At 41.7% G+C, this 576,716-nt stretch overlaps 2 protein-coding genes and 1 long non-coding RNA gene across 7 annotated transcripts; 2 read left to right on the forward strand and 1 right to left on the reverse strand.

The window, feature by feature from the left end:
- The first annotated feature begins 10,377 nt into the window (after nt 1-10,377).
- DCUN1D1 (defective in cullin neddylation 1 domain containing 1) lies at nt 10,378-51,733 on the forward strand. 2 transcript variants are annotated; one of them, XM_074963504.1, is made up of 8 exons: nt 10,378-10,526; nt 16,792-16,874; nt 29,458-29,674; nt 37,955-38,123; nt 38,760-38,890; nt 47,403-47,485; nt 47,773-47,869; nt 49,194-51,733. In XM_074963504.1, exons 3-8 carry the CDS (start codon nt 29,500-29,502, stop codon nt 49,271-49,273), a joined length of 735 nt encoding a protein of 244 aa, XP_074819605.1. In that variant the 5' UTR covers nt 10,378-10,526; nt 16,792-16,874; nt 29,458-29,499; the 3' UTR covers nt 49,274-51,733. The 2 variants fall into 2 exon arrangements, with proteins under 2 accessions (XP_074819605.1, XP_074819604.1); XM_074963503.1 differs by lacking the exon at nt 16,792-16,874.
- Nucleotides 51,734-68,525: 16,792 nt separating this feature from the next.
- Nucleotides 68,526-188,328, reverse strand: ATP11B (ATPase phospholipid transporting 11B (putative)). 4 transcript variants are annotated; one of them, XM_074963492.1, is made up of 31 exons: nt 188,106-188,297; nt 146,225-146,341; nt 145,184-145,273; nt 142,630-142,710; nt 135,189-135,296; nt 134,860-134,988; nt 133,691-133,794; nt 132,185-132,232; nt 129,434-129,498; nt 128,826-128,907; nt 126,388-126,538; nt 123,545-123,742; nt 123,121-123,279; nt 122,684-122,859; nt 121,580-121,648; nt 120,477-120,550; nt 120,288-120,391; nt 117,796-117,977; nt 116,613-116,816; nt 116,182-116,335; nt 110,271-110,373; nt 107,560-107,705; nt 101,209-101,268; nt 95,585-95,712; nt 91,769-91,907; nt 86,874-86,939; nt 86,448-86,551; nt 85,091-85,256; nt 79,427-79,512; nt 76,284-76,409; nt 72,737-72,866 (listed from the first exon to the last, which is right to left on the reverse strand). In XM_074963492.1, exons 1-30 carry the CDS (start codon nt 188,130-188,132, stop codon nt 76,325-76,327), a joined length of 3,405 nt encoding a protein of 1,134 aa, XP_074819593.1. In that variant the 5' UTR covers nt 188,133-188,297; the 3' UTR covers nt 72,737-72,866; nt 76,284-76,324. The 4 variants fall into 4 exon arrangements, with proteins under 4 accessions (XP_074819592.1, XP_074819596.1, XP_074819595.1 ...); XM_074963491.1 differs by lacking the exons at nt 76,284-76,409; nt 79,427-79,512 and adding an exon at nt 68,526-68,947 and having other exon boundaries at nt 72,733-72,866; XM_074963494.1 differs by lacking the exon at nt 79,427-79,512 and having other exon boundaries at nt 72,731-72,866; nt 188,106-188,296.
- On the forward strand, nt 187,743-299,178 carry LOC141993816 (uncharacterized). The gene is made up of 3 exons (XR_012640951.1): nt 187,743-187,839; nt 270,061-270,113; nt 298,398-299,178. It is a non-coding gene; the product is annotated as an uncharacterized LOC141993816 (long non-coding RNA).
- The last annotated feature ends 277,538 nt before the right edge of the window (nt 299,179-576,716 follow it).

Genomic DNA, 576,716 nt, shown 5'->3' on the forward strand with positions numbered 1-576,716 from the left:
TCAAAAGTGAAAAAAGCATTGTCAAGTTTTTCAGAAACAAACATACCAGCTGCCATTTTTCAGAGTCAGTTAAGTACCTCAGTCAGTTTCATCCACACTGAGTATGCCTTGTCATAGTAGATGGGCATCTTTTATTAAATATCTCAAAGAGCTTCAAATATGCAAGAAGGCTCTTCAATCAGCTGCTATTGAAGAAGGGGTGGTTGGGCATTGTCCCTGAGTAATTCGCACTGACATTTTTGATGTCTTTTGGATATGAAACTCAGAATTAATTTCACTTCTTGAATTAGTAGCTCAGACCATTCAGAATATGAACAATGATAATTATACATTGTTTGATGTCAAGAATGAGTTCCTGAACATTTAAGAAACATATTTGTGAGAATATGGTACACAGTCTACTTCCAAAAGCTGAAGATAAAAAGATAATAGGCAAAATAGTATAATGGAAAAAAATCAAACGATCACTCCAACACATGATGTTGCTTAATTTCTTTATCAGCACTTCCAGGGCCAAGACCTTTCTGATGGTTAATTTGATTCAGCTTTTGACCACAGTTGAAGTCTGTTTTTGAAGAGGCTCGTTCACCTGCACATCTATCAATGTGATATATCATAGAATCATAGAATATCAGGGTTGGAAGGGACCTCAGGAGGTCATCTAGTCCAACCCCGTGCTCAAAGCAGGACCGATCCCCAATTTTTAAATCATCCCAGCCAGGGCTTTGTCAAGCCTGACCTTAAAAACTTCTAAGGAAGGAGATTCCACCACCTCCCTAGGTAACGCATTCCAGTGTTTCACCATCCTCCTAGTGAAAAAGTTTTTCCTAATATCCAACCTAAATCTCCCCCACTGCAACTTGAGACCATTACTCCTTGTTCTGTCATCTGCTACCATTGAGAACAGTCTAGATCCATCCTCTTTGGAACCCCCTTTCAGGTAGTTGAAAGCAGCTATCAAATCCCCCCTCATTCTTCTCTTCCGTAGACTAAACATCCCCAGTTCCCTCAGCCTCTCCTCATAACTCATGTGTTCCAGTCCCCTAAACATTTTTGTTGCCCTCTGCTGGACGCTTTCCAATTTTTCCACATCCTTCTTGTAGTGTGGGGCCCAAAACTGGACACAGTACTCCAGATGAGGCCTCACCAATGTCGAATAGAGGGGAACGATCACGTCCCTCGATCTGCTGGCAATGCCCCTACTTATACATCCCAAAATGCCATTGGCCTTCTTGGCAACAAGGGCACACTGTTGACTCATATCCAGCTTCTCGTCCACTGTAACCCCTAGGTCCTTTTCTGCAGAACTGCTGCCGAGCCATTGGGTCCCTAGGCTGTAGGGGTGCATGGGGTTCTTCCGTCCTAAGTGCAGGACTCTGCACTTGTCCTTGTTGAACCTCATCAGATTTCTTTTGGCCCAATCCTCTAATTTGTCTAGGGCCCTCTGTATCCTATCCCTGCCCTCCAGCGTATCTACCTCTCCTCCCAGTTTAGTGTCATCTGCAAACTTGCTGAGGGTGCAATCCACACCATCCTCCAGATCATTTATGAAGATATTGAACAAAACCGGCCTGAGGACCGACACTTCGGGCACTCCACTTGATACCGGCTGCCAACTAGACATGGAGTCATTGATTACTACCCCTTGAGCCCGACAATCTAGCCAGCTTTCTATCCACCTTATAGTCCATTCATCCAGCCCATACTTCTTTAACTTGCTGACAAGAATACTGTGGGAGACCATGTCAAAAGCTTTGCTAAAGTCAAGGAACAATACATCCACCGCTTTCCCCTCGTCCACAGAGCCAGTTATCTCGTCATAGAAGGCAATTAGATTAGTCAGGCATGACTTGCCCTTGGTGAATCCATGCTGACTGTTCCTGATCACTTTCCTCTCCTCTAAGGGCTTCAGAATTGATTCCTTGAGGACCTGCTCCATGATTTTTCCAGGGACTGAGGTGAGGCTGACTGGCCTGTAGTTCCCAGGATCCTCCTTCTTCCCTTTTTTAAAGATGGGCACTACATTAGTCTTTTTCCAGTTGTCCGGAACTTCCCCGGATCGCCATGAGTTTTCAAAGATAATGGCCAATGGCTCTGCAATCACATCCGCCAACTCCTTTAGCACTCTCGGATGCAGCGCATCCGGCTCCATGGACTTGTGCACGTCCAGCTTTTTTAAATAGTCCCGAACCACTTCTTTCTCCCCAGAGGTCTGGTCACCTCCTCCCCATGCTGTGCTGCCCAGTGCAGTAGTCTGGGAGCTGACCTTGTTTGTGAAGACAGAGGCAAAAAAAGCACTGAGTACATTCGCTTTTTCCACATACTCTATCACTAGGTTGCCTCCCTCATTCAGTAAGGGGCCCACACTTTCCTTGACTTTCTTCTTGTTGCTAACATACCTGAAGAAACCCTTCTTGTTACTTTTAACATCTCTTGCTAGTTGCAACTCCAGGTGTGATTTGACCTTCCTGATTTCACTCCTGCATGCCCGAGCAATATTTTTATACTCTTCCCTGGTCATTTGTCCAATCTTCCACTTCTTGTAAGCTTCTTTTTTGTGTTTAAGATCAGCAAGGATTTCACTGTTAAGCCAAGCTGGGCGCCTGCCATATTTACTATTCTTTCTACACATCGGGATGGTTTGTCCCTGTAACCTCAATAAGGATTCTTTAAAATACAGCCAGCTCTCCTGGACTCCTTTCCCCCTCATGTTATTCTCCCAGGGGATCCTGCCCATCAGTTCCCGGAGGGAGTCAAAGTCTGCTTTTCTGAAGTCCAGGGTCCTTATTCTGCTGCTTTCCTTTCTTCCTTGTGTCAGGATTCTGAACTCAACCATCTCATGGTCACTGCCTCCCATATGCCATCATGTGCCAGCAATGCCCCTCTGCCATGTACATTGGCCAAACTAGACAATCTCTTTGCAAAAGAATAAATGGATACAAATCAGATGTCAAGAATTATAACATTCAAAAACCAGTCGGAGAACACTTCAATTTTCCTGGTCACTCAATTTCAGACCTAAAAGTCGCAATTCTCCAACAAAAAACTTCAAAACCGGACTCCAACGAGAAACTGCAGAACTGGAATTAATTTGCAAGCTGGACACCATTAAATTAGGCTTGAATAAAGACTGGGAGTGGATGGGTCATTACACAAAGTTAAAAACTATTTCCCCACGCTAATTTCCCCCTACTGTTACTCACACCTTTTTGTCAACTGTTTGAAATGGGCCATCCTGATTATCATGACAAAAGTTTTTTTTTCTCCTGCTGATAAATAGCCCACCTTAATTGATTAGTCTCTTTACAGTTGGTATGGCAACACCCATTTTTTCATGTTCCCTGTGTATATATATCTTCCTACTGTATTTTCCACTGCATGCATCCGATGAAGTGGGTTTTAGCCCATGAAAGCTTATGCCCAAATAAATTTGTTAGTCTTTGTTACATTTGTTAAGGTGCCACAAGTAATACTATGCTGTTTATACATCCAAGAATTGCATTAGCCCTTTTTGCCAAAACCTTACTCTGGGAGCTCATGTTGAGTTACATGTCCACTATGACTCCTAAATCCTTTCCAGGATACAATCCCCCATTGTGTAGCTATGGCCTGCATTCTTTGTTCCTAGATGTATGGTCTTGCATTTGGCTATATTAAAACTCATTTGTTTGAATAGGCCCAGCTTACCAAGCAATCAAGACCACTGTATCTAACTGCCCTGTCCTCCTCATTATTTACCACTCTACTAACCTTTGTCATCTGCAAATTTTATCTGAAATCAATAGGATTACTTTCATAATAAAGTTCTACTCAAAAAGGATAAGCGTGGCAGATTCAGGGTTCTAGATTGTAAACTCATTAGAACAGAAAGCATATATTTTAGTTTTGTGCAGCACGGCACCCATTATGGAAGTTTAAGAAATAAAGATAATGATGTGCTCTGTCTGTATCAACCTTTGTTGCTAGAAACAAAAGAGTATACTTATGTAAGAGAATGTTTTGTTAGATACTATAAATATATTCATAAATCAATTAAATGTATTTTTGTTTTTGTGTATATGCTGTTCTTATTTAATGTTAAATTATGTGTGTGCACATTCACACAGCTAAAGGAGATAAGTGCAAATAAAGACCCATATTTTGGAGGGAATAACTTAGGAGTGTAAGTATCCATTTTGGCATACCTTAACTCTCTGGTCGTTTTCCTGCCAAAACAGGTGTGGGTTCTGTTTCACCCATGCAGGAGCTGATGAATGTGCTGGGAGCTATTCTGCCCCTCTGCTGCTCTGAGTGTCTGTGTTACTCAGCTCTTACAGGATTAACAGAATCCTGAATACACATCTTCAGCCTGGAGTTATTACTCCCCATGAAGTTACTATATTTCCTATACACAAAGAGCAAAATATGCACTTTTAGTATGGGTGATTTATTTTAGAGTAAGGAAAACAACAAAAGAAACACGCGTCTGATGAAGTGGGTATTCACCCACGAAAGCTTATGCTCCAATATGTCTGTTCGTCTATAAGTTGCCACAGGACTCTTTGCCGCTTTTACAGATCCAGACTAACACAGCTACCCCTCTGATACTTAACAAAAGAAAGTACAAGTTTAAAACTTCCATGACAGGGAAAACAGACTGTTTCTCAATCTGTAAGATTCTCTCCCATCCCAAGCCTACTCCCCTGGCAGAGCAGAAGAAAGACTGTCTACATTTTAAATGTATAGTACACAGAAAACAATCATAGGTGGGAAGGCAGAGCCAGAAGTATACCTCAGGAAATTCTGGCTCCCAGATTTGTGATCATTCCTTTAGATACAGTTTGTTTACAAGAATTCTGAACTAAAGTAAAAAAAGCTCAGATCTGTTTACTTCAGACATCATCTCTGAGGATTTATCACTGTCATATCAAATTCTTTAACCCCTCGCAATTTACCTAGCCACTTGAAGTGCCTTGATTTTCAGATACATTTCTCACTTCAGAGAGGCTAACCAGTGCTAAAAATATTAAGAATATTGCCATAGAAAGACTGGATTTATTCACATCCTCTGTAAAGTCACCTCAAATTGATGAGGAGTTAGCTGCATGACAAGAGGCTTTCAAACATCTCCTTAGATCTTAGACTCACTGACCTGATTTCTGTCACTACTTCATACTGATCTGTTTTGCTCTCTCCCAGTGACACTGTCATATGGAATCTACTGATATTAGCTTCCGAACAATGCCACAAACTGGTTATAATAAATTATGCCAAGCTTTTATGTCATGCAGAGATGATGAGGAACCTAATAAAGAGTGAACACCCTTGTTTGTGACGTACTAATTACAACCTTCAGATATGGGCTATAGCCAATCTCCTTGTAAAATCACACAGACTCCTCCAACAGAGAAATCAGACTTTCTTCTTCCTCCTCACTTGTCCTATAACCTTCCAAGACGTTTTCATTAAAACAACAGCTATGGGATCCAAAAGGGCCACTCTAACAATGTCAGTTGAGTAGGAGTGGGGTTGGGGGAGCAGGCCAGCTGGGTCTCTCTATGAACATTGGGGAATCAGGTACCTTGAGGCCTCTGCTGCAGAACAGTGTTCTCTCTGGAGGACAGTCCATAGGGCCTTGTGCTCTCAGGTTAAGTTAAAGTTAAGCACGTGGCAAGTGTCTGCAAGATGGGTGACAAAGTCATTAGGTCTTATGGCTCTTTGCCCTGTATAAAATGAACTGGTAGTTTCAATTCACTTTCTTCTGGTCAGGTAGTCACATCACACACACAACTAACTGGCTTCTTTAATAGAGAGATCAAGAACTGACTAGGCCCTGGACCTGGTTATGAACTCTTATGCTTCAAGGTATAAACCATGCACTAACTGATGGGGGTTAGGAAAAAGCTTCTAGGATAGGTTATTGTACATTATGGGACTTCATGCATTTTTCTCTGGAGCATCTGGGAGTGGACACTGTGAGAGAGAGGAAACTGGGCTAGATGGACCACTGGGATGATCTAGCATGACCATTCCTATGTTCCAAACTACCCTGTCACCCCTTGAAGTAAAAAGTCCAGGTCAGTCAACGTAGGGAAGCATGGATGGTCCACATTATTCAGGGCTATCTGTCACTAGCCACACTCACTTTTATTTGAAAATCACTTAAACTGGTTCTGGTGTAACCTCAATTGGCTTTCATAAAAAATGATAAAAACAAGACTGGGTCAGGTAGTAAACAATGAGTGTCGAGGTGTCAGCCCCATCTTAGGCAAGGGAAGTCATAATATTGCAATGGTCATTATGAGTATATGGTGCACAGATTGCACAATGCACTATTTATGTACTGTGTATACCTCTGATGTGCACATCCTGTTTGCAAATGGCATAGTTCTGTATCACGTCTGAATCTGTTTGATGTATTGTTTGAAGCCATATAGCAGTATAATAGACAGTCAATTCAATTTAGACAATACATTTTGAACTTATACACCTGTCTTCCAGAGATGCTCTGTCCAATCGGCCTTCCATCTCGTGATGTCCTTTGCTTAACAGAATTATGTTTATTTTCGTACAGCACATTAAGTGTACATAGCGCTTTACAGACAGGTGGTTGAAGCATGAAGGGATATATGAATCTTTAGTGCATCTGGCACATAAATATCTTGCAATGCCAGCTACAACAGTGCCATGATAATGCCTGTTCTCACTTTCAGGTGACATGGTAAACAAGAAGCGGGCAGCATTATCTCCTGCAAATGTAAACAAACTTGTTTGTCTGAGCAATTGGCTGAACAAGAAGTAGGACTGAGTGGACTTGCAGGCTCTAAAATTGTATATTGTTTTATTTTTGAATGCAGTTTTTTCTTGTACATAATTCTACATTTGTAAGTTCAACTTTCATGATAAAGAGATTGCACTACAGTACTTGTATGAGGTGAATTGAAAAATACTATTTATTTTGTTTTTTTACAGTGCAAATACTTGTAATCAAAAATAAATATATTTGAAAATGTAGAAAACATCCAAAAATATTTAAATAAATGGTATTCTATTATTGTTTAACAGTGCCATTAATCATGATTAATTTTTTTAATCACTTGACAGCCCTATATTTTTGAATATTTGTATTACATAACTTCAGGATTACCCCTCTGTTTCCCCAATCTACTAATTAAGAGGAAACAAACAGAAAAACAAACAAAATAACAAAGAACTATTAAATACAAAGAGGAGTCATGGGCACCAAGGAGAAACAACAGCCTACTAATGGAAGAGGAGAAAATGCCTAACAATCACCCCAAATCCTGTCTCTGTCCTAAAGGACACATCACAGTTAGAACTCATCTGTCAGATTATGTTACCTGTTGCAGTAATGCTCAAGAAAGCCTAATTTATATGTCTCCAGACTGCATAAGGGCTGCCACCTGACTTTATAATGATGGTAATTAGCTAATGTGATGAAGTAATTTTTCAAAGTTAGCTTCCAAGTTACTGCTCACATGTACTTTACTCTTGTGCTGTGTACAGGGCTGTTTGCATTATGAGAGAGTTAGTCTCTTAGCAGCAATCATGGTCTCACAAACAAGCTTCTCAAAAGGTTTCAAGGTATCCAGGCAACTAGTGTCTCCCAGGATAACTGACTTCAGGCTCAACTCTCTGTCCACTTGTAATATCAAACTGACCCTCAATTGTACTGTTCCAGAACACTACACTTCCCACCGTAGGGTCTGATTCTCCTCTCCACCACATCAGTTTAACTCCAATGATTCCACTAGAGGTCCCCCTAAATTATTTTGGATTAAGTGAGAGGATGCTATATGTGCAAAGGACATGTAGCATCTCTGGACATTCAAGATACATTGATAGCAAAAGACAAACTTTCTTGAGTCTGGTAAGAGTCTATATATTCTGTGCTATATTTTAGATTGTAGTGTCCAACTACATGATCCTTACAGGTTTCCTTTATATTTCTTTAACTTAGTTCCCAACTCTGGGATGTTACCCTTTCCCCAATATTGGGTTATCAAACTCCCTTCAGCAGCTCATCCCAATGTCTCTGTCTGTTTAGCATTTGTATAGTTTGGAGGGAAGAACAGGGATCAGAAAAACAGATCTGTAATCTCACTGTGCCCTTCAGGTGTAAGCTAAAAAGTGACCGTAAAAATGGTAACATGGGGTTCCATCTTCATTCTGTCTGTTTCCAGAGCAAATGTGTCCAGCCTGATTTGCAAACTCACCCTGAGATCCAAAAGTCAATCTGCTTTCTTTCTGGGTCATGCATTATCACCAATAATAAAAAGTCTGCTGTTGAAACTTATTTAACAATTCTGTTGATCATAAGAACGTTACAAGATAATTCAGCTCATTCTTCTTTATGAATGTTGAGTCTGCAGAGCTAACAGTAGCATAAAGTAGTGCAAACTTATTTCTGTCAATAACGTAAGGAGCTCTGACTCTGAATACACACAGTGAATACATATGTGGGGAGAGAAGGTGCCATTTTTATTTGATCACATTTCCCACTAACCTCTCTGTAAATTCAAGCCTTAAAAATGGTAAGCACCTCGGGACAGGTTCTCCTTCTGTACAGAGCAAAGCAAACTGTCAGCCCTCAATAAATATTAAGAAATATTCTTGTGAATGGAAGGATGTCTGAGATTGCAGTTACTTCCCCCACCCATGTCCTCAAGCAACAGTTGTAAATGTATTATTTTAATTATTTATTAAAAATAAAATAAGTTTTTGCAGAACCAGTTAAATGACAGCCTCATTCTCTTAGGTTTGCCAGAAAGTGCAGATGGATAAAGCACCCATGGCTCTGAGAACTGGGAAATGGCAGCCATGGGTTGATTTGATTAGCGTTTCTGAGTATATGTACCCCAAGTTCACATCAAAGGAGAAGTGGATGTCCCCTTCAACTCATGTGCATGTAACCACTACTTATGGCTGGGAGGAGAGGCTCCCTGGAGGGTCCCTCCCTATCCTTTGTTTCAGAGTAACAGCCGTGTTAGTCTGTTTTCCTCCCTATCCTTGTATCCTAACAGATGTTCCTCTCCCATTCCCACTGTACCCCAGTACAATGCCAGGAGTGAGGTGACCCTAATCTATTCCCTGCACCACAGTAGCCATTCTGGGAGACAAGAGATATTTGTCACCCAGCCCCCTCATTCTAGGGGATGTCCTTTCCGCTGCAGTCAACAATCATTTTAGGGTATTCAGAGGGTCCCTCTGTTCCCATTACATCCCAATAATAACCAATCTTCCATTTCCCAGCACCCAGTAATCAAGTAATCAATCAGGCGGTCAAGGTCGGGTATTAGGAAAAACTATTTCACTAGGAGGGTGGTGAAGCGCTAGACTGGGTTAACTAGGGAGGTGGTGGACTCTCCATCCTTAGAGGTTTTTAACACCCGGCTTAACAAAGCCCTGGCTGGGACGATTTAGTTGGGGTTGGTCCTGCTTTGAGCAGGGCGTTGGACAAGATGACCTCCTGAGATGTCTTCCAACTTTAATCTCCTATGATGATTCTATGATTCAGAGCAGTGTTTCTCGACCAGGGGTACCCATACCTCTGGGGATACTTAGAGGTCTTCCAGGAGGTACTCAACTCATCTAGATCAGTGTTTCTCAACCTGCGGTTTCCAGCCTTGAGGGGGGTCCCAGAACAGGTTTGGGGGGGTCACAAGTGCAGGGCCAGCATTAGGGGGGAGGCAAGCAGGGCAATTGCCTGGAACCCCATGCCACCGGGGACCCCAAGAATCTAGGTTACATGCTTCAGCCCCACCGCCCCGGGGCTCAGGCTTCAGAAAAGGCTCACAAGTGAAAAACATTGTGTCACACTGAAATGTAAGTACAGTATTTATATTCCGATCCACTTTATTTTAGAATGGTCTGGTACAAAGGAGAAAGGAAGCAACGTTTCAGTAAGAGTGCGCCGGACCACTGTGGGGTTTTCATGTCTGATTTGGGAAGGAAGACGTTGTTTCAATGAGGTGGGGTACGCAAGACAAATCAGACTCCACCCTGGTGTCCAGCAGTCTGGAAAGCCTGAGAACTGAGTTAGGAGGACTAGGGGAGGCTCCCCTTTTCGCCCTGCACTCCAATAACCACCAGGGGGGTTCAGCAGGTGTCCCTCTTATTCCCTCCCCACCCCATGAAAACTGTGGCACTGGGGGCGACCCTGTGCACCCTAATAATCTCGATGGGAGGCAGGGGCGCCCCCTTCCTAGTCCCCTACAGCCCAGTGGTAGCTAGGGGACAGGGGGCCCCTCCCCAACAGCCAGCCGGTGCCCAATGGTGGGAGCCGGGGTGTCCCCCTGAGGGGCGGGGAGCGCCCGGGGCAGACCCAGCGGGGGGCGCCTCAAGGAGTCGGGGACCCGGTGCCGGGCCGCCGCACTGCGCATGAGCGGGAGGCGGCGGAAGGGCCCGTGAGGAGCCGGACTCGGAGCTGGAGGAGCCGCTGCCGCCTCCGGAGGAAGCAGCCGCCGTCGCCGCCCTCAGTCTCTGCCTGAGCCGGGAGGGGAGAGGCCTGCACAGCCCCCAACATGGTGAGCGCCGGGGGCAGCCTCCTGGGCCGGGCCGCGCGCCGGCCCCCGGGCACCCGCCGCCGCGCAGCGCCGCTATGCGGGAGCCGGGGCCTAGTCGTGGTGGCGCCGGGGGGGGAGAAAGTACCAGGGGGCAGCGCCGCACAGGCGGAGCCTCCAGCCCGGCCGGACAGAGCAAGGAAGGCTGGGGGTCGCTGCGGGGCCTCGGCTCGGCTCAGGCGGGGCTCAGACCCCCTTCAGCTCGGGAGCTGGTGTGTGTGTGTGGGGGGGGCTCAGACCCTCTTCAGCTCAGGGGCTGGGGGGTGTGTGTGTGGGGGGCCGGGGGGCTCAGACCCCCCTCAGCTCGGGGCTGGTGTGTGTGTGTGGGGGGGGCCGGGGGGCTCAGACCCCCCTCAGCTCGGGGCTGGTGTGTGTGTGTGGGGGGGGCCGGGGGGCTCAGACCCCCCTCAGCTCGGGGCTGGTGTGTGTGTGTGTGTGGGGGGGGGCTCAGACCCCCCTCAGCTCGGGGCTGGTGTGTGTGTGTGTGTGGGGGGGGGCTCAGACCCCCCTCAGCTCGGGGCTGGTGTGTGTGTGTGTGGGGGGGGGGGCTCAGACCCCCCTCAGCTCGGGGCTGGTGTGTGTGTGTGTGGGGGGGGGGCTCAGACCCCCCTCAGCTCGGGGCTGGTGTGTGTGTGTGTGGGGGGGGGGCCGGGGGGCTCAGACCCCCCTCAGCTCGGGGCTGGTGTGTGTGTGTGTGGGGGGGGGGCCGGGGGGCTCAGACCCCCTTCAGCTCGGGGCTGGTGTGTGTGTGTGGGGGGGGGCCGGGGGGCTCAGACCCCCTTCAGCTCGGGGCTGGTGTGTGTGTGTGGGGGGGGGGCCGGGGGGCTCAGACCCCCTTCAGCTCGGGGCTGGTGTGTGTGTGTGTGGGGGGGGCCGGGGGGCTCAGACCCCCTTCAGCTCGGGGCTGGTGTGTGTGTGGGGGGGGGCCGGGGGGCTCAGACCCCCTTCAGCTCGGGGCTGGTGTGTGTGTGTGGGGGGGGGGGCCGGGGGGCTCAGACCCCCTTCAGCTCGGGGCTGGTGTGTGTGTGTGTGGGGGGGGCCGGGGGGCTCAGACCCCCTTCAGCTCGGGGCTGGTGTGTGTGTGGGGGGGGGGCCGGGGGGCTCAGACCCCCTTCAGCTCGGGGCTGGTGTGTGTGTGGGGGGGGGGGCGGCTCGGACCCCCTTCAGCTCAGGGGCTGGTGTGGGGGGGAGGCACACTGGTCCCCTGGAATGGCATATGCGGGGGAGGGTGCTGTGGGGCTCACTGGCTCCTTTGTGGGGAGGGTGGCTCAGGACCCTTCACTTCAGTGCTGCGGGGAAGCGGTAACTAGGGCTCTGTGGGGAGGGAGCAGGAACTGCACCTCAGGGCTAGGGGAGGAGGTCTGTGAGTTCCTGGGGGGGCTTTGGGACCCAGCATCTCAGGGAGGGTTTGGTAGGGAGTATTCCAGGCCGCTCCTCAGCAAGGGGTCCGGGGTGGGGTGGGGGGAATCCCTGTACTTTTTGGGGGGATTCAGGTCCCTTTGTATAGAGAGTCAGGGATTACTAGCTTCATGGGCATTTTAGGGAGGTTCAGTTTTTTGTGTCCTTGTGGGATTGGGTGGATTCAGATCCCAGCATACATGAGGAGCTAATGGGGATGCTTTCCTGGGGCTCAATGCCCATTGTAGCAAAGCAACTTCACTGATGATGTGGAGGTTTTTGAGGTTCATCAAACTGGAGCCTTCCTGGAGAATTTGTGGGCATTTACTTCATAGATTGTGGATTGATCCCTTTCACATCAGCATCACGAAGGACATTCTATCCATTCACACTTTTTAATCTGATTTATTTTGGTAATAGCTAATGATTTCTGGTATACAGTGTGCTGTTTTAAATATGAGAGTATCTTGATATTGACTGTGTCTCTCACACATTTTTGTGTACCCAACTGAACATGTTTTAGTGTCATACTTTTTTCTAAGGCCTCATCTGCACACAAAAGTTGTACCACTTTAACAATATTGGCATAGTTAAAGTGGTACACTGCTCCTAGTAAGGACGTAGATTTATTGTTATAAATATGTGGGAAGGGGAATAAGCTATAAAGGTATAAGGCACCTTTACAGTGCTATAACTGCATCCACACTAGGGGTTGTACTGGCATAACTATCATTTAAAAAAAAAAATCACACCGACATAGACTTGTGTAAAACCCTGTGGTATTCCAGGACATAGATTGTTGGTGTGGCATTTAGACCTCTTGCACTTCACTTTTTTGTTGTCATTAGAAATCCTTAATAAAAACTGAAACCTTATACTGAGCAGTTGGATGAAGTTTCTTTTTGTGTGAAACAGGTTTTTTAAGAGAGATCTTGCTGTTGAAGGGTAGTGAGGTTGTTCACGAGTCTTAGTATAACAACATGCTTTTTGGAACTCACTTGGTCAGTGGTTTTCAACCACTTTCATTTGTGGACCCTTAAAATTTTTAAAATGGAAGTGCAGACTCCTTTGAAAACTTAGACATAGTCTACGAACCCCTAGGGGTCTGCGGACAAAAGGTTGAAAACTACAACAATCTTTTGCGGACCCTTCAGACATAGTCAGCCACTCAGTTGAAAGCCACTGCACTAGGTAATTGTTACCTCAGCAGTGTTGTGCAACATCCAATGAAGTGAGCTGTAGCTCACGAAAGCTTATGCTCAAATAAATTGGTTAGTCTCTAAGGTGCCACAAGTACTCCTTTTCATTTTATAAAAAGCATCTTGTTAAGGCCTCAGGAAGTACAGTTAAACTAGATACCTGTACTGCTTAGGTCTTTGAAGGCGCTTGGCTTTAGGCCTCATGCCTCACATTAGGATATGTGAGGATATGCCATATAACCATACATCAGATGTGTTGGTTGTGTATGCATATATCAACACCCGGCTTTATGATTAGAAATTGTAATTTAATCAAGCATTTGTACAATTTAAATACAAGAGAGGGACAATGAGATGTATTATGCTGTGGATAGTCTCCTGGGGGAAGTGGCGGATGCCTATTTACTTTGGTCTTTTGAAACTACACTGAACAGAAGACTAGAAAACATTCTGTGTGGAACAATGCTGTATTGACACAGATGGACTGGGTAATCTAATAGGTTTATTATTGTATTAATTTGTATTCTAGTAATACCTGGGCACCTCAGTCATGGACCATGGCCTTGTTGTGTTAGGCACTCTACAAATAGGTCTTTTCCAACTTGTTTGATTCTACAGTTAAGTTCCAATGGTTTGTTTATGTCACCATGAACTTCAAAGTAAAAACACATCCTCATTATGAAATGGTTAGGATTTCTTGTTATACTACTTGCGTACAAAGGCTCCGATTCTGCAAACACTTATGCACGCGCTTGTTTTTATTACCATGAATAGTCCTATTTAAATCAATGGGCTGTTCACAATACTAAAGTTAATTACATGCCTAAGTATTTGCAGCACTGAAGCCTACAGACTAATTTTATAATCTTTATTCAGCAACTTACTTTGTTTACTGTCTTGTGTATCTGCACATGTTCTCTAAGAAAAACTTCTCTTGTGATACAATGGTAAATATACAGTTGCTTATGACAAACTTCGTGCAGCAACAAGAAACGGAAATTCTTGTACAACTTGAAATTCTTAGTGTTTGACATTATCTTCTGTACTATCTTGTTTCAGCTCATGGCATCATTTTATCGTTTAATATCACCCTGTACGTTGTAAGATGATTGTTTCATACAGCTATTTGGTACCCTATGTGGTGAATATTTGTGTTTAAAATAGTTTGTTTGCACATCAAATTCAAAACCAGCTTATTTTCCTAAAGTAACATTTGTAGATTGAGCGACTGCATTTAGGATCAATTCAGGCCACTTCATCTGCATCTTTAAAAAGAGATGGCCAAAGGATATACAACTTTGTGTCCTTTCCCAGCTTTCCAAAGAGTCCATTGGATTCATGTTTATGTAGTTTCTTTTCACCAGAGTTATCTTAAGATTGTTCAGGAATAGGGGCTACTGTCAGAGCATTGTGTGATTTAGTGTGTAGCCCTTGATTCTCTGACCACATTCTTGCGGTGTGGAAGTGTGTCCTATGGAAGCAGCTATATAGGGGCTGTATAGATGCTTCTAGGCTGGACCAGAATTATGGGTGCAAATATTATAATGTTGTTGTGCACCTGCTTTTAGGGCAGAAGTGAAAAAGGCCTGAATTCAGCACTTACTCTGCCTGCCAGATTAAGGGCTTGTCTACACTGGCACTTTACAGCGCTGCAACTTTCTCGCTCGGGGTGTGAAAAAACACCACCCTGAATGCTGCAAGTTTCAGTGCTGTAATGTGGCATTGTAGACAGTGCTACAGCTGGTTGGTTGGTTGTTTTTTTTTTTTTTTTACAGCGCTGAGAGAGCTCTCTCCCAGCGCTGTGCCGCGACTAAACAGCCACATTAAAGCACTGCCGCAGCAGTGCTTTAACGTTGCTAGTGAAGACGTGCCCTAAATCGGAATTACCTTAGTGACTCTCAGAGCTATTACATTCTCTTGGTTAGGTAGGTAAGAATTGTATAAATTACAATGAAAGATTATTCAATTACACACACACACATTAATTGAAATAACCTTAAATTTGTAAAACAAATCAAGGAATGTCAGAAAACTGCTGGTGTTCACACCCCTTTCTTTGAGTGGTTTATGTTGCTGGACCTTGTGAATGTTTAATTTTTGTGTTGCTGACTTGAAAATGAGTGGATCTTATTTCAGCTTAAAATACAATTTAAAAAAAAAAGAAAATGTGTCCTTGCTCTCTTCCTTTTATCTTCCTTTCCCCAAACACCTGAGAAGAGAAGGAGGTTATCAGGATATGATTATTATTATTGACTAGCAAGATATGACTATATACAGAAAATGCTGTGGGGATTGATTTTTGGTAGTGCTACACTTTAACTTGGACTTTGCATTTGTTTTTAATTTGCCATGCACCCATATGCCATGGCACTAGATGCATAAATTATCCCTCAGTAAATGCATAGCTTGTTGTGGTAATAAATACTTCTGTGATCAGTTTTTATGCTCTCAACAAATATGAAGACTAAAATACCCCTTGATCAGGTTTTGCTTTTTATGTTTTACCAGTTGTATATATTAATAAACACAAACAAGAACACTTATGGTTATTTGCAAGTGTCTGATGCATTCTTTTGATGGCTGTAGCACAACACTGAATGCTTTTGATTCTAAAGAAAAGTGAAGAAATGCTCTTATGACCATAAGAATACTCCCATTAATGTGCACACGAACACTTCACAAATCAGGACCCCAGAGCTAAAAGGTGATCATACCTGCAGACGCTAACGTCTGCATACAGTGCCTTCAGGTTATTCAGCGTTTGACGTGAAGTCACTGACTGGAGTTCTATATGAGTGTAAGGGCCTCTCCTGCATGCAGATTACTCTGTAGGGTTTACAGGCAGTTTATGTATCCTTAACATAAGAACTGATCTTTTTCTAAAATGCAAGCCAAGATTCTGCAGAAGTTGATGCTCCTTACTTGGAAAAGATTCCTATGCACCGCATCTATGTGAGTTTTTTAGACCCTAATTTAAGAGGCCTAATAAAGGTATACAAATATTATAGTTAAAGATGTAACCTCTAAATAAGTTCCAGTGCCTCTGTTGCTATGAGCTTTTCTAAACTGCAGATTGACAACTGGCTGGAGTTTTATGAGTGTTCATTGCTGCTATTGGGACCCCATGGGTAGTTGTGAAACTGACAAGAAGAGGTAGGCATCCAAAATGTGACACTGGGAAGAGTAGAATAGCAGAGACTCCCATCGCACATGGGCCAGAATATTGGTTTGGTGGAGATGGGATTTGGGGTGGGGATTCTTCAAATAAATCAGATGCCAAATAGCTGGAGACTACACACAACCTCTGGGGAAGTTCCAGGGGCAGCATACTGGAAAGAAGTCCATGTTTCCCTTTCTAAGTAGCATGGAAGGAGGGGTGTTGACTTCTCACATGGATGTTAATCTTGGACAGCAGGGCCCCCATCTTTATTTAGTGATCTAGCTATTATATGTTCGGCAAATGTTTAAGTCCGATATATGAGGGTGATGGTGAGTCGGTAGCTGTGGGAACTATTTTTAAAAATTATTTGTATTGCCATAGTTCCCCAAAGCAACAACTAAGATCTAAGTTTCCATCGTTCAAAGAGCTATATAAACACACAAGAAGACATGATCTGTGTGCTTTGTTTCAGTGTGCGGGAGAAAGGAGAGGGAAGCGGAGTCACATGACAAGAAATGAGTTGATAAAGGATGAAGATAAGAACTGCCATACAGGGTCAGACCAATGGTCCATCTAGCCCAGTATCCTTTCTCTGACCGTGGCCAGTACCAGAGCTTTGGGGGACACGTACAGCACAGGACAGTTTTGGATAGATCCACCCCTGTCTTCCCCTCCTGGCTTCTAGAAGTCAGAGATTTAGGGTCACCCTGAGCATGGGGTTACATCCCTGACCATCTTGGCTAATAGCCATTGATGGACCTATCCTACATGAACTTATCTATTTTTTTGAACTTAGTTATACTTTTTGCCATCACAGCATACCATGGCAATGAATTCCACAGGTTAATTGAATGATGTGTAAAAAGTACTTTCTCTTGTTTGTATTAAACCTGCTGTCTGTTAATTTAATCAAGTGACCTTTTGTATTGTGGGAAAAGTTAAATAACACTTCTCTATTCACTTTTTCCACAGCATTTTTGATTTTATAGACTTCTGTCATATCTCCCTTAATTGTCTCTTTTCTAAGATGAGCAGTCCTAATCTTAGAACCATAGAGTTAGAAGAGACCGCAAGGGACATCTAGTCTAACTCCCTGGCAAGATGCAGGATTTGTTGTATTTAAACTGTCCAAGACAGATGGCTGTCCAGCCTCCTTTTGAAAACTTCCAGTGAAGGAGCTTCCACAGCCTCCCTAAGCAGTCTGTTTCATTGTCCTACTGTTAGGAATTTTTTCCTGAGATTTAATCTAAATCTGCTATGCTGTAGTTTGTACTCATTGCCTCTTGTCCTGCCCTCTTGTGGGAAGAGAGAACAACTTTTCTCCATCTTTTTTTATGGCAGCCTTTCAAGTATTTGAAGACTGCTATCATGTCCCCCCTTAATCTCCTCTTTTCCAAACTAAACTTACCCAGCTCCTTCAGCCTTTGCTCATATGGCTTGCATTCCATCCCTTTGATCATCTTTATCACTTGCGTCTGGATCCTTTCCAGTTTCTCTACATCCTTTCAAAGTTGGAGACGGTACTCCAGCTGAGGCCGAGTAGAGAGGTACTATCACCTCCCATGATTTGGGTTGTTAATGCAACCTAAAATTGCATTTGCTTTTTTTTTTTTTTCCCAACAGCATCACATTGTTGACTCTTGTTGAGGTTGTGATACACCACAACTCCCAGATCCTTCCCAGCATCACTGCTGTCAAGCCAGTTATCCCCCATTCTGTATTTGTGCATTTAGTTTTTCTTCCCTACGTGTAGCACCTTACATTTGTTTTTGTTGAATTTCATTTTGTTGTCTGTCGCCCAGTTCTCCAATTTATCAAAATCCCTTTGAATTTTAGCTTTAGCCTCCAAAGTATTGGCAAACATCCCTAGCTTTGTGCTATCTGCAGATTTGATTAGTATGCTCTTTATTCCTACATCCAGGTCATTAATAAAGATGCTAAATAACACTGGACCCAGAACAGATCCCTGTGGAACCCCAGTTGAGACCTTCCTCCAATCTGACATCATTCCATTAATAAAAAGAAAAGGAGTACTTGTGGCACCTTAGAGACTAACCAATTTATTTGAGCATAAGCTTTCGTGAGCTACAGCTCACTTCATCGGATGCAGTGATGTGATGAAGTGAGCTGTAGCTCACGAAAGCTTATGCTCAAATAAATTTGTTAGTCTCTAAGGTGCCACAAGTACTCCTTTTCTTTTTGCGAATACAGACTAACACGGCAATTACTCTGAAACCTGTCATTCCATTAATAGTTACTTTTTGTTTGCAGTTGTTTAACCAATTGTATATCCACTTAATGGTAGTTCCGCAGAGCCCACATTTCTCCAGCTTACTTAATAGAATATCCTATGGGACTGTGTCAAAAGCCTTGCTGAAGTCCAGATATATTCTGTCCACTGCATTCCCCATATCCACCAAACCAGATACCTTGTCAAAGAAGGAAATCAAGCTGGTTTGGCATGATATGTCCTTAGTAAATCCATGCTGGCTGCTAGTGATTACCCTTTCATGCTCCAGGTACTTGTAAATTGGATGTTTTATACATTGCTCTAGTAGTTTCCCAGATATCGAGGTCAGGCTGACTGGTCTGTAATTCCCCGGTTCCTCCTTTTCAAAGATGGGAACTATGTTAGCCCTTCTCCAGTCTTCCAGGACCTCTGCTATCTTCCATGAGTTTGCAAATATTATTGCCAGCATTTTTGACTGCTGCTGCGCATTGAGCTGGAGTTTCCAGAGCTATCCACAATGATTCCAAGATCTTTGTTGAATGGTAATGGCTAATTACCATTGTAGTTGGGATTATTTTTTCTTAATGTGCATTATTTTGTACTTATCAATGTTGAATTTCATCAGCCATTTTGTTGCCTGGTGACCCAGTTTTATTATATCCCCCTTTAACTCTTTGCAGTCAGCTTTGGATTTAACTATCTTGAATAATTTTGTATCGCCTGGAAACTTTGCCACTTCACTGTTCACTCCCTTCTCCAGATCATTAATGAATGTTGAACAGCACAGGTCCCGTACAGATCCTTGGGGGCCCCTGCTGTTTAGCTCTCCATTATGAAAACTGACCATTTATTTTGACCCTTTGTTTCCTATATTTTAACTGGTTACTGATCCATTAGAGGACCTTCCTTGTTATCCCATGACTATTTAGTTTCCTTAAAAGTCTTTGGTATGGGACCTTATCAAAGGCTTTTGGAAAATCCAAGTATGCTATCTTGACTGGATTACCCTTATCCACATGTGTGTTAGCACCCTCAAAGAATGTTAATAGATTGGTGAGGCATGACTTCCCTTTACAAAAGCAATGTTGACTCTTCCCCCAACAATTGTGTACATCTGTGTCTGATAATTCTGCTTTTTACTATGGTTTCTATGAATTTTCCCAGTACTGAAGTTAGGCTCACTGGCTTGTAATTATCAGGGTCACCTTTGGAGCCCTTTTTAAAAATTGGAATTACTTTCCAGTCATCTGGTACAGAGGCTTGTTTCAGTGATCGGTTATGTTATACTACAGTTAGTAAAAGTGGCAGAGAGTCCTGTGGCATATTGGATGTATTCACCCACGAAAGCTCATGCTCCAATATGTCTGTTAGTCTATAAGGTGCCACAGGACTCTGCCGCTTTTACAGATCCAGACTAACACGGCTACCCCTCTGATACAGTTAGTAGTTCTTCAGTTTCGTATTTGAGTTCCTTCAGAACTCTTGTGTGAATATCATCTGATCATGGTAACTTATTACAGTTTAATTTATCAGTTTGTTCTAAAACCTCTTCTACTAACCTGTTCATGTGTGTACTTCAGATTTGTTGCCTTAAAAGAATAGGTCTGATGTGGATATCTCCCCCACATCCTCTGCAGTGAAGACCAATGCAAAAAATTCATTTAGCTTCTCTGCAATGTCCTTGTTTTCCTTGAGTGCTTCCTTAGTTGTCTAATGGCCCCACTACCTGTTTGGAAAGCTTCCTGCTTCTTAAGTACTAAAAAAATTTCTTACTGTCAGCTTTTGTGTCTTTAGCATGTTACTTTTCAACTTCTTTCTTGGCTTGCATTGTTATACTTTTATGCTTAACTTGCCAGAATTTGTGTGCCTTCCTATTATCCTCACTAGGTTTTGACTTCCAAATATGGCCACAGTCTTGAAAGGCTTTGAAGGTGAGGACAAGAAGTTTGAATTTTGATGTAGTTGAAAGTAGAGAGCGCTTGGAGGGATTCAAAGGGAGAGCAGTGACATGGTCAGAATGGGCAAATTGATCTTAGCAGCTTTGTTATATAAGGATTGGTGAGGCTGATTGTGTCAAGGGGCCAGAGAAGAGGAATAATTATTGAATATTGCCCAATTAACTGTATTATGGAGCTTTTATATCTTTCTCTGAAGCAGTATAGTATTGGCCACTGTCAGAGACACTGTCCAACTAGACCGGGGGTGTCAAACTAATCTTTTGTTGGGAGCAGGAGCAAAAATTCACTGATAAGCAAATTTTGTAGTCTTGTGCGATTGCGTAATGTGTCTCATTAGTGAAGTTAAATACTGTGTTTAAAGAAAATGTGTTCACTTAGAATTCATAAATTCCTTTCCTTTCCTTTCCCCCCTTTCCTCTGGGGGAATTTCTCTCTTTTCCTACCCTCTTTTAGGAAATCCTCTTCTTCATCCTGTTCTTTGGAGGCAGGAGGTACTAGGGAGTGAAGTGGAGAAGATGCCATGTCCCTGAGCCCAATGCTAAGGGTCTGGGAGAGATGGATAGAGAAGAGGAAGGCGAGGCTAGAAAAGAACTTCTCTGTGCCAGGCTTTGTGGTGTTACCTGTGCCCTCCTGCTCCTTCCAAGCAGTGGCAGTTTGCACAGGCATCTGTGTGGTCAGGCATGAGTCTCCTGGTTAGTGGCTCCTTCTAGGCTAGATTGCCTTTCATTTCAGTTGCAGGCTGAAGAACAGGGTTCTCGGCGCCACATGGAACTTGGTCTGTCTAGAATAGGGGTGTCAAACAGTCCACAAGAGATTTGTTTCAGAATGGTCAGTGTTATCCATAAACATCTATCTAGGTTCTTATATCATGCTCATCACATAAATTTTTGATCAAAGGGAATGGTCTGCAGAGATCTGAGTTTGTACTTTTCTCCTTATCCAGAGGCAGATAGAATTTATTAGAACATTCAGTCTATTCATTTGTCTCACTTTTCATTGTCTTTTTTTATTTCAACAATGATAGCAGATAGACTTTTGTTTAACTGACTTCATGTTACTAGAATGTTCCCTTCAAGTTGAGGTAGAGGCATGTTAGCTAACCTGAATTGGGGTAGCAAGTACTCTCTGTCTCTAGTTAAATACAGGAAAGCCTATAGGGTTCCGTAGCCTCTCTGTTGAGCATTTTAAAAGAAGTCTCTTGAAACTCAGGTTCTCAAAATACTTTTAAAAAGTGAACAGGAGTACTTGTGGCACCTTAGAGACCAACAAATTTATTAGAGCATAAGCTTTTGTGGGCTACAGCCCACTTCATCGGATGCATAGAATGGAACATATAGTAAGAAGATAAAAAAACACATACAGAGAAGGTGGAAGTTGCCATACAAACTGTAAGAGGCTAATTAATTAAGATGAGCTATTATCAGCAGGAGAAAAAAACTTTTGTAGTGATGATCAAGATGGCCCATTTAGACAGTTGACAAGAAAGTGTGAGGATACTTAATATGGGGAAATAAATGTAATGACCCAGCCACTCCGAGTCTCTATTCAAACCAAAGTTAAAGCTGACAAAGGAGGTGCTGTCATAGTCATGAATAAGTTGGAATATGAACAAGAGGCTGCTAGGCAGCTCTCTAACTCCACATTCTACAGGCCATTATCCTCTGATCCCACTGAGGATTACCAAAAGAAATTACACTATCTGCTCAAGAAAATCCCTGAGAAAGCATAGGAACAGATCTGTGCAGACATATGCCTAGAACCCCAAGCAGGGGTATTCTGTTTGCTGCCCAAGATCCATAAACCTGGAAATCCTGCACGCCACATCATCTCAAGCATTGGCACCCTGACAGCAGGATTGTCTGGCTATGTAGACTCCCCCCTCAGGCCCTACACTACCAGCATTCCTAGCTATCTTCGAGACACCACTGACTCCCTGAGGAAACTACAATCCATCGGTGATCTTCCAGAAAACACCATCCTAGCCACTATGGATGTAGAAGCCCTTTACACCAACATTCCACACAAAGATGGACTACAAGCTATTGGGAACAGTATCTCTGATAAGGTCACAGCAAACCTGGTGGCTGACCTTTGTGACTTTGTCCTCACCAACAACTATTTCACATTTGGGGACAATATATACCTTCAAGTCAGCAGCACTGCTATGGGTACCCACATGGCCCCGCAGTATGCCAACATTTTTATGGCTGACTTAGAACAACACTTCTTTAGCTCTCGTCCCCTAATGCCCCTACTCTACTTGCGCTACACTGATGACATCTTCTTCATCTGGACCCATGGAAAAGAAGCCCTTGAGGAATTCCACCATGATTTCAACAATTTCCATCTCACCATCAACCTCAGCCTAGACCAATCCACACAAGCGGTCCATTTCCTGGACACTACTGTGCTAATAAGCGATGGTCACATAAACACCACCCTATACTGGAAACCTACTGACCGCTATACTTACCTACATGCCTCCAGCTTCCATCCAGGACACACAACACGGTCCATTGTCTACAGCCAAGCTCTAAGATACAACCGCATTTACTCCAATCCCTCAGACAGAGACAAACACCTACAAGATCTCTATCAAGCATTCTTAAAACTACAATACCCACCTACTGAAGTGAAAAAACAGATTAACAGAGCCAGAAGAGTACCCAGAAGTTACCTACTATAGGACAGGCCCAAGAAAGAAAATAACAGAATGCCACTAGCTGTCACCTTCAGCCCCCAACTAAAACCTCTCCAGCGCATCCTCAAAGATCTACAACCTATCCTGAAAAATGATCCCTCACTCTCTCAGATCTTGGGAGACAGACCAGTCCTCACTTACAGACAGCCCCCCAGCCTGAAGCAAATACTCTCCAGCAACCACACAACAAAAACACTAACCCAGGAACCTATCCTTGCAACAAAGCCCGATGCCAACTCTGTCCACATGTTTATTCAAGTGACACCATCATAGGACCTAATCACATTAGTCACGCCATCAGGGGCTCGTTCACCTGAACATCTACCAATGTGATATATGCCATCTTGTGCCAGCAATGCCCCTCTGCCATGTACATTGGCCAAACCGGACAGTCTCTACGCAAAAGAATAAATGGACACAAATCTGACATCAGGAATCCATAACATTCAAAAACCAGCAGGAGAACACTTCAACCTCTTTGGCCACTCAGTAAAAGACACATATTGAATCTATTTCCCTATGTTAAGTATCCTCGCACCTTCTTGTCAACTGTCTAAATGGGCCATCTTGATTATCACTACAAAAGTTTTTTTTTTCTTCTGCTCATAATAGCTCATCTTTAATTAGCCTCTTACAGTTTGTATGGTAACTTCCACCTTCTGTGTGTGTGTGTGTGTGTGTGTGTATATATATATCTTATTATTATATGTTCCATTCTATGCATCCGATGAAGTGGGCTGTAGCCCACGAAAGCTTATGCTCTAATAAATTTGTTAGTCTCTAAGGTGCCACAAGTACTCCTGTTCGTTTTGCAGATGCACACTAACACGGCTGCTACTCTGAAACCTTTTTAAAAGTACAGTATGCTTTGGATCCTGTTGCCACTTGAGGTGTGGCTTATTTTTAGTGTAACCAAATATGAGCTGTAACAGGATATTAAAAACTTGGCAATAATCTTATCTCTTGCAATCCCACACCAGCAGGCCTTAGGAGAGCTGCCAAATCAATACGAACAGAGTATGGAAGCTTTTGGGGAAAGGCTCCTCCAGTGTACAGGGCCTTTGAGGCGGTGGAGGGAATCTCAGATATGCCACCAGAAATAAGCTCCCTGGTGACATAATTAGAAAAAATGGATGTTAAATAATTCTAATAATATTCTATAAGCGAGAACATGGGTTAGAAATTAATTGTAACACAGCTTTTATTAATCTGTTAAAATGAGTTCTAGTTTTATTTTAAAAGGCATTGAATTGTTACTAACCTTTAGGTAATCTTGGATATAGGAAAATTCTGAATGAATGAAAAACATATAGGCATATATTAAAACTATATAGTAAAACCAATTTAAGCTTTAAAAAAAATTACCTAGTAAATTGCTGTTTTATTTTTTGTTTTATTTATAATTTAAAATTTGTTTACCCTTTTCTGCGATTCACTTCTGTTGAAGCCCTTCTAAGCTTTCCCCTGACCTCCCTTTCCTTTTTATACCATTACTTTTGGGAGCTTCCATCAAACCTTGTAGGATTGCATGATACAGAGCATATAAAGTATCTTCCCTTTGATTTTTATATTTAAAAATATAATTTGACTTACAAATAGAAATGTTAAAATAATCATAAGTGTGCATGGTACTTTACATAGTGAGTAAAGACTTCAGTCCTGAAGAGCTTACCGTCTGATCGCCCAATCTTATAACTGACTTTATATGGGAACATTGGCCTGAGTGTGTGGAATTAGTTGCAGGATTATAATCTTGATGGGTACGGGCAAATACTTATAACCCTCCTAGTATTGCTAATGGGGAGGGAGGAATGCACAGATTTGGAGTTGCCATCTTGGTTTCTAGGATTTTGTTCAGTACTTTCCACAGCATATTATATATGTAATAGTACAAAACAGGGTGGAATCTAGTCAGGAAGACTCAATTTAATCATGGATTTCTACATAAAAATGCATTCTTGGTGGTGGTTATAACCTTAATACATATTCTTCACAGATAGATGTAGGTTTCATTTTTTAGAAGGTACACACTATACATTTTTAAAGTGATTTATTTTGAAAACTTTTCAGATTAGTTTTACAGCTATATCAGAAGATGAATGATTGTTTGGTCATTTCATTTACCAAAGGTAAATTGAAACAGTTCACCTCCCAATGACTTCATAAATATCTGGTTAATTTCAACAGGTTAATTGTTAATATTTGGAGGATTTTCTTGCTATGCTGTATTAGGAGGAGAACATCACCAGACAGACATTTAAATTGTTTTATTTAACTGAAACAACAACGTCATGTATTCTGGATTTTTGTTCTTCAACAGCAAACATATAATATTTTAACAAAACAAACATATGAATTTTTGAATTTAGTTAAACATTCAAGTTTTTTTAAAGTTGTTAACTAAAATAGTTAAATGAAATATTTTTTTAAACAAAAATTAAATAGACTATGTGGCTAACTCAGTCATCTTCATCTTCACTTTCCTGTTTGTTCATAATCTGGGAAAGAAAAACAAGCTTTCCTGCTTTTTCAGGTCCCAAACGATTTCTCAATTTGAAACGAATTAGTCCAAAGGAAGAAAATATTCTTTCTACACTGGCAGAAGAAGCTACTGCTGTTAAAAGTGAGATTATCACTTCAACAGTCTCTGAATCCAAGTGCTTAAGTGACTTCCAGCAGTTCACTGGTGTGCCTTTCTTTAAAACATCATCAGCAAACATATTTCTTGAATGGTTCTTATTCCCAAACTGGGTCTCTCTTATGGCCTGCTGCCATTATAGGTTTTCCCTTCTAGTGAGAGAATGGTATGGTTGATCTCAAATCAATGAAGGCTACTCACAGAAAGACCTCAAGACTTCTGGAAGATGCTGCTCAAATAATTTCACTTTTGTTTCTACTGGCTGTCCCTCCCTTCTCACATTTATCTCCAGACTTCTTCTCCTTGTCCAGATCTATGCTGCCCCCTACAATCTTCTATTCATTGAACTTTTTGAAACTTTGCACTTTTAGAGAGAGGTAAGAGATTGACTGACTCTGTGTACACAAATTTGCAGAGGGACAATAGGGTTGAGGCCTGTTATTTCTCACCTCTATATATTTTAAAACATTTTTGCTGTTAACAAGCATGTTATCTCTGGAGACACAAATCCACAGTTTGAGAACTGCAAAACTGAGCATCTCTGATGGTATCTTCTAGACTGAGCACTGAGTCCCATTGGGTAGATAGAAAGATTAACCTAAATAATCTATACAGGAGCCCCTGGAACCCCATAAGATTGGGTCCCTAATCCATGAACTATTGGAACTCTTTTTTACAAAACTTTTCTTAAACATTACATGAATATATTGTCTCATACTATAGAATTAAAATTTATAATCCCTATTCCATGATGAGAGATCTTTGAGCTATAATGTATCTTAATTAAAACTGTCTTTAGACAGGATTTTCCCCTCAAAAAGCATTTTATCAAAAAAATCTGATTTAAATTAAAAAAAAATCTATTTTTTTTAATTTAAAAAAACATTACCTTTTATCCACCCTGTTACAAAATATTGTACTTCCTTTCTTAAAAACTGCTATAAAAAAAAGCATATTTACCCCTAAAAGTAGTCCTTCCACACTGTGCTCGGTGTACATGGGTGAGCCCAATCCTGGAAGGCAATGAATGCCTCCTGTGAGGTGCTGAGCTTCTGCAACTCCTAATTTCAGTAGTGGAGGATGCTCAGTGCCTCACAGGAAATGCTCACCAGTTTGAAACACTGGGCACTTACTCTACTATTATCTGTGCAATACCTATTCAGATGGATTGATCTCTGTCTGCAACTCTTCCTGAAAATGTAATTTTTAACATACATTGTGGGAAAAGGGAGCAAAATATGGGAAACCTGTTTAAGGCAAAACTTTATATAAAACAGAGAGAAAAAAGCAGCATATTCTCTGTGCCAAGTTCTTAACTGTAAAATTTTTCAGATAGGGGTTTTAAATAGAAATGCTGATTGGCTGTCCTTTTGTAATAGGATGAATGATCTCCACTGTAGATCATATTTAAATTTTGCTTATGTGTGCATTTTTGTACTCAATAGAATGTGTAATACCTAGGCTGCAATCTTATGTTAACTACTTTTGCGAGGGTATTGAGTATTGGCTTTTCAAGTCATCCGCTCAAAGAGTTGTTGAACAGCATTAAATTGGATCTGACTTTTGAGCTAGATTAATTTGGAATCTGAAGCTCTGGTTGTACTTCCTAATTATGTAATTGAACAGAAAACATACCTTGGAATAGGGTTTCTGTTCCCAGTCCTTTTAAAATGTTCATTCTTTGTCTAAGGATAATTCATGTCCATTTCAGATCTTTTCACAGCCACAAGGGGGGAAAAAGGGTAAAGGAGCTTGGCAGTCAGATAATGCTGTGATGGGCATGGTATAAAAACCTAGATAGGATACAAGATGAAAAATTGTAAGTTTGGGAGTATGAAAATTTGGGCTTTATAACTGAGTTTTGTTTCCTAATTTAGAACAACACTTTTTATTAATAGGTTTCAGCATGTTGATTAGAAGGCTTTCTGCTTTGAAAATGTTGACTAGTTTTTTAATTGGATTCAGGGTCAGTGAAATGACTGGAAGAGACCCTGTTTTCATCAATAACAATTGGGGTAATATTTTTATAATGTACTTCAGGTAAAAATTTGATTTGAAATACTAAACACTCTTTAGTCCTCTCCGCCACTCAAAAGCAGAATCACTGAATCCAGGATCACATATTGCCTAGTAAGTTATTGGACTCCACTGCATGCATCCGATGAAGTGGGCTGTAGCCCACGAAAGCTTATGCTCAAATACATTTCTTAGTCTCTAAGGTGCCACAAGTACGCCTGTTCTTTTTGCAGATACAGACTAACACGGCTGCTACGTTGGACTCAAGAAGTTTAGTTTAATTTTGAACTTAAGTGGAGGGATAGTCTGTTGGTTTAAGCATGAGAACTCCTTAATTCTCACACTGACCCTGGTATGTCTACACAGTGTAAAAAAACCAAACACCCAAAAAACAAACCCACAACAGCAAGTCTCAGAGCCCGTGTCAACTGACTTAAGCTGGCAGGGCTTATGTTGTATGGCTAAAAATAGAAGTGTAGACATTCAGGCTCCAACCCATGCCCAAATGTCTGTACTGCTATTTTTAGCCCCTTAGCCCAAGCCCCATGAGCTCCATTTTGACCTGGGTTCTGAGATTCACTCTTGCCGGTCTTTTTTTGCTGGGTAAGTTTTGTAACTGTATCGCTGTATTGGTTTAGGCAAGTTGCTTAAGTTTTTTTGAGTCTGTTTCTGCTTCTGTAAAATAGAGACAATACCTACTTCATAGAACTGTTGTGGGGATTATATAGTTATCGTTAAGGACTTTGAAAACAAAAAGCACTATATAAATGTTTGAAGATGTTTCATTTTTCAATTTTCAGCTTTCACTATTTTTAAATGCTAGTATTATCTGAATTGAAGTTGCAAACTAGTCTGTCAACATCTGGTGGGGGGGGTTTTTTGCATGAGGAATGTGAGTTTCCCAAATTACAGCAGACTTCAAATTTTATGCATTTCAGTTACCTTTCTTTGGCGCACATAACATTCAAAATTGCTCTTGCTGTAAGCAGAGAACTTCGTATCTTCTAGGCAAGATAGGTTTTAAAAGATCAGCCTTTTAAATAGGAACTGCATGTGCATGTGTTACGCCATCATCACTACAGCTTATTGCATATTGAGATGATATTGTAAATTTTAACATTTTCTGGATGGTTTGTGTGATGATTTAGTTGATAGTTTTGCCATGGTATACATGGAATACGAGGGTACCCTTCCATTGTGCAGCCAGAAGGGGTTGAGAATACTGAAGACACTGCTAACTTCTTCAAGTAAAGATTACGGGCACACAGTGTTGTTGATGTGCACTCGTAGGAAAGCAGCCACGATGTTTTATAGGAAAGTATCGATTTATACCTGTCCAGTTGTATGTCTTTTAATTTGCCTAAAAAATATGTCCACGTGTGCTTTTTTTTAAAAAAGCATCTTTTCATATAACCAACTGTAAGAAAAACAAGGTATGTATTAAGTATAAAGAGCATAAGTTGCAGTCTGACTGTTTTAATTTTTGTTAGGGAGAGTTTAATATATTGTGAAGATTGTAATGGAATTTGGAGGTACTTGTATTTTTTTCCAGTAACCAGTGTTCGTCTCAGTATTGTCTTTTCTAACTTCCCTAGAACAAGTTGAAATCGTCACAGAAAGATAAAGTTCGTCAGTTTATGATCTTCACTCAATCTAGTGAAAAGACTGCAGTGAGTTGTCTATCTCAAAATGACTGGAAGTTAGATGTTGCAACAGACAATTTTTTCCAAAATCCTGAACTTTATATACGAGAGAGCGTTAAAGGATCATTGGACAGAAAGAAGTTAGAACAGCTATATAACAGATACAAAGGTGAGTGCAGTGAGTTCTAACAATTATGCTTTTTAGATTATTTTATTTGCAGCCGCTAATTTGTAGATTCCACGTGCATCGTATGTTTATAACTGGGCTACTCTACTTAAATTTAAACTGACCTGTACACACTAACTTTTGTGTAACTAATAATACAAGCCCAGTCTAGAAAAGCAGAAATACCATTTATATAATGCCCCAGTACTGCAAACACACACATACTTAACTTCATGAACTACTGACTTAAGCATGTGTGTAAGTCTTTGCAAGATTGGGGCTTAAACTTGGAACTTCATGTAGTGTTACCCACTTGACCCCTTGATAGCCAGGCTTCTTTAGATTGATTGGTTCTTTTGTGGGTAACATATTACTCCAGACTTAATCCTTGACCAAATAAAATGGCATATAGATTGGTCACTCAGTGAGAAAGGTGGAGTGAGGATGGGGAGTCACTTTAAAAGCAGCCCTGTAGTTTTATGAGACCAATACAGACAGGGCAGGAAAGAGATGGTAACACCCACTGTGGTCTACTTGAAAATGTCATCAGTTGAACAACGAACAAAGGCAGAGGGGGTTTGCAGCAATAAATTAGATTCTGCAATAAAAAAAAACTTCATGTTTTAGTTTAAAAAATATAATTTGCATAGTCATCTTTACATTTTCTATTAGTTTTAAGATGTGTGCTCTTTGCATAAACATTGTGTAATACACATACAATTATCCTGAAGTCTTTGCTGGCTTACATTAGTAGAGGGTTATTACCTCCTTTTGAAATGTGAGGACCTCTCTTCTAGTCCAGCTATTGACTTCTTATGAACTGTGGGGGGAGAGAGGACATGAGGCTGGATGATTTGGGGTTGTTAATGAGGCAACAAAGTCTTTGTCTTCGAGGTTACTATATCCAATTCAGCTCAAGTGGTGAATGGCCAAAATTATAGCTGATTGATGTCAAGTTTAGTAGTTTTATGGGGAAACCAATTTGGTTGTCTCAAAATCCATCATTGGAAGTGGCACCCACATTGGCAATCTTAGTCAAGAACTTGAGCATGCATTGAGGAGTGAACTACCTTCATTTTCCTATAGTTAGAGCCTGTCTATATTAACCTGGAGGGTGACTAATTGCCTCCTGGATAGAGGAGGTTGAGCTAAGTTGTATTAGTAGACTGAGGGAGCTCAGTTGTGGAGAGACTGAAGAGGAGACAGGCAATGTTCCCTCTAATTTTTTTCATCCAAGTGCGGAATGAATTTTTTTATGTGCACTGAGGTATGTGCAGATGTGCGCCACCAGTAGAAACAAAAAACCTAGATATAATATATATTTTTTAAAAGTTACCATAGGGATAATTACTCCAGCCAGGACAGGTTAAGCATTTTAGAACTCACTAGCCAAAGAATTAAATGTAAGTGTAAGAGAAATAAAAATTGAGCATAGACCAGTCAAAACACTAAAATAACACACTTTGAAAGAATAAAATTACAGAGAAGATATGTGCACTGCCGGAAGTACCAAGAAGTAACAGCAATAATACAAGTATGTGTTGGGAGGTGAGTGAGACACAGACTGTGTGTGTGTGTGCGCGCGCGCGCTGGCTGCTGGGGAAGTTTCTGAGAGACGCTGTGTGCTATCTCTTTAAGACACTTGCTGAAGGCTCTCCTGCTCTGTCCTGAGCCCTGTTGTCGTCCCTCCCCTGCTCTGCAGAGATGGGATACGTGGGCATGGGGGAGGAGGGGGGGTGTGTGTGTGTGTGAGAGAGAGAGAGACGCACGCACACACACTGTGTGAACTCACTGCTGGAGACATCTCAGCACTGTCTCTTTAAGAAAGGCACTCAGTCACTCACCGTTCACCACAGCAGCTCTGAGTCCTGAACCAGGCCGTGTCCCAGCCCCCACTCTGCGGAGATGGGATACAGAGGTTTGGGGGGGAGGACACCTGACATCAGCACACACACCCACACCCACACCCACCCCCCGCTTTGCACAGCCAGCAGGAGGGTCCCAGGAGCAGCCGCAGGACAGAGCAACGTGGGAAGAGGAGCACCTAGAATCCTAGAAGATCAGGGTTGGAAGGGACCTCAATAGGTCATCTAGTCCAACCCCCTGCTCAAAGCAGGACCAATCCCCAATTTTTGCCCCAGATCCCAAATGGCCCCCTGAAGGATTGAACACACAACCCTGGGTTGAGCAGGCCAATACTCAAACCACTGAGCTATCCCTCCCCCCTGAACACATGCTGCCGGCTGTGCGCACTCTGCTAATCAGCTGGGCAGCATTTAAATCTCTCCTGGGTGGCCACCCAAGCGCAGAGGTTACAGGGAACACAGGAGACAGGTATCTCTGACAGAAGCCTTGGACTAGGGCTTAACGGGCTGGATACAACCAGGAAACTATAGTGAAGCCTGAGGGCGTGGAAGGGTTATTAATTTGAGGTCTTGCTTGAATCTTTATTTGGACTTTTTATACTACCCCAGAAGGGGTCTAGATTTTTACCTGACTTAGCCGGAGAGTCAAGCCACAGAATACCCTAAGGGAGTGTCAGAAGTGCTCACCATGGACAAGCAAGTAGCCAGCAGAGAGGGGGTACAAGAGCTAAAGTTCCCTGCAATGCCATGTCCGGACACGAGGGGGTGCTCGAGAGGTGAGGACACATGTTTACATGAGATTCCAGAAGAAGGATTTGGAACCCCACTGTCTGAAAAAAGTGGGAGATACCAACTTCCTTTTAAGGCAAAGTGTAGAGGAACAGACGAAGAGTCTTTTTTTCTTTTTCTCTTTTGGGACAATGGAGTGTATAGTCCGCATGCTGGCGACCCAATAGGAGCAGATGCGTGCTCTTTTGTTGTACCTACTATAAGGGCAGCAACAACAGCAAGAGGCTGGTCGGGCTCAGCAAGAACATTTCCTGCAATGCCTAGAAAAGCAGACCCCGGGACATGAATGGTTGGGGAGAAGAGAATTCTGCCAGACTGGTACTAGGCCTGGCAAAGTTGGGCCCAGATGTTGACCTGGAGGGATTTTTGCACACCTTTGGGAGGGTAGCGACCGCAGCAGATAGCCCCTCTTTGGTAGCTCCATTCTTCTCAGGAGAAGCTCAGGCGGCCTACTAAGCTTTGTTTGACAGCAGGTACAGTCATACAAAATAGTAAAAGATATTCTGGATAAACTGGGTCTGGGCCCAGAAGTGTACCACAACATGTTTAGGACAGAGCCTCTCCCCTGAGGGTGCACCCTAGAGTGGCAGCACATTTATGAGATCTGGCAACACAGTAGTTGCAGCCTGATACAAACTCATTAGACAAAGTGATGGACCCTGTACTTGTAGAGGAGTTCCTAAGGATCTTGTCTGCGTGGGCCCATAGTTGACTCCAGAAGTTTCAGCCAACTTCTGCTAATGAGGCCGTGGTGAATCCAGAGACCTATGTGGTAGGTGATAATGCTGAACCATCTGAAAAAAGGCATAGGTCAAAGGGACTGTTCTGATGGAAGCCATGTGAGAGAACCCTGACTCTAGGATGGCATGGGAGATGCATGGAGAGAGAAATTCTTAGACAATTCTGTACTTAAGAAACTGGAGGAGGTAGCAGCACTCAGAAGAATCCAGTTTTGTGTTTCTGGTGTGGCCAACTGGCTGATATACTGAAGGCTTGTCCAGTCACGGAAGGCGGCTTGAGATGTTCCCTCAGTAGGGGGCACACTTCAGCCTACCAGGTAACTACTGAAGTGGCTGGACAGGAAATGAGAGGACTGATTGAGTCTGGGTGCAGACAGAGTAGGGAATAGTCTCCTTATAGTGAGAATAGATCGGCATTTGTCAGTGAAAGTTTCATGTGTACCTGGAAGACATGGGTCTACCTGATGATAGAGAGAGAACTACAAGGTTGGAGGAGTAAGCTGAGTGTCAGCATTGTAAGATACCTCTCCTGGCCCATAATTGAGGGTAGAGACTGGCTTAATCTCCCAGCCCTGTTACGAGAAAGAGTACTGCTTGGATCTGTTGACCATAATATGACCGTCACCCAGATGTGGGGTAGTGGGCTGCACGGCCCAGCGGCAAGGGTGAGGAGTCGATGGGCTGTGGGGAGCTGAGAGGAGACATCAAGTCAATTACAAGCCCTGGCAACACAGTTATGAGGCAAACTGGAAGCATCATGACAGAGAATAATAGAGAAGGCTGTAAAACAAGAGCAAGAACTGGTTTGGACAAGACTGGCATATGAAAAGAACTAGCTGTACTGTATATCATGGAAGCATGTGACAGTGGGGCCTCAATCTCTGGGAGTCAAGAGCAGGACCATGCAGGGGAGAGATCAAATTGGGCAAATTTGTGGGAATTGGATGTTCTGAGTGAGGAGACGGGAGAAGCTGCTCTGATCTGCCACACCACAGGCAATACAGGAGGCCGGAGCAGCCATGGAAAGAATACAGTTCCAGTAATTCCAAGGTAGGTTAGCCACTGCTGAAGAAGCCCTGCAAATACATGTGCAAGATAAAGAATACTGGAAGGAATGTTATCAAGATGTGCTAGATGACCAAAACACTTTGTTCATCTGGATACATGACTTGGAAGAAGAGCTGGAATGACTGCAAGGCCAAATACAGTAACACGGACAGAGTACCTGGACAGGTACTGCCTCGGGGCGGGGAATGGGTAGGTGATAGGGGTTAAGTCCCATCACCAGCCAGGCAAGGGAAGGCATCCAACTAGTTATGCTTTGAATCTTGGGAGTAACTAATTGCCTCCTGGATAGTGGAGGCAGAGTTAAGCCATACAAGTACACTGAGGGAGCTCATTTTTTTTGGAGAGACTCCAGAGAAGGCAGATCTCTCTGATGGAGAGAGACCCTGGAGTAGGGCTTAACAGGACAGATACAACAAGGGAACTGTAAGGAACCCTGAAGGGGGTGGAGGGGCTGTTAATTTGAAGACTTGTTTGAATCTTTATTTGGATTTATTCTTGCTACTCCAGAAGACGTCTAGACTCTAACCTGACTTGGTCAGAGGGTCAAGCCACAAAATACCCCAAGGAGGAGTTGGGAGTGATCAATGCAGCTGAAAAGTAGCCAACAGAGGGAGGGAAAGAGACAAAGTCCCCTGCAACTCTGTGTCTGGGCAATAGGCAGGCACCCTAGAGGTGAGCGCGCACGTCCACAGGGCACTTGCACTGCTCTTGCCTATGCTTAGTGTTCCACATTTTTAGTTTTTATTTGTTTAAAAAAAAAAAAAATCTGGGAATTTTTCAGTGTTTATTTTCCAACATCAAAACCGGGATGAAATTGGGTTAAAAATAGGGAGGGGAAAAAGAAAAACAAAAAACTTGTAGCATGCACATTTTACTACAGTATAATTGAAACTTTTTTTTAAACAAACAAAGGTATATTTTGTCTCTCTCAGAGCTAGTAGTTTTTTCCAGAAATCCTGGTTTGTGTACGCTCGCATAATTTTCTTCAAAGAAAATTCCTCACTCATGTTGAGCCTCTTGTTGTTGTCTTGGAGGTAATCCAACTTTGAAAATAAGTGCTCCGCCTCAATAGATCCAGGGGGTGCACTCAAAGCTTACCATGGCACTTGGCTGAAGTTAGGAAGTGTCTTGATGACTGTTCCAAAAAGCCAGCACACTGAGTTTCATGTTGTCAGGGTTAGGCAAGTTCATATAAGTAGTAAATTCCCTTTTCAGATTTGAAATTTCATCTTTAGTGGCAAATGGTTGAAATGCCTTTTTGGTATAAGGGTTATAGTCGGCTACAAAATTCACCTTGAGGAAGGGGTGCAATACCTGGCTGACATTCCAAGAAGAATCTTGAGCACCAAACACTTCAGGATTCAGATTACGGACCACGGTTATCTCCCATTTCTTGCTGAGTGTTGTGTTGAAGATTTTGAATGTATTTTATTTCTTGTGTTCTGGGATGGGAAGGATTTCCAGAAACAGCTGGGTTTTCTCATCGTATGTGTCTCCTGCAGCTTTTGTGCTCAGTTCAGATGAGATTTTAGTTGTCAGGATCTGGTAAACATCTGTATTGGCAAACGTGTTAGCAGTAGTCAGAGAAAACTCCAGTGTTTTCTGTGTGACAGTGATTCCAAGTTTTCAGCAATGAATGTTACTGAAAACTTTGTGCGCAGAATCTGGCGGTTGTTTGGGTTATTTGCCAGTCTCTTCAGAGTTTCTGCTTTAGAGCCAACAAAATCAAGATGTTCTAGGAGACGCATTAGCACAGTCCTCACGTTAGTTACATGACAGGCAGCGAAACACAAGCTCATCCACCAGTGTGGCACAACAGGGGTAGATAATGGGCAGCCGGCTCTGCACTCATCTTGCACTGCATAAAACAAACCCTTCAACTTGTTCGCATACTTGAAAACAGCCCCGAATCCAGTGATGCAAGATTTAATGTCTTTCACTTCTTCTGTAGCAGTAGCTGCTGACAATGCAACATTAATCAGATGAGCAGGACAGGTAATACATAGCAACTCCTGTTTCTGATTGAGTTTAATCTCCCATGCAGACTTAGCAATGTAGGAAGTATAGTCTTTGTTAGTTGTGGCCACATTTTCCCGAATTAGTTGGTACATCTCAAACATGTTGACAAAATAGCTGGCAGCAGAGGGGATGCATGTCACATCAGCACAAAACAATGCAGGTTTATTTGCTTTGAAATAAAAAAAATGAAAACAAAAGGCCAAGAAGCATGTGATCCAAAGCATCAGGAGACTTGTAAAAAATCAGACTAGTCACCCCGTTTCCATCAATTCATTCCATCAGTTTAGATACTAAAGCATCATCATTTTCTTTCAGATACTTACAAGTGACGTTGTCTGCATTAGGAAGGGGTTTTGCAGCTGGACTGTATTGTCACACAAAGTCACCAGTAGGCCCCTCTGCTATTAACAGTGATTGTCCGGCGAAACAAAGAGCACACACAAATTCATTGACACAATCATCCTATGTCCTCTTTCATTAAAGCTCTGATGAAAGCTCCTGATATCAACTGTTTATCCCGAAGCTCACTTTATTCTTTAAGCTTCTTGTGTCGCTTGCTTTCAACATTCTCCTTTAGTCTGTCAGTGCGAGCACTGACCTCAGTGCTGCAGTACTTGCAGTGCAATGCATCCTCTTTGCTCCCGTCTTTACTTTTATTGAACATTTCTAAGCATTGATTTTCTTGTTGGTATTCAGGCATAGATTTGCATTTTTGCCCCATATTTACCTTTTTACCTTACCTATCTGTAATCCCCAAGGAGCTTGTCTAGGTTCCTGGGGTTCTGTGTGCTGGTAGTTCAGGGAGAGGCACACTGTTCCTGGTAGGAAGGGGGAACCAAGGGCAGACTCAGAGTCTGCTAGGGAACCAAGAGGGAGAGAGGAGAGACACTATTTAGAAAAGGAGGCCCTGTTGGTTTGTGGAAGGATTGCAGATGTGCCTACTCAGAGGAAGGGGCAGAGTGAAATGATTGACAAAGGAAGGCCTGAGAAGAAGAGCTAGCCTGACCAATAGGGTGTGAGATGCTGTCCCCGGGAGCCCCCTGGAGGGGGGAAAAGCTATTTTGGAGCTAGCCACAGCAAGGGCATGACTGACTGTGTGGGGATCTGGAAGAACCCAGGCCCATTTATCCAAACATGTAAGGAGATTGGCACTAAAGGAGGTATCCAGGTGGATAGGGGGCATTATATATCTTTATCTGTGGAGGATTGATTGCTTAAATCAGTGCCACACTAAATGGATATAAAGAAATAGGCGGGCCGCAGGTCCTTGTGAGCCAGTCGTGGTGCGATATTAACATTGCTTGATTTTTTCCAACTTCCACTGTGTGTGTGTTCTGTTTTTTTTACACTGTGGAACTGCTTCAGTCTCAAAGTTGAAGGACAGAGCAATCATATAAAGCTTTTGTGTTTTAACAAAAATAAGTACCTGAAAAAAGACTGAATGGATTAATAAATGGGTGTAAATCAGTAAAAACTGAACTCCTTTAATTAAAAAAAAACTAGTAATTTATCAGTGAAAATTAATGAAAATGCAGAACACTATCTGTTCAGTGGATACAGAGAGAGGATTTCACTGTACAGAGCGTTCATTCCAATAACTGCCACAAGCCTTAATGTTTTCTTACAAATTGAATCTGAAGTATATATTTTTAAAAAGTGGTTAAATATCCTCTTTTAATGTGGCTTATTCCAGAGGTGATTTTGTGCATGTTTGTGTTTGTTTGTTCATGTATGAAGGAAATTACTTCAAAATCATGGAAGATTTAATGTTTGTTTTTAATCTTTATTATTGTATTCCAAAGATCCTCAAGATGAAAATAAAATTGGCATAGATGGTATACAGCAGTTTTGTGATGACCTAGCACTTGACCCAGCCAGTATTAGCGTACTGATCATTGCATGGAAATTCAGAGCTGCAACACAGTGTGAGTTCTCAAAGCTGGAATTTATGGATGGGATGACAGAATTAGGGTAAGTATGCAACAGGTAAAAGAAACTTAGCAGTGTAACACACTGGAGAAAGCTGGAACGAAAAGAAAAAAATGTCTGCTTTTAGCAATTCAGAACTGAATTATGTCTTCTCAAAATTTGTCTAGTATCTGCCTTCTATGAATATAGAAATACATCTTCTATAAATTTGGCAGAAGTTAAAGCGAACCCAAATAAAGGGCAAAATGCTGCTCGCTTTAAACATGCAAATAGTCCCATTGGCTACGACAAAACGAGTGAGTAAAAGAAGGATTTGGCCCAAAGGCCAAAATGTTTAGGGCCGTTTATCTAAGAATGTAATTTATTTGACCTACATGAGAGCTCTAGTTTTTGTTTTCTAGGAACATTGTGACGGACCTTTAATTATTCTAGATTATATATATCTGATTATCAACCAGCTGCTTCACATGCCAATGTGAAGAAACATTTTTTTTAAAAAGCAGCTGAAATTGTTACATAAACAGACTAGTTACAGACTTGCTGAAATTAGTTTACATAATCCTTCTGTATTAAAGCAACTAAGGATTGTCCATAGTAGATAAGGTTTTAAAAATAAATTTAGCATGTTATTTTGACAAAATGAATAATACACAGAAAAACTTGCTTTTTAAAATACAGATGTGACAGCATAGAAAAACTAAAGGCCCAGATTCCTAAAATGGAACAAGAATTAAAAGAGCCAGGAAGATTTAAGGATTTTTATCAGTTTACTTTCAACTTTGCAAAGAATCCTGGACAGAAAGGTTTAGGTATGTATTCTTAATTGTAAACACTTCTGATATAGTTACTAGTAACTGTCTCTAATACTTACTGTAGTAAGTGAAACTATTATTATGATCCAGTTAGACTAGCCATGGGATAAAAATATACTTCACTGTGGTAAAATAAATATCAGGACTAAGTTGAAGGTCAGTGCCAGATTTTCAAATTCATAGAGATTTACTGCGGCCTTATGAACTAAATGTTTCAATTTAACATGTGAGGGTGCATTCTTCCCTTCAGAGTATAGTATGTGCAAAATTTCCATTAAAGTTAACACATTATGATTTCATACTAAAAATATAATTAAAACTTTTAGAATTTGCAACCATGAGCAATAGGAGAAAAAATATAAAGCCTAACTTTCACTTGTAAGTGTGGGTTTGCGTATAGGTACAGACTTGCACAAAGTCTCTCATACCACCAAAAAAACATGTAAATCTCTTTGCAAACTACAATTCGGGTATCGCCAAGTAATTTCCACATATCAGGCATGATTAGATTTTCATCTCATTGCATCTACAGTCAAGATCTTAAGCACAATTCAGGGCCTGCTGGATCTATAGTTTTTCTCTTTGGAGAACGATTGCAAAATGACGACAAATTCCAGAATATAAAACCCAATGACACACACACATTATGATTTCTATAATTTTATTTCATTGCTTCCCCCTTGATGGTCATTGCATCGAGTGTCCGAATGAAGGGGAAGAACTACTCACTAGGAAAAGTCATTGGAGGGGGGAAAAAGGTGTAGTTTGTTACTAATAATTAAATGAAATACTTTTATGATTCTGCATGAATAGTTAAGGGAATGCAAAAGCTAGATTCTAACAGCAGTATTAACTGGGCCAGGATGCACACACATCCTGTATGTTTTATTATATGCATTTATGCCATTGCAATGTAGCTACTCATTTAATCAAAGTCTGGAATAGAAATAGGCCATATGTACAGTGCAGTTAAGGTTCCAAAAGCAACTCATATTTCCTGATTTTCTTTAATTTGAACTGTTTAATGTTAAACAATGGAAATTATTTTTTTTCATTTAATGAGGGGAATTAGGGCAATGAAAAATCTGCAGCTATTTTATTTGCTGCTTGCAAGCTTTTATTAATTTCACCAGTGAAAGTTTCTTGAACCCACAAATGTGCACAGTACTTCACATTTGTGCATGGTGAAACTATGTTTATGTTCTACTGTATGTGATAAATCTGCAGTTTGCACCTGGACCAATCTTCGTTAGATCAAAACCAAATATTAATAAATTAGCAATATCTGTTCTCCATGAGGACACTTTCTGTGCCAATCTTCAAACTTCTCCTGTACTTTCAGTAGGCCTGGCTGGGTATTTTAAGTTAGAGTGGGATAAGTGGTTTTCACTACACACAGACCTGTTGATGTAAGTAACACGGTTGTATAGATGTATAGGCTGAGTCTTACTGCCATGTGGAGTCCCTTGCAGAATTGGGGTTGTACATGGAAAGTTTCAACCTTAACAGTGAATTTACAGAAGAGTATAAGTGTGTGTGAGAGAGATAATATGGAAATAGTTTTGCAACCTCAACCATAACAATAGCTTCTGATTACCATGGTGATGTTTAGTATTTATATAGTAGTTTCAATTTTCAAATAGCTTTTCAAATGTTAACTAGTTAATACTCCGTAATATCCTTGTGAGGTAGTTATCGCCTTATATAAATAATTTTGAAACAGCCATAGAAGTCAAGTGATTTTTCTCAAAGCTTCAGAACACACATGTCAGAGCTGGGGGTGTATCATAGGAGTTCCTGACTTCCAGTTTTGTGCTTAAACCACAGCTCTGATTTCCTCTGTAGTTTCTTTTCTTGCTGGCTTATTTCCATATAGTACTGAGAATATACAGAACAATCAATTAAACATCCCAGGAACGATAGATAATTTGTTTTTGAGACCTCAGTGAAAATGATTAAGCAAGAAAAATAATCCTTTTTCATTTTCCTTCAGCCTTCTTATAGCTTCTTCAGGGAGGCCAGCCTCTAAGAATGACATAAAAAGAAGATATAGAAAAATATAACTTTTTAGATTTGTATGTTAATACCTGTAGTAATTATTTATTTGTATTACAGTAGTTCTCTATGTAATAAATAGCTCTGAAGATCAGGCTATGGGGGGAAGCCTTTTGATTAAAATGCAGTCTCAGCATGTTTTCCCTTTTCCCCCTCACTGTATCGGGAGTTATCACCCTCCCATTAAAAAGATTTCCAGGTAACTGTTTACTAGAGGTAAAGTGATACATGAACAGACACATGCTTCTAAAGCTTTTAGTTTTCTAACCAGGGTATGGCAGACATGTCTGGAAGGGGTTTGAATCTCTTTGCTTTGATTGTATGCATTGGGAGAAAAATTGGAGTTTAGTATCTTAAAACAAAATCTATAAATGTGTGTAGTATGGAGGAATAGAAGAGACCCATCAACTGTTACTGATTGCTGCTGTAGAAATTCAGTGTCTAAAAGCTTGCTTTCTAATAGGTTCCGTGTCCTTGAATGACACTTTCAATATGTTTGGCCCTCCAAATTTACCTTCCTTAAATGTAAATACATATCTAGTGGAATCCCTTTAGGAAACTTAAAATATGTTGTGAAGTGTTTTGATAAACTGCTGCTCGAGCTAGCTGTTTGTCATGGAACCTGGATTAGCTGTTGATTGCATCTAATTTATTTCCAACAATTTTTCTGAGGTGTTGCATGATGTGTATTATGCAAGTCACTCCAAATGAGTGCCAGTAAAACTCTCCCCTCATGTATTCAGTTTATGGCACAAATATATAATATTTCTAAAAGCTTTTAGTTAAATTAGTGGCATAAACAAAATACATGGGAGTGTGGTATAAAGGTTTGATTATTTGCACTTATTTGGACTGACTTGCATTATTTGTTTGTGGCTTCAAAATTCATGAGTGTTGCAACCATTTTAAATGCTCATGCCAGTAAAATCTAAAACTCTTTAGTGTTCATTTTCATCCTCTTACTATAGGCAGGGCTGGTGGCACTGCTTAGTATTAATTTTCCATATATAAGATACTATAAGTTGCTTATAACTTTGCCAAACTTTAACTGTTGGCTAAAATGTTTTATGGTAGGGGTGGGGCTCAGACTGAATATTTTTGGAAAATTTCAGCCCAAAACAATTCAATTGTTTCTGAGAACAGGGCTAGGAAAAAATACATTGTTTCCCCCGTGTTTAAAATTTGGTGAGCTTTTCTTTGAAAAGCTTTAGTGCCCCTGTGCTTTGGAGCAGGGACTCAACATTTGGCAAGGGTGGTTGTCTTTTGTGTCAGGAGTATGCCTCTGGCCATCCCAGTGAAAATCTGCCTAAATTTGACTACTTTATAAGTAAAGCTATGAGTCTGTCACGGAATTAATGGATTCTGTGACTTTCCGGGACCTCCAGGACTTCTGCAGTGGGCCAGCTGCACCGGCCGTTGCTGGGGCAGTCTCAGGCCACTGTGGGCCTCCCTCCCTCCCCCCCCCCCCCCGCCCCTCAGCAGCAGCAGGAGTTTGTGTGTGGGAGGAGGCTCAGGGCTGGGGCAGGGGGTTTGGGCGCGGGAGCGGGTAAGGGCTCCGGGCAGTGCTCGGGGGGCTCCCTGGAAGCAGGGACGTCCCTCAGCTCCTAGGCGGAGGCGAGGCCGGGCAGCTCTGTATGCTGCCTCCGCCTGCAGGCGCTGCCCCTGCAGCTCCCACTGGCTGCAGTTCCTGGCCAATGGGAGGTGTGGAGCCGGTGCTTAGGGCGGGGGCAGCATGCGGAGCCCCTGTGGCCATCCCTTTGCCTAGGAGCTGAGGGACATGTTGCTGCTTCCAGGGAGCCGCATGGAGCCAGGCCACCAACTCCCCTCCCCCCAGCAACAGCGGGGGTCCCGGGCCGCCCCCTTCCCCCCCCCCTTCCCCCCCCCTGCATTTAGTCAGGGGTATATAGTACAAGTCATGGACAGGTCATGGGCTGTGAATTTTTGTTTGCTGCCTATGACCTGTCTGACTTTTTTACTAAAAATACATGTGACTAAAACATAGCCTTAGTTATAAGCTTTTGAAAAATTAGTTTCTATATGCTCAGTAGAGACTTCCTATATTTTTGCAGCTTAATTCCTCAAGGAATCCATCCACACTGGACATGTGCCGCCAAGAGCTGAGCAGGACTTTCCCTGTAATTGCAGCCCTGAGCTGCTGTGGGCTGTGCTGGTCCAGGTACCTGAACTGAGAGCAGGGAGACTCGCTCCTGTGCTCTTGTTGAGATAGGCCCTCCAATTGGGATAGACAATATGGAGGAGGAAGCTGCCTGATTCAAATGCAGAGGAGACAAGAACTGGGAGAGGGCAGAGCAGGCTGGGGAAAGGAGCCTGTGGGGTTCCTTAAATAAGGACTCCACTTCTTGGACACTTTATTTTTGGAATATCCAACTTAAATGGCTTCCTGTAGAAACTTCTAATTTGTTTTAATGTATTGTCCAATAAATACCGGGTTATTAGATTGCAAAATTATGTAGCCATTATTTTCATTTACATTATCAGCTTCTAGGTTTCCTGACATTGCATGTGTACACATCTGGAAATGTTTAATCTGTCTACATGCCTCCTAAACAACTTAAGTTCCTAAGGAGTTCTTGTACTTACACATGATTTGAGATGCTACCACCAAGCTGGTACAGATGTATAAAAATCAGCCAGTGGTGGTCTTCATTGCTGTCCCCTTTGAAAAATCCAAAAGACATGGTTAAGTAGATTGATAGAAGTGCCAGGATTAAGGCGTTTCAGAATTCTAGTTCTACTCATACCATTTACTGGTCTTAATGCTTTGCACTTTATTGTGTTTAATTGTGCCTCAAAACATCCTGTGAGATAGGCAAATATCTGTCATATAGAGATACTTGATGAGAAAATCCCGAGCACAGAGTGGTTAACTGATGTGTCCAACTTTACACAGGAAGCTGATGTTCTAGGCTGAGAACCCACATCTGATTTCTAGGCACATGTCTAATATACTAGTGCACCTCCGCCCCCATGCTGTAAGTTATCCATCTGTGCAGTAATATGGGGATAATTACCTACATGCATGTGCCTGTCAACATGTTCAATCTTTCATATTCTCAGGTTATAGATGGGTAAAATGAGACACAGGGTGTAGATGCTTCCTAGGCAGCTCACTTAAACTCTGTTTCCATATCTTTAAAATGGGAATACCTCACATGGATGCCCCGAGGATTAAATTTGTTCTGCAATACAATAGTTCCATGAGCTTTCAACTCCTATTCCTTTTTGTGTTGCATGCCTTTATATTTGTCATAACTTGCATGTGAGACAGAGATATTTGATAAAAGACTTTAAGTAGGGTGTTTTGGGTTTTTTTTTTTAACACCCCCGTTAAGTGGTTTGTAGCTTCAGATATGGAGTCAGTCTCACATATGACACTTCTGCATCTGGTCACGGTATACTTCTGTGAATTGTCGTGAGTGTGGTCACTTTTGATAAAGAGATGTAAAAGCCTGTCAATTTTTTTTTACTTTCAGGGATAAAGTAAGGTCATAAGAAAGGAGTTACTTATTGGAGTGCTATAGGTGACACTTTGATTGTACACTCCTGCAGCATTTAAACTAATCCAGAGGTTCTCAAATTGTGGTCTGTGGACCACCAGTAGTCTGCAAGCTCCATTCAGGTGGTCTACAGATAGTTCTCTCTAAGGTGCGGGCCTGGGCACCTGCACACAAGAGAATGAAGGGCTACCCACCTAATTAGTCGAGCCACACAGCTGTGGCTCCACTAATTAGGTGCCTGGACCCTGGAGAAGACACACATGTAAGGTGAGGTGGTGGCCTTGCGGGGCATAAGGGGTAGGTGGCAGGGGGCAGAGGATGGTGAGAAGAAGGGGTGGGAGCAATTTGCGATGTGCAGGGCTGCGACGGCCAGAGAAAAAGGTGACTTGCCCCAGCTCCAGGGTTGTGGCTGCTGGGGAGAGACGGCTATCCTTCCCAGCCTAAGCTCTGTGGCTGCTGTGGCGAGGGAGCGACCCCCCCCCCCCCTTCCCAGCCACAGCTCGGGGGCTGCTGTGTTGGGGAAGAGAGGGAGAGACCCCCTCCTTCCCAGCCCCAGCTCAGGGGCTGCCATGGCGGGGGAAAGAGGGCACATCCATTGCATTAGAAAGGTAAGACTACTGATACTAAAATATGAGTTCTTGTGTGTTTTTATTTGTAGAACAAAAAAATGTTCATTATTAAGGGTTTTTTATATCGAGTTTTTATCCATAGCACTTTACAATAGCTAGCTAACAGTACAAACAACATTTGGAAAGATCATTAAGTGGTCTGCCGAGACCCTCAGCAATTTTCAAGTGGTCTGCGGGGGGGGAAAAAAGTTTGAGAACCACTGAACTAATCTGTTACACCATCACAACAGGGAATGCAACAATTGACACATGAAGCACACAGTCTGAAGATAGGAATGTTCATTGGTTTTGTTGTTCTGTGACGTTTATGATTATTAGGGAGACCTTACCTCTTTTTCCATACTCTTTCTTGTGGGTTTTAAAAATGTACTCCTAAATTTGAATTTCCTGACTTTTTTCTTTTTTTTTTTTTTAAACAGTTGTCCTTTCCATTATTTCCTTAAAATGTCTTCCTTCCCGTGAAGTTACTTATGCATGTCCTAACCTTTATCTTAGGAAAAGGTTGGTTGGTTGTGCTTTTTTTCGCTTTGGGTTTAAGAATAATGAAAGCTACTCGTTCCATTAGAATTGTGTTTTAAGGTCCTTGATTGGCCACAGGAATATAACTTATGGTTCTCGTGGAGGCAAATTAAAATGCATAGCTCATTATTACTGTTTGTTTGTAGAGCACTAGAATGTGCGTGGAATTTGACAGCTTTTACCTATCTGGTATGCCTACTACGTTTTATAAATCATAATACTTACTTTTTCTAACTTCTTACCCTCAAGTAGTGTGACCAGCCAAACATAAAGTGTGTGTTTCTTGGAAAGGCACCAGTAGCTTTTTAACTAAGATTTAAGTGTAGCATCAGTTTAATATCTGAAACGTCCTCCAGTAAGTGGGGATAGACTCAAATTTCTGACCGCTAAGAGCCTAATAAGATTTCTTAAGTTTTAGTGCATCCTTGGTATTTTCAACTATAATGGCATATCGTGTCCATCAGCAAAACACATCAGATCAAAATTTTTATCTGCCTCCGCAAGCCTTCAACTTATATCTTTTGTGTGAAATCCTGACCCAAATGAAGTCACTGGAAAAACTCCCATTGACTTCAGTGGGGCCATGATTTCACTCTGCATTTGTCTGGAGGGGCTATGATGAGGTGGATTGCTCTATTAGACTTGTTAGAGGAGCACTGTTAAAGTTATTGGGAAAGAGGGAGAGACTTTCAGCACAGGAAATAAGTCAGTAAGAATTTTCAGGTGTGACCAGCATAGGTTCTCATATTGGCAGATAAACATATTTAATCTAGACGTCTTTAATATTACTCTAAAAAATTCATTGGTTTGTCTGAAAGAGTAATCTAACAGTGTGCCTATGCTTTTTGCTTCTTAAAGTATGGATTGATTATGGACAAAACAAATTGGTACACTCCAGAAGATGTAAGACTTTCTGGATGCAGACACTTTGAAGGTGGATCCAGTTAGGCTGACAGTGATTCTCTCTTGGTGGTATTGAGATTTTTGAATGTTCATTTGAAGAGTTTATTCTCTCTTAATTGATGATATAAACTAAAGTTGTGTTTGGGTACATGCACATACTTCAGTAGTCCTGATTTGTTCCTGGCTTTGAGAAATACAGGCCCACTCAAAATAGAGAGAGATTGAAAGTTACCCTGAAAAAAGACTTAAAACGGGCAGGAATCCATATTGGCCATCATAAAGACAACCACTTAATGTACATAGTCTTTCCCGGGATACTTGTCCTAAAGGAAATCTGTTTATCGATTTCAAAATTTGACAGGACCATTTTGCAACTCTAAAACCTGTAACAAAGTTGATTTAAAAATAAAATTATAGCAAACTAGGTTATGGGAATTGCATTTGATTAAATATGATTAAAGGAGCCTAATCCAGCAAATGATGTGGAACTCTTATTGAAGTCAATGGTATCTCTTTGTGTAGAGCAAAATTGGGACTGAGTTGTTAAGTTACAGTAAAAAGAAGTTGAAAAAATCTGTTGTATGCTTTGGGCAGAGTAATTCTTAACCTGGACAATTTAAATACATTTTCAGGTCCTGTATGCCCCAGGGTCATACCTAAATCTGAGGGTTAGTTCATCTGTAACAAACCCACCAGTTTCCTCAGTTTTCATTACCTTTTTAAAACATTTTTGAAAGAACCTAAGAGTATTCTTGCATTGAGAGTGAAATAAAATTCACCTTCATTAGTTTAGTTTATAGTCCAGTCAGGCTTGGTGAAAATACCCGTGCAGAAAATGTATATTTCAAATATATCTATAAGAGTAACATATTTTTAATATTACAGATTTAGAAATGGCTATAGCCTACTGGAATTTAGTACTTAATGGAAGATTTAAATTCCTAGACTTGTGGAACAAATTTTTATTGGTAAGTTTAAACCTTATTATATAATATAAATTGGGCTGCAATAAGTTTGTGGGTTTTTTTAGTGTGGAAGATGAATCCATGTGTATTTAAGTCTTTGAAGAGATCACATAACTTATTTTGACAGAGCATTCTTTTGTGATGCATAGATGTTGAAAGTTTTGGCAAATACTGTAAAAAATTTAGTTGAGGGTGACTTGCATATACTCAGGGATTTAATATTGAATATTCAGACTTTAAAATTAATTTTGTTCATGGTTTTTAAACTCAGATTTTTTTTCCCCAAATAGGAACATCATAAAAGATCAATACCTAAGGATACCTGGAACCTTCTTTTAGACTTCAGTACAATGATAGCAGATGATATGTCTAATTATGATGAGGAAGGTAATATTTACATTTTGTTGCATCAGTTTCTGTGTGTGTGTGTTTTTGTGGATAGTACATTTAGCAGTGTGTCTCTGGGGTAGCAAATCTGTATAGTAACTCGCAAACAGCACGTCTGCGAAACAGTATGTGACTTTTCCTGGGGTTCGAAGCAGTTCTCTGCCACATAGCTGCTGAGGACTAAGCCTACTAGCACAGGTGAAAAAATACTTGTGCTGCCCCTTCCCCAAAGCCAGGAGATTACTTTTTTGTTTTTATTTTTAACATCATCTTCACTCTCCTGCCCCCCAAAAATCAGCTCTTCCCCGCATAAAACAAATTGTCTCCAACTCTACCACACATAAATAAAAATAAATTTACCTACCCAGTTCTTGCTTCCTCCAACAAATCAACTAATGGTGCTTCTCTTCCCCCCCTCCCCCGTGTGCCCCCCCCCCCCCATATCCTTGCATGGCTTCTCTGCTTCTGCTGTTCCTCAGCAGAGGAGCAGGTTTTTTTGTTCTTTAGCCACCAGTTATTGATTTGTCAGCATTTCCGACCTTCTATTTAAATGAAGGTGGGAACGCACACAGAATGAAAGGCCTATGAAGGGGGTAGTATTTAGAATTGGATAATCACTGAGTGCACCGTATTTTCATCCGGTACATTCCTCTAATCTGCAAGGGTTTCTTCAAGACCGGCCGCCTACGGTATCTGCAGTAGCAGCAAATTTTTTGTTTGAAATGTGGTGACGCATGCTGATGTCAGCATCTGAACATGACAGTAATATGGAACCCTGTTGTGAGCGCTAATTATTTTGCTGCTCTTGTACTGTTAGGGCGGTGCGTGCAGTCACGGTTATTAGAATTCCTTCACACTTGCTGCCATTCTGGAGACCCAGATTTGAGTTTTGGTTCTCATTTTGGTCAGCCAGGTGAGATGAGTGCTGTGGAGATTGTGCTGTCTACTCTCCGCCCCCTCAGGCCAATTATCATGTTGATTGGCTCTGAAAGGAGTTTTTGTCCAGTTTTTCTTGGTTTAAAAAAAAAGATGATTGTTATGTAATGGTACCTGAAAAATTTGGTATGTTTAAATTGTGTGTTGGCATGGGGGAGGTCTCAGTTGATGAAAAAAATATTAACCAGATCTTAAATCTCAAGAAACAGAATCAAATGAGGATTATTCATTTAAAACTTTAAACAGGAAAGATAATATGTGAAGAATCTATTTTGATTTAAAGAGGTTTTTTTAAACTGTATAGCTCTACATTGGGGGGGAAGCGGGGGGAAAAGGGGGATTTGTTGACCTGATTTCTTATGAGCTCTTGCTTGTTCTTTGCTTTCAGGGGCATGGCCGGTTCTTATTGATGACTTTGTGGAATTTGCACGCCCTCAAATTGCTGGGACAAAAAGTACGACAGTGTAGCACTAAAGGACCCTTCTAGAATGTACATAGACTGTACAAATAAATACAACGAAAATTGCACAGTCAATTTCTGCTGGCTGGACTGAACTGAAGATCAATCCTCACTATAAGGGTTGAGGGTTGAGACAAACCTTTAAGGATACATCTTGGACCATATCATTCATTCATCTAATGGTGGTTTGGGCTTCTCTTCTAGTCTGAACCACTTTTGCCAGTTATAATTCCAGCATAGTGGATTTCATCATATTTTTGTGGACCACCTTTGTTTACTTTCCCATAAGTCTTAGAAGCTTTATGATGATTATTTTGAGATTTCTGGTTTCGCATAAAGCACAATGCTGTCTTCATGAGACAACTGTGGTTTGGCATCTGCATTATACAGATCAACATCACAAATGTTTTTTTTTTGTTTTGTTTTGTTTTTTTTTTTAAACTCCTTAAATATACACTTTGGGCTAGTTGCAAAGACTATACTGATAGCACTTCCTAGAAGAGTGATATATTTAAGTGTACTGGGTCCGATTTTTTTTTCTTTCATGGCAGTTACAGGTATTGTCTAAGTGAGTTTTGAGTATCTGATTAAAACAATTGTAGAAACAACCAACAAAAACAAGAATGTTGATACTGGGAAATCTAGGTGCCTATATGAAAGGTTTTATTGTATGTCAACTGTCTTTGAAAAGAGTTGAAGTACTACACAACTACTGTGCACTTATAGCACTCCTGGTTTAATATTATAGTCAGCCTCCAGTGAGCTTCATTGAGACACGCTACGTGCATAACAGAATCTAATATTCTCTAGATTATTATCTAATCAGATTTCATTACAGTTTTGAAATGCTTGTCTGTCTGTCCAGGAAGGTGTTTTCATTTGTGTGGAAATCTAAAACTTGAACAATATACTGAATTTGTGTCTTATGTTTTGTACACAATACAGTATTTTAAATTCAGACATGGGTTTTGATGGTTGCGGTATGAAATAACAAATGAACCTGCTTTATAAGAGGGTGGCAAATCTGATACGAATCTGAGTTCTGAAGTGATTATCATGGGCCATTTAAGTTACATTTTTACAACATATAGGTACTGCCTTTATGGACAAAGCCCATTTTCTCAATTACTTACTTTGTTGGGATTTTCACAGGTCATTGTGGTTGCCAATTACAGATATTAAACGTAAAACTTTCTAAAACAAGCATAGATCAGATGCAAAATACTACCCTGGCTTCTTTTGTTTCCTTACATTATTTTGTTGATCACTACTACTTCTATTTGTCTCACTGCACATAACTAAATTAGAACTGATTTCACTTCAAAGCAGGATTTTATCTTGTTGTGTGCTTTTTAACATTACAGGAGCCCTTGAACTGCTTTCATCCTGAAAATGCTTTTTCACTCTTCAGTTGCTGACTTATGAAGAAGAGGCTATTGTTTTCTTGAAATAAAAACTTCTGTAAAACAAGCCAGAAAATGTCAAACGAGGATGTCTTAAAAAAAAAAAAAATTATAGTAATTATTAGGAATAGGGTACTTACTTGAATACTCCAGCCAGTCCCATGTTAAGGTCGTAATTACTGTTGAAATTAGTAAGTGGAACTTGCACTAAAACAGCAGTACACTTATATGCAGATGCTAAAAAGATTTTAGGAAGAATTTAAGTATTAAACTGCTAAAACTTTTACCCTGTGTGCTTTGAAGTTGACTAAAAGGCAGGCTTTCCCTCATAGCAGTGCCCTTTTAATAAAGTCCGGTCATGCATTTATTTCAAGAATACAGTTCTACAAAATGCATTGCAAATTTCTACTCCAGCTGCTGGAATTGGCTATGCCAAAAACGTGTGTGATTTTTATTTTGCTGCTTTCAGTATTTCCTTTTTCAATTTTGTGTAAATATCAATGGGGGACTTGAATTATGAAAACTTTACAAGGTATATATGCGTGCTGTTTTCTGTCTTAAGGGTTTTGGTACAGTTTCAGATTGATTAGTTCAAGTATGCTGTGTTTTGAGATGAGCTCTAATTAGCTTTTATCCCAATACAGATATGACCTTCACAAAAATCTGATATTGGTTAGTGGCATAATGCCATGCTGTTTTTAAAGAATGTTCCTTATGAATGCGAGACCTTTTCAACAAAATAGTGTTGTCATCAGTTTGGTACTACACACTTATAATTACTGTGTAATTATAAAACAAAAATACATTACATAAAGCTTTGGATAATTATGTAGCAGAAAAGTTAAGGTTATTCATGCTGTAATGGCATCTTAGAATTTAACGAAACAAATGACTCTAGTTGGAAACAAGCTTGATTTTAACAGTGTGGTTATTCTAAGGATGAATGCCTGGTTACAGGAAATATTTTGTATTGAAAAGTGCTCAGACATGTGGCCATGTGTTCTTCCTTTATATATGCGTGTGGGGTGTGTTTTGTTTTTTGTTTTGTTTTTTTTTTTTAAAGAATTCAAACAGTTACCTACTTGGATTGCTTTAATTCATAAGTGCTTAAGTCCTCAATTTGATAATGATATCCCCTTAATGGATCAGTTTCATTTTGCCAAATGTCAAAAAATGGGTTAAACACTTAAAATTTGTAATCTGTTTTTTATACATTAAAAATGTACAAGATTAGACGTGCCCTGATATAAAATACTTAAGATCAAGATTATATTTAGTAAAGAACATCATCTGCATATCTCTGTAAGTTCAATGTAATTTCTTACAAATCCCTCTCATTACCAACAGAGGCAATAAAGCTCCAGTGAAATTGCCATGACTAAATCTTCTCATGCATTGTTTTAGTGTATTGTTTGTAAAACTTTTTTCTAGACTTTTAAAAAAATATGGAATACTATGTCCTGAATAAAACGTGCACTAAACGGCAAGCTTTTGGGGGGGCGGAAAAGATCTAAGAACTGATGCAACATCTTGCCTGCCACTTAATCTAAATGTTTACAGCTACAAAATGGAGCTATTTTTATCCAGCTATGCTGCATTGACATTAACTAGAGTGTGATGGACAATACCATAAGTACATGCAGTGTACTTTGTTTAAATATGGCTGGTTTGAAGACTACAGTATATAAGTAAATGACTTTTTTTTATTGAGCAACCTGTTATTAAATAAAGTAACTTATGAATTGCTTCAAAACTGTTTTACAATGAAATCCTTACTGAGAAATCCTTATTTAAGAAAGATATAATTTTTTAAAAATACGTTTAATAAACTTTTGTCATTCACACTTATTTATATAATTTTGCAAGAAGTCTCTGTAGATTTTATTTGAGCATGATACATTGACTGTCATTAGGTTTTTAAATACTTGGTGCCAATAGCTTATCTGACCTCTACAGAAATCTAATAAAAGGCATACTTGGGAGAAAGTTAGATTTCATCTGGAAAAGTTTTATTTTGTATGTTAATAGGAACACTTACTTGTGGTGTCATGTTAGTATCAGTAAACACTTAATTGGAGAGAACTCCCATTTTTAAATAGAAAGTATTCATTGGCTGTTAATTTCCAATTCAATTAAAAATCTATGAGCGATTAGCAAATTGTAAAGCCAGAAGGGACCATTGTAATGATCCATTGTGACCTTCTGCATAGCACAGGTCAGAGAACCTCACTTATTCCTCAAGCCTTTCTGTCTGAGCATATCTTTTAGAACGAGAGTCTTGGTTTAAAGATCTTCAAGTGATGGAGAATCCATCACATCCCTTGGTAAGCTGTTCCCAGGTTTCCAACAGGCTCTTGTTTAAAAAATAAAATAATTCCTTATTTCTATTCTGAAGTTGTCTAGTTTAGCTTCCAAGCATTTGAGCTCATTATGCCCTTATATGATAGAGCCATTTACTACCAGAAATCTTTCACCCGTAGGTACTTGCAGACCATGATTAAGTCACTTCTCAGCCTTCTCTCAGATCTGAAAAGGGATAACGGTGTGCACTGGTGTCTTTATTTTAAAAGAGATGCTTTAAAGAAGAAACGTCCTGATACTCTGCCTTTTTTTAACAGTATTAGCTTTTTAGCAGAGTTTAATGTGGCTTCGGTGTTGAAAGGTGTCTTCAAATCCTTCTGTCACATATACTGGAAAAAAATAAGAGACCAAGGCACCAGTAAGTGCTTTGGGATGAGAAGTGTCTTTCTGTTCTGTGTATGTACAATGCCGAGCCCAGCAGGGCTCTGGTCCATCACTAGGGCTCCTAGGTGCCACAATAGTACAAATATTTTCTATAGTAGAACCTAGCTAGTGGTGGCAATGGGAGGTAAATGGGATACGAGGCAATCCTTTCTTTCCTTGGTTCTAGTGAGCTGGGAATGTGCTTCCCTAGGAGTCTGGTACCATTTTGCAAATGGAGCCATATAAGACCTCGATGTAAGTGAAGCTTGATGATTCTTAGGTTATCTCAAATGTGTTTTCTCAGGCTCTTCTCATTTTAGCCAATGACATTCCAGACCTTAGTCTTCTCTTCAGGATGACTCTGGTGATTCTTCTAGCCCTGTTGTTCGTGGGAGCCGGCTTTCCCTTTTCCCATGTGTAGGGAGTATCCGTAAGAAATATATTTTAAAAAACAAAAACAACCATGAGCGTTAACTTTGCATCACATAAATGGCAAGTGAAAAATCTGTCTAACTGAGCCAAAGATTTCCAATAATTAGCATTTGTAGTTCTGCCTTCTCTCCCCTTTGTGCCCAACAAAGCTTTTATGGCATTCAAACAAAGGAATGTCAAAAAAGGCAACGGGAACAATCCGACTTCCTGAGAGCTCCTGCTGTTAATGAAAGATAACACTAACTAAATAGGTGAAAATCATGCAGCAACTGATACTTAATGTAATTGAGTTGGCTGTGCACATGCATGTGCCCTTGTCCTGTGTTCTATTTTGCACTCCCATTATGGAATGAGTGGGGAGTTTATTTGAAGATTGATCTTGGTGCATGATGGCTGAAACTGGATTGACAAAAACATAGTTGTCAGTCCAGTAATGGTTAGTGAAAAGAGGCCTGCGGAGGTTTCCTCTCCTTCAGCCCAGGAAGTGATCATAGTCCAGATCATAGTGTCCTGACAATTAGAACCCTGACAGTGGGTCCCTTTTGCCAAGGAGGCTTCAAGGGTACAAGTTTTAATCTATGGACCTATCATATGAATCCATCATATGGACCCACGGGCTGGACGCCCTTGAAGAATTCCACCTGGATTTCAACAATTTCCACCCCAACATTAACCTCAGCCTGGACCAGTCCACACAAGAGATCCACTTCCTGGACACTACAGTGCAAATAAGTGATGGTCACATAAACACCACCCTATACCGGAAACCTACTGACCGCTATTCCTACCTACATGCGTCCAGCTTCCATCCAGGACACATCACACGATGCATCGTCTACAGCCAAGCCCTAAGATACAACCAAATTTGCTCCAGTCCCTCAGATAGAGACAAACACCTACAAGATCTTTATCAAGCATTCTTAAAACTACAGTACTCATGTGGGCAAATGAGGAAACAGATTGACAGAGCAAGGTGCGTACCCAGAAATCACCTACTACAGGACAGGTCCAACAAGGAAAATAACAGAACACCACTAGCCATCACCTACAGCCCCCAGCTAACACCTCTTGAGCACATTATCTACAATCTACAACCTATTCTGGAAATCTTACAGACCTTGGGAGACAGACCAGTCCTCGCTTACAGACAGTCCCCGAACCTGAAGCAAATACTCACCAGGAACTATGCATCACACCACAGAAACACTAACCCAGGAAGCAATCCCTGAAACAAACCTCGTTGCCTACTCTGTCCCCATATCTACTCTAGTGACACCATCAAAGGACCCAACCACATCAGCCACACCATCAGGGGCTCATTCACCTGCACGTCTAATAATGTGATATATGCCATCATGTGCCAGCAATGCCCCTCTACCATGTACATTGGCCAAACCAGACAGTCCCTATGTAAAAGAATAAATGGACACAAATCGGACATCAGGAATGGTAATATACAGAAGCCCATAGGAGAACAATTCAATCTTCCTGGACATTCTAGAACAAATTTAAAAGGAGCTATACTTGAACAAAAAAACTTCAGAAATAGACTTCAAAGAGAAACAGCAGAACTAAAATTCATTTGCAAATTTAACACCATTAATTTGGGCTTGAAGAGGGAGTGGCTGGCTCATTACAAAAGCAGCTTTGCCTCTCCTGGAATTGACACCTCATCTATCAATGGGAGTGGACTACATCCACCCTGATCGAACTGGCCCTGTCAACACTGGTTCTCCACTTGCGAGGTAACTCCCTTCCCTTCATGTGTCATTATGTCATGCCTGCATCTGTAATTTTCACTCCATGCATCTGAAGAAGTGGTGTTTTACCCATGAAAGCTTATGCCCAAATAAATCTGTTAGTCTTTAAGGTGTCACCAGACTCCTTGAAGTTTTAATCTAGTTAACCAGTATTACTGCATGTGCCTTTACTCTCTGCACCTCTCCCAAAGATTGGGCTGAAGACTGAAAATCTTGACATCTCCAGATAAAACATGTTGACACTTCAAACAGTCAGCGTTCCAGACTTGGTTTGCCTTCAGAGCAGTGGTTCTCAACTGGGGCTATCTGTACCCCTGGGAGTATGCAGAGGGGGGTACATCTTCCAGGGGGTATATCAACTCATATCGATATTTGCCTAGTTTTAAAACAAAGCACTAGCAAAGTCAGTACAAAATAAAATTTCCTGCAATGACTTGTTTATACTGCTCTACAGACTATACACTGTCAGTACAATAGTTCTATTCCAATTGATTTATTGTATAATATGGTTAAAAATGAGTCAACAATTTTTCAGTAATAGTGTGCTGTCATTTTTGTCTCATTTTTGTAAGCAAGTAGATTTTAAGTGAGGTGAAACGTGGGGGTACCCACATCAGACTCCCGAAAGGGGTACAGTCGTCTGGAGAGGTTGAGAGCCACTGCTTTACAGAGCACAGGACAGAAACTAGATAACGACTTTCCTCATTAAACTGAAAAATGGAGGGGGCCCCATGGTGAAAGGCAGGGACAGCTCAGACTCATGGCTCTGAAAAAGGTGGGGAAGGGAGGTTTGAAGGGCAGGGCTCGCTACTTCCCTGTCTGTCCCAGCTAAAATGATGGTCTAGAAAAACAACAGGAAGTCAGAGCTGATTATTTGCATTGTCATAGCACTTAGGAGCCTCAGTCACTGACCAGGACCTCCCTCTGCTAGGCGTTGCTCCAACAACAAAAAGTTCCTGCCTCAAAATGCTTAAAGCATAGAACAGATTAGCAGCAGATTAAATGGAAGCCTTCATCTCTCCAATGTCACAATATCTTTCTTCTGTAAAGTAGCTCCCTTCCTGCCCCTGGGTGTCCTTGCAGGCAGGTCCCAGAAGCCTTGTCTTTTGTGACCTCTCTGCTCTCCGGCTTCTAATGATGCCTTTTGACAACTATTTCTGGGTGTGTTGCTTGCTGCGGGCAAAGACTTGATGCGCACTTTCAATAATGGGCTCTTTTGGCCTATTTAACAGGTCCTTAGTTACCTTTTGTATCAGGCTGACAGGGTTGCCTTTCGCCAGGCCTCTGCGATGTCCTCAATCAGAAATTTCTCTGTCTTCCAGTTTTGTTTAACTTTTTCTCCCTTTGTTGAAATGTTTTAAATCTGCATGTGAGTGGCAGTTCAGATATTGTTCCTCCTTTGATGTCAGTAATTTTGTTTGTGATCGTTAATTTTGCATGTGCCAGAGCGCACGGCTTTTTAACTTCAAGCGTTTTCGCGTTGGAGTGTGTTACAGACGAGGCCTTTTCTCGCATGCTTACGTGCCTCGTTAGCCCATTCATCTCCTAACTTCGTTTGAACTCTCTACTGCTAGTAGTAGTAGTAAAACTCCCAGTAGTAATATTTTGGACATTATGAAGCATTTCTACCCCGCTGAGCCAGACAATGGTTTTCCTGGGTGGGACTTTGTGTGGGTGTGTTGTGATCAGACCCACTCAAATAATTTGTAGCTCATATGGAGATGTCTGTAATCCTGTGTCTGGAAAGGTCTCTAGTTCGTGAATAGGGGAGCTACTTCTCCGGCCCTCCTCCTCGGGGAAGTGTCCAGAGCTTTAGGTTAAGTGACATTGTCTAGGGTGCTCTATTGTCCAGCAAAGTCCCATACAATCATGTCCTGGGTTGAAATATCATGACTAAGGACTTGTCTACACTGGCACTTCACAGCGTTGCAACTTTCTCGCTCAGGGGAGTGAAAAAACACCCCCCTGAGAGCTGCAAGTTTCCGCACTGTAAAGCGCCAGTGTAGACAGGGCCCCAGCTCTGGGAGCTATTCCCTTTGGGGAGGTGGCTCTCTCCCAGCACTCTGCTATGACTACACAAGTCACGTTAAAGTGCTTCCGTGGCAGCGCTTCCCCGTTGCCAGGGTAGACTAGCCCTAAGGCTGCCTGAGGTGCTCAGGTGGCCCCCGGACCCCAGCGCACCAGCTGCTGCAGAAGTCACAGAAAGTCACGGAGTCCGTAACCTCCATGAAAAACACAAAGCCTTAATCATGAACAAAGTTGATTTTCAAATAGTCTTCAAAGATTGATTGAAGACGAGCTAGAACATTCAGTGCCTCTGACGCTGGGGGAAGGTAATTTTTTTTTCTTCAGTTCTACAACTGTTGCAGTATAGCTGGATTTATGTATGTCCAGCATTTGCTAGCTGGTTGGTTTCCTGAAGTTGGGCTCTTAGAGATGGTTTCCTTCCTCTTCTCCCCGCTAGGGTTCTTCTCTTGATGCTGGGCTATAGACCTACAACTATTCCCCTTGTGGTGCTATACAGGGGCAACCAACAGGTGTAGGGATTGCCTCAATCAGTCATATTGAAGACAAAGAAGTGATGCTGGAGAAGAGTGCGTGTGTACGGGGGAGGCGGAAGAGGGGGTCTGAAACTATAGGTCTCTACCTTTGCTTTGCTAAAGTTTTACTGTCAAAAGGAGTTAAAGCCGAGTAAAAATGATATGAGTTTCTGCCTTATGCTACCATTTGCTAAACAAGAGGGGAGCCATAGCTCAGGGGTTTGCTGGAGCATTGGTCTGCTACACCCAGGGTTGTGAGTTCAATCCTTGAGGGTGCTATTTAGGGTTCTGGGGCAGGGGGCTGGACTAGATGACCTCCTGAGATGCTATGATGCCGAAGAGGAAGGAGCAAGGTGGTCTCCCCTTCAAGGAGGGTGCAGAGGGAGCTTGGCATAGACATCTCCTAGTTGAACATTCTTTCCCATTCTTCACAATGTTTTTGGTACTCACAGATCACGTACCTCCTCCCATTCCATATGTCACGGGGTAGAGAGGGAAAGGGAAATACTTGAATGTTGATGCCCAATCAAGCAAGAGCCTGCCACCGACGTTGGACTATGAGCCATCCTTCCACCTTGAGGCATGCTTAAAGACCAAACCGTACATACCTTGAGCACACTGTTCTCACCGTGGTAAGATACTAGTAAACTGGCCATTTTGTATTGCCTCACGCAAATGCTACGTGCTGTAGTTTCCTAAAAAATCAAGTTTTAAAGCACGGTCTAACTCCCACAGCAAAAAGTTTCCCGTACTGATGAGTCAGTAAGAGCGAGGCCCAAAGAAAATGAAAAACAGAGGGGCAAGAATGAGATACGGTACAAAGTCTTCCTTCATTAAAGACAGTCTTTCTACTGCCTAAGTATCACTTGTCCTGCCTCGCAGCACTGTTATTTCTCTAGCCAACCCCCTCACCCCCAATTCGTACACAACTAATGGGACGCTTTCACAAAAGACTACAGTGAGCCGGCCAGCCTAACCTAACCCAACACAAGTTTATGACTCCCTGCCATGTGGCCCGCAGCATCCTTTGCATTTTCCCTGTACCCCGCCCCCCCACCCCCAGAGATGCTCTTGCTGTCTCATGGGACATGCTGCTGCAGTTGGCCATGCCAGCCGTGGCCGGCTTCCGCTACACCTGAAAGTGAAGGCTGAGGGGAAAAGGGCTGACAAAGCGCAGACAAGTGGGTCAGCCAAGAGCTGGCCTGGGGCACTCTGCCCATGCTGCCTTTGACCACCTGGAGACATGAACATGGTGGAGGGTTTGAGCCGCCTCCCTCTTGCTGCGCATGTGCAGACTACGTTGGGGGGGTGGGAGCATGTTCTACCAGCTGCATGGTAGGCGCCTCATCCATTTCCCTGCAGAAGCCTCTGATGCAGGCTGCTGGGGGCATTTCAGGCCTCGGAGAAGAGGTGCTGTGGCCGAAACAACACACTCCCTAGTCAAATGGTAGCCTTTGAAGGGGGGAAAAAATGCCCTGTGTGTCCCGGCAGGCCCTGCATCAACCTTAGCCCTGGGTACAGGGATAACTAGAGTCTTTGTGGGCCCCCCCCCAACCCCAGACTCTCACTTGACCTGGGGCAGTGACATGGGCTTGGGGGGGGGGGGCAGCTCTTGGGCACTGCTGCCCAGGACAGGTGGAGGGTCTGGGGTGCCAACAGCTGCCGCGGCTCCCACTACAACCTAGATTGCCCATAATGTCCCACTTCTGGCCAGGACGGTCCTCTTTTTAAGCCTTGCCTCGACCTCTGAACTTTTTTTGGTGGAAGTGGGCAGCTGTCCCGTTTGTGCAAAGGAGACAAATGCCCACTTTAGCCAAAAGCCCGTAGGAGAACACTTCAATCTTCCTGGACATTCTAGAACAAATTTAAAAGGAGCTCTACTTGGGTGATGCTTCAGACGGAAGAGGAGGGCAGAGGGGGGCCACCTCTGCCCCGCCCCGAGCCCCTTTCCTCCTCCAGGTACTAGGTTAACCCCCCTCCCTTCCCCCCAAGCCTCTGTAGGGGAGGCAGGTAGTGCAAGAACTCCGGTGGCAATTCCAGATCGGGGTGGGTAATCGGTGCCTGTATAAGACAAAGGCCCCAGGATCTGGTCACCCTAGTGCTGGCATGGGAGCCTGGCAATGCCTCTCTTCCCATTCCCGGCTGTTGCAATCTTCGGTGGGTACTATGGTCTGCTTTGGGCTTGGCCTGTGGGGAAGGGACAGGCAGGGCAAAGCTTTGCTCTCAGCGTGAAAGGCAGGGGCAGCATTTGATAGCACAGGGCTGGAGGCCACATTCCCCACATACATGGTAAGGGACCAAAGACCTGTGTGACCACTTCCTCTCCTCCCTGCCCAAGCCCCAGCACCATTGTTTCAGGAGCTCACGTACAGTGCTACCCCAGCAGCTTCACGCCGAGGGGTTACTTAGTGCCAGCCAGCTGTGCGCTGCCCTGCGTGCAGGGGAAAGCAGACCCATGAACTTGGAGCAGCACCCCCGCCCTGCCCAGCCACCTGTGTCCTGGGCCATTTCAATGCGTGCCCATCTCCACCTTCTGCTTACCCGCAGCGTGACCCTGTTCCCTTCCCACCCCACCTCAGACCTTTCCTCCCCCTTTTCTTCCTCACAGTGCCCCCCCTTCGCTCTCTCAGTCACATATCACTTATGGGGTCTCACCCTTAAAAATCACCCCCCCTTCACCATCCTCCAGGCTCCCGAGTCAACAAACCAGGCACAACCGTCTGTCACTGCTTCTTTGCTGCACAGTCACCCCCCCTTCAGTTTGTCTATTTAGACCATAAGCTGTTCCCAGCCCAGTCAATCACTTACAGGCCCACTTCTACTTGGGCCTGCTCTGTACTATTGCAATACAAACAAACAACAGGCTGGCCTCCGGCCCCGTATCACTGCTGAATGCGCCTTCGCATGGGAGATCTCATCTCTCCCACTTCTAATATTAGCTCCCTCTGTCTTCCCTGGTTTCAGAGTAACAGCCGTGCTAGTCTGTATTCACAAAAAGAAAAGGAGGACTTGTGGCACCTTAGAGACTAACCAATTTATTTGAGCCTAAGCTTTCGTGAGCTACAGCTCACTTCATCGGTTTGAGAGCGTGCGGCACAAGCTGTCAGCATAGTCTGGGTGGTATGTAGATTGTAATGGATTTTTTACCTTCAGTCCTTTCAGTACGATGTCCATCTGTTTGCATTTGGAAAGGAAGATGATGTCTGTCTGTATCTGTACAAGTTTTTTCATGCAGTTGATAGATTTCCACTCCATGCAGCTAAATGCAGTGCCTTGCATAATGACAGGTTTCCAAGTAACAGCCGTGTTAGAGTGAGCTGTAGCTCACGAAAGCTTATGCTCAAATAAATTGGTTAGTGTCTAAGGTGCCACAAGTCCTCCTTTTCTTTTTTCAGTCTTCCCTGTGAGCTTTAGGGTTTTGTTTACTCTGGAGCAGCCTCTGGCCCAAGGCGGTGTGTGTGTGTGTGGACAGCTCCCAGTCACTTATCAGCTCAAATGTTGCCATTGGTAATTTGCGTCACATGTGGCCCTGAAGTCTCCTCTCTCTGTCTCCAGTTCATTACCATCCAATTTACTACCTCTACTGCTATCTTTATCCACCCCTTTACCTATGCTGCCGGCCTTACCCATACTTCTCCCCTTTATAAAATGAAAGCACATCCTACTGGGATATACCGTGGTTCAAAAGTTTAGGGCACCTGCTCATTAGTATTTGGGTAAGGGAAAAACCCTCACCCCCATTAAGATGGAAGAGTTCATGATTTTTTTTTTTGTCTTTGTTGTATAGTAAGATGCTATTTACATGCAATTCATAGGCTGCCACTTCCACCATTTAGCTCTCTTAACATTACAGAAGAACTAGGCTATATTTTGAAGATTCTCTCAGCAGTCAATTTCCTCTGCTTTGTTTAAAAAAATGAAGTGTGGCATTTCCAGCAATTGCAAAATTTATAATACTGTCCAGAGTGGCACCTGCATAATTTGCTTTTATTGACAGCCTTGCCTACTGTAATGATCACCAATTCAGGCTCTAATTCACAGTTGGCTTGGTTGCTTTATAAGCCTACCATGTGACTTCATCTAAGCCATCTTGAGTGGTCATCTAGCACTGGTTTTCTCTGTTCCATTACGCAATCCTGGCACAAGGATTGCAAATAAAGCTTCACCCTTGTTACTCCTGTCAGCTGGAACAGTTTTCACAGATCTCCTCTTCTCCTTCTACGCATCTTAAAATTCAACCTGAAATCAAAGTTTCTATAGGATATACAGTTCTTGAGCAGAGGGATAATTTGCATGAAAGATGCAATATAAAATAAGGCTGAAGGACTCAGCTATCAGACAACAAAACTTCTCTGTTACAATTCTTGGATGCTGATTTGTGGCTACCAGAAAAATTAGCAGCTCCAAGTTGAAGGATGTGCTGAAGATTCCCTTTGGTGTAGGTGCACCTATAGGCTGTTGAGATTTAAGATTTTAAAGTAACTTTCACAATAGCTCAAAGGCAATTTAAAGACAGAACTGTGGTTATGAAATCATGATCATAAATGGTGGAGTATAAATGCATCAAAATATACATAATTCAAAGCTAATTACACAATTAAAAACAAACCAGCCCAGCTAAAAGTGAAAGTTTTATTTAATAAATATAATTTCCATGAACTATTTAAAAACAACTTCACTAACAGAACTGTACATTTAACCCCCTGTATTAACTCTGCTGTCAAATCAGAACATTAGAGGCAGCATTGTGTTTGAGGTCTGAAATTTTTTGTACTAATTATCGCTAGTTTCCCGTTGTTAATGCCCATTACTGTCTAACCGTATCAATTGCAACACAGCAGCCAGTACTTCTTGCATGAGTATCATTCAAGTCTCCCCCCCCCCCCCCAACAAGCAGCACTTGATCATGCTTTTCTTAAGGAGGGGGGGGGAGAAGAGTTAAGATGATTCACTGTTTCTACATGTGCATAAGAATTGAAGCATTTAATGGGACCATAATTAAGCATTTTTCTTAAAAATATACTCTTTGGTGTAGTAATGACATTTTATTTATACCTGAAACAGTCTCATTTTTAAAGTATTCTGCCCGTGCTTCTTAAATATACACATGCAACGTATTATGATTTATCCCACGGCCAAGATAAGAAAAATACAATCAACCAGGCTCCTTTGACATACGAAACAATTTCCTTTAAAAATGTTGACTATAAAGAATGGTATTTGCTATTACATTAGATCATGTTTAGACACATTTCAAAAGGAGTCTTTTAAACAATTCTGTGTTACAATTAGCAATATTTTTAGGGTGCTCTCAAATGCCTTTTTGCCCCAAGCCCGTCAGACTTTAAGTTCCATGCATTTATACATACTGGAAACAAACAAACAAAAGTCATATCTATGGTAATGACAATTGTCTACAATTACTGCAAAACCACTTGCATTATACCATAGTAATAGCTAGAGCTAGGTGAATATTTCAAGAAAGTGATGGAGAACATGCTAGTGAAAAGCATGGATTAATCTGTATAGCACCTGGGGTGTATTTTTCATTTGACTGCCTTTGCAGTCTGTATGAATGATATTTAGCTGCAGGAATGTTTCCGTGGAAAATGAAAAGACTTGCAAGCACTTTTGTGAATGTGTTTGCGAGAAGATCAGTGGCAGAAGTTTTCACACAGCTATATTAAAATCTCCAATTTCCCTTCCCCTGTTCATGAAAGTTAAGTAACCCAAAAAAGGGAGAAGAAACGAGATAAGTGACTGAGATGATAAATCACACACCTTAGAAAACAAACAGTAGAAGCAAGGAATTTGCAAACCAGCCATAGACTGAAATGTTTGCATAAAACACTAATCTGTAAGTTGTCTGTCCGTAGATAATTTGTGACAGGAAAAGGGATAACTTAGTCAATTTTTTCATTATGAATGGTTCAGCCAACTCTAGGAATGTAACTCCATTAGAAACTATGGTGATCATATGATAATGCAGTAACAATTAGTTACTATGGGTTAACTTCTGTTATAGCCACATTACTACTGTATATTGTAAAATGAGAAACTAATATAGCAAGATAGAGGATTCTCCTGAACAAATGATTTTGGTAGCATACATGGTAAGTACTTCTGAATACTGCACTTCACAAATACAACTGGAGTACATAAAGCCTAATCTTAAAAGAGAGTGTGTCAGCCAATCAAAATTTCTATGGACTATCCTTGTTTACCAATAGCTTTATGATGCGAGATTTCTAGTACTAGAAATGAGACTTTTCACACACACAACAGGTTTATCCGATTGTAAAAATAAGGGTTTGAAAGAATTACCAATTATTTCTAGTAAGGAGTGACAGTTGGGTCGTTTGTATTGTAAATTGTGTAATCGGTTTTAAATAACCATTTTCACCAGCAAATGAGATCATTTTGAAACGATAAAGTTTTCAACATTCGCTCTCTTCACTTATGTGGCCTCCCTCTATAATATTTAAATGGATATTTTAAGTAATATTTATATTTTAGCTTGAAGTGTTTTTAATGTAAGCAGACTTTTATGTCATTTCCAGTTCCCAGTCTCTACACAGTATGCTTTAGACACCAAATGCATGAAAGAATATATGCTCTTGAAAAACTGACTGACTTTTTCCCATACCAGGTATTAGGATCCGCTGAGAATTCAATCTAGTTTTAAAAGGTGGCTATGGAAGTGCTCTCTTCCATCCAGGATATCAAAAATACTGCACAGTAAAATAAGAATGAAAATAATATCACTTGTGTTACTGTGAGTTAAGAATGTTTGGAGCAGCCTTTATTGCACTAAAAGGAAAATCCAGAAGGAATCCTTTGCATGTGCCTTCATTTTGTGGATTTCAAGAGTAAAGGTAACTCTACACACTCATCTCTGTACTGTACATTCTTTTTCCTCATGCTCTCAATCAGAAAGATCAATAGTTACAGTTAGATAATTGAAGATGACAGACTTGGTTAACTTTGCTTTGTGTAAAATTCCACATACTAGCGAATCTGGAACTAGTATATCCCATATACTGTAACAGTTAGAGGTATATACAAAAACAACCTTTCTTGAGTAAAACCAATTCTATATTATTTGTGGTACATTACAAAATATTATTGTTTTTCCTCCTAAGCATTCATTAGATAAAAATTCTGTATTCTATGTAAACCAATTACATATTCCCATTAATGAGAAATAAACATTACTGAAATTTTTTTTCTCCAAATAGAGAAGTGGGGTAGACATATAAATTCTTAAGCTCTTCGTAAATTGCTTAAATACATATTTCTTCAGTAACCTTAGACACACTGATAAGGGAGGGGAAGCAGGAAGAGGTGGAAGGTTTAATAAAACCATAATGGAGGTAAATTACTCTTCAAATATAAACATTTTGCTTGCTTGGCACAAATGTATTCAACCTTTTATTCATACCACAAAAGTCAAAATGTTATATATGTGTGGTATGGAATTGTTATAAATGCTTGGAGCAGGGTTATTTTTCAAAACATTTCCCCCCCCCCTTTTTTTTAAAATAAAACCATTTACCATAATTTAGATTTTAAAACATGACATACTAATCACAAGAACTAATGAAAAACTATATGGCAACACTGAAAGCCATTGAGGGCTGGCTAAGGAATGAATGACCTTGACAGACACGACTACTTTTGAGAAGTGAAGCAGAATGGCTTAACACACAAAGATAACAGTTGCAAACAACAGATACCTGAGGAGAAGTTGTTTAGAAAATGTGGCCTAAGATTATTTCACAGATAACCATGGCATAAATATTTTGTGCGTCTCAGGAACAGAAACCACTGAGAAAACCTGTGCTAGTATTTAACTCAGACTTCCAAGCATATGTATACAATTGAAAGATTGATAAATCCGCCCGTTGCTAAAGAATTTAAATTTTCATTTTTAATGGTTAAGTTTCTAGTCCTTATTGTTGCAAAAATGAAGATTCAAGATGTGAACCAACATGCTGCATTGCTGGGAGAGCCATGAACAGCAGCAGAGATAGGCACTGGAGTTAGCAGTGAGGATGACCCAAAAATCTGAGAACAGCAGTGGAGACATCTTCACACTTCCTCCCCTATAGTTCACAGAATCCAGGAAAGCTTGGGAGGAGGAGAATAATGGAGACCAATCTCTCTCTTGCAGCAGCCCATGCCCCATAGTGTAGAAGACTTCTAAGGCTCTGTCTACACTATGGAAAAAAAAATCAATCATGTAATTCACTGCTAATGCAGCTGTACAGGCGATAGCAATAATGGAAGCTGTAGTGTAGACAGGGGCAGGCACTTAGATCATTGTGTTGCCCACCTTACACACAGGCCCGCCGACAGCAATTCCGGGCCCCAGGGCAGAACGGTCAATAGGCCCCCAGGCCTGGTGGGGTGTCGCCACACGGGCGCGGAGCCGGAGCATGTGCGGCAGCTGGTGCACACACGCACAAGCCGCGGTCCGCCTGACATTTGGGCGGTGCTGTGCCTGCGCCGGCTGGGGCCCAGCGAGCTGCCGGGCACGCTCTTCCAGCAGGGCCAGGGCTTCCACATGCTCGCCCACCTTCGCCGGTACCACCCTGCACGCACCTAGGAGCCCTGTGGCCCGCTGGGTCAATTGCCCCTTCCCTCCCCCCCCCCACCTGCCTACACACCTTGTCTACACTACCTTGGATTAGGTAAGAAAGTCTGTGCCCACTGCCTATGCTACAGCATTCGCCTTTGCCACTGCTGGAGATAATGACAGGTCTGAGTTTTGCCAGTGTGGATGCAGCTTTCCAACACCTCCTTCTCCTTTTCAGGGGGGCAGAAATTTTGTTTATGGGACTTAGTAGCCAGAGGCTGATTTAAAACAGGGGTTCTCAACCTTTTTCTTGCTGAGGCCCCCCTCAACATGCTATGAAAATGCCAGGGCCTGGTGGGGGTGGGAGCACAGGGCTCTAGGACAGTGGGGGACCCTGGGGCATGGGCATAGTTGTATTTCTATACAGGGGGGAAGGGGAGACAAGGGCTGGCGGGGCTTGAGCCAGCTCCGCACAGCATGGTCCAGTGCCACCTCCACCCCCAACTCCCTCAGGAAGCCACCCAGCCTGTCTGGGCTGTGGGGGGATGGAAACAAAAAATAACTCAAAGGGGGGACTCAGTTCAAAAGTTTGAAAACCGCTTAGGGTGCAGGGAGGGGGTAGCTAGGGGCTGTGTTTGGGCAGGGCATAGCTCAGGGTGCAGGCAGGGGGATAGCTAAAGGCTGTGTACGGGCACGAGGCTCCCAGTGCATCTCCCAGGTTAAGCCGGGGGGGGTGGGGGGGAGGGGAGAGTGCACAGGGGCTCCCAGCTTCAGCCCCGCCACTGCTCCTGGGTTCTGGGGGGAGGTTTGCGAGCTTCAGCCCTGCGCCGCTCCTGGCTTCAGTGCTGGGGCTCAGGGCACCAGGTTTCTAGCAACATCCTATTGAGAAGTATCCCGTGTATCTCACTGATGGATACCCTGCAGCTTTCTTCTTTGTATCTCTCTATTGCCAGCAGATTCAGTCCTACTGTTAGTGTCTCTCTCTCTCTCTCTCACACACACACACACACACACACACACACACACAAATGTATTCGCAAAAATTCCTACCCAGCCCAAGAACTCAGACACATTTATAGCAGAAAATGTAGCTGCAAAATTTATAATTCTGTCCAAAGTAGCACCTGTGCACTTTGTTTTTATTGAGATAATTGTATATCAAACCACTGCCATCAATGTGTCAGATCCTTCAGATATATGAAGATATGCTTAATTAAATCTTCAAAGTACAGTATGAACAAATATAAATATATTAAAAATAAAACATGCAACCCCGCAACAATGTTAAAAGGATTAAACCCTTTAAATTTTCAATACGTATGCTAGTGAGAACTGTACAATCCATTCAACATGTTTTCCACCTATTTTTCCATGTCAGGATCAATAACAGTTATTAAAACATGTAGGATGTAATGGTTATGGACGAGAATGACCGGCTCTTAAATATTACCTGTAAAGAACATGAGATTCTTATTATACCTGAAGGGTGCACAATGCTATGCTTTTGTCACCACTTTGAAAAGGGCTGTCATATTTTACTAGTATATTGCCATTTCTACACCAGTACAGATATGCGGATAGTATTTCCATCTCTTAACAGCTAATCCACCAGCTCAGGTTTTTTTAAAGTGATATATTAATTAATTGACTTGCCCAGGGAAAAAACAAGAGTTTTGCTTATTTGTAAACTAAGAAGTTAGCATAACAAGAAGCTTCAATACAAATTTAGAATAAAAAAAATTTTCCCCCCCTGGGTGGGGGGGGGGGGGAGAAATCAGCTTAATTTACAAAATCAGACTTCAAAATAAGTTCATACCCTCAAATCAATTACTTGGGAACAGAAACTTTTGGTCATTGCCTCACCTTGAGATTTCAAATAAAATGTCAAACACAGGATTCCAACCTGTTAGCACGAAGAGGAAATGGGCAGAGAAAAAGCATACAAATATTTGGTTATAAGATTAGAAAAATGTAGTGGAAGAGATTATCCTTCACATGTATGGTTTGCTATGCTACAAGACAGACCACGAGGTTTGTATTTAGATGTTTTTGTTGTGCTAGCACATTTTCTAGGACAGAGGATACAGCACTGAACTCATGCATAACCTATTATAAATATGTAAGCACCATATGGCTTCCACCAGGCACTAACAAATGTTCTTGTTAACAAGTGGGTGAGTCCATTGTGGAGAGAGTCAAGATGCTTCTGTCGCTGGTATAGTAGGGATCCGATGAGCTCCATGATCTACAGTAACAATAAAAGAAAAGTTTGGCTGACTAGGAACCTATAATTTTAGGTGAGAGGAGAAAAGGTCTAAGAGCATAAAGCAAATTACTCCTTTCTTTAAAACTGTAGTCCGTTAATTCCATCCTGACACCCGCAATTCATTCAAACCCTCAAAAATATGCTGTAGCAACTATTTCTTGAATTTTCTGAACAGACTATTTATTTTAAAAATTCACTATATCATGACTAAAAAGATATTTAATCTGCTATAAATTTAAATTATATGGGGCTTCTAGGCTTTTTGAGGTAACTTCAATATTATATATGTAAATCAGGCAGAGTGAATACTACATTTTATTTTTGGCATAGTAAGATCATTCTAATAAATCCTCTCAGTACACAAATAGCTAATTGCAGTATGCTAATATATTGGTGTTTTATTTAAATATTTTAATACTGATGCTGTGAGCAACTTAACTTGGAACAAATTTCATCTAATAGTTTAACTATAGCCATTAAGATATATTTTACTATTGGCTGTACTAGATTAAACTAAAATGTATGACAAGTGAAAAAAATATCCAAACTATCATTGCTTTTTGATCAACCAATGTTTTTCACCTAAGAGTAAGTTATTTCCCTAGATGAATAAATCCTGTACATAGGCCACTGCTTTGGCAGGATTGCTAAAGTCAACATATTAGATTAAAAGTTGAAAATAAAGGGTAAGAAGGAAGAGGGCCATAAAGTGGAAACAATTTATGCTCCAAAGCCCACTTCTGTCAGAAATCTGCTGTTTCTCCAAAAATAGTACATACATGTACCTTGACAAGTGTATTGGCTAATGACAAGTCCAGATCATTCAGTAATGGGTTCTACCATAAGAACTTATGTGTGATCCAGAATTTTTAATATTCTATCGGCTGATGAGTAGACAGACAGTTTAATGGAAGAGAGACAGACAGAAATGCATTTTACTGATTTGTAAGAAACATGCAATCTTTCAATTTTATTTTAAATGAATGAAACAATGAAAAATGTATTTTGATTATATTTTAAAAAACAATAAAACTGCAGAACTTTATGCCGGTTGCCCTCTACTCCAAGCATTTGTACACCTTGAGATCAAAAGAAATGGCTCCCATCCAAAATTTGATAGCATGTCTAATTTCATATCCCATTATCATATTTGACAGAATATTAGGTGCACATATTGTATATAAACACAAGCTATCTGTATCAACAGAATTGGAAAAGTGCTTTTCATTACAAAGCACTTTTACAAGCTACATATATACAGGTATCACTTAATTCATCAATGATATTCAGCTGCCTCTGGGATGGAACAGAACAGTTGGTTCACACCACCAGTAACATTACACAATAGTCTATTACATTCGAGATTGCATGCATCTTCTAAAAGACAATAGCTATTTAGTAAAATCTAAATTGCATTTGTACCCAAGCCTCATCTAAGCTTAATACTGAGCAGTAAATATATTTTGGGATTAAAAGTACTTAACTGTACCTTCAGTATTTCACAGCTGGTAACTGTTTTATGTGACTTACATAATTAGTATGTTCAACAAAAGTATTCAGCAACTTTCACGTACTGCAAGGGAAGTGAGGGGAAGAACGTAAATACATCCTCCTACCACTTTTAGACTAGATTTTAAATAGAAATGCTGAAGGGAAGGAGCTGGAGTCACTCAGAAAACAAACACGTAATAAATAAAGCAAGCAGATTCTTTTTTAGTTACTGTCATAAGGTGAAACTGAAAGGGTTGTGAAGAGCCACTTCAATATAAACCCTGGAGCTGCAGCAGCAACCATGGAACTCCTAAAGCCCTTTGACTAGCACCTAGATTGTTTTGCATAGTCATTTGTTTGAAGCCATGTTAATTCTAATGCTTTAACAACTCTCTTTCAGGCCCTAAAATTATTCAGTTAGACGGTACAGTCGTTAGGAAAAAAAAAGATGACAAGCGGTAACAGACAAGTAACCTGAGAAATAGCACAATATTGAAAAAGTGCTTTATATTCTGTCAAATATGATATTTTTATTATTAATAGATCTCACTGAAGGAGGAGGGAGGAAATTGTAAAAAAAATCTAGATGCCTAGCAGAATGAAAAAATAATTATACCTACCTTTATGAGATCCTGCACAACAAATAAATTTTTGGCCAAAAACCGTATCACTTATTAGATGACATCAGAACAAAGAAAGCAGCATGGAAAATAAAAGTTTCTAATTTGCAACACATAGTTTTCATTTGTTACAGAAGATAACAATAAGTGAAAATATACCTAAAGGAACCACTACAGAAATGTTGGTTTTAGACAATTAAATGCTCATCTTGTAGTTTAAAAATTCTATTCAACTGTTTATTTTACACATCATGCCTGCTTACTATACAGCAAGAGTTTTGATTTAAAAAAATTTACTTGATCATAAACAGTTCCTTCTTATACACAAGATATTTTTGCATAATTATACCCTAGATTTATGGAAATAACTAACAAAATTTCATAAGCAAGCCAGAATAAAGAAGATGATTAGAATCACAGACACTGTGTTAACACAAGAATTTTAAAACTGAAATGTACCACATACCAAGTCAACACCTAAAGGTAAAATCAGAACTGACAATGCATGTCAGTATAAATTACCCATAGAAGATTTTATTTTGTCTGAACGATATCACATCCTTTAACTTGAAAAGAGACAGCTGTTCACGTATTAAAGGAAACCCCATGTAAATGAGAGAAGTGCAATTTTTTTCCAGGTTTGGCTTTTGAATAATGGAGGACTATGATATCATTCAGCAAAAGACAGACTATGATGTACAAAAGGTTTTTTATTTTTACCCCCAAATACCACCATATTTGTTACCTAGTTCTCTGAGTTTTTTGAAATGGGGAGATGTGAAAGTGTTCACTTCAGTAGATCTCAAAATCACTTTCTAAATTTCTTTCACAGCTATGTTTGTTGCAAGATGTCAGCATTACTTGTTACAAATATTTCTGATAATTCTTATGTTTTTCTTCCACCAATGTGTGTTTTAGTGTATGTAATTCAAGAAGATATTTAGCACATTTTTAAATGGCACCCATGATTTTGCTGACATTTTTGATACAAACAGAAAAATCCTTAAAACTAAGTCAACTTGAAGGCTTAGTTTTGTAAATTAGCTGGTTTCTAGAAATAGAGTATAAAAGTTATATTACAAAAAATATTTAATTTTAGTAACCACCAATGGATGAAAAGTCTAAAGACTTTCCTTTTAATGATGGAGTTATTGTCTGGGGAAAAATACGACCATTTTGTATATCTTTAGAAGTAACTCAAGCTAATCTAGGACTATTTGGAGGACATACATTAAGTATCAAAGGAAAAGCCTTTTGACTTTACAAATAACACTTGATTTGTGAAGGCAAAAAGCTGGATCAGGAAAACAATCAGCACAGTGAGGTTTGTTTTTCTAAACAGAAGGATGTACAAACCCAGAGAAAATACCATATATACACAACACAAGATCTCATACTAGAAAGACCAAACAAAAAGTTTGAAGAGAGCTCTGTTTCTTGAAAAACCGTTTTCTTCCTTTTTCTAACGAAAGCACTCCCAGTAAGCAAGAAATGGATCTTTTAGGATCAAAAAGGCCTATAAAGAATAACATTTCCTGTTTAATTACGCAAAACCTGCAACTGGTTTGCTAGACATCAATAGCTGCAGGCTCATCAGGTTCCAGTTTATAGGAGAATCGTCTGCAGCAAAGGCTATTGAGAGAAATTCCACACCTGTTGACCCGGGTTGGACTACATCTTCCCATTAGTCGTTCCAACATTCTTCTAACAGATGCGCATGCTGTTTCCCCATCTGAGAAGCAGCACATGGAGTCCAAGCAGTTGATACCTGAACCTGTCTCAGTAAGCTGGAGTGAAAAAAGAGAGAAGAATTAGTATCTGTGGATTCTCGTGACAAAAGTGTCCTGCTATCACAGGCAACGCTTAAATAAGCCTAGATTTTAAATTTCAATAGTGTTAACAGAATATGTTTCTATTTTATAGGAAAATCATTATGATACCTTAGATTAGAAAGACTGCTTTCTCCATGTGAATCATACAGATGGAGATCTAGATGCTCTTCGGTGTGGCCAAGGTTTGAACAAATAAATGGCTTATTGAACAAATGGCAATTGTTTAACATTGACCCCACACAAGCACCCAGCAAATAAAAATATGTCCAGTTCCCACTACTGTTGTGAGTAACCTGGCTGGCAAATCATCTGCTATAATGCTCTACCTGTAATACGCTTATAGGGGCAGATCATCAGTTAGTAGAAACTGTCATAGCCACATTGACATCAATGGAACTATGACAATTTACACTAGCTCAAGATCTGTCCCCATTCAAAATATCTTCCCCCTCCCCAATAATAATTAAAAAAAGGGTTTAGAATAAGTGAGACTGGGGATGTGGCAATCTGCCTAAAAGTAATAGTTTTAACAATTCAAAAAGAACTGCAGAAAGCAGTTTTCTGAAGGAAGTCAGGTTCCATGACTCGCAATAGACTTACTATTTTAGGCTAACATTAAATCATGAACAAAAATGTCAGGAGTAAATTTTTCTAGCTACCCTTCTTGTCTTATTTACGTAACTCTGAAATTTTATCCCAGGTTACCATTTATGATGTCAGATAAACCTCCTTTTACAAAATCCAGTATATGGATTGGAATTTGGGAATGCCATTATTAAAGCTTGTGATACAGAGTTGAATTAACCTCTCACTTTTGGGGGGGAAAGGCTGTCTACAGATTTTTATCTGAATTTAAACACAGAATTAACATCAATCATATTCACGTAAGAATAAGGAAAAGCTGAACGTTAGTATAACTATGAATGAACATGACAAGGTTTATTAATATGTGTAAAACAGACTAAAATAAACTGAAAGAGGTTACACAGAGTTTAGGAAGATGTTTTTATTACAAATCACCTATTAACAAGTTCCTTCATACTACACTTCATCCGAGTATTTTTCCACTGCAGCACACATAAAATTCCAAATATTTAGCACTGCAGAAAAACTGGAGCGAGAGTATTTTGAATTCATTTCGGCTCACCTCTCCCTTCTAAAAGGGTATACAAATCTATTGAGGGTGGTGAAGCTACCTACATAACCCAAATTAAACTATTTGTTAAGCAGTTATACAAATTCAGTGAGGAGGGAAGAACACATTAAACTGTACTAGTCACTTAACATCACAGATGCAATGCAATGAGATGAATAATATACAGAAGTGTACCTCCTGACTGGACGATATGTATCGGTTATTCTGAGGCTCCAAAAATTTCAAAAAGGACATTCAAATATTTACAAATTTATGTTGCTCACTTTAGATATAGAAATTAACAGAAGTTAGCAGGAGTTGAGGACAGAGAACCTCTCAGAAGGTGCTTCAGTAAATCACAGGAGAGGGGCTTTAAAAAGTCTCATGAAAGAGATTAAGAGCTGAGATTTCTACTTATAATTGGCTCAAAGTTAACGGCAAATTGTCTCTCTGATAGTATATAATGTTTTCCAATAATTTCTATCTGATCACACATGAAAGAGCTCCATTACTTCTTATTCATGCATGATGCATGTCCCTTTTCTTGCTACACTCATGGAGGCATAGGTACCTATATTTTTATCTCAGTCTCTCCGGAAACAGGTCTTTTATTAGCAATAGATTCACACAACCCCTAATTTTGGGTCAGTGGCAAGCCAACTTCACATTCTATAATCTTGATTTTTATATACAGAATTGATTCTTCCCTTAATATATACTGTATGAAGCAGAACCTGGCCTCTGCAGTATTCTGGGGCCATAAAGTTGACTTCACCAATCAGCTGAGGGAATATCCAGGTGGTGCAGAGCTATGGCCTCCTTAGCCCCTGGCAGAGGGTGCATGTTGGGGAAGCAGTCAGGGTGCAATTGCGCTCTAATGATCCCTAGCTGGCATAATGGCTGGGTATCACTGGAGAATGTTACAAGCTGACACAAAGAGGGAGTAGCCAAGCGGCTGCACAAATTTGCACCTGTGGGATGAAACAGTTGGCACCAGAATTTGGTAGGAAGGGTTGTATAAAAGGTGCATAAAACTATCTTGGTCTCCCTCAATGCCAGAATCCTATGCTCTGTCTGTGCAATCTTTAATGTATAATGCACCTGTATTTCTGAACTGCCTATAATACCTATAAAAAAGCAGTGACCGCAATGGAAAGGGGGGATTTTTGAAAAATAAAACAGGCAAAAATACAAAAAAAAAAATTTACTTAAGATGAAAATATTTGATTTCTAATGAGCTTAAAATCAATTTTGCCTTCAGTTTCTGTGCAATACAATAGTGGCTTAATAAGGAGTCAATGTTTTACTGTGACTTAAAAGGGTTAATACCACCTATTTGAAAATAGTGACCTTCTAGAATCCAGTATGTAGATAAATGCGAAGAATTAATATTTGCTATTTTAAATCACAGACCTCCCACTTTAAAGACTAAAAACTGAGTGGAAGCATAATAAGTAGTACTTCCAGAGTAAACTGTGAACATCAGAGATCTCTCTGCAATCCCAAATCCACACCTTCCTTATGTCAGCTATACCAACTAGCTCTTTGTAACATCAAAAGTAATATTAGGAGAGTGTAAAGGAGACAATAGTAAAAGAAACTCAATATGATGGCAGTGGCTGCCTGGTTTAGGATCCATTCTCTTTATATCCCTTTCCTGAATAAGGATTTTAACTTTAATACAGAATGTCCCCTCACTGCCTATATCTCCTCTAGCCTTCCTCTCCAATTTTAGATCTGTGCAAAATTTGATCATAGTTGGGTGTTACACCAAACTAAGACCTGACAAAAACAGGTAAGACAACAATGCAGAATGCTGTGAGGTGGACAGTACTGAGCACAGATAGTTTTAAAACAAAAAAGTCTCTGGCAATCCTAAGTGTATCCCTGACTGGGCTGCAACTGGCAGGAAGAGCCATTGCTTAAATATTGACATATGCAGAGAAAAAACTGAGAACACTAATCTTCGGGCTGCAAAGAAGTTTTCAAAAGGTATGGTTTAGGGCTAAGGATCTTAAATCATTGTAATGCAAATGTTTTCCAGGGGAATGGATAACTTTAATGGAATGAATCAAGAAAAAAATTAAATACTATGTATTACAATTAGTGATTCAATCTGTTAAGCCCAAACAAAAAAACATGCCATCATGTAAGTTTCCTTGTAAATATCACAAGTATGGGAATTTCAAAGATGATTCCAAGACTGACTATACATAAGGGTACAGTGGGAGTACTACCTAGTGAATGCAAGCACTGTCCTGCTGGCTAGATGGATCAGCTAGCAGTTGCCTATTGTCCTCCCCTCTGTGCCTGCTTTCAGCAAAGTCATATGCTGAGCTGACTGAACCCTTATCCTCTTCCATCTAGAAGGACAGAAAAGCAACAAATCTTATAAAACACCACAAATCAGTTTAATTCAAAACAGTAATCTTTAAACCAATCTTTAATCTACTGACTTGTTCTTGATAGAACAATGTACATTTGCTTATGCAGGAAGAGATGACCACTTTCTCAAGTTATCAAAGTTATACAAATCACAAATTATTTATTGATGCACATCAACGTTACCACAGAGTATAGTTTGTCAACAAATTAAAGGCTTACAAAGAATGTAGACGAGTAATTTTCAATTCTGACCCCTTCCTCCCCCAAATAAAGGTCTAAAACTAGCGCTTTTGTCCAAAGGGTCTTTCCAATTCTTTTCCCATTTTGTTAGGTCTTCTGTATGCCAAATGACACCTCCAGGTTTTAGTTCAACAAAGCACTTATATCTCATTGAAGCATATGCTTATGTTCTCTGCTAAAAAGAAATGGATTTAAGTATGTGCTTAAAGTTAAGCAAATGCTTAAGCAGTGCTTTGCTGAAGCCAGGCCCTAGATACCAATATAATCTATGCTATGTAAATAGCTAAAATAGATTATGAGATGGTTATTGCAACACCACAATGAAGCTTTAAAGTAGCTTCCCATTATGAGCCCCATTTTTACCTTCTCCTAGTCACCCCAACAAGAGACTGATTCCCCTGAAATTTCAAATGCCACATCTCATCCTTGGTTAGTTTTTCTAGAAAGTTTTGCAAAATTTAGAAAAGGCATTTTGAAGTTTGCCAGGGAGACTTTTGAAATGCCACTTTTAAAAAACAAAAAAAACAAAAAAAACATTTTCCTAAGCTGTTTGCTCAATTGTACCTCCAAAATGATGGTCTACAAACACCAAATAATTTTTGTTATTTGTATTGTGGCAGGCCACAGGGGCCCCAGTCATGGATCAGGGCCCAACTGTGGTAGGCCTCGTACAAACAAAAAACAAAAAGATCGTCCCTGCCACCAAAGAACATACAATCTAAGTTTGTCATGCTAAGAAGAGATGCCGTGGTGACCCTTAGTGTGTGTGGGGCGGGGCACTGAAGGGTGAAGAAAAGGCTGGTTTACCAGTGGAATTACAACATATATACAACAATATGTACAATACAAATTTAATAGAAATTGACCTGCTCCTGGCCCCAGGCTTTGCTGCAGCAGCTACTGACCAGAGGCAGACATAATGGTGAATAGGAAAACAAGGATCAGATGGGAGTCAGAAAAACAGTAGCGGTTCAGGTCATTAAAACCTGAGGCCACAGAGGCACACTCTTGTAGTCTTGCAATGGAGGGCTTTAGGAAAGTTAGAAGTGCATGGAGATAGGGGAGAAAACAAGGGGCAACAGCGAAATTGTTTGAGGAGGGTGGGGGCAGAGTCATGGAAGGACAGAGCTTTATCCACATTAATAAAAAGTGTTAACATTTAATTCCTAGATTTAAAACTTCACGCATTAGCATTCCGTGTGGATAAAAAGTCTTTCCTGTCCCTTAGATTCCTCTTCTGCTGTATAAAACCTTAATTTGCCACCCAACTAGAATGTCCCCACTACAAACAACTTTCATGTACAGGGTGAAGTCTATAGGAGAAGCCACACAGAAGAACTCTTAAGACCTGCTGATGCCTGCGCTATTCATATGGACCGTATATACTAACTTATTTTGAACTTTTGCCACCACATTCAAAACACAGGGACATTCCTAAACAAAAGCTAGAAAGTGCCAACTTACCTTCCTTCAAAAGTTAATTTTGTGCTGAATTTCAACAAGATTAACTCCCTGTGATATTCAGAAATCTGAGTTGCAGACTTCCTGGTATTTCTGCTAGACTGAGTCGTATTACAAGTACCATCACATGGTAATAATGGAAAAGAATGGAATTGTTATTTCAAATTTCTCTTTGTGGCGATGTCACTCACCCGGGCAGACGAACCACAGAGTCTGCAACTGAGATTTCTCAGGTTTTTAAGTGTTAACTGTGGCAATTCTTTGTTTAAAATATAGCATTCATTACCTTGGCATAAGTCACCTTCCTCTCCTTTTCCCCCTATTTTGAAGGATGTACATCCATTCCATCAATGTAGGTCACATGGATGTCCTAGTCCTGATTTACAGGCACCATCCCAGACTAGACAATCAAATACTATTTGAACAAAACTGTGTTTTTAATTTTTTGTTGCTGCAAAAGTGGAGGGTTGTATAAGGCTGGGATGAAGGTTTGGCCCTTAATCTTTGTTGCAAGTTAAAACATTTATTTTTGTGCATGTTTTATTCTTTCAAAATTTCAAATTGCAGTCCTATAGCATTTCACATACTGAGACTGAGTGCATTATAAAAGTTCCAGCATCTTAGTATTTTACCTAGACAACAGACAGGCAAACTTCAGTCTTTTTGAATATTTCATACAATTTACACCCAAATATCTTTAGAGACATAGACATCCATAATACATTGAAAATAAACATTCACTTGATAGATGCATTAAACTAAAGCAAGAGTCTTAGTTGATGCACAAATGTATATTTACACCCAATCAAAAGACATGTTCTATGCTCTTATGGCACAAGTGAAAGCAAATTAAAACGGGCAAACAACTGGCAAGAAACTGCTGCCTAAAATACAAAGACCTTTCTGTTGTGGTCTTATGAAGCTGTAGTTATCCAACATGCAGAAAGCACTGTTAATTTTGACTACACAAAGCAAGAGCACTGGAACCATGCTAGAAACTGTGGTTATTTTAAAAATGGATGCAAGAAAGACTAGAACTGTATTCTCTAAATTGAGCATCATGCTAGGGATTTTCTCCTATAAGACTGTCTAGTACATGCTACTTATGAAAAGCAATTGGCCTGAAAAAACACCGAGCAAAGCCAAGAAAGATGCCAAATAGAATGAATCTCCACTATAGATACTGCTTCTCATCCCACGTTAATATTCATGCCTCTTCCCATTTCTCTCAGTGCTGGTTAGTTGACCTTCAACATGCATAAGAGTTGATGAGGAATTGTCCCTCCTACTCTACCTAATTCTGCTCAGCTGATTCCTTGCCCTGGATAATGGCTGCAGTGCAATGAACTCATCACTTAAAGCAACTCTGTTGGAGTACATCTATAAGTAGACAGAGAAGGGATGGAACATACAAGTCAGTAAGTAATAGTTTTTCTAAGAGAAAGATACAGGACAGGATTTTAAAAGACATTCTGTTATTTACTGGAATATACTTCATAGACAGAACACACATGAAACGGATACTTGCAAGATTGTTCCCGGCACCAACTTCATTTATTTTTCACCGTTGCCATGTTTAAAAAAAGTGTCCCTTAACTTTCATAATGGGTGAAAAAACCCTGGAAATACTTGGGGCATACTTCTCCAGCTGTCCTTAGACTCTCCTGCCACCCCATTAATATTGCAATTTCTGCTGTTTACCAAAAGATGTATATTTTGACTGGGATTGTCCCCCCACAGTAGCCATTTCTTCCTATGTGATCCCACATAGAGTTATAAATGCAAAAGCTCACAGCAATTACTTTCATGTCATTTGACAGAAGCCAAACACAGAATTATGATTTCATTGTAGTATCAGGCAGAAAATCCTGGAACATGGCAAAAAGTTATACACATGCAGAGTACACCTGGGGGGGAAAAGTCATGCTTGTCCCACTATGAAAGCCCAGTGTAAAGCCATACTACATATTTTGCTAAGTTTTTAATTAAATAGGCTTTCAAAATGCAGTAAAACTAAGAGTTTCTTATACAGTAGTTCCCGATTACAATACCTTAACATTTACATTTTAAGACAGCTTTTAGAAACAGTGTATGCTATTTTTCAGCTATTTCTCTCATGCAGAAGTTTATCAGATCTTACATGACGTCTAAACAAATTAACTACATGCAGAAAATAATTGGTCTTTGGGGAATGATTATTTTGATGATACTAGTATTTATAATTTCCAAAGTAAACTATTATCTCTGTTTAAAAAGATGGAGACAATCTGTTGACTCATTTTCAGAGTTACCAGGACAATTATTAGCCCTTGCATACCAAGTTAAGAAAATGTACTTTAAGCTTGCTTATTTCGCTGAGTGAAATATTTTAGAATTTAAAGGTGAAAGACAGCAGGTGATGAAAGCCCTACAGCTCCATTTTTAAAAATTTGTGATTACTGCATGTAATCTATTTCCTTGTCCTGAACTAAAACTAGTTTTATTTTGCTGTATCACATAGCGTCTCAGTTATTGGGAGCTAAGCTGTTTTTAAAAGATGCAAGTACACAGGAATTAATTCAGCCACATGTAAGATGCAGTTGTACTGAGAAAAGCGAGTTTACAATGGAAATGTGGAGTTCCACTTATTCTCTCAATAGCTTCCATACAAAATTTGCTTAGTTTTAAAAACAACAACACTTTTTCTAGTTGTCATCCCTACCAACTCAACGTGAGATCTGAAAGTCAAACTGGGTTATTTTCTTTGCTTTGAGATCCACAGTAAAAAAATTCTGTAATTGGAATTTATTTAACAAACATAGTGATGTACAAACCTGAAAACAATCCCATACCGCACCGCTTTAATGATAATACAGCTAACTAAAATAAGTAGAAAAAAAATGGTCACCCTTCTACTCATGTTTAGTTCCTTACTCCATGGTAACTCCCATTGATTTCATGATCTCAGACTAGTCCCAAGAACTTGCTCTTAAAGAGTGGCAAAATCTGAACCTTAGATTGCAACTGTTGAAAGAGGTGAGTATATGTATGAATGTATACAGGAGAAAACCCATGAAATAGTAAGGTCCCGTTTTTGCAAATTTACTTTTCTGACTATAACTACACCTCTAAAAACACACACGCACACACACAAAAAGCAGCTAGATAGTCATTAAGTTGTTGCCACCGTTAAAAATTACACAACAGTTAATGGATTTTATTGCAAAGTTTAGCTGACGGTTTAATGCAATTGATACCAGAGTTGGGGTTTCCCAGCAAGAGGTACTCCTGCAGAATGCAGTGGCACTAATGCAGATGCTGCCAAACTGCCCAGTACTAATGGAGAAAGGGAAATAAAATGCACTAACCAAAACACATACCTAGACTATCACAGGAAAAATGTTAGATAGTATCATACTTCTCTCTTAGGTAACATGACAGGCCATGCCCATAAGCATGCAATCACAATGGCAACAAACATCTTACTGGAAGATTAAGTGAGATTAAAAATAGATTTATTATAATGAAAGGAAATCAGAAGCTACAAACTTCATAAGAGGAGAAAAAAAGACATAAGCAGAAATCTATGGCTAGCTGAGTTAAGGAAAATAAGTTTTTTGTTTTGTTTTTTGTGTGTGTATAAAGTCTGTTAGGAATTAAAGAAATCCTGTAACAATGTAACTGGTGCATTACTAGATGGAAGTGGTAGAAGTGCCAATAATGCAGAAAGCAGAAGTGTTCAATAAATATTTCTGTTCTGTATTTGGGAAAAAGCCAGATGATGTTGTCATATGCTGATGAAATATTTTCCATTCCAAGAGTAACTAAAGTGGATGTTAAGCAGCAGCTACTAAAGTCAGACATTTTAAAACCAGCAGGTCCAAATAACTTGTATCCAAGAGTTCTCTAGACCATTACTGTTGATTTTTATTAAGTCTTAGAATGCTGGCTACGTCTCAGAGCACTGGAATAAAGTTAATGTGGTGCCAATATTTTAAAAGGGTCAATGCGACAGCCTGGATAACTATAGGCCTGTGACATCGATCCTAGACAAAATAATGGAGTGGCTGATACAGGACTTGATTAATCAAGAATTAAAGGAGCGCAATATAATTAAATGCCAGTCAACACAGGTTTATTGAAAATAGATCTTGTCTAACGAACTTGATTTTTTTATGAGATTACAAGTTTGGTTGATAAAGATAATAGTGCTCATGTAATATATTTAAACTTCTGTAAGGCATTTGACTTGGTATCGAGACATTTTGAGTAAGAAACCAGAATGATACCAAATCAACATGAAACAGATTAAATGGACTAAAAAACTGGCTAAGAAATTGGTCTCAAAAATGTAATTGTAAATAGAGAATCATCAACAAGTAGGTGTGAATCCATTAGGGTTTTGCAGGGTTCAGTTCTTGTCCCTACACTATTCAACATTTTTATCAATGACATGGAAGAAATAAAATTGTTACTGACACAATCTGTAGATGAAAAAAAATTAGGGGAGTATAAATAAAGACGACCTGTCGCTGATGCAAAGTGATCTGGATCACTTGGTAAGCTGGAAGCAAGCAAATAATGTGTGTTTTAATATGGCCAAATGTAAAGTCATACATCTAGGAACAAAGAACTTAGGCCATACTTACAAGATAGGGGACTTTCCTGGAAAGCAAGGAGACTAAAAAAAGATTTGGAGGTCATGGTGGATAATCAGCTGAACATGAGCTGGCTAATGTGATTCCTGGATGCAGAAACAGGGGAATCTCAAGTAGGAATAGAGAGGTTATTTTACCTCTGTATTTTGCACTGGTGCAATTACTGCTGGAATGCTATGTCCAGTTCTGGCATTCACAATTCAAGGATGTTGAGAAATCGTAGAGCGTTAAGAGAAGAGCCACTAGAATGATTAAAGGACTGGAAAACATATCTTACAGTGAAAGAATCAAGGAGCTCAGTTCAATCTATTAAGTTTATCAAAGAAAAGATTAAGGGGTGACTAGATCAATCTATCAGTACTTACATGGGGAACACAAATCTGACAACAGAGGGTACCTCAATATATCAGACAAAGGTATAACAAGATCCACTGGCTGGAAGCTGGACAAATTCAGACAAGAAATATGGTGCAAATAGTTAACAATGACAGTAATTAACCATTGGAACAACTTACCAATGGTTAGTGGATTCTCCAGGACTGGAAATTTCTAAATAAAGATAGGATGTTTTTCTAAAAGATGCTCTAGTTCAAATGGGGATTAATTCAGGAAGTCCTATGATCTGTTATTCAACAAGTCAGACTATATGACAACGGTGGTCCCTTCTAGCATTATAATACAGTTTTATTAAACTCAATAACCTTTAGTCAAATAGTCTATATAAGGCATAAGTCATAACCAAGATTTTATGGAACCCTATTTATATTATGGAGAATGTTTTATCAGCATATAATAGAGAAGTATGTATTTCGGTATAGTAATCTTAATGAATATTTGCTATAAAATTATTTTGCCAAACTACATGCTAGTGAAATCATTTAAACTATTGCACATCATTACATTGTAGCAGCCACTCACAGGCAATAATATCTCCAGAGACTTTGTTCAGCCTCAGAAAACAACAAGAGTAAATTTCGCAACTACCCTTAAAGCAGTGCACCTCTTTACAAAACATGTATCCTGGCATGCTCTTACAAACGTCAATGCTAAAGACTGAACAGTTTGTGTTCCAGCAAGTCTGTAGGCTCGCTTTATTCAGAAATGGTTTATTCAGTTCTAGTACAAAAGTTACCATCCTTTGCAAGAGTAAAATCTTTACTTATACTTGGATCTGATGATAGCATTAAATAGGTTTACATAATTTAAATTAATTACCTTTTCATAAGAACATGAGAATGGCCATACTGGGTCAGACCAAAGGTCCATCCAGCCCAGTCTCCTGTCTGCCGACAGTGGCCAATGCCAGGTGCCCCAGAGGGAATGAACACTACAGGCAATCATAAAGTGATCCATCCCCTGTTGCTCATTCCCAGCCTCTGGCAAACGGAAGCTAGGGACACCATCCCTGCCCATCCTGGCTAATAGCCATTGATGGACCTATCTCCATGAATTTATCTAGCTCTTTTTTGAACCCTATTATACTCTTGGCCTTCACAACATCTCCTGGCAAAGGGTTCCACAGGTTGACTGTGTGTTGTGTGAAGAAATACTTCCTTCTGTTGTTTTAAACCTTCTACCTATTAATTTAATTTGGTGACCCCTAGTTCTTATGTTATGAGAAGGAGTAAATAACATTTCCTTATTTGCTTTCTCCACACCAGTCATGATTTTATAAACCTCGATCATATGCCCCCTTAGTCATCTCTTTTCCAAGCTGAAAAGTCCAATTCTTATTAATCTCTCCTCATATGGAAGCTGTTCCATAGTCAATCATTTCTGCTGCCCTTCTCTGAACCATTACTTTGCATTTATCAACATTGAATTTCATCTGCTATTTTGTTGCCCAGTCACCTAGTTTTGAGAGATCCTTTTGTAGCTCTTTGCAGTCTGCCTGGGACTTAACTACCTTGAGTAGTTTTGGATCATTTGCATCTAAAAATTTTCCCACCTCACTGTTTACCCCTTTTTCAGATCATTTATGAATATGCTGAATAGGACTGTCCCACTACAGACCCCTGGGGGACACCACTACTTACCTCTCTCCATTCTGAAAACTGACCATTTATTCCTACCCTTTGTTTCCTATTTTTTAACCAGTTACCAATCCATGAGAGGACCTTCCCCCTTATCCCATGACAGCTTTCAAATGAAAGCACTATTTTACATACTGAAGCATCACAGCCATTTAAATTCTTGCAGAGGAAGTGATATTTTGATATTTATTCAGAGGAGGATTATTTGGTTATCCGATTACAGGACTGAATTTAATAAAGTTCTTCTTTTAATTATTGACCATGTTCTATATAAAAACATAACGTTACCTGAGCTTTTTCAGTACTTGTTGGTTGTAGATGTCTGCACAGCACTTTCTTCACAACATCAAGAAACAAACAAGTGACAACTATGATGATTATGGCAAACCAAACGGAACCACTTGACAGCAACTGAACAAATACAAAGTACATGTCCTGCGTATGCAAAAATGGCCTGAAAAATCAGAGAAGGATAATTAGAGGAAAATATTACAAGTACAAATTAAACAAAACTAATTTGCTAAATTCATCTCTGTTTTATGGTATCCACCACAAGAAGCCAGAGTATAGGACCCCAGCACTGGTGAGTCCACTGAGGGGAGCCTAGTAATTGAAAGTGGCACAGGGCAGCTAAAAAGTGAATGGTGTGGGCTGGAGAAGAGTGTGGCTAGGGAAGTTTGGGGATGTGTTGTTTTAATTAATCCCTGCTGCAGCCTCTATAAGAGAAAGGGCTCCTTTGGAGCTCCTGGAACACCTTAAGGCTGCCCCTCAACAGAATACATGAGGATGGCACCACAGAAACATTGCCTCCCCATATGTCATGGATTTCCCACAGCTGTGTAAGGTTCCATATTGATACAGCTATATGCAATTTGCACATCCCTGTAGAACCAGAAATGAGAACAGTGCAGGATTTTTAAAAGGGACATGATTAACAACAGTAGTCTTTACAGTATTCTGATTGTTAAACCAACATTATGTAGAAATTATAAAGCCTTAAATTCTATGAAGAACTAATTGGCAAATATCTAATTAGTTCATCTTCCATATTAGATACAGTGAGCCTTGCATTGTGCAGCATGGTGAAGTGAAAATTTGTATTTACAAAGAAAACGGTCCAAATTTTTCAGCATTCATGTGTATGGAAATGGGTGCCAGAAGCCTCTTCAGAAAGAGGTAGATGGCCTTCGAGAGAATGGCATCCATGGAGTACTGTAGCAGGCAAAAAAGAGTTTCCAGAAACAGTATGAGGATGCTGAGATTTAGAAAACACAGTCATTCTAAGGGAAAAATTTGGGTTGTTACACAAAATGACTACAGTTTCACTTAACCAGAAAACTAGTAAACTTAGAAAAAACGCAAAGAATTTCAAGAGTTCTAAAATGCATAAAGATGTGTCTGCTTCAGGTGAGGGATAAATACATGCAAGGCTGCAAAGTTACACACTATATGTTAGGAGTAACAGGCTCTAGGTCTGAAGAAAAGGGCAAAAATCCATTGCTGGGATTGGCATTTCCTTTCCTGTTTTAAATGTATGAAGAAATTAATAGCTATAGTGCAGGATCTATCAAACACTAAAAGCAATGTTCTACTTTATCTTCCTATGTTTTATGCACATACACAAACAAAAGGAAAAATCACTCACCAGATAATTCCCCCATAAAACAAGGAAAATAGAAAATAAAATACAATGGAGCCCCACGTAACAAAATGATTTATCCAAGTCCAGAAATGGGTCTCTAAAGCCATCTAAAAAACAAAGAACATGTTTAGAAAATTAATCTACGTTGTTTTACTTCATTAATATGAAAAGCTACATTACTTTCAAATTATTTGGATTTATTTTCAGACTTAATCAGTAAACATCGTTCAAGACACATGAAGCTACGAAATGAATCTTTTTAAGCCATGACTGAAACTAACCCTAATGACCTCTTTACCTCCTGTTTCCTTGAGAGACAAAAATTATTTACCACTCTTGTATAAGTATCAAAACCAACTTTAAACTGCCAAATTATTCTGTATTTGCCTACATTTCCCAAAATGGAGAGTAAATATTATACTACTGTACCTTCACTGTAACAGTTATAACCATAACAGTAAAGACCAAAGTACCGAAAGTCCAGTTTCCAAACATCTAAATAAAATACAAAAACAGATGTCATTGCACAAAATCATTTTATAGCAGTTGTAATAAATTATAGCTATTTGAAACCAGCTACACTAATGAAACCTGTGATTGTTCACTAAATATAGTTAGTAGAGCAAGAAGGGTAAAGCACAAACCACAAGCAAAGAAAAAATATAATTCCTATTAAGAGTCACAAAACGTACACCCCACTAGTAAGGAATCTTTTTCCTTACCACCACAAATCTACAGCAGAAGATGACAAAACCAAACCAAAAATGAGATGGTAGGAAAATGAAGTTACTAATCAACCAATTATGTGTGAATATCCAGCTAGCCATGACTATCAATGGGAAGGTATTCCACTTTAGTGTAAAAGCAGTAACTCCTCAATTACGAAGTTTAAACATTAAAGGTTATTTTTAAAATGCAGCATCACTGGAAGGTTTAGTTTTTCCAAACCACAATCTTCATAATTCAAAAATAATGGTGCTGTTATGTTCTTCAAAGAGAACATTAAGAAAAGAGAGAGACTTTTTTCTCCAAGGCTGATAAAATGAAAATTTAATCCCAACCCTAAAATACTTCTAAAGAATCTACTGCTTTCATCATCCCGTCCCAATATACTAAATTATCAGACCTTGGAACAAATTCTCCAACGTCAAAATCCCACTTCTAACAATAGGTGAGGATGCTGTGTTTGTTTCAACTGTGTACCCACATGCTTCACAAACACATATCACCCTTCTACTTTGCCTGCCTGTACTATTCTCATGAACAAGCAGGTACTGAAACTGAAGAGGCTCTGCAGCACCTAGAGGCTATGGTGACTGACACTCTAAATACTTTAAGACAGAGAGCAGAATTCTTGTCAATTTCACTTCTTTACCGTTCATTAGAAGTAGGCAAGCATGGATAGTGCAGGAAGACACTATCTGCAGATATGCAACCAAATTCATCACTTTGGAATTTGATAGTTTAGTTCACCAACTAGAAAGCTAGGATTAACATGGTTGCAGCCCTTGTCATAGAGAACTGATTTTAAAAACAAAACCCCCCCTCAAGTGGACCCCCCTACACCCAGTGCCTTGCTATATGAGGAAGAAAAATAAATTTTCAGCTCGGTAACCATGAGATTAAACTACTGCTATTATGAGTGGCCCATGAAAGAAAGTGTCTTAATTTACACTACCCCTGATGGCTGTATAGCTGCAATGCAAAAAATTAACAAATTCTTGCCACCATTTTTATTTTTGAAAGTATTTAGAGAGTAGATGCTGCATCCTTTAATTTTGTGAAATACCAGATACAATATTTTGTATCGCCTTCTCTTCTTCTAACATAAATCTTACCATTTGCCTGTTAGGTTTCAATATCTGACGACATGCACAGCATGAAAAAAGGGGGGAAAAAGTAGAACTAAAAAATCAAGTTGAAGTACAGCGTGTCATGACGTAAGGCTATTAAACCTCAAAACACACATTTACATACTCTGCTCTAGAAGCTAACCATATGTTGTATCTATACAAAGTAAATTGTTCCATTTGGTGCTGTGAAAGTCTACCATTAAGTCTGTACTTAGGCACTCAGATGTACCAGAACCAATAACTGCTCGGAAATGGATTGATCCAGTGGGGAAAAGCTATATTGAAAAACTTTTTCCATTCAATAAAATTCAACAAAAGCAAGGTCTCTATGAATGCACAAGCAGAAAGTCATACGGTCTTTACTATGTTACACGAGAGGAGAAAATACATATCTCAATTAGTAAAGATATTTTGCTCAGAGGTTCAACTATTTTAATGCCTCTGTCAAACACCTCATAAGTGGATGGGTACTCTAGCTAGCTGTATTATCACCAACAACTTTTCAGCCTGCACCCTATCTAAATTCTGCTCTCTCTAAACAGAATTTAGCAATTGTTTCATGTTCTCTCTGACTTTAGCCACACAAAATATTTTTGGCCATTGTCCATTCTCCAGAAAATATGTATCATTTGCTTAGGAAGCTGGGGTAGAGCTCACATTCTTACAATAAGACATCTTTAAGACTATGGGAACATTCAATAACTTTAACAGATGTCTTTTTTCTAGCACCTGACTGCCATAAATGGAAGCTATGGAGGGAAGTTTTACTGAGGTCTGAGCAAGAATGAACGAGAAGTCTATGGCAGAGATATACAGAATATAACAGATTGACAATTCCTGCCATCAGTGGCAGCACTCATTTGGAAGACCTAAAAAACCCCTGCCATACTGCAAAATAAAAGAATATGACTGTGTGCACTGCAATTCATTTATTTTACAAAGTATATATGTGAAAGGTGTTCAGTTACAGCCTCACAGACTGACATCTTCTTTCTTCATAGAACAGGTAGCATGTGGATAGTGGAAATGTGAGTTTCCCCACATCATCCCAGAAAGAGACCACCAACTTATTTCACATTGGCCACTGGATGGAAAAAGGTCACTGAGATGGGGAGAATTTGAATCAGTGACAGAGAAGAGATCTATATTCCATTACAAATTTACTAAGTCAAACAGTCCTCTTTGCTGAAGTTATTTGCTGCAGGAAAAAAAAAAATCTAACTTCTAGGATAGGACTTAGTTCTCCTGTTATTTGGCATTCAACAATTAAGGTACACAAGGCATGAATCTCACTGAGGACAAGGTAGTAGGTAATTAAACATAAGAAATGCCTAATTTGTACAGCCACCTGTAAGAAAAAACACTACTTTCTGATGCTAAATGCTAGTCCCACAGAAGCAGCAGTTGCCCATTAGTAGCAAACACACTGCAAGTTGAGTAAAGATGGAGGTAAAGGGACAATGGCCAGTTGACCCTGGACAGATTCTAGAAGAATCTGTTTTTGTTTTTCTTGTTTTGGTCTAGCAGTAAAAAAGAAATCCCAAGAATTGATGTGTTAGTGTCCTGTAATTTAAAAAGGTTAAAGATTAAATACTACTAATTCTACTAAAACAAAAGTTTTAGTCTTCCTGACATATTTTCACTTTTAAGTATTGAAAACTAGACTCTCTTATTCCATTTCATGACCTTAAAGGAGAGTTCATCATTGATACCACAGCCACATCTTTGCTGAAGACTTCATGTTATTGGAAAACAAACTATTTACACTTTACTCATATAAATTTAACGACAGACTATCAAATCTGTCAAAATGATTTATAAAAGACTAGCTAGAACAGTGAATAAAGAGTTTGAAAAATTGTTTAAATCACCAAACCAGTCTAAAATTTCATTATTTACACAGAACCATTAGGAGTCCTGTTAGACTCAGACGTTCAGGCCAGAAAGGACCATCATTATCATCTAGTCTGACCGCCTGCACATTGCAGGCCACAGAACCTTGCCCACCCACTCCTGTAATAGACCCATAAGCTCTGGCTGAGTTACTGAAGTCCTCAAATCATGATTTAAAGACCAAGTTACAGAGATGTTAAACGATGACATTTTGAATCCTAATATGTTGGTTCTGCAACAACTTCAAAAGAAGCCTTTCAGCACATTCTCTGAGGGGGACAATTTTTTTTGGAATAAAGATATACGATTATGCAGAATTACTCTGACAATTAAGAGTTGCACAGGGTTTTCTATTCATTATCTTAATAAATATCAAAATAGCCATACTACATAATTACATACCAGGGCATACTAAAGGATTGCTCAACATTTTGTTAGTGGCTAAGACAGAAATGCTCATCTGGAAGGATCTCTCTTTTAATGCTTGAATTTCTGTACTTCCGAGAGTGGAGGTATTTATATAATGCTCTGTCATCCTTAGTCATAATTCACTGGTAGTTCAAACACATTTTATTACAGGTTTTCATGTGATATAAAAACTCAGTAATCCATTTAATTTTTCTGTGGGTTTTTGTTTGTTTGGGCTTTTATGAACATTTGCTTTATAGAGCAGAACTTCAGAGTTACGAACTGAGCAGTCAACCACACACCTCACTTGGAATGGAAGTATGCAATCAGGCAACAAAAGAGACCCCCTCCTCCCCCCGCAAAAAAGCGGCCAATACAGTACATTACTGTTTTAAACGTAAACTACTAAAAAAAAATAAAGGGAAAGTTTAAAAAAAGACTTGACAAGGTAAGGAAACTTTCTGTGCTTGTTTCATTTAAATTAAGATAGTTAAAAGCAGCATTTTTCTTCTGCATAGTAAAGTTTCAATGCTGTATTAAGTCAATGTTTAATTATAAACTTTTGAAAGAACCATAACATTTTTGTTCAGAGTTATGAACATTTCAGAATTACAATCAACCTCCATTCCCAAAGTGTTCATAACTCCGTGGTTCTATTGTCACTGGCTTATATAAAGGGAAAGTTATGTAACCAGAAAGTCTGCAGATGTTCAGTAATTAGATAGAACAGCAATGGTTTTTCATAATCACTATCCAAAGATTCAACATTTCAATTATTTACTATATTAGAAATAAAGCAGACAGAATCTAATCCATTAGCAGGGATCTTTCTAGGATATCAGTTTATTTTGGACAAACATTCAGGTATTAGCCAAGGAGCAACAGATCATCATATGAATGATCTGTTCTGCTGCATTTTCTTCACTTTAATTTCAGGATCTTTTACTGCCTATAAGGGAATAATGGTAAAGCACATTTTGTATTTATTCAGCGTAGAAGGTATTCTTAAGGTCTAGAAAAAAGAAGTCTACTGGTTTACTGTTTACATTTACTGAATACAGTGTGACTTTTGCACTGCTAGAATACACTAATTTTACAGAAACTGTGCAGAGTATATTAAATTAAAAAAATCACTGAATACACTGTCTTGCTATTTGTGAACTATTTTACCTGGCCATTTCCCAGCAGAGAAGTGTCTTCTCCCATCAGAAGATATGAGCCGTAGAAGAAAACAAATGCATGAGAGAACCCCAAAATGGTCCAGTAAAGAAACGGTTTAAAGCCCAAGAGTGCATTTTTCCTAATGTCTCTGTGGAAATAAAACAAATTTTAGATTTCAAATTTTCTCCAAATAACCGATCAGCTAGCTACTGAAACGGCAATTTACTCAAAACAATAACATTCATTCTCCAACTTTGCTGAGATGCATTTTTAAAAAATGCAAAGAAATAAAACAATTATTTAAGGGACAGGTAACTGGAAACCTTGAAACCACTGATAGGATTTATTTCCCATCTAGGCAAGAACCTCTAAATCACCTTTACAAGCAGCCTTGTGAGTGGACTATTATTTTTATCTCAATTTTATGGGAAAACATAGGCAGAAAGGTTAAATGATATGCTTCAGGCCATAAGAGAAATCAGTGGGAGCTCTCTCACTCCGAGTACCCTGCTTTAACCACTTAGCATTTTTAAAAAAAGTTGGTCTCAGCCCATTTTGTAGTGGACAGGTGTCCAATTAAAAAGTTGCTAACAGGAACGTCAGTGACAATTGTACCTGAATGGCAGACAACGAAGTTCCTCCTTCCCTGGGGTGGCAGGATCTGCCTCCTAGGCCCTGTAACCTTACTATCAAATATTGGCTAAAAGTTTTTTTAATCTGCATTATATTTTCTTTATGGGTACTTATATGCTCCCATTATTGTAGAATCTGAGCATCTATTTTGTCTATAGACTTTTATTTCACTTATTACTTGATACAAATAAAAAACCCCACAAAATAAATTATGACAGATGGTTCTACTTAAAACATCTTTGGAGATGACATGAGTGAATTTAGTTTTAGCTACAGTACATTTTTCTGTCTCCGATACGCAAAACTACCTTCAATAAGTAAATATAATTTAGAAAGTGTCAGCTGATCATTAGAAGCTAAAGGGACTAAGCACCACCAATAATATCAACTGTGTAATGCTGTTAGTGTGCTGAAGAATGCAGTACCACATGCTTCCACTAGGCGAATTCTAGTCCACAAGCACAAACTGCAGAGAGCAGAGGAATGAGGCACATAGTAACAACTAGATTTGAGCGGATAGGTTGAGATTGAGAGACAATAGGAAGAGAGTCACACAAGGATAAACACTGTTTTCTCCCAAACTGCCCTTCACTGCAAGGATTGCCACCCGCAGCCCCACCACTGATTTTAGATGTGAGCCGACAATGATTGAGAAGAGGAGGTTACTTACCTGTAACTAGAGATTCTTCAAGACATGTGGTCCCTATCTGAATTGCACTGAGGGCACTTTACATCCGGAGCATCTGAAAGTAGTAGTGTCCGTTGGTCCGTGCATGTGCTTTTGCTTCGCCTCATGGTTTTGTCCAAGGTGATAAAAGATGGGGCGGACCGACCGTGTCTCCAGTTCCTTCACCAACACAAATCCAACAGATCCACAGCAGAGGGGAAAGAGGGCAGGATGTGGAATATAGACAGGGACCGCACATCTCAAAGAACTTCCAGTTACAGGTAAGTAACCTCCTCATCTTCAAGTGATGGTCCCTATTCTATTCCACCTTGGGTGACTAACAAGCAGTACCTAATTTGGAGAAGGGTGTGAGGATGAGGATGGAATGGTTGAGTGGAGGACAGCTGTGCTGAATGAAGCATTCACTGCAGAGTTCTACACCAAGGCGTAACATATAGTGAAGATATGTACCAAACTCCACGTGGCCTCCCTACATATTCTCTAAGTGGCACATTGTGGAGGGTGACCATGGTGAATGCCTGGGCTCTCACGGAATGGGCCCTCACCCTGAGGAGCGGAGACAGTACTGACAACTGATAGCATAGTGTAATTCACCCAGAAATCCATCTGGAAATTCTCTGTGTGCTTGGCCCTTAACTCTCTCTGCTATTACAACAAACAATCTAGAGGACTTTGATCAATCTTGTCCTCTGCAGGTAAAAGCCAAAGCCCATCGTACGTCAAAGGAGTGAAGTTGTCGTTCCTCTTCTGAGGCATGAGGCTTTGGGAAGAAAGCAGGCAAGCGGATGGTTGGCTTTGGGAAGAAAGCAGGCAAGGTTGAGATGAAACAGAGATGAAGTTTGGTAGCAACTCAGGATATAGGCACAGGGAGACTTTGTTTTTATGGGAAGTGGTGAAAGGGGAGTCCACCATCATGGCCCCAAGTTCCTCTACCCTTCTCACTGAAGTGATAGCCACAAGGAAGGTGACTTTCATGGAAAGAAGGGACATAAGAGCATGAACCCAGCAGCTCAAAGGATTGTTTCATCAGTGCCAACAGGACAAAGTTGAGGTCCCATTGGGGAGCAATAGGTTGTACAGGTGGAAAAGTTCAGAGTAGGCCTTTCCACAACCTAGTAGTCAACGGATGTGTAAACAGGAAGTATCCTTCCCTGGGGGGATGGAAGGTGCTGACTGCCACTAGGTGGACCTTCAGAGAGTTATGGGCAAGCCCTGATATCTTTAAGGATAGGAAGTAATTCAAAAGAAGGGGAATCTCCACTTCCTCTGGGGAAAGCACCTTCGGTTCGGCCAAGGAGGCGAAGCATTTGCACTTGGCCTGGTAGAAATGCCTAGTGGACTCTTTCCTTCTGCTCGATGTCCTGTACTTCCGACGAGCACTCTTGTTCTAGAGCAGATTCCCGCATCCAAATAACGTGCTCTGAGTTTAGGCGTTTGTGGATCGGGATGTCTGATGCTGCCACTGTGTTGTGTTAGCAGCTTAGGGAAAGTGGGAATAGGAAGTGGGGCATGAGCTGACATGCAGAGAAGGTTGGAAAACCAGAATCGTCTTGGCCAGAATGGAATGATCAGGATGACCGTGGCTCTTTCCTGCCTGATATTGTGGAGTATTAGTGGCAGGAGTGGTAAAGGAGGCCAGGCGCAGTTAATTTGGTCTGACCAACGGAGTAACGGGTACAGCTTGGGAAAGACTGGCAGATACCGCACCTGGATGAAATGTGGGCTTCTCCCAAGCAGTAGAGGCAGCACAGATGTTCGTCGCTAATCGAGAAGGCAGGCAGGAGGCACAGATTTTAAATCCATGAGTCTTTGGCATAATCCCACACGTGGGTATGTGGGTGGGAAGGGTAACCAGTAAACAGATTCCCCCCAAGTCTCAGTTCTACTCAAAAACACTACTAAAAAGCTAAAACTATGTTAAAACAGTAAAATCAGCAAATAGTATAAGAAAAACAAATGATATACAACTCCACTTTTTAAGGTGTGTCACACACGAGAGGACACTAGTAGTTCCAACTTGGACAATGCGATGGTGAGAAGAATCTGGAGATGCAGTCGGTCCGCCCCACCCTTTATCACCTCAGACAAAACCATGAGGAGAAGCAAGAACACATGCACGAACCAATGGACACTCCTGCTTTAGATTCTTTGGCTCCGGATACATGGCTCGCATGTGTGAACCCTCAGTGGAATACAATAGGGACCACCATCATTCGAAGAAGAGTTCAGTCTTTTCAAATCTTAACATGGGAATGGATATAACAGATGTGGCTGTTGAATCACAAAAATATTTTTGGAAACTAATCTAATATTGGAAACCTCATTTTTACAAGTTTTTCTTGAAGGCTGTTAAGTTATACAAATACTGGGGAATCTAAGCAAATGCAGTAATTTTAGCACATTAAGCTATAACTACAGAAGACATCACTTTATTTTACTTTATTAGTAAGTTTTACTACTGACATTCTACTAGGTCCACATTTAGTTACAAAGGATATGCATACCTATAGAGTGTTGGCTTGCTCTGTAACACATGAGGGTGAACATGCTGTTCAAAAAGACTGTACATCAGAATAGGCAAAGAAGTGAAACTAATGTTGTATAAAGTCAGGTACACACTGTCATAGAGCGTCTGTAAATGGAAGTACACTTAATTAGTTTAAGTTTTTAAATACAAAAATGGAAAGAGTGACATGTTTCAGAACAGATATAAAAGCAACAGTAGCAGCAAAATCACCTAATCTCATGTGAATTTGCACTATTTAAATTTTTTTTAATATACAGTGTATACATGAAAGTGCATTCCACTGTGCGTTAAATCCTATTACAATTATTTTTTATTTGTATTACTGTAGCACCGAGGAGTTCCTGTTATGGACTAGGACCCCATTGTGATAGATACTATGCAAACAGAACAAAAACGCAGTCCCCTACCCCGAAGAATTAATAATTTAAGCAAGTTCTAGTTTGGACATTTGTGATCATTCTTTACTATGCAAATGTGAAGCAATCTTCCAAGTTCAGGCAGGTCTATACTTAAAAACGCTTCAGCGGCGCATCTGCACTGGTGCAGTTGCGCCGATGTAGTGCTTGAGTGAAGACGGCGCTACGCCGAAGGGAGAACTTCTCCAATCAGCATAGCTAAGCCGCCTCCATGAGAGGCGGTAGCTATGTTGCTCAGAGAAACCCTCCCATTGAAACAGTGCTGTCTACTCTGGAGGTTAGGTCAGCATGACATTGTATGGAATCTGGGGAACACTTTAGGATATTATGAATACTAATATTGTAAAATTGCAATGAGTTATGCCAGATATGCCATGTAAGATATCTGCAAAGATGTTACAATTTGCCAGATATGATAATCTCATTTGTGTGTTTTGTATCACCTTTGTATTTTGGGTTATGGATAGAAGAACATAAGAACGGCCATACTGGGTCAGACCAAAGGTCCACCTAGCCCAGTATCCTGTCTTCCGACAGTGGCCAATGCCAGGTGCTCCAGAGGGAATGAACAGAACAGGTAATCACCAAGAGATCTATCCCCTGTCCCAGCTTCTGGCAAACAGAGGCTAGGGACACTATCCCTGCCCATCCTGGCTAATAGCCATTGATGGACATATCCTCCATCAATGTATCTAGGTCTTTTTTGAACCCTATTATAGTCTTTGCCTTCACAACATTCTCTGGCAAGAAGTTCCACAGATTGACTGTGCATTGTCTGCCACAAGCACTCCTTGTTTTTTTTGCTGATACAGACTAACATGGCTACCACTCTGATTCTGTTTGTTTTAAACCTGCTGCCTATTAATTTCATATGGTGACCCCTAGTTCTTGTGTTATGAGGAGTAAATAACATTTCCTTATTTGCTTTCTCCACACCAGTCATGATTTTATAGACTTCTATCATATGCCCCCTTAGTCGTCTCTTTTCCAAGCTGAAAAGTCTTATTAATCTCTCCTCATATGGCAGCTGTTCCATACCCCTAATCATTTTTGTTGCCCTTCTCTGAACCATTTCCAATATATCTTTTTTGAGATGGGGCGACCACATCTGCATGCAGTATTCAAGATGTGGGTGTATGATGGATTTATATAGAGGCAATATGATATTTTCTGTCTTATTACCAATTTAATTACCTTATTACCTATTACCTGCCACTGCACATTGAGTGGATGTTTTCAAAGAACTATCCACAATGGCTCCAAGATCTCTTCTTTGAGTGTTAACAGCTAATTTAGACCCCATCATTTTATATGTACAGTTGGGATTATGTTTTTCAATGTGCATTACTTCGCATTTATCAACACTGAATTTCATCTGCTATTTTGTTGCCGAGTCACCTAGTTTTTGAGAGATCCTTTTGTAGCTCTTTGCAGTCTGCCTGGGACTTAACTATCTTGAGTAGTTTTGTATCATCTGCAGATTTTGCCACCTCACTGTTTACTCCTTTTTCCAGATCTTTTATGAGTATGTTGTACAGGTCTGGTCCCAGTACAGACCCCTGGGGGACACCACTATTTACCTCTCTCCATTCTGAAAACTGACCATTTATTCCTACCCTTTGTTTCCTATCTTTTAACCAGTTACCAATCCATGAGAGAACCTTCCCTCTTATCCCATGACTGCTTACTTCGCTTAAGACCCTTTAGTGAGGGCTTTCTGAAAATCTACATACACTATATCCACTGGATCCCCCTTGTCCACATGGTTGTTGACCCCCTCAAAGAATTCTAGTAGACTGGTGAGGCATGATTTACGTTTACAAAAACCATGTTGACTATTCCCCCCCAAAATTATGTGCATCTATGTGTCTGACAATTTTGTTCTTTACTGTAGTTTCAACCAGTTTGCCTGGTACTGAAGTAAGGCTTACCGGCCTGCAATTGCCGGGACCACTTCCGGAGCCCTTTTTAAATATTGGTGTCACCTTAGCTATCTTCCAGTCATTTGGTACGGAAGCTGATTTAAATGATAGCTTACAGACTGTTAGTAGTCTTGCAATTTCACATCTGAGTTCCTTCAGAACTCTTGGGTGAATACCATTTGGTCCTGGTGACTTATTATTGTTTAGTTTATCAATTTGTTCTAAAACCTCCTCTAATGACACCTCAATCTGGGACAGTTCCTCAGATTTGTCACCTAAAAAGAATGGCTCAGGTTTGGAAATATCCCTCACATCCTCAACTGTGAAGACCAACGCAAAGAATTCATTTAGTTTCTCCACTATGTCCTTATTGTCCTTGAGTGCTCCTTTAGCATCTTGATTGCCCAGTGGCCCCACTAGCAGCCTATTTAGCAGGCTTCCTGCTTCTGATGTACTTAACATTTGTTTTGCTATTACTTTTTGAGTCTTTGGCCTTCCTAATTATATTTTTACACTTCATTTGGCAGAGTTTATGCTCCTTTCTATTTTCCTCACTAGGATTTAACTTCTACTTTTTAAAGGATGTTTTGCCTCTCACTGCTTCTTTTACTTTGTTGTTTAGCTACAGTGGCTCTTTTCTGGTTTTCTTACTACTTTTTTTTCATTTGGGGTATACATTTAAGTGGATATGTATGTATGTCTGTATTACAAAACTTGTGCTATGCTTCTGGGTGACATCCCCAGACAGTTTGGCATCAGCACTGCATAGCCTGCTTGATGGCACATTAAGGACCATCAGCTATACAACTGACCCACTGAGAGAAGGCAAGGGATACACGTTATGACTCAGCAAGGCATGCCTATGGACAGAACTCTAAGGCTTCCAAGCCATGTGCTAGGCAGCTTGTGTTTGTGACAAAGGAAGCACAGGCCGCATGGCAAAAGACTATAAAAGGCAGCTGCATCTTCTCCACTTTGTCTTCAGTCCTGCATCTTACCTCTGGAGTAACTTTTCTACAAATGAAGCTCTAAACAAAGGACTGAATGACCCATCCAAGCGGTGGATGTGCTCCAGAGGGACTTTCAAGCCAGCAAACTCACCAATACTGCTAGGACCCTGATATATGGACTTTGAAGTCTTTGTATGTATATGACTGTTTTACCATTTAACAACTCTCTTCTTGTTCTTTCTTTATAATAAATCTTTAGTTTTAGACACTAAAAGATTGGCTGACAGTGTGGTATTTTGGGTAAGATCCAAACCTATACTGAGCTGGTAAAGTGGCTGACCCTTTGGGGTCAGAAGAACATTTTGTATATGTGAGCAGAGTTTTTAAAATAACATCTCACTGTACGGGACCTATGTATTAACTGGGAACCGGAGAACTGGAATGCAATAAGGGGGCTGTGTGATTTCTTTTTTTGCTTCTTGATAACCAGTGTGGGGATCAGAAGCACAGTTTGTGACTGGTTGGGAGGTTTAATTTCAGTGTTATCCACCAGTCTTGGGACTATCTGCGCTCCCTTTTGAAGCCTGCCCTGCCCTTCGCATTTCCAGTGCGGGCTGCCCCAGGCACACCGGGTCACAGTCAGTATAACTGTGTCGCTCAGCTTTATGGATTTTTCACATCCGAGTAACGCAGTTATACCAATGTAAGTTTATAGTGTAGACCTGGCCTTAGTCTTCAGGATACTAAGGGATGGTGTTTTCAGAATAGAATTTATACTCCCAAGAGGGAACAAGAGAGCTTTTTAGCTCTCCTTTGATTCCGCGCGGGGGAGGACGGGGGTGTGTGTGTGTGTGTGTGTGGTGTGGTGTGTGTGGAAAGGAGGAGGATGTGTGTTCTCCCACAAGCTCTGATTTGTAACATGACTGGCTTTGACAGATATCCAAACAATCTAATCAAAGATTTGTAAAGTTGAAGACTGTGTGAAACTGGCATAATCTGAAGATTAAATTTACACACAAACTACATGTAAGCAATAAAAGCAGGGACATTCAAATGCAAAAACCAATTACCTAAACAAATCTTGGTGCATAAAGTAAACCATTACATTTTTTAAAAGCCTTATGATTATGTACTAGATATTGGAAGAAAGAAAACAAACAAACAAACAAACAAACAAACAAACAAACAAACAAACAAACAAACAAACAAACAAACAAACAAACAAACAAACAAACAAACAAACAAACAAACAAACAAACAAACAAACAAACAAACAAACAAACAGGCTACTTATGATGTCAACAATAAAATTTGCTATTTGTGCAGGAACTGATGTCAGAGGTGGTGCAGAGGAGACAATGAGACCTTCATCACTGGCCCAGTTTTCTGATCTTCAGCCACTAGTGCCTAATTCTGCTCCACACTGTCCTCCAGACCACTTTCCCATGAGATGAAATCTGCATGGCCTAAAGCTTTAAAAGTTCAGATCCCCAACCTCTAGCAACTGCTATTTTATAAACTCTGTACAGCTATATAATAATTTACGACAGATAAGCAGAAGTGACTTAATTGGGGTGGAAAACAGTAACTCACTGACATAATGAACTTTTTAGATTTGTTCTAGAAAATTACCTTGCTTTTTACTGACCATTAACATTAAAATGGAGGCTGGCTATTTTTAAGGTAATACTTAAATGCGTTGTTCACTTGAAGTCAATGATTTGTACAGCAGAAGCTGATTTGTCCATAATGCGGGAAAGGCACTACAAAGCGTTAAAAATGCCCTCAAAAAATGAGATATTTTGGTCAGAGAAAATGGGTTGTCAATAGTGTAATTTTATTCACTCCACAATTATGTTCTCTTTAGACATGGGAAAAACAAGCTCATCAATTCAGTTTAAAGAAGTGACAAACTTTGGAGGCGAAAGAGAAAAATAAAATATCCGTGAAGTTGCTCTACTGATTCATACAGTTATTGTGGGAAAGTAGCTGTCACCCAGCAGACACTTTTTCTGAAGAGAAAGCTATTTTTTTTTTAAGTGCCATGTTAAAAAACAGGTGGCTGATTATTTTTAAAAGCCAGCAGACATTTTTGATAAAGGAAATAAAATCATATCATTTAATATATTTTTGCATGTCTGAAAAAGAATAAAGCAACAAGCTAAAGAATATGCAATTTACAAAAAGAAAAATTCCTACTCAGCTGCCAAATTGTACAAAGTTTCTGCAGAAAATTTACTGCTTTCCGCCCCATTTGTCTAGTCATTTAACATCCCCTCCCATATACAAAGAAGTTAAACATCAAAGACTTACTTGTTGTGAAAATAAACAAAAGAACTGATATAAAAACTGTGGCGTAATAAAGCATACATTCTGAAAAACAAAAATAAAAGGGATTGTTAGTCCTAGAATGTATATGCCCCCAACACTCAGACCTGAAAAAAATGACTTCTATGAAGCGGGCATTCCACTTTGGAAAGCAAAGTAATAAGCTTCACCCTGCACCAGATCTTGTTTTTGAATTAAGGTTCAATTTAAACATAATCATCTTACCATCTACTATTCTCACAGGTATCATCTAAGATTCAATATATTTATAAGAATAATTTACACCAATATAAACACCTTTCCCACTGATATAACTGTGTCCAGACTCAGTGGTTGTATTGCTTTAACTATAGGAAAAAAGGTTTAGAAAACCCAGCCTACAAGGAAAGGTTAAAAAAACTGGGCATGCTTACTTCTGAGAAAAGACGACTTAGGGGGGACCTGATGATACTCTTCAAATATGTTAAGGGCTGTTATAAAAAGAGGACTGTGATAAATTGTTCTCCATGTCCATTTAAGGTAGGACAAGTAGTAATGGGCTTAATCTGCAGCCAGGGAGATTTAGGTTAAATATTAGGAAAAAAACCTTTCTAACTCTAAGGGTAGTTAAGCTCTGGAATAGGTTTCCAAAAGAGGTTGTGGAATCCTCATCATTGGAAGTTTTTAAGAATAGGTTGGACAAATGCTTGACAGGGATGGTCTAGGTTTTCTTGGTTCTACCTAAGCAGAAGGGGTTGGACTTGATGGTTTCTCAAGGTCCCTTTCAGCCCTATATTTCTATGATCCTATGATACAGGTTTCTAAACAGATATAGGTATAGCAGTACAAAAACTGCGTGTGGGCTTGTCTATACTTCCGGCTAAATTGGCATTTCCGTGATCGATGCAGCAGTGTTGATTTAGCAGTCAAGACAAGCTAAGTTGATGGCAGAGCACTCTCCCATCAACGTCTGAACTCCACCTCCCCGAGAGGCGGAAGGTAAGTCAGCGGGAGAGTGTCTCTTGTCGACAAAGCGCAGTGTAGACACCGCTGTAAGTTGACCTAAGTTACATAACGTATGTAACTGAAGTAGCGTAACTTAGGTTGACTTACAGCATTAGTATAGACCAGCCCTACGTGTAGACAAGTCCTTGTTGAAAGATGTGAGAATAAAAAAAAATAAAAAAAAAAAAAATCTCGATTTCCATCCCAGCTTGTTTACTTGGGCATTTAACAGCACTTTGTGCAGAGTTATTTTCACTCCGACTCCTCTATATAGATATATGGTCTGATAGGTATGAGATATATGGTCCCTATCAGTATTCTTCTGAGGCTTATGCACATGCACCATGTGCCCAGAGCCAGAGCTTTTCAAAGTAGTATTGCTCAGTGACCTTCACATGCGCCGTTGTATTGCCTTGTGGTTTCGCCTGAGGTGATAAAGGGTGGGGTGGACCGACTGTCTCCAGTTCCTTCTTCACCACAGACCTACAGATCCACAGCAGAGGGGAAGGAGGGTGGGCCTAGAATACAGAGAGGGACCACACATCTCAAAGAACCTTCAGTTACAGGTAACTAACCTCCTCTTCTTCAAATGCTAGTCCCTATTGTATTCCATTGAAGGTGATTGACCAGCAATACCTAGAGAGAGTATGGTGCGAGGAAGATGGTGGAATCATACAGCAGAGGACTGCTGTGCTGAATGAGGTGTCCATCACAGAATCACGTCCCAGAGCACAGCGAGAGGAAAAGGTGTGTACTGAACTCCACGTGGCCACCTTACACATGTCCACAAGAGGCATGCCGTGAGGCACGGCTGTGGTTGATGCTTGCGTACTCCTGGAATGGGCTCATATCCCATCTCAGTGGAGTGCTCTAACAATTGATAGCATTGTGCAATGAACCCTGAGACCCACTTAGAGATTCTCTGGGTGGAAATGGCCTGTCCTTTAATTCTCTCTGCTATGGTGACAAATAGCCTGGAAGACTTCTGGAATGGCTTTGTCCTTTGAAGATAAAAAGGTAGGGCTGTACACACATCGAGGGAAGGAAGCTGCCATTACTCATTTGAGGCATGTGGTTTTGGAAAGATGATAGTCAGATGTTGAGGTGGAATTGGGAAACCACCTTTGGCAGAAACTTGGGATGCAGTCGCAGTGAGATCTTGTCTTTATGGAACGTGGTGCCATCATGGCTCTCAGTTCACCAACCCTCCTTGCTGAGGTAATAGCAACAAGAAAAGCAACCTTCATGGAGAGGAGAGAGGTCAGGAGGCCAGCAGTTCAAAGGGAGCATTCATTAAAGAGATAAGAAATAGGCTGAGGTCCCATTGGGGAACAACAGGCTGAATGAGTGGATATTTACCCAAAAGGCCCTTCCAGAATTGGGCAGTCAAGGGGTGGGTAAAAATTGAACGCCCTTCCACTCAAGGGTGGAAAGCACTAATGGTGGCTGCATGCACTCTGACAGAGCTGAGAGCACATCCCGAGGTTTTCAGGTGGAGGAAACAGTTTAAGAGCACAGGGATGCGCACAGCTTCGGGTGCAAGACCTTACTGTTGGGCCTAGGAGGTGAAGTATGTCCATTTGGCCTGATAGGATCACCTCATGGAGTCCTTTCAGCTATTCGAGAGGATGTCTTGCACTGTTAATGACCATTCTCATGCTAATGGAGGTGTCCATCCAAAACCCATGCTGTCACGTGTAGTGTCCATGGATTTTGATGCCTAAGTCGAATGTTGTGTTCTGGAAATGTCTGTAGTGGGACTGGAGGTTGTTTAGATATGTGGAGAAGAGGGAACCAGAATTAGTGAGGCCAGAACAGAGCGATCAGAATGGCCGACGCTCTCTCCTGCCAGAGTTCATGGAGTCTGTGTATGGGAGAAGGTGTAGTTCATCTGGTCTGACCAACTGATGACCAGAGCGTCGCCCAGTGAGTGAGCACCGAGTCTTCCCCTGGACCAATACCAGGTGCACTTAGTGTATTTTGAACCTCAGGAACCTTCTGTGGGTCGCATGTATGCCAATATGGAAGTAGGCATCTTGCATGTTTAGAGCTGTAAACCATATGCCTTTTTCCAGTGAGGGAATGATGGCTGCAAGGGTGACCACATGGAATTATGGCTTGCGAATCGAACGGTTGAGGTGTCAGAGATCCAAAAGTGGTCTCCATCCACCTTTCTTCTTTGGTACCAGAAAATTGTTGGAATATAACCCTGTGTCCTGAAAGGCTGCAGGGACTGGCTCCACTGTTCCTCTCTGCAGAAAGGAGTCCACCCTCTAGGGTAAGAATACTGTTGTGAGAGAAACCTCTTATGGGTGGTCAGGGTGGAGGATGTGGAGGAGGTGTCGGCATAAACACCACAGTGTAACTCCATTGAACGATGTCCAAGACTTACTTGTCTGTTGTAATAGCTCTCCAAGCTAGTAGAAAGGGTTTGAGACGATCCCTGAAAGGGGTGGAGGGTAAGAGCTCAGTGTACGGAGTGGCTGATGTCTCTCTAGGCGCACTAAGAAATACCGCTTTTGCTATGACTTAGTGTGTTGTGCGGAGGTGTGTGCTGCCAGAACAGTGGATGGGTTCTGGGTACCTTAGGTGCTTCTGAAAAGGTTCGCAGGCTTGTTGGTGGTAGAAGTGTGGAGTTCTATAACACTGGGCTGGTGGTAGGTAATAACATTTTCTCTTTGGTGCCAGTGTATATACGCCCCAGGATCATAAGGTGGTTCTTTAAGCGAGCGTAAGAAATCATCAGTTTTCTGGTTGAAGGGGTGTGATTCACCGAAGGGAAGGTCCTTGTTTGTGTTCTGTACCTTTCTAGGCAAACCTAGATTACCTCCTCATGACAATTCCAGTTGCCAATACAAGAGAGGGTGTGTCTGCTGAATCAACTGCAGCCTGAAGTATGGTCCTGGTCACCAACTTGCCTTCCTGTAAAATTGCTTGGAATTGAGTACGATCCTGCTGAGGTAATTTATCTTCAAATTTCTCCATCCGGCCAGAGTGTATACTTGGCCATCAGTGCCAAGTAGTTAGAGATCCAGAATTGTAGTCCAGTCAAGGAGAAGACCTTCTGACCCATGAGGTCCAGTCTCTTACGCTCCCAGTCTGCTGGATGGAGCGTGGGTGTTGTTGTTTGGTCTGCTCCGACACAGTTTGTATTACCATGGAGTTAGGTGGAGGGTGTGAAAATAAAAATTCTGACCCTGGGGGGGAGGGGGGGTGAAACGTAGTACCTTTTCTTGGCCCTCTTTCGGGTCAATGCACATGTGGCCAGGATATGCCACATGATGTGTGCTGGTTGAAGAAACCCATCAATGATGGATAAGACCACCCTTGCCTGTACCGATGTGTGCAGAATGTCTAGTAACTGGTGGTAAGTGTCCTGCACTTCTTCTAGTGGGGTATCAAGGGTATTGGCTATTCTCCATAGGAGTTCTTGAAACGGATGATAGTCATCTAGCAGGGAGGACAGTGTCGACGACACAGCCGCGTCTGGAGACGACAAAGGGAATCTTCCCCGGATCCCCCATTACTGTCAGAGCCGGGCTGATTGGTGCCTTGTCTAACCCCATTTCCAAACATCTACCGGATGAAAGATACGGCGGTGAAACAGAGGAGTTCTCACAAGCCAGAAGAGACTGTTCCGAAGGCCAATACTGGGGCCAGGAGCTCTAATATGGCCAACCCGATTGATCCTATTGTTGTACTTGTGCCCAAGGAGCCGGATATCTGCTTCTTGGGTAAGGCAAAGGGGGAAACTACCACGGAGCCATCAGAACCCTCTGGTAGTCATGTTTCTGGAATGGAAGCGGCACACTGTGCCAAACGTCCAGACCCCTCTGGTTCAGAGGAGTCGGAATCTTGCACAAATGGCAGTACCAACAGAACAAGATGTGTTAGAGAGGTACGGCCAGCAGATGGGAGATGCTGTGCAGGAGATGGAGCCCTCTGCAGAGGTGAGTGCACTGGAACACGCAGAGACCTCGCTCCTTCCAGAGCCAACAGTTTGTGAGGGCTGGGAACACTTCTGAGTCTCTCCGGAGTCAATGGTACGATAGGACTGGAACTAGTAAAGGGATCTGTCTCAGGACCAACAATTCACGGGATGCTGGAGGGGTATGTGGATTTGGTGCCGGGACCGGTGGATCTGGCAAGCGGTGTGGCCTCTCGTCTCTCTTCTGCACCGTGGAACGTGTAGCTCCTCCCCGTCTGGAACTTGTGGACCATGCAGCGTCCTTCTTGGATTTAAAGGAAGACTTACTACTATGCTTCTCCACATATTTCTGTGGCTGATGGCTAGACCCCGACTTGGGGTCTGTAGCACTGGTACCGGCAGATCCACACGGAGCTCTGTGGTAGGGGGAGTACCCTTGGATTGCTCAGGCTGATGTACAAAGGGGGTTCCCTGGCCAGGTTCCGACTCTGGCCCCATGGCAACCTCCGTGAGGTGTTTCTTGAGGTAGAGAGCTTGGCCCTCCCATGGATAGGCAGGGAAGGAGAGGCAGATACTGCACCTGAAGGTGATGTGGGCTTCCCCCAAACAGTACAAACAGCATTGGCATTTGTCGCTGATGGAAAATGAGCCAGGGCAGAAAGCACAGACTTTGAATCTTGGCATCTTTGGCATACTCCAGAACCCAGACCTAGGAACTTGGGTGCGGGAAGGAATTATTTGGTGGGAAAAAATGCCAATGTGGTGTCCCAAGGAATTATAAAATTACAACCATAAAAAAAATAAGAAGTATTTTGGTAAAAATTTTCAAAAGTGCATTACTAAGGACAAGAGGTCAGCAGAAGCTCCAACTTGGACCACGTGGCACTGAGAAGGAACTGGAGATGCGGTCGGTCAGGCCTGCCCTTTATTGCCTCGGGCTAAACCACAAGGCAATACAAGGGCACATGCACATATCCCTCATTGGGATACAAAAGGGACAATCACTCGTAGAAGAATAAACTTTTTTTTAAAAAAAAAAAAAAAATAGGAAAAGATGACTGTAGATGACAAAAACTGACAGAGGAACAAACTGGGCTCAGGGTAGTACCCAAGATGACTTTTAACTCATTTTAAAATTTACTTGGATTTCAAGTTGGTAGATAGCTGCACACTGGCCTAGGTGAACTCTGCCGCAATATTAAAAGATACTTCCAGTGGGCAGTATTCCACATGAATTCTGAAGCAAAATGGGTCTCTCATTTCAGGTGTGCTCTGTCGTATATCAACACCCAGATACTCCCAAATGGGAGATATTTAATATCCTGATGATTTAACTGCAAGAATTAAAGTCTGCGACACATTTTATGCTAGGAAAAGGAATGCTTAGTTCTACTGAACATCAATGGCACACTGAATAGACTTACCTTATAAAAAAAGTACTGTACAAGGGTTGCTATCCTAATATAGTAAAAGTGGCCATGAACAAGAAGCAACTTGGAGAGGAATTTAAACCTTGCTATTGCATAGTCACTGTTTCTTACAGCTTGCCTTCCTTCTTTCCCCATGATTCCTGTAATATTTAGGACATAAAATATAAATGAAATTAGAGTAAATGCTGCATAAAAGTAAATTGATGAAAATATACATTTGAAAGTGACAGGTTATCTTCTATACACTTTCACATTTAAAAGACTCCAGTAGCTATTGATACCAATAGGAGGTAACATTTCTGACAACTAGAGAATCAGCTTCACTCAAGGCCCCTGGACCAGTTACACCAAAATACTACTGTATTTATACTTGAATGACAGTATATAGCAAAGAAATATGTTAAGGGAACATACAGCAACAATAAAGCATACAGAATCACAAAAACCCTTTTACTTAAAATGTGCAAATCTACCATCTACCCTTGAATTTACCTATTACGCCCAGTTTTAGAGAGATGCTTTTTTCTAAAAACAGGTTGTAAAAAGGTATCACTGCTAGAATTATTTGCACAAATTACAAATGGAACTTGGACAAGTGTATATCATTTCATGTTCCTTACGTGATTTTTATGTGAACTAACCACATACTATAACAATAGATGACAATCTACTATTTACTTGGTATATTTCTCAAGCAGCCTGTCCTGTGCTCTTCACAGTCACCATAATAAATTAACATTGTGTAGCTTTTTCTTGTCACAGAAAGAGTTGCTACTAGATGCGCATCAGGATATTCAAGACCTTTCGGCAATTCTTCCTACAGTTACTCTTAGGGTGGTGGTGTTACAGCAATCCTTAAGAGGCTAGTGGGATTAGTTTATATGAAAAGATTTACAGAATGAAAAAAGTGGCACATGTATGTCATAACCCACTTTCATTCCAGAAAAAGAGGATGGAAGTTAAGGAAAAGACTATAAGCTCAGTAAGAGTAAAAAAAAAAATCTTAACAGTGAAATCTACAATATTTAACTGTGGATCGGCAACAGACTTTCAAGAGAAAGAGAATGCCTCTTCCTTAGAAGCATTTAAAGCTAGACTGGACAAAGTATAATTCTCCACTGGCAGTGGAAGTGTGGGGTTGAGTATAGTCTAGGGGTCAAACTTTCATTAGTATCCAGCAACTCCTATTTAGATATCTTAATGAAGTTTTGAAAATTCGGCTATTTAACCGAGGTGCCTACATTTTACAATTCAAGAGCTCAGCTCCCATATATGCCCCCACTTACGGGTGCCGAGCTCTTTTCCATTTCTATAACAGCTTGGCAATTTAGTGCCTTAAGGACAATTCCTCAGGTGTGTACAGAGGAGGAAACAAGTTGAAAATAAAACAGAAAGCAGGAATTTAAAAATCTGGGGTTACAAGTTCACATGTTGCAACAGCAGAAGGAACAGCAAAACTATTATGTTTGCAATGCAAACCTCCATTAATCCATACTGATTTTGAATAGATAGCCTTCTCAATGGATACAGATAGCAGAGGTCCCAGTAGGACCTTTCAAAAAGGATTAGAAAAGAAACCAAGTAAAAACCCCCTTGTGAAGAAAGTCTGTTACATTTTGTTAGTTTAGGAATGAAATGAGGAAAGTAAGAGAAATGAGATACAAACCAAGATACCCCAGGAATGGGCTTTTGCATCCTGAACGATGCCTTACAAAAGACTTCCAGATAAAAAATGATTAAAGGATTGTTAGAGTTCTTTTTAAATGGCAAAATCAACCTCTCTTATTCATGCAGAATATAACAGAATGGTCTAGAATGAAAATGAAGGATTTGAAGAAATGACTGCAGAAATAAGATTTTCATTCTTCTCGTTACTCTTCTTTTTATTGTCTTTCATTTCTGTATATGGGCAAGATTAAGGTGCAATTTAGGAAATAAATATAATCAGCACTGAAAATTAAGCACTTTTTGATAAGAGGTGGAAGACAATCTAAAGCAGCATGTAATTATATCCAAATCTAAATCTTAATAACTTTGCTATTTATATATTGCAAAAAAGTAGAGAGATGGATTAGTAAAATGGGCTGAAGTCTTATTTGATAAAGTATTATTCTATTAGTGAAACATAAAACTAAATGATTTTTAAATTTTTGGATTCTTTTCACCAGACGTTGGGTAAGGCCCCCTTTCAACATGGTGATTCAAGAAAAACAGACATATGGAAAGAAAACATTGAACTTTAATTTTACACTGGTTAGTCACACCAATGTGTAGTAATAGAAAAAATGGTGGCAAAACTTTAGCTACCTATATAGAGAGAATAGCTTCAATTCTGTGTTAACAGACGTTTAATAGTGTCTTAAGTAACGACTGGAGATAATTAAGACAACAACAGTTTATGGGGGTCTAGATTCTAATGTGCCATATAACAGACACAAGCTATTGATATTTAAGATATTGTCTTCAGAAGTGAATGGTCTTACATTTTAGATTCCACTGAAATTCTGACATATAACATGCAACTGCAAGTGTGTTTAAAAATGATTGGAAGATTGATGTATTGTTATTTTCAGGTGTAAAAATGGCTAAAGTTTAGCAGTTTAAAAGTACAAGTACAGACTAACCCTACATACAGTAGAATGCTTTATTAAGAACACAAACTTAGTAATTTATATCAAGTGAAAGTTCTGAAAAAGGTCAGGTACCTATGCCAACATGCGCTTCTTGTATCATGCTTACATCATTAGCCCCATCACCAATGGCTAAGGTTATAGGTTTCTCTGGAGATGTTTTTAACAGTCGTACTACCTGGAGGGAGGAGAAAAAAGAAAAAAAAAAGAGGGGAGGGGAGGGGAGGTTTCAAAATTAGTTTTTCAGGTTATAAATCTGTCACTAATTCATGAACAGCTTAAATAAATGCACCCACTAGTGAACCCCAGGGATAAGCATGCTTGGATAAGAGTATCTCCAGCATGTCACATAAGTGGACATGTCACAAATTCATAACTCTACTGGAAAAGCCTCTTGCTTTTGAACAACTTTTAAGGTATGTCTACATTGCAATCAAATATGTGAATACAGCTTGGGTAGGCATACCTATGTGAGCTTTAATCCAGCAGTGAAGACCTGGTGACACGTGCTTCAGCACAGGCTGTATAAGCTGCTTGTAGCTCTGGGTACACACTTGAGTTGCTACACTGTTCATGCTGACACATCTTCACTGCTATTTTAAGCTGTGCTGTCTACATTAAAGCCAACCAAGGCATGACTACCTGAGCTGCAATCACACACCTTCAACTGCAGTGTGGACATACTCTGAAATCAGAAATTACACATGCCTCCAGGCTATTACACATAACCATCTGCTCTTTTACAACTATTAACCTAACCAAAATACTGAATTTTACTTCTCATGCAAGTAGGGAGTGGGAGCAACAGATAGACAGTACCTTCAAAGTTTACCTACAGAGTTAACTCTCTTAAAAGTTTTCATGGGGACTATGAAACCAGACTCATTCATCCATCAGATCATGCTGTGTATACATAATACAGGCAAACGAAAAAAAGCCTGAATGCTAAAAAACTTGAAATATAAGAAAAGACAAGAGACGGGAAAAAAACCACAACTGTATCCTGGAGTTGAACTGTATGACATAAATCCCACACAGCATAAGAAAAGCATATTTTCAATATGGGTGGGAAAAGAATATAGCACAATTTTCCCATATTAATTCACAGGTTACCGATTAAAAAACTACAATACAAAAACATATCTACTATAAAATGGGTATTTTATCACATAAAAAGACATACAAAATAACTAGGATGAACAGAGACATTCCATACCTACTGAACAAAGGGAAAATTGAAAATGCAACCAGGGAATAATCCAAAATTTGAATCCCCTGATAATACTGTCTCAAGATCATGCAGAGTAGGTTATGGAGAAAACTTATCTGGTGGTATGTACAGATTTAAGGAGAGATTAATTTCTCTGAATTTAGCTTCATATAATTTGGCAGGACTGAATGATGTTCCCTCAGCTCTTAAAGCTTAATTACAATACATTTCATCTCTCTGAAAATACAGTATTAACTAAAAAGAAAAGGAGTACTAGTGGCACCTTAGAGACTAACCAATTTATCTGAGCATAAGCTTTCGTGAGCTACAGCTCACTTCATCGGATGCATTCAGTGGAAAATACAGTGAGGAGATTTATATACACACAGAACATGAAAAAATGGGTGTTATCATACATACTGTAAGGAGAGTGATCACTTAAGATGAGCTATTACCAACAGGAGAGCGGGTGGGTGGGGGGGAAAACCTTTGGTAGTGATAAATCAAGGTGGGCCATTTCCAGCAGTTAACAGGAACATCCGATCTCCTCACTGTATTTTCCACTGAATGCATCCGATGAAGTGAGCTGCAGCTCACAAAATCTTATGCTCAAATAAATTGGTTAGTCTCTAAGGTGCCACTAGTACTCCTTTTCTTTTTGCGCATACAGACTAACACGGCTGCTACTCTGAAACCTACAGTACTAACTGGATTCCTTTTCTCGGAGACTATATAGCTGAAGGGAAGTATCCACCAAACAATCACCAGATCATAAAAGGGGCCAGAAATAATCCAAGGATGTTTCTTATAACTCAGAAAATCCTGGAGACTTCCCAAACTTCTTACAACAAACAGGAGAGCATAGGAATACCTGAATAGGTGGTAAACGGCCACAGACATGATCAACACTGCTCAAAATGAAGGCAATAACATATGGCCTGCCCTACATTCCTTTGTATGTGATCTTTTTCATTAGTATCAAGTTGAGTAGCAGGGGGTATATACTAAAAAAGTCATCCAAAAGACGTGTATATATATATATTCTTAAGTGGAAAAGCTAATGGAAAAGGATTAACAAACTCCTCCTTTCCACGTAATTTAGGAGAGAAGTGACTCCTGAAAAGGTCTCTTTTGCAGATGAAGCACCTCTTGATCTTCAGTTTGCTCCAACTGGACTGCTCTACCATTAAGGATTGCAATAGAAAAGGAAGGGGGTGCTAAAGTGCTGCTTTGTTTGCACCAATGGAGGCAGAGAGAATCTAGTGTAAGGATAAAGGGTGTGACCAAGCCCTCTAGACAAGCTTGAACTGCCTTTGGTTTGTGCAGGAGGAGAGGTGCAGCCCCAATGTCTTTGATTGCAAGGCTAGAACCTAGAAAGGTACTAGTAGTGTAACAGGAGACACAGGAAACCTGGAAGGGAATGCTAAAACTTTTGTGAGATACTCCACAGACTCAACCATGATGAGTACAGCTAAGGGAAGTACACAAATGTACAGATGTCTCCCCAGATTACTTAAGTACAGTGCAATAAAGGAATTGCTAATGTAATCAAATATGTATTTTAGCACAGACAATGGAAAGGATGTGCTGTGCCAGAAGAACATACCATTGCTATAAGAAAATCTTGCACCCTTCTCACGTACTAGAAGGGATGCAAGAAAGGATAAGTTCATATAAGAAACATCCCTTAAAAGGACAGACAGACAACCACCAATATGATCTGACAAAATCAAAGAGTCATCAGGAATGTCAATTAAGAATGACACTAACAAAAATAGTTCCTCCTTTTTCAAAGCAAAATAAGTCTACTGGTAGTGAGTGGTCCCAATTTAGTTACTGGGCAGGACAACTGCAGAACAGATAAAATGGAGAAATGCTATTGTATCTCTGGATGCAAGAATTATGTGCATTCCTGAGAACAGCGGTCCTCGAAAACCGTTGCTGCACACAGAAAAAACACATTCTGAACAGGAACCCTCTAACCAGTGCTAGGAATACTCCTACTTGAGAAGCATTCCTTGGAACAGACACATTGCCAATAAGAAACAATGAATGATTAATTTCCTGTAGGGGAGAAAGAGTACTCTAGCTTAGGGGTTTCTCAAACTTCATTGCACTGCAACCCCTTTCTGACAACAAAAATTACTGCACAACCCCACAAGGGGGGGACCGAAGCCTGAGCCTGTCCAAGCCCCACCACCCTGGGCGGGGGGGCCAAAGCCCAGGGGCTTCAGCCCCAGGCAGGGGGCCTGTAACCTGAGCCCCACCATGCAGGGCTGAAGCCCTTGGGCTTCCGCCCCAGTTACTGGGGCTCAGGCTTCAGATTCAGCCCAGGGCCCCAGCAAGTCTAATGCCAGCCCTGGGGACCCCATTAAAATGGGACTGTAACCCACTTTGGGGTCCCGACCCACAGTTTGAGAACTGCTGCTTTAGCTCAAAGGGATAAACCTCACAAACACAATTACAGATGTTCTGAACCGTCAAGTTGTTGGATGCGGAGACAGAAGCCTTTTCAGAAAATATCTCCCGGCGGAAAATCATACAACTCCCTGACGTATCAATATGCACTCAGGGCAAAAGAAAGCAGAGGAATGGCATGATGAATGAAGGAATATAACCTTAAAGGCCTAGAGTAAGCTGCCACAAAACATGTTTATCCTCATCCTGTACTCATCTCAGAGTAATCTGACTAGTTTCGATGGCTAAGGCAAGTCAGTTCCATCAGAAGATACTTTAACATAGGTTGTGATAAGATGCAGGAAATAAGGAAGTTCTACTTGCAGGAGAAGATAGGAACTAGAGGATGTAAAAAAATGTTCTTGTTGGCTGCCACCTACCTTCTTTGGTAGCCAAGAATAAGTACCTCACAGATACAAAAGCAACTAAACAGGTATTGACCCCAAACTGGAAGATAGCTATGCTTTGAAGATGCAGGCTGGCAACAAAAATTTCAAGTCAAGCAAAATATGTAATATGACTATCATCATCAGGCCAGTGAATAAGCTCAGCCAGCAGGGAATCGTATCATCAAGAAACAAACCTCTCCTGAGATTTCAGAAACTTAAATAGAAGAACCCCACTGATTTCAGTGGACATTGGAACAGGTCCATAATTAATTGTTTTGATTTCCATGTATCCTTTAATAGGTACAATGTTACACAACAGCCAGAAACTAGTTCCACATTAGAAAGGTGTCTGATGCTCTCTAGGCAACGTTTTTTTCTTACATTATATACCCATTTTCAGTCCCATTACGTTAAGCAGAATAATCATCTCTCTCAGGAGCAACAGGTCTATCATGATGGTTAGCCATGATCCCATTTACTCAAAGGAATTCTTGAGAGGATCATTTACAAGCCAAGGCCAAACATGACATTTCACCCATGACAGTAATTTTGGAAACATCTGGATTTCTGGGCTGGATAGTGGTAATAAGTTACCAGTATTTCTGCAACCACTTTCTTCTATAGAGTCTGAACAGAATCATAGAAGGTTCAAACTTCATTCATGTGCCTGATAGGAACAAGCCAGCCAGAGAGATGCCACTACCCACTGTTGTAGGATATCCAGCAGCTTATTAAAACTGTGCTGAACAAAATTCAATGAAGACCTAAATATGAGTAGACGTGAAATCAGGACAGTTTCAGAAAAAAAAAGAAAGTCTGAAGGCACATTACCACTAGAGATCTTATTCTTTCAGAAGCTAGGCCTCATTTCCCCCCACAAACACAAACTTCCAGATCTTTTACACCTTTTAACAATTGCAGATGTACTTTCTTCATAAAGCTTCTCCAATTTAATCCAAGAAGAGTTCTCCATTTAGCTACTGAGGTGAGATGGAAATGATTTCCTTGAAGGAGTCTCAACCGTATTACTGGTTAATAGAACTGGCCTCTCTTCCTGTCAGCAGTAACTGAGAAAGTCTTATGTCTTTACTAAAATAGCATTGAAGAGCTGAGATACTCAAAACACTAGTAATTACAAGTATTGCAGGTGTCACAGTCACTTCGATATCCTACAAACACTGCACAGAAAACAAAAAACACAAGAAAACAAAATTTGTAAGAAGACTGTTTCTAGAACGTTTTCCTTTTGTCTTCTGTTGAAATATCCGAAATGAGCAAAACCCAGTACATTATGCTGCTACATGAATTCTAGTGAATAGTGACCTGTAGTGGCTCCTTGTCCAACTTTAGCTGGGATATTAATTTGATCACGCTTAATTGTCCATGTACTCATTAATTAGGGATACTAGCAACGGCATCCCCTACTGCTCTGCTGTGGCTGCCAGGCTGTCCACGTAAGTCCTACTACTTTGAAACCACCTACTGGAATATGTCCTGTACAGTATGTAGCACAAGAACAGCTGCTGCACATGGATCCTTACTAAGAGGTATTTTGTTAAATTAACTGATGTGAATGGTGCACAGATTTAGAAATGAAATTTTACACACAGATTTCATGTTCTCCTTTTTCACTGTGATACAGCTGCCCAAATGACAGAACCACCACTGACACAGACTTAATAGGTAAATAATAACGACAATGCTGTTAGATGACCAAACTGCTAAGCCAATGCTTGAGAACCAAACCTTTATTATGCAATATGTCTCTGGTTTCAGGTATACTAACTATTCTTCTGAGAAGAAGTTCACAATACTTAACTTTATAATAAGCTCTGGAATGCAGGATGTCATCATAATCAATGCAATATAGTTTACAAATTTAAACATTCTTATATTTGAAAACAACCATTAATATTGCATATTGACTTACCTTGGCTTTTTGCAGGGGTGCCATGCGACAACACAGCACTGCAGAACAATTTCTACAAACTTCCATGAACAGTTTTTCATGTTCCCTGAGTGCAAGAGAGAGGCTGGTCCCATCCACAACCAGCCCATGCTGGATTACATGATCATCCTTTATTCTATTCAGAAAAAAGAGATCATTATTATATTGAAAACAACACTGTATTTTAATTTAGTTACAGTAAGCAAGTACTATATTCACAACAAATCACACAAGTTGAGAAAAAGAGGGTCTCTTAGACTTTCAGAAGCAACAGCTTTATTAGTGTCAGAGTAAGTTTATATATTAGGCATGTAAATAAACAAAAATGACTAATTGTTATAAAACTTGAGAAATAAAAAATAAATAATCCAGAGTTAGTAACATCATTCAGATGTCCACATATGGTACTTTACCTCCTGGCTAGCTGCCTCAGCTGCTCTGCACATGTACTGTCTGATTTGTGTTGTACAAGTTCAAGGATGTTCATGGTCCTATGGAAGTGTCCACATGATAAACTCACACTAACAGCTGTTTCATGCTTATCTCCAGTAAGCACCCACACTTTGATACCAGCCAATCTGAGTGCCTCTATAGTTTCTTGGACTTTATCTTGGAGTCTGAAAATAGAGAACATCTTCACTAACTGGTAGAACACACTACAAAGAAACAGTCCACATTATGATTGGGTTTAATATTTAAATATAACAAAGCATGTGATAAAAAGCTACACAAAATCACATTTGAAATAGGCAGTTACGATATGGTAGGATATTTAACCTGTAAATTGGCTTATCTGGATGCAATAAGAGTTTTCCTAACACTATTCACAAATGTATTCAGCCATTTTCATTTCCACCCAGTCTAATCAAGACCTCAGGAAAGTACAATCTAAAGTTTACCTCTACTAAGTGAAATGACTTCAAACTTGCAGCAGTAAAGCCTTTTAAGCTAAGATCTTCTGTAGATATTTAAAAAAATCTTTTATAAGAAAAAAGTTTTAGTTTCCTATATTCAGTATCTTTTTCTATTTTTCTTTTTTACTTTTAGCAATATTTCCATAAAATACATGAAAAACCTTTTAGAGTTCTATCTGCACCCTGAAATTATAATCTTACACAAATCACAGTACTTTATTCAGCAATCTTTTGTTAAAGAGATTATGACCTCAAATTGGGAATCATCAGAATTTATCTTGAGACTAATTAAAACAGTTTTTAAAAAATACAGCATAAAAGTAGAAGGGCCTCAAGAGTATTTACTTTTCAGGTTTTTCCCAGGAGGCATCTAGAAGCCTTACCATACATTTAAGTCAGTCTGACTGTGAATGCACTTTACAAGGTAGACATTTGAAAACCTGTCTGTAAAGCACATAGCACACTATTGGAACTACCAAGTCTCACGTTGCAAAACATGTTTAGTACATTTAAGACTTCATTGAGTGTATGTGTGCATTTATTTAAGTGAAGATAAGTAGCCACCTATTACTTCATGGTTTGTCGGGACAATTTTACAAAGAAGGGTGCACCATCATGGAATTATAAAACAGAAGCTTGCTTTGTTTTTTGTAGAGAAATCAGCAGAAGGCCCAAAACATACTTGTCCTCTACTCCTGTAGCCCCAAGTAATTCCAGATCCTTTTCTATGAAGTTGAATACATCTGCCAGTCGTTCTTCTCGTTGCTGTAAGGCAGTTCTAGCCTCATGAAGGCGTCTGTCTATTTCCTGATACTCCTCAGCTGTGAATCTTCTATAGGCTACACATAAAGTTCTTAACCCTTTCTGCAACCAAACAAGATGTCGTATGTTTTCAGGGATAATAATGTTCATAAAATGATTTAAAAGCATATGAAAGGCAGTACAAGTACAATATTTATATCCTATAAAAATACACATAATGGACACCTTAAAAAACTGACCAGTTGCTTTAGATAAGGCAGATTACTACTACCAAGCTAAAATTTGGTTAAGTGCCAAAAATGCGCTCAGCACCATACAAGACAAAAAATAAATAACTAGAAGACATTGAGGGAAGGAAACATAATGGAAAGCCTGGAAGAGGCAGAAGGAATGTATTTGACTTTAAAAGCACCAGCAGGTCAAATGCTGACTAGTGACAGAGCACTCACAGGTATTAGAAAATTGTCCATGCATTTTGAGTTGCAGTAGTACAGTGTTATGGTAACAAAAGTGTTCAGCTAAGGAAAAGCTGTCATTGGAAAGAATAGGCTAGAGATTCCTAATTAGTCAGTTTTGCAGCCAGCGCTATATGAGAGTTCAGTATCCTTGAGGAGTCTAGAAGGACTCAGACTGCGGTCTATTTTGAGGATTTGGGAACAAATTCCCTCAACAGACGATCTCAGTGTGGTTGGAAGCTTTTCTAAGCATTTCCTGTTGCTTGCGAACATAACCTCTACCTTGCTTGGGTATAGCTTCAGTCAAATCATCCTCACCTAGATCCTCGGAGAGATGGGGGCAAGGATGACATTGGCATAAAAATGTTAATAATAGAGCTCAGTGTCACCTGCAAATTGCTGGCATTTGAACTCATGGAATCTTAGAATTTCTCCCCATGTAAGTGCCTCTCCACTCTTGACTAGTCCCCCTAAATCAGTGTTCTTTCCTGCACGGCCCGCGAGCCAGTGGTGGCTCCCGTGGACCCTAAGTGAAGTTCACTGTCAATCGTGCTCTCCGATGGTAGTGAGGCTGCAGCTAAGGCAGGCTCCCTGACTGCCCCAGCCCCACGCCGCTCCCAGAAGTGGCCAGCACGCCCCCCACAGCTCTAGGGTTAAGGGGAGGAGCAGAGGTCTCTGCACGCTGCTCCTGCCTGCAAGCACCGTCCCCATGGCTCCCATTGGCCAGGAACAGGGAACTGTGGCCAATGGAAGTTGTTGGAGTCGTGCTTGCAGAGAGGGACAGCGCACAGAGCCACGTGCCCCTCCAGGGGCCACAGGTGCACGTTGGTCCTTTACTTTGGGCAGCCCCGGCCCCAAGCCACTCCTGGAAGTGCTGTTCCCCGGGGCAGGTTCTGAATAGCTCTTCCACCACCCAACCTGCAGCCTCCTGGAGCCAGCCGCCCATGCCCCCTCCTGCACCGGAAGCCCCTGCCCCAGCCCTGAGCCCCCTCCTGCACCGCAAGCCCCTGCCCCAGCCCTGAGCCCCTTTCCAGAGCTCGCACCCCATGCCCCCTCCTGGAGCCGAACATTCTGCCCCAGGCTGGAGTCTCCTCCTGCACCCAAACTTCCTCCCAGAGTTTGCACCCCTCACCCCCTCCTGCACCCCAAGCCTCTGCCCCAGCCCTGAGCTCCCTCCAAGAGCCAGCCCCCCATACCCCCTCCTGCACTCCAAGCAATATTACCAATAACTGTAATATTACCATATCTACCAACAAAGAGTGTTCAACCGTCTGTGTCGGACATGCGTTCAACCATCTGTGTCAGGCTGATGTGGCTCTCATGTTGAAGGTTTTTTCCCAAAATTGCCCCCACTTCAAAAACAGTGAAGAGCACTGCCCTAAATTATGTTTCCTTGAACATTTTTCCTAGTTTAAACCTACCTAGGGCCTTAAAGCTGCATAAACATCTTAAAGTAATCTAAAGCCTTAGATAGAGTGGTTTAATCTGTTCAAGACTAAAGCTTTTGGTTGGTTTAAGCCACTAACGCAGCTTTAAGACCCTAGATATTGTAACTGGAAGGAACAAAAAGAGCTGACCAGAGATTCAAGGGGATCGGTTAAAAGACAGCAGCCAGAAAAGGACTGAATGGGTTCCCAACTGGCTTAAGTAACAGTGACTTCTTAGGATGCAATTGCCAAATTTAAATCTGAATGAGTTTTAAACTATAAATCAATTTTTTTTTGTTTTATAAGTTACACTGAGTTATCAATCAAACCAAATTAGAAGACATACTCATTTGTTCTGATTTGGTGGTGTCAGGTTCAGATCTCGCAGAGGCAGTGCCACATACATACAATACCCCTTCCACATAACAGAGGCCCACAGTTCTTTTGTACACGTCCACTATGTTTTCTGAGCAGTAGCACGAGCAACCAAGATCTATTAGTTGGTTCAGATCTTGAACATTTTGACTTACCAAAGCAAATTCATCTACGTGAATCCTTGTTTTGTCTATTTCTCCCCCTCTACTGTGAGGAAGAATGGAAGATTCTGCTCCTTTTGTGAATAAGAGCTTTTCTCCTAAGAAAAAACAGAGTAAAAATTGAGCATATGCACCATTTAGCAGTTTACAAATTACAACTTTGAGCAAGATCTGGCTGCTTACCAGAGGGACTCTCTACGATGACACTCATTCGTCTACGATTTGGATCAAACTCCAAAACATGAAGTAATTTAAACCTGGGGAGACAGAGGGGAAAGGAAAGCAGCTTTTCTTAGAAACAAATGCCAGTAGGAAACAGTTAAATACAAGTTATAAAAATGTCTCCCAAACCCCTATTCTGCTCCAGACATTCTATAAGAACTATACTATGTACAAATGGGGACTATTATCCATGCTTTCTCACCTGCTATTTTTCAGCAGTGGTGTATTGGTAGCCTCTGTCTGGCAAGAGTTAGGTTATCAGGGTTGGAAGGGACCTCAGGAGATCATCTAGTCCAACCCCCTGCTGAAAGCAGGACCAATTCCCAATTTTTGCCCCAGATTCCTAAATGGCTCCTTCAAGGACTGAACTCACAACCCTGGGTTTAGCAGGCCAATGCTCAAACCACTGAGCTATCCCTCCCCACCATGTTCTTTTTCCCAATGGAAATCTTTGTTTACTGAATACTAGCTTTGGGTCTGGAAATTAATTTAGCTGCTAGCTTGCTGCCTTATCTTGTATTAACTTAAGGGGTAACATTTGGAAAAGTGCTAAGTCAGTTAGAAACCTAAGGCCCATTTACTTTCAATAAGATTTATGATCCTAAGTGTCTAAGTCACTTTTGAAAATGTTATTTAAGAGCTCTGAAGGAAGTTAAGAGGTTTGAAAACTTTGACTTCAGTCATGTTATTACTAAGATAGATCAGACCAAGAAAAAAAATTCTGCACATATCCATATATTCTCAACTGCTTGCTGAAAAATTTGAGACATGATCAAAATGCACATGTATGACAGTTGCCATCTTCATATATACACAGCCACACACCTTCCATTGTTACATGCATTTAATTCTCATTAAAAAAATACTGAATACTACCATTTCAAGGACATCATATGCAAAGGTTTCAGAAAAAGGGAGTTATGGGGAAAGCAAGAGGAACAAAATATTCTGTGCTTTCCAGCTAGGAAGGGTAAAGATAATATAAAGTACAATATTATACTAATCCACATGAAATAATGTTCTGTCCTTTGAGAACCACAATAAATGTGATATGAAAGAAATACCTTTCTGGTCTTCCAAGGCTTTTCACTTCCATACCTTCCCCATTAGTTCCAGTAAATACAACACCAAATCTATAATGTGCAAAAAAACAACAAAAACAAAAAAAACAGGTTTGCCTGGTATTTTCATTAACATGAGAGTCTGTGGAAGAGCCATTTTTTAAATAATGCAAAAGTATTACATATTCTGAAAAAAGATCTAATTTCCAGAAAATTAAAAATACTCTTTACTTCTATGCCTCTTTTGTAGTAAAGATGATGCAGTGCTGTGTGAAACATAGTAACATAAGGAATATGCCCTCCATTTAAATTTGAGAGAATTAGTTTCTATAAATGTTTTTAACCACTCAATGTTTAACATCGGGTGGGGGTTTCTACATCTTCTACAGATCTAGTCTACCTTAAAGTATACGATGTGCTTTATTATTCTAAACATACACTTTACATATTCCATAACAGACTAATTTGCTAAGCCTAATTATAACTGCATTTCAGCAATACCAGCATCTTCCTAAATATTAACAAAACACAGATATGACAATTAAAACAGTCTGCTTTGTTTAAGCTTGATCAACTGATTCAAAGTGTTCACAGGTCCTGGTAACGTATCCTAACTTATTTTTAAAATAACTAATGAAAGTATTAAACAGCAATCCAATTTTAAGGTTGGAGTATTATAAACTAGAGAATTAAAACAGACATTTGCAGCCAGAGTATTTAAGTATTTATTTGTAATAGTTATTAAAATATTCTGCAATGTCCCAATGCCTCATTATTAATCTAGTCTAAGACTGTGCTAGAAGGCTAATAATCAGTCTACCTGTGAAGGATGTGAGCTGCCTAAGTTTCTAAGTGGCCCAGTGGAACCGTGATGTGTAGAGACCCCATTGACCATGTCCCTGGGCTGCCTACTTTCTACCAATTAATCCAGAAGTAAAACTTTCTCTATATAAAAAAATGCCTGGATGGGGTGTGTGTGTGATATATATAAAACCCCTTTGCAGTAAACTGTAGTAATTAGCCATAGGGCTGTGAAATCTCCCTGTTCACTTTTGAAGCTGCTGTTGGCCATGCTGTGCCGGTCACAATTTTGGCCTTAGAACTCACCTGCTAGCAGCTTCAACTAAAGCCTTCTCATCTGGTGAGGAAGCATAGTACTCCAGCTGAGACACTATTCCATTGGCACGCCAGTGCCCATCACCAATGCCATCGGTTTGATCTGCACTGATATGCACTGTGTGACAGAGACAGACTGCTTTCAAGAAAAGCTCTTCCTCTTTCATCTATAAAAAGACAGAGCAGTTCATAAGCCAAGTTTATCTTTCTAAAACAAGATGCATTACTCTACAGTACCACAGAATAAGGTATTTAAAAAAAATCAAATTTCTCAAACTGCCTTACATCTACCACTCTTTCTGTAACCATTTTTACTACCTGAAATCCTTCCAGAAATTTTTCTTCTTCTACGTAACACACCAAGAAAGAATATTTAAACTGAAATATTCATCAGCATTTATTCAGTTTGAAGAAAAATAAAATCTTACAAGACTCTGTCTAATTCCGTCTGGGGAATCCTCAGTCAACCCCTCTGGAACTAGTTTGCCATTGATCTCTTGGTATTTGATGCCATTAATAGAGCATTCCCGAAACTGCATTTCATTTTCAGTTAGTGTACCAGTTTTATCTGTAAACACATACTCCACCTAGAGTAATATAAAAGAAAACAAATTGGAATCAAGTACATTTAATACAGAAAAATTACCAACTCCCCATATATCACAAACTTATTTTGCTAACATTAAAAGAGACTTCAAATATGTATTTCTGCCATCATGTCAGATATGCAGATCTTATTTTCAAACTCGTATGAGTTGCTCAAAATAGAGTCAATATGAAGTCACTAATACTTTTCCTTACTGTTTAACACTGATATTTAAACAAAAAGTAAAAAATGAACATTATTGTTACCTGTCCTAACTCCTCATTGAGATCTGAAGTATTTACTTGTGCTCTCTGGTTTGTTTCTTCATGATAGAGGTCAAGATCCCAGCCAATAAAAAAAGATCCAAGAAATTTCTGCATCTCCACAGTCACATAAAGCGAAATAGGGATGATAAAATTGTAAAGTACCAGAAAAGCAAGAAAATCTGAAATAAATCTCAGAATCTATGAGAGAGAGAGAAGGAAAGGATTATCAGAGTCATTAAGCGGAACTTGGTCACTTAAGTGTGTTTCAGCATTATGAAAGGTATCAGATAGTCTGTACTGGAGGAGACTGAAGTCCTCTATATATACAGAAGAGGTACAATACAAGTAGCAACAATGCAGACTTCACCACAGTGCCCCAGCAATGTGCCTTTAAGACTGATGCAGACAGAATGCCTTTAGTGATGAGAGGATATTTCAGTTCTCAAGCCCATCAACCCATGTCTTCTCTGCTGAGACTGTAAAGGAGGGTGCAATATTAAGTGTGCTGATGATTCTGTAATGCAAAACACTTTTTTTTTAGGAATTGGATTGAGGTGACCAACTCACATCACATACTGCACAAAACAGCCAATCACAAACTTTAACAATCCACAAGTTATGAAGGCAAAACAAGTTAAAAGCAACAGATATTCCACATTGTTACCCATTTATCTATAGTATTCATAATTTACATTTGATATTGAAGATCACATTAAAGTAGCTTTACAAAGTAACAAAAGCTAGAAATTTCTATATTAAAGGATGACAACATAGTTCAGTCATACTTTGAAAAAGGTGTGAATCAAGGATGAAATGCAATTTTAGTTTCTTTGAATATTATCTTGATAATTAGTGTGACAATCTCAGCAATAAACTTATCTTTGAGGAAATTCCTACCAATGTCTGAAAGCTTAAAAAGGGATATTTGAGACAAGAAGAACTGAAACATACCTTTTAACTCCACTGAAATATACTGGAGTAGGAGAACAATGTGCAGGAATAGAGTGGAAACGTAGTAGATATTTTGCTAATAAAAAAAAGTGTTCTTCCTAACGAGGGAATGTTGGCATAACTATTTAATCAGCACTATAAGTTTACATGGTGATTTACAAAACAGAAGCTCCCTGCCCTAAAGATTTTCAAATCTAAGAAACATGATAAACAAAGTCATGGTACAGTGTAGTAGCTCAGAAAATGGAGGGTGTGAAGATATTTTGGGGGAAAAGGCAGCGGCAGAAGCTAGAAGGAATTCTTAAAAAACTTCACATTTAATGGAGATATAAAGGGGCGGGTGGCTGATAAGAATTGAAGAAAGATAAAGGGAGCAACAAAGTGAAAAAGAGATGATTAAGAGGGAAGGGTAGGAGGAAATGACATCAAAGAAAGGGGCAAGGTTACATATAGCCTTGAAGGTGAGGATGAGGGGATCGAATGGCTTAGTAAATACTTATCCTGTTTTTTTCCCCAACACACTACAATGGCTCCAGAAGTTCTTCTCATTTATATAGCAACTACTTTATACAAATTAAGAAAAAATATACACCTTTACTTGACTGACTACTTCAAAAAACTGGAGATTCTTGAAGTAGTTTTAGATCCTAAAAAGATGGTCACTAAGCAATTTTGAAACATCTTCAATTCATTAATATTTTGCAAAATTAAAATTTTAAATAAGATTGTTTTAAAGCTAGTACAAGAGCATTTGATAAGTTTAACACTCAACAGTAAATGTAATTTACAAAAAAGTAACATCCAGGAAGAGATTATGTTTATGTTTTTCCATTTCAATCTGGAAGAACATTCACATCATAAACCCATGGGAAAGTCACGTGTTATAATAAAGGTACCAATACAACATTAGCTGTAGGTTCCTCAATGAGAGCTCCTCATATCTTCTTCCATTTTATTTTACAGCAGCAGTGTGAAACTTGGGAGAACTCTCTTCAATCCAACAATTTGGATCCTTTTACATATTTGTATGACGACTAGTCAGCACACACCAACTGCCACTGCCTTAGAGTCTAGAGGGGAGATTTCCAAAGTTACAAAGGCAAGTTAGGTGCCTAACTCCCAAAGTAAGTAAGTGGGAAATGAGCATTTAACTCCAGTTTGTACCTCTGAAAATTTCAACCCTCTCAAACTTTCCTATAAGCTCCTGAACTGCATGGGAAGCAGGAGGCCCCCCAAAACAAGTCAGAAATTTAAAATAAAAGTAAAGTAAAAAAATGACTAAGTAGGGATATCCTCCAGAGATGTAAACTATAAGATCCAATGGAACATCTCCTCAAAGAATTCCTTCAAACTCTAAAGGGAAGAGAATTCTGTCTGGCAATGTCTTCAAAGCAGCGAAATTACAGGCAAAGGGAAGTTACTTGAAGGATACCAGCATGACAGGATTTCCCAAAGTAAAAAATATAATAAAAATCACAGGAACAGGCAGTGCACAAAATAGGCAAAATCCCAAAAATGTCTTTGTTTTAACATAAAAGGATGGGCAAGATACCATCAAACAATGTGAGATGAACACACAGAACCCTGTGACAGAGCCTTGTGAATATACCCTACTAAAAACCAAAACGATCAAAAACTAGGCCTTGCCAAAAGAAACAAAAAGTCTAGGAAATGACAGCTTGTGCTCCCCCACTTCAGAAACAGGACTAAAACTAAAGCTGGATTCCTCCAAAGGCTAAATTAAAGCAATACTGATTTCCAACTATATCTATGAAAGACTATGCAGCTGCCATGCCTAAATCCAAGAATGGCAGTATTCTCAGGTTCAGACACACTATTAGTATCTATGGGTGTATTTATTCAATACGTAGTTTTACATAACCACATATTACCTTACTGCTGTTTCTTTCATGTTCAGTTTTCTGGTCATACCAAGGTTCATCCCATTTTTCTTCAGCTTGCCATGCATATTTTAAAATTGTACTCAGGACTGCTTCAAAAAGGAGGATTATTAAATAGATAATCAAAAATGAGTTCATAGACCTAGGAGGACACAAAAATACTATTTCAGTGTATTCTGTTCTGTTTTTTCCTTAATGTATGAAAGCAATGTTAAATTTTAACTATGACAAAATGTTTTGTTGGCAAATATTTTCAGTGTGTCTGTTTCAAAGAACAGAAAAGTTTTTATGTGACAAATGGAAACAATGGCAAACAGGAATGGAAGACTACATTTGACTAGAATGTATACTAAATTACAGTAGATTTCTGCAGTTATTGTAAATTGAAGGTTAGATTAAGGTGTAACACTATCAAAATCTGTCTCCTGAAACAGCTGCTGTTTGGAGTTTTGGGAATTAACTTTTATTATCCTTGTTCCAAGGACACCCTCTCTTCTGAATACCACTTCAGAATATGAAGGAACTAAGGAAGACCAATACAGAGATCCAATCCAAGGCCACTCCCTTTTTGCTACCTGAAAATGCAGTTCCACAGCATTGCCTGTCAGTACCTTGACTGGACAGTGACCACCTTTCAACCCTGTCAGTACTCATTAAGGTCAGAGTTGATGTCAATGCATGGGAAATGTTAAACGACGGGAGGGAAAGATACAGCAGCTTCTTGTGCATCCCACAGATTTGTTTGTGTCTGACTACATTAGTATACCATATATACTCATTCATAAGCCAAATTTTTTTAGTAAAAAAGGGAAGCACCAGAGAAGGGGGTTGGCTTATGAACGGGTATGGGGGGAGAGGTGGGATACAGCCCCTCCCCCGAACAGAGGCGGCAAGGAGAGGCAGCACAGCCAGCAGAGCCAGAAGAGAAGAGGAGGGGCCAGAGTCTCTCTGCTTCTGGCTACGCTGCTCTCCCCCCAGCCTCTGAAGCAGCTGCAGCTCTGGGGCTGGCAGGCTGCGGCTGCGGCGCCCGGCCTGCCGGAGCAGCTCCAGCCAGGCCAGAGACATCCTCCCCGGCCCTCTCCAGATAAGGTGGGAAGGGATGGAATGGGGAGAGTGTGGGGGTCCTAGGCAGCACTCCCCTGATCCCCAGTTTCTCCCCCTCAAAAAATTTCCCCACCAGTTGCTGTCCTGGCCCATCAAGGTAAGCAGCTGGCACACCAGGACACTTTGTTTACTTAGGTTTACCTCCGTGCCTGCACACCCTCGAGGTAAACAAACCATCTTGACCCGCCAGCAGCTTATCCTGATGGCCCGAGAGCCAAAGTTTGCTGACCCCTAAATTATAGGGTCGGCCTATGAATCGGTCATAAAAAATTTCCATTTTTACTTATCCATCTTGGGGTGGTCGGCTTATAAATGAACCGGCTTATGATAGAGTATATATGGTAATTAACTCTTTGGTTGTAAAAGAATGTCAGCGGGACAGCCTGTACTTTTAACAACTTGCACAGAGAGAACAAATTAAATATTTTTAAGAGACAAATTTGGTATAATGAGTTCCATTTGTAGAGTTATGTCAAAACAGTACATTTAACAGCCTTTTAGACCGGAAAGACAACAAGCCAAGAATTAAAAATAGAACTTGCAATCTGTATAAGGAGTTAATATCCCACACATAATGTTTCTGGGTAAATTATTTTTTCCAGAAATTAAACAAAAAATACTTTTTTCATGGCAAACTGCATTTTCCAGTATCTTCAGATAGTGCTCCATATACACCTGAGGAGACATTCTTTTCAGAGTCTGCATCTTCTCTAATAATACCGCAGACCATGTAACAAGGACAAGCACCCACATGGAACAAAAAGGGGAGAAAATCAGAATTCAGGAGATAGAAATTAAGACTTCGACTGAGTTCATCCCACTGCAAGCGCAGGATGCAACCTCCTAATAAAGGATGTGTCAAGAGAGTAACAAAGGCTGGGACTACTGTAAAACACAGACTCCAAACCCCTGGTGAAAGGAGCACCTCACATCTCTTGAATAATCTCCTCCTGCCTACTCTGGAGTAGCATTATGGCCTTAGATAGTCTCTGTGTGAGGACTGCCAAACACGGCCTTAGAGGAAAAACTGACTTATTTTTATTATTCTAATCCTTCCTTGTAAGAGTGAGCAATCAAACTAGTTTTGCATACTATTGCAAAATGAAGCTGTAAGTAATGAAGTGATGAAATTAGATAACCAGTATTAAAAAATGAAATTTAAATTACAATTACACCAGCCTGCAGAAGGCCTAGCATTTACAATAGCTCCCTTTGTCTATGTACTGACAAAAACATAGGCAATTAATTTTTTTAATTACTGCTGAAACACCGAGTTTAGATTCTACACATAAATAAGACAGTATAACAACACATACAGTACATACTTTTCTACTGCTGATCGTTTCTGAGATTTACTCTTGTAATTTAATGCCATCTTTGTCTCCATACCCGTATACACAGCAACACCTGAAAAAAAACAGAATATTTCAGTTTCTGTTCAGGTACAGCTTGGTATTTTCTACAAAAATTAGAGGGGTTGCTACTTGTAATGTGCACTCAGACACCATGGTGAGGCTAGTTAGACTTTTCGGTGGCATTCTGTGATGATAGAGCAGAGTTTTGGAACTAATTTTAGTACTTGCTAATACTGCTCAATGTTAGGTCTGTACTGTTCCCTGATATATAATTAAGGATATAGAGGTCAGAATATAAATGCCCTAGAGTAGGTCTTAAACACTGGAAACAGACAGCAGTGTCAGAGCCACCTATCTAATGGACTCATTACTCCATTATTAAACCCAAAGACAGAATTTGATATCCCACAGGGCTCTCTGGTCATAGTCTCCTCCCCTTCAGCCATAATCATACCCCATCTACAGGTAACCCCCAGTAGGACTGTTAAAATATCTTCAATAGGAGGAAGAAAATTAGGCCACAATTCATCAACATGTTTTAAGAAGACACTGTTAAAAATGTTTCCATGTCTACAAACCAAAAATTTCTTTTGTGTTTTTTAATCTTGCTCCTCGAAGTAAAAGACTTTCAGGCCCAAGAGGTCTAAAAAGAAATAGATACATCAGCATTTTTTTTTTTAAAAGCACAATATTTAAGAATGGCTATTTTTAAAATCTAGGACATCACCACATTTTGAATTCTAAGGATCCCTTTAAATTAATTTGTATTAGCTGAAACTGGTGCTGTGGAAAGCACAGCTGTAGTTATCAGGAAGGTTAATTTAAGGTAAGAGTGGTATGTATATGTTCCATCCCAGTGTTTGTACCATCTTTGGAAATTGTCAAAAAAGTTAGCTTAAAGTCAAGCAAAAAAAGTAAAATTTCCTTATTTTGCCTGAAGTGGTTCCAACAGAAATTGAAATGGAAAAAAACTCCAGTGGAGAGGCAGACACCAGAATTAAAAACTAAACACTAAGATGTACAGCTTATTAGCCTCCTGTACAGTTTAGTGTTGATTTTTCACTCTTTCATAAGCAGTAGCAACAATAGCTCATGACTACCATTTACATAAACAAAGTACCTGATCCTTCAAGTTCAGTTGAAAACATAACCCAGATTTAAAAAACTGTGTTCTCAAGAGACAGACTTTTATGCTAGACTAACTGTAGCTACACAAGCAATTGCCATAGTTTCATCTACAACCACAGTAACCGTATGCGCAAATTATGCACTTGAGCGTGTGACATTTGCTTTAATTTTTTTCCGTATAAAATCACTGTTAGAAAGAATTCAACCCAAACCTGAGTAAAAATTCTTATAATGTAAATATTTCTTAGGCGATTTGCAAAGTTTTAATGAAAAAAAAAAAAGCAATATAGTACACTTGAAGTAGAGAAGATTTTACATGTTCAGGTAAATTATGTTCTCCTAAGAAGCCGTACCCATATTGCTGGACTCAAATGGTTTTACAGTCAATAAAACCAGTTTAGCTAGCTCAGAATACATAGTTCAATCAGTGCAGTACAGGCAAACCTGGTTTCTTTTTGATGGTAAAGAGATATGAGCTCTGTCTACTGGTGGAGTTGTAAGTGTGTCATCACACATGGTTTAAACTGGTTCTGCTATACTTTTCAACTGATTTAATTTTGAGATTAATCCTGGAGCTGAACGTGAAAAGCTTGGCCATAATATATTCTGAAGACCTGCAAATGTGGTAGCAACTGAAAGAAAACCTTTGGGAATGCCCTGTTTTTGTTGTTCAGGCATAGGCTCTGGGACTGAAAGATGTGTCTTCTGTCTCCACACTTCATGCAAGACCTTTGAAAAGAGCTCAGGCAAATCATTTATTCACCCTTTATTCAAATGTACTCATCTTTAAAACTGACATAATATTCACCAACCTCACAGAGGTATTGAGAGCATCACTTCATTCACATTTATAAAGATTTTTATAATTTTCCGATAAAAGGCACTATATAGGTGCTGAAATATAAACTTGTTTCAGAGGTTATTCAGTTAGTGAAAAAAGGGCCTTAAAAAAAAAAAAAAAAAAAAATCAGAACCAGTCCAAGAAGTTCATTCTTAACTGGTTCTGATTTTTTTAAGGCCCTTTTCCCACTTAACTGAATAATCTCTTTAAAAAGTTTATAATTGAGCACTTATATAGTGCCTTCTATCTGAAGATATAAAAATTTATTTAAACGTTAATTAAGCAAGCTTCCCAATTTGGTTGTGAGCTCAGTAAACATGTCAATTTTAAAGATGAGTAAATTGAAGTACAGGGTGAATAAATGATTTGACCAAAGTCTCAAATGAAGTGTGGAGACAGAAGATAGATCTTTCATCCCTAAGGCCTATGCCTGAACAACAAAAACAATTAAGAATGAACTTCTTGGGCATTAAAATATCAAACAAGTCATAGGAAGGAACTGGTTTGTTAATGAATACATCTATTATGTATAAAAGCACATTTTAAAGATAGAGAGGACCAACTTTTCAAGAGGTCTCAACACCTAACAGCTCTACTTTCAATCTGGGCGCTAAGTACTCTTGAAACTCTGGGCACTTCTTTTAGGTGCCTATATGGGAGCTAATATCAGTTGAAAATCCAGTCTTAAATCTCTGAACTTCTTTACTGCTTGACCCTTTTGATAATTTTTGCTGTATTTTAAATGCATATTCCATTTATTTCAATGGACAGGAAAACCTATTACACCAGGCATGTTCACTACCACAGGTGTTGTGCATTTATATGCTCTGCAACATTTAAGTAGTTAAATACCTAGTGAAAGTGCACATTTATTAAATATGTTTAAAAAAAAAAAAAGCCCCAGCAGGGTAATAAGCCAGTAGTTCCCACTGATTGCAACAGGAGCTGAGAGTGCTCAGTGCCTCTGATCATCAAGCCATGGGTATCTACTGCATTACAAGACATAGAATTGTAAGTTACAACACTTCTCACAAATATGACATGCTAACTTCATACACACATTTTAAAAACATTCAAATGCCAACTTTACAAAAAGCAAGTTAATTCAAGTGGTGAAGTTAACACTTAAAATTACCATAAACGAAACTTCGGAAAACAAGTCAGTCTAGGTTTAACTACTTCAGCTGTCTAATCTAGTTTTACTTGACTCAACCTTTACTATGGAGTTGAAGTAGCACCTGGATAATAAACTATTACCCTTTTCCATTCCATGATAATGCTCTTTTATGATGGTCATGTTCGATCACCTTAGCTTAGCTTTTAAGTTTTATTAAGTTAGCTTTACAAACATTTTACTTACCGCACAATTTCCTCAATTTGATGACTTATAGTTATTCTTCCAACAAATCTATGAAAAAAGGTCATATGCCAGAATGTTGGTGTACAAACTCCAATATAAAAAAAGACTTTATTTCATTAATGCAAGGAAAGCATGACATAAATGCGGTATGCGCCAGATGGAATATCCCGTCCTTGATTTACAGTCTGTTTTATTAATGGGCAATACATTAACCTTGGTGATAATTTTGAGGTATGTTTCAAGAAGTCATCAACAAGAGCTATGAATCATCCCCCCTTCAAGAAAATGAACTGAGTGATTTTAGAAATAACCCATACAACTCAATTTATGAAATCAGGTAAAAAATATCTTTTGTTAAGTTGGTTGAACCTCCCCCCACCAAATGATTACATGTTCCAATCAAGAAATATAATTCCTTGGGGAAAAAAAAAAAAAAAAGGCAAAGTTACCAGTACATTTTTCATCTGAAATGAATAGTAATTTCACATCTAACAAAGCAGATGAATAAACTATCCAGGTACTTTCAAATTCTTCGGTGACTGAAATGTCAAAAATATTTTGTATGCCTTATAACACCCTGATATGAAATGACTGTAAAAGTTCACTATCATTGGTTTACTAGTTCTTTACTGACATCACTAGTTCTATGACCTTTACAATCCACTTGAGATTCAGTGTTCAATAACTAGTTAAGCAAATATACATTCATGTTATGAATCTGAAATTCCACAAGGATCCAAATACTCAGTTAAAATAAGCTACTGTCCACATAATATGATAACTTTCATGTATATTCATTTTAGTAATCAGCTTCTATTAAAGCTAGTCATTAATAAAAAAAATCATGCAATGTTACTATTATGCTATGAGTAAGAAATATTTACAGGGTCATAGACCTGCACATAGCATACATTTGTTAGGAAAACACCCTTTTTAAAAGTCTATCACATTGCTTGCTGACTGTAGCTTTTAAATGAGACATGTTGGCGTAGTAAGGGTTTACTAAACTACTCTTTTGCTACTGGGAAACAGTTCAAATCCTCCTTAGGCTGTAAATGAAAGTAAATTTTGGGGTATATGGTCTTAGTAGAAAATCAAAACAAATCACACAATTTGAGACACTTTAATTTATAACCAAAGAAAGGGGAGTTAAATATTCAGGACTGAAGTGTTTTGGCAGAACCACATACAGCTCGTCTTTTTCCACAATTCCTGCTCAAGCACCATTACTTTTAAAAGTTGTGAACAAATTTACTGCTTAACAAGCGATGTAGAACCATGCTGGAGTTAAAATGTAAACAATAAAAATCAGAAGGCTCTTTCCCTTTTTGCAGCTTTAAGCAGCATAGGGATTTACGTACAAACTCCGACATTTGTTTAATAAAACCTGAAATGTACAACAATACACAGAGAGAAACTTTCCTCTCAGCAAGATCCATATAATTAATCACCATCAGAAATTTTGCGTTTCAATCAACTTCGAAATTATGAAGAATAAAATGACACCTGTATAGGTCTGCTTCTGGCTGTTGACATTCTATAACAGCTACGAGTGTGTCCAGGTTGGCAACTGACTGTAATACTGCTGTTTCTGGGACTGCAACATGAGTCTGAAAAACACACATCTCTATATATGAGAATTTCTCAATGATACAGAAAGGTACTAGTTTGTTGGCATTTCTTTGGTCAAGGAAAGCCTCTGGAACCCTGAAAAGGTCATGGATTTTGTATATGAAAGCATCACATCTTGTACACTGACAGATGTTTCACCATTATGTCACTGCAAACTACCATTTAAAGTACTGCAATAATGTTCCTTAAAAGTGATTAATGTGGGTTTTTTCTGGCCAAGTTAATTACCATTTATAACATTTCTTACATTACCAGATCAAGCAAGGTTCTTGGTCCTATTAATATACTGCAGCTCAAACCAAAAGAAAAATAAACAGGGATACTACAGTTCTGATATATTAAGACACACCTAATAACTAAAGGTCAGATTCTGCTACTCTTACTTTCACTGAGTAGTACATCTTACTTAAAAAGTAAGCCCACTGATTTCAAGGGGGGTTGGGTACTACTCAGTTTGAGTAAGGGTGGCAGAATAAGATCTTATGTGTAGCACAAGAAGGTAAAACAGCAGATTATGACGTATCGTGATATTAAAAATAGCCTTGCTATGTGCTCAAATAAGATAAAAATTAACTATATTTCGATAAGTACAGAACCTAGACACTCTCTTTACTTTTAGTGAAACTGCTAGCACATTAACAACAAGGAGTCTGGTGGCACCTTAAAGGCTAACAGATTTATTTGGGCATAAGCTTTCGTGGGTAAACCATCACTTCTTCAGATGTGAAGAAGTGGTGTTTTACTCACAAAAGCTTATGCCCAAATAAATCTGATCATCTTTAAAGGTGCCACCAGACTCCTTGTTGTTTTTGTGGATACAGACTAACACGGCTACCCCCGATACTTGCTAGCACATTGTGGGAGCTGTGAGAAATGTTTAAAAAAAGTAAAATTAGACACACAAAAACCTCCCATTTGAGTCATTAACAGAGAAATTTAAGGAAGCTGGCCTTTACTAAGTTAGCAAAGGCTGTAAGTTGATTTGACTCTTATTTCTACGTTGCATTTCATACTAGAAAACTGCATATGTTTAGATTACCAACCTTAAGATTAGTTTCTCCATCCAAGCTAGCAGTAGTAACATGACACGAACCATCCACTCTATCGGAGGACAGAAGTACAAGATCAACAGGGAAAGTCTCATCTTTGGCTACTCTGACAATATCGCCCACCTGAAAGATAAACAAAAATGAGAGTATGCTTTTGAAAAAGAATAGATTAAGAATTAATTTTAACAGTTATTCAAAATTATAATGCAATAGACCAACATAAAATTGCAATGCAGCAAATGAGCATTTTGCTGAAATGAACTGGCATAACTACAGTTCTAAAGAAGAAATACACTGTTTTCTGCTAGTTACTAGACACATACCCTAATGTTTTTTGATCTAGTTTTTACAAGGCCACCACTTCGAACGACATAAACTGGAGCTCCATTTACTTCGTTGTCTGCTTTATGTCGTAACCAGTCTTCATACCCCTGCAGAAATACAAGATTGAATGTTATATTTTAAACAGCTATATACTTTTCTAAGAGTAACAAAGTAATTTGAGGCACCATAGCTTTGCAAACAAGCAGCCAGCTGTGTGACCGAAAGCATGTCACCAGACCTCTGTTCTATTCAGGTTCGACTGCACCCATCACTGTGCAGTCGAAGCACCCTCTGTTTTCACTAGTTTCAGATTTGTTAAATAAGGATAAAAAAACATAGCAAATGTAATGTAGAATTATGGAATCTGTTATTACTATTTTAAAACAAATATCTGCGGTGAAGGTTCCATAAGAAGAGTTAAAACAACTGCTCATGCAACCTGAGAGCCTCACAATGTCTAAGTGGATTAAGGCAACTGAGTAGGGAATACAGACAATCATTCCCACAGTCTCATTTACTGATTTATTAAAATAACCCCCTTTTCTGTTGAACTATGCAATTCCCAGAGAGCTTGCTCTAGCGTCTTTCTGAGCAACAGCCGAGGCACCTGTTCTTGCAAAGAGATTTTAACTTATGGTGTGGAGTTGACATTCATGTTTTGTTGAGCAAGTGGAAATGACAGTGTATGTGAGAAAAACAGTCAGGTACAAAGTTTTAATTCATCCAGAGTGTGCCAGGGCAACGGTTTAGAGTGACTAATCAACCTGGATTTTTAATAGAGAAGACAATCCAACATTTTCCCCTCCAGATATTCAAAAATCAAATGAGGGTACATGTCCTGTTTTATATTTTCTTTGTACATCAGTTAATATATTACTTGTTTACTTGTACACCTCCCAATACATTTGTGGACAGACAGTAATAGGTATATCCTGGAAGATACTGTTGATATGCAGGAGGCAATGGATTGTCCAGCATTCATATGAATTAAACGGCTATCTGTATTCCTGAAACTAAGATTAATGTTAATATTATTTGTATTATTGTACTGCCTAGGAGTCCCAGTCATGCACCAGGACCCCATTGTGCTAAGGGTGCTCAAACACAGAACAAAAAGACAGTCCTTGCCCCAAGAAGCTTAAAATCTAAGTATATAACAGAAGTTCTTGAGCCAGTAATTCTTAGCAGCAATGTATTTTGCTGTTTCTTGGCTAACTCTGGCTATGGTTCACTGTTAAATAATTTTTCTACCAATGTTTCATTCACAAGTGTATGTGTCTTGTACTCTCAATTCAAAGTTACAAAAGTAGGCCTGGTGAGCGAGTAAGCAAGCTCACAGCTGTGCATAAAATTCAGATGTGAACATTTAAAAAAGTTTGACTTGATAAAAAGCAAAGCCTGCAGCAGATTTACCATTTCTATATAAAAAGCTCAATGCTACTCAAAGTACTAAAAGTGTGTTCATCAACTATTTCTAAAGATTACAGCAAAGGTCACAGTTTTCTGTGAAGATCTAGGGTACTTTTGATAACATAGTAAATTCAGTGAGACAAATATTCAAGGGCATTTTCATTTAATGTGGAGAAGTCACTTTCCACTGATGCTTGAGAAACAGATTCATTACCTTACTTTGCCTCAAATGGACAAAACAGCCAACCAACTCTAAAGGGCTACCTCCAGTATCTTTATAAATTTATACCACACCTTATTCACCATCATATATTCTATACTTGTCATACGCAATATTACAGAAATCTGCTTTAGGGATGTTTTAGAGGATTTTTTAGAAGTCTTATTGTGTGTATTTTCATCTCTCTCTCTCCACCTGCAAAGCTGCAGAGATTAGTTACCATGATTCCAACTGTACAGAGGTCAGAAGCAACCATAAAAAAACTGGAAAGCTATCTTTATTGCTTTTCCGTACATAAAAATATGACAAAGCAGTCTGCTTTCTTGGAACCTTGCAAGCCTAGAAGGGAGTATGGGGTCTCAGCTGGGAATATCACCACCCCAATGAGATTGTTTCTGGCCTTGGAATGCCACAAGATATTGGACCTGAATGTTTTGATATTCACATATAGAAAAGTTGTTACTGATACAGAACTAAATCTTACTTGTCCTGAACCTTGGACTAGGGTTAATTTGGCAGGGTTGACAGAGGAAATATTTCTATGGAAAGTTTATTGAGGCAGTCAAAGGGGCATGATAGGTTTATCATCTATCAACTGGTTCTTAATTTATAAAATTGATATCACCTCCATACATGGTGTTTATTATACATAAAATATAAGCATTTTGCCCAATTATACTCTTAATTCAGCCACTGAATGAGATTTTTCTTCTTTCGGGTTAAAGAGTGTCCTGGAAACAGAACACTTTATTTAAAAAATGACCTGATATTGGACGATCCCACACATGACTAATGAATGGAGAAAAAACCCGAAGTACCGTATTCGTGTTTCCAAGTTTACAGTCTTATGTTACTAATACTCAGAAGGCTAACCCAATTCTTTGAGGGTGTGGAACAATGAGTGACCTAGACAAATTGGAGGACTGGGCCAAAAGAAATCTGATGAGGTTCAACAAGGACAAGTGCAGAGACCTGCACTTAGGAAGGAAGAATCCCATGCAGGGGACTGACTGGCTAAGCAGTTCTGCAGAAAAGGACCTGCACAGTGGACGAGAAGCCGGATATGAGTCAGCAGTGTGCCCTTGTTGCCAAGAAGGCCAACGGCATATTGGGCTGTATTAGTAGGAGCACTGCCAGCAGATCAAGGGAAGAGATTATTCCCCTCTATTCAGCACTGGTGAGGCCACACCTGGAGTATTGTGTCCAGTTTTGGTCCCCCCACTACAGAAGAGATGCGGACAAACTGGAGAGAGTCCAGCGGAGGGCAACAAAAATGATTAGGGGGCTGGAGCACATGACTTATAAGGAGAGGTTGAGGGAACTGGGGTTATTTAGTCTGCAGAAGAGAAGGGGGGAGGGGGATTTGATAGCTTTCAAATACCTGAAGAGGGGTTCCAAAGAGGATGGAGCTAGGCTGTTCTCAGTGGTGGCAGATGACAGAAGCAGCAACAATGGTCTCAGGTTGCAGTGGGGGAGGTCTGGGTTGGACATTAGGGAACACTATTTCACCAGGAGGGTGGTGAAGCGTTACCTAGGGAGGTGGTAGAATCTCCATCCTTAGCGGTTTTTAAGGCCTGGCTTGACAAAGCCCTGGCTGGGATGATTTAGTTGGGGTTAGTCCTGCTTTGAGCAGGGGATTGGACTAAATGACCTCCTGAGGTCTCTTCCAACCCTAATATTCTATGATTCTAACGAAGAAGAAAGAAGAGAAGGCTTATTTGGGTCATGTAAATCCCAGTGCCATTAAAATTTTCTTGTTTCTGAGCAACACAACTGCTAAAAAGAATACACATTAGGAACTAGGGCTGTCAAGCGAACAAAAAAAAAAATTACTCATGATTAACTGGGCAATTAAAAAAAATTAATCGCAATTAATTGTGCTGTTAAACAATAATAGAATACCATTTATTTAAATATTTTTGGATGTTTTCTACATTTTCAACTATATTGATTTCAATTGCAACACCGAATACAAAGTGTATAGTGCTTACTTTATATTTATTTTTGATTACAAATATTTGCACTGTAAAAAACAAAAGAAATAGTATTTCAATTCACCTAATACACGTACTGTAGTACAGTCTCTTTATCATGAAAGTTGAACTTACAAATGTAGAATTATGTACAAAAATAACTGCAATCAAAAATAAAACAATGTAAAACTTTAGAGCCTACAAGTCCACTCAGTCCTACTTCTTGTTCAGCCAATCACGCAGACAAACAAGTTTGTTTACATTTGCAGGAAATAATGCTGCCTGCTTCTTGTTTACAATGTCACCTCAAAGTGAGAACAGGTGTTCACATGGCACTGTTGTAGTTAGCATTGCAAGGTATTTATGTGCCAGATTTGCTAAAGATTCATATATCCCTTCACGCTTCAATCACCATTCCAGAGGACATGTGTCCATGCTGATGATGGGTTCTGCTCGATAGCGATCCAAAAGCAGTGCGAACCAACGTATGTTCATTTTCATCATCTGAGTCAGATGCCACCAGCAGAAGGTTGATTTTCATTTTTGGTGGTTCCGGTTCTGTAGTTTCTGCATTGGAGTGTTGCTCTTTTAAGGCTTCTGAAAGCATGCTCCACACCTCATCCCTCTCAGATTTTGGAAGGCACTTCAGATTCTTAAACCTTGGGTCAAGTGCTGTAGCTATCTTTAGAAATTTCACACTGGTACTTTCTTAGCGTTTTGTCAAATCTGCAGTGAAGGTGTTCTTAAAGCGAACACGTGCTAGGTCATCATCCGACACTGCTATAACATGAAATATATGGCAGAATGCAGGTAAAACACAGCAGAAGACATACAATTCTCCCCCAAGGAGTTGAGTCATAAATTTAATTAATGCCCTTTTTTTTTTTTTTTTTTTAAAACGATCATCATCAGCATGTCCTCTGGAATGGTGACCGAAGCATGAAGGGGCATACAAATGTTTAGCATACCTGGCACATAAATATCTTACAATGCTGACTACAAATGTGCCATGCGAACACCTGTTCTCACCTTCAAGTGACATTGTAAATAAGAAGCGGGCATCATTATCTCCTGGAAATGTAATACCAACTTGTTTGTCTTAGTAATTAGCTGAACAAGAAGTAGGCCTGAGTGGACTTGTAGGCTCTGAAGTTTTACATTGTTTTGGTTTTGAGTGCAGTTATGTAACAAAAATGTTTTTACATTTGTAAGTTGCATTTTCATGATAAAGAGCTTGCTCTACAGTACTTCACCACAACATGCTGGTGATGCCTCACACACTATGGAATCCTGCTACAGACTGGAGATAGCCTACGGTGGTCACAAAACTTACTGGATTTAAAATATCATACCATCTTGAAGTATTTTAATACCCTAATTTTAAGAGGCACTATTTCTCTTCCCTCTACTCCCTCCACTGCAACGTTGCTACTGAATGGCTCCAGTCTAACAGAGTTACGGAGTTCTGTGATGTGTCTTGAAACGGGTGCAGCGAATGGTGGGGAGTCACACAAACAGAAAAAGATCACTTCAGCATTTCATATCCTGAATGACCGTCTTACCCTTGCCATTTGGGGAATTCCGCATATAATTCTGAAGTTCACAGAATCGTAGAACTGGAAGGGACCTTAAGAGGTCATCTAGTCCAGTCCCCTGCACTCGTGGCAGGACTAAGTATTATCTAGACCATCCCTGACAGGTGTTTGTCTAACCCGCTCTTAAAAATCTCCAAAAATCTTTCCACAACCTCCCTAGGCAATTTATTCCCATGCTTAAACATCCTGACAGTTAGGAAGTTTTTTCTAATGTCCAAGCTAAACCTCCCTTGCTGCAATTTAAAGCCCACTGCTTCTTGTTCTATCCTCAGAAGTAAAGAACAATTTTTCTTCCTCACCCTTGTAACAACCGTTTACATACTTGAAAACTGTTTTCATGTCCCCTCTCAGTCTTCTCTTTTCCAAACTAAACAAACCCAATTTTTTCAGTCTTCCCTCATAGGTCATGTTTTTTAGACCTTTTTTTGTTGCTCTTCTCTGGACTCTCTCCAGTTTGTCCACACCCTTCCTGAAATGTGGCGCACAGAACTGGACACAATACTCCAGTTGATGCCTAATCAGAGCAGAACAGAGTGGATGAATTACTTCTCATGTCTTGCTTACAACACTCCTGCTAATACATCCCAGAATTATGGTGGGTTTTTTTGCCTTTTTTTTTTTTTTTTCCCCCAACAGTTGTTATACTGTTGACTCATATTTAGCTTGCGGTCCACCATGACCGCCAGATCCCTTTCTACAGTACTCCTTCCTAGGCAGTCGTTTCTCATTTTTATGCGTGTAACCGATTGTTCCTTCCTAAATGGAGTACTTTGCATTTGTCCTTATTGAATTTCATCCTATTTACTTCAGACCATTTCTCCAGTTTGTCCAGGTCATTTTGAATTTTAATCCTATCCTCCAAAGCACTTGCAACCTCTCCCAGCTTGGTATCATCTGCAAACTTTATAGTACTCTGTATGCCATTATCTAAATCATTGATGAAGATATTAAACAGAACCAGACCCAGAACTGATCCCTGCAGGACCCCACTCGTTATGCCCTTCCAGCATGACTCTGAACCACTGGTAACTACTCTCTGGGACCGGTTTTCCAACCAGTTTTGCACCCACCTTATAGTAGCTCCCTCTAGGTTGCATTTCCCTAGTTTATTTATGAGAAGGTCATGTGGGACAGTACGAAAAGCTTTAGTAAAATCAAGATATACCACGTCTACCGCTTCACCCCATCCATAAGGCTTGTTACCCTGCCAAAGAAAGCTCTCAGGTTGGTTTGACACGATTTGTTTTTGACAAATCCATGCTGTTACTTATCACCTTATTATCTTCTAGATATTTGCAAATTGATTGCTTAATTATTTGCTTTATCATCTTTCCAGGTACAGAAGTTACGCTGACTGGTCTGTAATTCCCCAGATTGTCCTTATTTCCCCTTTTTATAGATGGGCACTATATATTTGTCCTTTTCCAGTCTTCTGGAATCTCTCCCATCTTCCATGACTTCTCAAAGATAATCACTAATGGCTCAGATATCTCGAGCTGTTGAATTTTAATCCTATTTTGCAGGTAACAATTAAGCCTTGCCAAAAGCCCTACCAGCATTAATATACTTCAGGGATAGTGAAATATAGTCAGATCTCTTTGTTTAGGTTACAAACAATATTTTTGTACGGTTAAGATATTAATTGATTTTCTGCCTCTAATCAATATGTAACTGTAAAGTGATTACCTCCATTCATCTGACAGCTGTGTGAATGCCTAGATTTCTGCCCCAGGGGAGGACTTACGCTTTTCCTACCTAGGGCACCATTCTACACTGGCAAGAAAAGCTCTCTATGCCACTCTTGGGGCTCTCTTAACTGCTGCCAAACAACATGCAGGTACTTTTAATGCATCACCCACCCCAAGTCTCTTTCCTGGTCTGTATTATGTACGAGGATTCCTTTATAATGTGTACTGAGGTGTGCCAAGGGAATAAGTGAGAGGCATTAGGAAATGGTCTTATAACAATTGACATACAAAGCCTAGACAAAAATGTCTTTTGACAGTCATTCCTGTGCATTTAAGGGTGTTACAATGAATCACTGGGTGCCTGACAGCTAAGCAGAGCTCCCCAGTTTAAGCTTCTGGCGGGCAACATTTTAAACACATTTACTGATTTCTTTCTAGAAACTATGTGTGCGCTTTACTGCTTAGAGTGTCTAACAAATCCTGACTACACTATTTAAAGAAAAGATTAAGAAACTGTTTAAAAAGGAATCATGCTATTTAGGCTAATTTCATACCTGTTTTATGGCTGTTACAGTTATGACAAAGAATAACGGCAATCCGCTTGTAATAGGACTGGTAGGTGTATCTATCATAAGCTATAGGAAAAGAGAATGAGGATAATGTTAGTACCAGATTATTCTTATAATCTTACAAAACCAAAGGCAATAACATTTTACACCACATGAGCAAAATTATGTAAGTCAGAGAGGCTCTTTATTACATATTCCATAGTCATTCTAGTGCAAAACTCCCCTTGATGTCAGAAGCAGTTCTCCTAAAAGGTGGCAATACTGACATACAGTGCAGACAGAAAATCTATGGTGAGGATCACAGAAGAGAATTTCTCTTGCAGTTGGTAGTGTGCATCACATTTTGATTTTAAGATTCTTAACCAACGAAAACAAGAATTTATTTTCTCCTACCAAGTTGAGTTAAGATATATATTATATGAAACTGCTTTTTTACACCATACAAAGAACTAGCTTACAACAAAAAAAGTAGGATAAAAGACATCTTAAATTCAGACTGAAAACTGAAAGCACAAATTTCCTAAGGCTTTATCTCTGGCACATAAATTAAAGAATCCCCTTGCACATAGTACTGCTTTCTGTCTTCCATAAGAGAACCTTGCAGATTTTACAATTTGTGCTACCACTGTTGTGGTGCCAACTTCAATGCAAACACTAAACACGTATGCACGAGTCTGTATGCGTTTTTCTCTACTGCAGGAACAGTGCTACTTCACAGGATAAACTAACTGTATTAAAGGGCTGCAGAGAAAGGATACAGAGGGAAAACAGTTATTGAAAACATTCATATTAATTTAAGAAATTTATTAGGTTTACCTGAAATTTAACTCATTGCCTTGGGAAGCACTACCAAATAAATCTTGCATAGAGTTTTAAAAAGTTAAAGGTTAGAGAAAATAGCTTGGGCAACAGCAGGGCCTGTTCATGATCTTTTTACTCTCAAATTTCCCAGAGTTAAAAAATATGGCAAATTCCAGTCTGAGCGAGAGAACTTGTGTTCTGATATTATACAGCCAGACAGGATTTCAGCCTGGAAACATATCTTATACCAAGAAGAATACTATAACATAGACAAAGATTGTGCAGAACCAAGTGGACCATGAACAGTAGTAAATAAAAATCTACTTTGATAAAGTAGATAGGAAAAGAAATGATGCTCTCAAGTTTCCAAGAGGATAAAGGATGGGCATATTGGGTCAGACCAATGGTTCATTTAGCCCAGTTCTCTGTCTTCCAACAGTGGCCAATGTCAGGTGTTTCAGAGGGAATGAACAGAACAGGCCATCATCAAGTGATCCAACCCCTGTTGTCCACTCTCAGCTTCTGGCAGTCAGAGGCTAGGGACACGCAAAGCATGGGATTACATCCCAAACCATCTTGGCTAATAAGACACTGACAGACCTATCGTCCATGAATTTATCTAATTCTTTTTTTAACCCCATTATAGTTTTGGCCCTCACTATATCCACCGACAATGAGTTCCACAGATTGACCGTGCATTGTATGAAGAAGTAGTTCCTTATGTTTTAAGCCTGCTGCCTATTAAATTTCCTTTGACCACCCATGGTTCTTGCGTTATGTGGAGCAGTAAATAAAATTTCCTTATTCACTTTTTCCACACCATTCATAATTTTATAAATCTCTGTCATGCTGCCCCCAGCCAGTTCTCTCTTTTCCAAGCTGAACAGTCCCAGTCTTTTTAATCCTGCCTCATATGGAAGCTGCTCCATACCCCTAATCATTTTTGCTGCCCTTCTCTGTACCTTTTCCAATGCCAATATATCTTTTTGAGATGGAGAACCCAGAACTGCATGCAGTATTCAAGATGTGACTGTACCATGGATTTATATAGTGGCATTATGATATTTTCTGTCTTATTATCTATCCCTTTCCTAATGGTTCCTAAGATTGTTCGTTTTTTTGACTGCTGCTGCACACTGAGCAGATGTTTTCAGAGAACTATCCACAATAACTCCATGATCTTTTTCTGAGTGGCAACAGCTAATTTAGACACCATCATTTTGTATGTATAGTTCGGATTATGTTTTCCAATGTGCATTACTTTGCATTTATCAACACTTATCATTTGCCATTTTGTTTTACAGTCACCCAGTTTTGCGAGATCCCTTTGTAACTCTAGTCATCAGAGGAGTGAAGTTCTGGAACAGCCTTCCAAGAGGTAGTGGGGGCAAAAAAACCCTAACTGTCTTCAAGACCGAGCTTGATAAATTTATGGGGGAGGATGGTATGATGAGACTGCCTACAAGGGCATGTAGCTGCAAATACTCAAAATAGTATTTCAAATTTGAGCCTAAATTCAGTGCAGTCCAAGCAGTTAAGCCTCCAACACCCTTGTGAAGTAGTTACTGTGCCTTTAAAAAAAAAAAAGATGAAAAAACTGAGACAGAGTTTAAGTGATTTGCACAAGGCAGAGAATGAGTAGCAGAACTGAGAATATAACCCAGAAAATCCTGGTTTCCAGCTCTATATTCCGACAATGGAGTCTCTCTCATGAAATTATGAGTTTTATTCAACTTACCTGAACCAAAAATATAATAAGAAAATAAAAATTGGCTACTCTTCTGAACTGCTCAAATAAATTTTTCGGAATAAAATTCCACACCGTATACTGAAAAGAAAAGAGAAGTGCGGTTATATAACATGACATTGCACAAATTTTCCACAAAAAAAACTTTTCAATCTTTTCCCAGTCTCTCCCCAACAAATCCCTCAAAACCGTCTCATTATCCTCTTCCCAAAGTGCTGTACCCTCTTCTCTGTCTTTGGGGTGAGGCAGAGCCAAGGCTTGTCCCTTCCTGTAGACAAGCCAGGAGCTAGGAGAAGCCCAGGCATCGAGGTAGCTGTGCTGGCTGCAGCAGTGCCAGCTGAAGATACCTTCCTACCGATCGGTGTGCACGCACACGCATGGGTGGGTGGGAGGGAGGGAGAGGTGTCAGAGTGGTTCCCCTGGGGACTGCTTTCTCCCTCCCGCTGAGCCAATCAGCTGGTTGCAAGCTGGCTATTGGGAAGGGGGAAAGATTTACTGAGGCTGCTGCAGCAGCAGACATTGCTATCTGCTGCGTTCTGTTCTTACCATCCAGCCAACTAAGATATTTATTCTGACCAATTAGGTCCATGCACCCCACCAACGGCCAGACTGTGCACCAGAAAGGAAACTCTGTGTGCAGCTCAATGTTCTCTACACTAACATGCTCTTTTTCACATAACAGCCTTGACAATTTGAGAGATGCCCTCTCTAAGTACAGATGTAAATATCTGGAGGTGATGCAGGGAATTGCCAGTGGATCTCATGGTTCAAGACCCATCCCCTTTCTGAGGAATTTTACCTGAGACGGTCAGTCAGTGTGCAATCAGGCTTTTGTATTTTGAAGGGCAGGGTGATGGGAGCAGAGAGGAGGAGGAGAAGGGGCCTCACTTTTTAAACATTGGTTTTGAAGTCATTTGCTGTTTTAAATGATGTGAAAACACATCACACTACCAGATGCACAGATACTCCACAACATCCTAAGTGATGTTTACTTTTTATCAAATATTTTTGACAAAGTACATGGATCCTTACCTTAGATGAAATGATTCTGTTCTCTGCAAATTTCTGAGGAATATAATGGCCATTCTGGGGGAAACGATTTGCTATGTAAATAGTTCGTGTATCACTTTGATGTGGTGGGTCAAAACCCTGAAAGGTAAAAGTAAAAATCAGTTGAACAACAGGCAGGACATTTTACATCAAAACTATCGTTTCAGATCACAGATGGCACACAAAATTCTGCTAATCTTTAAACTGAAATTGTGATCCAAATTTTAACAAGAGTCTTAGAATAGCAGATTATGAATTGGACACAAAGATGAACATATCTGGGCCAAAAAGGATTTTTTTCTTGCTGTTAGGAGGCTTGCTTTTTAATGTCATTTAAATGCATTTTGATTAATTTGTTTTTTTTTTAAATTTCCTATTGTGTTTAAAATTTGACATGATCAACTGAAAACAACCCTAAATTTATGTGGAGTGTGTTCATTCCTTATGGGGGACACATCACAAAAAATCTTAAGAATCAGAAGAAAGAGCACATACAGGCTATGAAAAACAAGGGTAAAAGTTACTGTCTCACAGTAAAACCAGAAAAAAACAAAACAGAGAAATGGCAGTTTGGCTGAGGGAGGGTATGAGTAAGGCAGAGAGAAGCAAAAATGGAAACCAAAATACAGGAGGAAATTAAAGATATTCAAAGCTGTACTTTTAAAAGCCATACTAATGTTGATCATAATTGAATCATATAAGGAAGTTTAAACAAACAGAAGAGAGTCACACTAACAATGCTATGGTTCAAGTTTGAAAAAAATAATCTGACCAGTGGAAAATCAAGAAACTGGCCAAACATTATTTTCCCTCTTTCCCAAGTAAGTAAATGATTTCCTGCCTCAAAGAACATAAAAGCCTTGCTTACATTCAGAGACTTTATCTTCTAAAATTTCCCACTGTTACCACCAATTCAGGTCCACCAATGATAACAGTGGGAGCACTGTGTTTTGTAGACTTGCTGAGCAGGGTTAGACAAATCTTAGAAGTGAAAATTAATCCCATAGTACTGCCTCCTCTGCAAAGCCTCTTCAAAGAGCAGATACTTCACCTGGGAGCTTGATCCTACTTCTGGTGCTGCTGTAGCCTACACTGGCAGCTGCTCTGGAATCAGAGCCAGCAAAGCCACACCAATATCTGTTGCTGCCCTAGTTTTGGTAGTAGGTCAGGAAGACTCACTATCAAAAAAGTGGGTGGAGGGGGACAGGACAGCAGTGCCTGAGTGCAATGGCTGCTCCAACAGCTGAGCGGGGACAAGTACCAGGAGTCTGCTACGAGACTGCTCTTGGCCATCTGAAATATTGAAGGAGACCCAGTCTGTTCCTGCATGCCACAACCATTTCCCTCCTTGCAGGGATTAAGCTTGCTTTTTGCCTGCTCTGTCATTTTTGCCTGTTCTCACAAGGAAACAGCAAGCATTATGCGTCAAGAAACTTATATATGCTCTTAAATTTGGTGGCCAAATCCTACAATTTGAAAGGTGACCAAATTATTTTGGGGACACATCCTGACCAAAATTGCAAGGCAGGGATGGGGGTGAGAGGGGACTCACAGTGGCACAGGTGCCATTTGTGCCACTGAGGTCAGACCATTCTGGTCAATTTTCCAGAGGGCTGGTCATTACCTCCCAAGCTCAGCAAGGCTGTGTAACCTACCTACAAGTGCTATGGAAAGAAAGACACTCCGGGAGACAACTACTTGACAAGAAGGGGAAAGAACTACTGTTACTGGTAACAAATCTCTCTCCCTCAATAACCGCCTTTATGCATCTCCACTCTTGGGAAATGCTTAGGTGAGTCTGCCCTGCGGAAGAAGAATCTCAGCACTGAGCGGCTGATTACAAGTCACAGCTCCATGCCTTCTTAGCAAGGCTCAGTGCTGAGGAAGTCTCAGCACCAAGAACTTCTTTTCCACCATATTTTCAGACTTCATACAATTCTGATCCTACAAATTTGGCATTGGGCTTAACTAGATGAGTGATATCTAAGAGTTCCTTTATGGCTCCCTTACCAGATCCTCAGCACTGGACTGCAGAATGGGGGAGCAGATTTTAAAAGCCAACAGAGGGAGTCTGAGGTAGCCCTTACACTTCCTTTGGGTCTGATGGAAAGCAAATATCAGTTTAGATCAGCAGTTCTCAAACTGTGGGTCGGGACCCCAAGTGGGTTACAACCCTATTGTAATGGGGTTGCCACGGCTGGCATTAGACTTGCTGGGGCCCAGGGTTGAAGCCAAAATCTACGCCCCACTGCCCAGGGCTAAAGCTGAAGCCTGAGGGCATCAGCCCCGGTTGGTGGGGCTCAGGTTACAGACTCCCTGCCTGATGCTGAAGCCCTTGGGCTTTGGCTGTGCCCCCCTGCCTGACTGGGGCTCAGGCTTCGGTCCCCCCTCCTGGAGTCGTGTAGTAATTTTTTTTTTTTTTTGTCAAAAGGGGATGGCGGTGCAATAAAGTTTAAGAACCCTTGGTTTAGACTGCCCTTCAGTGGACGACGGGAGACATCTCATGTGGACATTAGTAACAAACAACAAGGTATCACAGAATACACATAGCCTAACACTAGCTTTTTTATCTGCAAAAGCCATGGAATAAACTGGGTAGAGAAATGAAGGCAACAATTAATTAGTCCAAATCCAGCAGAAATAACCACAAACCAACACCAAATGAGAACTGGAGAAATAAGGGGACAATCTGACATGACCAAACCCGAATAAAGCCACAGAAGTGTTGAATTTAAAAACCCAACAAGGTAGAACAAGCAACACAGAGCAAAATATAAGCATATGCTCTAAGTTTTTCATTATTTCTTCTTTGTAGCATTCCACAGATTCCCAGTTTAGGTAAGATTTTTTTCACCTTTCTGGTAGGCTCATTCCAGTAAATTTGGGTATGTTTTTCAAGGCCTCACTAGTAATCTAGATAGGGTTGAAAAGTTCAATTCTTCTGCTTTATAAACTGTAGAGGGAATAAAGAGGCCTTTTGCAATAAAACAACTCGAAGAGGATTCCTTACTGATTAAAAACTATAATCATAGGTAATAAAGGCATCAGACCTTAAAATTAAAGAAGCAATGTCAAGTACTCTGAAAACTGTCATATTAAAATTTCTTTCAGTGCTTGACAAAACCAATTAGAGCTCTATCCCTTCATACTCAATTTGTAAGCATGAAATTGATTGCCAGCAAAAATATGTGATGGACAATGTGATAAATATAAATGCAACAAAACATGGATAAAAATCAAAATACTTTAAATCCTGAGTGTTTTGTCATACACTTACACAGTGCTTTTCATTCGTTGATCTGAAAAGCGCTATACACAATGGGTAAGTACTGCAGAACTTAATTTACTTCAGAAAACATGAAGGAAGCTAATACAGAAAGAAAGGAGCAAGAACAATTTAGGAAGATTTTACAAAAAGATTTGAAGAATAAATTTTTGGCAGACAAGAATTGAGTCTGCTCCATGTACAGTGGCAAGAAGGCAAGAAAGAAGGTATGAAGATAAAACTGGGACAAGAACACAAAGGGTATGTCTACACGGGGGGGGGGGAGTCTGTAGCAGCGAGTCTCAGAGCCCAGGTCAACTGACTCATGGGGCTAGTGCTGTGGGGCTAAAAATAGCAGTGTAGATGTTCGGGCTCAGGCTGGAGCCCGGGGTCTGAATCCTTGTGAGGGTGGCAGGCCTCAGAGCCTGGGCTCCAGCCTGAGCCTAAACATCTACACTGCTATTTTTAGCCCTGTAGCACAAGCACAAGTCAGTTTACCCAGCCTCCGAGACTCATTGCCATGGGTTCTTTTTTTGCAGTGTAGACATACACAAAGGGATTAGTCAGGGGAAAGGACTAGAAACATATTAGGAAACAAAAGAGAGGAAGAAGCTGTTCAGAGCTTTGTACGGGACAAGTTTAAAAAGCATGAATTTGAGATGGTAAAATACAGAATGATAATGAAAGGATTTTTGTTTGAATGCTGACAGAGAACAAAAGATAGAAGAATGTTTTTAATACCAATATTTTGGATAACTGGAGCTTGTGAATGAATACTTCTTAAACTATTTCTAAAACTATACTAAAGTATACTAAACTATATTATGTACTGAAATATTTGTGAGTAAGAAAGCATGTGTACCTGGTAGAGATGAAAAACGTACACAGATTTTTTTCTTTTTTTTGTTTTGTTTGGAAGGTGCATGGCAACCACAAAATGCTAGGCACTTTCCATACATAAAGCCCTGGTCTCTAGTCTGAAGAAAGAAAAGGAGTACTTGTGGCACCTTAGAGACTAACTAATTTATTTGAGCATAAGCTTTCGTGAGCTACAGCTCACTTCATCGGATGCATACTGTGGAAAGTGTAGAAGATCTTTTTATACACACAAAGTATGAAAAAATACCTCCCGCCACCCCACTCTCCTGCTGGTAATAGCTTATCTAAAGTGATCACTCTCCTTACAATGTGTATGATAATCAAGTTGGGCCATTTCCAGCACAAATCCAGGTTTTCTCACCCCCCACCCACACAAAGCCACTGCCACAAGTACTCCTTTTCTTTTTGTGAATACAGACTAACACGCCTGTTACTCTGTAGTCTGAAGAAGTTACATTAGAAAGAAAGAAAGGATGAGAGTAGGGAAAGCAGAATAAACAAACTCCCAAAGCAGATAACAACTGATGACATTCTGATAATAAAATGGTCTCACCATGCCATTACTTAGTTTTGTTTTTTTTAAAACTACGGACATTAAAAAATACAGAGGAATATTCAAAGCCACGAGGGAAGTTAGACACCCAGCTTCCCATAGTGCTTTTAATAATCTCCCCCACAATACTTGGATCCTGCAGGATCCAAGTGTGGAGGGATCCAGGTGTGGGGTGAGAGGGTTCTGTGTGGTGCAATGTGGTTGAATGGGGCTTGATGGGATAGGGGTCCGTGTGAAGCTGGTTGGGGCTCAGTGAGGCAGGGGGCTCTTCCGGGTGGTTTAGGTGTAGGGTGGGTGGGGATCTTTGGGGTGAGGGTTCAAGTGGGGGAGGTCTCACTGGGAAATGGTTTGGGTGCAGGGGTGGGGGGTCTGGATGCAGGGGGAAGGGGCTCGCTGAGGGTCTGAGTGCAGGAGGGTTCCAGATGCAGGGGGTGAGGCTCGACGGTGGGGTCTGGGTATGGCAGGGGATGCACAGGGGTTGGGCTGTCAGGGGAGCGGCTCCCCATACAGTGACCCCCTCCCCAAGTGGCTGAGGAGCGATGGGGGCAGGAAGCGGGAAGGGAGGGCGTGGAGCTTCCTGCAGCTGGGGCAGGTTTCTGGGGGTGAATTGGACCTGGCCATTCCTTGCAGGGGAAGAGCAAATCCCTAGTCCTGCCGGAGTTAGCAGCTGAGCCCAGTGCAGGGTAGAAGCCACTGGCCTGGGTGTCCCTAGCCCCTCCCTCCCCCCTACAGTGATTTACCTCCCCAGTGGCTGCTCCAGGTGCCCAAAACAACATGCCCACACTGCTGGGGAGGGGCACGTGACCGCTCTTGTGGCTTCCTTTTGCTTCCCCATCAGAAAGTAATTTTTCTGTGGGGATGCAAAAAAAATCTGCAGGGGACATGAATTCTGTGTGCACGTAATGGCACAGAATTCACCCAGGAGTAGACGATGTATCATTTGCCTCTGGAATACAGGTCACTGATTTTTTTTCTTCCATGTACAGAACTTGAATTCAACTAAGTAATACAGAAAATTCTCAGAAAGACATAGAAATAAACAGAATAAATAATATTGTCATTAAACAACACAGCAAAACATAAGTAACCATTAACATTGATCTCTGAAGGAGGAGCCAAAGACATACAATTTTTAAAACAGGACTGGTATCTGGTTATTACTTTTAGTTTACTACTATGTTACATAATTTTAAACACCTCCACAAAAGGGAACTGTATATTGCTTTCAAACTATTCAGCTGTGGTTTTGTAGATCTTGAAGTTTAGAAACTAAAGTTTCTTCTTTAGCAACACTTGCCAAGACTCTAATAAGCACTGTGAAACAAAAGCTAACCCATGAAGAAAATGTAACCTTTTTAATACAACAAATGATAATATATAAAATTCATCACACAAAAGCTTCATTAAGGTTAAGGTGCAGACTCAGTGGTTTAACTGAATATTACCTGTCAAGAGTGTTAAAGTTTACAAAAACAGAACGAAAAACTGTATAAACCCTTTGGCCATTATCCTGCAATGAACTCTGTGCAAGTGGATCCCTGTGGCTGTGCAGAAGTCATTCTAGGATTAGGGCCTTAATCAACTAGTCACTATGCCTCCGGATAACCAAAGTACTCACCCATAGCCCTGTGTAGGGGAGCCCTGAAACTGTAGGCTACTTAAGGTCCTCAAAACGGCCCATCTTGCCAAACTCTGCAGATCCTCAAGAGACTGCAGAGACTAGGTGCTAAGGGCTCCTCTCCTGTTGACTTCTGATGTATAAAGGAAGGGGAAAAAATGTAACTGTGAAAGGGTGGTGGTGAAAAAAACCTCACTACTTCTCTTGCTACTTCTCAGTCCACATTGAAGAGGTCACGAAGAGTGAACTCCCCCCCCATATCCTTACTGTACTATGGCCCAATGTAGGAATCGCCAAGGAGTGAAGACTCCCTCCCCTGCGCCCAACTTCCCCATGACCCTTAGAGGCTCTTCAACTCCATAACAACCGCCACCCCAGCAACCCAAAACAGGCTCACTAAGAAATAATAAGCCTGCTAAGGTTTGTGGAGGGTTGGAGGGGAAAGAGGAAGAAGCACTTGATAAGTATCATTGGGCCCACTGGGGACCAGCACTCCCTCTCAGCATTAGGTTCATAAGGGGTCAGGGTAACCCCCCCACAAGCTCAGGTGGATGTGGCAGGCTCCAGTGAGCCAAAGACTTGGAGGTGGCTCCCAGTGAGCCTCTTAATGCTTGCTGGGACTCGTCCCCACCTGCAGACCTCAGAAGGTCCACAGGAAGGGAAGAACACCATTAAGGATATTATCCCCTCTTCTCAGCCATCTGCAGATCTCCTAAGTTATGCATGTGCAGGGTACCCATCATTATAAATCCCAGGAGAGCCTCAGGAAGACGGGACTGGATGAGAACTTGATTCTTTGGGGAAGAGATAAGGGAAGCATAATCCCCCTTCTATTAGGCCTCCTGAGGAGGCCCCACTAAGCCTTAAGAAACGTGTCAGTTTCCCATGTGTGCCTCGGGGGGCGGGGAAATCTCATCTCCTATTGATAAGCCTGTCTGGCGTTCATGAAAAATTTCCGAGGTGTCTTTCTACAACAACAACTAGATTCATTTTAAAAAACTGTAAACTTAGTATATGATATCAAAGCACTCTTGCAAATCTAAGTTCAGACTCCCTAGTGTCATTACCAAAGAAAATGTTAACTTCAGTAATTTGACTTTAAAAATCCATTAAATTTAGGTCCTAAGCACTATAACTGTTAGAAGAGTCCAATAAAGTGGATTTCATCTCTCCTTTGTTTTCACTTCAAAGTAGCAGAAAAAAACCCTCTCTGAACTGTTTTACAGCTCTATTTTTAGGGTGGTATAGCTGAGGAAACCTTTGTCTGAGTCATTTACTTTTTTCCAGGAACAATTCAGCCAAGTCCTACATCCAGCCTTCCAATATAGGGTTTGTTTTTTTGTAGATTTTAGAATGGGTAGTGAGCTTGTATAGAAGCCCAGCTGCAACCTTAACTATGAAGCAAATGCCTTCAATCCATAATAAAGGCAGTATATATGTAGTAGTGTTCAGTTTGCTGGTGGTTGTTTCTTCCCTTAAGTTCTTTAAGTCATACAGTCAAAAAGGTTTGTGTTTAAAATGGACTGAAGTATGACTTTCAATTGAAAATGTTTTGCACAAGGATTTAAAAGTGAATGTAGGATCAGGAATTCAAAGTTTCTGGTGTACCATTCTGCATATTTAAAAAGTTAACCAAGCATGAAAATCCCACAAAATTTCTCATCTGTCAGCTGGGTCATGTGTTTATGCATATTAATACTTCTATAGCAGTACAAAAGGTCACAGCACAATAAATTTATAAGAAGAAATAAGAGTAATACCTGGACTCAAATAGGACCTTTCATTGAGGCTCTCAGAGCCCTTCACAAAGGTGGCTATCAACCATACTTCAACAGAAATGCAGACAGAAAGAGAAGAGAGTTTTTGTTTTTAAATGAAAGAGGTTACTAGCGTTTCTCCTTCCACCCCGATCTTATCTTTCCTCTCCCTAGTTTACAGGATGCCAAAAATATGATTCCCTCCAAAATAAGAAGTAGGGTCCTGTTTCTTTTCTCCATCCCATCTCACACATACTCCCCCACTAGTTCACACACTTCAAAGCTATTTTCTCCAGCCAGTTACTGCACTCCTAGGGCTATGTCTACACTACAAGCGCTCTAGCAACACAAATGCTTCCTATATCTACAGAAGTGTTTTTTTCTGTAGTTCAGTGTAGTTAATCCACCTCTCTTGAGACGTGATAACTAGGTCAACAGAAGAATTCTTCCATCAATCTAACTGCATCTTTAGTGGGGGGGGTTAGGTGGACCTAAATATAGTGTAACATTTTTCACATCCCCCGTGACATGGCCAGGTCAACCTAATTAAGTGTAGACCAGGCCCTAGTTTCACTTTAGAGGAGTGCATGTTTTCTTGGGACCAACAGGATACAAGATTTCACCCTTCCTGATTTAGACCAGTGGTTTTCAAACTGTGGGTCGCGGCATGTAAGGCACTGGGTCATGGCGGCTCTAGTCAGCACCACCAACCGGGGGCTATTAAAAATCCCATCGGCGGTGCGGCCCGGCTAAGGCAGGCTAGTCCCTACCTGTTCCAACACCGTGCTGCGCCCCGTAAGCAGCCAGGAGCAGGTCTGGCTCCTGGGTGCGGGGGCCACGAGGCTCCGGACGCTGACCCGACCACTGGCTCTGCACTCCCATTGGCCGGGAACCGGCCAATGGGAGCTGAGGGGCTGGTGCCTGAGGGCGAGAGCCACACAGAGCCGCTTGAGTACCTCCGCCTAAGAACTGGACCTGCTGCTGGCCACTTCTAGGACGCAGCATAGTCCAAGGACAGGCGGGAAGCCTGCCTCTGCACCCCGGCTGCACCGCTGCCCAGGAGCTGCCTGAGGTAAGCCTAGACCCCAATCCCCTGCCCCAGCCCTGAGCCCCCACCAAATCCAGAGTCCCTTTCTGTACCCCAATCCCCTCATCCCCAGCCCCATCCCAGAACCTGCACCCCCAGCCCAGAGCCCTGACCCCCTGCCCCAGGCCAGAGCCCCCTTCCACACCCTGAACTCCTCATTCCCAGCCCCACCCTGCAGCCCTCAACCACGCACCCTAACCCTCTGGCCCAGCCTCGACCCCTCCCACACCCCAAACCCGTCATCCCCAGCTCCACTGGGTCATGGGCATCAACAATTTTCTTCAACTAGGTTGCCAGAAAAAAAGTTTTAAAAACACTGATTTAGACAAGTCACAAGATCTCTGGTGCCTCTATTTCACCATCACTAAAAATGGACATTATGAAGCCTATTTACCTTTGTAAAGCATTAAGCCCAAAGTACTATTGTTCCCAAGCTGCTCTCTGCCTTCTCGCTGAGGAGCCACTATTCACCTCCCTCTCTTTCCTAGCACTGCTATGGTAGGAGAGACAGCTTTATAAGAATGAAAGAAAGAACAAAAGAGGTGTTACTCTAGCAGTTGTTATTTTAGGACTCAAGCAGCTTACTCTTTGAAAAACCCAAGAGCCTTCCTCCCCCCACCACCACCAATGAGAGGATACCGGGGGCTGACAGTGGTTAAAAAAAGAGATTCCTCACTGTATCTATCCACTTCTGCCAAAGAGAAAGGAGGTAAAGGATCTCAAGTCCCCCTTCCAGACCATCAATCAATCAAGTCAAAAGCCAAGTAGTCGTGAGGCGAAACATTCTACTCAGCAAGCAGCTGACACCTGGAGAGTGGAATTTTAACTGTGCTGTTTACATCAGGCAGAAGCTGAGCCCACAATCATCCACTGAATTTAAAAATCATGTGGGAAATTTTAAGTAGCTTAGCCAAAGTCAGAGTACTCAGTAACAGTCAGGAACAGATCTGAGAACTTGACCCCCGACTTGGATTCTCCCCCACTTGCCTCATGCAAGTTTCACACTACTGCTGAGGAAGTACTATTGGAGATACATATATGTTAACCCGAAAGAGAAAAGGGAGGAAGAGCTACCTACAATAGAACTGTGCAACTGATCCCCCCAAAATGCAAGCCAAGAAAAAAAACCAACTGAATTAAAGTCATGCTAGCTCAACAGCCAAAGTTTTTTGGGAAGGTGGATGTTATCCACTGCTAAGCTATCACACTTTTTATCCTTACCATCTACTATTATTTAAAGAAGCATTAAGTTTAACAAATTGCAACACTTATCAGTTAAACTAACACACACATTTTACAACACTGCCAACTGAAACAGCAGCACAAGCCCTGAAACAAAAAATCTGTCATGATCCTCTCAACTAAGATTGATGAAATATGAAACTCTTTGCCAGCGTACAACACACCAGCAGCCATGTTTCGAACTTTATAATAGAATACACAAAGGAATATTTATGGATCTGCTGTTGAACAGTAAATTTATCATTTGCATACTATCTGCCATCATGTGATGTACAAATATTATGCACTATGACAGAGTACTGGCTAGGAAACCCTGAGCCAGCCCTCTGTCATGCCAGCTCCAATCAGGAAAGGGGAATTGGAGCTGGCTGAGTGAGCCCAGACCTAAGTGGCAAGCGAGGAACAGCTGCTGGCCTGCTTAGCCAGGAGCTACATAAAGGCTGGCAGGAAGGAAGCCGGGGAGAGGAAAGGGAGGAGCCAGGGAGTTAAAGGCCACTCTCCCCTGCTGGCTGCAAGCCTGACGCTGTCTGTAGCTACAAGGTGGTGGGAACTTGTACTGTAAATAAAAAGCACAGGTGATTGCACCAAAGCAGAGGTCTCCGACTGGTTTGTGGGCGCAGAAGTGGCAGAAGATAGAGGAGACCACCTCTGGGGGCTTGTGCGGGATCCTGAGCCAATGGATGTGGTTGGCAGCCCAGAGATGGAGGAGACCTTGCAATGGCTCGTCAAACAGCAGGAGCAGATGCAGAAGGCCCTGGAAGGCTTCCAGCAGTCCCACTAGGCCGAGAGACAGGCCTTGCTAACCTGGCAGGCAGAACAGCAGAAAAGCCTACAGGACTTTATAAGAGAGCAGGCCAGCATGAGGCAGCAACTCCCGCAACAAATGGTGAGTCCCGCAGCAGGGGATGGCACCCAGCCACCAGGCTTAGGACTCTATAAAATAGGCCCGGGAGATGACCCGGATGCCTTCCTCAGTACATTCAATCAGATAGCCATGGGCACCAGATGGGATATGGCAACCTGGGCCTATGGCTGGCTCCCTACCAGGCGGGAGAAGCTCAAGCAGCCTACATGGCCTTGAGTAAGGAACTGGCCTGGAATTATGAGATGGTGAGAATGGCCATCCTAGACTGGGTGGGCCTGTCGGCAGAAAAATACCACCAAACGTTCAGGTCTGCCCAATGGACGGGGCCTGTGTGGCCTAGGCATTAGCCCAGAGACTGATGGACTGGGCCACCCGCTGGCTGAGGCCCAAGGCGCAAACAGTGGGGAAGATAATGGACACCCTCATCCTAGAACAATTGCTACAGGGCCTCCCCGAGAATATCAGAGTCCGACGACATCAGCCAAGTACGGTCAATGCAGCAGTTAAGCTGACTGAGGACTACACAAAGGCAGACGTTTCCCGAAGGGAGGGCCGACCCTATAAAGACAGAGAGTTGGAGAAGAAGCTGAAAGGCCCCGAGAGGAAGGAAGAACCCCGAGGAGTTCCCAGTAGAGCCAGCGTGATTGTTTGCTGGCTGTGCAAGCAACCAGGACACAAAAAGGGGGAATGCCCAGATATGGAATATAGGTGGGCCGAATGTGGCTGGACCAATACTGGAGGATGGACAAGGGGACAGAGGCTGTCCACCTCCTCGGGGAGGGTGGGGAGGAAACCACACAGGGGCCTGGTGGATACAGCTTCAGCCTGTTTGCTCATCCAGAGGGGGCTGATAAAACCGCACTGGATAATTCCAGGTGCACAGATGGCCCTGGAATGTTTCCACAGGGACAGGAGATACTGCCTGGTGGCCCAGGTGCCCCTAGAAGTGCGGGGCAGATTTACATGGAAGCGGGTCGGAGTAGTAGGGGGGTTACCCTACCCCATTGTGGTAGGTATGGACTGGGGCCCTCCCCTGGGAGGGAAAAAGAAAGGTTCCCCAAGGAAGGGGGCGGGGACCCCTAAACTGAGAAGCCCCGGGGAGGAAGAGGAGCAAGGTCCTCAGGGTAATGAACATGAGAACTCTAGACACCAGAGCCCGGATAGGGTAGACAGAGGGGAAGGAGGTACTGGGGAGACGGCCAGCCAAAGCCCCTTAGAGGGGAAAAAAGGGGCAACGGGAGCCCCCTGCAACGCAGCTCCCAGGAGAAGAGACAGGGACCCCGCTTGGTGGTTTGGGAGAACCTGAGGCCCAGGGTGTCCAGCAGGAGGTCAGGATTGGCCTACCAGAAGAAAAAGGGAGAAGGGATGCCTGCAGGGGTGCGACTGGTGTGAGGACCTGTGGGTGGCAGCAGAGCTATGGGGACATCCACCCCCCAACCAGTGTACTTTTTGCAGGTGGGGGATGAAGGAACCCCCTGGGAGATGACGCAGATGATCACCCGAAAGAGGGGAAGCGATTTCCACAGATGAACCCCACCGGAAGGGGGTTGAAAGGCCGACGAAAGACGAACATGGCAGTTCATAAGGGGAGAGGCGTGTGACAGGGTGCTGGCTAGGAAACCAGGAGCCAGCCCTCTGTCATGCCAGCTCCAATCAGGAAAGGGGAATTGGAGCTGGCTGAGTCCAGGCCTAAATGGCAACTGGGGAACAGCTGCCGGCCTCCTTAGCCAGGGGCTACATAAAGGCTGTCAGGAAGGAAACCAGGGGACAGGAAAGGGAGTTAGAAGCCACTCTCCCTGGCTGGCTGCAGAAGCTAGCAGGCCCTGAGGCTGTAAACCTGATGCTGTCTGTGGCTATAAGGCGGTGGGAACTTGTACTGTAAATAAAGAGAACAGGTGACTGCACCAAAGCAGAGGTCTCCAGCTGGTTTGTGGTTGCAGAAGTGGCAGAAGATAGAGGGGCCAACCTGTGCCCTGTTACACGCACCTTATATTATCTCCCACCTTCCATCAGTAATTCTCCTACTGATGATCATTCAAACTCCTGTGAGAAAGGTGTGAGACTCTCTAATTTGTTATGGAAAGAAACAAGGCAATTTCAGAATTTCATGTGTAAGTGGATGGGGCAAAAAAAGAAGAGGGCAAAGTCTTATCTGGAAACTCTTCCTTTACTCAGAAGACATGCACAACAGCAACACTAACTGAGGAAACAGAGCTCCTTCAGGAGCCCTTCAACACCACTATGTATTAACAAAAAGAGAATAAACTTGAGACCATTGCAAGAGGTCACTTCCCTAGGGAGGGGAGGAATTCTGACCCAAGATGCATGGGATCTGAACTCTTGCCCTCTGGGAAACAGTCCACTGATCTGCCTATAGATTGCTGAACCTATTCAGATTTTTTAAAAATAAAAAAAACTGAGTAAGAAAAGCCATCTTCTGAAAACTATTTTATTTAGACGACTAGTTTTCCTATATCAGAAAAGGACCTGCTCACATATACTCAGTCTATACAGATTTGTACTCACATAGCCAGCTAATAATTTTTCTAGGCATATTGGTGTACTAAAGTCAAACAAAATTTGTCAGATCAAAGATTACTGTAGAGGAAGGAAAAACCTTTCTTGCAGCAATTTTAAGCACAGCGTCAACTAGAAAAAGAGTTTCAGAGGAGTAGCTGTGTTAGTCTGTATCAGCAAAAATAACTATGAGTCCTTGTGGCACCTCAGAGACTAACAAATTTATTTGGGCATAAGCTTTCGTGGGCTGTAACCCACTTTATCAGATGCATGGAGTGGAAAATACAGTAGGCAGATATAAATATATAGCACATGAAAAGATGGGAGTTGGTTTACCAAGGGGGGGGTGCTAACGAGGCCAATTCAATCATGGTGGATTTGGCCGATTCCCAACAGTTGACAAGAAGGTGTGAGTATCAGAGGGAAAATTATTTTTTGTAGTGACTCAGTGGCTCCATGCATAGAATTTTTCACTCCATGCAACTGATGAAGTGGGTTACAGCTCACGAAAGCTTATGCTCAAATACATTTGTTAGTCTCTGAGGTGCCACAAGGACTCCTTGTTGTTTCAGAAAAAGAGTGAAGAACCCCAGGTACCCTCAGGCTTATGTGTTTCCATTCAAATTTGTTCCTGTTCTTTTAAAGAACTACTGCTGTACTCCTTCCTGTTCTAAAGATCCACAGCAGCAATCTTGTACTATTTCTGCAATTTCCTCTTCCTCCTCATCTCTATCATTGCTGTTTACCACATTTTGTAACCAATTCACATTGTATCTCATAAGATCAGATGACATTTTGGTGGGAAACACAGGTGTTCCAAGAAGTGAGGCTGAAAATTCAGTAGGCAGTACTCTATTCTGAAAAAAGAGAACAATAACTCAGCATGCTGTTTGGGAAACCGTACTGCTATCTATGATGATGTTTAGTAGACTTTTTTTTTTTTTTAATTTTTTTTTAAAAGAAGACTAAGGCTGTTAACCAAAATGACCTGGATGAATTCCAATTTAAGCAGAACTCCACTCCATGTCTAAATTACCCCTTGCATAATGACAGGTTTCAGAGTAACAGCCGTGTTAGTCTGTATTCGCAAAAAGAAAAGGAGGACTTGTGGCACCTTAGAGACTAACCAATTTATTTGAGCATGAGCTTTCGTGAGCTACAGCTCACTTCATCGGATGCATACTGTGGAAACTGCAGAAGACATTATATACACAGAGACCATGAAACAATAGCTCCTCCCACCCCACTCTCCTGCTGGTAATAGCTTATCTAAAGTGATCATCAAGTTGGGCCATTTCCAGCACAAATCCAGGTTTTCTCACCCTCCGCCCGCCCGCGCCCCCCCCCCCCAAACTCACTCTCTTGCTGGTAATAGCCCATCCAAAGTGACCACTCTCCTTACAACGTGCATGAAAATCAAGGTGGGCCATTTCCAGCACAAATACAGGTTCTCACCCACCCCCCCCTTTTCCCAAAAAACACACACACACACAAATTCACTCTCCTGCTGGCAACAGCCCATCCAAAGTGACCACTCTCCCTACAATGTGCATGATAATCAAGGCGGGCCATTTCCAGCACAAATCCAGGCTCTCACCCCCCCCACCCCCCCCCCACACACAAACTCACTCTCCTGCTGGTAATAGCTCATCCAAAGTGACCACTCTCCCTAAAATGTGCATGATAATCAAGGTGGCCCACCTTGATTATCATACCAAGGAAATGGCCCACCTTGATTATCATACACATTGTGAAGAGAGTGGTCACTTTGGATGGGCTATTACCAGCAAGAGAGTGAGTTTGGGGGGGGGGGGGGCGGGCGGAGGGTGAAAAAACCTGGATTTGTGCTGGAAATGGCCCAACTTGATGATCACTTTAGATAAGCTATTACCAGCAGGAGAGTGGGGTGGGAGGAGGTATTGTTTCATGGTCTCTGTGTATATAAATGTCTTCTGCAGTTTCCACAGTATGCATCTGATGAAGTGAGCTGTAGCTCACGAAAGCTCATGCTCAAATAAATTGGTTAGTCTCTAAGGAGCCACAAGTACTCCTTTTCTTTTTGTAAATTACCCCTGTAAGCCTTCTTCTGGATCCACCCTTCTTTCCTCAGGGTCATTCAATGATGCTGCACTTTACTCTGGCAGCTTTGCCATGGAAATAATTTTGATGTCAAACAATGGATTTCTGACATCACTAAAAACAAAAACAACAACAAAAAAGCAATCTTAGCAGGGAGACTGCTTCTGTTTACACAGACCTCTTGGTAACCAGGACTGATTGTAAAGTATGCATAAAAAGTCATAATTTAAAATAAAACAAAACTGTATTCCTAAAACTCTATAGAGCATTAAGTCATTTAAACTCCTCTGCAGCAGTAGTAAAAAAAGTTTTTACCTTAATCAATATGGCAGCATACACATACAATTTAGCTATTTTCTCTTACAAATTTTTTTCCAACAGAAATCTGATACCTTTCTCTCTCTCTCTCCCACCCAAAAATATAAGTTCTCTAGAAGAACATTAAATAGGTACAGTATAACACAAACACACATGTAATTTAAATTAACCAATTATCCATACTACACTTCTCATTAACTGCTTGAATTCAGGATACATAACTAAAATACAGATTTGAGAATTCTTCTAAACTATGTTTTGTTAACATTAATTTAAAGTCAAATGAGAATTTATAGCAAAGAAGATAATAAAGAATTAAATGACTGTTTACAAAGGTCATTCATTTAATGTAGAACATTAAATTTAATCAGTAAATAATAGATCTATTCAAGTCTTATCACAAATCAGTACATTTGCTCTAATTCTTTAGTATTCTGGGGAAGGGATTTTGGCATTTATGTGGAACTATGGACCCTTACACAAGTTCCTGTCAATTTTCCAATAAAGCTTTGGACAAAACAAAAAATTGTGGAACTGTCAATGACGGTTCATGCAAAAGTAATTCTAAAATTAAAAATTTAAACTATGTATGCTTGTTTTTTAAAAAAAAGCTTATTTTATGGGTGCCACCACAGTTGCAACTTCATTCAATGTCCTCCAACATATGATCTTGTCCTATTTCACACAGTTGCTAGATAAGGAGTAGCCTCTCTGGCCCTATGGGAAGAAAATATGACTCTGGCAACAAAATAAGGTCTAGTAGGAGCACACCAAAGAGGAGTGCTAAGTATGGAGCTTGTCTTTCAACAGGGCTTTTAACAAGAGTCCAAGATATGCTGAACAAACTGGTTACCATCAGAGATGGCAGACTAGCAGGCAGGGCTTACAACTGAGATATCCTCAACTCTAACAACGGGGTGAAACTGAACACAGTTCACAGGTTCCAGAATGCAATATTTAGTCTTACTCCGATAGGCAACTGTGGTCTAGTGGTTTAAGCATGGGATTCAAGATGCCTTGAAGAATTAGGTATTATTTATCCCAGTGCTATCTTCAGTTGCCTTTGTGCTCTCGAGCAAATAATTTAACCTCAGTTTCCCCATCTACAGCATAACAACTTCCTTCCCAGAAGAGTGTGATAACTAGATAATGGCCAAGATCTTCAAAAGTGACTAGCAATTTCTGGATGCTCACCTTGGAGCACCTGAAAGGTATCTTATTTTCAGAAGGTGGCTGTTCAGCACTTCTTGAAAATCAAACACATTTAACATGCCTCAAGTTAGGCACACAAAATTTGGTATTTGAATAGCCACTTTGGAAAATATTACCCAAAATACATAAAGCACTTTGAATGTTAAGTATTATTATTCTAATATTTCCTTGTGCTCATAGAATCATAGACTATCAGGGTTGGAAGGGACCTCAGGAGGTCATCTAGTCCAACCCCCTGCTTAAAGCAGGACCAATCCCCAACTAAACCATCCCAGCCAGGCCTTTGTCAAGCCTGACCTTAAAAACTTCTGAGGAAGGAGATTCCACCACCTCCCTAGGTAACGCATTCCAGTGTTTCACCACCCTCTTAGTGAAAAAGCTTTTCCTAATATCCAACCTAAACCTCCCTCACTGCAACTTGAGACCATTACTCCTCGTTCTGTCATCTGCTACCACTGAGAACAGTCTAGAGCCATCCTCTTTGGAACCCCTGTTCAGGTAGTTGAAAGCAGCTATCAAATCCCCCCTCATTCTTCTCTTCCGCAGACTAAACATCCCCAGTTCCCTCAGCCTCTCCTCATAAGTCAAGTGTTCCAGTCCCCTAATCATTTTTGTTGCCTTCCGCTTGACGTTTTCCAATTTTTTCACATCCTTCTTGTAGTATCTCTCATGTTATATATGGTGAAAGACTTGCATGGTTTCTAAGCATATGAAAGAATAAAAGAATATGCCTTCTTTTCTTCTCAGTAATAAAAAATCCATTTCTTTCAACACCTGTCTTTCCTACATCTGGAGTAATTATATTGTCTTGAAAAATCCAATTGTGTACTCCTCCCACAACTATCAGGCAGCTATCATCATCCTGTGTGTTGAAAGTCAGAGAAAAATTTCTACAGGGACAAAGGACAATCCAAATTTGTGCCATACCATGAGCTTTCTTCTAATTTAAAATTAGAATGAAATTTCAAACTCTTTCACTTGCAGAGATCAATTTCATAATGCAAAAATTCATTTATCTTGTCGGGTCTATACCATGACAGATGCACAACCACAAAGGGGGATGCACTTCCATTGATTTCATGTATGTATTGTGACGCGGTCAGATGGCTATAGAAAAGTAGTGGGAAATAGATATATTAGCTCCAGGCGAAACAAATCCCTGGTACCAAGATAAGTGAAATGGCAGCAGCTCCAGGTCAATTAAGACACCTGGGGCCAATTAAGAACTTTCCAGAAGGCAGGGAGAAGCCTAGGTTGATTGGGACACCTGCAGCCAATCAGGGGCTGGCTGAAACTAGTTAAAAGCCTCCCAAGTCAGTCAGGTGGGCATGCATGTCAGGAGCTGTGGGAGGAAGTTGTGCTGTTGGAGAGACTGAGTAGTACACACCATATCAGGCACAAGAAAGGAGGCCCTGAGGTAAGGGTGAATTGGAGCTTGAGGAAGTGAGGGCTGCTGTTGGGGAAGTAGCCCAGGGAATTGTACATGTCATGTTTCTAAAAGGTCAGCTACCATAGCTGATGCTATTAGGGTCCCTGGGCTGGAGCCCGGAGTAGAGGGTGGGCCCGGGCTCCCCCCACCCCGCTTTGCCCCCTGATTAATCACCGAGACTGGGAGACAACAGAGACTGTGCAAGGAAGGATAACTTCCCCTCACCTCCCTCTCTGGCTTATGATGAAAATGGCTCAGTAGACTGTGACCCTTGTTTCTAGAGAGAGAAGGGTTACGTGGAGGGTAACAGTGAGCCTCTGAGGATAGCGAAATCCGCCAGGAAACGCAGGACCCACGGAGGCAAGGACAGAGCTTTGTCACAACTGGTGTGAGGAGTGGGATTTCGTTCACAGCGTGGTGGAAGAAAGCGGTTTTTTAAAAAGAAAAAGGTGCACTGGGGTTTTGGATTTTTTTTTTGTTTGGGTTTGTTTGTTTGCTTTGTACCACAATGGAGAAGGTGGTGGTCAGAGCTCTGGTACAAGCCATGGCAGCCCAGCAGGAGGCCACCCGTGTTCAGGCAATGGCACAACAGGAGTCTATGAGGCTACAGCAGGAAACCAATCAATTATTGATGAGCCAGGGGACCCAAGATCATGCCCTCTTGAGAGAGGCGGTGGACCAGCTGAAGATCCTCACCACCCAGGCCCAGGGATCCGACGGGACGCGAACCCTGAGGGCCACTGGTTGTCTGCCAAAGATGACGTCAGGAGATGATGTAGAGGCATATCTCCTCTCATTCGAAAGGACTGCTCAGCGTGAGCTGTGGCCCCAGGAACAGCGGGCCAGCATTCTTGCCCCTTTTTTGGGCGGAGAGGCCCAGAAGGCCTACTTTGACTTGCCTGCCACGGATGCCACTGACTAGACCCGTCTGAAGGCAGAGATCCTAGCACGATCAGGGGTAATGGCAGCGGTAAGGACCCAGAGGTTCCATGAGTGAAAATACCAGGAGAACAAAACCCCACGGTCCCAGCTATTTGACCTCATACACATCGCGCGGAAGCGGTTACAGCCTGAGGTGTGCAGGCTGGAGGAGATTTTGGAAACCCTGGTCATAGACCATTACATGCGGGGACTGCCGCCAGATCTCCGCAAATGGGTAGGCCAGAACGATCCACCCACGGACGACAAGATGATCACGCTGGCAGAAAGACAGATGACAGCCAGGGAACTGACCTGACTACCCAAGGAAGGCCCCTTTCGAAGCAAGCACCCAACCCCAACCCTGGAAGGTTGGGCAGCCAAACCCCCGGGGAGTCCTAGGTGGAAGAAGGGCGGGTGAGGGGGGGACCGGGGGGGGCTGAAAACCAGCAGGGACCCCAGAAGGAAGGGATTGGCCTGAGTGGGGGGAACCCCGGGACTAAACCCCTTAACCCCCAGGATAGGGGAGTGATTAAAAGCAATTATAGATGTTATGCGTGTGGGGAGTGGGGACACATAGCAGCACAGTGTCCCAGCACCAAGGAGCCTATGCAAAGTAACTTGGGGGATTGGGAGGTCCCATGCTCCCTTACCCACATCGCGGGGGTCGCATTAGCCCTGCATAATTACACCAGGCCCGTGAGGATAAATGGAACAGAGACTACAGCGCTTGTGGACTCTGGGAGTGCTATCACCCTCATATTGGGTAAGCTGGTAAAAAGTAGTCAGCTGCTACAAGCCAAACGCGTAGCAGTGATGTGAGTGCATGGGGCCGTGAGCCACTACCCCACCATCCCAGTGGAGATAGAGGTTCAGGGAAACCCCATTGAGTGACCGTGGGCGTAGTTCCTAAACTCCCATATCCTGTAGTCATTGCGAGGGACTATCCAAAGTTTGATAATTTACTCCCCCCGGAGAGGCTGGAGGGAGGTGGGGACCCTGAGGACAGCAACTCGTCACTGGGGGAATGTCAACCCCCCGATGTTCGCTGAGATTTCTCAGGATCTGTTCTCAGCCCCCCGGAAGACCCAGAAGACAAAAAAAAAAAAAAAAAGAGAGGAAGGCCGCGAAGGCCTTGGGAACCTGGATCCTGACACAGGGCCAGAAGACCTCCCCAGTAGGCAGATGGAGACGAGGAGCCAACAGAGAAACTTCCACCACAGAAGGTGAGCCAGAGGCTGCCCCCAGCCATGATGGCGACGAGCCGTTGGAAGAAGCAGAAGCCAGCCCCTGGGAGCTTGGGCAGGTTAGTCCTGGGAGAGAGACTTTTGGGTGGGACCAGGCAGAGGACCCCAGATATGATAACGCCAGGAAAGAGGTGGCAGAGATCCATCGGATACCCGTGGATGGGAAGGTCCGGAGTCCCAGACCTTACTTTATAGTGAAGAAAGATCTCCTGTACCATGTGGTGCAAATGCAGGAGCAAGAGAGACAACAACTTCTGGTGCCACGAAAACATCAAAAAGCCATATTGAGTCTCGCCCACAGTCACCTGTTTGGAGGACACCTAGGGGTAGAGAAAACCCAGGCACAGATCCTGCAGCGGTTCTTCTGGCCAGGAGTACATGAAGATGTCCGGCGATACTGCACCTCTTGTCCGGAGTGTCAGTTACATAGCCCTCGTCCACACTTGCAGGCTCCTTTGATACCTCTTCCAATAACAGAGGTTCCTTTTGAACGGATAGCCATGGATCTGGTAGGGCCCCTAGAGATGCCAGCTCGGGGCCACCAACATGTGCTTGTTGTACTGGTCTATGCAACTTGGTATTCGGAAGCTGTTCCCCTGCGCAACACAGCTTCCAAGACAATAACTAAGGAGCTAGTACAGATCTTTGCCTGGGTTGGGCTACCCAAGGAGATATTGACCAAGGGACACCTTTTGTGTCCAAGTTGATGAAAGATCTCTGTTCATTGCTCCATGTACAAGCCCTATGGACCTCTGTATACCACCCGCAAACAGATGGCCTTGTGGAAAGGTTCAATGGGACCCTCAAGGCCATGATTAGGAAAGTGGTGAGCCAGGATAGGAAAGATTGGGATACCCTATTGCCTTACCTCATGTTCGCCATCCGGGAAGTTCCGCAAGTCTCTACGGGTTTCTCTCCATTCGAACTACTATATGGGCGCCATCCTCGGGGCATATTGGATATAGCCAGAGAAGCCTGGGAAGAGGAGCCAAATCCCAGAAGTAACATAGTTGAGCATGTACTGCAGATGAGAGATCGGATAGCCCAAGTTACGCCCATTGTATGGGAACACTTGGAGAGAGCACAGGAGACCCAAAGAACCCATTATAACCACTAAGTGAAGCTTCGACGGTTCCAAGCAGGGGATGGGGTGATTGTACTGGTGCCCACAGCAGAAAGTAAACTGTTGGCCCAGTGGCAGGGACCCTACGAAGTAATCGAAGCCGTGGGAGAGGTGAACTATAAGGTGCCGCAGCCAGGCCGCCAGAAATCAGAGCAAATTTACCACATCAATCTTCTAAAACCTTGGCACGATCAAGAGGCATGCTTAGTCATGCAGGAGACCCTTCCCCAGGAGGATAACTTACACGAGCAAGTGAGGATATCATCCGACTTGACGCCGATCCAAAAGATCGAGGCAGCCGACATGATTAATTGCAACCGAGATGTGTTCTCTACAAAACCAGGGCGGACGACTGAGACCTATCACCACATCCGCACGACCCCCGGAGCCAAGGTAACATTGACACACTCCCGAATCCCAGCAGCCAAAAAAGAGAAGAAATCAAGGCCGAAGTAAAGAAAATGTTAGAATGAGGGGTTATTGAAGAATCTTACAGTCAGTGGTGCAGTCCAATTGTTCTAGTGCCTAAACTTGACAGTACCATGAGATTCTGTAATGACTTTCGCCGACTGAATGAAATATCCCAGTTTGACGCATACCCCATACCACGCATCGACGAACTGGGTGACCGACTGGGTAGTGCCCGATTCTTGACTACACTGGATCTGACAAAAGAAAATTCCTCTGACCAAAGAAGCTAAAGAAGACAGCATTCTCCACCCCGGATGGGCTATTCCAGGACACTGTCCTCCCTTTTAGGCTACATGGGGCCCCAGCCACATTCCAGTGCCTCACGGATAAGCTGCTGTGCCCCCATACTAGTTATGCAGCTGCATACCTAGATAATGTCATCATCCATATGCCAGACTGGGGAACCCACTTGGAGAAAGTTGAGGCAGTACTGCGCACCTTAAAGTGGGCTGGCCTCACTGCTAATCCCGCTAAATGCGCCATGGGGCTAGCAGAGGCTAGGTACCTGGGATATATTGTGGGAACGGGCATAGTGAAGCCCCAAACGAATAAGCTAGAGGCAATTCAAAACTGGCCCCGACCAACCCGAAAGAAGCAGGTCCATGCGTTCCTAGGCGTGGTAGGCTACTACCAACTTTTTATTCCCCACTTCGCCACTACGGCAAGTCCCCTAATGGACCTGGCGAAGGCCCGAGGTCCAGACGTGGTAAAGTGGACCAACGCAGCAGAGGGGGCATTCACAGACCTTCGGACGGCCCTCTGTAATGTCCCCATAGTCATAGCCCCGGATTTTAACAGGGAATTTATTTTACAAACAGACGCTTCCAAGGTGGGGTTGGGGGCAGTTCTGTCGCAAATGGTGGGAGAAGAGGAACACCCGATCCTCTCTACCTAAGCAGAAAGCTTCTCCCAAGAGAACAGAAATACGCAGTAGTTGAGAGAGAATGCCTTGCTGTCAAATGGGCTATGGAGACACTGCGTTATTACCTCTTAGGCCAGTGATTTACTCTTGTGACGGACTATGCACCCCTCCAGTGGATGCAGCAGAATAAGGAAAAGAATGCAAGGGTCACCAGGTGGTTCTTATCCCTCCGATTCCAGTTCTGCATATGGCACAGGGCTGAATGCCACCATGGCAACGCTGTCTGTCACGAGCATACTGCCTGGCGTCCCAAGTTGCCTAACTCTATGGTGTTGACCGGGGTGGGGGGGGGGGGGAGAAGAGGAGGAAGAGAATATATGTATTGTGACGCAGCCAGATGCCTATAGAAAAGTAGTGGAAGACAGATATATTAGCTCCAGGCGAAACAAATCCCTGGTACCAGGATAAGTGAAATGGCAGCAGCTCCAGGTCAATTAAGACACCGGGGCCAATTAAGAACTTTCCAGAAGGCAGGGAGAAGGTTAGGTTGATTGGGACACCTAAAGCCAATCAGGGGCTGGCTGAAACTAGTTAAAAGCCTCCCAGGTAGTCAGGTGGGTGTGCATGTCAGGAGCTGTGGGAGGAAGTTGTGCTGTTGGAGAGACTGAGTAGTACAAACCATATCAGGCACAAGGAAGGAGGCCCTGAGGTAAGGGTGAAGTGGAGCTTGAGGAAGGGTGGGCTGCTGTGGGGGAAGTAGCCCAGGGAACTGTACATGTCATGTTTCTAAAAGGTCAGCTACCATAGCTGATGCTATTAGGGTCCCTGGGCTGGAGCTCGGAGTAGAGGGTGGGCCCGGGCTCCCCCCGCCCCGCTTTGCCCCCTGATTAATCACTGAGACTGGGAGACAACAGAGACTGTGCAAGGAAGGATAACTTCCCCTCACCTCCCTCTCTGGCTTATGATGAAAATGGCTCAGTAGACTGAACCTTGTCTCTAGAGAGAGAAGGGTTACATGGAGGGTCACAGTGAGCCTCTGAGGATAGCGAAATCTGCCAGGAAACACGGGACCCATGGAGGCAAGGACAGAGCTTTGTCACAGTATTTACTTGTAATGTTGATTACACCAACTAAAGAACAATTCTGCCCTATTCACTTCTGAATGACATCCCAGACAAATCCTCTAAATGTGCAGCCCAGTGTTACTCAACAAGCTTATCACTATATGTCTCTATGGATCATTCAAACAGACACTTATGAATGGCTCACCAAAAACATTTTATAGTTCTCATTTCCAATATTTTGTCTTAATTTAGTAGATAATTTAGACTAATATGTTTAGTTTGGAAATAAGTAAAGCAGTTCCTGCTCTCCCCCAAAATCTATTCAGATTTTCCCTCATTCACAGAAAGGGAGAGCTGAAGATTTTACCCTGATTAAAATTCCTAAACACAGTCACAAGAAATGAAGAGCTTTCAGATTTAGGCCAAATTAGAGTGGCAACTGCACTTATGGTTATTGCTCAACAAATTTCAAAGGAAAATAATTTAGTTAGTAGTTCAAACTGCCTAGTTCTTCCTTTTAATATACTTTGATAAAGGATGCACTGTCACCTAACATTTAGGTCAGAGCCTATTCTGTTCTTTTATCAACATGCCACTTTTGTCTCAGTTTTTAATTCAGCATTTTCAACCATGATTATTTAAATATCAGTACAATGTGCTACTTTCAGACATGTCCATGAACAATTTCCTCCTGAAGGCTTGCTAAACCTTAACTTTTCTTGGCATTTTGTGACTACTCTTTTTTTCCAAGTCAATATTTAAATATCCTGAGAAATTAACAGTTCTGGGTAGAAAGCTTAAACTCAATGCTAATTAACCACCAGAATAAAGTTATACATGCATAAAAAGAGGGAGGAACATGCCTCAGACAATAATAAACTGAAGACTTATTTGCAAAAAACCCCCAAAATTAAATTCCAGCTCTATGATATGAAAGTTACTCAGCAATTGTCTATTACAGGGGCGACCAACCTGTGGCCCCGGAGCCACATGCGGCTCTTCAGAAGTTAATATGCGGCTCCTTGTATAGGCACCGACACCGGGGCTGGAGCTACAGGCGCCAACTTTCCAATGTGCTGGGGGGTGCTCACTGCTCAACCCCTGGCTCTGCCCCCACTCCACCCCTTCCCCTGAGCCTGCTATTCCCTCGCTCCTCCCCCCCCTCCTCCCAACCTCCCACATGCCACAAAACAGCTGATCGTAAGGTGCGGGGAGGCGCTGATTGGCAGGGCTGCTGGTGAGCGGGAGGCGCTGGGAGCAGGGGGGAGCTGATGCGGGGCTGCTGACGTATTACTGTGACTCTTTGGCAATGTACACTGGTAAACTCTGGCTCCTTCTCAGGCTCAGGTTGGCCATCCCTGGTCTATTATTGCATTGAAGTTCAGATGTTGCATAGACAAAAGGCAATACTAATTTTAGTCTTCAATATACAGTGCACTAATATCAGATGGAGCGCTGTTCTCTGAGGGTTAGACGCTACCTAATAAGAATTATAATTTTTAAAATATTTTAAGCTTCCTGGTAGTATAGGAACAAATATCTTTTCCCATTTTCTTCATAAAAAACAAAACATTTCAGAAGAGAAATATGTAACATGCTGAAGGTATACCCCCTCTCAATGTCCCTAAACCACTGGTTTTCTTACTTCATTTACAGGAAAATTCCCCCTAGCTGATCCTAAAGAAAAAACAAAAAATAATCCTGTTCAATTTTGGAGGCCAGATAAGTTTAGACTTTTTAAAAAAAACGATACTGTTGCTGTTATTCCTATTATTCATTCTCACTACAGTTTCGGTTTTTCCCTAAAATCCTTTCAATGGAAGAGAGGTAAGAAAAGAAGAATTTACATAAAACAATGTAGCCTAGTTGCAAATCTGTCACCTGTACTTTGCTAGCAGAAATGACCTTGTATTTCCAGAACTGCTTTGTCAGATCAACTCTTACCGCTCTTATCTGCTGGCTCTCAAGTCTTCATGCAAGCAACTAAAGGATTTTGTGTGCCTTTTCAAGGCATTGATATCAATGCCAGGTTCCTACAGAATTAGTTAAATGGTGTCAAAACTATACAGGACACAACAGCAGAGTTAAGAGAAACCAGACACAAATAATTCACTATTGACTGCTGCAAGTCAGGATTCTTTCAATTTAATTAAAATAACGAAGGAATTATTTCGTATTCTGCATCTTCCTCCCACCTCCACTGGAAAATGAAACAAGAATTTAAGTTGCAAGCATATTCGACTAAATGATAGGGGAAAAATAACACCACAAAAAACACCTGCCTGTAATTTCAAAGAAAAAAAATTAAATTGTAATCCAGACTGCAGTAACATTGAATTATTAAACTAATACATGTTTTGCATGATTTGGGTCATACCTTCACATTTTTGAAAGATATTCCCTTGGCCTTGTATTTAAAGATACTTAACGAATATATAACAGCCTAGTAAAACAAAGTTTTGTCTTAACATATTTGTTCTAAGTGTCAGTTAGGATTCATTGTGTCAATCCATATAAAAAAGAAAAGGGTTCATTGCTAGACCTGGACTTTAAATATACTTTTATCTTCATCCAAAAAACACTATCTAGGCTTTCTAACCGCAGGATAAATACCCTACCTGCACACTAGAACAAAACGGACTGACCAAGTATAGTAGGTATTTGTTTGTATATGCTAGAGTATACTATATGTATAGTTCTTTTTATCTTCCAGTGATTTTATAGAACAGTAAACTCCAGTGCCCTAGTTTGTCACCATATACTCACCTAGTTGGGTACATGGCGTTTTTCATACATCACACCTTCCATTCTGAGAACTAATATAATAGTCCAGGTACAGTAGTACAAAAGAAAGCATGCTATTTTAAAGGAAGATTATACTTTAGGACTGCCCACCTTAACAGTGATCCTTTAATTATTTTTCTGCTTTCTATTTTTTTTTTAGTGCAGTCTTAATTTTTACTTTCTAAGTGTATAATGGATTTTTTGTTCGAACCTCACATGATTAGGTGTAGGGACTTCAACTACTCTTTTTTCAGGGACCCTCAAGAATTTAGCTTCTATTTAAAGCCTGTCATCCAGGCAAAATAGGCCAGTGCATTGTGTCTCCACCTTCTCCTTCAAGTCCCACCTTAAAAATCATTCTTCCATGAAGCCTCTAATCCCTAGGACTCCTTTCAAAAAAGAAAAAAACAATGTTTCACCAAAGAGATCCTCAAAAACAAAAGAAAAAACTGATAAGCTTAACAAATTAACTTGGTTTTTATTATATTGCATCTCTCATCTACAAGTAATCTGTTTAGACTAAGCTCCTTGTGACAAACACATTGTCCTGTAACTTGACTATGAAGCGTCTAACATGTCTGATGCTGCCTATGTGTTTCTACATGATTGTACTCACCTAGGACACTGGAACCCTGATCCAGATTGAGGCCTTCTGGCACTACCCCATACGATTAATCACTAGAAATACGTTATAACAGTAACAGAAACCTATTAAAAACTGATCTGTGGTTCAAATATTTTGACTTATTAAGAGGGTGCTTTTCCCCCGCCCCAGGCTGGGTACTCTTAAATAATCTATTAAAGCTAAGTTTTAAAATTAAAACTTACTGGAAACTGCAGATGCAACAATAACAAGTCTCTCCAAGTTCTGGAAGTTAGTTGCAAATCTGATTTAAAATCATGTACTGGCACTACCTTAAATTATTCAAGCTCTACAAAACTGAAAACTAGCTCCTCCCTTGTAAGCAAATTTACATAGTAGAACAACCATTTACTGTAACTTATTTTACTGGTATTTTGTGCATCGGCCAGAATGTACAAGAAATTCTTCATTTTTATCAGAGTAACATTTTTGGTGAACACTTTAGCCAACAACATTATAATATAAACTTAGAGTGGACACCTAGTTGATAGGATTGGGTTAATGCAGGAGTCTTGCGCATAGAGCCACGCAATCTATGTAATGGTCACAGTCTACTAGTCACTGGTTTAAGTATCCATCATTTAAGTCACAAAAATCAAAACCAAAAAAGTTTGACACAATTAGAGATTGATGTTTAGAAGAGGCTCATGACTAGAGCAAAAGATGAGACAAGATACAAGTGGAAAAAAACAAACCCAAAGTATATAATTAAAATGCCAAACCCTATCCAGAATCTCCAATCTCAGTTTTGAAACTCTTCTTTAACAATAATCTCATCAAAAAATCACACTGTTCTGCAAGTCAATTTAAAATTTAGAGTTTTATGAAATGGGATACAAGTCATATATGAGGCAGGCAACTGATGTTTCTCTGTGGAGCAGACAGCTGGTTGAATATAGGACCATTGCTACATGCTTCTGGAACACACTGTACTGAAAAAAACCCTGGCCAGCAGTTAAAACAGACAATAAAAGAGAAATTAGAAGGAGAAAATACTCAGCAAGTTCAACTTTTGTAACATGATTAAAAGACAACATATTCATTGGGTGACAGAATGTGCCCATTCAAAGACACAGGGCGAGATTCTCTCCTGTGTGGAGATCCATGAGGGAAACTGTTCGCATTGGTTATAGCCCCCTGATTCTCATGATGCCTGTGTCCCAACACAAGTTAGAGGAGCTGAGAAGCTGCTCTAACTTACAACACTATAATCTGTGAGGGATCATATACCAGCTATGAATTGGTGAAGCTGAGCCAAGGGAATACTCAGCTAAGCAGGGGTGGCAAGATTCTTCCACTTTTGCATTGCTCAGGCAATGCAAAGAAGCCGCTTATGCCCAAATAAATTTGTTAGTCTCTAAAGTGCCACAAGGACTCCTCGTTGTTTTTGCTGATACAGACTAACACGGCTACCACTCTGAAACCTGAGCAATCAGACATTTTGTTGATGACTTCAGAAATTAAGAATCCTTAGTAATAATGTTTTAGTTCAAAATATAGCACTTACACTACAATACAGAAAAACAAGAACAATGTATAAAAAATAAAAGCAGTGAAATTACTTAGTGACAAAATGAAACTACTATGAAAGGCCTTTAGTGCCAAAACAGGCAATATGGCCAAATGCTAGTCAACTTGCTACGGTTGTACAAAAAAATGTGAATTACCTCATAACTCCTTCCACCCTACTCAAAAAGTCTAAATAGAGTCCAACACATAGATTCCCCCCCCCCCCTTCTATCTCCTACCAGCCAGTCAGGCTTTGCTCGTTGTATGTATGGTACTAGATGAAAGCCCATTTAATGATATATTAAGAAAACCTTTGCTAAGCAGCAACTAAAATTTAGAACCAAGTAATAATCCCTAAATTGAGATGCTAGATGAAGAAGTCTACTAAAATTAAATTAGATAACTAAACAGTACAGGTGGTAGGGGAAAAAAAATAATCTCCTCCCCATGTAGGGATATAGGAAATAAAGCGTAGACGTATATTACAGCACCCTTTTCAAGGAACGATGTCACGAAGGTTTAGGGGTTTTCCGTCTGCTAGGAGAAAAATATAAAACTCATAGTTTGGACTAGCCTGCTAGGAATGTCAATTACCAATATGAAAAGAGTCTTCAATCACCCTGCAACTCCCATTCTCAAAAGTATGGAATGTGTTACAATATCTAAGTCTGGCAGTACTAAAGGAAAATTATTAATTTTTAATTATATTTTAAAAAACACACAACACTGACTTATTCCTAAGGATTGCTCCATAAATTTTGTCCATTTTCTAGGTAAGCCCACTAGGGCAGGTACTGTCTTGATTCATGTCTTGCACAGTGTCAAATGCATTGTCAGTGCATGATAATATTCAGGTTTGCTGGACACAGGAAGAAGATACTTTGCCAACTGCAGCATGCTGGTACTCTTGGATTATTGCTTGCGAAAATTTAGAGTCCAGGTAGCTCTCAGCGTCTTCCCTGGATCTGCTCCTAGGTAGATTTTTTTTTTTTTTAATTCATTTGAATAGTGGAAGAATATAATAGCATGAGAAGCTCAAGAACTCCACAGAACAGCAGCTAGCAAAGAGATCCAGAGAGCTTCTCTCACTCGACAGGGCTTTTCAAAAGGACTTCTTGCAGGGCAGTTTAATGAAAGTATCACAAGTTTGCCATTCTTTTCAGCTACTCACATTGCAATGACTTATTAAAACAAACATGCATAAACACTGCCCAAATAGCATTATGGCCAAATCAGGCCACACACAGTTATAAATAGTTATAAATATTTATAAAACCAATAAACACTGATAAAACACCCCTGATTTAATAAAAATTAAATTGGTGTTTATCCAACAAACACCGGAAAAACAGCAGAAATAGTGACTTGTATCTAAGGCAGTGGTTTTCAATCTTTGTTCCACAGACTATGTCTAAGATTTCCGAAGGGGTCTGCCCCTCCATCTGAAATTTTTTAGTGGTCCATAAATGAAAAAAGGTTGAAAACAACTGATCTAAAGGTTTGTCTCTACATAGAGCAGCAATGTGGATTATGGGGGTGTGATTTCTACAACACACTGATGTGTTGTGCATTAATTTGTCCATGTAGAAACTGCTGGTAAGCACTGAAGGCTCCCTAGTAGGTTTGCCAGGTGTCCAATTTTTAACCAGAATGCCCGGTCAAAAAGGGATCCTGGTGACTCCGGTCAGCGCTAAAAATCCGGTCGGTGGTGCAGCTGGGCTAAGGTAGGCTTCCTGCCGACCCTGGCTCCAGAAGCGACTGGCATGTCCAGCTCCTAGGCGCAAGGGTGCCCACGGGGGCTCCACATGCTGCCCCCGCCCCAATCGCTGGTCTGCAGCTCCCACTGGCTGGGAACCGCAGCCCATGGGAATTGCAGGGGCGGCGTCTGCGGGCAGCATGCAGAGCCAGGGTAGGTAGGGAGCCTGCCTTAGGCCCGCAGACCAGGAGCCACCTGAGGTAAGCACCACCTGCATCCAGAGCCCACACTCCAAACCCCCTTCCACACCCCAACCCCTGCCCTAGTCCTGAGCTGCCCTCCTGCACCCAAACTCCCTCCCTGCACCCACACCCTTCCTGCATCCCTGCCCCATTCCAGAGCCCACACCTCCTCCCTCACCCCAACCCCAGCCCTGAACCCCCTCCTGCACGCCAAACCCCTCAGCCCCAGCCTGGAGAGCCCTCCTGCACCCCAAACTCCTTGTCCCCAGAGCTTGCGCCGCACCGCCTCCCCCAGCCGGAGCTCTCACCCCCTCCCGCACCCCAACCCCCTGCTGCAGACTGGTGAAAGTGAGTGAGGGTGGGGGACAGCAAGCAAGCAGAGGGAGGGGGGATGCAGTGCGTGGGGCCTCGGAGAAGGGGCAGGGACGGCGTAAGGGTGTTCAGTTTTGTGTGATTAGAAAGTTGGCAACCCTACCTTGTACACTTCAGTATAGCGCTGTTTGAAACAGTACTACATTAAAGTGCATGAGAGAACATTAGAAAAAGAGATTACTCATTACACTATACACAAAGACAAAGCCCCCAAGCCCCCTAATTTTTGGACTTCTACATAAAACTCAAAATTGTGAAAAATAAACCTGAAAAACTAAATTAACGAACCCTGAAAAACAGAAAGCCTTGCTATAAATGGATTAACATTTCTACAACTTTATATTCAAAGCCACAGCTTCATGATACCTTGTTCATCCAGACTGGATCAGGCGAACTACAGTAGTACTTCGCTGTATAGAGACAAGCATAATATAATTATTGAATAAGACATCCCATGCCTTATAAATGCCTGATATGCACCAGTTAATCTCAGGCATACCACAAAGAAGAAATATCATGGAAAATAATATTCCTGGTTGCTTTTTTGGAAGGTTTTTGTTTTTTAAAACAGGGTTTTCTTTTCAAAACTAGACAGTTAACTCCAAATTGGCAACATGATGGCTATATCCTTGGCTATGTCCTATGGCAGGGGTGGGAAAACTTTTTGGCCCGAGGGACACATTTGGGTATGGAAATTGTATGGCAGGCCATAAATGCTCACTAAACTGGGGTTGGGGTGAAGAGGGGGGTGAGGGCTCTGGGTGGGGGTGCGGGTTCTGGGGTGGAGCCAGAAATGAGGAGTTCAGGATGCAGGAGGGAGCTCTGGGCTGGGGCTCCAGGCTCTGGGGTGGGACTGGGGATGGGGGTTTGGGGTGCGGAAAGGTGTTCTGGGTTGGGATCGAGGGGTTTGGAGGGCAGGAGAGGGATCAGCGCTGGGGCAAGAAGTTGGGGTGCAGGCTCCCGGAGGTGCTTACCTCAAGCAGCTCCCGGAAGTAGCATTGTATCCCCACTCTGGGTCCTGTGCGGAGGCGCAGCCAGGCGGCTCTATGCGCTGCCCCGTCCGCCGGCACCGCCCCTGCAGCTCCCATTGGCTGGGAACTGCGGCCAATGGGAGCTGCTGGGATGGCGCTTGGGGAGGGGGCAGCGTGCAAAGCCCTCTGGCTGCCCCTAAACATAGGAGCCAGAGAGGGGCCATGCCGCTGCTTCTGGTAGTGGCGCAGAGCATCTGCTGACTCTGCTTCCCGGCTGGCCCACAGGAGCGGGACAAGCCCCATACCCCGCTCCCCAGCGAGAGTTTGAGGGCCGGATTAAATCTATTGGTGGGCCAGATGTGGCCCGCAGGCCATCGTTTGCCCACTCCTGTCCTAGGGCATCCTCTCTCAACCACATTTTTAGTTCAAAATCATGATTAAGAACATCTTAGGGCAGATCTACAACGTAGCACTTCAGTGAAGATGCTACTGTGCAGACGGGAAAGCTTCTCCCCATCAGCATAGTTAATCTATTTCCGTGAGAGGCAGTAGCTATGTTGATAGGAGAAGCCCTCCTGTCGACTTAGCACTATCTACAGTGGGGGTAGGTCGGTATAACTGCATCACTCAGGCATGTGGATTTTTCACACCCCTGAGCAACACAGTTATACTGATGTACATTTACAATGTAGACCTGGTCTTGGAACATAATTAATATACAAAAAGAAAAGGAGTACTTGTGGCACCTTAGAGACTAACCAATTTATTTGAGCATAAGCTTTTGTGAGCTACAGCTCACTTCATCGGATGCATACTGTGGAAAGTCAATCCGATGAAGTGAGCTGTAGCTCACAAAAGCTTATGCTCAAATAAATTGGTTAGTCTCTAAGGTGCCACAAGTACTCCTTTTCTTTTTGCGAATACAGACTAACACGGCTGTTACTCCGAAACCAATTAATATACATTTATTAGGAATCTGACTCCGCATACTGCACCTATATGCTTGGGTAGATCTTCTATTCACTTTTGGGTAAAAGAGAAACAAGTATCCTAGATGACAAACTTATATTTATGCTTCACTTAGATGCAACAGAGTGGTCAATCACATATAAACCAAAGAATAGGCAATTCTAGAGCCTGCCAGAAAGGAAACAGTTGCAGGCTCATAGCATCTACTGAATAACCCAATGGGAAATACTCAAATTATTCACATACTCTTAAAAAAAATCTTTTAGCCAGTTACACCAAAATCAGAGTAATTTCTGACAGGCTACCTGTCTGATTTTTCACATCTAAATACTCAAAGATATGCAAGATTTGAACTACAACGCTTTGTTTAATATATTATAAATTATTACTAACTAAACTGCTTTCGAATTTGACACATTTCACTCCAGAACACTAGCATTTCAAATGAAGTATGTAGAACTTTAAAAATGTATTGTCTTAAAGTACCATCATTACTGTTTAAAAGCAAAGTGACACTTTTCATTCTGTGTTAATGCAGTGTTCTATTAACTGCTCTTTACCAACCTGGCTGTATTTTTCTGCAGAGTTGGTTGCACCTATGAAATTAAGCAATCCTCAACAAATCCACCCACCGACTCTCTGTGTGTAATCAAAAGATTAGATATAGTGAGGGCACCAGCATCTTTGCTGCTGCTTCCAAGATAGAAAAGCACATTCCACGCTCCATACCCCATTCCTATCACTATTGATTGTGCTGGTCCCACATCCACCTCCTCTCCCACACATCCAATATATACATTAACTGGCAGCTAGTAGCGTAACCTAGTTAGAAACCTACTTCACAACTTGTTGCATGTTGGCATTATGTAAATGAAAACAACTGAAGATGCTGCATTTTTTAAAGTTTTACTAATTAGGCTAACAACGCAGAGAGTTATTAATGTAATATGCAGAAATTTAGCACAGTACCTAACAGAACAGAACTTAGTGATTGGTATTACAGATTCACGTGTGTACACTGAACACTGACCTCTAGTCTTACCAACATTATCTTGCTCTGTGTTCATCAATAATATTATCTCTAAGAACACAGTTATCTTATAGGACTAGTTAATTGGAAAACATATTTAAAACAATGTATAAATATTAATGCAGATATAGGTACAGTTTTGCAATTCTGTAAAGTGTTTATAGGCTTGTGAGAAATACTGTATAGCAATATACTAACATTATCTTGAAGGAAAACTATATTTTAAAACAATAGTTTTAGATTACATCTCGACAACAAAAGTATTTTCAAATTGGATTGTTCTCTCCTTTTCTGCAAAATAGTTCTGCAAATTATTCTGTTTATACCCCCTCATGCTTGTTGTTCATGTGCATTAGAAAGGTAACATACATGTTCATACACCATAATGAAAAACTATATATATACATACACACACCTTGAAAGACCAGAGGGACAGAGTAGAACAATTACTCTCTTCATGGTGATGAATGCTAATAAGTTTATTATACATTGTACTGTGTTCATTTTTTAAAGTTGCTGCTTCTCCTGCTTCTTTTATATGCTTCCCTTTTTTTTTTTTTTAAACACACACTACATTTTCAGTCTCTTCAAATCCAGTCCTCCTGAGAAGCTACTGCTAATTTCTATTTATGGCCTTCCCAGTCATGAGGGCTCCACAGCCCTCCCAACACAAGAGAGATCTAGGCCAATGACTTAGCTGTACAAAACTAGAGGTTTGCATAGACCTTCACAGACAAAAATGAGGCAAAGTCACCACTCTGAGGAATTTACTATCTAATTCTTCAGCTAAGAATCAGGTTCTATCAGTAACCCATTTCCCCTACCATCCTTCCTACATCTCAGGGCACACCAGTCTTCCTGCTGTTTTCCTTGTGCACACAGGTGTTCAGGTACTACGGTGATCCTATTTCTGCATATTTCACCAGTAACAATAGGCAGTACTGGACTGTCAGTAAAACAAAAACTGTTAACTTTATATTCACATAAAATCTAGACAGATGCAGCCTTAGCAGGATATCTGCCCTGCCCACTGATACCCATTCCCACACTGCTTCCCTGCTATTTTCCATACTCTTCTTTCATATTTATTTCAGTACTCCCACTCACTGAAATAAGGCTCACTCAGACACTCAAGGTTCCAAACTTCCCATCTACAGGCATAGTTTGTTTCAAGACCCATTGCCACACCCAACACATGTGCAGCAGATAGCCAAAACAAAGTATATTTCCTCCTACCCACATCAAATTAGATTCTGCCTCTACCTCCCCACAATAACCCCAGTTCTCCTTGAACCTCTATGCCATCCATGGCACAATCAAAACTATTTCTCTTGCAGCTCACCTGTTTCCCTAATACCTTCTCACTATTTCACCCCAGCTATTCAGCACTACTATGTTCTCTTCTAATACATCTGTTTGCTGAACCTTTATTAACATTAAAAAGTTACATCAATATGTATGTACGGGCACCAGTGAGGGAGCGAGCTGTGAGAGAACGCAGACTGGCAGCTCGCATATACTGAATTTCAATGTAAGGAGTTGTTGTGAAACCTCATGCGGAGGTTAAAAACAAAAGAAAAAAACATGACTCATCCTTCCCATCATTCAGGTTTGCTTTCTTAGCACCCTTTTTCAACCCAATCCTTTCCCCCTTGCATCATGATTCCTCTTTTCCTGATTTCCTCCACTGTTAAAGCAACTTTGACCAGCCACCCCTTCTTTTCTTCAGAACATTCTTTAAAACATAACTGTTTAGCTGAATTTTGTGGTATAGATGTTTGTACTTTTTAGAATAAAGTTTTACAGTGACATAGTAACATTGACAAAAACTACAAATAAAATGAATCTTATGGGCCATTTATTATTTTTATAGAAATGAGAGATCACAGCTTCATCTTCAGATAATCTGAAAAAATACCTTTAATTCACCTGATTTTTTTTTAGTTTACAGTATTTTAAATATTAAGGACCTTCTTAAGAAAATTGCCATTGTCAACTTGCAACGTGAAGTTCGATACCTGCAGTGGCTGAGCTGTGGGCTCAGACAACCCAATGTCTAACTTTAAAAATAAACAGCAGGTTAAGTAATTAAAAATCTAGGATAGCGCTACAATTTTTGCATATAAAGTCACTTTTTAGCCACACTTTAAGCAGTTACCTTAAATCTACTGGATCTTGAGCATGCAGACTATGACACAATTTACCTTTCTACTCCAAGACTAAAAATCTTTAAAGAACTGCTCAGTATTACAGTGCACTTGAACAAAGAAAACCATATCTTATATATTAATATCCAGAACTGATTATACTATTTCAAGGTACACTTACTGTGAATACTCTCCTAAAAAACCAACCTTCCACACAAACTTCCTCGTGGCTGGATTTTACTAAAACTAGACAAGCCATTTACAACGCACACTTTACTTCTCTACAAAAGAAAAAGGACACTAAACTTTCTAAACTACTACAGGCTACAAGGGGCCACAACAATGGTTCCCTAAACCCACCCAGCAATATTGTTAACCTATCCAACTATACTCTCAGCCCAGCAGAAGCAGCTGTCCTATCTCGGGGTCTCTCCTTCTGCCCCTCCACCCCCTCGAACATGATACAGTTCTGTGGTGACCTAGAATCCTATTTTCGACGTCTCCGACTCAAGGAATATTTCCAAAATACCTCTGAACAACATAATGATCCACAGAGGCCTGCCTACCAACATTACAAAAAGAAGGATTCTAGGTGGACTCCTCCTGAAGGTCGAAACAGCAGACTGGACTTCTACATAGAGTGCTTCCGCCGACGTGCACGGGCTGAAATTGTGGAAAAGCAGCATCACTTGCCCCATAACCTCAGCCGTGCAGAACACAATGCCATCCACAGCCTCAGAAACAACTCTGACATCATAATCAAAAAGGCTGACAAAGGAGGTGCTGTTGTCATCATGAATAGGTCGGAATATGAACAAGAGGCTGCTCGGCAGCTCTCCGAAACCACTTTCTACAAGCCATTACCCTCTGATCCCACTGAGAGTTACCAAAAGCATCTACAGCATTTGCTCAAGAAACTTCCTGAAAAAGCACAAGATCAAATCCGCACAGACACACCCCTGGAACCCCGACCTGGGATATTCTATCTACTACCCAAGATCCATAAACCTGGAAATCCTGGGCGCCCCATCATCTCAGGCATTGGCACCCTGACAGCAGGATTGTCCGGCTATGTAGACTCACTCCTCAGGCCCTACGCTACCAGCACTCCCAGCTACCTTCGAGACACCACTGACTTCCTGAGGAAACTACAATCCATTGGTGATCTTCCTGATAACACCATCCTGGCCACTATGGATGTAGAAGCCCTCTACACCAACATTCCACACAAAGATGGACTACAAGCCATCAAGAACACTATCCCCGATAATGTCACGGCTAACCTGGTGGCTGAACTTTGTGACTTTGTCCTTACCCATAACTATTTTACATTTGGGGACAATGTATACCTTCAGATCAGCAGCACTGCTATGGGTACCCGCATGGCCCCACAGTGTGCCAACATTTTTATGGCTGATTTAGAACAACGCTTCCTCAGCTCTCGTCCCCTAACGCCCCTACTTTACTTGCGCTATATTGATGACATCTTCATCATCTGGACCCATGGAAAAGAAGCCCTTGAGGAATTCCACCATGATTTCAACAATTTCCATCCCACCATCAACCTCAGCCTGGTCCAGTCCACACAAGAGATCCACTTCCTGGACACTACAGTGCTAATAAACGATGGTCACATAAACACCACCCTATACCGGAAACCTACTGACCGCTATTCCTACCTACATGCCTCCAGCTTTCACCCTGACCACACCACACGATCCATTGTCTACAGCCAAGCTCTGCGATACAACCGCATTTGCTCCAACCCCTCAGACAGAGACAAACACCTACAAGATCTCTATCAAGCATTCTTACAACTACAATACCCACCTGCGGAAGTGAAGAAACAGATTGATAGAGCCAGAAGAATTCCCAGAAGTCACCTACTACAGGACAGGCCTAACAAAGAAAATAACAGAACGCCACTAGCCGTCACCTTCAGCCCCCAACTAAAACCCCTCCAACGCATTATTAAGGATCTACAACCTATCCTGAAGGATGACCCAACACTCTCACAAATCTTGGGAGACAGGCCAGTCCTTGCCTACAGACAGCCCCCCAACCTGAAGCGAATACTCACCAACAACCACATACCACACAACAGAACCACTAACCCAGGAACCTATCCTTGCAACAAAGCCCGTTGCCAACTGTGCCCACATATCTATTCAGGGAACACCATCACAGGGCCTAACAACATCAGCCACACTATCAGAGGCTCGTTCACCTGCACATCCACCAATGTGATATATGCCATCATGTGCCAGCAATGCCCCTCTGCCATGTACATTGGTCAAACTGGACAGTCTCTACGTAAAAGAATAAATGGACACAAATCAGATGTTAAGAATTATAACATTCATAAACCAGTGGGAGAACACTTCAATCTCTCTGGTCACGCAATCACAGACATGAGGGTCGCTATCTTAAAGCAAAAAAACTTCAAATCCAGACTCCAGCGAGAAACTGCTGAATTGGAATTCATTTGCAAATTGGATACTATTAATTTGGGCTTGAATAGAGACTGGGAGTGGCTAAGTCATTATGCAAGGTAGCCTATCTCCCCTTGTTTTTTTCCTACAAAACCCCCCCCAAGACGTTCTGGTTAAACTTGGATTATTGCTGTGCACATTGTAAGATGAGCTATTGCCAGCAGGAGAGTGAGTTTGTGTGTGTAGTTTTTGGAGGGGGGTGTGTGTGGGGGGGTGGTGGTGGTGGTGAGAAAACCTGGATTAGTGCTGGAAATGACCCACCTTGATTATCATGCGCATTATAAAGAGAGGTTTCAAAGAGGGATGGGCTATTACCAGCAGGAGAGTGAGTTTGTATGTGGGGGGGGGGGGGGGGGGAAGGGTGAGAAAACCTGGATTTGTGCTGGAAATGGCCCTACTTGAAGATCACTTTACCAGCAGGAGAGTGGGGTGGGAGGAAGTTTTGTTTCATGGTCTCTGTGTGTATATAATGTCTTCTGCAGTTTCCACGATATGCTATGCATCCGATGAAGTGAGCTGTAGCTCACGAAAGCTCATGCTCAAATAAACTGGTTAGTCTCTAAGGTGCCACAAGTACTCCTTTTCTTTTTTCTTTTTGTGAAAGACTAGACATTTTAAAAAAAACCCAACCTATTTACAGGCAGGCTCTACAGTAATCCCATCTTCACAGTAAACATGAAAGACAACTGCACTACATCGAAGTCTTCATTCTTGATGAGACAAAGAGACTAGCAAACCTTTTGTGTGTGGATGCAATAAAACAAAAAAGTGCGTATAGCCAGAACTGAGATAAAACAATTAATTTCCAGGGACATAAAACTTCAGCATCACACCAAAGCAATAAAAACAGTCAAAACTGGCAATCATAGTGTCACTGGCTGCTCTATGCTTCAAATAATTAAATCAGAAATAATCTAAAATATAGGTCTCTTCATGACTATCAACTAGTTCAAAAAAAGCAAATGATGTCCACAAACAAGACAGTCTTGGCGTTGTTTTTCTTTACATCATAAAAAAGCGACAGCTTGCAATTAAACAAACTAGAATAAATAATAAGAGAAGCTCTAGCCACACTAACATGTTGTATAAAGCATGCCATCCATAAGATAAGTGCAATGAAATAAATAAGTGTTTAAAAATAATAGAAGCATCTATCCACAGGACACTCGAAAAACATTTCTTTAATTGGGAGTGTGCATTTCACTTTGCATTATGAATTGGAAGGCATTCAAGGGCTGCTGACATTTTATTGACAAATGATTTAAAGGGAGACAGCAAACATCAAATTTATGTTTATTTCTGAACTGGCAGAGAATGTGTGCGTTACTGTACAGTTGCCTTGTGTTCCTATCAGAGTACTGTGCAACAGGCATACCAACTCTTGCTCATTTGAAGGAGTCTCTCTACACTAGTCTGTCATAAGGCAGTTTTTAATCAAGAGTGTCTGACTTAAAATGGAAGATTTTGTTTTATGTTAGGTTACCAATCAGGTTTAAAATCTTATTCATTCAGTTATCTCAGCTTCTAAGAGCCCATGTATTGAGAACTGGGACAGGCAAGGATTCAAAAGAGAAGACTCAAAAGGTTTTGTGCTAGGAAAGGAGAGTCCCAGAATTTGTCCAGCCACTGAAAATGACATTTTTCAGAGCAGCAGCCGTGTTAGTCCGTATTCGTACTTTGCATCCAGTGAAGTATTCACTTTGCATCCAGTGAAGTGAGCTGTAGCTCACGAAAGCTTATGCTCAAATAAATTTGTTAGTCTCTACGGTGCCACAAGTCCTCCTTTTCTTTTTTTGAAAATGAACATTGTCATTCTTCTCTAAAGAGTGTGAACATCCCCGCTCCCCTCCCCCCCCCCCCCAAAAAAAGATAACAGCTGCAGGAACATATCTTATTCAAGACAAAACAAAAATCCACCCCGATTTCAGCCGCCCTGCCACATTTCACGCCTCTGAGCCCTATTTTATACACATCCCGCATTCAGGAGGAAAGACTCGCTCGTTTCCTTAACCACCGTCAAACTGCACCACGCCTGCCATGGTGGGAGGGGGAGCCCGCCTCTGACTTCCTTCGCTGTAAGACAGGCTGAGGAGCGAGAGTCCCGGACTACTTCAGCCCTGCCTCAAGTCACCCTCACTCGCCGCGGGAGACGCCTGGATTGAGCGCGGCCCCGCTTGGGGCGGAAGGGCTCGGGCCGGGCGCGCTTCAGACGGAACTCGGGATTGCGGGACCCGAGGTGAGGCTCCCCGCGGGCCAGCCGCCCTGGAGGCCCGGCGGGGGTCCAGGCACACGGGGCAAGTGGGGGGGGGGGGCTGGTGGAGGGGCGAGGCGGGAAAGTTCCGCCCTCAGGGGCGGCTCTGAGGTGAGGGCAAAAGGCGGCCGCCCCCGCCGCCTACCAGTGGGCGGGGCGGCCCCCCTCGCCCTACGGCCGCTCCCCTCCGCCGCCCCGGGCGAGGCCTAGCGCTGCTCGGCCCCTCTCGCTCCGGCCGGCCCAGAACCTACCAGCTGCTGGCGGATCCACCGTAACATCCCCCCGGCCTGGCAGGTCCCGGAGTGGGGTCTCCCCTCGAAAGTGCCGCTCGGTCCCGCCGCCTCAGTGCAGCCGCCCGCCGCTGCTCCGCCTCCCCATGGCGCAGAGACGCGGCGCCTCCTTAGGCGCGGCGCAGCCCGCCCAGCACCCGGAGCCGGCGGGGCCGCGGCCACCCGACAGCCGCCATCAAAGAGCCGCTGTGGTCACCGCGGCAGGTTCTCCCGGCGGTCCGCCCCGCCTCCAGGAAATGACGAGGGAGCAGCAACACAGAGCGAGGGGCGGGGCCTGAAGAAAGGCGGGGGCGGGGGCGGGGAAGTTGGTCCAGAAGAAGGTGGCGGGAGCTGAAGCTGAGGAGGGGGAGGGAAAAGCTGGAGTGGGGGATGCTGGGGGAGGAACAGGGGTTGCTGAGGAACATGTTCAAACCAGTACTTTTGTGCTGCCCCTCACGCTCCCTTTCAACGTCTTGAAAAATCAACTCCTCTTGCTTCAAAACCCCCTTTGGGGTGATGCCTACAAAACCCTCAACAAGAAGTAAGCAGGTGCTGTGCTGAGGCCACTGCTTATCATGCTGACCGAAACTGTCTCATTGTTTCCATGACAGGTTTCAGAGTAACAGCCGTGTTAGTCTGTATTCGTAAAAAGAAAAAAGAAAAGGAGTACTTGTGGCACCTTAGAGACTAACCAGTTTATTTGAGCATGAGCTTTCGTGAGCTACAGCTCACTTCATCAGATGCACGCTCACAAACAAATTGTTTCCATGTACTCCCCCCCGCCCATGCATCCAGCTGTTGTCCGCTCTCTCAAACTTAATTGTATAGTCTGGGGCAGGGACTGTGTTTTTGTGCTATGTTTGTACAGGGCCTACACAATGGGGTCCGTGTCCACTACTAGGGCTCTTAAACACTACAATACCATAAGTAATAAAGCTGGGAAGGAGCTGGCCAAAAGCAGAGGAAGCAGTTAGGCAAAGTATAGCAACCTACAGGGAGCAAACCATGGGGAAGAGGGAAAGAAGCAGGGGACCAGAAGTTAAATGGAGAAAAGAGAAAGTTACATCTATACAATGTGCTGCGGCAAAATAAAACATTCGGCTTTGCTGGAGTAGAAATGCCAGCTTGTGTGTTTGATTTTTTTTTTTTTATTAAATGTGTGTGTTTTGCAGAATTCTGGGAATTATTCAAACTAAAATAGCAATGTTTAAAAGGTTTCAGAGTAGCAGCCGTGTTAGTCTGTATTCGCAAAAAGAAAAGGAGTACTTGTGGCACCTTAGAGACTGACAGATTTATTTGAGCATAAGCTTTCATGAGCTACAGCTTACTTCATCGGATGTTTAAAGGCAAATTGAAAGTCTTTAGGCCTGCGTCTCCTTTTTGTTGTACTACATGGTATAAAGTATTGTAATGCAGTGGAGAGTTTGACTGGTTCGTCATCTTAATCTGTACTGAAACATTTATAGAAGCCTGTTTAAAAAAAAATTACTGTTTGATTAAAAGTGGATATTAACACATTTTCATAAAATGTAATGTTCTCCATGAAATCTCTATTTTGTTCTATTAAAAATAGAACTTCTAATTGTGAAAATTAAATACAGTATTCAGCCCCGAGCCTCCAAACACTTACATGTTTAACCATACGCACATACGTATTTGTAGGATGAGGGACTTGCTCCAACGCTCTTTACTGCAAACAGTTAAAAGAGAATTATTTTAAGTAGTAAAAGCCTGGGCTTTTGGGACCTGATCCAGCTCCCGTTAAAGTCAAGGAGAGCTTTGTCATTGATTAAAATAGAAAAAGGTTCTCTGTGAAGGAAGATCTGAGTTCTATCCCTGCTGCTACCCTGAAGTTCCAAATTACTATAATAGAAATGTAGGGATGGAAGGGACCTTGAGAGATCATCTAGTCCAGTTGTGCTGAGGCAGGAGTAATGTAGTCCTGCCTACCACTTTAGTCCAACACAATAATGTGCAGTATTGCATGATGACTGTATTTGTCACAGATCTTTTGTGTAGGTTTCAGCGTTTGATTAGAGATTTAGGCAGAATACAACTTATTTTGGACATTTAGTGTGGCAGATGGATGGTTTGAGTAGTGAGATCTCTCCTCTCCCATGCAGTTTTAAGGGTATGAATTTATAATTAGAAAAATATTTATCCTTAATTTTTATTAGAGGCACCTCAAACTTTGTAAAGTTCTATATTAAATGCTAGGTATTATTGAAAAGATTCAAATACAGCTAAGTTGAATTTCAAACAGTATTACAAACTAAATTAATGTTAAATCAATCCACTTCTGAACTACCAAAGTGATTTCACAGCTGTGGAACATTGCCCAGATAGCAGTCGTATTGGAAAGCTTCCAGCCAAAAGCTTAACTGATCTGATCAGCATTCTTGTGCTGGTGTCTTTCAGGGAAGAAGTAAAAACAAGGTCCTGACCACTAGTTATTAAAGATCATAGTGTTTTTCTGAAGAATGAGAGCGTTTAGTTGTACCCTTAGCAAATTCAAATAAGAGTAGCAACATTCTGAAAGCCTACATTTCAACCTGCAGTTTCGGTTAGATGAAGATATTCTTCACGTCCTATTAGGTTACTCTAGCGGTGCACTGCATCAAAAATAACTTGAAAGCACCTGACAAACTAATTGATTCCAACATCACTTATATATATTTTGCTTAAAAATGGAGTAAAAGTTAGTGGAAGAAAGTGCATTAGAGGAATTAAGTTATTAATTACCATAACAGGCTCTGAACACTCTACCTTTTACAATATTAAGCAAACACTTGATCCATCATAATAATTTTACCCTTGAGAAAAATAAAACTTTGTACTTCTGGAGTGTCCCTTCTCAGTTGTTCAAAAGCAATGTGTGTTGTTCAAAATCTTAATGAATTAAGCTTCACAATACACTTGTGTGGCTCACATTTTACCAAAGAGGAAAACTGAAGTAAAACAAGATCTGCAGCAGAATTTTCAAAAGCGGAGCCTGAGATTTCAGGTCATAATTTTGGGGGTTTCTCAACTTAGACACTAAAGGCCTGACTTGCAGAAGGCAGTGAGTCTTCAGCACTTCTGATAATGAAGCCTCAGCTGTCTGGATGTGGGCACCCAAAAACTGAGGCTACGTCTACACAACCGCTGGATCAATGCTCCAGCAACTGATGCACCAGGGGTCGATTTGGCGGGTCTAGGACCCGCCAAATCGACCGCAGATTGCTTTCTGCTCAACCCCCATACTCCACCCCGAGCGAGAAGAATAAGGTAAGTCAAAGGGAGAGTGTCTCCCATCAACCCAGTGCAGTGTAGACACTGCAGTAAGTCTACCTAAGCTATGTCGACTCCAGCTACATTATTCATGTAGCTGAAACTGCATAACTTAGGTCGACTTACCAGGGTAGTGTACATATAGCCTGAGAACAAAAGTGGCCTCTGATTTTGAAACATTTTGATCTGAAGACTTGCTCAACTTTGCACAGTAAATCTGTGTTGAAGCAAGAAATAGAACAAAGGTCCCACCCACCTTGACTTCAACATGAGTAACTATCCTGCAGGGAAAGAATAAGATCCCAGATACTCTGAACCTCAGTCATATGCTTTAGCCACTTGACTAGGCTTCCCAATCCATGGGGAAGATGCTTTCAATTGTTTACTTAGCAACAGAGGACTTCACTGTCCGCTGATATTAACAAAAATGTATAATGATAAAAGGACACTTTCAAAAATTAAATATAAGAAGTTAGAGTTCAGATACACAATCCTGCAAACCTTTATGCACATTAGCAGTCCCAGTGAAGTCAATGGTACTACTCATGTATAAAATTAAGCATGCATAAAAACTTGCAGGACCCAGCCCTGAGTGATGCGGGCCCCGGTATCAGGGGCAGTAAAGATTCCTTAGGATCCAATGTTTTCCCACTGGAAAATGCTTGTTTTTTCCATTTTAAAATTAATAACTTTGTAATTCTTGAAAATGTTAATCTGCAAAATTTATATTGGCAACTAAGATGCCAATTGAAAAAAAAAACCTATGTACTAAATATATAGAACACTAGTGATTTCATTTCCAGATCCAAAGGTCAAACTGTCTAGAGTGGCTCATGACCATGAGTGACAACCTCAGGGCAGACTGTTAATAAACAGGCCACAAACCCCAATCTGGCTGTGTGTTCTATACTTAGATTTCACCAATCAAGTATCAAGCGTGAGCTCCTCAAGCATTACAACAGCCTTAATATGGAGTCACAGACAGTCCCCTTGGGTACTCTGGTCTATCTTGCCACCTAGGCAAGCTTGCTTCCATGACAGATGGCTCCTTCCACCAAAAATCACAACAATATTCAGGTTACGGCCAGTCCCAAAGGACCAGTTACCTACCCTAGGTCAATTGTACCCCAGATCTCAAACTAAAGATGCTTGTAGCCAATCCTATAATACTCAGAAAAAAATTAGTGTTATGTACAAAGTAAAAGCAGGTAAACATATGCAAATGAGTTTACAGTCTTCGGTTCCAAAAAGGGGGTAATAGTTGCTATATATGCAAGTTCTATATGTCCTTCAGGGCTAACCCAATCTAAGCAGCTTGGGGATCCCTTGTTTATGCTTAGAAGTATTGCCCTCTCCAAATTCCAAGCAGCATAGCAATACAGGTCCTTCGTCTCAAGTATTTATATCAGGAGTGGGCAAACTACGGCTCCTCCTCTGCCCCAATCCCTTGCCCTGAGCCCTTTCCTGCACACCGCACCCCCTCCCACACCCTGCACTCCCTCCCGCACCCCAACCACGTGCCCTGGCCCTGCATACAATTTCCCCACCCAGATGTGGTCCTCGGTCCAAAAAGTTTGACCACCCCTGATTTATATTCTGTTCCCACAGAGTTCAAGTTTATGGGATGAGTTCACGTGCATGTCCCTTCTTCATGGGTGTGTGCGAGAGCAATAAACAAAGTCTTTGTCCTTCGATGTTTTGCAATGGCTCATGTGGTTTCAGTGGGTGTTCTTGTGTGCAGGACCAGCCCTTTACATTCATGCTTCTTTCCTGTTTGGTGAGTTACACAATTACAGAGATTTACAGTGCAATCAATATAACTTTATATCATGGGTTACAGAGGTTATGAGATCAATATTGCACCATCCTGGAATCAGTTCATCAAGTCTAAAGACAGTCTTATCAACTTAACATTTGTTTTAACAATGCTAACACATAGCAGGAAACCAGTCTGCCTCACCTATGTATTTGTCAGTGTTCAGTGAGGCCTAGGGTCCTTGGAATGAGCTGGCACCTAGTCTGCCAGCATCACAGCATAGTCAAAAAGTCTGCATCAGAGATACAGGGTTACTTTAACACATCCTTATTCTGCAGGCATTCAATTACCTGGCTGGAGCACCAATTATATAGATAATCAGTGGCTGATTTCCAGTCACAAGGCCGTGAATCTAAATACACATGCAGACCGTTGCCTAGGGCAATCAATCTTCAGGAAAAAGTACAAAGAGACTCTTATCAAATGAATAGAGCTTTTAAAAAAGAAAATATTCTGTCAAGCTTGTTGTTGCTTTTTTGCTGCTTGCAAGAAATAAGATCTGATGAACAAAAGTAATATATGTTTTAAATAGCAACATTTACAAGATTATATAAATGCAACAGAGTTTATCTTTTCATTTCTTTTTGCTACATCTGCTCTTGTATATTGGAAGCTGGATCCTTTGCTTTACCCCACCCCCTATTACTGCTTTTTAGACTTGAAAAATCTGTTTTACAGTGTAAAGCTTCAACTGCTATCCCGACACAACATATATATACTTTTATCTTCTCAATTTGATTTAATAACAAGGCAAATTGAGGAGATTAATTTATTACTAGCAAACAAAAGGAGAGTCACAGATCTTTGGGATTAACAGAACTCTCACCCAGCCTGGTAACAGTTCAATAAAACCTTATTAAAATTAAAATGCTGTGGGCCTCAGACTGTCAGTTGTGATCACTAACGGCCCTAATCCTAGAAGTTGTTCCCTTCAGGCATGTGTGAAGGAGTTCATCTGTACAGAGCTCATGGCAGAACTGGGGTACTATTGGTCACACAGTAGGAAATTTGTAACAGATAAGTAACAGCCACTTTCAATTAATATTTGTGGCCATGGGATGGGGGTTCTATATTCTAGTTAATCCCAGCTACCAGAATGGCCCCTAAGGGTCATAGGCAGCTGAGTGCACATCAGAGCACCTTCTGGCTTTGTCCTAAGGCTGTTCCTATGTCAGCTGAAGAACCTCAGAATAGAGGCAGTGGAAAGATAGGTTAGAGCACTCTTCTCCCTGCACTTCTACATTAGGCATAGTTCTGCCAGAACAGAGAATCAAGCTCTAGCTCTAGAAACATTTTTCCATCTCTAATAATTTTGGGCCCAGTTCTGTAAGGTGCTGAGCCTCTCAACACTCATTGATTTGTGGAACTGAGGGCACCCAGCACCTTGCAAGATAGGACTCTGTAAATGGTTATATTAATATTTGGCAATTAATTGCCATCTATGCTACTTAATATTGTTTTGCAATTATACACTGTACATACAGGCATCTAACTTATATGCAGAACAGGAAAGGCATTGACTAAATGGAGAGAAGTGAGCAGACTGATCTGTGATAGGAAAATGTCTTTCAAATTGAAAAGTAAGATCTACAAGATGATAGTTACAAAAGTGCATGCCTATAGCTCTGATTGCTGGTTACTGAGGAAGACACAGGAGCAGATCTTGAATACAGCAGAAAGGAAAAAGTTAAAAATGGATGTTTTGGAAGAATGGACCATGTTTGGAACAAATGAATTAGAGTAAGTGTGAAGACGGTATCAATTATAGAAAAGATCAGGGAATCCAGGCTTAGATGTTTGGGCATGTGAAAAGAAGTTTGAAAGAGTATTTAGGAAACAGGGTGTTCAACTGAGAAGTGCAGGGTAAAGGAAAGGTTGGGTGACCCAAAACTAGATGGATGGATGTCATAGAAAAGGATTTGATTAGCTGCAGAATTTCCAAGGAACCGTTTCAATACAGATGGGAATGGAGAAGAAAAACTCAAAGAGTTGACCCCATGTAGATGGAACTAAGGCTAGAAGAAGAAGAAATACAGATATCTATATGAAATATGGGTTAATCTTCAGATTCTTTAATGATTTGTAAGAATATAGGTGTCATAGTGGTACAATTTTATAATTGCCCTCCTGTAAATTTTATAATCTGATAATTAGCACCAGTTAGTAGATGAATGTGTCATACAGTATTTTACAGTCAGCCCCTATTCTTATGCAAAATAGCATAGGACATAGCTCAGTATTCTGATTGCTTAATGAAAGCTCATATCATAATATATTCTTGCAAGGAGGTCTTTCCATACTGTAGCATCTCAGTTAAGGTTGCTATGTGGATAATCCTTAACATTTGAAAAGAGGACAGCACCTTTGCATCAGCATTCTGAATGGATAGGAATGGGGCAAGATTGCATTTGTCAAGGCCAGACAGAAGATGTGACACTGCACCCCATATTCGTCATAAAAAGTATTGCTATGATAAGAATATGACATAACTAAGATATGTTTTATGCAAGATGGGTCATGTGAGGTATCATTGGAAAGGTTATGATTTACTGAATGTGATTATCCAATTTGTATGCATGTATCATTTCTGTATGTGAAATTAGGAATACTGACTATGTAGCAATTACAACTGTGTGTGTGCTTGGGGGAATTCCCACCAGACAGTAGGTAATCAGCCTGGATGGGCCATTAAGAAGGACAACAGAACTTTGAAGATACTAATCTCCCACCTTCCTGAGACACTTCCTGGGATGCTACTTTAATACTGCAAGGTCATGTGATCATGTCACCTGGTACAGGGTCTGATCTTGAGCTGGTATTTTTCCACTGGAAGGGGTGGGCTAGGAAATAAAAGATTGCCACCATATGTGAATCCTATTTAAGGCTGGGGAGTGAGTTAAACTAGGCTCTTCTCAACTGTTTCTCTGCCCAAGAAGGAAGACTGCTGAAAACACCTGAAGAAACAAAAGGAACTAAGCTGGGGGAGGTAGGGAGTGAGCCCAGGCGAGACAGATCAGCCTGTAAAAGGAATACCTGGAGATTCAAGCTGCAAGCAGTGCAGTTTACCTTCAAGAAACTCTGCAACCTGCTTGAAACAACATTTAGGGTGAGAAATTATTATTTGTAGCCAGTATTCTTTAGTGTATTAAGCTTAGTTTATGTGTTTTGTTTTATTTGCTCAGTAATCTGCTTTGTTCTGTTTGCTATCTCTTATAGTCACATAACATTTACCTTTTGTAGTTAATAAACTTGTTCTTTATTCCAAAACCCAGTTTCTGCAATCCATAACGGGGGGCGGGGGGGGGGGGGGGCAAAAAGCTGTGTATATCTTCCTCCACATTGAGGGAGGGGGCAATTTTCATGAGCTTACGCTGTATAGAACTCTATACAGTGCAAGACCATATAATTTTGGGTTGACATCTCAAAGGAGGTGTGCACTTGAGTGCTGGGCAATCCCTGATCTGATTCTTCCCACACAGAACTGATCTCAGTGTCTCTGTGTCCATTTGCAGCTGGGTGTATCCCTACCAGTGTGTGTGTCCTGGAGAAGGCTTGAGGGCCTGGCACAGCGGAACGGGTGGGCTCAGCACATCAGGTGGCATCCCAAAAAGGGGTACAACCCATCACAGAAGGATGTTGCAGTAATCTAGATGTGAGCTGATGAGAGCTTGGAGCAGAGTTTTAGCTGTGTGGATGGATAAGAAAAGCTGTATCTTAGACATGTTATGCAGAAAGATTGGCAAGACTGAGACACAGCTTGGATATGAGGACCTAGAAATAGATCTGAGTTGAAAATCTGATGTGCAGGTCATGACCCTAAGTGTCTGGCATGATGGTGGTGTCCATAGCAATCAAGCAAGGAGGTAGCGAGGAGGGGAAGATTAGGATCTCTGTTCTAGCTATGTTGATCTTGAGCTGTTGACTAGACAGTCACAAGGAGATGTCAGAAAGGCAGGCTGAGAGTTGTTCAGATAGGAGGAGACAGGTCTGTGAGTCATCAGCATAGAGATGATAATTTAATTTGGTTTGTGGAAGACATTACTCAAAGATAAGGTGTATGGGGAGAACAGGAAGGACCAAGGACTGAGCCCTGAGGAACCCCACAGAAAGTTGGTCCTCCTAAGGACATGCTAAAGGAGCAATCAGAGACATAGGAGGAGAACCAGGACCCAGAGTCATGGAAATCAAGAGAGGACAAGATTTCAAGAAGAAGAGCATGGTTAACAGTGTCAAAGGTAGCTGACAGCTCAAGGAGGATGAGGATGGAGTACTGGTTCTGATCTTTAGGTAGAAAAAGAGACTTTGGTGAGAGCAGTTTCAGTTGAGTGCAAGGGCCAGAAGCCGGATTGGAGAGAATGTAGGATGGAATTGGAGGAGAGGAACTTCAGACAGTGATTGTAATCAATGTGCAATGAATTTAGAGAGAGATGGGGCAGTAGTTGGAGAAGCAAGTGAGGTCAAGAGTGGGTGTGGTGCTTTCCAGGGGTACCCAAGGTTGTGAGACACCTTGGTACCACCTGCCCTCAGTGTGAGGAAGCGTTGTCTGTGCCTGCTGGGGGTCATCTCCCCAATGTCAATGGCCAAGGGCAACACAAGCACTCTCCTTTAGGCCTTGTAGGTCCCACTGTCACTCTACAGATTAGCGATAGACACACTCCAACCCTTGAGCCATCTGAGCATCTCCCTGGAGCATGCAACCTCTGGTTCACTGGACACTTGCAGTATTTACTGATCTACTGTTTCCAAAGAAGCAGTATACCCCAGCTTACCAGTTTTACCAAATCATCACTCTGCTTAATTCACAGCACATACGTTTGTTTATACTGAAATCAAGTAGAAGTTTATTTAAAAAAGCATAGAGATTCAAGTTGCAGCAAGTGGAAGTATAGGAAACAAATGGTTACATATAAAATAAAAATCACAACACATTCTAGAGCCTAGACTTAATTAACAAGATACTCATGTCTGAAAGTATTGCTCACCCACAATCCCTGCAGTACTTTACAGCCAGGCAGGCTGTGATCCTTCTTTCATGAGACATACACACGGTCAGTTTGCCTCCCTAGCAAAAGATTCAGTGTGTTTCTTTGCACTCTAAGATATACCATATCAATTCCTTTGTCTTTATTCATAAACACGACACTGCTGTTGGTTTCTTCCTGTAGATTTCCTCGCTTGTAGGTTTTACAATCTCTCAATTCGTCCCTGGCTCAGTATGCAAACACGCAAACTATGTGAAGTATAAAATACACAAATGGCCAGACAGGGAGATAAGTGTCAGTTACCTTGGAAATGTGCCTCTCAGGCAGGAGGTCTGTCATCTCCTGGTGACCTGCCTTAACTCCCAAACTGTAAGGACATACTTTTTAGTATAGATACATAACTCCTTAAATATTATCTGTAAGTATATTTTGCAAAGATTATGACCAGCAGTGGGCTTCTGGCTCTCTCACATGCCAGCTTTTGACGAACTATTATGCAGATCCCTGTAAAACCCTATGCACCCCCCTATGCCAGTTGGCACCAATGGGTCCCTGGATCACAGTGGGTTTTTTAAGATCAGAGAAACTTAAGCATGCTTGTATTGTGACTAGAAAGAGTCAGAGGAGAATGAGAGGTCAAGGAGAAGAGTAAGGGAGGGGATGAGAGTGGGCACAAGGAAGATCAGGAGATAGGATGGGGTAAGTGGGACAATGGAGGGGTTAGATGAGGAGAGCAGACGAAAAACATCTGTGACGGGAGAAAGAGGCGAGAGCTGTTGAAGAGGAAGAAAGAAAGGAAGACAAGCTGTGGGGAGGGTGAAGCTCATGTCATATTTTGTTCCCTTTTTAGGGGGTGCAAAAGATGTAGTTGGTATACAGTGGCTGTTGCCCTGTACCAGCTTCTCAAAACTGGCACAAAGGATTGCAGCCACTCCATTGTGCTAGCTGCACTGTGCGCATTCCAGGAGGAGGCTCCAGAGCGTCACGACTTAATCGAATAACTGGCCAGCCAGAGCAGAGCAATGAAGGACAAGATAAGATTAAAAAAAACAAATTTCAGTGCCTCCACTAAAACGGACACAGAGCCGCCACTGTCCAGCGGTCTTTGCCAGAGAATTTGCTATAAAGACAGGTTTCAGATTAAGCGGTGTGAAAAGATGTAAGCGATCTAGTTTTAATTTGTAAGTAAGTTAGCAATGTGTACCCCAGACATTTGCATATGAAATTTTTTACCTCCCACTACTAGGTTCAGTTGGAGGTCATAGGTATCTCCCCCATCAGTACATTTTGTGTCGTCATGTTTTCTCAGAGCTGCTGTTGCACATATGTCACGGAGTCCTGCACCTCCACTTCCTGCGATTCACTGTGACTGTCAGCCAGCCAGTAAAATAGAAGGTTTATTAGATGACAGGAACATGGTCTAAAACAGAGCTTGTAGGTAAAAGAAACAGGACCCCTCAGTCAGGTCCCACTTGGGGGGCAGGGAGCCCAGCGCCCCGCCTGGGCCTGGGCCTCCCTCCATATCCCCAGCCGGCTCCAAACATGGGGCAGGGAGGCCAGACTATGTCTGCGCCTCCCCATACATCCCCAGCCAGCTCCAAACTCACTCTCCAGGTTCCTCCTCTGGCCTTTGAGTCTTTCCCGGGCCAGGAGGTCATCTGATCTCTTTGTTCTCCAACACCTTCAGTTGGCACCTTTGCAGGGAAGCGGGGCCCAGGCCATCAGTTGCCAGGAGACAGGGTGTCGGCCATTCTCTGTGCAGACCCCTGAACACACCTGCCCTCTAGGGCTCTGCAACAATCATACACCCCTTATCCCACCACCTAGATACTTAAGAACTGCAAAGGGAAACTGAGGCACCCACACAGTACTCAGAAAAACCATTAAGAACATTCCCACTTCGTCACAACATGCATACAAAGTCTCTTCTGAAGTTGCCTGCATACAGGCAACGACCAGACATTCCACACCTTCCACAGACACTGTATGCCACCTTTCTTTACGTATAATTATTTTCTGAGCTACTGAAACCTTTTAATAACACCCAGTAAATGGGCTATTTTTCTGGCTCATATTCTTGGTGTCAGCATAATTAGTGTAATTGTGGGGAATGTGATCTTACTGGCCTTTAGCACAGATGACCGTAATTAATGGGTGACTTTTAGCTCAGGTGTTTCTGTATATAAAGGGTCAGTTTCCAAGAGAGGCTGTATTATCTAATAAGCAGGGCACTCCTGATCCTATTCTTATTCTTGACTATCCAAGTGGCTTGGAAAAGTCATTAGCCCAGATTTTTTTTTTTAAATTGTCTCTAATTTTGGGTGCCAAACTTTAGAGATATGGAAGCTGTTTTTAAGAGATGATGAACATCAGTAGCTTCAAGTGAAATCAATAGGAACGGCAGGTGCTCAGCACCTCTTAAAGACAAACCCTATGTATCTAAAATTGGATTCCCAAAATTAAAGGCCACTGTTCTGGACCTTAAACTATGTGTGCCTTGGTGTACCCATTGATAAACTGAGTATAATACTGTATTGCCCATGCAGACACGTAAGGCTTAAACAAACTGTAATGCAGAGTGGGATTTTTACAGGAATGTTGCTCTGTATGTGAAAATTATTATTATTGCCATTGCAGAAATACAAAACAAACATTACTACTACTATGTAGCTTGTATGCAATGCTTTACATCTTCAAAGTGCAGCACAAACATTACCTAATTAAACATTTTACAATTGCTGCTGAATTAGTTATGCAACTGTGTGGCATGATTCCGAGGCAGATTAATTTCTTTTGCTGTACATGGTGGATACTGATTTTACTGAGTACTGTAATCAAATTTAGGCCAAACATTATGTAAGTACATAAGCAATCCTAATCCCTTTTCTGCCGTCTCACTTTCTCCATCGAGTCCTGCTGCAGCACTAAAGCTACAGCTCTCCCGTATTTGATTTCCCTGGATATTTTTATTTTCTTATCCGAACTGATCACCTTTGTCTGAAAGCCTGCGTGTTCAACTGATACTGGGTTTAATTAAATGAGGGGTCCTGTTATCATTCGGGAGTAGCTTTCTGTCCTGCTTCCCTAGTGTCCTGGAAACTGAAACAGGGCAATGGTATTCTGCTGAAGCTATTGCTATATTAGGACCTGATCCAATGAGATGTTAAGCCCCAGTAGCTGAAATGCCCATTGGCATAAACCCAGAGGCCCTTACACAGTTTTGATTCAGTACTTAGTCAAATTCCAGTTGACTTCAAACTCCTATTGATATCAACAGGAGTTTGATTAAGTAAGGATCTTAAGATTTGTCCCACTGACACGGTGGGAGTTGATTTTATTGATTCACTGAGCAATGGCCAGGAGGGGCTCAGCACTGTGCAGGATCAGACACTACATGCTGAATTCCAAATCAACAAGAGACTAGTGAATAACTTTCCAGGTATCACCACTGAGTATTTTGGAATTTACCTGCTTTATAAATGTCTCCTATTACTCAAAAAATATATATATATAAGAAGTAGTTTTTACTTTCTTATAGCAATTTTTATACCTTTGGATCATATTTATGTGAGGAAGTCTCTTTTTTTAACAATAAAATGGAGTATTTTATGATGACTGATTAGCAAAGGGTGCGAAGGAGCATAAGACAGGAACTAATGAGCAGAGTCGAGTAAATGGTTCACAATAAATAACTTATTCAATTAATTTAGCTTCTTTCTGTTTGCAGATTGTGCACAAACAGCATATGATTTTCGCATATGGTAGTTATTTGAGCTTATTTGCCAAACTACTTGTGAGGGGTGTTCACTTCCCATTGAGAGCAGTGGGATGATTCTCATTAGCCTCAATGGGAGTTGGTGTTGAGCCACTGGCAAATAATTCTTGTGCTGTAAATTTTGGCCAAGCAGTTCACTGCAAGAATTCAAAATCTGAGCTGTATTGGTTACTTTAGACACATGGTTCTTCTGTTCCCTAGCTGCATAAACATAACTCCTACAAACAGTTTTCTGCTGTGAATACTCACGTTTATGAATTTTCGAATGTATGAGTCCTGTGAATATTCTCCAACACTTGTTTAAAACTTTGCTGTTTTCTGCGGTCAATTTGTTTGCTAGAACATGTTGGAAAAGGAACACAAAAGGGACCAAACACAGTCAACACACATTTATTTTAAAAAATTCATGCAAATATTTATGGACTTTTTTGTGGTATTCACCCATCTCTAGTAGCTATGTCACCTTGCATAAATAGCCCCTTGAAGCATGATGTGTAGTATTATCTTGTCTTATGCTCATTTAACAAGCAGAGCCACAAAATACAGGCTGAAGGATTAAACAGTGACACTATTACATATATCAAGGGATTATGAAGACATAAGTCAATTAAGCAATTGTATTTAATAATGAAACCTTCTGAATAAATAGTTCTTGAGTATTTTGGTTTTGGATTTTATACTTGTTTGTAAAACACCTAGCGCTCAGTAGAGACAAGGTCCCTGCCACAAAGAGCTTAAAAACGAAGGCACCCATTCAGGAAAACCTACCTATTTAAAGGATAGCACTTAAACATATGCTTATGTTCCACTGACTTCAGCAAGACTGCTGTCCTAAAAAGGGGTGGATGTAAGCATGTGCTTCAGTGCTGACATAAACACAGATATGCAATTGAGGCCTATATTTACAATTTACAGCGGAAAGATATTTAAGCCCCTTCATTTTCAGTTTGAAACTATTTTTACTGAAAAATTCCTGGGTTTTACAAAAAGTATTATTCAGTTTTTTCTGATTTTCACCCTACATTTGTATCATTATTCATATATATTTTAAAAAGCTTGTTTTATTAGGGAAATGCAATACATTGCATGAGATCTATATAGTACGATAATGCATTAGTCTGTGTGTATATGCAAAGCTGTCTGTTGAAGTAAGGTTATGTATTAGTCTAGAAGATACACACAATAAACAAACAGGCACGCACACAAGCTCTGAAGTGTGTGCGTATCTGAACATACTGATGAATCTCACACCCACCACATACACATTTCAAGCTGTTCGCAGATAACGGTTTCAAGATTTGACACACTAAAATGGGAAGAAAATGAAAATCTGTAACAGAAAAAGTTTCAGAAGACAAGGAAGTAGTTGAAAGTTTTAAAAAACAAAAACAGGAGAAAAAGGATGAAGTTGAATGTATACACTTCAAATGGTATGGGCCAATTACTAAATGTAAATATTTATAGGCTAATAGTTCTAAGTCTACAACAGTAAACTATTTATTCAAATGAAAAGTTTTACGTGGGGATTAGAGATGTATTGTTTTCTTAAACTCAGAGATGGCATTGTGGTTTGAGTTCTTAGTTTTGCAGCAAACCACATTGATGAATGGATTTCAAAGCATTAATCTACTGAATGCTTCCCCCACCCCAGTCTTTCCTTCCACCAAAATAAACCCCAGTATTTAGCCAGAAAAATTATGAATAGTTTATTGCACTGATTTTCACCTGTTTTTGTTGTTGTGGTAATAACAATAAATTCCCAGGGAAAATTAAATAAAATAAAAACGAAAAATGAAGGCCCTACAGATATTGAAAGGGGAACAGCAGCTGACAGAATGAAAGAGTAGTGTGATTCACGCACCTTGTTGATTTCACGGTTTTTAAGGCTTTTCTGTTTTCTTGTATTTTGTTTATGTTCTTAAAAACCACAGAGTTATCAATATAATGGACTAAGTAACCTTCAAAAGTAAGCTCAGTGCTTTCTGAGGTACATGGGATTTTAGTTTGGGAAAGGAATGCATCAATCCCAATGAATAATATGGACGATGCCATTGTTGATTCGCTGTGTTACCCTTTGTTTGGATTTTGGATGGGTGCCATATGAAAAACCTGAAACCGATATAGTCAAAATGAATTCTCTATCTTGTACATTTTTAATGATGTCCTTTCAGCTCCATTTGTGCGGTGCCAATTGAGTTAGTCTTTTTGAATATTGCCAGAAATATACCTGGGGTGACCTAGTTTGTATATGAGTTTAGATTTCACATACAGTAGCTGAGATATGAACTAAGTTAATAATATTTACAATCTTTCCTTCTTTTGCTAACTTTATTTTTTTGTTGTTGTTATTTTTAGCAGAGTTAGTATCAGATTGGGGGCCCTGGAGTTCAGAGTCTTCTCTTTCCCAGAACAGAAGCCTAGCACAGAGAATGACAGTGCAGGCTCCCTCATAGAGGCACTTTGGTAGAACACTATCAGATTTTGTAGAGCCTGGAGCTGATGAGAAATTAGTAAATATTTTCCATGGAAACTTACAGAAAAAACAAAAATTTGGGGTCCGGTTTCAAAAAATTTCATGGACATTTTGTTTTTTCTATTGAAACTAACAATTTTAGAATAAAACAAAAATTTTCATTTAGAAAAGCCCCCTTTTTCAACAGAATAAAATGCACTATTTCCAACTTGCTTTATTAGGGACCATCTTTATTGGTGAAGGAGTTGTTTAGTCTCTACTCCCAATTCAGCTATTAGCCTCTCTGCAGAGAGACCAATAAAGGTACAAGAAATAATTGTGACGATCACTTTTGTGAAATAGATACCTATAAACTGGAAACTTTAGCACGTTCATGTAACAGCCATTTTATGCCAAAACCTTTTAGACATTACTGGCATGAGCTGGGTTAGAATCAGTAACCTATAGGTTAACATCTTGTGTCCTGCTACCTGATTTTTTGGACTACTGGAAATTACAACACAGTTCTGTAAGAATACCTACAAACTATGGGTGCAGTCCTGAAACCTGTATTCATGTGAATAACTGAGTATCGACTAGTTGTCTGGGACTGTTCATGTGAATAAGAGTTGAAGGTTCAGGACCATATCATGAAATCCTTCTTCAAGTAAAACTGCTGTTTAAGTGAATGGGTGGTTTGCCAAAGGAATGAATGCAGGATATAATCTGCATTTTAACAAATAGATGGGTTTCTTTTCCTGTTGAAAGTTGTTGGCTAAAAAGCACAATATAAAGGGAAAGCGTTCATTATTATTATTATTTCATTTCATGTGAGGACTGAATTTTTATACTGAGATTAAGCTAATAAGAATACAGTTTACACTTTAATTTGGCTATCGGGTTTACCTGCTCCTTCCTGCTGTCAATGTATATTATGTTCCACAGTTCTAGTGTTGACTGCCAACCTATTTAAATATTCACCAACAGATTGTCAAGGTAGATTAATTCACAGAATCATGTTCCAGTCGAGATGTCAAATTGTCAGAAGTATTTTAATTGCCAGTGCCCTTTAAGGTGATGTCCTGCACCTGGGAAACAGTTCTGCTGGTTTCTTCCATCACGGGAATATTCTTGAGTAAACTTTAGAGTAGATGAATGGTGCTGGGTTGGCAGCACTGGGGAGTGAAGTCCTTTGTAACCACAAAGCAAGTAAAGCACATTATAGGCAGCAGAAGTACAGTCTTGCTTACACTGTGGCACTCGAGGACTAACTGAGCCGGAAGGACTATACCTCTAGCGCTAAAGAGGTTAGTCCAGCTCTTCATGTCCATTCCATTCTTGGTCTCTTTTAGGGTGGTGTAGAAAAATATGTCAATCATTGCTAATTTTAGTGATCAAATATGGATACCAGTCCACCGAGGACCACACCAAAATTCATTTCACATACCACAAGCCACTCATCTTCAGATGGCAACACTTTTGATCATGAACTGAGTCCTGATTTGAACAAATGATCTAGAGATTCCATTACTGGGGTTAAATAAATGCAAGTATTTCAGTCCAGAACTGTGGACATGTAGATTGTAATTAAAACCTGTTGTTGTAATGTATACAGAACAGTTCCTTGTTCTGGTTTTTAGCCACATGCCAATGTCTTTAAAAAGCAGATTTACTTTAACATGTCTTTACTTTTAGAATACCTTGTTGAGCTACTTAAATCAGAAACAATCAAGATGTAATTCTGCAACAGATTAATTAATTTTTCATGATATGGATACAGCTGCATCAGTTGGAGTTGAGAGCAGAGGTACTTACAGATGCCAAGGGAGTACTAAAGACACAAATTAAATAGAAGTGGTTTGCAATAGTAAGTAAGCATGGCTGAAGTCCATAGAGAGAGAAATACATTACGCATGCTTTATATAATTTTTGATGGACTTTTTAATAAAAGTTATTTGGTCCAATTCTTTTCACACCAATGTAAATCAGGTGTAACTCTATGAATGTCAATGGCGTTACACCAATGCAAAACTGGTGTAAATGAGATCAGAATCAGAGTCTTTGACTTCCATAACTTATAGTAGGTTTCAGACATATATTTTTTTATTAATCTAACTGTATTGATTTTATTAGAGATAGGCTTGAATCCAAACACCATATCCTGATACATCTGAAACAGCAGAAGTTCAGATCCAGGTCTAAATTTTGCATCTGGCTCCTATGTAAAGGGCCAAATCAAAAAGCATGATTCTGAATATCCACAAACTTTGGGACAGTTTGCATCCAAACACTATGACATAATACTAAACTTTAAATCTTATAATAAAAAACACAAACTAAAACAGAAAAGAAGAGCATTCTATACACTTTAAAAGTCCCTAGACTTTCAACAGAACCAAAATCAATCAAAATTAGTAAATAAATTAGAGAAATAAAATAACCACAAACATACATAATTAAAGTTATATCAGAACTAGTCCCACCACAAATAAGGTGGGTAGATGTCATATCCCATTTTTCAGAAGAAGGTCATTAATTTTAATGTATTCTGCAGTTCCTTGTGGTATGTACTGTATTAGTAGATCTATCATTAAATGTCAGGCATGTAATTCTACACTTGAGAAAGCTTCTGCAAGAATACATAGCTTTGGAAATGTTATAAATTAGTACACAGATAGCCTGTACCTTCTACTGGCAGGTTAAGAATGACATTACCATATTTAAAGTCCCAACGACGACAGACAGATAACCATACCTTTGGTACTAGATTAGCTTCTAAAAATGGTTTCTGTATTAATGAAGGCCAGATCGTACCGTTTGGATCTGTGTTCAGAGAGAGAGAGCAACCACTGTGTGCAGATGGGGTGTGTGAGGGGGCTCAGCGTCTGTGGCCTCATTTGCTGGGTCCCATGGAGGGTTCTGTGTGGGTTCAGGGAGATATGGATGGTGAGGGGCTAGGAAAGAGTGTGCAGACATAGATCAGGGCCAGTGGGGGATATGCACCTTCAACCTGATATTCAGCACAAATCCCAGCAGAAAGATAATGCAAGCAGAAGTTATGTTAACTTTCCTGAGGAACCCTGGCTGCGCTGGGGAGCCCCCTTAATGAGAGGTTTCCGGTGGTAGATGCCAGCTGGGGAGTTCTTGGCTGCACAGCTCCAGTGAAGCTTCAGTGCCAGGTTGTGGGTACAGAACTGCAGGGGGTCAGAGCATATGTGAAGGTTCAGGGTTTCCAGGTGGATGATCCACAAGGTTTGTGAGCAGGCTGAACCATGGGTTTGTTCTATGCAGGAGACAAAATCCCCCTCAGCCCCAGTGGAAGAATTCAAAGGAAACTGTTGGGAAACCTCATGGGATTTCCTGCCCCCACATGAGTATTTCTATGAGAATATGATCTGGCCTCAAGTTATTTTTACCTTATACTGACTGCTGCTTGTTTATGTTTTTGCTCTTCACTCAGCTTGAATTTTAAATCCGTATTGTGACATCACTGATACCATTAGCCCCACTGGCCAAGCTGTGTCAGAGGTGCCATAAAAAGATGGCATGTTAGGTGTCTCTAACAAGTCAGGAAGTGCCAGAGGCTTTCACAGAATGGGGGGTGAAAAATAGTTCTTAATTTATTTTGTGTTGAGCTTCTCAACAGCCTGCTGAGTAAAGAAATTTGGCCCTTATTTCTCATCTTAATTCTACTTTTATTTTAGCTCTGCAGTTCACCTTTTAATATTCTTTTAAAGATGTATTATAGAATTACTATGTTAGTTTTTCAAACAGTTGTTTTGGTTGCTATACATAATATTATAGATTCCTAGCTTGCAAAGCCATGATGATATAGGAGGTCACATTAGATGATCTCACATGCCACAGAATTTTACTCAGTGATTCCTACATCAAGCCCATATCCTGTGGTTGAGCTAGAACATATTTAAGAGACGCACATTTTGATTTAACGACTTCAAGTGATAGAGAATTTACCCCATCCTTTGGTAACTTGTTCCAATTGTTAATTACCCTGTTTAAAACGTGCACCTTATCTAACTTCAGCTTCCAGTCATTTGGCCTTGTAATCCCTTGGCTTTTTACCTAGAGAGGTCTTCTTCCCATATAGGTACTTATAACTATGCCAAGCCTAATAAAATTTTTATTTTATAATTTTGATGGATAAAATCAATTTTAAGCATTTTTTTTCAACTTTTAATCAACTTACATTTTCACAGTTGTGAAAAATGATGGGTTAAGCATTTTTAATTTTTATAAATTTAAATGTTCACAGTTATGGGAAATTATGTGGGGGAGGGGCAGACAACAGTTAATGACAGTAGAGGCTGAGATTCAAAAAAGTTAAAGCTTTATAATCATTAAGACAAACCATCAACATTCCATGTCAAAATATACAAAGCAAATATCCTTAAAATCAAACTCTCATAGGTTCGCAAGCAGCATTTGTCTTCCTTTGCCTATCTCTAAATTTCAGTTATCGATGGAAATTGTTTTGCATTGGTTTGTGTGTATATGGTGAAATTGATGTTTACCGATAAAAATCTAATCCTTCCAAGCCTGTTTACAGACCATGCTCAAGTCACTTCTTAACCTTCTCTTTAATCAGCTAAATAGATTAGCTTTCTAAATCTTTCACTGTAAAGCAGGTTTTCCAGACCTCGGATTATTCTCACAGCTTTAATTTCTTAATTAGTTGTTTCACAGTAGCAGCCGTGTTAGTGTGTATTCGCAAAAAGAAAAGGAGTACTTGTGGCACCTTAGAGACTAACAAATTTATTTGAGCATAAGCTTTCGTGAGCTACAGTTCACTTCATCGGATACGTTCAGTGGGAAAAAAAATTAGTTGTATGTCTTGAAAAGGAGCAGCGTTTAAAGGAAGAGTGAGTAGCAATAAATAAATAAATAAATAAATAGACGATCAAGTCATTGAAAAATCTGTAAAGGTGCCACAATTGTTTTCTGGGTGTAATCATCGATACTTCAGAATGGTAATGTAATATAACAGTTTCCATCAAAGCATAGTTTCATCACATGACATGACCGAATCACATGATGCCTATGTTACGGACTAGATTGTGTGATTTACATACAACCCTAAATAGAGGGTGGTGTAAATGTTCACCTCTCCTGACAGTGCACCAGGAGAGACTCTGGCTCTTGAGGTATTCTGTGTCTGGCAGTAGAGAATATTCTACCTTTTAATGAGGATGATGCAGATTGTTCTCTCTCGTGTGCTAGCTCCATTCCATAAACTACTGTGGAAGGAGGCAGGGCCATGGTTTTGTCTTCTCCTCACTTCTCCCTTTCCTTTCTCGGGCAGTGTGTTTGGGAAGTGGCAGGGGAAGAAAGTAGTTTACAGTAAGCAGAGGTTCGTGGGGACAGCTATTGTAATCTGCACCTGTGCAGGCTATACAAGAGGTGTGGGAAGGCTGCACGTGTGCTCCCTTATTGTGCTTATTCAAGGGCCAGTCTAACATGGCCCTGGTTTTGACACTAGTGTGAAGAAACAATGCTGTATTAAAGAAAAAAAAATCTGGTAATTGCAATCGTGGTTACTTGCTTAGCTTCCCAATGTTGGCACAACTGAATTATCAACAGGATGACAGACACCTCTGAAAACATTAGGCTACGTTTTGAAACACAGATTACTGAATGCTTAAGCATGCAACCAATGATAAACAAACAATAGCATTTTGCACTTCATTTGTCATCCTGCAGAGTATTTCCACTGATGTATATATGCTCAGTTTATACACCCAGTTTACACTGTGCTGTCATGCAATGTGCTGTGTATATTTTGCTTGAGCAGTAATTAGAAGCACAAATACACTACTGAGTAAATTATATAGTCACTTGCCATTTCCCCCAAGAATCATGTTAGTGCTAATTGTTCAAGTTCTTCTGCAGATTTTGCACCTGCTGTAAGGATGGTATTAAATCCAGCAAGGCTATATAATCAGAAGCAGGCTGAATAGTTCAACAGGACTGTGGTTAGTGGTAAAGTGTAAAAACTACAGTATTACAAGTAGAGCTGGCCAGTTTTTCAAAATGGCCTTAACATTTTCTTTAAAAATCGTGACTTTTTTTTATTATTAAACTGGCAAACAAACAAAAGCATTCTTTTAGTTTATGGTTTTCCCTATTTTCATCCTTTATTTCCTTCTTTTCCTTCTTTTAAAGGGTAAAAATGGGGGGAGGAAAATAGGGGGAGGCGATGGCAACAGAAATTTTTTTTTTTTAAACTGAAAATTTTTGATAAAAAGTTCACAAAATTTTTTGAATACATGACAATGGTTCTTTTTGCAACCTGTGGACTAAAAAGGACTTCAAAATTGTCAAAGTTTTTCAAAGATATTTTCCATTTTTTGACCAGCTCTAACCACAAGTGACTAAAATAGTCATTAACTGTTTGTCCTGCAGTTTGTCTGCTCCTTCAGAGGGACCTAACCCAGGTAGGTGAATGAAGCTCACAACAGCAGAGGAAATTCAATTTGCTAAGTGCGAAGTAACGCACATTGGAGGGGAACAAAATTAGCTACTCATACAGTTAATTGAGAACAGAGGCGACGTGTGGGGGCCATCTGGGGTTATGTGCTCCCCCAGATTTCGGCCTTCCATTTAGCGCAGAAGTTTTCAAACCATTATGCTCACAAGAGAATTCTATAATTCGGTCAGGTCTTTGTTACTGGCGTCTGAACACAATTTACCAGTCCCATTTTTACAGGCTTTTGGGTATATAGTTCCTCAAAAACCTCCACAAAGTAGCTGTACTCTGTCCAGCATTTATAAATAACGAGGATGGAGCTATTCCAGGAACTGTGCATGGCTCAGAGGCCCAGTGAAGGTGATAAACGAGGGCACTTCTACAGGAGTGAGCTTATAATTATACTAAAACTATAGCACTGATGACACAAGCAAATGATGGGCTAAGTTCTCTGTAGACCCAGATACAGACTCTCACTAGCGAAAAGCTCACCAGGAAGAGAGATTACATTGGGGGAAAGTGACCATGGCCTCTTGGTTTAGCTACAGGCAGCCAGCTGTGTCACCAAAAGTGGGCACCATAGGCTGGGGAAGGAGTACAAGTTGGACAGCCAGGGAACGCGCCAGATGAGCTCATCTTCAACGCAGCCTCTAGCAACAGGCTCCAGTGGAGATCCTCACAGAACTTAAGACCCTCTTCCCTTGCTTGTTTGCAGTGGTGTTGTAGCCCTGGTGGTCCCACGATCTGAGACACACAACGTGGGTGAGGTAATGTCTTTTACTGGACCAACTTGTGTTGGTGAAAGAGACAAGTTTTTGAGTTTCACAGGGCTTGTCTCTTTCACCAACAGAAGCTGGTTCAATAAAAGAGGTTGCCTCACCCACCTGGTTTTCCCCAGCTTATTGTTCTGGTGTATTTGGCAACAGTCTCTGCTCTCTCCCGGCAGCATCCCTCCCTGCCCCACAATGCGGAAGCCATATCTGGCACAATGAGGTGCATACTGGATTTCCTTTTGCCAGACTAGCTCCACGTTTGTTTCATATAATACTCCTGTCATTGTGCAAAACAGAATTCATCTTGAAACTAAAAGGCCAAATTCTGTCTGCTCCTTGTGAAAACTGCCATAGCAGGCCAGGAACTGTCTTTTTTGTTATATTTTTGTACAGTGTCTAGCATAACCATTCTGCAATCTCTTAGTGCTACCTCAATACACATCATAAATGATAATCCCCCAAAGATTTCAGTTATATATGCACCTAATGTCACTTTGTTAGGCCAAATATTTGTCTATGTCCAAATACCCACCTCTGCTACAGAGCTCCAAAGTCTAATTACCAGGTCTGTGAAACAGGTGAGTGCATGTACCAATACACATTTGCTACTATTTCAACTCAGAGACAGAGTAGTTTAGTCATATCCCAACCACAGAACTTAAAGTTGATTCTTCCCACTTGAGAAACTCTTGTTTTTATACTGAAACCTCACGTGCAGCTGTGTTTCACCCCCACCCCCAAGTTAGCTGAGTACTTGATAATCATTGTACTGCTGTTTTTTCCTCCATCTTTTTAACCCTTTTGGGCCTACACCTGTGTGAACCCCTGCCAGAACTCAGCCACATGTGAACAGAGGTAATTCTAATGTAAACAATCCTTTCATTTCCAAACCAGCACACACACGTAATAATTTAACATCACAGTTTTGAAGGATCACAACATCCTGTAACAAAAAAGCACAGGGCCTGGCTCTCTTCCCATTCTAACATGGCTGCTACTCTGAAACTTCCCATTCTTGTGTAAATCAGGAGTAATTCCACTGAAGCCCATGGAGTTATACTGGTGTAAAACCTGTGGATGGCAGAGCAGAATCAAGTCCAGAAAGTTACATGGCTCTCTGTTCTGTTACACTCAGTCTGCTGTGAGGCTGAGGGAAACACTTTCTTACTGCACTGAACTCTCTCTTACTCTCAATGCATCACTTATTTATATCACGCAAAGCACTTTGCTCATTAGACTGGTATTATAATTGGAGTGGACTGGAGTTTATTTTATTTACTGTTTGATAACTGGATTGGAAAAAAATTTAAATTTGTCTGAATTTGCATGAATCTACAGCGTAATCTGAGTGCTGAGCAAAATAAACTGAAGGTTTTAAAAGCATTTATCATTCATGTGAACAACAAGATGACAAATCATTCTGAATACAAATAAAATCAAAGTGCACAGACCTCTCTGGGCAAGCTTTTAAAGTGGCTAATCAGTTAAAATAATGAGTCAATTAAAAGGATACAGAATCAACCATTTTCTTTTAAGAGCGCTGATGACGAGAGATGTGCCAGAGCATTGAATCAGCAGACACTCAGTGCTTTGGCTACAATTACTTTTCGGCCTGTTCTGGCTTATTACAGCTCCCAGTGACTGAGGTTTCAGCCACTTCACATCACTGTACTTTAGTCTTCTGGAATGCGTTCCACCAACAGGATCTAGGGTTGATGTTAACATAAGCATATGTAGAATCTCAGGCTACTCACCACTCTCTGCCTCAATTTCCCCATCTGTAAAATAGGGATATGGTACTGACCACCTCTATAAAGCACTTTGAGATCCACTGATGAAAAGTTTTATATAAGAGGTTGGTCTTAATTATTATTAATTTAGATACCTAAATGTGGATTTAAGGCCCTGATTCAGTAAAGTGAATGACTTTCAGCACATGGTTAAATACCACTGACTTTGACTTTAAGTATATGATTAAGTGCTTTGCTGAATTGGGACCTGTGTGCTTAATTTTAAAATTTTAGCTTATGTACCTTTGGCCCTTATTTTCTTACAATGATCTCCAGATAAAAAAAGAGCCCATTTTACAAAGCAAAAGCTGTTTATTGTAATCACCAAACCTGTAAACTCAGTGTTCAGACTATCTATAGTGAGAGGCGGGCTTCATAAGTACCTATTAGAGACAGAGAAGGTAGCGCCATCAATTAAGGTTTGCCCGACACTTCCCATTATAAGACCCTGTTTACAGTTGCTTATTACTTTGCCAAACTTTAACAGTTTGCGATGAAGCTTCCTGTGCCAGGTGTCTGCTTCATGCTGAAATTTTTGGAAAATTTCAGCCAAACAGTTCAGCTGTTTCCAAGAAAAAGCTAAGAAAAATACATTGTTTTTCCTTTGTTAAAAATTTCTGGTGACCTTTTTGTTCCTGTGCACTGAATGAGGCTGGGGTCCTGTGATCATGTACTTAAAGATCACATCATAATCCATATACACAAGAGACCAAACGAAGGTTACACAGGCAACCTGAATTCTGCCATTTCCTAACTTTTGAGGGCTTGGCTTCACAAACTTAATAATGTTCTTTTTGTGTTTGTATGTTTAAATATAGATAGGAACTCAGCCTGGGGATCTGAAAATTGAGTAGTGTTCTGTCATACTAATAAGAAAAGGAGGACTTGTGGCACCTTAGAGACTAACCAATTTATTTGAGCATAAGCTTTCGTGAGCTACAGCTCACTTCATCGGATGCATAAAGTGGAAAATACAGTGAGGAGATTTATATACATACAGACCATGAAAAAATGTGTGTTTATCATACACATTGTAAGGAGAGTGATCACTTAAGATGAGCTATTACCAGCAGGAGAGTGGGGTGGGGGGAGAGGAAACCTTTTGAAGTGATAATCAAGGTGGACCATTTAGAGCACATTTCCAGGAGTTAACAAGAACGTCTGAGGAACAGTGGGGGGGGGGAAGAGGAATAAACAAGGGGAAATAGTTTTACTTTGTATAATGACTCAACCACTCCCAGTCTTATTATTATAACATTCATAAACCAGTTGGAGAACACTTCAATCTCTCTGGTCACTCGATTTCTGACCTAAAAGTGACTATTCTTCAACAACAACAAAAAAAACTTCAAAAACAGAGTCCAACGAGAGACTGCTGAATTGGAATTAATTTGCAAATTGGATACAATTAACTTAAGCTTGAATAGAGACTGGGAGTGGTTGAGTCATTATACAAAGTAAAACTATTTCCCCTTGTTTATTCCTCCCCCCCACTGTTCCTCAGACGTTCTTGTTAACTAATGGAAATGTGCTGGAAATGGCCCACCTTGATTATCACTTCAAAAGGTTTCCTCTTCCCCCCACCCCACTCTCCTGCTGGTAATAGCTCATCTTAAGTGATCACTCTCCTTACAATGTGTATGATAAGCACACATTTTTTCATGGTCTGTGTGTATATAAATCTCCTCACTGTATTTTCCACTTTATGCATCCGATGAAGTGAACTGTAGCTCACGAAGGCTTATGCTCAAAATAAATTGGTTAGTCTCTAAGGTGCCACAAGTCCTCCTTTTCTTCTTGTGAATACAGACTAACACGGCTGCTACTCTGAAACCTGTCTTACTAATATTTCTTCAATTTACCAATGACTTCAGCAAATGTAGGATCAAGATCCAGCTTTACAAAAGTATTTAGACGCCTAAAGATGCCTAGTTGGGTTTACAGAGCACCAAAGCAGGCTAGGCACATAACTTCTATTGACAGGTTTCAGAGTAGCAGCCATGTTAGTCTGTATTCGCAAAAAGAAAAGGAGGACTTGTGGCACCTTAGAGACTAACCAATTTATTTGAGCATAAGCTTTCGTGAGCTGCAGCTCACTTCATCGGACGCATACTGTGGAAAATACAGAAGATGTTTTTATACACACAGACCATGAAAAAAAATGGGTGTTTATCACTACAAAAGGTTTTGTCTCCCCCCACCCCACTCTCCTGCTGGTAATAATTGAAAGTCCCTTTTTGGCAATTCAGTGAACGATTCAGAAGGTACAACAGAATCCAGAGTGCGCCGACATCTGTGCTGGCTTTGCAGTCTGACATTTGTCATCTTGCATTTTTCAGGAAAGTAAGAAGATGTGGCAGGCAGGGATCCGCTCTGTTAGCTGAGGTACTATTTTTGAATATGCACCTTTCTTACTCTTTCTTCTGCACTTCAAACAACATACAGTGAAGGTGGTTAGAAGCAATAAATCTAAGAGAGACAAGATGGGTGAAGTAGTATCTTTTATTGGACCACTTCTTTATTCTTTGTTGGTCCAGTAAAATATATTACTTCACCCACTTTGTCTCTCTAGTATCCTCGGACTAAAACACCTAGAACAACACTGCATATAAACATTAAGGTGTATTATTGCAATGGGGAGTTTGTTAGTTTGTTTTTATTCCCAAGTTATGCAACACAATGTAACATTATCCAAAGTTGCATATGACAAGTTTAACAACCACAGATGAAGAAGATGGTTGCTCACTGGTCAACTATCTGATCGGCTTTGCATGTGTTATTACACACGATACTGCTTTATGGATTATGCTGTGTAATTGCACATCTGATTGAATTACTTTATCAAAGCACTCTAAACAGAGTGACAATACAGGTAGGTCAGGATAAACTAAAAATAACTCTAGATCAAGTAATTGGAAAGTTAATTAGATTTAGGGCCTAATCATGTATTCCTTGCACACCCAGAAGTCCCACAAAAATAATCAATGGGAGGTTTTGGTGTCCAAGGAATGAGGTATCAGGCCCAATTCTAGTCTCAGTTACACCAATATAAATCCAGTGTAGTTTCACTGTGTAATGAAACTGGCATCAGAATCCGGCCCTCTGCACAAGAGTCCATTTCAAACATCAGTTTATGGGTTATAATTCACAAGCAAAACCAAGTCTATTATTTTATACAAACATCAGAGATCTATACAGTCATAAGCAAAAAGAAATAAACACCTACGGCTGCCACTGTGTCCTTAGATTACACTGCTGTATCATGGAGGCATCTTTTCAACTCAGGGGAAGTTAACGACAATGTTAACTCTGAACTTCCTTGCTTTTGTCAGTTAGGGTCACAACCTTGATGCTATTTAAACTAGACAAAGAGGGTATTAAAATACCTGTTTGTGTAATTCAAGGAGAGTGTGAATTACTCCCTAATCTTGTGAGTGTCAATGCTGACTGTATTCAGGGGCTTGATTCTCCTCTCACAATGGTATTGCACAGGTATAATGCTGTCAGGCCAGATCTTCAGCTATTGTAAACTAGCATACCTCAAAACAAAAGACAAAATAAAAACACCAAAAAACAGAGCTCCGCTGATTTACACCAGTTGAGGATCTGCTCCATTGGTTTTGATGGAGCTACTCTGGATTTATACCAGTGGAAATGAGAGGAGAATCAGTTCATAAAGATCAATTAGTAATGACTTACAAAAAAACTGAATAAAAAAAAGTTTGAGCTTGTAAGAATATTTTTCATAATATGAAGAACCTATACAAATAGTACAGTTTCTTTTTGTGTGACTCACTGGGTCTCTAGTATGGATGCAACAACTTCTGAAGTAGATTGTAATGGTCTTTCAAATCAGAAAAGCAGAACACAAAGAAATTAGAAATGCTTGACTTATTGCAAGTTCATTCTTCATTTCTGTGATCTATTAGCGTGGAGAACAGTCTCATAACAGCGAAAGGCTGGAAGACTAGATGGCTCAGAACTGGTAATGGGATCCAGACCCTTTCATGTCCTGGTTAGGGGTAGGAATCCAGCTGAGGTTGTAGGCCAGTAAGTAGTTCCCTTCAGTTCTGTGGGACTATTCAAGTGAACAAGGGTTTGCAGTGTCATGTCCTAGGTTCAGTCCCACGTCCTTGTTACAACTGGCACTCCCATCAAAGAGATACAAGCATGAATGAAAGGTTTCAGAGTAGCAGCCGTGTTAGTCTGTATTTGCAAAAAGAAAAGGAGGACTTGTGGCACCTTAGAGACTAAGCATCCGATGAAGTGAGCTGTAGCTCACGAAAGCTTATGCTCAAATAAATTTGTTAGTCTCTAAGGTGCCACAAGTACTCCTTTTCTTTAAGCATGAATGAAGAGTATCAAGTCACTTCATGGCTGGGAGGCTCCACTGCACAGTTGAGGCACATTGGTTAGGGCAGCATGGAGAAGCTTGCACTGTCACTGTTCCCCATCTGTCTGTTAGATCCACCTTTTGTCTAATTCTTAGACTGTAAGATCTTTGGGGCAGGGACTATGTGTTATATATTTGTACATTGCTTAGCACAATTGTCTGGTGTAAGTGTTACTGTAATACAAATACATGTTTGCAATGTTACTTCAATGCGTTGAGCACTTAAGGTGGAACCATGTAGCACTTTTTATAAAAGGTATAACCTAGAAGATACATCATTGGATTTAATCTAATTCTCTGTCCTCTATACAGCTAGTTTGTTTGCAATGGAATGGGTATACAGGGACTGATCCCCATGTAATAAAAATGTAATTACTCCAGTATTTCAGACCGGAGAATATCCTTTTATTTTTTCCAGTATAAACTATTGTGTGGTAAAAAGCAACGAGTAGCAGCTTTGTATTAACTGAATTATGGAAAAGATGACCTGCGTCAGTGGTTAATCTTGCTTCTTGATTAGTCTGAGCCCTAAAGCTCCTAAACTGTATTTTGCAGATAGATGTTTAATAGCAATGATAATTAGCTAGCAGAATGCAGTTTGATGTTGCTGAAATCTACCCGGGGCCATCATAACCAAATTTACAGGTACTATTGTTTTCCTTTATCTGTATGTATATAAGACCTTTAAAACATGGCTTTTTTTTGGTACAAAAATGGGAAGTTTTTAAAAATTATTTTGATATTATATGCATTTTCTCCGGTTAGATTGTACAACATTTAGCAATAACCACTATTCTGGTAGAGGGTCCAGATCCTATAAATTAAGGGTTGTCCTCACTCCAGGTTTTGCAAGTAAACCACCAGGTTTGGTATGGTGACAAGTCTCAAGATCACTTTTGTCACACATAAATAGCACCCCATTGCAACTGCCCATCACCAATATGGTGATATCTTGAGATGATGTGACAATGTAAGCATCAGGACATGCTGATGACCATTGACAATACTCATCTTACAATTATATGGCAGATTGATATTTTTCAAACTATGCCCTTGCACAGAGGGGTTGGGAGAAAAACAAAGCCACATGGTTCCTCTTACTATAGTTATGTCCTCTTCACTTGCATGGAATATTCCCTCCCTCCTCAAGTAAGAGATTGTCACAGCCCTTACCTGGCTGCACAAGGCAGTAAGGCCCTGCCTTATTCCTCTGATTGGATGTGCTCATATTGTGACTCTGCAGCGGGAAAAGCATAGGCTATTTGACTGATACAAGTAAGTGAGAGGAAGAAAGGGAGGAGCCCTGGCTCTGCTCATCTGACCTTCCAGCCCCAGGAGCTGGCTGGGTGCACAAGGGGAATTAGGTGGCTCCATGAAAGAGGGCGAAGTAACTTGGGGCCAGAAATTTAGGTGTCTAAAGATGAAGTTGGATACTTTTGAAAATCCCCCTAGGTGCCTCTATCCATCTTTAGTTACCTAAATACGTTTACAAATGCAACCCTTACTTCCTCCAAGATCAAGATGGGGAGAGCAGGCAAGGAATTGTAACGCAGACTCAGTTAGTGCTCCGATCTGTTCTTGCACAAGTGCAGTTCCTCATCATCCTTTACTCTGGGCAGGCAGTCCCTTTTGTCAGTTCGCTTGGGGCTCTTGGAGGAATCTCCATTCCAGGAAAAAAAATTCTCAAAAAAGGAGAAGGGTTCAGCAAGTCAACTTCAGGGGGATAAAAACAGCTAGTGAAACCTAGTACCCCCCAAGCCTATTTCTCATATCCACTGCAGCTGCCCATCAGAACACAACTGAATAGCTTGGAAACAGTTACCAGCTATAACCAGCTCACAAGCATGAACTAACATATAAGGTAATTAGCTGTACCACAAAGGCTGTGTTACTCACTCATCCATCCTTAACCAGGTGGCAGAGCAGAGGAAACGCTATCAAATATCCCTCCTTCCAGGTAGATGACTGGAAGCAATTCTATCCTTTCAAGTCCAGATCTTTGATTTAGGTCCCTTCAGTTCTGTTTATTTTCGTGGGTTGTTTGCAACAAATTTGACACATCCTAAATGTTTTAAATAATTTCCGTGCTGTAATTGACAAAATCTTTTGGGAAATTATCACTGGTTCAGAAAGGCAGGCAACAGATGTAAAATACAATTGTAGCTTGGTGGATATTAGTGATGCTATCGGGAGATAATGGAAGATTTGTTTAAAAGAATGAAAATATTTTCTTGTGAGAGGGAGTGATGTGCAAGGATTAGATCAGGGAACAAAGTGAGAACCCCTGGGTTCCGTTCTATCTATGCCACTGACTTTGTGTGACCATAGGCAAATTATTGGGCCTACGTGCCTCAGTTTCCCCATCTGTAAAATAGATCTGACAATCCCTACCTATCTCATTGTTGGGGAGTGTTAAGGACCAGGCTGTCGGTGGCCTTGCCTAATGCTCAAGATAGGAGGGTGGCCTACTGGTTGGAACAGGGGTGACCAGGCCTAGTGGCCCAAACCCAAATCAGGATTGGAGTTACTAAACCCAGGGAATGAGCCAGAGTCAAGAGCTGGAAAGCAGAAGCCACGGGTCTGGAAACAAATACCAAGTCCAGGGAGGAAGCCAGAGCTAAGACTCAAAACCAGAGAATCAGCCAGAGGCGGGGCAGGAGCCAGGAACAAGAACAGGGAGCAAGGAGGAAACAGGAACAAGACCAGAAACATAGCTGGAGGCATAGAATGCTATTGAGTAGCCAGGGATCCAGGCTTGCTGCAGGCCCTTAAGAATGGCTGAGGACTCCAGCAGGCACAACCAGGAGGCTAGGTTCATTTGCTGAATCAGCTGGGGGCAATGAACTGTGTCTGGTTTTGGCTGTGCGTCCCTGATAGGAAGGTTGTGAGATTGAGGGTGGGATTTTCAGAAGTGCTTAAGCCCCATTGACTTTCCATGGGTGTTTGGCACATAACCACTGAGGTGCTTTTGAAAAATCCCACCCTGAATCAAGATTGTTCAAGTATTTTTCCCTGGAAAGTGGGTTCTATAAATGCAAAGCAGCCACTTTAAAGTATGTCCCTGAAACTGTGATACATGTTTGTTTCTGAATTACCTTGGGATAACTTTCCTCTCTCCTTTCCGGTGCAGCAACCAACTCTGCAGGTGCCCTTGACAAAGGAGCTATTACACTGTAAGCAAGAGGTCAGTCAGATCATTATATGATAGGCTTCCAATCAACCTTTTCCCCCTATACAACAATGATCCATATTAGAAATCACCCCTTTATCAATACTGCATTGCTTTCCTCAAGTGACATTGTTTTCTGTTCCTTCAGTCCAGCTGCAAAGTTATACTTTCCCAGAACAGTTTAGGAGACACTGGAAACTGGCAGTCTATTGGTTATAAATCAGCTGATCAATGAGCGAGCAATACCATCGTTAGCTTTTATGACCAAATAAATGATTTCAATATGAGACGAAAAAATAAGAGGGGGAAAAAAAAAAGCCACAGAGGAGAACTTGCTTGACTAAAGATCAGGGCAGAGGCTGGATTTTAAAGGCTCATCCATCAGTTTGGGTAGTTCCCAGAATACATTATTAATCACTGTAAATCAGTACATCCAAGAAGCTCATGTAATGGAAGCCATTTAATTGAGAATGCCCTTAACTGGGAAGAGTTGCACAAAGCAGGCAGATCATTTCAGGCTCAACAAGCACAAATAAGCATTTTGCAAGCAGAGTCTGAAAAATGACACCCAAGTTGAGCTATGCTGGCATACACAGAAGGAGCAAAGGTGAACAGCTTACAAAATCTCAGACGCTCTGGTGCTCTCAAGGATGTCAGACATTATTTTGGACGATAAATCTTAGATGCAGTCTTAGGCAGACTATACAACCCTCTCTTACAACAGAATGTTCACTGCATTCACCTGAGGCCTTAACATTTCACCTGTTTGGTAGGAAGGCAGGGTCTTTCTGTTTAAAACAAAAAAAACAAACAAAAACAAAACACACCTCATGAAAGTCTGGAATTCAGCTTGAAAGGCAGGTTGAATTTTGGCTGTTGGGCTGTCTAGTGTCTGTAGCTTAAATTTAGAACAAAATAGACTGGAAATATTATTTGCTGTCTCAGATTTCCTGAAGAAATATACTTGACCTGTGCACCATCCAGTTATTTTGTTATTATTTATCATTTGTATTACTATAATAAAGTTAGGTCAGGGTCCCGTTGAACTGGGCACTGGACAGACTCTTTTATGGGTCTTCTGTGACAATCGGTCACGTACAATTGATTCTGTTGCAGGTGCTCAACACCTAGTGCTCAGTTTGTAAGGAAAGAGGGGCCGGGGCTCAAGCAATTAGGTGCCGAGCCTGAAGTAATTTTTTTACTTTCATAACGGATGCGGCAAGCCCAGAGGTGCCAGGGCTATGAACTGCCGAGCCATGAGGTGCTGGGGCTATGAACTGCCACAAAGTAAGCACTGTCAACACCACCACATAATATAATCATCATCTCTCTGCAGTGTTAAAACAAAAGTGCCTTTCCCAAGTTGTTTAGCTGTGCCGCATATGGGGGGGGAAAGAACTTCTTGAGCAGAAGGAAGTTTTAATTGGGTAAACAGGCTCTTAAATGTCATCCACATCAGACCACAGCGGTCACATTTTTCACCCGTGTAAGTTCATTAGGAAATGTGGCGTTCAATTCTCATCCCCAGCCCCATCCCCACCAACGTGGTACCTGAGGTGTAGATTTGGTAGAATGAGTCTATTTTTCCCTCCATCACACTGAAGTCCCTCTGCAGCTCAGGATTTCTCATCTATCACTGATAGAAACACTAACTGTGTATTCACCCTTCTGCAGTCCCCGTTTCTCCTTCTAGAACACTATGGAATTATGCTCTTGGAAATGCACAGAAGCTATGGGGGAAACATTGGCAGTTTTGACAGCTGGGGCGGGGACCGGAAGGTGTGGATCTACGTTTTGGTTTTTGGCACTTGAGAAAGGGGTGATTTTTCTTTCTCCATTTATGGGCAGTTGTAGGTGTGACTTTAAATATGACGTAGTAGTTGAATCCCTCATTTCCTCTCCCTGCAGCAAAACGTGTCAGTGTCCAGTTATTCTGATACACCTCGCCAGAACATCCAGACTTAATGGGGAAATTTATTACCCTCATGGGTCTGCTAAAATGATCAGCTTTGAAACTGCTGAGAATGTTAACATCTGGAGTGCCATCATTAGGCCTCAGCATCAACACACATCAAGATGAATCGTAGGAGTTCATATTTCTTTCACTGCTGTTGTTTCCAGCTGTCTGCCGACTCAGTCATCAGTTTATATTCTGTTCATATTTTGGAAGTTCTGCCAGAGAAGGGAAAAAACAGTTAGAGACTCCCCAACAGTGCAGTGACTGATTGCCATCTGGCCAGAGTAGGTGGAGATAGATGATGAGAAACCTGGGCCTCATAAGAAAGGCTAAGATTTTGTCATGGGTATTTTTAATAAAAGTCACAGACAGGATGCAGGCAACAAACAATAAATCATGGAAGCCCAAGCCCTGCAGCATGGGGCTGAAGTCATGGAGGTCACATAAAATCTGTGACCGATTCGTAACCTTACAAGTAAGCTGAGGGACACCCACTAGGAAAGAGGCCAGAGAAGGTAGAACTCCTCTGTAAGGAGAAAATTACAAGGAGCAAGACAGGTTCTTGTGAGGGAAGGACAGAGGAAAGTTGATGACCTTGAGGTAGCCCTGTGGAGGGGCAGAAGGATATTTTTTGTTTATGGTTGATTGGAATGTATTACGTTAGACTTTTGATACCCCAGAAGGGGATGGGTCTGGAGAAGTGTTCTGGCCGGAGGGGTAGGTCACGGAACACACTGACAAAAGGACAAGTGGAGAGAAAGCAGGGGTGCCAGAGGTGCAGATCAGTGCAGCGCTGTCTCCTGATACATGGAGGTGCTATGTCTGTGAGTAGGAATGCTGATAATTCTCTTCTCAACCATAAGGGCTGGAAGTTATTCTGGAGCACAGATATCCTGCAAACTTAAAAACCAGGGACAGTATGTTGCCACAAACTGCTTCATAACACATACTCTGGCTATACTCCAAGAATAAATACATGAGTTCAGGAATTCTTCTATGAGTTTTCATTAGCATATATAGGAATTTCCTCTTCCACCCAGCTAGGACAACAGTTGTTGCTCTGGGCTGTTGCCATTTTCAGTAAAGCAAAATAATATTAGCAGAGGCCACGGAGACTTACTGCTGTAGAAGTAGTTGAGCTGCTCACTTCTAAGTGTGACTGAATTTCCATCTTAAAAAAAAATCCAAAAAGCACTGTCATTCAGTAAAGAGATATTAAAGCACCATCTAGTGAAAAATCAGAGAAATTTCTTCCAGGCAAAAATCCCCCAATACATCGAATACAGGGTTAGAAAGTATGGTAGTAAAGATACTTTCACTGCATTGGAAATGGTATTTAGTGAAGAAAAAATTAGTACATCTAAGCTGGATTTATTCACACGCAGGGGAATACTCTGTTCTTTCTGTGGGGAAATCTATACAGGCATTTCTGACAGAACCAAATCTTAACCAAGAAGCAGGACAATTTCCCACAGAAGGCAGTGTTGCCTACTGGATCTATTCAACAAGGGATCTATACTCAAATTAACATCACCCCCCCCCCCCCCCCCCCGCATTATGGCTTCTAGAACAATTCCTAAGATCTCAGAGCCTAAAGAGTGAAAAGATTTGTCAACAGGAGAGATCCTACAGCTAATCCTGCTGGGCTATGTGAAATATTTTAAACAAAATCATTACAATATTTGGGGTGTAGATTGGAGTTGAATTACATTTTGACTCAGACACTGGTGGAATTGCATGGAAAAAATCTGGAGTTTTGCAGATTTTTGCCTGAAAATAAAAGATCATTTATAATAATAATCTTCCCAATGCACAGCATGCAGATTGGAATTCTAGATCCAGATTCAGCAAATCATTTAATCACAGGCTTAAGTCCTGCAGAGGGCAATTTATGTGTATGCTTAAGCGCTTTACTAAACTGGGGCCCATACAAACACTGGCCAGGCAGATGTGCTCCTGAACTGGCTGGTATCAATTATCCCCACATCCCAAAAGGGTTTGTGGTTTAACAAGTAAGGGGACGGTTGACCCCTAGCCAGCTAGTGGCACATGCTGCTGCTTGTGGCATGCAATAGCCAGGGCTGCTTCCTGCTCTTTTGCAAGGGATCAGCGGTGTATGCCGCAGTATGGCTTCCTGCCCAGAGCTATCCTGTCAGGCACCAGCAGGATGGCCCATTTGAATGATTCACCTTCCATGGACTGTCATGGGGTCTTCCAGTTTCTCATGTGTTCTCCTCCTTGCTGCCGCCACTCCCTAAGAGAGTGACAGATACAGGATGCCATGTGGCCCTTGCTGGCCATACAAGCAGTGACAAATGGGTTTAAGGAAGAAGAAAGCATTTGTTCATTCTGTTTGATGTTCCCATTTCAAAGCTGGGCGTCTTTTCATTTACACTGAACTTGTCCCCCTGGGCCTTGTTTGGCAGTCACATCCATCATATAAAGAGTACAGTGCTCAGCAGTGCAACGTTATGGTGACTCTAGGAGTTCATCCCTTCACAGCCAGACCTTCCACATCAAGACCAACATAGCTCTGGAAGTAGTTACCATCCAAGAGCAGCACAGATACCGATGTGAAATGAGGCATGAATCCCAGTGCCCTTCCTAGTAGACAAGTGTCCATGGACAACCCACTACCACAACTACCCTGCTTGGTTGTTTCAGCAAAGTGGTCAAGGATGGAAACTGGATTATCATCCCATCCCTACCGGTGTTCCCTGCAGTTCAGGGTTGTGGCGTATTGGTGGGCCAATGCTGGGGAAGCTCTGTGCTGTGTTTGTTGAGAGGATAAATAGAGTTCTTCATTCTGCAGGGCTGTTGACCCAGTGACCCATGTCCCCCTTACTGATCCTCACTTTTTATCCCCCAGACTTGGGTAAGTCCTGGGTTCTGTGGGTTCGCCCTCCTCTGAGGGAGCGAGCCTTTCATTGTTGAGTCCACCCACCATCCCAGAATTTAAAAAGATCTATATTTATTTTAAAAAGCAAGAAATTTAACAGGCGTTTTACTTGCCCAAACTTATGAATTTAGAATGTTGGTTCCTTTATGGGGGGAAGGGGAGGATTCAGGGAAAACTCATCTGCAATACCCTTTTTCTTGTTAAGTCTTACAACAATAATGCATATATCCTGCTAGGGAGCTCTGAGCAGTTTGTTTCAATACTGTGTCATGAAACATTGGGTTTTCACTGAGCATCTTTCCCTTCACTAAGGAAGCCCTGTGATGGGGAGCCCACCTAGGTAGCTTTTTCAGGGGCGGTTTTGACATCATAGATTCCATGATGTGAAAAGCATGAGCCATATCTACTTTAGTGCCTATGCCAGTGTGAGCACTGCTGCTGGAACATAATGAACATTTCCTAAAGTATCTGCAGCTCCTCAGGACAGCTACTAAAGGGAGACATTATATATATATTACGTGAATTTCACACCTGAGGTAAGCGCTTCTTATTGGCGATTGTTTTTCTGGGCCTTCCCTCTGCTGTCCTTTTCAGGATTTGGCCTCATAGCAACAGATCAATAGTAACTGGAGTCTACCACTTACAAATTCTAATTAAAGATGGGCCCAAGCTGTGACATTCTCGTTCTGGATTCAAATGCTGATCAAAACCGCCCCAGAGTTTGAGGGTATCAGGAGTCATTGTTCTATTTTGGTGTATAATACACCTAGGCCCAAGCTACTGTCTGGATCCAGATCTGGATTAAGATTTGAATACGAGTTTCCCCCAAATTTAAAAGCGTTTGAACTTGGTTTCTGGTTTTGCCAGTTACAGAGATAGGTCTGAGTCACACAGCTGGGATCTCGAATTGGAGCCGGATCTGGATTTCTTCAGTCTCTAGGCAGCTTCTAAGCCAGTGGCAGTTTGTTGATTCCATTAGTGGAAGATGTGTGTCCAAATCCCTTCAACTGCTTTATAATTCTCAGTCAAAAGCTTTAGATATACGGAGACATAAACTGAGTAAGTTCCTTATGCTATTAAAACCCTGGTACATCCTTTATTGCAGCAGCCTTTTGACAAAATCCACTAATCCTCTTCCCCCATAAGACTCTGCATCCTGTTTCACAATATATTTTACTGTTTTCATGCTAATAATCTTCGAACTTGTACATGTTCTTTACTAGACAAACTAACAGATGCACCATAAGAATGTTAAACCCTCTCTCTCCCCCTCGCACACAGTCTAATTCATTCTGCAGATTGTAGGACATTCTTTGAACAGTGAACCAATTTCGTAATCTCTGCTTTTCAGGAACCAAAGAGTCAGTTGTTAAAAAGGTAAATATGGGTCCATGTTACAAAGTTCAGATACAGATCTGGATTTTTAATGCTTTATTTCTAAGACTTTCATGTTTGCAGGTGTTTGGTTCTGTGGTTTTGGTTTAGGTTCAGGCTTCATGATTGATCCTAGAACTGGGTGAAAAAAACAAAAACAACAGGATCTTTCCTATGAAAACTCCAGTTTAGCTGCAAGAAGTTTTTGAAACAGGTAAATTATTTTTTCCCCCTACACTTTTCCTAGTTGAGAAACAGTCAGTGTGGAAAACCCAAAATGTTTTGTTTCCACATTGCGGGATACATTTACCCGAAGTGTTTAAAAGCTTTTTTTTGTGTGTGTGTAGAAAATTGAGGAAATTGTCAAAAATTAATATTTTCCTGTATAAAATGTAGTTTTCAAGTAAACCCTATTTTTCTATGAGAAAACTTTGTCAGAAAATTTTTGACCAGCTCTATCTTAAACAGAAATGTGTAATCAATACACATACAAGTCAGATTATGATTTTTTAGGCTAACATTGTTGGAAAGGATTGTATAGAATGGCTACACTAGTAAATATGCAATATGTATTTCTGGGCAGTTAAGAAAAAATCCAGAAACCAAAACTCCACTCACTAAACACACCTAACCAATGAGATACAAGATAGGAGGTGTAACACCATCAGAAAAAGCTCTTATTAGCTGACCAGATCGTGAGGTTAGAAAACTGCTCCTAAACAGATTAATCCTTTAATAATCACCACAGTTCTTACATATACAAAAAGCTGCCAACCATAAACTATGTGTGGCTAATGGTAGAAGTCCTTGAAGTTAATGGGAATTCTGAGGTGGGCAAAGAATGCAAGATCAGTTGTTGGTAATACTCCACTGCAGGTCTGACCCGGCGAGGGGAAATAGCTAAGGGAGCTTCTGTTGTGCTGCAGGGCAGATTTGGGCAGTGGCATGGAAAAGGCAGCTGTACAGGACAATGTTGATGGGAGTTCTGATGGTTAGGCCAGCGTTTCTCAAATGCAGCCACTGTGGCTGCATGCAGCCACCAGGGGCTTTTCTTGCGGCCACAGCCTCATGGAGTGACTGTGGGGGCAAAGCAGCTGTTCCTCCCCCTCTCTGTTACTCCCGGATGTGCCGCCTGGGTGTTGGTTGCTGGGGCTGCCAGCAGGGGTTGGGCCCTGCCCCTGCCCCACTTTGGAGACACCTGGGGCACAATGCTGGAGGAGCAGGCAGACAGCAAGTTCCCCACCTTCCGGGGGGTGGTGGGGCTCGGGCTTCAAGCTTTGCTTTGGGCTCCATCCCTGAGCCCTGTCCATGGGGCTTCAGGCTCTGGCCCCGTCCCCTGGCTGTAGGGCCCCATCCCCTGGCCACAGGGCTTTGGGCTACAGCTCCAGGGCTTCAAGCTCCTTCCTGGGGCCTGTCCCCAGGGCTTCAGGCTCTGACTCTGTCTCCTCACTGCCTCCCCCACCCCGATCGCCCCTGGCTCCTGCAGCCTATCCAGCCACCTCCCCATCCAGGGCTTAATTTGTCCCCGGGCTTTCCAGGGCTAAGTAAGTCTGCTGTGAAAAATGATACTTGTATGTTTGTTAATATCACTTTTCCCAGCAGACTTAGTAGCTAGCTGGGAGGCTGTGAAAAATATTAACATACAAACAAATATCACTTTTCACAGCAGCAGACAACCTAGCGAGCAATAAAATAAATTACCATGATTTTGATGGGCCTATTTATTTGTTTTTCCTAAAGCTAATTAAGTATTTTAGGAAAAATACTCCGAGGCCACCAAAAAAATCTGTCGTGAGAACTCCTGGGTTTGGCCCACCAAACCCTCAAATTAGCTATTTTCTGTTCCCCCTCCCCCCCGCCTTGTGTCTGTTGCTGCTCCCACTGAAGTTAATAGTAGAATTGAATCCACTTGGGACAGGAAAAGGCCCTTCATTCTATCACTGCATCATTTTCTCCTGTTCAAAGAGACTCTTTCCCCTTTGTTTCCCCTCAGCAGTCCTGCCAGAGCTCACCTCCTCCACCAGACTAAATGCTGCCAGAGCTTGTCTTCCATTCAGCCTGCCGTCACTGCTGCATAATCATAAGCACGATAGAGGGCCTTCAGAATGCTTCCCCAGCACTTTTATTTGTTGTACCATAGTGTGGCTGGTATAGGCGCTGAATATGTAGATTCAGAAGTAAGTTTTTAAAGCAGGGCTCAGGAGGTATGCGTGCTAATCCCATTATCTGATAACAGGATTTGCGAGCACACCTCCCACCATCCTGCATTAACAACACACACCTTAGCCTGGCTATGAAATGCTATTTAAATGCCTATGAAAAGTTGATAGAACATATGTTCAAACTGTGGAATTAAACAAAACAAGTTCATCAAAAGTAGTGACGTTGCCAAGATCTTATCCTCCCTCCCTCGAAACCACCCCCACCCTTCAAAATCACCTGCTCAGTCAGACTTTAGCTGCTACTAATTTTCTGCATGTTTGTCAAAAATACGCTTTTACCATGCAAATGACCTTTCTAGAGATGGGCTGGGAGCGAAACCCTAGATCTGGCTATTCCCGGGCATTGGGGAATTTAGACTCCAATCCAAATCTAGACCTTAGGTTTGGGCCTCAGGGAGACCGCTAACTTATTTTAGATTTCACTCCTAAAAAGGGACATAATTCAATATTGCCACTATTTCAGATAAAATTGGTGTTTACTCTTACTTCACTACCTAAATCCTAACAGTAGGTCTCATCATATGGGCACAGATTGTTTTGGAAAAGAGGATCACGTTGAAGAGTTAGAGGGGACTGGATAGTTTAGGGAATTGGGAATGGGGCATGGTGTAGTTGCATGTAGGTCACTGGTCCAAATTCAGTCTAGGTTGGCAGGGAGTGAACATCATAGCTACTCGGTCACCCATATAAAATTAGGTGGTGGAATCGTACATACAACTGGGTGCCTTGCATAGCAAACCCAACACAATTGTAGCTCCAAAGAGAAGACCAGTACTGAATGGGCATGGAGACCAAGCCTACATCCTCCCTATCAGAACCTGGAGATACACAGTCAGGGAAGCTTGCACTACCCTGGGCATAGATCTCTCTGTCTCTCTCATATCTTGTGCATATTCAACTCCTACAAAGTTTATAGGTTAGTGGGAATCCTGAACTTCAGCAAAACAAGTGTGATGACAATGAACTCTCTTTTATCTCTAAGTTGATGCCCATCTGTTAATATGCCATCAATCCCATTTACAAGTTGTTTGAGCCAGGCTGGTTTGGACACAAGTTCCAAGACATGGCCAGACTGAATAGAATCATATCTTCTTCTGGAAGTTCTTCCTTCATGCAACACTGTAATACAGATGTGTGTCTTATCATACCTACTGCTGCTATGCTACCACTGGACACAGCTGCCAATTTTCAAGTGGTAAATAAGCACTGCGACTTTCACAATAAGCCAAAAATCAAGCGAATCCCATTTCAAAAGAAGGCCAAAACAAGCCAATCCCTAAGAACCCCAACACTCTATGTGACTAGATCCCCCCGGCGTGCAGTCTGGGATTGTGGTGGGCCCAATGTGCACCCCTGACTCTCTCCATCCCCTTGCCCCTGCTTGCTGGGAGCCAATCAAAAAAAAGAAACAACAAGCAGCAACAAGCTAAAAACTAGCCAACAAGCAACTCACAAGCCAATTAAGCCAGAAACAAGCCCAATTTCTGTGTTTTTTTTCCATAGGTTTGACATGTCTGCCACTGGATCTCCAGCCCACAATACTTAAACAATGTAGAAAGGGAAGATATAGTGCAGGCAGAGTGCCAACTAATAACAAAAAGGGGACCCAATCCTGTGAGATAATAAACAGCTCCTGTGACGTGCTGAGCTGCCCGTGTTCCTCACTGAAGTCCACACGGCAGGTGTTCATCACCTCACAGGATGGAGGCCAGTGCTGTGCCTCGGATAAACAAAGACAACCCAACACTGGAGGAGTCAAATCTGTAAAAATAAACCATTTCCTCTGGATACTGTGGATGAAAATAGATCCTGTAGAAGATAAGGCACTGTGAAACAATCTGAATAATTCAAAAGAAAGAACTGACAGAGGCCATGAGCTACATCTCTTCACTTGTCCAGGAAAATTATTTGTAATTTGAGACTCAAGATGTGTGGGCTACTTCAGATTATAAACTCATCAGGGACGGGACTATCGTCTTGTCCCGTGTTTGTATAGTGTCTAGCACAAGGGGTGCTCTGGTCTATGACTCAGGCCTCTAAGTGCTACTGCGGTACAAATAAAGAACAAAAGTTTTGACTGGACGTACAAATCATAGTGTGCTTCTGTGCCCCGATTGGATGAGTAATGAGTAGAAGCAGTTTTCCATTGTAAATAATACTTGAATAGTTCAGTTCACTCAGGTAAAAAATACTTTGCTCTTTCATATCACTTTTCATCCCCGGGTTTCGTGCTTGTGACAGAGGTCTGGGCAACAGCAGCGGATCCAGCACTCTAGTCACTACAACTCTACTGAATTGCTCCAGAGCAGACCTCATTAAGAAGAGCTGTGCCTCACTGATGGGCTGAGGAGAACTAGGAGGCTAATTAGGCAGCTGACTCGGCAGATGACACAAGAGGCACAGAAAGGAAGTGGGAAAGGTGGGGAAGCAGAAAAAGAGAGACTGCTCTTCCGGAAGTTATATAGTGTATAAGGATGGTGGAAACTAATATGGTAACTAGATTGCATGGGGTGTGTTTTACCAGTAAAAAGGGTCTCGCCATTGTTTGTGGACTCGAGCAGAGACAGGAGCGAGTACTCTGAAAGCATTAGGTCAAGCCTTTTTTTTTTTTTTCCCCCCTAGAAAGGGTGACTCCTGTGGAAATTGCCAGATGTTCAGCATTTTTGCAAATCAGACCACTTACTGAGGTGCCTAATAAACTGTTTATTAATTAAGCTTTACCTCCTGTGAGGTAGCTAAATTATGCCCATTTTACACATGGAATGGCGAGGCACAATGAGGTTTAGAGATTTTAACCAGGATAACAGCGAGTCATTTGGCAAACCAGTAATAAAATGCAGAAGCCCTGACTCCCAGTCCCATGCTCTAATCGCTAGGCCATGCAATAGAATCTAGTCAGTGTCTATTCTATAACCTCTATGCATTTTTCCCTACAAGAATCATTTTCTACATTGCTGTGGTCACTCTGCTTCTGAGAGATCGCTCGCAAGTGTTCATGTTCTGCTCGTTCAGTCAAGTCAGTAGCACATCATCTTAGCTATGAGTTTAAATCACAGCCAGTGGAGAGCTGTGACAGTGAGGATAACAGAAATTGCCTCACTTTGACAGAGAGCACTCCATGCATCTGAGTCCAGCACTTGCTTGCACTCTCTGCTGGCTTCTGTGGGGCAGATTTGACTTTGTAAATCTACTGGCAAAGGAGAGAGCTGTCATTGGTGCCAATAGCACCAACTGCATAAGCTTAATGTAGGAAGGCAACTGGGCTTCTGAATCAAGCATGAGAACCAAAGCAGTTGAAATGGGCAGGTCTCGGACCTATGACCAATATAGAAATCCAAGTTGTTGCTGAACAGAGACTTGTGTTGGAGGAACTGTTGGTCTTGTGGCTAAATGATGGAAGTAGCAGTCAAGAGAGGTAGGATCTGTTCCTCAGCTCTGACAGAAACATCACGTAAGATACCTCAGTTTCCCTATCTGTAAAATGGGGCTTATATTAACAACCCAGTATTGCTAGGGAAATGGATTGGATAATCAAATCGGTCATTTCTGTCTCTAATAGCTGTGATCTTAGGTCCTTAGAAGCAATATATTTAATAAACTGCATGCACAGCTCAGTCCACTAAGGGGAGCTCTAGGCTCAGAACTAGACATTGGCTCCTTATATTATGTAAATTATAGCAAAAAAGCTTCTAGAGTATGTTGTGATAAAAAGGTACATATAATTAATGGAATATTTACAGTGTTGTTTGTGAGCAAAAGTCAGTTCAGATAATGTTCCTGATGGCACTTGCAAAAGGGTAGTAAACAGATCCTTTTTTGGAACTTTGCAGTTTTATGGCAGAAATGGAAGTTTACAGAAAATTTCATTCAGATCCTCAATACTTTCCCAGGACCACAGAACTCTTGCAGGGTGAATTTAGCTTTTACAATGTACATGGATTAGTACTTCATTATAAAATACCTACAGTCCAAATCTATTAGCATATGGCATAAAAAACTCCCCCCAAACCCAACCCATACCTCCTGAGCCTAAAGACTAGTGTTTTAAAGCCCCGGCTTACAGCAATATGGCATCATTTATAACATAGATAAGGAGTTTGCTCACATTTTAGTGGTGTGGCTTCCAAAGCATTTGCAATGTTCACCTATAAGAGATGAATATGAGAAATTTGAAAGCTACAGAGTCAGTGTAAATAAAATTTCAGATCAGACGGTTGCACAGTTTGCAGCATGAAGCACTTGCAATCTGATCAGTGCTCATTGGGTAGTGTAAACACATTGCAACAGGTATGCAGCTCCGGGAGGAGCATACACTGGAATTTCACGTAACCAGGAAAACAAAACAGCTCTAATTGGTTTGCAATTTGAGAATGAAGCATTACAAACCTGAGGGAGCAGCGGTCCATGGTGCATGACGAGCATAACCTCATGATTTAACTGTCCCCGAGGTGAAATCAAAAGGTGTTTAACAGCCAGAAAGGTCCTCCACAGCCACATTGACAGTTGTGAGGGGCTTATGCCCAGGGCTCTAATGTGGTTAGGTTGGGGTGTAAATATTTTCCCACTTGGCATGTTTTATTCTGGGTGACAGAGCTTTACCAGGAGCTGTTCTCACGGCATGAAAAGTGGTGTCTTTCCAACATTGTCTGACCTTCCTGGAGTATCACTGATTAGTCAATTTTGTTTGGCCATGGCTGGAGTTGACTGTTTTTAAGGGAAACTTTGTCTCATCTATCCCCTCTTCCTGCAAGTCTCCTCAAACTTCTCTATGGTCTGGTTAAGAACCGGTCACCTTAAAGCAAATGTTTATATTTTTTTTGGTCTTAGGCAGGCCAGTGAATAGATGGGGATTTTTTTTTTTTTCATTCTGGACTCCACAGTCCCTACTGCACGACTCAATAAGAATGCATCAGCATTATTAATGGCAGTTCTGTCAAGCTCAAGAGCAAAGCAATTCCCATTTAAGGTCTCGCTGCCACACCAATCCAACTGTTGTATTTAGAGACAAAGCTGCAGGTATATTCGATTGTCTGTGCTTCCCTTCTCTTGTTTTGATCACTAAGGGAATTTGTAGGAAAACAGGAGCTTTGTTTCTGTAGGGTTCATTTACCCCAGTGCTAGTTCCCCCCAGTGAAGTCATAATCCTCTCTCTAATCCTTGGAGGCATTGCAACTGATTGCTGCAGACATCATTGCAAAGTCAGAAGCAAGATGACAGCTGCAAGGGGGGAATCAACGCTGGGTAAAGGGCCTGATCGTACATTCCTTGAACATTCAGCGTGCCACTGGGCGTTCACTTGTAAAAAGGCAGCCTGGTCATCTCAACATATTTATAGAGCACTTCTCATTTTCAAAGCACTATCTAATTAATCCTAACTACTATGTATGCAGTCAGTAATGGCCATTAACTCATTTTACAGATGGGGATGCTGAAGTTAAGGGACTTACTCAAAGCTAGCATGAGAATCAAGATTAAGATTCAGGAGTTTATGGCGCCCATTCTAGTGCTCCAACCGTGCCTCTCTCTCACCGACGGCTACAGTAACACAGAACCAAGGGAGACACCCCTGTGGAAAACATGACACAGGGAACTCCACTTCACTGGAGTTACAGCAGCCGTGAATCTGAGCCAATGTTTTTCAGATTGCCACCACACATCAGCAGGTCTTTCTAACCTGAGACAGTAGAAATATTATCCCAGCCTCTGCACTGCTGCACATATTCCATGCAAGTTTTAAACCCAGGGCTCCAAAAGCATCTGATGTGCCTGTTCAATATCAGTATACAGCCTCTTCACGATGCATAATCATGGGCTACATTGTGACCCACAAATTCACGAAGTCTCCCCCTGGGGGGAAAAATAAGTCCCTGCACTTCTGTGTGTGGAGCTACATACTCCTCATCATGGGCCCAGCAAGCTACTATGGGGTGGCCAGACCCAGGGCTCCTCCCTTTGCCCACCCTATTCTATCCCCTCCCCTCCTCCTTGCTTGCTGGGGACAGTATCAGGTGGGCATCCCCAGATCTCCCCCAGTGAGTCGCAATGTGAGCAGGGGGAATAAGGTTGGCACTAGACTCCTGTTTGTCGCGAAGTGAGGTCTGTGGCAATCTACTCCTAAACATTTTCTTTTTGTTACTTTTCAGCACCCAGCCAGGAGCATGCTAGGTGTCTTCAAGTACAGATAAAAAGCCATGGCCCCCGCCCAAGGAGCTTCCAATTTAATTTCAGATTTGACAACAGGAGTAACAAAATGATAGTGAGGAGATGAGAAAGGCGGAGTTCAGCCAGGATTAAATTGTCAACGCTTCTACTCCTAGCTCTGTGGCTAGATATTTCACCTGTGTTTTCTATGCACAAGTTCAGGGCCATTAAAAATCAGGTATGAGCTAGAAGACCCTGTTATAAATCATATTCTAAGCACATGTTATATTAACTCAGGGCTCAATTGTACAGCCTTTAAATTGGTAGGATTACTTGTGTCATCACCAATGCAAGGGTTGCACCAGCAGGCCCTCAGCTTTTGTAGCAGCACTATGTACATACAGTAGCTGAGCACTGTCGGCCTAATCTTCAGCAGTGCTAAGTGCCTGCAGCTTAGTGTGGAGTTCATGGGACTTGTGGGTTCTCAGCCACTTCTTAAAAAAAAAATTAAAAGAAAGAAAGAAACAAGTCCCTACATTTAAGATTGTTGTCCTTTACTGCTTATCCTGATGGCATCACTTGCCACAGTGGCATAGGTAGGTCGCACCTGGGAAGAGAGGCAAAGATCTCAGTTTTCACACCAGTGAAGCAGACATCATTATGAGTATGTCTGCTCTGAAGCTGGGAGCATGCCTTCTAGCCCAAGTAGACAAATGCGCTAGCTCTGCTCAGCTAGTGTGCTAAAAATAGCACTGTGGATGTTGTGGCACGGGCTAGCCACCCAAGTCCACCCAACCCTTCGGGTTCATACTCAGGTGGCTAGCCAGAGTAGTCGCCCAGGCCACAATGTCCACACCACTATTTTTAGGGTGCTAGCTTGAGCAGAGCTAGCGGGTGTGCCTGTCTGGGCTGGGAGGCATGCTCCCAGCTGTAGTGCAGAGATCTCTCTTGTAGCGATAGGCATAAGGGTCACATAGGGTTTCAAATGTTTCTCTTTTTGTTTCTGCGGCCGTAATGCACTCGTGTCTTTCTGATTCTATTGATTTTGAACCATTTGAAGCAGCAACAACCAACCATGTGGAGTGTCGTCTCTAGCAAAGTGGACTAAGGGACACATCCATTCATGAAAATATGTTGCAGTCACTACCAAAAAAACCCTATTACATCAACAGCTACTTGCAGTTGAAGAAACAACGAGGAGGACTTGTGGCACTTTCGAGACGAACGCATTTATTTGGACATCAGCTTTCGTGGGTTAAAACCACGAAAGCTGATGCCCAAATAAACGTGTTCATCTCTAAGGTGCCACAAGGACTCCTCGTTGTTTTTGCGGATACAGACTAACACGGCTACCACACTGAAACCTTGCATTTGAAGGACACCTGGTTCAACTCTTGGTCCATGGTTTCCAGACTACAGGCCAGTAAGAGCCTTCAGTGCCAGTTAGTAACTTTCCTTTGAGAATATTGAGTCCTGAAGGAGTTTCTGTGAGGTTAATCAGTTCTGCTCAGTGCTCTCTCAGGAAATTCTTGCACAAAGCAATACGATAAAAAGCCATAAGAGATTTTCATGCAATTGTAATGGTGTCTAGATCTGTTTGATGTCTATTGGATTTTTCTCATAACCTTAACCCTCCTGAGAAAAAACACTTAAGTATTCAGATTCTTAAAAAAAATGTGGACACTTAGTTCTCTTAAAGCTAAGACCTGCACTCCATCCTAAAAGCTATTTAACAAGGCACAGTACAACCCTGCATTATTTAACCAAGCTGTTCAAGATGGCATCTTGTCTAAAAATTGCATAAACCTGTGAAAGAGGCTTACTGTTTATATGCTGGCATCCAGAAAGGATTGAGTAAAGGGAAGCTAATTCATGTGGATACGAAAGCTGGAGGTTGAAGTCCTGCTTGCCGCATTAAACGCTGACCTATATAGCCATCATAGAACGATATCAAGGGTATTGCATACACTGATCTCCTCAGCCCTCGTCTCCATGGTCACTGACACAGCGATTACATGTGCAGTCCTGTGTTCTGTAGCTTGGTCACTTATTTTTGTTTAATTGCCTTAGTGCCAGGCCTCCACTCGACCACATTGCAGCTGCTACCGCTCTCCTTGCTGATACTTGGGCAGCTGAGGACCCGCCCCTTTCCTGACTGGAGCTGCTTGCAGGCTTCCAAACTTTCCTGACAGTCCTCCCACTGGTGACTCTGTGGCTGCACAGACATATACCTACTCTTGTGCCATACACAGAGGTAGGCCTAAAGGGTAGTTGTCCCAGGAGACTGATCTCTTGGCCTCAATTTCTGGCCACACTTCAAAGACTTTACTACACGCTCAGGGGCTAGAGCACAAAATATCACTAAGCAACGGACTTTTCTTTTTGTTCCTCAAACATTCACCTTCCTAGCCCCATCTCTTCCCTTTGATCACTGCTGCATTTTCATCAGAATTATCTGGTTTTAAATGCCTCCTACCTACCTCACTTCCAGACCCACAAAGAAAATCCACATGGGATAATGGGGCAAGTACTTCTGGCACAAATCCCCGTGTTCTCATGCAACATGCCTATTCACACAAACCCATGCTCTGCCCCACGCATCTGTACAGACAAAAGCTGCTTAGCATAAACTTTTGGGTATTGGAGAATAAAAGGGGCGGGAATGTATTTGAACCAAGATGCAATTTCCAACTTGCAAAATGATCACAATTTTTTTTGTCACTGTTCAACCAGCTGTTGCAATAGGTCTCCCTGCAATAAGATGCAATAATACCTAAGAAATGTTACACAAACCTCACATAAAAGGCTTCAATTCAAACCATTATATCAGCAAAATGGATGTCCAAAAAACTTTGAGCAGTTTTCTTTCTATTCATTCAGCTTAAAAAAAAAACCATAATTTTTCTTTTGTATCACAGACATACAGGGAGAGTGCTACATAATCTTTGGGTTCATCTGTCTGACAATTAACTCTCTAATTAATTAATCATCTGATAATTAAAATGACCTCTTTGGGGCTGATACCTGATCTGAGAAAGGTTCCAAAGAAACTTGACACATCATGTTGTGTGTCATGCTCCAGCGTGAGCCACAACAGGCTTGTTATGTTATGTCACAGCTGGTTTTCCGAGAGCAAAATGAGTCAAGATATAAATTAAAGGGGAAAACCAGTTGTACAGGGTTAGCGTGTCTCTCCAGTCTGAAACTTGGCAGATTCTAGGAGAAAGTGAACGTCAGCAGCATCAATGAGCTTGGAATGGCAAGTGTTCAAGGTATTGTTGGGTACATCCCCATCAGTTTGAGGGCACCATACTCTGAAAGTACCATGTTCTCCATGCATTCCTTGCTGGAGAGGGGAATCAAAATGGAGGATAAAGTCTGCCCAAACATGGATAAATTGGGAAAAGGGTAAAGCATGGCTCTCTAAAAAATGCTCTGCCTCCAAAGGGAGCCTGTGCACACTGAGGCTGGGGAACTGCAGGTTTTGGGCTAGAGTGATGGGTTATGGGGATAGAGAGAAGGGGTAGCAGCCATTCTACACACTGTGTGCTCCCCACACACAGATTTCTATTACGATATCTACATGGGAGCTGGTATTGGGCAGACCAGCACCAGTTACCTTCTGTTCATATCAGGGGTGGAAAGAGGCCCACACAGAGCAGGGTGAACCAATGGCAGCATCAGAGTAACGGCCGTGTTAGTCTGTATTCGCAAAAAGAAAAGGAGGACTTGTGGTACCTTAGAGCCACAAGTACTCCTTTTCTTCTTGCAATGGCAGCTTGGCTCCTGCCAGGGAGGAGGACTCCCTGCAGAGGGTCTGAGCTGTCTTTATGGATGTCCTGGAATTCACAGGGCTGAGTCTATGGCTATCCTTTAGGACAAGTGGATCTGTAGAGTTTCAGTGCTGCACCTGCTGTCTCCTCCTGGGGGCTCCCAACTCCAGTTCATGAAGCGATGCAACAAGTTATTTCTCCTCTGATGGGATTTCAGAAAGGTGGCATAGGGCCCTGAGTTTGTAGGTATTTAAAGGCAGTATTTGTGCTTCTTTTGCTGATCAAGTTTGCATGAAGGAGCCTTAGCATCTAGACAAATCAATCAGCCTCCACTCTAAAATAGAACAAGAAACCAGAGCCAGGTGGGTTTTAGGCCACTCACAGTGCAATTTCGCAACCAAGCAAGACAGAAACAGAGTAAATTGGAGCTTGGAGGGGGAAAAAAAAAAATATAGGAAAGCTGAAGTCTAGTTCTTTTTTCTTGTTTTCTTATGACCTATTGCTGGAGATGGTCCTTGGCTGGTATTAGTGAATTTATATAGTGTATTGACTGGTATAGAAATTAACAGAGGGTCTTAGGTTTGATCTTAAAACGGACTGTTTGTTAAAATTTGTGTTATACACTATTTCATCAGTTTCCAAGGTGTTGCTGCTGCCAAATGGATAACTGTAAATTCAGGGAGAAAGTAGATTGTGTATATATGAAACTAACTGAATAATCCATAATGTTGGAGTCCAATCTTACTCCTCCCACTTACAATGGTAGAAACTGGGAGTAGGTCCACTGAACTCAGAGTTAACTGGCCAGAGCAGAAATTACATTTTTTTTAAGCCAACACTGAATAGAAGCTTTTGTAAATCATGAATTACCAGTAAACTGGGCAGCTCAGGTTTAGGAGCAGAAGATCTGCATAACTCTAATGGATATGCTGGATCTTTTATACGTTGTGGGTGACACTGGTTTCTTCCCATGGGGATATTGGTTTTCTGTATATAATTAATAACAAGAAAACTGTATCCTGAGTGTAGGGTCCACATGAGCATCCTGGAACAAAAAGGGCCATAAATTAACATCAATTATGTATTAAAGTTCCAATTAACCTGGCTGACACCGATATACTTTAACAAGGTACACTTAGATAAAAGAAGCAACTCTCTAATTACTTGGAACAGGACCTCCTGACCCATTCTACTCTTTTATCCGAACACCAACCTAATGAGGAAGGAAGTGAGAGATAGGAAACTGTGCATAAGGCAAGACTACAGCACCACAAGATGCCCCCGGGGAAATGCTTTTACCTTCTTAAAACTGTCAGTGATGAATATTTTATTGCTCTGAGCCTTTTAACCCTTTGAGGAAAAAATTTCTTTTAAGGATGATATTGCTAGCATCCGTTTTAATGCTGAGGGCTGCCATCTATTTTACATACCAACCATACATAACTCTACCCCCCCTCGCCCCCCACCACAGTCACACATTTCCAGAGTATTTATCTCCACGGCACCTAGACACCTTTACCTAGACTTAAAATGTGTACTTTGACACAAAATAGTCCCCATGAGGAAAAAGAAAACAAGGCACAGTGGATTTCAAACATTTAAAACAAAAAAATCGTGTAGACACATTTTGCAGTGTTAAGAGTTGTGTGATAAAACTTATGGATCAAAAGGGGTGTTTGTGTATGCGCAAGTGTGTGTGTAAAACGTATAGAGTTCGTGAGGGAGGGTTTATATGTAGAAAGATGATTTAATCTGTTAAATACATATGGAATGATCTAAAAATCTAGTAAGTTAGTTTTTTTCTGACTAGATTGTGTGAAACAGATCGTGCAATATTTTCAGTACCCTGGAAGAAAAAAAAGAGACTTTTTTTTTAGTTAAACATGAATAAGACCTAGTTATTGGTACTGTCTAAAAAATAAAATAAAAAAGGCTCTGGCAGAGATTCTAAGTGTGTAATTATAATGAATCAAACATAAGAGGAAAGAATTGGGTAAAAGTACATCCCGGAAGTATGGTTTGGTTAATGGTTTTATTAAATTCTTCCCAGTGCTTGCACCTTTTACCCCACTCCCCTCCTCAACCCCTAAAACATTATAAGTGGTGTGACAAAGCTCTGTCCTTGCCTCCATGGGTCCCGCGTTTCCTGGCGGATTTCGCTAGCCTCAGAGGCTCACTGTAACCCTCCACGTAACCCTTCTTTCTCTAGAGACAAGGGTCACAGTCTACTGTACCATTTTCGTCATAAGCCAGAGAGGGAGGTGAGGGGAAGTTATCCTTCCTTGCACAGTCTCTGTTGTCTCCCAGTCTCAGTGATTAATCGGGGGGCAAAGGTGTGTGTGGGGGAGCCCAGGCTACTAATAGCAGCCCAGGGACCCTAATAGCATCAGCTATGGTAGCTGACCTTTTAGAAACTCGACATGTACAATTCCCTGGGCTACTTCCCCCACAACAGCCCTCACTTCCTCAAACTCCACTTCACCCTTACCTCAGGGCCTCCTTTCTTGTGCCTGATACGGTGTGTACTACTCAGCCTCTCCAACAGCGCAACTTCCTCCCACAGCTCCTGACATGCACGCCCACCTGACTGACTGGGAGGCTTTTAACTAGTTTCAGCCAGCCCCTGACTGGCTTCAGGTGTCCCAATCAACCTAGGCTTCTCCCTGCCTTCTGGAAAGTTCTTAATTGGCCCCAGGTGTCTTAATTGACCTGGAGCAGCTGCCATTTCACTTATCCTGGTACCAGGGATTTGTTTAGCCTGGAGCTAATATATCTATCTCCCACTACTTTTCTATAGCCATCTGGCCTTGCCCCGTCACAGTGGATAAAGGGTTTTATAACTTGCCATTTGAAACTCTGATCTACTTTGGAGAGCCCCCCACTCTTCTTGTGCCTTTCCCAAAATAGCAACAGTAATTTCTGGAATGAGGATTTTGGAAAGACTGGCTTGTTTGTGCCAAGTGATCCATTCCTTGCTCAGTGCTGTATGGTCAGTTAAATTCGAGAGCAGTGTAAATCATTCAGAAATTGTGATGGTATTTTCAATTGCTATTGGTTTGCCAGTGCAGAATCGCCAGTTCTGTAACTGCTGGTGTCTCACATCTCCCACTACCTGCTAACCCAGAGGTGGGCAAACTACGGCCTGCACGCCACATCCGGCCGTGGGACCGTCCTGCCTGGCCCCCGAGCTCCTGGCCGGGGAAGCTCACCCCCGGCCCCTCCCTCGCTGTTCCCCCTCCCCCGCAGCCTGAGCATGCCGTGCTGCACTGCCAGCGCTCTGGCCCGCCGCTCTTGCCAGGCAGCGCAATGGCCTGGCTGGCTCCGGCATGGTAAGGGGGCGGGGAGCAGGGGGTCCTGGGGCGGCAGTCAGGGGACAGGGAGCAGGGGGCAGTTGGATGGCTCTGGGGTTCTGGGGGGGGCAGTCAGGGAGCGGGGGGGAGTGGATGGGTCGGGGGTTCTAGGGGAGGCAGTCGGGACAGGGAGCAGGGGGTGGTCAGGGTATGGGGAACGGGGGGGTTGGATAGGGCATGGGAGTCCCAGGGGGCCTGTCAGGGGTGTGGATAGGGGTTGGGGCACTCAGGGGACAGGGAGCAGGGGGGGTTGGATGTCCCGGGGGGCAGTTGGGGCGGGGGTCCCAGGAGGGGTTAGTCAGGGGACAAGGAGTGGGGGGGTTGGATGGGTCAGGGATTCTAAGGGGGGCAGTCAGGAGGTGGGAAGTGGGAGGGGGCAGATAGGGGGCAGGGGCCAGACTGGGGATGCATAGCCTTCCCTACCTGGCCCTCCATATATAGTTTTGCAACCCCGATGTGGCCCTCGGGCCAAAAAGTTTGCCCACCCCTGTACTAACCCGACGCATGTCTTCTGGGAGAAAAGGCATTCGTCAATTCCATCAAAAGCACCTCCTAATTATAGTCTTAGTCTTCAAAACTCAAAGGCAAATATACTAGACTTTAGGGTCTTGGCTGCACAACTCCTGTGGAGAAAGCCCCCTCAGTTCTCAGTAGTCAAAGGTCATCTCACATGGAGACCGCGAGACATGTCAGAGTTTAAGTTTAAACACTTCGGGTCATGATCTTCCCTACATGGGATTTTCTCCTGCATGGGGGGAGTGCAGTGCTGGGGGAGGGCAGAGAACAGCATGAGGAGCCTTCCCTCTGCTACAGCCCTGAGATATTGATCAGGGCTTCAGTTCCCTTGGACAGTGTTCCAAAGCTAGGACTGTCGGGGCTCAACTAGACTATTGGAAGCTACACGCCATTAGCGGAAACAGTGAACAGAGTATTGTCCTTAGACCAGGCTCCCTAACAAGACTTTCAGTACTTCTTGGTTGGATTAGACATACTGCAGTCACCAGCTCCCTCACGTTTTTGGGTACCTCCATTTGCCATCCCACAGACTAGGAAATGTACCAGGAGGAAGAGAGTGAAATACAAATCTAAAAAAAGTTCCCTGCTTTCTTCACAGCCTCTACAAAGGAATTAGAGTCAGTTCCTATGCAGGTTTTCAGTCACTTTTTAATTTGTCCCAAAGTAGTTTTCCCACTTCCGTTATTCCCTCCATTCTCTTCAGTTTCTAGAGCATATTCTCTACAAAGACATTAAGAAATATCTCTGGATCATGCAGCTGAAATTGAGCAGCTAGAATCAAATCCTGCCATTAGTTATGCCTTCAGCTACCCCCAATAAGTCTTTGGGGGAAAGGACATATATATTTCATGTATTATACACAGGTCTTGATCCAGATCTATCTAAATCAAGACCTAGTTTTAACATCCATGGGAGTTAGAGCAGACCTCTAGCCAGTATGTTGTATGTACATGGACTGTAATATACAGAATGGACCATTATTCATATTATGAACTGAACTCATAAGCCCTTTATGAAACTCACATGCTACTTAAACAGTATGGCATTCACATAAATTCCCTATTATTTGTATTACCGTACCAGCTAGGAACCCTAATCACAGACCATGTTGCTTGTCTGAACCAGGAACCCATCGTGATGCCTTTGGTTCCACATGGTAAGCTGTTATGGAGGGCAGAATGTGATCCTTGCTGTTCTGCTTTGTGTAAGCGTTAGTCTTTGGGTAAAATGAGGGGAAAGTCTGTCACTGGTATGATAAAGGAGAACCATACACATTATGGGTGAGATTTTCCAACGCATCCAGCACCGGCCTAACTCTGCTGCCCCTGAAAGCAATGGTTAGGCCAATACTGAACACTTGAAATTTTGCCCTACGTATATGAATACACAAAGAACTTTGTTGTGAAGCAGTTCGGGCTGCTAACCCCACACCCTACCTGACACAAACCCACAAGAGCACGGAAGTGAAAAATAAATCCATCTACCAGCACAACCCTGCTACTCCTCCACACACAAGCACACACCTTTGCACCACAACTACTGTGCACCGCAGACAGTGTTGGATTTCCGCCAAGGCTGAGCCCCGGCATCTCTGGGTTCGGCCGTTCATAGCCCTGGCACCTGTGGGCTTGCTGCATCCGTTATAAATGTAAAAAAAATTACTTGAGCCTCAGCACCTCTTTCATGACAGATTAAGCACTCACTGCAGACCATACACTGCAACCTTCGCCATGTCCCCCTTTCGCCCTTCTGCACACGCCTCTTTACCCGAAAGTTTTTCACACCCTCCCCACCCACCGTTAGTAGTAGTTGATGTTTGGTGTATACTTGGCTGTGCTGGAAGAGGGTTGTTTAGCAGAAGGTTGTGTGCAGAAGGGCAGTTAAGGGAGTGATGGAAAGCTGGCAGAGCTAAGGGGTGATGGGTTGCATGGTCTGCGGTGTATGGTAAAGGGGAGAGTGCTTGTTCGTGTAGCTTTTAAATCCATTCAAGTGCAGAGTACATGCAGGAGAGAGAAAACATGGCACCAGACTGCTGCATTCACAGGAAAACAGACATTTAATGAAGATCCAGTCAGTTCTATTCCACTGGGGGAAAGGTTCCACATACCTGTCCATATGGAGATTCAACAGTTATTTGCTACTATTCAGCTAGGGGCGAATAGCAAGTACGACTGCCATCTTGATTTGCTAAATCTGAAAACAAAACAAAACCCCACACCCAAGGGGGTTCTAATGGAGTTGCACCAGTGTAAATGGTATACATAGTGGAATAAAGCAGTGAAGAATCAGACCTCAACTATACGCATTTTTTCCCTTTGATAAATCAGATCCAATGTCCTCACTGTAGCAGATTTCACTCAGTATTTCAATCTTTTGAGCAGCCTCAGGGTATAGTAAGTGAAGCATGAGACATAACGTAATGGATGTGAAATCCACTATCTAGCCAAACTAAAAATACACCTTTTTAGAATAACTCCTACTGGAAAAAGAAAGAATAATGAATAAAAAGAGTCATCCTTGAGATCTCATCCATTTCTGCTGGCGTTTCCTATAAGTATTGTTATTTAAATAGAAGTATTAGCATATTCAATTTTAGTCCAGGATGAAGGAAGAACCATCCTGTGTTCCTCTTTGCCAAAGAAATAGGGGTATATTTATTTAGATTATGTAAACAAACACACATATCCACCACCTAATTAGGAGAACTTTGCCCAATGGAAAGCAGCATATGAAGACTCTCTCTCCATATCAAAGCCATCCCAGTGGCCTAGAGCAGCAGTTTACTCAATCTTTGTATAACTCAGCTGACACTGCCTTGTTCAGAGAAAAGAGTTTTTCCTTCCCCACTTCTAGAGGGCAGAGATAAAAATATAAGTGCCCCATTCTGATACTCAGCTCGCTGCTGTCTGGCAGTCAGGCAGGCTGTGGTGCCTTCCCTGATCTCAGTTGCATTGTCAATAGGGTTCTTCTTTTGCCGAGACAAAGTTTATAGATTAGATTTGTCAAGTCAGTAAGCCCTTTCTCTTTAGAAATACAGGGATTCAGCCAAAAAGAGGATTATTGATAACATGCAATATCTTTATTATAGCGGCGACTGCTGGCACTGCTGTAGTTAAGGGCCTGTCAGCATTTCCATTATAAGATTTTTGCAAGGGTTTATAGCTTGGCCGTAAAAATTTAAATATACTCAGGTCTGAAACTTGGCATGCAAGGATTCAGGCTGGGAGGGAGTTTGACTTGTGGTTTCACTTTTTTAAAATTCTTGTCAATTAAAATCAAATTTGGTTTGACTTGGATGCTTGCACATTAAGGCACCCATCTTGCAATTAGATCTGTGTGAGACAACGCCTGTTCCCCTGAGCAGCAAGGTGCAGAACCAGGGCTTTTAAAGGAGTACCACAGAAATTCAAAGAGGCAAATTCTGCCCTCATTTGCAATGGTGCAACAACTAATGTAACCATGGGGAAAATGTGGCCACCAACTATATACAGGAACCTTGCATTTTTAGTTTCTTGGGGGGTTCTTTTTTGGGGGATGCACTCAAAAGATGTCCTTTTTTTAAAGTTGTATCTTAATTGGCTATATATCCCCCTTCCCCCATGATGTAGACTAGGGCGGCAGGGTGATATAGGAGTTAGATAAAAGGACCAGGAGTCACTGCTTATGGGTTCTTTCTCCAGCTTTTCCACAACTCACTGTCTGACAGTGGGCAATCACTTAATCTTCTCTGTGCCTCACTTGCAGCATCTTGGATGAAAAATGCTAAAATCATACAAGTATGTGACTGTTGTTAGACTTTGTGAATTTGAACCAAGAATGAGTTTTGTTCAGCTCAAACACCACCTGTCATATTCCCAGAGGCAGGGTATGATCTTGCTCCCATTGATTTCAGTAATAGTTGGCTTGAGCCCCAAATCATGTATTATTGTCCTCAATCCTGCAACCACCTATACACATGCTTAACTTTATGGAGTGAGCTGTCCTAATGATGGGGCTGCTGGCATATTACAGATGAGCATGTGCATATGTATTTGCAGAATCAGGGCTATCATTCGTTTTTGGCAGCACCCAGAATCACAGTGTGCCAGATGCTGATGTTTGTCAGTTTGGTCCTTGGTAAAAGGTCACCACTTTTACAAAGTAATAATGCTGTTTTCTCATTGGAAAAACAATGACCCAAATTTGTGTTACTTACCTGTGCTTATTTACTTTTATGGGTGGGAAAAAAGCCGATGAAAAAATTGTTTTTCTGCAAAACCAGTGGAAAAATGTAGTTTTTGCCAGTAAGAATTATTTTCATACATGGCTGTAGTGCAGTAGCAAACAAGCCATCCCAATGGGTTGATGTACAGAGGCACAACGGGACAGATATTTTGCCTTTGAACTCTGAATTCCTTTGCTCTTAAAGGCTGAAATCAAACCCTTAATGTTAACAGAACATATTTTTTGGATAGTTTAAGCCCAGTGTAAGTTATTTAAAGTCCTTTCCACACACTGTACAGTTTATTCTTCGGCTCGTGTCTCATGGCATTTCTATTTGTGGTCAACTGAGCTGTATCTTTTTTGTGCTGAATCCTACACAAAAGGATAATACTCTTCCGTTTTGTCTGTTGACAAGATCTTCAAATCCTACTGCCCTTCTGACACATAATCGAAATTTAAGAGAGAATGTTTCTGTCTACTTTTTTTTATGATATAAGGATTTAGCTAAGACTTTGACACCATGGAAACTAGGCACTAGGATATGATCCTGTTCCATCTAAATATATCCCCCGACTTTCAATCACACTTGCCTCTTTTATATTTCATGAAACCTGCTCTTTAACTTCCTCCATCTGTGCAACTTTTTTGGCCAGCAGGATCACCTTGAGTCCATCCCATAGCTTTCATCACCAGCCATTACCACTTCAAGAGAAATTCACATATATGAGTGCAGAGGAGGCAATCCAAGAAACTAGGCCCTTATGAAACTTTGATGTTGAATAGCATTAGGGTAATTCTAAAAAAAAAAAATTAAACATTAAATGCCTGGCAACTTTTCACCTTCCCACTTCAGCATGAAATGCAGCTTTAACAGGAAAGCAACTCTGCTTTCTCCTTCCCGTCATAATGAAAACTGGCTGTCCATCTTTCAGTCCATTAGTTTGATTACTGATCTCTCTGTTATACCATAGATTTTTATATTCCATAGAGACTTTGCTTATTATCTACTTCCTATGGTGGTTTGTTGCATTTGTGCTCGTTGTATACAATCATAACACTCATTTACACCTATTCTTTATCTCAAGGGCTAAAATGCCATCTGCGTCTCGTGTCGCCAATACTTGTCAGTCCTGCACTCATTAAAAATTGTGCTTGAGTGAAGAGCATTTGGAAGGGTGTGGGTGTAAAGATTAAAATGATAAAAAAAACTCATGTTAAAATTGAGTGTTAGCTATCTACCGTTTCTAGAAGTGAAAATACTGGATCTGTTTCTTAGCACTAACTTCATGTATGCAGTAAAGAGAAGGGGGATGCTGGTCTGTGTTTTAGTAGAACTGAGGTACACACATGGCATGCAAAAATTAAGGCCAGAATTATCAAGAAATGTAATGCAGTCATGGGGCAAAATTTTGGTTCAGATAAATATATTGGATGTTCAGAATGGAGAACTGGGGTGCATTTCAACCCTCCACAGAGACAGGAAATACAGCCTAGCCCTAATAAAGGAGGCAAAAACAAACATACAAAATCCCTACCGTCAAAAATTAATTTCTCTCCCTCCAGGGGGTCAGTTTGCTATTTTTAAACAGCTTATTTTTATTTTTAAGTGCCAACATGTGTTATTTTGCCTGCACAAGACAACCGAGCTTAAAGCTTAATGAAATAGGCAAGGCATTCAGGAGGGTTTGGAACTAATGTCTTGTATTTTTGAACCTGTCTGTTCTGCCAGTGACCCATATAGTGAGTAGCTGTGTCAGCTAATCACTTAGCTGGCCATTGCTGACAGACAAATACCTTGTGGTGAAGCCTGATGGAATTGTTACAAAAGCATCAACCTTTAGGAGGCCTGCACAATCTCCGAGAGTTGTAGGCATGCACACGTGTTTGTCATTTGGGGGAGCTCTGCAGAGACAGGGAGACATGCACCACATCTGTAAGAACCAGAAAGACGACAACGAAAACCAAATACAACAAAAACAAAACACAAAAGAGTTCAAATACATTCCTTAGAGAAAAGGCATTTGTTTACTTGGGCATTTTATTTTAATTCAGTGATGATAATTAACTGATTAATAATATCACAGTAATCAAAAGAGAGCATGTTTTCAAAGAGCATGCAACAATAGCTAGCCCCTTATATGGATTTAATTGTAAAAGCAAATAATTATATCCTTTTCAAGACTTAGAGAATTGCTTTCAACTGTAAACACAAACTACAGAAAAGAAAATTCTCCAACATAATACCAGTCTTTAGATGGCTACTTTCCCAAAAGCAGCTGTTGGGAGCTTTCTTTCAGGTGCATAATAAGCACCAGCCTGATCACAGAAATCAAAGATGAACAGAAAAGGCAAATGAGGCTCAATTCATGCATGGAGTAACACCACTGAAGTTACACTTGGGATGAATTTGGCCCAGATCATTTTTACTGAGGTGTCTTGCAACTGAAAGGTTGCACTTGCCGTGTTACAGATCTTGTGATATTTGGTTGTTCTCTTGAAGCTCCTGCTCCTGGAGTTATGTGAATATGTAAAAATTGCAGCTTTCATTAAAAAAAAAAAAAGTTCCTAGCTCTCAGGGTTACAGAGAAAAGTTGACCCATTTAAACCCCAAAAGTTTAAAAACCAGAAAGCAAAAAAACCCAAAAACCCAAAATGTATTTTTATTAAGAAAAGTCGCATGAGTTTTAATCCAATCTCACGATTTGTTGGAAATAATGCACTTGCTAGCAATAGGAATTCTGCAGGCTTTGGAGCTACCATCACCATTTGCATGCTGTGGCATAGCAGAACATGAATTTTAGCCCTCGATTTCACCTGCATCCCCTGACCTGCCAGCTCAAGCCATATATCCCCTGTGGCCACATGGAAAAAGCAGAATATATGGAAAAAAGACAATCCACTGTGCATGCTCAGTGTATTGACTGTTGCTATCAGGTTGGGGAGCAAAGAGAAGGGTTCGTCTGGGTTGATGATAGCAATCCCCTACCTGTGAAAATCTTAAAAATAAGAGTTGATATAGGGGCTGGCATTTTTATTTGCCTAGAAGGCCAATCAATATATATTTGTTTCTCCCAAGCATAAACCCTTGTCTTTGGATTCCAGCTATAAGCATCAGTTAGCTGGGACAATGTGTTTTAAAATTACATTCTCTCCAACACTGGGCTTATTAAATTGTGGTTCCTGTTGCTTATTCCTGTGCGCCACCCACACCTCAATCTGCTGAGGCTCAGATGTAGGACATCATGCATGACAAAAACCCAAAATGAGAAACACAGAACAATCATCTGTGGAAACTTAAGGAATGAGTCCCATAGTTCTTCAGTGCAAGTAACATTTTGTACCTCCAGTTTCATGAGTCGATTTCCAATGTAAATGATTTTCAAGCATTAAGAGGGAAGGGGATACCAAATCTGTGTGGAACGTAGGTATTCCTATGAATGACATCTTTCAACATGAGGGACATGGTCCTCCAACTACTCCTTAGTAGAGCTAGTCAGGAATTTGCGAAAACAAACACTTTTTGTTGAAAAATGCTGATCTGTCAAAACCAAAACTTTTTGTGGAAAAGGGTTGATTTCAACAAATTTCATGACTCAAAACAATTTTGAAAGAACTTTCAAAAGTGTTGAAGTATCCCACGTCAACATTTTGGAAATGTCTTTTCATTTTAAAATTTTTCGAAGGACCTGATGCAAATATTGTTGGGTGTTTGCGATAAAGTCTCAAGCGTTGGCAGTACTGCAAGTACAACCCTTCAGTTGCAATACAGCTCAGAAACAATGATCTGGGCCAAATTAATCCCTAATGTAACGCCACTGGCATTCCCCAGGAATGAACTGAATCTTTTCTGCGCATTTTTGATGACTGTGATCAGGCTGGTGCTTAATAAGCATCTGAAAGAAAGCTCCCAACAGCTGCTTTTGGGAAAGTAGCCATCTAACGACTGGTGTTATATTAGAGAACTTTCTTTTCTGTAGTTTGTGTGTACAGTTGAAAGCGATTCTCTTCAAGAATGAAGAGCTGGATGATGCTGAGATGAAAAGGTTGCTGACTGAGCAGACCAAGAGGAGTAAAAAAAAGGTTTCATCCTGATCTGAAATCTCAAATTTTCATGGGATGGGAAGGTCATTTCCTGCTCAGCTCTACTTTTTAGTGTACTTCGGCCATTGCTTTCTTTTTTCTTCTCCCTAAGTCTGCTTTGCTCTCTTCTATACAGCACCCTTTTCTACAGATAGCATGAAGATCTGGAGCCTGAGTTCTTTAGTTAGATCTAAACTCTAGATCTCCACCTTGGGAAAAATGAAATCTGAGCTTTGCAGCTCAAGCCCATTTCATTATTACTTATTATTTGTATTCTGGTAGTGCCAAGGAGCCTCAGTCATGGATCAGAACCCCACTGTGCTAGGCCCTGTACAAACAGATGGTCCCTATCCCAAAGGCCTTCCAATCTAAGTGTAAGGGAACTGTTGCCCCCTTACGAACATTTAGTGGGGGTGTTTTGGTTGGCTAGCTCCCAGTACTAAACCAGGACCCTGAGACTGATAATCCCCAGGAACAATGGGGAGAGGCCAATGCTCCAGGTCAGCCTGAATGTCAGGGTGGGCAGGCTAATCAGAGAGTCAGAAGGCCAAGGAGGTCCCGTCCTCCGCGTGAGCTGGATTTGCCTGGATCAGACAGAGCGGGGCTGAGCTAAGGAGAAAGCAGGGGCCCGAGCTGAGCTGGGGAGCAGAGCTGGGCCAGATCCAGAGGGACCAGAAAAGCAGCTCAGAGAGAGCAGACCCTGTCTTGGAAGCAGAGCTGCAGCCCCAAAGCCAGAGGCACAGCCCAGAGAGAGCAGACTTGCCCTGGGAGCAGAGTTGCAGCAACCAGAGCCAGAGGGGCCAGAAAAGCAGCCCAGGAAGCAGCTCAGCGCTGGGAGCAGAGTCACAGAAGCAGCCTGTGGAGCAGACCTGTCCTGGGAGCAGAGCTGCAGCAACCAGAGCCAGAGGGGCCAAAGAAGCAGCCCAGGGAGCTGGAGGCAGAGCAGCAGCAGCCGTGCTGAGACAGAGTGGTGGAGCTGGAGCTGGAGCAGTCTGGAGCTGGGTGCGGTGAGCAGCTGGGGAGACCGAGGGGGACCCTGGGCAGCAGGCCCAGCACAGGGAGACGCCTCAGCCAAGAGGCTCTGCAGGCCAGGCTTGGATCGTAACCCCGACAGGGCGGGGGCGACACTGGGAAGAAGGGTCCTACCACTTAGAGCCTGAGAGCGTGTGGCCACCACCAGAGCAAGTGTCCAACCCACGGCATCCCTGCAGCACAGCCAGGGCTGAGAAGGGGCCTGGGACTTACAAGGAGCAGACTTTGAACTGCCCTGACTTTCCAGAGACGCTGTTTGTGATGTTCCCTGCCACAGAGCGGGTTGATGTGTTTCCTTTAACCTTTCCCATTTTTCCTTATTCTTTTTAAAATTAATTGTGGATTAAATAACTTGCATTTGCTTTAACTTGTATGTAATGGTCAGTGGGTCAGAGAAGTGCCCAGTGCAGAGAGAGTACACCGGAGTGGGGACACCCTAGCCCCTGTCTTAGGAAACCACAGCAGGGTTGGGGGTCGAGCCCCCCAGGAATCCTGGGCCCAGCCTTATTGGGGTTACAAGGACAGGAGAGTGGAAGGGCAGTCCTCAAGGGCAGGGAGGCCACTGGGTAAAGGAAGTGGAGCGAGGGCTCAGATCCTTTCGCTAGCCCATTTCACCGGGGTAGTGCAGAAGCCAGGAAAGTTCCCCACAAGAGCGGGACTATCCCCCCGCTTACATAAGCAACCTATCTGTCTTCATTTTCTCCTCTTGGGCTGCTCAGGCACCCAACTCGTTTATTTCAGTGTTGCTTCATTCCCATTTCCTTTCTCTGTCCCCCTCCTACAACCCACTTGATATTCTCATTAAGGTCCTGATCCAACTCCCACTGAAATCAATAGAAAGACTCCTACTGAAACCACTGGGAGTTGGATAGATACTCTACAAGCCAGTAACATCCCATTTTAGAAGACAAGAACGCTGAATGTTGAAACACAGGCACATCCATAGCCTGCATTCAGATGCTTCAATTGACACAGGACTGCAAATATGAGTATTTGCGTGTGCCAAAAATACGGGACTTGGGCAACAGGCCATTTCACCTCTGCTGTCTTGAGCATCCAGCACTGAAAACCATTGCATTGGCCCCTCCTGGATTTTTCCAGCTCCTGAAGCAATCCCACCCGGAGTTACTGATAAAAGGATAATTTCATCAACACATGGTTGATCACGGCATCCAATCTCACCAGTGTGATGCAGCCCCACAGCTCACAATAGCATTTCTCTGTATGAGTGGAAGAGGAGCAGCAGCAGAGCAATGCAACCTCGGTTAATTTATTTTAACGTCAAAATCAAACGCTTCTTAAATTCTAACTGACATGCTCCCCATTGCGGAGTTGGCTCTACAAGTTAGGAGAAACAGGAGTGTAACTCTTAGCACAGAGTGAGAAAGGTCTACCGACAAAATGGGAAAAAATAATTCTCCACTCTCATAACCTTATTGATCATTTTGAGTGTAATCAAAACATGTTTGTTTCCCTTAGCCTTTTTGTTGTACTGATTTTCCATTTAAAACAAAGAACAATGGTGCTATTATTCGATACTATTAACCGTTATGTTAAATTATTATTATTACAGTAATACCTTGAGGGCCTAACCAAGACTTGGACTCCATTATGCAAGGCACTGAACAAACATAGCAAGAGACAGTTCTTTCCCCAAATTGTTTATAAACTAAATAGACAGGACACAATGGCTAGGAGAGGAAACCAGAGATAGGAAGTGACTTGTCCAAGATCAAACAGCAGGTCCATGGTAGAGCCCAACACACTGTACAGTTGACCACGTTGCCTCCAAAAGATTCTTTAGGGAAAAACTCTTAGACAAGTTACCCAACAATGCAATAAGGAGAAGCAATATCCAAGTCTTGCATCTCCCCCATCAGTATCCCACACTTTATAATCCAACCTCCGTACAAGAGGAAACAGTAAGATTGTGTGACTCAGCTCAGTCAAACAGCATCGTGACTAGAGCTGGGTGAAGTTTTTCAGAGGACTAGTTTATTCACTAAAGCAGGGGGGGGGGGAGGCGGGAGGGAAATGCAGTTTTGATCAACTTGCAACTATTTGCAAATTTGACATGAATCCCTCCAGCCATTTACAAGATGGGGGTGGTGGAAAGGGAAGGAGGAAGGTGGCTATGGTGATGCCACCACATTCCCTTTTTATAACCTTTAGCCCAGTGGTTAGAGCAACCACCTGAGATGTGGTAGGCCCAGATACAAATCCCCACTCTGGAACAGCTCTAAACCCAGACTTTTTTGATTCACCAAAAATTCTGAAAAAATTCAGATTCAGTTTGACCTGAACATTTGTATTTTTATTTTTCAGAGCTGCCACTGAGCCTAAACATAAAACTTATTCACCCAGCTCTATCCCTGACTTCTGATCATAATATAATTGCTTAACAAGACACTTATAATGGAGGTTAATGTATTTGTGTTCTGGGTAGAGTTTGGAATGTTATAAATAGGAGAGGAGATAGGGAGTGATGGGAGAGCGCACGCTACAGAAAGTGCCATTAGGTTGCAGTGTTTATGCCATGGGCAGAAGCTGTCAGTGCTTCTAGTGGTCACTTAGGTCTGAAATCCAAGGTCTTGTTGATTTCAACTGAATGCATTTGCTGAGCACTGGATGACATTTACCTACATAGGCAGCCTCTAGGATTTCAACAGAAGCTAATCTACCATCCTCCAACATCTATCATTTCAAATGACCCAAACTAAAGAGCAGCATGCATACCCCATGTACTCTGACACTCAGTGGGGCATCAGATGGCAATTAAGACTCTTCATCCCAGTGCATTCTATCTAGTAAGAGGAGAGGGTGACCAACACTCTGCACACATTGTCAAACAAAGAAAACTTGGAGCATGACAAGCACAACCACAGAAATCCCCAGCTCGCTAGCAGTCAAGTCTGGACTTGAAAAATAAAGACGGGGAAAGAAAAAAATGTCCATGACGCTTAAGAAAACACATTTGGAATGGGGCTTAGCTGCCAAGATTGCTCCGGGCGTCAAGCGTTTTTTATTTTTTTTGTCATGTTAGCAAACTGTTGATGGCTGTGGGTATGGAGGCCTAATGACAGGAGACCAACAGGAAGCAGACGAGATGCAAAAGGATTTGGGGGGGGGGGGTCACTTTGTGATGGAGAGCATGTAAAGGAATCTGCATCTTATTTGTCCCTTTGTTTTCCTGCCGTGCTTGACTGGCAAATCCTGTTGCACTAAGATTGCAGGTTGCAGATATCCTAAATCAAAACCAAGACACCCCACGCACACAGACATGCTTTCGTGGATACAGTAGTTCAACATCAGGATGGCAAAAAGTGATGGAGTCTAAAAAAAATGTAAGCTTTGAAGAGGTTTCTTGCATAATACAATAGATATATTTCTTTAAACAAGACACACAAGTCAAATGTAGTCATAAAACACCTATGTCCTGTATACCATTTTTCATCCTTAGATCTCAGATAACCTCACAAGGGAGGCAAGTAACATCCCCACTTTATGGATGGGGAAATTGAGGCACAGAGAATGCAATGGACCTGTCCAAGGTCACCCAGCAGTCCAGTGGGAGAGCAGGGAATTGAATAAAGGGCTTCTAAATCCCAGTCCAGTGCCTGATCCACTGAGCTACTGCAACATGTCTAGAACCCTCTAGAAACATCACTCTTGCCAATATGTTGCATATCTTGACCATGAGGGCAGAATTCAGAACCTCCTGTTCCAAAAGCACTGCCCTTTGTCCCTTGAGCAGAAGGAGAAAGATATCAGCATACTTAATCAAATGTTAGTTGTCATTCCTGAGGAACAATTCCTTCCTGATTCCTGCGGGGTATCAATTTACATTCTGAGCTAGGAGATTAGATTGGATTACCTTTACGTAAACCAAGATACAATATCAAATCATATTTACCACTTTTGACACAATGTCCTTCTGCAGCAGTGAATTCCGCAGACTGACTACTTACTTGAAGCATTTCTTTTCATTGGTTATAATTTTCCTGGCCATTAGTTCTGCCTTATAAAACAAAGAGTATTTATTTTAAGATATAGGCACCCTGGAAAAACTTGAGCTCTCCCCAGCCACGCAAGCCAGGGGCAACAAAGGGTTAACAAACTTCAGGCTATTACAACCCAAGATGGAGGGAGCAAATTCCAGAAGGAGCAGAACTCTAAATGGGAAATACCCTGCCAACCCCCCCCTTGTCTTTTATATCAATGAGGGTATAGCAGGGTGCCTATGCTGACCACAACTGTGGCTGTACTGTATGGGGATAGAGATAGGTATGTCCCAGGCCTTTTAGGGATATATAAGTCAAAACTGACACCTTAAAATAAACCAGGAAAATAGACAGCTAGTGTAGATGATGGCTCACCAGTGCACTGAAAAAACCCTGCTTAACAAGCAGTCTGGCGAACACTGCACCAGCTGTAGTTTCTGGATGGATTTAAGATGCACATGAAAATAAAATCTCAGGAAACAGTTGATTGCATCCTGATGGGCAGATAGCAGGTTTCCTTCCCATGTTGTTACCAAGAGGATGTTACCACGACAGAGTCAGAGAGTTAAAGCATCATATGTATGAACAGTAAATAAGGTCAAAAGGGTAGATGTTTTCCCTTAGGTGTCCTGTGTAAATTTACGGTGAGCTAAGCAGGAAAGGTGGCCTTAGGTGAATGATAATCCAGGCCAAAAGCAGTAAATCGTGGGATTAAAAGTGGGTGGTCATATCACTCATTCGACATCCGGAAAAAAAAGATACTTTCTGGTGGATGGCAGGCAGGTCTGCAGGGAACAAAGAAGTCTTTTTCTCTCTCACACACACAGTCTGCTAGGGACTAGACACATCTGTCTCTCCTCTCCTCCCCCCTCGATCCCTCCCTCCCTAGGGATCTTTTTGGGATTCAAGGAATATGTGTGTGTGTGTGTGTTTATAGAATAGTTCCATTCAATTAAGACCCAGAGTACAGTAGCTTTATATCAGGGGCAACCTAGAGAGAGAGCTCCGTGGAAGTGAGGGTACCTGGTAATGATAACAACCGTGCACTGGTTGTAAGTGTCATCACCTCTTATTCTTAATCAAAAGGCTTCCAATCCCTTCTCAACACATGTACTCCAAAATGAAGGGACTGCTGGAGAATCATTTGAATGTGGCAGCCCTAGATAATGATGAAATGAATAAAAGGCTCACTTTTTTATTTGGGTGAGGAGGAATTCAGTGCTCCTCTCATGAAAAGGTAGTGGTTTAATGGCATGCAGAGAGAAGGCCTTCTAGTTATCCACATGCTGCTGTCATTGCTACGCTAATAGCTACAATATGGGCTTCCCCAGTCTGGTAGGGTGAAAGGATGCTGTTTCATAGGTCCCTGCACCTCTAGGGCAAAGCCCTCAGAAACAGAGCTGAGCCTGAATAAAGGGCTTTGCTTTGAGGAAAATGCTCTGAAAGACAGAAGGGCTGAGGACAGGAATCTTCAGCCCCAACAAGTGATTCAAAGCGATCAAACCCACATAACCAGCTATGGCAGGCGGTGTAAGCATGATATATTGGCACCCATGCCCTCCTCAGGCCTGCTCCTTCCCTGGGAGTGGCAACATGGGAAGCCTGTGGTGGGGAGGCCACCACTTAGGTCTGTGCAGTGTCCACTTCTGTGGACCCTTCATAGTGGAGTAGAAGTGAGTGATTTCCATGGTGTGTGGGCCTTACACAGGCATGTAGGAGCATCTTATCGCTAGTGAAGGGGGCACTCACTGCTGTAGCGCCTCCTCATGACTTGGCGTGGTGTAGCAGCTCTGTCCCTCTCTGGCACCCCCTCCTGACAGCTGTTCTGGTCCTCCAGTGGTCCACCTCTTCCCATGACTCAACCCTCCAGTCAGGACATGATTTATGTCCACCCATTCTGGGATAACAGTCCAACAAGCTAGAGTCCAAGACCCTGTATTAAGTCTTTGGCTCCAATTCTGGGCCCTCACACCTTTCTCCCTGGGTTTCACTCATCCTTATACCCATCTCAGGGGCTTCAAGCAACCTACTTCAGTGCCGAGTAGGATAACTTGAGCCCTCCCATTACACCAGGTTCTAGCCAAAGGTCCCTATAACCAGCAGCCAAGGACTGGGGCTTCATCCAGTTCCTTGCTGCTGTCTTCCTGGGCTTCTTCCTGCTCAGCCTATCTGGCCTTCTCCCCAGCTGTCTCTCCAGGTTCACTCTTGAGGACTTCAGTAACTCAGCCAGAGGTTATGTACCTATTACAGGAGTGAGTGGGTGAGATTCTGTGGCCTGTGATGTTTAGGCGGTCAGACTACTCATAGACTTTAGGGCCATAAGGGACCATCTAGAGTCTTTGAGTAAATCCTCTCAGGGCTGGGACTCTCAAGGACTTCCCTTAGAAGCCCTTAACAAACCCAAACCAAAGGCACAAACTAAAATCAACTTCCATGTTCCTTGGGCGTGGCTTCATAAACCCCCTTGCTGTTCTTCCACTGAGCATCTCCCAGGGCTCTCTCCCTGGAAGTCGTTATCATGCCCTTTAATCATGAATACCAGTGGTGCCAGCTCCACTCCCAGTGGCTGCTTCATCTCTCTCCTGGTCTCCTAACGGACAACTCTGAGCTTGTGGGAGATACACTCCCCATTGCACACTTAGACAACAGCTTACTATTAACACATATCCTTGAATATTTCTTCTCATTCACATTTTGTCTCGGGGCTAAATTTTATTTTGGATCAGAGGTGAAGTCAATCCCAAGTCCTCCAGATTTCTTTCCTTAATAATTATTTGCAGACATGCTCACAGCCCAGTCTTCCTTTCTAGTACCTTAAAAATCACCACGCACAGCATATAATTTTGTAGTGCCAGAAGCTGATAGTGGTAACTCACAGTCCTCATTTCTGGGATGTCAAGAACCTCTGCTTTAATAACTTGACCATGTGTTACCATACTTGTTCCATTCAGTGAACACTGAAGCCATGTCAGACCAAATGAAAAGTAAGTAGAGAGTTTTAAAAATGCCTTATTCCACAAGAAGAAATTCAAAAAGCAAAGGGGCTATTTCAGTGAATATAAAAGCTGGGGGGATAATTGCCACTTTTCTTCATCTTTTCTGTCAAAACCTGAAATTTTGATGAAGATTTTCACTGGAATTTGGAAGTTTGAGACCAGCTCTGGTGAACACCTGATACAGGAAATGAGTGGGTAAAAAAACCCATTTCCCACATATCTAAGGCAAATTCCAGGCAGAAAACAACCCTTTGTTCAATGCTAGTTAAGGTTCTTACATTCTGCTATTGTAACATTTTCCTCAGATGCTGAAAAGATATCAAACACACAGTTAAGGTCAAACCCTCCACTTCTGTTTCTCAGGCTTTACCTACATCAACATAAAATTTATCAACCCTTACTTATTACTGTAATACTTCCAGAACACATTGCTAACACCCAAAGCTTCGTAAACGGCCATGCAGCCTTGTCTTTACCACCATACAAAAACAAGGCATGTTAGAAGTTGTTGTTTTTTTTTCAGAAAGCCCAAAAGAAAGTTATATCTTCCAAAAGAAGATATACTTTTAACATAGGTTAACCAACAAATATCAAATCTCCACGAAATCCTCCACATTAAAGCACCTCATACCACAGTTTCTACAGCAGGCAAAATGAAAGAGTTAAAGATTTAAAGGCAAATTACCTGGAATCAATATATGTCCTCACAGTTATGTAGCCATATATGCTACACCCATTGCTGGCTTAACTCCACTGCCTTCAATTTGACCCACTATGTCCATGAGTGTCATCATATATACAAAGCTACAGAAGGACCAGAATATTATCAATGAACAATGCCTCTACTCATTGAACATGACAAGGTTTGGGACGAAGTGGCCAGTGGTGATGTAAAAATCCAAGGACATTATGAGGAGAGTTCACTTGTATGGTGACCCTGGTTTAAATGAATACCTAATAAAAGAACAGATTAGTTAGAAGAATGAACTTGCTTGGAAAATGCAATACATAAAGCTTAACTGGACAGAAGAACAGATCAGATGAACGGTTTCAGAGTAACAGCCGTGTTAGTCTGTATTCGCAAAAAGAAAAGGAGTACTTGTGGCACCTTAGAGACTAACCAATTTATTTGAGCATAAGCTTTCGTGAGCTACAGCTCACTTCATCGGATGCATGCTGTGGAAACTGCAGAAGACCTTGCTTTTTTTTTTTGCCAAAAATGTAACCCTTCTGCCCGTCAGAGTTGGCAGCAACAAGGGCCGGGTTCAATATCTAGGGGATTCATTCCAATAACACAATGCAAACCGGCTCGAGCCCCCACCCAGTGACCTGGGACAAATATATACCACCCCCGCTGGGCGCCTCCAAGAGGCAATACTTCCCCTCTCGCAAGCACATAGGTCTTCTGCAGTTTCCACAGTATGCATCCGATGAAGTGAGCTGTAGCTCACGAAAGCTTATGCTCAAATAAATTTGTTAGTCTCCAAGGTGCCACAAGTACTCCTTTTCTTTTTACTCTTTTTCCTGTTCACCAAACCAAAATATATTGCAAGGCAGAGTCTCTTTCCCAATGAGCCATAATTAATAATAAATAATAATAAAATAATAATAATTAATAAGGGATCATCACACATTTGGGGGAATCAGAATCTATTTCAGAAATCTATCCATGGAGGAAAGAACCTGAGCAGTGGCCAAAAAATAGGGGAACAAAATTATGAACCCAGTTACAATTTATTTCCTTATCTCAAGCTGGGTGAATCATCTATCCCTTATCACTCTTGCTACCTGAACTGGCTTCCCTGGAGGCAACCCTTCCAGTCTGTGACTGACAAGAGGTGCTGCTTAGCTGACAGGATACCTTTCATCTGTTTTTCCTCTTCTTCCTGTTGTCTTTGCGCTCTTCTTTTTCACCATTCCATCTGGTGCACCTTGATGAGTTGGGAGGTACTCCACCTGTAAGTTAGCAAGCACAATGAGCCTCATTCTTGATTACTCTGTATCTTGTGCAGTCATTTACAGCAGATCAGAACTGTAGCATTTTTTTTACCCACTTTGCAGTGGTGTAAATGACTGCACAAGACAGAGAGCAATGGCGAATCAGACCCTGTCTACACCCAAATTGAAACCTGTGCAAATCCCTGTATGGACCCTCTTATTTTGTTTTGAGTAACTTACTTTGGTTCATCTTACACCTGTTCCTAATCAATTTAATCTAAATCAGAATAAGCCTGATTGAAGATAAAATAAGTGTCCACACAGACTTTTGCACCAATTTAATGAAACCAGTTTAAGATAAGGTGTTAAGTTCAACCATTACAATCTGCATGTAAAACAGCCCAAACTGTAGGCACAGGAGAGAATCCTGGAGTCCCTGATCCTCAAAGGTATTTAGGCCCCTATCTGCCAAAATCTGGCCCTCAGTAAACTCAAACACTGCAGGCCTTGGGTTCACTAGGAAAAAAGGTGGAACTAACATGTAGTAACTAACATCCAACTGAGGACAAGGCAGTTGTAGGTTTAGATAGAATTTGCCTCAGCCTTCTAACCTTTTTCCTAGTGTGGATACACTCACAGACTCAAAGGGTAGGTCTATGCTACAATGTAAGCCCAGGGTTAGTAGAACTCGAGTTAGCAGACCCTAAGTCTTCAGCACCTTTTTTAACCTAGGTTTCAAGCACCTAAGGTTATTTGTAACCCCAGATTGAGAGTTGCTGAACCCTGGATCCCACCTTGGAGTCCCAGAGTCTATACTGTATTATATGGATCTGAGTCCAAGCACCCTTATCCAGACTTCCTAGTCCCCTCCCAAAATGTGGCTGCTCTAGCCCTTTGTGGTGCAATGTGGGAAAATGTAACTGTCCAGAAGACAAAGAGCAGTCAGTCCATGGGATTGTGGGATACTTTAGGCAGACTCCTAAAGCAGAAGTCCCATGGGGCTGCATCTACATTGCAAAGCAGTAGGGCTTGAACCTTGGGTCCCGGCTTGAGTCAAGCTTGGACTCTTCATCCCCAGGGAGTCCTAGGTCCCTGGGTCTGAGCCCTGGCTTAGCAGATTCATGTGTAGATAGAAGGGGGCTTAGGCTGGAGCCTGAGTGTGAAATCTGCACCTACATTGCAGTATAGACATACCTAATGAGACTAGACAACAGACAAGAACAACAGTCTGTGGTCCACAGTCTGTCAAGCACTCTGACATCCTTCTGCATGAAAGCATAGATAAGAATTATTGCTCTTGGTTAAGGAGCACTCTAATTAAGTGTGAATTGCTTTATCTGTACATTATTGAGCAGACTGCTTACCTGTGGCTTACAAAGTGCCCTATTTAATTATGTTGCTTTACCTAAGAGTTAATGAGTAACTCATTTAACTGCAGCTTCCTTACATGTGAGTTAATAAGAGCCATGCTGCATTTAGTGCTAACCAAGCTGACTGCAGTGCACTGGGCCCATGCAGATTTCAGTAGCCATGGCTTGGTGGGGATGGAAAAAGAGAACTTTGGGCCTCTGAGCAATCTGAGGCTTTAATATAATTCCCTCATGATCTCTTTCCTGTAGACTTCTTTATGCTCCCTTTTCCCAACTCAGATGTTCCAGATATTTGGCTATTTTACTCCCACCTGCAATGAACTAGTATACAAGCATGACCAGACCAATCACCATAAAAATTACTGGCATGCCTAAATTTGGGAGAAAAAGGAAACCCCAGGTGATAAGCAAATTAGGCCTCACCACAACTTTCAGAGAAGAGCTTAACTTGCTGCTGTTTTCAAATAGCCCTGATCCTGCTTTACCGGGCAACACTGATTTGGAGAAAGACTTGACAGGAGAGTGCCAGGTGTTTTTATAAAAAGCATCGTTTTATATATTTTGAGAAAGCATTTCACAGGCAATCTGTCACTTGAGCTGAAAGTCACCTTCATGTTAATATTACTGATTGATCTTTAAAAATATGCACTAATCCACTGCTTCTGACTCATGTACATTAAAAGCATTTATCAAACTTATCAGTGAACAATCCAATTATGGTGGCTGTTGATTCCTTCAGCATGGCAGCAGAGTTACAAATATAGTGCTCAGTATTATGCCTGGTCTTGTACCAGTATAACTATGTTAGTTAGGGGTGTGACTTTTTTTATAGTGAAATAGTTTTGCTTAGTGTGGATGCAGTTATACTTGTATATAGGTGCTTTGTATCAGTATAGCTTATTTCCCTTCCCACACAAGAATAGGCTGTACTGATATTAGTATGGTTGTACTCCTTTAACGATCCTGGTCAGGGCCGGCTCCAGGCACCAGCGAAGGAAGCAGGTGCCCGGGGCGGCCAATAGAAAAAGGCAGCACTCTGCCCGTGATTGGGGCAGCACGTCGGCGTCTTTGGCGGCAATTCGGCGGCGGGTGCTTCACTCCCTCTCTCCTTCCTCGGCGGCAGGCCCTGCTTCTTTTTTTTTCTTTGCCGCTTGGGGTGGCAAAAAAGCTGGAGCCGGCCCTGATCCTGGTAGAGTTAAAGCAGTATCATTTTTGTGTGTAGACAAGCACTCAATCTTGCTGAGAGATAGATAAAGCTAAATGGGGTAAGCAACAATGGTGAATACGTCCAGAAAGGTTTGTCTGCTGACAGTCAAAAACTCTAGTGAAGATTTTCAGAAGTTTGTCCCCTACAACAGCGGTTCTCAAAGCCGGTCCGCCGCTTGTTCAGGGAAAGCCCCTGGCGGCCCGGGCTGGTTTATTTACCTGCTGCGTCCGCAGGTTCGGCCAATTGCGGCTCCCACTGGCTGGGGTTCTCTGCTCTAGGCCAGTAGGGGCTGCGGGAAGGGCGGTCAGCACATCCCTCGGCCTGCGCTGCTTCCTGCAGCCCCCATTGCCTTGGAGTGGCGAACCGCGGCCAGTGGGAGCCGCAATCGGCTGAACCTGCGGATGCAGCAGGTAAATAAACCAGCCCAGGCCGCCAGGGGCTTTCCCTGAACAAGCGGCGGACCAGCTTTGAGAACCACTGCCCTACAACATTACCTTGCCTTGCCTCACTTTCTGACCTTCCAATTGCAATCACCAACCTTCCATCCAATACGGACTGGATGGAGATTCCCTTTGAAGCCCTCAACACCACAGTGGCAGGAGGAGTTCACTGTCAGTGATACAAAGTACTTTCTCCACCCAGCAATGCAGAATGCTGTCTCCATACTGTTCCAAGCCCGAGGTTAGCAAGCGATTTGGAGAGGCAACCAAACCCCCATCTCCTGCATGGAAGACTAGCTCACTCGGCTGAAGCTCTAGTTTTGGAATAGTTCTGAAGATTTGGTGAAAAGCAGCGAGCAGGGCTACACAGCACATGCACCTGTGTTTGGAGTATCAGCGCCACATCCTGCAGCCCTTGCACAAGCAAAACGCTCAGTGGAGCTAACAGAGCTGAGTCATGTGGCCTTCCCCCATTCACTCCAATGGGGTGTTAATGCTCCAGCTCAATGACAACAACTTAAATGGTAACGTTAACTCTTTCACTGCTGATCATTTTAGCAGAAATATCTAGCTATCCTAGGTTGTGGGCAGAGCTGTAATAAGGGGTCCCACTCAGTCCTGGAGGGCAAGTTAGGATCTGTCCTGTAGTGAAACATCATTCAGGTCTTCTAGATGTAATTGCCTAAGACCTGTTCCTGGTTGTAAACTTTTTCACTATTTAAGTGGGTGGTGAAAAAATCTTCCTGGAAAAGGCCTTGTGTTTTCCATTCTAGCGGGGCACAACTGACATGCACGGTAAGCTCCAGGCCTTGGGCTGCAGTGAACAGAGAACGTACTGTACCTGAGTCAGTGTAGTTTAGTCATAGTCTGTCCTAAGCATCCACTACTGTTTTTAACACTGTGATAGTACTTGATTGATACCTGAGAAACGAGGGGGGATAAAATCAGCCCTGGAGCAAGCAGGCTTCACTGGCGTCAACAGTTGAGTCTGTTTACACTAGGGCTATATTTGACTCAAAGAATCAAATCCCATGAAATGCCTTAAAAAAAAGCCAACCCAAAACCAACAGCCAGCTCAGCAGGTGGCGCTATCACAATGGTGTCACGTTGAATTGATGACAGGTTTCAGAGTAACAGCCGTGTTAGTCTGTATTCGTAAAAAGAAAAAAGAAAAGGAGTACTTGTGGCACCTTAGAGACTAACCAGTTTATTTGAGCATGAGCTTTCGTGAGCTACAGCTCACTTCATCCGATGAAGTGAGCTGTAGCTCACGAAAGCTCATGCTCAAATAAACTGGTTAGTCTCTAAGTTGAATTGATGGTGACTGACTAAAGATCATGGTATTTTGTCTGCTCAAGCGCTTTGCTACAATCTGATGATAATCTCCAACCTGACTGTAGGTTTCAGAAAGGCTGGTGGTAAAATTTCCTGTCACAATTGTCAAAAAAAAGTTGTTTCTGTGAGGCTATCGTGGACCTCCTATGTTGGCCAAATGTACTTTCAAACTTCTCTCGCTCTCTCTCGTCTGTTAGTGCCTGTATATGACTTAATCTGCTACCTTTTTGTTTTCTTTCTGCTTAAGTGAAAACCAAGAATGCTGATGTGTTATCAGAACACACCTGTGCATCTGTTGCATAGCAGCTGAGCCTTAGGAAATCCCGGCCTCACAGCACTGGCTGTGGAATCTGAAGCTCAAACAGGCTTCCAAAGAATCTTAAAGACGGAAAACAAAACATGCCCAAGTTCCACTGATCAGAAGTTCTCTAATGGCTCTCAGAGGCCCAAAGTAGAATTAAGCCAGCAAAACTGTACAGCAAATTTTTTTTTTAAATCCACCGTAAGGTGCACATTTAAATTCAGCGAGGTCTGCCATCTACACAGCACTTTTCCTGCTAGTTGTGGGAGAAATGCCTAAAATCCCCCAGGTTTCTGAACCAGAGAGATTGATGCATTTAGCCATTACTATTAATTATTATTATTGATTTATATTACCATAGCACCTAGGAGCCCTAGTCATGGAGCAGGACCCCATTGTGATAGACGCTGTGAACTCACCTAACAATAAGATGGTCCCTGTCCCAGAGAAATTACAAGCTAAGTGTAAGACAAGAGCCGGACTCAAACAGCTGAGGGTGTATGCTTTTGGAACTGTGCCAGAGAGTACATGACCTCAAATTTTCCCCACTAAATGCGTGGCCCTTCTTGCTCTCAGTTGTCGAACACCCTATCTCACAGCACCCTGATTCCTCTTCTAGAGTCAATGTCTGTAGCAGTGGCTGGAACGCTGGATGTGCGGCACTCTGCTGTGTTTTAGACGTTTGCTACATCAGCTGCTGCAGGGGAAATACAGAGCACTGAAGCTAGGAGTGGGCAGATTAAAAGCCTCTTTTTATTCCCCTCCAGCTACTGCTGAATGGGTTAGTCTTGCTGATGAAATATGTTTGCCATAGTTGTTAATTACACTTTAGGGCAATATATTTTTTATGACCACTATAGTAGCATCTCACCGGTGCGCGTTCTCCTAGTCTGCACATCCTCTAATTTGTTCACCACAGTGGTCTCCCTTCTATAATTCTCGTGGGACTTGGGCTTTGGAGCAGTAGGGTTGGGATTTCTGTCCTGCTGCCAGTGGCCAGTTGAGTGGGCATGGTATGTCGCATAGTGACAACTAGAAGGTTTGTGTGAGTATGGCTTTGTTAAAATACAGTGGGGAAAGAGAAGGCTCCATATCCCCGGGGATGTCATTAAAATGTCATTGTTAGGGATAAGAAATTTATATGGCAGGGAAAGGGGGTAATAGAGGAGCGAGAGGAAGGATGGCACTGGACTCAGAAGCTCTGGGTTAAATTCCCAGCTCTGCTTTCTGTGTGACCTTGTGCACATTACTTAATCTCTGTGCCACAGCTCTCTACCCATAAAATAATGCTTTCCTTTTTTCCAAACTTTATCTCTCTTGTCTATTTAGATTGTAAACTCTTTGAAGGGACCACAATTGCTATGGTATTATACAGCACCCAGGACAACAGGGTTACAATGTCAGTTGGGGACGGTTGGCAATATGTAATATGTTAAGAGAATATGATATAGCTGTCTAAATTCCTTTCCCTGCCCTTTCTGTCAGAGAGCACTGGTGCTGTGCATTCGAAGATTTTTCAGTCTTTTGTATCTTTATTTTGCACTCAGACTTAGAACTTACCATGTGAAAATGCCCCGGCTAATGAATTTTAGGATGTGATATGGTCCCTCTTGCATCTCTGTATCATTAGCTGGGGGGAAAGGGGCATGGGGCAGCACCTTGTGTAACTAAAAAATCTCTCCGCAGGATTTGTTTAGCGTGAGAGAATGATTAGTAATTTTTAGTGATTAGCAATTTTCTCCCTCAGGTGGTATTTCAGCATTCCAGTAGTGCTCACATACACAACTGACCTGCCAAATGGGAGGAAACGGTTGAGACAGAAAACACTGCACACTAGAGAAAACTCTGGCAGTCTTTTTAAAAAATAAATATTATTATTTCTAGCCAACTGGTCTAAATCAACCTGACAAATAAAAACTTTAATTTCCAATCATTTTGTCCATGTATAAAATCCACACTAAAGCTTTTTGGTGCTTACCCTGGTGACATGATCAACTTAGGAAAAAAAACCCCCTCCCCCACACACTTTATGCCCCCCTCACTTCCCCTGTATTATATATAAATGAGCAGAGATGAAAGAAATCCCTGGGTTTTGCCCATTTGTTTTTCATGACATGCTGTGGAGACTGTACCGTGGTATCTAGCAGAACTGGTTTTATCTGTCCCCATTGTGCAACTAAAATGATTATTTTTAATGTGGGTTAGAAGGAAGCACATTTTCCCCCTCTCTCCCTTTTCCAATTGATTCTGCTGCAGGAGGGAGCTTCCTTTATTTTATGAAGGACGAACACGGGGCCAGATTCGTCATGGGTTTAGTGCCATTGAAATTGGTGGAGCTGCACCAGGGATGAATGTGACTCACGTTCTGTTATTTTTTCTTTAACTGCTGCTCCGCAGCAAAACCTCAGTCATTGCACAGGTTAGACTAGAGAGTTGGCCACCTGTGTGGCCTCAGTGTTTCCTTGTCTGACTCATCCTCTGACTCATATAAAGAAATCGAAGACAAGGAGAGCATGACTGCCTAGTTCGATGGCAATCACACACTTTGCCCACCGCATGGCCATGTGGCTAACCTTTCCAGGAGCCAGCAACATGGCTTAAAACATCCTGTTTAAGGCTACCTCTAGAACACGAACAAGAATATCCACTATCTATCAATCTATACATAGTGAATTTAGAGTGGGGAAAGGTGCTGGACTGGAAATTGAGTCCTATATTTATCTACAGAACAGGCAGAAGCAGAGGAAGCTGTTCCAGCCTCATTAGTGTGACTCTATATGGGTCCACCTCTAGGAATGAGGAGGTAGATTGGTGCCCAGACAGCTTCATGCCACTACCCTGCTGTAGTGGTGATTTGTGATGCGGAGACCTCTTTTTGACAAAGTGGCCTGAGATCCACTCACCCATTTTACAGAGGCCACTAAACAGCTACTGACTCGGGGCCCCTAAGATTAGTATGTGGAGAGATCTAACCACACGAGGATCTGCCCTTGATGATGCAATAGGAGTTTTGGGAGTGAGACAGACTTCGGTGCGCTGTCCCCATCCCTTCCCCGAACCTCTGTGAAGGGAGTTCCATGGGCCTGGGATCCTACGAAAACAGTCATGCTGACAGCAGGCAGTTAGGGGCCTGAGGCACGTGCATCATCTTCTTAACCCAAGCCCGACAGTGAACATGTAGCCTGAAGCTGCATTGACTATGCTGAAGCCCCTTCAATTGCTTCGCAGGTTCAGGGGCAGCCGTCTACAGCAGAGTGGATGCACTGTAACCACCCTACCCAGGAGGTGGGGAGGAGGGGAACACAGGGCCAGTACAGAGGCACAGAAGCCTCTGTTTTTCCTTGGGGAAGTGGTGGCAGGCTGAGGAGGCAAAGCTGTCCACTGACAGAATGCTATGAGTCCATCTCCAGGAAGGGAACCTTGCCAAGCTTTTCTCCAGCCCCCAACTCACAGAGTTGAAGGCGGTGATCGAGCTCTGGGGCTGGATATGAACTGGAGGCCAAGAAGGGAAAAGCTTGTTCCATGACAATCAGGGACAAATTCAAACCAGTGACCTGGAGTGGAGGACGAAGGGCTCTGTACCCCTTCAGCCTCCATATCCCCCACATCTTCATCCTTCCATTCCCACTCCCTGGAGCCATCAGGGGCCTTACTCACAATTAGCCTTGGAAAAGTGGGTTTTTTTAAATAATAGAAATCAGACCCATTCTCCCACAACAAGTTCATTAGTACTTTGATAATAAATACCCCACCCAGCAACTGCAGAGCCTTTTCCCCTTTTTCTTTTTTCCTGTTAAGTAAAACACATGCTGGTCAAAAAGTAAAAGATGTTTTCTTCTGTGTCTCTGACAATTTTTTATTTTCTGAAATTTTCCTTGTTGTTCGGTTTGATTCATAGGCCTCAGGAGCGCCCTCACTTCTTACCAAATGAAGACACATGAAAGGTGTGCTGTAAGTAGTTTGTATCTGTTGTGACTTGTTTTTCTACATACTCAGGGTGACCAGATAGCAAGTGTGAAAAACTGGGATGGGGGATAATAGGTGCCTATATAAGACTAAGCCCCAAATATCAGGACTGTCCCTATAAAATCGGGACATCTGGTCACCCTATTTTCCTGCACCCTTGGAGAATGGAGAAATGACAAATGCACAGGCAGCTTCCATTTTGTGTTTGGTCAGCAGCCTAGTGCACAGAAAATACACACCATCAGGTCGCCTTCCTCTCTCCTAGAGACCTATTTTGTTCTCTTACTACAAGTGATCCTGCACACTCCATTCCCCTCTTATCACTTCTCCTTTGACCTTCGCTCGCATCTCCCTCCCCAGCAGCTTGGACCTATTGGCACAGGTAAGGGGGATTCTCATTTCCCAGTGTGGGGAAATAGCAACCCATTGGTCCAGTCTCCCTGGTTACCTAGCAACCATCACTTAGTAAAGGCTTTTGGTTACTACCACATTCAGAGCCATAACCCAGACAGAGTTAACAGCAAAAGGGTCAACAGCTGCAGATCTCTCCTACTGACAAACACATTTCTTAGTTTTGCCTATTCTTTGGTTATTCTCTTCCTATCAGGCATCTCCACTCAGAGGGCCATATTTTCACCTGGTGTAAATCAGCAGAGCTCTGTTCACTTCAGGGGAGTTACACTAATTTACACAAGTTGAAGATCTGACCCAGAAGCTTAAGCAACAAGCCAGCTATGTTTATCTACCTCAGTCATCGCTACAATGCTGATCAGGGGCTAGGTAACTCGGCTGTCTCTTGAGCTTCACCTAAGGCTCACTCCTTATGCTTTTTTATGTTTGCCTCCCCTCATGCACAGTAGGCATTGCAAACCACTCAATGAGGTCCTGCGGTCTAATCGATAGAGCAGAAGACTAGGAACGAGGACTGCAGTGTATTTAACATAATCATTAATGATCTGGTAGACAGAGTACAGTACAGGAAGCACTGCTCTGCTTTGGGGCTCGCTCTTTAGCATAATTTCTGCCCCCAGTACATCTGTGCAGCTCCATGAATGTCAGTAGGAGAGCTAGTTCGAAAATGGTTATTTTCCCCCAGTCAATTTAGATGAAAATTAATTTTCTTCATTTGCATCAAAAATGTCAGTGGAAAAGTCAGCCTTTTTGTTGAAAAAACCCCCATGCTGGAAAATTTATGCTTTTTGACCACCAATGTCTGTAAATATTCATCTGAAACCCAAATATTTTCAGCCAAAAATTGAAAAGTATTTGATTTCTGATATGCCAATGAAAAACAGGAGGAGATTTTCCTGAGGAAAGCTAGACACTTTTGCCCAAAACTTCAGTTTAGTCAAAAACCCAATTTTCCATCCAAAAGAAGAATGGATGGAAAAGTTCCGGCGAGCCCCTCGGCATTAGGATTGCATGCATGGGAGCCAGGCCACTTGACATTCAGCTAGTGTCCTGAACCTTCTGCGTGCACTGGATCTTCATACCTATAGACTACCTCAGGGATGGACTCAAATGTGATTATACGTTTCTACACCCTATCCCTGGCTGTAATAGGTACCTGCAGCTACATAATCTGTCTATTTGGCAACCTGGATTACCCAGGAGCAACTTGTCTTCTACCATTGCTCTGTTGGCCCATACGTGTGTTAATGAGTCCGAGGGGGCTTTGTGGCACCAGTGTGGGGCTGCTATCACAATGGAAGGGAATGTCACACATAAGCGATGCCACTTCGAGCATTAGGCAGGTTACCCAGCAAACCTCCCCTTCTTTGTGTGGTACCTATACCCCCAGCGAAACTGGCACGCCACCTTGTGATTGGGCACGATGCCATCAAAGCACATGGATATATGAGCATAAGCAGCCAGGAGGCCATGTAAGAACATCCAATACATTTGTTAAGGGCAGGATTCCAAGTCATGAACATTAAGCTGCCTGAGTCTATTTTGGGCTTTCATTACCCATAGTTAAGGGGATATGCCAGCCCTCCTCAACCTCCAAACTAGATTAATTACGATTCTGTTGAATGAAATTGGTATTTTCTCAATGAGGTGAAGATTTAGTGGCACTTTAAAAAAAAAAAATAGAATCTCTGCAGGATTTTAGGTGTCCATGGAAAGAAGTCGAAAAATGATTCCGCAGGGGAGTTGAATTTCTATTAAATAGATAGAAAGACGATATGTGACTAATATTGGGGTTTGCAGGGAGTATCTTTTTCTTGCAGGATTGTCAGTCCAGACATCTTATTTCTAAGTTTAAAAAATTCCACCAGGGTAGAATCTTTGATACAGTCCTGTTTTTCCACCATTTTATTTCCATTAAAAGTTGATGTGAATAGTATAAACGGATGGGCCTGATTCTAAGTTCCCATATTCTTTTTTTACACTATTGTAACTCCACTGGCTTTAAAAGAGTTCCTTTTCATTTACATCTGTCTGAGTAAGAAGATTACCTGCCCCTGTAGCTGTGTAATTTACTGTAAATTCAAGTGTTTTGGAGGCAGGGAAAAATTTTCTATTTAGTAATAAGAATATTTTTCTCTTCCATAGCACCTTTCCCCCAAGGATCTCTGATCCTTCAATTATTACCTACGTATTACAATACCCCCATTATTGTTTGCCATGTTGTAGCCATGTTGGTCCCAGGATGTTGGAGACAAGGTGGGTGAGGTAATATCTTTGATAAGACCAACTTCTGTTGGTAAGAGAGACATTGTCTCTCTAACACCTCCATTAGGTAAGTATTTTTAAATCCATGTTATAGACAGATAAACTGAGGTGCAGAGCAGTTAAGGAATTTGCTCAAAGTTATGCAGTGAGCCCTTGGCAGAGCCAGAAATAGTATCCTTACCCCAGACACTAGCACGAGGAAATACTCACTTCCAGTGACTATTCCATGATAACTAGGGAACTGTCCAAAAGTATATTTGAAAAAGAAATATAAAATAGCTCGATGGAAGCCTGCATTAAATATAGGGTAGATTCTGTTACACAAGTGTTTGTTTTGCAAACACAACCATATTCAAATGAGAATGTGTCCCAACTTGCAGTGTGAAGTCACCCTAGACTACTCACATATAGAGTTCCATTTGGCTTTTGACAGGCAATAAGGCCTCACATGATTGTTTGGTTTGGTTTGGTTTAATGAGGGACACCTCTGTTTGACAGCTGGAAAGTAAAATATCAGAGGCCTTGAATCAGCTTACCAGTAAAAATAATGCCTTACCAATCAAATCTCAGAATATTCTTCATTTGGAAAATAGCTTTCATTCGTAAAAACAACAGTGAAAAAAAAATCCCTGAAATTCGAAGACTAGATAATATCAAGCTGACTAATAGAACACTGACTCCTGCAGTATCTGTCACACTTCAGGGCAACTGCACCTGTATTTCAGCTCAGTGGTTCAGCAAGGGCACCCACTCTCAGGCTTCCAGCTCCCCAGGCTGCTGCCTTTCTTGAGTGGAGACCTGCATCTCACTCCCTTCTGACTGAAGTACCTGCAAGCTGCACAGTTCTCTGCCTTCACTGCGTTATTCCTAGCAGAGACAGCCTGCCCAAGCAGGCCTGCTTTCTTGCAATCAGGTTAATAGCCTGATTGCCCACAGTTATAGTTACCATGCAATTCTTTTATGCAAGGCTATTTTATTCTTAAGGTAAAAGCATTACAGAGAAAACACATTAAAAACAATAAAAGAACCAGAGATCACCCCAACCCTCATGTGGGGCGCTGGCAGGAGCAGGCCTTCAACACCCAACCCAAAGGGATTCCTTGTGGTTTCAAGTTCATTGCAGCTTCAGCTCAGAACAAGCATCCAGTCTTATGGGGCCTCTGTTGGCTCTGTTCTTCCAACCCTTCCCTAAGAATTGGGGCCTTCTGCAAACCATGAGGTGCTAATACCTTGGACCTGAGCCTGTGTAAAATCAGGCTATTTATCCAAAACTCCTTTCTTTGTCTGTTGGTCCCTGGAGAATCCAGTTGGAACTAGCATGGGCAGTGCGTGAACCCCCTGTTCGCAAAGGCTAGCCTCTAACCCCACCCCTTCCGCCCAAGGCCCCGCCCTACCCCTCTCCTTCTGCACTCCTTATGCCACCGGAGCCCTGAGTCCTCCACCGTGCCCGGAGAAGCCCAGCTCCAACTGCCCCAAGTCTTGGCCCACTGGCCACCATGAATCTTGGCCCACCAGCCAGCCCAAGCTGCTGGCCAACCCGCCCTGAGTCCCGGCCTGCTGGCCAGCCGGCCCAAGCACTAGCCGGCCTGAGCACCGACCCACCAGCTACCCTGAGCTGCTGGCCGGACCACCCTAGCCTCAGCCCCAGCCCCCACCAGCTTCAGGGGAGAGGCTGAGGGAGAGCGGGAAGACGAGCAGTGTGGACAGGGCCACGGGGGAAGGGGGGTATGCAGGAGTGGGGCCGCAGGGCAGAGCGTGGGCAGGGCCATGCCTGGCTGTTTGGGGAGGCATAGCCTTCCCTGGCCTATGGATACCCATGCCTATGGGAACTAGTACATGCGCACCTCTCCTGGAGGGTGGCTTCACAGGGCTGATAACAGAGGAAGGACATTACCATCCCCCACCTACTAGAGGAGTTACATAAAATGCCACAACAGACAACTGCATTTTTAAACATACAGTGGACCCCAAAGGTATTAAACCCAATTCAATAAGGTTTAACTTAATTCAGTAAAATTTATCTTAATTCCATAAAGCTTGTCCAGGATATTGTCAGTCTGTCACAATATCAACATCCCCTTCTCTGGCCTTGACAAATCTCATCTTGCCTTGCTCATATCTATCCCAAATGCTGCTTCAAAGATCCCTAGCTTGTTGTTTGACCATGTTACACTTTTCTTTGCACTTCTTCACAGACTCCCTCTTCTCCATCCCATCAAACAGAAACTACCTGGCTTTATTTTCAAGGCCCTTCACAGTCTATCCCCATGCAACCCATCATCTCTCAGAGGCTATCGTGATTTTGCCTCCTGCCTCTGATTCACCAGCAATGCCGGCCTTCATCGCCCACTTGTTAAACTTTCAAACAAGCACATTGGTGCTTTCTCCCATGCTGCCACCGGTGCATGGGAGGAGCTCCCTTTAAATACTGTGACAAAGTTCCTCCTCTACCTTGGTGGGTCTAGTGCTTATTGGCGGATTTGCTCGCTTTGGAGATTCACGGCAGCCCTCAGTTTGGCCGTTTTCGTGAACCCACAATCCAGGTCAACTTCTCCTGTGTCTGACCAGGAGTTGGGAGGTTTGGGAGGAACCTGGGCCCTCCCTCTACTCTGGGTTCCAGCCCAGGGCCCTGTGGAATGCAGCTGTCTAGAGTGCCTGCTGGAACAGCTGTGCAACAGCTACAACTCCCTGGGCTACTTCCCTATGGCCTCCTCCCAACCCTTCTTTATCCTCACCATAGGACCTTCCTCCTGGTGACTGATAATGCTTGTAGTCCTCAGTCCTCCATCAGTATGTGTTCTCATTCTCAGCTCCTAGCGTCTCTTGCTCCCAGCTCCTCACACACGCACTACAAACTGAAGTGAGCTCCTTTTTAAACCCAGGTGCCCTGATTAGCCTGCCATAACTGATTCTAGCAGCTTGATTGGCTGCAGGTGTTCTAATCAGCCTGTCTGTTTTAATTGTTTCCAGAAGGTTCCTGATTGTTCTGGAAACTTCCCTGTTACCTTACCCAGGGAAAAGGGACCTATTTAGCCTGGGGCTAATATATCTGCCTTCTATCGCTCTCCTGTAGCCATCTGGCCCAACTCTGTCACATAACCTACAGAGACTCCTCATTGTCCTCCTTCAAATCCCCCCTTAAAACTCTTCTTTGCCGTGATGCACAATGCAAATAAATAATAAACACGTAAGTTTAAAAACGGACATTTTGCAAGAACCCTGACTGGCAGAAACACAGGCCCTGATTCTTCTCTCAGTTATCCTTGTGTATGTAAATCAGGAGTCAATCTGCTGAAGTCACACTTACACCTTTGTCAAACAAGCATTACTGGTGCTGGAATCAGACTCCTAGAGCACCACTGACAAACTATGGGCATGATCCTGAAAGGAGCTTCCACAGAAGAAGCAAAACATGAAATGATCATCAAGGGACTTGCTGGGCATTAGCTGATGCTCACATAAACAAGGGCTCAATTCTGGATGGGTCAATATAAACCTACTGCCCATTACTACAGTTCTGCCTGCAAAGAGTGCAGAACTTTCACAAGGTTTTCCATACAAGTAACGATATGTCCACATCTCTCACTAAGGCAGGTTGGATTTGGAGCTTTGCAGCTCTAGTCTGTGTTAAAGAGAGGGTTTAGGAGAGCTGGCTGAACATGAAAGAAACCCTGATTCACAAATATTTTTGTGCAAGAACACCAAATTCAGTTTGCCATGACTTGTAAGGTCCTATTATTAGTGTGTGAGTATCTGGACAGCCACTCGATATAATTGACGAAGTCTAAGAATCATGAAAGCTTCGTGAATTTCAGCACAAATAATTATTCCCTCCACAAAAACGCTAGAGAGCCTGTTATGCCTCCGTCGCTGGCTTGAAAGGTTTCAGTCAGGGAGCAGAAACAATACTTATTATACGTAGCAAAGAGAAGAAATGAACGGTAGCATGAGATGAACATAGTTTGTTCATTCGGGATGGTGAACACTCAGCTTAGTATTGGTGCATGTACAGGATAAAGGGCCAAATTTATAACAAATATTCTTCTCAACATATCAGTTGCCCAGAGCTAGTAGTTCATTTTAACCTGACTTGGTGAGAGATGTGGCCATACCATTACTTGTATGGAAGTCCTCATGAGACTTCTACACTCTTTATAGGCAGAACTGTACTAATGGATGGTAGTTTCATTTTGACCGATCTGGTACTGAGCCCTTGTTTATGTGAGCATCTGCTAGTGCCCAGCAAGTCCCTTGACAAGCATTTCTATAGCTCGTCATGTTTTGCATCTTTACCTTTTGAATTTCAGGTGCTGCACTTAAGAGTCTATTCTCCCCTCATCATCTCCCCTGACATTATTTGGAGCTGTGTCCATGCTCAGAGCTTAGAATAATCCAGATCCCCTATCTGTATTGGCCACTGCTTTGGGCACCTTCACTTTTGCAGAATTGTGGAAATAAGACTCTTTCTTGATACTACCATGAACCAAAACATATGGCACATTTAATTCGTTCCATTTGAAATTTGATTTTTCTAGGACAGAGGGTAAAGTATAGAAATATCATGTCGACAAGCCTTTTCCATATTTTGGAAAAGCTGATACACTTTGTCCACAAGGTGTCGCTGTTTACTTATGTATCTTCGGTGTAGCAGCTTCCTACAAATCCTGATTCAAAAGTAACATACAACATTTTGCTCTTACAGAGGGGGGGTTGGGGGAGTTGGGGAAGAAAATGAAAATGGGCTGCCAGCGACAAACCAAATTAGGACAAGCCTACAGTTACGAGAGACTTCGTGGTCTGGTTTCAAACTATTTACTAAAATCATTTTAAAAGCTGTTTGTGATCAGACAGCCTTCTATACTCAGGAAACATTTTTTTTTTTAATAGAAAAAAAACCCGCTTGCCATTCACACAAAACTCAGAGTCTGGCTCAGATTTGGTCTTGGAAAGCAGCACGAAGAAAACTGCAATGGTATGAAATCAGCGGCAGTCAAAAAAGCTAACAGAATGTTAGGCACCATTAGGAAAGGGCTAGATAATAAGACAGAAAATATAATAATCCCACTACATAAATCCATGGTATGCCCACACCTTGTTTACTACATGCAGTTCTTGTTGTCCCATCTCAAAAAAAGATAGATCAGAATTGATACAGAAGGACAACAAAAATGATTAGGGATACGGAACAGTTTCCATATGAGGAGAGATTAAAAAGACTTGGACTGTTCACCTTAGAAAAGAGACAACTAAGGGGCATATGATAGAAGTCTATAAAATCGTGAATGATGTGGAGAAAGTGCATAGGGAAGTGTTACTTACCCTTTCACATAACACAAGAACCAGGGGTCACCCAATGAAATTAATAGGTAGTAGGTTTAAAACAAACAGAAGGAAGTACCTCTTCACACAATGCACAGTCAACTTGTGGAATATGTTACCACGGGATGTTGTGAAGGCCAAAAGTATAGGTTCAGAAAAGAATTAGATAAGTTCATAGAGTATAAGTCCATTAATGGCTATTAGCCAAGATGGTCAGGGATGAAACCTCATGATCAGGGTGTCCCTAAACCTCAGACTGACAGAAGCTAGGACTGGACAACAGAGGATGGATTGCTTTATAGTTGCCATCCCATTCATTCCCTTTGAAGCATCTGCTGCTGGCCTCTGTCAGAAGACAGGATACTGGGCTACATGGACAATTGGTCTGACCTAGCATGGCCGTACTTCAGTGGGACCAAGAAGAGAACAAAAGAATTTCCTTGGTCTCTTCTGAGAAGAGCCAGATGGGAAATGAAATCAAAAAGTTGATCTTGAAAAATTTCACAAACAAATAATCTGAAAGATTTTTGAAATTGGCTCAAACAACACATTTCAGTTTGATAATTTTGAAATCTGTCACTGCAATTTTGATGGTTTAGAAAAAACCCCTTTTTAGAATAAATTAAAATTTCAAAACAAAGAAGCATTTAGAATGCACGCATGAAACTTTTTGTTTCAAAACTATCATATTCGGACGTTTTGACAAGTTGAAAAAAAAATCAAATTTTTTTTAATAGAATCAGGAGATTCGTTGAAACCAGCCCTCTGTCTCAAACAATTTCAGTTTCTACAAATCAATTTTTTTTCACTGAAACAACACTTTGTTGGGAAATTCCCAACCAGCTCTACTTTTGAGTCCAGGTCATGGAGTGCTCAGTGCTGTCATTCTCACTGAAAAATGTGGACCAAACAGTAGTATCTTTCCATTTACAAATACTCTATTATTCTATAGCAACAGCACCAAACACTGCTGCATCACTACCCCAAGCCATAGGGTTTGCGACCCTTTCTGCACAATATTTTAAATATTTTTTATGAACGGCTGCTACTCTCTCTTCCTACAAATTTACTGACATCTCCTTACTTGTTTCTAAAATCGACTGCTAGCCATATTAAGGTTTAGGCAAGATAACTTTCTGGAAAACATCCTAAGGCCCAACCAGGGTTAAAAAGAATCAAATGTATTAAAAAGCAAACAGAGTCTGGCACCGGAGATGTCTACACAGTTATTTTTACTGCCGTGATGCAAGCTCCGTAAGCCTGAGTCTATAGACATGCGCTCTGAGACTCTCTGCCAGGTTCTCTCTAAGGATTTCTGCTTGCTGTGTAGACCTACCCACTGGATCCCCAGGCCCAGGTCCAACAGACCCAGGTTTACAATACAGTGCAGACAGACCCTTAGGCTCCACTGTTATAATCCTACTAATAATACATTGTTAGAGACACTGCCTGCCCAAGGAATTTGCCATCCAAGTAGACAAGACGGCCATCAGGATTATCATTATCCTCATTTTGCAGATATGGAAGTGAGGCATGACAAGATTAAAGCGCCTTGCCCACGTTCACACAGGAAGTTTGCAGCAGAGTCAGGAACTGAACCTACGTCTTCTGAATCTCAACCCAGTGGTTCAACCACAGGACCATCCTTCTCTGCAACCTTTTCCATTGTCTTATTTTTATGCTCCATTCTGGGCAAATAACAAATAAAAGTACTGCTAAGAGGAATACTTAGTTGGGAATTTAGTTGGGATTGGTCCTGCTCTGGGCAGGGGGTTGGACTAGATGGCCTCCAGAGGTCCCTTCCAACTCTGTTATTCTATGATTCTATACTTCTCCATATTGAGCATTCTTTCCTGAGATGTGGCCTCTGTGTTTCAGACTGCATTTTGAAATCCACCCGACATAATTGATAATTGCATAAAAAGCTCCGGAGGTTGGACAAGATAATAGCAGTTTTACAAGAACTGAGAAGACACTGAAAACTTTTACAGGGTTTTTTTTTTATGTATAATTATTATTTTTCCCCAGTGTTTCATGTTCTCAGTTGTTGCTGGCAGAGTTTCAATTGTAAGGTGGACAAGGGTGTTATACTAGCATTTCTTGATGTGGATTTGGGGCTGGGCTCCTAGGCAGATTGTACCACGGGGGACCCCGCTAACAACAAGGCAATCCCCCAAGATGGTCTTGCAGTGTAGATGGGATGGAACCATGTTTAAACTGTGTCCCCACATGAAGCTACAGCTCTGCTCTACTTTCTCCAAACATATAACTGGGTCCTCCTGCCACAGCGGTTAACACAACATAGAGGGGCCATTGGGATCTTTGGGTATAGCGCTTTTCCATCTTTAATTTCTATGGCTCAGTAGGAGGACCAGCAAAAAGCTCACCACCTTTCACTCCAAGTGCAAGGCTCATTTCTTTGACTTTGCCTTCTGCAACATAAACATGGAGCAACGCGTATAGTTAAATAAAAACCCTGCCAAAGCACGACACTCCACTGCACACACTTCTCCCCCTGGGAAGAGGATAAGAGAACACATGATTGTTGTGTAGTCACGTTTCTTACTGGAAGGCGATCAGATGCTATGGTGATGAGTGTGGTATAAAAATCTATACAGAATCTAAGGGTGAGATTACTAGCCCTGGTTTAAGATAGGCATAGGGCAGAGTAACAAGGTGGCTTGCCCCATGGGCTGGGGTTAAGCCAACCCTGATTACAGGATGCGCCCCACCTGAGTAGGATCAGGAACTTCCCTATAAAGGGCAGCAGGTGGCCACAGTAAGGTGGGGGATGCTCTGGAGGCAGAGATCTGCAGCAGCAAGGTTAGCTTTCGCAGAGGCTTTTAACTGTGCCCAATTCTGGGAAAGAGGGCTGGGAACCTCTCAACTAACGGGAGAGAGATATTGAACAGGGGTTGGGGGCTAGAGGGCCAGTGTGTACTTAAAGAGTGAATAACTTGGACCACAGGATGGGAATGTTTTAATTTCCTTTGAACTATCGTGAGTTTGGTTAAGGAACGCTGTGAAGGAGACAACAGGAGGAGGGGAGTGCTGTAGAGCTACCTCTGGCCATGAGGCGGCACTTGGGTGGTAGCCAACCCTGTTACAAGCAGACCGGGACTGCAGCTGTTTCCCCTCCTAATATACCTTGGTCCTGACCTGAAACACCCCTGAGCTCTCCTCAGCCACAAACGCCAGTTAGATGCCAAACATCTCAAACTGGGCAATGTTGTTGTGAGACAGAAAAAAAAAAAAACTTCCCCAGAGACCTGGACTGAGGCCAACAAACTCATTTCACTTATGATGTGATCCAGATTTGAAACCGCGGTTCCAGAGGTGAAAGGTGGCTGCTAGTTTGTTTAATTCCGAATATTTGCATATCTCTTTCTCTTGCTGCATTGATATCAAATCTGCAACAATCTATTAAAGCTTTCATCTGAATAGCCATTATGCTTCCGAGACTGGATACTGGTCCCCTTAGGGCCTATGAGTAATAAACAAATCATTTGTGGCACATGTGTTGTTCAAGCTTCAAGCAAGGTAAATGAAAAATATAGATTACAGTGCCTCAAGTCCTATCCATTTTCCTCTCTTGTCAAACATTCTTAGATTCTTCAAAAGAAGAATCTAGCCATATTATTAGCAATAAAATGGCTTATTGCTGAAATTTTGAAAAGATTTAACAATGTCCTTTGCAAGAATTGTATTTCTCATTACATAAATCTACAGGCTTTCAGGCAAGCCACCATCACAGCAATCCATTATTTCCTGCTGTGGCGGCATCTCCATGTTAAAAACATAGAGATTCAGGGTTTTTTTCCTTTCTTTTCTCCTTCTCTCTCTCTCTTTAAAAGCCCAGTACAGTCACCATGAAAAATGTTATAGACTCTCACTCTATCAGACTCATTTCATGCCCTGGGGCCAGATTCACTCCTGTTTAGGCCAGTAGGTTGGCCAACGGCAACTGAAAGTCCACTGGATTAAGGGCGAAGTACCTTAACAGTACCGGAGGATGACAAGGTCCCCTCCACCGGGGGAGCTCTAAGAGAGACAGCCCAGCCTCAAAGAAAAGAGGTAGTGCTCGCCGTTGATTCAATGTATCTCCTCTTTCAGCCACGCTTTGAGAGTCCCATAGAGTTCTAGAGAATGAAGCTGACTTTGATTGGTCGAATTTCCAAAAGAATGGCAGCAATGGTAACTATCCTTCCCTGAGGGCTGAATCCCTCCTGCGGTGCAGCAGGCCTGCCGTGCAAGCGTATAGGCCCAGATCCCCAGCTGGTTTAAATCAGTATAGCTCTACTGATGTTAATGGTGTGATGCTGATTTTCGAGACCTAAGGATCTGGCCCATAGTTTTGACCTCTCTCCTGCTCGTGGGGTGATTCTGGTCCATTGCGTCTTGCCTTTCAGGAGACCTGAGAAGTGTTGAGTAAACGGGGAATGGCACATTCCCAAACTAACATGGGCTATCTGGGAAGATACAGACTTAAAAAAAAAAAAAAATGGAACGTTAGCGATTGAAACTCTGTGCTGACGCAACCAGTGTTAAAATCCTGTGTTGAAAAATATGTTGTCAATTGCAGAGCAAGTTTCTCAGGTTGATATGGCAACTGGAAACACTGGAAATCAAAGCGGAGCAAATATTCTTAAAGGAAGAAAATAAACATTTTGAGGCATAGTCTTGTTCCTGCTCAGCAGGGATTTAACATGCTCAGCTATCAGTGTCCCCTTTTTTTAATCTAAAAGCTAAGGAAAGGGCAGTGTCATGCCATGGCTATTGATTTTATTGCCATAGTCATGGACTGTTTCTTTAAGGTTCTGCAATAGCAGCTTTGGGATTTGTGTGTTACAGATCTATAGTCACACCACTGTTCTTTTGGACTTTTGACTCCCATCTTGGAGCCTCTCTATTGGCACCAGGACTCCTGAGGCAGCCTGGAAGAAGGAGATGAGTTAGAGAGCTGGGACAAATTAAATCCATCCTCAGGCATGGCTCAGGATCCATGAAATTGTGATCTCTTCTCCAGGTGGATGTCCCCTTAGGGCAGAAAGGCCTTATGGCCACCATCCAGGAAAGTACTTAACCACACGCTTAATTAACTTTAAGCATGTGAGTAGTCCCAGCAAAGTCAATGGGATTACTCATGTGTTTAAAGTTAAGCATGTGCTCAGTTGCTTTGCTGGATCAGAGCTTCCATGTATATATACCCTGTTTGGCCCTTACCATGGGGTTTAAGTGGTGCATATGTTCCTATGCAGGCCATCTGCACTGGGGTTAACTTCACTTTAGGAAATTATTGGTATCCTCAGTATTATTTATAAGCTCGGAACCTCTCTCTTAAAACCCACAGCTCCCTGTGCTATTTCACTTCACCATTATTTTAGGAATCAGCTTTTCACTCCTTCCGGTCGTGCTCACATTGTGAGCAGTATTGCTTGCCCGATGTCTGGGGTGTGATATATGATTATTGTGAGCGTTACAATGAAGCCAGCATCATGTTAGCACAGAACACCTGGAAGAACCTGCTTTATGCTATGTAATGAAGAGGACATAGCCTTTGTGCTTCTCCCCTCCAATAAATGCTGAAAACAGACCTTTTTGACAATATTTTCAACAAAATCTCTCAGATCTGACTGGAAAATTTCTTCTTAAGTCATGGTCCCATGAATCAAACCAGGCAATCAACTAATATTTAGATTTCTACCTGGAATTAGAAGACTTTAAATCAGCCCCCTCAAGAAACTAAAGGGGCAATCAGCTCTTATTTTATATTTATTTTATTTTTCCTTTAAACAAAAGGGTTGCTATTCTTTTCTCCTTCTGCAATGAAGTTAATAGATTTATTCATCAAGTTTTCTAAATTTAGACATCAAACTGCTGTTTCTCTCCCACTGCTAATTTTATTCTTAGCAGCACTTACATAAAGGCAAGCATTGCAAGATATGACAAAAACACTAACCTGCTGTGACCTGGAATGCACTGGCAGTGTAAAATACAATGAGAAAGATTGATGTACTACAGAACTTTTATACCAAGTGTTCCCAATAAACTATATGTTTTACATGAGACTTTGATTTTTAATACTGTTTCATACCCCATAAGAGCATCTGATCAAGCTTCCCTTGGAGTTTTGCCATTAACTTCAAGAGGAGAAGGAGCAGATTCATAGGAGCTCCCTTGGCATTAGTTTGAGTGGTAAGCTTGGTCTTCAAGTCAATTGGAAGAAGACCAAGCTGATGGTGGACCTCTACTCCTACCCATTGTAACTGATGGACAAGAAGTTGAATCTGTTAACTCATTTGAGTATCTTAGCTCTGTTGTCACCAAGGAGGAAGGTTGCCTTGCTGATATGACACATCGCATCAGCAAGGCTCTGGGTGTTATGCACGTTCTTGAAGCCTCTCTGGCATCAACGCTACATATCAACTTGGACTAAGATGCACATCTATCAAGCAGCAGTGACTTCTATCCTTTTGTATGGCTCTGAAACCTGGGCCACCACAGAGACTCAAATGTGTCAGCTGGACACTTACAACATGAACCAGCGAGGATGAATTGAAGGCATACATACATGGTGGTTTCATCACATTCTGAACAAGGATGTCAGGTGTCAGAATAACCAGCCTCCAATGTCTTCCCAAATGACTCAACATGAGCTCAGGATGCTTGGACTTCTGCTCTGTATGCTGGAGTCCATGCAGGTCCGCCAGCTTTATGCACTTGATCCAATAAAAGCTGGATGGAGAAGACCTCGTGGGTGGCCGCACAAATACTGGAGGGATGTTGTGGCTTCCGACCTTGCCTACCTCAGCCTTAATACAGAGCAGGCTGCAACACTGGCAGGAGACTAGGCTCTGGACATGGGTGATCCAGAGTGTGCACTCTACACTCCATGAGCAGGAGAATCAATGAATAAATGAATGAACAATGGCACTTATCACCTTGCAGAAGTGTTGACCTCCCTTCAGGACCAGGTTGGTGGATAGTACTCCATGACAATGCCAGGTACTTGTCAGTACATGACCAGTGTCCACTGCATGGGTCACTGGCTTTTCACAGATTTCACAGGTTCCTGCTTGCCAAATTATCAGTGTTTTATGTTGGAAAGAGCTGGTCATTCTTGCTTGCCTATATGCCAATTGGGAAAGCAACCTCCAAGCTCCTGGCCTATGAAGAGGAAGAGCCCATGAGTGGAGAGCTGACATCAAATCTTGCAAAACCTTAAACTTCCCAGGAATTTGAAACAATCTCCTATGTCATTGTTATTGTTATTTATATTGCAGGAGCACCAGCCAAGGGTCAGGGCCCCAGTGTGCACTGTACGCATGTTCAAGGAAGAGAGTGCTTGCTCCTAAGTGTGTACTTTTTTCTTGCCGTCACTTTCCACTGGTCTCTCTCCGGATGAGGGTGAAGCCCTCCTGGTGTGTCTGATTGGAAAACACCACTGTAAACTCTGCACTATAGCCTTTCAGAGGGCATGAGTCCTACGCATTTCCACTGGTTCTAGTTGTGCCTCATTAGTTTAGGTTAATCAAGTGTCGAGCATCACTCAAGTCCAGGGAGCTACGATAGTCAATGGGATCTATTGTCTTCTGGATACCCGCATGTCACACCCATTAGCATCAATGGGAGTTACAAATGCTCTTTGGAGAGAGACCCCAATGTGTACAACAGTGACAGATTAGAAAGAAATAATGGGGCCAGTTCAGCCCTGGGGTGATTAGAGGCAGTTCTATTTTTAAATCCTGTCGCTTTCACCAGAGTTGAATTTTACCCAGTGTGTTGTAAACTGGCCCAGGTTGGCAGTGACCAAAAAGTCGCCATCACCCTGGAGGTGCTTGGGATCCTATGTGAAGTGAGCTTGGTGTTCTCAATGCTGGACACCTGTCCACTGAAAACAACAAAACCCACCAATCGCAGCTGAGGCTCTTGGCTCAGCAGAAAGGCCAAGAACTGAATGAGCATGGAGACTGAACCGCCCTAATGATGGTCATGCCAAATTACGGTTGAAGCCTATAGGCAAAAAAGTGTCCAACATTGCCTGGTAGGTCCAATTTCGTGATACTTGTACTGTGGATAAGAGGACTTCACTCTTCAGGATTGTCAACGTGATACTTTTCAACAGCTCCAAATTCACTTAAACTGGGGACAGTGTGGAAACTCTGGGAATAGCCTTAGAAAAGGCCAAACTGAATGATGGTTCAAGGTGTGGAAACTGCAAGAACTCTGGAGGGTGGATGTTTGAGTATGTTACGTATTGTGGACCTGAGCCTCAGCTGGTGTAAACTGATGTCATTGTAGCTGGCTGATTTACCCCAGCTGGGGATCTGACTGTAGGTGAACTATAGATGGTATATCCTATATGAAAGATAACATATTGAAACATATCCTTGGGGTTTCCAGGCTTGGGTGGTTATTTTTAGGGGAAAGTATTGATTTTTTACTTCAAAAGAGAATAAGCAATAAAACTGATCTGTTGAAAAATTATTTAATTGAATTTTAACTCAAATTGGAGTGCTTTGAAACACTTTTACACCTGCCAATCAGCTCCCCCTGAATATGGACTATTTTAGCATCTGTTGGTCCACTAACAATTTTCAATACTGAAGATATTGAAAATGGGAGGGATTTCCGATGTACAGATGATAAAAACCTACATTTAGGTTTTTGCTTGGGTGAAGGTTTGTCGTTATTTAACCTAACTCCAGAAATTGTAACATTAGTTACACTGGGTCAAATTTATTCTTAATGTCACTGTTTTGCAATGGAAGAATCTGCATTTTATTATACTGGACAATGGGCCCAATTCTCCACACTTATACTAGTTTTACACTGCAGTAACTCCAGTGATTTCAGAGGAATTGCTTTGGATGTATGCTATTGTGAGAAGAGAATCAAGTCCAAAATGTTTATCTCCAGATATTAGAATATGGTAATTACACTGGTATCCTCAGAGTTAATAGCCACAATGTATATACCAAATAATTGTCTTTAGCTTTCTCCACATGTTAATTCTCCTTAATCCTGTTATCAGTACAGCTAGTTGGACAAACTGTGTGATAATAAACTAGTATTTATCATACACTTCTTTCAGTTCCAGATTAACCAGGAGATTTCCCAAATACTAAGGGGATTTGCTTTATCTACAGTGTGAAAATTGCCAGATAAAACTGTATGTGTGTGCTAGGAGGAGGGACCCCCAACAACCCACACCACACACACATGGAAAGATATTTATGCCCAGGAAGTGTTGTTTTTTTCCTCTCAAATCTGGGAGGCCCACGTATCCTCTCCTTCAGAATTTGCAGCCAAAGGCAAACCCATGCAGGAGCCTGTGTATTGGAGACAGAGACAACCTGTCCATGTGTCTGATCTGTGGAATTTATTTCTCTACTTATGGCTAGTTTAATGCAAGCCTCAAATATCTGGGACACCATCAACACACAGAGCTAAGTTTTCTGAAAGGGCAGCAGATGCCTCCTCATGCTTGCTACAGTCCCCAGATGCTGGGCCCTTTATCATCTGGATATTTGTCAAAAGATATTTTCCTTATTATTGCTACAGGTGCTTACTTAGTTCTAGATAAAGACAGCCTCCCCCCACCCCATACACTACTTCCCCCCCACCCCCTCTCAACGTGTCGTAGCTTTATATGAGGCTAATGGAGCAAGGCAATGCTCAAACGTCAAATTAAACTGCACGGCTCTGTAATCACTCAGACTGACATGGCATAAAAGGATAATTAGTAGTTCATTACATGGAACATTGTTTGTTCAGCTAAATTGATTTCTCTCAGCTGCCCCTGTTTTCTGTTTACTTAGTGAGCGCTCAACTGCACATGTTTATTTGTGACCTAGGAAATCCCTTCCTCTGAACTTTTCTTTTTTTTTTTTTTTTATCAGCGTTGAGTTTTTAAATATAGCTTGCTTGAGGTGGGTGAACCTCTGAAATTACAGACAGGTGCACAGTAACAATTGCCAGTGTGGAGTGATGTGCAGTACAAAACAAGCTGCGGTTAAGGAGACCTGCCCAGCTCCCTCAAGAAAGGCCAGGCGCATCCATCTGCTTTGTACATGGAAAGTCTTTGCTTGGTTGTTTGCTTTTCAGCTTACAGTGAACTTCCCTTTCTCATATTTAAAAAAAAAAAAGGGGGGGGGGAGCTGTAACACCCCCCCACCCCCAGCATTGCAAACGGAAATTGGCAAACAAAGTCTTCAAGCCTCCCTTTTGCACACTGGGAGGCATAGAAAGGAGGTGGTTGTTATTATAAGCGTGCTTTTCTTTCCACTTGCAATTAGGGTTTAAATGCAAATCGCCACCTTCAAAGCTTTCCAAACTTGCTACCTCATGAAAATCTAAATATTGATCCAGGTGACTTTCAAAATCTTGTCAGTGTCTGTGTTGCCAACTCCAACACTTTTATCATGACTCTCACTTTATTTGGGGGATTTTTTTAAGAGCCCCAGCTTCTGGAATCATGTGATCACATGAGACTCTCAGCTTGCTTTTTTTTTTTAAATGCAAGTTTCTAGCTGTCATGGCTTTAGAGAAAAGCTTGAATCAGTGACTCTAAAGGCTCAGAACCAGAAAGAAAACAAACCAAAACCAAAATCAAAACCAAAAAATGATACATTTGTAAGTCTCATGGTTTTTCAGCCTCTCTCAAGTCTGGGGACCTGTTTGAATGTTTGAGATTAGTAATACTGCCTATGCCATGCCAACTAGGGAAGGAAGGGGAGTGTTTGTTCCCACAGGGGCAAACAGGGGAAAGACAGGATTACTTCACTGACATCAGTGAAGTCACATCATATTTCCACCGGTATAAATGCAATCAGAATCTTGTGTAATGTCTCCCATTATGAATTTGTGAGAGTGGAGATGGGGGATTAGAGAGTGGAGAATCCCTGTTACACAGGAGGAAGGGGGAACCATGATGTGTTCTGGCCAGGGCTAGACAGTAAGGGAAATGTTCCAGCTCCACATAGGGCTAAAGTTGTTATCACAGTTCAGTCATCTAAAATCTGCTGATACTCTACATTACATGTCACTGGAACGCAAATGGCAAACGCTTCAGTAGTATTTTACCCTGTCCCTGGTGGGGCAGGGCCTCCTTTTCCTGGAAGTCCCCTGCAAAGACACGTGGCAGTATGTGTGAACTGGCTTTGATGTGGCAAACTTTTGGGTCTGGAACTTAGTTTTGTGACTAATCCCTAGCTGTATAATGTATAGCTATACACTTTGACAGAACCATCTCTGGTGATGGTTTCCTGGATCAAGAAATATCAGACAGACTACGAAAGGCAAGCCAGGCCTTCAGAAGATTTCACCACAGGATACTCAACCAGCACGCCATCAAACAGCCAATAAGACTGATTATGTACAATGCAGCAAAGGGCCTTTTACATGGGCATGATACATGGATAGTTTACCACCGACCCATTAAACAACTTGAAAAACGCCACATGCTCTGTTCTGAAGGTCCACTGTCAAGACAAAGTATCCATCATTAACATTGCTGAAAGATCAAAAACCACCAGCAATGATCATTAAAGCTCAATTTAGAGGGACAGGACATTATCAGAATTGGTGAGGAGAGACTCCTGAAAGAAGTTCTCTGTGGCGAGCTGAAACCTGGAATGTCCGGTGGACAACAAAAACACTTCAAAGACACCCTTAACATAATCTGCCCTTATGCAGCATACATATTGATAACTTTGAAGACGGAGCCATGGACAGACATGCATGGCAATTAACAATAAAGGCTGTAAACACTTTGAGGAAGATAGACGCAAAAAACTGATTGAAAAAAAGGGCCACGTGATGCCATGTCTTCTGTGGGAGCCTGCACATTCCTATGTGATGTCAGTTTGCAGTCTTGCTCATCATGGATTGAACTGTATTAGCCACATGAGAACAGATGTCGCTGTCACGTCATGCAACGGAGAAACGTACAATGGACTGAACAGTGTTCCCCCTCCTTGAAGCATGAGCTATTGAAGCCCAGCTACAAATCCATGTTTAGTCGTTTGATTGCGCCCTTTTCTGTTATCTCCACCTTTTGACTGTTGGTGTTTGTAGGGCACAGAAACATTTGCTCAGAGCAGTTCAGGGGCAGGACTGGATTGTTTTTAATCCGCAAAAAAATGGAAGTTTAGATGCACAGTTTAACCCAGCTACCGAATCTGTCTCATGAGCAAACGTTGCTGTCGTAGCAGAATGTTGGCACCATTAAACTGTCAATACCACAAGAGAAGCTGGAGGAAAAAAAAACATTCTAAAATGAGCTCATGAATGGGGCATTCAATGAAATGTAAACCCAGGAAGAGAGTTCCTTCAAAAAGATGCGTTTTCCCACAAGATTCAGAACATAATTAGGTTCCTCAGCTCCTTGGAGGAACCTGGAGTTACAAAGATAAAATTAAAAAATTCATCCTTGGAAGGCCATCTACTGACATTTTTGGGCTTTGGATCAGGACCAAACTTTTTTAATTTAAGAGAAAGCTTAGACTCGGGAGCAAAAGATGACAGCCAGCGGGAAAAAGTGCTTACTTGCAAGTTATTTGTTTGCATTGGTGTAGCATCTAAGAGTCCCTATCATGAGCCAGCCCCCACTCCCATTGTGCTAGGTGCTTGCAAAGAACAAAACAATGGTCCTGCCCCCACAAATGTGCCCAATAAGATTCACTGATTGCAGCATTAAACTATGAGAACCGGGGAGTGCAATTGCCTGGAAACCAGTCGTAAGCAAAAGTGAGCAGAACACTTGTCTGGTTTCACTGTTCATGCTTACACAAATGAAAAAGGAAACAAAGGCCAAAGAATACATTAATCTACTATTAATAATCTAAGGTGGTGTTTGCAATAAAGAGAAGAATCCAGCGGTGTTCTTTAAGCATTTTTTCTGGCTCCTGTAGATTTGCCAAAACTTTTCCGTCTGTATAACATGTTTAAAACAATTATATAACTGATGTATTTAGAAGTGTGAGTAACAAGAGTGATGTAGTGGTGGGAGTCTGCTATAGACCACCGGACCAGGGGGATGAGATGGATGAGGCTTTCTTCCGGCAACTTGCAGAAGCTACTAGATCGCACGCCCTGGTTCTCATGGGTGACTTTAATTTTCCTGATATTTGCTGGGAGAGCAATACAGCGGTGCATAGACAATCCAGGAAGTTTTTGGAAAGCGTAGGGGACAATTTCCTGGTGCAAGTGCTAGACGAGCCAACTAGGGGGGAGCTTTTCTTGACCTGCTGCTCACAAACAGGGAAGAATTAGTGGGGGAAGCAAAAGTGGATGGGAATCTGGGAGGCAGTGACCATGAGATGGTCGAGTTCAGGATCCTGACACAGGGAAGAAAGGTAAGTAGCAGGATACGGACCCTGGACTTCAGGAAAGCAGACTTCGACTCCCTCAGGGAGCGGATGGGTAGGATCCCCTGGGGGACTAACATGAAGGGGAAAGGAGTCCAGGAGAGCTGGCTGTATTTCAAGGAATCCCTGTTGAGGTTACAGGGACAAACCATCCTGATGAGTCGAAAGAATAGTAAATATGGCAGGCAACCAGCTTGGCTTAATGGTGAAATCCTAGCGGATCTTAAACATAAAAAAGAAGCTTACAAGAAGTGGAAGGTTGGACATATGACCAGGGAAGAGTATAAAAATATTGCTCGGGCATGTAGGAATGAAATCAGGAGGGCCAAATCGCACCTGGAGCTGCAGCTAGCAAGAGATGTCAAGAGTAACAAGAAGGGTTTCTTCAGGTATGTTGGCAACAAGAAGAAAGCCAAGGAAAGTGTGGGCCCCTTACTGAATGAGGGAGGCAACCTAGTGACAGAGGATGTGGAAAAAGCTAATGTGCTCAATGCTTTTTTTGCCTCTGTCTTCACTAACAAGGACAGCTCCCAGACTGCTGCGCTGGGCATCGCAACATGGGGAGTAGATGGCCAACCCTCTGTGGAGAAAGAGGTGGTCAGGGACTATTTAGAAAAGCTGGACGTGCACAAGTCCATGGGGCCGGACGAATTGCATCCGAGAGTGCTAAAGGAATTGGCGGATGTGATTGCGGAGCCATTGGCCATTATCTTTGAAAACTCGTGGCGAACGGGGGAAGTCCCAGATGACTGGAAAAAGGCTAACGTAGTGCCAATCTTTAAAAAAGGGAAGAAGGAGGATCCTGGGAACTACAGGCCAGTCAGCCTCACCTCAGTCCCCGGAAAAATCATGGAGCAGGTCCTCAAGGAATCAATCCTGAAGCACTTACACGAGAGGAAAGTGATCAGGAACAGTCAGCATGGATTCACCAAGGGAAGGTCATGCCTGACTAATCTAATCGCCTTCTATGATGAGATTACTGATTCTGTGGATGAAGGGAAAGCAGTGGATGTATTGTTTCCTGACTTTAGCAAAGCTTTTGACACGGTCTCCCACAGTATTCTTGTCAGCAAGTTAAAGAAGTATGGGCTGGATGAATGTACTATAAGGTGGGTAGAAAGTTGGCTAGATTGTCGGGCTCAGCGGGTAGTGATCAATGGCTCCATGTCTAGTTGGCAGGCGGTGTCAAGTGGAGTGCCCCAGGGGTCGGTCCTGGGGCCGGTTTTGTTCAATATCTTCATAAATGATCTGGAGGATGGTGTGGATTGCACTCTCAGCAAATTTGCGGATGATACTAAACTGGGAGGAGTGGTAGATACGCTGGAGGGCAGAGATAGGATACAGAGGGACCTAGACAAATTGGAGGATTGGGCCAAAAGAAACCTGATGAGGTTCAATAAGGATAAGTGCAGGGTCCTGCACTTAGGACGGAAGAACCCAATGCACAGCTACAGACTAGGGACCGAATGGCTAGGCAGCAGTTCTGCGGAAAAGGACCTAGGGGTTACAGTGGACGAGAAGTTGGATATGAGTCAGCAGTGTGCCCTTGTTGCCAAGAAGGCCAATGGCATTTTGGGATGTATAAGTAGGGGCATAGCGAGCAGATCGAGGGACGTGATCGTTCCCCTCTATTCGACATTGGTGAGGCCTCATCTGGAGTACTGTGTCCAGTTTTGGGCCCCACACTACAAGAAGGATGTGGATAAATTGGAGAGAGTCCAGCGGCGGGCAACAAAAATGATTAGGGGTCTGGAACACATGACTTATGAGGAGAGGCTGAGGGAACTGGGATTGTTTAGTCTGCAGAAGAGAAGAATGAGGGGGGATTTGATAGCTGCTTTCAACTACCTGAGAGGTGGTTCCAAAGAGGATGGTTCTAGACTATTCTCAGTGGTAGAAGAGGACAGGACAAGGAGTAATGGTCTCAAGTTGCAGTGGGGGAGGTTTAGGTTGGATATTAGGAAAAACTTTTTCACTAGGAGGGTGGTGAAACACTGGAATGCGTTACCTAGGGAGGTGGTAGAATCTCCTTCCTTGGAAGTTTTTAAGGTCAGGCTTGACAAAGCCTTGGCTGGGATGATTTGATTGGGGATTGGTCCTGCTTTGAGCAGGGGGTTGGACTAGATGACCTCCTGAGGTCCCTTCCAACCCAGATATTCTATGATTCTATGATTCTATTTCTTTTCAAATGTAATGGAAGGTTATAAGATGTGTATTATTTATTCCAGAAAATAGAACTGCTATGTTGGAGACTGAGTAAATGTGTAGTCAGGAAGTTAATAGAAACACAAAAAAACAAAACAAAACAAAAAAACACACCATGTGTTTTGTACCCAAGAGAACAAAACTTCTTCTGAGCCATTCCAGTCTGTCAGGCAAATACATATTAAAAAGAAAAATGTGAAAGATATATTATTACTTACCAAATAGACCAGAATAAGCTCCTTTCGTGCCGTTCAGTCTGTCATGTAAATACTGGCTGACATAAAACATTTTCCCTGTTAGCAGATGCTAAGTGATAAAAAGAACAGTTCACATGTTGGCGTAAAGCTACTCTGATGGCAGTTTAGTCAGTCACCCTCTGTAATGGTTCCTACATAGGGTGTGGCCAGAGCTTTCTTATTCCATGGTAATTCTCACCTGCTATGCCAAGGATGGGGAAGATGCTTAAAGCCATCCTCCATTCTGAGCTACACCAAGCTCGCATGGGCCATTCAAGATCTAGACTGGGATATCTGTAAGTACAGCCAGAGTGGAAAAGCATTAGTCGTTTAAACGGTTAAAACAAGACAGTTGTTGCATGTACCTTGTGCTGGGTAATAACATGAGAAGACCCCGTTTCTAAAACTACACCAGCTCTTCGTTGAGGACAGTATTTTCAGAGATGCTGCAGCTGCATCTAGCATTCAAGCCACATGCACAAAGACTTGTCTCCTGGCATCTCCTTCACACTCTTCCCTCCTGCAACCTGTGCTCCCCCCTCCAAGACCTACTCAGGTTTCTACATCTTTCATCAATTTTTGTTGTTGTGTCTTCTGTGCCAGTGTTTACTGACTTGCTCAGGCCAGAGGCTGCTAGTACACAGCCCACCCTAGGGATGTGGCCTTTACCACCAGCCTATCATGGCCTCTGCTAGGCCTGATCGTCTTCTAGGGATGCTGGTCTTAGAACCTGTCTGCCACTTCTGGTTTGTGTTGCTGCTGTTGGTGAGGAACTTGCTTCCGCTCCACTGCTGTAATTCGGGAGGGTGTTGTCCTGTTGTATTGCTCACATATAGTCAGAAGAAATGAGGTATATCAGTCCATCTGGTTCTCCTGGTTCTGGCCTTGGTCCCGTGGGTCTACTGTCTGTCACTACTCCACAGTTGTCTTCGGTTTCATCTCAACTGCCGTCCTGAGTCTGTACCTACCTCAGTATGACCTGCTTTCCACTGCAGATGGGACTGTGGCTTTTTGCCATTGCTTTGTGTAGCTATTTGATGGTGGGACCCAGAGCTCACCTATGTGTAGTGGCTTCAGGTCATTGGCTGCTTTGTTGTAGCAGACTGCCTGTCTAGCCTGACGTTTTCTTAACTGCTTCTGTGTACTGTCTCTCGGTTCTCCAGCCCATCAGCCCCTGTGCCGGGCTACTGTTTAGTCCCTGGGAGAGTGTATTGCAATGGTCCAACATTGCCTGGTAGGTCCAACATCGCCTTCTTGTCTATTTTGCCTCCGCCATCAGACTCTTGGCTGTCTTTACTGCCAGCTCTGTCTTCCCATTGGTTGGTAGGTACCTTGGATCCCATTTGGCCGTGGATTGTTTGAATTCTGCTGCAGCGTACTGCGGCTCATTGTCTGAGGCCAGCGTGTCAAGTATGGCATATGTTGCAAAATGCACCTTCAGTTTCCTGATCACAATTCTTGCCTCAGTGTCCTCTAGATAGTCCACCTCCCACAAACCGGAGTAGTAATTTACTGTGACCATGTAGTTATTATCATTACAAGTGAACAGATCTGTTCTGACCTTTTTCCAGGGTCGGGTTGGGATTTCATTAGGCTGTAGAGGATTTCATTCCTTCTGCTGTTGGCCACTATACTTTTTTCACACCATGCACCACTCCATGCATGGGTGGCGGGTAACATAGGCTGGGAGAGGCTGTGCCTCCCCAAACAGCCAAGCGTGGCTGTGCCCATGCTCTGCCCCCATCCTGCTTTCACTCGACGCGGCTCCAGTGACCAGTTTCCCTGTGGGGTGGCCCCGGCTCAGGCTGTGCCACCTGCCCTCCTGGCGCTTCGGGGCTGGGGTCATGCCATCTGCCCTCCCAGCGCTCCGGGGCTGGGGTGGAAGGGGCAGGGCCTCTGGTGGAAGGGGCGGGACTGGGGGCTACCCTCCCCCAGCTGGCAGTTTATGCGCCTCCCATGACTCTGTGTATGCTTTCAACTTGGCATTTGTGCCTGGCTGGCAGATATACTCCCTCGCTCATCTCACGCGTGCTTCTGTCCCCAGGTGTGAAGCGTGTATCAGTCTCATTATGTCAGCTCTTAAATCTCCCAGGATTACACTTTAGCCCCTTTAAATAAAAATCCCACATTCCTGACCTGGCAGTAGGGGGTAGATCAGACTGCACATCCATCTTGTGTCCAACTGATGGAACTGTTCCAATCAAAAGCGCACAGCCAATAGCTCCTCTTCCATCTGAGCATATCCCCTTTCTGTGTCGGTCAGGGCTTTACTAGCAAATGCAACAGGTCGCTGGACTTTGCATCAGTGCTGCTCTTAGGTCTCCTTCTGAGGCATCACACTGTAGCCTTAGCCATTCCCCATGATTGTAGTACTTTAGGACGAGTGCCTTGTTTCATGGGCTTCTTATGGAGGGCCTGCATTTGTGCACTGGCCTCAGAATGGTTTTATTGTGCATCACCAGCACTTGGTCACATATCACCCTTGCTATTTGGAGGCATTTCTCCAGGGTTAGATCTGTTTCTCACATCTGCTGTAAGATGGAATTACATGTCCCATAAATGATCCTGTCTTTAATTAGGCCATCTTTAATGTCTCCAAAGTTTCATATTGATGCCACAGTTTGCAGCTCTGTAACATGAGTATCTGTTCCCTCTTCTGCTTCTTGGTTTTGGGTAAAAAAATAGTCTCTCTACAATCTTATTCTGACTGGGGTCACAGTACTCATCAGTTGCCTTTATCAGCTGTTTCAATGTTTTACGCATTATTCTGGCAACAGTGTCTCATTCACTTCTCAGCCTTTCCCTCCCAAATGAGATAGGCAGAAAGCTTTAGCTTCATTGTCCCAACTTTGTCTCCCATGGTCACCTCTGTATATTGGCTTAATTCTTGCTTCCACTGCTTTCATACTTCTTTAAGATTTTTTTTGTATACCAATCAAGCTTTCCCAGTGGTCTGAGTCCCTTCATGCTGCCTATTTGGTCTGTTGTTAGGTTTCTCTTTGTTATCCTATTAATCACACTCTTCTCCTTACTGTGGGTCACACTAGACTGACTACGGCCACCAGGTTTTATGTATGGCATCCTGGGTAATAAGGATTACCCAGGATGAGTAGGCTCCATGTTTCTAAAACTAAACTGGATCTTTAAGGAAACTATTGACAGAGATGTTGCAACTGCCATGAACATTTAAGTCATGTGCACACAGACTGGCTCCTGGTACCTCCTCTATATGTTTCCCTCCTGCAACCTATGATCCTCCCTCCAAGTTCCATGCAGGTTGCTACAAACAATGAATGTAAGTTGGCCCACAGAGCTGGTAAAAATCTTCACAACTGGCCTGGGTTTGGATAATGTTTGGACTGCATTGCTTCTGTGCATAACACCCCCTGCTGCTTCAAGAAGGCCTGCATATCTCTTTCATTTGAAGTCTTAGGAAAGAGTGCCTGCATGGTAACCTTTTGCTGGGATATTTAGAGGCTACGAGGTGGCTACTCCCTCATCTTGTAGGTCCAGTGTGTGAGAGAGGAGAAGAACATAAAGAAAGAGAAGGTCCCTGCCCCTAGAGAGCTGACAATCAAATACAGAAGTGTGCCAAATGGGTTTATTTTAGTTGTCACTGCTGTATCAACTTCCATTGGCTCAGATCCTGTGAGTTAGGATTAAGATTTAGGAGCCTAAAATTAGGTACCTAAATCCAATTTAACTAATGCCTGGATTTTTCAGAAGCGGTTATCACCCATTGACTTCAATAGGTGTAGCTGGGTGTTCGACAGAGTCGATAAAAACCAAAACAAAATTTCCATCTTGTGAGAAATTCCAATAATATGACATTTGTTTTTGTCTCAAATCAGGAAGAAAAGTCAAAATATCAAAACTTTTCATGGACGAAGCAGTTCAAAAATTTTTTGATCACCACATTTTGTTGCAGGTTAAATCAACCTTAATTTCTGCATCTACTTGAGGTGCCACAGTGCCTCATGGGAGTTGTAGTTCCATGTCCCTATTGCCCCCATTCGCTCCAGCAGGGGAGTAGGGCTTATAGGACTATATCTCCCATGATGCTTTGCAGTCTCTCTGTGGCTTATGATATTCTTGATGAAAAATTCTGCCAAAAATCAATCTTTTCCTATGGAAAATTTCAACAAAAGCCCATTTTCCAATGGGCCTAGTACTCAGCACTTTTGTAATTGAAGCCATTTATCTAGGAGCCTAACTATGGCCTTGGGAGTGTAAAGTTAGACTCCAACCTTTGAAAACCTTGGCCCCCAAGGCATGGATCTAGAAACCATGAAGTAATATCCTGATAATAAGCTAACCTTAGCTAACCATTCCCAAGTTCTACAGACCCCCTAACTTAATGACAAGTATATTGCCGAGAAGAGCAATGCTGTAATGAATGTTAAATTTTTTATGATGTTATGTAACGTATAATCATGAAATCAATTTGTCTTTATGCCTTTCAGCGCTGCAGTCCAATATGAAGATATAAAATGAATGAAGCATGGGGAGCATGGATCTGTTCAACATGTTATGTATTCACCCATTCTTGCTTCACACATTTAGCACCAAAATTGTTCTTATTTTTTTTAAATAATGTAATCCATAAAGGTTATGCTAACAAGCTCTTTTGGCAAAAAGCACAGGAAGACTTTTGGTACCGCTCGGAGTGCAGCTGTAGTGAAAAAGCTGCTCACTTATGCCACCCCCCACTCCTCTAAATTACTATTTACTGATGTGAGAGCGTACAACTTCTGCCATCTCTCAATAATTAATGAAGTGTTAAAGTGACTCTGCTAAAGTTTGTGCATCTGCTGGGGGGAAACTACACACAGATAAGAAACGAGTTCTGTAGCAGAGCCAAACCCACATTCATCCCACTCCTCCAAGGACAGGAAACTCAGCACAAATTCTGATGTTTGTTCATTTTCTGGTTTCAGACCCTGACTTCCGCACATGCTGAATTTCATGCATGCAAGTGGTCTCATTGAAATAATTATATAGCTGTTTAACTCATGTACGTAGAGTTAAACAGCTATATAATCTCTGAAGGACTGGGGCCTAAGATTGTAAGGTTCTCGAACCACATCTTCCTCTATGCTTGTACAGCACCAAACACACCCCGGGGGAAGAAAGCTGCACTTTTAAAACACCCAATCCTGCAAGTTGCTGAGCATCTCCTTGGAGGTGGGATTTAAGGACTCTGCACTTAGCACATTGTAGGATCAAGCCCTATGAGCTAGATTATAACTGGATGCTATCAAGGTCAGTAGTCCAAATTCTTGGATGAAAATGTGGGTAACTCCACGAATATCAACGGAGTTGCATTTTTGTATGACTGTGGCAAATTTGGGCCACTGTTTATTTTTGTCCAAATCTGCCACACAAAACGGCTGTTCCTACAGTATGTTTACAACATATCGCATAACAGAGCAAAGATTTAAAAAGAAGTCTACAGTAAAAAAGGTAAATAATTGCATCTAACTGTATGGTATTTAGCCATATACTATTATGGTTACTTTGCTGGCATCATGTCTAGAGAATAAGACATCAAAAGTACCTCCATAGATACAAAATGTACAATGTCTTGAATAAATATTTTGTCTTCCCTCACAGGCCCAGTTTGGAAATAGCCCAAGAATTAACTCTTTTTGCTACCATCTGATTTCACAGTGTCTCACCTCTAGAACTTTACATCATTAATCACTGACATGCTACCAGGCCTGAGACAAGCCTAAGGGCTTTCCCAGGATTCCCTGCTGCTTGGCAGGTGAAGGAGTCACAGCCAAGGACTTTTTGAAATACAGCCCAGGTACAAGACATATTGAGCTGGAGTGGCCATTCCCAGGAGCAATGGAACTAACTCCCTAATCTGTTGGTACCTGTAAATCCCACTCCAATCACATTGAATAATTAAAAATCTGATTATTTCTTTAACCTGAAATTAAAGTAAAAATAAAGAGACACCATAAATCACTGGGCATTTGTAAAAGTCACTATATTTCATGTGCAGCAAGATTAATGTTCCTCCCTCCCCCGCTTTACTTATAAAATGGAAATGTTTTCTAGTGGCTCCAACTTCTGGATAGCAGAGCTGAGGGTGTGTGCACGGGTGGGGGAAAGGGAACTACAGGAGGTAGAAAACAGAAGTTAAAGAAGCAAGATGGCCTATTTTTATGCTATTTAATATGAAGACTTTTTTTTAAACCGCTCAGCAGGAATAGCAAAGTTTTCCAAGTCATCACCTAGCAACAAACCCAGCAAAACATTTGCGAAGCAGTTTTGCATCGCTGCCATCATTGGAAGCACTGACTTGTTGAAGGCTGAATTTGCTATGGAGAGGAACTGAATGCTCTGTACTTATTCAGAGTGCTGAGACATGCAGTCTTCTTCCACTGAGAAGATAATTCATTAATGTATGATAAAAAATAAGCCATAACACACATTACATGTGGCTTGATAAGAGGTCTCAGTCAAATTTTTGACTAAGGGTCTATAGTTTTAATTGAAAAAAAAATGAAATTCAACTTCTCAAGCAGTTGTTTTCAAATGTATCATCCAAGGTTAGATATTTTGGCTCCAGGCACACTGTGAGAAATGTTAGGTAATACGCTCAGAATTCAGCTGAAGACTATTTAATCTTAAGAAAAAATAATATTGATGGAAAATCCCTCTTCGTGAGCAAAGCAAATCTTATTTGCCAGGTCTTGGCTTCAACTCAGAGTTAACAGCTTAGTTTAATACATATTCGTCTCATGAAAATATCCTGCCCCAAACTAAACAATTTTTCATGACAGTATCTTTAATGCCAATGGAAAGGTTATTTAAGATGATCTTTTAAATATAAGATCCTCAAAGCAGATGGTATGGGGTTGAAACGATCAAACTTTCCAAAACATCATCGATGTGAGATATTGCCCACCTTGGATTTTAATTACATCACCCAATAGCTTAACCAAAATACACCATGGAATCAGAAGTGATCTTGCTGATAGTTTTCAAGAGTGATTACATCATGAACTGTTCCAACAATGCAACTGGAAAAATTACTTATGGAGTCAGTGTAGTGGGTTAGCAGTGGTCCCTCCCCGTCTGGGTCAGTGGGAGCCCACTCCGTCTCACTACATCACTGGGCATCGCCCACAGTCAGGGAATTAGCAGAGCACTGAACAGTCTATGGCTCTGGCATGCAGTCCAGCCAGTGCCACAAACGAGTCTCTGGGCCCCAGGTCCTCAAGCAGGGCTAAGCACTAAACAGTCTATCATTCCAGCCTGCAGTCAGGGCAGAGCAGCAAAGAGTTTGGGGCTCTGGGTTGAAATCAAGGCCAAGCAGCAAAAGTTTATGAGCTCACTCCTCAGTCAGGGCAGGGCAGCAAATGGTCTATGGCTCTGGCCTGTGCTCAGGACAGAGCAGCAAAAGGGTCTGGCATCCTAGCTCCAGAGGACGGCCAACAAATGCAGGCCTCTTGGCCTAGAGAGGGGAGGCTGCCACCCCAGGGGAGGGGAGGCAGGGGGTAAGGGGACACGGGCCTACCTGACTTGACTGGGCCCCAGCCCAGGGCTCTAACAGAGGTGGAGTGTTCTGCCCCTGGATTAGCAGGGAATCCAGCCGCAACACACTGACCATGTTTTAGGCAGCGATGTAGCCAGACTGAGGTCAGCTACCCATGGGCCACTTCCTCCCCTCCCCTCCCCCCGGGGTGTACCTGGTCCTCAGCTCAGCAGGGCTCCACTATGGTCTCGCGGCTCGGGAGCAGGCAGGAGGCATCTGTCTCCTCCGGTGGCTGAAGCCCAGCTGAGTTCCGGGACTTGCCTTTTATACTTCCTGTCCCTCCTCTTGACTTCCGGTGGGGGGGCATGCATGGCCCTCTTCCGCCCACCTGGGTTCAGAGAGTGGTCCCTCTCCTTCTGGCTCAGTGGGAGGCCACTCAACCTCACTACAGTCAGCTAATAAAAACATTGTCCAATTTCATTGACAGAAGGGCTCCAAATTAATCTTATTGGACTAGAAAAAGGCATCCAATAGTTAAGACGACTAATGGTAATGTCACCTACATTATGCAATATAGAAAACAATGCTTTTAGACATCCATCTCTCCCTGTCTTTTGGGAGGCTTGGGCCCTGTATATTAATTAAACATTTACTTTATATATATATACACATATATATATATAGTAAAGCTGTGTAAAATAATCAATCTCAAGTTCACTCAACTGAAACTTGGGTTCAAGGTTCAGTGGGTGAAAGTCTGTCCCTGTTGAGTCAATGGGAGTTTGACTTCGGTGAGGCCAGGATTTAATCCAGTGAGCCTGCGATCCTTGACTGAGGCTGTTTGCATAGCTACAAAACCTGTGTAAACTGGCTTCTCTGTTCCTTCCCAGGACTCCTCTTCTTACTGTACCTTAGTTGTCTTCAGGGGAGGTTGGTGGCTTTCCCCCACCCTGCTCCACTCTCCTGGAGTCAGATGGCTCAATCCCTTGCCTGGGGCTATGAGATTGATGTGTGGCCGCTTCCAACAGCCTGGTCACCTAGAACCACAAAAGGAGGAAATGATACTAATCCAAGGCCAAAATAAACTCTTCTAGAAGTGTAGTATGCAGCAAAAGCACTCCTAACTCCCACTGCCAAATTCCTCTAGAGTTCCCCTAATCCTGAAAAAAGAAAAGGAGTACTTGTGGCACCTTAGAGACTAACCAATTTATTTGCGCATAAGCTTTCGTGAGCTACAGCTCACTTCATCGGATGTATTCAGTGGAAAATACAGTGAGGAGATTTACATACACACAGAACATGAAAAAATGGGTGTTTATCATGCACACTGTAAGGAGAGTGATCACTTAAGATGAGCTATTACCAGCAGGAGAGTTGATTATCACTACAAAAGGTATTTTTCCCCCCACCCCACTCTCCTGCTGGTAATAGCTCATCTTAAGTGATCACTCTCCTTACAGTGTGCATGATAAACACCCATTTTTTCATGTTCTGTGTGTATATAAATCTCCTCACTGTATTTTCCACTGAATGCATCAGATGAAGTGAGCTGTAGCTCACGAAAGCTTATGCTCAAATAAATTTGTTAGTCTCTAAGTGCCACAAGTACTCCTTTTCTTTTGCGAATACAGACTAACACGGCTGCTACTCTGAAACCTAATCCTGAACATATTTACTAGAGAACCCTAATAATATGCAGCCACAGTGCTAAACATTACACAGGATCTCTCAGCTCCAGCTCACTAGAGCCAGCCGGCAGCTGAGCTAGAAATTTGTTTCCCTTTTCTCGTTCCATATTCCACTTGCCATCCAAGACAGCCTTTATGATAGGGGAAGGCACCAGCCCTTATTGGATGCTGCTACCGGGGTGAGCAGCTCCCTGCCTCCAGCTAGTGATGAACACTTGAACTTCTTTTACAACAACATGTCATGTCACACAAGACATCTTTACGATTATGCACAATCAGGCATAGGTTTTCTTGCCTACGTACTCATGCAAGAAGTTAGGACTCACATCCTGTGCTCAATACTACATCCAGTAGGGTTTGTGGGAGGTGGGAGAGGCCATCAGTTTGAAAAAGAAAAGGAAGGGGTGAAAAGTAGAGCTCGCTGTATAACTGATTTTTCAGGTTGCCAGCAGTTTAAAACAAACAAACAAACAAACAAACAAACAAAGAACTTTTGGTTCAGGCCGAACCAAATCTAAAATTGTTCTGAATCTTCAATGAATCAAAAATGTTCATTTGGGGTTGAACTAAAATGTTTAGTGAAAATGAAACATTTTGTTTCCCGGGGCATTTTTAAAGGGCTAGAATTACAAAACAGGAGAAGGAGCTGGTGATATCCCCTTTATCACTTTTATCCCAGTAGTTAGGCCACTCACCCAAAATGTGGGAAATGTAGGTTTAATTCCCCGCTTTTCCTGATGTGGAGCAAGGATTTGAACTTGGTCTCCCATCCCACCTCACAGGTGGGTGCCCTCACCACTGAGCTATTCTCTCTGGCCTAATGACTCTTGAGGTATGTTATACAAAGTGGAACAACATCAACAGAAGAGACTGAGAGAGACCTGCCCCAGAATACCCCATAAGCCCAGTGCTTAGGCACTCTCTTGGGAGATGGGAGACCGAAGACCAAAACTCTGCTCCACATCAGGGGTGTGTGTGTGTGTTTGTGTGCTGGGATGGAATTGAACCTGTGTCTCCCACATCCTAGGGAGTGTCCCAACCATGGGGCTAAAAGTTGTAAGGGGAGGAGCACCTCCACCTCTAGCCACTTTGTGAATGGTGCCAAAGTCCTTTGTGAATCTAACCCGAACAAAAAATCATAGAATCCTAGAAGATTAGGGTTGGAAGAGACCTCAGGAGGTCATCTCGTCCAACCCCCTGCTCAAAGTAGGACCAATGGGCCAAAACTATTTGGTGAATTCTTGTCAAATTTGTAAATAGGTTTAGGGCATCCCAAACTGCATTTTCTAGTGAATAAACAATTGTCCAATTTTCTTGCCCAGTTCTAATGTAAAGGTCACTATGTCTCCCTGCAAAGGCATATAAGGAAAGAAAAGTGGGTCACAGGACTTGCTGTTGGGAGGGGTAGTGGGTGCTTGGGGAAATACTAAAAAAAGACCGTACGTCACTTCAGAACTAATCATGTTGATTATATACATGAACTACAGCTTAGCAAGGTACATTTAAAGTAGACCAAGTTTCAGGGAAGAAAGATCAATTCTGTTCATAAGTACAGTTTGCTACAGATACACATTATGGAACCTGCAAGCTACTGTATATCTGAGGAAATATCAGCCAGACTGATTAAATGTGCATGAAACAACCTGCATCAGTAACTGACTAGAGACTGGTAGTAGGAAGAACCACATGACATGGTATTAGTACAAGGACATACATGAATACTTACCAGGCACAGAGGAAGCCAGGCGAAGGATACATTTGTGAAGTTTCAATGCAGTAACCTTGATCAGTTTTGTCCAGGGTTTATACAAAGGAGAACAAACCAGAGAAGAATGCTTGGTCCTATCTCCACCCCTTATTGCGTCTATATAATTGGTACCTATTCCTATGTCTAGTCTTTCTGTTGCATGATTGGCTATTTGCACTATCATTGTGGTTTTGTTTCTTATGAAATTCTGTTCTGTACATTTTCATGATCATAGTAGTTTGTCTCTGAAAACATGGAATTTCACAACGAAAACCATTTTGTTCCAAGAGCTCATTTTATTGTGAAGTTTTTGCAAAAACAGGGCCTTTTTTATATTTGCAACCAAATGTGAAAGTTCTCAAGTGTTGAACATTAAGAATCTTGACCAAAAATTGGGTGCACTCCAATGACCAATGAGCCATCAGTAATTATCTTCAAAAAGTCATGGAACACGGGTGAGATTCTAGAGGACTGGAAAAGGGCAAATATAGGGCCAGTCTATAAAAAGGGCAGTAAGGACAACCTGGGCTATTACAGACCAGTCAGCTTAACTTCAATAATGCAGCAAATAATTAAGCAATTTGCAAGCACCTAGAAGATAATAAGGTGATAAGTAAAAGTGAGCATGGATTTGTCAAGAATAAATCATGTCAAACCAACCTAATAGCTTTTGTTGACAGGGTAACAAGCCTTATGGATAGGAGGGAAGTGGTAGATGTGGTATATCTTGACTTTAATAAGGCTTTTGATATTCTCTCACATGACCTTCTCATAAACAAACGAGGGAAATACAACCTAGATGGAGCGACAAAAAGGTGGGTGTATAACTGGTTGGAAAACTGTTTCCAGAGGGTAGTTATCAATGGTTCATAGTCAAGCTGGCAGGGCATAGCAAGTGGGGTCCCTCAGGGATCAGTTCTGGGTCCAATTCTGTTCAATATCTTCATCAATTATTTAGATAATGGCGTAGAGTGTACACTTATAAATTTTGTGCCTGATACCATCCTGGGAGGGGTTGCAAGTGCTTTGGAGGATAGGATTAAAATTCAAAATGATCTGGACAAACTGGAGAAATGATCTGAAGTAAATAGGATGAAATTCAATAAGGACAAATGCAAAGTACTCCACTTAGGAAGGAACAATCAGTTGCACACATACAAAATGGAAGGAGTACTGTGGAAAGGGATCTGGGGGTCAAAGTGGATCACAAACTAAATATATATCAATAGCGTAACACTGTTACAAAAAACCCAAACATTCTGAGATGTATTATCAGGAGTGTTGTAGGCAAGACATGAGAAGTAATTCTTCTGCTCTACTCTATGCTGATTAGGCCTCAACTGGAGTATTGTGTCCAGTTCTGGGTGCCACATTTCAGGAAAGATGTGGACAAACTGGAGAAAGTCCAGAGAAGAGCAACAAAAATGATTAAAGGTCTAGAAAACATGCCCTATGAGGGAAGATTGAAAAAATTAGGTTTGTTTAGTCTGGAGAAGAGAAAACTGAGAGGGGACATGATAACAGTTTTCAAGTACATAAAAGGTATTACAAGGAGGAGAGAGAAAGATTGTTCTTCTTAACCTCTGAGGACAGGACAAGAAGCAATGGGCTTAAACTGCAGCAAGTGCGGTTTAGGTTAGACATTAGGAAAAACTTCCTAATTGTCAGAGTGGTTAAGCACTGGAATAAATTGCCTAGGGAGGTTGTGGAATCTCCATCATTGGAAGTTTTTAAGAGCAGGTTAGACAAACACCTGTCAGGGATGGTCTAGATAATACTTAGTCCTGCCATGAGTGTGGGGACTGGACTAGATGACCTGTCGAGGTCCCTTCCCGTCTTGCAATTCTATGATTCTAGGAAATCATAGCTCTATTACTGTTCCGCACCATAGCCCACATGGTTTGGGCTCGATACTGTTATACCATTTGTTCAAACTAGGAGCAGAATCACTACTGTATTACACCAGTTTTCTGCACTGACATCAGAGTTATACCCGTCTAAACTGGTATAATGGAGCAACGAATCAGGCCCTGCATCTCTAGGTCATCCATTGAACTCTGCTTTTTCCCTTGTGGCTCTTGCACAAGCCAGTACCTGAACTTGCAAGTGTAAGAGGAAGGAATGACTCTTATAGTTCTCATTTCTCTTGTTTGATCTCAGCAAACCTTTCATCCTGTCACTGCTTCTTCCTGTGTTGCGTCTCATCTTTTTAGCATCTCTGTCTTGCCTTGACTTATCCTCCTTTCACAAGGACAGCAAGGGAATATGGAATCTATTTAGGGGTTGGTTTTTCCTCCTGGCTCATCTTAAGCATTACCCCTCTGTCACACTTCCCTTCTCTGTTCCTCTTGCTCTGATTTCTTATATTCATTTTCTTCCAACTTGTCGATGGTGGATTACAGTTGTTAGGCTGAAATGAGAAGATGTGTCTATTTCCGAGGTTGATATTTGTGCTGAGCAGCTGCCGCTTTCATTCAAGGAGTACAAATTCATTCTTGGATGAGTTACGCTGTTTATATAAATGAAAATAGTGCTTCGGAGTGTCCACCACCTGCAAGTCATAAAGGCAAGCAAATACATACAATTGCTGTAATTCCCCCTGATGCCCCCTTCCTCACTACCAACACTGTATTCCATCATTATGAGCAGATATGTTCTATGGTGAAAACGTGGCCTTAGGACAAAAGAATGCCATTTGGAATGGAATTTGTCCTTCAGGAGAGCATGCCAAGCTCTTAGAATCTCATTTTGAGGATGCTGTCTGATGGTTACAACAGGGGCTGGTAGGCAGGACTTTTGGTTCTCATACTGACCCCCTTAACCTCTATGTATCTCATTTTACTCATCTGGAAAATGGGAATAATGTTGCCGTTTATGTACTTTACAGGGCATTGTGCAGTTCATTTCATGTTTACAAAACAAACTCACATTCTCCATATGTGCTGCCTTGGTGGAAGCTGCTGCTCACTGGTGGATCTAATTAGTGGACCTCTCTGAGCAAAATCCTCCTCTCCGATCCACAGTCCAGATCCCTGATTTGTTCTATTGATATGATGTCAGCTGCAGCTCTGCGTGTTTTTTCAGATTTGTGGTGGGAGACTGTGAATGTTAGTTTCACTCCTGGACTTGTTTGCCTGGTCTTGGTCTCAGTATGTTGTTTTGCGGGAGTCATTTTTTCTTTTATTGAATATCAGTAGTGATGGTCAATGTGGCTGGCTTCTGACCAAACTAAGCAGCATAACATGGGACAGCGAAGTGGTCCCAGCGTTGCTGGGCAATAATAGCATTTATCAGACTAAAGATTCAATCCTCACTAATGGAAATAAGGGCTGCAGAATTGGGCCTTTGGACCTTAGCCGAATAAATCTCCCACTTATGTGTACTCTAACCCGCAATGGGACTGCCCCAAACACAATTCTGTGAGTAGCTCAGACACTAGTGACTGGTTGACTGGATACAATTGCATGAAAGGCAGCCATGCTTGTGAACCAGAGTACATCACAGAGGCTCATCAGGACAGATATCAAGTTACTACCATGGGCTCAACTTTGAAAAACAAGATGATGTAATTCTAATATGGAACCAACTATTCCAGCACCTGTATTAAGCCTTTGAGCATACTCGGCATGAACTATGGCTTCAGAAGCCTGAGCAGACTCAGAATGAGCTAAGTGCTAACGAATTTAATAAGGAAATGCTGTATCTTCTCTCCTGACTAACATGACTGCTTCCTTCATGCTAAACATTGCAGTCACTAAAGGCATAATTCTGCTGATCTTACTCATGTGAGGAAGGGCTGTAGGAATAGTCTTCTGAGGCCCAGTTCAATTCCCCATTGAAGTCAATAGGAGTCTTTTCACTGACTTCAATGGAAGCTGAATCAGCCCCTACAGTAGGAACACCTAATTCACACTCCGTATGTTCTTAGAGCCTGCTATCAGTCTTAAGCTTCCTCTTTTATTGCATAATAAACTATTCACACATTGTTCTCCACAGTACCCAGTTTACAATGACGCCAATGGGTGCCATCACCCTGGGAACACACTCAGAAGGGACCCATTATGGTTGCCAGACAGGAGTGCCGGAATCTCCCTCGAAGTTGGGGGGGGTCATTGGTGATTGGATTGTGGCCCCACCAGCGCTCTGCCCTGAGGTCCTGCCCCGCTTTGCCTCTTCCCCCGAGACCTCACCCACTGCTTGCTCCTCTCCGCCCCTTCCCCTCATCTCTCACCCTTAAGGAGAGAAAAAAGTGTTGGGGCCATGGCCCCTGGCCCCCCCGTTCGGTACCTGTGGCCAGGTGTCCGGTTTTTTACCAGAAAGTCCAGTTGAAAAGCGGACACTAAAAGTCCAGTTACAGGAGTAACTGCAATCAACCTTCCTGCCAGGAGGGCAGGAAGAGCAGCTGCTGGTGCCTTGAAGAGCTGCAGCTCAGCTGGAGAGAGAGAACTGGCTGCTAAGGACCCAGCTCCAGCGGAGAGAGGTAGGTACCAGCTCCTCCCCACCCCGGGGGGATCTTGTCTGCTTCCCCGCCTTGCTGTGCTTGTCCCTAGCCCCTGCCTCGCTCCTGAGACTGACCCTCCCTGCACCATGGGGGCCCACAAATAGTTTGGTGTTGGGCCCACAAAACGTTAATCTGGCCCTGGTTCCCCACACTAGTTACTTTAAAATTCAAATAGTTTTAAGGAGAACTTCAGACAAACCCCTCATTGTCCAGACTCATATGCTGCCGTATCTCCCCAAATAGAACAGGGTCTTTAGAGTACTGAGTCCCTTTCAACACAATGGTGAGTTATAAAAAGAAGAAAGAAAAGGAACAAAGAATTGCCCCAGCAGAGATTTTGGCCCACTATTTTCTGCTAGGTTCATGGCTGGATTTCGACATGTCTTTTATGAACCAAATCTCTCTCTCTCTCTCTTACACACAGACCTTTACAATGTCCTTTTTATATCTCCACTCTGGTAGTGGAGTCAGGTCTTGCCAGTCCTCTTGTATTGTTCAGGAGAACATGTTTTATTGTTTTCTCAGGAATCTCTCTGTCCTCTTATGTAGTGACATTTAAGGTGCCAATCTCATTATTTTAAATTAATAAGTAATACGTTCCTCCATAATACTTCCAAAATCTGGCCTTTTCTCTCAGGCCACACCTCATTTGTCATCTTGACTACTGCAGCCCCCTCCTTTCACTTTCCTAGTACCCACTTCCCTCTCATCAGATTCATGCACGTCACTGCTGCTAACTTAAAATTTCTAGGCTGTCATTCTGACCGTTCCAACTCCCAACCCTTAGAATCATCCACTAGTTTCCTCTCACTTCTCCATCTCATCAACTGCCCGCTTTCTTCTCCTTATCTTTAAGGCCCTTCACAATTTAGCCTCTCCTGTTTATATCTTATCACATTGCTACCTCGTCCAGCAATGGCAGCCCCATTTGCTGTTTGTCCATTTATCCCCTGGGGCTTTCGCATGGCACATCCTCCCCAAATTAGTCCATGAAGACACTACCTTGTCCTCCTTCAGATCCCTCGTCAAGACCCACTTCCACTGGAACTTTCCAACCAACAACAGCTGGATGCATGTCTAGTTAGGTACTTCTGATATTTATATTATTTTTAACATCTAGTTCACAAAATAACCACCTCAAAACATGCATAGTGCCGGCCCATACAAATCAATGTTTTTATGACTCCTTTGCTAGTCTTCTTTCCTTTATTCCTTCTGATTGCTGCACACAGTTGGTGGGTCTCAACTTATCTACATGAGAAACTTGCAACAGTTTTTAAACCAGTTTAGTTAAAACAATGCAAACCCCTGTGTGGACAGTTATTTGTTTTAAAAGTGGCTCTTCAGGTTTAGCTTCAACTAGTTCCTTAGTGATTTACGCTAAACCAAAATAAGCCTAGTTTAAACAGAAATAACAGTATGCTCTCAGCCTTTTGCACCAGTTTAACTACATCAGTTTTAAGAAAATCACACTGTTAATTAATCTGGTGCCACTTCCTCATACACATATACCCAGAGACTGTAAGACCTTTGAGTCAGGAACCTGTGTCTGTATGGCTCCAGCCCAATGAGGCCCCAATCAAGATTACATTAACAAGATAAATATAACACAGATAAGAGTCTCAGCTGGTGTAAATTGATATATTTACACTGGGTTCAATGACGCTATACTGGATTTATATCAGCCAAGGATGTAGCCCAACAAAAGCGGAAACTTTAGTAATATAAACTTCAGCCATTACCTACTAACAGTATGGATTTCTATGGCACATCACCGGTTTTTCCGATTATTTTTATTCCTGCACTGACAATTGCTGACTGTGTGCCACTCATCTTCCCTCTTTGTGTTGTCTTTCCACTCGTCTCTGCACCTTCCATGCAGTCCCACGTACCTGAGAATCCTTCCCTCACCTTGTCCAGTGCCTCCACCCTTCAAATTCCTCCTTGACTTGCAGATTTATCCTTAAAAAAATGGACTATCCAAAAGTGGCACTTTAATCAGAGCTGATCCTTGTGCCATAAGTGCAACTTTGGGTTCAGAGGCATGTCTGCCAACTTCACATACTAAAATAAGTTCTCATTACTTTTTGCTATTGTTAGCAGGTGCAGAACTGATCCAGCTCTTACGGAGCGAGCTTGATTCCCTTTTATCTTGTCCATCCTCAACAGAATTGTTAACTAAGTTCTGATGATAGAATTCTTATTGCTGAAGATATATGAACCAAAAACAACTCCATGTAACCCTCAGGACTTCAGTGACTTTCTGAGGCTACTCAGGACCTCACAGAAGTCCCCCCAGGAGTAGACACAAATATGGTTTGCGGCACATACTGTTAGATTTGTCTGTGTTGGCTCAATAGGAAGGTGAAATTATTTCTTCTTTTGGCAAAGGCAACATTCCCAGGGGAGGAAAGTACCACTCTGCCATGGATGTGGTCCTAGTCCACAGTCACTTTTATCCCAAACAAAATTGGCTTAGGTTTTCCTGCAACATGCTGAATGCCCTGAACTCAGTGGGGGGTCAAGAATAGTTTGTAAATTTTTAGTAGTTGCTCAGAACATTGCAGGATTGGCCCTTTTAATTAATACTTCACTTCTGATTTAGACTCATAGACATTAAGGTCAGAAGGGACCATTATGATCATCTAGTCTGACCTCCTGCACAATGCAGGCCACAGCATCTCACCCACCCACTCCTGGAATAAACCTCTCACCTATGTCTGAGCTATTGAAGTCCTCAAATGATGGTTTAGAGACTTCATGGATTTACACCAACGCCTCACAGGAATAGGCTAAATTTTGTCCGAGGTTACATGTACAACTCCCATTAAAGTTTATAGGAGTGGTGCTTGGGAATCTGTAGGTGGAATTTGGCTCTATGTTCAAAGGTGACCATTTTCCTTCCAATTTGCAGAGTTTCTGATTGCATTCGGATAAACCTTGACTTAGACATTTTCAAATTTTCAGTTTTTTTAATGGTTCAAATCCTGGAAGTTGTTTCATTGTCCCAAAGACTCTTAAATGGGGCGGGGGGGGGGAGCGGGGGAGAAAAGTCAAACGATATTCCAACATAAAAATAGGCGGCTATGTATATGCTATTAATTTCCTACTTTACCCAACTAACTGAATACACTAAAAACCCAGTAAGAAGCTTTAAAGTGGTAAATTACCATGTTCTGTTGTTAAATCAGCTACTATGCTTATGCTCCTCCATAGACATATACTATGTGATAGGGTTTGTTTTCATCTCTATAAAAGCCAGGATGGACCAATGTCCTAACAGATAAAGCACAAGATGGGATATTAGTTGGTGTTTGTTACAGAATGCCAGATCACACTAGGGAACAGGATGACTGACTCCTTACACATCTATCTATTCATGGGTGGCGGGTGAACCCCCCTTTCGGGGAGGCTAGCCCCCGCTCTTTCCGCCTGAGGCCCTGCCTGCCAGAACCCCAAACCCCTCCCCTCTGGCTGGAACCCTGAGCCCCTCTTGGCCAGAGGAGTCTTGGCCCACCTGTGCCAAGCTGAGCCACTGGCCTGCCCTTCCTAGCCGTGCTGGCCCGATCCCCAGGCTGGCCCGTGCATCAGCCCAAGCACTGAGAACTGGGCCACTGGCCAGCCCAGGCTGCTGGCCCAACCCCCGGGGCTGACACAAGCTGCCCCTGGCCGCCAGCTGGAGCAGAGCCCCCGCCAACTTTAGGGGTAAGGGGGAGTGAGGGTGGGACCTTGGGGAAAAGTCTGGGTGGAGGCGATGGCCTGGGTTAGGGTTCAAAGAAGAGCCACAGGAATGATTAAGGAATTAGAGAACATGCCTTATAGGGATAGTCTCTGAGTCTATTTATCTTAACAAGGACAAGGTTAAGGGGTTAAAAGGTGACAAAACTACAGTCTGTAATCATAGAAGATTAGGGCTGGAAGAGATCTCAGGAGGTCATCTAGTCCAACCCGCTGCTCAGAATACCTTCATGGGGAATACATATTTAATAATAAGCTGTTCAATTGAGCAGAGAAAGGTGTAACACAGTCCCACCTGGAAGCTGAAGCTAGACACATTCACACTGGAAATAAGGTGTGAATTTTTAACGGTGAAAGTAATTAATCATTGGGACAACTTAACAAGTGTCGTGAGGGTTTCTCCATCACTGCGAATTTTCAAATCACAAGGTGATGTTTTTCTAAAAGAATATGCTCTAGGAATGATTTTGGGGAAGTTCTATGGCCTGTGTTATACAGGAAGTCAGATGAGATGATCATAATGGTCCCTTCTGGCCTTGGAATCTATGAATTAGCAAAGAGAGTGTGGTATGTATCATGACCCCCTTCAAAAGTGATGGTAGCAGATAAACTGTGTTCACTATTTTGAATTTCTGCTAAGTGATGGTACCTGCTGTTCTGCATAATTTCCAGTTAATCCCTAAATACCTGCATCTGTGTGGGTAACCCCACCCACTAATTAGCTGCAAAAAAAATCACAGGTCAGATGTTCTCTATCTAGTAATACCTGGAAGCAAACACAAAACCTACATTGTTTTCTGACAAGCTGTTCATGACACATCATGTTGCAGTTTGATGAAACAAGACATTTTTCCATGTGTGCCACCCACTGTTAAATGTGCATAAGGCATGCTCTCTCTGACTTTGCTAAACAGACAGCAGCTGTTTGGAGCTTAATACACTTACTGTTGTCCAAACATTTTCGGAAATGTGGCGACTGCTCCCTTAGAAAAATAGATTAAAGGTCTCAGAAATAAACATCCCACCTAAAATGTTTCCTCAAGTTCCAGTAGTTAAAGGCATCCTTTCCATCCACCCATTAAGTGCTATTTTCACAGCCACATATGAAGTACAGCATCGCTGACTCCCGGCAAATCCCCCAATGTTGTCCTTTCAGGATCCCCATCATACAGGTTTTTCAAGTCTACTTATTGAGATCCAGGCCACTTTCAACCTCATAATTGCCTGGCAGAATGCAGCAGATGAGTCTTTGTACTTCAGACACCTGAAAATTATATCAATTGTTCTTAAAGAGTCTACAGAACTGCATTCAGACCCATGGTTTTCTGCAGTATTCAAGCTTTTAGCAACTGCTGCAATTTCACAAGAGGTATTGTTCAGCTAGGGTCATTCTGCTTTGGCTTTTAGTAAAAACACTGCAAGGATATTACAAAATTCATAATGCCTATTGAACTACATCTTTAGGGTGGCAAGGAGAGTGAACTTATCGCCCCCCACATTTTTAAATTAGAATTCTTTTCTATTTCGTAAGTATTAGCAGCAAACATGGGGTGATGAAACTTTCAAAATCCTGAATTTTGGTGGGTGTATCTTTGATTTTTGTTTAGCTTGAATCAAAAGCAAAGGCTGAATAATGTTTGACCACTCAAAAGGGAATTGGAAATTGCATACTTCAAGCACACCTTTGAACAATCTTCTTCTGTTATTACGGCATTAACAAAAGGCTCCGGGATACCTATGGTTATCGCTACCTACTTTCTTGGGAAGAGAAACTGAAAAAATGAAAAGACCCAACAAAAGACTAGATATGATGGAAGGAGATTGTTGTGAAGGAGATGTCCTGGATTTCTTTTCTTGTTTTTTTTTTTTTAAATCTGTTGCCAAGAAACGTAGGACCTACTTTACACAAGAAACTTTCCTGGATCCATTTCTTGTAATGATCCTAATTGCAGCTCAATTGGTGTGTGGACAAAAAATCCTTCTCCACGTTTAGTAAAATGAAAGGTTCCATCAGAGTGAGCACATCTGCATGTGCTAAAATTGGAAATGTGAGAGCAGTGACAATCTATTAGACAAATATTTCTTTTTTGGAGGGGGGAAAAATCTAGAAGCACAAGGGCTGGCCCACATAAAATGGAGTAGATAAAAGAATGCATCAGAAGTTTTCTTTGCAAAAGACGTGCACAATAGTTGAAAGCATATTTTATGCTGCATTGTTGTACTGTAGATCTGGCATTATAAAAGTCTCCATTAGCTATTCTGTTTGAAAGAACATGCACGTGGATCAGGTTAAAGTTGATATGGAAATGTCAAAATAGCCACATGCGTAGTCCAATATTGATTAGAGGATGGTGGCAAGGAAGGAGGGGTGGGGGCAAACTGAAATCCACACTTTATTAAATATATTTGCCATAAGGGTTAGTTAGCAGTCATCTCTGAACCTGTCAATCACTTTCTTTAGAAACCTACACGGTTGCCCTCTCTCTGGGAGGCCCAATCACTTTCTTCAGTTAGATATGACTAACGCATGCTATTGGTTGGATTTTATGGACTTTGAGAACAACTGTTCTCAGAATTCCTTAAGATTCTCCAGTGCTCAAAAGCCTTAACTAGATTCAATTAGAGAAAACTAGGGTAAGAGTTACGTTATATGCAGCTTAAAAGATTTTTGAATTTGTACTGCACCTTTAAACAGAGAGCATTCCCGCTCGTTGCTTCAGAGGCTGCCATTTTGTGTCCAGAGTCAGCCTATTACAGAGGAGACTCTCTCTCTCTCTCTCTCTCTCATAGAAATCTTACATTTGTTCTCTCGATGATGGTGTTCTCTTAATACAAAATACAACCCATTATCACCAAAATTAGAGCACAGCTCTTTGTTTATGGGAAAACATAACTAAAGTTAGATTTTTTTAAACACCCAGACTGTACCTATTCTAGGGTTGGGAGGAAACACTTAGGGATATAAGAGAAAGCCAGGCTGCAAAGTTCCAAACTAATTTCTCCTAGAGTTCAAGGAGTTTTGGATCTTACACAAAACAGAAAACCCCAAAATTGTTGCACAGTTTGAAACCCCAAGCACAATATACAATTCCTCAGATCCCTCCAATCACTTCCTCTTCACTCAAAGCCCAGTGGGAGTCCTCAAAGGACTTGAAAAGGACTGGTCTTAATATTTTGGTGGCTTTCCTTCTTCCTGATTTATAGTCTTACTCTCTTCAACGGCTTGATTTTTATTAAATATCATATCCCAAATCACCAAAGGCCAGAGCTTCAGCTGGTATAAATCACTACAGTTCCTTTCACTGCAGCTGAGGATGTGGCCAGCCTTTAAATGCAATAAGAGCAGGTACCCTGCTATATGCATGTACTTAGAACAGCAGTGGCTGCTTTTTGTAGACTGACTGTTACATACTTTACTCTACAGTTCATTCAAAAAGTGTGGTTGCCTTAGAAACCACTACAGTACAGGATAATTCTGAGATATTAGGGTCCTAACTGACAGAATCACTCATTAATGGCTTGTGTGAACGTAGTATTTCCATAAATCCAAAAAGATATATTGTGGGGCAGGTTTCTAATTTGAAATTGGGGTGTGGAGAAAATTGACAGATTAGTCTTTTGAAAACTACAGAGATCTATGTCACATTAAGTATTAATTCAGCCAGCATTGTAAGGGTTAAAGCTGTGGGAGGAGAAAAACTGTAGGTGATTGGAGGATCTGAGACCCTGAGGTGGCAGTGGTCTTCTGGGTCAGAATTTAGTTGCAGCTCTGCCAGCATGAAGCAAAGCAATATGCATGTCTCGAATTCCAGATGCCTGCACGGTGGGCATTTCCCCATTTGTGTAAAGTGCTTCATTTACACCAATAAATCAGCTTTTGCCTAATGTGAGCCTTCCAGAAACATTGCTACTTGCCTGCATAAAGGTGATGATTTCCTATGCTAAATGCATAACACGAGCTCCTGCATGGAATGTGCCCTATTCCAGCTAGTAAAAGCTTGAAAACTGGAGACAAAAACCAACACCCTTGAGCCAAATTCTCAGCTGATGTAAATCAGCATTAGCTGCATTGTCTCCAGTGCTGCTAACCTAGTTTACACCAGAGAAAGACTGGGCTGTTTCAGTACATTTCAGATACATGTATAGTGTGTTCATTGAATACTTTAAAGCAATTAAAACATTAATTATATTGGAGAGCAAGGCAAATCTTACCCCCTCTTTCACCCCTCTCCTCCCCCAAGGCCTACCTCAAGAATAATATCTACAGGAAATCACCACAAAGAGAGGCCATTTGGATGGCTAGTAGGGATGGCAGATATTTACTTAGCTACTTTTTAAATTTTTTTTATTTTATTTTATTTTTTTATTTTATTTTATTTTTTATTTTTTTTTATTTTATTTTATTTTTAAAGTCATTTAGAACCATCAGTTTATGTCCCTAGTTGGCCTAAGTGCATATTTTTAATACTGATCCCCTCATACTCTTTCCATCCCTGCACTTCACTGCTTGTACACTCAGTTGTTTCATCTTCTAGGAACATAAACCACACAGGATCCAACCAGTGGTTCATCTGGCCTACAGTACTGTTCCAGATGCTACATAGGAAAGTGCAAGAAGCCCTGGAGCAGTTAGTTATGAGGTAATCTGTCCCAGGGGATGATTTATGTTTTAACCTCTTTTGTTTATTTATTTTTAGTATTTACTATTGTGATTCTGAATATTCTTGTTATTCACATCAATGTCGATTTGGCTCTGCGGTCCACAGGCTAACTGTACATGGTGTCAAATGGATTTCCTTTTATCAGTTTTCAATTTGCCATTATCAGAAATTATATTGCAAGATCTTCCGGGCAGAGCTTTCTGGTGTGTTTGTGCAGTGCTTACCACAACTGGTCCACATTGCAAGTAATCAACATTAATAACAACTTTAGCCACATTCACACTACCTGTGTGTTTGCTTCCTGCAAACACTTGACAGATTATGTTTTACTTGCATCAGCCCTTGCAGAAACTGAGTTTTAAGCAGACTTGGGTGAGTATTTGCAAGGGAAATAGTATATTTTATATGGGCTGTGAAACTCCCTAATATAGCAGGGCAACAGAGTCCTCAAAAACGCCTCACTTGATCCCCGGCAAAGTGGGAGTTGAATGAGCCAGACTAAGATCTGTCTGACTGCACCCTTTAAAACTAGCACCTTGCAGACGCATGGGTGGGAGCACACATTAAGACTTGTAATGGCTGGGTGCAGGATTGTAAATAGTAGATACGTGTATGCTGTGATAAAAAATCTGAGTCACAGAGACGAGTCTAGGTCAGCTGACTTTGGCTGGCAAGGCTTGGGCTGCGGGGGTAAAAATTGCCGTGTTGATGCATGGGCTTGGGCTGGAGGGAGCCCAGGCTCTGAGACCCTCCCCCTCGAGGGGTTTCAGAGCTGGGGTTCTAGCCTGAGCACCAACATTGCAATTTAGGGTCCCTCAGCCCAAAGCCCAGTCAGCTGGTCCTGGCCAGCCACGGCCGTGCTATGGGTCTTCTATTGCAGTGGGGATGTACCCTTAGAATCCCTTAATTTTGTTAGGAATGCTGCCTCAGGCAAGCCCTATGTAGCTCAGTAAGCAGAAGTTTTTTCCCTTGAATTTCAAAACTTTGATGAAAAAATCAAAATGAATTTTTTATGAACGTTTTAATGAAAGTTTCCTTTTGTTTTCAATCAACTCTATCCGCTCCCTCACCCTGAGAGATTCCAAGCCCCATTGGATTCTTTAAGCTGCCCACCTCCATTATAAGAGTGACGCTCGTCCAGTCGGAACTGCTCGAACACCATGCTACAGAGAGATGGGGTGGATTCTCCATCATTTGAAGTCTTTACTGGATGTCTTTCTAAGACATATGCTGGAGCTCAAACAGAAATGGTGGGCTTGAGGCAGCGGTTATTAGGTGAGGTCGATGGTCCACATTATGCAGGAGGTCGGACAAAATGACCATAATGGTCCCTTCTGGCCTTTAAATATCTATGAATCTATGTGAATCATGACTGATACAACTAACCCATGCAGCAATTATGAGTTTTGAGTATTGGTAAGTGCAGCAAATTCAAAGCAATTCACAAAGTTTAAAAAAACACTTAAGAAGATTGAATAGTTCTTTTAAAAAATGGCTTAGTTCATGAAAAACCATAATTGGTGTGGCAATCTCACAAACAGAATAAGCAGCTAAATCACCCACATTATTCCCTAAGTGGTATTTGCTCAGCAGTACAATCATGTATAACACTGGGTGTAGAGCCTCTCATTTTATATTGCCAAAGGATCCCAAAACATTTTCCAAATTGTCTACAGAAATCACTTCCCATGCCATGAACTGCAGCCAGCTCTGTGAGTGGCATACACTTATACCTAGTCTGAATTTGGCTCAGAGAGAAAGGCGTTCCTGAAATCTGAACAGAAAGGGAAAGGCTGAAACAGAGAGGCCTTAAGATAAGAGAGATCTGGAGCAGAGGGAGTGCTCCCTAGAAAAGAGATGGCCTCAAAGGATACATAATGTCATGGGATCCCCTGGTGTATATGGCCCTTTAGCTGCCAATTAGATTTGTAGCCGGTGGTACAATTTGCTGCTGTGGGGGCATTTGGTTTCATGCAACAAGATCAATGAATTTGTTTTTTTACCACAATACATCCAGTATCTGAAGATCAAAGTTCTGTAGAAAGTTGGTAAATAGTATATTCTCGCTTTGATGCATGCTTAACTCCCATGAATGTGTACACATCAAGAGGAGAATGCATCCTTTATGCAACACAAACCATGCTGTTCTGACCACTTACATTGCTGGCAAAGGGGAACAGATTTAAGGGCAGATTTAGTCAAATATTTTACCTTTGTTCTTTCACTCAACTATTACAGTGCATTTCCATGGGTGATGAAGGATCTATTCCCCCATCAACATCTCCCTTCTCAGCTCAAAAGCGTCCCAAACCAGGTAATATATAACTACATTCATTGTGATGCTAAATACAGTTAAATAGAACTCTTTAACTGGATATCATGACTCCATGAGATGACCTTTCGCTCCTGGGAAGTAGTTTTAAATTCAATCCACTGCAAAAGAAAATCCTTCCAATTCATTGGCTGTGAAAGGTCACAAGTGAAATGTGTTTTGATGATATCTGCTTAGTGGTTTAGTTCTCAGTATATGAGAGCATCAAGCTGGTCTGAATTGCCTTTTGTCTTCCAGTCTGAGTTCCAAGAAGCCTGAGAAAGCAGTGTGGAAAAGATAGCCAAATAGCTGGCAATGGCAAGGTGCTGTGGCCAGAATTGGGAGAGGAGATACCATGTTGATCCCAACCATTACTGCATTGAATTAAAAAATGAAGGGCTTCTCCCCAAACTTGACTGGGCATTTTGAGGTTTAAGTTATTAGGGTTTTTAGACATTAAAATATAAAGCAAACATTAGCTCAGCTTCCTGCAGACTCAGAGGATTATCTCATATGCAAAACCTTTAATTGGACAGCTGATTTAGGGTAGATTGGAGCAGATCTGCAGAGTCAAATGTCAGGATATAAACTGATGCAGAGGACAACAGTAAAGCTGTATACTGCCTGCAGTATGATATATTATTGGTATAATAGTTCTTTCTCTCTTTTTCCCTTTGGATACCAAGCAGTTATTGTAAACCATCAACCTGACACACTGAAATAAAACCTCACGATGGGAATTACTCTTTTCTTTTCTCTCCTGCTTGGTCATTCTCCATACAGCAGGCTCTGTACCTGGTTATTCACAATATTCATCCTAGTGGTGCTGAGGTATCTTGAAAGAACTAAAATAAATGATAGGAACGAGACCTGTTTCTCTCTCTCCTTTCCTAATTTATTACTCCAGTATTTAATATTTGTATTACAGTACTGCCTAAGGGAGGGAACCAAGATGGGGAGCCTCATTGCATTAAGCATGTAAATCCGTGTGATAAGAGGCAGCCCCTGATCCAGAACACTTACAAGCTAAATAGGTAATAGAAACAAAGGAAATATTAACCCCATTTTACAGACGATAAATGCAGGCACGAGGGATGAAGTGACTTGATTAAGGTCCCGTAGGAAAATGGTGCCAAATCTGGGAATTAAACCCAGGTCTCCCAGGTCAGTGCCTTAGCCACAAGACCATCAAAGGATTTTTTTTTAAACTGCATAATAGTGGGAAAGCTGACGCATTACAACGGAGAAGTGCTTTCTGCAGCAAGTTCTGTAGTCATTCTAATCTCTCCCAGGACAGAGTTGCACAGTTGTGCAGCAGCTGAGCTGGGTTGAGGTCAGGTTTGGCTTTAGCTAAAGCGTTCACTAAAAACTAGATAAAGCTGAATCTGAGGCCATGTCTTGATGCCCCCACACCATGTTACCTCAGTCGACTTAGCTTAACATGATTGAAAAGCCCTGTTAATACACTGGCTAGTGTATCTAAAGCCATGTTAGCCAACTCAGATGAGCTAACACAACTGAAAAGAACACCTGTTTTGCCTGTCAAGACATAGAATCATAGACTATTAGGGTTGGAAGGGATCTCAGGAGGTCATCTAGTCCAATCCCCTGCTCAAAGCAGGACCAACACCAACTAAATCATCCCAGCCAGGGCTTCATCATGCCCTTTGTCATGCCCTTACTGTTTGGCTAAATTAAACCATGATTAGAAAGTGTAATATTGTGACTAACTGAAAACTTTGCTAAGTCCTGACTATTCCAATGCAGCGAGAATGCTGAGGCATATGGTCACATCGACCAGTTTCACAATTCAGACTAAGTGTTGTTCTCTTTAAGACAACACAATTCTTCCCTCCTTCGATTACCGCATGAAACTATGCTCAGACAGGGAAATAATGGCATGTTAGTTGGTAACGTGCCTTATGAGGTCTCTGCTTCTGAACTCTCGAGCGTTTGGTCAACCTCAGCTGATAACAGTGCTTTAGCTATTCCATCCTAGATGGGAATGGGTTATGGATGCTGAATAAAATAAAATAAAATAAAAGATCAATATGGTGCACTAGTGCTACTGGGTAAGAAAACTTTCTAACTGTAGTAATTTATGGGGAACCCCCCCCCCACAAGTTAAAACCTCACACATACTACTAGCAAATATATTGCAGTGAACAATGCATGTACATCAGACAGATGCAACTATATATATTAGATACCTATTTATATGCATTTTAAAGATATATCTATCTATATATAGTGTATGGTGATATCCCAGTAACAGCATAAAGTAACAATAGTGGAACCTAATTCCAATGATAATATCCATTGTGCATATAGGTCATAGTAGGAAGAGACCAACTAGTTCAGTTAAAATAAGTCATTCATCGAACTGAATCCAAATCTTTGAGATTCCAGAGTCTAGCTGAGGACTGAGATGATGCAGGATTAAGGAGTAGGGAGGTGATTCCCAGAGCAAGCACTGTCTACAGGCTTCAAATAACCATACTTAGCACTTCATGTTCAAAGCATTTTACAAACATTGGGACTGAATTCAATGGGACTTTTGCAATTGGCTTCACTGGGAGCAGGATTGGGCCAAATATCAAATCTAAATCTGTGTTAATTTAAGGGTCAGATTCTGTTAGGCAGCTAAACTCCACTCAGCACAGGAGAACAGGGATGGGGCAGTTTCAGGGAGTCATATTGTGGGGAATAGTTAGCTCAGGTTCTGTGTGAGCAGTCTAGGGGTTGCTCTATGTTATGTCACTAGTGTAGGTACAGAGGAGTAGGGAAGCAGAGAACTGCACTCCGTCCTTGGCATGTTTCTTCCCTGTCCTCGCACACTCCATATGCCTGAGGAGGAGTATGTGTCAGGGGGAGGGACTGGACAGAAAGGGGCAGCTGGTGTAAGATCTTGCATGACTGCTTTATACTGGCTGAGAGCTCCTCACCACTTAAGAGAGATCTCACCTGGCCAAATCTCAGCCCTTTGGTGCTGCCAGAGAAGTGCAAAGGGGCTGGTCTAAAAATATACATGAGGAGTGAATGGGGAATACAATTAAGTAAGCATATATGTAGTATCTGCTTTTTGAAACATTACCCTGGTGCCTTTCCTGATTCCCCTCCCCACTGCCATAAAATACCGCAAAGTATCAATACCGCAAAGTATCAATCGTTGCAAACTAACAGACAGCAACATTTCTGTTTAAAAATCCCAGCTGGGTTTGATTTACAAGAGAACAAAAAATACCTTGGTGTACAATTTTTTTTAGAAACAGTCGGACGTCTTATAAACCTGTCAAACTGCATTTTTAAAAATTTCATTAAAAGATATGCTCCTGTGTCCTTGTGTGTCAAACTTTGGCCACCAGCTAAAGTTTAGGATAGAAATTCCAACACATCTTTAAGAATAGGGCTGCAAGCGGGTGCCACTAAAATATTAAAATATATGTATCAGCTGAAATTTTTTGCATTGTTAAAATGTCACTAAAGATTCTGTTACATGATTGATATCATTCATGTTTTTATGTTATTGATCAGGCATACATTTTCTGATCCACAGCTTACATGGACCAAAAAGAAAGGTATCATAGTATGTCGTTATCTTTCGGACCTCAGCAAGTGGCCAGGCCTCAGTTTCCCCTTTACTCGGGTAAATTGATAAAGTGTAGCTCTCTGGCCAAACCATAATCCTTCCCTTCCTGGGGAAAAGAAGTCCAAATATAAACATACACCCTTAGCCCCCCCAACCCACTGCAGGCCACAGCCTTTGTTGATATAGAGTTGATCAATACCAATTGTAGCTTTGTAGTTCGCCTTTGCACTCTCTGGACTAATCAGTTCTATCATCCTTTCCCCCACGTGTTCTCTGGTCTTTCTCCTGTCAATACTGGGGAACTTCCTCCTACCCTCCCTCTCATCTCCAGCCATGCACTGCCCAAACAGGAAGCTAGTGCTCAATTCTTATCCCAAGCCCTCTCCCCTTACCCATATCCTCTTCTTTATCTCACTTCTCCCCAACCTAGGATCTTTCCATAACCTGTTTCTAGGCCTCTTCCCAAATCTCCTTAAAGCCCCTTGAGCAACTTACCCACACCCGGGATTCTTCCCTCTCCAGGTTCCTTGAAAAGGATCCCAAATCTTGCCTCACCTCTGGTCTCCCACCATTCTAAGGGGAAGCTGCTCCTTATATTCCTTGGCACTTCAGGACAGAAAAATTGTAGGTTGGTGCTTTGGGGGATTGGAAATTCACTTTTACTTTATAAAGAGCCCATGATTCCATACTACACTATTCTGGCAGTTCATTCGTGCATAAAGATGTCCCCTGTAAGACTGGTAAGTTCAGTCAGGCCTTGGGTTTCCTGACAAACAAATGCCACTTGACGAAATTCTAGCTGCCTGAGGCAAGCTTCAATTTGCACATTCAGCTTTTTTTTTTTTTTTTTTTTTTTTTTAATATTCTACGGTAAATTTTGCATTCGTAAACTGATGTTCTTCTTTGGCTTGCTTCTCTGCCCTCTGTGACTTCTGCCCCCTCTCTTCAGATACCAAAAGAGTGTCCCATTGTGTGCAAAAATGCCCAACAATTCCCATAAGTTAACGAGAAAAGACACATTCAGCCACTTTCTATAGGAATGGCTCTTTAGATTTGGAAAGCCATAATCTAGCGCGCACACACACACACACACTTTTACTATTCACTTGAATTCTTTGCCCAGCAGCAATGCAAAAAAATCTCTGGCTTTTGCTTTGTTCCATTTTTGTTGAACTTGACTATGAAAAATTTGCAAATTTTGGTCAGTGCAAAATCTTGCTCATTTCCACTGTTTTGGCAAAATACACATTCAGATCACAACATTTTCCATTTTTTATCTAGATTTGGTTTTTCCACGGTTTGATCCCATTCATTACATCTGATGGGTCTGTCCCATCTGTGAATCCTCATGTGTTGTTAGAGGCAGGTCATGTCACGCATGCAGACACTAAGGCAGAAAACCACAGAATGCTCTATACCCATGTCTAGACAGCCAGATTCTCAACCTAGAGTCTCAGTATATTATGAATAAAGATAACTTCAGACTAAAAGCTAGGAAAAAAAAGCATAACACGATTGGATTTTAAAACCAAAACTGACAAACTAAAACCAGTGATAGAAGTACAAACCACATAATTTACATCTGGATCAAACATCCAAGCATTTACTGGTGCCTAGACCACTGTAAAAATGGGGCCAGATGCAAAATTTGGACCTCCATCCAGGTTTTAATTTTAAACATCCTCAAAATCCTTGGATTTTGGTCCAAACCCATCTCCAGTTAAAATAATATTAAGGATCTGATTTCATCCAATTAAACCCTGACACTTTCAGCTGACTGCTAACCAAGCGTTACAGCTGTGACCTGGTTTTTGTCTGTGTGTGTCACATAAAATATATTTTTGGGGAGGGGTCGGGAAATAGGGACAGTGAAGGGTAAAACAATGGGTATGAATCAAATCCAATGTTAGCCGTTCAATTTCTTTTGGGATTCCCTCATGAAAAAATAGAGGAGTTCTGTCCCGTTTACATCAGATGGTTATAAATTGTTAGAAGTTTTACACCAGGATGGCCTCTTTGGAATTTGTAGCTATGTATTTTTAATACTGTCAATAAACTACTTCCTCAAGACATAGAAGGGCAATAATGGAAGCTGTTAACAAAGTGTGAAAAGAAATGGGCTAGCAAAGGTTAATCACATGGCTGTCCACTAATGACCTCTCCAGCCCTGAGTTTAAACCCTCCACTACTTGTAAAGACCAATCACGTGAATAATTTCCTGTCTGAGGTAGCCTTTATGGCTAAGAATAAAAGCTGAGCTTATTGTGAAAAGAAAGCTCTCAGCAGGGGAGGAGGTTATTATTTTTAAGCTGATCTAAACACCTGGGTTTCCCAGTAGACCCTATTAAACTTCCTCCATTATGTCTAAATATTTCAATCATTCCTACCACAGTAGTGAATTAGTATATTACTGCTTAAAGCATATAAGCCCTGGTGATGGGGACATCAGAAGCTGACACCAGTCACCCGTGCTGAAGAGGTGCACATTGCAGACAGGCGTCATTGTCGTCCCTTTTCCCTGTGAGTACACTGCTAAGGGCAGATACTAATGAAAGGTCCCAACCGTATGTTCCCACTCACGTGAAAAGGTGAGCGAGAGGAACATTCACCTCAAAACCTGGTATGGAGATAGAGGAACAGGAATCCTCTACTACATTGGGCAGGGCTGCTGGAACAATTTGTATAGTGGGGGTGCTGAGAGCCATTGACCCAAACTGTAAACCCTGTATATGATGGAAACCATTTCAAGCCAGGGGGTGCGGTAGCACCCACTGTACCCCTAGTTCCAGCACCTGTGACACTGGGCCAGAAAAGGTGTATCCCAGGCACGGTGGGCACGTGAAGGGTGGGCATCCACAGAGCAACCTTCGCTTCCTTCTTGCAAGTAGATGGAAGGTCTCACCTTGCCTGTTCCCCATGGCCCCCTGGGGGATATGCCTCCTATGATGGAGGGTAGGGAAAGCACATAGGATACATTGAGATAGTAAACGATGCTGGTTAACACTGAGAAATGTGGCTTTGACATCCCACATGGGGGTAAGGGGTGGGGATGTGTGGGTAAATGTGTTGCACAATCCTACTTCTGACCCTTCTCACTCCCCCTGTGGCTTATCCATGCTCTCTTTTCCTGCATAGTTACAGGTCACAGGTCACCAGGATAATTTGAACTGGGGCTGCATGCAACTGTATAGAAATGGGGTACATGCCACATATTCCTCCCCAGCGGTGCTGGAACTAGGGTGCTGCCTCACTCCCTGGCTTGAAGTAGTAATAACAGACACCATGATCAGCACCCCCACTTTAAAAATCGGTCCAGCACTCCTGCTCCCCCTCTGCTTGGCTTCGGCCATTTTTCTCCACATAGTACTTCATTAGCTTACAAATCAATCACGATCAAAAGGAACCAGCACCAAAATTCCTTTCCAATTCCCCCAAGCCGATCAGAGCTATTATTTTCCAGGAGAATTTCCCTAGTTTTGGTCCGTTTTGCTTAATGAAGAGTGCCAGAGAGGCCTAAGTAATTGAACCTTTGCAATGCTTCACAGAATAAACGTACCCAGCTTTGAATATATTTGGTTTCCTGGTCAGCATACAATGAGGGACAGATCCTCAATTGGAAAACTGGGTTTATTCCATTGACTTCAGTGGGGTTACCTTGATTTACACCTGCTAAGACACACTTTTTCCTCTGCTAAGACTCTAATCTGTCATGCTTTGTCTAAAGCTAGGTGACCATGCAAGATTTCCAAAATCAACATAACCTGAAGTTTACATAATAAATGCCTAACGTTTTCAACTTCAGTCTCTCAAGGAATTGATATCATCATTCATTATTAACGCGTTCAAAATGCTTTCCAGGGAGCCATTTGATATTATACAGACAGCAGCAAAGTCTACTTAGTATACTGCAGCCCTGATTTTCCAAAACACAGAAGCTGTCCAGGTCTGTAAACAGTTGTGTGTCTAGTCTGCATGGACAGATACCTGATTTGTGCATGCAGCTGCAGTTATTGTGCATTCAGTTTAGGCCCACAATTGCTCACGGGGCTGGGTTCCTTGCCATTTTGGAAGTCAGGCCTTGTGTATGTAGAAAGAAAACAAAGTATTTAATAGTATCTAATAATGCACATGGCCTTGTGTATCCAAAGTTCCCAAAGCCATTTACAAATGGTAAGCCTCACAGCATCTCTGGGAGGGAGGGAATATTTTTATCTAATTTTTGCAGTTGGAGGAAACAAAGGTTACGGGTTTAAAAACTGGAGAGAAAAAAAGGAACCCAATCTTAACACTTCCACATCGGGGTGAAAATTTCCTGTCAAAGAAAAAATTGTCGCCAAAGCCAGCAAGGAAGGATTCAAAAATATGTTTCACAATTCAATACAAACGTATCCTTGTCAGTCTAATTCTTTTAAACAAAAATGAAGGCACTAGCACACCCTGGTGTGATTTGGCAGTTAAGCTGTCAGAGAGCTTGGGTTTTCCCTCTAAACCTTCAGGAGGAGAAGACAGCACGGGCCGTAGGCAGACAAAATCTCATTACTTCAGGGGCAGTTCTGCCTAGCAGGTAAGGGGTGCCACTTAAGGACTCTCTGTGTGTGTGCGTGTCTGGAAAGAGAAGGAGAGGGAGATTCTACACTCTCATACCAGAACACACCATGGAAGACTTATAGGGTGAAACCTTGACCCCACTGAAGTCAACGGAAAAACTTTAATTGGCTTCAATGGGGCCCAGATTTCACTCATTTTTATTTTATATTTTTATAGCCCACAGAAGTTCACTATCATCAAAGGTTTCAGAGTAGCAGCCGTGTTAGTCTGTATTCGCAAAAAGAAAAGGAGTACTTGTGGCACCTTAGAGACTAACCAGTTTATTTGAGCATAAACTTTCGTGAGCTACAGCATCCGATGAAGTGAGCTGTAGCTCACGAAAGCTTATGCTCAAATAAATTGGTTAGTCTCTAAGGTGCCACAAGTCCTCCTTTTCTTTTTATCATCAAAGGTTCACTCTGACTGGTATTGCCGGTTGCAATGCACTACAGTTATACAGGACTTTCATTCAGTTCCACTTTTACTATATCAGAGTGTACATATTCCACTGTATAACTACATATATATGGAGATTAAACACAAACACCCAGAGAAACCTGACATGTTAAAAATATGGGACAACTATTCTATGGCCTTGGAACATATTCCTGGTTCACAATATATTTTTTAAAAGCCTTAAAGGAAGCCTGTCTTATTTTGAACAACTTGACAAATTACAGCCGAGTTCCATTTGCTTAAAAAAAAAAAAAAGAAAGAAAGCTGTATGGGGAAAATCCAGGTTGCAGCAAAACGTTAAGAACAAACTGTCCAGGTTCTTCTTTCAGAACAATCCCGTGACCTTACAACTCTCACTTTAGAGTAAAGTGGTAATGCAAATACCTAATTAAAAAAACGGCTTGTATTTGGAGTTACTAATTAAAAATCCTCATGCTCCCCCGACTTTTTTTTTTTCCTGTGGAAATCGGCAAGGTTATTTAATTGAAGTCCCATTTTGTTGGTGCAGATGCACCAAGTGTCTGAATCATCAAACGGATTTAGTGTGTTTTGATTGTTGTGTGTGCCTCATTGCTATTCCCAGAATGTCGAGCTGAGCTTATGCTGATCGGCAGGATTTAGAAGCATGAAACAGTAAAAGAGTCCTTTCTTCTATCCCCAGCCCCCTCCCCCTCCTTGCCCCCCTGGATTTACATTGAAACTTTGCCAATATCAGATCACACTCTGTCTGCTGCCTCTGCCCCGCTTCTTTGGCCCCAAACTTCATCTCTAGATTTCTCTTTACTGACTTGAGGAGTTTCTTGCTGTTTCAGTGGAACTCCTCTAAGGTTTTAGGAGGGCGATTTGATTATTTTTCTATTCCCCTTTTCTGTTTTCAGATTGGGAAGTTGTGTGACAAGAAGTGAGAGAGAGACAGAGAGGCTGCTTTTCGTCTAGAGGTGAAAACAGCCTGGTAACCAGCAGGTGCAAAGCCCCAAAGCAGCTGCTTGCTGCTCTCAAGCTGAAGCGTCTTGGTTCCCCACCCTCCAAGCCAAGAGCACTTCATATAATCCTCTCATGCAATTCACACTGTAATTGCAGAGATCCAGGCTGCCAGGGCTCATTTTATTATTATTTTTACTGATAAGATCTTCTGCAAACAGGGGACCAGTTGGATTAATTATTTTTACGTAGCTCTGCAGCTTCTGCAGAAGCAAGTTGGCTTGTTATTTTTCTTTTTTTGGTCCTGCTTTTCTCCCGCTCCCCACCTCATACCCTCTTGAAGGCCACTCACAAAGTAGCACATGTGGAACGTTCATGCCGGCTCTGTAAGTCCCTTTATTGACTGGCCCGCTTCATTCACTTCTCAAGATGAAGCCTGGCGGTTGGGTTCTAGCAGTGAAGATTAGTGTCTTGAGAGCCAGCTTGTTTTCTCAGGGCTCTGCTTGTTACATTGGTAATTATGGGTCTAAGGGATCCGTTTCTGGTATTTGACTAAGTGGCGTGGATTACTGTGCAATCATTTCTCACTTGGGGGGGGAAATCTTATTTTTTTTGTTATATACCTCGGGACAACTTTTCAGCAGCTTTTATATAAGTAATTGCTCTTCCCTGTTATCTGTGTACAGGTATTTTTTATCACATGATGAAATGTATCAAACCAATAGTTAAAGCATTAAGGACTGGTAAATACACAGTGCTGTTCTCTTTTCCAGACTGAATGCTGATCCAATGAATATGCTGTGCCTCTTATACAGGTTCCTTATTTGCTGTTGCAGTCTAATATGCCAATAAGTTGTTTATCGAGTGAAAATGTTAAATATTTGGTTCTAATCCTTGGTTCTTAAGGGTGGGATTCACAAAGGTGGAGATTTCAGAGTAACAGCCGTGTTAGTCTGTATTCGCAAAAAGAGAAGGAGTACTTGTGGCACCTTAGAGACTAACCAATTTATTTGAGCATAAGCTTTCGTGAGCTATGTAACTTCCATTGATTTCCAGGAGAGTTCGGCACCTAAGTACCTTTATGAATCCTATTATAAGATTTCATTTGTACTCAGTTTGGTTTTCAGTAAACAAAAAAAAAAAACCAAAAGCCCCAAAAGCAAAAAATCAGTTTGCCTAGATTATTATTTTTTTTTATTTTATATTATGAATTAATATTTTGCTGCTCAAAGGTGACATGTTAATATCTGGAAGCTGAAATCCTCTGTTTAGGCACAAATGGCCTGACCCAGTTCCCACTGAAATCAGTACAAAACTCCCATCGAACGTCAATGGGACAGGCTCAATACACGTTTCCCCCATAGTGCTCCAGTAACGTACCTCAACTCTGTACTGAAGGGACCATACTTTTAGGGAGAGATCAGTTGTTTTGTCCATTCCTGCAACTGGTTAAAAAAAATTGGAAAAAGCATTCCATGATACATGTCCAAGTTGATTTCATTTCTCAGGGTTCAAAATTGACCCTTTATTTGTTTTTCATAAAAAATGCACATTTTAAAATTTAAATGGTTATTGAAATTTTTCATTTATTGAAAGCCTGTAAACAAAATATATCAATAAACTTTTTGATTTAAAAAACCATGAAAATGTTCAGTTTTGACAATATTTCCCCCAAAGCTTTGGATTAGAAAAAAGAGCATTTTTGTCAAACCATTATGCATATATTTATTGTTATTAGACCAGATGGGCCATTCAGTGCTTGATGCCTTCATCAACAAGCGTGTCACTTAGTCCAAGTTGTGACTTTTGTGATGTCAGCACCTTTCCAATGCACACTGGATTAAAATCACCAACCCATTTCTCATACGCCACAGAATAACCTTTCGGTTGTAAGCTCCTTGGGGCAGGCACCATCCTTTGTTCTGTGATTGTGCAGCTAGTACAATGTCCCTAATTATGGTTTCTACACATTACCACAATACAATTAATAATAATAGGTTATAATGCATATCAATCTCTTTGGACCTGAATCAGTTTCAAAGCAGGACTTACAGAAGAAAAACTTGATTATGCCAGAGTTGTATAAAAGTGACCTTTCACGTGAGAGTTTGTATAGTTTTGTTCTGGGCAGTTTCATGATGCCAAAATCTATTTTTCATAAAATAGTCATTTTTACATTGAAAACAATTCAAAATATTTTGAAATTTTGCAGGTTTTACTATGAATACTGACTTTTATCTCAGATAAATATGCACATTTATAGGGATGGTTTTGAGTGAACTTGGAACAAAAGTAGGTCCATTTTCAACTGAAAAAATCCACAAAATTATACAGGATGTTTGTGAAATTGAACAATTTTGGGAAACTTAAAATGAAGTGTGACTGTTGAGGTGTTTGATTTTTTTTTCATGCGCCTCTTTTTGAGATCTACAGGTAAAAGCTTTACAGAATCACAGAGAGGTAGGGCTGGAAGGGACCTGGAAAAGTCACCTAGCCCAGCCACCTGCAGTGACGCAAGACCAAGTATACCTAGACCATGCCTCACAGGTGTTTATCTAACTTGTTCTTAACTTGTTCTCCACTGATGAGGATTCCCACAACCTTACTTGGAAGGTATTCCAGTACTTAACTATTCTTATAGTTAGAAAGTTTTCCCTAATATCTAACCACAATCTCCCTTGCTGCAAATCAAGCCCATTACTTCTCGTCCTACCTTCAGTGGACATGGAGGATAATTGATCACCATCCTTTTAATAACAGCCCTTCACATATTTGGAGACTCATCTGGTCCCCTCCCGCTCAGTCTTCTTTTCTCAAGATTAAATGTGCCTAGTTTATTTAACCTTTCCTCACTGATCAGGTTTTCTAAACCTTTTATCATTTTTGTTGCTCTCCTCTGGACTCTCCAATTTATCCACATCTTTCCTAAAGTGTGGTGCCCAGAGCTGGACACTGTATTCCAGCTGAGGTCTCACCAGTGCCACATAAAATGAGACAATTCTCTCCTGTATGTTATATATGACATTCTTGTTAATACACGCCGGAATGAGATTTGCCTTTTTGCAACTGCATCACAGAGTTGACTCATATTCAATTTGTGATCCGCTATAATCCGCCCCCCCCTCCTTTTCAGCAGTACTGCCACCTAACCAGTTATGTCCCATTTTGTAGTTGTACTTTTGATTTATTTCTTTGTATGTGTAGTATTTTGAACTTATCTTTACTGAATTTCATTCTGTTGATTTCAGACCAATTCTCTAATTTGTCAAGGTTGTTTTGAATTCTAATCCTATCCTCCAAAGTGCTTGCAACCCCTCCCATCTTGGTGTCATCTGCAAATTTTATAAGCACACTTTCCACTCCATCATTCAAGTCATTAATGAAAATATTGAATACCAGACCCAGGACAGACCCTGGTGGGATCCCCTTAGCTATATCTCCCCCCGCCCCCAGTCTGACAGTGAACCATAGATAACTATTCTTTGAGTACAGTCTTTCAACCAGTTTTGTACCCTTCTTATAGTAATTTCATACTTACCTAGTGTGCTTATGAAAATGTCCCGTGGGGCTATGTCGAAAGCCTTACTAAAATCAAAATATACCATGTTAACAGTTTTTCCCCTAACCACCAAGCCAATAACCCTATTAATGAAGGACATTAGGTTGGCTTGACATAATTTGTTCTTGATAAATCCATGTTTGCTATTACTTACAACCCTATTATCCTCTAGGTGCTTACAAATTGATTGTTTAATAAATTGTTCAGGTATCTTTCTAGGCATCAAAGTTAGTCTGACTGGTCTATAATTCTCTGGGTCCTCTTTGTTCCCCTTTTTAAAGACAGGTGCTATATTTGCCCTTCTCCAGTTCTCTGGGACCTCACCCACCCTCCAGGAGTTCTCAAAGATAATTGCAAATGGTTCCAAGATTGCTTCAGCTAGTTCCTTAAGTACCCTAGGGTGAATTTCAACAGGCCCTACTGACTTGAATACATCTAACTATTCTTTAACCTGTTCTTTCCCTGTTTTGGCTTGCATTCTTTGTCCCAGGTGTTAATATTAATTGTGTTACATATTGGCCACAATTTACCGGTCACAATTTACATTTTTAGTGAAGACTAAAGCAAAACAGGCATTAAATACCTCAACCTTCTTGACGTTGCCTATTATCCACCCTCCTTCCCTGCTAAGTAGAGGAACTATACTTTCCTTCATCTTTCTCATGCTCCTAATGCATTTATTGCCTTTTATGTCTCTTGCTAGGTGTAACTCATTTTGTGCCTTAACCTTTCTCATTTTGTCCCTACATGTTTGAACAATTCTTTTGTATTCATCCTGAGCAATTTGCACATTTTCACTTTTTGTTGGATTCCTTTTTGATTTTTCAGGCTATTAAAGAGCTCCTGATAGAGCATGTCAGCCTCTTACTATTCTTCCTATCTATCTTTCCTTTGCATCAGGATAGTTTGCTATTGTACCCTTAATATTGTCTCTTTGAGAAACTGCCAGCTCTCCTGAACTCTTTTCCCCGCAGAATTTTCTTCCTATGGGATCTTACCTACCAGTTCTCCGTGTTGGCTAAAGTCTGCTTTTTTGAAATCCATTATCCTTATTTTGCTGCTTACTCCTTCCTTTCCTCAGAATCATGAAATCTATCATTCTATGATCACCTCAATTGCCTTCAACCTTCAGATTTGTAACCAATTCCTCCCTGTTAGTCAGAATCAAGTACAAAATGGCTGTTCACCTAAGAGTATGTCTACACAGCCTGCAGCAGCGAGCCTCCCAGCTTGAGTGGCCAGACTTGGTGTAGCAGAGCTTGTGTTAGTGCTCTAAAATTAGCTGTGTAGACCGCTCTTTGAAGTTGTGACTTGGGCTGGAACTCGGGCTCTGAAGTCCACCCCCGGCTGCACAGGCTTCAAAACCTGCGCTCCAGACCAAGCCTCAATTCAAAGTGCTGTCTACACAGCTAAGGGGTGTCAGGTTCTGTGCCAAGTAAATATGTGGGTCCAGTGAAATCAGGCAAGGGGCACTTCTGTACTGGGTGAAGAGGGAGTGTGAACAGGTTTTCAAATCGTGCATAATTAAAGGTTGAGGCAGCTGGGTGACTTTCAAAGTGTACATGGGGAAGAAGGCTACTGCACGCCAGTGGGATGGGAGAGAACAGGCAGAATGCATCTCCCATAAAAGTACCTGGGCTCATGCTCACAGCTGGCCATGCCTGCTCTTAGTTACCATATGTGAACAGAGATTTCCTTGAAAAATCAGGTACTTCATGGCATGTGCAATGACAAGATACACTGACATTGGCTGATGCAAGTCTGAGGATTAAATACAGGTTTTTGGAGCAAATTATAAAGCCACATATGCACTACTATTAATTATTATGGGACAGATTTTTCACTATTTTGTCTCTTGAGTCATCATTTGTACCTGCATGAAGTGGGTATAAAATGCTGCCATTCCAATTTATGATGATCCTACACCCAATTTTCACAGGTGTAAACCATGACTCAAGGTACGAGGAATTAAGCCCTATTTTTAATCATCTGTAGTAAGGAAGACAACTTGGCCCAAATTCATCCCGATCTCCTTCCACTCTTTCCTTCACCTTCCTTTTCAATGGCAAAATGGAAAAAGGAAAATAAGGGGAATCATAGAACTGGAAGGGACCTTGAGAGGTCATCTAGTCCAGTCCCCTGCACTCAAGGCAGGACTAAGTATTATCTAGACCACCCCTGACGGGTGTTTGTCCAACCTGCTCTTAAAAATCCCCAATGATGGAGATTCCACAACCTCCCTTGGCAATTTATTCCAGTGCTTAACCACTCTGACAATTAGGAAGTTTTTCCTAATGTCCAACCTAAACCGCTTGCGCTGCAATTTAAGCCCATTGCTTCTTGTCCAATCCTCAGAGGTTAAGAAGAACAATTTTTCTCCCTCCTCCTTGTAACAACCTTTTATGTACTTGAAAACTGTTATCATGTCCCCTCTCAGTCTTCTCTTCTCCAGACTAAACAAACCTAATTTTTTCAATCTTCCCTCATAGGTCATGTTTTCTAGACCTTTAATCATTTTTGTTGCTCTTCTCTGGACTTTCTCCAATTTGTCCACATCTTTCCTGAAATGTGGCGCCCAAAACTGGACACAGTACTCCAGCTGAGACCTAATCAGCATGGAATAGAGCGGAAGGATTACTTCTTGTGTCTTGCTTACAATACTCCTGCTAATACATCCTAGAATGATGTTTCCTTTTTTTGCAACAGCATTACATTGTTGACTCATATTTAGCTTGTGATCCGCTATGACCCCATGATCCCTTTCTGCAGTACTCCTTCCTGGGCTGTCAGTTCCTATTTTGTATGTGTGCAACTGATTATTCCTTCCTAAGTGGAGTACTTTGCATTTGTCCTTATTGAATTTCAACCTATTTACTTCAGACCATTTCTCCAGTTCTCTCCAAGTGAAAGAAAGGAAGAAAAACCAAAATGTTTTCATTTTTGGTTTTTAAAAAAATCAGTTTTTTTCTTCTTTCCTATTTTGATTTTTTTCATCTAAAATATCTGAAAATTTGAAAAAAAAGTGACATTTTCAGAGAAAAAACATTTTCAAAACTTTTTGCAAAACATGCCATTTTCAGTCAGCTCTGATCCCCGATATGACTCAGAAGTGATGTCAGTTTTACCCAAGGGATGAATAACACTTACTCCATAATGTTAAAAAGGGTTTTTATACTATATATTTACCCACCTGCACCTTTCTGAACCAATAAGATTTAGTAGACTTAAAAAATTTAGAACCCTTGCACATTTCCTTGAAAGATTTAATATTCCATTTAATCTAACAGTAAAACATAACAAGTAAAACTATTATGAAGGCTGGAAAACTCCATCCTTTGCCCATCCAATTATACTTAGTTAGAGCAGCTTGTACAATTTTCCATTAGAGATCTTAAGAGGTGTGGGTGGTCTTACACGCTGGGGCACAAAAAGGTTCATTAAATTGTCAGCTGTATTTTATAATTTCCTTGCTTTTGTTAGTCGAAACGAGGTCCCCATATATTTGAGAGATGGACCTGGACCAAAAGCTTGGATCCAAACACACCAAGACCTTGGAGAAATTCTGCTCCAGATCATTACATTATGATTTATCCTTATCTCCATAAGTCCTAACTTGGTGTTTAAGGCACATGTGTTTATCTGAGTGTGTGTTTATCTTTCTGTACACACACATGCTTTATACAGCATCCATCTACATTACATTAAGATTACTTTGCTATAATTATTCTGTTTGCTGGTTTAATGCTGCTGGAATATAATATAACATTTCCTTAAGTACCAGAATCTTTGTATGGTGTCTTTTTATTATTTACATCTAAAGAAATAACACCCCCCCCCAGCATTTTACAGTAGTCATAGAACTATATATCAACACACTGATAAAGAATTAATATTTTCATCTCAACATTTTAGTTCTTACCAAATGCATATTTAGCAGTTCAGATGCGCTGGAATATTGATACTGTAACTGTAAAGCTGCACATTAGCCCACAGAGCTGAGATTTGCTAGTTAGTTGTTTATATGTTATAACACAGATGCTCATAAAATAAGCTAGAGAAACAAGAGAAGTACTTAATTAAGAGAATTCAGTACCTTGGATTTCACCAAGAGTGAATGAATAACAGTGGTACTTTTTGAAAGCATAGACAGCACCTATATTGAAACTAAACTAATTATAGCTATTGACGACATTTTTGGAAGAAGAATTAATTCACAATATATGGGCCTTTGGACTCAGCCTTTACATTTGGGCATGCAGACAACTTCTGGTTACCTCATGTGCACACAAACCCAGAGAGAGAGAGAGAGAGAGAGAGTAAGCACACGCACGCACGCAAATGCTGTTTACATTTAGAGGCTGATTTTGAAACTGAGGCCACTGGTGTTGCTGAAAAGATTTGAAAAGAGACAAAAAATAGTAGTCAATTAAACAGAAGCTTTGCAGATTTTTATCTAAGAATAACAGTTTAAAGTGCCATGGGCCAAGTTCTGTGCAGACTGATACTCCTCTGATTTTGGTGGGATTATGTTATATCATGACTATTATTGTTATTTGCATAATAGTAGCACCAAAGGCTCCAGCAAAGATTGAGGCCTCATTGTGCTAGGTGCTACACAAACAAACACATACTAAGCAACAGTAGTCTCTGCCCCAAAGAGTTTAGATAGACCTAAATAGACAAAGAATGGGAGAGGAAACAAAGAGAGGTGAAGTGACTTGCCCAAAGTCACACAGCAGGTCAGTGGCAGAGCCAGAAATAAAGCCAAGGTCTCCTGACACCTGGCCCAGTCCCCTATCTACCAGATCATGCTGCCTTTCCTAGGGTACAAATCCACTCAGGATTTGATCTGATGAGTTTACATGAAACCAGATTCACAAAATTCTATTTGTCCATTTGCCAGGGGCAAGTAAATAAAAAAAAATCTGTTATTCTCAATCGTCATGGCAAATGGCAGGTGAGTAGATTTTGTGCCTCAGCTGTTGGTAACTTCATAACAATTTTGGAAGGCTGAATCCTGGACGTTATATCTGGAGAGTTAAAGTCCATATGTTGAAGTGCTCAGCACCCCCAATTGGGGTCAGATTTTCAAAAGTGGGCAGCACCCAGCAATTCCTCTTGTGCCACTTATAGCCAGATTTTCAAAAGACATCAGCGCCCAGTATGCTGAGATCTTTGGAAACCATGGCTGCTTATTTTGGTGCCTAAATGGGAGCCGAGCTCTTAAAAAAAACAAAACAAAACTATTCCCAAGTGGACCCTACAGCATACTTTTAAGACTGGTAGAGATGGTCTCAAGCCTTAGTTCTGAGATCCAAATCTCATATCCTGTATGGTTTAGGGATAGATGAGATCTGAAGATTTTGGTTCACCCCATTACAAAGACAGAGGACTTTATAGCAAAATACAGATCTTGGTGTATCTCTGACAATAAATTTTATAAAACAAATTCACAGGTGGGGATGGCAAGCAAGTGCCACGTGCTCAGTTAAGACTGCTAGCAAAAAAGTTCAGTTCTGTGGCTTTCTCTCAGCCTGGATGAAAAGTAACAGGTCTTCTTACCAAATACAAACTCTTAAATATCACAAAAGAGGGGACAGAGTTTGTAAATAGCAGCAATTTCTGAGCTTCTAAGTTAAGCAGGAAAAAGAATGATTTTTTTTTGAGTTTTCACAAGAATCTTCTGCTCTCTACATTGATCTCATTCTTGCAAAACATAAAAAAAAACCCAAAATGTGTGGATCCCAGTCTTCCTTTTCACCCCCATCCCAAGTTTAATGGGCAGTTGGCTTGCGAGCTCTTTTATATTATTAACAAGCGAAGAGGGCTTGTTGATCAGAGTTCACCACAGCTCTATTTTCTCCCCTCTCTAATTTTAAGAGCAGACCAGCCCCAATATTTGAAACTCCTCCTGCCCCTCTTCTTTTCATTCTCGCTTTCTTCCTTCCTTCCTCCCCCCCCCCCACCCCCCCACTCTGTCCCCTTCAGAAGCCCCCGGGATGACACAGCTCATTGATGCATCTCCTTCATTAGCATTTCAGCAGCTTGGCTCAGTAGTTTCAGAGACAATCTGTCATGAGAAAACTGAAGAATGTGCCCCATTTGCATGATTCTGTGCCAGAATGCAACTTTTTCTCAGCTGTTCATTGTGCAATTTCCCCCTGAGCCTTCAACTTTCCCATGAAGTCCCAGAAATCATATTATTAGATTTCCAGCCCAAATGAAATGGCTCCAAAGTTTGGTTTTATGAACATTTTTACCTAACCTCACTGCTATACATAAACAGAGAATTCAAGTACATAAGAAACATGGGTTTACTTTTTGTTGCTATGAAAGGGAATATGCATTAGCTGAATGAAGTCGCTTTGAAACTACAAGGGGGAATTTATGTTCCATGATCAGAACAATCCAATAACATTAGTGAATCCTTAGGCATATTTTGAACTTCCATTTGTCCTTGCTTAACTATTTTATGCCTGCCACAATTAAATGTTTGTAATCCATTTTGAGTGTCTTTCTGAAATGAATGGATATGCAAACAACTTGATTGAAATGCTCAGTGCATATGTCTAAAAGTTACTGGCCCTCACACATAAGCAGAACAAATCAAGCTTTTGGTTAGTTTGTTTTAGAAATCAAAATGCTGTTTATAGAAAGTCGGACATATAAAACCTGCTCCTAATCACATTCCGGAGGGTATCTGCGTCTGTGGAAATAAAGAGCTTGTTATAGTAAAAGTAAACAAAAAAAATTAAAATTGGTGTAAAGCAACCAAACTACTCAATTAAAATGTATCCCAGTAGGAGAATTAGGCACCTGTTCTATAAAGTTATACAATAGGGCATCAGAGAACCACAGTGCATTTTCACAAGCAAAGGAGCTTTTAACAATCTAGTTGCTCATTATAGTCTTTATTTGGGTCTATATACACCAGTAATTATATTTTCCTTTGTCTTTTTTTTTAAACCCAGTATCAGCAGAACAGATAATATTGTTTTCATTCTTGTGCAGCTAAAAGATTTCAACTCAGCTTTTTTCTTCAGCTTTCTTCTCTACTTTCTCAGTTACTCCTAATGAATATAGCTCTACATTAGGCTACTAAAATATTTTCTCTGCTGCTTGGTGGGCTGGGGAAGGGGCACCATGACCAATTTAATCAAGTGTATTGAACAAAATGTAATTTCTTTATCTATATATATGCAAAATGACACATAATTAAAACCTGCTCGGTTTGGAAGAAAACCTAAACAAGAGAGAAATTGGTTGCCAGATAATTTCATGCACAAACAGATAAATTAGAGCCCTTAAGTTGCAGAAGTTTGGTTGATGGTGGGAAGCTCACACGGTGATTAGAATTAGGTTGCGGAAGATTTCATTAATTATAGGTGACTGGTTTCCCCCTCAGAGGACAGCTCAGGTCCCCTTGTTCCCCCTCCCTGGCTCATCTTAAACTGTTGTCTAACCTTTCCCTTAATCCATCTCATCTTGAGCTGATGGGAACTGCTTTCATTCCACCTTATGTGGAGGTAATGAAACAATCTTCTTATTCACTTGGTTTCTCTGAGCCGGTGACACACAACAAAAAAAAATGAGAGCTCTGATTAATGGCCGCTAATTAGCAATGTTAATGACCAGGTGTCCAAGAGCATGGCCAGCTCCTCTCAGCATGGAGTGATCTCTCAATGAGGGCCCTGCAAATCCATCCCCAGTGACCCTTCCCCTCAGCTGCCAGTAATGAAGCTGAGCTCTCTCATTACACCCAAGAGAGACTCAGGGGGAGGCCAAGGCCTTGAGAGCCAAACTTTTCCTTTGGGTCTAGTGGGTCTCCGTTAATTAAGGTCAGCATTTTTGGGGCCCCCCCCGCCACCTCTTAAAAACCCTCCAATGGTAAAAGATTTGAGAAAAAGGAAGCTTAACTCTAACTCATTTGCCATTCTGAGCTTTCCTAGTGATGAAGATGCCTTTTCCCAACAGTCCAGGTTGCTAGTTAAAACTCTTCCCCCCGCCACCTCTGGGTTTCAATCTTGTATAAATATAACTGTATGAAATGAGTGGGAGAAAAATATATATATCATCAGCAACAGCCTCCTCCCTTCACATTCTGCCTAGATGTCTGAAGTTACAGAGTGCTATAAAAGTGAAGAGTTATTTTAGAATGTGATGTTCTGTCTTTGAATCAGTAATGATAAAAACTTAACATGTATTAAAAAGCTAATGTGCATTTCCATACAGGTTGCGGTGGGTGAGATGTAGTTTGTTAATTCATTGATTTTTTCCCCCAGATGTATAAAATGTGTCCTTCCATGTATACATAATGTTAACAAAAACACCCACACGGCATGTTGGTAATTCTGGAGAAGTTGGCAGCTCACTTGATCTGACAACATGCATCGCAGAAGAATTTTAGCTAAACACAGAAGCTGCTCTTTGCCTCTGCACAGAGGTTTGATAAAACAGAAACTGGAATTTGCCTTCCCTCCAGTGTGGCCTCAGTTTGAACTATGGTAAAACTAACCAGGCTGCCAGCTGTCAGCTCCAGTCTGAGCCTGTGATGATCATAACATGAACCTGTATCTTTCAGTACAGATTGTGTATGTCTACAATAGTTGATAAGCTATAGAAATCTACCTTGTTTTTCAAATTAGTTTTTTTTTTCGATGTGGAGGTAAAAATCAAAATGTTTAAAGACAGAAGAATTTTGGCTTCATCAGTGTGGCAAGTAGCTACTGTTGGTGTAAACTTTAGCAGCTATAAAAAATAAATAAATAGTGCAGTGGAAATATCTATGGCAAATTTATTAAAACACGATTTTGTGTAACTTCATTTAACCTGATTAATTTGACAGTATAAATGCTTTCTTTTTCTTGGAAATAAATCTATTAGCAGTCTACTGTTTTTCAGATGTGCATTGCAATCGAACTGCACAGGTCAGAACTAAGATGCTTTTCAGGACTCAAGCAGCTAAGGGGATTGGTAATGAGATATGCAGCCTTTCACCTCTAGGTCACCAGATCCAATACATCTTGAGCTGGTAGTGGCAGAAAGTTATCACTGTCAGATAACTACCACTATTCAGTGGTTGATCTGGGATGAAGAGGAGCTCTGACTTCATTTTCTAGTGGACAGGTGTTTTCATAAGGGTGTCCCCAGTACATCTACATGGGCCGAGATACCGTACAATAATAAGTGTTGCCCCATAAATACTTAAATGAGATATTCCTAAACTTTTTCATATCACGAACTGCATCTTGACAGAAAGATTGTCTCACGGACTCCTGCCTTCTGAATCATGACCACCTGGATACCCTCATTTTCTACTGGACATTGAATAATGTTTCCGCAGCATCTAAATAATTGCTTACATGGAAAATTAATATTAGAACAGTATTTAATGCCATTTTTTACTTTTCTTAATGCAATTGCAGGTGGAATAAAGGAGAAGCTAGCACCCTCTGACTAGTTCTCTGTGGAGCACTGGTAGTTCATTGCCACAGTTTGGGAACTACTTCCCTAAGGGATACCACCACGCCATTTGGCTTTCTAATGAGAAGTTTCATTGGTGAGATTGAGAATGGAATAGGGGTCCCCACCAGGCCAAGATTGGAGCATCTTAGTGTGGCGCTGTGGGAAGCTTGCATCACAGCTGCTGGGCTTCTTTTGTGGATATATAATTAACTGTGATTTCCAGTGCTGTCCATCAGCAATCTTTTACCCGCACTAAATGCACTTTAAAAGAAACCTAGTGAGATTTACTGGTTCAGTCCACAGTTACGTAACGACTTGGTTCCCACAGAAACATTAGAGATTCTAAAGAGACACAGCAGGTACCTGAGTCAGCATTGCATATGCCTTTGCTCACGTACCACGCAGTTTGGGAACCCCTGTCCTAGAGTATGGGACTTGGTGTCATGCTGTAGACCAGGGGTTCCTAAACTTTCGGACATGGACCACTGGTGGTACATGAGCCTGATGTTCCATCAATTCACTCCACAACACTCTTTTGAGAAGATCATACAGGAACCAATAAACTTCGGTTGCTGCTGCTCTAAATACGTAATTCCTGGGTTCTGTTCTTGGCTGAGCCACTGATTTGCTTAGTGACCTTAGTCTGTCTAGGTTTTTATACAGATGCTTATCCCTCTTGTATCCAACCACCTCACAAAGCCACTCTGTGCTTCAGTTTATCCAGCTGTAAAATGGACATATGAATACCTTCCTGACAGGCTACAGTGAGGCTTATGAATTAACGTTCGCACTTGGATGAAAGAAGTCATGCAAGCGCAAAGCATTATTAATACGCTAATTGAATAAAAATGTGTGTTGATAACACTTTAGGAAGGAAATACGTGGCTATTAATGACAGGCAACTGGAAATAAAGAAGGAACTCTGCCCTTATTTAGAGTAACCTAGATGCATAGACAACTTAAAACAGGCGCTCTGTCCTCAGTTTTAGGCAATCCAGGCTCCATAATTGACTTGAGAAGAGCTACTCCAGGCTACAGTGTAATTGCAGAAGTATTCTCTCTTCTGGCTCCCAGTCTCCTCATCATGTTCTAACTCACTGCTCTTTACGCTAAAGCCTTTGTTGATGAGAGGACGGAAGCAGTAAGTACAAATAAAGCAATTAGCAGGTGCGGGGAAGGCTACCACTGCTTAAGGCTAAAGTACGCAGTCTTTATTGGGACACTAAGTAAGTGGAAGTCTAGAGCTTGGAAGACAAGGAAGAAACACAGCAATAATCCAGAAAAATAGATGAAGGAAATACATTGCAAACACACTCTCTCTAACACTGTGTTCAGAAAAGATTGGCTCCAAGGGTATATTGGTAAATAGCTTGAATCCCAGATTTGTTTGTTTCATTTTACAGGATTATATTTTGATGGGGAATTTCCCTCAGATTTTTTAAAAAAGAAAAATCCTATATTGTCCTCTTTCTTGTTTACATTTTTAACAACAACAAAAGCTGTAATTTTTGTAGGGCTAACAATATTTGGTGCTAGACTGCTGCAGAGCCAGCCAGCAGAGGGAGCCAAGGTTATGAATAAACCTTTGTTCTTGCGGCCTGGCAGAAGGAAGAAGAGCCATCTTGGCTGGTACTTCTTTAGAAACACTGACTAATATTAATGTATATGAAAGGAAACAGACAAAAATACCCCAAATAACACATGGTCTTTCCAGGCTTCTAATACTAGATTACAAATAATGGTGATCAAAAGAGAAAAACAAGGTTATTGTGCTTTCCCTTTGGCATTGTCTCCATTGCTGCTGGACAAGTTGGTTTAAGCTATGATGTATTCCTGGGATCTGTTCCTAAGCTGCTTTTACTTTAATTAGAGATACTCATGAACAAAAGTCCTGGATTTTAACACTCAGAAATGTTGGACACAGAGACTATGTCAGAACCTGAACGAGGATCAGGATTAGGATTTCAGGGCCCTATAATGAATGAAAACAGGGTCTCAGAAGAAACCCAAACTTTTTGCAAGGGGATGTTTCTGGAATCTAAACTTTGACCCCACTCAAAAGGTCAGAGCTGCTCCCTATCTCTAAAATAGACCAAATCAAAATGCCAGATGCAAACATGGCCAGACTTTTAGATGATTTAAAATCCAGATATGAGCTGTGCAGGGTTGGGCCATCTGTACATGTAAACGCTTTCTGCCTCAGTTTACTCATTTGTAAAATGATGCTGAGGCTTAACGCAATCATGTTTGCAAAGCACTGAGATTCTCACAGGAAAGGTACTATAGAAATACAGTATATTTTTTAATGCTAGAATCAACACCATTCCCAGTAGATCCACCAGTATTATTTCCAGTAGATATAATTTCTAGTCTCAGTAGATAGCTGAAAAACTGTAAATCATGTATAGAAGAATCATATGTTAATAAACATTGGCCAAGGAGTGAAAGGAAATAAGAATAAATCATTTTTAGAGCTGACTGAAGACTATTTTATTTCCCCATAAAATTTTTTCATTTGAAATTTTCCACTCAAAATTGTTTGCTGTTCATGGGAAATTTTGAATAAGAATATTTTGGTTTTGTTTCAGTTCAAATCAAAATGTTTATTTGACTTCAAATACAAAATTTCATTGCAGTGTTTGAAACCTGAAAAATTTAGGGTTTCGATTTTCAGTTTGTGTGTTTTTGATTTTCTTCTCCATTATCTTTCATTTCCTATTTCCTGGAAAAAGGAGAAAAAATCGTAAAAAACCAGAGACAAGGTGGGAAAACCCCACTTTCACTTGTTTACTTTTTTCAAGTGCAAAAGTGTAAAAAATAGATTTTAAAAGTTTAAAAAGTGAGAGTTTGCTTTTTAATACCTTTCTAGTTGAAAAACATGTGAAAAAGTAGAGGAAATGTTCTTCCCCTTTACCACACTTTTAAAAATCTTTTTTCTAACTTTTCCCAAGTGAGTCAAAAATAAAAACAAGGTTCTCTGCACTTTCTCTCAGTTTTTTCCCCTCCCCTCACTCCTTTTCTTCCAGTGGAAAAAGTAACAAGGAGTAGAAAGGGAGGGTGGGGGTGTCAAAAAAAACCTCAATATCAAAAAAGTCTGTTTTCAAAAACTGAATGAAAACTGGAATTTGAACTGAATTAAAACAAAAATATTCATTCTGTATCATTTTGAAACTTCTCATTGAAAAAAAATCAAAATTTGTTGACAATGACATCATCCTGTGAAAACTCCTGTTTTTGATGAAATCTGATTTTTGGTAGGAAGATGTTTTGATCAAAAAAATGCAATTGGGTCTAATCATTGTTGATCTTAATGCTGTATTAAGAGACACAATATGTCTTACTGTGGACTGTTACTATCAATTTGACCATAACTATATATAGCTCCACAATCACAAATTAGTTCCTTACTACTGACTTTAATTTTTGCCTACATTACTTTGAACCTCTTTTCCCCAGTGTGCAGATACCAACTTCTTAGTTATGCACCCAAAAGGCCTCTCAGCCATGAATTAGTAATGGAACGGACAAATTTAAAGAGCCCCTTCACTTCTTTTCTTTAAAGAACAAAGTATCTGGTCTGGAGAGAAACACACTGGACATTTAACAAGAAAAATCTTATAGAAGTTACCTATGAGATTAACATTTTGATCATAATCTGGAGATGCACTATTCTATGAGATTTGTTACAGTATGCACTCAGCTGCCATTGGATGGATACCACAGTATCCATTTGTGCTATCCTGACTGAATGGGCATGAAGATAAAACTACATTTCACTCCTAGTTGTTGTCTCTCCAGATCAGAATTGAGGCACATTATTAATACCTAGCTCTTAGAAAGTGCTTTTCATCAGTAGAGCTCCAAGTACTTTACAAAGGAGGTCAGTATCACTATCCCCATTTTACAGAAGGAGAAACTGAGACAAAGAGAGCTGTGAAGTGACTTGCCCAAGGTCGCCCAGCAAGGAACTGACAGAGCAGGATTCCCAGTCAAATGCTCTCTCCACTAGGCCACATAGTGCAGCAGTGTTGGGAAACTGGAACTTCTGCTATGCTTGTTCTGCGGATAAACAGAGGAATTCATTTCCCTGGCCATCAGTTGGGCAGCTTCCATCAGCACTAAATTAACTAATTTTTTTTAAAGAAATGAAGACAAAACACTGATCAAGAGTACTATGTGCCCAAATACCATATGAAGCGAGAGGGTTTTAGAATAACGTCTCTAGCCATTACATGAATCCTCAGTCCACCCTGTAAACCCCGATTAAAGTCAAAGGGAGTTTCACATGTGATACTTAGGGGATGTCTACACTAGCACTTATTCTGGCAAAACTTTTGTTGCTTGGGGTGTGAAAAAAACATGCCCTGAGCAACATAAGTTTTGCTGGCATAAGCACTTGTGTGCACAGTGCTACGTCAGTGGGAGATGCTCTCCCGCCGACATAGCTACCACCGCTCATGGAGCTGGTTTTATTATGTCGACCAGAGAGCTCTTTCCTGTGGGCATTACGTGGCTACATGAGCGATCTTGCAGCACTACAGCTGTGCTGCTTTAAGCTTGTAAGTGCAGACCTAACCTTAGTGACCGGCCACACACGTCCAATAACAAAGAGCAAATCCATGAAGGCGTCGTTTGAAGACAATAGGCTGTGACCAATGTATAGACTGAAATATGTTTGTGAAAAGTGTGCATGGAATGATTTGAATAATGAAGAAATTTGGAAAAATCAAAGTCTATCTGCAGATAATTAAAACAGAAAAAAGGGCAGAATTGTTGGAGACGTCACTATGAATAGCGTAACAAGCTCCGAGCTATATAAAGAGAATGATCCCATTGTACATAACCTAAACATTCAATATTTATGCAGCACTAGTAGACTGGAAAGCGTGAAATGATCACTGTAACTATTCAGACAAGTCCCTTCGGGTCGTGTTCTGTTGAAAGTAGATTTGTTACAATGTAACAAACACAAAAATCTACACAGCCGGCCTGATGGATCTGCACTCCTCGTTCAGGACTCAGTCTTACATGGTGCTGAGTCCCTGTGAGAGGGGATGAGTTTGGATCAGGCCATATTTATCAGGTCAGGGTATGTCTATACTAAAAGTGATACAGTGGCACAGCTGCAGCTACATTACTATAGCGTTATAATGTAGACGTTTTTTATAGTGAAGGAAGGGTTTGGTTTTTTTTAGTTGCTATAGTAAATCCGTCCCCTCAAAGGGCAGGAGCTAGACTGATGGTAGAATTCTTCCATCAACACAGCTGCATCTGCAGTATGGGTTAGGTCAACTTAACTACATTGTACAGGGCACAAAGTTTTTCATAACCCTGATCAACATTACTAGGTTGACCTACGTTTTAGGTGTAGACCAGGCCTCAGTGATGGGTGACCTTGCTGTCACTGCAATGCAATGAAAATAAAATTAATCCTATTGAACACCCTAGGTAGTCTAAAACTCTCAAACAATGGCAAAACCAGAGATTTCACTTTCCTCCCTGCACTGAGATAAGGATCCACGTATTGACGTAGTGAAATCATAACTGTGCATTTGCAGATGAGCTATGTTATTTGCTCTGCACTACACACAAAATCATACCTTCTGGCTCCTAAGCGAAAAGAAAAGGTCAGGAAACCAGTAGACTCAAGATCAAAACTCCTTTAAAACAGCCTGTAGTATCTGTTGGCATTATTTTCACATTGCTCAAGTGCCTACCTGATGTCATAGCCACATCATTGACTAGGATCATATGGATAACATCTGACATGGCTGATGGCAGGGAATGATCATATGACTGAGAAAGGCAATTTGGGCTTCTAGAAAAACCTTTGATTAGGGTTAGAGCTAGGGAAAACATTTGGTTCATAAGTTTCAGAGTGGTAGACTAACATTTATTTGGGCATAAGCTTTCGTGGGCTAAAACCCACTTCATCAGATGCATGGAGTGGAAAATACAGTAGGAAGATATATATATATATACAAAGAACATGAAAAGATGGGGGTTGCCTTACCAACTCTAATGAGACAAATCAATTAAAATGGGATATTATCAGCAGGAGGAAAAATCACTTTTATAGTGGTAATCAGGATGGCCTATTTCAAACAGTTGACAAGAAGGTGTGAGTAACAGTAGGGGGAAAAATTAGCATGGGGAAATAGCTTTTAGTTTGTGTAATGACCCATCCACTCCCACTTTAGGCCACTTTATTCAGACCTAATTTGATGGTGTCCAGTTTGCAAATTAATTCCAGTTCTGCAGTTTCTGGACCATCTGAGATATTTATGGTGGATGGTACCTAGTGTACTATCATACACTCAGAGTTTGTCTACGTGTGAAAGTCAGTCCAGAATAAAATTGGATGTGAATTTAAAGTGGATTAACTATTCCTCATTAACTTCATGTGGGGTTGCTCTTATTTCAAGTGGATTAAGCTAATTAGAACAAGGGATTCTTATTCCAAAATAAGAACATTCACACAAGCAGTTAATCAGGTATAGCTATTCTGGAATACCTCTCCGTGGAGACAAGCCCTCAGCGATTGGTCAGGACAACAAAGTGGGCGGGAGAACCCAATCTCCAGAGAAGGTCATACTTCACCAAGAAATTTGGCTCATCCTTAGTTAGCACAATTGACCCTGATAGGGTTTACACATGCACCTTTGGGAGAAGAACCTACCATGTTCATCTTGATTCTGTGTGACCATGACATTCCACAAAAACCTACTCACTTGGAGGTTTGCATTGGTTTAATTCAGTGTCTTTTCTGAACCACATGCAAAAATGGCATGTGCCAAGCAGTACATCAAACCACATGGTGCCTGTATAATATGTTTTGGGTTTTTTTTCAGATTAACTAGACCCACAGGATATTAATGTAGTGGTAACTAGCTCCACAGGAGATAAAACTGGAACACACTGTAAGAGCTGCTATTAGTGTGTAAGCTTCTAGTAAATGTAATGGTCATTTCATGTGAACATGTGGAACTAAAAACAAGCCACAATGGGATTTAAAAGCATTCAGTGCATATTTGTCCATAAGCCCATCATACAAATAAAAGCTCTTTTAAACAAAGTGTCAGATGAATCAATGTGCATTATATTATGGAATAACACATGTTCTCTGCTAGCAAATTGCTTTAACTGATATAATCATATTTTCCATTTTGTGGTATAGCTTATAATTTGACTTGTTGATTAAGGTCCTGTTCCTGAGGATGTCAGTGATCAAACTCCTATGGGCTAAAATGGAGCAGGAAAAGGCGCTAAATAATTTGACTTTAAGTGAAGAAGCAAATCTGTTTTTCCTCCCCGCTCTTCCTGTGAGTGAAGGAAAAAGCCCACTGAGATCAGTGGAAAGCCTTGCTGCTAACTTCACCATGCTGTGGATTGGGTCCTGAATATACATGTGTGAGGTAGGTTTTGGCTCTATACTGCAAACCCCACCCCATACCTCCCACCGAGACGATGTCATATTTCTATGTGCTCATGCATGCCAAAGCTTTATCTCTTTTGAAATGTTGCCCAGATCCAAACCATGTTTACATAAGTAATAAGGAGATTCTCTTGTATGCGATAATTTCTTCATGGAGAGATGGCCTTTCCCTCGTCATTCTTTAGACTTTGTTCCTAGGTTAGCTTTCATTTTTCTAACTTGATGATTTTATCCACCTTTGACAACAGGGTATTATAATATTTTTTTGAAGTTCCACACCTGGAATTAACTTTTTCTGCCAAGAATTACAGTGCACCTGGAAATACTAAATAACTTTTATCTGTATTTTAGTGGCTGTGTACAATGAAAATGGATCTCCTGAAATCTGGCTTGTCTTTTAGTAAAATTAATTGCAGCTTTACGATTATAGAGGTGCTGATATCATGAAATAACCATGCACTAGTAGTGTTTGCTTCTACCAATCCCAAGACTAGTTAACTGAGAACCATCTCCCAGAGTCACTCTCCTCCTTAATGGCTCTGCTTACCTACATAACATATGGAAATGTGAGCATACACTTACAGCAGATTGTTTGCTATGTTTACACCAGTTCTAACACTAATCCCCATTAATGTTTGATATAGCTCCCAAAGCGTTTAAATAGATGTCAGGTCCCAGATCCATTGCATATGTATTGGGCATCATATATACTCCAAAAAGAAAGATACAGAAACACTGGGGGATTTCCTTTTTTGACATGTTTACTGACTGGATTAACCACTTTGTGCATATGCAAAGCTGTGCTATATGCATGATTACTGTCAGCTTTTAACCGCACATAAAGGTCCCATTTGCATAGGAAACATAAAACAGTATATTTTTCCACTGAATGCATCCGATGAAGTGAGCTGTAGCTCACAAAAGCTCATGCTCAAATAAATTTGTTAGTCTCTAAGGTGCCACAAGTACTCCTTTTCTTTTTATAAAACATTAACACTCTCTCTTAGGATTCCAAGTTTTGCTACTGCTTTCACTTTCTTCCCCTTATTGATAATGTTTCCTGATGTGGAGCAAAAACAACCTGCTGCCACTACATTAGATTAAGTAGATTTACAAAATACTACGATACACAAGAATCCTCGAAAGCTACAGGACACAGGTGTGTCTCTCCATTCAAAGATGGCCTACTGCCATGGTTCTTAACCTTTTCATGCAGGAACTGTGTGTTACAACAGAAAAAAAGTTTTGGTCCCCTCCCCACCCTTCATCTAGCCATAAAAAAAGAGAGACTGGTCAGAGCCGCCCTGGACCTATTGTGACCCTCAAATTAAGAGCCCACATCCCACTCAATATCACTGTACAAGTGTAAGGAGAAAAAAGAATTCAAAATATGGCATCATGTATCTTCAGCATTGAGAAACTGTTCAGTTCATCCAGTGGATTATCACTGATACCTGGAAAGAGTTGTCCAAATGCAACCTTTTCTTTTTTTTTTTTTAAAGTGACCTCTGCTATATTGTTAGTAGGTTGTTTCTCATATGCTATTAAGCATTTTCAAAAGTACCATCACTGTTGGCTCTACTTGTATGTGATATCCCTTCCCTAGCCCCAATCCATCTCTCTCGGGTCTACTTGAATGGTAAACTCTTTGGGATAGGGATCATCTCTCACTATATCTTTGCACAATGCCCAGACACCAGTCTTGGGTGGGGGCCTTTCTGTGCTACTGCAATGCAAACTTTATTATTATGAATACTACCAGGGTAACAAATGACACAGGTAAAACCAGATAATTGTGTTTGTGCAAAAGCCTTGTGGGAAGGAGAGGCAGAGAGGGGATAAAATAACAGTTTTAGAACCAAAGTAAGTTGATCTGTTTCTTGGACAGCAATGAGAATAATTTTCACTTTAGCCGATCATAGGAAAAATAAATGAGAGATATGAACACAGCCATTTGTATTAAAATATAGAGCACCGTTTGTTACGTTCAGAAATAATTAGATTTCACAGATGAATATATTCTGAAGCAGGTATAGTTTTACGTTAAAGCGACTAAGTTCAGCCTCAGTTATAGCTAGCCTCATTATATCCTTAAAGAAGTTCAAATTTCCAGATAACCAGCAGGAGAACCAGGTAAGCAGGCAGAATTAGTATCCAAGTCTCATAAATGACTGGGAAAAATTGTATCTGTCACACAGTTCTGGTTCCCACACACTCTGGTTACATCATTAGTTAGTCTGTAAATGAGGAGACCAATTAGACCAGGGAGCTAAGGTCAGGTGACCAAAACATGAAAATGCACAAGAAATCCTACCCCAAAGATGGGATTTCAGTAGGGGCCCTTGGATAGCTGACTCCTCTTCTGCTGCTCTGCAATTTTCGTATTCCATTTCACCTTTGCTTTCAGGCTGAGCGCTTAGGTCCCACAGATTGATGGTTGAAGCTGCCTCGTTGATGTGTTTTTCCCCCCATGCAGGTGCATTGGCAAAATTATTTCCTGCATCAAAAATTACACAAAATTACGTAATAGTTTTCTCTCTTCTATTCTGTGAAATCTTTCTGCACCTTGTACCTAGAGAAAGCTCCTTTTTGTTTACAGTTTTGAGAGTACGGCAACAGACTCAAAAGTGAATTATATACAATTAATTCCCTATGGATAAGTATATGGGATCATCTTAAAGGAAGGGTGTAGGTGTAACTTTACCACAAAGCTAAAGTTTCAGGGCAAGTACAGTGTCAATAATTATTTGTTTTCAGCAAATGTTGAAGGCATTTCTCCCTGTGCCTAGGAAGCAATCTAAAGTTAGTGGGGGCTTGCTATGTGGATCTGTGCATGGGGGAGTGGAAAGGGGGCGGGGACTGTCATGGCAGAAGGGAGTCAGTTACCTCCACAGCAAAGTACAGCTGTTCTCCGATACCCTGAGGAGAGCCCCCTGTGAGGTAGAGGATCCATACATGGGGAGGATAATAGGAGGCAATGCAGCCTGATGCAGGCACATATTATTACACTAGTGCTCTAAAGATATCTTACAGGTGGCACAGGAAATGTTTATAGTTAAGGTTCCCCAACACCTTCCAATATAAGACCCTGTTTTTAGTTACTTATACATTTGTTAAACTTTAATTGTGCAGGGTGAAATTTTCCATACTGGGTGGCCGCCTCAGTGTGATTATTTTTTCTGAAAATTTTAGCTAAAAATGGTTTTGCTATTTCCCAGAATAAGGTTGGGAAATACGTGTTTTGCCAACGTTAAAAAGATTCTTGCAATTATTTCATTGCTAGGCTCTAGCACCCTTCCCCCCCTCATGCTTTGGAACAGGGAGTTGAAATTTGGCAGAGGGTTGGACTGGGCTTCATCCCCATGCCTTTTGTCATGCCCATTGACATCTTCCCAAATTTGAGCAAGTTATAAATTCCTGAAAATCTCAGTTCTCACATGCTCAGTGGAGACTTGTTACAGTTTGGCAGCTAAATGATCTGAAGATTCTGTCTACACTAAGCATGCCCCATCGCTTCACAGCTCCTAGTGCCAACCAGAACACACACCATCCTCACAGAGCGACTGAGCATGCACAATCCCTGGGCTACGCGGGACTTTCCCTGAAATTGCTCCTTCCAGCAGCCAGGGCTGTTGATCACCACAACTGAGAGTAGGGACACAGTCTCTTCTGTGCTCCCAGTGCCAGTGCCCAGGCAGCCTGGAGGAGCAAGAAGAGCAGGTGGCAACCTGACTGAAATGCAGTGAGACAAGAGACGACAACAGTGGGTGCTCAGGGGGAATGGGAAATAGAAGCAAGAGCTGGAAAGGTTAAAGGAGCAGGAACACAGTGAGGAGAACAGGAGCTGGGGAAGGACAGGGGCACAAGTGTATGGGGAGAGGGGGAGGAACAGGCACCAGGTGGGATTATAATGGCAGTCCATAGGAGCAGGACCTGGGGATTGGTGCAGAAAGGCACAGCGGGAGGCTGGAGGGAGTTAAGGGCACAAGAGTCCATAACCTCCAGAACATGCTCCCCTACAGAACCTGGAATTGAACCAATTGTTTCCAAGTCTAGCAAATAGCTGTGAAACCCACTGGCAACGTGTGTGTTTCCATGTCCCTCTAGTGGCAGATCAACACAGAAGATGATAACCCGGTACTCCATCAGCTCAAGCGGTAAAAGACTGTACTGTGGATCTAAAGATCTCTCCCCCCGGCAGATGACTCGTAGCGAGGAAGGGTCAGCGTAGTTCCACTGGATGACATTTCTGTTTGTTCAGTGTTTAAGTTTTTAGAAACGTAGGCGATTACATTAAAAGCACGACATTAAAAGAATGCCGAGGTTGTGAAGTCAAGCGCTTAACGTTTTTCACAGGTGAACAGGTGTCTTTCTGAAATGCAGGTGTGTTCCTCATTTTCTGGGTAGCTGACGTCTTAGGAGTAATTTGCAGAAGTGGTGAGCACTCATGATGGCAACAAAGGTCAGTGGGAGCTCTGCTCTGAACATCTGCTCTAAAGGGCTAAATACTGTGCAAACTCAGGCCCTCGGTGTCTCAGATTAGGCCCTTGCAAGAAATGTACAGTTTTGATAATTTTGGCTTTAATCTCTCTGCATCACTTTTCCATGTGCAAAAGGGGGATAAATAATATCACATGGAATCATAGACTTTAAGGTCAGAAGGGACCGTTATGATCATCTAGTCTGACCTCCTGCACAACGCAGGCCTCAGAATCTCACCCACCCACTCCTGTAACAAACCTCAAACCTATGTATGAGCTACTGAAGTCCTCAAATCGTGGTTTAAAGACTTCATAGCAGTGCTGAGATCATAAATGTTCGTAAAGAACTAAGATAGTAGAATGAGAGCAGCACAGAAAAGCCCATGAAGAAATTAATCATTCTGTATTCGGTACAGGTTTTGGATGGTGTACAGTAAAAAATGCATGGGGCAACATATTGAATGATGAGAACAAAAGGAAATATTAAATAGCCATCTAAGTGGTGAACACCATCCACCCTGTGCACGGAATGAGGTGGGATCCTGTAGAAAAAACAGAATACAATTATCTAATTAAAGACTGTATCATAATGCACAAGAGGGCTAAGCAACCTTAATCTTGGCAATTGCTAACTTTCGAGAGCTTCACTTTGCAAACTTAATGTTCTTTACTATAGTTTTTTGGATCTATCTATCTAATCTATCCATGATGTTACTTTGCATTGATACAGAACCTTCCCCATAGGGTCTAAAAGCACTTTGCAAATATGAATTAATTAAATGTCACAACACCCTTTTGAGATAGGAAAATAATGTCCCATTTTTACTGATGGGGAAACTGAGGCACAAAAGTGAAGTGACTTATCCAAAGTCACATAGGAAGTCTGTGGCAAAACTACAAATAGAATCCAGATCCCCCAGCTGCCAGTCACGTACCTGAACCAGAAGGGTATCTTTCCCCCATGTTCTTGTTTTGCTTAGTTGATTCATTTGCATGCTGATTTTCTTTTGGCTTCTGATTAAATAAAATATAGATGTAAACCATCTGAATTATTAAGTGATATTTTCTACAAACACGTTCAATATTTTGAAAAATATCTTGTCAGATAGAACTAAGAAAGTTCCATGCATCTTGCATTAAAGGAGAAAACGGTTTGTTCAAAGATCAACTCAAGATTAAAAAAGAGCATAAGGCGGCTTTTCGGTCATTGGGATTTGGAAAGATGGCAGGTTAGGGAATGCGGGCTCCCAACAATAGTCTAACTAAGGCTCCCAACATCCTAAGAGAAGCATTCAATGGTATTATGTTGATCGGGTTAAAGATTTTTTTACTGTTGTGAAATCCTGTAATTTATTGTCTTTCTTCATTACTGGTTTTGGTAAATGATCAGCAGAAGTAAACTAATCAGAAATACTTTGCTTCCTGATTATTTAGTCACACAAATGTGCCAGGAAGAGCAAACCAGTCTCCACCGGATGTCTGCCAACAAAAAGAACTAGAGTCTGACATGTTTTCCAGTACAAGCGCCTCATTATTAATTCATGGTCCAGATCTTCTGTACATGCTGTTACTAATATTAGGTTTCAGCAGAGTAATGAGCAGAAGTAATGGACTGACTGTCTTAATATATTGTAAATAACATTTGCAACATTAAATTCTAGCTTGGGTTTTAATTGGGACTTGACATAAATAAAGGGGTCTGTGCAGGGTATTGAAAATATTGCTAGTGTTTTCTAGCTGACATGCAAATAAGATAGGAAGAGTTCTGGTCTAGACAGTGGAAGAGGTTAGTCTAATTTAGGAAGTTCTGTTTAGGGATGAATCTGCAATGGAACACCAAACTCCTTTAAAGTTTGGGGTAGTTTGGGGCTCCAGGTTCTGAAGTCAGACTTGGGCTCATCCTTATTATAAAGGGGAATTTTCATTATGTGACCTTGGTAAAAGTAGCCTTATTGGGCCAGGTCCTCTGATAGGATATGCGTGCTTCACATCACAAAGGTGGTGTAATCTGACTGTAAACCCAGTTGAACAACCCCAGGGCAGCTGCTGCTATTAATTACAGTTCTAGTACAACCTTGTGATTAGCAGACACAGGAATATTGGGTGAATTATTCCTCTGGCAGAACACAGAGAGGACAGTTTGTTGGGGGTATCTATCTATATATCTAGTGAGGGCAGTCGAGAGAGAGGGAGGCAAGTCCAGGTCAAAACCTTAAGGGTCTCCAGAGTCTACTGCATTGTTCCGCTCCAGAGTGCAGCCTAGGTAGTTATCCCCTCCTTGGGTAGCTGGTTACACATAGATCAAAAGACTCATTTAAGAATCTGAGCTGGGCAAAGGGCCACAGACATTTTTCTTGAGTGTGCTGTTCACATTTCTGAACTCATTCTCTTTGACAAGGGAGTTTTAATGAAGGTTTCCCAATTCTGGAACTCACTCCTCCTCCTTGATCAGTTAGAGCCCGAATACATTGACCTATGGGCCACATGGCAAAGCCTGTTTTCCCAGGATTTTTCTGAATGAGTGAGTTGAGTAGATAGAGTGGGGAGCATTTCACTTCTGGTGCAAGTGGGTGGATTTTAATTAATAATGGTCACATGTAAATGTGCACTGCATTTTAAATCATCATCATAATTTGAAAGATATGCCTAGATCACTGGATAGTTACATTTCTTTACACTGAAATTAAAACAAACCAAAATCAATAAAGGCAGGACATTTCCACCTCAAGTGACTTTCAGACTTGGTCCTGGGTTGTGCACTACTGAAAGCCCTCAACTCTGTCTGCACTGGGAGTTGAAGCTGCTTAAGACCTTGCAGAATCAGGCTCAAAGATTTTTAAAATCACCATAAACCCCACCATCACAATTAGAACCCTCCTCGGTAGTCCCTCCAAAGCGCTCTCAAAAACCCACCTGTGCTGGGATGTCTAAAAAAGTACTTGACAACAGCTAAGCTGCCGGTGTGCTAACATCCTGATCATTACACTAAGTAATAATCATCTTGCTGTTACCATGTTTCCGCCCCCCCCCCCACAGCCTGTCGGTTGCTCTATACTTTGCTTGTAAGCTCTTTGAAGCAGTGACCCTCTTTTCATTATGCCTACATATACAGCACCTAGCACAATGGGCCTTGATTTGGACTGGGGCCTCTAGCTGCTACCACAATACAAATAACCATTATGTCTCAAAGAGGCAAAGCTTCGAATGTGCTTATTTTTCTACAAGTTTATACTGCATTCCATCACCACAGAATCTGAGGGCCTTCCATGTAAAATCAGTAGCAACACAGAAGTCCACAGTGGACTTCATGGAGTCTTCGGCACTTCTTTTTTTGGAGTTAACACTGCGTGGGGTAGAGTTTCCTCCTCACTCCCCCTCCCACCTTTATATATATATATTTCATTCGTTTTTCTCCCCTGTCCTTTTCTTTTACTTCTTCTTGTTGTTGCTAGAAGTTATGAGCAGCAGCGGGGGTGTCAGGGTCATTCTTATGATAGAAAGGTTTTTATGGTGGGAGGGGCCCTACAAATGGCCCTGCTGGGGTAGGCACATTGCCAGACTGGGGAAGGTTGTGCTGTTCGCGCTTCTGTTCTCTGGATGGAGGAATTCAGTGCATAGGGCTAAGACTCCATATCAGGCTTTTCCAAACAGTAAGTTCCCTTAACTGTTTTTTTGTTAACGGGTCATCATCCTTTTTAAAAAAACAGACTCTGATCCCACTGCTGAATTTTTATTTCTTTTCACTCACTGTGCTGCCAGGATTGATTTTTCTGATTGGTTCCTGGAACGTACTGCCCCTTTCTAGGCTGCCACACAGCCTTCCCTCTGCTCAGGCAACGGTGGGGAGAGTGGGGCAAAGAAACTAGCCTACGACTTAGGAACCCTGAGTTCAATTCTCTGTTCTCTTGCAGACTTCCTCTGTGGGCAAGTCGCTTAGCCTCTCTGCAGCTCAGGTCCCCGTCTGTAAAAATGGGGCTAATGGTACTTCCCTACCTCACAGGGGTGTTATGTGGATAAATACATTAAAGACTGTGAAGTGCTTTGAGATCTACTGATGAAAAGCACTATATATTTTATACAGCTGTGCTAAGTATTATTATTGAGTACATACCCTTTTCCAAGAGTCCAGACTACAGAGCTCCATTGAGGAACTGCGTGGGCAACCACATTATTTTTCACCCCCCCCCTTAAAATACTGAGTGTTTTGTGCTTAAGCCAGGCATTGTATGAGCTTCCTCATGCAGCTCTGTCAGTGCACCTCAACCTTGACCTGCAATACTCATGTCTCTCTGCCTCTCTTGAGCAGAAATTGTACCGATTGTACAATTATACTGAACGTGTGAGAAGTGCTCAAATTGGTAGTAACACAAGGCCACGGAGCCCGTTTTCACTTATAAACTATAGTCCAAATTCTGCCCTCAGATGAGCATGCACAATCATTGCTTTCAACAGGCACTCACATGGGAGGACAACATTTAGTTTTAAGCTAGGGTTTGAACTCTAGTTTCCAGAACAAAAAGGCGGATGCTTTGAACGAACTCACTGAATGACTAATCTATTCTATAGACAAGCTATATGGCAACTCATTGTATTATTTTTCCATTGTTATTTACCCGGATGTCATGATGTACATTCCTTGTGGTTAAAAATAATAAGCCAACTGTTAATTTAGGATTTCTTTCGCATTCCCCGGGGCATCCCAAGAACTTTCTGATGGGGAAAAACAATGCCTGGCTCGACATTTAAATCTCGCACAAATGGGAAAAAAAAATCAAATTATAGATAACAAAAAATAAACCAAAACCAACCCACTTTCCATTTTACACCACCTTCTATCTGAAGATCTTAAAGTGTTTTACAAACACTAATCAATGAAATCTGACCCACACCCCTGTAAGGTAGGTAAGTATTGTAACATCGAGAGATCCAAAGAAAGGAGGTGAGACCCCATTGTGTTAAAACAAAAAATCCAACAGACTTTAATGTTGCCAGAGCCCTCACACAGATGCACCTAACTCTCCTATAGCTGATGACAGGTGGCACCGCTCAGCAAAATAACACTTTATTTCAGTTCCCATTCTCCCAGCCTCTTTCTCAAACTACACCCAGCTGCACATTAACTAATAGGGGATGAGATGACCACTGCAGCATTATGGTCTCCATTTTACAGTGTACATCAAGCTCTCTAAGATGTTAGGTGACTTGACCTAGGTCAGCCGGCAAATCTGTAGAAGAGGCAAGGCTAAGACCCAGATCTCTTGAGACCTTATCCTATGCTTTAGCCACTATACCACAATTTCTATTGGAGGGGTTATTTTATCTGTCTCTCACTATGTGTTTATACAGTGCCCAGGCCAATGGGGCCTCAACCTCAGCTGAGGCCTCTAGGTGTTACTGTAGTAAAAAAAATGCAAATAACAATAATGTCTTTGATTTAACTTTGGCACAACCAGCCCTCTGATGAGTGACCCAGTCTATGCTTTCCTCCAGATAAAAAAGGTATCCCCTCACCCCACACAAATCAAGGAAGGAAATATCCTCTACACGCACACACAGCTAGCTCCTTAAGCTAAAGTCTTCCTCACACGTCCCAGGGCAGAATAAGAAGGAAGAATGTGTTTCCTATAACTGAATATTGCTCCATATAATATTTTACTCTGTGATACCATATATATGGGTGTGTTGGGAATAGCTAGATAAAGAGACAGATAACTTCAAAGAAAACTAACCCTGCAGAAGGTGCTTTGTAAGAGAGACACAATAAAAGGAAGTAAGATGCCAACCAATCCATAGGCAACTCAAATGCAATACAGATTTGCCAGTCCTCCAACAGGGCTCAGTGAGCCTCCGGAGTCCTTTTCCTCCCCCGTCACAGCCTTTAGGTAACTGTTTGCAGGAAATTCAAATACTTGTGAGCTGGCAAGCTTTGCTGCTTCACAAGCCCTAACAAATGTAAACACTTCTGTTTCAGCACATCTGCCATTGCAATACCTACAGCTTTTCCAGAACCAAAGGATTAACTTTATTGTGCCTTTGCTCAGCAGATCTGGTAACACAATATTGTACTTCTAAGACGACAGATTACTCACAAGTTTCTGGACGCTACATCTTTAGAAACCCATTCTACTTAAAGATAAGTGTTGAATCTTGTAATCCCAAAAACATCCAGCTGATGTAAAAACCAGCTATACTACAGACCAGATGGATACTGTTTTTCCTTGGGTTATTTGGATGTTCCAAAGAGCAGTGCCTTTATGATCATTTTTTGCACTTTTATATTAAACAGATGCAGCTTGTTTGTAAAGACAGTTCCAAGCCATTTTTCTTTAAATGTATGAAACAAAACAAAAAGACAATGGCATAGAGTTTTATTTTTTATGATGTTGGAATTCACTGTACGAGGGTAAAAGTGTAGACATTATATAAATATAGGGACATTACAGGGTTTTTAAATCTATCTTCTAATACATATCTACACACACACACACACTTAAATATAAATAAATATACATAAGTCTGACTCTACCCCCACTACCAATGTAACTCCATGGACTTCAGTGGAGTTATCCCAGGTTTACACCCATGTGAATGAAGATCAGGCACTATATATTAGGGTTGCCAGCTTTCTAATACCAAAAACCCTTTCCCCGAGGCTCTGCCTCTGCCCCGCCCCTTTTCCAAGTCCCTACCCCCACCTACTCCATCCCCCGTCCTGTGCTCTCCCCCACCCTCACTCACTTTCACCGGGCTGGGGAAGGGGGTTGGGGTACAGGACGGGGTGAGGGCTCTGGCTGAGGGTGGGGCCAGGGATGAGGGATGTAGTGTGTGGGAGGGAGCTCAGGGCTGGGGTATGGGGTGCAGGTTCTGGGATGGAATTTGGGTGCAGGAGGGGGTTCTGACCTGGGGCAGGGGGTTGGGGTGTGGGAGGTGGTTTGGGGTGTGGGATATGGGCAGCACTTACCTCAGGTGTCTCCTGGAAGTGGCTGGTATGTCTCTGCAGCTCCTAGGTAGAGGCGTGGCCAGGGGGTCTGCGCACTGCCTGTGCCTGCAGGTGCCACCCTCAGAGCTCCCACTGGCCACAGTTACCAGCCAATGGAAGCTGCGGAACCAGTGCTCAGGGCAGGGGCAGCGCGTGCAACCCCTGTGGCCACTTCTTGCACCTAGGAGCAGGATATGTGGGTCACTTCCGGGAGCAATACGGAACCAGGGCAGGCAGGGAGCCTGCTTTAGCCCCGCTGCACAGCCAACTGGACATTTAGCAGCCTGGTCAACAATGCTGACCGGAGCTGCCAGGGTCCCTTTTCGATCAGGCGCTCTGGTCGAAAACCAGACACCTGGCAACCCTACTATATATTAGTGTATATTCTATATACAGTTCTCTTTATAGAGGCATATTACTAATTTTAAAATGTTTCTGTTGTTCTGTAATATTTAGTCCCTGATTCTATGCTCTCACTGACTGAGTACAACAGAAACACTTAAAAACAAAACAAAACAGTAAGACACCTTTATAAAGAGTATTGTTTCCCTAGTAACTGAATGCCAGCTTCTTTTTGACTGATTACATGTAGGGACTGGCATGTGTCCCAATATAGGGCCTGACCGTGAAAGGTACTGAGTACTCACAACTTCTGTTTGCTTCCATAGGAGCTGACCGTTCAGCATGTCTCAATATCATTTCCTTAATTTCTATGGCTAGCCAGGCACAGATAGGCTAAAAATAAATATGCATTTGTGTTGCTGACCTAGTCAAACTGTGACTGACAGCCCCTAGAGCAATTTGCTAGCTAATCAGATAGGAGGCTTCTCCCATAACCCTGGCCTCCACATTCAGTTTTGACCTCTATTGTGAAATGTTTTGCCCTTTGACCTAAGAAGAAAATGAAACTCAGTATATGACCAATTCCATTACACAGAATGGACACAATACAGTTAGATCTAAAAGCTTTTGAAATTAAATTAACTACTTAAGAAACATACTTAAAACCTGAAATGCAGGACTAAGGACCTTCACTTGGTTGAAAGTGCTCCTTTTCCCTTTGGTCTTAAGAGGCCCGACCAAAACTGACCTCACCCCAAAATATTTCATATTCCAAGACTGCCCATTCTCAAATATTTAATTATAAGTCAGCTTGGAAAGATTAGATTTTTATTGGTAAAGGTCGATTTCATCCGACGCACATGAACTGATGAAAAAAATATTTCCATCAGTAATAGTCAAAAATATATAGATGGGCAAAGTAAGAAAAATGCTGCTTGAAAATTTATTAGAGCTTGATTTAAGGATATTTACTTTGTGTATTTTGACATGTGATGTTGACCATTTGTGTCTGAACAGTCATAATGCTTTAATGTTTTGCATCTCAACACCTACTGTCATTACATAATTACTATCTGACCTCCCCCCATCCCCTGACAATAGTTTCTGGCAAATGTAAAATTTGAAACTGATAAAAATAGAAAAAAGACCTGAAACCCGTAATTTCATGCAACTGAAAATTTACATTGACAAAAATATTTAAAGAATGCTTAAAAATAAATATCAATATTATCTGTCAAAATTAATAAAAATTGAATTCTGCCAAGTCTTATTATGAGTATTGTTATTGCTACTGACTATTATTTTCAGTCTGCCTTTGGTTACTTTATTTGTTATAGCCTGAGGCTGTATTATCAAGATTATAAACCAATGCTATTATAATTCCCTACGTTCGGATGACCTAAGTTTTGGAAACATTCATCTTCCGGGCTGAAATTTGCTATGCTTGGTTCCCGTTCAAAAGCATTTTTTTACTTTGAAAGTTTGAGCAACAGAACTTCAGGCTTACTGAATGAGTGAAAAAAATGCATTTCTGCACTACAGTAAAAAATAAATAAATCAGGAGACCCTTTTCGTCACAATATCTTTGTAGTCCAAATGGCTGAAATGGGAGCCATGGAGCTAGTGCTCGGGGCAGGGAGGAGGCAGCGCGCAGAGCCGCCTGCCGTGCCTCTGCCTAGGAGCAGCCAGGACAGGTCGCTGCTTGCGGGGAGCCGCCCAAGGTTAGCGCCCCCCGGATTCGGAACCCCACACTCCCTCCCATACCCCAACCCACTGCCCCAAGCCCCCTCCCTCCCAGAGGCCGCGCTCCACACCCCCTCCCATGCCCCAACACCGATCCCCCTCCTGTACCCAAACTCCCTCCCTCTTAGTTAACGGGCATTTTTCACTTACTGGCACCCCTGATTCCCACAGCATGCTGGATAAAACAGCTTTGCTGTATATAGAACAATATAAACGAGTCACTGTCTGTATGAAATGTTAGTTTGTACTGACTTCGCTAGCGCTTTTTATGTAGCCTGTTGTAAAACTAGGCAAATATCTAGATGAGTTGACATGCCCCCTGGAAGACCTCTGTGTATCCCAGGGGTACACATAACCCTGGTTGAGAACCACTGCTCTAGATAGTCCCTTCCTGGCAGCCACCCCTCTCCTTTGATCTCCATCATCCCCCAGCTATTGCTGACCCAGCAATTAGCCACAACTGAGAAGATAATTTGCCTACCTGTTAACCCCTTAGTGGCTGTGGTGGAATGGCATCTATCCACCCCATGTTTCAGAGTAACAGCCGTGTTAGTCTGTATTCGCAAAAAAAGAAAAGGAGTACTTGTGGCACCTTAGAGACTAACCAATTTATTTGAGCATAAGCTTTCGTGAGCTACAGCTCACACCCTGTTACTGTCCTCCAGAACTGACTTTACTGGAATTATTCCAGATTTACACTGGTGTAGCTGAGAGCAGAATTTAAACCTAAATGTTGCCAGTCTGCGTTTCAGAACAGTGCAGTGGTGTGACATGGTCACTCTCCTCTTTGGAGAATGCAATGTCCCCTGTGCCTGTCAGACTATTTGAAATTCCTTTCTGAGTTCTCATCTCCACCCTCAAAATGGATCGCTGTGCTGCAAATAGAATTTACCATGCCAGTCCGTGGATGCTCAAAAACTGCTGTCAGAGATATTTCTGTAAAAATATGCCATTATAAATGCTTGGGAGCAATGGGAGCTAATCACACAGGGTTGGTCTGGTTTGGGGGTAAACATCATTGACTCAATAGCTACAGACCTCGTCCTCCTGTCTGGAAACTGCCACTTCTAAATTACCCAACTGCACTCCAGCTGAGAGTCCAGATCTGAACTCTCCCAAATTTGGGGGCATCTGAGTCTCAATACGAGAGCATTTCTAAAATTAACACCGTAGATAGTACGCTGCTCAGGTCTGTGCATTGCCTGTAGCCGAGTTCATCAGAGCTTAGCTGTGGGGGAAATGAACAACCACCATGGTACAAATACAAAATGAAAATAAGTCAGTCAGAACAGCTTTGCTACAGTCTGTGTTCCTGAAGCGTTTGGTTTATGCTAAAGGATCAAGAGGGGCTCCATAGTTAGCTAGTCTCATGCCGGAGGGGCCAATGGACTGGTTTGTCCTCCTTCACCACATCCCAAAAGACCAGCATATCTTAGCATGCCAGAGTATCCACTGAAAGTACAGCAGCTCCATCCATCTAACTGATCAGGAGGAAGAATGATCCAGTAGTTACAGTGCCAGCCTGAGCCATGGGAGACCTGGGATCAATCTACCACAGGCATCCTATGTGACCTGAGGCAAGTTACTTTGCCTCTCTAGGGCTCAATTCCCTGTAGAATGGGGGAAATAGCTCTGCCCTACCACACAGGTATGTTGTGAGGTGGAATAAATGCATTACAGTCTGTGAGGTGCCCAGGTACTATGGTGACGTGGGCCATATAAAGTATCATAATAGATTATCAACATACCTGCCACTTGCTGAGCACTTTTTGTGACGTGTTTACAGTTGCTCCACAATACAGCACCCCCCCACACACACCTAGACTTATACTCTACACGGGCCTCTTTTCTACCCAGGCCCTAGACCAGCTGCCCTCACTCGTTGGCAGAACCTTAATAAGGCACACAGAACAACTGGTTCTGCATAAATCGTTCAGCTCTGCAATGAATGATTATAATGATTAATTATTTGTATTCCAATAGCACTTAAAGGCTGCAACCAAGATTAAGGCCTAGTGTGCTAGGCTCTGAGCAGAGTAAGAGAGACTTAACACCAATCGTATATCTATTTTTCTCAGTGTTGTTTTTTTTTTCCCCTTCCCATTTGGAGAAGAAAAATCAATCTTTGTGCCAGAAGACAGACAATGCAAGCAGATGTGAGCATTTACTTTCATGGCCATGCAGTTTGGAAAAGTGCTCCAAGACAGGGCTCTGAAATGGGGGGTTGGGTGGAGGAGGGAAAGGTTATTATTCATCTGGCTCTTTTTTTGGTTACCAAGCAGTTCTATTTATTGAATGACTTGAATGGCCAAGAGAGTAAGGAAAAAGGACAGGAGGTTTCTGCATGTCATAATAAAAATAAACCAAATCTAACAGTGACAACTCACAGCAAGGGTGGGCTCAGCAAAGTGCTGGGAAAAGTGGAGCAAAACACCCCAAAGAAGACTGCTATGAAATCTGGGTTTTTGCTACATTTACACATATTGCAGCAGATTCATATATATCCTGGTATAGGGGCACTGGTTGGTGAAAAGCATCTATTTTAGATACTTACAGGGCCCTGTCTACTGTAATATCCAAGAGCCTCACAATCTTTTCATGTATTTATCCTCATAACAACCTTGTGCTATGAGGCTAAATAGGGAAGTGCTATTTATCCCTATTTTATAGATAAGGAACGGAGGCAAACAGGCACACTAAAGGCATGTCTAAACTTGCCATTTAAAGCGGAAAAAGTTCCTTTTTTGCGCAAAAACCGTGGGAGTGTCTACACTTGCCAATGACTTTTTGTGGTGAAACTCAGAAGTTTCACTGCAAAAAGAAAATCACCTGCACAAGAGGCGTACAGCTCTTACTGGTGATGCTTTTGCGGCGATGTGCAAGTGAAGACATGTTCTTCCTGTTTACACAGCTTTTAGCCTCCTGAGGATATCCCACAGTGCCTAGGTGACCACTCTGGCCAGCAGCTCTGCTGCCAGGTAAACAGACACCGCCCCTTCCCCTGTAAAGTCCCGGGAACTTTGAAACTCCCCTTCCTGTTTTCTTGGCAAGTGCTCACTTATGATCTGGCCAGGTGACAATGCCTGCTCCACGGAGCAAACGATCCCCTGCTTGGAGCAATGCTGAGCTACTGGAGCTGATCAGTGTTTGGGGAGAGGAGGCCGTAGAGGGACCCAGGATGCCCCGCGATCAGCCCCCCCTTCCCAGAAGACCCATCGTCAAAATGGAGAGCGCTGCACTGTGGGTTAGCTGCCCTCAGTGCGCTGCTCTGATTGAGGATGGAAGTGCTGCAAATGTAAACACTCTCTGACACCTGTGGAAGTAGTGAATACACAAACCAGCGCTTTTCTTTCACCAGTTCCTATCACCGTTGAAACGGACAGCGCAAAAACTCTGCAAGTGTAGACATAGCCTAGGGCTACATCTACACAGGGACAAAAGTCTCACACTATGGGTCAGCTGACTCGTCTTTACAGCATTACTGTTGCCTAGACTATCCCTTTACCGTTCTTTCCATACAGGTGTGAATATTCAGTAAATGTTACAGCAAAAAACGACATCCACCGGCTACCAGCTACGGGCCTCTGCCACATAAACCCTAACATAGCTGTTGTCATTCTGTTCAGAATCCACCAAGTAAATTGCTAAATCTCTCCATCACTATATACATTCACTAAACCATATGCTGGGCACAGGACTGTAAGAATGGCTGATGATGAAACGGGGGACAACGAGTTATATTTGGGAAAGCACCGGTTATTTTGTAACAGTTTAAAAGTTGTTTTGTAGTCACACCTTTGCACTGAGCAACAGCCTCTGTGTAACGTTATTGGCTGGAAAGAGAGTCAACAGAGACTTATACCATCTATCCAGCCTCAGTCTTTCCCCTTGTCTTATTCTACAGTATCATCTGCCATGTTGTTGGATGCATTTTGCTGTATGGTTCAGTATAGATATTATGTGCAGTAAAGGGCTTTGCATTGCCAGTGTTTCAAATAAATTATTATTATACCTACCTCTTTTATATAATGCTTTTGTTCCATAAAGCTCACATTTTTAAGTGCGTAGCTGATCAGGGATGGGATTACTGGCATGTTTAAATTTAAGCAGTCGCTCAGCTGCTATACTAGATCAGGGCTCAGAGAACAGAGGCACACATTTTTTATTCAGTTAATTTAATAATAATTTTACTAATGACTTATTGGATGGAATATTTGTAAATACTTCACCCAGCCCTAATTCTGTCATTGGAGCACCTCTCGTGGCTTGAGTAATGTGTGCTTTGAGATTATTTTAATCTCACCGTGCTGGTAATGTGCACTGACCACGTTTTATCTCGTTAAAGTAAATGGTTAGGGAATTGCACGGAGCTGTTTGATCGGTGTAACTTGATTTAAGAGAATGGTTATGCCTTTATTCAGTTCATAATCCTGTGTAATATCTCTGTATGATTCATTAGAACAATAGGCAAATTCATAATAGCTGCCAATATATATGTATATGACAGCAAAAAAATATTTCCTGCCTCCTGTTACAGTAGATTTGAAGAGTTACACTAATGCAAAACCACCTCAAAGAATATTATATTTATTTAAGACAGTCTAACATTCAGTAGCACCTTAGTGGGTAGTCCCACTGAGATCAATGAGGTTAGTAAGCACTATGAGTCAGGCACCATAAATCGAGGAGATTTTCTAACACACTTGGGGTTTTTTTAATTTGCTTTCTGTTTTTTCAAACCATTAGGTTATGCTCAGGTCACATTTTCAAGCTTTTATCTGCAATTGTGAGGGCTAGATATGTGCTTAGGAATAGCAGTTTCTCTCACCAAGGCAACAAAGAGAATCTCCATATTCTTCCTCTCTCAGGTCACCTCCCATACCTTTCTTCTCCCTGTCTCCTATCACAAGCATGAAGCCTGCCTATGGGATGTACAAACTACTGCAGCTAAGGTTCACTAGGATTCTTCTCTCTCTGCTCCTTTTTTCAATTCTGTCCTGTCATATTTGAGTTTGAGTTGAACTTTTGACCCCACAAGCATTAAACTTGCCTTTTTATCCAATGATCAGTTTGTATCATGGCACTGGCGTGTGAGTCAGGAGTCCAGGGTTCTATTCCAGGGCTCTGCCAATAACTTGCTGGGTGACCTTGGGCCTATCACTTCATTCCTCTGTGCTTCTTGTTTTCCCATCTATTAAATGGAGAATGAGACTGTTTCCTTTGTAAACCACTTTGAGATCTGCAGACAAAAAGTGCTATTTAAGAGATTAGTATTTTAAATAATGTTGCTATATTTTAGGATAGGGAAGGAGCTAGATAGTAGTGTGAACTTAATCCTCACCAGGAGATTCTGTATTGTTCTTAGGACCCACCCTCTCAAACCAAGGGTTAAAAAGAATCTTAGGGCCTGATCCAGTGCCCAGTGAGAATCATTCCACTGACTTCAATGGGGCTGGATTAGATCCTTTAATCAGTAACATTTCCCAAAGCACAGTGTTTGCAATCAAACCACCTAAACATGTGAACAAGCCCCACTCACGTTGAGCACACGCTTTCATGCTTTGCTGAATCAAGTCCTAAAAAGGTGCATAATGTAATACCCCAGTCTTCTAGTATTTCACAGCTGATCATCCAACCTGGATAATTACATTCACTCCTGACCCTTCCTATCGCACCATGTTAATGTGTGGACTTGTCACATTTCATCCCACTGGTAGCTGCACTTCAGTGGCAGGAAACAATCCAAGTATAGTAGGAATATTTGACAGTTAAATGTATAACATGTTTTGGGATCCTTCAAAGGCTCTGTTATAAATACAGATAAATCACTATTATCATTCACAAGAGAAACCCCACTTACCGTTTTCAAGGGGAAATACTTCTACAATTAGATTTATTAATTCAACCATTCTTCTGGCAAGCTAAAAAGAAAGCAATAAGCACTTACCCATGCTCAGCTAATCTTGAATAACTTCTTTACATACCACTTGTTTTGAATTTCCAAGTATATATTCAGGTAGTCGCCTTTGCGTCATTTATCACTTTTCTCGAATGTACTGCTTCAAAAGGAAGCATATCTACAGAATTACTCTAAATCACATGGATGGGATAAAGAGGAATCCAAAATGTGACACACTGTCAGTTGAAATACTCCATCATTTGCTTAATCTCACAGATCAGTTACATTTTGGGGGTTCTCTTTTATATATATGAGCCTCTTTTCATTTTTCAGAAGGATCCTCCAAGTAACAAAGATTTGTGGGTGGGTATAGGTTCAAAGATAAGGTGAGGACAAGATTTTATTCGCTTAACCCGAGGTAAATCAGAGGTAACTTCACTGAAGCGTATGGAAATACTGGATTTATAAGCAGACTAGCTGAGATCCAAAACTGGGTGAAATATATACATATTTAAAGCCATTTTCTGAAAGACTGAGACAGACTTAACCACTCAGGAAAGAGATCTTGGAGTCATTGTGGATAGTTCTCTGAAAACATCCACTCAATGTGCAGCAGCAGTCAAAAAAGCAAACAGAATGCTAAGAATCATTAAGAAAGGGATAGATAATAGGACAGAAAATATCATGTTGCCTCTATATAAATCCATGGTACGCCCACATCTTGAATATTGTGTGCAGATGTGGTCACCCCATCTCAAAAAAGATATATTGGAATTGGAAAAGGTTCAGAAAAGGGCAACAAAAATGATTAGGGGTATGGAATGGCTTCCGTATGAGGAAAGATTAATAAGACTGGGACTTTTCATCTTGGAAAAGAGACGGCTAAGGGAAGATATGGTTGAGGTCTATAAAATCATGACTGGTGTAGAGAAAGTAGATAAGGAAGAATTGTTTACTACATCTCATAACACAAGAACTAGGGGTCACAAAATGAAATTAATAGGCAGCAGCTTTAAAACAAATAAAAGGGAGTATTTCTTCACACAATGCATAGTCCACCTGTGGAACTCCTTTCCAGAGGATGTTGTGAAGGCCAAGACCATTACAGGGTTCAAAAAAGAACTAGATAAAGTCATGGAGGATAGGTCCATCAATGGCTATTAGCCAGGATGGGTAGGAATGTTGTCCCAAGCCTCTGTTTGCCAGAAGCTGGGAATGAGTGACCGGGGATGGATCACTTGATGATTACCTGTTCTGTTCATTCCCTCTGGGGCACCTGGCACTGGCCACTGTTGAATGACAGGATACTGGGTTAGATGGATCTTTGGGCCGACCCAGTAGGGCCATTCTCATGTTCTTAACCCTAAACTCTGGTTACGAGTGTACACAGGTATGAGCAAGCAAGTGCTTGTGGAAAATGGTACAAAGCCCCCTGCATAGCAAGAGGGCAGTATGCAGTAATTCTAGAGCAGAAAATTTCATTCTCCATAAAGTTGCAAAGGAGAAGAAAGGGGTGTGGCTTACCGCAAAATAAATGTGGCCTGAACGAACGCCAGCATCAGCAGATCTTTGCTGACAGACTGAGGAGTTTTCAGTCTGCAACATCTGACCAATTTATTCTACCTCTGTGGAGTATGTTAAGTGCAAGGGGACATAAAACCACTTTGTACCGTGGTCACATGAGGTTTTTTTCAGGTCCACTGGCCCATCTTTGTGCACAGCACTGTACCTGGCCTGATAATACAGCAATGTATCAATACAACTGTTGGTGCACATTCTTGAACTAACCCTTTAGGTATCAAGCAAGCATTTGTTTTTTCCCAAGGGCCAGCTGGAATTTGACTTAATGAATTTTCCATGGAAACATGCTTAAGAATATTGTGAAGTATTTTTTCCCACTTGAGCTAAGTATCTGAAATCTCTACCAACTGAGCTAATGCAGTATCTGTGATGAATCATCCCTGAGTTACCTCTGACCCTGCTGGAACCTGAGGAGTCATCCCTGAGCCAGAGAGTCTGATGAGTCATCAGAGGTAATTACCTGCAGGTCTTGTGATAGGCCCTTTACCATTCGACCAAGGTTCAGTCAATCCTCAAGCAAAGACGTACTCAGGTTATCCAAAGGCAGGTATTTAGGCTCCTAAGGGAAGCAGTTTCTCCATTCTGCTCTGGGAACACTCCCATTGCCTAAGAGTGCTGACAGACTGTCCTTGCTCCTGCACTAGCCGGTGCTTGTTTCTACGCTGGCCACGCCCTGCCTCAGCTGGCCACCTGGTGATTCTGATAGTGTCTCCATTAGATATCAGTAGTGGTAGCATTTATAGCATCTTTCCTGGCCATTAGTCACAAAGACCATTACATGCTTGGCAAGTCTTATTGGACCATATAGGAGTTTTAAATTATTACACGTTTCCATGATCTTACCGCTCCAGATCATATGTGCCTTTTAGCTTATCATCTCTTATTGCTCACTTTCTCTCTCTCTTTATTCTATTTGCTTTGACTGTGTTAATCTGGAGTTTAAATACTTTTTAAAATAATTGCAACATTTTTACAACCTGAAGCAAGACGCGTATGAAAGAGAAAAGGAGTAAAAGCCACCAACTCAAAAAAATAAAATAAAAAAAAGATGTATGTGCCCTTAACATGAGCTCACACTCCTAGTTCCAAGCAATAAATATTTAAATTTCAATATTAGAAACATATTGATCATCAATTGTTTATCCTATATCTAGACTTGGAAGGATTAATGTTTTTAATCAGAAAATGTTGATTGCCCCATACACCCACAATCTTATGAAAAATATTTCCATCCATAACTGAAATTTATAGATAGGAAAAGGGCGGGGGGGGGGAATGCTGCTTGAGAACTTTTTAGAGTTTGATTTACGGTTATTCACTTTGTATATTTCAATATGTGATTTAATTTGTGTTTTAATGGTTACAAAACTTTTACTTTTTGAATGTCAACACCTACGGTCATTAAATAATTATTGTCTGACCCCACCAGAATTTCCCAGACATAAAAATTTAAATCAATAAAAAGAGAAACCAAAACCCCATAATTTTGCACAACTGTGAACATTTAAGTGTTTTAAAATGCTCCCAAACAAACATTGATATTGTCTGTCGCAATTACAATAAATAAATAAAAATAAATATCACGTTGTGCCAAGCCGACCTATGTCACCGCTGTAAATATTGTAATCTAGGAAGCAATTCACCCTGAGTGAGGATCAGCACAAAGCTGATGCATCACTTGAACCCATAAAGCCAGATTTTCAAAAGAGATCAGCTCTTAAGCATATATTTAAAAGGCAGGGGTAAAAACCTGTCCCCCTTGAATTTAAAGGGATTTTTTTGCTTGCAGAAGCTCCCAGTGTGACACTTATTTTGGTGCCTAAACGGGAGCTGAGCTCTTTTGAAAATCTGGACCAAGGTTCTGTCACAGGTCCAGCCTGCAGCTGGCAATGATCTCTCTCCTTTATAGTAACTGTTGTTGCTACATGCAGGAGAAACCACACTTTGCATAGCAATCAGATTATATTAATGATTAGCCAATAATAATATTCATTCATAATAACAACTGGTGCTTATACATGCTTTTCATCTAGGCTTCAAGAGAAAAAAAAGCCAAGGTCAGAGATCTTTGCTAAAGGGTATGTCTACAATGCAATAAAAGACCCAAAGCCGGCCTGTGTCAGCTGACTTGGGCTCAGGCTGTGGGACTATAAAATTGCAGGGTAGACATTCAGGTTCAGGCTGGAGCCTGGGGTGTGGGACTCCATGAGAGAGGAGGGTCCCAGAACCCAAGCCTGAACATTTACACTGCCATTTTATAGTCCCCACAGCCTTAGCCTGAGTCAGCTGACCTGGCCAGCTGTGACTGTGCCATGGGTTGTCTATCACAAGGTAGACGTACTCAAAGGTTCTCACCTAAGAAGTATGTCCATCCAAAAGAACCATAAAAATCTTACTCATTCACAGTACGATAGAAGAAAAATGGTTTTAGTTTCCTTTGAAAAACCTGATTTCAAAGACCTACCAAGTTTTGAAATGCCTGATAGTGAAACATTGAGGAAAGTAACTTAGCTCTCCAAGCTCTTTTGAATATTTCTATCTTCAACAAAAACAAAGGGGGGAAACTCGTATTTAAGAAAACAATCTGGCTTCCAAGCAGAATTTTGGTGATGCTCTCTGATTAAAAAGTGAAGTGGAACTTTCCCATAGTCCCAGGCACACTGGCTCAAAATGCGCTGTGGGATGCTCAAACAAACAACATTAAAGGGTGCCATGTTCTAAATTTCCAACTCCATTTTAGATACATGGAGCTGCACCTCATGACTGCAGACTTTATTGGGCTGGTAGATCTGTGCCTGAGTAAGGAATGGTGGGGAAAGACAAGTTCATTTTTGTGGCCTCCTGTCAAGTCAGGATGGGAATGCATTGGCAGGGTAGTGTAGGGGGAGACTTTTTGCACTGCATTGTGCTGTACCTATTAGGCAGATGAATAGAAGACTTCATTCCTGAGGGCTGTCACTTTGGAGCACTTTTCAGTGGAGTTGGGACCAAGATGCATCATTCAAATATTTTTGAGGAATCTGGGCATTTGTGGGCTCCTGCCAATAGTGACAATTCTTCAGTTTTAAGGGAAAATGTATACATATTTTAATCATCATCATATGAGCACTCTCCACTCCTACTGGGAATTGAAGGTACTTAGCATTTCAAGACTGGGCTCTCTATTGCTTACAATGTATCATTGCAAGACATATGTTACTGAAATAGACTAAGAGTTAAAGTATACAATAGATGAGCTGCACAGTTCTTTGACAGCATCTTTGTTAAGGGCTTCTTTCCTTCATCTGAAGTGATTGTGGGAAGCGTATTCACACCAATGTAGGACCGGAATTTACATCTGCTGCAGCAGGTGATTAAACTCCTACGGAGTGCTAAAGGAGCAGGGCCACAATTAATGTAACCTGTTAACTATCTATTATAATCCCCGTTTTAGGACTTCATAATTCAACCATAAAATGCCCTAGTCAATTCAAAACTGGCGTTTAACGATCTTGACCTGATTTAAAAAGAGAAAGACCCAATCTGAGGTAGCTAGATAGATAACAAGCATTGTGTGGTAACACCCTCCCTTTCATTAAAAGCTCTTCCCTTCAACATTACCGTTTATACATCTTATAAATATTGTACAAAAACTATATTGGTGTTGAGGAAAAGGTCTGACTTAAAGATACTTATAAAAGCAAAGGGATTCACACTTAACATTTCCCCTGCTTTCTTAGGGGCTTACTTTCATCTCACCATTAATAGGAACAGGATGCGTCCACCATCACAGACTTTTGTGATCATTGCATGACAAATACCTTTGGCCTGACCCATTGATGTCTATGGGATTCTGTGTGCGGAGAATTTGCAAGATGGGGCCTGTGTGCTTTGTGAAAACATTAGGCCCATAACTTAGTCAGTGATTAAAAGGATACCCTAGCCATGAATTACTTTTCTTTCATCAGGGTAAATAAGACCCTTAGTTAGCCTAATAGATTTTTGCATTAGATAAAAACAATAGCTTATAAACAGAAAAGAATATTCTAGAGGACGAGTCATGCCCGTGATCTGAGGAGCACTAAAAATGAGATATTGTACAGGAACTCTTGTAAACCACACATAGGAACTCTTGTAAACCACAGATTAAAACTCCCTAAGTAGGCACTGAAAAGATAGACCATGATGACTCAAATAAAAAAAAATCTTGAGTGTGCTGGTTGAAAATCTAGAGATAGGTACTGTACAAAGCTCATTTAGAAGAACGGTGGCAATGCTTTTGTCAACCTGGTGCGGAAACAACAAATCAGATAATTTTTTTGTAAGCCACTGTGAGAGTTGTCAAGTACCTTAAGTTCTGAACCCACTCATTCACTATTTTTCTGATATGGGGCTATGTGATCTGTAACAGGCTGCCAGGAGGTTGTAAAGACTTTTATACAATCCGTCTCTCAAGAACTGATGCCAGGTGCCATTGCAAACATTTAAAGGATTTCTGACCTTGGAGTGTCAAAAAACTTTCTTAAAATATTACATTTTTTTTAACATAATGAGAAACATAATAGATCCAGGATGAAAATGCAGTACTCGGTTAAAATTAAAACACTGCTTTTAAATACAAAGCTTTTGAATGTGTAAGCTCAATGGTATACATCTCTATTTTACCACTCTATAATGTATTCTTTTAGGGTGAAGTTCATTGCTATTCAGAGAGCACAGAGAATCAAGTCGATTGGGATAAATAGCAATCTAAAACGTTACATGCCAGCTGAAACATTATATCACATTGTTTAGCCCTACAGACTGGTTACACTGCCAACCCCTAGAATACCCTGGGGGGGGGGAACCCCCCAAAATTGTTGACCTAAATCTTCTCCTTTTGAAATCAATGCTACAACTCCCACTGACTTTACTGGGAGCAGAAAGCAGAGTCAAGCCAATGCTGAGTGCTTCCCACTCTTATCTTTTAAACATGTCAATCCTAATAAGTACAGGCTCCCTCGACTCCCATTTATTTCAAAGGGGGGTGAGGGCTCTCATCATACTGCAAGCGATGGTTAGAGTTCCGTAGCATGAGGCCAAAAGTTTCCAGGCTCTTGAGTAGTTCTAATATTGACCGATCTAAACCCATGAAGCATTAATGAGCCACCTATACCACAAATGTCTCACCAAGAATGTTATCCTGACAATTCTATTTTGGCAGCAGGTACAGCTTGGCCACAAATGATGATTTATAAACAGCATAAAATGATCTGAAACCCTCACTCAGGTCATACCATGAGGCTGGGTACATTAGAGTAGCGATAACCACATTCTGCGTTGTGCAGAGGTCATGCCTGCGATGCTTTTGCCAAATTCCTTACCTGCTCTTCATAGGAACTCCCAGGGCACTGTCTGGAGGGCAGTGCTGGAAGTTCCAGTGCAACTTAGAAAGAGTACACCTTCTTCATATTCATAACTCACTTGAAGGTGGCTATTTCATGGCTTCATTTGCACGTTTCTGTGAAGCGACAAGAGGAACACAATTCATTACGTCCTTTTTGACCATTTCAGGAATTGTATTATTCTCTGGGAAGCAGTTTTGTTAAGATTAAGAAACTCTACTGCCATATTTGGAACAATTATAGTAAAAAAAAAATTATACAACAGTCCAATGCTTGACCAAGTCAGAAAATAGCTGAAAATAAATACAGCAAATTCAGACGGGAAATAAGGTGTAAATTTTTAACAGTGAGAGTAATTAATCATTGGAACAATTTAGCAAGGTTGATGGTGGATTCTCTATCACTGACAACTTTTCAATAAAGATTGGATGTTTTTCTAAAAGCCAAGGTCTAGGAATTATTTTGGGAAGTTCTATGGCCCATATTTTACAGGAGGTCTGAGTAGGTAACCACAATGGTCCATTCTGGCCTTGGAATCTATAATTTTACAATTAAAGATTAAAAAAATGACCAAATTCTACCCTCAGATGTTTGATGCAGGTCACACTGATGTCAAAAACAACTGTACCCATCCCATAAGAGCTGAATCTGAATGTAAATATCCATAGACCTAGATAATGGTAAACGACAATGAACTCTTTAGAGAGGGATTCATAAGTGTTTAGTTTTGCCCTAACTCTGCTCCCACTGAAGTCTTTTGGGGCCATTGTGTAAAATCCTACCCTTGACTTCCGTAGGGCCAGGATTCTATCCAGGAGCACTTCAACAGGAGCACGGAGGCCAACACTGAGTGCTGAGTGCTTTTGAAAATCCAACCCTAAAGATTTCTCTGTCCTCTACCATTGCAAAGCTTTTGACACAGTCTCCCACAGTATTCTTGCCAGCAAGTTAAAGAAGTATGGGCTGGATAAATGGACTATAAGGTGGATAGAAAGTTGGCTAGATTGTCGGGCTCAACGGGTAGTGATCAATGGCTCCATGTCTAGTTGGCAGCCGGTATCAAGTGGAGTGCCCCAAGGGTCGGTCCTCGGGCCAGTTTTGTTCAATATCTTCATAAATGATCTGGAGGATGGTGTGGATTGCACCCTCAGCAAGTTTGCAGATGACACTAAACTGGGAGGAGAGGTAGATACGCTGAAGGGTAGGGATAGGATACACAGGGCCCTAGACAAATTAGAGGATTGGGCCCAAAGAAATCTGATGAGGTTCAACAAGAACAAGTGCAGAGTCCTGCACTTAGGACGGAAGAATCCCATGCACCGCTACAGACTAGGGACCGAATGGCTCGGCAGCAGTTCTGCAGAAAAGGACCTAGGGGTTACAGTGGACGAGAAGCTGGATATGAGTCAACAGTGTGCCCTTGTTGCAAAGAAGGCCAATGGCATTTTGGGATGTATAAGCAGGGGCATTGCCAGCAGATCGAGGGACGTGATCGTTCCCCTCTATTCGACATTGGTGAGGCCTCATCTGGAGTACTGTGTCCAGTTTTGGGCCCCACACTACAAGAAGGATGTGGAAAAATTGGAAAGAGTCCAGCGGAGGGCAACAAAAATGATTAGGGGACTGGAACACATGACTTATGAGGAGAGGCTGAGGGAACTGGGATTGTTTAGTGTGCGGAAGAGAAGAATGAGGGGGGATCTGATAGCTGCTTTCAACTACGTGAAAAGGGGTTCCAAAGAGGATGGATCTAGACTGTTCTCAGTGGTAGCAGATGACAGAACAAGGACTAATGGTCTCAAGTTACAGTGGGGGAGGTTTAGGTTGGATATTAGGAAAAACTTTTTCACTAGGAGGGTGGTGAAACACTGGGATGTGTTACCTAGGGAGGTGGTGAAATCTCCTTCCTTAGATATTTTTAAGGCCTGGCTTGACAAAGCCCTGGCTGGGATGATTTAGTTGGGGATTGGTCCTGCTTTGAGCAGGGGGTTGGACTAGATGACCTCCTGAGGTCCCTTCCAACCCTGATATTCTATGATTCTATGATTGTCTAGACCTGTTGTACATTCACTTATCTGGCACGAATGTAGAAAGGAGATTCATGGCCATATATTTGAAAGTTTCTAAACAAATGGATAAATGACATCTTCTCCGTTTAAATGGCCCACATGGTATTGTTTGCAACTTATATGCAATAACTGACATGTGCAAGTTGACATTACTAACAGAAATTTCTTGCTGTGCAGTCCTTTGTATTGTTCCACTGCTTGACTAAGGCTCCACACACAGTTTTCCTATGAGCCTTTGATAATCAGGATGATTGTTTTGTTGGCATGTGCCCGTATCTACCAGAGCCACTGCCAATTCAGAGGTTTTACCTGAATTGTTTTTTCCAAGCAAACAATGCAGTTTTTTTTCAATAAACTAAATGAAAATTCCATTATGTGCATTGGGTATAGCAAGCCAGTGCAAGGAGAAGAGCTTTCTTGTTTTGCTTTACACTGTTCCAGGGCTTAGGAGATGACACTTGTGATCTCTCTCATTTACGGATTGTAAAGCCTGTTAGAAAGGGGAAAATCTTTTAATTGGAGGTGAAACTGCAGCTCCCCATTAAACAAGCAGATGACTTAACTAGTGTTGTTAACGAAGATGTAAGTTCAGCTGATTCCCCTGAAGATGGGACTTAATTATTTGAACTAAAAAGGTCTTTTATAATATTTACAGTGATATCCTTACTGTGTAATAAATAGATGACTTATCAGAAGTAAAATTGTGCGTAAGTGAGAGAGAGAGAGAGAGACTGAGAAGGAGCAGACATGCAGGTGATTTAACAGCATTAATTGAAGCCATGATGGCAGATAAAATCATCTAGGAAAGGGTGACGGTGTTAAGGACAGAGCCCACACACCCGAAGAGATGCTGAAGACATGGACACAGATGTAGTATTCGAAGAGCTGGGACAGAACTGTATTGTGATAGGACCTGGGAGAACAAGATGTGAAGAAGCATGGTGTGATCAACAGTGGCAAAAGCAAAGGAGAGGTCCAAGAGGGTAAAGATGCAGTGGAGATTCAGTAATTTGGTCAGGAAGAGGTTCTTAGAAGACCTGACGAGTACAGTTTCATTGGTGTGGAGAAGGCAGAGGCCAGAAGGTGCGGGGGTCCAAAATGGGGTTGGAAGAGAGGAATGGCTGTAGATGACATGTTTAATGAACTTAGAGGTGAAGGGAAGAAAAAAGATGGTGCAGTAGGTGGAGAGACAGGTGGGCCAAGAGATAGTTCGTTGAGGCTAGATGAAGTCACTTGTACTTCAAGAGGAGAGAGCTAGAAGGCAAGGTGAGGTTAATTAAAGAAAAAGATGAGGGCTGGGGGGTGAACGAGTGCAAGGGAGGTTAAGATGTGGCAGGAGATGATTACCTGCCGCAAGTGTGAGTATCTGGAAAAGAAAAGTGGACAGGAAAGCACAATGATGGTCACAGGAGAAGGAAGAGAGGGGATGCTGGACATCACAGCAAATCTTGCCAATCTCTTTGAAAAAGATGGCAAGATGTTGCATGAACAAGGAGGAGGGTACAAAGGGAGTGGGATGGTTTAAGGACTAGGTGCTATATGACCAGCTAAAATATTTGTCTAATTAGAAAATAAATGAGACTTCTTACATTTAGAGCTGATATTCCAGTGTGCTGGCTGATCTGAAAAACTGAAAAAAAATATCGGCAAACTGAAAAACAAAACAAAAAAGTTTTGGGTCCAACAAAGTTTTGTTTTGTCTTTGAGGGTTTTTTTTGTTTTTGTTTTTAAATGTGCCTTTAAAATAAAATTGAAGCAAATTTTGAAAAATGAAAAATCAAAAGATTTCATTTTACCAATGTTGAAACAAAACATTTTGATTTTTTTGGATTTTTTTTTTAACCAAAACAATTTCACAAATTCAGCATGAATTCATGAAACGGAATTCACACTTTTTGGCAGAAAAAAGTTTCATCAAAAAAATTTCACTCAACACTACTAGCAGTAATATTTGCCTTACACTAACTTGAGGGTGCTCTAATAGCTGGGCAAGAACAAGCTGAATCTTAGCTACAAGAAGGGCTGTAGATGGCAAAAATATCTGCAACCAATATTAAAAAATATTCAATAGGCCTCTGTTTAGAACATCCTGTACTCCAGAGGAGATGTTTCTGGAAGTGCGATGGGCAATAGTGACTGCAAGAAATCATATAATGAGCGACTTTTACAGTGGGGTAAAGTTTAAAGGGGAAATATCACAATTATATCGGAAACAATTTATTTTGCTGAGCATTTTGTATTTCCTTTGCTAGCTTTGAAGACAGTTGAAATTGAATAATGGATTTCACCTTTGCAGCTAGTGTCTCCTGCTTGATCCTGTCGTGATGTTCAACATCTTCATTAATGATCTGGATGATGGGATGGATTGCACCCTCAGCAAGTTTGCAGATGACACTAAACTGGGGGGAGAGGTATGCTAGAGGGTAGGGATAGGGTCCAGAGTGCCCTAGACAAATTGGAGGATTTGGCCAAAAGAAATCTGATGAGGTTCAAGAAGGACAAGTGCAGAGTCCTGCCCTTAGGACAGAAGAATCCCATGCACCGCTACAGGCTGGGGACCGACTGGCTAAGTGTCAGTTCTGCAGAAAAGGACCTGGGGATTACAGTAGATGAACCTGGATATGAGTCAGCAGTGTGCCCTTGTTGCCACTGTTTCACCCACATTTAGAATTTTCTTTCTTTCTTTCTTCTTTCTTGTTTGCTTCAATCTCAATGGCTAAAGCAGATCAAAATTGGAGCGAGGAAGCCACCAGTTTTGATGGATGTCATCACAGGTTTCAAAGTCAAATGGTTATGTTGTTCTACCTCATCTTGTGGTATCACCATGGAGAAGAGAAGGCACAGGCAAGAAATGACTGTGTATGTTCAAGGTGGGTGGGAGGGGCACATCCATTGTGTTCCTCAACCTCATTCTTCGAAGTGGCCTTTAGACTCACCAGAATGGAGGCGCTGCATTGATGTTCCTTAAAACGATGAGCCTGATTCTCAGTTACACACCACTGGCAATGAAAAAAGGCTTTAAAGTGGGCAGAAATTATGATCCCATCCACTTCAAGGCCCCTTACACTGAGAATCAGGCCCAACAAATAGACAGTCTAGAGGTTCTTCCCCTAGAAAATACTGAAACCCACCTCATGCAATTTCTTGCATTTTAAAAGATGTTAATATAGTGCAGAAAGAAACACTTTATGCAATAAATAAATGAGTAAATAAATAAACGTATTTAAACAGAAACTTCCCAGAGGCAAGGAATGTTCTATTAAAACAACAGGCACAAAAGCCAGCATATAAAACCAGAATGGGTTATTCCTTCTCCTGTCCATAACAAACACAAGGCACCTGTGCTTATCTCCTGTTTAAAATCAGGCCACCCAAACACTCTCCCCCTACACAGTCATGTCCTCCGCATCTGTACTGAACACTCGTGTGCTTTTTATTGACATATGTTGGCACCAGGCTTTCAATACAACACTTCAAATACTTTTATTATGTCTCTAATGTTTTCTGTTCTTACTGATTCTTTCCCTAAGCCACTCAGCTTTCTTTCTTTCCTTAATTTTTCAGTTTTCACTTATGAATAATTCCCTCTACCATCAGTCATCCCTCTGCCCCCCTCCTCTGTCCTCTCCTTTCTTTTCTCTCTTTTCCTCTGCTTTCTCTCCTCTATGCCTCCTCCCTCCTTCCCCACTCACTCCCATCTGGCTCTACATTATCTCTTATATTCCTCCTACAATCACTACCTCTGTCAAGAGTGTGCTCCTAAATTATGAATGCAATTAACATAGTTGTGCATGCAAATTGTGAGTCTGCTTGCACAATAGGGCCCACCGTGCATCCAATTTGCTATTTGCACATGCAGTTTTAGCACACAATCATGGTAACTGCACATGTAAATTAGATGCTCAGTTACATACACATAATTTAGAAAATCAGACCCACAGGTTTATTTAATATATTTTAATTTTTGTGTGTCAGCTCTCGTGTAAATCTGCAAAGCTTCCCTTATATGGTCAACCATCAGTTACTGACTGATTATTAACAAAAATGAGTCATTAACATAAATAAATAAATAAAAATCAAAAATCAAACACTGACTGACTGACAGTAAAAGCCAGTAAAAATATTCTCGTCAGTAAAAATGGCAAGATAATTTAGAAATGACTTTTCATTCTTTGGCATAAGTTCCTGGACTACTTGAGTATTTTTAATATCAATGGGCTTTATTTTTGATAGTTGAAATAATGACTTCTATAAAAGCGGACACATAGGCCATAAACAGACATTGTAAGAGTCCCAAATCATCTTGAAATTCTATATTTCCAAAGCATACAGGTTTTAAAATATTAGAAATCTGCATGTATGTTGACAGCCAGAAAGCATTTAGGAACAAAAGACTGGATCAGACCAGTGGTCCATCTAGCCCAGTATCCTGTCTCTGACAATGGCCAATTCCAGGTGGTTAAGAGGGAATGAGCAGAACGGGACATTTTGAATGATCCATCCCCTGTTGTCCAGTCCCAGCTTCTGGCAGCTGGAGGTTTAGGGACAACTGGAGCAGAGGGTTGCGTCCCTGATCATCTTGGGTAATAGTCATCGATGGACCTACCCTTTGTGAATCAATCTAATACTTTTTTGAATTAGATGACATTAGCATGTACATTGTTTGGGAAAAGGTCATTTGTTTAATTGAATCAATATTTTGAGCAATATAAATGAAATCACTTAAAATACACAAAGTAAAATATTATGAAAATTTGCTAAATTAATTCCTCTAAGAGGCTTGTATGTTAATTTATCTTCTGAGCAAAAATGTCTGGATATGGGTTAACGTTCCCGAAAGCGCTAAATGACTACGTCCCGTACTCTTAAACCGTGAAAAATGGTCTTTTATATGAACAATGTACTGAAACTTAAATACTGTTGATAGTACTGTGACCACCGCTTGGATTAACAGGGCAAAGTCCATTTTTAACATCACTAACTCATTTCTATAGCCCACCCTTGTGAGTAAAGTGGCTTTATTTGGGAACTGCAAAACAGCTGCCCTCTGGGTGTTTTGTTTTGGCTGCCTTTCCCATCTGTTTTACCTATCTCCGTGTCTGAATAATTTATTTCACCATCTGCATAAATAGAGCACCTGGCCTGAGGCTAACTCTTTCACCTAAATTATTTAGAGCTGAAAACTCTTTATAGGTGGATAATGTAATGGCTCAACAGGACAATGCCCTTAACTGGGGAACAACGACTACCCTTTCTGGGGTCTGACAGTGTTGTGTTAAAAGGTCAGCTCGGTAAAATTTTCACAGAAACATCACAGATTTTTTTTTTCTTCAAATGCCTTTACTAATGGTTCTTTCTATATACATCCCTGGCACTGTCTTCAAGAGTAGGACCTGCTTACCATGCTGTCCTCCTGCACCTGCCCGCCACTCTTTTATCCCATGGGTGGCTGTATGATACCTTGTTGTATATACAGTGGAACTATCTTGTCTGCAGCCCTTACTCAGAGCATACTCTCACTAAGTCAATGAGTTAGGGCTGCAGGATTTGACCCTATATACGGAGTTTCATTGGGACTGAGCCCATTACGAGAAAGTTCCAGTGTAGTTCAGAAAGGGTGAAATTAATCCCCATGCAGCATATGCTCTACACACCATTTAAGTCCCATTTAAGCCTTAACTGCCACCCTGTACCCTTGGGAATACCTGTCCATCAAAACACAACTTAATTGGTACACAGGACTAGTGCTGGGCCTCTATACAGGAGTGAATTTCACTCAGAGTGGTTTGGGATCCATTATTCTTTTGGATGAAAGGTATGATATAAATATAAGATTATTATTATTATCCTTTTTGGTTGTCATGTATCTTGAGCAAGTGTGAGTCTTTTATTTTGGGGAAATTAGGGATGATTAGTGCTTCAGAAATGCTTCTGTGTGTGCTAACGGAGACCTCAGAGAGTAAGTCTACACAGCATTTTGGAGCCCATGGGAGCAAGCCTCCCAGCCCAGGTTGACAGACATAGGCTAGCAGGGCTTGTGCTAGTGCTCTATAAACAGCTGCACAGACATACCCTGTGAAGTCTCCATTAGCACACAATGAAGCACTGAAGTGCTTTGAAATTGCAGCTCGGGCTGGAGATTGGGCTCTGAAGCCCACTGCCATCCCTAGGCTTCAGTGGCAATCAACTTGTGCCTAAGTGATCCAAGTCTTAGGGAGAAATCCTGGCCCGACTGAACCAGTGTAAGTTTTGCTGTTGACTTCAGCCGAGACAGTATTTTACCCTTTATCTTAAAAAAAATAAATAAGACATCTGTTTTTCTGCCACGGTGCCAGTGGGTGTTTTTATTTTGTAAGCAACGTGCCCATGGCTTTTTTTTTTTAAATTAAAAATAAAAATCTTTTGAAGTGGAATAGTCAATGATAGGAGGTGATCTTCTTTCTTGGAGGATGCGTGCAGACATGACTATGCGTACTCAGAGGAAGCAGTTAATATCACTAAACAAATGGTCATGTAGGTTACGTCCACACTATGAGCTACAGGCATGATCCTCAGCTCGCATGCACATACTTGCATTCGCTCAATGAGAGCTAGCTGGAGTATGAACAGTAATGTAGCCACACCGGTGGGGGAGATGTACACTCGTACAAACCTGCCTGTGCCCCGGGGGCACATACTTGGCATGGCTAAGTTGTGCTACCCTGGCTTCACTACGCTTGCGCTAGGTCTCATTGAGCGACCGTGAGTCTGTGCACACGAGCTGGGAATCACACCCCTAGCTCATAATGCAGATATAGCCACAGATTCGATAGAAGATATAACCTGAGTCTCCAAGGCAGGGGATATTTTTGGAGCCTTTTCCCAGGTAAATTCTTGGTTGCCAATGACATACAGACCTTCGACCATTAGCACTCACTGAGCCGAGAATTTCAGCTAGATGGGACCCTAGGGAATGATGTAACAGTTTTCAAGGGAGTTGTAAATCCCTTCTGTGTCCATATGCAATTGCAGTAAACTGGAAACATTGCCAAGTAAACTAGTACATTCTTCAGCTGAATTACTCTGGGTGTACACCAGTATAACAAGGATCAGAATCTGGTCCAGTATGGCTAGACATGCAAAGGTAAATTAATCGTTTAATTGAAATCAGTCTGTAAATAAGAGTAACTTGTTGCTTTATTCTAAAAGTCAAATAAAAATTCACTGTGTACGCTCATTTACATGTGCATTTCCCAGAATGGACAGCTTTCATGAAGAAAAAGAAAATTCTGCAATCTTTACTGAGACCTTATCCAGGCAAAACTCTCATTGATTTTCGTAGCTGATTTACTTGAGTAAGAACTACAGAATTTGGCACTATCTATAATAAGTAACAATAGCTATCTACTGTAAGGATATCTATAGCACCCATCACCTTAATGCTTATAGGCACTTTATTAACTGTTTCATTTTCCTCCAAGAATTTTATCAAGTATCAGGTATTTGCTTTTTGCTCCTGTCCTGGAAAGCTGTGATCACAGATTTCAAATGAAGTGCTTTGTGCGCTCTCAGGGCAGCAAGAAAGCACAATAGCATAGACAAAATCTAATCATGGTATTTTGGCTTTCTGCCTCCTTCTTATTTTACAATGGTGAAAAATAAATTCAAGGTGCGACTTGAATCCCTTTAGGAGTTCCCTTCCTGTGGACACTGTCTCTCGCCAGACACATGAGACTGACAGGATGATAAAACGCGATGCCAGGCTCCCTTGCCCATTCAAAGACCCTCCCTCAGGTATCAGGTGCCTTGCCTGAGCTTTGAGGTCAACCAGACACCTCCCCTGAGGCTTACCTGGGCTGAAGGATATATCTACTAGAAAATCCTCTCAGGTAGAGCAGCTGTTATCTGAGCTAGGATCAAAGTGCCCCTCTGCACTCCAGAAAAACATCTTCCAAACTGCTCTTCTTTCTCCATGATTCAAATGAATGTTGAATGAGTCTCTGGGGACAACAGTTGCTTTGCTGAGGAGCGAGCTGTCAGAAATACTTTGTTATGAAAGTTCAGTTCCTTTTAAGGTCTTTGATCATTAATACTCATAGCTCCAGGAGAGCATTAAACATAGAATCTGTTTACGCTACAAACTGACATACTGTAACTAACAAAAGTCATACCGGGGCTCTGTTAGTTTACCTGGAATTAGAAAGTGTTGACTAAGCAGAATTGCACAGCCTTTGGATCACCAGAATTTGGAATATGAAATTCGATTTCGCATGGACAGGTCTCACCTGTTCAAAGCACTGTTGGGGAAAACTTGGCTCAGTAGGACTCTTTTTGGGTGGGCAACAGTGGAGGAGGCAATATGCATTCAGGAGTGCAGGGTGGCTCGGGGTTACGCTCAGTGGTACTTGATTCACCTGTACAAAAGACGTAAGCATGCATTCCCCCCTCATTCGCCTCGCCCCCCCCCCCCCCGGCCCGTGTTTTTGTCCTAGTACTAAGAGGTGAGAAGGGAGGACAGGGCATTCAATATCAGGATTCATTTTAAATGGGAAAGGGGGAATCCTGACAGGGTGAAGGGAAGGTCAAGATCCTAACCTGCCCAGATATGCCCACTTTGAGTTGTGCAATGCTGCCAACAGAGCTAGCAACCCCTCTTTTGGACAGGGAGTGCAAAGAGCTGCATCACTGAAGGAGGAAGGGACGTACCCCGTACCCCCTTCACACTTGTGAACCTGTACAATCTCAGCCCTAACTTGATTTACAGGGAGCTGCGAGCCACTTAAGTGTTAGTGAAGTATATTAATAGCTGTACTCAAAAGTTCAAGGTGCAGAACAAGACCATGATGTAGCTCAAACAAAACAAAACAGAACAAAAAAGGGATTTTTCTACAGGTGCAAGTGGGGAGCATTTAAGTGGTACATAAATGGGGGGGAAAGAGAGGGGTGTTTTTGTCTCTCTCCCATACGACCTCTGGTTACAACCACTCTCCTACCCCACAGGAGTATTTTTGCTCAGATGGTATGGGGCATCTCTTCCATATTTTAGAAGGTGGACAATTAAAAATTGATATTTTGGATGGTACCCCCAGTAGGTAGCTAAGGAGTTCAAATATCTATAACATGGGGTCAAGCCGTTGTATTTTGTGTTATTTAGAATCATGCTTCTTAAGACAGCATTTTCTGGTTTTATATCTTATTTTTTATTGTGAAAACGGCACTGCCAGCATATGCAAACTACATATTGACTTCAGTTTTTTTTCCAGTCACCTCTTTTATTTAGTGTCTCTTTCTTTTTATTTCTGGTGGTATTTTTTCCTCCTATTCAAAAGTACTTTGGCTTCTTGTGCCCCTTAATTCTTTGTAGTTAGCTGTCTAATTTCTTCCTTCCTTTAAAAAATATTTTTGTTTTTTATGCTACTTGGTCAGATACAGTGTTATTCATTTTTCATTTCTATTCCGTTAATTTATTGTTGCAGGGAGTTGCTAGCCTACAAGCTACAATAGGCCAGAAACAACACTGGACTAAAGCTTGTACAGATTCCTTTTTGGTTGTGATCAGTGATAGTTCAGTGATTTCTTATTGTTTCTGTCGCACATCCAGAAAAAGTGTCTCTCATATGCTGGGAACTAGGGTAAATAGTGAAAAAGGGCCTGCCCCTGAGAGGTGCTAAGGGCAACAGGACTTAGGTCTGCTTAGCAACTCCAAGGATTGGGCCTAACAGTCTGAACTCCTGTGGCTTTTTCGGTCCTTCATAATTTGTTCAATTCACTGTTCCTCTATATCTCGTCACCCGCCAACCAAAACTAAAGCCACCTCTAGAGCGCTATTTGAATACTGGGTAATAGTGCTTAAGAGTCATTCCCATCTGACAGATGTTCAGTGGCCTATGTGAAATGAACTGGTGGGCCCAGTCCAGTTCTGAGTGGGCATATTTATATCACTAAAATCACCATTACCATTACAACTGTCAGAAACTAGTAGTCTCAGATGAGAAGTCAGGAATTAAAGACTGACCTGGTCTCACTTCCCAATAAGTGGTCTCTTCAGAATAGGCTTGAGGCACATGGGTAGGTGGAAAGGGCAAGCTGACCACTCTGCAGCTGTTCTGTGTTAGAGGCCATTCCTTTCCAAGGCTGTTAGTCTGGCAACCTGAATGAGTACTGTATTAATGATACAAAAAAAAAAAAAAAAGAAAAGAAAAGAAAAGAATGAAAGGTGGAATAGCCGTCTAATCAAAATACAGAATATTCAAATTTCAAAGTGGTATTTCAACCTCACTGGAGCAAATGCTGATACTTTGTACATTTAAAGTACACAGTGTAAAAATAAAACTGAATAGGTGTGTAGCATAGTACTTACTGGTAGTGCACAGAAAATTTTAGCCCTAAAAATAATAACTACTCCTCTGGCAAAGTCTTTAATAACAACAGAAACTGCAACAAACATGAGCCTGCTCTCCTGGCAAAGATAGTAAAGATACTGGGAAATGGAACACTCTGTTGCAATCCAAAAATTGTAATTTTGTAACCATTCTTGGATTAAACTTCTGAGAAGGACCACACAAGATTAGAGTATTTAGATTGCAGTAAGACTAGTTGACGTGCTCCATTTCCCATTCCCTTTGCAATCTTTGTTATAATAGTGGACTCATGTTGTGCCAGTTAGGATTAATATTGTAACATGAAAGGGTTAGGTTTGTATCATTTTCCACGCACATTGCATTCGCTGATGGGGGAATGGGCTCATATTGTATTCGAGCAACTTCTTGTCTAGAATGGACCTAATTAAACGCACACAAATACTTCAGAATGTAGGTAGACGTGTCAGCTGCACCATGGCTTCAAGTATTATTGGATCTCAACATTCAGAAGTACCTAAGACTTCCTGCTAGGTTGTGAAATAAAGTATCCCATTTAGCTTACTCTCGAGGATCTCAGCATGTTCCTTACACTTAGTCTGTTTCACTCTCCCCTGAGAACGTGTTATATGTTCTTTCCATTCAAACTTCTGTCTAAACTGCTCACATTGTCATTGATGTATTTTACCTTATGAAGTCTCACTAGACTTTTAATGTAGAGCAGTGTGCAGATACATTTTCTCCTCACTGTATCTTCTGACTTTGAATTCTCCACATTATTAAACTTGTAGTAAAGTTTCATCTCAGAGCCACAATTTCCCATTTTTTTGCCATCTTTTCAGCGGGATGACATTATCTGCAAAATCAGCGAGTACCATGTTTCACTCTCTTTTTACATTTCACTTTCCCAACTAATCATTTACAGGGTTTAATATTGTGCAGATTATTCACCAGATGTTGAGGCAATTGCTTCATACATTTCAGGTGCAAGCTGAACTCAGCAACATACCTTGTGATCTAAGGTACATCAGCACTTGGCAAACCGTTCCAAAATATGTATTAGAAAAATAGTTGAAACAGTGGTGCGATAACATCAAAGAGTGGGCTGGGAACACAAACAGTAATCGCTGTGAAATTTGATCCCTGAGGAACTGCTCTAGGGAGCTCCAAGTTTATTTCTCCCTGTTGTATACTGAAATATAATGTTTGTTTTAATTCTTAGAATAGAACTCAGTGAGTCACTATTTGCATTTGTTGATCTTTCCCAACATAAATCTCTCCATTATAGTCATATCAACAATGCGCCTCCTTTACTTTAGCATTAAAATTTCATTCAGCCTTTCAAACAGTATTTACTGAGTTGCTGAATATGTAGTTACAGAACTCCTTCAGTATCAAAATCTGAGTGCTATCACTGGGACATAAAGCATAGCACAGGTGTCAGATCTCTATGATCTTCTTTGGCATTGGTTAAAAATAAACCTGAATTTTATTGGAATATGCCCTACTAGGGATGAAGATACATCCTTAATCATAAAACATGCACTATCCGTCTTAACCCTTTGATGTATTACACCAATGGTCTTGTCCTATCATCCTACTGGGAATTTTGTCCGTCTGTGGAATCAGGCTCTGTATCTCCCTTTGAGGCTCCTACGGTGACTACTGTAATTTCTTTGAAACTCAGCAAGGCCTGGGTTGCCAGTCTTTGTTTGGCACATGTCAATGTAAAAACGGTAACAACCTCCATCATTGATATACTATTTAGCTGGAGTCCTGCATATGATGAAATATACTTATAGTCTCAGATTTCCATTTTCAGCAGACAGATTTTCTGAAGGGCTTGGTATGATTTTATATGTTCGGCCATACTTCAGACTCTCATCCAACGCTTTTTCAGTAGCATGATAACTGTGTTGGAAATGCAGGGAATTCTCTCTTGTTTGGGTCCTTTTAAGCCTACACTGTATGTCTTTCATGGATATTTTTTTGGTGATGGTGAAAGCCTGGTGATGTCTCATTTCCTTTCACATACGTTTTCTTACTCAACACCATTGTGCATGTACACAAGTGCAGATGTTATCTTCTGATGTAATGAATGGGAATCCACCTGGCTTTTTTACACTATGTGAAATATGCACAGAAGTCAGCTGACCAAGAGCTGCCTAAGTGCTCCATATTGACATCTTATAAGCCAAGACTATAGCTATGCCCCATAACCCCAGGTAAAACTAAGATCCTTACGCCACTCATCACCATTACAGAAGAGATAAACTGGTATGCAGTTGAACACGTGGTAAAGCCTACTAACTATCTCAAGGATAGAGCCATGCCACATACCAAATCAAATGCTTCTCAGGGGCTGTCTCACAACCAAATGAGGTCGGGGGTTATAAGGACTGGTAAGTCCCAGTTAGACATAGGAAACGAGGAACCCAGATCTAACTCCCAGGATAAACAGGAAGAAGTGCTCACTTCCTCTTGCCTACAACAGAGTTTTTGGATTGGTTGCACGGTGCCTGCAAATCCATCAGATTGAATAACTAGAAGAATGAAAAATTCGTTCCCAAACGAAAACAGAGCTGGAAAATATAACAGCAATAATAACTGTTATTTACATTCTGGTAGTGGCCACAATAGGTTAGGTAACATCCACACAAAAAAGACAACACAATTTGCGCCCGAAGACCACATAGTCTGTGAAGACAAGCAACATATAAAGGGGCAGGGAAACAGATGCAATCAAAATATGCACAACTTCTGCATACAGTTTAAAATTAAATAAATAACCAACCCAATACCTACATGGTCAACATAATAATGTAGTGAAAAGTATTGATCACAATTAGTCCATTTATTTGATTTATATTTAAAGCTCCCATCCTCTCACAGAAAATGCATTCCTATGCATATTTCACTACAGACACATTTTTAAAAAAAAAATCATTCACTGTTGGTTTTGAAAAATTAACGCTGAAACTTTGAACGTGACACAAACAAACAAGACATAATTTTGAAAAGATTAAAAGCAATTGTTCTGTTACCCCGGCAACACAAACTAGGCGCAGCCAATCAGCAAAGCTGATATATTGTTTTGACATACGTGAACATATTTCTAACATAAATAGCAACAGAGACCTAATAACAATGGGTTTTAAAGCTAGAAACTGATGTCATTTCAAATGTGTCAATCAAAGACAACCTATGAAAGTGTTTCTTCCATCAAGCTGACATTAAGTATATGCTGTAATGGCTTCATAAGTGACAGTAGACTTCTGACAGGCCATACAGGAGATGCAAAATCTATAATTACATTCTAGCTTCTTGAATTGCGTCCTTTAGTATATCTAAAAAACTTTGAGGAGAAAATAAAACTTGAGGGCTATGATATCTCATTAATTTATCAAAACAGCCCCCCACAAAAAGTATGCAGCATATCTGAGAAAGGAGAAATATTCGACTGGAGTTAACCTGGTTAGCCCTTAAAATAGATGCACTTACATTTCTTATATCTCATTTTTATGGACAACTAATGCTAGTGAAGTTCTGCAATGTGAGTTTTCAGGGATCCTAAATGTTAACAATAGATGGAACCTACAAAGGAAGATTGTTAATGGGTTATAGAGCCTTTCCCCTCTTGATCATTGTTTTGAATCTGGCCTATGTCAGCGATAACTGAAAGCCATTACTTTCTGACAGGTGTTCAGAAGTCTGTACACAAGGAGTTAGTTCATGATTGTAGTCCAGTACCTAGCAGACAGCTGCCCATATCCCCCAAAACCACCATCAAAATTGGAACCCTTGCTGGACTTCTCAGAAGATAGGGAGAGATATGAGCAGGCCATGGAGAATGAACTATCTTCTCAATCCTAGCAGTGGTTGTCCCAGGTCACTGCCAAGGAAAGTTAACCAAGTAGTTTTGAAAGAGGTCACGCTGTCATTGCCTTTCACGTGAACCTGTCCTGTGGGCAAAGTGAGGTCTTTGGTTTCTAATGCTAATTGTGTAGCACTTTAAATGAAGACAAACTACTTAACAATTTTAAAAACTGAACAGATCTATACATTTCTTCATGTCAGCAACACATGTTCAGAAGAAACAAAGGCTGTATCATCAGCCTTAGACTTGTGTGTGTGTGTGTGTGTGTGTGTGATAATAAAAAAAAAGTCTGTATATGTCAGGACTGTGAAATGAAATACAGATTCATAAAACTCCCAGATACACAGAGACAAGCACCTTATTTTGCTCCTGGATGGGATTATGATACTATTCTAGCACATCATCTATTTTCTCTTTCTTTCTGCAGGTTTATGAGATTCTCATCATAGCAAATGCTAATACTGAGGAATTTCCAACTGGAACACATTGAAAATAAAAAGGAAACAAGACAGCCAACAGCACTGAGGAAGAAATACAAATGACACATAGGGTATAGTACTCTCCTTTGCCATAATGTGAAAGATGATGTATTTTCTCTGAAAATTTATAATCTTTCTTTAAGGAAAGGTGGTTTTTACTTAGAATCTTAATCTACATTGTTATTGATTTGGTTTTGGAGTGGGGAGAGGAGGTGGAATAGGAAGAATAAAACAATGTAAAATGTATCATATTTAACCATTTCATTGCTGCTGAATTGCTAGGTGTAGGGGGCAAAACACCTTTCTAGAGCTGCCTCACGCGTCATGAACCCCACCGTTGAGCTGGCAACGGTCCATTGGAATGTTTCCACTTAGCTGGGACACTGAGGAGGGTTCGATAGTGCCACAGAGTAATGGCAGAAGGTCACACTAAGGTATGCTCTTTAAAATTTTGCCCTGTAGGTTATTAAATCATGATGCTGTGACTTGAATCGGTGCCACGCCCTTATACTGGGATGGGACTGGAAGATGCCAGTTCTGATACAAAGCAGATGCCCTGCATTGGAGGGTCTATTCCAGTGTTTCTCAAACTGTTTGTGCTGGCAACCCTATTAGGACTTAAAAAAAACTGTGACCCCCCCACCACCACCTTCAGCCCTGCGGGGCTTGGCACTTCAGCCATGCTCAGGGCGGGGGCTTCATCTGAAGCAGGGATTTGCACTTGCCTCTCCCAAGAGCGAGTGCCCTAACCACTGGCTATGGATACCTTTATCAGCCACTGCCCAATGAAGTGTGGTTTTTTTCTGTCTTTTGCAAGCTAGAACAATGGGGGAAAATATTCCATAGTTTTAACCTCCAGACCTTTTACTAATACATATTCCAAAAAGTACAAAGAAAACATGATCCTTACATTTTTTGTAAGTAATAATGTTACTTTGCTTCTACAGACAGTATTTCCTCTTATTGAGACATTCAGAGTCCTTTACACACATTAACTAAGCCTCATAACCCATTGTGGAGTAGGTATACATAATTATACCCATTATATAGATCAGAAAATTGAGATGAAGAAAAGTTAAGTGACTTAAGGACCTAAAAAGGAAGCTCTCATCGTTAAATCATTGGGCTGAGACTCAGTAGATCTGAGTTAAATTCCCAGTCCTGCCACAGACTTCCAGTGTCACCTTGAGCATGTCACTTAATCTCTGTGCCTCAGTTCCTACCTGAAAAATGGGGATAGTAATAGGGTATGATGAGGATAAGAAATACCCAGATTAATAAGCAGCATGTCAGAATCTAAGCCAAGACTCCTGGTTCCCAGTCTGATGCTCTGGCACTCTTATTCTTTAGATGTTATCATAAAATATTTGGCTAATGAATTCCTAAATGGGAAACACATCTTAATATTATGAACATAGGTCTCTTACTGATGTCATTTATTGTTCTTATATATGAATCGAAGTGTAGCAGTGTGTAAAAGTTGTAATTATCTTGTAAAAAGAAAAAAAAAGAAAAGAATAACATATCTCTTAAAGTGTTATCTACTCCTAATTGTAATCTCACCTCATCTAATAGAATGAGATATTTTAAATTTGGTGGTGTGCAAGTAGAAGTTATTTCTGAGACTGCAGACTTTTCATACCTTTTCCTGCTCAAACTAATTTGTTACATCCTGTGCAGCTCTATCTTTCCATAAGATTGAACCGTATGTAATATAAGATATTAGCCCAAAAGAAATGTAGGTCAATTTTTAACTGAGTTTCCTCGTAATGGAATGGAATGGAGTTGTATTTTATATGCAAAAGGCCACACAAAGAGATAATTTGTCTCTGATAGTCTTTGAAAGTCAACCGGGCCTGTTAGCTTTAAAAGATTCAAATATGGAAATAACATAACTAACTAACAAGGGAAACCGAATGCAAATGGTGAGATAAATTATGCTGAGAAGTGTGACAGGTCAGGGAAGCCAAGGTAGGGTGGAGGAGGAAAAACCCACAGGTTTGGGGGTTTACTAAGTGAAATCAAAAAGTTTCACTCAGCCAGGATTCTAATAAAGGAAATTAAAAAAGAAAAAAAAAATTATGACAAGAGGTCCCCTTAACTCAGGGTGTCTGACCTCTTTGCTCAGCCACAAAAGTCAGACAACAGCTCTCAAGAACCCTCTCCCTTCTGACAGAGTAATTCACTCCTATTGAGTCTGCCATACTTAAGAATGGCCATACTGGGTCAGACCAATGGTCCATCTAGCCCAGTATCCCGTCTTCGGACAGTGGTCAATGCCAGACGGTTCAGAGAGAATGGACAGAACAGAGCAATTATCAAGTGATCAATCCCCTGTCATCCATTCTCAGCTTCTGGCAGTAGGAGGTTTAGGGACCCCTAGAGTATGTGGTTGTCCATCTTACTTTTTTGGCTAATAGCCATGAATGTATCTAATTCTTTTTTTGAACCCAGTTATACTTTTGGTCTTCACAAATGACAAGGGACATGGGCTATAGAATTCTTAATACAAGATTTTGAATGCTGTCCACATCTTTGGCTCCTTAAGGAACATTATTTTCTACAGCTGAATGGGAAACAGTTTTCCTTTCCCATGAAAATTTGTGAGATTTTAAAATATTTTGCCATCTCAAATTAGGATGAAAAGTTGAAATCTCAAACATTTTAAAGAACCGATAATACTTCCCCCAAATGGTGAGGGTCAACCTGATCATTTCAAAACGTTTCATTTTGATTTTGACCTTTAATAGGTTTTGTTTACTATAATTAGCCTACATTTCTAAACGAAAAAAGTTATTTTGACTCAGAAAGCCAAAATTTTTCATTTTGAAAATGTCAAAACAAAATGCTTCAACAATTTCAAAATGTTTTTTCCAAAAAAGATTTGGAGTCAATAAATTGCCCGAACTAACCCTTCCCCGCTCAAAATATTTGATTTTGACAAATCAGTATTTTCTGATAAAAAAAAATCAGTCAAAAAATTTCCAACCTGCTCTATTATTTTCTATGAAGTTCCCTGCAAGGACCCTCATGATGTTTAAACTAACTACAGCAGGGGCTCTCAGACTTTTGTACTGGCGACCCCTTCCACACAGCAAGCCTCTGAGTGCAACCTCCCCTTATAAATTAAAAACACTTTTAAAATATATTTAACACCATTATAAATGCTGGAGGCAAAGCGGGGTTTGGGGTGGAAGCTGACAGCTTGCGACCCCCCCATGTAATAACCTCGCGACCCCCTGAGGAGTCCCGATCCCAGTTTGAGAACCCCTGGGCTACAGAGCGAAAAGCATCTGTGCATGGCAAACAGAGACAGCTCTTTGTATAGGAAGCAAACTGCAAATTATTGAAACAAACCCACCCAGGAGGGACAGAATCCAAAGCAATTCAAACACAGAATATGGAGAAGGGAAAAAGAACAACCCTTCTTTCCTGGATAGGCTCAGGTAGGGGGAAAGGGGATGTGAACATTTCTATTGTTTACAAAAGCCCACCGCTAACAATGCATTATACAGAAATGGCCATTCATTCTTTCTATCCAGTCAAATTTTGCCCCCCTTGATTACTGATTTCTTATCTCACACCTATTTAATTCAACCAAAATAAAATACAGGGCAAAGGGACCGTCACGAACTGCTGCATATGTCTGATGGGGGAAGTATTAAATTAGCAAACTGACAGTGAGTGTTACAAGCTGTCCTTCGGAAAGTCTGAAGTCTATAAAGTGTGTCAGTTACGTGGGGGTTCTCTGACAAAGGCAAGAGGGGGGCAAAGGGGTATGTTCAGGTTGCAGTAAGTGGATGGGGAGCTCTCTGTCCTTAAACACGATGCTGTGAGAACTCAAACTCAGCTACATTGCAAGATCAAACTTCCCAAATTAGTTGTCTTCAGTGACAGCAAAAATACCAGCCTGTCCCCTTAAGCAAGACTCTTTGCCCTACATGGGATATTAGAAGCATGGTCCAAGACCAGAACAGGTGTTTAATGGGGAAGCTGAAAGGCAGCAGGCTTCCACATGCAGAAACGTTCATGAATTGCTGTAGGGAGTTAACAAGACAAGGGCTTTTTCCTGGGAGAAGTTAAAGGTAGGTTGTGTAATACTGAAGCAGATGGTAAGTGTGTCACCCATGCTGGGGAACCAGGTTGTTCTACCTCTTCCAGCAGTTTGAGTATAGGGGCCTATTGTAGCTCTGCCTCCTGTTTTCAGAAGATGCAAAAACACAGGCCCACATTTTTAAAAACAATTAATGATTTTGCGTGCCCAACTTAGAGGGGCTGGATTTTCAGAAAGTGCTGAGGAGAGGACCTGTCCTCCAAAAATCAGGTCCCTTTAAGGTATCAAGTTGGGCACCCGAAAATTGGAGCACCCAAAATCACTACTTATTTTTGAAAGCTGAGACCCGTCTGTTACTTACACTTTCTATCCCACTGTTGTTATGGGATCTCTCAGTCTCTTTGCTCAGGTTGTAATAAGGATTAATTTTGAACCAAAACCCTGGATCAAAACCCCTCCCAGGCTCTGGGAGATTCAGAATCTGGATTTTGCATTTGGGCTTTATTCCTCCTATGGACTGAATCAAAACCCCAGATCTGAACACTCTGCTTCCCAGACTTTGGGTGTTTGGAATCTGTGCTCTCTGCATTCATTGCATATTCGTTCAATTTCTTAGAACAAGAATTTTGTTCTTTTGATCTGTGGGTGGGGTTGCTAGAACCTTGGCTAATTGCCCCTTTTCATTGTTGTATAAATCCAAAGAAATAATCATGATTATTAACAATAAGATGCTGAAAGGAAATTGTTTCATACGAATGCGGATAATTTAGGTTTTGATGATGAACCTCTGTGGCTGTAGGGTCATGTATAGGTCATCTTTTAGAACATGTATCTGGGCAGAATTCCAGTACTGCACCTGGTGTCCACAGGTTCTCGAGAGTCTTTTGTAGCCCAGCATAGGCTATAAATGGAGCTCTCTGCTCAGTGTCCCCGGTGTCTCAGTATGTGTATCCTCATTTAGGCAGCTCCTTTTATTTTCTTACTGCTCTTGTTTTCCCTCTGTTAAACTCCTGGCACCAGGTTACAGAGCAAGCTGGTGTCAGAGCTGGCATTTAGAACTCAAACTTTCTGCTGTCCCGTGCTGTGCCTGATGTCTTAGCAAGCCTTACCTCCACCTCTGGGACATAATGAACTGGAGGGTGGCTGTGGGTCACCTATTCAGTCTATGGATTGCGCTTGAGTCTGCCTTGGGCTGGAATTTGGGCATCTGCTGGAGGCTGCCGAGAGGCTAAGGCCAGAATTTTCAAACCTTGGTGCCTAATTAGGCATTTAAGCCTGTATTTAGGGGCCTGAGGAAGCAGCCTTATTTTCAGAGGTACTGAGTCCCAAGAACTGCTGTCCAAGTCAGGCATCGTAGGGTGACCATATTTCCTTATGCTGAATACAGGACACCTAGTAAAATTACTCGTATTCAAGCAAGTTCAACGGCAATCAAGCAGAACGATGCCGTACAAACATTCAGATTAACATCAAGTTGACGGAGCCCCTGCTAAAAAGAAATACTGCGTAGTTGGGTTCTTTTTATTTACCTTCTTATCTTTAAGGCTTTAGTGTTCACCCGGGGAGGGGTGACACCCCCACCCCACACTCCACCACACACACACACACGGGCAGAGTGACACACACACACTCCCGTACACCTCTCTCACATGGGGCGGGGGGAGGGGGCTGTGACCCAACCCTCCCTGCCCAGCACTCTCTGCCCTCCATGCCTGCTTGGCCCCCAGGATGGACCTGCCTCTCCTAGTACTTGGTGCCGCGTCTTACCAAGGCAACATGTGGGAGGGCATGCAGGGTCACAAGGCCCCTCACCCCAGATTTCTGCCAGGGTTCACACCAGAATGTGGCCAGCAGCAGCCTTGCAGCACTGTGTGGGAGGGAAGGGACAGGAACTGCTTCCAGCCACAGGGGAAGAGGAGGTGAGAAAGAGATGACCTGGCCCGTGTCTTTGAGAGCTCATCTCTTCTCTCCTCTCCACCCCCTCCCCATGTAGCTGGAAGCAGCTTGTCCCTTCCTGCCCCCACAGTGTCGCAAAGCAGCTAACACCTCCAGGCTGCTGCTGGCCACAGACATAACCCAGCCACCTCCGGCTACATCGTGGGCAGGAGGGGGCTAAGCCCTAATGATGCATTGTGCACCAGTGCCCAGGGAATCTGACTGCAGGGGCTCAGTGAACCTGGCCAGAGAGGTGGCTCAGCAGAGGAGGGTGCTTAGGGGATGGAGCAGTCCCACGCTCCCTGGGGGCAGATGAATAGGATGCTAAGCCCCTGTTCCAGGGCCTGTGGTGGAGCCTGCAGGTTCGGGGCATGAACAGGCTGGAAATCGCTTCCCCTTCTGCCACTCCAGAGCTTAGCTGAGGTGTGGAGAGGCTTCCCTGTGCCAGTAATGTGCAGGGCTTTGGCACATGAAGGGCTCGGCTTCTCCTGGCCAGTGCCCTGGGCCGGGGGATTTTGAGCTTTCCTGGGGTGCTGGCCCAGCCAGAGGTAGTGGGGGAAGTAAGGAGCCTGCTGGCCAGGCTGTTGATGAGCTGAGCGCTCTGATCAGGGGCTGGTTCTCTGCACAGCGCTGGGCGCGGGACATGCCTTGCCAGGGGGGATATGGAGGGGGGGATATGGAGGAGCAGCAGGGTTGGGGAGGGGGTGTGAAGGGGCAAAGCAGGGAGAGGACACCAAGAGGGGGAGCACGTAAAGGGCCGATGGGTGGGCAGCAGAGGTGACACAGAACTGGCTGCTGCCTGGCACCTGCCCACACTCACCAGCCACCGCAGCTGGCAGCCAGTGCCGGATGCAAACGGGACGGGGGGGTGAGGCCCTGCTGGCCGAGAGCCGGCACGCAGCAGGGGCTGTGCTGATGGACTAGCAGGGGGAGCGGCTGGCCTCACGTGCTGCATCTTTGCCCCACCACCAGCCTTACACACCAACTTCCATCATCGGCCACTGGACCCCCCACTCACCGCTGGTGGGCAGGCGGCTGGCAAGCAGGGATCTGGCCAACAGCAGGACCTGCCAGTACTGATGAGGTGGGAGACAGAAAATATGGGGCAATTTGCCCGTTTTTAAGAAAAAGTTGGGACACCTGCAGGAGGGCTTAAATACGGGACTGTCCCTTTAAAAAGGGACGTCTGGTCACCCTAGACATCTGAAAATCAGGCCACTTACTTACGTGCCTATACATGTATTTATGTGCCTGTTTCAGGACTTACTTAACCCAAGTTTGATAATTTGGGCCTAAGTGTTTAAAAATTTCAGCCTCATGGTTTGAGCTTTTGTGCCTCACTCACTGATCCCTCCTCCTATTCCTGAAGCAACCTCCCCAGTCCAATGCTTCCTCTCTCCCTTCAAATCACTCTTAAAAACTCATTTTCAATGCATACCAATAAATGCAATCCCTACCAGCAAAATGCTGTTTCTATTCCATCCAAAACCCACTGAAATCAACGGAAAGACTCACATAAACTTCAATGGGCATGGCTCACACCTTCATTGAATAGCCGTCAACCACTTCATAATAGATTTTAAGCTTGTCTTAAAAGTGAACTAGGTTAGCTTATCCTCAGAGAGATTTTCACAGCAAAGGTCCGTTCACTATCAGCTAAACTGTGGCACTAAGCCACAGGCCTGCACTGGAGACATTATGGAGCAGCACAATCCCAGGAGAAGAGGAGGTCTTTTTTCAATGGCTGCTGACCAGTCCAAAGGGGCATCAAGGCCAACAATTCATCTCTAGTTAGCCCTTCCCTACTCCTTGTATCAGGGGCCTGTATAGCTAACTTGCAGATTTTGCAAGGTCTCTGCATGCTAAGGGCTTGCACCCAGTTCTGTTCTTTTCTGCTGATTTGGAGGGATAGTTCTTGTATCTCTGGTTCAACCCAATAGCTAAATTTGGCCCAGAAGCATTGCTGAGAAATGGACCCCACCCAATAATTTCCCCTGATTCTCTTATCACAGTTGTCACTGTCAACCACTTCATAATAGATTTTAAGATTGTCTTAAAAGTGAACTAGGTTAGCTTATCCCCAGAGAGATTTTCCCAGCAAAGGTCAGTTGTCACTGGCATAATCATTAGGACACGTCTAGCCCAGACACTCAGGTAACTGCCTTGCCAAGACAGACTGCAATTTATGTGCAGTTGAGGACGTTAGGACGTGTGGCACACAGCACTTCTCAGTGAAAGACTGAAATGATAAACATGGCTCAGGCTGATTTTCCCGTGTGTTTTCATACGCAATGTCCTGGAATGGTAAGATAAAGTGAAGCCTGCTCGACAAAATTATATGCTTCACATATTTATAAAACAAGCAACTAATAAGCCACGCACTGATTCCTGGACCAAAAATCCTTCTGCATGTGGCAAAATCAACATCATATTCCCTCCACATGATATTTTGCATTTACATCTCCGAATTGGCTGTGAAAGGATTTAGAACATGTAGGCTGATATCTTCATCCTGTTTATTACTGTTCTTTTTATTACAGTAGTGCCTAGAGATCCCAACCAAGATTGCAGCCTCAGTGTGTTAGGTGCCGTACACACAGAGTAAGAGACAGACCCCTGCTCTGAAGAGCCTGCAATCCAAATAAGACAATGGGCAACAGAAAAATAGCATTATTAGACCCCTGGGGAATTGTGGCACAGAGAAATTAAAGGACTTGCCCAAGGAGTCCATGACAGAAGTGGAACCTGGATCCTCTGAGTCTCAGGCCAGAGCCTTAGGGCTTATCTTCACCAGACGTGCTAAATCAGCCCCCCTGCAATCAATTCAGTGGCATTGATTTAGCACGTCTGGTGAAGATGAACTTTGTCAAAGGGAGCATGCTCTCCAGTCAATGTAATTAATCCACTTCAATTATTTTTTTACACTCCTGAGTGTCATAACTTACATCGACTTAAGCGGTAGACCTGTCCTTAATCACAAAACTATCAAAGGAGGCTCGTAAGCATACGCTATTACTTCCAATGTGAGTTGCAATTTATGCTCAGGAAGTTGCTTCAGATCCACTCTTTTTTTCCAGCAAGTAAAATGGAAAGATTCATTCTGCACAAAAAAAATGGCCCATTTTGGTAAAGACCACAAACGTTTTCAGAAAAAACCCGAGAACCTGCAGTTCTAAGGATCCATGCTTTGGAAGGATTGGGGACCACATGGCAGTATGAATGTTTAGCTTGGAAAGTCAGCGTTTCAAATTTATAAACTTATTTCAAATTCTGAGAGCTTCACAGCATGCAATTGAGAGACTGATTTGACCCCAAGGATCTGGGTGTTGCGAGTTTTGTTCAAGAAATCCAAGTTGAAAAAGCTTCTAAAAAAAGCATCAGGAACCTTTTTTTAAAATAAAAAAAAATCACAAAACTACTTGTGTGGATCCCTGCTGGTAAGATAACTTTCTTATGGAGTGTGGAAACAATATTAAATGGCAGAATTGATAGGCACTGTCAGACAGTTTGCCTATAAGCCGTCATTTATGATGCATTATTTGTTAAAGCACTAATGATGCGCATATTGCTGTATAAGACACCAAAGAAGACTCGGTCCCAGCCCCAACAAGCTGTGGACAATTCAAAATACACTGGCTGACTTAGGCTCTTCTGAAAAATTTACCCTTATGCATCTTTGAATTAAAGCTGAGAGTCAACGTACAGCTTGTCCTACCATACGTTAAAGGATATGTAACAGACATGCATCATGGCAAACACATTTAGTAGCTGCCATTCAATACAGTCTCTGTACCGATCAGTCTCTTCCTGAAGCTGTTTTCAAGCATTTCCAGTGAGTTTCAGAAGAGCAATTTCCTGATTTAGGGCCAAACCCTGCTCATCTTACTCATGTAATCAGTCTCACTGAGTTGTTCCAAACCCTGCTGCAATGTGGGATGATTGGGCAAGGAGCCTCGATCCCATGCACAGAAGAGGGGAACAATTGCTCTTGCTGGGCTGTGGATTTCAGGGTAGAATTCTGTGTTCCTTGGGACAGTACAAATCCACACCCCCCCTCACACAGAGGTGTGCCTTAAAGCAACAAATCAGCCCATTGCAGTCAATGGAACTACCTCACATGAGGAAGTTTGTTGACTGGGTTTGTCTTATACTTAAATACACACAAAAATTGAAAGATAATGATTCAATATTTTTTCAGAATGCCATCAATTCATAACAAGAAAACCGGACAAGTAATGTTCACCATAGCCTACAGCTCAGCCTCCACTAAGGGAAGAAATTCAATAATGCATCATTAGTGTAATTCCCTGTATGCCATGGATGTTTTAACAGGTCAATTTATTTATAAACACACTTCTATTTAGGATGAACGGTGGCACCATTTTGACCTCTGTGACCTTGTAGAGCAGTAAGGCACTTTTCAAGCACCTAAAGCCCTTCTTCACAGTTTGTCTAACCTTACATCTCCCCTGCCATCGTAAGCCGTTTGCTGTAAGTGTCCATAAATAGCCAAGCAATAGTACTACTTTAGCCTTCCTTAACAAAAGACTTTCATGAACATTTCTAGTGACTTGAAGATTGACAAGATCCCCTCCTGTTACCCAGGCGCATTCCCCACTCCTTCCTGGTGATTTCTTTTCTTGTTCCCAAGAAGAAAAGTGCCTCACTGAGGAATGGCCTCTCTCACTGTAAGAGAGACCTCCTAGAAACAACAAATACCACGTGAAGTTTCCTGCTAGATGGCATTATGAATGAATGGAGTGCACCACTGGCAAGGCTTCTCGCGAAACAATTCAATTATAAAAGACGCACCAAATACCTTTTGAAAAAATGCTCTGAAATAAAGTTGACCTCGCTGTAGAGAACGGCAACTATTCAAGTTTGAATTTTCCAAACTTATTTAAAAGTGGAGAAGATATGCAGAATAGTCCCAGAAGCCTGACTGACTGAGCATAGCTCCGCTGATGAAATATGGAAGGTGATAATTATAAGGATATTCCAGTAGGTTTCCAGTATAACCCTATTTACTGGATATCCTAAAGTATCGGTCATAGTCTCTTCCTTTTTTGAAGATTTTGCATACTTAAAGATTTCCTTTCAAAAGTGGGAGTGAGTCCTTGTGAGTAAATCATGGGGCCTGGAGTCAGGAATCACTGTTCCAGCTCTGTTGTTTGACTCTAGGCAAGTTACTGAGCTAAAAACCACAAAAGAGGCCACTGACTTAGGGTGCCTTGATTTTCAGGTGTCTAACTGTGCCTGTTCTTCTGTTGTGTCAACACATACTCAGAAAGCATTTGAACTGTAGCTCATAGAATAGCTTTATAAAGTCAAAAATCATTATGGAAAGCCAGTACTACTTATGAACCCAGTGTATGGACCCGGTCCTCCATACTCTAACTTCATCTGATTAATGATTGCAGGATCAGGTCCTATATGCAGTAGATATTTTCCAAAGGCAAATAGCTAGGTGCCCCGGGTGGGTCAAGTTGGGCACTTCAAAACGGAGGCATCCCCAAATCAGTGGTTACTTGTGAAAATTTAAGCCAGAATCTTTTTGTGGCTCGTCTGTAATATGAGGGTAAGAATAATGCTGACCTACCTCACTGGGAGAGTTGTGAAGGCTAGTTAAAGTTTATAAGGTGGTTTGAGAGTCTTGGATGAAAACAGTGACACAATGCGCAGTATTATTTATTGTCTATTTAGGATTTGATTCATAGCACAAAGTTGCAAACTAAATAAAAAGTCATAAAACTGATGCTGACCTTTTCACTTGCCACCTTTGACATGCTAATAAGTTTTTAATAGTTTAATACGCCTTAACTTACTTCTGGTATACTTATGGGCAAGTGGCAGACTAAAACTTTAGCCTTAGTTTTTCATTTGATGAGGATAAGCATCCCTCAGTAGAGTCATTTAACAAAAGAGGAAGACCAAAAAAGCTCAACGACATTTTCTTAAACACTTAAATCCCTATTCTCCTCTCTGGATAGAGATAAAACCTCCACGGATGTCAATGGGTATGGTTTTGGATGTCTGGAAGGCACGCTTTAGTTGATTAATCTTCCGTTACAAATGGAGAGGGAGAGAGTGAATGATTTAGTCAGAGATGAGCGAGCAGAGGAAAGTCTGTTCAAGTCTGGATTAGGTTCAGTCTGGGGTTGGTGTTTGAGGCCCAGTGAGGATCTGGGTTCAGGTTTGAGATCAATGATGCCAAAATCTTGTAAGCTAAGAGAGTGAGTTTTGGCCCCAAATGGTCGAAATCTCTTTGAGAGCTGATGTTCTCACAAGAGTTCCATCAAGGTGGGTCAGCATTTCAAGAGAATATCTGTCCTTATGTGATTTTGGCTGTATTTGAGACAGTAAACAGCTGTCAGCCCCTTTAGGTTTGGATTCAACCAGAAACCTAACCCACAAGGGTCAGATCCAAGGACCAGCAATCCAGCCCCCATTGAATTTCAAAGGACTTCTGATTCAAAGTAATGGCCTCCATTTGGTTTCTTAAACTTTCTTCATCCAGGTAACTGAGTTTGTTTGGTGACACTGTATAGTCAAAGGGAGACACAAGGTCAAATATTCAAAAGGACACAGGCACCCCAAAACTAGGTGCCTAGATACTATGGCAATCGATGCTGTACAAACATGTAAGATAATAGATAGACTAATTGATCTCCAAACTGTATTAATACCTTTGTTATTTGCATATGGACATCTGGGAGCTGGTGCCATAAAGTGTGGGCAGTCTCCTGCTTCTCCCTTTCTTCCAAAACACACGTGGGATGCTCCCGCAGAAAGGCTTCCAAGATGTCTGGGAAGGAGGCAGAACCCTCCAAATTCCACAAGGACAGGGGAGATCACCTATGGAAATTTCCCTCTGTGCATCTTTATTGAGGGAATGCTCCAGGCTTGCCTCTTAGCCCACAGTTACCACATTCCTTAACTACCTGAAGTGGGGGACTTTACCAAAAGTCTCTTTAAAGCCAAAATGAATAACATCCACTTTTTCTCCTTCAGCTGCCCTGCTATGCTACTAAGTACTGGTGCATATGTGTACTACTGACCTCTACTGGGTAGAATCAGAAACCCTCAAACGGTATGTATAGGCCTGTAGCAGGGTGGTCACCCGCTCGGGCCTTAAAGGGCTTAAAACAGCCCTTGAGAGGGCTGTGGCTGAGAGCAAGCAGTTCCCAGGCTGATTGGGGGAAGCAGGCTCAGCTGTGGCGATGCCCCAGTCAGGGCTCAGCTGGCCCTTATAAGAGGGCAGTGGGCCAGGAGCAGACAGTCTACTCTAGCTGTGGAGGCAGATGGGCCTGGCTGCTGGGGAGTGTATCAGAGTACCTGAGGTGGAGCAGGACTGGGGGAAGGGCAAGGAAGCTGGGGAGCTCTGGCCTGGAAACCCCTCTTGCCCCGGCTGCAGGCCTAGTGTAAGGCCAGATATGTACTGGGGTTGCAGGGGGCAGCGCCAAGGTAGGCAGAGGCAGCAGGTCCAAACCCCCCTTGCCTGTGATGATTGGCTTATACACTGCGGTCCACCCCAATGTGCAGGGGCTCAATGGTGACTGGCAGTAGCCAAAGACTGAGGCAAGGTCGGGATAGTGGGTGGGGGTTCCCCAGGGAGGGGAGACCCAGAGACTGTGGGTGTACCTCCAGGGGGCGGCACCCTGGGTAAAAGGGGCACCCGGGTCCGGGAGGGACACGGGGGGGCCAGCAGCAAGCAGAGGGCACTTCGGAGGCTGGAAGAGCTAATTCCCTGAGAGACCAGCAGGAGGTGCTGCAGGAGTGAGTCTCGCACCATGACAATGCCCAATATCACTAATAACTAAGGAGGTGGCTCTTTAACTGAAGCATTAAGGGCTTGTGCTTTTAGTGCAGGAGGAACTGAGTATTCTTCTTCTGCTTTCATGAAGTTCAGCAAACCACACTGTGCAGCATTTTCACACCCACGAAGTCCTTAGTGGGGACTGAATCCTTATATTGTGCATTAAGAGACTTTATAGCCTTGCTTTCCGTGAACAGATAGTATGAATGAATCTGGATCCAAAGACGCAATGGGGTAATGGAACATCATGACCACGACTGCGTCTTATGGATCTAGATTATTCCATACCAGCAGCCATGAGACACGCTTCCCATTAAGCACTGAAAGCATCTCTGTATGGGGGAGGATGAACGTCTCTGGGATAGAATTCCTTTCGCAACATTTTCATTATTTTTTTTTTTAAACTGGCCATAGGTTTGGCTGCAGTAGAATTTTTAGGATTAGGGCAGCCATCCCAACGACACAGTAAGAGCTCCGCAATGCATGATTAGAGGCAATGGCATGTGGCAATCTGATTAAGCTCAGGAGTGATCACGGCCTCTAAGGATTGAGCAGAGCACCGTCTAATAGTTCTTTATGTTCAAACAGCAAGAGATATGGGAAACTAATTGAAACAATTTCTGTGCATTTGGATTTTATGTGTGTAATATGTCCCATGTGTGTGTCACCGCTCTCTGAACTCTAATGTGTAAAAAGGGCCAGCTTTATATTGGTTTAAGTCCATTCTATAAAGCATAAGCTGGTTATATGGCATTCATATATGTTAGCTATCTGGATGGATTGGTGGGCCACATGTTCACAACATACCGTCCTTTTTTGAGCATGTATTTGTGTATACGTTATCATTTGCACTACAGCACAATACTGCACAAGCACAAAAGCAGAGGTTACATTGAGTCCCATCTGAAAAGTTGTACTTGTACATGTTATAGGTGGAAACAGGGCATGTGACAAACACTGAAGATACTAGGAACAAATTCAAAGCAGATGCAACTTCATTAGAGTCAGTGGAGTTTTGATTGCTCTGCACTTGAGCTGGGCAGTAGGAAAAGTGAAATCACTGTATAAATTAAAACTCTCTCAAGCAGTCACTAGCGATCCTGCTTCCTCATGTGGTGCAGTGCCTCATGGCTCCTGAAGTATGGATGGTAGATTTGTGACGAAACAATTCGAGACGAGTGGACGGTGACATTCAAATGGAAAGAAATGTCCATGCTAAATTAATTTGCTGAATCAGTATTTGAGTCCAGAGACATTTTCAGATAAGTGCGGCGGCATTACAGATGTGCAAAAGTCAGTGGGAAAAGACCAGGAGGATGACAAATGTTGAGAGCAGGAATTACGTTAAATTAAGAGGGGACTTTATCACATGGTGTAAAACGGAATACAGATGCAGCAACTATTTGCCCCTCCCCTTTATTGATTGATTGATTGATTGGCGGACAGCATCTACTTGAAAACATGATTCTAACATGCTTGGTTCAACATGGGCTTGGCAAATATGCTGGAACTTTCAAGGATGGGGAGGGTTCTAGGCCCAAGTGAAGGCACATTTCTCCATTGGCTGGACTTTTAAGAAGGAGCAGTGCTGAAAGGAATCACTCATATATTCTGGAATATGGTTACAGCAATGGGGAAGCTTGAACTGGTGGGAGACTGGAATTGACCTAATGTGGAGAAAAAGAATCTACCCCCAATAAGAAATAATGGTGTATAATTTTTCATTTTTTCTATAGGACTTATACCCTTTTCCTTTTAAAAATCAGTTCCCCTGGATTCTTTCAACACTAATCTTAACTTGGTTTATTTTCTTTGCAGCTGCTGCCTATCTGATTGGCTTTTGGGGTTGATATGTGGAGTGCTCCAAGTTGCTGACATTGGACCACAGAAAGTCAAAGCATAGAGTGAATACGATATTGTGTATGTCCTGCCTTTGAGTATGTGTATGGCAAGGTAAATTACAGCATTTCCATAACCTATGTAGGTGTGTGCTTGTATGTCTTGATTTTGTAGTTACATACTGCACATTCTGAATGAGATGCTATTGTTGACTGGAGAGATCAGTACATGTTTCTCAAAAAGAGGAGGGTACCTTATACCCCTGGCTTATTTATTTCCAAGCAAAGAAGTGGTTTCTTGCACCTTGTATAGGCCGGATGTTCGGGTGCCTTTGACTGTCAAGTGTGACATTATTCCTACATTAAGAGGGTAACCAGTTAGTGAGGTCAACTGTACTCTTGATCTTTGCTTTTGATACCCTCAAGGTTTATTGCTTGTTAGATAATTCTGTGTTGTAATGATAACAGCTTTTCAGATGAAAACACTCCCTAGTACTGAATTATTCTGATGTAAGAAGAGAGAAGTTGGAGAATGCCAATGCCAGTTTTAAAATAATCAAAGCAACGGAGCACTATTTGTTCACAAAGCGCCTTTTGTCAAGGTACTGCCGAAGTAAGGGGCAAGAATGAGTAGAATTTTGTAGTGCATCTGTTCTTTCACTCCATTCATTTATCTCCACTCCAGCAGCATTGTCTTGAATGTCTACAATGCAACCACCTCTTGTCATCTTTCAGTTTCTTTTGATAGGTTTACATTGCACCGTTCGTCCTGAAGGACACCAAAGCACTCTGCAAACTGATGAACAAACTATGGACCGTACAATGTTCTTTCCTGGGGGAAGGAGCCAAAAATCTACAGAACAACAGGTGAGTCATTGTAAAATGTGACACAGCAGGAGTTTGGTTCTGTGTGCAAATGAATTTCTACATGCCACAGTTCACAAAAAGTTGTGTGTGGAGGCAAACTCCTGGGAGAAATCATACAGGGAAAAAACCCGTAGGGCTGAGCTCAACTTCATGAGCTTGCTATGACTGCAGGAGATCTTTGGTATATGTACTCTAAGTACACCTGACATTTATCAATTTTCATTCAGCTGTGATGAGCCCCACACCTCCATGTTGGATACTGATTGTCTCTGTATGCTCTTTCAGCTTCCATCATGCCAGTTGTTTAATCACTGCATTACCTAGTCAGCTGGCTGCTGGTTATTCTGAGGATAGCCTCAGGTTTTTTTGCGTTGCTAAATTATGCTGTTTTATCTTGGTATCAGGGAGGCATAACTTGCTTTGCTCTTGACTCCTACCTCTTTTATCAAAATCATGCTTCCATTTTTTGTATTACTCACAATTAACCCACCGGCTGCATGTTGCTATTTCTGGTGCAGCATCACACCAAGTTGGGTTTATTTGCTCGCTGCAAAATACTGCACTGTTGGATTTTGCAGCATTGTGCTTTCCCAGCAGGACCATTCAACACATGGGAGCACATAGCTCTATGCATTTAGAGATCTTTTCACCCTGCACTCTACTGCAGCTACTTCTGGGATACAACACATCAGCTGTCTGATAGCAGAGCAATACTGCAGCAAAATTTAGACAAGGAAGTGAAGAAGGATATTGCATACAGCTGAAAAGACAAGAGGAATTGTAGAGAAAGATGGATAGTAATTTTTACTTCAATTGAAATTTGGCCAGGACACAATTTACTATGATTAAATGTATATTTATATTACTTGGAATTATTACAATTGCTTCCCTGTATCTGAATGGAAATTTTCAAGATCAGGACAAAAAATGTGGTTCAGATCATTCCTACTGGTTTTAAAACCAGGCATGGTACCGCAGCCAGCTCTTTCATCCAGAAGAGGTGTAACTGTCATATCCATTCAGAACTTCACTGGTGTTATTTTAAATCTGCATTAGTAAAACCTGTAACAAAACACGTCTCTGCTGTCCACATCTTGCATCTGGAGCAAAGTTATGCTTACGTCTGAGCTCTAAACTCAGTATGGATATTATATCTGGTATGTTCTGCACTTTGTAATGCAGTCCATGTGGACTTTTTTAGTTAGTGATAACACAACTATATGGTAAAAACATTAGATGTTCAAAATGACAGTCAAAAGAAGCTAGTGCAAATGCACCAGCATTACACAGGAAAGCCTGTAATATAAAACTAAAAACAAACACCTACATTTATAGGTATTATCTGGCAGCTTACTTTGAAACAACAGTCTGGAGCAAGCGGCGTCATTGTAAAGCTTAGCATTGGGGTTTCAGGCTGAAAGAGTATAAGCCCAGTGCACTAAGGAGCTGAAATTTTATTGACATTAGGGAAGGTCTTACTAGTTGGTTTTCTACCATCTGATAATATCCTGCAGATGCAATGGGGAAAAATATCAAAAGGCAATTCTTAAATATATAACCCTCTCAAATCACAGCCAAAATGTGACTTCATACAAATAATAAATTCGAACACTTATGCGACACATGGCAGAAAAGTATTTTAAAAGTAGAGTACAATACAGAGGAGAAATTGGATGAGATGATCATCCCTGCTCTGGCTTTTTTCCACCAGGTAAAAGGGCTGGAACAATGTAAAGGGGCTCTAAAAGCCCTCTATCTGGCAATAGGAGGATTCCACTGGTACAGGCACTGCAGAGAGTCCTAAAGCTGCTCTCCAAGGAGCCTCCTCACAAGCCTTGGCATAGGGGGGCATACCAAAGCTGGGAGGTTGTGTCAGCGGCAGGGCCACAGTACAGAGGGCAGCCTGGAGAGGTCCCCACATCTGTCTAAATTATGTTGGGAGCCTGTTCATCTCCCGGAGCGGCCCAGGATCAGAGGGCACAAAGGTTCAGTACAGAATCTTACCCTGGGAGGAGAGTGAGTTATAGGGTATGTCTACACTGCAGGCAGAGGTAGGATAGGCAGAAAGTGGAGACATACCTGAACTGGTTTTAATCTAGCTAGCGCGAGTACCAACAGCAATGAAATCCCAGCAGTGCACAGGCTCGTCCAAGATCCAGGGTACTTACCTGGGCAGCTAGCCCTGTGCAGAAGCCCATGCTGCTGCCCGAGCTTCACTGCTGATGATGTTCACACTAGCTAGAATAAAGGTAGCTATGGTAAGTCTACATGTGCTGCAATCACACCTCTGGCTGCAGCATGGACATCTCCAAAATACCCTTTTAGCAGTGTGAGACCTTCTCATTAGAACACATTTCTTCCTTCCATTTAGTCTGTTACCCAAAACAGATCGTGAAAGCTTCAACAATTAAATACTAAATCGAGCTATACTGAGCATTGAGCATTTACACCAAAGGACAAGAGGCCTAAAAGAAAATGTCTCTTGGGATGATCTCCATCCGGTAGTTTAGGAGGTTTTAAAGTAGGCTTGTTACACTGAGGTGCTGACTAGAGATATAGGCTTAAGCTGAATAGTTTGACTCTTGATCTACAGTTCCCCACTGTTTGGGGGTGTTTGCTTTTGGCTCAGGCTAACCTTGTGCTGGTACATTAGCTATCCACGCAAGCCTGCAAGGTGCTGAATGCTCTCGTCTCTTACTGGCTTCAATAGGAGCTGAGGTTCTTCAGTTCCTTGCAGGATTGGGCCCCAGGTAGGCAACACTGAGCACAACTTTTGGAATCACATAGAAGGTGCCAAAATAACTATCAAATAAGGCCCTATAAATTCTAAAATAATTTGAAGAGAAAGGGGCCTCTAGAGATCATCTAGTACCACTTACATTGACTTAATTACCCCCAAATCCACCTCTGATAAACATGTCAATTTCAGCCACTGACTTCTCCAGCGATAAACTGCCTCAATTAACAGTTTCTTCTATTGTCACAATTGGTTTTAGATTTAAAAATATTTAACCTAAATTTTCTTGCTAAGCCAATTGCTAAGCCAATTGCTCTTTCACCAACAAGAGTACTGGCCTCTGTTCCTTCTACAAAATCCATAAGAAAATCTAACTGGAAGTTCATTTACAAACATCTCCCATATAGCCTTCAGTTTCTATTGGCAAGTGACACGGTTTCTTTCTGTAAACTTTAACTTAAAAATATCTTTTATGGGAAGAGTTTTCAGTAACAGCTACAACCATTAAACATGTCTCTTTATCATATTGATTGCACATCTAAAATATCCAGAGAGATAGCTGAAGAATATAAAAGAATGACATCACCTGCCAAGTGTCATGATCAGAAACATAAAAAGGTATTTTATAATTTGCCAATTAAAAAAAACCCCCAAACCTAGTTCTGCTGTGTTTAACTAGTCAATACATTCCACACCGATCAGTCTTTTTTTTTTTCTTATATAGATCTTGTTTTTGTAACTTTGAAACTTTAAGTAGTTGGCATATTGTCAACTCATGGGAGGGAAAAAAAAATCACCCTTCTTATTTCCAAGCTGACACAACATGTTTTAAGTAGATGAGTGTTCAGTTTCATTACATTAACATCATCTCTGGGCACTCTTTGATGCATCGCTCCAGTGCTTAGTAATTTAGTAACAGGTTGGAAATAGGCAGTGGGGTAAAATGAGACTCTGTTGCTAGAGCAACAACTACCCACCTTGAATTAATGGAGTCGCCGAAGTTGACATTTTGCCATGGGGTAATATGAAGTACCTTCCAAAACACAGCATAGATGCAAACTCACTTCACCCAATGAGGGACACTTCTAACCTCATTTTTAAGATAATACAGATAAGATTTTCACACCGAAAAAAAGGTTAAAGGGAGACTGTTAACTCCAATTTGCCCCGAAATTTAGTTTGGGGATTTATTTTTTTTTAAACCTAGGGCCATTAGAAATGTTTATCTGATTTTTTTTTTTTAATTTTCAGTGGAGAGTTGTTTTCAAACAAATATTTCCTTGTATTGCACTCAACCCAAACACTGCAGTGTTGTGCTAATGCAGGAGAACCTTACCGTGAAACTGATTAACAGCAAATGAAAATGACATCATTCGTTTCATTGTCCAGATGGAGAGAACGTGTAGAAAATAAACAGCATAACTTGTGAAAAGCAAACTGAATTTGTGACGTTCTCCCTCAGTTTTACTAATGGCAGGAAATGCTAGTTACAGAGGACACCAAGACATGCACATGTCTGATTTCTATATAGATAGGAAGAAATGCTGTGAGCTGCAACTGACAAAGTGTCCTTTGAATTCTTCCACTGAGGGGACAATGGGGATTTACTCCTACCCATGGCAGAGACTGCAGGCTCCATCCCTAAACCCATTCAGGAAAATTGACCAAGAATCTTCTCCTTACTGCTCGACCCTCTTGGCTCCCTACTGCCTCCAGAGAAGCAATACGATCTAGGGAAGTGGGCCTATGGCTGGAAGTGAGGAGTTCTCAGTTCTGTTCCCAGCTCTGCCCCTTCCTTACTTTTACTGAGTCTTTGTGCCTTAATTTCCCCAACTGTAAGATGAGGATAAAGCTACTTTCCTATCTTTGTGAAGCACTTAGAGAGCTTCAGATGAAAAGTGTTTATGAAAATGCTAAGCATTAACAATATGGACATCATGGCTCCCACAGGAGGGATGCTGCTAACGTCTTCCCAACAGAAGTGGCTGTCCCATGGTACAATGTGGGAAACCTACACAAGTAACTCCAGACACCGGCTGATCACATCTTAGGAGTGTTTGGGGATGCACGCAAAATTTAATATCATAGGAATTGATGTTTTTATAATCTTTTAAGGTACTTTTAGTGCTGTTATGTATATGTCTATAGAAAACCATTTATGAAGCAGAACAAACCCAGATTTTATAAGACCAGAACTCTTGCGACTTAATTTAAACCACATTTTCCATGTTCACTTTAAAAATGCATTATTGTCAGTTCAGCCTCACACACCACTTACTTAGCAATGAAATACAAGTAGGGCCCTACCAAATTCATGGCCCATTTTGGTCAATTTCATAGTCATGGGATTATAAAAATTGCAAATTTCATGATTTCAGCTATTTAAATCTGAAATTTCAGTGTTGTAATTGCAGGGGTCCTGATCCAAAAAGGACTTGTGGGGGACGGGGGCGGGGGAGTCACAAGATTATTGTAGGGGGTGTGTGATACTGCTACTCTTATTTCTGCACTGCTGCTGGTAGGGTACTGCCTTCAGAGCTGGGTGCCTGGCCAACATCTGCCACTCTCTGGCAGCCCAGCTCTAAATACAGACCAGAAGTAAGGATGGCAATACCGCGATCCCCCCAAAATAAGCTTGTAACACCCCCGCAACTCCCTTTTGGGTCAGGACCCCCAGTTTGAGAAACGCTGGTCTCCCCCATGAAATCTGTATAGTATGGGTAAAAGCACACAAAAGATCAGATTTCACTGGGGGAGACCAGATTTCATGGCCCGTGATGTGTTTTTCATGGCTGTGGATTTGCTAGGGCCCTAAATATAAGGTTGCAGACAATCTACTCAATCACAGCAGACTTTATGGGTTTGTTGTTCTTTTGGGGGTCCCCTTCTAAACCTAGCATCAAGTTTTCAAGTTTCCTAGCAGTATTTTCAAGGGCCTGCTCCTGCTCCCAATGAAGTCAATTAGGTTAGAGTGTAGTCATGGGGCCTGAGTGGGCATAAAATGCTACCATTCTGAATTGGTAGCATTTTAGTGCCACTTGGCATGGGTGCAAATAATATAACAATATTTAGCTTACCTACAGCCCTTTTTATTGGTAGATCTCAAAGCACTTTATGAAGATTTGTATCGTTATCCCCATTTTACAGATGGGAAACTGAGGCACAAAGCAGGGCTGTGATTTGCACAAGGTCATCCAGCTGCAGAGCTGGGGACAGAACACAGGTCTCCTGAGTCCAAGTTCAGTGCTCTGTCCACTAAACCCTGCTGCCTCACATGCATGTAATAATTTCATATAATATGTAAATGACTGTGCAAAGTACAGGACAATGGAAAATCGGGCACTTTGACATTAATAATAGCAGGAGCAGGTCCCATACCGAGCACCTTCTGCGCCATCACAGACACAACTAGACCATGGTGAGCACTCTGCAAACAAGCTATCTGAATTTGGAGGGGAATATGTCGTTGGACTGATTTACTTTCCAAAGGGAGATGAAAAAAGGTCGTTTTTTTTTTAAACAAGGGAAAATGTTTGCCCCCATTTGTAGGTATTAGAGTAAAGGAAGAAAGGTTAGATGCTCGAAACAAATAGAGGGTCCTCTATCCTTTAAGCTCTCTACATCCCAAACTTCATTATACTGTTGGGCACAGAAAGGCAGCTCTCCAGTGGGTGTAAATTGTCATCTCGCTATTAGCTTTAACAGAGTTATGATACATCACACCAGCCAAGGATCTGTCCCAGAGGACTTTTAGGATTGGGGCCTTGGAAACATGACTGTATATATGTACAATTACAGTGTGTGTGTATACATATAAAGTAGAATTACCATTATTCATACACAGAATGCAAATGATAACATTTATTATAGAGAAAGACACAGAGAAATCAGCCCCTGAAATCAGATGCACTAGGCTGTGTGGACTTGTACCTGTGTGTAGTCCCATTGATTGCACTGGGACTTGCATAGGCCCATTGGTCTGCACCAGTGCATCTGTTTGTAGGACCAGGGTCAGAGAGAGAGATGAAAGGGTGTCAGAGGACATAGCTTTGACATGGAAAATCCTATCAGCTGCTGTTATTTTTTATATTCAGATAGAAACTCCTCCCGTTTACACTACAGTAGTGTAGACCAGGCCACTGAAACAAATGTAGCTCCACTGGTGTAAAACTGCCATGAGTGAGAGGTGAATCAGACCTCAGAGATTTAAGGTATTTATAAAGAATTTTCAATTATTGCTAGGAATCAGTCTGAGTTCTGTAATAACCTGTACAAATCTCTGAAGGGAAAACAAAGAACTATTCATATAGATGACCCCCTTGCCAAACTGGGCGTGTGAACGCTTCTAAGAATTTGCTTGTATGCCTTTAATATATTGACTTAATACCTTAAGAATAACTCCTTCAAGTGCCTTAAATTTCAAGAGAGTTTTATTTTCCATGCTTTCTTTTAAATACAGGGTGCATTTAGAACAATGTAGGCAGGCAAACACTTCTTTAAGCATTAAATTGTGCACCAAAGAGGAATTAAAACATGAGATTTAGAGAATATGTTTTCTAATGTATCAACAGAGCAAGAAAGGAGAAAAGATCAGCGCTGGTATTTTCAGCTACCTCTACTATGTAAACGCGAATGTGTTTTTACGAGCACGGCAGCAGCATTGGCGGTATAGCTAACCACAACCAGCAGATGTGAGTGTGGTGCATGCAAAAGCCACAATATGTGGTGCATGGAAACTATAATGGACTGCTATAATGCAAAGTACTCCAGCTAAGTTATGGCTTAAGGCACAGTTAAACAAATCATGGGACTATTCAAATATTTCTCATCCACATCTAAGTGTAGACAGTAGTAAAAACAACTCTGCATCAATGGAGTCATCACTATTATGCAAACAGTGTGTTAACAATGCTGAAAACAGGAGGTTTTCTATTTATTGACATACAGGTTAGGTTTGGCAGGAAGTATACAGAAAACAGTTTATAAAGCCAGTTGCACCATTGATAATGGGTGTTTGCAGTAAGCAATACATTTAAATGGGTTTTGTTATCTGTGCTTTATTCTATTATAGCTTTTCTAGGTACCAGGGTACCAATTATATATCTATACTGCTATAGAGTATATATTCTGAATGGTCGGTGTATGTATAAATATAATTGAACCTGCCCAAAGGTTCAGAATACACCCCCCCCACACACACACACACACACACTCCTTCCAACCGTCCATCCCCAGGGATGTATCCCGAAGAGTAACAAATCTGTAGAGCTGGTTGGAAAATGAGAATTCAGTTTTGTGAAAAACTTTGAGGTTTCCATATTTGTTTTCCACATCTGAACAAAAAACTAGACCTTCCCTTTTTTTTTTTTCAAAAAGACATGAGACACCCACCCCAGCAGAGCCAAATGGTTAGGGTATTCACATAGGATGTAGGAGACCCAGGTTCAAGACCCTGTTCTCTAACCAGCCAGAGCAGGGACTTGAAACAAGGTCTCCCAGGTGACTGCCCTAACCACTGGGGTTGGTCTCTCTCCTTCCTCTCTGCTAGAATTTCCATCTTGGGCCTGAGAAATGTTCCCCACAAAACTTTCATCAAAACCAATGTGTTTCCTAGAAAAGTTTTGGTTTCGATAAATCTACATTCTGTCGAAAAACTCTTCTAGAGGAGCGAGAAGAAATGCATTCCAAAGCTACATCTTCTCACTGAGCATGTCTTGTCAGTGGTTACCTCCCATTTACACCTGAAGAGGTTTCATAGCTTGAGTGGGGGGCAGCAGAGACTGCTCAGGGCAGGAACAATTCTGGGGAGCATGGGACATGACCCCCGAGAGCCCGTCTGGCCTGGCTGTGCCCACCGGCCCCATGGCCAGCAGCCCTGCCCAGCCCAAATTGTGGAGCCTGGCTGCTGGGCAGCAAGCCCCCTACTTGCAAGTGGGACCTGCTGGCTGGGAGCTGCTCATGCAGCAAGGCCTGGGTACTGGACTGCCCCCAGCGAGGGGCCAAACCCGGTCGCGTGGATGGGTTAGAGGGGTCCGTAATGGGATCCATCCCAGTGTGGGCCCGGCCCCATAGCACCACTGTAAACCCGATACTGGTTCAGGCAAGGAGCCAACTGTAAAATGTGTTTTTTCATCCCACAAAATATAAGGTGAACAAGGCAATAATACACATGCTGGGGTGCTGGAACAATTTGTATAGTGGGGGTGCTGAGAGCCATTGAACCAAACTGTAAACCCTATATATGATGGAAACCACTTCTAGCCGGGGGTGCAATAGCATCCCTAGCACTCTTAGTTCCAGCACCTATGTACATGTGGCTTTACTACATTGCAAGAAGTGTCTCGTGATTTCTTTTGTTAAGTTTAGAACTTTGTTGCTAGAGCCATTGCTGACATATACAGAACTCCCATAGCCATCAATGGGATACTTAGGACTTCATAGTCAAAGTTTTGCCTGAGTAAGCAGGATCAGACTCCGAAATATTCTTAGCATCCTTAAGAACTCAGAACTCTTATGGTCTAGTCTCCACTGACACATTTTTGAGGGAGTTCACAAACACCATCATAGACCAGAATCATTCAAAACCCCCCATTGTCATGAGAAATTAGTGACAAACTTTGAAATAACTCAAACCAAAGAGACAACAAGACACTTTCCGCCATGGATTCTGTTTGGGGGCTCAGCTGGGTCAGTGCATTTTAATGAGACACATTCAAGCAGACACATACACACACTTAAGACACAGAGGACTGTACCTCTAAAAACCCATTTTTCAAATGATAGATGTCTGTCAACTTTGCAAAAGCCGAGCATGCAGTGGCTTGATAGCACAGAATGAAAGCAATCTACAAGTGCAAGTCTGTTTCTTTTGGCAGCGGAAGGAGTTGCTAATGGATTCATCATTTTCTGTTAAGCATGAGTGTCAAACAAAAAAACATTAAGGGCTCTATTCATCTGAATTTCCGGCTTTGCTCTTGCCAGCCACGGAGGCACAGTGGCTGGAAACTCACAGAGTCCAATTCTGATTCAGTCTCCTAATTTCTGTGGCAAAGGCCGCATGGAACTTGGAATTTGTCCTGTTGGTCCTTGTTCCCAGCCCCCCACCCCCTTCTCCTCTTGCATGAAGGCTCAGAGTCAAGCTTCCCAAGTGACTGCTACCTGTGGAATAGATCCACTAGCCATCATCATCACCCTATCCATCGGCTCTGCAATGCATTCTTAGGAGGAAGAGAGTGTCTCCCAGATGGATAGATTGCTACTGTACCTTTATGCCAATCAGCCCCAGAAAGCTTCAGCCACCCTTCCAAAAAATAAAAAAGAAAAAGAAAATGAGAAAGGGTAAAAAGTTGAAAGAGGGCATAGGAGGTGGATTCCCAGCAAGCAGGAAATCAAGTATTCATTTAAAAAGAAAAAGAAACAAGAGTTTAAAGGAGTCTTTGGCCTACCAGGTAAAGGCACCAAGGGTGCCAGAACAGGGGGGGGCCAGAAGGCCACTTTTTACTGGCCATAAGGGTGAGTGGAGGGGAGGGGGTAGAGAAGAGCGAGCAGGGGATGGGGTCTAAGGCGGGGCAGGGAAGAGGCGGCATGGAGTGTGGCCTGGAAGAGTGGCCTCAGGGGATGGCTCAGAACAGGGGATGGGGCCACAGTTCAGGTGCCAGTGGCCCCCCCCCCACTTTTAGGAAGCTTCCGCTACTCCTGGAAGACACCTTAGCGCTTAGGTGATTGAATGTACTTTCAATTACTGTGCACATTTCTGGGAAGGAGGTGAAAAATCCAAATGCCAGTAAGTGGTTCATGCTCTCTATATACACAAACCACTTAAAGACAAGAACCACACTTGTTTTTGAAGCAATAGAAGACAACCTGGGACAGAAAAGGGGAAGGAATGACAGAAGCGCTGGGCAGGCAGGGTGGGAGAAGCCCCAGCGCCCCGACCCTAGTCCCCTGCAGAAGCGTGGGGGAAGCCGCAGTGATCCTGGGACAGGAGGAGCTCTCACTCACTGCTGTGGCCCCGGGGCCGTGGCACACAGACAGAGCTTCTCCAGTCTTGGGGCCTCAGTGGAGGGGGGCAGAAAGGAGCAAAAGAGGTTGTGGGGCTGCAGTGAGAGGGTAGAATGGGGGGGACCCTGGGTGGAACAAGGGTGGGCGGGTCCCGAGGAAGGGACAGAAAGGGGTGGAGCTGTGGATGGGGCCGCAGGTGTAAAGGAGTAGGGTAAGGAGTAGGGTTGCCAACTTTCTGATTGCAGAAAACCGAACACCCTTGCCCCGCACCTTCCCCGAGGCCCTGCCCGCCACTCACTCCATCCCACCTCCCTCCCTCACTCGCTCTCACCCACCCTCACTCATTTTCACTGGGTTGGGGCAGGGGCTTGGGCTGTGGGAGGGGGTGAGGGCTCCGCCTGGGGCTGGGGATGAGGGCTTTGGGGTGTGGGAGGGGGTTCAGGGCTGGGGCAGCGGGTTGGGCTGTGGGGGGGCAGTGAAGGCTCTGGCTGGGGTGCGGGCAGTGGGGTGGGGCCAGGAATGAGGGATTTGGAGTGCAGGAGGGGATGCGGGCTCTGAGAGGGATTTGGGATGCAGGTGGGGGCTCAGGGCTGGGGTGCAGGCTCTGGGAGCGAGTTTGGGTGCGTGAGGGGGATCAGGGTTGGGGAGGAGGGTGGGGGTGTGGGCTCCAGGGGGCGCTTACCTCAGGCGGCTTCCGGAAGCGGACAGCATGTCCCTATAGCACCGAGGCGCAGGGGCGGCCAGGCGGTTCTGCGTGCTGCCCCTGGCCACAGGCACCACCCCCGCAGCTCCAACTGGACAAAAAGAGGGGGTTAGTGGATTTATGGTTTAGTACAACAGTCTGACAGTATCTCACATACCTTGTTTTTGCTTAACATGAGCATTTTCTTCCTAAATCGCTGGCATTGTTTGCAATGGGAGTTTTGCCTGAGTAAGAATGGAATAAAGGGTACGGGGCCTTAATGAAAATCACCACACCTTTTACCAGCAGAATACTTTACTGTACATAAGCAATAGTTCATGGCAGGGGCTAAAATTACAGTATTTCATTGAAATGTCGTTAGGTTTTGTTTGTTGCCATCATGTTTTCTTAAAAAAAAACCCCAGATTGTTTAAAGAACAATTGATATGAGATACCAGACACCCAAAATATTACCTTAACCCCACATAATCATATTTTTAGATGTCTTGTTTCACTACTGGTTTCAACAAGGAATGCACAGAATGATCAAACGAGATTTAGGTAGTAGCAATTATTGGTACATTTCAGATGAGCACAGCATGAAGGATAAGTCTAAAGAAAGATTAAGACCCAAATACTAAGGGAGAAAAAAAAATGAAAAGCTAGAGCAAAAAGGCCTGACAAGCAGGAAAGGACTAGCTATCTGCAGGAAGCTGGTATTCTTATGTGAGATGTGAGTGACCCAGTCTAGGCTGGAATGTTATCTCTATGTGATCTACAGAATTTCTCTCTTCACTGTAGTAACTGTAGAAGAGTGAATTAAAGTCTTAAGGGAAAAAATCAATAAAGAAAAAAAAATGGCAGAAGAAGAACCTTTCAACAGCTGTATAAAAAAATCTCTTAAATGATAATGGACGGCAAACCAATATTTCTAAGTTTGTGACAAAGAAAAAAAAAAGAACCCCAAAAACCAAAACAAAAAGAGAAGAGAGGATTTTTTTCTTCTTGAAGAATATTTGTCAATGACCTCGTCTAGTGATCATGTCTCATATGGTCAGAGTTGCCCCTTTAAAAGGCCACATTGGGCTTTTCTCTGCCACTCTAGCTCTGAACTAGATTTCTTATTCCTTTTCTCTCAGGGTCTTGAATTATGCCCCAACTACTCTATTGGCACATATTTACCCCAAAAGTCCTGTCCGAAAGTAAAAAGTATATCTGGTTCCTTGAAACCTAGTCAAACAATAAAGGTCAGGAAATGGGTTACTTCAACAACCTCTTGCAGAATTCAGCTTTGTCCTTAACAGAGGACCCCTGCTCCGTGTGTGTCTAACAGCCCCTCCTAGTAAACCTTTGTACTCTTTGGTTTCTACTGGATTGAGCCCTGCTGTACAGGCCCTCAGCATAAGCCTCCTCCTCCTAACTAGAGCACCTCTCTTCTGAGAAAGACAGCTTTTTATACCTGCAGCTGTAATAGGGGCCAGATGAAGTATTTCCTGTTTCTCTCCAGCCTTAATTTAACCTCTTCCTGGCCAGTGGGTATATGTTCCATCACAATACTGGACACTGCCCATCTCTAACCAACGGGAACCAGCTGTTTGTTTTCTTCTGGGGATTCATGCTCCTCTGGCAAGCACACAGTGCATTGAAAGATATCAGCTTAAGTTGGGAATGTCTGAAGTGCACCATTGCTCCCTGCTGGAATCACAAGAAACAGATCATGGTGGATATACCTGCCTGATCCCAATGGATGATCCCTGCTTGGTGTGCAAGAAAAAGGCAAACCCTTATAAACATCTTGGATATTATACACCAGGGGAAACTTTCTTCTCAATCCAAGTGTTTGAGATGGCTTTAATGCTGTGCACATCAGCAAGAATCACCCTTATTAATATCTATGCTCATTTCTAGTTGTACCCCAAAATACCATGGGCTACTCACTGTAGTACAGGTAAGCATGTGCATAAACATTTGCAGACCCAAGTGATGATCACTTTTTTCTTAAATTCTGGTAAAATGGATTCTGCAGCTACCTCTAGGAGTAGTTAATGCCCACTGGGGGGTTGGAAGGGAGAGAAATAGCCTCATCATGGCCTCCCCCAGCGAGGCAGTCAGCAGCAGGAGTCAGTGCCTTGTGCACAGAAGGCTGAGGTTTCTTGACAGACCATAGGTAAGCCTATCTTTGCTTAGAAAAACAAAATGGATGCCTAGAAAAATTGGAGGGATTCCATTTCCTCTCTTTTGTCATTTCCTTTTTCACTGTTTAGTGGGTGTGTCAATGTATTATGGAGGCTACATCAGTCCTGTGACTTGGGTAAGAATTATCACCATTATTAAAGACAGGTGAACTGAAGCACAGAGGTTTACTTGTCCAAGGTCATACAGCAAGTAAGTGACATACCCAAGAATAGAATCCAGGAGTAGAATTTGACTCGCAGTCCCTTGCTGTAACCACTAGGCACACTGAAATAGAAATCTCTACCACAAGAAAAAGAAATGCATGAGCAGGATTCAGAGAAAGGGAAGCCACTTAAGAAAAGGAGGCACAAACTGTCTCTTCTACGGTTTTGTAAAGCCAACTGTTTAAACATCAGAATAGTGCTGTTGAGTTTTCATCACAATACAGAATCAAGGGTCAAAAGCTGAACGTGTGTGAGTCATCCATCCTTGTGTTTTTATCAGGTGTGTGCAGTCAGTTATTGAAAAATGCCTAGCGTATTTTAAGTCTCTCTTTTTGGGGGTATTCTAAACATAATCCACCTACCCCATAGCCAAATCTCTCACTTTAAACAAGACGAGTGAGACACGATTAACTGGGTGTTTTAAACAGGTGCAATGTTTAGTAATATTATACACATTTTCATGAGCTCATACTTGGAAATAAAGGAACATATTCCATTTGTCAGGCAGGGGGTTACATCTATTGTATTTCCACAGTTGCTCAGATGGTAAAACTTATTTATTTTGTGTGAGGGAAGTTAATATAATTGGGGACCACTGGAAAGACTAACTACTGTTAGGACAAAAGACATTTTTGGATCTGGGCTTCAAGAGAGGTTGTCCTGTTTAAGGATATCTCCTTAAATACCTAAGGATACCAGTTTAGCCTTTTCATTAATCCTGCAGACAGACTGATCAATAGGTCCCTAGAGCAAAATGCAAACACCTCAAGAAGGACAGTCCAAAGAGGGGGAAAATAACTATTTAAAAGTTGCCTTGTCTGGCATGTCTTGTTCTAACAGTGGTGTGAACAGTAGTGACACCTAGTGGTGAAAGAGGCCAACTATCTAAAATCAGAAAGGAAGAGGAAGTAGGTGGGTGGAGACAAAGCCTAAGAGGTGGGTTGACGTCAATGGGAACTGTGCTGCCATGGAATACTGGGGTTTTCTTTGAATTACCTAGTGTACAACAGAATTTTGATGTACTGGGTATGTGGGGACAATACCTGATACCCATATTGCTTCATATGCCAGGAATGTTCTTTTGGGAACATAGAAGGGGTTAATCCAGAACTGTCCCTATGTACCAATGATGAGGTGTCCGTCCATTAAAAAAAATTAACTGTGCCTTTTTGGAAAGGAAGTGACAAGTGAATGATCTACAGATGCCACCGAAATGGTACTCTTTCCTGTGACCTTTCAGGAAAACTCAAGGTTATGGTAATCAAGACATTTCCATTCAGTCTTGAAATGAAAGCTTCCTCTCTTACTGTTGTGATCACAGTGAGGAATGACTGGTTGCCATAATAACAATGTGCACAATGGCTGATTGACTGGGTGACAGCATCTAACTGCGTGTGTGCATCACACAACCAAGCTAGAGAAATTTGTGGGACTGTTGACAACCCCTTTTCTCCTTCACTCAAATACCTTTGTTACCCACCTGAGGAGCAAGCCCCCCAAATCAAAACCAAGTCAAGTGGAATAAATGGAGCATGCCCGGTACAAAGCATCCATAGTCACTGAACAAAAGCTGATAAATGTAAGGAGTGTACACTACAGATCAGGGATAGCTTTACCATATACAGAGTATCAACAAGTTAGACAGGTTTTACACGACTGTTTAATGTCATTTACTATTTAACAAGAAAAGTCACCACAGCAACTACTACATCACAGAGAGTCAGGACTGCTGCTTGACAGTGTGTTTAAAACAGCACAGGTATAAAAAGATAGTCCGTAACAAAGTCAAATTTCTATATTGATTTGATATTAGGTTGGGAGAAAAATCAGATTTCCTATCCAATGTTATTTTCCCCAACAGTACATTTTAATTCTGTGGTGGAAAGAATCTACAATACGTACACAACATACACGGTTGTGTTGCACAGTAGAACATATTTTTTTTTTGCCATGTTCAGAAGGAGTGAGACCAGATCATCCCAGATGAGTGTTGTTAAAAGCTTGATGCCATACCATCATGATTCCATACATTACACAGATATTAAAGAAACATCATTTCAAAGATGTTCTAGAACATCTTGAGAAGTTGCATGCCATGATTTGTTGGATCGAGGCTGTGTGCTCCAGCAGACGAAACATTGGACTGGGACCCGGGAGACCTGGAACTGTTACTTGACCTTCTGCGTGAGTCTGGGGAAGTCACTTCAACTCTCTGTAACTCTCCTTCCCCATCCGGTGTCTGTCTATTTAGATTGTAAGCTCTTAGGGGTGGGGAGTGTTTGTGTGTGTCAGCACAGTGGTCAGCATAATGGGCCCCCCAATCTATGTTGGGACCTCGAAGTGCTACTGTAATAAAAGTCATAAGTATTCCTGGGGCAGTAAAAGTAGGTGCCATAGTTATGCTTGACCCTCCTCCAACTGACTACAAAGGGTGTAGGATCAACCCTTGTGAGTTCAATTTTAAAAGGGCACAGAGAGGGCCACATAATTTATATAATGACCTAAAATAGCTCTCTCTGTAGCAAAAAATGTGACAATTTTAACATCTGATATCTTGGTTCCTTCTAGAAGGCTCAGGCTTCATCTGCACTAGGACATAGCACCACTTCAGCAACTGATTGGCAGCAATCAGCTTAGCTGAACTGGTGTTGACCACAGTTTAGTTTAAGTGTAGACAAGGACAATCCATGGTCAGCATCAATTCAGTGAATGGTGGTTAAGGCACAGGGGTTAATTATGGTTAGTTGAATGACTGTTGATCAAGGAAATGGAAACGAGGCCTTACTTTCTGATGGGAAGCTGGGAAATTTCCTATTTTGAACTCTGACAAGATGCAAAATATTGGACTTTAAAGTAATGACACAACAAAAACTTTTACTTATCCAAGACTGAACATTGCTCATCCTGGGCCTTGGGCAGATGTAAATACAGTGGAGAGAAAAAAAATCAGATCCGGCGGGAGAAAGGGGAGATTTATCTGCAGCAGGTTGATCTTAAAAATGTGATGGCTGACCAAATGTTCGAAAAGTTAGAATAATTCCTTGGGGGAGATGGATTTAGTTTGTCAAGCGAAGGCAGGATGGTCAAAGGTGAGGGGGCATGATAAATTCATCCAGCAACCACATACATGGTGTTTACATAATTTATACTAGTATATTAATAAGGACACATTAAAGCACAATTACGATAACTTGGCCCTGATTTCTCCTCCTCTTGGGGACCAGTTTCTGAAGATCTGCCCTGCCCCTACTTCACATTAGAAACTGAGTTGGAGTTCTCTTCGAAAAATGTCTCTCCAAATGCCTGTATCCCCCCTCTCCCTTATGTAGATGACAGAGAGCTCCTCTCATCACTCCCTCTTATGAGGGGTCATCTCTCCTTAGCTCTTCCTGCAGGTAGGGAACAGGCTTGGCAAGGCCTGGTGTGAGCTCTGCCAACCTTATTCTGTCTAGCCTCCAAGCAAGAAGAAGCGGAGAGAGTATGGGAGGCAGAGGGTGAACCAGATATTGAGGGATATTGACTCTTTGCTGAATGTGGGAGCAGGGGCAGGGTGCTGGGAGTCAAGAGGAAATGGGAGTGATGGAAACTGCCGATAGGTGAGGCAAAGTTACTGGGAAGAGGTAGAAATGGGGAAGGTACAAATTAAAGACAGCAGCTAAGGAGGGACTTCAGAAGAGGAGGAAGCTGTGGGAGTGGTAGCTTGGGACAAGGGAGAGGGGAAAGTCAGTCTGATCCATGTGGGTAGGTATGAATAGCTGAATGGGGAGGAAGAATCTGCCTGGTTGGGGTGAGAGGAGACAGAAAGAAAATTCTTCCCGGGGGTGATGTTTCTTCATCTACTGCTTGTTTCTGGAGTTGCTCTGTCCAGCATTCAAGGGCTGGAGCATGAGTTTTGCTGACACCTGGTCAGTAAACACAGGGAGAAGAAGGCTTTGTAGAGGCTGAATAAATGGAGTGAGACCCTAACCAGCCTCAATTGAGCGCACAGCACCTGGAGTTAGTATCCAAACTTACCCCCTCATCCTAAGCAGCTCCTTGGGAGCTCAAGACAGTAACAGTATTTAAATCTCAGTCTAAGCTTCCTGCTTGAGCTCAGTGATCCTTGGGGTTTTCCTTCAGGAAATTCTGTCTCCTAGCTCCCTGCTCTCATTGAGATGGAAGGAAGAACATGGCTTAGATTAATATTAGGGCAATATATTCAAATAAGATCTGCTAGGACTTAATGGCAGTATCCTCCTTTCTCCCAGTAGGAGAAATATACTAGCTTGGAAAGTACTCCTAATACAGATAAATGATTGCGTCACATGCAGCCTTTTCAAATATTTCTTTTAAATGATGAAACACAAAAGCAGAGCATCGTGCCATCGATTGTTAGAGCTGCATTTGGGGCCTGATCCTGCACTGCTTGGATGGGAATTTTGCCTGAGTGAAGCGAGGCAGGATTTGGCACTCAAATACACACAGCTCCACAGCATTCGTGCAGCTCCCGGTTTATCAGCGTTGAGTTGCACCGAGTTTGAACGGTCCACTGATGACTGAACTGGTTAGGAATACATCTGAACAGCAGGCTGAATACTCAGCGAGGTATTGTGGGTAATTAGAGATTAATTACAATCCCATAGTTTGTATCATGGATCAGGGTCAGCACGGGGTCAGTGCACATGGCAAACTTAGAGAGCTGTGACTGGATGGATGACGCCAGCTCAGAGCGGCTCAGGAAAGTGAAGCGTATAGAAACAAGGAGCCAGTGAGACTAGAGAGTGGACTCACAGCCAGGGTGCTGGCGACAGCAGTCACACTGAGTTGTGGAGCCTGGAGGCAATGAGAAATGTTAACAAGCAGCAGAGAGAACACAGCTGCACTAACTACCCTACTGCAGTCCTGACTTCTCCAATTAACTTTCTCCAGCCTTTCTGAGATTTGGGAAATCTGGGGCACAGTCCTGTTGTCAGAGAAAGCAGGTTAAAAGAGAAGGGGGGGGGGGAGGGAAAAGCCTCTCCTGCTTAATATGTATACTAGGTTCTTACTGAGGGCTTAATCCAGGAAAATGTTTTTGTCAAGTTGAGGTGGGATTTTCATCAGTTTGTATTAAAGGAAGGATGCACGTACATCTCTGAGGCAGAACGCAATTATCATCAAGCCCCCCCCCCCGTCCTTTGCTAGAGCAATTTGTCATATTTCTGTGACAAACACGGTTCACAAACCAGTCTAGGACAGAAGAAGGGGCAGCCTCATATCCTGAATAGGCAAAATGAATATACTGATAATGCAATAATGGGAAGATCCAGAATGGCAGCATTTGGTGAAGACAGGAGTACATCAATACAGAGCTGCGTAACTGGTCTCTCTGGCAATTAGTTATGTGCAGGGAGTTTTTTTTGTTCTTTTTTAAATAAACCATTACAAAAAATTCACTGACTGCCAAAGTAAAAAGCTAGTTTGTGGTATTCAGAGATGGAGGAAGAGGGGATTGGTTCTTGCAAGGGACAGCTGGTATATAGAGGATAGACCCGTTCTCTTGTGTGCCTTCAGCCGTATCTGCAGGTGGCTACTACTGCTGTGCCTTACTGAATGAAGATCTGTGTAAATTCCTAAACATATGATCATCAGTTCCTCTCTGTATAACAAGGGAGTATTTTCCCCTCTGCCTGGATTTCATTTCCACATGCATCTGTGCACTTTGCCTAAATCCTGCCCAGTGCCGGGAAGCACTTCCGATTATTCTTTATAATTTCAGCAGGAGAGGGACACTAATATTTAGATTAATTATTAAAAAGACACAAAAATGTGCTCGAGTTCCTTTTTTGATGCATGGATCTTGGACACAGGACATTTCAGAAGTTTATATTTACTGATTATAACAGTAATAATAATTGCATTTATTGAGTGCTTTGCATCCAAAGATCTCAAACCATTTTATATAGAAGTGGGTCTCCATTATTATCTCCCTTTGCTGGTGGGTAAACAGAGAGGTTAAATGACTTGGTCAAGGTTATGATAATACCTAACTATCCTGCCTCCCAGCTCATTGCCTTATCCATTGAACCGCCACTGGCATCAATTTTCTTCTCCCAGATACTTAGCATAAGGATGGTCCTAAGGTTTGTGGGTCCCTCTCTGAAGATGTGGACAGGCCTCAGGTAGACATCTGCCACCCAAAGAGAGATGAAGGTGAATTCAACATTTGCGGTGGGGATAAGTTGTGGGTATCTGAGGCACTTGCCACTGGGAAAGATACAGCAGCTGCTGGGGTATGTGGGAGGGAAAGGGAGGTAGAGAATAGATTCAGTTGCTTAAGGACTTGGGTGAGGTAGGGAGAGGTCATATTGGCCCATTGGTGTTTGGGAGAGGTTGTAGGGTGGCAGCACTTGGATATTACAGCAGTATAAATGCTTATAGAAAGATAGGTGAATGGGTGGGTGCTGGAAAATAGAAAATTCAGAAGTTGCATAATTAGCACATTCCTTGCCTGTCCCTGAGTCAGCTAACACCTGCATACCCAGAGCTGTGAAAGCTTCACAGACCTACCCTGTGCCATCTCCAGAATATACCCTTACACAAACAGTACAGTACAGTAATAGACCTCAAACTCTGCAGTATCACAAATATAAGATGCATTGTTTGGGATCACTAACAGAATACTGTGGATTGATTGTGAGGTTGCTGGGTTTTTTTATTAGCTGCAGTAGTAACCCAGTCACTGTGTTTTATTATTTACTGGAGCTCTTCTTATGCTTTCACCAATGATAAAATAATCTATCTACTTCAATCCAAGGGATACCCAAGCAAAAACGACATAAGAACGCAGTATCAAAGAACTTCTCCCCATGTTTGGCACTGCACAAAATAGATCTGAATAAAAAGTGTTTGAAGTATAATTTGAAATGCTTCCTTTAAAAAACTGCTTATTTTTGTTCCATATAGGTGTATATATTTGTATGTATTTCTGTATGTATACATAGATGAAATACACACACACACACACACACTTACGCCTGTTGGCTCCAAGAATTGGGGATTTCCTGACACTAAGCACTATTGTTAAGTGCATTAGTGCTTAGCACAGTGGGAGCTCCTGACCTGCCTGCACCAAAGGATTAAACCAAATGACACATTTTTGCTTACATCCATCTCTGAGTGGGGAGGTGAAGGGTGATGGGTTGAAGGGACAGCTGCAGTGTGCACAATGCTCCAGTCCCTTTCAATATATCAGAGATTAGCTAATATACAGTTAATTTGAATAGCACAGCCCTCCACCTCAAAGGACACTGTACATGTTGTCCTTTTATGAATTTTGCATTATGGATGATGTAGTTTTCCAGGGAGCTTAGCTCATAGGACAGAATCAGGGCCTAAACCACAACTCCCATAAAGCAGTGCACACAGACTGGGAAATGTGGTTTAATGTTTTGTTGAACTGGTTCGAGATGAATCGTTTGGTCTGAAAACTGTTGTGTGAAAGCTGTTGCAAATGAAACCATCTGAGAACCATTTTCAAAACCATAGTCCCAGGCTTGACAAAACTAAGGCCTGGTCTGCACTTGAAAGTTTTATTGGCATAGCTATGTTGGCTAGGAGTGTCACTTTTTTTTTTTTTTAAACGGACACAGCTATGCCCCGTGGACACAGTTACACTGGCAAAAAAGTCCTTTTGCTGGTATAGCTAATTTTGCCCAGGGAACTGCTATAAATAGGGCTTTACCAAATTCAGGGTCCATTCTGGTCAGTTTCATGGTCATAGGATTTTTTAAATCGTCCATTTCATGATTTCGGGTATTTAAATCGGAAATTTCACAGTGTTGTAATTGTAGGGGTGCTAACCCAAAAAGAAAGTGTGTGTGTGGGGGGGGGGATCACCCTACTACTACTCTTACTTCTGCACTGCTGCTGACAGCAGCGCGGCCTTCAGAGCTGGGCAGCCGGAGCACGGCGGCTGCTGGCCGGGAGCCCAGCTCTGAAGGCAGAGCCACCGCCAGCAGCAGCGCAGAAGTAAGGATGGCAGGATACGGTATTGCCACCCTCACTTCTGCACTGCTGCCTGCAGAGCTGGGTCCTCAGTCAGCAGCTGCCGCTCTCCAGCCCCCCAGCTCTGAAGGCAGCAGCGCAGAAGTAGGGGTGGCTTGGTATGGTATTGCCACCCTTACCTCTGTGCTGCTGCTGGCAGGGTGCTCCCTTCAGAGCTGGGCACCTGGCCAACAGCCACCACTCTCCAGCCCCCCAGCTCTGAAGGCAGTGCAGAATTAAGGGTGGCAATACCATGACCCCCCCTAAAATAACTTTCTGACACCCCCCCACAACTCCCTTTTGGGTCAGGACCCCCAATTTGAGAAATGCTGGTCTCCCCGGTGAAATCTGTAAAGTATAGAGTAAAAGCATACAAAAGACCAGATTTCATGGGCGGGAGACCAGACTTCACGGTCCGTGATGCGTCGTTTTTCATGGCCGTGAATTTGGTAGGACACTAGCTATAAACTATTCTGGCAAAAGGACACATTTATGTATACTGAGTCTACACTAGGAGAGTTTAGTATATTTACAAAATACAAATTTTTCAAAATTATTTGAGTCCTATTTATTACAAGATCACCCTTTGCGACAAATGTATCTGTTTTAAATGTCTACTTCCATGCAAAATTAACCAGTATCTTTTTCTTTATATGTGAGATCACATTGATATATTATTACAAAAATATTAATCACTACTGTGGAAAGAACTAATATAATCAAGTAATTAATAAGTAATTTGAAAGTAAAGAACATATCCATAGCTTACTATTTCTCATTCAGATACAGCGGAGTATACTTTCTTAGTCATCACTGTTGACCAGCTAGTGGCTAACCACTCGGTTATGTGAGACTTCCCAGACCATATTTCAGAAATCGAAGAAAGTCAGCTCATGTTTCATGGAAGTAATTAGACAGGCCCAATGGCTAATTATACAGGGGCATTACAAGGATGATTGACTATCATTCACTTAGTATGAGATAGGTGTATTTTTTCCTCCAGAAATATATCTTTATGGGTCTTCTTTGATGCAAAAGTTTGAAAGCTGTGCTAATGCAGTTGGAAAAAAATATTAATGAACAGCAAACAGATTGTGTGTAAATTTCAAGCCCTGTGGGCAAGTCATGTTTGTGTCTGCTCAACACAATCATTGCATATTTTCTTCAGCACATGTTTACATCATCCCATAGTAACTTTGTGATGCAAATGTCCTCACAGGGCAACGCCAGCCTGGAAGCGTACAGCGGTGAACTCCTGGCCCCAAGAATTCAATGGGAATTTTGCCCTTGACTTCTGTTGGGCCAGGACTTCACCTCATGTGCCTAACCATGGAATGATGCTAACAGGAGAAGACTCAGACACACAATGACTCTGCCAAGAAAAGTCAATGCTTGAAGCATGAGGAGGAGAGGGGCCGGCTGTTTCCCAATGCTCCAGGGTTGGGTTGAAGGTTCTCCATAGTGCCTCCCAATTGCCCTCTGGAGCATTTTACCAGGGTTCTAGAATCTGTAGAGCTGTGGCCGCTTCCATGGCCTGTGCTCTGCATAGTCCCAGTGTGGCCTTTCACTCCAGCCTGTGAGGAGATGGCTCAGAGACGCTTTCTGGGGTGGAGAATTCTGCTAGCGGAAGTTCCAGAAGCGTCTACAGAGTTGAGTGGCTTAAGGGCCTTCTGGTTGTTTTCAGCACCTCTGCTAAATTCCACTCCAGGGAAGTGGTGCTAATGACCCTATCATCATTCTATTTATTTTGATTGAACACAGATAAAAAGACACCTATCCCACCTTCGAGGTGCCCTGACAAATTATGCGAAATACAACTATAACAAAAAGGTGTAGTAGAGGGGAACAGGAAACTGGCAGTAGAAGCCCACAAAACCCAACCCCCTTCCACAATGATCTAACCGAATACCTCTAAGGAAAACAAATTCACTTGGCAGGAGAGGCGGACGGGGGAGGAAGGGAAGCACCTTTCGCCAAACGATCCTTGTTTTCTAAATGAACTGAAAAACTGCAGATAAGTGCACTCTAATCACTACTTCAGACTTGCAAAATTCTACTCATCGGCTTGTGATGGATAAGTAATTCTTCTTTATGGTCAAATAAAACATTTACTTTTTCATCATCATCACCCTCATCATCCTTGTGGGTGAGCAGATTTTGTACCTGGGCTGGCAAATTTTCAAGACAAATTTACAAAGCTGAATGATTCATTTGCATCTGGTATTCATATACCATAGATAGGCTTCATAAAATCTTAAATGATTATAGTTAATAAAAGTGAGATCCAATGACAGATAGCAAAATACAGTAAACGTGCAATTAGAGACGATGTATCAGTTGAGTAATGAATATGAAGCTAATTAAAATTCTACTACTTCCCACAAAAAATGGTAACTGAAGTGTCATTCAGCCTTCCTAATCATTCTTTAAAATATTATACAGGGTACATAAAAATTCCTGATATGTCATGTACATTTCATTATTATGTAATGGGATAAATTTCACTCTCTCCAACTCATGTACATTTTTTACTGTTTTTCTGTGAGCCAACCATCATCCAACATTAAGGATGGCAAATAACACCATAATGTTCTATTTCACAGTATAAGCCACAAGTTCTGTATTTTCTTATATCTTGTACTAGGACTGAGCTAACTGGTCTGGGTAAAATAAATTAATGATAACTAGAGCTGAATGAATAATTTACAGCAACCAATTTATTAGACAGATTTTGCTTCTTTTTCTCTTTGCCAGTTGCTTGCAAGCATCTTACAATTATCTTGATTTTTTTCCCTTGAAATGATTCACTGCATAATTCCAACAAATAATGTAGATTGTGCGTGCATGGTTTGTTATAAGGATCTGGTTCTCAGAAATCAAGCCATGAGGGTTAATTTTAATTGGAGAGACAGAAAATGTGGTGTATTTCTGGGCTATTTCACAGCGAAGAAGGGTGGTCCAGTGGTTAGGGCGCTAGGCTGACCCTCAGAGGGCCTCCGTTCAATTCCTTCCTGAAACACAGACTTCCTGTGCCTTCTTGGGTGAGTTACTCTGTCTGTTTTGTGCATTCTTTCCGCGTCTGTAGAGTGGGGACACTAGCACTTCCCTATCTCACAGGGATGTTGTAAGAATAAATACATTAAAGATTGTCAGGCATTCAGACCCTGTGGTAATAGGGGCCATATATGAACGTGAGGTAGAGTCTGGTTCCTGATCATACGAGCGTAGAATCAAGTTTTTGATACCAAAATTAACTTAAAATGTGTTGTTCCCATAAACGCTCCTGCCAGCAACTTTGTCCACTATAACATTCACAGACAATGAATCCAAAAGGGATATGAACATGGTTTACGTACATTCATTTAAAATTGGAACAAAGTGTCACATAAAATTGGTTGAAGTATTTATCCAGATTTCATTAATCGGATTTTATTAGCCCGTTGTTGCTCACATAGAGAAGATGGTGAACACAATATGCTTGAGTCCTTCTCTGGGCAATCTGAATTTATGTACTCATGACATGCGGTGTGGATTTTCTCTTGGAAACATACTTAACTATAAGAGTATTCCATAGACTAGATGACCTCCTGAGGTTCCTTCCAGCCCTACATTTCTATTATTCTAAACCACAGCAGCAAGAACATTCATTACACTCTTAGTGGCAACAGATCAAAATAACGTATGGTTAATACTCACTGGGAAAAGTACACAACGTGTGCAGAATTATTAGCATAACAAGTTAAAAATAATTAACGTAAGAACATAAAAATGACCATACTGGGTCAGACCAAAGGTCCATCTAGCCCAGTATCCTGTCTTCTGACAGTGGCCAATGCCAGGTGCCCAAGAGGGAATGAACAGAACAGGTAATCATCCAGTATCCATCCCATTGCCCATTCCTAGCTTCTGGCAAATAGAGGCTAGGGACATCATGCCTGCCCATCCTGGCAAATAGCCATTGATGGACCTATCCTCCATGAACTTATCTAGTTCTTTTTTTAACCCTGTTATAGTCTTGGCCTTCATAACATCCTCTGGCAAAGAGTTCCACAGGTTGACTGTGCGCTGTTTGAAGAAATACTTCCTTAGCTTTGTTTAAAACCTGCTGCCTGTTAATTTCATTTGGTGACCCCTAGTTCTTGTTTTATGCGCAGTAAATACCACTTCCTTATTTTCTTTCCCCACACCAGTCATGATTTTATAGACCTCTGTCATATCCCCCCTTAGTCATCTCTTTTCCAAGCTGAAAAGTCCCAGTCTTATTAATCTCTCGTCATACAGAAGCCATTCCATACCACTAGTCATTCATTCATAAATATTAAGTATCTCATACAGGCCATATTATGAAGGTCAAATGCAACTGGTATGAGTTTCAGGACTATTACCATATTAAACTGAAGATTTCTCAGTTATCCTGCAGATGTAAGTCACATTCACAGCATTATTATTAACAACAAACGTGTGTGAGAGAAAGGAAGAGTGATTGACTATATAGGCATCAAGATAGAAAAGTATGTGGTCAGCAAACGCACAAACTTAAGTGGTGGTAAGAAGAGAGAACCAGAGATAAGCCAAAGTATAAACATGTGACTTTATGCAGGTTTAAACATCTGGAAACCAGTTGAACAATAGCTGAGCAGAGAAATGTTGGGCATGAGGGTAAAGAGGTTTTGGGCAAAGGGAATGCTGGGCTTGAGAGAATCCGGCATTGGTGAGTTCAGCTAGGTTCCTTCAAGCCTCTGCACAGCCACCAATGGCATTGCTTTTGGTTTTGTCTAGTATGTAACTGGAAGCTTCTGCTACTAGGCAATTCTAAATGGCAACATCTCCTGATAGATGGGTCTGCTTTGAGTCCAGCCAAGGCCCCTGGGCAGTTCACTCTGGACTGCTCTGATGGAGCCTCTCCCAGCAGGTTTAAACAGTGCATCCATGGATTTCACTAGTACTACGTGCTCTTGGTGATTTGTGATTTCACTACTACCTGTATGCCATCAGTTCTTTTGCAACTGTCTAGGGTTTACTGGAGCAATGGTCTGATTCATTATGGAAAATCCTATGTTCCTAAACATCATGCATCTTTGGAAACAATGTTCAATAAGGTTATCAGATATAAAGTACATTATTTTAAATTAGTGGGGGAGCAGAGAACAGCCTCGAAGTAAGGTCTTTAGCGTTCAAGTAGACAGGTGGCTTCTGAATTCCAGCTCAGGCAAACTCCCTTTGAAGTCAATGGGACTATTGCCTGAGTGATGCCTGCAGGATTTGGAATATGCCAAGAGGTTAGTCACTTCATTAAGACAGAAACTGTCTTAGAACATGTACATACTGCTACATTGGGAGCGCATGAGTCACATCAGGCACAGCTGTGCTGTTCTAATCCTCTCTAAAGCAATAATTAGTGCACTACCTGAGTTAGGCACTGGATAATTTCAGAAAATGGTAAACAATTTTGAAAGCATTAGTCAGGCAAGCCCAGATGTTTCGCACAATTTCCAGAGGGCATATGTGCATGACACAGATATTTTCCCAAAATTATTTTCCACACACTCCTCAACAACTGAAAGAACATTTCTAAGTGATTATCACATTCTCCAGTTTACCGAGATGCATTGACTGAACACATGTGTCCATTGTGCTGTTAATGAGCATGACTCTACAGGTCACTTGTGACCCATCACAACATCTCTACAAGTGCTGTGGTCAATTAACTGTCATCTTCCATCAATACCAGCACCTTCATGTTTCTGATGCTTTTATTTAGTCAGCTACTCAGGGCATTGACATTAGATAGCATTGATTCTTGTCCCATTTTCTGAGTCATCTATAAATAATATACTTTCATCCCTTTAGATATTCGACTTCACTGAAATTAGATTGGACTGGACCCTGTCGAGTTTTCATGGCGACATCAGATATAATTTTTAACCCTTTTCAGATCACATCCTTCAGGCTCTTTATGTTATATAACAGTGTAAACTCATAAGGACGTTAACATTAAAAGAGTGAAAGGTGAATAGATATTTCTGATAGATCCTTTGTATAGTGAATTAAAATGTGTGTATTCCAAAATAAGCAAACAAACACACAAACAAACAAAAAACAGTGACAAGGCAGTAAAATAGTAGCTTGTAGGCTGGTCGATTCTGCTTAGACAATGCATAAAATTTTCAGACACCAGAAGGGGCAGTTGCAGTAGAGTGAAAAGATGGAATTATTGGAAAAAATATGACTCTTTCAAGTATTTTCAAGGCACCCAGCACTTTTGTATCTATGTGAGGTGTGTGTTTTGAAGCTAACGCCTGTCCTATTATCATTATTAATATTTGCATTACAGTAGGACCTAGGAGCTCCAGTCATGAATTAAGACTCCATTGTGCTAGGAGCTGTACAAACACAGAACAAAAATATGGTCCCAAAAGAATTTAGTCTTGGAATTCAAAATGTTGTAATACTGTGTGGCTTCTTAAGTCTATTGTTTTCTAAATTATACTCAACTTTTTTCAATTTTAGAGCTTCCTGAAAACTCTGCAATGAATAATTTATCCAATAAATGTAACCTCTTTTTCTTTTGGCAGAATGTCTAACAGCTGATCATGATTTTATTGACTTTATTCATTATTCTCTTTGTGTATTTCTTTTGCTTGTTTTTTGTTCTATGGATTGATCATGAACAGTTCTCTGTCTATGCTGCATGATTAGTTGTGACTGATTAGATAAGCCACATGGTATTGTTTCTGTTCCCTAATTGGACAATGGCACAAATATTCACAACATACGTGCCCCAATGTACATAAACATTCATACCAGCAAAAAGACCACACAGACATTTCTGGAAAGCAAACCCAAAAAAGGTGCAAAGACAACAAAAACTCTGAACATTTCAAGTGGATTTTTATGGACACATTTCTGCATTATTCACACAGCTCTAATGTGTTTCTGCAATCCCCCTATAGCAGCCATTGTCTTAAAGAGATTTCACACTGATAAACAAGGGTAGTTCTATCACCCCCTCTCTTCATGCAAAAATCACACAGTGAATAGTTTTAAAGGTAAGCATGTTTTCTATTATTAACACTTCATCGCATTCTCTTTCTTTGGTGTCTACATTACTACTCTCTACCTCTTCCATTTGGGACTTTCCATGCCTGGCTTTGCTGGCTTTCTGAGCACTGACCAACTGTCAGATTCTTCTAATGGTTTCTAATGTCAGATTCTTCTAATTCCTCCCTCTTCATAGCCCTGGCCCAAAAACAAAGTTGACAATGTTTGGTGACCTTTTGTACTATCATTAAATCTTCATTTGTTTTAAAATGGATTCTTTCTTTCTGGCACACATTGCGCTAGAGTATCAAAACCACAGGTGGCCAGTCTTGAAAGGAAACTCCACAGTGGAAGATGTGAAGGGAGCAACGTACATTCAAACAGCAGCAGCCACTAAAAGCAGAAGCAACCGATGAGTTGGCATCCGTATGTTCTGGTTTGGTGTACAAGATCTTTTTTCATGAGAGCAAACTGAAGATGGGCTAGCTTCACCACCACCAACCACGAACAGTGCATGTCCCATCCCCCAGGCTTCTGCAGGGGAAGGTGTGATGCAGGATGAATTTTATCCTGGTGGGAGGTGGGACTTTACCAAGGGAGGGCAGGCTGCTTACCTATCTGGGACTGAGCAGTCCCACCAGTAAAATGAGTTACTAACCAATCGATTAGATCCTAGGACTCCCCTGTTTGAATCTCTATAGCTTTGCATATCAAGTTTAAACTTCTCAGCTGGAATTTTCAAAAGAGCCCAAGGAAATCTGGCACCCAAATTCTATTGAAATCCTTTAGATTCATCCTTGCCTCCAAGGACCTGCACAACGCCACCTGGTTTATATCCAATTTCCTATCATGTCCCCTTCTGCATCTCCAACTGCCCCACCCTAATTTATCCCCTCTTATTGCTCCTGTCTGCATATCTTCTGCCATGCTGCTTCATGCACTGAAGGATTTCCAAACTCTGATGTTCTCCATTCTCTTCTCATTCATATCCCACACAAACATTAGCCCACGGCAGTCAAATGTCCAGTCAAATGTCCAAATATTTTATAAGAAGGGATGGAACCCACACTGCAGCACGTCAGTGGCAGAAAGTCTACTGGAGCAGTTGCTGCAGTCGTTCAAGTCAGCTGCATCCTCTACTCCACTGGGATCATGGATGCCAAAGATACAGTCCATGCCAGAAGATGCACTGTTTCAGTGATGCTCCTCGGCAGGCTCCAGCAGTGAGGTTCCTACACAGTCCCAAGAGTCAAAGATGACCCAAGGGTTGCAAACCAGAGTATCAGGGATGACAGTGGTGTTATCAACAGCCATGGAGACTGGCCATCATGGTCCGTGAAGGTTCAGCAGGACCATTAAGAAGTGTGGCTTTGGACATGTTGAAGAACAATTCTACTTTGAAAAGTAAATGTGTAAAAATGGCACCTTCACAACAGACCTGCTACCCCTGTGTGCTGTCTTGAATGCTGAGGTAAGTGGCAAAAATATTTTGTTGTACTGCTTGCTTTTTATTTTTGTTAGCCCTGCAGACTTGAAATAGCTATGGGAGAGCAAACAGAATTCTATTATTTGCGATATATTGATAGAACGGTTTACTAACTACCATTCAATTGCACCTCTGAAAATCCACAGAAGACAAGAAAACTGCATAATTGTCCCTAAAGGCATGAACTGAAGACAACAGAGTTGCCCAGGTATAGCCAAAATTTGGCCTGCAGAAACTATTACTGCTGATGATGTGCTAGAAGGAAAAAAAGAACACAGTTTGACCCTCAGAACACAGGTTGAACATTTGAGCTGGTTTCTCTTATATAATTCACATGCTCTCCCTTCTTTCTTGTTCCTTCTTGCCTTCCCTGCCACTGCCTGCTCCCTTCGACTTCTGATCCATAGGCATGAAGACAAGGGGTGAAATCCTGGCCTCACTGAAGTCAATGACAAAATTTCCATTTACTTCAGTGAATCCAGGATTTCACCCTAGGTTTTTGGCAAGACGCTGGGACTGGAAAGGGGGTGCTCACTCGAAATTGCCCTGTTCTGTTCATTCCCACTGAAGCATCTGGCATTGACCACTGTCGAAGACAGGATACTGAGCTAGATGGACCACTAGTCTGATCCAGTATGGATGATCTTATACTCTTATGTTCTCTGTAACTGCAGTAGCCCTGACTCCACCTTTACACTGCTAGTTTCTGATTCTTCCAGAATCATCTTGACAGATATGATTGCAGAGAAGGAATCAGCAAAGCTACCATCATGGTTTCATGAGCAAATATCTGGGCTTTGTCAGAGGTGAATCACACCTATAAAAATGCCCAGATGGATAAATCTGAGAGTAACTATTCTCCTAATTCAGGTATTTAGCACTTGTCAGCAGTTCTGCTTACTTCTGCTATCTCCTTTCAAAAGTAGCAGCCCAAAACTTGTTATAGTAAAACCCAAATAGGTAAGTTCCAGCCATTTTTTGATGTGTTGATGCTGTTTTGATTTGATGTTCCTTTGTTTCTTAACAGAAAGGTAAGCAGATAAGTTTGAACTTAGAAGCAAGGTTCACTTAATTTTGCCAAATCAGTAGGAATTGTGTTCCTTGTCTGCAGCCCATGAATTCCTTATGAATTTTAAATTTGCCGAAACAACTATTTGGCGAAGACCAAATAATTGAATTTCTATTCACCTTGCCAGATGCCCTGCCCTTTGCCAATAACAAAAGGATTTAAGATAGAAAATGCACTATTTAGCCATCATTAATCATTCATACTGTTCAAACACATCATCCAGTAACTGAAGAGGGGTTAATGGTAGCTAAGCTTGAGTCTGTTGTCAAAAGTAGGTTTAACTTTCTATGAACTCACTGGACACAAAGAATGCAGCCTGCTTACTATTCTGAATGTCACCAGCTAGCAGCAAACTGATGACTACTAATGGTAATTAAATACCTCTGAAGCTATTTGTACCAATAACAAAGAGTTACTGTCAGAACTTGAATGAGGTCCATCTGCCCATTTTTAAAGAATGTTAACATTATGTAAGTGATAAAGCAGATGGCAACCCAAAAAGAAAAAAAAAGCAAAGATTTGTATTATAGACCTTTATTTGGGATTTATTCTTGATTCCCTAATGTTTCCATTCAGAGTCAAAAGCTTAAGAACAACATCCTCATACAGTTTGGTTATTTAATGTCAGATTTTCTCAGTATTTACCTCCTTCCATAAAATTAACCCCCAAGAAAATATTTTCTGGCCATTTTGTCTCTGTTGGTAAATCCTACTAAGTTGTTGAGGAAAGCACATCCTAATTCTACTCAGCTGATACCCACCTTGTATTGGAGAATTCCTTATAATGTGATGGCATTCCAATCGGAGTTCATCCCACTCCCCTGGGAAGAGCAGGGAATAGGACTTCCAAAAGAGAGGGACACAGCTGCTTGACATTCTTTCTTGATGGGTTGAACAGCTTGAAAACTTCCAAAGCACATCCATATGTGTATTTAACTCAGAAGTGTAAGAGGCATCTCTGGGATTCAAGCACAGTTTCTTTCATCAATGACTGAATTACTCCAGCAAGATGTTTACTAGTGCATTGAACAACTGTGATTATCCTTGCGATATTATATAGGACAAAAGCTTTTGAAAAGACATAGCTAAATGTATTTAAAACTAAGGGGGTAAATGGTTGGTTTCCCCCACTCTCATGATGTCTTAGGCATTTCTATAGTGCCCATTACCATAGTATCTGAGCTCTGCACAGAAGAGGTATGTAGTCAAGAGAAGTATGTCAGTTTTCACCAGCTCTCTGGTCTGTCCAGTTCACTTCCTAAAAATATTGACTTAACCAAACACTGAAAAGCTTGGGCCAGGCTGTATCCAGCCCATGCACCAGTGTGCAAGATTGCAGAGGGTACAGAGTCTCCCTTCAAGGCAGCAGGGCCCAATCCCATTGGGGAGTTCTGGCACTGTTCCTTCATGAAGACTAGATACTTTACCTGAAAGAGGGTAAGGGGTGTCAGGCCCTCTCCACACTGGCCAGCACAGTCATCTTCTCTGCCATTATCAGACAGAAGACTGGAATGAGTGGTTCCCACCACAAAACCCTATTTTTCCCCCATCCACTTCCTCCTATGCATTCTACAGTTTCAAATACATTTGATATAGCTATTTGTAGTGTCTAAAAGGTCAGCTTTACAATGCTCTGTCTAGATCAGGCATTGTCATGTCATGAAAGTGAATACCAACTGTTACCATCTCACATATACAGTTTGATTCTACTGGTTTTGGTTCTTTATTTTGAAAATGTTAATGAAAATCTGACTCTCAGATAGATAGATAGATAGATAGATAGATATGATATAGATATATAATTAGAATTAGAATATATAATTTCTTTGACAGAGTAACAAGCCTTGTGGAAGGGGGGAAGTGGCAGATGTGATATATCTTGACTTTAGTAAGGTTTTTGGTACTGTCTCGCATGACCTTCTCATAAACTAGGGAAATACAACCGAGATGGAGCTACTATAATGTGGGTGCATAACTGGTTGGAAAACTGTTCCTAGAGAGTAGTTATCAGTGGTTCACAATCAAGCTGGAAGGGCATAGCGAGTGAGGTCCTGCAGGGATCAGTTCTGGGTCTGGTTTTGTTCAATATCTTCATCAATTATTTAGATAATGACATAGAGAATACACTTATAAGGTTTGCAGACAATACCAGGATGGGAGGGGTTGCAAATGCTTTGGAAGACAGGATTAAAATTCAAAATGATCTGGACAAACTGGAGAAATGGTCTGAAGTAAACAGGATGAAAATCAATAAGGATAAACATAAAGTACTCCACTTAAGAAAGAACAATTAATTGCACACATACAAAATGGCAAATGACTGCCGAGGAAGCAGTACTGCAGAAAGGGCTCTGGGGATCAGAGTAGATCACAAGTTAAATATGAGTCCAAACAAACAAACAAACAAACATACATACATCATTTTGGGATGTATTAGCAAGAATGTTGTAAGCAAGACACAAGTAGTAATTCTTCTACTCTACACCGCGCTGATTAGGCCTAAGCTGGAGTATAGTGTCCAGTTCTGGGCGCCACATTTCAGGAAAGATGTAGACAAACTGGAGAAAGTCCAGAGAAGAGCAACAAAAGTGATTAAAGATTTAGAAAACATGACCTATGAGGGAAGATTGAAAAAATTGGGTTTGTTTAGTCTGGAGAAGAGAAGACAGAGGGAACATGATAACACTTTTCAAGTACATAAAAGGTTGTTACAAGGAGGAGGGAGACTAATTGTCACCCTTAATCTCTGTGTCCAGGACAAGAAGCAACGGGCTTAAATTGCAGCAAGGGCAGTACAGGTTGGACATTAGGAAATATTTCCTAACTATCAGGGTAGATAAGCACTGGAATAAATTGCCTAGGGAGGTTGTGGAATCTCCATCACTGGAGATTTTTAAGAGCAGGTAAACACCTGTCAGGGATGGTCTAGATCAGTGGTGGGTAATCTGCAGCCCGCAGGCCGCATGCAGCCCATCAGGATAATCTGGTGGCAGGCTGCAAGACATTGTTTACATTGACCATCCACAGGCACGGCCACCCGCAGCGGCACTTTTCCTGATTTCCCCTGTTCTAAAATTAATTTCACTTTATCCGTTTAATACAAATTTGCTCTTGTTACTCACAAGGTATTTCTCACCTCACTCGCTCCAGGTGCACCGCCGGGTGAGTAAAAGACCCGGAGCGGGTGGCACCTTTTTTTTGGATCGCTCCCCCCTGTTCCCTCAACCGGGGAAAATTTTAAAGACGCCAAGACATTGACAAGGCGCCACTTGTGCTCAGTGGGGGAGTGGCCGCTGCCCCGCTCCCCCCCCATAGCTATGCTACGGGTGCAGTGTACTGGACTAGATGACCTCTCGAGGTCCTTTCCAGTACTACGATTCAATGATATACATCTTTTTACTGCCTCTAAATTTTCTGTTTCAGCTAAAATCAGAAACAAGTAATCTACATGCAGAGAGGAAAGCTATCTCCACATTATTTTCTCTTAACATTTAGAACCAATGGAAATCTTGTGAGAAAGATTTTTCTATTTCTCTCTTCTATTTTTACTTACATTTCCGAAGAAAGAAGAAGCAGAATCTGAATTTTGGCTTTTGTATAGATATGAGAACTGAGCCTTTTTGGGGTCGAGTCTAACTGTTTCATTATTTATGGTTATTAGCATATTTAATTGCAATTTTAGAATTTGGGTCAAGAGAAATACCTTGTGAGTAACAAGAGCAAATTTGTATTAAACGGATAAAGTGAAATTAATTTTAGAACAGGGGAAATCAGGAAGCCTGTATGATTTATGGATCAGAAATATAACTTGCTTTTGTAGTACTGGCTTAAACATTTTGTCTCTCCTTCAAATAAAAGTCCATTCTGAGGCCCCAGTTCAGCAAGGCACATAAGCACATACATAACTTAAGCACAATAGTATTCCTATTGACCTTAAGGAGTACATCACACTGGGTGTTGCTCAACACTGTTGGCTGGATCCTCAGCTGGTTTAAACTGATGTAACCCCATTGATTTCAGTGGAGCTACACTGATTTACACCAGCTGGGGATCTGGCTCTGTTGCACTTTTGATAAGAAGCATGTCAGCTAGCTCGACTGTAACAGAGATACTGCATCAGATAGACTGTAACAGACCCACGGCCACATACAACTTCATAGTCATCACTACACTACACACTGAGACTACCCAGGACTCCGTAGTTGTAAGCTGGTGAGAGCTCAGACCCTACTACTTCAAAAGCAAAGACCCCTAGCCCTAGAGCTAAAGGCGAATCTCACTTCACACGCACTTACGCAGATCTGACATTCCACCCAGGAGAGAGCAACATAATATTTTAAAAAGTTAACTGAACTTTTCTGAACACCACCAAAGGTTCATTTTGGTATTGGATTGAGTTCTCTGTGAAGGTTTGGGCAGCTTCTTATTATAGCTGGCAGTATTACAGTCTGACATTGCTAAATAGATGTGAGTCCAGATAACAATGTAAAGGGAAGAGACATCAGCCCAGTTGCCTATTCCTCTCTTACCCACCTGGTGACTTCTGAACCCTTTGGCACAAAATGACACCAAGCCACTATGCCACAAGTGGGGGAAGCTTCATTTTACATCACAACTGCTACTAGAGATCGTGCTGCTATCAGAGTAATTATTCCAGAGCCTGGATCTATTGCCTGGCAGTTAAGATTGTAGTCACTGTCAGAGGAATGACAACACCTTTTGATCCCAGGAACATGATAAACTACACATAGCCCTCAGTGACAGGGTGGGCCAGTGAAGCCATCTGGAGGGGGAGCTGAGGACAACTGACTACGCTGGCCAGGAGAGAGGAATTCTCTGTGAAATTCCAGGATCTGTAGAGCTGGGAGACCTCCCCAGCTTTGAGGGGCTGCTTTACAGGAAACTCCATGATGCCCAACTTGCAGAATTTTCCTGTCTCCGTTTGCAAGGGATTCTCCAATCATATACAATTTCTAAGATGACTTCCCAGGTTATTTCTGTAATGACCAACACAAACATTTTTCTAATAACTGAGAAACTGTACCAAAGATATCTTATAACCCGATGCGGTAAGGCAAAACGCAGTCACTGCGTTACTTCTTTAGTGAGCCATTTATCTCTGTGATTAGATTGATTAAGATGCTGATAAGCATTTGTTTCATAAGCAACAAACTGTTGATTCTTCTCCAGACTCTATATTCATAGTCTCAGTGAGCAGCTTTTAAAGCTCATTTGTAAAGCTGTCAGGCTCATTATAGGGAAACATTCTGTGGTTGATATTGTTTTTGCTGAGAAAGATTTGTAAATTACATTGTTAATCTCTCTTTGAAGGAGAGATTTCTGTTAGTCTAAGAGAAGTGAACTTGTTAGGTGACTTGATTTTTGATGAAGTACAGCAGCAAATGCAGGTTGTTCTTCATGTCATCTTCCAGAGGAGAGGGTTTAAACTCTTTCTTCAAAATGAAAAACTAGTGTAAACTCTTTCCCCAAAATAATAATAAAAAAGTAGCAAGGATCATGCAACTCACAGGAAACGTGCACATGTTCACGCTGCTTTTTGCCTCCTTGCATTTCTGGGTTACCTGTTTGTATCTGTTTCACTTGTAAGCTCTTTTAAGGCAGTGAGCTTGATTTCATTCCTGTTTACACAATGCCTGGTATTTTAAATAACTATCCTCCTCTTCCTCTTCCTAAATTAGAGGAAAGATGGTATTTCAGACACGTTAAAAATGGGCCTAAATTTTCACTCCGTTTGAACTGATTGATTTGAAACATTTAGTGATTAAAAGAGGCGATCATGTTATTTTCTATTTTTAGCATGTGTCTCTAGCCTTAGCTACTATGTATTCAATAATTCTTTATTAGTATCACTTTAGTTTAATAAAATTGTAAGAACTTTAAAAACAAACAAAAAAACAATTTAGTTTCCATCATTGATGCTGGCTTGTTTACTTTTTCTACAGCATGCAGACTGGACAATGAAATAAATCAATCAATTCCTTGCTCTCTCTATAGTCAATTTCACTTTCTACTGCCTAACCCAGTCCTGCTCTGCCTGGGTTTCCAGAGCCACAGCAGAATGTTCAATACAAAAAAAAACTCCGTTAGAATAAACATCGAAATTCAAAATTCAAACAATATGAAAAAGATTTCCCTTAGACAAAAAAAAAATCTGTTTTTGTTTTAGAAAACCTAAATATGGATCTCTCCACTCTTGACACAATGTCTCTTTTACCTACTATGCTTATTTGTATTCTAAAGTTATAATTAACAAAACAAAACTCTCTAAAATCAGAGATAGCAGGTAAGACATCACAAATAATCTTCAGATTCCAAAGTGTCAAGCAAGGGGCAGAAACAAACAAGAGAGACAGAACAAACAAGGAATAACTGACTGACTGACTTAGGACAGGAAACAAAACCAGAAAAACAAACAGACAAGGGAAAGCAACAAAAGATAAACCAAAGAAAACAAGTGGCTGCCCTGCCCTGCTTAGTATTTGAGAGTTCACCTGGGGCCCACCTGCCTGGTATCTCTGCAAGGCAGCTCTCAAGTTCCATGAGTGTCCTCTTTGAAAAACAGTTTTAGTTGCACGTTAGGATTCTGAGTGCAACTATGGCTGCTGTATGACAAGCCACATAAACACATTACCATAGAAATAGCACAAAGTCAGTCAAAAGCAACAGAAAAAGCAGCAGATGGAAAAATGTCAAGTGGGGCAAATATTTACAGTGGTGTTGTAGCTGTTTTGGTCCCAGGAAAAGTGGGTGAGGTAATGTATTTTATCAGACCAACCCGTTGGTGAAAGAGACAAGTTTTCGAGCTCCACAGTCGTCGTTCCTGTGACAAAAGAGAACCTCTGTGTAAGAAGAAACAACTATCCTGGTCTTCAGCCATGTTGGAGGTCATAATCCAGAACAGCACCCAAGACATGGCAGTGTCATTATCTTGAATAGTTCCTAAAGATTACAGAATGTTGACAGGGGTCACTGCCCCAGGCAATGTTCAAGGATTTGTCCAGGCTCTCCACATTCACATTTGGAGTCATTCCTCAACTTCCGCATGTTGTCACCAGTCTTTGCCACCCTAACTCTTGCTCGATTTAGAGTGCACCAGTATTTTTCTTTTTAGCTCAGTGCATGGAGGGAGTTGTTCCAAAGGAACCAGGTTCTCCAAAATCCATGGCATTTCCTGCCATTTTCTTACTTTGCAGCTTTCCATGGTGGTATTTTGTGGCAAAGGATTTTCAGAGGCAAAGCTCTTTCTGGATGTCAGCCTCTTGGGTGATGGAATGTGTCCCTGCAGTGGCTGTTTTGGATCATGCACCTGTTTTTCTCTCTCCTTTTTACTGAAGGCATCTCTCCTCACTGATGTTTGTCCAATCCCCACCGGGCAATATAGCAACAGAGTGGGAGTTGGTTTCAAAATCCCTGTGATGATCCTACAAGATTGATTGAGTTCACTGTTAATTGTGCGTGCATGGCTCAAGTCTGACCAAACTGTAGCACAGTACTATGCAGCTGAATAACACAGACCGAGACTGGGTGCTAAGAGTGTTTTAGGATCAGTCCCCCACTTTGTGTTGGCCAGTTTCTGAAGTGCACAATTTCTGGAGTTCGTTTTCTTTTTCAGCTTCTTGATGTATACTTTGAATATCAGCATTCATCCTAATGGAGTGCTAAAGGATTGTACCATCCCACAATATCTGGAGTTTTTGTTTTGTCTGAAGTGTTTCAGGTGAAGGGCACACACTTGTGTCTTAGCAGGATGCCATTCATCTGCAATAGAATTTTCCAGGTACACTCTGGGAGCCAGGGAGAATGTGCTCAGTGGCCTCAAATCTTTTCAAATGTGAGGCGATGCAAAGACCATTTGCATAAACGAATCTTCTCACATCGGGGAATTCTGGGTAGTCATTGATGTAGACTTTAAACAGCCAGGGTAATAGTACTGAACCTTGGGCAATCCAGACTGTTGAGTGCGCCATCGACTTTTTCTGACTGACCATCTCAACAAAAAAGCATCATTTCGCGAGGAGGGAAGGGATGACATGGACCATCTTGCTATTTCTCAGAAGTCTTACCAATTTCAGTGGAAGTTGACAACGGTGACGTTGAGCGGTTCACGAGCACACCACACCTGTGGCCCTTAAATAAATGTAAGTGACTTTAGTGCTCATGAATTAAGCCAACTGAACTATTTGATGTGAATAAATTATTCATTAGATTTAGCCATTTTTTCTATTAGTAAATTGTTTGGAAATTGCTAATGATTTTTCTGATTTTGTTCATTATTCATAATTGTATGAATAGTTTTTATGATCATGTATGATATCAACTGTTCATGGTGAGATCCTTGGAATACTCAGGAGGCAGAATTCTGTATTCTCTTGGTGTGTGTGGTCACTTAAGTCACATGGTATGGTTTTTGTTCCCAGACTGGATGACCAATCTTTATAAACAGGAGCAGCACCAGAAGAAATGTTTAGGGCACTGATTCTCTCAGAGAGATGGTGTGGAACACATTAGTGAAGTGATGTAGGAGATAAGGAGGCCTAGAAATTTTTAGGACATTCAGCATCCCTTCTTGTCCCCAAGAAAAAGCATTATATTTATATTCATCCCATATTAAAAATAGCTGGTTCCTTCCTGACTGAGGTAGAAAGACAGATATAAGCCAGATCTATGGGCTGTCTAGCGGATTAGACATGGAATTATCTCTCGTCACATCCCCACCAAGTAACTGAATATACATGCAGTGCCACCAGATGTGAAAATATTCATTTGTGCTTTAATATGCTTGTTCACAAGGAAATATGCTCACTCACGCATGGCAACCCATATTCACACAGATGAAAGTTACTCCCCAAACATCCACGCAAACAAAACCTAGTCATACAAATGTTCACAGAAAAGCAAACAAAAAAGGGTACAGACATGGTGGGACTGAATTGCAAGCTGTATTTGTGAACACAACTGTCTCTGCTCATGGAAAATGCTGTCTTGGCATATCTGGAGGCGAAAGTCTTCTATCGTTCATAGAATAGGTACAAGACTGGCACCAGCAGTACAAGTTTCCCCACACACTAAACCTGCATTGTGCCTGAACCATTATGGGTAGGGACAACCTCTAGAAGAGAGGAGGTACTTTAGTCTCCATTCTGTCTTTTGCCCCTTTGAGACGGACACCACTAACCTATATCACATAAGCCATGGAATGGCCACCAGATGTTGGTAACGACGAGGAAAGATGTGAATGAATTGTTCTGTGTCTCATACCAGTCTCCTGAGCCATGCAGTTCTCAGTCTTGGGATATTTCATAGTAAACCTCACATCACAAGGCCTTTGAAAATTCCCATAACATTGTGATATAGCATACTGATTATTGACCAGCCAAAGACACTAGATGTCAGACTCTGAAGTATGTAACCTAATGCTAGAGGACTAACTTTAGGAGTCCAACTTTGAAGAGCGGGTAAAACAGCTACATCCTGTTTTACTATTACTAGATATACAGTGGGCTAGACATGTTCCCCTCTCTTTCCCCTCTCACATTTAAGCTTTGGTGAGGTCACTCTGAATGTGGCTAAAATTTAATGGCAAGGGGCTGAATTCACAGCTGTTTATAGCAACGTCTGATGTAAACTAGAATTCTGGGCCACCGTGGCTGCAGAAAGTCCAGTTGAGTACAGATCAAAATGGGAGGGTGGAGCATGCAAAGTGATCAAGTTGTATCAACCAGGAAGACTCTAGCTCAGAAAAGACCTTATTTAAAAGGGACAAACCTTGAGCAACCCCAGGGAAAAAAGGCACTTTCACTAAAGCAGCAGAGCAGTAGAGGTCTGTGTTGCAATGTGCTGGCTCATTTGCACTCAGTGCAGCAAAGACAGCTCACCATAGATCAAGAAGTGTTTCTTCTTTCTCTCGTCTCCTGTTCTGACTACCACCAGAATGCAGGGAGGAGGAATGGAATGGAATTAACTCAAGAGCTCTCCTAACGCTTCTGTCTACCACTTATATTTTCCAGTGGAGGGACAGCTAGAGATGTGCTTAATCAGGACACCCAGCCTGCAAGACCATTACTCACATGAACAATTCTTACCCACCTGAGTAACCCTATTGAAGTCAGTGGTGGTACTAAAGGACCAGACTACCTATCTTAGGTACTGATATGGCCTCCACTACCATGATATCTGAGCACCTTGCAATTTTTGTTCTCCCAACACCCTACTGAGGCAGGGAAGTGCTATTATCCTCATTTTATAGATGGGGAACTGAGGCATAGGACAACTAAGTAATTTGCCCATGGCAGAGCAGGACAGCTCCTGAATCCTAGACTAGTGACTTAACCACTGAATCTTCCTTCCTCTCTGTAATTTTTCCCTTGCACAGTCCAGGCAGCAAGGGCAGTTGCTCAAGGACCAACTGCAAGAACAGTCCCTAAAACCCCTTGCTCCCTCCAGGACACACATTGACTCAAAAAGGATGGGGAGAAGGTAGAGCCATGGGCCTTGCCCATCTCTGCACTGGCTTGAAGGGCAGGGTTTATGAAACAGAGGAGTACTCCCCATGTACACCAATTAGCCCTGAGAGTGGTTGTCCCTCCTAAGGAGCAATGTCTCCTAAGGGTAGGGAAGCTGCCCACTATGCAGAACTTTGTGCAAACAGCACTATCTTGCCGCAAGGAAGGATGACACACAAACCGTTGTTTGCAGGATCAGGACCTTGAAGATAGTTACTGTGGAATTGGGGACTGTGCCTCTACGGGCAAAGTATCCCAGACAGAGTCTGCGTCGGGTGTTGGGAAGCCCTTGTTATGCACAGTCAACTGGAACTGGACAGAGAATAAAGCAGATCTCTTGCAAGCACTTAAGCATGGAGTGATAACTGACCACAGTTACTTCTCATGGTGGTTTATACGGCCTTTTAGAAGTTGCTCGTTGTTTTAGCTGAAACAAAGGCAAACCTTAAAGAAACAGAAACCACCCCTCTATAACTGGAAAGCTAGGTGCCAGCTTGCAATGAAAAGTGGCTTTGCTGATGGAGCAGTTTAGCTTAGTGTGGCAATGAGTGACGTTTTCTCCCCCCTCTGCAGAGCTCAGTATTTAGATACACTCTCTTTTGTGCTAAAAATAACAAAGGGAGTATTTGGAAGAAATCACAATAGCTGAGCTGATACATTATTGATAGAAATTTCAAGCAGCCTGCCAGTCTGTTTTGTAGTGTGGTTGAATCTCAATTTTTAATGAAGCTATCTATGAAAATCTGATGGGGTGAAAACTCTGACCTCTATATGATACTGTGCAAGAGTCCCCATCACATAGCTGAGTTGCACTCCTTTCACATCACATACGAGTTTTACCTCAACTTGACCTTACAGTCTACAGGCAAAAGGGACAATACAACGAGGTACAATACCTTGACTCAGACAGGAAAGGTGGAATTAGAGAGATGCACCACCCTGAAAGAAGACTAAACAAACTACCTCCGTTCAACTATTGTGTAGAGTTTCCATCATGTATATACTGACTAATACACATCCTGTTTGACAATACACCTCCGATTTATTGAGAACCCGGTTAATAAAACAATTTTTGTGCAAAGAAATCCTTGGGAGCTATGCTGCCAAGTGCATCACACCCAGAACACCATGAGAAGCTGGCACACTGAATACCCAAAGATGACAGACAGAGACAGGTTTAAAAACAACACTTGAATTTGGGTTGGGAAAATCCAGTCCTGGAGCATCCTGCCTCTTTATCACGCAAGTATTGACAATTGAAACACTGGGTGCAACTGAATGATGCACAGGCTCAGTTCCCTAGTAAGCAAGGTGACTATTCTGATTTTCTTGGGATTGTGATAGCATCGAGTATCCTCAATTATCATCATTGCCTTTCCTCTACCTTCACTCCCTCAAATCAAGAAGAAAAACAAATGACTGATTCTCTGCACCCTGCATAAGCCCAAATGAAAGCATATTCGTACCGGTGATGGAACTGAAAACGTATGTGTTTTCTAAAAAAAATTATCCCAACCATGAAAACAGTCTAATTCTGTAACTATTGCTATATGCATAAAATGGCATTCTAATGGGCTGCCCTGAAATGTTGTTAATCACCAGGAGGTAAAAGGCAAATGTCACTGGGGTAAATTCAGCAATTCAGTGTACATGATTTATGGAAAATGGTGTTGTAATGAAGAAGATATGTAACCATGTCAGGGATACAAGTGTAAATGATTTGGAGGCTTGGTACCTAATGATGAAGCTCAACAATGGTCACAGAGCGCTTGTTAATTAGACTATAAAGATAAATTAGGTCTACACTGCAATCCGAGGTGTGACTGCAACATGTGCAGACGTACCCAAGCTAGCTTTATTCTAGCAAGCTTTGGTACCAACAGCAGGGAAGCCATGGCAGCATGAGCTAGCTGCCTGAGCACATACCCTGGCTCTCTAGCTGCCTTGCCCCATGCTGCTGTGACTTCGCTGCTACGAGTGCTCGAACTGGATAGATGAAAGCTAGCTCAGGTATGTCTACACATACTGCAACCACACCTCTGATTGCAGTATAGACATACCCAAAGTCATATCCAGATTAAGGACCAAATTTAGCCCTGGCATAAATAGGGGAAACTCCAGTGAAGGCAACAGAATTGCATTTGGAGATCCTAATAAGGAGTTTGGTTGTATGTGACTGTCCACTTTGCAATAGTCAAATTGATTGTCCTCCATTATTCAGATCACATTCTCAAATGCATAATGGGGTGATATTACAGCACAGAGTCACTGTTTTGCCTTTAGGTTAAGTTTAAGCCCCTGGATCATCTGTCTGTGACTTTCTTTTTAGTTAGCAGATTATACATGATCTTATTGCATATCTACATGTTCTGATATCATTGCATAACTACATCTGAAGAAGTGTTTTTTTACCCACGAAAGCTTATGCCCTAATAAATCTGTTAGTCTTTAAGGTGCCATCAGACGCCTGGTTGTTGTTGCATATCTGCATAGCCCAATACTGAATATACCAAAACTACTGGAGAAAACGTGGAGTCTTTCAATGGAAATTCATAAATAAGTTCATTCAGGCAAAACAACACACTATGACCCACAGATCTAATAATTATTTACTTGGGGAAAATAATTTCTATTAATTATTTTAATAAAGTATTTCTCCATGTTATTTAAATTTTTTAAAGTGCTTCCACTGTGTCACTTACCATCAATCTGAAGTTCACCCCTGGGAAGAGAGGGGCTCACTTTCACAATGGAGGGGCAAGGATAGGAGAAGAGGAGATGGGAAAGGAAGGAGCGGGAGAATGGTTGGCATCGGAAGAAAAATAAGTGGAAAAAATTAAGTAATTGTCAACATTAGAGAAAACTTGGCCTTTTGTTTTCTTTGTTTAATTGCCCTGAGTTCCACTGGTGGGACTCCATAGAGGTCAGTGGGAGGTGGAATTAGAATTCACCCAGCTCTCAGCCTTGCACTGAAGTCACACCGGCTCTTGGTCAGGCAGCCTTCCCCTTTCCCGATTTCTGCACTCAGATCAGGACAGGACACTTACTCATATCGAGGATTGTCTTCATACTCCCCTCTGTTGGATATACTGCTAGCACCATTTCTCCAGCTATCAGGGTGCGATGCACAGGCTCTCTCATTCCGATTACTAGGGAGCCACTTTGCAAATATTTAGTCAATATCAAAACTAAAACTATTGATTTTGATACAGCCCGGAGAGGAAGGACATCTTGTGGGGAAAGCACTGGTCTAGGACTCAGGAGATCTGGGCTGAGTTCCCAGCTCTGCCACAGATGCACTATATGACCTTAAGCATGTCATTTAGTCTCTCTGTGCCTCCATTTCCAATCATAACATGGGGAAAATAACATTTCCTTCCTCACCCCCCACTTTGTGTGTCTCATCATTTGAGATTCTCAGCTTCTTGGTACAAGAATTGTTTCTTACCTTATCTTTGTATAGTGCTTTGCACAATGGGGCCCCAGTTCTGGTGGAGATCAAGACTTGCTACTGTAGTATATATAATGATAAAACCTTTATTAAAATAGCCTACAGAAAATTATCACAGTGAGACAGCTGCCACAGGCAATTGAAGAAGGGACCTCCAGAGCTGAAAGTACCTATGCCTACATCTTGAGCTAAATAGTCAGTCTCCGTAGCTTAGGGCTGCAACAGGCCCCACAACCTCTGTGGATTGGGCACCAATAACACACAGTGACCAATCAGTTACGTACTACCTCTGGCCAGAGTAACACTCATCCTGAGTATTTGAGGCCCACAGCTATTCAAATCCTGGACAAACCCCCACTTATGTGACAGCTGCCATGTTGGCCTAGACTGGAAACAGGAAGATCTACAGATAAAAGTATAGTTCTCTATTCTTTAAACTAATGAGACAGGCTCCTGCACCTGGGAGCTGTAACAAACTTGCAGCCTCCCTGGTGTGGCACAGAGGGAGCATTACATGCCCAGTGGGTTACAAACTACACAACATCTTATGACAGTGATACTGCAGCATACTGGGTGGCATAATACAGGGGCGGTGGGGGGAGGTTGTTTGTTTTTATGAGGGATCATGCCATTTGCTATGGTAAATTAACATGTGTCAGTGTGGCATCAGTCAGGACTGGATCAAACCCTGAAACTTACCTGGCCAGGATGTAATTAGTTCATGGGAAAGGAGAACAAGAAAACTTGATCTACATTCTTCACAAAACAGCCTACAAACATGGGGCTGCTCCTGCCAACCTTGCTCACAGTGAGTAGTATCATGCTTACTCCCAGGACTACTCGTGGCAGTATTACTCAATGTGAGTAAGGGCTGCAGAGTGAAGGACTAAACTTAAGCAGACTGGCTGGGGTTGGGGTTTTTTCCCATTAGTTTTTGAGGGTTAACTTTCTCACAATCGGGTATTGGGAGAATCTCCATTGCCTGCCCACCAGCCTGAACCGAGAGAGTTAAACATGATGCTCCTGATAATTTGTGTGTTTCTCATGCAGTTCTGTTTACCTCAGAGAATAGCTTGGATTCATGTGGTGGCTCATCTGTTTGTTTCCCAGGAGTGTCCTCCTCATCAGGTACAAATGACTTCTTGTTCCCCCATCCCGTCTGCCTCCTTGGTGACGGACAGATGAGAACTGTTCTCTGTGCTTTGGGACTCTAATGTGATCTGGGTCGTGTTTGTGGCAGGAGGGGGGAGGAATATAAGAGTGGGGCACTTAACACTATGAGAACTACAATTTCTTTGGAGAAAAGTGTGTTTGTGTGTTTCAGAGCTAACTGCCATTCACTCCCAGCTGTTATGCCATCTAGAATTCATGGAATGCTAGAGAAAACTGAGAGCTAAAAATAGAACAATCCTAACTTCTTTGGCAGAATAAACTCCAGGAGAACACATTAGAAGAAAAAAAATTCTAATCTGGTTGTATTTGGTAACTGGTTTGCTTTTGCCAAAAAGGAATAGAACACAGAATCGAATGCTCTGTACTGTATGTACACTTTCGACAACCAGATGCTGCTCTCAGTAAGACTGGTGTAAATCTGGAGTCATTCTATTCATTTTGGTCAAGCGACTCCAGATTTATATTGGAGTAACTATTATTAAAATCTTAATCTGTGTGCCTAGAGTCATGTTTATTAATTTTCCCTAAATTCCTCTTTTTTTTCCTTTAGCTGATGATTACTTTTAGAGCTGTAACTCAGCAGCTATGCTTCATAAGGATTCATATGCACACTTCTGCTGTTTGATCCATGTCGTACTAGAATCCCTGAGTCTCCTTTGAATTTCAAGCCCAAACACAAACCCGCCAAGTTTCAGCAGGTTTGAGGCTAAAATCATGATTGACTGTGAATGTCATGATTTCTACACAAAACCTTAACCTGACCCCATTTCAGTCAAAACGGGGCACAGATTCACTGAAAAGTTCTATGGGATCATTGATGAATGTGATTAATAGCTTTATCCTACTCCCAGTGACATCAGTGGAAATTATGCCACTGATTTCAAAGACAGCAGGATTGGGCCCCTCGTTAATAAAACTCCCAAACCAGGCATAGTTTGGCATTTTATTGCAAACATTTCACACAACTATAATTAATTCTATGGGTTGGCGGGGAGGCAAAGAACACTTGTCTCAATCAACTGGCTCAGTTAATAGAAATTTTTAAAAACAAGTCCAGTGAGTTGTTCCTATTGGATTTGCAGTGGTAGATCTGCCTTGCCTGCACTATCTGCTTACATGCCTAGAAGGGAATCCTGTTGATTTCATTTTCCTCTTTTTCTCTCTCCATCTGCAAATAAAATCTATGATTTCCATCCTTTCCACTTAGATAGAAATATGTTGTGAAAGGTAATTTTATTGCAGAGAAATAATCTTCCTAATGTCAGCCATTATTTCCCTCTCAGTGTGACAACTAGGGTAAGTGTTGGAAATCACTGTATATTTCAGCTAAAGTATCTTGACAACACAAACGAAGAGGAAAAAGGCACTCTTTTTGTTAATGAAAACTGCACTGTTATTTTGGTCTATAATGGAGAGATTCATGTAAATGATTGCCTGTCGCCTACACTAAAGAAAAACAGCAAAAAACAGCAAGCAGGAGAAGTGATATTTTTCCCTTCCTTTTTGAATACATTCTTATCTTATTTATCACCGTCATCGTTTTTGCAACGCATTGCCTCTGATATAATGTTACCATGCTTCTTTAGTAAAACACATTCAATCCCATATGGGTGCCAGGAGTAGCATTACCGGAACAGTGGTGTCTACTGGGATTTTAGCCATCAAGTAATTTAAGGACAATGTTTACCATGCATATAGAGCTACAGACATTTAATTTGTAATATTATGGCTAGATTTACACCCTAGGTCATGCAGCTTCTGAACATCAGCAAGGCCTTCTGCGTGCATGATGCGGGGTTCCCTCCCGTGGTAGGGGTCAGATGGTGTCTTTCCATTGCCCTGGGAAGCTCTGCTGGTTTGGCATACCTTCCCCACCATTTGCCAGTTGTAATACGATGAATGGCGCTGCAGAGAGAAGATCAGTAGAGCTGAATGACATTTCATTTGTTCTACAATTTTTTGTTGTTGAAAATTCAAATCTTGACAGACAAAAAGAAAAGTAAAGGAGTACTTGTGGCACCTTAGAGACTAACAAATTTATTTGAGCATAAGCTTTCGTGAGCTACAGCTCAGGCTCACGAAAGCTTATGCTCAAATAAATTTGTTGGTCTCTAAGGTGCCACAAGTACTCCTTTTCTTTTTGCGGATACAGACAAACACGGTTGCTACTCTGAAAAAATAAGTGTTGAGGAAAATTTTCGTGAACAGTTTTTCTCACTCTCAGCTCTATAACTGGTCTGAAATTTTCCATTTTGAAAGAATTTCGCTGACATTTTGAAAAAAAACATTCAAAAAATGTTAATTTTTTAAATTGCTTTTTCAGCTAGTTTTAGCTTTTAGGTTTCAGGGTAGAGGTAGACTGGCGAGGTTCAAGCTGGTTAGGAATGCAAACCTGAGCTTCTGGGAATAGCTGCGAGGCAATGACTGGACCTTCAGCAGGTAACATTAGCCTCCTGTTCCACTTTGTAGCATCTTAACTCAATCAGCATTTTGTCTGCTGTGGGCGTTTGACTCTTTTCTCCATCAACCATAATATCACTGAGTATTTGGAGGTACATTTTCAGTCCATTATGCTAGCTTCAGTGGTACAACTTCCATTAATATTAATACAAGTCCTACAGTGAAATCTCCATGATGCAACTCATTGAAAAATTCACCTCTTCCTCCAGTATATTTTAGGCCCTCAATCTGTTAGTCTTTGATTTTCTCACCACAATCTTGTTTTGTACCTTATTTACTACTGCTGCCAATTTTATTTGCATCACCTGCAAAAAAAAAATCATATTTAGGAGGTGAAGACGAGCCATTTGTTGCTTGAATTTTTGTTGGCCAGTTCTGTGGAAAGTGAAACCTGGCCTGTAGGCAAAAGCAGTATTTTAGGGCTAGGCAAGGAAGCTGGGCTGATAGCTATAAGTTTGTTTTCAACGTCTATGTAAGATGGTGGATCGTTTGACTAGCCAGGGAAAGCAAATTGAGCTTTAAGCATTGGTCCTTTTATTATCCACAAGACGGTTACACAACAACAACAAAATCTACTTAGATTTTTAAACTTCTTGGAGCAGAATTTTCTGTTCTGTGTTTGTACAGCATCTAGTACAATGAGGTCCTGGTCCGTATCTGGGGTCCCTAGGCACAATGGTAATACAGATAATAAATAATAACAACTGAAAAACACTGGGCAATAACCACCACGTGCTTTCCCCAGCCAGAAGAGGAGAAGATCCCTTTAGATCCAGTTTCCTCTTCCTTTTATACTGCACTCCAAGCAGCTGTGTGAGAGGTAGGCACCTGTTAACGCTTTACAGGCTGCAGCACCTTTACCTGGCCATAGTCTGATATCAAACTTATTTGCTCAAGATTGATATCTTAATAGCAGAGACAACTCCTGGCACTCCTTATGTGGTTGAAAATATCTAAGCAAGGCCTGGTAAGGTTAAATACAGCATCTTTTACAACAAAATAAAAAATTCAGAAGTGGGTGGGGGCCTTTTTCAAGCTCTCAAAGTCTACATGGGTCCAGAAGACCTGCTAAACCTCTGAAGTTTCCTGGTGGATTGGCTGGAACTCAATGAACACCTCTCCCTGTCAGTACTGAGTAGCCTATGCTCTGTGCGCCCAACCCTCGAGTGCAGTAAAGAAAAGGGCCCATCCAGGTCAAATGGCTGAATGAACATTCCAGTTACCCTCAGACCTGCCTGAAAAGTTCAGATACAGACCTGCATCCAAACTTCTTCCAAGTTCTGGGTGTCTGGTCTATGGCTCAGGTTTTGGTTCAGCTCTAGAAAATAGGGAGGAGTCAACTAAGACATTCAGCTCCAGATGTAGAGCCGAAGTTTGGTTCAGGCTGATGTCTAGTACCAGTGGACCAACCCAACCCTCCTCTGCCCCGACAGTCAGTGGAATTGGTGCAGTTGCAATGTACGTGCAAGAGACAGACAGAATACAGGGAGCTGTGCATCAGGAACACAGTGCTCCCAGGGAGCCCCCACAGAGATGAGACATGGTGTAAAGATCTAGAGGCAGAGCTAGTAAATCTATATACGATTAGATACACTGATCACCCAGGCCAGAAGCTACTGCAGCCTTGAGGCTGCCACAGTGGCCACTCTCTGGCAGACAGGAGAGAGTTTTCCAAGCTTCATTAAATGCCACTGAAATGTAAATATTTAACAGAGAGAAAAGCCTAGTCTTGCCATTGTTCACTGCACAGAATTCCTACTGAAATCAATAGGAGTTTCCAGTACAGCTTCCTGGTCGGATCAGTTCCTTAGACAATCTCTTTTCCAAATTGTTTTATTTGCCACTAACTTTGGGGGGAGGCAGCTGCATGTGCTTTCCTCTCTATTTGGCAGTGTTCCCCTAGATAACTGAGGCCTCAACTCCTCTTCACCTATTGTACATTTTCTAGAACAAACATTATCATTTTCATGTGCCTGTGTCATGTAGGTTCCAACTTTAAGGGACAGCCCTTGCAGGGGTGAGAGGTCACGCACAACAAAGTTGGCGATGGTTGCAGCCCTTACACTTCCCTGAGTTCACAGACCGCTCCTGGCAAGTGGCACTAGCTTTAGTTGTTCCAAAAGGGGCAAGAATGAACTGGGGCCATGGCCCTCTCCTCTGTCCTCACTGCAATGGCAAGCAGAGCTAGCCAACCACAGAGGAAGGCATATGCTACACTCCCTAAAGAACCGTAGCCATGGATGTCTCCCTTCTGCATGTCTGGTTGCTACCCCAATGCCTCCTAGAGCTCCTCCTGGAATGGTGGGGGGAGCCTCTGCTACATCCCCTAATGCAACCAGCCCCTTAGGGTATGTCTACACTGCAATAAAACACCCAGGGCTCGCCCCTGTCAGCTGACTCAGGGCTTGGGCTTGGGCTATAAAATTGCGGTGTAGACATTCTGGTTTGGGCTCAAGCTCGGGTGACCTGACAACAAGTGTGAAAAACCGGGACAGGGGGTGGGGGGTAATAGGAGCCTATATAAGAAAAAGACCCAAAAAACGGGACTGTCCCTATAAAATTGGGACATCTGGTCACTCTAGCTCAAGCTCAGACTCTGGAACTCTGCAAAGGGGGGAGGATTCTGAACTGATCCCTGAAAATTTAAGATTAAAAAAAAAACACAGTTTGGGCTCGATGCCATAAATCTTTGCTCAAAGGTAGTACCTATTCATGTGAGTACTCCCACTGACATTTACTATTTGCAGCAGTAAAGGTTACTCTCTTGAGTATAATTTGAAGGATCAGGTCCTTCAGATAAGAGTAATGTGTGGCTTTGTACAGTTTACTATTAAATCATTGTTCAAGCGTGGATGAAGGATGAACCTATTTCCCCTTCTTGTCTTAACTTGCCATCAGACTGAAACCATGCAATTCTAATGACACATATGCGTGGACTTGAGGGCTTGGATCTTTTCAACATTCCGAAATGTGAGTTGACTGTCAGTTTCCAGTTCTCCACCAATCACTGCCTGATCCACTTGTGAGGACGAGAAGAAAGGACTATTAACCAATAAAAACAAAGAACACTAAAATACTTGCGTTCAGCATACTGTGTAACCTTTGCATCTGCACCAGAGGCAATTTACCAGTGGTTTCCTATTTAAGCGACTGGAAGACAGACAGCAGGTGGTTAGCATGCAATGACCTCTGGTATTATGAACATACTCAGTGACGGCCACACAGCTACTACTGTGTACAGAATATAAGTTCTGCTTTTAAAATCCAATATATCCTTGTTGCTGTAAGAAGTATGATAGGAAAACGTGGCACAGTCTTGTGACAATAAGATTAACAAGAACAGATTATGAAACAAAACTACCTAGTTATCAGTAGAATCTTTGAGGCCTGGGCCTGCAGTCCTTACTCAGTAGGTGACGGCTCCCCAAACACCTTGCCAGGAGCTTTCGCACGGAGGCAGAAATTATGCTCATCCAGTCAAGAAACTGAAGCAATACCATGTGACTTATGTGACTGACTAAAACAGCTCAAGGTTGAAATTTCAAGTATTGAATTACTTGCAGGCAGAACCAGTCCTTGTGAGCTATGGAGCCCTAGAAATGTAAAGGACAATTTTAGCTTTCATTCAAAATATAGGTTTCAGAGTGGTAGCCGTGTTAGTCTGTATCGGCAAAAACAACGAGGAGTCCTTGTGGCACCTTAGAGACTAACAAATTTATTTGGGCATAAGCAAGTGGGTTTTAGCCCAAGAAAGTTTATGCCCCCCAAAATTTGTTAGTCTCTAAGGTGCCACAAGGACTCCTCGTTGTTTTTATTCAAAATATAGTAAGCTTCTAGGATGGGATGAAAGTCAATGGGAGTTAGGCAAAGAGTCTTGAAAATGGAATGGATGCAAACTGATCATGGGGCTTGAAAAACCTGTCTTGGATTTTTTCCTAAAGATCCCAGCTTATTCACAATCCCATCACAGAGCACTCAGGGCTAGTTTGGGAGACCTAGAAACGTCAGTCATAGGTCCCTTGATTTTTTTTGGTGGGGGGTGGAGGGGAAGACAGCAGCTCAGTTCATAACTGCAGGGGGCTGTTCTATTATCACGTCAGGAAAAAAGCAAGTTCTCTAGCAGCTGGCTGCCTGAGGCTGAGCCAACTTCTCTGCTGAGCTGCCAGTGAGACCCTGGCCATTACAAGGGGTTGGCTCAGTAGCATGTGGGGCAGTGTAGCCTACTGGACTAAGCCAGAGACTAATCCCATCGCTGACACAGACTTCCATTGTGGCCTCAGTCACTTAACACAGGCCTGCTGTTTTCAACAGCTGAGCTGCTCAGTGACTCCTTCAAGTGGCCACTCTGCTGGGGTTCACAAAAACCAGGACAAAACACTATTCTGTGAAGATGAGAGTGACACGGGGTAGACCCTGAAAACGGATACATTTCAGAGACCCTGTTTATTTATAAAAACAGAGATCATGCTGTTCATTCACATTAGTACACAGTGGACCATGTCATGGTGGACAGAAGTCAGGTTTTTGGGGGAGGGGAGGTGGAGGGAGTGGGAAAGGAATCAGTAATTTGGGCGGGAGGTGGGGGGACAGTGGGGAAAGGTTTGGTAGCAAAGTATTTTGCAGGCCTGGCAAAAAATACCAAGGCCAACCCCAATTTTCCTTTCAGCAAACTCTTTGGGATTAACCCATAGAATTTAAAAAAAAAATTTGAGGGGTAAATTAAAATAACTAATTCAGGGCAGGGACTCTCTTATAGTATGTGTTAATTCAATGCCTAGCACAACTGGGCCTCAATTTGGATTGGGAACTGTGACCAGGAAAAGAAGCTTTTTAACAGTAAATAATTTACTGCAAATTATTTGCTCAGTGTCAGTTTGCAGGCTCAGGTTCTTTAGTAACTGGAAATATTTTGTGCTCTTTGCATAATCTGCAAAAATAGGTTGAATAATAATAATAAAAAGACTGCAAACTGTAGCTAACCTGTTCTGATGGCCCAAATGAGAGAGTTTTGCACATTCTCTTTATAAGGTTTATTTATGGGACGGCAATGGCTACTTTTCAGGACTATACTTAAATTTGAACAAAGGCTGTTGCCTAAAAAGTAGCCATTTTCCTACTTTCTCATGCTAATGTCCTGTTTATAATTGACACCTTTACTGCATAACAGTATATCAATTTCATCTCCCCAGAGAAAGAAAAACCAGACACTGTGACTAGTGCACAGGACTGGTAATCTAGCCTAATGCTGACAGATAAATGCACTAATTTTCTTCTGTGGTTGGCTCTGCACTGCAGAGTAAGCCTGCTTCTAACAACTGCCTTACAAGGCTCTGTAATTTGTCCAAAAGATGATGTCAAGGGCCTAGGGCCGGTATGGCAGGTAACAGTTACCCTAGGAATAAAGTTACAGGAGAGGCTTTGAATTGAATGGTTATTTTAAATGAAAGTCTGTCTGGAAATATAGGCAAAACACAAAAAAGAAATAAAAGTGTGCAAAGGAATAAACACAAATAACTATTTTATGTCATCTTGGAGGAGTGGGGTGTCTTCACTAGGAAAAACAGTGCATACTTATTTGGTGGTAGTTAACACATGGTAAAATCCTAGTGAAAACCAGGCAGTGTGTAGTTGTCATGTTAGTGGGTTGCCAGAACACCCATGGGGGAGCCAAGGGTTTACCTTCATCCACTCATATATTAAAGCTACACACTGCCTTGTCTTCACTAGGATTTAACCCTGGGTTAGCTAAATTGAATTAAGAACATACCTTTTTTCATAGTAAAGACAACAACGCCTTGGTGTTTGATAAGTGTCAGGAATGTTCCTGGCGAAAAAAAAAAGTTGAATTCTAACCCAGCTGTCTGGTAAGAGATTTCATAGCATTTGTAATGTTCCATGGATACGTGAGTATGCTGTTTACTGAACTTCAAGCTGAGCCAAGCGCTGCTTTACGGCAGTGTAGGCCCCAGATTGTAGCTGAATAGATGGATTACTGAGGATATGGGCTAGGATATTATTGAAAATGAGAGGGGGTGTTTATGTTTAATTTAGTTCCAAAAAATGTATATATTTTTAAATTTCTTTTGAACTCTGTAACCAAATATGTGGGTCATTTTCTGGAAACATCAGCAGCAACCGTGGAACGAGGGAGAAATTTCTGCTGCCTTATCCTTATTGGTCTTGTTGAATTCCGGAATCACTACTATGGTTGCTACCAGTTTATAGCGTTGGGAGTGCATTCATCGTTTTGACCAAAGTGATAACTTTTGTAGGCATTTATTGATTTCCCCTTTGGAAAAGATCAGAGCAATAAGATTTCAAATAAAAAGGGGTTTTGGGTTACATGGAGAGCCCTGACCCTAAGGAATATGTATCTTATGCTTCTTGCTTGTCTAAAATGTTCAGTCGCCTCCTAGCCTGAAACAAAATGTAAACCCCATTTAAACTTTCTGTACTGATTTCAACCCCCTCGCCTCACCAAAAAAGTAATACAGTGTGTGAAGTAGATGATGGATAACATTTCAGCTTGGTTTTTTTTAGGACACAGCTCTGCAACCTTTGCTCAGTTTTAGTAGTTTTTACACTGTTGTAAATAGGACTACATGCCTGAATAACTGATTCCCCACCTGAGTCAGGGTTGTAGACTCAAACCCGCATCTAAGGAAAATTCTCCATGAATATGGATATTGCCTTAAATACACTGAAAAAGTCAGAAGAGAACCAGAACAAACTCTCTAGATGCAAAACAAAACTGAAGCATGTTCTTTTGTGATTCAGACATGACGCAATCTTAAATGCTATATATTTTTGGCCTAATCCTGCATTCTCTGCACAGCCAGAACTTCTCCTGAAATGAAAAGGATCGTTTGGGTGAGAAACACAGGATCTGGCCCCTCGCTTTTCTCATTTAAATGTATGGCTTTTTTTTTAAAAGGAGAGGCAGTCTGTTAAATTGAATACAGTGCTCAAGAGAAGAGCTGGATTGACTTGTTGACTTTTTACTGCAAGTTTATACAGCACCTAGCACATTAAGCCCTAAGCAGTGCTCCACAGAACTACTGGAATGCAAATAAACAAGTTCCCAATCCACAGATAAAGAAAGTACAGCAGGAGCAATGAAAGTGCCAGTTCACCCACCCTGAAAATGTACAGTAAGTAAATTATAGCTTACTGACTTCATTGCTATCAAATTTTGTCTCTTTTCCCCCTTAAAAACATGCCAACAAATTAAACTACAGAGAGTTAACACTTGAGTAAAATTCTTACATGTTCTCATCATGCCAATGGGAACAGAGGAAAATGTGGGCGGGGGGGGGGGGGCGGGTTGAGGGGCAATATTATTTAGTGACAGCAAAAAGCATGCATCCTTTGTTGTATTTTTTGAAAATTTGCCATAACTGGCACATGATAAAGTGGATTTGTTAAAATCATTGCATTAAAAGTTATCATTTCCATAGCTGATTTTATTGCAAGCTCTTGAACAACAGACAACTGAATTCTGTATATGTAATTTAGCTGAACTTATTTTTAACAAAAAGAAAATTATATTCACGGTGGACCCAGTCCTACTCTTATAGAAGTCCTATGGGAGTTTGGCCATTGGTTTCAATGACAACTGGATTGGGCCCTTTGATTGTAAACTCTGTAAGGCTGTGTGTGCTAGATACAGGTCAATCAACACTGTTGATGCAAATAATACATAATAGCAATAGAAAAACTTGTATATCTCTTTGTTTGAAATGCCTGCCATGGTTTATTATTAATACGTGCTTTTAAGCAAAGAAAACACCCATTAATTCTGCACAGTAAGGAAATGTGTTTGTTTATTGGACTGCAATGTTTCTCCCACCCCAACTCACTTTGCAAATAGTTCTGGACATTAGGTTTTGTCCTTGAATAGAAATCCAAACAGAGAATTGTCAGAAAGTCTGGAACGGAGTCCTGTACTCTGCTTTTCAGATTAGTTGTTAAATTTTTTCACTAGAGGGCACTACCACTTCATCACCAAAAGGTAACAAGGACAAAGGACAAAAGTGACCTGCTTGTTTAACTTATGTACTCTGTGCAGCCCCTGCACTATGGTTTTGAGAAACAAATTTTAGTCACATTGCTGGAAGGATCTGTATGGTAGTGGGACATGAATAATGGACCACAATATATTAAACTGCTAGTAAATGGAGCCTCCCGTGTAAGAGCAATTCAAAGTCTGGGCTCCTGATCAGACTACAGAGATTACTAGAAATACTTTGTACTGAGTTAGTTGTTCTCATGAGAAGAATAAAGGAAGTAATTCTAGAGGGGGGTTATTTCCTTCAATGAAAGACAATTGGTGTTGTACTCGGGAACCGTGCTGCTGAATTAACATACCAAATAACCTATATAGGGCCATAATATAAGAGGAACTTGCGGTTGAGTTGCTACCCTTCTCTGCATGTGTGTCTGTGGGCACTCTGCCCAGATGAGGCTATGGGAAGGGATGAAGCGGTGCTGCCTGCATTATTAATTTAATGCAATGTTTCACTAAAAGACGCAAAGATAGATTTAAACATTTCTAGCTCTGTAAAAAGAACTAAAACACACATTTTCTTTAAAAGGTGCTTATTTTATGTCAGAGAATAAATCCAAATGAATGCTTTTCTTCCACACTTCGTACTAAGAGGCAGCATAGAGATCGCTTGGAAAGGGCCTAATTTTTAGTTTGAAAGTTTTGGCCATACCGTTTCTCAAGGCACTGATTGACTTAGGGAGTGTTGCTGTGCACGCAAAACTCCCACTGATTTTTGGGGAAATTTAGAGGCATAAGGAATGCTGGTTTGGGCTCTTGAATTGTAATCACCTGGGCCTTGATTCAGCAAAGTACTTAAGTACATGTATAACTAAGTCTCACATGGGACTATTCATATGCTTAAAGTGATGCATGTGAGTAAGTACACTGCGGAATCTGGGTCACAACAGGCAATGCATTGCTTATAGTACAAGATGATCATGAAGGAAATCATTGTGATCTGCAATTTTTTAATAGTGTATTTTATCCTGACGTTTTCTACGATCTTAAGCTTTCATCTGATCTAAATCTGATTTTTAAAAACTCTGAAAATTTTATGCCTGATATAAGGCTCAATCCTGCACTCTTTAACCATGCAAAAATCTCACTGATTTATAATTGCTGTAAGAGGTGAGCCCTTAGATAGTCAGTAAACCTATAACCAGGGATCATAGATTCCTTAGGGTACGTCTACACTGCATCTGGGAGTGAGCCTCCCAGTCGAGGGTTGCCAGACTTAGGGTAGTGGGGTTCACATTAGCACACTAAAAATAGCTGTGTAGACATTGCTTTGCCTTTGTGACTCGGGCTGGAGCTTGGTCTTCCAAGACGGGGGTAAGGTGGGATAGGTGGGCTTAAAAAGTCCCATACTTTTAATTGCTGTGTTTTCCTATTAAGGGTTATGGGAAGCTAGCCCTGTGCAGATAAGTCTGGGGAAGAGAGATGATTATGCAGAAGGCAAAGACATTGTAATGTAAACAGATTCTTTTGCATCATAGCAGCCCTACAAATGTAAAACGCTCACTCCAGCAGCTAGTGTAGGGCTTTACCTAATTGCTCCTGAAACGTGCAGATACCTAAAAACCACGGGATAGATTCTGTACCCTGTTCCAACCTATTTGTGCCGCTGCCATCAAGTTGCATACCTCCCCTCCTCATAAGCCCCAGGTGCACAGGGTGTGCTGAAGATTGGAAGGAGGAGACCAGAGGGTGTCTCTGCTCCCTCTTTCTCTTGCCCTCTGGACTGCTTCTGGGGTGTGCAGGACAGAATGAATTCCATCCGATGGGTAAAATCCTAACCCCTTTGAAGTAAATGCCAAAACTTCTCTTCATTTCTGGGAAGTCAGGATTTCACCCTATGTCTAAATGGAGGCACTGAGACCAGCAACATATAGATTGGGCAGGTATTTTACTAGACTAAGGTACCTGCCCACCATTTTTACTACACCAGCTTTCAACTACAGGTGTCTAAAACTCCAGTTCTAAACAGCCCTACATTTGTGTGGACTGGGGCTGGAGGTGGGGGATCCAAACCCAGCTCTAGATATAAATTTAGTAGCATTCCCCATCCTTGGTGCTGGAGTAAATCAAAACTAAGGATCCAAACACTCCCAAACTTTGGACTGAGTGGGGTTGAAATTCAGGTCAGAATTCTACAGCTTGAGCCCACCCTTAGCTTGGACTTTGAACCACCCCTGAAGGTTCAAATGGATAGTCAAAGGCAATCTGATTTTTATAGCCACTTTCTTTGTCACAGTATCACTTTTTCTGCCTGCAGCACTTCAATTTGTTTGACATTGTGCTAGTGGTATCAATGGAAAGAGAATAAAAAAAGAGAACTAAACGTATTTGATTTTTTAAGGGTTTATGGTGTTTTGTTTCACTTTTGCAACGTTTCTGTTTTTTAAAAGAACCCCCTACTGATACGTACTTAAGGGAGAAAAAATAGACTGCTACATTAAAATTGTATCAGATTCTGTTCTTAATTTCTTTCCTTGTCTGCTATTTATTGATATGTGAGCTTTCTGGAGGTCTCTGAGCTCTGTATTCTAGCAGGGAGCATGGTATAGGCTGACTTGCTTCTTTTTCTCTCCATCCATGTTTAGAGATTGGGGTGAAATCCTGGCCCCACCGAAGTCAATAACACAACTACCTCTGACTTCCGTGAGGCCAGGATTTCACCCAAGAAACACAGCCATGATGTCTCTTATAGCACTGAACTAAGATGTCTCCAGCAGAGCTCAAAAGAACACATGACGATTTATGCTTAGGAGTTTTATTCCACTATCAGATTGGTCAATGATATTAAAATATGGGAGACTGTAATAGAAAGGGCAAGATTATGCCTCTCTGATTCACACTCAGTGCCACATTAATTAAGAGATGAAGTACCATTCAGTGTGGACAGAATCTGGCCCCAAGAAAGAAGAAATATCCCCTGGTTGTGCATGTTCTAGGATTTTTTCTCCTTTATTAACCTCATTCTGAGGTGCATTAAGTAGGGACACTCGGGGGTACAACATAAATGAAGACAGTGGGCATTTCTGGTTTAGGCCTACTTTGGACTTCAGAAGAATGCCTACATGGTTTAACATAGTGTAACCCAATGGTCAACATGTATTATGCATACTCCTGGCCCGAACTACAGTCAGAGGATGTGGGTTTGTAACAGACCCTTGCTGTGGAATCTGTTTTTTTTTTTTATCTCTAGCTGTAGAGGTTTGTCCTTTCAACTTTAGAGATCCCTGGTTCCATCCCCAGTGTGTTGGCCAAGCTAATGGCTGTCACAATAGCATGCAAAACCACCTGTAGGGTTAGAGGAAATTGGACCCATCTGACCTATTTCCTCACATCCTCAAGTTTCATAGGCTGCAAAATCATGAATCACAAAAGACACATTGTGCCTTAGGCAAAGCCCTGGGAGTCCAAGGGCAGCTTTGGAACTCGGTGGTGTCCTCATTGTTACATCACTTCAGGGGGTACTTTTTGCACCCTCTTCCAAGCATCCACACAGCAGAGTCTAGCACAATCACCCCCTCCCCCCCGAAATATGAAAAGAAAACAAGTTCATGTCAAGACATGTTGGGTTTCACTTAAAAATTAAGAATGATCCACAAAATAAATTAAGCTTCCTCCCGAATTTTCATAAGTATATAAAATTCTTCAGGATCAAGATATCATCTAGTTTAGCCTCATTTATATATTATAGATATATATAAAATACCTAGCTCTTATATAGTGCTTTTCCTTCATAGATCTCAATGGACTTCACAAAGAAAGTAAGCATAATTAGCCACATTTTACAAATAGGAAAACTGAGGCACAGGGACTTGCCCAAAGCCACCCAGCAGCTGAACTGGGAATAGCACCCAGGTTTCCTGAGTCCCAATCCAGTACTCTCTCTACGAGGCCCACTGCCTCTGTATGTGTGTCTCTCTCAATGCTATCTAAATGCTACTATAGGTATTATTATTAATGGGATTATAAATGGTCTGGGAATCTTACCACAGGAGCAACGGAACACAATTCGAGGGGGAGGGGAACATTAATACTACATCTTGATCTGCATCTGTACCCAAAACCTGATTTAAAAAAAAAGCTCTGAGCACTGTGTGATCACCACTCACAATGCACAAAGCTAGTCCATGCACGACTATGTACATCTTTCTTCAGAGTCCTATGGCTTGATTATTCTGGGACCGAATTATGGAAATTTCTTTTAAAAAAAGCTAAATTAAATCTAATGTTAAGCCTGATCCAAAGCCTATTGAAATCAGTGGGAGTCTCTCCAGTGCCTTCAGTAGGCTCTGGATCAGGCCTGTTGAGCATGGCATTAATCATTTTAAAAACTGGCAACTTTAATTGAGATTGCAGTTAAGTACACTGGAACATGTGTACATATAGGGCGGGATTTCAGGAATTTTACCATTGACTTCAGTGGCAACAGCGTGCCAATGCTGAGTGCTTTTGAGAATCCCACAATACCCTGTGGGGCCTGATCCAAAACCCACTGAAGTCAATGGAAAGACTTGCATTGTCTTCAAATGGGCTTTGGGTCAGGCCCACATTCCTGCATTTTGACCTACACATTTGAAAGAGGTTAGCTTCTTAGTAGTGACAAGATGGAATGTTCCTCAGTGTTAGGAAGCCCATACCAAACTTTTACTCAACACAAATATCTTGTATATACTCTTCAAGATTGATCCTTCACCCTTCCTTTTCTTGTATGAGACTTCTTGGTTCATTATGTACCTTGGTATCTCTTTCTCCTCCATTTTATTATTGTATCATAATGTGATGTAAAATTCAATACAGATTTTTAAACAAGGTTGCAGATTCCACTTCACCATCACTGACAGACAAGATGTCACGTATTCCTGCTTTTTGTCAAGATGTTACTATTTTCTCTTGGTTGCATAATCCTCACACAAAGTAAAGAAGAGGATTTTGGAGGTTGTGTAAAAGGATTCAGTTTCATTATACTTTTACAATTGCACTGACAGCAAAATCACTTGTCTCCCTAAAATAAAGTTAAAGCACAGAAGAACCATTTTTTTTTTGTTCATGAAAAGTTCTGTATGGGCACAGAGTACACATATTTCATTGGATAACTTTACACAAGACATCTCATTTGCCTCACCATTCGCTCTGTCTCCATCAGTTTCAACAACCAAGGATCAACATTGCATTACTTTCCTCAGTGTTGTACACATTTTTTCCTGTGCTGTTTTGCTGGATGGTTTAGTGAACATTTATGTACCTAGTTTGCTGCTGATTTTACGAGGGCTAAATTCTATGTTTAAAGGTATGAATGTGGCTTCCACTGCCTTGAGAGCTACCCCGATGCATCCAAGAGTAGAATTTGTAGACTGTAGCAAAACTTAGTTTAGAAGAGGTCTAAAAGTGAAAGCAGAGCTGAGAACAATGACCAGAGGAACGTCTACCAAATTCATAGAATATAATCTACTGAAAGAATGTTCCAACTAATCATGAGTTAGAGAGACAAGCTGTAACCATCATTTCTGCTGTTGTACTACTCATTGTCACTGGATCAATTTTGGTAGCTGGGACAGAGTTTGCTACTTTTCAGTTTACTACTGAAAAGTAGCAAACTCTCAGTCCCAGCTACCAACTTCAAATACCAGTCCTGGTGTTAATCACCCTCTCTTATCCTCAGTCTCTTCCACAATGGAGAAGAGATTACAACATGATGTTTAAAGAGCCAGAATTTAAAGAAATTTCAGTTGTTGAGCGTGGAGGCACCAGCTGTTCGGTTATTGTGGCAGTCAGCATTTGGCAGTCTGATAACAGTTTACAGCTAGGAGGAGAAAGCAAAGTAGAGGTTAAACCACCATGTTTAATAAGCAAACTGGCTAGCCCAAAGCATGCTTAAAGGCACTAAATGGTGGCCATGAAAAACAAGAGTGCAAGGAATTACTCATCTGCAAGAGCACTTGCAATAAAAACACTGCAGATACATCAGGTGACGCTCTTTTTAACACGATTTCCAACAAACTACTCATGAAATTCCCAACAGTCCCTCTGAGATACCATGTTCTTTCTGTGTACTCCGTTAAAAAAAGGCTTTTCTGCAGCTTTGCAAACATGTGAAAGTGTTATGGTTGATCCAAAGCCAGTTTTTCCAGGTTTATATTAACATCACATGATACACAGAGCAATCTCACAGTCCAACTGTTCACCCGTGCCTAATTTTCACTTCCTCATTATCAAGAATAGTAAGAAAATATGCAGCATCTGCCACTAAAAGTAATAAAGAAGTAAACACTGAAATCAATGGCTGATGGATTTTTATTGTAGCTACCTCCCAAGGTCAATGCACCCTTGTTAAACTTAGCCCATGTTAAAAAAAGTGGGCAAAATTTTGCCCTCACGCTCATAAAAACCTCTTGAATTCAACAGGCCCAATTTGGCCCTTGTCTGAGTAAGCGCGCTTCCACTGGAGATAAACTGTGTGGCCCGTTGCCTATGCATATAGACCTTTACTTTACACAGTACTTACATTTGCTGATCCATTATTTTCTGCATAACTGCAGAATTTGAATATTTGAATTGAGTATTTTAAGAGTGACCAGTTGGATATTTGGACATTTTTTCCAGTTCTGTAAAGACCAGATAATTCTGGACTTAGACAGTACAGAAAGCTACTGGCTAAATGTTAGTAGAAGCAATGACCAGATAAGATCAGAAAAACGGACCTTATACTTCTGACTACCCACTAACACCTGGTGGGTAATTTAGTTAACATTCTCCACCCATCTGGCTTGGGGAGTCAGAATTCCATATGAAGCATACAAATGTCACCCAGGTTAATGGGTCTGACAAAAAAATGGGAGCCAAGCCTGTTGCCGGGTAGATGACAGATGGGGAAAACTGCCGCACGCTCACCTCGCCAAGGAGTTGAGCCTTGAGAGGGGGTGAACCTTAAGGAATGGAAGGTTGACTAAGCCAATTAGAAGGAGGGATGAGAGGAGGACAGCTCTGTCCCACAAAGTGTCCTCTCTGTCTACCCCGGCCTGGGATGTTGCCTATTTCCCCTTGACAGGAGTTTGCCCAACTACTCTAGGAGACAGCAACTAGACTTAGAAACATTGAGGAAGCCCCCCTACACTGTAACACGCATTGCTGCTGCAGAGAGGTTAGCCCCGGTGAATCGGTGCCCTCATCACTTCACCGCACTCAAGAGCCTTCAGGCCTGCAATGACTCGTCAAGGTATGTGGGTTAGTCCACATTATGAAGCCCACTTGTCTGGAATAAACTTGACTTCTGAATCCAGGGTTGTACGGTGTTGCTGATGTACCCACTCCAAATCAATCTTCCCCATCCCTTTATGTTTCCCCATGTAAATAAATTGTACCTTGATTTTGGTTCATCCATTACAGAGGTGTCAGAACAGTATATGTATGAGATGGCCGGCGTAGGGATAAGTACCAGGTAGGGGGATAGTCAAAACTACATTGGGAAGTGTAGGGTTCCTGACTCCCTTAAACAGGCAGGTTGAGGTACTATTAGTTAGCAGCTAAGAACTCAGGCTTTTGAAACCCACTGTGGTCAAAGCAGAGGATCCCAGGTAAGCGCTCCTGTCAATGATTAGCTGCCCTTATGGGTACAGCAACCCATAAACCCCCTTACATTCCTGGAGGCACTGCTGGGATTGTGAAGATTAAAAAACAACCCTTCCTACTGACCCCTCAATTAGTCAGCATGAATAGAGGACAGGTCCTAGAGTGGTGCAAAGGGCATAAAGAAGACTCACAACAGGCAGTGGTGGTGGTGGAAAGCTTTGGCAAGAGTACTTCCAGAGCACAGACTGTACAGGCTATAGCTACAGTAAAGGCCTTGGAAAAGGTCACTTTCCATGGCAGACCCTACTGGGAGAAAGAACAGAGATGGTAGGTCTTATGTTCTGGATCCAAGAGGTTCAATGGTACCCAACGAAATAACTGTGGATGAAGAGGGGACACTGTCAAGCTGTAGGTGCTATGTCATACTTCAGGGCCCACCAGCCGGGACTTACTGAAAAATAGTGATGTTTCCAGACAGGGACAAGGCTATTGAGACTTTCCAGTTGTTTAATTCCGTAGGGCTATTAAAAAAATAAAGATCAGTCAGTTCACAAGCACAATTCTTGGTTACAATGGAAGAAAAAGCAGCATGAACACCCAGTATCAAGCAAAGTGGAAATAGTTACATGGTGTGGAAAGGAAATGAGAGGAGCTGTTCTCTTGACTGCAGGTCCTTCTGATGAGCTGGAGGGCATTCGCAGTCTAGGAGCTCACCTGAGCCCCTTGTTAATAGCACCAGCCTTTGAGCCTTGCAAAGGAGAATCTCAGCTTTCATTTAAAAAATGTCCCTAGTCCTTTTCTCTGCTAACACAGCCTTGCAGACACACTGTGATGCAAACTGATTGTTGAGATTTAAAGAAATGTGAAGCTTGGCTTCAACTTCTGCAGCAAGAGGCTGGGGCGACCTGAAGATTTACTTCTGGCCCAAATTTGAAGTGTAACCCAAAGAATTATCTCATTGACCCTCTTCACAATCCTCAGGCCAGGCCAGTGTGTAATTTTATGATTATTGTGGACAGAAATTAATTTCAGTTAAGGAGGCAGTAGCAACTCCCCCCCCCCAAAAAACAAACAAACAAACAAACAAACAACTTACAGCCTGCCCCAGATGCTAGTCAGCTCTGGTTATTATTTTCAGCTCTCTCCGGAGCATATACGGCAAAGGGAACTTCTTTCCTGAGACCTTCACCGGTGCTTCTAGCTACAAATGGGAGACACATGATGTAGTACCAGCACCTGCACCCATATCCACCAGCAGCTCCAACAGTACATGGGAAGAAATTGAGGGCAGAAAATGGGGCCGGGCTAATGTTGCACCGAATAGGAGTCCTGTAGCTGATGCAATCTGCCTCTTTGCTCCCAGCCTGCAAGCTGAACAGCAAAGCACTGAGAGGGAACTTAGGGCTCTGTTCTCCTCTTAGCTGGAAACCAACCCCCTCACCACCACCTGCTAAGGGAGACCATGTACAATGAAGCCATCCCTGACACCCAGTGAAAACATAAGAGACACATATGCCAGAGGAAAAACCTACATACCACCACTGCTGCTGTAGTGAGGAAGGGCAAATAGGTAGGAGAACCACTAAGTCTCAATGAGGCAATAAAGATGAGGAAACATGGTAGGGCCAACGCGGGTGGGCTGATGGAGTTCAGAAGGGGAGAAATGTCTGAAACTGATTGTTTTTATTGGAACTGGTGTGTGAGAGAGAGAGAGAGTGTGTGTGTGTGTGTGTGTGAGAGAGAGAGAGAGTGAGAGAGAGAGAGTGTGTGTGTGTGTGTGAAAGAGGGAGAGATCCATGCACTCAAATGGAAATTTTTTGAGGAAGACCCCTTGTTAAAATTCTGGCTGTAAATCACAGCTAGTGAGTTAAAAGCCGTGAGTGCAACAAGATAACCTAACTTTACAGTAAAACCACGTTGCAGGGTAAATGCCCCACAGACCCCAAGATACAATGCAGAGTTGCTCACCAGTGTGTTCAAAATCTCTCATGGACCAGGAAGATTAACACTCCTTAGGGTCAACACAAAAGTTTCTTTCATTGAGATTTCTTTATCTGATCTGGTACATCTATAGTACATGATCTTCATCTACTGGAGGGTCTCTGGGAGAAATTATTTGGAAGCCTTCTGAACCCCCCTCGCCTATCATCTCCCCGTCAGCAACTCTTGCTATCACTCTTTCTGAAAACTTCCCTCTTCCTCTGTATACTCTCTGTAAAAATTAAGGAACTGAAACACAGCTATACAATTTTTCCAGAAAACAGGTGTGGAAACAATTTTCAAGGAGAGTCTCACATTCTTCTCCCGGTGCTTGGCTGGAAATAGAAGCTACATACTGTATACAAACACATTTCATATGCTATAGTTACTCAGTTCACTACCCAACAGTGGCACAATATGATGAATGTAAGTTAGTTACTATTATAACCACACATTAAATGTTTCCTGTACTCCATTTCACCATTTAAACTCATACAAATTGATAGTCTTAAATACATTAAAGCAGAGGATAGAAATAAACATTCGCTGTCAGAGCAGGAATGCATTTCTAGAACCACACAGACCTAGCGGATACCACTATATAAAAGAACACTACTATATTCAAATTAGTAGAAAACCTAGCTTCTAACTATCCAACCACTCCAGAATCAGTGGGACATTTGATTGAAAGAAATATGTATTGGCAACACAACCTTATTTAATCCCTGTGTCAAGACAGACAGAGATCACTGGAGGAGCGGTCTCATAAATAAAAGGGGCTGCATTTTAACCTCCTTCCCCGATTTCAGACCAGGTATACCTCATTATATAAATTTGCTGTTGTTCTGAAAGTCTCAGAGATTGCACAAGAGACTAGTGGAAAAGTAAAAGCATCATAGACAGAAATAGCAATAGAGACAGCAAATGCTGGTAGTATTTCCGTGTGCTACAGCTCAGAGGGTGATTTGCCTTTTTCTATCATGACACAGCAGGATTGGTTTGGTTAAACTCTGTCCATCTTTTATACTGATGATTGCCTATAAGAGTTACTCTGGAGTTTACTACAGTAAATTCTGGGCTTAACTCTGATCTAACACTGGTATAAATCAAGAGTAACTCCACTGAAGTCAATGGACTTACACCATAGTCAAAATTAAGTGAGATCAGAAAAAGGCACACAAGAGCAGAGTCTGCTCTGAGCTACTTCCCTTACAGTCCCAATGACTTCCAGTGACTCCTACTTATTCCTAGCTGGGCACCTTCAGTGATTCTTCTCTTTCCTTGAATTCATAATACAGTCCATTCCAGGGATTTATCAGGCTTGAGCTTTCTCCACCAAAGCCTCTCTCCCACTTCTCACCAGCTTTTTCTATTCCACCCAATAACACACCCCATTACCTGCCTCAACCTCACCATACTTATTCCCGGTGCCACTTGAACTACATGTTAATGGCAACAACACTCTTTCAAGGCTAAATCTTTGCGTTGGTGTGTCTCACCTTGAAACAGGTGTGGGATGATTTGAGATGGCACCAACAGGACCCAGTTTGTTCTTAAAGTGGTTCATTGAACACGAACTGTTGAAATAATCTGGTTCCACAAAATTTCTAACACTGAAGTTCTACTGCAGAAGTGTTCTTGCCAGTCAACTACTATTGCTACTACTAAACTTTAGCTCGATGTGAGTTTTTCATTCATAGGTCTCAATGCATGGTAGATAAGTACCATTATCACCATTTTATAGATAGGAAAACTGAGGCACTGAAAGGTTAAATGACTTGCCCAGGGCCACATAAACAGAAAAATTGCAGAGCCAGGAATAGAATGCACATCTCTTGGCACCTTGACAATGCTGTATCCACTATACCTCACTGCCTCCTAAGGGAATGTATCGATACTGTGGGCCTACTCCTGCACCTATTTAAATCAATATAAAAAGTCTCACTAATTTCAGTGGAGCTGGATCAGGCCCTAAAATACATAAATTGATTGGAAGGAAGTTTAAAATGAAGGCATGTACAAACGTATATGTATTTTTAACAGGATAATCATTGTATTCGTGCTGCAGTCTTTATTCTTTCAGTATTTCCATGCCTAAAGTTGAGTTGAGACAATTCTCTTCTAATGTCTAAATTACGAAGGAAGATTTTCATTGCAGTATTTAACTAAACTTAAAAAGATAACAGCAGGAGAACTCTTTTACTCCATCCCCTATATTCTAGGTGTGCAAAGTCAGTTAAAATGCTTGACTATCTTGGAAAACATAGCTTTAAAAGAAATAAAAATAAAATAAATAGGACCATGTTGCTCAGCTATTGTGAAAAAAAGAGAGCATGCTTGGGGAAGTGTGATTTGTGTTACGCTGCACCTGTAATCAAATTACCCATAAATGTTATGCCATGTCACGTTGTGTTTGAGATGTTGCTGTCAGAAAGTTATACATCGGCTCTGTGGTTCGAATCAGCTTGGCTTCATTTTAAGTGATTTCATATGTCTCTGATTCATTTCCACCAAACGGTAGTAAAATACAGAAAGTAGCAATTCAATTTCATTCAACCTTTCAAGAAGGAAAGAGCAGATAAGCGTTGCTTGTTCATGTCAATGATAATATTCAGCACAGCCTAAATCTAATACAATAGGTTCGTTACTGCTCTCTTGTTATAGTGTCATTTCTGAACCTCAATCCTCCCCCCCAGAAAAAACATTGCAAAAGTTTCTTACATGCTTAACAGATGACAGAATGCCACCTTCCCCATTAAATATATCCTAGTTTAAAACAATCCTTCTTCTTTGTGCTTAAGGAAAGGTTAGATTCATTTTCAGGTCCTGGTTGCTGGACACCGTCTCTGATGACCTCATTGTAGTCACAGATGTTTACTGCACTTTAGGAGATCTGAGTAAAACAGAACAGTAAACTAGGCCAGCTTGCGGTAAGGCTGTTGCCCACAATTCATGGAAAAATGCTGGATAGTTCCCACTAGGTTCTGGTCGGCTAGGTAACGGCAACTTATTAATCTTGTGTCAGAGGGCCAGCTGCAACCGTGGCAGTTACCATATTTCACCACCAACTCCATGTCTGGACAGCCATTGTCTTTTTTATGAAAAACTCTACAAATCAGCTGCTTTTCCCCCCTCTCTACGTGCAGAAATTGAGCTTGGGGGCTGAGGTAGTCCTGGTGCATCATCCATACTGTGGTCAGATTTACTAATTCAGAGAGGCTGCTTAGTTTCCAACTTTAATGATATTCCCTCAGCATATCACTATGGTTGCCTGGCGACCGGATTTGAGCTAGGCCTCTCATTTGATTCCCACACATCAGACCTGAAAAGCACTTTTTTTCCTCCCTCAGCTTTTGATTCTGCCTCCTCTGAAACCCTTCCCCCTGTGGTGTCAGTATGGGTGGGCAGAACAGTGGTAGAATAAGGCCAGGGGTGAAGGGCGGCCTGTAGGCTAGTGGTCACACATCAAGGCCTGAAAACAAAGCCTCCAGGAACCCTTCCTGACAAACACAAATTCCCTTCAGAGAAAGCAAATTTGGTCTTCCCTTCATAGTGTGGGTGTCATTTTAAGACTTTTCGTAGATACTTTATTAAATCTGACGCTTTCCATTGTTTTTCATGCCATTTCTTACAAAAGACTTCCTATTATCAACAAGTTGCTATTGGAGGAAGCAAACAGGTTATGAAGACCTGAAATAATCTAATAAGCATCGGACTTGCGTGCTTTATGGACCCATTTCTTTATAGCTTACAGAGTTTGTTTGGATAAACAATTTTCTACTTTGGTTTGCTTAGCTTCAACTAAAGCACTCTCTTTAAAACAGAAATTGTGCCAAGAAAATATATTGCCTAATAAATATATTTGTCCTCTCCCCATCAAGATGTTTTAATATAAATAATATATTTAAAAATATTATGTCAATTTACTATTTATAGGGCCAGACCCACAACTGGTGAAAATCAGCGTATCTCCAGTGACTTCCTTATCCTGCTTTCAGCAATAATTAGAAGTCTTTACAAAGTTAATGGATCTACTTCAACGGAGCTTAGTCAATTTACACCAGCTATGGATCTGGCCCTATAAATAAATCAAAATCCAGACTGATTTCAGTAAGTAGAGGACATCTCATGTTAAGAGTAAAGTAGGTCATAAGAGAGTCATCATCATAAGCAAATTTAATAACTCACATGTAACATTTTTAAACGGTTCATATTGACAGAAGTGCAAATAACTGCACTTAATAGCAGCTTTATGGAAATACAATTTAAATACAATGTCCCTCTGTTCAAGCACCACTGGCAAAGGTTTGCATTAGTTTAGATCATGTCTACTTGAGGTATATTTTAAAATATATTGATGGAGTATGAAAATTCAGGATGTTTTTTAAAATATAACGAACTATTTAAAACTGTATTATTGTGATCCTGCTTCCATTAAAGTCAATGGCAAAACCCGAATCAATTTTAGTGGGAACAGGATCAAACTCTGTTAGAGCACATACTGTAGCAGAATTGCCAACTTTTCCAATCTTATCATACATCTTGTGCTGGTTAGTGTCTCTCTTAAAGCCCAACTCCTGGAGTCATGTAGTTACATGAAAACCTCAACTCTCGTTTAAACACGCAGTTTCTAGTTTGCTTGGTTGTGAAGAAGAGCTGGAAAATGTCAATAAAACTTCCCCCTCCCTCAAAACAACAAAACAAAAAAGAAAAAACATAGGAGCCAATGAAAAAATATCACTAATATAATTTTTTTAAAATCACATGATTTTGGGTGGGGGACCTGACTCATGATTTTTGAATGCTTGAAACTGGCAATATTGTATATCTGTAATGGGCTAGATTCTGCCTTGGGTTGCCTCTGTCACAACCCAGGGTGAAAGTCCATTGGTAGCAGAAAGGCTGCCCATAGAAAGCTAGTGGTGTCAAAAGGCACTCACAACTGCTGATGCTCTCGGGGCTCCACAGCCATGCAGCATAATCCCAGATATCAGTGGTCATGGCTGGGGAGTTTGTGTGGTCAAGGTTACCCTTCAAAGGAGCCCTGTCTACAAGATAAAAGCTGGCCTCCCCTGGAGGGCAGTGATGCTAATGCAATCTACCTTCCCCCATTAGGTGTAGTGGCTCCCCCTGCTGCAGGAGAAAACTTGTGTCCCATATACACACTGAGCCAAGCTGGGTTCTCAGTTGCACTGGTGTAATCTAGCCACTCAAGTTATCCCACCTTCATACCGGTTGAACGGAACAGAATTCTGCCCAGCATATAATGTACTGTATACCAAGGGGAATGCAAATAAAAGAACAATATATTAGAGCTCCCCAGTATATTTCTTTTACAGTACTCCTCCTATAGTTAAATACAGTTCAAATGCACCTTATGAAATTGATTTTCACACCAAAAGGGAAAAGATTTAGATGTGTAGCTCGTATTATCATGTGCAAATCCCCTGAAGGGAGAACAGTCCCCTAAGTCTACACTACAGCTGAAAGTAGGATTCTTAACCTTTACTCTCTCTCATTCAGTGTAGAGCAGGCTAAGTTCCATACCCTTTTCTCAGTGACAATTAAAAGTCTTCACAAAGTTAACAGATTTCCACTACGACAGTGTTTCAAAATCAATCATTTTCAGTCGCTGTTATCACTGAAGATCCACTACCTGCTTCAATGTTTCTTTCTTACTTACTTATTAAGTTGTTCAGGAAGATGTTTTCGTACCGTACACTTCTGACATATTAAAAAAGAGTGTTTCCAGATTAGTGTTCAAGCTTCATTTTTCTTTTTGCTGCAAGTTTTAATTACTACATTAAACACATTGTAGTTGTACAGATGGGTAAAAAAAAGATACCTATTTATACATTCTATTGATTCACTTATTCTAATGTTCAGGAGCACTACACTGTACATGCATCAAGAACACTGTGCCCTCTGAGAATTGCTTCCATATTGTTGAGCCTAAATTGAAATGCCAAAAAAAAAAGCCACCTGCAAAAATGGGATGAGTGCCATGGTAAACTTCCCCTACTGTAGGTGTTCGCAATAAAGCAAGGTAAACATACAGTACTGTATTTTTGCTGGAGTTTTTTAGTGCACTATGGAAACAGGATTGCCCTAGAGTTGGCTCACAGCTTTCATCTCTCCAACCCCGCACAGAGCGAAAAATCAGTAAACTTGCGCAATCAGGGCTTCATAGGGAGGCAGGAAGTATGTAATAATTATTTTTCATTTATTGTCTTTAAAGCCTTTCATCTGTCCAAAAAGAGAAAAATAGGCTTAACATCTCTAAGAGGTAGGAATCTTCTTTTGTTTTGTTTTGACAGAAGGGCAAAACTGAACTCAGAGAAGTTACAACTTCAAATCCATTCAGGGTTGGGGGGGTTTTTTTGTTTGTTTGTTTGTATTTGACACTACTTTTCACTCTTTTAACAAACACAGCTATCCATGAGTCTCCTGTGACATGTCTTGTGGTTTTACAACCAGTTTTTAAAAACAATTATTTTCTCTCTTCCCTGCCATTTGAGAGATCCACACAAATAAGGGGAAAGAGACTATATGTAAAGAGGAAACAGCAAAACTGACTATACACAAAGTGCTGTCAAAAAGCACAAAGTAAGGGAACTGGAAATATACAGAATATTTCTCTTTTCTAATATCTTTCACTTACAATAGTAATCTTTGGTGTTCTTGTAACTACAGTAGGTTAAAAAAATTCTGACCTAAGTGTAATTTGTAAGTTGATGGTAACCCTGTGAGTGATTTAAGTGACATAATGCCTCGTCCAACGCTCCTTCATTTAGGATCAGACCAATAAGGAATCAGAAACAGAACCAAGAATAGAACCTGTAAGTTCTGACTCACAATCCACCTTTCTCAACACACCCCCGCCCTCCCAATTAGACATGTATCCCTTGCATTTGTTGTGAAATATCTAGTCACAAAATTGATTTTTTTAGAAGCTGCATACAATCAAGAAATTCTCCATTTGCAGATACAGCTAATGACATTTACATGTTACATTTAATTTTCACTGGTTTGTGGATATTTTAAATTCCTACTGTAATTATTGCATGTAGTCAGATATCAGGCACCTGGAGATGTGAACATGAACATTAATGTGAACATTAATTTTTCTGACTCTCTTTTCTTGTCCCAGCTTTTTGTTCTTTCACATTTTATGCAAGATAATTTACCTATCACTAAAACTTCCTTTACACTAGAGCACAAAAACTTACATTCATGTAACTTTAAGTGTGTAATTCAAATCCTCTAAAACAAATGTAATGCAGTATTCAGAGTAGCAGCCATGTTAGTCTGTATCCACAAAAAGAAAAGGAGGACTTGTGGCACCTTAGAGACTAACAAATTTATCTGAGCATAAGCTTTCGTGAGCTACAGCTCACTTCATCGGATGCATGCAGTAGAAAATACAGTGGGGAGATTTATATACACAATATGGCTCTCTGTCACCCTCCAGTGGCTGGAACACAGAGATTAGTGAGTCTACAACAGCCACAAACTAATGGACCTAGTCTTTTAGTTCAGGCAGGAAAGAGGCTCATACTTTTAGATCCAGATGTTCTCAGGCTAAATCCCTGCAGCTGATAAATCCATCCAGGGGCATTGTGTTATGCAAACAAATCAACACTAAAACCTGAAACATTTCTTACTCCTTAGCACTCCGATGGCACTCCAGGTTAAAATTCTAGGTGAGACATTGTATTCCTCCTTAGGGACCTATGCCAATACTAAGTGAAGTCACAATAGTTTTTTCTTTAATGGGGTTTTGATCAAGTCCAAGGTGCTCCGCAATTAAGGGCACTTTCCCCTCAATCCTCTCTCTGCTGCAACCACAGAGCTCACAGAATGGTTGGCACACACTCTGACAAGCACCTGTTTCTGCTTTGGAGCCCTCTGCTGGAACGTTTGGAACACGCTGTGGGAGGCTGAGGTAGCTGCCCATGCATAAATCCTTCATCTAGAAGTGCTGCTAAATTGAGATCGATGAGTGGTGCACAGAATTAAAATGAAGACAATTAAATGAAAGTGAGATCATTTTACCACAATTATCTGAATGGAGCAGCGCACTGGTTGTCCAAAAGCAGAACTGCTTCTGATGATACTTCAGATAAAATAAGTAGGAACTCAAATCTCAACATGAAATTTAAACGGAAGCCAATCCTGAGGATCAAAAAAAATGCTACTTATTCCCCACTCTCCATTTTCACCACTTCACTTTTCGGGGTCAGAGATGCAACTCTGCAAGAAGCTAAACCATTGAAAAAAACCCTCTGACACAGCCCAAAACAAATACACACACAACCACACAGACAAAACACAACACTGTACACTGGAAACCTCAAGGGAAAAGCCTTTTTCTTCTAACTTTGAGAAGGAAAAAGGTTTGGATAAGTGTGGAATGCCTTTGATGAGCTTCCAGAAATGCTGGAAGCCTATCTGAGCAGATCCTTTTGAAGTGATCCCATAATAAAATATCAAAACTTTCACAGCACCATGCAACCAAGGATCGGAAAGTGCTCTGAAAACATGAATAAAGTCTCACTTTTACAGATGGAAATATTGAGGCACAGAGAGACGATGAAGCGCCTTGCCCAAGATGACACGGGAAGCCAGTGTCAGAGCTAGGAATAGATTTTCCAGTCCTGTGCCTTAACCAAAAGATCACCTTTCCTCTCATCACTCCATCATTCATTAAAAGACACGTAGGATGTAAAGTGCACTGTTAGCCAACTCTTCCCCAGTCAAGGACAAACCATGGGAAGGGAAAAATTACACACACACACAAGTGTGCATGGCAATTCCTTGCTTTCATGCATTTACATCAGATTGGTTGTATTAGCTGAGGTTGGATTAAAAAAAATAAGAGGGAGAAGGTGATTTGTGTCACCAACAGAAGTTGACCCAAATAGGTCCATGGACATGTTATGGTTTAAGCATGTCTTTATGTTAGTAATAGGCTTCCACTGCACATCCTAATGGCTGCTCACTTGATATATTAAGTGAATAAGTGGTGAGAATAATACACATTTCATACTGTGGATAACCAGGAAAGGCTTCCTTCAGTCAGGTTTTGTGTACAATTCCTGTTATGCATTCACAGCCTTGGCACTCAGAAGGGACCAAAAGAATGATCTATTTTTGTGCAGCATGGCTCTGCAGAATGAAAGTATTTGACACACAGCCCAGTCTTGATCTTCTTAGTCAGACAAAAACTCCCACTGAAGTCAATGGGAATTTTACCTGAGTTGTTCAGGATTAGCCCCAGTGTCATGACAAAATGATGCTCCATTGTTTAAAGGGAACCTAAATGAGTTATTAAAAAGAAACACACAAAATAACATTTGAAAGCCATATAGAAATCAGATTTCCGAATAGAAGTGTTTTAAAAGAGAGACAAAGATGTGATTTTTTTCAAGAGATGGGGCAAAGGGGGAATAAATGAAAGCCTGAATCGCATATTGGATAGGGGATTTTACCCTTTCTAGAGCCAGCAAAATTCATTTTCCAAAATATTTGGCCTTTCTCAAAGCCCACAAAAAGGCCTCTAAGCTGAATTGCTAAATCTTACGGCATAGGAAACAATTTAATTGGAATGCAAATAAACAGGATAAATATGCTAGGGTACAGAAGTGGGTTTCTTTAATGAGAGACAGACAAATTTGCTATTTTTTCTGAGACAGAATTTACATCACCACTAAAAGGCTGGCAGAGTAACATCTAGACAAAGCCCTGAGATTTCAGAGATAACTGTGCACAGAAGAGATTTAGATCCTGTGCGCTTGCTCTGTGCCCCTTGGTGGCAGAACCAGTATGTTTCTACTGTGTGAGCAGGATGGGGAACAGGCACAGGGAAACAATATGGCCTACTGGCTAGAGCACTGGCAGGAGACCTGTGTTCTATTCCTGGCTGTGCCATTGGCCTGCTGGGTGACTTCAGTAAGTCACGTCACCGCTCTGTGCCTCAGTTTCTCATTTGTAAAATGGGGATAATGATACTGAGCTCCTTCGTAAAGTGCTTTGAGATCTATGGATGAAAAGCACCATATAAGAGCTATGTATTATTATTATTTTGGGGTGGCAAGCAGGGGGCACACACACCCATATCTAGCACGCAGTTCCACAGAAGCTCCCTTGTGTACGTGTGGGGTGGGGTTGGTCAAAATAGGGGAGGATCAGTGGCAAGGCTATTTCTTGAATCCTTCTCCCATGGAGGTGACATGTTAGGAACACAGTAGTTACTGGTGCCTGAGGAGGATTGTCTTCCTATTACAGACAGGCTCTTATCCTATGCCTCTGTAACTCCTCAGGCTAGATGCCAGAAGGAGTGTTTAGGCCTTAATACTCATTCTGTTGGTTCCTTATATTAGCCAGTTACTGGAGAGAAGCGTCAGGGCAGATCACAAGTACAGCTGAGGCCAGCATCCCTTTCAAACCTGCATTCTGCCTGCTGCATATAAGAAATACCGCTCCCAAAGAAGAACACAACTGCAGATGAATTGCCCTCTTGTGGAAATCCCAAGCTCAGCAAATGCCTCACTAAACTGTATACAAGGAACAGCTCTGGGGAAAGCTTGCTGTTCTGAGGGCGATAAGCAGCTTTGGACTGATGTGGATCACCTATAGAGGCTATCTATCTAAGCTCCCTGGGGAGACAAACCTCATCGTCACAAAGTCCTGAACTGCAAAGGAAAATGATGCAACTTCACAGATATTCTGAGCAAATGTACAGATTAAGAGCTTGATGCTGCAAGGAGCAGGGCACTCCTCAGGTGCTTTGCAGGATCGGGGACGGAGCGCTGTGTCCCTTGCTGGATCAAGCTCTACATGCAAAAGGCTCATGTGAGATATATACATATATATTACGTATTGTCTTTTACTCCGATGTGTGTGAAGTATGGATTCATTATGTGAGCCAGTGTTTGCCCCAGTTGAAGTCAATGGGAGTTCTGCCATTGACTTTAAGAGAAATAACAGAGTCGCCGACTGTGTATTTGTCTCTGTTAAAATTATGATGAAATTTTTTGAATAAAAACACCTTCAAAATTATTGAAAGGCTATTTGATGGGATCTGCTTTTATCACCACCATGTCTCAGCCAAGTATTTCAGAATGACTCGCTCCTCATTAGGAATAACAGGGTTGTATAAATCTGCTTTCAAAAATTAAGCTCGTTTGTCTTTTACAAAAAAATTAGCATTGAACTCCCATCAGACTGTCATTTCATTTTGTACACTCCTGTCAATTCAAAAATTAAGAATGGATTTTAAAAAAGTATCTAAACATTACTGGGCCAGATCTTCAGTTCCTGCAAGTCAGATTTATTCCGAGGACTGCCATGGAGCTACACTGATTTACATCAATTGAAAATCCAGCCCATGAGTTGTACCTAGGTATTTACATGGCTTCCATACTGGAATGCTTGTACCAAATATAAACCCTCCAAGCAAATTTGTCTGGTCTAGTTCTAAATTAAGCAAGTCTCAACTATAGCCAGAGAAGCAGCCACAAACCCTTAACTTAGAGGCCCACACTAGCTGGCCTAGCTACAATGCTGAGCGTTCCCTCCGTTGTACCCATGCAGCTCTACCTCCAAATGCCGATGCACTGATGTAAGCATTTGAAATGAGCTTGCTCAGGAGTGCCCAGATTAGTTGTGTTGCCAGGCTCTAGCCACTCTAACCCCCTTTTCCACTTCAGTGGGCTGAGCTTTTGACACTCTGAAAAGCACCATTTAAAATTAATTAAAGCTTCTTATTTTGCACCAAATCTCACTACTATTGACTCTGTTTATTATGTTTTATTGTAGCTGGGGAGGGGAGGGGGGAAGAAGTGTTTCAAGTCAGTGTTGTGTTCTGTGTTGTGTTACCAAAGCTTACAAGCTAGGAGATATTTGCAGAGTAAACTGGATGTGAATTGTGTTTCTACAAATTGCACTTACTCTATATAGAACACTCCACTCTTCTACTGAAATCCACACATTACGCTGAAAGGGAAGGGTAATGTTCTACTGATGGCTTCTTAAGGAGCTATTTTTTATTATTGCAGATGGCGAATAAAGTTTGTATGTGCCCTATAAGCTGTGGGAATTCTTCAAAATCATTTCCATTAACTATTACAAGACAGTTTAACACATGTATAATCAGGCAAAGTATTTTCCAGTCTATTGGCTTCAGCTGATTTATGAATAATTTCTTTTAACAGCTGGAGCCAAACATTTTCTTTCATTGCTCTTTTCAGAAAGCTATCTTTGCCAATCTGATAAAGATAATAAAAAGAACCCAATGATTCTTTTAGCTGCATGTTTGGATTGTAGCGCCCAGGCCAGCGTAAGTGTCATGTAAATCTCTGTATGCAAAATTTTATTAGAGAGAGATAACAACAGTGAACTAATCCAGCACATGAAGTGTTCTTCAACACTTCATATTTGGCAAACAACAAATTTCCGAACTATCCACCAAAATGTAAATGGGATACTTGATATTCAAACTAACAGCAGGATGTCCCATACAAAGTAGTGCTCTTTAAACATTAGGCATTGATTGGGATTACGCTAAGTATTTATACGGTATCTTGAAGTATGATGTTGACAAACGCTGAGCAGCAAAAGTGTAACACAGTATGAGCAAAGTAGAGTGGTATAAAAGCAAAACTTAGACATGAGTACCTCGTTCAGAAGTGCAGTTGCATGAAACCTAATGTAGCTACTATATTCATGATCCAGCAAGTTCAGAGGATGCCCCGTTAGTCAAAACAATTAGACTGACACGTCATTATTCATTTTGAAACAGCTTCAGTTTATGTTATTTTAGATAGAGCGGTGGCATAGTGGGCTCTTCACAGAGTTTCACAGCAAAATACTTTCTCAGTTTTGAATGCAATTACACATTTGTAGACCCTCCCTCCCAAACAAAAGAAAATTATTTTTATCCCAAGTTTGGGGTGTGCACATAGAAGATCACTGACATATAAACACAAGCCCTTGTTTTCTTATTTCCAAATGCTGACCTTTATTTCTGTTGAGTAGCCCCATTCATGGCAAAGGGCTACTCAGAGAGTAAAGCACCACTCCTTTGGAAAAAGTGTGGCAAAATCTAACTCTAAATCTGATCGATTTAGCTGTTCTGTCATATGTTTTCAACTTTAACCAAGACAATTACCTCTTTGTGCCAATCCCCTTTTGGCTGCATAGGGCAAAGGAAAATATACTGTACACATAAGTGCTTTCTTCTAAGGTTTAATTATCCCTGTGAACTTTCTTTACCAGGAAAGCATTTCTTCAAGGGAAAGAGTAAACACATATATTTTTCTATTCTGTTGACAGAAGTAGGATATATGCTTTTATCTAAAATTGTTACAAAAATCCTTCTCCTAAACATCCCACATATGAACATTTCCTTGCACTGCTTCTATCCAAATCTCTATTGTTTTGCTCCTTGTACACCCCTGTACGAAGTGGATATAAAATGCTACCAGACCAGAATGGCACAGATTTAAACCCACTTTGTACTGGGGTAAATGGGTACACAAGCTGCAGGGCACCAGAGAATCAGGCCCTTTGTAGAAATTACATGCTTGCCACAAACCTTTAAATGCTGCTCATATAGGGCCTGGTCCATCTCCCACTGAAAACAATGGGAGTCCGGCCATTGATCACAATGGAAGTTGCATCAGTCCTATGAGCTATATTTTCATTTGGGGTGTGATTGTGCTAAGTGATCTCAACTGAGGTTAGCAGAAGTTCAGGGCCTTGGCACATTGTTGGATTGGGCCCTTGAACTATTTCTGTTGCCTGATTGGGTGATTTAGATAACTAACTAACAGCACAAAACTCAAACATCATCTCTCTAAAATGAGAAATTCTGAATTAACACTGCTCTTGGCTAGTTACAAAGGAAATTCCGTACCCTATAAATCTAAGGTCCTTCCAGTCATGCACTTGGTCTCTGACAGTTATGCTAAATTCTTCCAGGCAACGTCTGTCTGATTTTTGTGTCTTGTACAGTGCAGGGCACACTGTTGGCCCTTAAATAATTGTTCAAAATCTGCTTTCAACAAATACTCAAGCATTAAAGCTCAACATTTGTTTTTTGGGAGTATTTGTGCTGGGAAAGATTATTTGCTAGGGTCTTTGTGGAGAGGCACAATGTAGAAGGACTGAAGGTGGTGTCAAAAGGAGTTCATTTTTAAAGAAATGAAAATTCACACACAATTTTTGTGTTATGCATCCTGCTCCGGTAAAATGCATTTTTTGGTACCCTTGATTTACTGAGATATGCAAATCAATTTATTTAGTTCTAATCCTAATACTGTGGGATAAATCCTGCAATTCTAATCAGATCAAATTTGTGTTGATTTCAGTGGGATTTTGGATGCACGTGGAATGCAAGACTGGGCTCTAAGCAAGAAATACAGTATTTATCTTCAGACTCAGTCCTACATACCCTCACTCACATGAAGCCAATGGAACTACTTCAGTGAAGGACTGCTCATCTGAATGAGGATTATCATCTGTCTGATTAACATTACCTGAAATGTTCAGAATCCATGATCCTCAAACCTAATTATTAAAAAATAAAACCCTTTTAAAGTCATCCACACAAAAGTTCAAAACTGGAGTTAGTGTGTTCAGGAATTAACTATGCTAAGCAAAACTAAAAACAAACAACCTAACTAACACGATGAGCTATTCTCTACCACCACTGCCCAAATCAAGGGTCATCTATGATTCTCTGCTACTGATTTCCGAGCAACTGCTCATGTACAGAGGCCTGTGTTTAAGTTGTAGGCTAGTTTGAATATGTAACCGATCTGTTTATGAACCCTCGGTTGCTTGTTGCATTCTACTGACATGACAAATTTTCTTCCCCCACGCTCACACGGAATAGCACAAACAAATGTTTAAAGAAAAAGCAAAAACCTCATCAGAGCACATTCTCTTTTCTTGTTAGAATGGAAACAACAAAGGAGTAATCCCTTGTTGAGAGTTCTCTCTCTCTTTCTTTTCCTTGCTTAAAAGACTTTGAACATTTGCTTCCCTTGTTTTCCTAAACAAGTCTTTGAAAAACATCAATTCATCCTGCAGGCTTTAGGAAGTTTACTGATCCTATCGGCTTAATAGCACACAGCTACATTCAAAAGAAGGCACTAGTGTTCTTGACTATTATTTCCTTTCTTAAAGCATGGCAAAGTCGTCAGGCACTCTAACGTGTCCTTAGCGTATGACTAAGATTAAATAACTAGATAGTCAGGAATTATTAGGATCAATTAGTATTTTTTCACTCTAATGCTACATTTTACTTATTTATTTACATCATCACAAGGAAATGATTGCTCGACATCCAGCTGGGCTTCAGTTGTGCTGTGAAAGTGAAATCCTCCCATGAGCTGATTCAACAATTAAGCACAAGGACCCAATCTGACTCAATCTGAAGCCAATAGGAGTTACCTAGTAAGGAGAATTTGGCCCTTCAGGAATAAATGTATCACAGCAAAATCTCTCAGTATCCTAGAAACTGGAAGATCTGGTCCCCACATTTTGGATTTAACATTAATAATGGAGTCTGGTTCTCTCCTGCTAGCGTTGTCCCTAGCCTTTGTTTGCCAGAAGTTGAGAATGGGCAACGGGGGATGGATCACTTGGTTACAACCTGTTCTGTTCATTCCCTCTGAAGCACTTGGCATTGGCCAATGTCAGAAGACAGGATACTGAGCTAGATAGACTTTTGGCCTAATTCAGTATAGCCACTGTTATGTTCTTACGGTGATGAACAGAGTACCTGTGTGTACTGCAGAGCAGGCAAAGTTAGTTTTCCATAAAGCATGGTGTTTTCTCTCTTTTAGGGCCAGATTCTGATAAATTTACTCTGAGTTGTACCTGTCTCCACAAGTAGTCTCACTGACTTACATGGGGCTACTCCCTGAGTAAGATTCTATGGGACTCATGGGACTACAGGTATCGAATTATATGTCCCTTCTTTATTTTGATTTTATAAATTTGGAAAAGTCCTCAGAAGCTTGAAAAGAGGACTGCTTCCAATGAGACTGGATCAATGCGGCAGGTAAGTTGTCGCAGCTTTTGTTCACATGTTCGTGTGCTGAACGACACCAAACCTGCCTAGCAAGATGCTGAGGTGCAGCTGTCTACGAGCAAGACAAAAAATAACAAACAAACCCTCACTTGCATTAGTGAGGGAGGTTCTGTTGCCCAGCAAAAGGAAAGGATCCCAATTTCTGTTGATTAATCTAGCAATCAGAAGCAGCCATTGATATGAAAAGACTGAAATGAATGGTTAAGCCAAGTGGGAGAGGAAAAATCCAGTCAGTCAGTTTGTTAATGAGACAGTAGAAGAATAAATGGGGGGAAAAACCCAAAGAATAAGTCTGTGCTTGCTCACTATGGGCCTGATCCTGATCTCACTTTTATATTGGTGGAATGCTAGTGACTTCAATGGAGCTATGCCTGGTTTGCATTGGTGTAAAAAGATTCAGAATCAGGCCATATGGAAGTAATGCAATGGCACAACCAATGAAGATTTACAAAGAGCCAGATTCTGCCACACTTCTGCATGCTGAGCGTTCCCTTTAACCCTTCCACTAGGTCCTGATTTCAGTGATTTCATGAGCAAGCCTGACAGAACCTGGCCATACGTGAACGGAAATGTTTTAAGCCCTCTTAGATAATAAGGGGTAAGAAAAAGGCCAGAGAGTATCCCCTTCTCAGGAAAAGGATAATTAATTTAATATAAAGAACAGAATATTTTAATGAAGGCAAATCATTTTCTATGACAGGCTCTTGACCCTGCCTTCGTCCTGCACAGTTCCCCAGGAAATGCAACATAGGCCCATAATCGGCACTTCTCTCTGGCCCTGATTCAGGAAACCTCCCTATTCAGCAAAAGCATTTATGCTTGTGAAGTACTGAGGCCAATGGGACTTAAGCATGTGCTTTGCTCATTGGGGGGGAATTAAGCACTTCCCTACATCATTTCCTAAATTGGGACTCTGTGCTGTGTTACCTAGCCCCAGGGAACTCTAGATGTTTTACATTTAACACGGTGGGCTCCCAATGTTTTTTTCAATTACATTTTTAACTTGCCTTTATTATTAACGTATCTGCTACTTCCCATAGGCCCTGACTCTGCAAATCACTTAAGCACATGCTTAACTTTAAGCCTGTGCTTAAGTGCCAATATCTGCACATTAAGGTGTTTTGACTTCAATGGCACTTAAGAACATGCTTTGCTGAATAGGGATGCTTTCCTGAACCAGGGCTGCCCTGCACTAGAGTGGACCTGTATTCATTTGGTAGCTATGTGGATGTGACATGTATCATACCCACTAGTGAATGCTTAGTATTTGCAATACTTTAACAGATTTCACATATTGATCTAAACTTTACCACTCAATTGGATTTTCGTAAGAGAAAAGGGTTAAGAGTAGCCAATCTTTGTTTCTTTTGCTTTATGGTATGTGCTGTAATGGACTCTGCTACTACATAAGCTTTTCTTGCATCATTTTATTTATCTAGCACACTGAGCCTGCTATGGGAGATTCACACCAAACTCCCCATCTGACAATGTGGTTGTGAATCCCAATGTGAAATCAGACCATAGTTTTTGTCAGTCATTTAGGGTTTCTCCCATTTAAGTGAATAGGATTTTTCCCATTGAGTTCATTAGGGTCAGGAGCACTTCATTGCCTACTGGGGGCAAAATCAAACTTGCATTACTCAAATGAATGGGGCCATTGAAACAACTGAAGTCAATAGAAGCAAGTGGTATTTGGCCCTACGTAGTGATTTACATTATAAATTTATTTATTTTTGTTACAGTCCACAATTACAGATTACAATGAAGGACAGCACTGGCTCATTAAAATATTAAACACAAATCACTTCAGGAAGATAAAGAAAAAAAATCAGAAAAGCTATAGTATAAGAAAAAAAATAACATTCATTTTAATTCTGCATAATCTCTCCTGTGTACTTTAGAGATTGTAATCTGGTTATAAAGATTGCTGATGAGTCAAACTCAATCTGTTTCAGAAGAGGATACCAAAACTATTGAATATCAGTGAAATGCAGTTTCAAGTCAATAGGATTGGCCATCTAATGACGATTAAGTATGCTATAAATTTAAATCTTTGAACTACTTGTTGAGATTTATTCAGGCAGACAAACAAAGATAAAAGTCTTTTGTGTGTTTGTCACTCATTTCCACTCCTCTCTTGTTGCAGTGTCAAATAATGTCAGTTATTTGAGGACAATTACTGTAATTTTAAATTCTCAACAAATTAAACTAGAAAGACTAGCAGTCCAAGGAGGACACTACCCATTTCTCTTCCACATTTTCTTTCCCCCGCCCCCTTCCGTTTTACAAGTAAATTTTAAGTGACAGAGGCTGAATTTTACCCTGACTGTTTAGAGAATTGGCCCATTTAATTTTTAACAAATTCATTTTCAATCCAGTAGAAGCTCTGTCTCCATATTTTTAATTAGGGAGCTGCATCTTGGGATTTAGTAAAGGTTTTAGCTAACTAAAAAACTTTTAGAGAGTGATGGAAGAAGTTCTCCATTTCAAGCTGCTCCAAGGAGTCATTATTTAAATTTGTGATTGCATGTGTTCATTTAGTGTTGGTACACCTACGTTTTTAAATCCTGCATTTAATGTGGTTATTAACTTTATTTTACTGAATTGGAATAAGGCATTTTAAAACAATGCCACAATACGAATGACTATTGAAGGGAAACTGGAAGCAAGATAAGGGAATACACAGTTGTTTTTATCTTCTTAATAAAAGAACATTAGTCCTTAGTTTAGAAATCTTGAAAATTAATTGAAGACAAAGAGATTGTCTACCTATAGTCTTAATTAATTAAAATGGGATCAGGGAAGTTATTCCATAAAAGAAACTTAAAGCCGGTCATCTACAGAAATGAAATTACCACCCATTGTGCTTAAATTATGTTGAATGTTACATCATTTAGGGAGACGGGAGCAAGATATTTTACATTTCATGAGATCTTTCCTTAAGATTTACTACAGCATCTAGAATTTCTGTGCAGTAATAAAGACAATGATCCATTGTGTACTTCTATTACTAATTATTCTGTAAAGATTGTCTGTTCCAAAAGATAATTAGAAAGGGTGAAATTTAATTCCATTAAACAGAACTCAACTGGGACATAATGAAATTTTGTTGTGAAATAGTAGGCTCACTTTGAAGCCAAATAAAGCTCCTACATAGACGGAATTAATAATATTGTAAAAGCTCACACCTTTTTTGCACAAACAGCATTTAAAAATCAATGGAATCAGATTGTATTAAACTGGCAATGAGCTTATCGGCTCTCAGACATTTTATAAAGAGGCACTCCCCCTCACCGCCTCTACTACAAGTAAATAATAAGTGCCAATGAAAAGTGCCAGAAGTCAACGGAACAGGTACAGCACAGATAACCCCCAATACAGGTGTTACCCACTGGTGAATGGGAGTTGCAGGTCCCTCTCAGTGCCCATCCACAGAGGATATGAGTTGCTAGTGACCCCAACTACAGAGCCTTGGCTCTTTAGCTCCAGCTGCAGCTCCCACTTTTAGCTCTGGTGATGTATCAGACAAGACGCTGGCCATGACACAAGCATTTCCCATACACCAACATGGCTCAACTCTGGCCAGTGAGAGGGTCTTCAGGCTGGTTCTATTCTTTGACTTCTTTGCTTAAACTACCAACATATTGGTGGTTGTCCCAGTCATGATTTTGTGATGTGAACACTTGTCCATTAGGAATTGGTCTGAGATCTTTAGCTGAACTCCTGAATTTGAATATTTCACGGGCTGCCAAACAGCCATTAGTAATGAATAAGGCTGTGAGTTTGTTACGGAGGTCACGGATTCTGTGACTTTCCGGGATCTCCGTGACTTCTGCAGTGGCCAGTGTGGCTGGCCCAGGGGCTGCCTGAGCAACTCGGGCGGCCCCCAGGCCAGCTGCACCAGCCGCTGTTGGGGCAGTCTCAGGCCACAGTGCCCCGGTCCCTCAGCAGCAGCAGGAGTTTGGGTGTAGGAGGGGGCTCAGGGCTGGGGGTTGGGGCACAGGAGGGGGTGAGGGCTCTTACCTCGGGGGGCTCCCTGCCCCAGAAGCGGCGACATCACCCTCGCTCAGCTCCTAGGCAGAAGCGTGGCCAGGCAGCTCTGTGTGCTGCCTCCGCCTGCAGGCATCACCCCCACCAGCACCCGTTGGCCACGGTTCCCGGTCAATGGGAGCTGCAGAACCAGCGCTCGGGGCAGAGGCAGCATGCAGATCTGCCTGGCCATGCCTCCGCCGAGGAACTGAGGAAGAGGAATATCACTGCTCGGGGAGGCGCGGAGCCAGGTAAGGTGCCTGCCAATTGCACCCCCACCCCTCAGCACCAGCGGAGGTCCCAGACCACACGCCGCGGCCCCCCCCAGCACCCATGGAGCCCCCATGCCATGCCCCACCTCCCCCCCCCCCCAAAAGATTTAGTCAGGAGTATATAGTACAAGTCATGGGCAGGTCACGGGCCGTGAATTTTTGTTTACAGCCCGTGACCTATCCATGACTTTTACTAAAAATACCTGTGACTAAAATGTAGCCTTAGTAATGAATAAAAGGCGGGCTTGTAATAATGGTCAGTATTTGGGTGTAGGTCTTTCTTGTCTCATTTAAAGGTCATATGAGCCTGTTTAGTATCTCAGAAAAGAATGTCAGGAATACTTTAGTAACCCATTTCTTTGAGGCAAACCACTAAACACAATACAGCAGTAGGTAATACACTTGGGAAAGCACATGAATTTGCTTCAGCCAGACTGCTTGAATTCATTGTACCAAATCCAAACACTGCAGGTTTGTGCTGATCTGACTCAGCCCTGGAGGAGATATCATCACAGTGTGATGACGTTACATCACACTGTGACAATGATTCACATCACAACCTCTATGCATCCTACCACCACCACAGAAGACTGCATGCCCTGGAAGCCGGAGTAAGGGGAAAGAGTGCCTGGAGAAGTGACTGGCCAAGAGGAGTTTTTGAACCCATTTCCTTGAGAAAGGAGAGAAATAATCTTTCTTAAAAATGTTCAGCTACTCCATCTGCAGTGCTCAACTTCAATAGCTTTGCCTGCATTAGCACTTCAGAATCAGGCTCATGGGTGATATCACCAAAAGTGACTTCAGTGGGAGCACTGAACAAGAAATAGCTACAAAATCAGTTTCAATGCAATCTATCCTAGGTATTTATATGGCCACCATTACCACAGTACCTGAGCCCCTCATAATCTTCAATGCATTTATCCCCACAATACCCCTGTGAGGTAGGGAATGCAATCCCCGTTTTACAGATAGGGAATGGAGGGAGAGAGAGGTAAGTAACTTTCCTAAAGTCACACAGAATGCCTATGACAGAGCAGGGAATTCAGCGCTGGTCTCCCAAGTCCCAGACTAGTGCCCTGACTGCTGGACCATGCTTCTTCTACGTAAAGTAACTTCCTCATTATATTCCTTGTTTTTTTATTTTTCTCTTAAAGTAACCACCATCATTTTCTTTCATTCACAACGCACTGTATCCACACACAGGACCCCCTGGACACAAGGTATCCGAAACAAAAAAAGCTGTCAAGGTCATTTTAAGAAGAATTTTAAGTGCTGTTGCTAAATTCCTGAAATTTAAAAGATTTACAGCGGATGCTGAGAACACATGCAGCTCTTCCTAGCTTTGTGGAACATTCCCATGAAGAGATTCTTAGCAAATGCAGCTTTGTGTACATTTCACAGAAACCTGCCAGCATTACTGACTTTTACCAGGTCTGAGCCCTGCACTAGACAGAAGTCACAAAAGAGGGGATTAGAGTGGTTACTCTTCGGCTGGCTGTCACATACATAGCTAATTAACTCCTGACTGGATTCTGTTAAATCTGTTTCCTTTAGAATATTATCCACCCTCCCCCCACACACAAAAAATATCTAGCACGTTTAGAAAAAAATAAAATCAAATTTGTAGATGAGGGCCTGAACAAGAGTTATTTTACAATGTGTGACAACAATGCATTCCCTCTTTACTTCCTTTTGCAAGTAATTTGATTTCTTCCTTGAAATGGTCACAGCCACCACATCTAATTATGACCTGAAAATGTAAATTTACTATATATGTTCTCTGCTGAGATTTTTTTTAAAGAGTAGAATTTCTCAGTACACATGCTGGTACCTAACCTAATTCTCAGCTCAGTTCTACTGGGGTAAATTTGGAGTCACTCTACAGAGGTTAATGAAGTTACACACCAATGTTGAACAGGTGTAAGTGAGATCAGAATCAGCTCCATGATAGTTATACACGTGGGGCCTGAGATGCTGCTGCCTTGCACCTTGTGAAATCCTTTACACCAGCGCTAAGAGGGTAGAAAATGGTATTATTTCCCACCCATGTTGCATTGGTGTAAAGGATTATACAAGGTGCAAGGCAGCAGAGATGCAGGCCCATATGTTTTCATTCACATCAGCAGTTTATACTGTATCAGATAAATGTCAGCATTAAGAGTTCTCAGTCAGGAGGGTAATTGAAAGCTAAGACCTTCTTTCCATATATAGAGCAACAATAACATTCGCTCTCTCTCTCTTGTATTATATTGTATACTCTTCCTTGTGTACTATATTGTTCAATAGATGGCTTGTTTCAATAGATGTAAATCTTGCATCGTATATTCGTAGATTTCAAGGCCAGAAAGGATCATTGTGATCATCTAGTCTGGCCTCCTGTACAACACAAGCCACATAATAATACCTAGAGCAGATCTCTTTAAAAAAATCCAATCTTCATCTGAAAATTGTCAGTGATAGAGAATCCACCACAAATCTTGGTAAATTGTTCCAATGGTTAATTACTCTCACTGTTAAAAATATATTTCTAGTCTGAATTTGTCTAGCTTCCACCCCCCGCCTTTGATCATGTTATACCTTTCTCTACCAGTTAAAGAGCCCACTATTAAATATTGAATCCCCATGTAACTACTTATAGACTGTAATCAAGTCCACTCTTAACCTTTTCTCTGTTAAGCTAAACAGATTGAGTTTTTTGAGTCTATTACTATAAGGCATATTTTCCAATCCTTTAATCATTTGTGTGGCTCTTCTCTGAACCCTCTCCAACATACTTCTTGAATTGTGGGCCCCAGAACTGGACAAAGTATTCCAGCAGGGGATGCACCCGTGCCAAATATAGAGGTAAGATGGGCTCTCTACTTCTCTCCAGATGCCCACGTTTATGCCTCCCTGGATCACACAGCATCTCACAGGAAGCTCATGTTCAGCTGATTATCCACCACGACCCCTAAATCTTTTTCAGAGTCACTGCTTCTCAGAATAGAGCTCCCCTTCCTGTAAGTATAGTCTCCATTTTGTTCCTAGATCTGTACATTTACATTTAGCCATATTAAAATGCATATTAATTGCTTGCACCCAGAGTAGTGTGTATCTGTGACCTGCCCTCTTCATTTATCTACCACTCCCCCTATTTTTGTGTCATCTGCCAACCAAAGCAGTGATGGTTTTATGTTTTCTTCCAGGTCATTGACAAAAATGTTAAATAGCGTAGAGCTGAGAACCAATCCTTGCGGGACTCCACTGGAAATACACCATTCAATTATGATTCCCCACTTACAATTACATTTTGAGACCAGTTAGCCAGTGTTTAATCCATATAACGTGTGCCATGTTAATCTGATATCGTTCTAGTCTTTTTCATCAAAATGTTGTGCGTTCCAAGTCAAACGCCTTACACAAGTCTAAGTATATTACGTCAACTCCATTACCTTTATCAACCAAACTTGGAATCGCATTAAAAAAAAAGACACCAAGCTCGTTTGACAGGATCTATTTTCCATAAACTCATGTTGATTTGCATTAATTACATTACCCTCCTTTAATTCTTTATTAATCGAGTCCTGTATCAGTTGCTCCATTATCTTCCCCAGGAGTGATGTCAAGCTGACAAGCCCTATAAATTACCCAGGCCATCCCATTTATCTTTTTAAAAAACTGGCACAACTTTAGCTTTCTTCCAGGCTTCTGGAACTTCCCTAGGTTCCAGGACTTATTGAAAATCAACATTAGTTGTCCAATAAGCTCCTCAACCAGCTCTTTTAAAACTTTTGGATGCAAGTCATCTGGACCTCCTGCTTTAAAAATGTCTAATTTTAGTAGCTCTTGTTTAACATCCTCCAGGGACACCAGTAGAATGAAAAGAGTGTTATCACTGTATGATGAGACTGTATCATCTGTTTTTCCTTTAATACCGAACAAAAATATTTATTGAACACTTCTGCCTTTTCTACTTTCTTAGTGATAATTCTATCATTTCCATCTAGTAATGGACCAATAGCATCGTCAGGATTCTTTTTGTTCCTAATATATTTTTAAAACTCCTTCTTATTGTCCTTAACTCTGCTGGCCATAGACTTCTCCTTGTGTTACTTTGCTTCTCTTACCAATTTTCTACAATTCCTAACTTCTGATTTATATGCATTAGTATCAAATTCCCTTTCTTCCACTTGTTGTATATATGTATTTTTTATTTTTATAGCTCCTTTCACTTCCCCTCTAAACCATGTTAGCATTCTTCCTCGGTCATGGGCTTGTGGCTTTTTGGACCTCTAGTAAGGTGTTCTGAAATTATTCTCAATTATCCAATTAAATTCTTCCTCCCAGTTAATTTGGCTCATAATTATTTTTAGCTTGTGAAACTGGCCTTATTACAGCACCAAGTATACTTCTGGTCTGGATTTTATTCTGTTTACCCATTCTAAACGTGATCAAGTCGTGACCACTTGTACCTAAGATACCATTAATTTTTTGTTCTGTGATCAATTCCTCTTTATCTCTTAGGCAGAGGCGTAATAAAGAATTCCCCCCTTTCGGCTACAACACTTTCTGTGTTAGGAAATTTTTATATCTAATATTTAGAAATCCTAAGGATGTTTTAGTATAGGCAGCCTGAGACCTCCAGCATATGTCACTCAAATTGAAGTCCCCCCCCCGATCACTCAGATTTTTCCCCCCACATTCCCCACCGCCATATAGATAGATGTGCAAGGAAGCCATCATCCTGTTCCCCAGCACGATTTGCTGTTCTGTAGCAGACACCAACTAATATCCCATCTTGTGCATTATCTGTTAAGACGTTGATCCATAAGCATTCAAGATTCTGCACATAGCTGAATGGGCACTTTGGCTGTAATACAGTTAGTCTAAACATTTTTAAAATAACAAGAAGTAGAGCTAATCTTTTCCAATGTAATGCAAGTCATTAGAGCAGGTTGTAAAAAGGAAGCAACTTCAACTAGATCTACAACTCATTTGGCAAGTTTCTCTCTTTGAAAGATCAACATCTGATTTTATTTTCCAACCACAGAGAGAAACCAGCAACACTCATCAATTTGTGTCTGATCTTCTGAAGTCCTCACCACCTGTGGTGAAGTACTGTGCACCCTCAACCTCTCCTGAAGTGGTCAAGGGACAGATGGAGTATGGCTCTAACCCTGTTTACCCCTTGATGACTCCACTTTACTAATTAGGTAGAGGAAAGGTTCAACAGAAGAGAACAATATACTCCTCAGTCTGAATCACATCTGATGGTGCAAGTTGTCTTAAATGTATATAGCAAATAAAACATATTGAAGTCTCATTTCTGTGTATGTTAATACAAAATAAGGTACTACATAAAAATGCTTTACACGCTAACAAATTCAAGGCTACAGTTCAGCTGCACGGAGAAGCTGTTCTGAGAATGCCCTTCTCATGGATTAGGGTTCCCCTCTTCCAAGGATTCCCTGAATCTGCTTTTATAGATTGAGAGATGGCAACCCCTGCCTCCTTTGTGCTTCCCAAACCCCTTTCCTTCCTGCAGAGATAATTTTCCAAGGCAAGGAGACCCTCAGAGTTTATGGATCTATCTTGTTTGCTTGTAATGCACTCATCATCCCTAAGGTTGGCACTTCCGCAGACAGGTATGTTTTGACCCATAATAATGAAGACAGCAATCAGAGACTTGCTTTGTTTGTATTTTTATTTTTCCTATGTGGGCTATGGAGTTACAGCATACACTGAAGAACTGAAACCCCATACCCTACAATGAAAAAAGAAGTTTGTTAAAGAGAAAACTATCCCTTTAAAGAACAGGAACACCATTTCTAGGTGGTAGAGGTTTTTCCCCCTCCATGCCCGCCCCCCACTCCCTGCCTCCATTATTTTTAAAGTCTTTCCCTATACAAACGGGAACGTTCACGGATCACCACCAGTATCTCTTTTCTTGTGATGTACATTAAGAAAATTAAAAGGAATATTCTTAGAAAGACATCTGTGCCTGGGGTGACTCACATTTGATCAATCCCTATGAACTGTGCTTTTCAGGGGATGTGCAATTATTTGCTCAGTTAGGCTTCAACTTTTTATTTATCTAATCGCCCCCCCGCCCCCCACAATGCTTTGATCTGAGCTTCCAAAACCTATTTTCCAACCACTTTAGCTACATATTTTAACTCTTATGGTCTAATCAACTTCAGCCTGTAAAACATGCAATGTCTGCTTAATGCATCCTATTAGGAAACCAGGCTGCCACGTGGATTTTTTAGATCTCTCATTTTGCGACCCTGTGAGCCATTTGGAAGTGTCATTAATGTCATTATTCCAAGGGAGAAGGAGAGAGCTGGCAGCAGAGTGAGCCCTCTACACTGCTGTCAGCCTTGCCCTCCTAACATTTGCAGAGTGACTCAGAGGTGAATCACAGGTTTCTGCAGGTGTACACTGGGGAGGGCTGGATGATTTCCATGTCACAGTGGTTGCAAATGTTTACTTCATTAGTTCATGGGGTTACTCAGCAGTTCTAGCAAACTCAATTTCTCAGTCTTACTGTACGGTAGTTAAAAAAATAACAATAATTCAGGAGTACACCGCAGCTTTGAAATTAAAAAAAAAACAGCTATCATTTTGTAATTAGAAAATGTCACGTTAATTTGAGCAGTGCTGGAAGGAGACTGGTGTGTGGTCACTATGTTTCAGAATACACACACATTGTGAAATATACCAGATTAATAACCAATATGTCCTTTATCTAAAGGGGATTGGACTCTGGGATTTAAGGATTTTCTACCCATTAAAAATATTATCATGTTGGTAATAAAAAATCTTTGAGGCTGAAGTTTCTAACTAGAACTCTATTTCAAAGGATTCCTCGCAATCTTGAAGTGAAGATGTGCCAAAACCCTCAAGTACTTTAATAAATCCATGACCATCTAGAACTTCACACAGTGGTCACTTGGAACTTCACAGCATTAAAGGGGACAAAAGCTCAGATCACTCTGTTATAAAAGTTCAGGATCCTATGACTGGAGCTAAAGAAGACTCAATCTGCTCTGACTCTTACCAGTAGAGGAGCTAAAATACACCATTATACAATTCTGAGTCCATCCAACAGAAGGCAATGGTGTGTACATCTACACACACACACACACACACACACACAGAGTGTAGCTCTCTTTCTGCTCCTGATAGAGACTAGATAAAATGGCCATTTTCAAGACAGCCATGGTATGTATTAATTGTTCATGACAGTACCGGTTGCCATCACATTTATTAATAGCCAGCTTGTCATAGGAAAATAATAGTGTTGTGAGCTATACACTGATTAAGATTAGGTTAATTTTAGCTTTCTCAGAAGAGAGGAAGTTAGTCAGGATTCTCCCAACTATTTATTATTCCGACAATTTAAGAAACCATTGTTCCAGAGTTTTTACAGTCCTCTGTGGAGTTCAGGCTCCCAAAGAAGTTAGAAAGCCCCAGGCCCAACTTGCAAGGATGGACCACATGCTTGTATGTGGTTATAGTTCTGTCTCCACAACCCATTTCATCTTTGGTCATTGGACAGAGACTGCCAACAAGAGTGCCATTTAGTGTCTCTTGGTGTCATGACTTTTTTGAGAATACTGGTGGGTGAACCTCATCTGGTTGGTTTTAGATAAACACCCAGAAGTTTGGATTCTTCTCTGTACATTCTCTCTTGGGCCTGCAAAATTGGGCTGGAAAAGATCACAAAAACAGGCTGTGCCATGAGATTTCCAATACTTCCCACTTCTGAGTATGATGAAAATCCTACAAGAATTGCAGCACGCATAATAAAGTGGTGGAGAAAATAAGTTATCCAAAAACTTAATTGAACCTCAGAACTGGTTTGAGTTTGGGGCAAAGTATCAGCTTTGATTTTATCTAAACAGGTTCACATATCTGCATATACAATGTGGAAAACTCCCTGTAAGAACTGGAACGAGGCCACAAACTCTCCTCACAAAGGTCACTGAACAGCCAACCGATATCTATGACTCATGCCTCTATACTGAGCTAGGCTGGATATAAATTCATGTAGCTCACAGAACTGATGGGAGATCACTCATTCCAAGCCCCTGTGCTAGGCACTTCCTCCAGAGGAGCAGACCTAAGGGCACACAGCTTGTAGCTCTCTACATTGTGATGATTTAACTATACCTAGTTGTGTTTCTGAATTACAACATGGGCCCTATGTAACTGTTTCTTCTGTGTGGGTTTGGCATTGCCAGAGCCTGTGTATTCATGAGCAGAAAGCTATCCTCACTGAGGGGAGGCATGACATTTGAGAAACATGAAGCACCTTTTAGACAGCTATAAGCATAGCAGGAATAGCACACAGGGATTTTCAGGATGGAAAGTGACCTGATCTGCCTTCTTCCAAATCAGGGTTCAATTGTGCTTTTAAGGTGGGAGCTATCAAGCTGCCCATACCTTACTCCTCCAAGTAGTGAAATGGACTCTCCCATCCATTACTGGCTAATTTGGCTGCAGGTGCAGAAGGGGAGTGGCCACGGCCCCACCTTCTTTCTTACTTCCTTTGATCACCCTTTTGGGGGAGCTAGTGCAGGGCAGCACAAGGACTGCAAGTGTGCTGGCCTCATTACCTTTTATTCCCCTAAATGGCATTCCATAAGCCACTTATCTACCCATTTTCCTAGTCTATTCAAGCTATTTTGAATTTTCCAGTCCTCTGACCTTGTATTAACTTGTTCCCCACAGGATTTTGTCATCACCAAATGTTATCACTCTATTTCATGTTTCTACTTTAAGGCTATTAACATATAAAGTGAACAGAATCAGGCCTCCCAGTAGTGCTCCTTGATCTATGCCACACTGTAAATCATCTCCAGACGTCATGAACTTCCAGCTGTTTCTGCTTACACGCACTCTGTATCTCAGATGTAAAACCTAGTTCTTCCTACACTCAAGCAACTGCCCCTCATCTCCTTCATTATTACACCATGTAGATTAGTCTTTTGCATGGTTACCATTTCAAAAGATTTGCTAAATTGTGGAGCCAGATTCTGATCTCTGAGACTACAGTACTGTATATTTACACTGATGTAATTCAACCCCCCCCCACCCCGCTAACAGTAACAGAGTCAAGTTAGCTCCTCCTTATAATTTGAATTGATTGGTTTTTCTTGCACCTGATGGAACAAGAAACAAAGTAAAGACATCACCCTGCTATCCTCTCTCAACCAATTAGTCCTGTTAAAATCAATGGGACTGCTTGCACGAGTGACTTCTTGTCTTCACTATGGGGAGATAGACACTGCTGCAATCAATGCAGCAGGGGTCGATTTAGTGGGTCTACTGAAAACCTGCTAAATTGACAGCAGAGCGCTCTCTGGACGACCCCGGTACTCCAGCTCGGCGAGAAGAGTAAGGGAAGTCGACCGGAGAGCGTCTCCCATCAATGCAGCGCAGGGAAGACACGGGGTAAAGCGACCTAAGCTACGTCGACTCCAACTACATTATTACCGTAGCTGGAGTAGTATAATTTAGGTTGACTTACCCCCGTAGGGAAGACAAGCACTTAGTAAGAACTCCTTAAGGGTTGCCCCTGAAGATTGTAAAAGTAAAAGGCCAGATAAGCAAAGCAGTTCAGAGGGGCTATTTCAGATAAGGATGTAAAGAAATAAAAAAGTAAAAATACTGGACAAAGATCTGAACTCAACTACCTCTGGTCACAACCCACTCCAGACTCACAGGAGAAAAATGGCATCAGCAGACTATGAAAGTTGAAAGCATTGTGTTTTATCCCAGATTTCCTCCCCATTGTTAGAAGTTTTTAATTTGGTATCACAGTTTGTACAACCGCAACTCATATGCAGAGATGTCACCAGCAGCCACCCAACAGGAGAACAGAGCTCTGGCCAAGCAATGCCAACCACCACAGACTCTACACTACTGTTGATGGTTTATTCACCAGAGGTTGCACTTCCAGCACTTTTTTACAGCTAAGTTATAAACTCCTGAAAATAAGGGTGTTGGGGCAGTTCATGGAAAAATGGAGTTGCTTAAAAACGTACCACACAAAGAACATTGTACAACTCACTGCCCCCAGGGTGCTCCTTAGTGGCACCGTGTGGCACTGCAGCTACTCTGCCTCAGCTTCCCCACCACGCTCTTCTGCATAGTCTCCAGTGGTAGATATGACTTGGCCCTCCAGCTAAGCCAGCTTAGAGAGTTCAATCCCTTTGGGATAACAGAGTCCTTCCGACAAAGTCCAATAAACTCAGATCCAGCCCCGCTTCCTTGCAGGGGGGCCTCAGCTGAAACAGCTGACTCAGCGTCTACAAACAGGTGCTTAGGCTCTGGTCAACCCAACAATCTGGTCCAGGCCCAGCCTCCTACAAAGGGCTCTGGGCCAGCTACAGTCCTGGGACAGCTCATGGCTTTCACCCAGGCTTCTTACCCCTCGCCCCCCCCCCCCCCAAGCAGGAGCAGTCTGTCTGCTCTCCTTCCCAGTCAGCCTGTATTAACTGCTGGGCTTTCTTATTTGTAAGCCCAACATCCAGTCCAAGTGTCACTGAGCAGGGTTAATTGTCCCATTAAAGGACAGGCCGCCCTGTTACGGGCATAAGAATGAAGAAATATCTTTTCTACATCCTAGAATTGAAGCTGCTCATGGGAACTGGGGAGCTGTAGTCTGTAACTGTTATGGAGTTAGTGGGATTTGACATGGAAAGGGCCACCTACGTGCTCACCAAGACAGGATTTTCTTCTATGCTACTCTGGGTTACACTGTGACCCAGGCACCCTCAAGTTTGCCTAAGGATCACTGCCCTCCTCTGACCCTGCTTCCTTTCAGGCAGGTAGCATCCAAAGTGGTGCTAGGAGGGAGTAGGAACTGGTCTCCACAACCATACTGTGGCTGGCCCTTACTTAGGGACATATGGGGAGATGGGAAGTGGCTCCTTGCTCTGCTCTCCCCACCTTGCATATCTGTCTACACTGGGCAGGCATGCTGCCTCCCTGAACCCCCCAGCATGTAGTGCAGTGTGTGCCCATTGAGGTGCCCTGTCAGGAAATGCAGCCTGCTCCCGCTCTGCAGGTCGGTGCCTGGGGGAAATGAGTGAACAGCCCCACTTTCTCCCCTACCCCTGTGGGGCACACCACAACTTTTAGGAAGAGTAGGGACAGAGCAGTATCTGGACTCCTATGAGGACACAGATTGAAAATCTGCTTGGACCTTAGTATTAACTATTATTTGTATTTCAGTAGTGCCTAGGAGCCCCAGTTATGGGCCAGGGCCCTGTGGTGCTGGCTCTTGTACAAACAGAACAAAAAGATATTTCCTGCCCCATCTTCTTGTTCTGTGTTTGTACAGTGTCTAGCACAACAGGCTGAGCAAAGGGGTATCAGGTTCACTGTCAGTCTCATGACCTTTATTTATGAATAGCCCTGTGTAAGGTGTGGGTTGTATCCAGCTTATCCATCACTTCTATCTCAGATGATAGAACAGCATCCCCAGGGGATGATTGGCTAAATGTCCACTTTCTGTCGAGAGCAACTTTTAAAAATTTGTTTCAAAGTATATATTTTTGAAGTTTGATTAAAAATGCGTTAATCAAGATAAGATCGTTAAATCGGTGCTGAGCAGAGATCTCGACAATTCTTAAATGCAGACAAGGAAAAAAACACATTAGAAGGTAATCAAAGCATGAAGCTGATACAATCAGGACAGTAACGGTGCTGCATCTCACATAGCGTATTAACAACATGCTTTGAGATTTGTTTTCCTTAAAAATCATTAGCATGTGTCATATTTATTAAAGTAAACCATAAAAACCTCATGGAAATCGGCATAAGTGATTATGAATCCATTTCTACAATGAGTGTACTGCCTCCAGGGTAAATGAGCACTATGGCTTAATACAGCTATAAATATCTTGTTTTTCTATGGGCTAATTAAAAATTATGTAGGTGTGCTTGGCATTTAACTTGGGGGAGTTGTTTCATTCCTCCCCCCCTCCCCCACTAACAATGCCTTTTGGCAGTTTTTCACTTTGTAGAAGAAATGCCAGTTTATTTTATGGGGATAGTTAAACTGACAGGAGTAGATTCAAGTTTTGGCAAAGATCTGTGATGAAACAGAGTCTGATTGAAAGAACAAGCTTGAATGACACCCTTCTTAAATGGCTGGGTCTTCTCACAGGGCTTGGATTGGGAAAACAAGACTAACATTTTTGCAAGAGCTTTCATTAGCCAGTAATCAGGTTTTAAACTCAGTTATTTGAACAGTGCAAGAGATTATGTGACCTGAATCTCCACCGTCTTGCAACATGCATCATCATTTACCCCATACAAAACAGGTGAAAACTGCAACTGCTTTGGTAGTTAGGAATCAGGCCCCCATATTTACATTTTTTTCTTGATTTCTGCCTTTATTCATTAATCAGCCTGTGTTGCGCAAACTGATGAATTATTATTGCAATAATGCATAGAAGGTAATTAAAAAGCATGAAATAGAGTCGTTCCAATGATTTAACTATTAGCGTTTAATTAGCACATGCAACTTTTGAGCCTTATTTGTGAATCACATAACTAAGTATAGGGAGTTTGGAAAACAAACAAAACAAAAACCTATCTATTATTGTAATGGCAAAAGGTGCTAATGGCTTGTGCATTTGGGGCTGATAATATGTAAGCACCCAAGATGAAACTCCCCACTGAAGGAGTTAAAGGGATTGTCTATACACAAAAGTTGTACTGCTTTAATCATATTGGTATAGTTAAAATGATACAATCTCCCCCCTCTTGCCCCAGTATGGACACAATTATACTGCTATAAAGGTGCTTATGCCAGGATAGCTTATTCCAGTACTGGAAGAAAACTAAACTATACTGATATAAGGCCCCTTTATGGTGGTAAAATTATCCCCACACTGGGGTCTGTACCATAACTACTTCACTTCAAAAGAAATCACAGCCCTAGCTGAAATAGTTTTAGCAGTACAATAACTGCGTGTGGACCATGTCAAAGATGCCATGAAGTAACCACACCCAAAAAGTCATTAAGGGGTATTGTGCGGGCTAAACTCTTCTCCGTCTGGGTCCCTGGACTTTTCTGAGCTTCCTTTGTATTGGAAAGCTAGGTGAAAAGTGCAGGGAAGGAAAGGCTGACGGAGGAAACGAGGCATAAAGCGAGATAAGTTATGCCGACCTACGCTGCGGTGTACACAGCACTATGTCGGCGGGTGAACTCTTTACCGTCGGGTTAGAGCTTCCACCCCCACAAGCGCTGCAGCTGTGCCACTGTAAGTGCTGTCATGTAGATGGAGCCACAGAGTTTGTTAAGCAGTTAAAGAGACTTAGGAGAGGCACTGCAGAGAGACACAAGTCACAAGACAGCTGCTTCTGGGGAGGGGGCAGCGGTACCTGGCCTAAGGTTTCTACAAGGAAGAGTTGCTTGTGTGCAGGTTGTTGCTATCCCTATTCAAAAAAGTGGGACTTGCGTACATTTTCTAAATAAACTAATTACACTAGAAAATGTTTGATTCCACATCACCTGTTTCTGCTCCCAACGGGAAACTGACTTGCAAAGATCCATATTCTGCCACCACTTATTTATTATTCACACTACGGTAGTATCTAGACTCCCCAGCCAAGACTGGGGCCTCACTGTGGTATGCCCTGTACAAACATAAAATAAGAGACATTCCTCTACTCAGAAAGTTTACAATCTAAATAGACAAAACAAGGGGAAACAGGCACAGAAAGGTGAAGTGACCTCCCCGAGGTCACACAGCAGATCAGTGGCAGAGCCAAGGATGGACCTCCCAGTCCAGTGCTATATCCACTGGACTATGCTGCCTCTACACAGCAAGAGTTCCCACTTTGCATATTTACATAGCTTTGCTGATGCGCCAGAGAAGCGATGTTTGGATTTGGAACTTGAATAGACTTAGGTTTAAGGGTAGGCAGTTGGATATGAAGCCAAATGAGAACTAGGGCTGAGTTGCATGTTTGCATTCAATGGCACCAAAATCTCATGGAACCGTTCTTGTTAGATTTCTGTTCAGAATTGCGGGATTTTTTCAGGATCAGCAAGATCCTGAGGAATCTCGGACATACTGTACCAAAATATTGCGCAAAGGGCTGTTCTTGCCACCCCCTCAGAGGCAAAATTTAGCTCCAAATGTTGCAAGCAAAATGAAGTTATGGCAAAGATAAGAACTACAATTGTAACTCTTGAAAATAATTTTCTTGAAACAAGTTTAAAATGCACTCACTTTTTTTTTTTTTTAAAAAAAAGGATGTACAATTGACTAACCGCTATTGTGCAATGGTAGATTGCATCCACAACCTGATATCAGCAAGGCACTTCAACACTTCCAGAAATATTGACCATTATTGATTTTGCAAAGAAAATGAATGCTGTAAGAATAAACCAAAGTGAACTAAAAGTAACTACTATTCTATTCTATACAGGTTCTTGTACCACCCTGATCATTGTAGTATCTGAATGCCTTAGTGCATTACATGATGTGACTCACATCAATCACATGTGGTTTGTTTTCTCTCATCTTCTCCCAAACTGCTATTATGGACCAGATCGTCATCTGCTCTAAAGTTAATGGAGCAATTATGATTTGCACCAGCCGAGGATCTGGCTCCATGTGTTTAAAATTAAGCGCCCCAACACCCAACCTAACAAGCTCCTGCAGTGGCTGAACCACAAGTTGATTGAAAACTTCAACATTTAAAAAAGGAGTCTGATTTAAGAATTCATCTTAACTCCCTCAATCATACTTCCATATGAAAAAAATGGAATGGTCTTACAGCCTTTACATTTATCCTGTATCAAAATCAATATAATGGGTTACAGTTTATAGTCATCCTCTTAAAAACAGTCAGTATTTCCAACAGTGATACCCAGACTAAAAGTTTCTGTACCTCAAGTTGCACAAATACATCACTAATTGGTCAGCTTTTAAATTGTCTCTGCTTTTGAGAAAGGAATATTGAAAGAGCCAGAAATATGACACATGATCAGGACTGAAGGTATTTTTTTCCTAATTGGATTCATTAGCATTATCACAAAAACTGAAGGAACAAAGCTACCAGTATGTGGAGCATTAATCATATCGCCAGTAATTAGTGTCAGAAAATAGAAATACAAGACAAAACAAGGAAGTAAGCAATCATTCTAAAACCCAACCATGGTTTACAGGAAACACTATCTAAGAAACAGACTCAGAAGTTACACAATTACATTTATTAAAACAGCTAAAGGGAGGAGTATGATTGTCTAGGTCAGTTCAGCAGAGCATGGACGAAAAAGAAATATCCAAACATCTGAACAAAAATGGGAAGCACTGTCGAAACCTGGCTTATCCAAAGGTCCCATGACAGGCCAGATGCAGAGTCATCAGCGGGCAATGTATAAAGAAGTGCATCGTGTCCACATGTGGATGAGGGCTGTTGCTATAACTCATGTAATATGTTGCTCCTTGATGGCTCATGGCGAATGACACACGATCAAACAACAGTATACAATGTCCGGCATGAAACAAGACCGCATCCAGGGATCCACACTAGGCAATCAGTGACACAAATGAAAATGGAAGCTACTCACATAATGACCACCTGTGCTCAGCAGCCCAAGTTTGTGCGTCTTAGTGTCATCAATTTGGAAGTTATAGAGTAACACAGAACTGGAGGACCTCACTGGCCATTTATGCAACCATCAGATACACCATCAAACATTGGGACAGTTCCCACATTTGGAATATGAACAATGAACATGCATGATTATGACCATGACAACTACTGAGCATAGCGAAGCAAGCACGTGTGAGAGATGCCAAGAAGATATCCAGGTTTTCATCATAGAATCATATGACCAGACATGTCCAGAGCCTCTATTATGCAATGAGTAAACAACATGTAGGTAGTGAAATATGCATCAGGTATCACTGGCCCCTGAGAACAAGCCTCCAACACATCCCCATCCACAATCCATCCTGGTTAGTGATGCTAACACATACCCTTGGAAAAAGAAAAGGAGTACTTGTGGCACCTTAGAGACTAACAAATTTATTTGAGCATAAGCTTTCGTGAGCTACTGAATGCACCCGATGAAATCAGCTGTAGCTCCCGAAAGCTTATGCTCAAATAAATTTGTTAGTCTCTAAGGTGCCACAAGTACTCCTTTTCTTTTTGCGGATACAGACTAACACAGCTGCTACTCTGAAACATACCTTTGGCAAATACTTAACACATACCTGGACTGTATTTTGCTGTAATTTGTATCTCTGATCTCATTATGGTTCCTGATGCTGAGTCCAGGTTGGCATGAAGGTTTCAAGTTGATAGGTGTGTTACTGGCAGTCGGTAGAGGTGGCTCTTGTAAAATCTCAGAACCTTCACAAACCTGCAATGAAATTATTTTATTCTTAAAAATTAGCTAACACCTTTGTAGTACTAACTACGATTTCTCACTTAGTTCCTTATTTTGACATGCATATTTTCATATCTAGTCAGGAAGTTTCCTAGTTTGAATTGTGTATTATATCTTAAGGAGAGGGCAATAATTAGCAATCAAAAGGAGAGGAGTTACAATTCTTTTTAATTCTCTGAATCCTTTCTAAACTTCTCCATGGAGTACAGGCATCATGGGGATTCTGTTACAGATTATTTTAACTACAGCTGGCCAAACTGTAGTGAAATGTGTGAATTGGAATTGTGACTAAATTACCTGAAACTTTTAGCCAGTTTTTCTGTTCTCAAATACTTCACAGACTGGATGAATGAATGCTATTCATAGTTTGGATAAACGATTTTCAGCCCATAGGGTGGGCACAAAGTGATCACTTTTGACTATTTGCTCTTCATTATTTGTAGTCTGTGAAGAATCATTTAAGTCACATGGTTTCAATGCAAAATTTGGCTTCTCATCATTCAGGTCCTGTGTCAGCAAAGTGCTTAACCACATGTTGCTGAACAGGGATGGCATTGCTCATGGATTTAAGTGTTTTGCTGAATCAGGGCCACAGTGATTTTATTCTAACGAAGAGCCTAAAAACCAGCAGTACAGTAAGATCTTTTCTTCACTTATGGTTCATTTGTTTGTTTGTAGATAACCACTCAGATTCAAATAATTTGAAAGAAAACAGCCTGAGATACAATCAGTCTGGAAGCAATTAGCCAAATTATTCAATGGATTAATATAAATTACATTGTTTAATTAAAAGATCGTATCAAATAAATATTGGTTTCAATTAGAGCAAAAACATAATTCAAGCCAGCGAAGAGGCAAGGAAACCAAGTGATTTTCAGGTGCCTTCGGGAGCTCAGAAGTTCTTCCACACAAAGATGTTATATTCCATACACAGACGCCAGCAAATCTGCAGTAACAACAGCCGAACTCCGAATAGCTGCTTAGTGACTCTTGAATGTAGTTCATCAGCTAGTCAGTCACTTGGTTTCACTAGCGCAAGCTAGATGAGAGAGAAAGACTGGGCGACCAAAACAACCAGGAATTTGCCTTTTTAATGTTTGCTGCATAAAAATTGCCTAGTGGGTGATACTAAGTTGTATTAATTGTATTATTTATTTCTATTATTTTAATTAGTTTGTGTATATAGCACCAAAGATGAGCCTACCTCACAGACACAGGTGAAGACAAAGGAGCAGACACTCGACTGGTATAAATTGGCATAGCCCCTATTCATTTACACCAGTTCATTTGCACCAGCTGAATATAAGGTCCTCTGGCCCTGACCCAAGTCATCAGCAATGCCATCCTAGAAAACCTGCCCAACAACATCCTTGAACAAGCCCCTGCGGTGCTTTAAAATATTAAGGGCTCTATTACGCTTTTACAACAAAGAGCAACGCTGTCAGGACCAAATGGACAGGTAGGAGAGCAGTAGCCTCTCGGAGTGCTAGGCCTTTGCAAGGCTTCATAAGCATGGGTGTCAGGGAAGCACAGTGAGCAGAGGACTTGCTACGTTTGTAGCCAGTACTGGCAATCCACTAATTGCAGTGTGAAGCAGGGCTATAGCCATGCCCTCAACCTTGGTCAGATATGCCCCTTCTGAGGTGGGAAATACTACTGGCTATATAATAATACAGCCATTTGCTCTTTGTGGGTCGAACTACTGGAAGCCAAACTCTAGCTTCCTTGTGTGTTGGGACAAAGAGCAGTTCCAGTGTCTTCTTGTCCTCTTAACACATCTGCTACCATAATGTAGCTTTAAAACTCCAGTGGTTCCTCCATTCATTTCCGGGCCTACTTCACTAGTGATTTTAAACTCTTAAAGCCAATCTACCTCACGCCTTGCCTTCCTGCACTCCTTTTTCCCACTTGCCTATCCCTGGCCACCCCTCTGCTCCTCCACAGTCTCACCACTGCTGCTTTGAAGGGATTCTGCTGTCTGGCTCCTTTAATCTGGAATAGCCCTCCTGTATCTCTCTACCTCCTCAACTCCCCATCTGACTTCTAGTCTCCCCTGAAAAGTCATCCTTCCTCAGTGTCCTACAGTAACTAATTCCTCTCTACCTGCTCATATCTCTGTGCTTAGCTTTGTAACTGCATTATTTAACTCTGTGGAATATTTAGGGATGTACGAAAGGTACCAAATGAAATAAAATGGTCTCATCAGGAGGTTGTTCTTTGGTGGCAGAAAGATTAAGTTGCTGCATCCTGGGTCAGATCAACGCACTGAGTACCAGCACGTCCCCAAATTGCACCCCATCATCATCTTCTTAACCCTTGCATTGCTTCAATGAGAGCTCAGGAAACACAGTGATGCAGCGATACCATCGAGTTACAACCCTTTGTTTTCGCAGTACTCGCTTTCCTTGACAAACTCTGCTTCTCTTTTCTCAGTCCCTCACCTCTCCTTCAGAATTTACTTCGGCCTTCTCTGCTGGCCTGCACACTGCTCATCCAGCCTGCAAACAACTGCCAGCAGTCATGAACAACCCGCATGCAACTGCAGCTCCTTCCCTAGGTTAGCCAGCGTAGTTGCACCTACTAACCATATGCAAGTCAAACAGATTGGGCGGAGGGTCACTCTGCCCACTCAGCTTCCCTTGCTGCTGCTGTTCTGAGCTCTCACTGAAACGGTGCAGCACCACCTGCCTCTCAAAAGCAACAGGAACAACCTAGGCCCAAGCTGCACGCGCCTAATGGGTGCCATCACCCTGGCTGCACTCTAGTGGCCCTCCACCCTTTCAGCATTAATGTTTTGGTCACTCACTAGCCACCAGATCCAGTCACCACATGAACTATTCATATAAAAGTAGCAAAAATCAAAACAAATGCCCTGCACACTCATTAGGCCTAGCCCAGGAATGGCCAAACTGTGGCTCGTGAGCTGCATGCGGCTCTTTTACAGTTAAAGTGCGGTTCTCTGAGCCCCCCCGCTCCCCACACCACCCCATTCTCTGCCTACCAGACTGGGTGTGGGGGAGGGAGCTCAGGGCTTCTGCCCTGCAACAGGGTGGTGGGACTAGGGGCTTCTGCACTGCAGGGAGGGGGAATATAAGGGCTTTAGCCCTGTGCAGGGGGGGCGGTGCATCGGGGCAGAAGCCCCACGCCCAGGCAGGCGCCACCCCATAGAGCAGGTTGTGCATGTCTTGTGACTCTCAGACTTCTGAAGATTATTGTAGGCAGCTCGGAGGGTCAGTTTTGCCACTCCTGGACTAGCCCAATCCATTCAGATTCATTTGTAAATGGGGAGCAGTTATAATAGCCAACAAGCATCAGAGGGAGACAAGTGTATACATATACTAAATGTTGTTATTGCAACTGGGCCAACAGTCAGGGGCTCAGACTGAAGCTCAATTCTGCATTGAAAACAAATATGTAGTGAGAGAGCTCCTGCCCCAAAGAGCTTCCAAACTAAATAGGGAGGCAGTGTTGCCAACTGGATAGAGCACTGGACAGGAACTCAGCAGATTAGGGTTCTAATCCTGGCTCGGCCACCGACCTTCTGGGTGAACTTGGGCAAGTCTTGGGGGGAGGGATAGCTCAGTGGTTTGAGCATTGGCCTGCTAAACCCAGGGTTGTCAGTTCAATCCTTGAGGGGGCCATTTAGGGATCTGGGGCAAAAATTGGGGATTCATCCTGCTTTGAGCAGGGGGTTGGACTAGACCTCCTGAGGTCCCTTCTAACCCTGATATTCTATGATTCTTTGAAGTCACTTTCCCTCTCTGTGCCTCAGTTTCCTCATCTTTAAAACTGGGATAGTGCCACTGACCTTCTTTGCAAAGCAGTTTGAAATCTCCCGATGAAAAAATCTATATAAGAGCTAGGCATTGTTAATAAATAGACAAGTCAGATAAAGGATGGGAGGGGAAATAGAGGCAGGGAAAGATGAAGTGGCCAAGGTTACATAGCAGGTTAGTGGTCACACCATGAACAGAATCCAGGTCTCCTGGCTCCTTATGTACTAGACCATGATGCATATATAAACTTTAAAAAAAATATTTTATACCGTGCAGCTAAACAACATCTTCCAGCAACTTTAGCAGAAACAAATTTCCATTGAGTTTTGCCATTAACATTTGTATAAATCACCCAAAATACCATAACATCACAACTACTTATTTTTCAGCTGTTTTGCAATACAGTTTAGAAATTGACTTTCTTTAAAGCCACTGTATTTATTTGCACACCAGATCTACTGCAACATCATTACAGCCAGAGAAGTTGTTTCATCCAGCATTAACACTGGATTTAGTCCTCATTTTAATAATGTTAATAACATTCAATTACATATTGGCATGTGTGTACTTGAATGGATTTGCAGGTATTAGAGATTATTAGTCATCAGCACTTTGTTTTCTACAGGAAAGTACTTGATTTGTTCATGAGCTAGATGCAAAATGAGTTTAAAGGAAGAGCCAATGTATTTATTATTACGTGAGGTTCAAGCAGACAAAAATGTAAAGCTGTTAAGGAAAGATGCATCTAAAGCACTACAGGATAAATTTAAAACAAATATCTCCCCTTGTTTAAATATGTCCCCCTCATCCCCACCCCCAACACTGCCTCTCATCCTTCTAGCCATTAATAACAAAAACAAAAATAGGGATGAAGAAAATGGCTCTGAGCAAACTAAACCAATATGAATTATGCTAACCTGCCCACGAGAATCTTTAAATGGTGTTAGGTTTTGCTCTGCTGTTTGTATCCCCAACAATGTAGCACTGTTGCTTTACAGAAATACATGCACAGCTAGTATCAGGAGAATGCTGACGATTTCCGCTCAGGACTCTGCGGGAAAAACAGATCTCAAGCTTGAGCTCACTGCAGCTCTAATTAAAAATAAAGTACAGATGACTCATTTCACTGCTTATTGTTAATGGTTAAGCTACTGGAAGAAGCCCTACCAGAGTTCCTCCTGACCGAACAAACTCTTGCACTAGGTCTAGCTGGGATCTCGTTCTATTAAGATAAGGAATACTGCCACAGGTTAACAAGCAACAGTTAGAGACCTTGAGTTCAGAAAATGTATTTGTAATATGTTAAAATAGATGTCCACACTAGAGAGAAAAATACACACAGGTACTGTGTAATTACTTTCTTTTCCTGTTTGTATCTAAGGTTATTCTTGCCCATCAGCTCTAACTTGAAGCATAAGATAAAGAATTATTCCCACCCTAAAGAAGAAACTGAAATTGACTGGAGTGAGGTTGTATGCACGTCCATTTTTTGCTGAGAAGTTGGTCCAATAAAAGAGATTACCTCACTCACCTTGTCTCTCTAATATCCTGGGACAGACCCGGCTACAAGACTGCATAACAAGACTGCATAACAGACCCAGCTACAAGACAACATTTTTTGATGGACATACTCCCTAAGAAAACAGAACTTTTGGACCTGATCTCTCCATTAACATTCAGGCCTTTTAAACTCAGGCAGACTATGGAGGCCTTAAACGGGGAGCAAGTTACATTCAGGCCATACCTACACTAGGAGCATTTTGCTGGCATAGTTATACCGGTTTACCATACCGGCAAAGAGCTCTTAATGTGGATGCGGCTTGTACCAACAAAACTGCATTTATGCCTGTATAGCTCATTCCAGCTCATAAACCCCCCACTCCCTGGGGCAAAATAAACCATGCCAGCAAAAGCACAGTTTTTGCCAGTACACGAGAGGCTTTTGCTGGCACAGCTATGTCGGTCACAAATCACACCTCATCACACCCCTGACTGACACAAGGCTGTAGAGTAGAACTGGACCTACACTCGTTATAAGGCCCCTTTGCGCTACCACAGTGCTGTAGGGTGGGCTTAGCGTAAATAAGAATCATTTGGTCCTTACAGCCTAACATCCCATTAGGTACATATTCCCTTGAGTGGTTTGGGGTAATTTGTTAACATAGAACTCCTAGCTGTAATACCAGAGTAATGACTAGCGCTTTCAATGGTCATGCTGCAATGTTTTGAGCTAGAAGACTAGATGAACTAGATGTTTTGAGCTGCAATGTTTTTGCAGATGACTTTAGTATGTTTATATTTCATATCCCAATTCTCATGGGGCCGGGGGGGGGTGCTAAAAGCTATTTTGACTGCATTGTCTCTCTTTATTTTATATTGGTTGACTGAGACAGAAAACATTTCCAATATGATCAAGAGTAAAAGTGTGTGTTAACTACAGCAGAGCCTACTGTATTATCAAAGCAGATCTGTTTTAAGTTCAATGGAGAAAAGTTACCTTTGAATCTGAGAAGTTAAAAGGTGTTGCAATACCTAGGCACAATGGGATAAGTTAATGATGAAGTTTCAGCTTTAACTCAGAAACTCCTGGGTTTTGTAGGTTTCAGCCTGACACTAATAGGTATATTTTAACGAGATACATGGGGTTTTAGGGAGAACAACTCCCATTAATGTTAATGGGATTCACACAGCTTGTTCCTCTAATGTATCTTTTGTGTGTGTGTGTGTGGGGGGGGAACGGGATGTGTGTGTGTTAATGGTTAAATATATAAATAGGAACGTTAGGCCTGATAAGTGTCAGAGTTTCATTCTATGACACGTGGATAAACTGGAGGTAAAGTACAGTTCCTGGGACTGTGACTTTTCAACAGCAATGGGAGTGAACCTGGAAAAGTTTGAAGGGGGCTAGATTCTCCTTTGTGGGCACAGGGAAGTGCAATCTGCCTCCCCTGCACCCACAGGAGCAGCTGCAGTGAAGGTACGGTTTGCTTGTTACACAATCATTGCCTCCCACCACAACAGCGGTCCTGCCGGAGGACTGTTGTAAGTCTAGTCAGAGCTCCATAAAAGAGGACCCCCACCTCAATCTCAGGCTGCCCGGGAAAGGTGCTATATCACTGCATGACCTGAAGTCTGTCCTGAGCACTTTTGTTGCTGCACCAAGCAACTGCAGGGCCTTTGTGTAATAACGTGCATGGAACTTGAAGAGAGGAACATAGGTAGCAGGAGGGTAGAGTTTAAGGGAGTCACCCGGAAGCCAGTCTCTGTGCACCTGCCTGGAATTCTAGCTGTAGCAACAGCACCTAGGTCAATAGTTCTCTTAATAAAGAGCCAGTTTAGTTTTAGAAACATGGAGCCCTCTCATGTTATCACCCAGCACATGGTACATGAAACACCCTAGAGGGGTAGGAAGAGGACGGATCTGAAGTCCCTGTATTCCCTTTCCAGGTGCAATTACTGCTTCTGCAGGCCTAGGTAGCCTTGGGCTGGCTGATTCCCAGGAACAAACAGCCATTATTTGGTTTGGATCAGGGACCCAAAGTTTGGGTGCTTACACATGCCCCAGCTAAATCTCTTCAGCTAAGTGCCCCCAAAGGACCCTTAAAGGTTAATGTGAATCTATTGTAAGGAGTAGGGAATGTGGTGTTGGGAATTAATTATTAGCTTCATGTCTATTTACTGAAGAGAGTAGAGGGATAAATATCAGGGCCAAGCTTAACAACAGGTGTAAATCCTTTCAAATCAATGGCCATGGGTTGCTAGATTTTTCGCAACAGAAAACAGACACAAATTTATTACCTAACATTGTCAGGGGGAGTAGGAAGAATGGGAAGAGAACAATTAGAGGTTAGTAGTTTTAAAATCATGGGGGTAAATTCATCCCTAGTTTGACTCCTTTGAAGCCAGCAGCAGGAAGATCAGAGGAAACAGAGTAATACACATTTTGGGTGGTGTAAGATGTTAGACTCATAGAATCATAGAATATCAGGGTTGGAAGGGACCTCAGGAGGTCATCTAGTCCAACACCCTGCTCAAAGCAGGACCAATCCCCAACTAAATCTTCCCAGCCAGGGCTTTGTCAAGCCTGACCTTAAAAACCTCAAGGAAGGAGATTTCACCACCTCCCTAGGTAATGCATTCCAGTGCTTTATCACCCTCCTAGTGAAAAAGTTTTTCCTAATATCCAACCTAAACCTCCCCCACTGCAACTTGAGACCATTACTCCTTGTTCTGTCATCTGCTACCACTGAGAACAGTCTAGATCCATCCTCTTTGGAACCCCCTTTCAGGTAGTTGAAAGCAGCTATCAAATCCACCCCCCCCCCATTCTTCTCTTCCACAGACTAAATTCCCTGGATGTGAAGAATGGGATGTTCTGGTTTACAGAAGAAAAACAGACTATTACTTCTACGCAGTTGAAATAGTTCATCCATCCATACTTTCAAACTGTCTTTATTAGCTAGCAGTGTTGGTCCCAGGATTTATTAGCCGCCAGGCATATAGCTAGTCTATATAAGCATGAGAACCATGAGTTTCTATCACTCTTACCCTTGCCTTCCAATTGCTACTTACCCCCACTTGTATCTTGACCTAAGCTCACTGGGGTAATGAATCTCTGACTCTATATGTTTGTATGGCAACCAGCAGAATGGGGCCTTGAGCCTGATTGGGACTTGTGGTTATTGCTTCATACAAATAAACTAATTATGGAGGAAGCCTTTAAGTGATGGTCAAGTTAACGTGTACTGGAAAAAGTGGGACTTTTTAGAAGTGGCTGCTTAACAGGGGGATTACCTGTTGGAGATGGTCCTTGCCACAGCTTTGACTGTAGCGCACAAGCCTAATTCAGCCTGTGCTTGCACACAAAATGGCCCAGCTTTTATACATCTGAAAACTTCACTTCCACTTGAAAATCCAGCCTCCTATGGCTAATGTGTGCTAGAATCACATATTTTACTAGCAAAAAGAGTCACGATGACTGATGCCTTCGGTACCAGACTCAAATTTGTAATTTTTCCATCTACTAGCACAACACGGATAATGGGACACATGGTAGACACGGCGCGTATTCTAATATTCCTTATTAACGCTATTATAAAGGCTTACTTTTATCTCATCTTGTAAAGGCAGTAGACATTACTATTCAAATACCTTAAAGAGCTTTTGTGTCCACTGAGACCTTCTAACCCCCTTGCCTTCTCCACATGCCCCACATGCCTGTAATCTCTCTTTCCTTTAACATAAAGGTGTGAAAAGAAAAAGGAAAACAAACGAAATACTTTTGTTTATGGCTGCCAAATACAATATTGCAAATTAACAACAAATGCTGAAAAGCTTTCTGCACCTGACACAATGTAAAGGGGTCAAGAGATCTCACTTCAGTGGGTGCCTTTTCCCTAAGCAGATACTTCAAAGTTCCGTGATTCTTCATGTGAGAATCTGGCTTCAGTCAATTATCTTTGTTTAATAAGCATGGCCAAAAAAATGTAGTGAATAATCCAGAATAAAATCCTCAGTGAGGGACTCGAGCACACGTAAAATTGAATTCTAAGCAGGTTTGACTTTATCCATGAATTCTTATATTTAAATAAATTGTACATATTTGAGTCAAATAACCTGTATTTGTCATTGTGTAATTATGTCCCATATGGCAGAATAGACTATAACTCAGGCAAGATTCAGAATACACTGTATGATCTAGCCATTGGAATTTACTTAAGACATAGGGTAGCTACCACCCCGCTCTTGTAAGTAGCTGCAAGTTGTGAGTGTTTTAATTTTACTTCTCAGTTGAAAGGTGACCTCTCCAGCACCACCGTGACACCTGACACTTTACGGGGACACCAACTCAGAGAGAAGAGTGCTGCAGCTGAACAACCATCCCCGCTTCCAATAGCCCCGAGATTTTCCTTGGATATCTTCCCATCCAACTATTGACTAAGCCCAGGTTTGTTTAGCCTGACAAGATCATAACATCGGGTTGTGTGGCTGCCAAATGAACTTCCGAAATATTTCCGCATGACCATGCGCTCATGCACTTTTGAAGCATCCGGGTAGAGGTGGATTGGTGAGGAGGAAGTTTGCACAGTCGCTGCTTGAGCTGTAATTTTCCCCTGGAGAGTGTTAAAATCTCCAGGTACGTCAATCATTAACACTGTGGCACTGTTAATCACAGGGCTCTTGCCTCAGGTCATAAATATCCATCCTTTAGATAAGACTAGCTAGTACACTGTATTTATCTGTGTTGGTGTGCTGACTGTCCACATTTTCTGAAGCGTTCATGCAGCACACTCCACATGCCCAAGGCCCAGCGTGCGTGTTCAGGTCACGGTATGTAAGTATGTACATCTGTGAACAGAACATGCAGTGAACTCAGTTCTGAGTTTTGCATGCACGTCAAGTGGCATTGCGTGCCTGCAAGTCAGTCGCATGCTTGGGCTGCAGTGAAACAGAGTCTGGGTCCCCCCCCCATTTTACAGTAAAATGTAGATGCCCCAATCAATATTGGGACCCCATTGTGCTAGGCTCTATACAAACTCATAGTAGAACATAGTCCCTGCTCCAAAAAGCTTACAGCCTAAAGAGATGAAGAGTGGGAGGAAGGGAGTATTATTATCAACCCCATTTTACAACTGAGGTGCAGAACAGTTGATCTTGCACCACTGAAGTCAACAGCAAATCTCCTTGATAGGTATTTTACTGTTGACTTCAGTGAGAACCACATGAGGACCAAAGAGGTCAAGTGACTTGCTCAAGTTCACAAAGGAACTCTGGTAAAGTCAGGAATTGAACCTAGATCTCAGGAGTTTCAATCCATTGTCTTAACTACAAGGCATTCTTTCCTCTTTACAGACATGCACACACACATGTGTGCGTATACAAAGGTTAACTTAATTATTATTATTGTAGCAATTCATTAGAAATAACTAGCAATATGGCCATTAGCATGTGTATTCCAATGGAATCAATTTATCTTGCTGTATGAAATTTGATAATACTGCTTATATTATGAAGATTTACAAAAATTAGTTCAATAACTGCCCAAAACAACAACAAAAATAGAGACTTCCTTATTTTGTATATAAAAATCAGATTCCGTTTTGTTTCACTTTGCCAGTTCCTTTGGTGAACCACATTTTTCATTTGAGTGCCACGTTCACTGTGATAACAGATCATTCTCCTTCTTTCATATCTCTCTGCCAAGAGGGACTCACCTGTTATCTCCAATTGCAGGCAATTCAAACTTTAAACCAGCCTGTCTTTATCAACTACTGTTTTAACAGCTGATTAATTAGGGCTACAGAGATCCAGTGGAGGGCTTTATCTGAAGAGCAGTTCAACCATTAGTAGAAGAAACTTCCCTGTACACTCCTAGCTCAGATAACAAGTTAAGATAGTAGTTCACAATCCTTCTCTGGCTAATGCAAATAGAGGCACTCCCTTTCTCCTAACATATATGTGCCAAACAAATCCCCATGATATACCACTACAATACTGAATTCCCTAATGTGTCTGAAAGCGAATATTGGACAACAAACACTGAAGTGCTACACGTTGTTAAATCAGAAGTGACATCAGGGATGAATTTGGGACACCATTTTTTTTTTTAAACAAAGGTTCAAAGTTGGCCAGTTAATAGAGAAATCTAAGAAATCTCAGGATCGTTGCTGCTCCTGGAATCCTCTCCAAACACTCACTCCTGATAACGAGTTTTTCTTTTCACCTTCCAAATACTTTAACTTGCTGCTTAAAATTATTTAAACTAGTTGAACCTTGGTATTATTATATTCTATATAGTAAGAAATTCCTCCAACATTCTTACAGTGCTTGTCTCTCTCCTAATCTAAATTCATGCCTCATCATTTGTACACCATAATTCTACCATTATCTCTTACCCGTTCCTTTCTGACCCAATATAGACCTCTATAAGGGCCTGATCCCGCATTTAAGTTAATTGGAGCCTTCCATTGATTTCAATGGCCTTAGGATCAGACCCTTAAACAAAAAGAACCGAGAGCAGTCACAGAACAGTAGGGTCTGGACCTATAACTCCTGGGTTGCCAAGAAGAGCAGACAAAACTCCTCTAACGTTTTGGAACAAGAAAGATGGTCTCCAAATGAGACCTATGTATAATATTCACTGCTAAATGAAAAACCCAGCATGTGCCCTTTTCTGAATTTTCAGCCAGGTGATCTGAACTAAAAGCAGTATTTCCAACGAACCTCCGCATTAATTTCATTGACAGTGACCATGAAATCTTCTCTCATTATCTGGTCTCAGTGAACATTTCAATGTTGCTTTGCATGGTGCAGTTTCATGTTACATCTGGATTGGCTGGGTTTCAAACACCTGAAGTCACATATTTCTTCAAGCTCCATCCCTGATTGGCTGAACGTGCCCAATGGGTTCAGGAGGGCTAGCAGATGTTATTTTTCACCTATTTTGCAAGAATCTTAGAGAGAGAGAGAGCGGAGATATGTCCCCAAAGGATACCTGAAAGGGAATCAAGGCCTCACATCCAAAAGAACAAAAGATCTTGGACAGAAGTAGCATTCCACCAGTTGACCCCAACAAGACAACACCACCAGGTAAGGAGAGGAGAAAAGCTGTTGGGGTAGAAATGTCTGCTGCAGGACCTATTTGGAGGAGGAAGACTGCTGGGGATGATCGGAGAACAACTTATCTGGGGCTTAACTCAACTCTAAACCTGTAGACATATCCATATGTAGGTACTTTATATTAATTTTGCCAATATTGAGGCTGTTGTACTATGTAATTTAAAGCAGTTTTTCAAGATTCGGGCTGCTTGAATAGTTTGCCAAGAAAGGGGTGGAAGTGTCATTGCTTGAGATATGACAATAAAAATATATACTAGGGAATGTTCTGCCCTGGCAGGTTGAAGTGCATAGTACACATGTGAGTTTTTTCTTTTGTTTTGTTTTTTCAAGAGGAATTTGTGTAACAAGGAAAAGACGTAGGCCTTCAGGTTTCCTGCTAACAATCCTCTCATCTTTATTTTTTCCCATCCAAAACACACACATGCACAACTTCCTGATATGAGGTGCTGTGTAGTGTAATCTAGCAAGTGTTTACTGTTCAAAAAGGTACAATAATCATCACTACTCAAGAGGGCATTCAAAACATTATGGGCCAAATTCTATTCTCAGACACCAGCATGTAACTCCCACTGAAGTCACTGTGATTTGTGCTGTGCTTTCATGAGTTGAACTTGTTCCTGTGTGCAGCTAAGTCACTCAGGGTATACATTAGAGGATTCTCACTAGCCTCAAAGGGCCAGATTCTACACACTTGCATTCTCCATTGATTGCAATAGGAGTTGCGGATGCTCACCACCTCTTAGGATTTGGCCATATGATTCTATGAAACTGTTACAAGACACTCAGTCTCGGAGAATTCCCTCGCAGCAAGAAGCAGCGGTGCAGTGCTCTACCTCAATTTCCTCACAATGGTCTTCAGCCTACACCAGCAATAGAAGTGACTTGCTGCAGTGATTTAGACCTCCAGCTAAGTCATTAACAAAACTCCACTCCAAGTCCAAAATGAACAAAACACAAAGTCTCTTCCCCAGTCTCAAACAGGGCTTACCCCTTCCTTACTGAGGAATCTGTCTTCTCCCCTGTAATTCAAACACTCTTCTGCCCAGCCTCTGGGCTCAGTTTTTACCCCTCCAGGCTCCTTTTCACCTCTACCCTCAGCCCCTCCTGGGCTCCTTTGGGTTGCTCTCTGCTCTTTCCAGGCTTTCCTACCTAGAGTCTTCCACAGGCCGTGTGGTCTCCTCTGGTCCATCATAGTATTCGGCTCACCCTTCCAGCCAACCTCCACTGCTGGGCTTCCTTCCTTTTAACACCCAGCACAAATGTAGCGGGACAGGGCTAGTTGAACAGGGCTGACTGGTCCAAGGCTGCCCTGTTCCTGACACCTTTTCTACAGACTTTTTTTTCTTTGAGACTTGTGGTACAATGAGGTTCCGATGCTCTCCTGATGGGAATCCAAAACACACAATTTTCAATCCTTTCCTGTACAAATATTAAAATTTTCTGCCCTGACAACTTTATTTATTGCAATTTAAATATAAAAAATAGGCCCGGACAGTTATTTAAAACAATCCATACAAGCAATAACCACCTGGCAGCACAGCAAAGCCCCCATACTGAATTAAACAAATAAGACAGTAATTCAGAAGAACAAAATATGCCCCCACACCTCTACAAAAACCCTAAGAATTCCTGCATCAAGCCCTTTCAAATAGACTATTTTTGAGGCATGTCAGACACAAGAGGAGCAATTTCCAGAGTCAAAAGGCCCCCTTCACTGAGAATGTCCTCTCCAATCCCTTATATCTTCGACTCTCAAAATATTGCTCTTCCATTCATCCCCCTGTTCAGAATTTCCTGCACTCGGCTTGGTACCAGATTTCAGTTTGCATAGTCTTACTACAGACACATGCATATTAGGAACCCCTTTAAAAATCTTTTCTTCCACATAAGGGGAATGTACCCTACTTCCCAATTCTGAAATTCACAGCCACACCCCTGCAGTGGCTGCTGCTTCATCCCGCTGAGTGCAGGTTCCTTTAAGGTGGTACTTAAGCAGTGCTTTAATCTGAAGAATAAACAGATTGCTTGTCAAGGTCTCTGTCTGCTTTGCTGTGGCCTGTTAACATTCATATTACTCTGGGTTGTACTGCAAAATGGTTGGTTGTCTCCTGCTACAAGTTGCAAAGCACACACTTTCTGGAAGAACTCTTGCAATGCAAAGTGAAATTAACATGCTTCCTACAGGCTGTTAGGGGGAGTTCCTCAACATATGTTCCTGCCTCTTAACTTATCTAGAAATCTCTGTGACAGAACATATTTAAATAAGATGTTGAAAAACTATTATAAAAATGGTTTGTTTTTATGCAAAGCCTTTTTACTCCCATTCAAAGGGAAAGCACAACAGTTGACATGGTAGAGTGGAATACCAGCATCACTGGTATTTTTAATGTAAGAACAGGTTTCAGAGTAGCAGCCGTGTTAGTCTATATTCGCAAAAAGAAAAGGAGTACTAGTGGCACCTTAGAGACTAACCCATTTATTTGAGCATAAGCTTTCGTGAGCTACAGCTCACTTCATTGGATGCATTCAGTGGAAATTCATTGGATGCATTCAGTGGAAAATTTTCCGATGAAGTGAGCTGTAGCTCACGAAAGCTTATACTCAAATAAATTGGTTAGTCTCTAAAGTGCCACAAGTACTCCTTTTCTTTTTAATGTAAGAAGTAAGGCAAAATCCTGTTTCCATTCAAGTCAGTGTCAAAATTCCCCATTGACTTTAATAGGAGTAGGATTGGGCCCTTATACAAAAAATTATCTCATGACAGAAATTATATTTTAAATTAGTTTTACCCATGAAATGCTTTTGTGTGAGATTCATTTATACTGAACGGTTTTTTCTCCCACATTTTCTAGGAAATAAAGCTGTATGTACAGTATATAATTAATCATTTTGGAGAACCCTGTCCCCAGATTTCTGCCATGAAATGAATGACATATGGTATCACTCCTAGATCTGCGAGTCACAAAGAAAGGGAAAGAGGACCCCTTTTATTATAGCGTAATAACATGCTTGCAATATTTCAATAGCTATACGTGATAAGTATGACAGCCAGGATCCGTTTCCAGAGACGTCTCAAGCCATTGGTAGAATTGCACACTTCAGAAAATGTGTCATGTCACAGCTAAATGCAGAATTCCTAGAAATTTGAAAAAAATCTTAATTTTCATGTTTTGCTGTGATCAGCAATTTTCAAATCACCAGTTTACAGGAAGTGCTGTAAATTGTTACTTGTTCTAAAAGAAATTGACTTTTTCCTTATCATCTTGGGGTGATTTCCCAAGGTCTGGCTTAGTGACCTATGTTACTGAATATTATATTTACTCGAAGAAGAAAAAATATTCTTGTAGATGAAGGAAAACCACAAGAAAGAAAGTCGTAAACGTCAGGAAAGTGAACATAAGAATGGCCATACTGGGTCAGACCAAAGGTCCATCCAAGCCCAGTATCCTGTCTACCGACAGTGGCCAATGCCAGGTACCCTAGAGGGAGTGAACCTAACAGGTAATGATCAAGTGATCTCTCTCCTGCCATCCATCTCCACCCTCTGACAAACAGAGACTAGGGACACCATTCCTTATCCATCCTGGCTAATAGCCATTATGAATTTATCCAGTTCTCTTTTAAACCCCATTAAAGAGCACATTATGTCTGTCTCCTCTCTTCCAGGCTGCAGCAAATCAGAATAAAAAGATGACTGCTGAAAGTCTGCCCACGGGGTGTGTTCTTAGAAACATAATTGTGCAATAAATAGAAGACATGATGCATCACAGTTTCATATCTACATGCACCGCGTAAGAGATCAAAGTGCAAATTATGATCCTAAAGCTAGGGGAGTGGATCCTCAGCAGGTGTAAACTGTCATAGCTCTATTGACTTCAGAGGTAGTATTAGCCCAATGGGGACCCTAAGCAGGAATATTTCACCCCCTACACACACACACGAATAGGGGGCCCCGATGAGCAATTGCTTAGTCTGCCTATGCCAGCTCTGATTGACATCAATGGATTTGTGACAATTTACACCAGCTGAGGTTCTGTCTCTAGTTTGCTTTATGCAAGATTGCCAACTCTAAGCATTCAGAAATCATGAGTCAGGCCTTCCGAATATCATGAGATAAGCTTAAAAAGCATGAGATTTACAAACTAATCAATATTATAGGTTTGGTTTTGTTTTTTTGCCTTCTGGTTTTTGACCCATTATGGATCACGCTTTCAAATGTTTCCTCAGAACCACGAAGTCTAGAAACTTACTTCTTGTCTTAAATGAAAGCTGAGAATCTCATATAATCACTTAATGAGGCTTTAAACAAAACGTGAAATATCAGGAGACTCACGAAAAATCGCAAAAGTTGCCAGCGCTGTTTATGAGCCCAGTTCTGCAGACAAAATTCCCATTCAATTCGAGAGAGCCAGGAACACAATCAGAAAAAAAAATCCTTCTGAAAGGGGAAGAGAGTTTTGTCTGACAAAGGATTGAGCAAAGACTCTGGGCCTGGATCCTACATTACAATATAGTATGAAACTAGAAATTCTATTCGTTTTTATTTGCTGCACAGAATACCCGCTACTGGGTTTCAGCACTACGTAGAAGAAAGGGAAGGAATCCAGCCCAGCCGATATTATCTGGAGGGATAAGCAAATATGGTTTGAGTAAAAACTACTGTGCTAAAGCAATACCTTCTACTCTTCCTGAATTGGAAGGGAAAGTACTAAAATATAGGCTGTTCTCACATGTTTCCAGCCTGATATCTAGATGAATAGATTCCAAGGTCAGAAGGGACCATTGAGAACATCTAGTCTGAACTCCTGTATAACACAGGCCACAGAACTTCCCCCAAATAATTCCTAGAGCTGAGCTTTTAGAAAAACATCCAAACTTGATCTAAAAATTGTCAGGCATAGAGAATCCATCACGACCCTTAGTAAATTGCTCCAGTGGTTAATTACTCTCACTGTTAAAAATGTACACCTTATTTTCAGTCTGAATTTGTCTAGTTTCAGCTTCTAGCCGTTGGACCATGTTATATCTTTCTCTGTTAGATTAATGAGCCCATTATTAAATATTTGTTCCCCAGGTATATACTTATAGACTGTAACCAAGTCACAACCTTCCTTTTGTTAAGCTAAATAGATTGAGCTCTCTTGAGTCTATCAATGTAAGGCATGTTTTCTAATTTTTTAATCATTTTCGTGGCTCTTCTCTGAACCCTCTCCACTTTGTTAACATCCTTCTTCGATTGTGAGCACCAGAACTGGACAAAGTATTCCAGCAGCAAATGCACCAGTGCCAAATATAGAAGTAAATTAACCTCCCCCCTCCACCAGATTACCCTTTTTATGCATCCCAAGATCTCATTAGCTCCTTTGGCCACAGCGTCAGAGTGGGAGCTCATGTTCAGCTGATTACCCACCACAACCCCAAAATCTTTTTCGGAGTCACTGCTTCCCAGAATAGAGCCTCCCTTCCTGTAAGTATAGTCTCCATTCTTTGTTCCTAGATCTGTACATTTACATTTAGCCATATTAAAATGCATATTAACTGCTTGAACCCAGAGTAGTCTGTATCAGTGACTTGTCCTCTTCATTTATCTACCACTCCCCCTATTTTTTGTCATCTGCCAACTTCATCTGTGATGATTTCATGTTTTCTTCCAGGTCATTGATAAAACTGTTAAACAGCTCAGGGCCAAGAACTGATCCCTGGGGGACTCCTCTGGAAGCACACCCGCTTGATGACAATTCCCCTTTTACAATTACATTTGGAAATCTATCAGTTAGCAAGGTTTTAATCCATTTAATGAGTGCCCTCTTCACTTTACATCATTCTTGTTTTTTAATCAAAATATTATGCAGTCACAGGCGCCGACTCCGTGGGTGCTCCGGGGCTGGAGCACTCACTGGGGGAAAATGGTGAGTGCTGAGCACCGACCGGCAGCCCTGCTACCAGAACCTCCCTCTCCCCCGCAGCGCCTCCTGCCTGCCAGCAGGCCCCACCAGTCAGCACCCCCCCTCCCTCCCAGCACCTACCGCCTGCATCGGATCAGCTGTTTCGCAGTGTCAGGAGTCCCTGAGGGGGTGGGGGGAGGAGCGAGGGTACAGCGCGCTCGGGGGAGGGGGCGGAAGTGGGTGGGGAAGAGGCAGGGTGGGGGCGGGAAGAGGTGGGGTGGAGCATGGGTGGGAAGAAGCAGGGTGGGGGTGGGGCCTCGGGGGAAGGGGTGGAGTGGGAGCGGGGCCTGGTCGAAGCCAAGGGGAACACCCCCTGGCCGATTAGAAACTCGGCGCCTATGTATGCATCCCAAGTCAAACGCCTAACACAGGTTAAGTATATTACATTAACACTATTACCTTTATCAATCAAACTTGGAATCTCATCAAAATGATATCAAGTTAGTCTGACAAGATCTATTTTCCATAAACTCATGTTGATTTGCATTAATTACTTTAACCTCCTTTAATTCTTTATTAATCGAGTCCTGTATCAGCTGCTCCATTATCTTGTCAGGGATCACTGTCAGGCTGACAGGCCTAGCATTACCCGGGTCATCCCATTTACCCTTTTGAAAAAATGGCACAACATTAGCTTTCTTCAAATCGTCTGGAACTTCCCCAGTGCTTCGAGACTTATTGAAAGTCAACATGAATGTTCAGCAAGCTCATCAGCCAGCTTTTTAAAAACTCGTGGATGCAAGTCATCTGGACCTGCTGACTTAAAAATGTCTGACTTTAATAGCTTCTATTTAATACCCTCCAGAGCTACTAGTGGAATGGAAAGCATGTTATAATCCCCATATGAGACTATATCATCTGGGTTTTTTTCCCAAATACAGAACAGAAATATTTATTGAACACTTCTGCCTTTTCTGTATTGTTGATAATTTTACCATTTCCATCTGGTAATCGACCAATACCATTGTGAGGATTCTTTTTGTTCCTAATATATTTTAAAAACTCCTTTTTATTGCACTTAACTGTACTGGCCATAGATTTTCCCCTTGTGTCCCTTTGCTTCCCTTGTCAATTTTTTTTTTTTTTACAGGTCTTAACTTCTGATTTATATTCATTATATTAATTTCACCTTTTTCCCATTTGTTTGTTTATACATACATATATTTTCCCTCCTCTAAACCAGGTCAGTTTTTAATCAGTATGGCCTTCTTCCTCAATTGTAGCTTTTTGGGCATCTAGTAAGGTGTTCTGAAATGATTCCCAATTATCATTCACATTTTTCTGATTAAATCCTCCTTTCTAGCTGATTTGGCACATAATCGTTTTCAGCTTTGTGAAATTGGCCCTATTAAAGCATCCAGTATATATATTACTGATCTGGACTGTATTCTGTGTGCACTTTATACATGTGATCAAGTCATGAGGACTTGTACCTAAGGTACCATTAATTTTTAGTTCTGTGACCAGGTCCTCCCCTCTTCTCTTAGGACAAAGTCTAATCAAGAATTCCCCCTTGCTGGCTGTAACAGTTTTTGAGTTAGGAAATTGTTATCTATGTTAAGAAATTTCAAGAATGTTTTAATACCAGCAGCGTGAGATCTCCAGCATATGTCACTCAAACCTAGACTGGTAGAGAGGGCCAGATAAGCTTTACAAGAGCATCCAATTTGTTGTATATTTATCCACTTCAAACATCCTGTAATCATTGGAGTTCCTTGTGCTGCTCCAAACAGACTAGGCACACACAATGCAGAGAGTCCAAAACTCACTTTTTTGCCTGGGCTAGCCTTTATTGTTAACTTAATTAACAAAACATAAACCTTGCCTAATCTGTCTGAAATGGTTGACTTTTCTTAAAGTGTTTCCCTCTATATCCCTCATTCTCTCTGCCTCCATGAAACGCTCAAAACCCTTAAATACTCCTGCATTGGAGCTAATAGGACCCAGCTGATCAGAAATGAGGGCGAGCCAGCAAAAATAACTGCATTTTATGCAAGAACTGACGTTGTGGTGACGTAACAGAGTAGCCCTGCATTCCTATGAAGAGCCCTAAAATCTGCCACCCTCTTACACATTCATATTTTGTAACATATGCCCAATGTTCATGCCCCCTCTTTGCTACATGTTACCTGTATTATTATATAAAATTACAGATTATTGAGAAACCAGAGTGGCAGAAAATGTTCATGAGTTAAAACACATATGATAATCAATTGGTTTCATGTTTCATTACAAAGTCAAAGCTCAGGAAACGTAGTGAACCTTTCAGACACATCTGTATCCAGTTTGGAATAAACCTGGATCTGGATTTGTGATTTCCACATATAACCAGCTGCTATTGGAAATCGAGTGGATTCCAACATGAAACCATGGGGATTCATTCAAATAAAAAAATCAAAATGAAACTAATGGAAGACTACATATGGATCATAACCAAACAAATTCTGCTTTCAGTTTCTTTACTTCATTGGAGTTCATGTTGTTCAGAGCAGAATATAGTCCTAATAAGTATATGCTGGTAAGGAACAAGACCAAATGAGCTATAAAGAAACTAAACACGTGTCCAGTTCTCAACAAATAACATACACTTCCAAAATATATAGTACTTTCAGAGCCTCCCGTTACACAAGTGGAAATCCACACTAACTACACTGAAGACAATGAGTGTTTCCACCTCTGTAACTAAGATCAGAATCTGTCCATGGAGGGTTTTTATTTTAATGAAATCTTCAAACAGACATTTTAAGTGAACTTCACAAAGTCTCCACCAGAAAATGAACTGTTCACGAACTGACAAATGGGAAAATTAAGGGATAAAAAAAGCCACGTTAAAACTGGATGACTGGGGTATTTGATATTGATAATGCTCTGCCTAAATTATGAAGAGGGCTCTAAAGAAGGTGTACATGAATGGAGATGTCAGATTAGCTTTTCTGCTGGTTGTGATTTCAATAACTAACAGGCAGATAAGATGCAATGTATTCGCATATTGAGGGCCGAGATTTGGAACCATTTTTCAATTGTCTAGCATTGAAAAAGTGTGAGCTGCTTTATTCAATTTTTTTCCAATATATTTTAAGAATAAAAATCCCTTTGCCTCACCGGGAGGAAAAAAGGTAGATGATTGTTTTAATGTTTCAACCAGTGGACAACCAACCATGAAGCAAATGAAGTTTGAGAGGGTAGGAAACTGTTACTGACATATGAAGACTTCCACTATACTTGAAAGGTGCCTGGGTCAGAGTTGCAGGAAGTCACATTTTGAGATCCAGCTATGAAGATATACGAATGGCCTGAAGATATATCCCACATCAAATGGCTGACCCCCTGCACTCCCATACTGCAGGTCAGCTTATGTTTTTTAGCTGGAGGCCCTTGCTGTACCCACACAAGCTGTTAAGTGATTCTCTTTAGTAAAATTCTGGAACAAAGAAGCACACACTCAACTTTATAGGAAGCCTTCCTGAGTTACCTAGAACAAGGATAAATAATAACACAATAAATATAATGCCACTACATAAATCCTTGCTACGCGCACGCCTTGAACACTGCATGCAGTTCTGGTCACCCGGTCTCAAAAAACATATTTTAGAATTGGCAAAGGTACAGAGAAGGGCAGCAAAAATGATTAAGGGGATGGAACAGCTTCCATATGAGGAGGAATCAAAAAGACTGGGACTGTTCAGCTTGGAAAAGAGACGACTAAGGGGGGATATAAGAGAAGTCCATAAAATCATGACTGGTGTGGAGGAAAAGTGTTGTTTACCCCTTTACATAACACAAGAACCAGAGGTCACCTGATTAAATTAATGGGCAGAAGGTTTAAAACAAACAAAACCAAGTACTTCTTCACACAACACAGTCAACCTGTGGAACTTGTTGCCAGGGACGTTGTGAAAGCCAAAAGTATAACTGTGTTCAAAAAAGAATTAAATAAGTTCAAGGAGGATAGGTCCATCAATGGCTATTAGCCATGATGGTCAGGGATGCAGCCCCATGCTCTAGGTATCCCTAAGCCTCTGACTGCCAGAAGCTGGAACTAGACAACAGGGGATGGATCGTTCAATAATTGTCTTGTTTTGTTCATCCCCTCTGAAGCACCTGGCATCAACCGCTGTCGGAAGACAGGATACTGAGCTAGATGGACCATTGGTCTGACCCAGTATGGCCGTTCTTATGTTCTAAAACAGCCATAGACTTCTTACAAACAAATTCATCCCTTTCAAATGGAGACAACGGCAAGGTGCATATAACTGCTAAAGCCGGAGGGGAAAAAACCTCTTGGTATTTGAAGATTTCATAGATTTCCAGAAACAATCGGTGGTAAGCGTGCCAATGACCGACTTTACTAAAATAAGAAGTTAGGGTGGAAGTTAACAGTGCTTTAGATTTTATGGTGCAGCAAAGGTGAGACAATGACTTAGAGAGACAAGTTACCATCTTGAAAGGCCAGTTGGGTCTACAGCTACGCACTCTACTATTGTAATGGCATCACCAACAGACAGTTCTTTTTTAAACACACACACACACACACACACACACACACTGTTGTAATGAATTAGCTAGTGTGTGCGTGCGTGTGAGCATCACTGCTCTCTCAAGGATGGAACTGAAACTGTTCAAACATATGACAGAAGCCCAAGGCCGCAAAACAGGTAAATAGGATTATCCTTTTGCTCAAGAATGAGGCGACGTTCTTTTGCGAATCTGAGCTCTATCCTTGCACGCTCCATAAAGTTCCCATTGGCCACAGTGTGCAGCAATAAATATGGAGTCCCAGGAAGTCATGAGTTTGGTACAAAGTTTGACTTAAAAATTCATGCAAGTGGAAATACTGGTTTTCAGTCTAGCAGAATCTTGCTAAAGGTGCATCACTGCCACGTTGGCTATTCTTAGCTGGTGAATTTTAATGTATTGCACTCCCATCTGATCTTATATTCTTAGATCTTACGTCAGTTCCCTATACCCTCCATTATAATTACTCTCATTAAACTTTATTATGAAAATACCACTTAACTTGCAAAGTGTTGGGCTCTTCAAAATGCTAAAAGAATGCAAATGATTCAGCACATTCATTAATATTAATTATTACAATTTATTACCTTCTGCTGGCTCACTAATGAGTTTATTACCTCTATAAAATAAATCATAATCAACAGGAATTTTGTTAGTTACCTGTAGCAGAATGGAGAGTAATAAACAAATGTTGTGTATAGTAAATTGCAACAAAAATGTTTAATAGCTGTCATCAAAATTAAAATAGTATAAGAGTTTCCAGTAAAACATACACTGTAATCATGGGCATTGATTAAATACAATAAATTATGCCAATTACAAAAGTCTAGATTTCAGAGAAAGAACACAATAGATATAAAGGGGTATTGTTAGTCTGAACCAGTGATTAAAAGGAAATCCACAGAAGGACACTACTGGTTGATCCTGCAAGATGTTGAGAAATTTGGCCCTAGTCTAGCAAAGCCTTTAAACATGTGCTAAATTTAACTACATGAGCAGCCCTGTTGATTTTAATGGAACTAATCAAAAGTTAAGCACGTGCTTAAGTGTTATTTGGAATTGGCACCAGAATACTCAGCATCTTGCAGGATCAAGCCAATTTCTCAAGTGATTGATAATGCTATAGAGTGTCTACCAAAACCCAGGCACTAAGGTCAAATTCAGATTAAGGCCCTGATCGTGCTATCAGACCCATGTAAGCAGACCCTGGTTTCAGTGGGATTAGTTTGGATAAATATCCTAAAGTTCAGATTCTTACTATGAACCTCTTTTGTCTGAGAATTGGGCTGGAACTCTTCCAAGATCCTTGAGGTTTCCAGTTCATTCTGGGTTCTGCAGGGCTGGAAGTACTACAAGAATGGCTTTCTCATAATACTTCAGTGCTTCAGCATCTAAACTGGGAAGTGCACAGTCATGTAATAATAAAAATAAAACAACATTTTGAGGTTTAACAGAAACATTAAGTTCTGTTCTTTCATCGGGGGTGGATTGCCTAGTCCCAGTGCAACGAAACATCAATTTTAGGATTCATAACATTTAGGGTCAGAAAGGACTAGTAAGATCATTTAGCTTGATCTCCTGTGTAACACAGGCTAACGACCCTCACCCTATAAAGGAGATAATTGTTCTCACAGAATCATTGCCTATGAAAATGAATAGAGTACCTAAAAAATTACTAAACTTGACTTAAAGACTCAGATGCTTGGAGCTGTCATTAAAAGGTTGCCTCTGAAATTAATACAGGCAATTTCATTAAAGATAATAACTGACTGGCCTCAACTTACTTATGGAAAATTATTTGCATTTCACTTTAACTTTATTTTGTTTTCCATTTCAGAGTTAAATATAATCACTGCACAAGTACAAAGACACTTGCATGGTTTATTTCCATTTCAGGTAGGTGGAAAGATGCGTGAGCAACATTTGCATCAGTATCTCATTTACTGCATCTTTTTTTGCTTTGTGTGGATGTGTTTGTATTTAGTGGTTGTAAAAAAGTAGAGGTGGGCCCAGATTACAACCCCACTGTCCAGTTTTGGAGGTGGGAACTAGTTTTCAAAAATCAAATCCCTAGGTTCTGACCCACAGCTAAAACTTTGTGACGAAAGGCTCCATTTTCTGGATCCTCCTTGTAGCGGCTCAAGATGGCAAAAATCTCATGGATACATCAGACGTTCTGAGATTTTTATCATCTGAGGTTAAAATCCTATGAGAATAACTTCTTGGAATAGCACCACTGACCTCAGAATTTGAGGCGATAGTACTGCTGAATGTACCCTACAATGTCCTGTAGGTGGTGCCCCTGGCAATACCCTTCAAAGGACACAGCTAGCTTCTGGGCCCAATCCATCTTCAGAGAGACAGCTGCAATTCCCAGTGAAGACAGCAGACCTCATCCTGCAGGTCCTCCATACAGGGAACTCACCATGGGAGCCGTGTGCATTAAGGGCTTGCCGGATCAACCCCAGTAGGGATCGTACCCATGTATCAGAAGGGGAGAATCCCCTGCTAGTTAAGGAGGAGAAATCAATCAATCTGGAATGATGTGTGTACTTAATCTTTAAAGAAAAAGAGGCATTGAAAAGAGCTATCCTATGTGTACTCTCTCTCTCACACACACACACACACACACACACACACAGAGTTACTAGTAAAAACGTGTGTGCTTAATGGTTGAATAGCCCTGCTCGATTTGGAGTACTCCTTTATACAATTCTCAGGCTTAGTCCCCATCATTACTGACATGAGAAGTGTTGCGGCTTCAAAGCATAATCTTTTCACAGAAGACTAGACATCTGCTGTATTCGTTTTACTGCAGATGATTTTAGAGAAAGAAATTAAATAGGAGACAGTGATGTGTGGGGAGAATTTTTTTTTTAAATGTACAGGAAAGAGCTCTTTCCTTATGTTACTATAACAATCATCATTTAAAGAGAGCTGGTGCAAGCAGGATGGTTCCTACTCATGAGTATACTTGATTAGCATATTCATGAGAGGCATCATGGTCCAGCTGGATAGGTTACAGGACTGGGAATCAGGAGACCTAGGTTCCATTCCTGGCTCTGTCATTGTCCTGCTATGTGACCCAGGGCAAGTTACTTTGCCTTTGCTTCCTCCCCATCCTTTGTCTGTTTAGATTGCAAGTTCGTCAGGGCAGAGACTATTTCCCATGGTGTGTTTGTACAGTGCCTGGCACAGTGGAGCCATGGCCTCAGCTGGGGCCTCTAGCAGCTGCTGTAATAGAAAATATTTTAAATAATTGCTGTGAGGGCCTCATCCTTTGAGGCGCTGAGCAGGCACATCTCCCATTCAAGTCAATGGGACTTCAGTTCTCAGGATAAAGCCTTGACTTGTCAGAGCCAGATAATACAGTTATCAGAATACCTGAGCTGCTGGACTTTGTGTGCGTAGCATCAAGGGAAGATTTCTATTTGTAAGCTTCTGCTTACAAATAAAAACAAAAGTGAAGAAACTGCAGGCAGTTTTATGGGGCTTGTCTACACTGCGACGTTGTAGGCAAAACTTTTGTCTTTCACAGGTACTTAAAAAAGTACCCCCGCCCCCGTGAAAGACAAAAGTTTTGCAGATGCAAGTGGCAGTGTGAATGTGGCTTTGTCGGCAGGAGCACTCTCCTGCCGACAGACGTAACCCCACTCGCGGGGCTGGAAGTATTTTGTCAGCAAAAGTGCCAACAAAATACTGACAGAGAGCATTTACACACGCTGACTTTTAGCGACAGGCTGTGTCGACACAGCCTTGTCACTAAAAGCTGTGTAGCGTAGACACACCCATATAAAGGGGGATTTTCTCAACTGTACTGCAATGGGTATTCCTTTGTGGCTTTCTCCCATAGAATATACTTGTCAGTCAGAGATCTATCACGCCACCATGCAATAGGAATGGTTTCCAAAGACAACATTCCACAGTTTTACATCATCCTGTACTAGAAGGCAAAAATAACGATTGTGTGCGGCTTTTCATTGGCATTATACTTTAAAATTAAAGCTGCGCACAGACACAAATACCGTGCAGGTGATAAAACTATGTGATATATTGTAGCCCTATGCAATAAACGGATTTATCATTCACTACTGACTGCCCTACTGCCCTTTGTCCATTAACCCATTTCCCCAGGACTACTTCTAACAACATAACCCCTTGAGCGGCTTTAAACAGCTGCTATTTAAAAAAAGTTAGACTGCCAGAGAAATGTTTCCAACCTGGGGAATTTTAACCTCATATTACACCTGCCTGGGGCCTAGGATAAGCAAAGTACAGAACAGACTTTTAAAAGCCTGTTTAACCATATTTGTATGTAGGCAAAAATTTTTCACAAAATCCATCATGTCATGAGATATATACTTGCCCAATATGCCATGTTTGTATATTGATACAGTCTATTACACCTTGGCAGAAAGTTGTTCCTAAGTTATCAGTCTTTTTGCTTTCCTTACCCATTGCAAGCAACTGCAGTGCAAATCATTTCACAGACAATAGCTGATGCAGTTTCTCCCAAATCAACTATATCATGGGTGGAATTCTGAGGCACATTTTCAGTCTGGCTTTAACTCTTTATAATGGGCATAAAACTCAGAGTGCAAACGTACTTCTGGGTTCAAAATTGCACCCACATTTATTTGTGTCAACAGAAGTGGAGGCCAGTAACTGAAAACACTGAGCCATAGAGTCAGCTTTAGCAATGTCTCCTCACAGCATTTGCAAATGCACAAACATCTCTAACAAGAATTTAAAACATTGATTAAAAATACAAGCACGGACTGCAGTAAAATATGACGGAATGATTAAGGAAGTTTCGTGGATTCAGCAATATTGCCTTCAGTGGAAAAGCACAATCACAGGAATCAGAGTAACAGCCGTGTTAGTCTGTATTCGTAAAAAGAAAAAAGAAAAGGAGTACTTGTGGCACCTTAGAGACTAACCAGTTTATTTGAGCATGAGCTTTCGTGAGCTACAGCTCACTTCATCGGATGCATAGCATATCGTGGAAACTGCAGAAGACATTATATACACACAGAGACCATGAAACAAAACTTCCTCCCACCCCACTGTCCTGCTGCTAACAGCTTATCTAAAGTGATCATCAAGGAAGGCCATTTCCAGCACAAATCCAGGTTTTCTCACCCTTCCCCCCCCCCACACAGACACACATACAAACTCACTCTCCTGCTGGTAATAGCCCATCCCTCTTTGAAACCTCTCTTTATAATGCGCATGATCATCAAGGTGGGTCATTTCCAGCACTAATCCAGGTTTTCTCACCACTCCCCCCCCACACACACACACACCCCTCCAAAAACCACACACACAAACTCACTCTCCTGCTGGCAATAGCTCATCTTACAATGTGCACAGCAATAATCCAAGTTTAACCAGAACGTCTTGGGGGGGGTTTGTAGGAAAAAAACAAGGGGAGATAGGCTACCTTGCATAATGACTTAGCCACTCCCAGTCTCTATTCAAGCCCAAATTAATAGTATCCAATTTGCAAATGAATTCCAATTCAGCAGTTTCTCGCTGGAGTCTGGATTTGAAGTTTTTTTGCTTTAAGATAGCGACCCTCATGTCTGTGATTGCGTGACCAGAGAGATTGAAGTGTTCTCCGACTGGTTTATGAATGTTATAATTCTTAACATCTGATTTGTGTCCATTTATTCTTTTACGTAGAGACTGTCCAGTTTGACCAATGGACATGGCAGAGGGGCATTGCTGGCACATGATGGCATATATCACATTGGTGGATGTGCAGGTGAACGAGCCTCTGATAGTGTGGCTGATGTTGTTAGGCCCTGTGATGGTGTTCCCTGAATAGATATGTGGGCACAGTTGGCAACGGGCTTTGTTGCAAGGATAGGTTCCTGGGTTAGTGGTTCTGTTGTGTGGTATGTGGTTGTTGGTGAGTATTCGCTTCAGGTTGGGGGGCTGTCTGTAGGCAAGGACTGGCCTTTCTCCCAAGATCTCTCGTGATTGTTTGAGAGCCTGACTTCAGGACTCTGAATACTGCTGAGCAGCACAAGGCCAGGGATCTACCTTTATACCCTTCTAGGGAGCGTTCCAAATCCTACTGGAATTGCCATAGCCCCAAGACAGCCCGTCCCCCACGGGGGGGACACAGTTGGCAGCCTGCTCCCGTGCCTGTACAAATCAGCTGCATCTCTCGAAAACCTTCATATTTGCAATGTCGGTTCTGGATTTGTCTTGTCATTTTTAAATGTGTATTTCTGTTTGTTCCCCTTCTGCTGAAGGGTGAGCAGGAAACCAGGTACTGCTGCAGCCCCCTTTCCAAGCTGCTTCCTAAAACTCTTATTGTGTAAAGAGAACAAGGAGTTTTGTCCACCTATGAATTCCCAGGTCTCTGCTGTACTTGAAACCTTCTTTCTAAAAGAGCAGGCCAAGGAGGCTTGATGTGCAGCTTCTGCAAAGTGCACTGTGAGTTGGAAAAGAGCAGGGATATAGACTAGTTGGGTTTTATAGAACTTGTCTTCCTGCTGGGACTCCCAGCTCTGAGAGGAGCCTGTTCCTCTCTGTGTATATTGTTAATTAGCCAGTCCTTGCCTACAGACAGCCCCCCAACCTGAAGCGAATACTCACCAACAACCACATACCACACAACAGAACCACTAACCCAGGAACCTATCCTTGCAACAAAGCCCGTTGCCAACTGTGCCCACATATCTATTCAGGGAACACCATCACAGGGCCTAATAACATCAGCCACACTATCAGAGGCTCGTTCACCTGCACATCCACCAATGTGATATATGCCATCATGTGCCAGCAATGCCCCTCTGCCATGTCCATTGGTCAAACTGGACAGTCTCTACGTAAAAGAATAAATGGACACAAATCAGATGTTAAGAATTATAACATTCATAAACCAGTCGGAGAACACTTCAATCTCTCTGGTCACGCAATCACAGACATGAGGGTCGCTATCTTAAAGCAAAAAAACTTCAAATCCAGACTCCAGCGAGAAACTGCTGAATTGGAATTCATTTGCAAATTGGATACTATTAATTTGGGCTTGAATAGAGACTGGGAGTGGCTAAGTCATTATGCAAGGTAGCCTATCTCCCCTTGTTTTTTTCCTACAAACCCCCCCCCAAGACGTTCTGGTTAAACTTGGATTATTGCTGTGCACATTGTAAGATGAGCTATTGCCAGCAGGAGAGTGAGTTTGTGTGTGTGGTTTTTGGAGGGGGGTGTGTGGGGGGTGGTGGTGAGAAAACCTGGATTAGTGCTGGAAATGACCCACCTTGATGATCATGCGCATTATAAAGAGAGGTTTCAAAGAGGGATGGGCTATTACCAGCAGGAGAGTGAGTTTGTATGTGTGTCTGTGTGTGGGGGGGGGGGGAAGGGTGAGAAAACCTGGATTTGTGCTGGAAATGGCCTTCCTTGATGATCACTTTAGATAAGCTGTTAGCAGCAGGACAGTGGGGTGGGAGGAAGTTTTGTTTCATGGTCTCTGTGTGTATATAATGTCTTCTGCAGTTTCCACGATATGCTATGCATCCGATGAAGTGAGCTGTAGCTCACGAAAGCTCATGCTCAAATAAACTGGTTAGTCTCTAAGGTGCCATAAGTACTCCTTTTCTTTTTTCTAATCACAGGAATATTTTTAACACTGGAGAAATAGTTGATTGCCACTGCTTTTCTACCCAATCAATAAGGGCCAGATTTTCAAAAGAGCTCAGTACCTAACAGCTCCCACTGTGACACTTATGGCCAAATTTTCAAGAGTTTGGCATGCTGGGTAAAAAAGCAATTACCAAATTAGCACATGGTCTTGTGTTAAGGCTAGAGCTGGTCAAAAAAGTTTTGATAGAACTGTTTTCCATTGGAAAATACAGTTTAATTGAAATCAAAATGTTTTGTGGGACTGTGTCAATTTCAAAGAAATTTTCACTGGGAAAAAGTCAAATTGAATCATTTCATGTTTGTCATTTTATTTTGACTGTATATTAAAATATTAGTTGTAATATTATATATACCACCACATATATTTAATTTATATATACATAAGGTTTATTATATTAAAATGTTTCAACATTATCATTATTGAAACAAAATGTTTCAATGTTTCCAAATTGAAATTTTCCACGTAAATTTTTTAAATTTTGACTTTTCATTCTGATGCAAAACAGAAATATATGTCAAAAGGTCAGAATTTTCTGCTGAATGGAAATCTGGTTTTCTGTCCAGCCTTAATAAGGGCTCTGCACGCATGTAAGGGTATGCCTGCAGAGATAAATTTTGCAATAGTGAGACCTCTCTTTTGTCACTATAAGCAGCCATGTGCTACATTATTACCTTCTGTGTTCAAGTATCTAATGCCTTTTCCAGAACTACCCCAGATTTTTGTTCCTTCAGCAACTTCACTTTAATTTTAATTTCACTTTATCGCAAAACAAAAACTGCATCTTTTTGTAATATAATTTATTTATACTTGATGATATTTGAAAAAGTGATGACACTCTAACAACTCAAGCATGAAGCCTTTTTTCCCCCCAATTCTTCCAGATGAAGTGAGAAATGATTATCAAATAACACCCTAAGATTTAAATGCTGGCAAAAAAAAAAAAGATCTATTTTCTAATGCATATGAAATGCACCATACAGAGGTTCACCTGATCTTTCTTTTTCATTGTCCTTCCAACATTTGGAGAATGTCTGTGGTGACAATGTCACACAGGCAATGAAATTTGTGCCATCAGTGCATCTTAGCTAGGTGCATAAAAGATTTTCTCCTATGCAGTGGTTGTTCATTGCCAAGAATTTTACCTGTTAATGTTTTCAGCACTCATATTCTATGTATCCATCCTCTGACTCACTATTCTTTCTGACAAGGCCTTTCTTACCCAATTCTTTCCCCCTGTACCATCTGAGCAGGGATGGTATCCCTAGCTTCTGTTTGCCAGAAGCTGGGAATGGGCGACAGGGGATGGATCACTTGATGATTACCTGTTCTGTTCATTCCCTCTGGGGCACCTGACATTGGCCCCTGTTGGAAGACAGGATACTGGGCTAGATGGACCTTTGGTCTGACCCAGTATGGCCATTTTATCTACAAACAATAATACCCTTTAAAAATTCTAGTAAGTTTGTCTTTATTTATTCTATTTGCCTTTTAACGGTGTGCAGTTTGCCAGTATAAATATTACCCTAGTACATTGGCCAATAACAAACCACATGAGCAAAAGAAACTAAACATTTAGTTAATTAAAGTGGGTGAAATTCTCCCTATTTTAAAGGCTTATGTGTGACTTTATTGGTGCATAAGCTTTAAACTGGCCCTCTGCACAGGGGTGAATTTCACTCTTTGGAAAAATACACTGCTCACATAAAACTAGGATTCAACAGTTTGGGACCATTTTAAAGGCCTCAGAATGACATGTCTTACATTCTTCTTCTCATCCCAAAGCATCTTTACAGACGCGGGGAACAGTACAAGGTCGCCATTCAGTCTTGTCCACGTGTTTGTCTTATACAATGCCCCCAGCATCACAATCTTTTCAACTGCAGCCAATCCCATACCCTGGTTTCATATCCTACTTACCTTCTAACTTCATTTGTCTTAAAATCTTTCCACTTCACACCTGCATCTTCCGAACAACTCTCATCTCTATTGCCTCCGGCCTTCTGATGTGTGTTTCATTTAATGCAGATGCTTCCAGACCATAGAATAATACTGCTAGTATATAGGCTTGACAAATTTTCACTTTTGGTACTAAACGTAATGTTTTTATTAGTCCATAATTTCATCAAATCTGTGCTGTACTTGTGACTAAAGCACATTTCCTTTTATCCTCATCCTTTATGGAAGCATTGGCATTGATCAAGCTTCTTAAATACGTTTAAGAGTTTACTTGTCCGAAAACTTCACAGCAGCTGCTTTTTAACACTATTGTCCTTTTTCCAAGAGGCAACCCCTTTGTCTTTTTGGAAGTCCAAGTCAACTACAACAATTTTCCAAGGTAGCTAAGAGTATCACCATTAATTCAAACATAGAATCATAGAATATCAGGGTTGCAAAGGACCACAGGAGGTCATCTAGTCCAACCCCCTGCTCAAAGCAGGACCAATCCCCAACTAAATCATCCCAGCCAGGGCTTTTTCAAGCCTGACCTTAAAAACCTCTAAGGAAGGAGATTCCACCACCTCCCTAGATAATGTCTGCCGATTGTATGATGTCATCAGCATATGCTAAAGAGCTTAAATCTAGTTCACCTATTGTCATGCCCTCCAACTTCTCTACCATTCTTAACATCCAATTTAATAACATGATGAAAAGCAACATTGATTCCATGTCCCCCTTGTCTTACACCAAAGTTTGACTTGAATCAGTTGCTTAATTTTCCACCGATTCTTACAGCACCACAGGAGTCTTCTTACATAACTTTTATAATTGCCATTATCCTATCTGAAACACCATATGATTTCACTAGTTTCATAATGCTTCCCTCCAAACCGGAGCAAATGCCTTCATGAAGTCGAGGAAAATAGCAAATGTCTTTAATTCCTGTTCTTGTTTTTTCCCCTCCATCAACTGTCAGACAGTGAATATCTGATCAATGCAACTTCAGCCTGGGCTGAAGCCCCGTTGCTCTTTGTCTAGTACTTCCTCTCAAATTGCCCTTAGTCTGTTGACAACCACTTTCATCATGATTTTCCCCAGTACTGATAATAAGGTTATACCTCTATAGTTATTCGGATGAGCAGGATCTCCTTCTTTTCAGGATTGGTAAGACTATTGCCTTTAGCCATTCATCTGGTACCTCCTCAGGCTCCCATACTTTCTTATATACTAATGCTCTAATAGCGCATGACCCACTTAATTTTAGCAGCTCAGCAGTAACAATTCCTGCAGCTTTCCCAATTTTTAACTAGTTCACTGCTTTCCATTCTTCTTCTGATGGTGGTTCAGTGCTGACATCCATTCTGTCTTGCAAGCTGTCCTGTTCATCTGGAATGCTTGCATCTGGATTAACTAGAGGGTTCAGCACTTTGTCAAAATGCTCCTTCCACACTTCCAGCACCTCCTCGCATTTGACAACGGTTCACCGGTAGCCTCTCTTACACTTGCATTGTTGGCCTGACTGTGTTCCCATAGCCTGTTCATTTTTTGTTTTTCTTGGTACACCCTCTAGTTGCTGAACCTCTTCATTCCTGAACTTTTGCTTGTCCAATCTTTGTGATTTCTTCTTCGTTCTGCACCACACTTTGACTACGTCTGCTTTTCCGGCAATTATCTCTTGTTTACACTTTTCCTGCAATGTTCTTGCTTTACTGCTTGTCCATCTTTTTCTTGTTTCCTTACACCGTCCAATAACTTCCAGTGGATTTTCTATTGCTTCACTGAATCTGTACCCAATCTGTAGTGAGATTTCTTTGCCATTGCAAATGAATGGCCTGAAATGCCCTCCTAGCATCTCCTTGTATGCCTCCCTCACGGAGATATCCTTTAATTTAACAAGCTCAAATTTGGCTCCAGTTGGACCCATTTTTTTCTTTGACTTTAATTTAATCTTAATCTTTTGCCATCACTGCCACATTGGGCACTTTCATAGGTTCTAGCCTCCCACAGTGACCTTCTGTGTCTTTTGCTGATGATAATGTGGGCACTCTGGTTTTTGGTTTGGCCATCTGGTCAATTCCTTATAACCACATGCATATCTTTGTGAGGAAACCAATACTGCCAATAATCATATGGTGCATCTCACAGAAAGTTCTTAACCTTTCCCCATTATTGTTTGCCATCCCAATGCCATGTGGTGCAGCACCATTCTTTCACTTACTATGTCCCCTCCCAAAACTGTGCATTCATATCTCCCATTATCAAAATCACATCATGATCAGGCATCTCATTTACAGTGCTCTCCATCTGTTGATAAAACCCATCCTTCTCTTCCTTTTCTGCTGTTTCTGTTGGTGTGTAAGAGCTGACAACAGTTATGCAGACATTATTGTAGGCATCAGCAATTTTTGCTATGACAGTCTACTCAGACACTCGTTCCCAGCTGTTAACTAAAGTAACTGTTGCCTTGTCCACTGCTCTAGCTGTGTTTTGCTTGTCCACTTGAATGTCTGGAATACAGTTAAGGATCATTTCCAACTGTAAACTTTCCTACACCCAACCAATGTGTGTCCTGCATGACAGAAACTTGTAACTTCCTTAATTCCTCCACTACTAGCTCAGAGCAAATAGATACGTGTAATATGTTTAACTGATATCCAAAAGCTGTGACCACTTCCATTTGCTAGGCTTGGCAGGCCTGGGTCTAAGTCCATATAAGTCAGTCTGGCTTGCTGTACCGTTTCTACAACAAATACGTTTTGGATGTTAATGGCTTGTTAGGCCAATCCAGCCTATCCAGCTCATGGGACTGCCATGTCATAACGGTTCCACCCTGGTTCTCTTGCCTTCCGAGGCTAATGAGCTGGGATTTGAAATCAGACAGAGACTTAAGTGCTTTGCTGAAGAGGGATGGACTACAGAATTAGGGTCCAGGAAAGAAGGTCTCATTCTTGGGGGTATAACACCAAAAGCAATTAAAAATAAAAGCTCTAACACTATTTTAAGGAAACCAAAGAACTAATGGACACCTCTCCCTCTTTTACTCTTCCTTTTTTATGAAAAGGTTTCAGAGTCTGAAATTGATCCTTATGAATAGTGAAACAGCCAATGTATTTGTTCCTGTGATGGCATACCCCTGAATCCTGTCAGATATCTCAAGATATCCAGAAAGGTAATTAGAAGTTCACTTGATGGTTTCACTGCCCATTAACTGGACTTATTCTTAAGTGGCAACACAGCGAGAGCACCGAATGTTTTGATGAATGCCATTGACCTGCTGGGTGTCCTTGGGCTAGTCACTGCCTCTCTCCATGCTCAGTTTCCCCAGTTGTAAAATGGAGATAAAGATACTGACTTCCTTAGAGACTGAATGATGAAAAGCACTATATAATAATTAGGTATTATTATGAGAAGATATACCATAGAATTTTCCTTTTGCTGCAGCTTTAATAATTTCCAGGTCCAAGTGAACTTTGACTAGGGCTATGTCTACACTACAGCTTATGTCGGCATAACTTATGTTGCTCTGGGGTGTGAATAAGCCACCCCCTGAGCGACGTAAGTTACACAGACATAAGGGCGGGTGGGGACTGCACTATGTTGGTGGGAGGGCTTCTCATGCTGACCTAGCTACTGCCACTCACGGGGGCTGGAGTAACAAAGCCGATGGGCGAGCTCTCCCCCATCGATGCAGAGCATCTGCACTGACAGCGCTACAGTGGCACAGCCGTATGCTCTGTAGCATAGCAGTAGCCTTAGGCTCACAGATGCTTTATTTCACTGCCCAGCTGTGGTAAAATCACCTTGTATCCCACCTTGCTGGAAGCAAAATGCTAACTTATTTTCTGTCCAAAGTAAACACACTTCTGCACCAGCATGGAGAACATTCGTGGAGCCTTAGCTGCGGATATGCAATGCAAATGTAATGACAACGCATTTTAACTTGCTTCTAGCAAAATGCAATATTTGTTTTTATGGTCAATGGTGCCCAGCTCATGTTTGTAACAAAGTTGTCTATTACCTGTAAGCAAAGAATCCTTGCAGTGCTGGTCATTTACGTTGACCGAGCATAGTTATTGTAGAGTACAAAGAAGAATGCTGAAGTTCTGCTAATAAAATAGTGTTAGACATGTCCCTCTGTGTGCTTGCCTGAATATACTTCCCACAAGACCGGTAAAATGTCTACATGAGGCACTGTTGGCAGAGGTGTTAATTCCATGACACTGCATTAACTTGTATGATGACCTCTTGATGGCCATGAATATAGTGCTTCCTGAAAGTAGATATGAACAAATGGCAAGCCAGTTTAGATTCCAAGATTGTTCCCTTTGTCTCTCTTCCTTTGTCTTGCTATTTCCGTATCCAACCCTCAAAACATTGGATATCTGTAATGCAAACCATAACCTGGAAAAGCCATAGTTCTTAGATTTGGAAATGTCCTAATCTTACCAGGTCCTTATCAAATAGTATTACAGCAGACTGAGCTACTGGCAACATCTTCTGGATGTCTTAGGAATTTTAGCATTTCTCCTTCAAAAAGTCCAGATAACTTATGCACCATAGTGCTCCAGGGTTGTTTCTTGAACTGTGATACCTAGAAGAACGTGATACTGGCTGTTGGTCACAATGTCTTTTTTTGATATTTAAGACTGACGCTGGCTGCAATTACCCTTTCCACGAGATTCTGCCCCAGAGATGCACAGCCTCTCAAATTTCTGACAGCCCTGCCACAAACCTGACTTTGTTCTTTTAAGCAACTGTTCTCAATGGCATCTCAATAAAGGGATATTTTGAGTGAAAGCAATCCTGCCAAATACCTTTCTGCTCATAAACTAGTCTATAGTTCCATTTCTGGCTCCCACTGTTGAATGACTTGTAGATTCTGAGGTAATCCAATTAGCAAGCAGAGCAATTAATATCACAATCTGTCATCCATGTTAACTTCCTGAAACAAAGGGTTAAACATTTTCCAGTAATATACACAATCTACACAGTATATTAATATCACCTTATATTCATGCAGCCCTTTCATACTGAAGGCTCTTAAAGCATTTTACAGACTGTGGGCTATATCCATTCACATGGAATTCCCTAGGAACTTAGTGGGATTTTTGTACCAACAATTGTCACAAGACATCTCTTTGAGAGAAAAAACCCATCCACCAATGCAATGTAGGCATCTCTGAAGTGGGATGTGACAACTCTTTAACAGAGCACAGCAACACTAAACAACAGTTTGAGCGAGGAGTAGAGCTGGAGAATTTGGACCCAGGTTCGGGGTCAGTCAGATATGAGGTTCCAGTCTGGTCAAGTTTCTGCCACCTAGACACTGAATACCTTGCCACTTGAGAAGAACCAGAGAAAGTTACAGGGTCTGTCCATATACAAAAACTTCAATATCCTGTTTGTATTCTTGATACCCAATCCTGTTTCTTCTCTGTTGTGACATGCTATAATATAGTCAGAGGGCTGGTCTTCACTACGGGGAGCTCGATGCAGAAGGGGTCGATTTAGTGAAGACCCGCTAAATCGACCACAGAGCACTCTCCAGTTGACCCCAGTACTCCAGCTCCCCGAGAAGATTAAGGTAAATCGATGGGAGAGCATCTCCCGTTGACACAGTGCAGTGAAGACACTGGGGTAAATCGACCTAAGCTACATTGACTCCAGTTACGTTATTCACATAGCTGGAGTAGCGTAACTTAGGTAGACTTACCCCGGTAGTGAAGACAAGTCCAGAGAGATTGGTCTAAACTAGACTGTGGAGATTACAATTAAGAAAATGTTAGTTTTTGTTAAGTTTTTTTTTGAAAATGTCTTGATTATCTAAATATCTGAAACTTTCCTAGTGTAACTTTACAGTAATCTGTTCACTGTGATGAGTGTGAGAGAAGCTCAGCTACTCACAGAACAGAAGCTACATTGTACCTACCTTTTTAAACTAGCCTCCAAGGATCAAACTGATCCTGGTAAAAGCTGTAGTGGAATTGTGCCTTCTTACATGAGGGCTGAATTTAACTCCAAATCTTTGGTTAAGGCCATCAAAAATAGCAAAACATACTGAAAAACAAGGAGGACAACACAAGGTCACTGTGACAGAACAGAAACATCTGATGACCGAGTGGTCTCGCCTTTTCATAAATTGCTACTCAGTTATTTGGAATTTGTTGGACTTACTGAAAATCAAGGGGGCTAACTCATGCAGTGAGTCTACAGGATTGTGTGTGTGAGCAGAGACTGAAGGAGCAGATCTCAGGAAATTCAGTTTGAAAAAGAAAAGAAATCTTTAAAAAGAGGACTCATTAACCCTGCTTGTTTGCCAAACTGCTGGCCCCAGTTACTGCTGCCTTCTCATTTACACATTGTTGTATGCACTGTTGTAGCCTTGTGCATCCCAGCATATTAGAGAGACAAGGTGGGTGATAGCTTTTGGTTGCCCCAATAAAAAAATATTACCTTATCCAGCTTGTTTCTCATTTAAATATTTGTCCGACGACTGTAGAGGTGTTAGCTGCCCACTTGGCCTTGAATGGTCTCTTGCAACATGGATTAACTCCTTATCTGTTTCACCTTGTATGGAGCTGTGACACTCTGAGTACTTTTCCTAGACCTGAAGAAGAGCTCTGTGTACGCTTGGAAGTGTGTCTCTTTCACCAACAAAAATGAGTCCAATAAAAGCTATTACTTCACCCACCTTGTCTCTCTAATACTCTGGGACCAACACAGCTACAACACCACTGCAAAACACAGGGTAAGGCATGCATCCTGAACCACTCAGTTCCCACATACGACAGTAATATAAAACACAACTCAGTTAATACATTTTGGGCCAACGCCTGCTCTCCTTACTCGAGTAATTAGTTCCACTGACTTCAACGATACTATGGTGTGAGAGACAAGCAGGATTTGATCCTTTGGTTCCCTTTTCTGGAGGGATGTAGATGGTAGGGTCAAAAGAGACCACTTGGGCCACACAGTCTGACCCACTGCATTTTGTAGGACTTCTCACTTCTTAATACATACACTTCTTAAGCTGTGCTATGATGAAGTCACAACCCTCTCCTTTGATATTTATAAGCATATTACAGCAATTAACATTTTCCCCTACAGAATCTTCACAGAAGAAAGCATAAATCCCATTTTCTGGGTTGTTTTTTTTTTAAATAACCTGATTAGTAATTTTAGCAAATGGTGCCCACGCTCCAGTGCTGTGCAGACCACCTGCCGAGTATCCGCAGTTGCACTTCTTCTGCCCAAACCCCTGCTGATGGCCTGATGTTACTGTCCTGCTGTCACAAACAACCTGGTGAATGTCTAATGTCCTTCTGATGTGTTCGGTGCCCCAGATCAGGCTCTCATAGCACTAACTTCAAACATCCTGAATTAGGAGGGAGACAGCGGCAATTCTGTCCCAATTCTGAAATAAACCAGGATTGTGCTAATACTACATTTAGAATCATTGTCACAGAAATGGCTTGACTCTTGTCCTCTTCCTGTATCCCTCACAGTTGCAGTATTTCCAAAATTGGCACCGCTAAATTCAAGCTACAGATGGGCCCAAATCAAAACCTTGGATCTTAACCTCAAGTTTTTGGGGTTTGCAGAGTCCAAACGCAGATCTGCATCCAAATTTTGCAAATACCCCGTTATCCCTGTTTTTTTTAAGAGCTGAATGAAATCCCAGATCTGAACACCCTCAAACGTTGAGGTGTCTGAAATCCAGATAAATTCTGAATCTTAGGTCTTCCAATTTTTCTAACAGTTTAGAGGGAAGTGGACAATTATAGATTTCATGGGTCCCTTGAAAAGGTTAAAAGAGTCTGAGTTTATGTTTGAAAATCTGTTTGCAAACAGCAAAAATGATGTAAATTTCCTCTACTGTACACAGAAATAATAGGTTGCAGCAGAGTTAAGATACCAGGTGTTTTACAAGTGACATTAGCAGAAAAATAATGGAAAGTGCTCAAAATGTTGGTGCATCCCTGTAGCTAAGAGTGCAGTATATGTCTAATGTTACTTATATGTACTAACTGCAGTGAAAGGAAAAGGGCAACAATAAATTAAAAAGAGGGGACAAAAAAATCCAGTCAATGCAACACTGCATCCCCCTAAATTATGGGAAGTGGTTTTATTTCTGTGTCAAGGTGGCTAATGCTACAGAGCATTTAGTACGTTGATAATTTTACAGCAGATGGAGTCCTAACATTACATCTTCTGGTGAATTATTTCCTGATGTTACCTGATGGTGTGATTCTTTATTTCTGATACATACATGTATCACACATCTGTGACACATATGATGTGTGATACATACACACAACACATATATCATCTACAGACACACTCGTACAAAAAACTATACTAAAAGTACATTATTTAGGCTGCAAAGTCAAGCACTCAAAAGTTGGAAAATTCCCAGATTACCCTTGTCCATGCAACCTTAATTCTGACCCCCAAGCACCCATCCTGTGCATGGAATGAAGCCAGATCCTCTGGAAATAATGTATAATTAATGACTCTAACATGCTCACAAGGAGATTGAATTAACAATGCACCCACACACCTGACATTTCCTAGCTTTTGAGCATGTAGCTTTTCAAGCTAAATAACCTTCTTGTAACAGTTTTATTTTGTATGACACGGACCTAGTTATTTTTATAAAAGGAAGAAGGTAAAAAAATGGATTATGTGCAATTGGAACAACTCTCTTCTACACCGTGCATCATCATGGTCTGGACTCTGAACCTTGAGCACAGACCGCTATCATTTGAACTATAGGACCAACTACGTTAGCTGGAGGAGGAGATAAAGGGCTGTGGGGCCATGGCCATCATGTGCTGAGTCTGGAGGGAGTCATGGTAGCTCAGTCCAGCTTTCTCTCTCCTGCCTCCAGGAGTCTGGGGGAAACTCCTGCCATAGGTGGTCCCCCCATAAGGGAGAATAGGTTACCAGGCCACATCTTGAAAATGGTGGGAAAGGAGGCCCACACAGCTCTTTTCCCTCGTGCTATCCCTCCCTCTCCTTCCATCCCTTACTTCCACGGCTACAGCAGCTCTGGCTGTGCGCTGCAGTGGGTGGTGGAACATAACTGACTCTCTAGAATATTCATGGCTCTCTTATTAGTTTGGCAGGCTGACAATTTTTTCTTGAGGCAACAAGCAAGAGAAGGGAAGGGGTGATCTTCAAAAGTTTATAACTCAGCCGAACCTCAACAGAATTTCATGGGACAAGTGAAAGGCATGGCTTTAACCTAGAGCTTCGGCCCTGCCATATTTCAAACACCTTCTGCAAACAACGGAGGTGTTAAAGCTTCTCAAATAAAGAGTGTGTGTATGTGACACACATATGTATATCGAAAGTACGTTATAGAATGTATATGTTAGATACACAGTCTCTCTCTTACCCACACACACACACATATTTTTCATACAAACATAAAGTATTAATTCCATCTATGCATCTTTCAATTCAACAGGAAAAGCTAAAGTGATCAAAATACATTTTGCGTGTGAAAGAGATGTTAGCTTATACAGACAAAAAGAAAAAAATCGCAAAAGGAACATGCCCAAAACAATACCATTAAAATAACCGTTATAATAATAGCACTCCGCAATTGTAGAGCTTCTTCCCTCTGACAATCTCAAAGCACTTTACAAACACGAATGAATGGAGTGGCACAACATCCCCTGAGGTAAAGTCACACAGAGAGGTTAAGTGACCTGCCCCAGGCTGGACCAACAGGCCCCTGGCTAAGCTGGGAACAGACTGCTCCTGGCTCACAACTCTATGCTATTCCCATTAGAACATGCTTCCTCTCAAAACAATGCTAACTGGATGGAATAGGAAGAGAGGCATTTCCTTTATTAAAATATCCACTATTTTGCTACACCTGTTCCAAAAACCCACAAACTTTTCTTTTCTTTTTATTTCACTTTTTTAAAAAAAATTAGATTTGTCTAGCAGTGGATTGAGGCACAGGGTCAAATAAACTTGGGCCTGGTATTTCAGCTAAGAAAAGGTACCAACAATAGAAATATATTTCAAATGGTCTTATGCACACACAGAAATAAAAAGGAGATACACAATGGCTTCTTTATTTTTCCAATGCATTTCAATTCTTGCATCCTAAAAGCTTCATAAAGCCTAGCCCCGGATCAAGCACAATAGAAATGCAGATTTGCTAACTAGTGATCCAGTTAAAAAAAAAATCAAACCGCATGATACTTGGTCTCAGAATTCCCCTTTAAACTGCAAGTATATATTACATTTAGCTCATAATCCATTAAAAATGCCCATCTTTAAACAAGATAATAATAATAAAAAAAAAACTCTCTCTCTCTTTGGTTATATAAGACTTTACTGCTGTCTTTACTATGATAACACTCCAAGAGTCTAAAAAATACATTTCCGGTGTTCACATGAAGGAGGTTGTGTGAGTTTAACCTTCCTTGGGATCCTCGTGAGCTTTTTGTATTTAATACTTGTTTTATCTGAAGCCTGTGGAGGTTCTAAAATATTAGAAGACACACTTTCTGAGAACTACCTTTCTAGTAGCCTGAAGATATAGCCTTGATGTTGGGCAACAAAGTTATTCTCTGTAATCCTCTTGATGCTGTAAATGAAAAAGAGGATGGAGCTAACATCATCTGAACTTTGGGCAAACCATTTGCTCAAAAGCACCATCAAAGACCAAACCCTGCCCCCCCCCCCCAAAAAAAAAACCCCCAAACCCTGAAGCATACACAAAATGAAATTGGTGCAAATTAACTCCATTGTGTCTGAAGACCCATACAAAACAAAACCCACCACAGTCGATAAAGGAAAGTCAGAAAAGACAGGGATTGAAGTTGTAGCTTCACAGTGGCCATCTTTTACCAGCTTTCTTTCTTGGATGCTTTAACCTAAAAAAAAAAAAAAACCTTCCCATTGTTATGCCCCTATTCAACCTTCATTCGAAGTCATTCACTATGCATTAATTACCACTTTCTTCAATGCATCGGGAAGCTCCCCAAACATGTTCCTGTTTTCAAAGAGGCACACTTCCATGCCTCAGCTTTTTATATGCAGAGCCTGGTGAAATTTTCCTCTGCATACTTTGAGATTATCCTAATTTTTGCATACTGTAACTGTTCATAAAGGGAAAAAAAAGACAAAAGGCTGATTTCATGCTTCCAGGACAGTTGTTTGCATCTCTTTCATTTTTCTTTCCAGCTGAGACTGGAAGCAGAAGGTTCTTTAGCAGGTGTTCTGTCTGCCCTATGGTAATTTTTAACTTTCCTTCACTTTCTTTTATGTCTGTCACATTTGCAGAGACTTTTTCTTCTTCCCCTCAGGGCTGGATTTTTCCCTTTCTCCAAACTAAATATCTGGATTTTCCCTATTATGTCATTCTGTTCAGCAGTGATTTAGATTATGGGAAAATGAACAAGCTAAGAGAGATGTGTTCACAAACCACATACGATATAATATTTCCTTTATTCACTGCATGAAACTAACACAATCTATAATGTGTGTGTCAACAGGAGTAAAGATGCAACTGACAGCGTGGTAGGCAGCACCAGTGCCAAGATACATCACCCATATCAAAATTTTAAATTAATTGCTCCATACTACTAACCAAAGCCCTAATTCTGCATATTGTTTACTTTATACCTCATTGACTCCAGTTGGCTTACTGATGTGCAGAAAGTGAAGCAAGCATGTAAATCTTTGCAGGATTGGGGCTCATAACTGTGCATCTAGGGAAACAGTTAGGAATTAAATGATCCAAAATGTGTATATATTTGGGGGAAAACAAATCTTTTAAAGAACACCACCATACAGATTTCATTTTCATTAACAAAGCCTCTACATATTAGCAAGCACTGTAGAAAGAAAAATAAATAAGGGGTTTTTTTTGTTTTTTTAAAGATATGTTGAATTACAACAGAAAGAATGAAGGATTGTCTCAAGACAATTCTGTTCTAGGTTATTATTTAGGTAGGAGTGAGACATCTTCAGATTTTTAAAGACTGATCTAGCTGAAACTTAACATTCTGCATGTTTACTACTGTAATCTATACAGTTTTTACTGAAGCCAAAAAGAATAATATCCATTCAATGTTAATTTCTACCTCCTGCCCCAAAATCTTTGCATCTTGATTCTAAACGGACCTCCTCACTAATTAGTTTCTAACAGGCTTATTTTGAGCATTTTTTTTTACATTGGTAAGCGAAATCTATACAGATTGTTTGAAATACAGAAAGATAGTTATTGATTTTATTAAAGTTAAAAGGTCACTGGGGATCTCTATAGCTTTACAGGCACGGCAATTTGAATAATCACAGCGTTTACAACTAAACATCACAATGTAAACACCCCCAGACCCATCCTTTACAAAAAGGCCCTATTTGCTGAAAATTACACAGGTGATTTTTGATGGATTCTGACACACTTCAATCATTTTTAGAAGTGTGCAAATATTGTACCAAAGCTCATACTGCTCGAGTTGCAAAATGCATTACAGGAATAATCTACCTCTTCTTTAAGCAATTGCAGGCTGAGTAACCATGAAAAGGAATAAATAGGTTAGTCTCCAAGGTGCCACTAGTACTCCTTCTCTTTTTTCATGAAAAGGAACATATCTAGACTTTTTTTTTTATCAGTTTTCTTCACTCTAATGCAAAAACAAGGTCTGCACGTGGTATATTCTCTCTAAGATGCAGGATAGCTTATTTGACAAGGAAAGTGTTTTACGCCAATGCTCTCATTTCTTTTAACGGCTAAAAGTTAAATGACTTGCAAGTAAATTGTCACAACTTTTACAGTATGTTTTTTTGGACTCCATGTGAAGTTTCTTCTTGGGTTTGGTTTTCTTTCTCCAATTAACTTCCCACCTCATTTCCCGCAGTGAGAACTGTATCTAATTAAAAACAATCTGGAAGGCCTGTGACATAAGAACACTGTTTTATGGAAAGGTGTCATGCTACTCCAAAACATAGGCCTTATTAATTCAATGCATATGATCTTAGGGCAAGAAAGAGTGAAGTGATTTTTAAGACTGACATTGTGCCAGTCAGTTCCATATTAACAATTATTCAAGCATCGAACTATTTGCTGCTTTTAAAAATGATTCCACGTTAAGAAATATGCATTTTGCCTGTACGACAAAACAGTGTCACACCTCTGTATTCAAAGAAAGAATGTTGGATGCCACGGTCTTTATTCCTTCCCGTTCTGCACATTTAGGGTAAAATTTTCAAAAGTATCTAAGTGACTTAGGAGCCAAAGGGCTTGTCTGCATGGTACTGCAGTCCACACTACGGGGGTGTGATTTGTAAAGCGCCCTTATGTTTGTGCTGATGAATAGATACCTTTTAGTTCACACCAGCAGGCTCTACACTGGGCAGTTAGCACACAACACTTTAGAGCGCTTTACAAATCACACCCCCATAAACCGCTCACTATGGTGCCATGTAGACAAGCTCTACTCCCATTGACTTTCAATGAGATTTAGGCTTATAAGTGCCTAAGTTATTATTGATAATGGGATGTAGCCTCCTAAGTCATTTAGGTGTTCTTGAAAATTTTAGAGTGTCATTTTAGGGGTAAATGTTGTGGGATCCACCACTTAGGATCTAACTTTCAAGCACGTCTAAACCCCTGTCCACAACCTGGTTTCCCATGCTTTGAATGTGCACATTGGCCCCTATGCAAAAAACTTTACCAAAACAAAAACTTCATGTATTATTTGAGAATTATTTACACCCTCACGGCCAAATTGTTAATGGTCCTCAACCCTGTCTCTAAGACTCAATCCTGCCATCTGATCCACAAAGGCAAATGCAGATCCTTACATGGAATCCCACTGAAGACACTGAGGGCTCCTGGGCAAAGGGGTCTTGCACACGAGCTTGAAGTCATTGGGACTACTCCCTTGAGTAAAGCGAAGCATGCAGGTAAGTGTTTGTAGAATCAGGGTCTAACTTTATATCTACTGTTTCTAGGCTACATAATATATATACATATTACAATGTTATTTCCATTTTTAAAAACAACAGATGGGGCAGTCTTTTTGTTCTGTTTTTGTACAGCGCCTAGCACAATGGGGTCCTGGTCCATTACTAGGGCTCCTAGGTGCTACAGTAATACAAACAACAAACAATTAGTATTATCAATACTATTTTATATATATATATATATATATATATATATATATACACAGTTGCTCTTTGTGTATAGAAAAACAGAACATTATTTCCTATTAACAGTGTTGCCAACTGTGTCGATTTTATTGCTCAATATTAAAGCGTCACATGGTACAATCAAGAGATTGCACAAGAATCTCAGCTTCCATTTTTAAAAAAAGTAAGTTTCTAGCGCTCACGTTTGAAAATGTTAAGTGAGTGCTCCTTATGGGCCATAGGCCACAGAGCTAGAAGGGCCACCCAGGCTTTGTCCTGGCCACTTTTTGGCTGGGCCAAACCTCTGTCATGAGGCAGGGGGCTGGACCAAATATAAGTGAGGGCATTGTCACCTGGCACATGGGGTCACAGCATGCAAATCTGGGTAGCACTGCTACCTTGTGTACCAAGTTGCAACCTCTCTCACTCAAATTTGGAGGGGGTGGGTGTAGGGGCTTATTGGCCAGAGGGGTCAGACTGCTGATTGGTGAGGAGGGGATGGTGCCTGAGAGAGGAAGAGGAGGGTCAGGTACAAGAGGGGTGGCAAAACTATGTTCTCCCCAACTTTAAATAGTGCTCCACGGCCCCTGCTACAGGCTCAGAAACCAGAAGGCAAAGAAAAACTACACATAATGTTGGGTGAGTGGGGGGTAATCTTGTTGTTTTTAAGCCTATTTCATGATCTCAGGGAGCCCCAACTCACGATTTTTCAATGTTTGAGGCGGGCAATACTTTGCTAAATATATACACTGTGCTCAGAATGGCATGAGACTGAAAAAAACCCTTCAGTGTTCATCCGGTGTGTCAGGAAGCCCAGTGATTTCAATGGACCAGCCATGTGAGTGTGAGTATAAATGTTTGCAGGATCCAGACCCAAGACTTTAGGAGTAACAATAATACACTGCAGCTGAGAATTTCAAAGCCGGTGTAGGGGACCTGAATGCCCAATTCACTTTAAATTTCAGCCAGAGAATGTCCCTGAAAGTTTGTGATGAGTCCCAAAGACCCAGAACCTTATGTCCTAAATACCTTTGAGCATTTGAGCCATAGTGCTTATGTCCTCAAGTGTAAGTGTATCTTCAGGAACAGTTTACACTGTTTATTTTCTCCCACCAAACAAAACAAGAACAGGTTCCTACTCTCAATACAAAGACTACATTTTTAAAAAACAGGACGGAAAAAAAACCTTCTTACAAGAAACAAGGCACAACATACAGACAAAAGGTCCTATGGCAGCCTTTTGCGATTATTTTCTTACTTCCTATTATTGTGCACTAATGTATACTTTCCCAAATTATAGAGAGCTGCAGAATACACTCCAGGCTGCATGAAAAAAGCTCCTTTCATAATGAGCAACGAAAGGCCCTATTAAAACTTAACATTTAACTAATTTGACCCCCCCAAAATTCTATATTTGGTTTCTGGTGTGGTGGGAAAGAGCTGGTGCTGTTTTCGCTATATTGTCGACTTTAGGAAGAATTGTTTCTCCTGTTGCAGAGACAGGGGTAATAATTAAGGAATGTTGTGGATGTACCTGTATGTTGGTTACAAATAAATTAGAGAAAAATATATACTGAAAGGCAAATCGTATACCCAGCACACAGCCCCAGTAACTACTGTGCTGGAGGGCTTCTTGGGGGTTGTGGCTAGCAATCCTTTCCCCACAGGCTGCTAGGTGGCCAGGACTACAGTGACGCCCACATTTGGAGGGAATGGCCAACATATCAGACATTATGAAAGCAACAACAGCTTGCATAGGGTATTAAAACACATGGTGGCACAAACTCTTAAGCTACAGTTAATTTTGACTAATCTTGTCAGAAATGACCATATTTAATGAAAAGTCTTTTTCAATAGATCACTGGGTGAACTGCTCATATTACCAGAGAGAATTTTGACACATAAGGCGTGAGCTGTGTTTGCAGCTTCTTAGAATAATAAAATTTGCAACTTCCACCTTAACCCTCATAGCTATTTGTCACCCTTTGGAGCATGACAGACAAAAGGGATTTGACATCTGACCTTTTAACCTCTCATACAGCACTTTACATTCTCACAGCATTAAACTCTGCAATCTTTGGGGGATAGTGTTTGTTTGCTACTTCCTCCCTGACCCTCTGCTGTTTGTTTTACAGAGACCATTATAGTTATGTTGCTGTTGTATACGCAGAGAAAGGGACAAGCGCATACACACACATACGCACAGGGGAGATTCAATGCATTTCAGCTAGTGGTTAACCATACAATAAATATCAAGAGTACTGATGTAGTATATCAGCACTATATTTATATGAAAATAAATTCAAGGGGAATTGTTCAGTATAGTCTAGTGGATAGAGCATTAGATTGGAAGCCAGGAAACCTGGGTTCTGTTCCTAGCTTTGTCACTGACCTTTCATTTCACTTCTCTGTGTCACCCTTTGCCTGTTTTCCTTACTTACATTGCAAGCTTTTAGGGGGGCAGGACTCACTCTCTCTTTGTGTTTGTACAGTGTCTAACACAATGGGGCCCCCTCTAGGCACTCCTGTACTCAGGGACAATACGGAGCTGCACACAGAGCCATGCCTAGTCAGTTGTCTTAAACAGGAACAGTTGCCAGTCACAACTCAAGTCTTTGAAGGTGTGTGGAACAAAAAATGGAAAATGGGGCCCATTAGAGCGATTTGAGAGGGGCTTACAGGATCCCTGGTTGGGATAACATGAGGATAGGGGACTTTTCCCTTAAAGTAAAAACTCCTCATAAAAGTAATATGCAACAATTGAGACAGGTATGGGAATTTCCTGCAAGATCTTACTGTAAAAATTTACGTATCATTGTGGGCCGGGGATTGTATTTAATTCCATGGGGGAGAGCAATCACACTCCTCCAGGAACTAAGGACAGTGGGGGATGATTAGGCAAATTCACTCAAGTTGTAACACCTCTAGAGAGGTACCAGGCTCGCATGTACTGGTTCAAACTGGATTCTCCAGAGACCAATAGACGAAGATAGGACTTTTGGATAAATAGCCTGAGTTGTCACTGATTCAGGCCCTTCTTTCTGCTTCAGCAAACAGACAGGATCCCCCCTTCTGTCCAAGGGGAGGCCCAATTGTTAGGGAAGGGTTGGAAGGACTGACACCTGCCAAAGCCTGGGATTGGAGTTGCAGGGACCTCTGGTTTTTAGCATGCGGTTAGGTTCTTTTATTGTATTTAATATGTTTTTTTCTGAAATACTTTTACCTTGAGCATAAATGTGCCTGCTTAGCATAAACTGTGTAGTACTTATAAGTTACAACTGTGGGCAATTACAAATGTTCATAGCCTCTGAGGAGAAAGCAAAGAGCAGACACAGACCTGTTGAAGCAGTCTGGCTTCCTGGAGCACTCACCGTGTAGACAGGGAACTGTGTAGCCTGCAAAACCCCCAGTCAGGATGGAGAGAGATGCAGGTCTCTGCCCAAGAGAGGCGACAGCTGAGGAGCTGGCAACCTAGAGCGGGAGCCCTTGCTGGACCACAGACGGGGAATACAGGTGCATTTCACCTGAACTGTGACAACAGTAACAACAACTTCTATACAATTTCAAATAAAGGTGTTTGTTTGTGGTTCAGGTAAACCTAGCAACAACTGTAATGACAACGACATTAGGAAATCTGAGAACAATATATGATCAGTATAGTACAAAGACCTCCATATCTAACTTTTTTACACTGTACAAATAACACTTTTTCTTCCCAATGCCTTTGGCATGCAATTCTCTGTGTAAAATGTTACTTGCATGAGAGGTCTATTAGGTACCATGGACTTTGACTTAGTCTTCTTTTACCCTTCTTTCTCTTCCTTGTATATCTATAATTACAGCTAAGGAATATGCTGTATTGGGACTCAAAAGGACCCCCCAGAGTTGAATCCATACCTCTGAACTGTGGGGAAACTTCAGGTCTGCACCGTATGTCCATCACTTTAATCTCATCATCTTCTTACTAGGAAACAATATCTCTAATAGCAAAAAGAGCCAAATCCTCTTTCTTACAAACTGCCTCAGAAGACACAATCCTTCTCTGAATTCCATATCACCCTCAAGGCAAGCAAGTCTTAAATTGAACACATCTGGGCCAAAAGATACTTGCCATCTTTACTGAAAGTGACAGATGAAATTCAGAGAATGCAACAGAAAATTCAGAGCTCAATAAGACCTTGTTCTCTAGGTGTGGTTCAGCAACCATCGACGTCAATGGAAAGACTCCTTTTGATTGAATTGAGCACTGAATTAGGCTGCTAATAAAAAAATTTGTTTCAGAATGTATTCTTCATGTGCACATTACCAACACAGAGGAAAGCGAATGACCTGAATGGTTTTAGCAATGTGCAGAATGTACTTCAGTTTATTCTTGGGCTTGGGTTTGGGGGAAAGTAAAAGAAATTCCTGCCCCCCTATTTCTAGACATCCCATTAGTTGCCAGCCAGTGAACTTATTTTTGTCATTTCTCTGTATATTTTTCTGTTGTTTGCAATGTCCATTGCTGAATATTTTGGTTTCCACTTCAATACTTCCAACCTCAAATATTCAAAAGTTGTGAGTCAGGCACCAAAAATTATGAGACTAAATTTACAAATCATTAAGTTTTTTTACTTCTGGTTTTTGAAACTAGAGCGTCACATTTCAATCTTTTCTCTGCAACCATGAAGGATAGAGACTTAATTTCCTTAATTTGATGAAAGATTCTCACAAGATTCCAGGAGCTGATGTTTTAAGAACAACAATAGTGCAAGACTCGTGATAAAATACCAAGAGTTGGACATGTGAAAAAAAGTGCTTTTCACTTTGTCCAGGCAGATACCCCTGTGCAAAGCGATGTAAAACAGTACTAAATCAGAACAGTATCTCTTCACATGCAAATGTGACATGAGCAAGCATGACTCCAAAAAGTACAAAGCAATGAAGAGTCTGCCCAGTTATAACTTGAAACATGGACAAGGTATGAAATTCAAATCCACACCAGTGCTCAAATTTCAACTCCCCTCTCCCCAAAAAGTCTGGAACTATTTGATTCAGATCAGTCTGTAGAGGTCAGCTGCAAACTATGGATCCAGAGTCTGTCCCCAAAGAGTCCTCTTCCTAAATGTTCAGGGGTATGTAGATCCAGGATTTTAGTAATAACTCCCTACTGCTCTTGGTATTTACCGGTAGGAGGAATGTTGCAAAGAAAACACTGCAAGTCCATGTCAGTCAGATTGCAATTTTGTTTTTTGCTAGCTACAAAATGCTAAAAAAAAATAAAAAAATAAAAAAATTAAGCAGTATAAAAGTGTGCATTAAGCTTTAAAACAGTCTTGCCTGCAATGGAAGCTTTGTAGTAGTGTGACTGCATTTTAGTTTTATGCAATTAGCTACTTATTCTTCCTCATGTAATCTGTAGTTTTCATGATTTGCACCCTCCATTGCCTTTTGATAGTGAACACTTAACATATTTATATACCAAAGGTGTAACTTTTAAAATACCTATTTTCTTTCCACAGTGAACTCATTAATTTTGGTATGTGTTTTCTTATTTGAAATGTCTGCACAGTATACAAATAGCTTACAGTTCTTCATGTACTTCTGACAAAAAAAACAAACCCCATAAATAAACTTAATCTTAATATTGTGGTCAGAATCCTGAATGTGTTTCAGTAAAGAATTAAGAGTAAACATTCATCTAGTGTTAATTGCAACTGATTAAATAATAGCAAGTACCAGCAAGTACCATAAGATTGACTGTCTTAATTGTGTGCTTGTTTCTATTTGTAACCAGTTTCCAGTTTCTAAACAGTTTTTCTGTATCATTAAACGATTTTACTTTTACATGGTGAAGACGATTTCTGTGCACTACATTAATTAGAGAAACAGCAAGGTATAGCATAGGCATGACCATCCACAAAAAGATGTTTACAGTAGGTAATGTATCAAAATGTAATATAATGTAGTGATTGGAGAGGAAGGAGGACAGAGCCTATTATAATAAAATACATGTAAGCAGTGCCCTCTACTGGATGGAATCAGGAATACTTAACTGAGTGCATAAACCCTATGCTGCAAATAGTCAACAGAGATTTTCCAGGAGGATCTATGAGGGGGATGTCAGGGATGATCTAGATAATACTTAGTCCTGCCATGAGTGCAGGCGACTGGACTAGATGACCTCTTGAGGTCCCTTCCAGTCCTATGGTTATTTTTCTGAAGAACCACTGTGGAAACACAGACATATATACGCTGTTTGATTAGTTCAGAATTGGATAATAGTTATGAATACAGGTTTCAGCGAATCAGGATGAATCTATTCACCGACATGATCTGAATGATTAACATTGCTTTAGCCTTCAGTATTAGTCTGTAAGAAACAGAACAACAAAAACATCCTAAGTCATTATACAAGTGTTCTCAGACAATCATGAGCAGGAATTTTCTTTTTATGTGCAACAATAATTAATGACAACATAGAGCATCAATGAAGGCAGATATGGGCTCTTAACTTTTGGGCCTAGTTTCAACCGTAACCATAGATTCATAGATTTTAAGGCCAGCGGGGAATAGTCTGACCTCCTGTATAACACAGGTCATAAAATTTAATCCACTTACTCCTATATTGACCACTTTATTTGTGCTTGAGTAAAGTGTTCCAGAACAGCATCCAGTATTGATTTGAAAATACCATCTCTTCCTTTGGCAGTTTGTTCCAATGGCTAATCTCCCTCACTGTTAAAAATTTGCGCCTTTTTTCTAATTTGAATGTGTCTAGCTTCAATCTCCAGCCATGGGTTCTTGTTATATCTATCTCCACTAGATTAAAGAGTTCTTTCAGTATTTTCTCCCTGTGAAGCAACTCATACATGGAGCTGGGTGGGAAATGGTTTTCCCATCCCACAGAAAAATCTGAATCAAAATGAAAAGTCAAAATTTCAAAAACTTTTCACAAACCGGAAAACTGAAAATGTTTTTGGCTTGGGTCAATAATTTCAAAATGTTTCATTTTGATCTTGGCCTCTGTTTAATTCTCTTTTTTTAATTGTTTATTATAAGTTAATTTAAATTTGAAAATCAAAAGTAATTTCAACGAAAAGCAGAACTTTTTGTTTTGAAAATGTTGAAATGGAATATTTTGACAATTCTAAAACTTTTTTCTTCATTTTTTTTCTGAAACAGGTAATTCGTTGAACTGACCTTTTCTCACAAAAAGTTTTGGTTTCAACAAATCACTACTTTCAATGGAAAAACCTTCCAGCAACAAATTCCTGATCTGCTCTATGAGACATTACAGAAAAGTCGTCAATGCTCGTCCATCCCTCTGACTAGTACCCCTTACTTCTTATCCATGTGGACACTAATGATACTGCCATGTATTACCCGGAGCAGATCAGCAGTGACTACAGTGCTCTAGGAACAAGGGTGAAGGAGTCTTGTCCATTGTCCTGGCTGAGGGCATGGGCCCAAGCAGGAACATGCACCCTGGAGATGAAGGCATGGCTGCACAGATATAGTGTCAATGGCAGGCCTTTTGCTTTCTCAACGATGGGATGCTGTGCCAGGAAGATGGGGTCCATCTGACCAGGAAGGGGAAGAGCATCTTCACGCACCAACTCACCAACCTAGTGAGGTCTTTACACTAAGTTCAAAGGAGGCAGATGACAAAAGCCCACAGGTAAGCATAAAAAAAGGTGACTTTAGGGAGGACCTGGAAAATTACCATAGAGTCACAGGCGCAACAAAAGGAAAATCTGCTCAACATCTTAGATATCTATACACAAATGTAAGGAGTACAGGGATTAACAGGAAGCACTGTAAGAATTAGTACATAATCTAAATTGTTACTTAATTGGCATTACAGAGACATAATGAGAAGTCTCATGACTGAAATATTGGTATAGAGGGGTATAGCTTGTTCAGGAAGAACAAGGAAGATAAAAAGGGAGGAGGTTTTGCATTACACATTAAAAATATATACACTCCTTCTGAGGTCCACAAAGAGGTGAGAGGCAGAGCACTTGAAAATCTCTGGGTAAAGATAAAAAGGATAAAATTAGGGGTGACATCGTGGTAGAGGTCTACCACACATCACCAAATCAGGAACGGGAGGTGGATTAGGCATTTCTAGAACAAACAACAGAAATATCCAAAACACAAAACGTGGTAATAATGGGGTCTTTAACTAGTTGATGCAAAGGAAAGACAGAATAGTAAAAGGCCAATATGGTTCCTTCAGGAGCTCTTTAATGACCTGAAAATCAAAAAGGAATCCTACAAAAAGTGGAAACATGGATGAATTGTTAAGAAAGTATACCAAAAGAATAGCACAAGCATGTAGGGACAAAATGAGAAAGGCTAAGGAAAAACTGAGTTACCTTTAGAAAGAGACATATAAGGTGATAAGAAGAGGTTCTTTAAATACAATAGGAGTAAGAAAAACATGAAGGAAAGTGTAGGTTTTTTATACAGTGTGGAAGGAGATCTAACAACTGATTACATCAAGAAGGCTGAGGTGGTTAAAGCCTGTTTTGCTTCAGTCTTCACTAAAGAGATTAATGGTGACCAGATACTCAACACAACTAATATTAGTAACAAGTGGGAAGGAAGGCAAGACAAAATATGGAAAGAACAGGTTAAAAAATATTTAGGTAAATTAGTTGTATTCAACTTGGCAGAGCCTGGTGAAATTCATCCTAAGGTACTTATTGAACTAGCTGAAGCAATCTCGGAACCATTAGCAATTATCTTCAAGAACTTACGAAGGTGAGGTCCCAGAGAACTGGAGAAGTACAAACATAGTATCTATTTTTAAAAAGGGGGAACAAAGAGGATCTGTGAAAATATAAACCGACTAACACAGCCTAACTTCGATACCTGGAAATATACTGGAACATAATATTCAGCAATCAATTTGTAAGCACCTAAAGGATAATATAGTGATAAGGAATAGCCAGCATGGATTTGCCAAACCAACCTAATTTCTTTCTTTGACAGAGTTACCAGCCTAGTGAATAGGTGAGAAGCAGTAGATGTAATATATCTTTATTTTAGTAAGGCTTTTGATACAGTTCCACACGACATTCTCATAAGCAAACTAGGGAAATGTTGTCTAGATGAAATTACTATAAGGCAGATGCATAACTGGTTGAAAGACCTTACTCAAAAATTAGTTATCAATGGTTTGCTATCAAACTGGGAGTGTGTATCTAGTGGGATCCCGCAGGGGTAAGTCCTGGGTCCAGGACTATTCATTATTTTCATTAATGACTTGGATAATGGAGTAGAGAGTAATTCTCATAAAACTTGCAGATGACATCAGACTGGGAGGAGTTGTAAGCACTTTGGAGGATAAGCTAAGAATTCAAAACAACCTTATCTTTATTGAATTTCCAATTTGTCAAGTTCAAAGTACTTCACTTAAGAAGGAAATCAAATGCACAACTACAAAATGGGGAATAACTGGCTAGGCAGTAGTTCTGCTGAAAAGGATCTGGAGGTTACAGTAGATCACTACTTGAAAATGAGTCAACAATATGATGGACTAACTAATATCATTCATGGGTGTATTAACAGGAGTGTTGTATGTAAGACATGGGAGGTAATTGTCCTGCTCTACTCAGCACTGGTGAGGCATCAGCTGGAATAGTGGAATCAGCTGGAATTCTGGGCACCACACTTTAGGAAAGATGTGGACAAATTGGAGGGAGACCAGAGAAGAGCAACAAGAATAATAAAAGATTTAGAAAACCTGCCCTCTGAGGAAAGGTTAAAAAAACTAGGCATGTTTAATCTTGAGAAAAGAACACTCAGGGGGATCCTGATAAATCTTCAAATATGTTAAGGGCTGTTATAAAGAGGACTGTGACCAATTTTTTTCCATGTCCACTGAAGGTAGGACAAGAGGCAATGGACTTAATCTCCAGTAGGGGAGATTTAGGTCAGATATTAGGAAAAACACTATAACTCTAAACTGTGGAATAGGCTTCCAAGGGAGATTGTGGAATCCCCATTCAATGGACGTTTTTAAGAACAGGTTGGACAAACACCTTTCAGGGACAGTCTAGGTTTACTTGGTTCTACCTCAGTCCAAGGGGTTGTTCTTGATGCCTTCTCAAAATCCCTTCCAGTCTTCCATTTCTATGATTCTACTTATGAACAGTGATCAACTCAACTCTTGATCTTCTTTTTCATAAAATAAAATTTGATTGAGCTCCTTAAATCGCCATTGTAAGGCATTTTTTTCCAGAATTTGAATAATTTGTGTGGCTCTTTTCTACACCCTCTCCAGTTCTCAATATCCATATACGGTGATGAAATATTCCCTTAAATTATCTTACTGGCAGATCCTGATTTGTAGGCCTCACCTTCCATAGCAAAGTTTTCAAAATACCAACTTATTTTATATCTTTAGTAAGATTTTAACGCTTCATTCAGGACTTGTGGGGAGAAAAAAAAAAAGGAGTGTGTCTGTCTTTTATTTGAGCTGCATGGCAGTTAGCTCTGTCTTGTTTGCTTTGATATATTTTTATTAAAAGGATTAGGTTACTTTGCTCTCCACAATGGGTTCAGACTTGGTATAAGTAAGGCTACGTTTTAGTCATGGGTATTTTTAGTAAAAGTCACGCACAGGTCACAAGCAGTAAACAAAAATTCACGGCCCATGACCTGTTCATGACTTTCACTATATACCCCCGAATAAAACTTGGGGAGGTGGTCTGCGGGAGGGCGGCCCGAGTGCTGGAGGAATAGGGGGGGAGCCGGTAGGCTCCCTATCTGGCTCTGTGCCTCCCCCCACCAGCAGCAGCAGAGTTTGGGTGTGGGAGGGGGCAGGGGGTTGGGGCACAGGACAGGGTGAGACTGGCTCTGGGTGGCGGTTTCCTGGAGGGCTCCAAGGAAGTGGCGACATCCCTCTTGCTCAGCTGCTTGGTGGAGGCGTGGCCGCCTCCTCCTGCAGGCACTGCTCCCGCAACTCCCATTGGCCGCGGTTCCTGGCCAATGGGAGCTGCGAAGCCATTGCTCTGGGTGGAGGCAGCACGCAGAGCTGCCTGGCCATGCCTCTGCCTAGCAGCTGAGCGAGGGGGATGTCACCACTTCTGGGGAATCCCCCAGGTAAGCACCACCCTCACTCCACTCCGTGCCCCTACCCCCTCCCACACCCAAACTCTGCTGCTGTGGGGGGAGTGGGGGGCATGGCGCGCTCGCCCGAGACTGCCCGAGCAGCGGCCGGTGCAACCGGTGCAGGGGCTGCCTGAGCTGTCCCTGAGCCAAGCGCACCAGCTGCTGCAGAAGTCACGAAAAGTCACGGACTCCATGACTTCCGTGACCTCTGTGACAAACCCGCAGCCTTAGGTATAAGTACCTGAGCAGGTCAAGTTCCTTTCACTATTTGCAAATATAATATCAGCCTCTGTGCCTCTGGTTACAACTTCTTCATTAGTTGTCTGAATAGTACTCAGATCTGTGAACTCACACCCAAAAGAAAACTCATTTTAATAACTTCTCTCTTTCATTGGCTCTCTTACTTTTAAAAAACAAAAAAGAAGAAATTCAAATGTACACTAGAGATTGTTTAATTCCTTTCGAGTATTTTCTGGTTGCCCTTGGAAGATTTTTTTTCTTTTTAGGTTAGATGACATGAAGGTTGCTTCACAGTCACGTTCTTCTTTATATTGCTTTCAAGAGATGATGGCTGGGATTGTCTGTTCAGAAAACCAATTGGTTTACTGAAACAAAAGACTGTAATTTCCACATTTTCCAGTACGGTAGTTTAACTCCTCCTCTGTCAGGGAAGCTATGTGAGCCCAATCAAATTAAATGAAACAACTAGTCAGACATGCTATAGCATAAAATGTAGACAAAGTCATCTGTGTCACTGGTTCTCAGTCACACTTGAATTGGTATTTCAGGTTTAGACGACTGTACTCAAGTCTAGAACCCCCTTTGCTGAGGTTCTGTGTTGGGCTTTGGAGCACGACCACCGCGCCCTCCTCTACACAGTTGTATACGCTCGGTACCACTGTTGTTCTTGGGCATCAACCAGTAACTTTGCTATAATTATCCATCTGTTGTCTCTTGTTGTATAGATTGTGAGCTCTTTGGGGGCAGAGAACATCTTTATGTCTGTACAGAGCCTTGCACAATGGGGTCCTGGTCCATGACTAGAGCTCCCAGGCACTACCACTATACAAATAATAATAATGTTAAAAGCTGAAATCGTGCTTACCCTTTTACAAAGGAAGATGACGTCCTTGTCTCAATGAGCCTACAATCAAAATGAACAAACTGCAACTGGATGCACTGGGAGTCCCAACAGCTCATATTGATTGACACTGCAGTAGTGTGCAAAGACATCTACCCCTTTGTGCTAGGCACTGGACTAACACAGGCCTCTGCCCTGAAGAGCTTGCAGTTTTATTCAAGACAACGAGTGCAACACTCAGGCAGGAAAATGGGGATGATGAATTATTAAATTGGGAAGTTATACAGGCTGATGATGTGTAAGACAGTGGGCAGTTTTTCAAAAAGACATTATTAAGCGCACAAGAGCAAACTATCCCACTGTGCAGGAAAGATAGGAAGTATGGCAAGAGACCACCCTGGCTTAGCCAGGAGATCTTCAATGATCTAAAAATCAAAAAAGAGTCCTACAAAAAGTAGAAACTAGGTCAAAATACAAAGGGTGAATATAAACAAATAACACAAGTATGTAGGGACAAAATTAGAAAGGCCAAGGCACAAAACAAGATCAAACTAGCTAAAGACATAAACAGTAACAAGAAAACATTCTACAAATACATTAGAAGCAAGAGGAAGACTAAGTACAGGTTAGGCCCATTACTCAATGAGGTGGGGGTGGGAATAACAACAGAAAATGTGGAAATGGCAGAGGTGCTTAATGACTTCTTTGTTTCGGTTTTCACCAAGAAGGTTGGTGGTATTTGGACATCTAACATAGTGAATGAGGTAGGATCGGAGGCTAAAATAGTGGGAAAAACAAGTTAAAAATTGCTTAGACAAGTTAGATGTCTTCAAGTCACCAAGGCCTGATGAAATGCATCCTAGAATACTCAAGGAGCTGACTGAGGAGAGATCTGAGCCATTAGAGATTATCTTGGAAAAGTCATGGAAGACTGGAGAGATTCCAGACAACTAGAAAAGGACAAATTTCGTGTCCATCTTTAAAAAAGGGAAATAAGGACAACCCAGGGAATTACAGACCAGTCAACTTAACTTCTGTACCCAGAAAGATAATGGCAAACATCTAGAAGATAAAAAGGTGATAAGTAACAGTCAGCATGGATTTGTCAAGAACAAACAGTGTCAAACCAACCTGACAGCTTTCTTTGACAGGGTAACAAGTCTTGTGGATGGGGGGAAGCAGTAGACGTGGTATATCTTGACTTTAGTAAAGCTTTTGATACTGTCTCACGTGACCTTCTCATAAACAAACTAGGGAAATGCAATCCAGATGGAGCTACTATAAGGTAGTTATCAGTGGTTCACAGTCATGCTGGAAGGGCAAAACGAGTGGGGTCCCGCAGGGATCAGTTCTGGGTCCGGTTCTATTCAATGTCTTCATGAATGATTTACATAATAGTATAGAGAATACAAGTTTGCGGACGATACCAAGCTGGGAGGAGTTGCTAGTGCTTGGGAGGATAGGATTAATATTCAAAATGATCTGGACAAACTGGAGAAATGGTCTGAAGTAAACAGGATGAAACTCAACACGGACAAATGCAAAGTACTCCATTTAGGAAGGAACAATCACTTGCACACATAGAAAACGAGAAATGACTGCCTAAGAAGGAGTACTGCGGAAAGGGATCTGGGGATCATAGTAGACCATAAGCTAAATATGAGTCAACAGCGTAACCCCGTTGCATAAAAAGGGAACATCATTCTGGGATGTATTACCAGGAGTGTTGTAGGCAAGACATGAAAAGTAATTTTTCCGCTCAACTCCGCACTGATTAGGGCTCAACTGGAGTATTGTGTCCAGTTCTGGGCGCCACGTTTCAGGAAAGATGTGGACAAATTGGAGAAAGTCCAGAGAAGAGTAACAAAAATGATTAAAGGTCTAGAAAACATGACCAATGAGGGAAGATTGAAAAAATTGGGTTCGTTTAGTCTGGAAAAGAGAAGACTAAGAGGAGACAAGATAACATTTTCAAGTACATAAAAGGTCATTACAAGGAGGAGGGAGAAGAATTGTTCTTCTTAACCTCTGAGGATAGAAGAAGCAGCAATGGGCTTCAATTGCAGCAAGGACAGTTTACGTTGGACATAAGGAAAAACTTCCTAACTGGCAGGGTGGTTAAACACTGGAATAAATTGCCTAGGGAGGTTGTAGAATTTCCATCATTGGAGGTTTTTAACAGACAAACACCGGTCAGGGATGGTCTAGATAATACTTAGTCCTGCCATGAGTGCAGGGGATTGGACTAGATGACCTCTCAAGGTCCCTTCCAGTCCTATGATTACTTAGCCCCCTGTCACACACCTCCCACTTCCAACAGACAATCTGTTAACCCCACAGAGCAAGTCACCGAGTCTGGAACTGGAACAGAGGTTGTGACAGCAGAACTGCCACGTGTCCTGTATCTTGTGTGATGCTTGTGCATGTGGCAGCCCTGTCATGCCTGTCCACACCTCAGCCTGAGCCCCAGGCATCTTCCTGCAAAGCTGGAGGCAGGAGTTACAGTTGGGCCTTCTGGCCATGAGAAGGTGCTGTGAGGCCTACTCACTGGTTGCTCCCTCCTGATGGATCCTGGTTAGGGAGGAGTCACGTGAGGCAGGTGCAGAGGAAGGGATGTCAGTGGAAGCACAGGGGGGAGACCACTTGTTCCCCCCAGTGAAACTTTTGCAGTTGGATATACATGAGTTGGTGACAAGAACCAAAGAGTCATTGATACCAATAACTCGGTTGATCCAACAGCAATTGACTGAAGTAGAAAAAGTAGAAAAGGAGGTGGTGCCTGGTGGGCAATTCCAGAGGATGTGACCTTACATCCAGTGGTCCGAACCCTTAGAGTAAACCTGATGGGAATCCAGTTGTTGCTCTCATGGGAATGTGCTGTTACATGGTGCGCCAAACCAAGAAAGCTAAGCTACAGCGTCAAATACAGGGATGGAAAGGGATGGAAATGGCAGTTAATACTGCTGTGGTGCGAACAAATAATTATTTTAAGGAGTAAGGAGTTATGGCAGTATGCTATAACACACAACATATTTATCCATGAATAACTATAGCATATCCATAGATACTCATATATACTCATGTGCTTATATATTCATCTAGTATTAACTTGTATATATTCTCATTTATCAACAAATATATATTCTGATTTATAGCCACATAATTGTATCCATAGACTTAGATATTTGTATGCTTTGGACACTTATCCTATCCTCACAAAGCCCTCAGGTGACCAACAGGCCATCGCATTTCTGTTAACAACGTTGACACATACACAAACCCCACACATCTATCAGGTCCCGGGCCTAACATTCCCAGGCCCACGATAAGGGACTAAAATTAATTGGATAATAAAATCTGTCTGTCAGTCGTACGAGGGAATGTGCAGACTGAATGACAGGTGGGGCATGAGTGTATGGATGGTAAAAGGAGGTAGCCACATAACAGTGTTTAGCCCACTGGGTTATCTTCGATCCAGACACTATGCTTTTCCGGGACGATGGGTCAACATCCTCCCCTTAAAAAGATAAAAAGTGGGGGAATGTAGTAAGAGGAGGTCCTGAAACATAAACTCTTGTATCAGAGGCCCAGTCTGAGGCCTGAAGCCTGAACCAAAGTACTTCCAGGCAGTGTTAAGCAAAGCTGGGCTTTGAGCCAGAGGCAGGTCCCACTCACAGAAGTTGGCAAGAAAAGGTTGTTAAAAGCACGTGGACACACACATAAGTGCTAATGACAGGAACTTGCGCCAAGACGGCATCAGAACACTCCACAGACATAACAAGGAACAGGCAGGTGCATCTTAAAGACAGGGTCAAAAGGACAAAATGATGGATAGATTCGTTTGAACTATGATGAGTAATCTGTCCTGCAACTGTATAAAAGTGGGTCCGGGAGCGCACATCTTTGTCCAGCCTAGGGGGCAGTGGAGTGTCCCGCCACTGACTGAGCTGTGTCCATTGCCTGGGGCACAAATTCATTGTATGCCCTGTAGAGTCTATAGGGAACTATTACTGTGCTTCGTTTGACAATAAACCTGGCTGGGTGCCTTCGTACCTTACTAGAGTCTGTGGTCTTTGGGGGTTCTCTCGGGGTCTGCTGTGTTAGCTATCTGCGCAGAGCTGGGGCAGCACACAGAGGGAACACGCACACAGCCGACTGTTATCATCGAACAAGAGCAGAGCACCACACCGGTAGCTACCGACAACGAGACCCACTACTGGCACCAGGCCCCCTTGCCTGCACTAGGCTACTCCAAGTAAACACCCTCTAACCCTACCAGCAAGCTACCCTTGCACGCAGTCACCTCCCTTCTCTCCACCAGCATACCTCAGCAGCCGCTCAACCCCCAGCAACAGTCCTAGGGCCATACCCAGCCAACTCTTGTGACCCTCCAGCACCCAGCAAACAGCCCCAGGCACCCACAGCAAACAAAAAACACCCATCCCCAGGCACTCACCACCGATAGTTACCCCAGCACTGCCAAAGTTACCCCACGCCGAGACAGCTTCCAGCTTATCCCAGCCACAGTTGCCAAACTTTGTACAGCTCCATGTCCTAACCTGGACATTCCTTGGGACTGGGTGTGTTGCTCATAAGCTGAATTTTGACCATAAAATGAATTGTGTTGTAGACAAATTTTCACTTAAATATATGCAAATTAGACCATTAAGTGATTTGCACAAAACTGTACAGCTATGTGTAACAGTGTCACTTCCTGTTGCTTCTGAGAGGCA

The sequence above is a fragment of the Natator depressus genome, chromosome 9 (genome assembly GCF_965152275.1).
Source record: "Natator depressus isolate rNatDep1 chromosome 9, rNatDep2.hap1, whole genome shotgun sequence".
NCBI lineage: Eukaryota > Metazoa > Chordata > Testudines > Cheloniidae > Natator > Natator depressus.

What these genes read in the sequence shown, in the direction of transcription:
- DCUN1D1 (XM_074963503.1), top strand. An exon ending in GCTATATAACAGATACAAAG is followed by an intron (nt 29,675 to 37,954) that starts GTGAGTGCAGTG and finishes TGTATTCCAAAG; the next exon opens with ATCCTCAAGATGAAAATAAA. An exon ending in GATGGGATGACAGAATTAGG is followed by an intron (nt 38,124 to 38,759) that starts GTAAGTATGCAA and finishes TTTAAAATACAG; the next exon opens with ATGTGACAGCATAGAAAAAC.
- ATP11B (XM_074963495.1), bottom strand. Translation starts at nt 188,132, where the DNA reads ATGTTACGGTGGATCCGCCAGCAGCTG. An exon ending in CAAATTGAGGAAATTGTGCG is followed by an intron (nt 129,499 to 132,184) that starts GTAAGTAAAATG and finishes ATTTCTTTTTAG; the next exon opens with ACCTCTTGGGCCTGAAAGTC. An exon ending in TACAGTACTTTTTTTATAAG is followed by an intron (nt 101,269 to 107,559) that starts GTAAGTCTATTC and finishes TTTGTTTTTCAG; the next exon opens with AATGTATGCTTTATTACGCC.